This window comes from Bombina bombina, chromosome 2 (assembly GCF_027579735.1).
Source record: "Bombina bombina isolate aBomBom1 chromosome 2, aBomBom1.pri, whole genome shotgun sequence".
Taxonomy (NCBI): Eukaryota; Metazoa; Chordata; class Amphibia; order Anura; family Bombinatoridae; genus Bombina; species Bombina bombina.
Window position 1 is genome coordinate 176,820,687 of NC_069500.1, and position 576,716 is coordinate 177,397,402.

At 39.2% G+C, this 576,716-nt stretch overlaps 2 protein-coding genes across 2 annotated transcripts; one reads left to right on the forward strand and one right to left on the reverse strand.

Annotated features, from left to right (window-relative positions):
* The first annotated feature begins 59,996 nt into the window (after nt 1–59,996).
* Nucleotides 59,997–368,685, forward strand: SERINC5 (serine incorporator 5). Its single transcript, XM_053701356.1, has 12 exons — nt 59,997–60,524; nt 161,557–161,724; nt 237,650–237,828; nt 239,481–239,563; nt 240,508–240,601; nt 255,576–255,787; nt 267,997–268,092; nt 285,310–285,436; nt 291,379–291,445; nt 308,927–308,966; nt 321,802–321,949; nt 357,257–368,685. The coding sequence occupies exons 1-12, from the start codon at nt 60,498–60,500 to the stop codon at nt 357,402–357,404; spliced, it is 1,389 nt and encodes a 462-aa protein (XP_053557331.1). The 5' UTR covers nt 59,997–60,497; the 3' UTR covers nt 357,405–368,685.
* An 18,271-nt stretch (nt 368,686–386,956) lies between these two features.
* Nucleotides 386,957–547,761, reverse strand: THBS4 (thrombospondin 4). Its single transcript, XM_053701357.1, has 22 exons — nt 547,489–547,761; nt 519,961–520,164; nt 518,645–518,892; nt 514,147–514,249; nt 501,342–501,424; nt 499,764–499,815; nt 492,246–492,799; nt 490,195–490,332; nt 472,942–473,019; nt 470,304–470,456; nt 469,839–469,943; nt 462,913–463,020; nt 459,226–459,385; nt 443,107–443,225; nt 433,557–433,609; nt 423,210–423,403; nt 422,603–422,781; nt 421,732–421,780; nt 421,317–421,513; nt 409,148–409,320; nt 394,209–394,348; nt 386,957–387,167 (listed from the first exon to the last, which is right to left on the reverse strand). Exons 1-22 carry the CDS (start codon nt 547,571–547,573, stop codon nt 387,115–387,117), a joined length of 3,228 nt encoding a protein of 1,075 aa, XP_053557332.1. The 5' UTR covers nt 547,574–547,761; the 3' UTR covers nt 386,957–387,114.
* Nucleotides 547,762–576,716: the final 28,955 nt, after the last annotated feature.

Here is a 576,716-nt window from a genome sequence, read left to right on the forward strand (position 1 = left end):
ACCTTTTGACTACATAGTCTTTCATCCACCAAAAATAAGTCAATCCGTGACAAAGATTTGTGCGCTTTTGAAAGGCACGTAAAATCACGGGTATCCGGATTTTGGAGCCTCCAGATATCCCTTACTCTCAGATTGGAAAAAATCCTAGAGAACAGTTTTGCCTCAAGATTATCTTTTTTAGTTTTTTTAGAAGACACTTGCTGCCTCATTCTATCTATCGGGTATTGTGGCGCCATATTAAAGTCGCCCGCTAATATCAGGAGACCCTCTGCACACGTCATGAGCCTGGCCTGTAATGCATCCCAGAATATCATATCAAAAACATTTGGAGCATAAACATTACATAACGTATACAAAACATTAGCAATCTTAATTTTCAAAATAATGTATCTCCCCTCTTCATCTGACTGGCTCTGAAGTATCTCATAATTAAAATTCTTCCCCAGGGGGATAGCAACTCCACCTTTACGGTTACAGCTAGCGGAAAAGAAAACCTCCCTAACCCAAGAGGATTTAAGCTTAAGGATTTCCTGTGTCTTCAGATGAGTTTCTTGTAAAAAGGCAATAGAAGTGCCTATTTTCCTAAGATACGAAATTATCGTTTTTCTCTTAATAGGAGATGTAAGACCTCCTATGTTCCAAGAAGTGAATTTAATCCCATTCATTTTACCAACTTTCTATTATTTGATGTAAGGGATGGTGGTGAGGGAGGGAAAAAATAAAAAAAATACCGCAAACACATAAGACAATACAAAGAACATAACCAGATGACTAGAGACCCTAAATCGTCTGTTTCCCTAACCTGAAGGGAGTCCATCATGATAATAGGACAATGATCTAATCTTGACATTTCTAAGACTAGGCAAATAACTCATACCCTATTTGGGCAATTTTTAATAAAAAAAGCTTCTGCGGTAGTGGCAGTATCAAAAAAATATAAAGTGTTGTCATACAATAACCGAAGCCTAGCAGGATGTATAATCGTTGCACGCTATCCCTGCTGTATAAATTTAGTACATACTGGAGCAAGCTCCCTTCTTTTTGAAGCAGTATCTGCTGCATAATCCTGGAACAATAACATTTTTTGTTCCCTCAAGTAATATAGGTTGATTTTTTTTTAAATGCTTGTAAGAAGATAACTTTATCTTTATAGTTCAAAAATTTGGCTATGATTGGTCTTGGCCTCGTATTGTTTTTTTAAGGAGATGCTATTCCTAGCCTATGTACCCGTTCTATTACAATATCTGGGTAACCCTCATGTATATTCAGCAGAGCTGGTAATGTTTTTGTAATTAATTAATTTAAGTCTTCAAACTGCTTCCCCTCAGGGACCCCTATTACTCTTAGATTGTTACGTCTAGCACGATTTTCCAGGTCTTCTACTTTATTTTGTAATTTAAGAAGGGCTGAGGAAGTATTTTCTATCTTAGTGTTATGGGCTAGGGTAAGATCTTCAAGATCAGATACTCTCTGTTCTACCTCAGAGAATCTCTCTGAGAATTGTTTCACTTCTGAGGCTAGTTGTGCGATGTCATATTTGATCTCAGATTTAAGGGAGTCAAACTTGGGTCCAAGAGCCGAGGATATATCTGCAACTAAGGATTGTAAATCAATGGAGTCATGTATACTTGAGGATTCACGTGCAGTCGCCTGCAGATCGCAAACCGCCTCTGTAATAGGCTTGGTTTTCCTATCCCTCTGTCTAGCCGACATGGCCGAAGGTGAGCTTTTAGATTGTGAATGTAAAAATGTATCCATATACTTGTGAGGATAGGGAGTGAAGGATGGCAGAGAAAAAAAAAGTGATTAATGGGGGAAGAGGAAAAAGGGAAGGGTGTGGTGGAAGTGTAAAGTTGTGCTTTCTCCTAATGGCTTCCTCTGATATATAATATCAAAAGGAGTGTGAACTAAAAAGTGAGGAAAAAGTCAGTCATGTCGATGACAAAAGGAAAAGAAAAACACTTTAATAAATGTTGTACTTTATGCCTTTGATTTAAGCGGAGCAGGGCTAGAGACAGTGCCTTAGATACAGGAACTTGATACAATTAGATATTTATGTATAATACTTCCTAAGTTCCAACCAGGGTGGAACAATATTCGCAATATCCCTGTGCCTTAATTAAATATACTCACAACAAGCAGAATATATCAACTATTATGGCAATTACAGTTACATTGGACCTGCACAATCAATTACCTAGACATTCTTTCTAAGAAAGAAAAAAGAAGAGAAAAAAAAAAAAAAAAACGAAAAAAAGAGAATTTTCCTTTTTTTTTCCTTCCTTTCCCCCTCCCCTCTTTTAATTTAGCCACTTGACAGCACTTTAAGTAAAAGTTATACCCAAAGAGGTGTTATCCCAGAGTATCACCTGTGTACCAACAAGAGAGTTCTGCAAAGAGACAAATATAGGCTTTGTAGAGCTATGCAACCAATTTAAAGGTAGCCTAAAAAGTGTAGAAGGTAACAACACCTTAATACATCAACTCAGGTACATCAAACCTAAGACAGCAGGACATAACCTATGAAACAAGCGACCCTATCTGTACAACAGAATCTTGAGGACAGACAACTTGTAGTAGGTTTAAACACAGTCCAGGGAGAAATACCAAAGGAGCCAATAGATGATGAACTATGTACAACAGTTACAGCATGACAGTTTTTATTCTCTCTGTTTTTAGTCAGTTATAGTGACTCTCTTCTTCTTTTGCCATCCCCCTTTTTCCAGCGTAATTACCCTTGGTTTGGAGCCACTTAGCAACAGAGTCTGTGTAAATATTTTAGGGTAAATAGAGGAACACGGGAGAGACCCTTCTAAAGATAGAATAACAGTTGCAATATAGGAGCCAACTAGTGCAGGGAATTACTCCAGGCTTAAGGCAACGGTAGGACAACGAAAAAGAAGAGCAACTGCAGATATTAAGCCAACACTCTACGTTACCAGTCTCTGTGTGGATGAAGTAAGCTGAGGAAAAAACCTCCGTTGGGAACCGCACACCCTCTCGCAACACCGGTGGGAAGGGGAGCGCTGGACCGGTCTTGTAGGATAACGGGTGCGAAGATGTAGTTTACCGCAAGCCGTATGTGTTACGTTGTGCCAGAAGGATCCAACACACCCCAGAGGTACCCGCGAGAGCACCAGCAGCCCTCGCCCCTCACGCAGCAACGATGGGAGGGGACACTAAGGGAGAGACAGCGTACTTCCCACGGGCTTCAGAAGAGACGGCTGCACGGGTCCTACCAGCAAACAGGAACTTCAGTACACCACCGACAGGAGAATGTGAGTAACCTCGGCCAGACACCAGTGTATCAGCCCACACAGAAAGATCAGCTAACGGACCAGTATTCGTAAGAGCGGTATAACTCAGGTAGTCACCAGCCTCCTGCTGTAGCCACAAGATACTGATCCCAGCTAGCAGGTGCAGATTGCTCTTCCAAGCAGCTTTTTTCCGATGCTTTGCCTTGGTTCTTGACTATATTTTAAAAGCCAGTTTGTAGTATAGGTATCTATTAAAGACTCAGGTCCCTTTCAGGGCTGAAGCACAAAGCCTTAGTGCGATATCGGGCACTATGGAGTTCCAGCAGCGATGATACTCAGCATTACAAGCCAGCCAGGGTCAGAAGGTTTAGGCGCGATACTCGCCAATAGCTTGTAGGCAGGGCAGATCAGAACAGGTGCATCACCTGACCATACACCTGTGCTCCTTCTCCGGAACTCAGCCACTAGAGAAAATACAATTTTAAACAACTTTTTAATTTACTTCTATTATCTAATTTGCTTCATTCATTAGTATCCTTTGTTGAAGAAGCAGCAATGCACTACTGGGAGCAAGTTAATGCACTGGGTGAGCCAAAAACATGGGGCATATATATGCGCAGCCGCCAATCAGCAGCTTATGAGCCTACCAAGGTATCCTTTTCAACAAAGGATATACAAAAAAAGTTAAATAATTAGATAATAGAAGTAAATTGGAAAGTTGTTTAAATCACATGCTCTATCTGAATCATAAAAGAAAAAAAAATTAGTTTCATGTCCCTTTAACTCTAAACACAGCTGGAGCCCCTATTATAAGTGCAGACTCAATAACATTTATACCTTGGATAGTGAAGGTAACTTCTTTAGTGATGTTAGAAGCCCATACACATTTTCAGCCAAAGCTGACATACTATATTTTATACTCATGTCCATAACATTGCTATCTTTTTTTTTTCCTGTTACTTTTTTAGCACAAGACTAGGATGCTAGGGGCGTGATGATAAAATATTCTCCTGCTTACAGAGACATTCTAGTGCAGACTTCACAGGGACAAACTTACTGAATGCTATAAGAAATAGGGTGGAACCTTGAAGTCCCGGAGAGATGCCTCCTATAAAGCTTTCTGCTCAAATTAGAGGATATAAAATGATCCCCCAGCATTGTGTAATCTCTCAAAAGATTGTAGACTGGCAAATTTTGCTATACTTCTCTAAGAGGCATTTCTGTATGTGAAAGAGAGACAAGAATATCACTGCATGATATGAGAATTTTGTTACACTGATACTTTGTGCTTTGTATTTTATATTTCTTTACACTTCAGATTGAGTCTTTTTAGTATTATTAAATTTAAGCTTTGCACTTTCTCTTTTGTACTTTAATGCATTCATATTTAGATACAGCAGTGATTTTTCAACTTCTAATTATGATTTGAAAGTTTTTGTGTTACTTTAATTATGATTCTTTCTATATTTCTGTATATCTTTTCCAAATTACATTGAAATTTGTATTTGCTCTAAAACTGTCAGCTTCAGAAAGTGAGAGGGACAGGGGTGGTCCTTGGGCTGAACAGGGGAGTTCCCAGGTTATGTTTAAAGCTCTCTCGCAATTCTCATGAAATGATGTAAGCATTTCACACAAGCTGGTATCACTCAATTATCTTGGCAGCTGTATAATGGGAAGTTTGTATAAAATTCACAATATACTTATTTAAATGACAGAAAAGTGATATATATTAAACTAGAGGTAAAAGCAAATTAAATTGTATTGAAAACATTTTAGTTTAATTTGTATTTGTGGCAAACTGAGCCTTTATATCAGTCCCAGGTGTTCACCTTTTAACTTTACTCTCCCCTGTAAAATGCTGTATCCCAGAGAGCCTCATTACTTTCTATGGAAGGCATCTCTCTTCGGGACTTCCAGGTTCCACCCTTTTTCTTATATAATCCAGTAAATTCAGCCCCTGTGAAGTATGTACTATAATTTATATCCAAACTGAAGCTATCAGTTTTATTTAAAAAAGAAGAAATACAAAGTGCAATGTAAATTGTAAAGATACATATAAATACACAAGTATGACACTACTTGTTAAACTCATAATCCTAAATACACTGCTGTATACAGAATCTATATGCATTAAAATACAAAATAGAAAGAACAAAGTTTAAATGTAAGAAAACTTAATCTGAAGTCTAAAAAGCACAAAAAGGTAGCAGCACTTGTCCCAATGAAGTAAATTTATTTAGGGGTATAGAGATCAAAATACACAACATTTCGGAATTCAACCCTTAATTATGTGAGCATTCTGGGTATTACATGCACACCTACTTATACCCAACAGGTAAACAATTACCAGGTGCATACATTTAATCAGTACATACAACCACCTCTGTTGGTCATTATCATATTACATCTTAAATACAACCTCAACAGATTAAACATTCTATACCCAAAAACACAGAAAGTATTAAAAACACAGAATAAGTGAAACCACCCCATTCTAATATATGCACTAATATCCCCATTATCACTTTAAAAATATATATATATTTTAGAACCATATATAATATTATTCACAGAAATAAGAACCAATCCAGTACATGGTTCAACCCCCTAGGATGCATGGTATCTAATTTGAAGATCCAGAAAGCTTCACGCCTCTTCAGGATCAACTCTCTGTTGCCACCTCTTCTAGGTCTCCTAACCTGTTCAATTACCTGAAATTTAAGCTGGGAGATATGATGTCCTGCCCTCACAAAATGATTGGAGACAGGAGCCTCTAAGTCCCCCTTTCTAATATTAGATTTGTTTTGGCTAAGGCATTCCCTAGCTTTTCTTGTAGACTCCCCTACATAAATAAGGCCACATAGGCATTACATTAAATAAATAATATATTCTGAATTACATGTGAGGTAATCATTAATCCTAAATTCCCTTCCTGAGTGGGGATGATAGAAATTTTTCCCTTTGATTATATCTGAAGTCCGACAGCTATGGTGCATACAGAGGGGTAAATTTAACAAGCAGCAGATGCTGCTTTCTACACCCGAAGTTTGATGATTGACACCCCCTGCTAGCGGCCAATTAGCCATGAATGTGCATGGGGTGGCATTGCACAAGCATTTTACAAGAAATGCGTGTGCAATGTTAAATGCCGACAGCATTTAACATTACACAAGGGCTAACATGATTCGCTACAGCAAATCATGTCCGCCTGGCACTTAAATTTACCCTAAAGACTTTACCATTAACTGCACAGACCCATCTGCCATTTTACAAAAACAACACACAGTGTCTCACTTATTAACCAAATTAAATATCTATAAACACCACTCAAAGCCTATACATTTCAGAACTCCAATACAGGCTTACTTTATTTACAAATATTATTTTGTATTACTTCATGCTGTTTTTACTGCCTACTTATCAATTACTGGTACAGTGGGGCAAAAAAGTATTTAGTCAGCCACCAATTGTGCAAATTCTCCCACTTAAGAAGATGTGAGAGGCCTGTAATTTTCATCATAGGTATACCTCAACTATGAGAGACAAAATGTGGAAACAAATCCAGACAATCACATAATCTGATTTGGAAAGAATTTATTTGCATATTATGGTGGAAAGTAAGTATTTGGTCACCTACAAACAAGCAAAATTTCTGGCTCTCACAGACCTGTATCTTCTTCTTTAAGAGGCTCCTCTGTCCTCCACTCATTACCTGTATTAATGGCACCTGTTTGAACTTGTTATCAGTATAAAAGACACCTGTCCACAACCTCAAACAGTCACACTCCAAACTCCACTATGGTGAAGACCAAAGAGCTGTCAAAGGACACCAGAAACAAAATTGTAGACCTGCACCAGGCTGGGAAGACTGAATCTGTAATAGGCAAGCAGCTTGGTGTGAAGAAATCAACTGTGGGAGCAATAATTAGAAAATGGAAGACATACAAGACCACTGATAATCTCCCTCGATCTGGGGCTCCACGCAAGATCTCACCCCGTGGGGTCAAAATGATCACAAGAACGGTGAGCAAACATCCCAGAACCACACAGGGGGACCTAGTGAATGACCTTCAAAGAGCTGGGACCAACGTAACAAAGGCTACCATCAGTAACACACTACGCCGCCAGGGACTCAGATCCTGCAGTGCCAGACGTGTCCCCCTGCTTAAGCCAGTACATGTCCGGGCCCATCTGAAGTATGCTAGAGAGCATTTGGATGATACAGAAGCGGATTGGGAGAATGTCATATGGTCAGATGAAACCAAAGTAGAACTGTTTGGTAGAAACAAAACTCGTCGTGTTTGGAGGAGAGAGGATGCTGAGTTGCAACCAAAGAACATGATGGGGCTGTTTCTCTGCAAAGGGAACAGGACGACTGATCCGTGTACATGAAAGAATGAATGGGGCCATGTATCGTGAGATTTTGAGTGCAAACCTCCTTCCATCAGCAAGGGCATTGAAGATGAAACGTGGCTGGTTCTTTCAGCATGACAATGATCCCAAACACACCGTCCAGGAAACAAAGGAGGGGCTTCGTAAGAAGCATTTCAAGGTCCTGGAGTGGCCTAGCCAGTCTCCAGATTTCAACCCCATAGAAAACCTTTGGAGGGAGTTGAAAGTCTGTGTTGCCCAGCAACAGCCCCAAAACATCACTGCTCTAGAGGAGATCTGCATGCAGGAATGGGCCAACATACCAGCAACAGTGTGTGACAACCTTGTGAAGACTTACAGAAAACGTTTGACCTCTGTCATTGCCAACAAACGATATATAACAAAGTATTGAGATGAACTTTTGATATTGACCAAATACTTATTTTCCACCATAATTTGCAAATAAATTCTTTCCAAATCAGACAATGTGATTGTCTGGATTTGTTTCCACATTTTGTCTCTCATAGTTGAGGTATACCTATGATGAAAATTACAGGCCTCTCTCATCTTCTTAAGTGGGAGAACTTGCAAAATTGGTGGCTGACTAAATACTTTTTTGCCCCACTGTATATATCAATGCTAGTTCTATATAACCATATAATTAATAAAAAAGTAACTGCACTAGGCATATAACAAAACAAAGGGAAGTGATCCCAAATTTGCTGGAAAAGGCAAAAATGCTAATGTCTCCCAGCTGATATTGTTGTCTATAATATAGAAAGAGGTAACTGGCTGGGAGTGTGCTTAGAGCATATTACAACATTTAAATCAAAGGAAAAAAAACCCTATTAAGAGAATAGGGAAAAGAATGCTCTTTCTACACATAAAGTTTGTATTTTTCCACTTAAAATTTAACTTTTACTAGTTGTTACTTTTACTAGTTATTTTAACTGCTCTCTGTTAATTTCAGACTATCTACTAATTGATATTTTTATTTGTTGTTGCAGCATTTGTTGTAACATTTGGGACATATTGTAGGAAGGATGGGGAAGGGATTTATAGCATATTTAGTGTAAAAAAAAAGTGGCTTATCTACCCTAATATAGGGCAATACAGGACACAGTTCCTAAATAGAGGCTCTTACATTTACCTAATATCATTGATTTTTCCCCTCCTCCTCCTCATATGTGATAAACAACCTAAAATCAGCAACATTGAAGTACTTTATACAAGTCACAGTTACAGAGTTGTGTTTTTAACTATTTCTCTGGCACGCTAAATAGAACTTCTATTTCTGCTGCCTTTTTTAACTACAACTAGTAAAAGTTACATTTTAACTGCACTTGGCAGTTTTGGGGCTCTAAAGTTGGTGGGAGTGGGGTGTTAGAAAGAAAATGGCCCTGATTTACATTGCGGTCTATGAGAACTTTATGTAAATATATATGTATATGATTATATATATATTTATGTGTTAATATGTGTATATAGTCATATAGATATATATTTAAAAATGCTGCCCATAGCTGCGCTACTTACCTCCTTCGCTGTCTCTGATGGCATTAGAACGAGACTCCTATAGGAGCCGTTTGAAGCTCACTCTCATAAGTACAATGCTTCCTAGCAATGGGAACGCGAGCTTGCATTCGTATTGCGATTTATTTGTAATACCAGCACACATTCTCATGTGCTGGTATTGCAGAGTTGAGCGCTAATCAATCGATATTTAGCGCTCCACTTGTAATCTAGCCCTTAATTTTTCAGCATTGTATTTGCTAAATCATATATTCTTGTTTTATCTAAGTATCACTTTATTGTTATGATTATGCATGCCTACTTATTTATCAGTTTACATATTAAACATTTAGCATCTTTATAAGATTTTTTTTTTTTTACATGTAATCTCAGACTAACCAGATTTATTCTTAATTGTTATAAATAACATTGCAAATTATTTCCAATTTGTCCTCATTGAGATACCTATATATGGTAAAGTGGCTCAGACCTGAACTGAAATGTATTTTTTACTATCATGAACCATAAATAAGAGAAATATAAAGGTAGAGAAATATAAAGGTCAAACAATAATAAAACAATAAAATATGTAGCAGTACAGATGTATTTAGGTTGTAGTTGGAAAGGAAATTGACATTACAATCAGCTATGAATAAAAAATAAATCCTAGTCTTTCTGACATAAACACAAATATATCAGGTTATTGTTTTCTTTTTATCATTTCCTGTGAGGAACACAATCTTAAAAAAAGTTGCAAAATTATGTTTCTGAGAATATAAAAATGAGCAACCATCAGCGCTTTATTTTCCTTTTGCTTACTTTGTTTATGTTTATTCAAAATGATCTGGTTTCTGTAATGTATCATCCTTGGGAACATTTGCTGTATTGAGATTTGCACAACGCATCAAAGAACTGCAAAAACTCATTACCAAGTAATTGGTATTTGCAGTGGTGTCCAAATAACTTGTGTTGTATACAAGTAATTTGTATACAGGGCCATAATTTGTAAAACATTTGTATACAGGGCCATAATTCTGCTTGACAATTTACTTAGCCACAACCTGAAGTAACCAGCTCCCGCCCCAGACAGCTTAGTTCCAACTATGGAACACCCGTGACTCTGCCCTACAGGCTATGACTTCACCCACAGAACATCTGTGACTCCACCCACAAGCCTCCTTAAAGGACTAAATACTTCATGCACATCACATTAAATATGGGTGCAGCCATATTGTAACTTAGATTTCACTGCTAATGGAGAGTTGCTGCACGTGCAAATACGTCAGCACTCGAATGCAGTGAAAGCAAAGTTTCAACATGGTGGCACCAATGACTAAAGGGAGTCTGGGACTAACCTCAATACTATGCGTTATATAAAATTATTTAGTGTTTAATGTCCCTTGGACCCAGTTCTGAGCTTCTTGGCCCTGCATCAAACTCAGTGGGTTAGGTTTTTTAAAAACCAATTATTTTTCTGGTACCACCACTGCCTGTGTCTGGCAGATTTTTGTGTGCTCTCTTCTTTGCTTCTGAATAAGTACAGACGGATATGCTGCTAGAATTTTTTTATATAGAACAAGTAGGCTAAAATATATATTTTTAGCATGTTTCCAAAAAAAAGGTTCTTATTTGTATATATATTTATTTTGTTTGCAGTTTACTGATTAACATGTAATTACCCTGTCATAGTTGAAGGAAGTTGTATATGAATACCCGACCTTCAGTCATTATGTTTACACATAATAGATGTGCTTTTCTTCCTCCTTTTATTATCAAATTCCTTATTCAGGAAAAAAAAATTTTTATGGCTAATAACTCATACAGTGGTTTAATAACTCTGTTCCACTCAGCAGTATTTAGGTTTCTGATCACATGACTCTTCCGTGTGTTATGTAAAAGTTAATTTAAAGATCCATAAACAGCTTTTCCTCCTCTACCATGATAACCATGAATAGCATAATGTAACACAGATCTGCCACCTTTAAATGGATACTGTAATGTAAAATATTCTCCCATTTAATCTGTTTCTAATTGTTTATTTTATCTGCTGGAGTGTATTAAATTATTTACAAAGAGCTCTTTTACCTTTATTTTGTCATTTGAAATATCTGCTTTTGCTTGTTTAAACCACCACCAATACTGATCATTTAAGAAATTCAGTATTAGACAGCAGCCGAAATAAACCTCCCAGTGAGAGAGAAACCAGCACATTTGAAAGGGTGTGCATGCAGCACCTTTGACCACAAAGCATCCAAAGATGTTTTTAAAACATAACGTTTATTGTAACATGCCATATAAAAAGACTTAACTAGGGTGCACTCCAAATAGAGCTAAAGTGTTCAGAGTATAGTCAAAGGGAGACAAATAACGATATGGAAACAAAAAATGATATCCAGTTCTTAAAGCCTATGTAGAAGATTAACCGCAATGGCTAAAAGGCTAGATAAACCACATATTTTATCAATCAATATAGCAAAATGGTGCTGGTTACAAAATAAATACTATTTAATACATGTATGGAAAATAAAAAATATATAAGGTCGACCTTATAACACAAATAACACAATATATGTAAAAACAATATACAAAGTATGTTAAACAAAGACAATTGCAATATGGTTTTGAAAGTCCTCATAAATTAAGGTGACCAGATTTTTAAAATGAAATCCGGGGACATTTTTTTGTATTATTGGCAAATGGTAAAAAACTATTATATTTGCATATTTTCCACAAATTATATATGCAGTGTATTTGGTATGTGTTTATTGGGTTATTGTATGATATATATGTTTTTTCTCACATAGAAATGGGGAGAGGGAGAGAGAGACAGATGGGGAAATAAGTGAATCAGCACAGAGGTGCCAGCTTTTGCAGCAGGGGTAAAATAGGGAGAAAATATACCTGCTTTGTACATAAATATTAAATATAGATTCAGCTCACACAAAAGCAAACAATCACAATAAACATACAAGAGCCGAGCATGACTGCAGAATCCCCTGCAAAAACATAAATACTGTACAACCAATGGCCTCAGGTGGGGACAGTCAAGTGGCTTTATTGTACTGTAGGGTAAAGAAAAAGCAGATGGCTTCTATTAGACGATTGCCACAATCTCAGAAAGAAACACTAGGTGCTATTTGCCCTAGCTGAGTTGTTGCCCTTCTGCAGTCACCCGCCGGCACTGCCTGCTGTCTGCCATTAGTGAGGGAGATGAACAATATGGCGGTACATACAAGGGGCACCCATTTAAAATTATATTATTTTTTTTTGCAATATAATTTTTATTGAAGATATTTAAACTTGTTACAAACATATGAAAACAATATGTCTCTTAGGGTTACAACACTCCCCAGAGACATTTACAAACATCATAGGTATTATTGGTACATACATAACCCCATTAGAACCAGTTATGGTCGGCCTTAAGGCAAGCCGCTGACTATCAGGTTATCCAACTCGACTAACCACCAACCATGATTTAACTTACAATTAGGACCACTTGACTTCTCATGGCCAAATTGTCAAGCCCCAGGGGGATCTCACCGGGGCCAGGCCAGGTTCTACCCTATTATGCTTGTTTCCAATCCAACCTCCCCTACATCACTCCGATTACCATTCTTGTCCTGAGGACCTTATCTATCTACTATAGAAACAGCTCTGGGAGTGATTAAAATTATATTTTTAATGGGATATTATTTATAAAACAAACAAATGGCCCTTCTGGCCCATACTATAAACGTGTAGCCAGCAAACTAACTGTGCAGGGCATTGGTCATGCAGTAATTAACACACCTAAATATGACCCATAAACTAATAAAAATGGGAGAAATCAACATGTTATTAGTGCACCCATAGTGGGCATCACACAAACAGGGGATTATCAAAACACAAACCTTGAGGTGATAGAAATTACTGGTGTTCCTCCCATTTAGCGAACCTAGCATAAAAAACGCTCTCCTACCACAAAACATAGAGGGAAATTGAGACCACACATCCACAAAACTATGCTTCCGCTGCAGCCCAACTTTCCCGACCAGTCCTGGGGAACAGCCAGCTAGCCTAGCATAGCAAGCGAAAGAAGGCAAAAGATGGACAGACTGCAGCTCCGCCCCCTGCCTAGCTTTGATTAGCTGATGGGGCTGAACATCAGGTAAAGTAGATGGTTGTGATTGGTGAAAGTAAATATCACTCACTAGTCCATTTGCCTGTTTCCCGGGGACATTTCCGGGGACATAATTTGTCCGGGGACAGTCTCCTCAATCCGGAGACTGTCCCCGGAAATTGGGGACATCTGGTCACCCTATCATAAATATTACACACTTTCTAATCTAAAAAGGGGACATGAGCGAAATTTGAAAGCAAATACAATACTTAGTCCCAGACAGATCCATGCGGAACAGAAAGGATAATACCAATCACTGTCCTCCATAGGTAAATGTTAAAACATAAGCGTCCTCCTATAATTGGAGAAAGGATTCCTTTTAGTATATTATCACAGTGCACAGGTGACAAAAAACAATCCGTGCTCACAGTGTGGCAGGTTAAAGCTGGTATCGGGAAACACTGTCAGATCGGTCCCCATGTCAAACTAAGCGTTTGAGTATGGTAGGTTGAAGCCGGTATTGGGAAAACATTGTCAGATCTGTCCCCGTGTCGAACTGAGCGTCCACTGTAAAATAAATTACCGTCGGGACTGCAAATTCTTTTTAATGTGCTGTGAGTCCAGCAGATATTTCAGGCGGCAGACCCAATTACTACAGTTTCTGAACTCTGAGAGATCAGTAAGTCCAAACAGATCTAAAGTATCATCTGTGCCGTAGCACCAGTACAACTGCAGTATTGCACAGAGTTGGGTCAGCTGAACAATCAATTACCAGGTGTGCTCCAAACGGAGTGACGTGAGAACGTTTGTACCTATGTGATTACCTTGTATCTAAGCCTCTGCAGACTGCACCCAAATCTCAGTTCTTTTGACAGACTTTCAGTTTAGCAATCAGTGCTGACTCATAAATAACCTATGTGACACGTGAACTAGCGATGTCTAGCTGTGATAAACTGTCAAAATGCACTGAGATAAGAGGTGGCCTTCAAGGGATTAGAAATGAGCATGTGAGCTTACCTAGGTTTAGCTTTCAACAAAGAATACCAAAGAATACCAAGAGAACAAAGCAAATATGATTGCATGCCCTATCTGAATCATGAAAGTTTAATTTTGACTTGACTGTCTCTTTAAAGGTGACCAGCAGTGTGCTTGACTTGGCTCGTTGCCAGGGATGCTTTGAATACAATTAATGGGTATCAGATGGTTTTCTGAGTAAAACACGCTATGCACAAAGTAAGATATGTTATAATGGACAAGTAAGACTAGAGGAGGACACAATATCTGAGGCAGGGCTGGACATTGATCACATCGCTGAATCTCAGGATATAATATCCCTTTCCAATTCATCAGAATTCATGGGTAAACTCAATGTTGGGCAGCTCAGAATATTTTTTCTTTCATATTTGAAACCATTCCAGGTGTTTAGTTCAGCTGCCATTGGAATTAGTCTCAGATGCATGAAAAACTTGCAGATTGCCATATAAATGTTTTAGTATACATCATAAAATAACTAGGGACTAGTTTGAATTGCTGTTGTAAACTGGTTGTAACAGGTATCTCCATTAAAGTCTATGGAGGTGTTTTACCGCAGGTTTACACAGTTTACAGCAGCAATGGAAACTAGGCCTTAGTATTCTAGTTGCATTAATTTTCTTTCATACAGGTGGCGAGAGTCCACAAACCATTACTCCTGGGAATTTCTCTTCTTTACCACAATGAGAAGGCAAAGATTGCCAAACCCCAAACGCCCTATAAAACCCCTCAAACATTCCACATTGATTTTTCAGAGAGAGGGGTTCTCAGTCTATATTGAGGCCCGCTGGGGTCATTATCATTAATTGTGTTAATATAATTGTGCTGCTGGGTCATTATCATTAATTGTGTAGATATAATTGTGCTGCTGGGGGTCATCATCATTAATTGCCCATGGCCACACCCCTAGCCACACCCCCACTGGCACCGCACTAGGTGGTCCCAGTTTCACCTCTAAAAATTATGGTAAGCCTTTTTACTGGGATAAACTAAAGATAGCTGTGATGATAGATGTAGATCTCCTAATAAGTAATGCTGTCAGAACTCCGTCCTCCTCCTGCCTGGTGAGTGAGATGGGGAGATGCTGCTGTGAATAAGGCTCCCATAAGTGTTGCTAGTGGTGGTATTACCATTGTGCCCCCTCTGCTTTGTTGTCTCAGGTAGGGGTTTATCCCACCACCTTAAGGGCTTTTCTTTGCTATTTGGTGTTTTAATGTTATTTTTATATTATGTAAAAGATGTATCTCCTTGGCTACCAGAAAGGGCTATAACCTTTCTGGTAACCAAAGGCATTAACTTATTTTATGCTTTAGCAAGACACATATAAGTTACTAATAAAAATTACTAGAGTGTGTGTGCTTCTCTGTGTTCGCGTGTGTGCTTGCTTGTGTGTGTGCATGCTTGTGTGTGTTTGTGCGTGCTTGTGTGTGCATGCTTTTGTGTGTGTGTGTGCATGCTTTTGTGTGTGTGTGCTTGTGTGTGTGCATGCTTTTGTGTGTGTGTACGTACGCGCTTGTGTGTGTCTGTGTGCATGCTTTTCTATGTGTGTGCATGCTTTTGTGTATGTCTGTTTGTGCGTGTACGTGTGTGTGTGCATGCTTTTGTGTGTGCGTGCGTGCTTGTGTGTGTGTGTGTGCATGCTTGTGTGTGTGCTTGTGTGTGCATGCTTTTATGTGTTTGTGCATGCTTTTGTGTGTGCGTGCTTGTGTGTGTGCGCGTGCTTGTGTGTGTCTACTCTGTGTGCATGCTTTTGTGTGTGCGTGCATGCTTTTGTGTATGTCTGTTTGTGAGTGTGTACGTGTGTATGCATGCTTTTGTGTGTGTGTGCGTGCATGCTTTTTTTGTTTGTGTGTGTGTATGTGTGTATATGTGTGCACATGCTTTAGTGTGTGTGACTGTGCATGCTTTTGTGTGTGTGTGTATGCTTGTGTGTGTGTATGTGTGTGTGACTGTTCATGCTTTAGTGTGTGTGTATGTGCATGCTTTTGTGTGTGTGTGTGTATGTGTATGTATGTGTGTGACTGTGCATGCTTTAGTGTGTGTGTGTGAGACTGTGCATGCTTTAGTGTGTGTGTGACTGTGCATGCTTTTGTGTGTGTGACTGTACATGCTTTTGTGTGTGTGTGCATGCTTTAGTGTGTGTGTGCGCATGCGTTTGTATGTGTGTGTGACTGTGCATGCTTTAGTGTGTGTGTGTGTGTGCATGCTTTTTGTGTGTGCATGCTTTTGTGTGTGTGTATGCATGCTTTAGTGTGTGTGTGTGTGTGTGCATGCTTTAGTATGTGTGACTGTGCATGCTTTAGTGTGTGTGTGTGTATGTGTGTGTGTGACTGTGCATGCTTTAGTGTGTATGTGTGTGTGCATGTTTTAGTGTGTGTGTGCATGCTTTTGTGTGTGTGACTGTGCATGCTTTAGTGTGTGTGTGTGCATGCTTTTGTGTGTGTGTGTGTGTGTGTGTATGTATGTGTGCGCATGCTTTAGTGTGTGTGTGCATGCTTTAGTGTGTGTGTGTGTGTGTATGTATGTATGTGTGTGTGTGACTGTGCATGCTTTAGTGTGTGTGTATGCTTTAGTGTGTGTATGTATGTGTGTGTGTGACTGTGCATGCTTTAGTGTGTGCATGCTTTAGTGTGTGTGTGCGTGCTTTAGTGTGTGTGACTTTGCATGCTTTAGTGTGTAAAGTGAAAGATAGTGCCCTAAACAGGTCAGGACATTTTCAAAAGAGCAGGGTTTTAACAGAGCAGATGAAATGCTTTTTTTAGTGTGATCACTGCTAAACGGATGAGGGCGGGCAATGACCATGCATTTACAAACAGGCAGGGGCGTATTTATGCAGAGGCCAACAAGGCTGGTGCCTAGAGCGGCAGATTTGAGGGGGCGGCACTGGCACTTTTTTGGCAAGGTTGGCACGGTTAATGGTTATTTACTATTTTAATAAAAAAGATTAAAAAATGTTTTTGCCGTTCTGCGGTCACGTAACCCGGCTTTTGCCGACGTCACGTGACGTTTTACTACTTCCGCCCGCCTCACTGGAGGGACTGGGAGCAACACACACGTGCACACACGTGATCACTGAGCACCAGTCACGCAGGCAATGGACTCCGCATGACCCCAGCAGCAGCGGTACCCAGGCCGTAAGTAACAGTGAGTGACAGATCAGATGAGATCATGTGACTCACTGTGAGACTAGACACGTAGCAGACAGAGACGCCTTGGAGGACTAGAGACGTGACACGGACACCGGACATAGCTGAGAGGAGAGTCTGTGAGTTTGCAGACACAGACAGATGCCGACGGTAACGACTCACGACGCACTGCCTGCATTTTAAAAATTGAATAAAGGTACTATTTTTGTTTCCATGGTGGAGGTGGGGTGAGTGTGACGGCCGGGTGGGTCATTGCGCCGCTTTTGTGGACTATCATCATGGCTAATATGTACTACAGTCTTCTTACTACTAGTTACTTTACTTACAATACAGTACACTTAGTTACTTACTACTTTGTGTTCTACATTGAATTTTTAAAAATGTGAGCCTGGGGCGGGCAGTGGGCACACTGCCTGTTGGTGAGTGAGAGTATGGTGGTGAGATTTTCATTTTGACCATGGAAGGGGGGCGGGGCAGAATCTGGGCACACATCCACATGAGGCATCATATCATAAATAATGGATAATGGAATAATATGGGCTGTGGGGCATGGGGCCTGGACAGTCAGTTATAGCATAGAGTGGAAGGGAAAGTAAAATGATTTTATTTTTTTCTTACTTACCTGCTTAAATATTATCTATTAATAATTGCATAATCAAATCTTCAATTCTCTGCTAGTGGCTCCTTCTTTAGAGCCTGCCCTGCTTTATGTAAAGATTCCCAGAATACCATTGCTATCCCTGATGATCTGATTCTGATCCCATCCCTCATTACTTTTTTCCAAACAGCCCTGTATCAGTGTATTTATGTGTATGGATGGTACTTTCAAGGATTGGTTGATGATCTAGAATATGCTCCAGCTCCCTGCTTAAATATTATCTATTAATAATTGCAACAATCAAATCTGCAATTCTGTGCTAGTGGCTGCTTCTTTAGAGCCTGCTTTATTTAAAGATTCCCAGAATCCCTTGCCAATACCATTGCTATCCCTGATGATCTGATCCCATCATCCCATCCCTCCTTACTTTGTTACAAACAGTGTGTGTGTACACATGTGCTAATTCAACCTACCTGAGGCTGTATGCAAGATTTTTTATGAGCCCTGGTTGGGGAAAATGTAATTTTAAAATGCATGGGGGGGGGGCATTCTATGTGTCTAGGGCAGCACAAAACCTAAATACGCCAAACAGGTTGACTTAAAGGGACAGTCAACACCAGAATTTTTGTTGTTTAAAAAGAAATCCCTTTATTACCCATTCCCCAGTTTTGCATATCCAACACAGTTATAATAATACACGTTTTACCTCTGTAATTATCTTGTATCTAAGCCTCTGCTGACTGCCCCCTTATTTCAGTTCTTTTGACAGACATGCAGTTTAGCCAATCAGTGCTAACTCCTAGGTCACTTTACGTGCATGAGCTCAATGTTATCTATATGAAACATGTGAACTAGTGCCCTCTAGTGGTCAAAATGTATTCAGATTAGAGGCAGTCTTCAAGGTCTAAGAAATTAGCATATGAACCTCCTAGGTTTAGCTTTCAACTAAGAATACCAAGAGAACAAAGCAAAATTGGTGATAAAAGTAAATTGGGAAGTTGTTTAAAATTGCATGCCCTATTTAAATCCTGAAAGTTTTTTTGGACGTGACTGTCCCTTTAAACTCTTATAACTATTACCATATAATGAGTCAGGTGAGGCATTTGATTGATATTCAAATTAATAGATTAGTCAGTGCAAGTAATTAGTAAAGTACTGCAGTCTGCTTGCTTGAACCTCTATAATATATATATGTATATAAGGATCTGGGGAGGGGGCTGTGTGTGTGACAGAGGGGACCTCTCTATAATATATTTCTGTATATAAGGATCTGGGGAGGGCGCTGTGTGTGTGACAGAGGGGACCTCTCTATAATATATTTCTGTATATAAGGATCTGGGGAGGGCGCTGTGTGTGTGACAGAGGGGATTCTCTCTATAATATATTTCTGTATATAAGGAACTGGGGAGGGGGTTGTGTATGTGACAGAGGGGATTCTCTCTATAATATATTTCTGTATATAAGGAACTGGGGAGGGGGCTGTGTGTGTGACAGAGGGAAGAATCTCTATAATAGTATATATCTGTATGTAAGTAACTTGGGAGGGGGCTGTGTGTGTGACAGAGAGAACATCGATTGTCATTGGGTCACCCATGTGTTCAGTTAGAAACCAGTAGTGCATTGCTGATCCTTCAACAAATGATACAAAGAGAACAAAGCAAATTTGATAATATAAGTAAACTGGAAAGTTGTTTAAAATTGTATGTTCTGAGATGCTCTGGGTGAACTTCCGGGGGGAGGAGACTGGATGCAGGACATGTTGTGAGCACGCTCTCCCTAAACTCCCATACTAGCCACTGGCGGTAAAATTCGCACTGAGCCCTTGTCCTGGGCGGCTAACCATCCAAGACACCTGGATCCCGGTTTCACTGTGGTGTAACTACAGCACACCGCATTTTTCCTTGGCCTTCCTCTGACCTTATTTGTATCTCTCTGTGGGCACAGAACAGGTACGGCCCGACTCCCCCTACCCCTCCCACCGGTGCTGCGCGAGGAGGTGGACGGGTTACCGTCAGAAGATATAGCCTGCCTACAAACCCAGAATCTTCACACGGACCAAGAGCTCTTATACAGCCAAAAACCCTGTCTTAATAACTGCCTAAGCTGCATACCCCGCACCGCTCCAATTTCACAAAACCTCTCTGGGTATAGGGGGAGAAGAGTTCGGTTACCTCTTTTTCATCCTTCAGCTGGATCGATGCGGGCAGATAGACGGGGCGCTGACTGGTGACGTCAATCGATCGGCGCCGCGCTGTTTTGTGACACAGCGCGGGAGTAACTGCCGAGCTGTGGATCTCCGCACACCGATGCTGCTTGTGGAGGCTTGGCGATCATTAGAGGCAAGAGTCGGCTAGCCATCTGGGGACGGCAAGATTCCCTAAGAGTTCGGCTCCACTGAGGAAACCAACAAATAGAAAATTTAACAAGAACAAAGCTGGAACGCCGGACTGGTAAAAAAAAAATATATAAAAAAAAAAATCTTATAACCATGGCACCGAACTGCATGGCCTAAGGTATTTCTATTTCTATTAAGATGCACACTGCCTAGCAATTTATTGCTCCAGCACCCGCTAAAACAAACTCACTTCTCCATGTGGGAAAAAGGAAAAGCTAAGTTAAAAAGGGTCTAATAAGACATTATTTTTCCTTCTTCTTATTAACATAAGGGTGAAAGGAACACAAAGTAACTCATGGCTAAGGAAAAAAGGAAGAGGGGAAGAAAAATCTACGTTAGTTGTATGTGGTGACTTGTGCTTTTTTTTTACCCACTCAAAGGGAGGCTAGCTGGACTAAGAGTTTCTAGCCAACCGCTTGTGCCACTAACTCCCTCATATGCTCTTTCTCTTTGCTGTCTCCTCTTCACTGCTTCAACAAAGGCTTGAGATATCAGAGGGGCATTTTCACTGCCTAAACTAATGTGCTGCTGCTTCTAATTTTAGGAGATAATTTTCTGCAAAGCATAACTGTAAATGAACTCAATACATGAATCCTAAACCTTTCTCAAACTCCTTGATAATTTGACTCAGGGGCTATGTAATTGTTGCTATCTGTTGCTTTTTATGTGCTACTAACAACTTTTGCTGTGCTCAATTTCTCTGCAGGGGCATCAGATAAATTAACCCATAGAATCCATTTTTGTTAAATCTATATACCAAACTTAAGGCATATTCAGTTCTATGGGTGTTAGACAAATGATACCAATTAGGGTTGCTCCAGGTTATATCTAGAACACTAGTACTACTTTCTTCTTCATAAGATACCAAGACCCTATAGGATATAGTTAAAAATAAGTTAAAGTTGAGTATATTCATTGACCTCAGAGAGTTGAAAATTATTCTGAATATAGTGTAATATAGCATAGGTTGAATGTAAAGACATAAGCTCTTGTATGGCTGCAACCAGCAAATTGTATTTTTTCTTTATATATTTGTTCAAGGTAAAGTTTGCTGTAAATTGGTAATTATAAGGAAACTCAATATACAAAACACAAATTCTGCTCAAATTTCTATAAGAAGGGGGAGGTGAAGGAGGGAAACCCTTACTTTGTTGTGGCCTGTTGCCTGTTGTGTGCTGTTAATCACCTTCATTTTGACTTGTCAACTAACCTTGTGCATGCTATTTTAAGACACTAACTTAGCTCTTTCTACATTGTCAATCAATCTGTTTTTTGCTTGGTCTGTAAAATATTGCAATGTTTAACCTTCCAAAAGAGGTACTAGAGAAGTGTACTTTATTAGTTAATCTGTTTTTTTAGCAGTGACTGAGAGTAGGGGTCCTTTTTTCTTTCACATTAAAGATACCGTGCCCAGCTTTGGGCTTAAGGGCTTGAGGAATTAAAACACTAAAAATATCATACTTACTATACTTGTAACTCAGCCACTGCTTGGTGGAAGAGTCCGAATTAATCACTTTTATTTAACTAATTTACCCTCACTTCCTCACAGGTCATAAACCTTTCCTTTTTTTTTTTTCTCTCTTCTTTCCACCTACTCACTATATCCCGTGACACTAATTCACTTACACACTTTAACTGGCCGACACCCAATATTGTCACACTTCATCCCTTGATATTACTACATTAACACAACACACCTATCCTCTCACTTCATCTCCCAAGTCACTAATATATAGTTTTCCACGTACTAATCCACCACTTCCCTTCCCTCACGGTTGATATCTGTCATATGGACAGATTCTTGAACACCTCCCCTAGGACTCTCTCTCCAAGCATGGCAGGCAGACATAAAGACAAAAAATCAAAAGGAGTCCCAGAAAATGCAACAGATAATACTACACCAATTAATAATCCTGCTAATGAGACCTTAAACATTCATAATCTGGTCTCCAATATCTCTGAAGCATTGACTCCCAAATTTGATTCTTTAAGGTCTGAAATAAAACAGGATATTGCCCAATTGTCTCAGGAAATTAGGCAATTCTCTAATAGAATACAAGAAGCAGAGCAGAGGATCTCAGATCTTGAGGATCTTACTAATACACATAGTTCCAGTTTAGAGGAAACAAGTACCAAGATGCAAAAACTGCAAATAAAATTGGGGATCTTGAGAATAGATCCCGCAGAAATAATATTAGAATTATAGGTGTACCTGAGGGTAAAGATTTCGAAGATCTTACTTTGTTTATTACTAAAACTCTAGCCCAACTATTGGAAATGCCCAACACTCAGATAATAATAGAAAGAGCCCATAGGCTAGGCCCACCCCGACAGATAATACAATAAAGAACAGACCCAGACCAGTAATTGCTCGCTTCTTGAATTATCTTGATAAAATTAATATGCTTCAACAATTCAAAAAGAAACAACCAATCAATATAGGAGGTGCTAAAATACTTCTATTTCAAGATTTTTCAGCTGAGACAGCTGTAAGAAGAAGAGAACTGGCACCAATATGTACAAAATTAATACAAAAAGGTTTCAAAGCGATACTGCTGTACCCATCCAAACTTAAAATAATAATTAGAGACAAAGTGTATCTCTATGAAAATGCGTGAGATGCCGAAAAGTTTCTCTCTGAAATAGATCTTACAGTGTAAACTGGTTGCAGGCAACTGTAAATAAATAAATCATAAAACAATTGGTCCACTTAGGTCCTTACAGTCAAGCAATGGATTTTCTTAAAATAAGACAGGTTCCAAAAAAGGAATATCATTGGGCCAAGAAATTAGCAGGGAAGGTCTCCCTGCTGATTTGTGAATTGAGATATAGTTGTTTTTCTGTTTGTTTGTTTTTTTTTTGTTTTTTTTCCTTCTCTCTCCTTCTGTCTCCTTCTTTTCCTCCCTTCCTCCCCTCTGCTCTCTTCCTCGGTTTTCAGGTATTCTTGAATAGATGGCCAAGAGACCAGATAATTTTAAATTAGTATCATGGAATATAGGCGGCATCTCAACTCCTATTAAAAGGAAGGCAATTATCTCGCACCTGAGAAAAATGCAGGCAGACCTTGCATTTCTGCAAGAAACACACTTAAATATAGAAGAAATTAAAAAAATGAAAAGTTCCTGGGTAAAAGAAGTTGTAGCTTCTCCTAGTCTTGGGAGAAAAAGGGGGGTAGCCATCTTGATTGGAAAGAGACTAGAATTTGAAATAATTCATTCCGAAAGGGACCCAGAGGAGAGATATGTAATGTTGAAAATTAAAATTCAAAATCAGTTATTCACCCTCTGCAATTTATATGCACCTAATGTCTTAGATTATGAATTCTGGGATATGCTACAGTCTAAAATATTAATCTACTCAGAGGGCTCTTTGGTGTTAGGAGGCGATTTCAACATGGCCCCACAGTCTCCCCTGGACAGATTACGGCAGGTTAACAAACAAATAAAACAAAAGAGAGATAATCTCGAAACAAAACTGTTTAAGAATTTAACTCAGAACTTAGCAGTGAAGGATGTCTGGAGGATTCAAAATCCTGACACACGAGATTATACTTGTCTATCTAGGGCCCATAAGACTTTATCCAGAATAGATCTTTTTCTAATAGATGATCGCCTATGCACAATAAAAACTTTTGCAGGAATAACACCCATACTTCTCTCTGATCATTCTCCTATTTTTCTAGAAGTACAACTTAATCGTTTTATAAATTCCTCTGCAAGGTTTACTTTTCCGTACAATCTGGCTAATGACTCTAAATTTAAAAAACATCTAACCGACAGGTTTAAAGAATATATTCAATTCAATTTTGAGTTTGCAGATCGTTCGGAAATCTTCTGGGGAGCTGCCAAAGCAGTCCTCAGAGGGGAAATAACGGCATATGCTGCCATGATAACAAAGAAATTGAAGAAGAGAGAAGGAGAGGCTACAAACTCTGTTGTTAATGCCTATAATCGTTACCTCTTGCAGAAAACACCTTTCTACTGGGCCAAATATATTAAAGCCAAAAGCGAAAGGGACGCCCTGGCACTTCTTCTGGAAACACAGAGGGAAATGAGGTTCCAGGCCAGGCTATACCGCTTTGTAAATAAATCAGGCAAATTACTAGCCAAAATAGTCAAGGGAGATAACAAGCCGCCTCTGATTGAAAAAAAATTTCACTCAGACAAGTCACTCACTAAACCTGAAGATATCCTAGATGCATTTACAAAGTATTATGAGGATCTCTACTCAGCAAAAATTGCTGATGAGGCTCAGTCTGGGGACTTCTGAGTCAGATAAACTGTCCTACAATTACAACGGAAATTAATTCCATCTTGAATAGTCCGATTTCTGATGAGGAAGTCAGTAAAACGATCTCTGATCTATCTATGAACAAAGCAGCAGGCCCAGACGGTATTCCCAATGAGGTATACAAGATCTTATCTAAAGATATAACTCCCTACTTAAGCTTCCGCTACAATGAATTTTTCATTGACGGCAAAACTATACCAATTGATTTCTCGGCGTCTTTTACAACATTACTTCTTAAAGGAGGCAAGGACCCTGATCTCAAGGATTCTTACCGCCCCATAGCTCTCCTAAACTCGGATTACAAAATCCTTGCCTCAATTCTAGCACGGAGGCTCCAAGGCGGTCTTCCTTATATTATTCATAATGATCAAGCCGGGTTCATATACTCTCGAAACTCAGCATCTAAAATTCGTGAAGTTTTGTTAATGACAGAATTTTTTCAGACCCGAGATGGGGAGACGGGGGACATCACGGATCTCGCAATAGTCTCAATTGACGCAGCAAAAGCCTTCGACTCAGTCTATTTTAGCCATCTGTTTAACTCGTTAATCAAGTTTGGGTTCAAGGATAATTTTCTTAATTTTATAAAGAACCTATATACAGGCCCCCACACCAGACTGATAGTTAATAATTCTTTATCTCCAGATATTGTGATTGAAAGGGGAACGCGCCAGGGTTGTCCCTTGTCTCCCCTTCTTTTTGATATTGCCATAGAATCTTTAGCAATAAAAATTAGGCAAAGTATTGAGGGCATCAGAATAGGCAAACATGAAATGAAAGCCGCACTATATGCTGATGATGTACTTCTTTATATCTCAAATACAAAGGCAAACATACCCAAACTGCTAAATATCATCGAACAATTTGGCTGGTTTTCTGGCTATATTGTTAATACCTCCAAATCCGAATTGTTCTGGCTTAGAAAAAGCAAGGATTCAATAAGAAACAGTCCGTTCAAAGTGGTTACTGATTCATTTAAATATCTAGGAATTGTAATCCCGGTAAGATTCTCAGATCTATATAAACTCAACATAACACCAATTTTAACAATAATATGCGAGAGATTGAAAAATTGGCAAAATCTACCAATTTCACTATCGGGAAGAATAGCTCTATATAAAATGATTCTCCTTCCAAAATTGTTATATATTTTACAAAACATCCCAATAATACTGTTTGGAAAAGATATTCGAGCACTTAATAGGGCAGTTGGAAACTTTTTATGGCAAGGGAAGAAGCCAAGAATTTCTTTAACAAAACTAACTCTGGCAAAAAAGTATGGGGGCTTAGCCCTACCAGACATTAGACAATACAATTTGGCGTTTCTCGCACGTACTGTGACAGACTGGGTCTATTCCAAAAATTATGTGACAAATATGTCACTAGAAGCTAATATTTGTTATCCATTTCTTCCAGTCGCCCTGGTGCATTGTGAACCCAAATCACTACCTTTAGAGATTAAAAAGCTAAAGACTATCTTGAATCCTATAAAAGCCTGGTGGAAGATTGGGGCTGTATTGAAAATTAACTGTAGTCTCTCTCAACACCTACCAATAAAAGGGAACCCAAATTTTCCACCTGGCCTAGAATTGGCCACATTCGACAAGTGGTCCCATGTTGGGCTAGGAAAAGTTCATCAAATTTTTAAAAAGGAATCAAACACTCTAAAAACATTTGAAGAATTTAAAAATGAATTTAACTTATCACACAAGGAGTTTTTTTGCATATCTCCAGCTTAGACATTATTGCTCTGAACTAGTCAAGGCCACTGACTGGTCCTGGAATCTAGGTAAACTGGATAACTGGCTGACAATGATCAAGGTCGGACGTATGTCAATCAATCCCTGTTATTCACTTCTTAACACTAACAAGGGAATACCCTTACTAGAACAAATGGCGGTAGACTGGACCAGGTTAATTTCTTCTGATTTGATAGACTCAAAAAGCATACAAAAGTCAATTAAAAGGATAAACTTGGCTACTCTCTCGGCTACCTGGAGAGAAGCACATGTTAAAACACTACACAGAACATATTTTACTCCAGCCTTAGGGTATAAAATACATAATCCAGACTTCAATAAGTGCCCAAAATGTTCTCTTGAGGCAGCAGACTTGGTGCATAGGATTTGGGAGTGTCCTAAAATTCGTCAATTTTGGTATAAAATAGAATTCTGGCTCAACAAAAATCTGGTCGCTGCTCCCCTGGCTCTCACATTGACACAGATTATATTTTGTATACAACAAGTAGGAGCACAACAGCCCCAGGAAAAACTAATTATTGTCACAATTTTAGAAGCCAGATACTTAATCTTCAAGTACTGGAAAAATCATAAGACCCCCTCAATTGTGGAAGTTAGAAATTGTTTGAAGAAACAATCCATGATTGAGCAGAGAGACACAAACATTGACAATGAAGAAGATATTAAAAGATTCTTTTCAAAATGGTCAGCTTTTATTAAGGGATACTCGATCAATGAAATAGAAACGATGATATTCCCGTTTAGAAATTCAGAATTGGTGCTGCTCAATCTTTGGTAGATGGTTAGAGGGAGGGGGGGAGTAAAGGGGGGAATTTTTTTTTTTTTCTTCTCTCCTCTTCTTCTTCTTCCTTCTTAGTGCTTTTGTTCTTTTTCTCTTGTTCTTTTTACTCTATTTCTTTTTTTCCCCTCTCTTTTTCTTTCTTCTTAAACTTATTTAAATTAAAAAAAAAAAAGAAGTTTTTGCACCTAGTATATAAATCAACTCATGCAACTCTAACACTGCATAGGGGTAGTTCAAATATATGAATGTCTTTCTACTATACAAATATGTCAAATTGCTTTTCGTTTCTATGTGTTATAACAGACATAATTTTCCTTTACTACCAATGCAAGTGTTTTTTCTTTTTTTTTTCCTTTCTTCTTATTTTCTTTTTTTTTTAGACGTATGGAAATGTATATCAAATGTTGCATGTTGTATGTAACCTTATTAAAAAATTATCCAAAAAAAAATAAAAAAAATTGTATGTTCTACCTAAATCATGAAATAAATGTTTTGGGTTTCATGTTCCTTGAAAGTTTAATTTTGACTTTATTCTCCCTTTAAAATATATTTCTCTAAACCTGCCCTGGTTTCAGTTAAAATGGAGATAGTTTTATCTTTATTTAGTATAGACGCCTACTTATAGGATCATGCATCTCTTATTGAAAGGAAATATACAAATACAAAGGAATGATTTTACCTCTTTAGCTGCCAGTAACAAGTGATTTTACCCCCTTGTCTGCACCTCATTATTTTCTGCTCCATACTGTAGTGCATATAGGCATGGGGATTTTTTGTTGTTGGTATAAGCACTTGTTAATTTACAATATTTAGTTCTTAAAAAAAATATTTAAGTAAAAAATGGTCTCTTTATATGGCAATTAAAAACATGGTGGGGGAGGGGCATATAAGTTGGGAGGGGCACATGAGATGGGAGGGGCAATAGGGTGGAGGAGGGGCAGAGGAGGTAGGTAGGTGGTACAAAGAGGGGGTGGGGGGCCCTACCACACTTTTGCCCAGGGGCCCTGGTTGGTCTCAGTCCGCCCCTGATGGGGTTATTTCCACTATGGCTAAGCATACTACTATTTCTTTGGAAGAAAGTACTTCTTTTAAGGACCTGTTGGACAGGAAATTAGAGTCCTTTAATAGAAGGGCCTTTTTATTCATAGGCTATATACATAGACCAGCCATTTCTATAACTGATGTGGCTGCTGATTCACCTTTCTGGTTATCCAGTCTTTCAGAACAGTGTTCTGGTGACCGTGTCAGTGAAAATCTTTTGAGTTTACTTAATAATGCTAGTTCTTTTATTTGTAATGATGTATTTGATATCATGAAGATTAATATCAAAAGTATGTCTTTGCTAGTCCTTGCTAGGAGGGCCCTATGACTTAAATCATGATCTGCTGACATGGTGTCAAAATCCAGATTATAGTCTCTTTATTTTCAGGGAAATTTGTTCTGATTTAGATTATATAATATCTACTGTTACTGGAGGTAAAGGGGCTTTTCTTCCTCAGGACAAAATGTCTAAAGGGAAATCTAAAGCTTCTAATAGTTTTCGTTCCTTTTGTCAGAATAAGGAACAAAAGGTTGACTCCTCTGTTCAGAAGCAAGGCACCTATGGCACAATCTGGAGGCCTAGTGCTAACTGGAATAAAGCAGGCTAAGAAATCTACCCTACAACCAAATGTAATAAAGACAAGGAGAGAGGCGCCACATGTGTGAATCAGTATCTCACAAGTTAATATGATGTGACAAACACAGGGTACTCACAAGGTGTCAACAGCAAACCAGCTAGCTGGGACAGGACAGGGTGCTGGAATTACAGGCTTGGATGACCCCTGATAGCTGGCTGGGTGCAGGGGCAGCTTGGATCCCAGAATGACGATCAGAAAGGTACAGGAGAGGCTAAATCAAACCTCCCAAGGGATTCTGGTAGGTGACAGGTTAAAGTATGTACAAAGCACAAAAAGCTATTGATAAAACTTCTCAAATTTAATATAATAAAAACAAATTAAAAACAGCTCATGCTCAATATGTACATACAGTAGGTATGCAACGCATTTCACGGCTAGCACCGTTTCATCAGGCATAATTACATAATATGTGTTTGACCTTTATATAGGGCTACGCTACCTAAGGCAAAATGAACTCACCCCTCCCCCCTACAATTATTGTAAACACCAATCAGAATACCCTTTGTCTCATTAGTAGTTAATTGTCACACCTGTGTATTGAGGATTGTGCCTAATTAAAACAACAACAACATCATGTTAAAAATTAGATTTAAGCACACTGATGCCACAGGATATAATAAAGAATGACAGTTTTTCTATACTGACTAAATGCGATCATAAACACACCAACCCAATATTAGAATGACTGGTATTGTTATTATTTAAAATAGATAAGTATCAATAGTGGCACCTTAGTTCTTACCTCTATTTTGAATGTTAAACAATTTCCAGTATGATACGGAACCTTGAAACTGGGCATGGAACATATTTGTGAACTGTTTGCAAACAACGCTAATCCCCAGACCTGATTGGGTCAGTAGTATAATAGCCACTACCAATCACCTTACGACTTTGAGCCAATCCCCTACTGCGTCGCCCATGTGATTTCGGAGTTTTACACAGCCAAAGTATGCTATTAGATGTATTGGCCTCTGATGTATAGGCACATGGGCCAATCAGAATCCGGATTTTTTGTCGAGCCTAATATAACAACTGTATACAAAACACGGTAATCAAGGTGATTGCCCAGCTAAAGTTGGCTGATACTAATATATCGTGATCCCAAATAAGTGGATATATATTGACTCCAATTGTCACTATTCAAAGAATAATTGGTGTCTAATTCAGTAAATAAAATTAACGAAGTGAAGGGGACCAAAATAAAAAAAATAGGAAATACGGAGCCAATAACAGTGTATGGTAATGTATATAAAATTTAAATTAGAAGATAAATATCAGAGAGTCTGGGGGTGAATACAATTAAATAGTGAATCCTAAATGCAAACATATATGTGATAGTAGATAGTGGAAGAGTCAATGAAAATATTATAAAATCTAAATCACCAGATGATAAAATACATCTAATTGTTTAGTAGTGAGAAAATCTAAAGAAGAAGGGAATATAAAAATATATGTACAACATGGGAACGCACGCACGCATACAAATGTGTGAACGTATAAATAAACATGTACACACACATGCAAACACGTACATACACACCCACCCACACATGCATAAGCATACACAAATACCTGTGTGTGTATATGGGTATATAACATTTGTGTCAATAATCTCCCCTAAATATAGTATTGGGGATAGTTAATGTTATATAAAGAGTGACCATTGTCTAAAACTATAATAATTGCTAGCAAATATGGGATACTAAAAAGTGTAAGTACAAATAAATGTTGTACTAAACTCAAGATAATAAGCTAATCTATGAAAAAACGTGACTACTGATGTTAAAGAGATAATCTATAATGGAACTAATAATACTGTGAACAATAAAAAATAAATAAATATTGTACTAAACGTAAATGTAAAATAAGTGAATCTTATGATAAGACGTGGCTACTAGTGTTACAAAAATGGTCTATAATGGAACTAATAAATGCAATCAATCAAAAATTATATAGAAAATGATATATTATGTGGTGCCACAGGGGGTAGAATTCCACTAAGCCCAAAAATGAGGTCAGGTGATTATTGATACCATAATATATGAATGTGGACAGACATCTGGAACCAGTACTACCTAGTCAATGATAACATGGGCTGGCATGAAGATCTACAATCAAAACCTTTTTCATTAACATAGGGAATCCCTAGTTTAAGTAAATCCTGCTGAATCTATAACCTCGTTGAGACAAAACGGGAACAATGTATTAAATTTATAAATCCAGAAAGTTTCTCTCTGTCTGAGTCTGGTAAATCTATTAAAAAGATGACTGGGAGGGATACTCTCGAGTGGGGTGATCGTTAAGTTACAAGTTCCTGGTGTATGTTCTTAACAGATGTGTCTAAGTACACTATGTTTGAGAGATTTGGCCTTAATGTTTCTAAGGTGCTCACTCCATCGTACCCTAACCTTCCTACAGGTTCTTCCAACATATTGAAGGCCACATTCACACATTAGAATGTAGACTACATATGGAGTTTCACAAGATAATCTGTTCGCAATGGGATACTGTATTCCAGTGGTATTCGATGTAATGTTGGTTTTACCATGTGTGATGTATCTACACATGTAGCACCGTTTCTTACCACATCTAAAGTTCCCTTTCCTTAAAGAACCTGCTAAGTTATTGTCAGCATGTCTCCTGTTTACATTTCCAACTTTATTTTTGTTCTTACTTGACATCACCACTTTACTGGGTGCTAATCTCTGTTTGAGGGTTGGTGCTCGCCTATAGACTAATTTTGGTTCTGCAGGTAGTGTCTTTCTTAGAATGGGGTCTCTCTTTAGTATAGACCAGTGTTTTTTAAGGACTTTACTGACTGCTTTATGGTTAGAGTTAAATTGTGTTATAAATAATGGTTGCCCATTCTGTATACTCTCAATATTGTTGTTATTTTTATTTGGAGAGTCACTCAAAAGTATTTTCCTATCCAACATTCTAGCCCTATCACAGCTGTTCTTAATCAGGTCTGAAGGATAACCTTTTTCTAAAAATCGAGATGTAAGGGTGATCGACTGTTCGTCAAATGTTTCAATGGTGTTTTTTTTTTACCCTACAACCAAAACTGCATGAAGGTGCGGCCCCAATCCAGGGATTCTGGTAAGGTGACAGGTTAAAGGGACACAATTTTTCTTCGTTCTCTTGCTATCTTTATTTAAAAAGTAGGAATGTGATGCATAGGAGCCGACCCATTTTTGGTTGAGAACCTGGGTTATGCTTGCTTATTGGTGGGTAAATGTAAGCCTACAATAAGCAAGCACTATCCATGGTGCAGAACCTAAACTGGTCTGGCTGCTAAGATTTACATTCCTGCTTTTAAAATAAAGATAGCAAGAGAACGAAACAAAATTGATAATAGGAGTAAATTATAAAGTTTCTTAAAATGTCATACTCTATCTGAATCATGAAAGAAAAAAAAAATGGGTTCAGTGTCCCTTTAAGCCTCTTTTAGGAGGCTTGGATTCAATCTGTTCCAGATCCCTGGGTTTGGAATATTGTTTCTCAGGGTTGTCGAATAGGATTCAGAACAAGACCTCCCAGAGTAAGTTTTTTCTTGTCCAATGTTCCAAGGAATCATTTGAAAGCTCAAGCCATTTTCCAGTCTGTGTCAGATCTGGAAACTATGGGAATTATTGTACCAGTTCCTTTGCAGGAACAGGGGATGAGATTCTATTCAAATCTTTTCATTGTTCCAAAGAAGGAAGGTACTTTCAGACCAGTCTTGTACAGATTACAACTTTCAAGATGGAAACTATTCGGACTATCTGAGGCAGTCTTTGGTAGGAAGGTTCTACAAACAGTTGTCTCAGTTTAAGTTTTTGCCTGTTTGATTTATTTTAAGTGCATTTAAAAAAATAAATATTATATCTTTTCTTTTAAAGGGATACTGAACCCAAATTTTTTCTTTCGTGATTCAGATAGAGCATGCAATTTTAAGCAACTTTCTAATTTACTCCTATTATCAAATTTTCTTCGTTCTCTTGCTATCTTTATTTGAAAAAGAAAGTCCAGAACCCTGGACAACACTTGTTTATTGGTGGATGAATTTATTCACCAATCAGCAAGAACAACCCAGGTTGTTCATCAAAAATGGAAAAAGAGAAATGAAGAACATTTGATAATAGGAGTAAATTAGAAAGTTGCTTAAAATTGCATGGTCTATCTGAATCACAAAAGAACACAATTGGGTTCAGTGTCCCTTTCGGTTATTACTCATGGACTCCATGGCTTGGGTATTAGTTACCAAGAGTAACCTGTATGAAAGAAAACATAATTTGTGCTTACCTGATACATGAGTACATGAGACCCCACCCTATGTTTTCTAAGGTTAATTTCCTTTTTGAGCACGTCTTTTTTCCCCTGCTCCTTCTTATGGCTCTTATTCCTTTTGTTACCTCATTATGCTTGGCTATACGTTAGACTGAGGTATGTGTGGGGCAGGAGAACTTGGAAATTAGATAATAGAAGTAAATTGGACATTTGTTTAAAATGGACTGCTCTATCTGAATCATGAAAGAAAAAATTGGGGTCTCATGTCCCTTTAAATACATAGAAAAACCCTTGAAAAATGTTTTCTGACGAAGAATGTGGAGATAGAATGTACCACCTTGTTTTTAGTCCTCAGAGACAATGCATTTTCACATTGATCCAGAAGAGGTTTTCTGTCCTTTAGGACATGTTTTATATAACTTGTGCAGATGTGTAATTGGTTTGCATAAAATGCGTACAGAAACAGAAGCACTCTACCAGTAACGAACAACAGCTCAGTAGTTTGTTCTATGTCCAGTTACCACCTAGGAGCAGCCTCTTTTAGCCCAATTGTTTTTCACAGAAGAGAACTTTCCCAAAGTATATCAGTCTGACCACACATAGTAAAGTCAGTGCAGCACCGAAAGGTCAGTAAAGCCCCGAAAGACCAGGAAATCCACCTCTGAACAAGGAACATGACAACTTCAGATGATTGTTTTGGCTCGCAGGTGGTAACTCACCATAAAACAAGCTACTGAGATGTTGTTCATTCCTGGTAGAGCCTCGAGATGTTTTGCTAAGGGTTATGGGAAACCAGACATATACTCCTTGCCTAATGTGCTTAGAGGAATATGGCTGCATGTCACTGACGAGGCCCAAAGTAGGCTGAAACAATTGTCTGGAGTTGCCATGTGGACTGACCTTACTAGGCGGGATCAGCCTGATGTAATTCAGGAAATTTCTCCTCTGTGAAAAGCACAAATGCTCCTATGTGGTAACTCACCATAGAACAAACTACTGAGCTGTTGATCGTTCCTGGTAGAGAGCTTCTCTTTCTGTATGCATTGGTTTACAGAGAATACTTCAGAGCTCTAACTGAGTGCAGCCATCTATACAGGCAGCAACCCATCCCCCAAGAGATTGGTTCTTAAATTAAACACTATGACACTGTAATATAAAATGTTTAATTGTATCTAATAAAAAAATAAAAAATAAATACAGGTAGCCCTCAGTTTACGCCGGGGTTAGGTTCCAAAAGGAATGGTTGTAAATCGAAACCGTTGTAAATTGAAACCCAGTTTATAATGTAAGTCAATGGGAAGTGAGGGAGATAGGTTCCAGGCCCCTCTCAAAATTGTCATAAGTAACACCTAATACATTATTTTTAAAGCTTTGAAATGAAGACTTTAAATGGTAAACAGCATTATAAACCTAATAAAATAATCACACAACACAGACTTCACTTGCATTTTTCTGCAAACAGTTCTTTCTATGCATTCCAATCTGGACTGATTTATAGACAGGAAGATCTTGTTCCTTTGAAATCTGCTCGATAGCTCAGGTCTGGTTCAACTGATTAATTTCAGCTTGCTTGACTTTGCTGCAACACAAGCAGACAGCTCCACCTACTGGCTATTTTAATAAATGCACTGCTTCTCAATGCTTTTCAATAGCAGTCACATAACTGGGAAAAAAAGGTTGTTATTCTGAAACAGTGTAAATTGAACCGTTGTAAAACGAGGGCTACCTGTAGTATACATTCATTATGTATTTTCCTGTAATTTAATTCTGAAAATTGTGGGCATTCTAACTCCTGTTAAAAGTGAAGTTTTGGGGAACTTCCGGGCCATGTTTGGTTGCAATAATGTGTACTGCTTCTGCATTTAATCACAAGTGTGGCATTTACTTCTTAGACCCACAGATACTGTGTTAGCAGCTATTCCTGCACAGTTTGAGCTATCATCCATGCTGGCACCTTCAGTATTCTAAAGCATTTATTGTGAGGCTGTGACTTCTGCCTCTACCCCCCACCTCAAGCAAGATACCTCATTGCTGTATTGAAGTACAAAGTGTGTGCTGCGTCGCTTGTTTTCTACCACTTTAAGCAACTATCCACAGGTTCTAGTTACTTGACATTTTTAGTGGATATGGAGTGGGCAGAAGAACAATTCTTCAATTAAACTTGATATGGATGACTTGGCTATAGATAGTGATGTCATTTTGGAGGAGACTCCACTTGCACAGATCCTCCAGTGGAGTTATGCAGCATGTTGGTTGTTGTTTTTTTTGTTGAAGCAAAGGACAGTTATCATTCTGTGACTGCTTTCCATAATCATATTGTGACTTTCTTGAGGGAAGAGATGTCACTCTGGAGCTGGTTCCCCTCTGCTTATTTTTTTTGTCCCCCAGAATTTTTGGATATTGCACGATAGGCCCCTCTATGCAGAGCAGTTATTGACCCTAGTTCAGAGTTGTGCAACTTAGGGGTTAATAGTGCATTTTTCTACAATTTTTTTAAAATATTCTTCATACATTTTTATGTATGATGCATATTCTTTTAACTATTGTATATAAATGAATATGTATTTATTTCTTCTTGTGTTTTTTTAGCAAGAAATAATAAAAAGTCCACAAGTCAAATAACAAGCCAGGAGTCAAAACCAGAGCTGGTAGTCAGACGAGCTGAGTCAGGAGCCAAAGCGAATAGTCAGACGAGCCGGAATCAGGAACAAGGAAAACAGCAGAGTCAGGAACAAGCCAGGGATCAGGAACCAGGAAGGACGTCAGGCAGCCAGGTAATACACAGGAACTCTCACAAACAGGTCTGAGACAACGCAAAGGCAAAGCATACTGAACAGAGGCCCTTTAAATAATAAGTGATGACATCACAATTCTGAGACTGCATCCTGTCTCACATGGATGATGCACACCAGTCTGGCCATAAAAGGAAGTGCAGGGAATGAGCAGAATCCCCCACAATGCACCATAGTCAGGAAGAGAGGTGAGTAAAATGGCTGCCAGCAGCACATGGCAAACACAAAAGGGAGAAAACCCTGACAGTACCCTTCTCTCAATGACCCCTCCCCCACGGGAGGACAAAAGGCTTATTGGGGAAACGGTTATGGAAGGCACGGAGAAGGGCGGGAGCATGAACATCAGAGGAGGGAACCCAAGAGCGCTCCTCCGGACCGTAGCCCCTCCAGTGAACCAAATACTGTAGTCAATAATGCTGCTGACCTCATACTCCTCATGGTTGTCAACAAAGATAGGACGGGGACGAGGCAACACAGTAGTAAACCGATTACAAACCAATGGTTTTAAGAGGGAGACATGAAAAACATTGGAGATGCGCATAGCAGGAGGAAGGTCAAGAGCGTAGGCCACAAGATTAACCCGTCGGAGTATTCGAAAAGGACCAACATAACGGGAAGCCAATTTATTGGAAGGCACACAAAGGTTCAAGTTGCGGGAGGACAGCCAAACTCTCTCACCAACTTGGTAGGAAGGTGCGGGCAGACACCTACGATCAGCCTGGGACTTTTGGCGCTGCATAGAACGATGAAGGAAATCCTGAATCTGCACCCACGTGGAACGGAGTTGCCAGAGATGCTCCTCCAAAGCCGGAATACCCTGAGACATGAATGAATCGGGCAACAAGGATGGTTGAAACCCATAATTCGCCATGTACGGGGATAACTTGGAGGAAGCATTAATAGCACTATTACGAGCAAACTCTGCCCAAGGTAACAGTTCAGACCAATTATTGTGGTGATCTGAGACATAGCAATGGAGGAACTGTTCCAGAGCTTGATTAGACCGTTCCGCAGCCCCATTGGATTGAGGGTGATATGCCAAGGAGAAGGAAAGCTGGTATCCCCATTTGAGCACAAAAGGAACGCCAAAATCTGGAGACAAACTAGCTACCCCGGTCCGACACTATCTCCTTGGGTAATCCATGTAAACGGAAGACCTCCCGGGCAAAGATTGAAGCAAGGCCAGTAATTCCCTGTCGCCAATTTCATAATTGCACTCCGCTGGAGAAAATTTCTTAGAGAACAAACCACATGGATGCAAGGAACCGTCAGGCGTAGGACGTTGAGACAAGAGGGCACCTACTCCAGTCTCCTCAAGAACGAAAGGCAGGACAGGGTTAGGATGAGCCAGAACTGGAGCGGCAGCAAAGGCAGTCTTAAGACTATCAAAGGCCTTAATGGCAGTAGGTGACCAATGGAGTGGATCATTCTCTTTACGGGTCATGTCTGTGATAGGTTTGACCAAGGAAGAAAAGTTTTTAATAATCTTTCTATAGTAATTGGCGAACCCCAAAAAACGTTGAATAGACCGAAGACCAACTGGGCGAGGCCACTGCAGAACTGCAGATAACTTGTCAGGATCCATGGAGAACCCTGCAACAGAGATAACATAACCTAGGAAGGTTACTTGAGTCTGATGGAACTCACATTTCTCCAGTTTACAAAACAGGCCATTCTCACGTAGTCTCTGAAGAACCTGTGTAACATCAGAATGATGAGCCTCAAGTGTGGGTGAGTGTATGAGGATGTCGCCTAAGTACACCACAACACACTGTTGCAACATATCTCATAGGACATCATTAATAAATTCCTGAAAAACAGCAGGAGCATTGCATGATACTCATAATGCCCGCTCCTGGTGTTAAATGCTGTTTTCCATTCGTGACCCTCCTTAATCCTAACGAGATTGAAATCCTCTCAAATCAAGTTTAGTAAAGACCGTAGCTCCCTTGAGGTGGTCAAAGGGTAAGCATTCTTAATGGTAAGACGATTAAGACCCCTATAATCGATACATGGTCTTAACTCGCCACCCTTTTTCTTCACAAAGAAGAAGCCAGCCCCTGCAGGAGAGCAGGATTTGCGGATGATTCCCTGCGACAGAGCATCGGCAACATACTCCTCCATAGCACAATTCTCTGCAACAGACACAGGGTACACCCGGCCCCGAGGAGGAATGGCTCCGGGTTGCAGGTCTATGGCACAATCGTAAGACCGGTGAGGAGGCAACGTACTGGCACACACCTTGTCAAACACATCTAGGAACTCTCGGTACTCCTCTGGTAATTGAGATACGGAAGAAGTGCACAAGACTTTAACTGGTTTCCGAAGACAAAATTTTGGACCTGCGCCAGTCGAGACTGGGATTGTGCTTTTGGAGCCAGGGATAACCCAGAACAACCAGAAAATGCAGAGAGTTTATCACCTGGAACTGGAGGGTTTCAAAATGGAGAGCCCCAACAGCCATGGACAACGGAGCAGTTTCGTGAGTAACGAGTGTGGGCTGAAGGGACCTGCCATCAATGGCCTCAATAGCAAGCGGAACGGAACGAAGAAAAACAGAAATGGAGTGCTTTGATACAAAAGCACTGTCAATTAAATAGCCCGCAGCAACGGAGTCAACAAGAGCCTGATTGACTATGGAGGAGTCCACCCAGGAAAGGACAATCGTGACAAAGGGTTTCTCCTTAAGCGGTTCCGGGGACGAGGATTAACCACCCAAGGTCTGCCCCAGACAGGACCTTAGGTGTGAGCGTTTCCCGGCCGTGTAGGACAAGACTTCAAAAGGTGGCCCAGTAACCCACAATAGAGGCAGAGCCCCTCCCTCCTCCTAAAGGCCCTCTCCTCCACGGAGAGACGCGTGAATCCCAACTGCATTGGCTTAGCAGTACCTGGTGACTCGGGACCAGGAGGCATGGGAGGAGATGGAGGCATGGGTGGGAACGAACACGTAGGAGACAACGGAACAGGAGGCTTCAGCAAGCGCTGCTTGAAAGAGGGCCTCTCTATGAGTCTGATGTCAATTAGAATAAAAAAAGACACCAATGCCTCGAGATCCTCTGGTAAATCTCTGGCAGCAACTTCGTCTTTAATCACATCAAAGAGCCCATGAAAGAAGGCGGCAACAAGGGCTTCATTGTTCCAACCTACCTCTGCGGCAAGTGTACGGAACTCAATAGCATACTGAGCAACAGATCTTGTATCTTGCTGAATAGACATGAGTCGTTTAGCAGCAGAGGAGCGGGCCGGAACATCAAATACCCTTTGAAAGGAGGCCACAAATTCAGGGTAATTTGAAATCACAGGTTTATTAGTCTCCCACAAGGGATTAGCCCAGGCAAGAGCTGTGTCAGAGAGTAACGAGATGAGAAATCCCACCTTAGCTCTGTCAGAGGGAAACGCCTGAGGTAACATCTCAAAGTAAATGCCCACCTGGTTCAAAAACCCTCTGCACTGAATAGGATGGCCTCCATATCGCTGAGGTAGAGGTGCAGAACCGGACATGCTCCTGGTAGGCATAGGTGCAGCAGCGGTAACAGGAGCAGCCATAACTTGCGGGACACTTTGGTCCAAATGTGCAGTGCGAGACAGCAGGGTTTGCAGGGCTAGTGCAAATTGATCCAAGCGGTGATCCTGTTCATCCATCCTGGAAATGATGGCAGGTAAAGTTGGATTATTAGCACCATCAGGATTCATGGCCTTTGCGTAATGTCAGGGTGCCAGGAATCAGACTGAGACGAGAAGTGCAAAAATAATCACAACTTTATTCATAGCAAAAAATAATAAAAAGTCCACAAGTCAAATAACAATCCAGGAGTCAAAACCAGAGCTGGTAGTCAGACAAGCCGAGTCAGGAGCCAAAGCGAATAGTCAGACGAGCCGGAATCAAGAACAAGGAAAACAGCAGAGTCAGGAACAAGCCAGGGATCAGGAACCAGGAAGGACGTCAGGCAGCCAGGTAATACACAGGAATGCTCACAAACAGGTCTGAGACAACGCAAAGGCAAAGCATACTGAACAGAGGCCCTTTAAATAATAAGTGATGACATCACAATTCTGAGACTGCATCCTGTCTCACATGGATGATGCACACCAGTCTGGCCATAAAAGGAAGTGCAGGGAATGAGCAGCATCCCCCACAATGCACCATAGTCAGGAAGAGAGGTGAGTAAAATGGCAAACACAACAGGGAGAAAACCTTGACATTTATAACATAAATATCTATTTTAAAAATATATTTTTATTCACAATAATAAATGCATCAAGCAAGAAAATCTAAATTTTAATGTATATATCCAATACTTAAACTAATATGAATTATACATGATTATGCATTTTATTTCAAAGATTGTAGATATAATGTAGTCAGTCTTTGTAATAATATTCAATATTTAAACAGTCATGCATATATATTGCATTAATGGTTTAAGTATTGCATATACATTAAAATGTGTTTCTGTAACCTTGTTCTGTTTTTTAGGGATAACATAGATAATATATAATTATGTTATAGTAGTCAGTATCATTAAATTATATATTTACATAACAGGCATGCCGTTATGTATATCTATAATATTAATTATACTGTCTTTAATTAGAAATAATAAAACACAACAAGCAACATTAATCAATTTGCAAATATTTAAACATTATGCATTGTACATCCAATGCATCATTTAAATATTGAATATTTATGTGTAGGGCCTTATGTTTACAGTAAGTTTTAGGTTATGGCAGATTAGGGGTCAATATTTAAATAATATGCTTTGTCATATACAAAGCATATTGTTTAAATTATTGTATATATCTTTAAAGGGATTTAATGTTTGCTTAATATTATTTTAAACATAAATATATCATTTTCAAATATATATTTATGTTTAAAATAATAGCAAGCAACTATTAAATCCCTTTTAAGATATCTCCAATACTTTAAATAATCTACATTGTACATGACAATGCATATTTTGTCATGGAGATGAGGTAAAAGCCGGAGGATTTGCAAAACCTCCTTAGCCTATCCGGGCTCCTGGAACTCAGTACCGGACTGGAATTGAGCATCTCTGTGACACATTATTTAAACACTGATGATAACTTTAGCAACATAGCTATATAGTAATAATAAGGAGGTTTATTACTTATAGTATAGTTTATTATAGTTAGTTTTTTTTTTTACATTTAGCAGTTAGATAAGCGTTCTAGGGGGGTGTCGTTTATACATGATGAAAGTGTAGGTGGTATTAGTGTCTTAGCTGGGGGTTCTGGGGGGTGCAGGCCCACTTCAAATAGGGCCCCCCCCTCCACAGTAAAATGCTGATGAGCGGCAATGTTGTCAATGTGGGTGGTGATGTCACGCTTCCATTGACTTAGGGCTGCGATGCAGAGGAGGCAATCAAAGCAGTTTCCTGATGATGTTTTGAATATCGGGGCCACAGTATGAATGGATTCTAATCTATAAACAGCCATAAAAAAAACAAAAGGCAGGTAAGATAGGAAGCTACTGTCTCTAAGTCAATCTGATCTGCATCGTCTAAAAAAATATAAATTATAATTTCCCCATTGGAGTGGTAATAACTTGGCAACAAGAGAACTCCAATACAAGTTTTATGGGGGGGTAAAAGCCACCTGGATCCCACAGCAACGTCCATTCTATCAGCATTGCTTAATTCGAGCTGTGCCATTTAAAGTAAAAATCTTTAGCTGTTAATTTGCAACCACTGTGCTGTCTCAGGTCTCGATGTCGCTGTATAATGTCATACTGGTAGGAGGTATGACTAATCCACATAGTAAGGTATCCCATGGGATTTCCACCTCTTCTTAATAGATATGCAACCTCCAACAGTATGAGGTACTCTATTTGAAAAGCTTTGATACACATCTTACTTTTGTATGAAATGAGGAGCCTTTCATGTTTCAGCAAATGGGACTCAAGACTAGGCTCACTTGCCTCTTGCCGGGTCGCATTCTCCCACATTGGGTGCTCTTGTGTAATACACAAAGCCAGAGAATCTAGACAGATATTAGATACTATTATAGCCTCCTTTGGAGAGGTAGAAGAGAATGCCAACCTGATAACTGCAGAGAGCTTTGCAGTGTGATGATCAAGCAATTATGTCAGTACGAGAAGCAAGTCTCTGAGACTAGTTGCCATGATAGAATCTGTTCAAGTAAATTTCTTGAAGCGTTTGAACAGTGCCAAAGTATTGCAGATGTCCTATGAGCAGCGGTATCTGAAGTAGCTAATATAGGCAGCTCAATCTGGCTCCTATATCCAGAGATCCTGGGGAGTGAATGTAAAGGCCTTTGTCAGTCTTACTGTTCCGGTTCTTCAGGGCAAGATTTTCACTTATAATACTTAAAAATCAATTTGAGCAGCAAAGTCTGCAGTATTTGACACTATAGTGTAGAAGGATAGATTACCATAAGAGCAGGTGATGAGCAGCAAATTCATCTACTCACTCTCAAAACCTCTGTAGCCATCATGACCGCCACCTGTAAGTGTCCCCTCTGATAAACTTTTTAAGTGGTGCCCTTTACCTAAAGTATTTTATGATTCATTTCCCCAGCCTCCAAAAGTTAATGCAACTATCTAAAAATATGCTCTTTCATGTGGATGATTCAAGAGCTTTTAAGGAGTTAATGTATAAAAAGATGGATCAGAACCTTAAGACTTTATTTACAGCAGTGTGCCATCTTGGCAATGTATTCAATTATTAAAGCTACTGAATCCTGGTCAACTAGTTTAGCCTCTGCTATAACTGATTTGCCTTAATGCAAATCAATGGCTACAACCATTTTTGTCACAATGGCTCTTTGGCTACATCATTGAGAGGCGGATTCCAGTTCTAAGTCTAACATCATAGCAAAAGGATCTGGAGGTAAGAGTTCCTTTCTTCAACAGGCCCCAAAACATTGATGGAATCCTCCCCTTGCTTTTAGAAACATCTTTTTTTTTTTTTCAAAATTTAAATCTGCTACTCCAGGAGATAATTTTCATCCCCAGAGTTCTACGAGTGAGTCCCAGGAAAAGGGTTGAGGCCATGGAAGATCTGCTTCTTTTCAAGTTAAGAAACAATTTGACTGTCCATGTGTTATCTGTGGGAGGTCGTCTCTCACAATAAAGAGACAATTGAACAACAACTATTCTGGATGCTTGGGTTCTGGATATCTTTTTAAGAGGTTATCATTTAGAAATCAAGAGTTAGTTTGGAGTTTGAACTCCCGTTGGATCCAGCAAAACTAAGTGCTATCCATTTGTATGTCAACAAACTTTAGATGCAAAGAGTCATTCAGGAAGTTCCTAACAGTCAGCGGATTCAAGGTTTCTATTCCCCAATGTTTTTATTGACAAAAAGAGACAAGTCTTGGAGACCAGTGTTGGATCTTTGTGCCCTGAAAAAGTTCTTGGTGTGCAAGAGATTCAAGTCAGAGTCTCTGTTGTTCATTACCAATCTGATTCCTCCAAGAGCTTATCTTTGCTCAATATATCTGAAAGATGCTTATTTTTGAATCCCCATTGCAAAGGACCACAGATGGTTTCTGGGATTTTTGTTAACAACTTAGTATTTCAAGCTCTTCCATTTGGGATGTCTACAGCTCCACAATTTTTTGCAAATGTCCTTTTCCCTCTTATAGCATACCTAAGGCTACAAGTTATCTTCATTATATGTTAGCAGGACGATTTCCTCCTTATTGCAAGTTCCCTTCAAGAAGCCTGCACTCAGATATTTTGTTCTGCGGTTTCTTTAAGAGCATGGGTGGCTTTTGAATCTTCAAAAGTAATTTAAATCCATCAAAGAAAGTGGTGTTTCTAAGGGCTTAGTTTGATACTGCAGTAAGCATTACATCAATACCTCCACAGCTTATGCAGACACTAATAACAGCAAGTGTTGACTACTGGGACACATGGTCTCAGTGATTAACTTTGTAAAGCCATGGAGGATAGAGCCTTTTCAGTTGAATTTTCTTCAAAATTGTTTTACTTTTTTTCCTTCACCATGGTTTTTTACAGGGCTTGACTTCCAGACTGCTAAAGGTTCAGGTTTCAGTTATATCTGCAATCTCTGGAATTAAATTTGTGCAACAAATTTTCCAGGCATTGGCTCATATCCTACCTTTAACCAGAACAATTTAACAACTTGGGATTTGCCATTAGTTTGTAAGTTCTCATGGATGCTCCCTTAAAACTTTTATGTGATGTATCTCTTTGGTTTCTGACCTTGAAAACTGTTTTTTTTTTTTCTTTTTTTCTAGTGGCCATGACATTAGCACGAAGAGTCTCAGAGCTTCAAGCTTTGTCTTCTTGAGAACTGTATATTGCTTTTCACCAAAATAAGATAGCTCTTTGGAATGTTCCAGAGTTTCTCCCAAAAGTGGTTTCAAACTTTCACAGATCAGACTCCAGCAAAGTCTATGATTTCAAGCTGGATTGTTCAGACTATCTCCAGGGATTATAGAGAAAAAGCTGAACTAGTTCCTGATACGCTTAAGGCTCACTCATGGGCTGACGCTTCTCTGTCTGAAATATATCAAGCAGCAGTTTAAATCTCCTCATGCATCACATAATAAATTGGATGGATGGCAGTCTGCTGCAGCAAGGTTGGGTTTTAAAGAACTGTCTTCTATATTTACTTGAATACATTTGTACTTTTCAGATTTTCTGAGTCTCTTATTTCCTACCACTGTCTTTATTTTTACTGTTCTGTAATCATCTTACTGGTAAGTATTACCAGGGAGGGCCAAGATAACCAAAAATTATCAACCAAATATAGGAAATATAAAACTTACCAGGCTCTCTCCCCTATTCTCTTGTCCACAATCAGTATGGACACCACTAGGAGTAGGAGGGGTTGGAGGTTCAGGGAACATCTTATAGGGTTAAATGAGGGAGTGATCAGTTCTGTCCACACTGCTCAGAGAGGGGGGTTGTCACTGGTAAGTATTACTCAGGGATATTGGCCAAGATACAGAAATGTCCTATATTTGGTTGATAATTTTTAGTTTTTATTGCCACTTTCAGAAGATATTTAAAAAGGTCATCTTTTCTTTAAGTCTTTTAATTTATTGTCTTAATTATGTTTCTTTGGTGAAATGAATCTGTATTAGGCAAAAGTTTGTTCTTTAGTTATTTTTTTTTATTGCTTTTGCAATTGCTAGATTTTTACATATTGAAAATCTGAGGTCAATTTATGTTTCTATATATCTGTATACAGTATATTAGTGTTGTTTTGAAATAGCAGAGATGTGCCTATGTTTACAGCTGTATGCGATGATCCCTTTTTTGTTCTCTTTTTAACCTCAATAAAAAAGTGTAGTCTTCAAATTTAGCACACAGCCATTAGCTGCCCACGCTAGTGACCTTTTTATAATCGTCCCTTATTGGCTTTAGCAGAGAAGACAACTGTAGGTGAGAACTTAGGATCCAGTGATCATCAATCTGTTTGGTTTAGTATTCATGTGCAGGAACTGTCCACCCAGACTAAAACAAAAGTTTTAGACTTTAGGACGGCAGATTTTTCATTAATGGGAGAATACCTAAAAAACTATTCAAAGGGGAAAACTCTTATTACAGGGGTTCAAGAACAGTGGGAATTTGTGAAAGGTGCCATTTTAGATGCAACCGCACACTGTATTAGACATGTCTGTAAAAGTAAAAGAAAGCGGAAACCAATTTGGTTTTCCAAAGAAGTAGCACATGCTGTAAAGACAAAAAAGATAGCTTATAAAAATTACAGACACACACAAGCAGATGATGATATGAAAATATGGAGACTCCAACAAAAAAAGACTAAGCAGTTAATTAGGAAGGTTAAAGCTCATGCAGAAGAGAAGATAGCACAGTCAGTAAAACATGGGGATAAAACATTCTTTAGATATATCAGTGAAAGAAGAAAAAATAAGGTAGGAATAGTAAAATTGAAATCAGTTGATGGTAGAATAATAGAAGGAGATAAGCAGATTGCAGACTGTCTCAATGATTACTTCTGTTCTGTTTTCACAAAAGATTGTGAAGACACAATGCCTACATTAAGGGATGCTACGAAAAATCGAAACAAGCCTAACAGTAATCTTTTTACAGAGGATGAGGTTTTGTTAGCATTATCAAAAATAAATGTTAAAAAGGCAGTGGGTCCTGATAATATTCATCCAAGGGTTTTAAAAGAACTTCGATCAGTGCTAACTGTCCCATTAACTGATCTGTTTAATCAGTCACTATTAACAGGAGCTGTCCCAGATGATTGGAGAATAGCAAATGTAATACCGCTTCATAAAAAGGGCAGTAGAGAAGAATCTGGCAACTACAGGCCAGTTAGTTTAACTTCAGTAGTAGGGAAATTAATGGAAAGCCTCTTAAAAGAAAGAATTATGACTTACATAAAGACAAACAATTTAGAGGACCAAAATCAGCATGGTTTTACTTCAGGGAGATCATGTCAGACTAATCTAATTGACTTCTTTGATTATGTAACAAAAGTATTAGACAAGGGTGGAGCAGTTGATGTAGCATATATAGATTTCAGCAAAGCATTTGACACCGTCCCACACAATAAACTAATTCACAAACTATATCTCCTTGGTCTAGATTCAAAAATTGTGAACTGGGTGGAATGCTGGCTTAAGGACAGAAAACAAAGTGTCTTAGTAAATGGAGTTCATTCAGCAGAGGGGGCTGTTACTAGTGGTGTTCCTCAGGGGTCAGTTCTGGGGCCTGTTTTGTTTAACATATTTATCTGCGATATCAGCAAAGGGCTACAGGGGAAAGTATGTCTCTTTGCAGATGATACAAAAATTTGCAACAGAGTGGATGTTCCAGGGGGGGTAGACAAAATGAGAAGTGATATACAACAATTGGAGGATTGGACAAACGACTGGGATCTAAAGTTTAACACAGCAAAGTGTAAAATAATGCATTTAGGGAAGAGAAATCCAAATGTTAATTACAGACTCAATGACACTTTACTGACTGTTACAGATGAGGAACAGGACTTGGGAATTATTATTTCAGATGATTTAAAACGTAGTAAACAATGTAGTAATGCAGCGAGTAAGGCTAGCAGAATGCTTGGATGTATTGGTAGAGGTATTTGCAGCAGAAATAGTAAGGTTCTTATGCCACTTTATAGATCATTAGTTAGGCCTCATCTTGAGTATTGTGTGCAGTTCTGGAGGCCATATCTTCAGAAGGATATTAACAAACTTGAATCTGTGCAAAGGAGGGCTACCAAAATGGTACATGGTCTAAAAAATAAAACTTACCAGGATAGGCTCAATGACCTAAATATGTATAGCTTAGAGGAGAGAAGGGAAAGAGGTGATATGATAGCAACTTTCAAGTACATTAAAGGGTTTAGTAAAACTGAGACTGTGGGTATTTTACATAAAATGGAAAATTCAAGAACAAGGGGTCATGAGCTCAAGCTAAAGGGTAGTAGATTCAGGAGTAATTTTAGGAAGCACTTCTTTACAGAAAGAGTGATTGATTTATGGAATAAACTTCCTCAAGAGGTAGTAGCAACAAACACTGTGGGGGACTTTAAAAATGCATGGGACAAGCATAAGGCTATCCTACGAACTAGATAAGTTTATACTGTTAGGTAAGGTCGGGCAGACTTGCTGGGCCTATGGCTCTTATCTGCCGTCAATATCTATGTTTCTAGGTTACAACATCATGGCACTAAAACTTTACATAATATAATTAAATATATATCTGCAAATTATCTTCAGGCTTATTTTTGCTTTGAATAAATAATTCTATCCAGCACCTCTTTTTTTTATTTAATGAGCCATTATATAATGTTTTGAACAAGAACATAAAATACTACAGTCAAAATTTCAGTGAAATACAAAAACAACAAAAAAAGAGGAAGTCAGTCTGGTTGTCTTTACAATTTCCTTTCCGTGCACTTTCTCTTATTTGCCTCTCCTCTATTATGCTTGCTCTTTTAAGCTATTGCTGTAACTTTTTGCTCTACTGGCAGCAATGATATGGGTAACTTCACACACACATAAATATATATACAACATATATGTATGTATGTGTTTGTAATTGTTACTCTGTCATATAAGTATGTGTTGCTGCTAATATTGTGTAATTTAATTTATTTAGTTGCCAGTTTTTATGCAGTGACCCTGAACAATTGCATGGGCAGTGGGACATAGAGAGAGAGTATCAATTGGTCAGTATATGCTACGGCTGCAAGGTAGATAAATTGGTAAAAGATCGGTTGTTTTGTTACCCTATGTGGAATTTGTTAAAATGTCTCTATCTAGTAAGAGTGCTGATATTTGGGCATTTTTTTTTATTATAAAAAAATGGATCTATCACAATCCAGACATGTGAGACACAGCTACTTATAATCTAAAAAAAAGTATCAAAATAAATGTCTGATGGTGTGACTATTGTTTTGAAAATTCCTGATAGTTACAAATCAATGTCTGATTATTTGACTGGAATTTTTAAACTGATAGCTTGACATCAGAAGTGTGGTAAATATTGCAGTCACTCTTAAACTGGGGGTCAGGACCCCAAGGGGCCCCTCAAACATTTAGATTTGATAATGTACTGTTAATGTATGTGGGTTATGAGTGTGTATGTGTGCTTATGTATGGTGTGTGTGTAGGAAGGAATAATTATGAGTGATGGATATTACTATGTAGTGAAACCTTTTACTAGACTTATACAGGTGGCCCTCATTTTACAACGGTTCAATTTACACCGTTTCAGAATAACAACCTTTTTTTCCAGTCATGTGACTCCTATTGAAAAGCATTGAGAAGAAGTGCATTTATTAAAATAGCCAGTAGGTGGAGCTGTCCGCTTGTGTTGCAGCAAAGCCAAGCAAGCTGAAATTAATCAGTTTAACCAGACCTGAGCTATCGAGCAGATCTCAAAGGAACAGGATCTTCCTGTCTATAAATCAGTTCAGATTGGAATGCATAGAAAGAACTGTTTGCAGAAAAATGCAAGTGAAGTCTGTGTTGTGTGATTATTTTATTAGGTTTATAATGCTGTTTAGCAAATGTTTTTGTTCATTTAACTTAGTTTAATTATATATTCTGTGTTGTGTGATTATTTTATTAGGTTTATAATGTTGTTTAGCATTTAAAGTCTTAATTTCAAAGCTTTAAAAATAATGTATTAGGTGTTACTTATGACAATTTTGAGAGGGGCCTGGAACCTCTCATTCACTTCCCATTGATTTACATTATAAACTGGGTTTCAATTTACAATGGTTTCGATTTACAACCATTCCTTCTGGAACCTAATCCCGGCGTAAACTGAGAGCTACCTGTATTTCATAAACAATTACTAACCAAAGTTTCTTCCCTTGTGTGAATGGTAAAGAATGAGTTAACTTTGTGGCTTTTAGGATGATTATCTGGTTAAAATTGAGTTAGCACTTCTCTTATCTGTGTAAATGGGGGAAAACAGACATCCTTGCCTAAATTAACCACAGAATGCCAGTTGTACGAATGACAAATATGCTAAGGTTCTGGTCACTTTATAGAAAGCACATCATGAACTGATAATGCACTAATCAGCTTTAGGTGATATAAATCCACTAAGAGTTATAGTAGCTGTGCACTTGTAAAAAACTATATAATTCATACCCCCCAACTGTCCCGATTTTCGCGAGACAGTCCCGATTTAAGGGGTCTGCCCCATACACAGGAATTGTCTTTCTTTCATGATTCAGATAGAGCATGCAATTTTTAAGCAATTTTCTAATTTACTCCTATTATCAATTTTTCTTCGTTCTCTTGCTATCTTTATTTGAAAAGCAAGAATGTAAGCTTAGGAGCGGACATATTTTTGGTTCAGCACCTGGGTTGTGCTTGCTGATTGGTGGCTAAATGTAGCCACCAATCAGCAAGCGCTATCCAGGGTACTGAATAAAAAATGGGCCGGCTCCTTAGCTTTGATTCCTGCTTTTCAAATAAAAATATCAAGAGAACGAAGAAAAAAATGATAATAGGAGTAAATTAGAAAGTTGCTTAAAAGTGCATGCTCTATCTGAATCATGAAAGAAATAATTTGGGTTTAGTATCCCTTTAAATGCAGTATACTATAGTATAGTACTTATCTTATTTGTCTGAGTTAAAATACAAGTTGTTTTTTTAAAACTTTTTAATAAGTTAGTCGTTTTAATTTTAAAAATGTATTAACCCTTTTGTTGCATAGATATGTGGCTACTGGCTTTGCACTTAGTACATAAGTTTTATTATACTTTTTCAGGAGACACAGTCCTTAACTGGTTTAAATCTTTCCTCGCTGGTAGATCGCAGAGAGTAATATCAGGTTCAAGCTCATCAGCACAGACAGAATTGGCCTGCAGTTTCACAAGGATCTATGCTGTATCCCATGCTATTCGCAATTTACTTACTACACCTGAGGGACATCATTAACCGACATGGCCTAAAGTATCATTGTTACGCTGATGACACACAACTCTACTTCTCAAAAATATCCCACGATCACCCAACTGGCCTGGAGCTTGGAGGCTCTGAACTCGTTAGTTTAGCAAAGGTACGAAACCTCGGAGTGCTGATTGACGCTGGACTAATAATAATAAAATCTGCCTACTTTCATCTGAAAAACATAGCCAGGATACAACACTTAATTCCACCGGATGATATGCCAACATTAATCCATGCATTTTAATCCTCTAGGCTAGATTACTGCAATGCACTTTACTTGGGCCACCCAAAAAAAGAACTCCATCGCCTTCAGACGGTACAAAAAGCAGCAGCCAGACTACTGACCAATCAAACTCGATCCTGCCACATAACACCTGTTCTCCACTCCCTGCATTGGCTTCCAATTAAATTGCGAACATATTTTAAAATTGGCCTGCTGACCTTCAAAGCCTTAAACAGCCAAAGCCCACAGTACCTGAAAGAGCTCCTGACACCCTACATCCCATTCCGCTCACTTAGGTCAGCCAACACATCCCTCCTCTCAGTGCCAAGAATAAGGACAAACTCAGGCTCCAGAGCATTCGGCCACGCTGCCCCTACTTTCTGGAACTCTTTACCGTCCTCAATCAGAGAGGCACCGTCCTTACAGACTTTTAAAAAAAAGCTAAAGACCCACCTCTTTCATCAGGCATTCAGTCCGCGTATCTGACCTTCAGAGACTCCTAACTTTTATGTCTTATGCTGATATATTTGTAAAGTGCTTTGAGTCTCACAGGGAGAAACAGCTCTATATAAATCACAAATCATCATTATATATATATATATTCATAGTATTAATAACCAGTTGTTTACTGAGTCTGTTCTGAAGCTGCACTCATTTTTTTAATACTAGTACAGCAGTTTTACTATTTTTAAAAAGTTTACTTATTGGACTTAATATTTTAGTTTAAAACTAAAATTTCAAACTAAATTCGTCAAAAACCCACACAACTGAACAAAAATGAAAATTTTTAATTTAATGAAATTAAAATTTCGGACGAAATAAAAATGTTTCCAGTGCAAAACTCTTATTAGTCACCTTACAGCCTCCTTGTTCCTTGCATGAGTGAGTGTGTTTGTGTACGAGTAAGTAACTTTTTTCCATATTTGTCTTAAAGGACCACTTAATACAGTTGAATTTAATAACTGACAAATACACAAACAACAATATAATGCAATAGCACTTACTTTGAATTTGAAATGAGCAGTGGAATATTTTCTGTAAAATTTCAAAGTGAATCCAATTTTTCCTCAACTTGTATCATGAGAAAACAATCGGCCAATTACAAAATGCATATATGTATTTAATGTGCACTTTGCACATGCTCTGTGGGTGCTGGAGCCTCAGAAAGTATGCATATAAAAAGAATGCATGTTTTAATAATAGAAATATATGAAGAAAAAAAATATGTTTTTTATTAATGGCATGCTTTATTTAATGTGCACTTTGCACATGCTCCGTGGGTGCTGGAGCCTCAGAATGTGTGCATATAAAAAGAATGCATGTTTTAATAATAGAAATATATGAAGAAAAAAAATATGTTTTTTATTAATGGCATGCTTTAACTGAATCATTAAACTTTAATTTTGACTTTAGTGGCCCTTTAACGGGATAGAAAGGTCAAAATTGAAATGTGCATAGTTTTATTTTGATTTTAAATAAAAGCATTGTCTAATAAACTTACTTTAGTAAAAATGCTTCTAGTAAAAGTTAGTACTGTTTTTCAGAGACAAACACACATTTGTAGTTAGAGCCTATGCACAAGTATTCAGGCGGCTTGTAAGACAGAAATGAAGTCTTCATAGACACATTACCAGTTCTCTGAGCTTGAATACTTGCCAACAGGCCCTCGTGCATATGCCACTGATAAACAATAATACATTTTACTGGAAACATTTTTGCTAATGTTAGGATACTGCATAAATGCATCTATTCAAATGTACATGTGCCCATGTACAATTCACTTTTGACCTTACTACCTCTTTAATTTGAGGTAGGCATATAGCTAATGTTCTACCTCTTCAAATGCGTGGGCATTGCTCGTTGCCGACTGTGGGGGTAAAGCCTACATGGAGTTAGTCTAACCGTTAGTGATTAGCAATAACGACAAAAGTTAAATTGATTTATTTTCGCTAATAAACCCACAGTTGTGATTGTATACCCGTCTACCCAAGACAAACAGGATTACTTTAGAGACCATCCTGGTGTCATTTGATGATCATTAAACTACTTTAGAATTCATTTGTACATCATCAGACTTGTAAAGTCATCAGCTAGGGTAAAACTTTCTGGGTCAAGACTTTAGAATGATTAGCAGATTACATTGCTGATTATTTCACAAGCATGAACAGCCAGTGAATGACTCTAGAGTCATCTCGTTTAAATATTTTGGCCTGTGGGCATACTTCAGGATGGCTTCTGATGACTAGTCTGGAGTCAATTACTTCAGATTCAGAATGACTTGTCTCCAGGAAGATCATCCTTTTTGACTAAGGTAACAAGGGGTCTAAGACTATGGGGATGATCCGCTAAAGTTCTCTGTGCTGGTGAGATTCTATAATAATGCTCGCCAGCCATTCAATTTCCCTGCTGGAATTCAATAAAGCTTTTTACCCTGAAAACGGGTTGTCTCGCTAAGGGGGCATATACTGCATTTTTGGTATGGGAAGGCGATGCATACATAAAATTTGTCATTTAAAAATCATACAAAATAAGTAATTGAACTATTCACATAAAAATATGCAGGAAAGTGTATTGTTAAAGTGAAGATCAATGTTGATGAATTAGTGCCCGTTTTTTAATAAACCCATTAAAAACAAGGGCACTTTAATTTATCAAAATTGACATTTCACTGTTTTCTTCAAAAACTTACCTTTTAATCCTGACAGCCGCACCAGCACTTCCTCCGCCCATCGCAAGCCGTCTTCGCGGGTCCAAAATGATGACTCCGGCTTCCTCCAATCAAGGTGTTGCATTAGGCCACGATTCCCCCGGGGGTAAGCCGTGATTGGAGGAAGCCGGATTCGTAATTTCTGACGTCTGCAGAGGCTTCCGATGGCCGGGGGAATCGCTGGAGCGGCTGCCAGGATTAAAAGGTACGTTTTTAATGAAAACCGTGAAATGTCAGTTTTGATCAATTGTGGCCTTGTTTTTAATAGGTTTATTAAAAACCGGGCACTAATTGATCAAAATTGATCTTCACTTTAAGGTGCATCAAACATTACAACAAAACTCTTCACCATAAATCGTATTTTATAAAAAACAAACAACAAAAAAACAAGAAACAAAATACAAAGCGTAATTGTTGTTTTGCAAAATATAGGAATTTCAGGGGGGTATATATAGAAGTGTCTATTCTATAAAAAATATCGTACTGCAGATCCCAGTTGTTTTTATCATGTGGCGATTTTTTCTCAAAACACAAAGAGTTTTAATTGCATAATAGAAAAACACAGGCACACAATTTTATGTATTATTTAATTTTACATCAGATCTTATCAAACTAAAAATATTATATTGTTCTCTTTGACAAAAATTATCCAAAGCCAAGATCGGTGACCTGCTTACAGCGATGTGACGGTACGACAAGGAAGTTGGTTTCTTATTCAAGCTGTTTCTTATTCGTGAAATTCTGTTTCTTATTCATGGAAGTTGGTTTCTTATTCAATTTTTTTGTCAGACTGCTTTAAATTGACTTTAAAATAAAAATATAGGTTTTATTTAAATAATAATATAATTCATATAATGTAGTTACACAGAGGTGGAATCCCTTTATACAACAATTGAATATACAAACTATAAAAAAGGGCATTCGTTGGCACTAATACAAATATTACTATTTTGAATAAGTAACAGATATTTTCAAAGGGTTAATAACTATTGGGCCACTGATTTCACTATGAATATATACAGAGTATCCCCCTCCATGCCATGCATGCAATTGTTTTTAGCCTGGCCCAATGTTTTTTTGGCACAGAAATTGATGCCAACCCTGGCATAGGTCACATAATTCTCATTTTTGAATAAGTAACAGATATTTTCAAAGGGTTAATAACCACTGGGCCACTGATTCCACTATGAATATATACAGGGTAGATCCCCCTCCATGCCATGCAATTGTTTTTAGCCTGGCCCAATGGTGTTTTGGGCACAGAAATTGATGCCAACACTGGCATAGGTGCTCTAATTCTCATTTTTGAATAAGTAACAGATATTTTCAAAGGGTTAATAACCATTGGGCCACTGATTTCACTATGAATATATACAGGATAGAGCCCCCTCCATGCCATGCAATTGTTTTTAGCCTGGCCCAATTGTGTTTTGGGCACAGAAATTGATGCCAACACTGGCATAGGTGCTCTAATTCTCATTTTTGAATAAGTAACATATTTTCAAAGGGTTAATAACCATTGGGCCACTGCTTTCACTATAAATATATACAGGTTAGATCTCCCTCCATGACATGCAATTGTTTTTAGCCTGGCCCAATGGTGTTTTTGGCACAGAAATTGATGTCAACACTGGCATAGGTGCTCTAATTCTCATTTTTGAATAAGTAACAGATATTTTCAAAGGGTTAATAACCACTGGGCCACTGATTCCACTATGAATATATACAGGGTAGATCCCCCTCCATGCCATGCAATTGTTTTTAGCCTGGCCCAATGGTGTTTTGGGCACAGAAATTGATGCCAACACTGGCATAGGTGCTCTAATTCTCATTTTTGAATAAGTAACAGATATTTTCAAAGGGTTAATAACCATTGGGCCACTGATTTCACTATGAATATATACAGGATAGAGCCCCCTCCATGCCATGCAATTGTTTTTAGCCTGGCCCAATGGTGTTTTGGGCACAGAAATTGATGCCAACCCTGGCATAGGTGCTCTAATTCTCATTTTTGAATAAGTAACAGATATTTTCAAAGGGTTAATAACCATTGCGCCACTGATTCCACTATGAATATATACAGGGTAGATCCCCCTCCATGCCATGCAATTGTTTTTAGCCTGGCCCAATGGTGTTTTGGGCACAGAAATTGATGCCAACACTGGCATAGGTGCTCTAATTCTCATTTTTTAATAAGTAACAGATATTTTCAAAGGGTTAATAACCATTGGGCCACTGATTTCACTATGAATATATACAGGATAGAGCCCCCTCCATGCCATGCAATTGTTTTTAGCCTGGCCCAATTGTGTTTTGGGCACAGAAATTGATGCCAACACTGGCATAGGTGCTCTAATTCTCATTTTTGAATAAGTAACATATTTTCAAAGGGTTAATAACCATTGGGCCACTGCTTTCACTATAAATATATACAGGTTAGATCTCCCTCCATGACATGCAATTGTTTTTAGCCTGGCCCAATGGTGTTTTTGGCACAGAAATTGATGTCAACACTGGCATAGGTGCTCTAATTCTCATTTTTGAATAAGTAACAGATATTTTCAAAGGGTTAATAACCACTGGGCCACTGATTCCACTATGAATATATACAGGGTAGATCCCCCTCCATGCCATGCAATTGTTTTTAGCCTGGCCCAATGGTGTTTTGGGCACAGAAATTGATGCCAACACTGGCATAGGTGCTCTAATTCTCATTTTTGAATAAGTAACAGATATTTTCAAAGGGTTAATAACCATTGGGCCACTGATTTCACTATGAATATATACAGGATAGAGCCCCCTCCATGCCATGCAATTGTTTTTAGCCTGGCCCAATGGTGTTTTGGGCACAGAAATTGATGCCAACCCTGGCATAGGTGCTCTAATTCTCATTTTTGAATAAGTAACAGATATTTTCAAAGGGTTAATAACCATTGCGCCACTGATTTCACTATGAATATATACAGGGTAGATCCCCCTCCATGCCATGCAATTGTTTTTAGCCTCGCCCAATTGTGTTTTGGGCACAGAAATTGATGCCAACACTGGCATAGGTGCTCTAATTCTCATTTTTGAATAAGTAACATATTTTCAAAGGGTTAATAACCATTGGGCCACTGCTTTCACTATAAATATATACAGGTTAGATCTCCCTCCATGACATGCAATTGTTTTTAGCCTGGCCCAATGGTGTTTTTGGCACAGAAATTGATGTCAACACTGGCATAGGTGCTCTAATTCTCATTTTTGAATAAGTAACAGATATTTTCAAAGGGTTAATAACCATTGGGCCACTGATTTCACTATGAATATATACAGGGTAGATCCCCCTCCATGCCATGCAATTGTTTTTAGCCTGGCCTAATGGTGTTTTTGGCACAGAAATTGATGCCATTGCCAACCCTGGCATAGGTGACATAATTCTAATTTTTTATTAAGTAACAGATATTTTTAAAGGGTTAATTACCATTGGGCCACTGATTTCACTATAAATATATACAGGTTAGATTTTTCTCCATTTCATGCAATTGTTTTTAGTCTGGCCCAATGGTGTTTTGGACACAGAAATTGATGCCAACACTGGCATAGGTGCTCTAATTCTCATTTTTTAATAAGTAACAGATATTTCCAAAGGGTTATTAACCATTGGGCCACTGATTTCACTATGAATATATACAGGGTAGATCCCCCTCCATGCCATGCTATTGTTTTTAGCTTGGCAGAATGGTGTTTTTGGGCGCAGAAATTGATGCCAACCCTGGCATAGGTGCTGTACTTCTCATTTTTGAATAAGTAACAGATATTTTCAAAGGATTAATAACCATTGGGCCACTGATTTCACTATGAATATACACAGGGTAGATCCCCCTCCATGCCATGCAATTGTTTTTAGCCTGGCCCAATGGTGTTTTGGGCACAGAAATTGATGCCAACACTGGCATAGGTGCTCTAATTCTAATTCTAACCCTTTGAAAATATCTGTTACTTATTCAAAAATGAGAATTATGTCACCTATGCCAGTGTTGGCATCAATTTCTGTGCCCAAAACATCATTGGGCCAGGCTAAAAACAATTGCATGGCATGGAGGGGGATCTACCCTATATATATTCATAGTGAAATCAGTGGCCCAATGGTTATTAACCCTTTGAAAATATTTGTTACTTATTCCAAAATGAGAATTAGAGCACCTATGCTAGTGTTGGCATCAATTTCTGTGCCCAAAACACCATTGGGCCAGGCTAAAAACAATTGCATATCATGGAGGGAGATCCAACCTGTATATATATTTTTAGTGAAATCAGTGGCCCAATGGTTGTTAACCCTTTGAAAATATCTGTTACATATTAAAAAATGAGAATTATGTCACCTATGCCAGGGTTGGCATCAATTTCTGTGCCAAAAACACCATTGGGCCAGGCTAAAAACAATTGCATGGCATGGAGGGGGATCTACCCTGTATATATTCATAGTGAAATCAGTGGCCCAATGGTTATTAACCCTTTGAAAATATTTGTTATTTATTCAGAAATGAGAATTAGAGCACCTATGCCAGTGTTGGCATCAATTTCTGTGTCCAAAACACCATTGGGCCAGACTAAAAACAATTGCATGGCATGGAGAAAGATCTAACCTGTATATATTTATAGTGAAATCAGTGGCCCAATGGTTATTAACCCTTTAAAAATATCTGTTACTTAATAAAAAATTAGAATTATGTCACCTATGCCAGGGTTGGCAATGGCATCAATTTCTGTGCCAAAAACACCATTGGGCCAGGCTAAAAACAATTGCATGGCATGGAGGGGGATCTACCCTGTATATATGCATAGTGAAATCAGTGGCGCAATGGTTATTAACCCTTTGAAAATATCTGTTACTTATTCAAAAATGAGAATTATGTCACCTATGCCAGTGTTGGCATCAATGTATGTGCCAAAAACACCATTGGGCCAGGCTAAAAACAATTGCATGGCATGGAGGGGGATCTACGCTGTATATATTCATAGTGAAATCAGTGGCCCAATGGTTATTAACCCTTTGAAAATATCTGTTACTTATTCAAAAATGAGAATTAGAGCACCTATGCCAGGGTTGGCATCAATTTCTGTGCCAAAAACACCATTGGGCCAGGCTAAAAGCAATTGCATGTCATGGAGGGGGATCTACCCTGTATATATTCATAGTGAAATCAGTGGCCCAATGGTTATTAACCCTTTGAAAATATTTGTTACTTATTCCAAAATGAGAATTAGAGCACCTATGCTAGTGTTGGCATCAATTTCTGTGCCCAAAACACCATTGGGCCAGGCTAAAAACAATTGCATATCATGGAGGGAGATCCAACCTGTATATATATTTTTAGTGAAATCAGTGGCCCAATGGTTATTAACCCTTTGAAAATATCTGTTACATATTAAAAAATGAGAATTATGTCACCTATGCCAGGGTTGGCATCAATTTCTGTGCCAAAAACACCATTGGGCCAGGCTAAAAACAATTGCATGGCATGGAGGGGGATCTACCCTGTATATATTCATAGTGAAATCAGTGGCCCAATGGTTATTAACCCTTTGAAAATATTTGTTATTTATTCAGAAATGAGAATTAGAGCACCTATGCCAGTGTTGGCATCAATTTCTGTGTCCAAAACACCATTGGGCCAGACTAAAAACAATTGCATGGCATGGAGAAAGATCTAACCTGTATATATTTATAGTGAAATCAGTGGCCCAATGGTTATTAACCCTTTAAAAATATCTGTTACTTAATAAAAAATTAGAATTATGTCACCTATGCCAGGGTTGGCAATGGCATCAATTTCTGTGCCAAAAACACCATTGGGCCAGGCTAAAAACAATTGCATGGCATGGAGGGGGATCTACCCTGTATATATGCATAGTGAAATCAGTGGCGCAATGGTTATTAACCCTTTGAAAATATCTGTTACTTATTCAAAAATGAGAATTATGTCACCTATGCCAGTGTTGGCATCAATGTATGTGCCAAAAACACAATTGGGCCAGGCTAAAAACAATTGCATGGCATGGAGGGGGATCTACGCTGTATATATTCATAGTGAAATCAGTGGCCCAATGGTTATTAACCCTTTGAAAATATCTGTTACTTATTCAAAAATGAGAATTAGAGCACCTATGCCAGGGTTGGCATCAATTTCTGTGCCAAAAACACCATTGGGCCAGGCTAAAAGCAATTGCATGTCATGGAGGGGGATCTACCCTGTATATATTCATAGTGAAATCAGTGGCCCAATGGTTATTAACCCTTTGAAAATATCTGTTACTTATTCAAAATAGTAATATTTGTAATGGTGCCAACGTATGTCCTTTTTTTATAGTTTGTATATTCAATTGTTGTATAAAGGGATTCCACCTCTGTGTAACTACATTATATGAATCATATTATTATTTAAATAAAACCTATATTTTTATTTTAAAGTCAATTTAAAGCACTCTGACAAAAAAAAAATGAATAAGAAACCAACTTCCATGAATAAGAAACAGAATTTCACGAATAAGAAACAGCTTGAATAAGAAACCAACTTCCTTGTCGTTGTGACGGTGACGTTAGTTCCCTACAGATGTTCGGCTGTTCTCTCTGGTCGGGTAAAAACAAAAATAACCCAACAGTCAAGCTGAGACAGCCGCAGTCAGGTGAATCCTGAAACCCAAACCCAACACCGCTTTCTGAGGGATCCTCCTGCTCTAGTGACGACAGCGGAAGCTGCAGCTGCCCAGAATCAAAGCAGCAAATAGTGTGCTCACCCTGGCATCGGGGCTTAGTGTAGTCCGCTCTTAGCTACAGAGCCGCAGCTGCCCGTGGGGTCAGACAAGGATAAGGATCGGGCTGTGTGCGTTTTCTGCCGGGAGCACCGTGCGAAGCGCTTACTAGGGCCGGGACAAGGGCTTCGCTACGGAAATAACAAAACTTTGGAAGTCTGATGGTACTGGGAGTGCGGAGGAAACCGTAGTTGTATATTGCAAGTACTTCTATCGTACACAAGGGGTTAACTTGAGTAGTCGCAGCGCAGTGTCCTGGGGTCTCCCTAAGACCCACATACATTGTTTCCAGAACTCAGTGCAGCGGTCTTCCTGGTATAATCCCACCATTGTTTAATTTATCTTTGGAATCCTATTGTCTACAAGCACAATGTCTGTTGGCTGTTGTTGCAGGCAGGTAAGAAACCCTTCTACAAATAAATAATATTTTATTCATGTTTACTGTCAAACATACTTTATTTTACTCACTTATATTTCTAAATCATTAACAATTGATGTGGTTTGTTCTGTACTATATTTTTTGCATGTCAGGGACCAGAGAAACAATATAGTCTGGCACAAACATGGTTATAAAAAGGAAATGTATATCATGTCTGTGCATCTATATTCATACTAATCCTGAAAGTTAGGAACATAAATAACAGACATAGCCACCTGGCTATTAGACATTATACAGTTGTTGTTTTTTTTTTTGTCTGGGGTTTTCTACCCCCAGCATAATATACAGTATATCCAAAGACCCCCTATGTACTCATTAACCCCTTAGTGGCCACAGCACTTTTCAATTTTCTTACAGTTTTGGACCAGGGCTATTTTTACATTTCTGCAGTGTTTGCGTTTAGCTGTAATTTTCCTCTTACTCATTTACTGTACACACACATTATTATATACAGTTTTTTTCTCGCCATTAAATGGACTTTCTAAAGATACCATTATTTTCATCATATCTTATAATTTACTAGAATTTTTCTTTTTATAAAATATGATGAAAAAAATACACTTTTTCTAACTTTGACACCCAAAATGCGTTACACATCTACAACCACCAATAATAAACTCCCATGCTAAATAGTTTCTAATTTTTTTCCCCAGAATTTAGAAATACCCAATGTTTACATGTTCTTTGCTTTTTTTTTTTGCAAGTTATTGGGCAATAAAAACAAGTAGCACTGCTATTTCCAAAGCATTTTTTTCTCCAAAATTAGCAATAGTTGTATTGTAACACTGATATGTCAGTAATCCCTGAATAACCCTTTACATGTATATATTTTTTTAGTAGACAACCCAAAGGAAAATCTAGGCCCATTTTGGTATATTTCATGCCACCATTTCACCGCCAAATGCGATCAAATAAAATTTTTTTTCACTTTTTCACAAACTTTAGATTTCTCACTGAAATTATTTACAAACAGCATGTGCAATTATGGCACAAATGGTTGTAAATGCTTCTCTGGGATCCCCTTTGTTCAGAAATAGCAGACATATATGGCTTTGGCATTGCTTTTTGTTAGTTAGAAGGCCGCTAAATTCCGCAGCGCAGCACACGTGTCTTATGCCCAACAGTGAAGGGGTTAATTAGGGAGCGTGTAGGGTTAATTTTAGCTTTAGTGTAGTGCAGTAGACAACCCAAAGTATTGATCTAGGCCCATTTTGGTACATTTCATGCCACCATTTCACCGCCAAATGCAATCAAATAAAAAAAAAAAAAAAAAAAAAAAGTTAACTTTTTCACTAACTTTAGGTTTCTCACTGAATTTATTTACTTAATTAATTAGAAGGCAGCTAATTGCTGCTACGCACTACACTTGTATTATGCCCAGCAGTGAAGGGGGTTAATTAGGTAGCTTGTGGGGCGCTTGTAGGGTTAATTTTAGCTTTAGTGTAGAGATCAGCCTCCCACCTGATCCTTCCCTGACCCCCCTCAAACAAAGTCTGCCAGTACTAAAATAAAATCCTTTATATATAAAACCTTTTTTTTTTTTTAAATCTGCATTGTAGGATCCCCCCTTAGCCACCAACCTCCCTGAACCCCCTTAAACAGCTCTCTAACCCACCCAATCTACCTACTTGATGCCATCTTGGGTACTGGCAGCTGTCTCACTCAATAATGTACATGCCATGGCAGGAGTGGTTCCTCCCTCTCCCGCCCCCCTCACCCGCCTCCCTGCTATGGCTACCACCCACCAACGATCAGCACCATCGCTGTCCGATGCAGAGGGCCACAAAGTGGCCCTCTCTGCATCGGATGCTTGGTAAAGGGTATTGCATGATGCCTCGACATCGAGGAATCTTTGCAATACCCCGAAAGCAGCTGGAAGCGATCATGATCGCTTCCAGTGCTTTAAACCCTAGAGGACGTGTCGGGCACGTCCTTGGTCCTTAACTGTCATTTTTTTGTAGGACGTGCTTGACACGTCCTTGGTCCCCAAGGGGTTAAAGGGACATTCCAATGCAATAATGAAGTGCTAGTTTGTAGCACCATGTACATTTTGCATTACTGACCCTAGTTTACCATGTGTTTAACTCACTCACTTAAGCTGCAACGTCTCATTCAAGTGCTTTAATAAGCATTGGTACAATAACAGAGCAGCACATGTCAATGATGCGTTGTGTACATCCCTTAAAGGGACAGTACACTGTAAAATTTTTATATTAATGTATTTTCAATGACTTTTCAGGTTTGTGTATATGAAGTAGCTGGTTTTCTGCTTTTAAACCACAGCCTATTACAATGGGTTGAGCTTCAGGTAATATCAGATCTCATTATATTATCACTTTTATGTACACACACTTGTTTCCTTATCTTATATGTGTCTGAGAAACCAAAGCTCAATACATAGAGAGAACAATGGAAAATTATAATTTTATTACATAACTATCCTGACCCCACTGTGAGCTACTGCTGGCTGTGTTTACTTAGGCTATTCAATAGCTGAGACTCCAGTATCAAAACTTTCAGTATAGGTTGGGAAACCACAGGCTAAATCAGCTATTTCAAATGCTGAAATAGGGGTCAAGGAGCTACTTGTAAACCATTTAATACACTCCAGCAAGTAAAATGGATCATTGGGAACAATTTAAATGGGAGTTTTTTATTGGGGTAAACTGTCCCTTTAATGTTGACCTCAGCTGATAGGGACATGGGCGCTCTATATGCAACTTTTACCATGTCTAGCGTTACAACAAGAAATGCAGCCCTCTCAGCTTCTTGATTTTACTGGTCAAGGTGCCATATTTGAAACTTTAAATTTATATTCTTTTTGGTCATAGCATTTTTATTTTTAAACATTTTTATTTTCTAAACAGTCAGATTTCTGCTTCTGCTCCATCTGATTAGAATGCGGCCAATGATAAGTGGATATGTAAATATGTAACTTCTGAGTGGTTTACAATATACTTATCTGGAGAAGTACACTGTATTTGGGTACATGCCTTTACTTTGGGTTTAACCTTTTAGAGCAATCAATTTCTATACATTATGTTGAGTTCAATAACCCTTGGTAAAAACATTTTTTTTGTGTTAAAATTCTACTTTTGTAATAGTTAAACATGTGTTAGCTTATTAGTAATATTAGGGGGTTACCAGATTCCTCACGTACCATAGGAAATAATAATTAATTGTTTACATACAAACTTTTTTTCACATATAAAAAGCTGATTATTAGGTAAAAAACTCTTTATAAAACATGGGAATATTTTCCCTTTTTTGAAGGGTATATGTAAATAAAACAGTAGAAATACCAGTTTATAATTAGGGTTGTTAAAACCTTTTTAGGCAAAGTCTTCTTTGAGTCGGGCATAAAAGAAACCGTAGCTATTGAAGAGAAACACTTGCTTCTAAAGTCCCATTAGATAGTTGATAAATATTATTGGATTCAGTTCGTTGTTTACAAGTGCCCTTAAGCCACAATGTGTTCACTCACTCTTACCCCACTTGTGGTTCCCGATGATAGATACCCCAATCACAAACACCAACCTCCACCGACAATCTCGTGATCGTACTGTTTGCCGCCTCTCTGGCTAGGGATCACGTGTCATTCGTGGTATCCATTGAGAATATATTTTTTGTCAGAGAGCGTTCTCCAAGAAAATTAATATTATTCTCCAAAAGTATCAAAATCTTTGCATCTATGGGTTTCAGCTGTTAACCAGCCGTTATTAAGATGCTTATGAGTGTTTCTTGAGCCCTTATATACCCTCCAGGTGTTTATTGTAATTTTATTAGTTTCTGGGTCTTAGAGTCCATTTGGTTTCTTACACATATATTGAGTACATAGATACCCTTTAATATTTTATACATAATTCAACATTTATTTTGATGTTAAATCCGGATAGACAAAATATATAAATGAAGAGTCATATATAACAATTGGTTTTTCATTTCTCTAAAAATTATCACTATATATTTGTATCAATTTCGGAATTACATTATATCTTATTTGGTGCTTTTGTTACCCTTTATTTCTTTTTATGAACATAAATCAAAGGCATTATTTGTTTTTTTATTTTCTCAAATTTTCTATGTCCTGACAGTAAATTGTTTTATTTAGAAGCTAAACTTTATGTTCCTGTGAGTTGGTCCTTTTGTAGTGATCTAAAATAGTTTTAGATTTAAATAAAATAAAAATAAAATAAAACTTAATGGGACAGTCCAGTCCCAAAAAAACTTTCATGATTTAAATAGGGAATGTAATTTTAAACAACTTTCCAATTTACTTTTATCACCAATTTTGCTTTGTTCTTTGGTATTCTTAGTTGAAAGCTAAACCTAGGAGGTTCATATGCTAATTTCTTAGACCTTAAAGACTGCCTCTAATCTGAATGCATTTTGACCACAAGAGGGCATTAGTTCATGTGTTTCATATAGATAACATTGAGCTAATGCACATGAAGTTACCCTGGAGTGAGCACTGATTGGCTAAAATGCAAGTCTGTCAAAAGAACTGAAATAAGGGGGCAGTTTGCAGAAGCATAGATACAAGGTAATTACAGAGGTAAAAAGTTTTTTTCTATAACCGTGTTGGTTATGCAAAACTGGGGAATAGGTAATAAAGGGATTATCTTTTTTTAAACAACAAAAATGCTGGTGTTAACTGTCACTTTAAGGTGATATTAATACTAATGAAGAGTGGAGAAACTATTCCATTCTATGGTGGGCTATATTAATCTTTTGCAGTGAAATAAACAAAATAAAAAGGACATAAAAACTGTCTATTCTTTTCTTTAAAAAATGAAGCTTAAATCAAATTCTTTATTAAACCTCTTGGGTGAAGTGTCTTGAAGAGGTTTATTAATTCTGCTTCTGCTTTCAGCAGTTCTCACAATTTCCTCCTCCCCAGTTTTTGTGTACTTTCTTTATTCCCCAATATTTTAACCCTTGTGGTTTTGCCATCATGTGCTTCTTTGAAGTGCTTTGATAAATGTTGTCCCTCAAATTTGTGTTCAATGTTTAATAAGTGTTCTCGGATCCTGTCTCGCAGGGTTCTAGAAGTTTGTCCCAAATACTGCAGCTTACACGGACACTGAACTAGGTAATCTATTCCCTTATCACTACATCTGATAAGGTTCCTTATTTCAAATTCTCTGCCTGTTACTGTAGATAATACCTTCTTTTTTTCACCCCATGTTTACAGGCTTTACAACTTATACATGGATAGAAACCTGTTAATTTCTGTCCTTTCAAGGTCTGTTCGCTTGTGTTCTTTTTCTCTGATTTAAACTCACTGGGAGCTAGCATACTTGTAAGATTTTTCACTTTTCTAAAAAATACTTGTGGATGTATTGGTAGTTCTTTGCAATTAAAGGGTCCTTTTTCATAATGTACCAGTGTTTGTTTAAAATTATTTTCATTTGTCTTTGATTTACATTGTAATTTGTTATGAAAGGAATAGAGTAGTCTAAATTTGCCTCCTGATCTTTTTTTTTTTTAGGTTTCGTAATTAGAAGGGTCTCTATTTTGTTTATATGCTAAATTCTTAGCTTTCTCTATGCATGCATCCTCATATCCCCTTTCTTTAAATTTAATTTCTAAAATATTTGCTTGTTCCTTGAAATCTTTTATATCAGTGCAGTTCCTTCTAATTCTAAGGAACTGTCCTTTGGGGATATTTTACACCCATTTTTTTATGGTGGCAGCTGTCCTGATGGATATAGTTATTTGCCTCAACTAAGGCTGGTTAACAGCTGAAACGCGTAGATGCAAAGATTTTGATACTTTTGGAGAATAATATTAATCTTCTTGGAGAGCGCTCTCTGACAAAAAATACATTCTCAACGGATACCAGGATTGACACGTGATCCCTAGCCTGAAGAACCAAGCATCACTCCCCCAGAACGTAACCACGTTCACAGCGTATAACCCACGAGGAGAAGAATACCACTTTGTGAGCGGTGCACGGACGCCGCAAGACTACACACAGGAAAGGACGCTCCAGCAAGCCAGAGAGGCGGCGAACAGTAAGGTCACGAGATTGTGGTTGGAGGTTGGTGTTTGTGATTGGGGTATCTATCACCGGGAACTACAAGTGGGGTAAAGGTGAGTGAACACATAGTGGCTTAAAGGGACACTGAACCCAATTTTTTTTCTTTCGTGATTCAGATAGAGCATGCAATTTTTAGGAACTTTCTAATTTACTCCTATTATCAAATTTTATTCATTATCTTGGTATCTTTATTTGAAAAGCAAGAATGTAAGTTTACATATTGGCCCATTTTTTGTGAAAAACCTGGGTTGTTCTTGCTGATTGGTGGATCAATTCACCGACCGATAAACAAGTGCTGTCCAGGGGCCTGAACCAAAAATTGGCTGGCTCCTTAGCTTAGATGCCTTCTTTTTCAAATAAAGATAGCAAGAGAACGAAGAAAAATAGATAATAGGAGTAAATTAGAAGGCTGCTTAAAATTGCATGCTCTATCTAAATCACAAAAGAAATAAATTGGGTTCAGTGTCCCTTTAAGGGCTCTTGTATAAAACAGACTTGTAAACAACAAACTGAATCCAATAGTATTTATCAACGATCTAAATGGGACTTTAGAAACAAGTGTTTCTCTTCAATAGCTACACTTTCTTTTATGCCCGACCCATTTTTAATAAGACTTTGCCTAAAAAGGTTTTAACAACCCTATTTTTAAACCGGTATTTTCTACTGTTTTATTTACATATACCCTTCAAAAAAGGGAAAATATTCCCATATTTTATAAAGAGTTTCTTACCGAATAATCAGCTTTTTATATGTGAAACCACGGGCGGTACAGCAATTACATGGTTTTATATAGATGTTAATAAACTAGTACAATTGTATAAATATTTCTACCTGTAACTCTCTGTTTTCCCCCCCGTTATATATTAGAGTTTGTGTGAGAGATATTCTTCTTGAAGAGAGTTATAGATTTTATTTGTGACCAAATACACTTTTGATATATCTTAGACTGAGATAACAGGTTCTTTTTAACAGAGCTCTATTTTAAGATATATCTTTTTTTTTTAAATTATAATCCCTTTATTACCCATTCCCCAGTTTTGCATAACAAACACAGTTATATTAATATACTTTTTACCTCTGTGATTACCTTGTATCTAAGCATCTTCTGACAGCTTCCTTATCGCATGACTTTATTGACTTGCATTGTATCCAATTAATGCAGTGTCATGCACAACAGTTATCTATATGGCCCACATGAACTAGCAGTCTCCTGTTGTAAAAAGCATGTGATAAGAAGCCGTCTTTAGTGGCTTAGAAACCGGCAGAAATGTAGAGGTTTAAATGTTATAAAGTATATTAATATAACAATGTTGGTTGTGCAAAGCTGGGGAATGGACAGTAAAGGCATTATCTATCTTTTTAAACAATAACAATTTTGGTGTAGACTGTCCCTATAAGGATATGTGAAAATAAGATTCCCCACATATCTGTACAAGTTACTCATTTTGTAGGATGTCAAATGTATACAGACGCAGAGCTTATCATTAAAGGACAACTCAATGCAGTAGAATTGCATAATTAACAAGTAAATTATAAAAAGACAAGGATTTAACACCTACTTAGAATTTTAAATAAACAATAGTTTTTTTTTTTTTCCTGACAAATTTATTTTTTCTCATTTTCCGGCCCACTGTATCATGTGACAGACATCAGCCAATCACAGATTAGTATACGTCTACCCTGTGAGCTTGTGCACATGCTCAGTAGTATCTTGTTCCCTAGAAAGTGTGAATATAAAAATATTGTTCAAAATTTGATAATGGAAGTAAATTGGAAAGTGTTTTAAAACTGCTGCTCTATCTTTATCATAAAAGTTTATTATAACTTAAAGGGACAGTCAACACCAGAATTTTTGTTGTTCTAAAAGATAGATAATCCCTTAATTACCCATTCCCCAGTTTTGCATAACCAACACAGTTATAATTATACACGTTTTACCTCTGTAATTACCTTGTATCTAAGCCTCTGCAGACTGCCCCTTTATTTCAGTTCTTTTGACAGACTTGGATTTTAGCCAATTAGCGCTGTCTCCATGGTAAATTTACGTGCATGAGCTCAATGTTATCTATATGAAACACGTGAACTAATGCCCTCTAGTGGTGAAAAAACTATCAAAATGCATTTAGATTAGAGGCGGCCTTCGAGGTCTAAGATATTCGCATATGAACCTCCTAGGTTTAGCTTTCAACTAAGAATACCAAGAGAACAAAGCAGAATTGGTGATAAAAGTAAATTGGAAAGTTGTTAAAAATACATGCCCTATTTGAAACATGAAAAAAAAAAATTTGGACTTGACTGTCCCTTTAAATGTCCCTTTTAAATGAACATTGAAGTCAAAATTTAAATTTTCATGATTTAGTATGCAATTTTAAACAACTTTTGTTTTTTTGGGTATCCATTGTTGTAAACCTCAAGAGCAGCAATGTACTACTGGGAGCTAGCTGAGCATATTGGGTGAGCCAATGGCGAGGCATATATGTGCAGCCACCAATTATTTTTATGATAAAAGGGAAATGGAAAGTTGTTTAAAATTGCATGCCCTAACTAAATCATGATGGTTTAACTGTCCCTTTAATTCTTAAACAAGAAAGGACTATAGTAAGCGACTACTCATCTGCTGAAGAAACTAAAAAAATGATATCGGTTTTCCTGCATTTAGCGCAATACAAAGTAAATTGTAAAAAATTAACAAAGAAAACTGAACGTATGACGTATAATTTTACCAACTGATCCTTCTTCTTGGGAGTGGGGAAACGTGAGGCCCACTTATTTCTCTCCAATTTCATACTTAAAAAATTCTGTCACCCATGCACTGTCATCTCAAATAAAGAAAAGTACTAGGAACATAGGAGAAAGAGATTTTGAGCATGAAATACAATTCATAAGAAAAATCCCCTTTTGTTCTTTTTTTCAGCTGTCCTTGGAATAAATTTGTCACTTTTCTGATAGTGTTTTATGCCTGTTAAGAGCCCTTGGCTGGTTCTTTTGTGTCTGTACCCAGCCTTTTAACCAGTATTCACCCCTGCCACAATGGGGTGTATTCATTAGCTTTCTTTATTTTATGCGGAGCTAATAGAGTCATTTCCTAAGCAATTCAGTTGCTTTTATTCACCAGAACATGTCACATGCAATTCATAGAATAACGCAGAACCTCATTTCAGCAAGTGGAAACGCTTCTAAGCAATAAGCGCAGTGTGGATCTATTTGGTGTGGCTTGCTTTGTTATATGTGTATGACTCACACCTTTCTTGTACATCCATTCTGTTTTTGTTTTGTGACAAATGATGCACTGGGCATCCAGCCATTCATTTCATATTTCCTTATGCTAAAAGGTAGTTTCCAAACAGTGGTTAGTGCTGTAGATTATCATCAGTGAAGTCAGCTTATAATTTCTCTCATTATGGAGTTTGTAGGAAATTTGTAAAGAACATATACAGTTAGGATAAATTAGTCTTTTAAAAGGCTCATTTTTATGATATACATATTAGGCTTGGCTAAAAGTGTGGGTTAGGCATTCACTTGTTAAAGGGCCACTGTAAGTAAATATTTTCTATGCCTGTTACTAACTAACTACCCCAAATACGCTTTTTATCAATAGCATTTCATTAACATATCTCTAGCGTATGTCAGAAATCTTGTCTGCAAATGTAATTGTTTTCCAAAACCACTCCGTGGGTATCCTTTGCTCTGTACCAATCCGTTTACAATACCTAGGTTTCAAAATGGCGCTTTAAACACAAAGTTATTGGTTTAAGTATTTTGAACATGCAGTGCTGAAAATAGTGGGCAGGATAACGTGAGATCATCGGCGAATAAAAGATATAACGTTTAGAACGTTATGAAACTTCGTTTTAGAGAAAATATAGGTCAGTAGGTTTAAATTAATGTTTATTAACTTTAATATGTTAGTTGTTTAGCTTAAAAATTATAACAGAAAGTAATCCTTTAAATGCTGAATATGGCTGCAGGCAGAGACATTAAACTCTTTTCAGTGCTGGATATATCAGTGTGATAAAGCAGAACGCAAGGATCTGTGTAAATTCAGTTCTTTGTGAGTTTCTTTTTCACTATCCGGAGCAGTATATTGCAGCCTGTGACCATATTCAGAATTAGTTTGGCAAAGGAATGCAAAAACGGACATTTCGCCCATGCCTAATACCGTACATATATTCGTGTTCTGCAGGCAGTAACAGTACGTTTATTCTACAAAGTAAAGGTAACATAGTTTGTGTCTTTGCAAATTCTACTGCTAATTTGATATTCAGAGTAACTGTTATTGCATTGTCTTTTTATAATGCTTTTGTTGATTATGCAGTGCTTCTCTATTTAAAGGATCGGTAAATACAGTAGATTTGCATAATGAACAAATGCATGATAAAAAGACAATGCAATAGCACTTGGGCTCTATTTATCAAAGGCTTTGCCTGTCTACGACTGCAGGTTCTCACAAGAGAACCTGCAGTCATTACTTATCAAGCAGCGGTCAGACCACTGCTTCCCTAACTCTTCTCCACCTCTTAGGTGGAGAATTTCAATCTCCCCAGTCTCGTCCAACCTGGGAGATTGACAGCTCCTGCCTAAGCGTGATTGGCTATGTGCAGTCAGGGGGCGGAGTTGCACACAAGCGAAAAATAACGCTCTTGTGCAATGCTAAATTACAGCAATGGAATTCTGCCCACCCAAGGCGAGCTGCTCCGGACATGGGCGCATAGGTACGCCCCTGTCTGCTGATGCTTGACAAAGTTAAGTCTATTTCAACTCCCCCTGTATCATGTGATAGCCATCAGCCAATCACAAATGCATATATGTATATTCTGTGAATTCTTTAACTTTTAAAGTTAGTCCTTTTTTACTTGGTAATTACAATTTCTTAATAAGTTGGAATTTGGGGAAATGTCATGCACTGGTGAAAAGTCTTTATCTGAATTTAGCAATTTGTTAAGTGAAATAACGTTGTTTTTGTGTTATTGAGGTTTCAACATAAAATATACTAACAAATATAGTGTAAGCTCACCATCTTCTGCTTTAGTACACAGTGTGAAACACAGTTTTATCTTATTGGAAAACAGCAGGAACCAATTTGACAAATTATTTTCAAATACAAGGGTGGATCAAGACTGTATGAACCTCTTTTCAAATTAAATGAGAGAATATAAGAAAACCCTCTGTAATATATATAATTGCCACTCATGGGCCTTTTATAAAATTGTCCGATTTAGCAGGAGGGAACTATAAATAGCTAAATAGATTTGGGTCATTTTTAGACGCAAAGTGAAGCTGTATAAAATATATTCTTTTCCACAAAGTTACAAAGGTAAATTTATTGTATATACGTTAGCCATGGATAAAAATATTCTAACAACACTTTAGAGGAAAACATAACAACCTTTGGGAGGAATGAGAAAAGAAAACAAAGAAAGGTGTGGATATACTGGTTGTAAGTCATGATGATGGGAAGCCGGGTCCTGGATTTAAAAAGAAATCAAATAAAAATAAGCACTTTGATAGTAATTATCAGAACTGTTGTTGCAAATCTACATGAAAGCTTCCTAAAGAACAAGTTTTAGCTACAATTGAGAACAGTTCCAGTTTATGATGCATCAAAAATCAGCAACTTCTGAGCCTACCTAGGCATACTTTTCAGCAAAGGATACAAAAAGAACAAGAATTAGATAATAGAAATACATTGGAACGTTATTTAAAATAGCATGCCCTACCTGTGTCATGACACGACAAATGTGGGTTTCATGCCCCTTTCAAGCCTGCCGTGGTACAATAAGGTTGAGGGCTCCCTGAGTACACGGTAGGAGATCTTACATCCAGGGCATAAGCTGTACACGTGTCGGGCTATGTTTCACTAGTATAACACAGCAGTGCATTTAAAGTTCAAAAACATTTTTCATTTTAGTTTTTCTTGAAATGTTTTATGACTAGTGTTGTGACAAGCATCTTAGAATTATAAATGCTGCAAGTGCAGGTCTAAGGAAACATTTTCTCAAAACTTGCATAAATGGGTTTGGCACAGTAGTCAAAATAACATGAAAATGAAAGAAAACTTTAAATAGGTACCAATTAGAAATAGGTTTATAATACAGAAATTTTGAACAAGTTATTATTATTCTTTATTTATAAAGCGGCGCTGTTCATAGGTAACAAAGATAAAAGGACAGTACAATATGAGACACCAGACAAAATTTAACAAACAAATACAGGAGGAATTGGGAGCCCTGTTCCCGTGGGAACTTACAATCTAAATGGGTAGGAGGGTGAGAAACAGGAGGTGGGGACTGCAAAGGTGGGAATGATGTTAGTGTGAAGTTAGATGAGGGCAACTATTAGGCAAGTGGAATTCATTAGTTACTGATTTGGTTATAGGCTTCCCTGAACAAGAAGGTCTTTAGGGAGCGTTTAAAGGAGGAGAGGTTGGGGGAAAGTCTGACAGCACGAGGAAGTGCGTTCCAGAGGGTTGGTGCCGCACGAGAGAAGTCCTGTAGTCTAGCATGAGAGGAGGTGATGGTAGAAGAGGCAAGGAGTAGATCGTTGTTGGATCTTAGGGGACGGGCTGGAGTATATTTGTTGATGAGTGAGGACAGGTATGGGGGGGCTGCATTGGTAAGGGCTTTGTAGGTCAAAGTGAGAATTTTGAATTTAATTCTGCTGTGAATGGGGAGCCAGTGAAGGGACTCACAGAGGGGTGCGGCAGATACAGAGCTTCGGGAGAGGTGGATTAGCCTATCAGAGGCATTTAGGATGGATTGAAGGGGGGAGAGGCGGGAGAGTGGAAGGCCAGTTAGTAGGTTGTTACAGTAGTCAAGCCGGGAAATTACTAGGGAATGGATTAGCTGTTTAGTAGTTTCAGCACTCAGAAAAGGACGAATTTTGGAGATATTGCGTAGGTGGTTGCGACAGGATGAAGAGAGCGATTGGATGTGGGGTATGAAGGACAGATTGGAGTCGAGTGTAACTCCAAGGCAGCGGACTTGGGGTGATGGGGAGATAGTGGTGTCACTGACAGTGATAGTAAAGTTAGAAACTGGAGTAGAATTAGTTGGGGGGATTAGAAGAAGCTCAGTCTTGGACATGCTGATTTTTAGGTGGTGAGAGGCCATCCAGGAAGAAATGCCAGATAAGCAGCTGCTGATGTGGGAAAGGACAGACGGAGAGAGTGCAGGGGTGGATAGGTAGATCTGAGTATCATCAGCATAGAGGTGATAGTTGAAGCCATAGCTACTAATAAGTTTACCCAGTGAGGAAGTATAAATAGAGAAGAGTAGAGGGCCTAGAACAGAGCCTTGAGGTACTCCAACAGACAGAGGCAGTGGAGAGGATGAGTCACCAGCAAATGAGACAGAAAAGGACCTATTAGAGAGATAAGAGTGGATCCAGGAGAGGGCAATGTCACAGAGCCCAAGGGAGCTGAGAGTCCGTAAGAGGAGGGGATGGTCAACAGTGTCAAAGGCAGCAGACAGGTCAAGTAAGATAAGTATAGAATAGTGGCCATTGTTTTTAGCAGAAAGAAGATTGTTAGTAACCTTGGTGAGGGCAGTCTCAGTTGAGTGTTGGGGACGGAAGCCAGATTGCAGGGGGTCAAGCAGTGAGTTGGAGGATAGGAAGTGTGTTAGGCGATCGAAAACTAGTTTTTCCAGGACTTTAGAAGCTAGCGGAAGTAGTGATATGGGGCGGTAGTTTGCTGGAGAATTGGGGTTGAGGGAGGGTTTTTTGAGGATGGGGGTGACCTTTGCATGTTTGAAGGATGATGGAAATGAACCAGTAGTAAGGGATCGGTTGAATATGTGAGTAAGAGCTGGGGTGAGGGTAGAGGACAGAGAGGGTATTTAGATGTGAAGGGATAGGGTCAAGGGGGCATGTAGTGAGGTGTGAGGAAGATATTAGGGAACTCGCTTCATTCTCAGTGGTTGGGGGGAAGGTACTGAGAGTGTTGGAGGGGGTGACCGGGGGCGCAGATGAAAGGTTGCAGTCTTGTGGTGGGATGTTGCTTCTGATGGTAAGTGTTTTGTTGAAAAAGTAATCTGCCAAGTCTTGAGCACTAAAGTCAGATGAGGGGGGTGGTGCAGGTGGATAGAGGAGAGTGTTGGAAGTGGAGAAGAGACGTTTAGGGTTTGAGGAGTGAGAAGATATGAGAGAAGAGAAGTAGTTTTGCTTGGCTAAGTGAAGGGCAGAGGAGTAAGAATAAAGAATGAACTTATAGTGTAGGAAATCGTGTTCAGAGCGGGATTTCCTCCAGGCACGTTCAGCAGCACAGGAGCATTTTTGTAGATAGCGTGTTTGCTGAGAGTGCCAGGGCTGGAGCTGACGACGTGGGGTTTTGCGTATTTGTGGAGGAGCAAGGGTGTTGAGTGCAGAGGAAAGAGTATTGTTATAGTGGTTTGTAGCAAGGTCAGGGCAGGATACCGTGAAAGTGTGGGGAAGGCGTTTTTGAATAAGGTTAGAAAGTTGGAGAGGATCCACAGTGTGCAGATTTCTACAGGTGCGGAGGCGGGGGTAGAAATAGGTTTAGCCTGTACATTGAGATTATAGGTGAGCAGATGGTGGTATGACATGGGAAATGGGCGACAGGTGACATCAGAAGGGGAGCAGAGGTAGGAGAATACCAGATCAAGAGAGTGTCCGTCACGGTGAGTAGGGAATAGGATGGATTGTGGGAGACTAAAGGAGTTTGTGAGTGAGAGGAGTTTAGAGGCAGCAGGGGGCAGATGGGTTATCAATGGGGATGTTGAAGTCCCCTAGTATTAGAGCAGGTGTATTTGTAGAGAAAGTGAGAAAGCCAGGCAACAAAGTTGTCGAGGAATTGGGAGGTTGGTCCAGGGGGGCGATAGATAACTGCCACCTTGAGGGAGAGGGGGGAGAAAATGCGGATGCAATGGATTTCAAAGGAGGAGAAGGAGAGAGATGGATGAGGATGGAGGTGCTGATAGGAGCAGGAAGGGGACAGTAAGATTCCAACACCGCCACCATGTCTCTCACCTGGCCTAGGTGTGTGGCTAAAGTGGAGACCGCCGTGCGTTAGAGCAGCAATGGAAGCAGTGTCAGAGGAAGAAAGCCAGTTAAAGAAGTTTTTGGGGTTTACTATCCCTTTAACAAAATGTGCACTTTTTTATATTAACACTTTTTTTAGCCATCAGCTTCTACCGAGCATGTGCAATAATACACAGAATATATTTGTCTGATGGCTGTCAGATAATACCAGGAGGTGTGAAAATAGACATAAGTTTGAAAATTTTGTCAGAACAAAAAAAAAAATCTACTTTTTTTAAGTGCAGACTATGTGCTATTACATTGTCTTGTTAACATACCTTTGTTGATTTTGCAAATCTACTGTATTTACGGATTTTCAAGTCTTTGCAACATGTACTATGTTCAAGGGCATAAATTTGTGATATTTATAGTCTAACTCTATAAAAAACCTCTGCAGCTGTGGAATACCTATAGAACAAGGACTTGATGCTGTGTCTTATCTCACTCATTACAGACTTACTATGTACTTCTATTCTTGAAAGAACTTGGCAAGGCATGTCTGGCAAATTCTCATTAAAAAGAACTATTATGCATTGTTATAGTTTTAGTCACAGAACTAAGCCCAATCTCATATCAGTAATGTGTATTTTCTTTCTCTTTTCCCCTCTTTTTCTCTCTCTATTAGAAATGTCCTTTAATGACTTAAATTCAAGCTGAAAATAAGTCATTAATAAAGTTGTAAATTATTTAGATGAATCATTAATTTATGTATGGTTTTTATGCCACCTGCAAGACTCTTTCTGTGCTGCAGTTTCTCTTATTGAAACTCAAATGTAACTGAAAAAGCAAATGAGTCACAAAATAGTATAGAGATTCTTTCAATGAGTGTTTGGGAGGAAAACAATGACACACAAAAATATATAATGACATTATGTAATTCTAAGTATTAATAGCAGCAATTACAGAAAAGATTTAGGCAGATGTGTACTGTAAATAACACGTCTCAATGATAAATGTATTTTATATGAAAAGCCCTAAACAAAGCTTTTCTCATTTTTTTTTTCCCCTTCCTATTTTGGTCTTTTTTGTTTTTTAATAAAAAAAGCAACATTTTATATGTCCACTGCTGTGTATCACATTAAAGGGACAGTCTACACCCGTTTTAACATTAGCCTATACCTTAGATCGTGTTCAGATTTTCCTAGCTCACCCCTCTACTCTAATGAATCTGCTTTACAAACGGAGATCTCAGAAATCCAAACTTTGATTCAAGTCGTTTAAAAATGGCCGACAAACTCCGCCCATTCCCTTCTCCTCCTACTTTGAACTTCCCTTCTCTTTGGATTTCATACTCGTGCACGTTCAACCACCTACGTCATTAACGTGTAAACACGCATGCTCCTATATACAGAAGTGATGTAGAGGAAGTCCGTCTATAAGAGAAAGGGACGCTTTTCTATATACTTACACTATGCATTGACTGTACACTAAATAAATGGATCCGTGTGCAAATTTCAAATAGATTTTGGTTCAGTTTTTTTTTGTTCCTCAGAAGGTGCGCATGTGCGAAACAACAAAAGCGCAATCCTATTTTTTAATCGGTGATCTAATTTTGATTGGAGCTTTTCAAGAGAGAGAGTCTATGATGTAGTTAATAGGCGGAGCTGGTCAGCCATTTATAACGATTATAATCAGAATTTGGATTAGGAATAACTCTGTTTGTGAAGCAGACTGGTTACGGTATAGGGGGTGAGTTAGAACAATCAGAACTTTATCTAACGTATAGGCAAATTAATATGGGCGTAGACTGTCCCTTTAAAGGAACACTAAAGCGAAGATTAAACTTTCATAATGCTTAAAGAGCACATAGTTTTTAGTTCACTTCCATTATGAAAATGTACAGTCTTTTTTTATAAGCACACTTTGAGGCACAGCTCCTACTGAGCATGTGCAAGAATTCATAGTATATACGTATATGCATTTTGTGATTGGCTAATGGTTGTCATATGATGCAGGGTGAAGGAAAATGTAACCAACTTTGAAATTTGTTAAAAAAAAATAAAAAAAATGTACTACTCCATTTGAAATTCAGACCTAGTGCTTTTGCATTGTCTTGTTATGCATTTGTTGTTCATGCAATTTTATTTTAAAGGGTCAGTCTACTCCAGAATTTATATTCTTTAAAAAGATAGATAATCCATTTTATTACCCACTCCCCAGGTTTACATAACTAACACGGTAATATTAATATACTTTTTTCCTCTATGAGAACTTTGTATCTAAGCCTCTGCAGACTGCCCCCTTATTTAAGTTCTTTTGTCAGACTTGCATTATAACCAATCAGTTCTGACTCATAAATAACTCCATGGGAGTGAGGGCAGTGTTACCTATATGGCACACACGAACTAGAACTGTCTGACGGTAAAAAACTGTCAAAATGCACTAAGATTAGAGATGGCCTTTAAGTGCTTAGACATTTGCATATGAGCCTACTTGGGCTTAGCTTTCAATAAAGAATACCAAGAGAACAAAGCAAATTTGATGATTAAAGTAAACTGAAAAGTTGTTTAAAATTGCATGCCCTATCTGAATCATGAAAGTTTAATTTTGACTTGAGTGTCCCTTTAAGTTGATGAATACATTTGGGGTTTGTTTTGACATGATCCATTCCAAGTGACTTGATGCCAGTCTTTGATCGTTTAGATTTGTCTAAAGATAGTACTTGTTTCTTTCCTCCCCCCCATACCACTGTACAAAGACTGCTTTCTTTTCCCAACATTGTAGAAAGACAATTTTTTTTGGCCAATCTGACTCTTTTAATTTAAACTTGAGTGTGCTTCATGGTTTCAGAAAAAAAGATGAATTTGGAATATAATACCCTTAACTGTACATGATGTAAATATGTTATTACACGCTACAGAGCAATCTAGTAATTGGAACAAGGTTGCAGACAGAGGGTATGGTTTCAATAATGTTGCAAAATTTTAAGACTCAACTGGCAAATGACTTGCAATGGATCAAAATTGTGTTGAAAAAAAATAAATACCCAAATGGTTATAACTAAATTATACTTCTCTTTACTTCCTATGGGAAACATTAAAGGCATATTTATTCTTTACTTCTACAATTAAATTTGGCATTGTTCTCTTGGTATTCTATGTTGAGGGAGCAGCAATGCACTACTGGAGGCTAGCAGATAAGAAAATGACAAGAGGCCTTCATGTGCATCTACCAATTGGCAACTAGCTCTCATTAGTGCTTTGCTGCTCCGGCGCATACTTAGATATTCTTTTCAACAAAGGAAAGCAAGAGAATAAAGCAAATGATATAATACAAGTAACTTGGTAGGTTGTTTAAATTACTTGCTCTATGTGAATTATGAAAGAAAAAAAATGGGGTTTTATATCCCTTTAACACATGTGGTGAACCAATGACAAGGGGCATATTTTTGTAGTCACTGATCCCCAGCTAGCTCTCAACAGTGCATTGCTGTTCCTGAGCCTACCTAGGTATGCTTTTCAATAAAAAAATATTCAGAATCTACAATCTGTAAAAGCGTTTATCATCGGAATAACTAGAAGCCTTAGAGCTCCAGTGTATCATCTAATACCCCCTCCACATCACTTCAGTCCTTAATGTTTTGTACAAATTATATAATGCTTTAATTTGTTATAGTATTTTATTATTGCACAAATGGTCTTGATAACTTTGTTGAATCCCATGCAAGGGGTCTAACACATATTTAAGCTTGTGCATGAATTGCATTCTAACGCTGAAATGGGACACTTTGGTTGCTGTGGGCATATGCTGCTACTAATTGGCTTGTGCCCAGCTCAGACTTGTCTCCAAAGTATGAATTATAAGTTTAATTAGTTCTTAAACACTTAGTTAACAAGGAACATTCAAGGAAAATGTTTCTGTTTATTCCTACTAATTCATCTAATATGAGAAGTTGTGGATCTTTCAAAGAGCTACAAAAAACTTAAAGGGCCAGTAACCCCACCAAATAAGGTTATATAATAATGCACACAGAATTATATAACTTTAGCCTAGCGTCACGTTTCTTAAGCAGCGTATAGCAAAGATATTTAGCTACGATAATCTATTTTTCAGAACGCCGCTCCTGGTTCTACTGAGCGGGTCTGTTTTTTACCTAAGCGCATCGGGCACGCTGTCTAGTCACAGCACGCCCGATTGCGCCATTAAACTGAATGTAGCTTGCTCTCGCTACCATACCCGAGCGGGAGCGAGCACATTCAGTTTAATGGCGCGATCGGGCATGCTGTGACTAAACAGCGTGCCCGATGCGCTTAGGTAAAAAACAGACCCGCTCAGTAGAACCAGGAGCGGCGTTCTGAAAAATAGATTATCGTAGCTAAATATCTTTGCTATACGCTGCTTAAGAAACATGACGCTAGGCTAAAGTTATATAATTCTGCACTGTGTGCATTATTATATAACCTTATTTGGTGGGGTTACTGGCCCTTTAAAGGATTCGTATTAATAAAGTTAGGATGTTCTAAGTAGATAATCCTAGTATGCATTACCCCTATACTCGCAAACATTTTCATCCTCTCCTTCAGCACGTTATATTTCCCTCATCTCTAAAACATGCACGGTCACACCTATCCTCAAAAAAAACTCCTGTTCCAACCTCCCTGCCGCCCTATTCCCCTACTCCCCCTTGCCTCAAAGCTTCCTGAAAAGCTAGTATATACACGTCTATCACATTTCTTTTTATTAAACCTGGATTTTGCCCACAACTCTCCACAGAGACAGCAATCGTTAAGGTTACCAGTGACCTACTTACAACAAAATTGGTAGGGCACTTCTCTCTGCTAATCCTCCTTGATCTGTCTGCAGCCTTTGATACTGTTTACCACCCTCATTTGCTCAAAACCCTCCAATCCTTTGGCATTTGTGACACAGCCCTCCTGTGGTTCCCTTCCTGCCTGTCTAACCGTACCTTTATTGCAGCCTTCTCTGGTGCATCCTCTGCCCCTTTACCACTTTCTGTTGGTTTACCACAAGACTCTGTCCTTGGTCCCCTTCTCTTCTCAATCTATCTGCCATTATTAGGTTCCTTATTTAAGTCACACGAGTTTCATTATTAGTTGTATGTCGATAGAAACATAGAATTTGACGGTAGATAAGAACCAAAACGGCCCATCAAGTCTACCCATATTACATGTTACTTTTTCCTTAGGATAGCCTTATCCATGTCCCAGACATTTTTTAATTCCTTTACAGTCTTTGTGTTTACTACCTCAAATGGAAGTTTATTCTATGAATCCACCACCCTTTCTGTAAAAAAAAATGCTTCTTCAAATTTCTCCTGAATCTGCTACCCTCTAACTTTAGATTGTGACCCCTTGTTTTGGCATGTATTTTTTTGTGAAAAATGCGTTCAGCTTCTATTTTATTAAGTCCCTTCATATATTTGAAGGTTTCTATCATGTCACCTCTTTCCCTTCTATCCTCTGAACTATACATATTTAGATCATAGAGTCTTTCTTTGTACGTTTTATATTTTAGACCATGTACCATTTTAGTAGCCTTCCTTTGGACAGCTTCTAGTTTATTTATATCTTTCTGAAGATATGGTCTCCAGAACTGTACACAGTATTCCAGATTTGGTCTAACTAATGATCTGTAAAGTGGCATAAGAACCTTGCTATTTCTGCTACTAATACGTCTCCCAATGTAACCAAGTATTTGACTGGCCTTACTGGCTGCACTCCTGCATTGTGTACCAAATTTCAAATAATCTGAAATAATAATTCCCAAGTCCCTTTTTTCTTTAGTTACAGTCAGTAATGTACCATTGAGATTATAATTGGCCTTTGGGTTTTTGGATCCTATATGCATAATTTTGCTCTTGGTAATATTAAATTTCAGGTCCCATTTATTTGACCAGTCCTCTAGTTTTTTAATATCACAGTTCATTTGATCAACCCCTCCTGAAACATCTACCCTGTTACAAATTTTTGTATCATCAGCAAACAAGTAAACCTTCCCCTTAAGCCCACTTCCAATATCACTTATAAACATGTTAAACAAAACAGGCCCAAGAACTGACCCTTGGGGAGCACCACTAGTAACGGATGCCTCATTTGAATGTACTCTATTAATTGAAACCCTCTGTTGTCTATCTTTAAGCCAGCATTGTACCCACTTAACAATCTTAGCATCTATTCCAAGGCAATGCATTTTGTGAATAAATTTGTTGTATGGGACGGTGTCAAATGCCTTGCTAAACTCTAGATATGCAACATCTACGGCTCCTCCCTGGTCTATTATTTTAGTTACATGGTCAAAGAAATCAATTAGATTACTCTGACATGATCTTCCAGCAGTGAAACCATGCTGTCCTTTGTCTTCTAAGTTGTTTGTCTGAAGGAAATATACAAGTCTTTCCTTTAAAAGAGTTTCCATGAATTTCCCAGCAGTTGAGGTCAAACTGACTGGCATATAGTTAGCAGAATCTTCCCTACTACCCTTTTTATGAAGAGGGACTACATTGACAATTTTCCAGTCTTTTGGAACAACTCCTGTTAGAAGTGACTGATTAAATAAATCCGCTAATGGAGTAGCTATTTTGGATTGAAGTTCTCTTATTACCCTTGGATGAATATTATCTGGACCCACATACTTATTTACTTTTATTTTTGATAAAGCCCTTGAAACCTCTTCCTCTGTAAAAAGAAGAGTACTACTCACATTATTTAAAGTAACATCCCTTAATATAATCTCACTATCATTACCATCTGTTGTAAAGACTGAACAAAAGTAATCATTTAAACAGTTTGCTATTTGTTTATCTTCTTCCACTACTCTATCATTCTTGAGTCTGACTATCCCTCTGTTAATTTTTCTCTTTTCACTGATATATCTAAAGAAGGTTTTGTCACCGTTTTTTTTTACAGATTGTGCTATTTTCTCTTCTGCATCAGCTTTAGCCTTTCTGATTAACTGTTTTGTCATCTTTTGATGGGTTCTCCAAATCGACCTCTTTGCACCTTCCTTGCAGAAACTGTCTTCTCATATCTAATCCTGGATGTCCTCTCAATACCTTTCAGCTAAATCTCTCTAAACTGAGCTCCCTATTTTCTCCCCTTCTTCCCAAATCCCCACCCCCCATTTTTCCTATAACTGTCGATAACTCCATCATTACCCCAAACCCCACAAGCCTGATGTCTTGGGGGTCACAATTGACTTTTTTTCTCTCCTCACCTTCAGTCTTTGGCTAATTCCTGCCACTTCCACCTTAAAAACTTCTCCAAAATGTGACATTTCCTCACACAAGACACAACTAAAATATTAATCCACTTTCTCATTCTTTCCTGCCTTGACTACTGCAACTGCATCCTCTTTGGGCTCCCTAGCTGCCGTCTAGGTTTTTCTACAACCCCTAATGAATGCCTCTGTCAGGCTCATCTTTCTTACACGTTACTCTTTATCTGCTGCACCTCTCTGCCACTCCCTTCACTGGCTTCCTCTTGCCTCCAGAATTAAACACAAAATTCTGACTCTGACATACAAGTCCCTCAGTTGTTCTGCTCCCCCCTATATCTCACACCTTGTTTCCAGATACTTTTTTTCCTATCCCCTTCGCTCTGCTTATTACCTCCTCCTCTCTTTTTACCTCCTCACTTTCACATCTACAGAACTTCTCCAGACTGCCTCATATTTTGTGGAATTCTCTGCCTCGCTTCATAGACTCTCCCCTTGTTTTGAAAAGTTTTGAGGGCTCCTTAAAGACTACTGTTCAAGGACACATACAATGTACGCTAACCCTTTTCTAACCTCAGTTGCTCTACTCCTTTTGTTATCCCCTTGAACCCCCTTAGCATATAAGCCCATCTGTTTGTAGATCTCCTTCACGAGAGCTGACTACAACAGTTCAACTTTTGGCAGAGCCCTCTACCCTCTTGACCTCTATAAATGTTAACTCCATATCATGCCTATGTTTATAGCCAAATGGAATCTGTTGACGCTAAACAAATATCTGATAATAATATGCCATTACCAAAATATATCTGTAAAACTGCAGATCTGTCCACACTAGATTGTTTCTGGGTAATTGCTGCAAAACCTGTATGGGAGCCAGCAAGGATTTAGAGGAGACCAGACACACTAGACCAGAGTGTATATATAGCTTGTGTAGAATATATCACTTTATCTCATCTATCTAGTTAGTATGCAGAACTAAAATGTTGGTAGCATTTACTCCCTGCTTTGTTGCATTTATATATCTTACATGTTCTTATCAATATCCTACTACATAACCTTGCAAAAACATCTATGGTTATGTTGTGAAAGCTTTGTATTTCTGTTGGAAAACTAAATACAATTTTTGGAGCCCACATGGTATTAAAAGGGTGACACTAAAAGATTTTCAGGTTTCATTTAGTTTAAAGGGACAGTACACTGTAAAATTGTTTTTCCATAAATTTATTTTAAATGACTTGTTATACCAACTGCAGAGTATAAAATATTTGAGAAATTGCATTTTCGGCTTTATTCGTGTATCTGAAGTAGCTGGTTTTGTGCTTTGAAACCACAGCCTATTACAATGGGTTGAGCTTCAGGTAATATCAGATCTCATTATGTTATCACTTTTATGTACACAGACTTGCTTCCTTATCTTATATTTGTCTGAAACACCAAAGCTTAATACATAAAGAGAACAATGGAAAATTATCATTTTATTACTTAACTATCCTGCATCCCACTGGGAGAGTAATCTCTTCTGCTGGCTGTGTTTACTTAGGCTTGTCAATAGCGTATACGCCAGTATCAAAACTTTCAGTATAGGTTGGGAAACTACAAGCTAAATCAGCTATTTCAAATGCTGAAATATGAGTAAAGGAGCTACTTGCAACCAATTTAATACACTCTAGCAGGTAAAAAGGATCATTGGGAATAATTTAAAGGGGAGAAAGTTTTTGGGTGAACTGTCCCTTTAAGGGCGAGCAGAATCACTGTTATAGTTTATTTGGTGTAGACAAGAAACACAAAATCACAAGTAAATGTGTTTAATGAGATGATTTATGGCCTCTGTCAGTGATCTGGGATACAGTGACATAAGAATGCTCGGGGTCAGAGGGCAAGTAATTTATGGGGATGCGCTGTCTAGACCAGTGGACGTCAACTGGCAGACAAGGGGCCACATACAATCTCAAAGGCTTCTTTAAATGGCTCTGTCTTGTCCTGTGGAGCAAGCAGTTATGGCTGATTTTACCTTGAGAACACACTTTCAACTATTTTTAATCTTCTAAACATCTGTATTACCATTGTAATGTTAACTGTTTCCCTATTTTATTCACAGTAATCACACATACACAGTGGATTTTAACACTTTTCAGTATTCTCCTGAGAACCTTTTTAGTGGGTGCACCACCCGGCAAATTTTTAAGCCTATATTAAGCAGAATTAACTAATATTAAAAATGTTCAATTTTAATTGCACAGATTATTATACAATATGTTTATGTTAAATTATGCAATTAATTTATGCTTTTGGATAGCTGAAAATGATATATTAGAAAGTATTAATAAATTATAATAATAATAAAAATATTAAATTAACAGTGGATTTTAGTAGAAAAATAGTTCACTATATTTAGTGTTTTATATATATAACTAGAGTTTATTTTAAAACCATAGATGCAAAAAATGTCATACAACCAGCTAGCTGCTATTTAGAATGTTGGAAAAATTCAAGAAAGTTGAGGACTATGGAAATCAATCACTGATTCTAAAAAACAAATTTTTAGAGCGTTTCTATGATTAACAAATAATAGAGAAAATAAGAGAGCGAGTAATAATCTATTAAAGGGATATAAAACACATGTTTTCTTTCATGATTCAGCTAGAGCATGCAATTTTAAACAACATTCCAATTTACTTCTATTATCTAATTTGCTTTAATCTCTTGATATCCTTTGTTGAAAAGCATATCTAAATAGGCCCAGTAGCTGCTGATTGGTGGCTGCACATAGATGCCTCATGTGATTGGCTCAGCCATGAGCATTGCTATTTCTTCAACAAAGGATATCTGAAGAATGAAGCAAATTAAATAATAGAAGTAAATTGGAATGCTGTTTAAAATGGTATTCTCTATCAGAATCATGAAAGAAAAATGTTGGGTTTCATGTTCCTTTAGGGCATGCAATTTTAAACAACTTTCCAATTTACTTTTATTACCAATTTTGCTTTGTTCACTTGGTATTCTTAGTTGAAAGCTAAACCTAGGAGGTTCATATGCTAATTTCTTAGACCTTGAAGGACGCCTCTAATATGAAAGCATTTTGACAGTTTTTCACCACTAGAGGGTGTTAGTTCATGTGTTTCACATAGATAACATTGAGCTCAGGCACGTGAAGCTCCTAGGAGTCAGCACTGATTGGCTAAAAATGCAAGTCTGTCAAAAGAACTGAAATAAGGGAGCAGTTTGCAGAGGCTTAGATACAAGGTAATCACAGAGGTAAAGAGTATATTATTATAACTGTGTTGGTTATGCAAAACTGGGGAAAGGGTAATAAAGGGATTATCTACATTTTGAAACAACAAAAATTCTGGTGTTTACTGTCCCTTTAAGTGCATTTTATTTTAAACCAGCTGCCTAGCACTGTTATACAAACATATTGCAGGCATTTTAAATTCCATTCCATATTGCCTAATAACGTTTGTTCTGTATGTTACTGTTATTCAGAAAGGGTGGTGGATTCATGGAATAAACTTCCATTTGAGGTGGTAAACACAAAGACTGTAAAGGAATTCAAAAATGCTTGGGACATGCATAAGGCTATCCTAGGAAAAAGTAACATTTAATATGGGTAGACTTGATGGACCTTTTGGGTTCTTATCTACTGTTAAATTCTATGTTTCTATTGTTTTGTGATGGAAATCGGTGTTCAGGGTCTAACCCGCCTCTTTCCTGTGTTATCTGTTTTGCAGGGAAGGAAGTAGGTAGTTTGTTTTGTACGTGCTTAATAAATGAAAGGCACGTTACATAAACTAGCACTTCTAATATTTTCTGTGTATACTATGACATGTTAAGATATTTATTTATTGTACTCTGCTTCTTTCTTTCCATAGATATGACTTCAAAGCTATATTCTTGCTTATTTTAGAACAAATTATTAGAGTGTTTTTTGTTGTTGTTTTTTTTAATAATGGTGACAAGTAGAAACACTGCTGTGAAGTACACAGGTTCACCCTCCTTTATTTTGACAAGATTATCTCATTTTGAGCATCCAATCACTACTTTTTTCAGGACTGGCATGGAGTAGCGTGGAGCAATGCTTGAAAACATTTATTTTTTATTTCATGAATATTATATAAATAAATTTAGAGGGATATAAACCGCCGTTTTTTGTGTGTGATTCAGAGCATACAATTAAAAAAAAAAAAAAAAAAAGTTTTAAATTTACTTCATTCCTGTGTTATTCTTTGTTCAAGAGATAGCTTGGTAGATGTCTGGATCACTACATGGTAGAAAAACAGAATTTATGTTTACCTGATAAATTACTTTCTCCAACGGTGTGTCCGGTCCACGGCGTCATCCTTACTTGTGGGATATTCTCTTCCCCAACAGGAAATGGCAAAGAGCCCAGCAAAGCTGGTCACATGATCCCTCCTAGGCTCCGCCTTCCCCAGTCATTCGACCGACGTAAAGGAGGAATATTTGCATAGGAGAAATCATATGATACCGTGGTGACTGTAGTTAAAGAAAATAAATTATCAGACCTGATTAAAAAACCAGGGCGGGCCGTGGACCGGACACACCGTTGGAGAAAGTAATTTATCAGGTAAACATAAATTCTGTTTTCTCCAACATAGGTGTGTCCGGTCCACGGCGTCATCCTTACTTGTGGGAACCAATACCAAAGCTTTAGGACACGGATGAAGGGAGGGAGCAAATCAGGTCACCTAGATGGAAGGCACCACGGCTTGCAAAACCTTTCTCCCAAAAATAGCCTCAGAAGAAGCAAAAGTATCAAATTTGTAAAATTTAGTAAAAGTGTGCAGTGAAGACCAAGTCGCTGCCTTACATATCTGATCAACAGAAGCTTCGTTCTTGAAGGCCCATGTGGAAGCCACAGCCCTAGTGGAATGAGCTGTGATTCTTTCAGGAGGCTGCCGTCCGGCAGTCTCGTAAGCCAATCTGATGATGCTTTTAAGCCAAAAAGAGAGAGAGGTAGAAGTTGCTTTTTGACCTCTCCTTTTACCGGAATAAACAACAAACAAGGAAGATGTTTGTCTAAAATCCTTTGTAGCATCTAAATAGAATTTTAGAGCACGAACTACGTCCAAATTGTGCAACAAACGTTCCTTCTTTGAAACTGGATTCGGACACAAAGAAGGCACGACTATCTCCTGGTTAATGTTTTTGTTAGAAACAACTTTCGGAAGAAAACCAGGTTTAGTACGCAAAACCACCTTATCTGCATGGAACACCAGATAAGGAGGAGAACACTGCAGAGCAGATAATTCTGAAACTCTTCTAGCAGAAGAAATTGCAACCAAAAACAAAACTTTCCAAGATAATAACTTAATATCAACGGAATGTAAGGGTTCAAACGGAACCCCCTGAAGAACTGAAAGAACTAAATTGAGACTCCAAGGAGGAGTCAAAGGTTTGTAAACAGGCTTGATTCTAACCAGAGCCTGAACAAAGGCTTGAACATCTGGCACAGCTGCCAGCTTTTTTTGAAGTAACACAGACAAGGCAGAAATCTGTCCCTTCAAGGAACTTGCAGATAATCCTTTCTCCAAACCTTCTTGAAGAAAGGATAGAATCTTAGGAATTTTTATCTTGTCCCAAGGGAATCCTTTAGATTCACACCAACAGATATATTTTTTCCATATTTTGTGGTAGATTTTTCTAGTTACAGGCTTTCTGGCCTGAACAAGAGTATCAATGACAGAATCTGAGAACCCTCGCTTTGATAAGATCAAGCGTTCAATCTCCAAGCAGTCAGTTGGAGTGAGACCAGATTCGGATGTTCGAACGGACCTTGAACAAGAAGGTCCCGTCTCAAAGGTAGCTTCCATGGTGGAGCCGATGACATATTCACCAGGTCTGCATACCAAGTCCTGCGTGGGCACGCAGGAGCTATCAAGATCACCGATGCCCTCTCCTGATTGATCCTGGCTACCAGCCTGGGGATGAGAGGAAACGGCGGGAATACATAAGCTAGTTTGAAGGTCCAAGGTGCTACTAGTGCATCTACTAGAGTCTCCTTGGGATCCCTGGATCTGTACCCGTAGCAAGGAACCTTGAAGTTCTGACGAGAGGCCATCAGATCCATGTCTGGAATGCCCCACAACTGAGTAATTTGGGCAAAGATTTCCGGATGGAGTTCCCACTCCCCCGGATGAAATGTCTGACGACTCAGAAAATCCGCTTCCCAATTTTCCACTCCTGGGATGTGGATTGCAGACAAGTGGCAGGAGTGAGTCTCCGCAAATTGAATGATTTTGGTCACTTCTTCCATCGCCAGGGAACTCCTTGTTCCCCCCTGATGGTTGATGTACGCAACAGTCGTCATGTTGTCTGATTCAAACCGTATGAATTTGGCCTTTGCTAGCTGAGGCCAAGCCTTGAGAGCATTGAATATCGCTCTCAGTTCCAGAATATTTATCGGGAGAAGAGATTCTTCCCGAGACCAAAGACCCTGAGCTTTCAGGGGTCCCCAGACCGCGCCCCAGCCCACCAGACTGGCGTCGGTCGTGACAATGACCCACTCTGGTCTGCGGAAGCTCATCCCCTGTGACAGGTTGTCCAGGGACAGCCACCAACGGAGTGAATCTCTGGTCCTCTGATCTACTTGTATCGTCGGAGACAAGTCTGTATAATCCCCATTCCACTGCCTGAGCATGCACAGTTGTAATGGTCTTAGATGAATTCGCGCAAAGGGAACTATGTCCATTGCCGCTACCATCAAACCTATTACTTCCATGCACTGCGCTATGGAAGGAAGAGGAACAGAATGAAGTATTTGACAAGAGTTTAGAAGTTTTGATTTTCTGGCCTCTGTCAGAAAAATCCTCATTTCTAAGGAGTCTATTATTGTTCCCAAGAAGGGAACCCTTGTTGACGGGGAAAGAGAACTTTTTTCTACGTTCACTTTCCACCCGTGAGATCTGAGAAAGGCCAGGACAATGTCCGTGTGAGCCTTTGCTTGTGGAAGGGACGACGCTTGAATCAGAATGTCGTCCAAGTAAGGTACTACTGCAATGCCCCTTGGTCTTAGCACCGCTAGAAGGGACCCTAGCACCTTTGTGAAAATTCTTGGAGCAGTGGCTAATCCGAACGGAAGTGCCACAAACTGGTAATGCTTGTCCAGAAATGCGAACCTTAGGAACCGATGATGTTCCTTGTGGATAGGAATATGTAGATACGCATCCTTTAAATCCACCGTGGTCATGAATTGACCTTCCTGGATGGAAGGAAGAATTGTTCGAATGGTTTCCATTTTGAACGATGGAACCTTGAGAAACTTGTTTAGGATCTTGAGATCTAAGATTGGTCTGAATGTTCCCTCTTTTTTGGGAACTACGAACAGATTGGAGTAGAACCCCATCCCTTGTTCTCCTAATGGAACAGGATGAATCACTCCCATTTTTAACAGGTCTTCTACACAATGTAAGAATGCCTGTTTTTTTATGTGGTCTGAAGACAATTGAGACCTGTGGAACCTCCCCCTCGGGGGAAGCCCCTTGAATTCCAGAAGATAACCTTGGGAGACTATTTCTAGCGCCCAAGGATCCAGAACATCTCTTGCCCAAGCCTGAGCGAAGAGAGAGAGTCTGCCCCCCACCAGATCCGGTCCCGGATCGGGGGCCAACATCTCATGCTGTCTTGGTAGCAGTGGCAGGTTTCTTGGCCTGCTTACCTTTGTTCCAGCCTTGCATTGGCCTCCAGGCTGGCTTGGCTTGAGAAGTATTACCCTCTTGCTTAGAGGACGTAGCACTTGGGGCTGGTCCGTTTCTGCGAAAGGGACGAAAATTAGGTTTATTTTTGGCCTTGAAAGACCTATCCTGAGGAAGGGCGTGGCCCTTGCCCCCAGTGATATCAGAAATAATCTCTTTCAAGTCAGGGCCAAACAGCGTTTTCCCCTTGAAAGGAATGTTAAGCAATTTGTTCTTGGAAGACGCATCCGCTGACCAAGATTTTAGCCAAAGCGCTCTGCGCGCCACAATAGCAAACCCAGAATTTTTCGACGCTAATCTAGCCAATTGCAAAGTGGCGTCTAGGGTGAAAGAGTTAGCCAATTTGAGAGCATGAATTCTGTCCAAAATCTCCTCATAAGAAGAATCTTTATTGAGCGCCTTTTCTAGTTCATCGAACCAGAAACACGCTGCTGTAGTGACAGGAACAATGCATGAAATTGGTTGTAGAAGGTAACCTTGCTGAACAAACATCTTTTTAAGCAAACCCTCTAATTTTTTATCCATAGGATCTTTGAAAGCACAACTATCTTCTATGGGTATAGTGGTGCGTTTGTTTAGAGTAGAAACCGCCCCCTCGACCTTGGGGACTGTCTGCCATAAGTCCTTTCTGGGGTCGACCATAGGAAACAATTTCTTAAATATAGGGGGAGGGACGAAAGGTATGCCGGGCCTTTCCCATTCTTTGTTTACAATGTCCGCCACCCGCTTGGGTATAGGAAAAGCTTCGGGGGGCCCCGGGACCTCTAGGAACTTGTCCATTTTACATAATTTCTCTGGAATTACCAAATTCTCACAATCATCCAGAGTAGATAACACCTCCTTAAGCAGGGCGCGGAGATGTTCCAATTTAAATTTGAATGTAATTACATCAGGTTCAGCTTGTTGAGAAATTTTCCCTGAATCTGAAATTTCTCCCTCAGACAAAACCTCCCTGGCCCCCTCAGATTGGTGTAGGGGCACTTCAGAACCAATATCATCAGCGTCCTCATGCTCTTCAGTATTTTCTAAAACAGAGCAGTCGCGCTTTCGCTGATAAGTGGGCATTTTGGCTAAAATGTTTTTGATAGAATTATCCATTACAGCCGTTAATTGTTGCATAGTAAGGAGTATTGGCGCACTAGATGTACTAGGGGCCTCCTGTGTGGGCAAGACTGGTGTAGACGAAGGAGGGGATGATGCAGTACCATGCTTACTCCCCTCACTTGAGGAATCATCTTGGGCATCATTTTCTCTAAATTTTGTGTCACATAAATCACATCTATTTAAATGAGAAGGAACCTTGTCTTCCCCACATACAGAACACAGTCTATCTGGTAGTTCAGACATGTTAAACAGGCATAAACTTGATAACAAAGTACAAAAAACGTTTTAAAATAAAACCGTTACTGTCACTTTAAATTTTAAACTGAACACACTTTATTACTGCAAATGTGAAAAAGTATGAAGGAATTGTTCAAAATTCACCAAAATTTCACCACAGTGTCTTAAAGCCTTAAAAGTATTGCACACCAAATTTGAAAGCTTTAACTCTTAAAATAACGGAACCGGAGCCGTTTTTATATTTAACCCCTTTACAGTCCCTGGTATCTGCTTTGCTGAGACCCAACCAAGCCCAAAGGGGAATACGATACCAAATGACGCCTTCAGAAAGTCTTTTCTATGTATCAGAGCTCCTCACACATGCATCTGCATGTCATGCTTCCCAAAAACAAGTGCGCAATAGAGGCGCGAAAATGAGGCTCTGCCTATGATTAGGGAAAGCCCCTAGAGAATAAGGTGTCCAATACAGTGCCTGCCGGTTATTTTACATAATTCCCAAGAATAAAATAATTCCTCAAAGCTATGAAGTATTAAAATATGCTTATATATCAATCGTTTTAGCCCAGAAAATGTCTACAGTCTTAAAAGCCCTTGTGAAGCCCTTTTTTTCTTATGTAATAAAAATGGCTTACCGGATCCCATAGGGAAAATGACAGCTTCCAGCATTACATCGTCTTGTTAGAAATGTGTCATACCTCAAGCAGCAAAAGTCTGCTCACTGTTTCCCCCAACTGAAGTTAATTCCTCTCAACAGTCCTGTGTGGAAACAGCCATCGATTTTAGTAACGGTTGCTAAAATCATTTTCCTCTTACAAACAGAAATCTTCATCACCTTTCTGTTTCAGAGTAAATAGTACATACCAGCACTATTTTAAAATAACACACTCTTGATTGAATAATAAAAACTACAGTTAAACACCAAAAAACTCTAAGCCATCTCCGTGGAGATGTTGCCTGTACAACGGCAAAGAGAATGACTGGGGAAGGCGGAGCCTAGGAGGGATCATGTGACCAGCTTTGCTGGGCTCTTTGCCATTTCCTGTTGGGGAAGAGAATATCCCACAAGTAAGGATGACGCCGTGGACCGGACACACCTATGTTGGAGAAATAGTGCTGCTGTTTAGTGCTTATGTATATGGATAACATACTTACAAAACTGTTGCCATTTAGTGCTCCAGGCTTGCACTCTCCTGATCTTAAATCTCTGCTTTTTAACTAAAGATAGTACATTGCATTTTATCTTGTTCTTCAATTTTCTAAACAGAAAAAGTGTGTTTCTAAACACAGGTTGCATTTTCAGGGCTTTATATAATCTTACATTCATATAACATGCTCTCTGAATCTGTATACTGAAACAGATCCATTACTGCACAGAGTTGTAAGCAAATATTGACCTTTGTGAAAGCTAAAATGATTTAGATCTAGCTAAATCATTGCATATTTTACTGTCGTTTGATATTTTATTACAGTATTTTTGGTTCAATTAAAGGGACACTAAACCCAATTTTTTTATTTAATGATTCAGATAGAGCAGGCAAATGTAAGCAAAATTCTAATTTACTCCTATTATCAATTTTTCCTTCATTCTCTTGCTATCCTTATTTAAAAAGCAGGAATTTAAAGCTTAAGAGCAGTCCCATTTTTGGTTCAGAACCTGGGTTATGCTTGCTTATTGGTTTGCTAAATGTAGCCACCAATAAGCAAGCATTATCCAGGGTGCTGAACCTAAAATGGACTTGCTCCTAAGCTTTAAATTCCTGCTTTTTAAATAAAGATAGCAAGAAAATGAAGAAATATTGATAGTAGGAGTAAATTAGAAAGATCTGAATCCTGAAAGACAAATATTGGGTTTAGTATCCCTTTAAGTAGTATTAAAACCTTTTTTTTTTTCTTGTGTGAATCCCCCACTTTAAAGGGACATAGAGGAGCAACAAGAAAGCCCTCTAATGTGAAATAACATTTCATTATTGCACTACTGCTTGCCAGGGCCGCCACTAGAAATTTTGGGCCACTTACTTAACCATTGATCAGGCCCCCTCCCCCCCTTTGACATGTGCAATTTTTGACGAAGTGACTAAAATGCTTATGCACTTTATTCTTAAGTGTAAGCAAACTTGGAAATGCTGTAAAGGTAGTAACACACAAATACAGAAACCGACTCATACACTGAAACACACACTCAAATAAAGATTCACATATAGACACTCTAGCAGACACGGAAAGAAACACAAAAACACATTCAGACACCCAGACACTCAGCACTTGTTTACATTGACCTGACAAGTAACAAGGTCGACTACAGTTTTGTCAAAAAGGAGATTTACAAGACAAAATATGGAGTTCTGATTTTCTTTTTGTCAAGGAAGATGCCAACTATATGATGACAACAGCATGCAGTGGCTGATAGGAAGGGCCCTGAACTGCCTAAATAATAATTTAAAGGTTAAGTGGTGGATTGGTGACTTCCGGAAAGGTCTCATTAGTCTCAACATCTGTAGAAAGATGTGAATAATCAGTAGTAAGGTCAACGTGTCCTAAAAAGGAACAGACAATGGACACACACAAACACAAGCTTGCACATACACTCAAGGAGACAACCACAGAGACAGCCTCAGAAAACACACAGACATTCTCTCTCACACACAGACACCCACACAAAGACATACATACACACACACACACACACACACACAAACACACACAGACACCCATAGAAAACACACAGAGATACATACGCACACACCCTCACTGAGACATCCACAGAAAACGCACACACCCTCACAAAGACACCCACAGAAAACACACACACACAGACATACACACACACACACACACCCCCTCACTGAGACATCCACAGAAAACAGACACACACACATACACACCCTCACAGAGACACCAGAAGACACACAAAGACATACACATACCTAGAGACACCCAGAGAAAACCTACAAAGAGATACATACATACACACACACCCCCTCAATGAGACATCCACAGAAAATGCACAAAGACCTTTGCACACACCCTCACAGAGACATCCACAGAAAATGCACAAAGGCATATGCACACACCCTCAGAGACACCCACAGAAAATGCACAAAGGCATATGCACACACCCTCACAGAGACACCCACAGAAAATGCACTAAGGCATATGCACACACCCTCACAGAGACACCCACAGAAAATGCACAAAGACTTATGCACACACCCTCACAGAGACACCCACAGAAAATGCACAAAGACATATGCACACACCCTCACAGACACACCCATAGAAGATGCACAAAGACATGTGCACACACCCTCACAGGCACACCCATAGAAGATGCTCAAAGACATATGCACATACCCTCAGACACCCACAGAAAATGCACAGATATATGCACATACCCTCACAGAGACATCCACAGAAAACAGACATACATAAACACACACACCCTCACAGAGACATACACAGAAATACATACACACACCCTTACAGAGACATCTACAGAAAATACAGACATATGTACACACACACACATTCTCTGAGACACCCAGAGAAAATTCACTAAGAAATAAGCACACAGAGACATCTTGAGAAAATGCACAAAGACACACACACACACACACACACACAGACATCCACAGAAAATGCACAAAGACTGACACACACACACCCTCACAGAGAGACCCACAGAAAAATACTCATAGAGACACCAACAAAAGCACAAAGACATAAACACAGACACCCACAGAAACACTCACAAGAGGGAACATTTCTGCACATTGCCATCCCCTAAATCAACGGTGTGTGATATGCATGATAAAAAATAGCAGAAATTAAGAGATCACTTTTTTAAGAATCATATTTGTAAATGTGCAAACAAAAATACTTCTGTGAATTCAAAATTGTACATTTAATGATCTGTCAGAATGGGTAGTTGAAGAAAAGTACTTTTGAAAGGTTGACATATGTTTGGGTCCCCCCCCATTTCCCCCAACCAAGAGCACCACTTCAAATCTGGTGTACAAATGTTCCCATCTGTCAGCTGTACTTATGGATTTTGAAAATGCTGTACTCTATATGGTCTTGGTGGATCCATAAGCTGTGGTTCTCAGTCTCGTACCATTAGATCTGGTTAAATGCAGGATTTAGACTTGTTTGTATGTATTTCAAAATTAAAGGGACACTGAACCCAAATTGTTCACTTTTGTGATTCAGATAGAGCATGACATTTTAAGCAACTTTCTAATTTACTCCTTTTTGGTGAACAACCTGGCTTGTTCTTGCTGATTGGTGGATAAATTAATCCACCAATAAAAACATGTTGTCCAGAGTTTTGAACCAGAAAAGCTCAGATGCCTTCTTTTTCAAATAAAGATAGCAAGAGAATAAAGAAAAATTGATAATAGGATTAAATAAGAAAGTTGCTTAAAATTGCATGTTCTATCTGAATCACAAAAGAAAAAAATTGGGTTCAGTGTCCCTGCTGTAGTGTAAACTGAACAGTGTTAAAGGGACACTAAACACAATTTTTTTCTTTTGTGATTCAGATGGAGCATGCAATTTTAAGCAACTTTCTAATTTACTCCTATTGGCAATTTTTCTTTGTTCTCTTGCTATCTTTATTTGAAAAATAAGGCATCTAAGTTTTTTGTTTGTTTCAGTACTCTGGACAGCACTTTTTTATTGGTTGATGAATTTATCCACAAATCAGCATGGACAACCCAGGTTGTTCACCAAAAATGGGCCCGGCATCTAAACTTACATTCTTGCAGTTCAAATAAAGATACCAAGAGAATGAAGAAAATTTGATAATAGGAGTAAATTAGAAAGTTTCTTAAAATGTCATGCTCTATCTGAATCACAAAAGAAAAAATTTGGTTACAGTGTCCCTTTAAGTTAACCTGTCTCATTTCAACACTGAGCAAGCTTAGCCTGAGAGTATAACATTTAATGCAGATGTAAAAACCTTAGATAAAATGCCTCCTGGCATCTGGAAAGTCCTTGCATAAAGGGGAAGTAAACTGGAATGTTATTAAAATAAATATCTCATATCTGCTAAAATGGCACCTACCATTTATGTATTGAGGAGGAAACATTTCTGCATGGTTTTAAATATAGAATTTCTACAGCATTGTCAAATAATCATAAATACACTGCTGCATATTGCAAAAAAAATGTGTTTTTATGGATCCCTGGCTCCACCATACAACTACCACACTGAAGTTACAATCCAAAATTGCACAAAGAAATAAAAAACATTTACTAAGTAAGTCCTACCTCTTCTGCAAAGGAAAGTGATCTGCCGTCTGACTCTGTACAAACTAAAGTGCCAAGTTTGTCTCACAATGTGCATAGCGGTTAAGTGCACACTCAGAAATCCTCTCAAATGCTAATGCTTTACTCATTGTAATGACATTTCATGTGGTCAATAGCACTCTGCTGTAGAGCCCTCTGCTTGCCTCATGGGGCCCCCTGGCCTAGTGAATCCCAGACAGGAGTCGCCCTTTTCACCCCCCTGATGGCGGCCCTGCTGCTTGCACATAACTTTGTGTTAAACCCCTGAAACACATGGTCAAAGTCAGATCCGGGGCAGCAGTTCACTACTGGGAGTTAGATGAACACATCACCAGCTCGCTTCCAGTAATGCATTGCTACTGCTGACTATACCTAAGTATTCTTTTAAACAAAGGATACCAATAGAATGAAGTAAATTGAGAATCATAAAAGTTTATTTTTTGACTTTCATGTCATTTTAATCAGTTTAATATTATTATTGGAGTCATAGTAAATACTAGAACTGGTTCTACTGTATTACTTTAGTTTCATACAGGGGGTACAGTTAATTTATGTATTGGTTTCAGGCTGGGTGTGTTTTCTGGGGCAGTGATACATGGGCACTTATACTGAGTATATATAGTTTTCTTCACAATCATTGTTCTAATAACTGGCAATAGTGTAAACAGCTGGTAACCAGATGTGTGCAACATCCTGAGCTGTTTGTGCCTTTAATCATTTTTATAGATAAATTACACCTTTGATACTTAACTTAAGTTAACAGTATTTGATAGCATTTTATGTCGCATTCTGCAAAATGGTAATCAGATCTGAGAATGTCACTACCGAGCCATAGCTTTCATAGAATTAAACCATCTTTGCAGAAAAGTTTATCTGGCTTTAAAAAGGGACAGTCAACACCCAGGAAAACTTTATCCCATACCTTAGATCCACAAAAAAAAAAATGAGCCTGCACCGCATCCATTCTTAAATACCACTAACGTTATGTGTCTAATCTTCAAATGAACATATAGTTTTCAGCGGTAGATATGGCCGCCAAACTCCCCACGTTGCGTAGGAGGCTTTTTCTTAAAGTCTTCAACCAATCAGAATCAAATCCTAGGCTAGATTCTTTACCCGCGTTCACGGAGACACTTTCTATTTCTAATAGCGAGCGGACTAAAATTATAATGCGCATTAGAAATAGAACAGCATCCCTGTGAACGAGAATTTAATTAAAAAAGAAGGGGACGGAGGAGGACGGGGAGGAGTTTGGCGGCCATATTTACAGCTGAAAACTGTATGGGCTTTCGATGATTAGACTTATAACGTTAGTGGTATTGAAGATGGAATGCGGTGCAGGCGCATCTTTTTTTGTGGTTCTAAAGTATGGGATAAAGTTTTCCTGGGTGTTGACTGTCCCTTTAATATACAGATGCAAAACCTAAGATGTTTTTTATTATTGGCCAAAATTCTCAAGAGACCTGGATTTGCAGGACAGCCTCTTTGTACATGTCTAATACAGTACTAAGGACTCTATCTCTTGCTTAGTCCCAAGCCTAAGCGCTACATTTGTTGTCTTACAAGGTGTACAACTAATCTTTACCATTTTATATTCCATATCTGCTTCTCTCATGCCTTTTCTATAGTAACTCATTTTCCATCTGGGGTTAAAGTTTATCCCTAAATTGTTTTCTTTTCTTCTAAAAACTCCTATTTCTATCTAATCTTCACACTCAGTCTGTTTCATATTTCCATTGTCCAGCTCACACTCCTCAGGTTCTAGGTTCTCATTAATCCTTTTAATTATTTTGTTGATTTTTCATCTCATAATCTCTTCCTGCCTCAGTCCTAAAGCTTCCTCTCGCCTTATCTTGCAAATACCCTCAATCCAGTCTCCTCCCTCACTGCTCCCTTACTCTTGTACTGTGACCCTCTCATTCCTTTTTTCCCAAAAGTTCATTTAAGTCAGGTGTCACCTTTGCAGACCCCCCTTCCTTATTTCATGTTATAAGAAATATTACTCTGTCTCACCCCTTCTAACCAGCTCTCCCTCACCTCTGACTTCTTTTTCACCTCCATTTCCCTCTGCAGCTCATCCTACCCTCCGTTTATATCCTACGCTCTCTTCATATTATTCACCCCTATTTATCCTCTTTTCCAGTTCCCTTCTTATTTATAAAACAAATTGAATATATGTACAATATGCTATTGAATCTGCAAAACAACTCGTCGTCAGAAGCAAATGTTGCTTGGACTATATGGGTGAAACGCATGTTGCTGAACTGTTATGAGATGTGAGTGACCTGTTTGGCAGTGTTGGGTTGTGAGTACAGACAACTCCCCACAGCAATGGTGTCATGATACAATCATGTGGAGTAGTTGATACCTGGATTGGCGACCCCGCAGAGGTGGTATTGTGTTCTCAGCCTGGAAAAGGTTAATGTGAATTGCCTTGTTCTGTGTGTGAAAACTGCTTTCAGAAAAGCTGTAAGCTGAGACCCCCCTCCTTCCCCCACTCCTTAGTAGTGTAACTGTGTGTAGGAATGCAGAACGCTCCTCCCCTACTGGGAGCTAAGACTTGCTTACATTGGCTGCACTCGTCGTAAATTATAACCAGGGCGTTGTCTTTGACAAGACAAAAAGTTTGGTTCAAGTATGCAACAGAAAGACTTGGTGGGCAGAACTGCCCTGGGGACCAAAGACATCAACATGATCAGCAGCTCTCCACATATCTAAAGGAATTTGATAATTAGTAAGATATTGTGTTTCTATTATTTTTATGTCCCCTATTCTTTTTAAAGAACTGTAGCTTTGCAATTGTGTGTTATTTTGAATGTCTTTATAATTTTGCACTATGTAACCTGTATTGATATTTTGTTATTAAACACAGAGAAAATCTCATTCTGTCTTTTTGGGCTCTAATATCCAAATTCACACTCCTGTTGAGACAAGGTTAAAGGCACGTTACCTAATTGTTAAATAGTGTGAGTTTTTAGGGGTTTCCCAAAACTCCCCTTTAATTTAAAAGTTTTGGTGGTGGCAGCAGGTAAATTGTTAATTAGAGCAGTGTGGACAAGATTTGGGGGCTAATGAGGTGTCCCTTTTAAGGTCCTTTTGCAGAGTTGCAAGGATAAGGGAACCAGAGCTGTGTGCCATAAACCCCTTCATGCCCACACCCCTCTATTGTGACATTGAGAAGGTTTAATTTGTCACAAACTGGCTGGCAGCGGTGGGGATATTTAGAGTTTTTTTAGTGCTATTTGTATAGTACTAAAAGAAATGACATGTTTTTGTGTAATTTCCCAAAAACAGAACTCAGTGCCTAATTACAGAGACAGTGCAAAGAAGCAGTTCTTTTTTCCCTCCCTCTTGTTGTTCATTGCTACTCATATAGAAAGATGCCGAAAGAATCCCTGGAGCTGCTTTGTCAGGAGAGAGCCATTGCAACTTTTGGCAAAACAAAGGAGCATTTGGTCCAGGAACTGCAGCAGGGAGATGATATTCCAGCAGAGCAGGAAACAGGCACAGAAAGTGTTACTGTTGAACTGGTAACCCAGGAGATAATACCTACTGCTGTTACCCCTGAGAGTGCAAAGGAGTCTGAGCTACAAACAGCAATCGGGTACTTGGGGGATGCTGATCCTAAACTGAGAATGGAATTGATCCTCAAGTTTCAAGAAGCAGCTGAGAGAAAGAGGGAGGCTGCAGAAAGAGAGAGAGAAAGAAAAGAAGAGAGAGAAAGAGAGAGAGGGAGGCTGCAGCGAGAGAAAGAAAAGAAGAGAGAGAGGCTGCAGAAAGAGAGAGAAAGATAGAGAGAGGAAAAGGATGCTCAACGGAGACATGAGCTGGAGGTTATGCAGAGGAACAGAACCAGCCTGTCTCCCCAAACCAGTGAACGCGGGGAAACTGCAACAGAGAGGGCTGTCTGGAGTATTTTCCAATGTTGGAAAGAGACACTGACTTGGATGTTTTTCTGAGGGGCTTCTGAGAAGGTATGCAAGCAGTATCAGCTGCTCCCAGAGCAATGGGTTTGCTATTTAGCTCCTCGCCTGAAGGGTAAAGCACTGGATGTATTTGCTTCACTTCCAGTGAAGGATGACCAGGACTATGAAACCATAAAAACAGCCTTATTAAAAAGTTTTAACCTCACTCCGGAATTCTACAGGAAAAAAGTTTGGAGTCTTTCCCAAAGTGCAGAGGACAGCTGCACAGAATATGTTGCACAGCTAAGGTCTGCTTTTAAGCAATGGACTGGGGGCCTAAAAGTCCTCACTCATGAGGCTTTGGAGGATTTGATGATCCTAGAGCAGTTCATGCAAACGCGAAGTCCTGATGCCAGAGTATGGATTCTGGACAGAAAGCCCAAAACAGTGGCAGAGGCTGCAGATCCGGCTAATGATTACGCCAACAACAGAGCACCTGAAACAAGGCAGGCAGCTATTCAAGCTGTGTCTCCTAAGTGGAAAAGAGCATCAAGGTAGCAGAGAGACCATCTCAACTACACCCTACAGCCAGAGGGGCAGGGGCCACACCGGGACAGGGGGATACCCGCCAGTGTTTCACTTGTAACCAGATGGGGCATCTGAGTTTCACCTGCCCAGAAAAGAAGCCTGAGGGTGGGAATGTGGCTGGGGGACCAGCATCTGTTTTGTTTGTGGGTGGTTTCTCAAGGCAAAAGCGGAGAGATAACCTACAGAGGGTATCTGTGGGTAACCAGGTGGCAACAGGACTCAGGGATAGTGGAGCTTCGGTTACCTTGGTGCATCCTGAAATGGTAAAGCCGGAGAACATTATACCAGGGAGAACTGTGTCCATTCAAGGAATTGGGGGAGTTTGCCCCGCAGTGCCTGTGGTACAAGTGTACCTTGATTGGGATGGGGGAAAAGGTTTGCGGGAGGTGGGGATTTCTGCGGATATCCCTGTTGATGTTTTGCTGCGCGATGATTTGGGCCGGATGCTTTGTCAGTACGCCCCAGAAGACGACTCCTGCAACCTGAATGGGCCAGTAGAGGGCCCTGCACCAACTGAGGTACTGTGTGACACTTTGGGGGACCCAGAGGGGAAGCTAGTGATGGACACATCACTAGCTGCACCAGAGCTGGAGGTATAACACCAAAGAATGAAGATTGATTCCCTTGAACATGATTGCTGGGAGGGGGGGCTGAGGGTTAATGCAGCTCTGCCTTTGTGTACACCAGTAATGTCTTGTTCTGATGAAGAGGGATGTATTGGAAATGTTTGTGACAATGTTACTTCTATTGAACCTGGGTGCTGGGAGGGAGAGCCTAGGGAGGGATGTATTGAAAATGTTTGTAACAATGTTGCTTCTATTGAACCTGGGCGCTGGGAGGGAGAGCCTAGGGTTAATGATGATTTACCTGAACATGTACCAGTACTGTATTGTGCCAGCGAAAAGGGTTATACTGCCATTGATTGTGACAATGGAATTCCTGATGCAGTGTGTGGGAATGTGAGAGAGCAGCAGGGCTGGGCAGAAGGGCACACTGAGTGTGTATACCCTTCTGTGCTAGAACCAACATTGCATGTGCAAGGAGGCGTGAATGGCATGGCTGGTGTAGGGGCCAGAGTACATCCTGCCCTGTTATAGAGAGTAAAACAGGATGGGACCCTGGGTGTGGCTGTGGACCTCCCCTACAGGAATGGCAGATGTGAAGAAGAGGGGGAGGGAGATGTAGCTGCAGTGACTAATGAACCTGCTACTCCTACAGAGCATATTGAGGTAGGTGTGAACAGTGGAGTATCTGACCTAAGCATAGCAAGAATTTATCTTAGTCCCCTGGTGAGTTACCCTGGGGGGGTGCTAGATCCCTTTATGAGTGAGAGCGAGTGTGTGATATCCTGCAAGGAAATGTCCTCCACGAGGAAAATTGTGTCAGCTGATGCTAACGGTTACAGTGGGCAAATGAATGCAGAGAGTGTGCAGAAAGGGCAAATCTGGTCTTATGAACGAGGAAAGACTAGGGTTTAGGTTGACATAGGGGATCAGCGTGGGCTGACCCCCTATTTCCACCATTTTAAAAGGGGAGGTGTCATGACACAATCATGTGGAGTAGTTGATATCTGGATTGGCTACCCCGCAGAGGTGGTATTGTGTTCTCATCCTGGAAAAGGTTAATGTGAATTGCCTTGTTCTGTGTGTGAAACTTTTAGAAAAGCTGTAAGCCGAGACCCCCCTCCTTAGTAGTGTAACTGTGTGTAGGAATGCAGAACGCTCCTCCCCTACTGGGAGCTAAGACTTGCTTGCATTGGCTGCACTCGTTGTAAATTATAACCAGGGCGTTGTCTTTGACAAGACAAAGAAAGTTTGGTTCAAGTATGCAACAGAAAGACTTGGTGGGCAGAACTGCCCTGGGGACCAAAGACATCAACATGATCAGCAGCTCTCCACATATCTAAAAGAATTTGATAATAAGTAAGATATTGTGTTTCTATTATTTTTATGTCCCCTATTCTTTTTAAAGAACTGTAGCTTTGCAATTGTGTGTTATTTTGAATGTCTTTATAATTTTGCACTGTGTAACCTGTATTGATATTTCTCTTGTAAGGTGTATCCAGTCCACGGATCATCCATTACTTGTGGGATATTCTCCTTCCCAACAGGAAGTTGCAAGAGGATCACCCACAGCAGAGCTGCTATATAGCTCCTCCCCTAACTGCCATATCCAGTCATTCTCTTGCAACTCTCAACAAGCATGGAGGTAGTAAGAGGAAAGTGGTGTAACGTAGTTTGTTTTTTACTTCAATCAAAAGTTTGTTATTTTAAATGGTACCGGAGTTGTACTATTTTGTCCCAGGCAGAAAATAGAAGAAGAATCTGCCTGTGATTTCTATGATCTTAGCAGGTTGTAACTAATATCCATTGCTGTTCTCACACCTGACTCAAGAGAGAGGTAACTTCAGCGGGGGAATGGCGTGCAGGTTATCCTGCTATGAGGTATGTGCAGTTAAATTTTTTTCTAGAAGATGTGAATGCTAGAAAATGCTGCTGATACCAGATTTATGTAAGGTAAGCCTGAATACAGTGATTTAATAGCTACTGGTATCATGCTTACTTTCTGAGGTAATACTCTTATATATTTACAATATAAAACGTTTGCTGGCATGTTTAAACGTTTTTATATATACTTTGGTGATAAAACTTTATTGGGGCCTAGTTTTTTTCCACATGGCTGGCTTAAATTTGCCTAGAAACAGTTTCCTGAGGCTTTCCACTGTGTTACTATGAGTGGGAGGGGCCTAATTTAGCGCTTTTTTGCGCAGTAACTTTTACAGACTGAGACATCCAGCTTCCTCCAGGAGTTCCCTGAATGCTATAGGACCTCTCTCAAGGGCTCTTAGGCTTTCCAAAATCATTTGTTGGGGAAGGTAGGCCCACAGCAAGGCTGTGGCAGTTTGGTGTGCTGTTAAAAAACGTCTATCGTTTTTTTTATTCGTTTTTTGAACTAAGGGGTTAATCATCCATTTGCAAGTGGGTGCAATGCTCTTATTATACACACTGTAAAAACTTCGTTTGATTTACTTCTTTTTTTCACTGTGTTTTTCAAATTCTGACAAAAATTGTTTCTCTTAAAGGCACAGTACCGTTTTTATTTTTTTGCTTGTTAACTTGAGTTAAAGTGTTTTCCAAGCTTGCTGGTCTCATTGCTAGTCTGTTTAAACATGTCTGACATAGAGGAAACTCCTTGTTCATTATGTTTAGAAGCCATGGTGGAACCCCCTCTTAGAATGTGTACCAAATGTACTGATTTTACTTTAAGAAATAAAGATCATATTTTGTCTTTAAAAATGTTATCACCAGAGGAATCTGACGAGGGGGAAGTTATGCCGACTAACTCGCCCCACGTGTCAGACCCTTTGACTCCCGCTCAAGGGACTCACGCTCTAATGGCGCCAAGTACATCTAGTGCGCCCATAGCGTTTACTTTACAAGACATGGTGGCGGTCATGGATAATACACTGTCAGCGGTATTATCCAGACTACCTGGGTTTAGAAGAAAGCGAGATAGCTCTGGAGTTAGAAGAAATACAGAGCATACTGACGCTTTAAGAGCTATGTCTGATACTCCCTCACAATATACAGAAGCTTAGGAAGGAGAGCTTCTTTCTGTGGGTGATGTTTCTGACTCAGGGAAAAAGATTCAACCTGATTCTGATATGTCTACATTTAAATTTAAGCTTGAACACCTCCGCGTGCTGCTCAGGGAGGTTTTAGCTGCTCTGAATGACTGTGATACAATTGCAGTGCCAGAAAAATTGTGTAGATTGGACAAATACTATGCAGTGCCGGTGTGCACTGATGTCTTTCCAATACCTAAAAGGTTTACAGACATTATTACTAAGGAATGGGATAGACCAGGTGTGCCGTTCTCTCCCCCTCCTATTTTTAAGAAAATGTTTTCAATAGATGCCACCACACGGGACTTATGGCAGACAGTCCCTAAGGTGGAGGGAGCAGTTTCTACCCTAGCTAAGCGTACTACTATCCCTGTCGAGGACAGTTGTGCTTTCTCAGATCCAATGGATAAAAAGTTAGAGGGTTACCTTAAGAAAATGTTTATTCAACAAGGTTTTATTCTACAGCCCCTTGCATGCATTGCCCCAGTCACTGCTGCTGCGGCTTTCTGGTGTGAGTCTCTGGAAGAGGCTTTACAGGTAGAGACCCCATTGGATGACATACTTGACAAGCTTAGAGCACTTAAGCTAGCCAATTCTTTTGTTTCTGATGCCATTGTTCATTTGACTAAACTAACGGCTAAGAATTCTGGTTTTGCTATTCAAGCGCGCAGGGCGCTATGGCTTAAATCATGGTCTGCTGATGTTACTTCAAAGTCTAAGCTGCTTAACATTCCCTTCAAGGGGCAAACCCTTTTCGGGCCTGGTTTGAAGGAGATCGTTTCTGATATCACTGGAGGAAAAGGTCATGCCCTTCCTCAGGATAGGTCCAAATCAAGGGCCAAACAGTCTAATTTTCGTGCCTTTTGAAACTTCAAGGCGAGTGCGGCATCAACTTCCTCTAATGCAATACAAGAGGGAACTTTTGCCCAGTCCAAGTCGGTCTGGAGACCTAACCAGACCTGGAACAAAGGGAAGCCAAAAAGCCTGCTGCTGCCCCTAAGACAGCATGAAGTATCAGCCCCCTATCCGGTAACGGATCTAGTAGGGGGCAGACTTTCGCTCTTCACCCAGGCTTGGGCAAGAGATGTCCAGGATCCCTGGGCGTTGGAAATTGTATCCCAGGGGTATCTTCTGGACTTCAAAGCTTCTCCTCCAAAAGGGAGATTTCACCTTTCACAATTATCTACAAACCAGATAAAGAGAGAGGCATTTTTACACTGTGTTCAAGACCTCCTAGTTATGGGAGTGATCCACCCAGTTCCAAAGGAGGAACAGGGACAAAGATTCTATTTAAATCTGTTTGTGGTTCCCAAAAAAGAGGGAACCTTCAGACCAATCTTGGATCTCAAGATCTTAAACAAATTTCTCAGGGTTCCATCATTCAAGATGGAGACTATTCGTACCATCCTGCCTATGATCCAGGAGGGTCAATACATGACTACAGTGGATTTAAAGGATGCGTATCTTCACATTCCGATACACAAAGATCATCATCGGTTTCTCAGGTTTGCCTTCCTAGACAGGCATTACCAGTTTGTAGCTCTTCCATTTGGGTTAGCTACAGCCCCAAGAATCTTTACGAAGGTTCTGGGGTCACTTCTGGCGGTCCTAAGGCCGCGGGGCATAGCAGTGGCCCCTTATTTAGACGACATTCTGATACAGGCGTCAAATTTCAAAATTGCCAAGTCTCATACGGACATAGTTCTGGCATTTCTGAGGTCGCATGGGTGGAAAGTGAATGGAGAAAAGAGTTCTCTATCCCCTCTCACAAGAGTATCCAATCTGGGAACTCCAAATAGATTCTGTAGAAATGAGGATTTACCTGACAGAGACCAGGTTATCAAAACTTCTAAATTCCTGCCGTGTTCTTTATTCCACTCCTCGCCCTTCGTTGGCTCAGTGTATGGAAGTAATCGGCTTAATGGTAGCGGCAATGGACATAGTGCCGTTCGCCCGCCTACATCTCAGACCGCTGAAACTCTGCATGCTCAGCCAGTGGAATGGGGATTACACAGATTTGTCCCCTCTACTAAATCTGGATCAAGAGACCAGGGATTCTCTTCTCTGGTGGCTATCTCGGGTCTATCTGTCCAAAGGTATGACCTTTCGCAGGCCAGATTGGACAATTGTAACGACAGATGCCAGCCTTCTAGGCTGGGGAGCAGTCTGGAACTCCCTGAAGGCTCAGGGATCGTGGACTCAGGAGGAGACACTCCTTCCGATAAACATTCTGGAACTAAGAGTGATATTCAATGCTCTTCAGGCTTGGCCTCAGCTAGCGACAAAGAGGTTCATAAGATTTCAGTCGGACAACATCACGACTGTGGCTTACATCAACCATCAAGAGGGAACAAGGAGTTCCCTAGCGATGTTAGAAGTCTCAAAGATAATTCGCTGGGCAGTGATTCACTCTTGCCACCTATCAGCTATCCATATCCCAGGTGTAGAGAACTGGGAGGCGGATTTTCTAAGTCGACAGACTTTTCACCCGGGGAGTGGGAACTCCATCCGGAGGTGCTTGCACAATTGATTCATCGTTTGGGCAAACCAGAACTGGATCTCATGGCGTCTCGCCAGAACGCCAAACTTCCTTGTTACGGATCCAGGTCCAGGGACCCCAAGGCAACGCTGATAGATGCTCTAGCAGCGCCTTGGTCCTTCAACCTGGCTTATGTGTTTCCACCGTTTCCTCTGCTCCCTCGTCTGATTGCCAAAATCAAGCGTGGCCACGCAGGACTTGGTATGCAGATCTGGTGGACATGTCATCCTTTCCGCCATGGACTCTGCCGCTGAGACAGGACCTTCTACTTCAAGGTCCTTTCAACCATCCAAATCTAATTTCTCTGAGACTGACTGCCTGGAGATTGAACGCTTGATTTTAGCAAAGCGTGGTTTCTCCGAGTCAGTCATTGACACCTTAATTCAGGCTCGAAAGCCTGTCACCAGGAAAATCTATCATAAGATAGGGGACAGATTTCTGCTCTGTCTATTCTTTTGCACAAGCGTCTGGCGGATGTTCCAGACGTTCAGGCATTTTGTCAGGCTTTATTTAGAATCAAGCCTGTGTTTAAACCTGTTTGCTCCACCTTGGAGCTTAAATTTGGTTCTTAAAGTTCTTCAGGGGGTTCCGTTTGAACCTCTTCATTCCATAGATATCAAACTTTTATCTTGGAAAGTTCTTTTTTTTGGTAGCTATTTCCTCGGCTCGTAGAATTTCCGAGTTATCTGCCTTACAATGTGATTCTCCTTATCTGATCTTCCATGCAGATAAGGTAGTTCTGCGTGCCAAGGTTTTTACCTAAGGGGGTATCTAATAAGAATATCAATCAGGAGATTGTTGTTCCATCATTGTGTCCTAATCCTTCTTCAAAGAAGGAACGTCTATTACACAATCTTGACGTGGTTCGTGCTTTAAAGTATTATTTACAAGCTACTAAAGATTTTCGTCAAACATCTGTTTTGTTTGTTGTCTACTCTGGACAGAGGAGAGGCCAAAAGGCTTCGGCAACTTCTCTTTCTTTTTGGCTAAGGAGTATAATACGCTTAGCTTATGAGACTGCTGGCCAGCAGCCTCCTGAAAGGATTACAGCTCATTCTACTAGAGCTGTGGCTTCCACATGAGCCTTTAAAAATTAGGCTTCTGTTGAACAGATTTGCAAGGCGGCGACTTGGTCTTCGCTTCATACCTTGTCAAAATTCTATAAATTTGATACTTTTGCTTCTTCGGAGGCTATTTTTGTGAGAGAGGTTTTACAGGCAGTGGTACCTTCCGTTTAAGTTCCTGCCTTGTCCCTCCCTTCATCCGTGTACTTTAGCTTTGGTATTGGTATCCCACAAGTAATGGATGATCCGTGGACTGGATACACCTTACAAGAGAAAACATAATTTATGCTTACCTGATAAATTTATTTCTCTTGTGGTGTATCCAGTCCACAGCCCGCCCTGTCATTTTAAGGCAGGTATTTTTTAATTTTAAACTACAGTCACCACTGCACCCTATGGTTTCTCCTTTCTCTGCTTGTCTTCGGTCAAATGACTGGATATGGCAGTTAGGGGAGGAGCTATATAGCAGCTCTGCTGTGGGTGATCCTCTTGCAACTTCCTGTTGGGAATGAGAATATCCCACAAGTAATGGATGATCCGTGGACTGGATACACCACAAGAGAAATAAATTTATCAGGTAAGCATAAATTATGTTTTTGTTATTAAACACGGAGAAAATCTCATTCTGTCTTTTTGGGCTCTAATATCCAAATTCACACTCCTGTTGAGACAAGGTTAAAGGCACGTTACCTAATTGTTAAATAGTGTGAGTTTTTAGGGGTTTCCCAAAACTCCCCTTTAATTTAAAAGTTTTGGTGGTGGCAGCAGGTAAATTGTTAATTAGAGCAGTGTGGACAAGATTTGGGGGCTAATGAGGTGTCCCTTTTAAGGTCCTTTTGCAGAGTTGCAAGGATAAGGGAACCAGAGCTGTGTGCCATTAACCCCTTCATGCCCACACCCCTCTATTGTGACGTTAAGAAGGTTTGATTTGTCACAAACGGGACAAAGCACCGCAAGTTGAAAACACAGCAGCAGCCGACATTGGAAAAACTATGCCTCAGTCACTGTGTTGTGGCAAGTACGGGCGTTTCCCCACAGCAATGGGATAGAGTACTGCAAGACGCAGCAGTAGCCGATAGTGGTTAAGGTACGTCTCAGTTATCCTGTTGCGGCGAGTGGAATCCATATTGAAGGTTGAAGCTGGGAAGGTATGCACTTACATATTGACTAATTAAGCCTGGTCTCTATGGATTTCTGACTTGAGTGGTTAACCCTATGTAATATAAATATAAGGTAGGGCATTTTACCCTACATAGACTTCTTGAAGGGAGGCTGCCTCAACAAGTAGAAATCACACCATAGAGCATCAACAAACGGGTAACAGGAGGGACTGTGCAAATATCTTTTTTTAAGGTCTCTAAATCTCGAAACTGGATATAATAATTTTTGGATATAGACATCATGATGTTCGATGAATATTAAGGACATTGCAGGAATTAATATATATATCCGCTTAATGTTGATCAAGGACGATTGCACTTACCAAGTGGGCCCTCCTTTACTGTGTATCCATGGTCAGATAGTTACCAGTAATTCTTTGTGACATTGTTAATAATCTTGCCAATTTAGTATGTTTAATGTAATAAACATCTATTAGGGATGTTCCTGTTGTGCTTGTATTTATTTCCCTTGCAAATAGTTTTGAACAAAATTTTGTACAGGAATAGGTGAGTCTGTCATTTTTTTATATTTTAAGAACGTGCCTTAAGATAACTAATCCTTCATGTGCGCTAACTCAACACTGCCTTAGATCTAAAGCGTGAAACCCGAATCGTATTTTACATTCCATTGTTCTTCACATAGAATTTTTTTTAATTTTTATTATTTAAATATATTTCTAAAAAAAATAAAATATATATATATATATATATATATAATAAGTGCCACTTGTAATCTGCCCATAGTTTGCTGGGGTAATGCATTGGAGCATGTCATTTTTACATTAGAATGTGTGTTAAAAAGGACTTAAAAGTCAAAAATTAACTTTCTTGGTTTAGTTAGAGCATGTGATTTTAAGAGACCTTTCAATTTATTCTATTAAATTTACTTTATTCCCATAGTATCTATTTAATTAGGCTCAAGAGCATCAATGCACTGCTGAGAGCTAGCTGGAGATTGGTGGCTACACACATATGCCTCCTATAATTGGCTTACTGTGTTGCCCCGAAGCTGTCATTAAACAGATATTTCAGTGCAATAAGAATAATTACATTATTTTCATTTGTTAGAGCATGCACAGTTTGCACCACTCACACTGGAACTATTTGTGTTTATGTCCTGCTCAGGGACCCAAGCACTGCAGCGTCCGTGCTGAGCACAGCTTGTGATTGGCGGGGTTGTGCAACTGCCGATTGGCTTATCGGCTCTTTTACTATTCGGGACCAGCAGTTGTCTGGCTCCTAAGTGAAACCTTACCCATACTTCTCAGCAAGTTTGGCTTATCTGAAAAAGGGTAAATAAATATACGTGTTTTTGTTTTTTTAGATAGTGATTGTGTCCCATTTATAAATATGAATTCAGTGGCAATAATAAAAAAAGCTTTGTAAAACATACTTAGATTTTTGTGCCTTTGCATTTTGGTTAATGTAGTTCAAGCTGGCACTTACCCAGTGGGCAGGGGGATGAGATGCTTTGGAAGTGTCAGAGAGATGTTGTTTTGTGTAAAATATGTTAAGGAATCTATAATGAGGGAGTTGGTTACTTGGAAATATGTAGTCAGACTAAAACCACATTTTTGCATAATCAGCAGTCTTCGGGTAGGAGTGTTTAGCCTGGCTGAGTCTTTAGGGAAGTTTAAAGCATTCAGAATTTAAAAAGAGAAATTTTATGTTCAGCAGATGTTTAGTGGTTTTACCATGTGTACCAATATTACTCCACATTGCTATTTGCAGTAATGGAAACTTATATATTACAACTTCCAACAATAAAGGAAACTCATTCTCTTCTACTCTCTACTCTTTCTCCCTCCCTTTCTATCGTTTTTATTTTTTATTTTTATTTATATTGGCAAAGTATCAGACTAGGATGACGTGTCAGTAATACTGGCAAAGAGCCAAGAGGTTGGTGTTTTTATTGTTGACTGTTGATACGTCTCAGGAGTGTCCTTCAGTAATGTTGGTGTATTGATCAGCACCAGTTGCCACCAACGTGTTGCATATTGTGATTATGAATATTAATAATAAATAGCAGTATAACATTATTGTCAGCGATATCTACAATTAAAATAGCAGAGTTTTTCCACTTCTATACATCTACCTCTTATGGCACATTTTGATATCTTTTTATAAATTCTCACTAGTTACAGCTCTACATACCATGATGGTGTCACTATCGCAGATCAAGCTATTTTTTTTTTGGGTAACAAATGGTCCCACTGCCTAAGCTATTACTGTTTTATTGTCTAATTCTCTATGTTTGTGTGACAACAATGCTTATTAGATCGATGTGTTACTACAGCTTATGGACAATTCTTGTTTGTATCATTTCCTCTTGACTTCAATAAAAAATTATTTAAAAAAAAAAAAAAAAAAAAATTTTGTAAATACACCCCAGTAAGATGTTAAATCTCTGTAGTGTACCCCAAAATATCACTATTGAGATATCTATAAACTTGACGGCAATATTATTATTAAAAATATATAAATATGACCCATGTATGTTATTTTTTCTTTCATAAATAAAGTTTATTTGAAAAGTAAAAAAAAATAAATATATATATATAAATATAAAATATTCCTAAATTCTGATCAGTTAATCTTTATATACACCTTGATTATATTTATGTAGTTGCTGAATATCACCTATGACCAGTTATATCGATCAATTTATCAATACAATATTAAAATATAAAGCATATATAGAGCTATTTAGATTAATTACTATTCAATAGATATTGTCTATTATCTCATGTATGGACACAATATTTCTATAAATTAACCTTAACTCAATATGAATCACTTAACAAATATCCCACATGCATTTTACAAGAACAATTTGTATTTGACCAGTCCAATACCAAAATATGGACTACTAACTTAACAATGCTTAGTTAACAATATAACCAAATATTTCAACACAAATCCTACCAAATCTCAATAAATCTAATAGAACTTCCAGAAAAGTATAATTAAGCTATTTAGCCCAAAATATTTTTATAATACATTAAATAATCAACCAGATATTGTACACAATTATATTATCAATACAGCATCTATTTATGTGCAGTTCTTAAGAGTTCACAGTAAATAAAAATGAATTAATCAATATGGAATACAAAACCTTTCTTCTCAACAGTAAATTGCTTGATGCTAGATATGATTATTTATAGACTACACAGGTCTCTAAAATGTAAATTATAACTATAAATTGCAGTTACAAATCACAGCTACAATTTAACTATAGCTATAGAATACCTTTTGATTTAAAACCTTAAAAATATAAAACGGCTAATACGTTACCAGTAACCAATATATGAGTTCAGCTTTTTCAATCAGAGTTTTCCAAAGTCATACGTGAAGGTATCTTTGCAAACAGAGGGGTATCACAGAGAGTTCCCGGATGGTTGGAAGCATACGGAATTAAAACCCCTACTGAAAAAACCCACGGCTGAGCCCAATGATCTGAAGAACTTCCGCCCATCTCTCTGCTCCCCTTTGCGGCCAAAGTCATCGAGAAGTCCATCAACGCGCAACTCGTTGACCACATCGAGGCCAACCACACCCTGGACCCCTCCCAATTTGGTTTTAGGAGCAACCACAGCACCGAGACTGCCCTCGCCGCCACAGATGACATCCTTACCATACTCGACCGAGGAGAGACCGCTGCCCTCATCCTCCTAGACCTCTCAGCAGCATTCGACACAGTCTTCCACCTCACCCTCCGCACCCACCTACACGATGCCGGTATATGCGACAAAACCCTGGAATAGATCACCTCTTTCCTCACCGGCAGAACCCAGAAAGTTAGACTCCCACCCTTCACCTCCAAGCCCACAGAGATCAGCTGCGGTGTACCCCAAGGCTCTTCGCTCAGCCCCACCCTATTCCACATCTACATGGCCCCTCTCGCCGTAATCGCCCGACGACACAACCTCAACATCGTCTCCTACGCTTACGACACCCAAATACTGGAAGTGATTTGATGCTCTTATGTACTGACCAAAGCTGGTATTTTAAATTTAAAAATATATATTGGTTTGTTCAATGAAATTATTAGATTCCTCTATAGAAATCAGTGACCCTAATAAATATTGCTTGGAACTAGACAAATTGTATGTATCAAAAGATTCCAAAAGACACTTAATAAATAAAAATGAAAAATAAAAGATTAATAATAATAATAAAAACTGAATAAATTGGTACCAAATACACCTAAAAAGAGTATATAAGAAACACTCAAAAATTGATTGACAGTCCTGTTAGAAAAAGTGTGTGTCCATCAAATAGTTAGAATATTTAAAAACAATTAGCCAGAGGCCACAGTACCTTTTTAAAATGGTTTCAGTGATTTAGATCGTGCAACTGGTATTGTTGGTGATTGTTCTTTGATTGTAAAATATTTCCAGCAGTGTTTTCAGCAATATTAGCTGGGACAGATCTTCCAATCTTGGTGCCTTTATAGTGCAGCCTTGTTCCAGCCAGCAATTCCACCGGTCTTGGCTCAAACGTAGTTACATGAAATAGAAAAAACAGGCGCACAGGGCACGATTCAAGTGTAGAAGTTTTATTAGAAATATACACACGCACAAGTAAATATGCACTTACTAGATATAAGTAAATATCATGCACTGAATAAAAACTCCTGGAGTCCGCAGTTTCTGTTAAACAGGCACCGATGGTCCTCCTCCTCACCACTTCAGTCAGAGCATTCAGGTAGTAGTGATCCGGATCTTCAACCTGAACGTTTGACCGGCCTTTGTAAACAGTTTATACTGCTTTCTCCAAACTGAAGTTGTTTGTGATAGCTTGTTAAGCTTGCCTGACACGTTTCCCCCGACTCCGGTCGGGCTTTTTCAAAGGCTTAATAATGAAGTTGAAGCGCCCTTTCATTTTAAAGGCAAGTTGTCCAATCCGAATTGGAGGTGTGAGCTTATTGTCCAATGCCGGGTGGGGGTGTGTGAACACATTTACTACCCCGGATATGTGATCGCTCCGTTAGTTTTAATGCACTGATTGTCGCTGCACTTTCAAAAAGATTCAGATTGCTGTTAAGTCTAAATGTATAACAAACATTCTGTAGCAGGCTACATAAAGATAGGCATAGCTAGTGAGCACATTTATCTAGAAACATTTCATTACAAAAGATGTAAGAAAATAATGGTAATCTTAGCGCATTGTAATAATGAAAATCGATCTATATACATTTTAACCAAAGAGACATACAATGATTTAAAACAAAGGACCATAATACATGCTTTTCTAAAAAGAAATTAAAGGGACACTAAACCCAAATTTTTTATTTTGTGATTCAGACAGAGCATGCAATTTTAAGCAACTTTCTAATTTACTCCTATTATCAAATTTTCTTCATTCTCTTGGTATTTTTATTTGAAATGCAAGAATGTACGTTTAGATGCCGGCCTATTTTTGGTGAATAACCTGGGTTATTCTTGCTGATTGGTGGATAAATTCATCTACCAATAAAAAAGTGCTGTCCATAGTGCTGAACCAAAAAAGAAGCTTCGATGCCTTCCTTTTCAAATAAAGATAGCAAGTGAACGAAGAAAAATTGATAATAGGAGTAAATAAGAAAGTTGCTTAAAATTGCATGCTCTATCTGAATCACGAAAGAAAAAATTTGGGTTCAGTGTCCCTTTAATGAATCTATATTGAAAAATCTGAAAAATTCAATGTTTTTTTAAAAACAGAGAACCCTAAAAAACAGTCTATACTCGCTCAAGGAACATTTAAAATTCTGCATAACCTAAAATACACAGGGGAACAATATGTATTTGTTAATTTAAAAAGCATACTAGATGCCTTGTTGATACATTGTGAAATTTTGCGTAACCTAAAAAGCACAGAACAATATGTGTTTGTTAATTTCGATCAAGAGCACACTGGATGCCTTAAAGTTACAGGATTAACTGTGATTGCGGCAATAGTACACAAAGGAAAATATAGGTTGCAAAGGAGTAATATTGTTATTATTGCTAATGAAAAGCACAATTCACTTAGAAAATATTGACAATATATTAAAAGCATGGGATGTTACGGCTATTGGACATTCTGAGGTGTTATATCCAATAGCCGTAACACCCCCACCCGGCATTGGACAATAAGCTCACGCCTCCAATTCGGATTGGACAATTTGCCTTTAAAATGAAAGGGCGCTTCAACTTAATTATTAAGCCTTTGAAAAAGCCCGACCGGAGTCGGGGGGGAAACGCGTCAGGCAAGCTTAACAAGCTATCACAAACAACTTCAGTTTGGAAAAAGCAGTATAAACTGTTTACAAAGGCCAGTCAAACGTTCAGGTTGAAGATCCGGATCACTACTACCTGAATGCTCTGACTGAAGTGGTGAGGAGGAGGACCATCGGTGCCTGTTTAACAGAAACTGCGGACTCCAGGAGTTTTTATTCAGTGCATGATATTTACTTATATCTAGTAAGTGCATATTTACTTGTGCGTGTGTATATTTGTAATAAAACTTCTACACTTAAATCGTGCCCTGTGCGCCTGTTTTTTCTTTGCTTACGACACCCAGCTAATCATCTCACTCACCAGTGACCCCACCACCGCCAAGAGAAACGTCCACGAAGGGCTGACAGCAGTCGCCACCTGGATGAGCTACAACTGCCTAAAGCTAAACGCAGACAAGACCGAAGTCCTCATCCTCCGTCCCACCACATCCGCCTGGAATAACTCCTGGTGGCCCACAGCTCTCGGACACCCTCCAACCCCCACTGACCATGCACGAAATCTTGGTGTCATCCTGGACTCATCGCTCTCCATGGACCGACAAATCAACGCCGTCTCCTCTGCATGCTTCCACACACTCCACCTACTGCGAAAGATCTTCAAATGGATCCCAACCGAGACCAGGAAGACTGTCACCCAGGCAGCCTGGCTGGACTACGGCAACACACTCTACGCCGGCTCCACCATCAAGCTCCAAAAAAGACTCCAGACTATCCATAACGCCTCCGTCAGACTCATCCTTGACATCTCTTGCCAATGCCACATCACCAAACACCTGCGGGACCTTCACTGGCTCCCCATCAACAAAAGAATAACCTTCAAGCTTCTCGCCCACACATTCAAGGCCCTCCACAACATCGGTCCCGAATATATGAACCACCACGTTAGATTTTACACCTCTGCCAGACAGCTTCGATCGGCCCGACCAAGCCCTGCATCAGAAAAACCACAGCGTGAGGCAGATCCTTCTCTCACCTGGCAGCCAAGATGTGGAACACCCTCCCGCTGCACCTCAGACAAGCTAACGCCCTAACTAAGTTCAGAATTCGACTGAACTACAACCCTCAGCGCCTTGAGACCCTTACGGGTGAATAGTCGCGCTTTACAAGAACCCGATTGATAGTTATTCCAAACCAGGCCCCATACCTAAGTGTGTTTTTCTTTCTTCCCTTCTTTTCATAGTCTTTTTGTCTGTGACCGACTCCACCTTCAATTCTAAATCACCCAATGTAAAAATCTCTGATTACGCCCTTAGCTTTAATTGGCTAATCCATTGGTTATTCAATTTCCCAATTGAATACCTTTTGGCTGCAGTTCTCATATTGGACACTGCAGGGGGCAACAGGCAACTGAAGTATAGTTCCATTTTTCAGCTACAGGGAAATATATTCCCTTATATATTTTTAAAATGTATATTTAATATACCGGTACTTATTATTCCCTAGTATTAATAAACTATTTAAAAGGACACTGAACCCAATTTTTTTCTTTTGTGATTCAGATAGAGCAAGCAACTTTCTAATTGACTCCTATTATCAATTTTTCTTCGTTCTCTTGCCATCTTTATTTGAAAGAGAAGGCATCTAAGCTTTTTTTATTCGTTCAGAACTCTGGACAGCACTTTTTTATTGGTGGATACATTCATCCACTAATCAGCAAGAACAACCCAGGTTGTTCACCAAAAATGGGCCAGCATCTAAACTTACATTCTTGCATTTCAAATAAAGATACCAAGAGAATGAGGAAAATTTGATAATAGGAATAAATTAGAAAGTTGCTTATAATTTCATGCTCTATCTGAATCACGAAAGAAAAACATTGGGTTCAGTGTCCCTTTAATTTAATTGAGCATGCACATTTTAAGACTAGACATGGGGTATTTTATATATTTATGTATATATATATATATATATGTGTGTGTATATATATATATATATATATATGTATATATATATATATATATCAGCTGAAGGCACCCGGTCTACAACATCCACAGAGGACTCAACGGATAATAAACTTGAAAAGGGACCAGATATCCAGGTAAAAGCAAAAAGTCTTTATTTAGACATCCAAAAACATGATAGGTCAGGCTGGGTCAAACATATTTCGTATAAAAAATTCTGTTACAACTTTCTCAATGACCACCTGATATATATATAATATGTGTGTGTGTATGTATAATACACGTAATAATGAATATACCTATCTGATGTATGCTTCCATGCAATTATACTTATGATATCTTTAAAAATTTTTTATTTAAAAGACATATTTCTATTAGGAGATAGGGGGTATAATAATATAGATATATTTATAGTTGACTTTATTTGTATATCAGCTGATAATTAGTTATACTATTATTTGATTTTGATATAATCATTTCATATCTAGTACATCTCGAAAGCTGAGTGTATAAAAACATACAATATAATTCACAGCACAAATTACATAGGCATTTATATACCAGTATATACCAGTCATATTTAGTACCTCATTTGTATTTTAGATGTCTGAAAAACAAAGAAGATGTTATACATTTTAAATATACAGTTATATGTTCCTTTCCCTTCATATTACAGGAATATTAGGCGCTAGACACATTTCCCAGATCTATATACATATTAGTACATTCAACCAATCCTGAGTATATTTTGCCTATATCTGCCAATTATGGCTAAAAGTTAAACTTAAAGGGACACTAAACACCTGTCTTCTAATAATCCCTAAAACCTAGTTTTTCTTATTAATAAAAATAAAATAATCACTGCTGACTATTTTATATGCTCCTCTTACCCCAAACTGTTGAAGGATATTGTTTTAAAATACAGCACTGATCCACTGCTGGATTCTCCTATGTAAGCTGCCATATTGTAACGCACGCTACAGGCAGGGGCACAGAAGTCACATGCTCATGATTCAGTCAAGGACACACACGGCTATATTAACTACAGTGTACTTAGAGGATCACATCTGTGTGAGCTGCTGGGACTGAATAAACATTTATTAGAGTTTAAAGGTATTAGATTTAGCCATGTATGTATAATACACATAATATGCATCTTAACTTTAATAAAATGATCATTAAGTACTGTTTATTTGTGTTACTAACTCCCCCCCACAGTTAAAACTTCAAACTGCCCACAAGTTTTAGGTTTTAAGAAAAGCCGTTTTCTGCAGGCAGCTAGGCACTATCATCAGTGTAATTTATTTGTTGTAACCTCCGTGGGGGAAGAGGGAGGCTGTGACGCTGCATATACTCTTGGTGCAGAAGATTTCTGCTTTTCAAGAGTTCTCCTCTGTTTATATAAATCACTAAGGGCTGACAGTTGTACAAGGTTAGGGATCGTTTAGCAATGATCCTCTGCATTGAAAGAGACAATCTTTCTTAAAACCTAAAACTTGTGGGCAGTTTGAAGTTTTACCTGTGGGGGGAGTTAGTAACACAAATAAACAGTACTTAATGATCATTTGATTAAAGTTAAGATGCATATTATGTGTATTATACATACATGGCTAAATCTAATACCTTTATACTCTAATAAATGTTTATTCAGTCACAGCAGCTCATACAGATGTGATCCTCTAAGTACACTGTATTTAATATAGCTGTGTGTGTCCTTGACTGCATCATGAGCATGTGACTTCTGTGCCCCTGCCTGTAGCGTGCGTTACAATATGGCAGCTTACATAGGAGAATCCAGCAGTGGATCAGTGCTGTATTTTAAAACAATATCCTTCAACAGTTTGGGGTAAGAGGAGCATATAAAATGGTCAGCAGTGATTTTTTTATTTTTATTAATAAGAAAAAGTAGGTTTTAGGGATTTTTATCAGGTGTTAAATGTCCCTTTAAATTTTAATTCTTATGCTTTCAAAGTACATAGGTTTTAAAAGACTTTCTTAGATACCTTCAACTCAGACGAGGTATCTAGGGTTTTGTATATTTAACTCAGTATGGAATAATTAACACTTAGATGATAGACATTTACATTTCTTTCATGTAATTAACAAGAGTCCATGAGCTAGTGACGTATGGGATATACATTCCTACCAGGAGGGGCAAAGTTTCCCAAACCTTAAAATGCCTATAAATACACCCCTCACCACACCCACAAATCAGTTTTACAAACTTTGCCTCCAAGGGAGGTGGTGAAGTAAGTTTGTGCTAGATTCTACGTTGATATGCGCTCCGCAGCAAGTTGGAGCCCGGTTTTCCTCTCAGCGTGCAGTGAATGTCAGAGGGATGTGAAGAGAGTATTGCCTATTGAATGCAGTGATCTCCTTCTACGGGGTCTATTTCATAAGGTTCTCTGTTATCGGTCGTAGAGATTCATCTCTTACCTCCCTTTTCAGATCGACGATATACTCTTATATTTACCATTACCTCTACTGATTCTCGTTTCAGTACTGGTTTGGCTTTCTACAAACATGTAGATGAGTGTCCTGGGGTAAGTAAGTCTTATTTTCTGTGACACTCTAAGCTATGGTTGGGCACTTTATTTATAAAGTTCTAAATATATGTATTCAAACATTTATTTGCCTTGACTCAGAATGTTCAACTTTCCTTATTTTCAGACAGTCAGTTTCATATTTGGGATTATGCATTGAATTATCATATTTTTCTTAGCTCAAAAATTTGACTTTTTTCCCTGTGGGCTGTTAGGCTCGCGGGGGCTGAAAATGCTTCATTTTATTGCGTCATTCTTGGCGCAGACTTTTTTGGCGCAAAAATTCTTTTCCGTTTCCGGCGTCATACGTGTCGCCGGAAGTTACGTCATTTTTTGACGTTATTTTGCGCCAAAGATGTCGGCGTTCCGGATGTGGCGTCATTTTTGGCGCCAAAAGCATTTAGGCGCCAAATAATGTGGGCGTCTTATTTGGCGCTAAAAAATATGGGCGTCGCTTTTGTCTCCACATTATTTCAGTCTCATTTTTCATTTGCTTCTGGTTGCTAGAAGCTTGATATTTGGCATTCTTTCCCATTCCTGAAACTGTCTTATAAGGAATTTGATCTATTTTGCTTTATATGTTGTTTTTTCTCTTACATATTGCAAGATGTCTCACGTTGCATCTGAGCCAGAAGATACTACAGGAAAATCACTGCCTGCTGGATCTACCAAAGCTAAGTGTATCTGCTGTAAATTTTTGGTAGCTATTCCTCCAGCTGTTGTTTGTAATAATTGTCATGACAAACTTGTTAAAGCAGATAATATTTCCTTTAGTAATGTACCATTGCCTGTTGCAGTTCCCTCAACATCTAAGGTGCAGAATGTTCCTGATAACATAAGAGATTTTGTTTCTGAATCCATAAAGAAGGCTTTGTCTGTTATTTCTCCTTCTAGTAAACGTAAAATGTCTTTTAAATCTTCTCTCTCTACAGATGAATTTTTAAATGAACACCATCATTCTGATTCTTTGGACTCTTCTGGTTCAGAGGATTCTATCTCAGAGATTGATGCTGATAAATCTTCATATTTATTTAAGATGGAATTTATTCGCTCTTTACTTAAAGAAGTACTAATTGCTTTAGAAATAGAGGATTCTAGTCCTCTTGATACTAATTCTATACGTTTGGATAAGGTTTTTAAAGCTCCTGCGGTTATTCCAGAAGTTTTTCCTGTTCCTAATGCTATTTCTGCAGTGATTTCCAAAGAATGGGATAAATTGGGTAATTCATTTACTCCTTCTAAACGTTTTAAGCAATTATATCCTGTTCCGCCTGACAGGTTAGAATTTTGGGACAAAATCCCTAAAATTGATGGGGCTATTTCTACCCTTGCTAAACGTACTACCATTCCTACGTCAGATGGTACCTCGTTTAAGGATCCTTTAGATAGAAAAATTGAATCCTTTCTAAGAAAAGCTTATCTGTGTTCAGGTAATCTTCTTAGACCTGCTATATCATTGGCTGATGTTGCTGCAGCTTCAACTTTTTGGTTGGAAACCCTAGCGCAACAAGTAGCAAATCGTGATTCTCATGATATTATTATTCTTCTTCAGCATGCTAATAATTTTATCTGTGATGCCATTTTTGATATTATTAGAGTTGATGTTAGGTTTATGTCTCTAGCTATCTTAGCCAGAAGAGCTTTATGGCTTAAAACTTGGAATGCTGATATGGCTTCTAAATCAACTCTACTTTCCATTTCTTTCCAGGGAAACAAATTATTTGGTTCTCAGTTGGATTCTATTATTTCAACTGTTACTGGTGGGAAAGGAACTTTTTTACCACAGGATAAAAAATCTAAAGGTAAAAACAGGGCTAACAATCGTTTTCGTTCCTTTCGTTTCAACAAAGAACAAAAGCCTGATCCTTCGTCCTCAGGAGCAGTTTCAGTTTGGAAACCATCTCCAGTCTGGAATAAATCCAAGCCTGCTAGAAAGGCAAAGCCTGCTTCTAAGTTCACATGAAGGTGCGGCCCTCATTCCAGTTCAGCTGGTAGGGGGCAGGTTACGTTTTTTCAAAGAAATTTGGATCAATTCTGTTCACAATCTTTGGTTTCAGAGCATTGTTTCAGAAGGGTACAGAATTGGTTTCAAGATGAGACCTCCTGCAAAGAGATTTTTTCTTTCCCGTGTCCCAGTAAATCCAGTGAAAGCTCAAGCATTTCTGAATTGTGTTTCAGATCTAGAGTTGGCTGGAGTAATTATGCCAGTTCCAGTTCCGGAACAGGGGATGGGGTTTTATTCAAATCTCTTCATTGTACCAAAGAAGGAGAATTCCTTCAGACCAGTTCTGGATCTAAAATTATTGAATCGTTATGTAAGGATACCAACGTTCAAGATGGTAACTGTAAGGACTATATTGCCTTTTGTTCAGCAAGGGAATTATATGTCCACAATAGATTTACAGGATGCATATCTGCATATTCCGATTCATCCAGATCATTTTCAGTTCCTGAGATTCTCTTTTCTAGACAAGCATTACCAATTTGTGGCTCTACCGTTTGGCCTTGCTACAGCTCCAAGAATTTTCACAAAGATTCTCGGTGCCCTTCTGTCTGTAATCAGAGAACAGGGTATTGTGGTATTTCCTTATTTGGACGATATCTTGGTACTTGCTCAGTCTTTACATTTAGCAGAGTCTCATACGAATCGACTTGTGTTGTTTCTTCAAGATCATGGTTGGAGGATCAATTTACCAAAAAGTTCTTTGATTCCTCAAACAAGGGTAACCTTTCTGGGTTTCCAGATAGATTCAGTGTCCATGACTCTGTCTTTAACAGACAAGAGACGTCTAAAATTGATTACAGCTTGTCGAAACCTTCAGTCACAATCATTCCCTTCGGTAGCCTTATGCATGGAAATTCTAGGTCTTATGACTGCTGCATCGGACGCGATCCCCTTTGCTCGTTTTCACATGCGACCTCTTCAGCTCTGTATGCTGAACCAATGGTGCAGGGATTACACGAAGATATCTCAATATCTTTAAAACCGATTGTTCGACACTCTCTAACGTGGTGGACAGATCACCATCGTTTAATTCAGGGGGCTTCTTTTGTTCTTCCGACCTGGACTGTAATTTCAACAGATGCAAGTCTCACAGGTTGGGGAGCTGTGTGGGGATCTCTGACGGCACAGGGAGTTTGGGAATCTCAGGAGGTGAGATTACCGATCAATATTTTGGAACTCCGTGCAATTTTCAGAGCTCTTCAGTTTTGGCCTCTTCTGAAGAGAGAATCGTTCATTTGTTTTCAGACAGACAATGTCACATCTGTGGCATACATCAATCATCAAGGAGGGACTCACAGTCCTCTGGCTATGAAAGAAGTATCTCGAATTTTGGTTTGGGCGGAATCCATCTCCTGTCTAATCTCTGCGGTTCATATCCCAGGTGTAGACAATTGGGAAGCGGATTATCTCAGTCGCCAAACGTTGCATCCGGGCGAATGGTCTCTTCACCCAGAGGTATTTCTTCAGATTGTTCAAATGTGGGGGCTTCCAGAGATAGATCTGATGGCCTCTCATCTAAACAAGAAACTTCCCAGGTATCTGTCCAGATCCCGGGATCCTCAGGCGGAGGCAGTGGATGCATTATCACTTCCTTGGAAGTATCATCCTGCCTATATCTTTCCGCCTCTAGTTCTTCTTCCAAGAGTAATCTCCAAGATTCTGAGGGAATGCTCGTTTGTTCTGCTAATAGCTCCGGCATGGCCTCACAGGTTTTGGTATGCGGATCTTGTCCGGATGGCATCTTGCCAACCATGGACTCTTCCGTTAAGACCAGACCTTCTGTCACAAGGTCCTTTTTTCCATCCGGATCTGAAATCCTTAAATTTAAAGGTATGGAGATTGAACGCTTGATTCTTAGTCAAAGAGGTTTCTCTGACTCTGTGATTGATACTATGTTACAGGCTCGTAAATCTGTATCTAGAGAGATATATTATAGAGTCTGGAAGACTTATATTTCTTGGTGTCTTTCTCATCATTTTTCTTGGTATTCTTTTAGAATTCCGAGAATATTACAATTTCTTCAGGATGGTTTAGATAAGGGTTTGTCCGCAAGTTCCTTGAAAGGACAAATCTCTGCTCTTTCTGTTCTTTTTCACAGAAAGATTGCTATTCTTCCTGATATTCATTGTTTTGTACAAGCTTTGGTTCGTATAAAACCTGTCATTAAGTCAATTTCTCCTCCATGGAGTTTGAATTTGGTTCTGGGAGCTCTTCAAGCTCCTCCGTTTGAACCTATGCATTCATTGGACATTAAATTGCTTTCTTGGAAAGTTTTGTTCCTTTTGGCCATCTCTTCTGCCAGAAGAGTTTCTGAATTATCTGCTCTTTCTTGTGAGTCTCCTTTTCTGATTTTTCATCAGGATAAGGCGGTGTTGCGAACTTCTTTTCAATTTTTACCTAAGGTTGTGAATTCCAACAACATTAGTAGAGAAATCGTGGTTCCTTCATTATGTCCTAATCCTAAGAATTCTAAGGAGAAATCGTTACATTCTTTGGATGTTGTTAGAGCTTTGAAATATTATGTTGAAGCTACTAAATCTTTCCGAAAGACTTCTAGTCTATTTGTCATCTTTTCTGGTTCTAGAAAAGGCCAGAAAGCTTCTGCTATTTCTTTGGCATCCTGGTTGAAATCTTTAATTCATCTTGCCTATGTTAAATCGGGTAAGACTCCGCCTCAGAGGATTACAGCTCATTCTACTAGGTCAGTTTCTACTTCCTGGGCGTTTAGGAATGAAGCTTCAGTTGATCAGATTTGCAAAGCAGCGACTTGGTCCTCTTTGCATACTTTTACTAAATTCTACCATTTTGATGTATTCTCTTCTTCTGAAGCAGTTTTTGGTAGAAAGGTACTTCAGGCAGTGGTTTCGGTTTGAATCTTCTGCTTATGTTTTTCATTAAACTTTATTTTGGGTGTGGATTATTTTCAGCAGGAATTGGCTGTCTTTATTTTATCCCTCCCTCTCTAGTGACTCTTGTGTGGAAAGATCCACATCTTGGGTATTCATTATCCCATACGTCACTAGCTCATGGACTCTTGTTAATTACATGAAAGAAAACATAATTTATGTAAGAACTTACCTGATAAATTCATTTCTTTCATATTAACAAGAGTCCATGAGGCCCACCCTTTTTTGTGGTGGTTATGATTTTTTTGTATAAAGCACAATTATTCCAATTCCTTATTTTATATGCTTCGCACTTTTTTCTTATCACCCCACTTCTTGGCTATTCGTTAAACTGATTTGTGGGTGTGGTGAGGGGTGTATTTATAGGCATTTTAAGGTTTGGGAAACTTTGCCCCTCCTGGTAGGAATGTATATCCCATACGTCACTAGCTCATGGACTCTTGTTAATATGAAAGAAATGAATTTATCAGGTAAGTTCTTACATAAATTATGTTTTCCTGGCCATCCTGGAAATGTATCTCAAACTGCAGACTTCCGGTCTCTCTGACTACAGGGGTTCAGGTGATCTAATAGGAGATCTTGCTTCACATTTCCAGGCAGTGATCAAAAATTTCTTTGAAGTGACCTCATTTCATTTGAGACAACTGTCTTCTCTTTGATTGCGTTTTTCAGATAATCTGTGTATTTAACTGGCAACTGGTTTGGGTTAAATTTTGTTTTCAGAATTGAAAGTACCATAAAACATGTTGAGATCTGTGCATATCCTAAAAGGGCTAGTTAACCCCTTAATGACCACAGCACTTTTCCATTTTCTGTCCGTTTGGGACCAAGGCTATTTTTACATTTTTGTGGTATTTGAGTTTAGCTGTTATTTTCCTCTTACTTATTTACTGTACCCACACATATTATATATCGTTTCTCTTGTTAAGTGTATCCAGTCCACGGATCATCCATTACTTATGGAATATATTCTCCTTCCCAACAGGAAGCTGCAAGAGTCCACCCACAGCAAAGCTGCTATATAGCTCCTCCCCTAACTGCCATATTCAGTCATTCTCTTGCAAGCCTCAACATAGATAGGAGGTTGTGAGAGTCTGTGGTGCTTTCTACTTAGTTTATTCTTCAATCAAAAGTTTGTTATTTTTAAATGGCACCGGAGTGTGCTGTTTATCTCAGGCAGTATTTGGAAGAAGAATCTGCCTGCGTTTTTCTATGATCTTAGCAGACGTAACTAAGATCCATTTGCTGTTCTCACACATTCTGAGGAGTGAGGTACTTCAGAGGGGGAATGGCGTGCAGGTTTTCCTGCAGATAAGGTATGTGCAGTAAAATATTTTTCTAGGAATGGAATTGACTAAGAAAATACTGCTGATACCGAAGTAATGTAAGTAAAGCCTTAAATGCAGCGATAGCGACTGGTATCAGGCTTATTAATAGAGATACATACTCTTGTAAAAATGTGTTTTAAAACGTTTGCTGGCATGTTTAATCGTTTTTTAACATATGTTTGGTGATAAAACTTATTGGGGCCTAAGTTTTTTCCACATGGCTGGCTTAAATTTTGCATAGAAACAGTTTCCTGAGGCTTTCCACTGTTATAGTATAAAAGTTACAGTTGGTGCAGTTAAAATTACAATCAGTGACATTCAGCTTCCCTCAGCAGTCCCCTGCATGCTATAGGACATCTCTGAAGGGCTCAAAAGGGCTTCAAAAGTAGGAGCTGTTATGACTGTTTAAAACATATTTTTCGTTTTGTTAATCTGTTTTTTGTATTAAGGGGTTAATCATCCATTTGCAAGTGGGTGCAATGCTCTGCTAACTTGTTACATACACTGTAAAAATTTTGTTAGTTTAACTGCCTTTTTTCACTGTTATTTCAAATTTTGGCAAAATTTGTTTCTCTTAAAGGCACAGTAACGTTTTATATATTTGCTTGTTAACTTGATTTAAAGTGTTTTCCAAGCTTACTAGTCTCATTATTAGTCTGTTCTAACATTGTTTGACATAGAGGAAGCTCTGTGTTCATTATGTTTTAAAGCCATGGTGGAACCCCATCTTAGAATGTGTACCAGATGTACTGATTTCATGTTAAACAATAAAGATCATTTTTTGTCTTTAAAAACATTATCACCAGAGGATTCTGTCGTGGGGGTAGTTATGCCGACTAACTCTCCCCACGTGTCAGACCTTTTGACTCCCGCTTTAGGGACTCACGCTCAAATGGCGCCAAGTACATCAAGGGCACCCATAGCGTTTCTTTACCAGGGGATTCTGTCGAGGGGAAAGTTATGCCGACTAACTCTCCCCACGTGTCAGACCCTTCGACTCCCGCTTCAGGGACTCACGCTCAAATGGCGCCAAGTACATCAAGGGCGCCCATAGCGTTTATTTTACAAGACATGGCAAAGGTGGTGAATAATATTCTGGCAGCAGTATTAGTCAGACTACCTGAAATTAAAGGAAAGCAGTTAGCTCTGGGGGTAGATACAGAGCATACAGACGCTTTAAGAACCATGTATGATACTACCTCACAATATGCTTAGTCTGTGGGTGATTTTTTTTTTTTTGACTCAGGGAAGATGATTTAACCTGATTCTGATATTTCTACATTTAAAATTTATGCTTGAGAACCTCCACTTGTTGCTCAGGGAGGCTTTGGCTGCTCTGAATGAATGTGTACAATCGCAGGGCCAGAGAAATTGTGTAGACTGGATAAATAATATGCAGTGCCGGTGTGTACTGATGTTTTTCCAATACCTAAAGAGGTTTACTAAAAATTTTTTTTAATAAGGAATGGGATAGACCAGGTGTGCCGTTCTCTTCCCCTCCTATTTTTTAGAAGAATGTTTTCTAATAGTTACCACCACACGGGACTTCTGGCAGACAGTTCCTAAGGTGGAGAGAAGAGTTTCTACTCTAGCTAAGCGTACCACTACCTCTGACGAGGACAGTTGTGCTTTTTAGATCCAATGGATAAAAAATGTTTATTCAACAGGGTTTTATCCTGCAGCCCCTTGCATACATTGCTTCTGTCACTGCTGCTGCGGCGTTCTGGGTTGAGTCTCTTGATGAGACTTTACAGTTAAGCGACTCCATTGGATGAATATATTCGACAAGCTTATGCTAGCCAATTCCTTTGTTTTCTGATGCCTTGTTCATTTGACTAGACTAACGGCTAAGAATTCTGTTTTTTACTATACTGGCGCGCAGAGCGCTATGGCTTATATCATGGTCAGCTGTCGTGACTTTAATAAATAAGCTACTTAACTTCCCTTCAAGGGGCAGACCCTATTCGGGCCTGGTTTGAAGGAGATTATTGCTTATATCACTGGAGGAAAAGGTCATGCCCTTCCTCAGGATAGGTCTAAATCAAGGGCAAAAAAAAAAAAAAAAAAAGTCTAATTTTCGTACCTTTTAAAAACTTCAGGGCAGGTGTGGCATCCTCTTCCTCTAAGGCAAAACAAGAGGGAATTTTTGCTCAGTCCAAGGCGGTCTGGAGACAATCGGACCTGGAACAAAGATAAGCAGGCCAAGGAGCCTGCTGCTGCCTCAAAGGCAGCATGAAGGAACGGACCCCTATCGGTAACGGATCCTATAGGGGGCAGACTTTCATTCTTTGCCCAGGCGTGGGCAAGAGATGCCCAGGATCCCTAGGCATTGGAATTTATATCCCAGAGATATCTTCTGGATTTTAAAGATTCCCCCCCCAAAAAAGGGGAGATTTCGCCTTTCACAATTATCTGCAAACCAGATAAAGAAGGAGGCATTCTTACATTGTGTACGAGATCCATCCAGTTCCAAGAGAGGAACAGGGACAGAGTTTTTACTCAAATCTGTTTGTGGTTCCCAAGGAGAGGGAACCTTCAGACCTATTTTGGATCTAAAGATCTTAAACAAATTCCTCAGAATTCCGTCATTTAAGATGGAAACTATTCGTACCATCTTAACTATGATACAGGAGAGTCAATAGAGGACTACAATGGATTTGAAGGATGCTTATCCTCACATTGTGATGCATAAAGATCACCATCGTTTTTCAGGTTTGCCTTTCTAGACAGGCATTACCAGTTTGTAGCTCTTTCCTTTGGGATATCTACAGCCCCAAGAATCTTTATGGAGGTTCTGGGGTCGCTTTGGCGGTCCTTAGACCGCGGGGCATAGAAGTGGCCCCTTATTTAGACGACATCCTGATACAGGCGTCAAACATCCAAATTGCCCAGTCTCATACGGACGTAGTACTGGCATTTCTGAGATCACATGGGTGGAAAGTGAACAAGGAAAGAGTTCTCTATCCCCAATCTCAAGGGTTTCCCTCCTAGGGACTCTGATAGATTCTGTAGAAATGAAAATTTACCTGACGGAGTCCAGGTTGTCAAAGTTTCTAAATTTCTGCCGTGTTTTTTTCATCCCATCCGCGCCCTTCGGTGGCTCAGTACATGAATGAAATCGGCTTAATGGTAGCGGCAAGGGACATAGTACCGTTTGCACGTCTACATTTCAGACCGCTGCAACTATGCATGCTCAGTCAGAGGAACGGGGATTACACAGATTTGTCCCCCTGTTAAACCTGGACCAAGAGACCAGAGATTCTCTTCTCTGGTGACTATGTCGGGTCCATCTGTCCAAGGGTATGACCTTCCGCAGGTCAGATGGGACAATTGTTACAATAGATGCCAGCCTTTTAGGTTGGGATGCAGTCTGGAACTCCCTGAAGGCTCAGGGATAGTGGACTTAGGAGGAGACCCTCCTTCTAATAAATATTCTGGAACTGGGAGTGATATTCCATGCTCTTCAGACTTGGCCTCAGTTAGCAACTCTGAGGTACATCATACTCAGTCGGACAATATACACGACTGTGGCTTACATCAGCCATCAAGGGGGAACAGAAGTTCCCTAGCGATGTTAGAAGTCTTACAATAATTTACTGGACAGAGACTCACTCTTGTCTATCAGCTATCCATATCCCAGGTGTTGAGAACTGGCAGGTGGATTTTCTAAGTCGTCAGACTTTTCTTCCGGGGGAGTGGGATTTCCTCCGGAGGTCAAGACTAAGCAGGAGAGGGCTTTGGTGTTTTTGACAGCGCCTGCGTAGCCACGCAGGACCTGGTATGCAGATCTGGTGGACATGTCATCCTTTCCATCACGGTCTCTGCTTCAGAGACAGGTCCCTCTACCTCAGGGTCCTTTCAACCATCTAAATAGAATCAATCTGAGATGGACTGCCTGGAGACTGAACGCTTGATGTTATCAAAGCATGGCTTCTCCGAGTCAGTCATTGATACCTTAATACAGACATGAAAGCCTGTCTCTAGGAAAATTGAACATAGATATGGTGTAAATATCTGATTGTTATGAATCCAAGGGTTACTCATGGAGTAAAGTCTGGATTCCCAGGATATTATCTTTTCTCCAAGATGTTTTTGAGAAAACGGTTGTCAGCTAATTACTTAAAAGGGGACAGATTTTTACTCTGTCTATTTTTTTGCACAAGCGTCTGGCAGGTATTCTAGACGTTCAGGCATTTGGTCAGGCTTTGGTTAGATCCAAGCCTGTGTTTTAAACTGTTGCTCCGCCATGGAGCTTAAACCTGATTCTTAAGGTTCTTCAAGAAGTTCCGTTTGAACCTTTTTTGTTCCATAGATATCAATCTTTATCTTGGAAAGTTCCTTTTGGGTAGCTAATTCCTCGACTCGTAGAGTCTCCAAGTTATCTGTGTTACAATGTGATTCTCCTTATCTGGTCCTTCGTACGGATAAGGTAGTCCTGCGTACCAACCTGGGTTTTTTCCTAAGGTGGTATCTAACAAGTACATCACTCAAGAGATAGTTGTTCCATGCTTGTATCCTAATCCTTCCTCAAAGAAGGAACGTCTATTACACAATATTGGACGTGGTTTGTGCTTTAAAGTTTTACTTACAAGCTACTACAGTTTTCATCAAACGTTCACCTTGTTTGTTGTCTATTCTGGACAGAGGAGAGGTCAAAAGACTTCAGCAGCCTCTCTGTCTTTTTGGTTAAAACGCATAATTCATTTAGCTTATGAGACTGCTGGACAGCAGCCTCCTGAAGGGATTACAGCTCATTCTACTAGAGCTGTGGTTTTCACTTGGGCCTTTTTTAAATGTGGCTTCTGTTGAACAGATTTACAAGACAGAGTCTTGGTCTGCGCTTCATACTTTTCAAATTTAACACATTTGATACCTTGCTTCTTCGGAGGCTATTTTTGGGAGAAAGGGTTTTTTTACAGGCAGTGGTAACTTCCGTTTAAGTACCTGCCTTGTCCCTCCCATCATCCGTGTACTTTAGCTTTGGTATTGGTATTCCATAAGTAATGGATGATCCGTGGACTGGATACACTTAACAAGAGAAAACATAATTTATGCTTACCTGATAAATTTATTTCTCTTGTAGTGTATCCAGTCCACGGCCCGCCCTGTCACTTTAAGGCAGGTAATTTTTTCATTTGAACTACAGTCACCACTGCACCCTATGGTTTTTCCTTTCTCTGCATGTTTTCGGTCGAATGACTGAATATGGCAGTTAGGGGAGGAGCTATATAGCAGCTTTGCTGTGGGTGGACTCTTGCAGCTTCCTGTTGGGAAGGAGAATATATTCCATAAGTAATGGATGATCCGTGGACTGGATACACTACAAGAGAAATAAATTTATCAGGTAAGCATAAATTATGTTTTTTCTCGCCATTAAATGGACTTTCTAAAGATACCATTATTTTCATCATTTCTTATAATTTACTATAAAAAAAATTATAAAATATGAGGAAAAAAATGGAAAAAACACACTTTTTCTAACATTGATCCCCAAAATCTGTTACACATCTACAATCACCAAAAAACTCCCATGCTAAATAGTTTCTAAATTTTGTCCTGAGTTTAGAAATACCCAATGTTTACATGTTCTTTGCTTTTTTTGCAAGTTATAGGGCCATAAATACAAGTAGCACTTTGCTATTTCCAAACCACTTTTTTTCAAAATTAGCGCTAGTTACATTGGGACACTGATATCTTTCAGGAATCCCTGAATATCAATTGACATGTATATATATTTTTTTAGAAGACATCCCAAAGTATTGATCTAGGCCCATTTTGGTATATTTCATGCCACCATTTCACCGCCAAATACCATCAAATAAAAAAAATCGTTCACTTTTTCACAAATTTTTTCACAAACTTTAGGTTTCTCACTGAAATTATTTACAAACAACTTGTGCAATTATGGCATAAATGGTTGTAAATGCTTCTCTGGGATCCCCTTTGTTCAGAAATAGCAGACATATATGGCTTTGGCGTTGCTTTTTGGTAATTAGATGGCTGCCAAATGCCACTGCGCACCACACGTGTATTATGCCCAGCAGTGAAGGGGTTAATTAGGGAGCATGTAGGGAGCTTGTAGGGTTAATTTTAGCTTTAGTGTAGTGCAGTAGACAACCCCAAGTATTGATCTAGGCACATTTTGGTATATTTCATGCCACCATTTCCCCGCCAAATGCGATCGAATTGAAAAAAACGCTAAATTTTTTCACAATTTTATGTTTCTCACTGAAATTATTTACTAACAGCTTGTGCAATTATGGCACACATGGTTGTAAATGCTTCTCTAGGATCCCCTTTGTTCAGAAATAGCAGACATATATGACTTTGGCGTTGCTTTTTGGTAATTAGAAGGCCGCTAAATACTGCTGCGCATCACACGTGTATTATGGCTAGCAGTGAAGGGGTTAATTAGGTAGCTTATAGGGAGCTTGCAGGGTTAATTTTAGCTTTAGTGTAGAGATCAGCCTCCCACCTGACACATCACACCCCCTGATCCCTCCCAAACAGCTGTCTTCCCTCCCCCACCCCACAATTGTCCCCGCCATCTTAAGTACTGGCAGAAAGTCTGCCAGTACTAAAATAAAAGTTTTTTTTTTGTTTTGTTTTAAAAAAAAATAATAATTCTGCTGTGTAGGACCCCCCCCCCCCTAAGCCCCAACCTCCCTGATCCCCCCCCAAACAGCTCTCTACCCCCCTCCTCTGCCTTATTGTGCACCATATTGGGTAGTGGCAGCTGTCTGCCAGTACCCAGTTTTAAATCAAATGTTTATTTTAAGTTTTTCTGTAGTGTAGCTTACCCCCCTTAACACCCAACCCCCCACCCTCTCCCAGATCATTAATATTTTTTATTCCCACCCTCTCTCCCACTGAGTCCCACCTTGTGCCTCTTCAACTTAAATGCTTATGGCCAGTTTCACACGTGCACGCGCGCGCGCACGCTCCTGTGCACGCGATCCCGCCCCCCTCTACTGATGGCCACCCACTCGCCTCCCTGGACACGCTCCCACCCACCAACGATCTTAGCCATCAATAGCCGATGCAGAGAGGGCCACAGAGTGGCTCTCTCTGCATCGGACTGCTTAAAAAAGTTATTGCAGGATGCCTCTATATCGAGGCATCACTGCAATAACATGAAAGCAGCTGGAAGCGATCAGGATCGCTTCCACTGCTTTCAAAGACCAAAGACGTGCAAGGTACGTCCTTGGTAGTTAAGGACATTTTTTTGGAAGACGTACCCTGCACGTCCTTGGTCATTAAGGGGTTAAAGGGACACTGAACCCATTTTTTTTCTTCCATGATTCAGATAGAGCATGAAATTTTAAGCAACTTTCTGATTTACTCTTATAATCAATTTTTCTTCGTTCTCTTGCTATCTTTATTTAAAAAGCAGGAATGTGATGCATAGGAGCCGGCCCATTTTTGGTTGAGAACCTGGGTTATGCTTGCTTATTGGTGGGTAAATGTAAGCCTCCAATAAGCAAGCGCTATCCATGATGCCGAACCTAAAATGGTCTGGCTGCTAAGATTTACATTCCTGCTTTTAAAATAGCTGGCAAGTAAACAACTGAGTTCACATCTTCTAGGCATGCTCCAGCAGATAAATAAATATATATATATATATATATATATATATATATACAGGGAGTGCAGAATTATTAGGCAAATGAGTATTTTGACCACATCATCCTCTTTATGCATGTTGTCTTACTCCAAGCTGTATAGGCTCGAAAGCCTACTACCAATTAAGCATATTAGGTGATGTGCATCTCTGTAATGAGAAGGGGTGTGGTCTAATGACACCAACACCCTATATCAGGTGTGCATAATTATTAGGCAACTTCCTTTCCTTTGGCAAAATGGGTCAAAAGAAGGACTTGACAGGCTCAGAAAAGTCAAAAATAGTGAAATATCTTGCAGAGGGATGCAGCACTCTTAAAATTGCAAAGCTTCTGAAGCGTCATCATCGAACAATCAAGCGTTCCATTCAAAATAGTCAACAGGGTCGCAAGAAGCGTGTGGAAAAACCAAGGCGCAAAATAACTGCCCATGAACTGAGAAAAGTCAAGCGTGCAGCTGCCAAGATGCCACTTGCCACCAGTTTGGCCATATTTCAGAGCTGCAACATCACTGGAGTGCCCAAAAGCACAAGGTGTGCAATACTCAGAGACATGGCCAAGGTAAGAAAGGCTGAAAGACGACCACCACTGAACAAGACACACAAGCTGAAACGTCAAGACTGGGCCAAGAAATATCTCAAGCCTGATTTTTCTAAGGTTTTATGGACTGATGAAATGAGAGTGAGTCTTGATGGGCCAGATGGATGAGCCCGTGGCTGGATTGGTAAAGGGCAGAGAGCTCCAGTCCGACTCAGACGCCAGCAAGGTGGAGGTGGAGTACTGGTTTGGGCTGGTATCATCAAAGATGAGCTTGTGGGGCCTTTTCGGGTTGAGGATGGAGTCAAGCTCAACTCCCAGTCCTACTGCCAGTTTCTGGCAGACACCTTCTTCAAGCAGTGGTACAGGAAGAAGTCTGCATCCTTCAAGAAAAACATGATTTTCATGCAGGACAATGCTCTATCACACGCGTCCAAGTACTCCACAGCGTGGCTGGCAAGAAAGGGTATAAAAGAAGAAAATCTAATGACATGGCCTCCTTGTTCACCTGATCTGAACCCCATTGAGAACCTGTGGTCCATCATCAAATGTGAGATTTACAAGGAGGGAAAACAGTACACCTCTCTGAACAGTGTCTGGGAGGCTGTGGTTGCTGCTGCACGCAATGTTGATGGTGAACAGATCAAAACACTGACAGAATCCATGGATGGCAGGCTTTTGAGTGTCCTTGCAAAGAAAGGTGGCTATATTGGTCACTGATTTGTTTTTGTTTTGTTTTTGAATGTCAGAAATGTATATTTGTGAATGTTGAGATGTTATATTGGTTTCACTGGTAAAAATAAATAATTGAAATGGGTATATATTTGTTTTTTGTTAAGTTGCCTAATAATTATGCACAGTAATAGTCACCTGCACACACAGATATCCCCCTAAAATAGCTATAACTAAAAACAAACTAAAAACTACTTCCAAACCTATTCAGCTTTGATATTAATGAGTTTTTTGGGTTCATTGAGAACATGGTTGTTGTTCAATAATAAAATTAATCCTCAAAAATACAACTTGCCTAATAATTCTGCACTCCCTATATATATATATATATATATATATATATATATATATATATATATATATATATATATATATATATATATATATATATATATATATTATATGTATGTGTGTGTGTGTGGGGAGTTAGAGCTGTATTCAGAAACGTAAAAGAAAGGGTTAATGGTGAGGCAATGCAGTATACATTTGCAGGTAAAGTAATTAAAGTATATTTTATTATATTTTGTCTCTATCCCAACTTGTTTTATGTCCCTTTAATGCAACTTACATTAGCCAGATTTTCACATACAAATTAATTCTTTCTCTACATCATATATGTATGTATATATATATATATATATATATATATATATATATATATATATACACACACACACACATATATATACAACGTCTACACACCCCTGTTAAAATGTCAGGTTTCTGTGATGTAAAAAAATGAGACAAAGATAAATTATTTTAGAACTTTTTCCAGCTTTAATGTGACCTATAAACTGTACAACCCAATTGAAAAACAAACTGAAATCTTTTAGGTAAAGAGAAATAAAAATAAAAAACTAAAATAATATGGTTGCATAAGTTTGAACACCCTTTTAGAACTGGGGATGTAGCTGTGCTCAGAATTAAGCATTCACATTCAAAATCATGTTAAATAGCAGTCAGTACACACCTGTCATCATTTAAAGTGCATCTTATTAACCCCTAATAAAGTTCAACTGTTCTAGCAGGTCATTCCTGACATTTTGTTAGTCGCATCCTACAGCAAAAGCCATGGTCCGCAGAGAGCTTCTAAAGCATCAGAGGGATCTCATTGTTAAAAGGTATCAGTCAGGAGAAGGGTACAAAAGAATTTCCAAGGCATTAGATATACCATGGAACACAGTGAAGACAGTCATCATCAAGTGAAGAAAATATGGTGCAACAGTGACATTACCAAGAACTGGATGTCCCTCCAAAATTGATGAAAAGACGAGAAGAAAACTGGTCTGGGAGACTGCCAAGAGGCCTACAGCATCATTAAAGGAGCTGCAGGAATATCTGGCAAGTACTGGCTGTGTGGTACATGTGACAACAATCGCCTGTATTCTTCATATGTCTGGGCTATCGGGTAGAGTGGCAAGACGGAAGCCTTTTCTTACTAAGAAAAACATCCAAGCCCGGCTAAATTTTGCAAAAACACATCTGAAGTTTCCCAAAAGCATGTTGCAAAAGGTGTTTTGATCTGATGAAACCAAAGTTGAACTTTTTGGCCATAATTCCAAAAGATATGTTTGGCGCAAAAACAACACTGCATATCACCAAAAGAACACCCTACCCACAGTGAAGCATGGTGGTGTCAGCATCATGCTTTGGGGCTGTTTTTCTTCAGCTGGAACTGGGGCCTTAGTCAAGGTAGAGGGAAATATGAACAGTTCCAAATACCAGACAATATTGGCACAAAACCTTCAGGCTTCTGCTAGAAAGCTGAACATGAAGAGGAACTTCATCTTTCAGCATGACAATGACCCAAAGCATCCATCCAAATCAACAAAGGAATGGCTTCACCAGAAGAAGATTAAAGTTTTGGGATGGCCCAGCCAGAGCCCAGACCTGAAGAGGGCTGTGCACAGGAGATGCCCTCGAATTCTGACAGATTTAGAGTGTTTTTGCAAAGAAGAGTGGGCAAATCTTGCCAAGTCAAAATGTGCCATGCTGAAAAACTCAAACCCAAAAAGACTGAGTGCTGTAATAAAATCAAAAGGTGCTTCAATAAAGTATTAGTTTAAGGGTGTTCACACTTATGCAACCATATTAGTTTAGTTTTTTATTTTTACTTCCCTTTACCTAAAATATTCCAGTTTGGTTTTCAATTGAGTTGTACAGTTTATAGGTCACATTAAAGGTGGAAAAAGTTCTGAAATGATTTATCTTTGTCTCATTTTTTTTACATTGAAGAAACCTGACATTTTAACAAGGGTGTGTAGACTTTTTATATCCACTGTATGTGTGTATGTGTGTGTGTGTGTGTGTGTGTGTATATATATATATATATATATATATATATATATATATATATATATATATATATATATTACATAATGTCACTCACCTATTCCTTGACATGACTCACAAAAGGGCTGACTAATAGCTTTACTGTAGTTATACTTGTGTGCAAATAACTAGCATTCCTTCCCAGTATCTTGTAATAACAAGGACTTTTCTGTGCCACAATGTGAAGTTTAGGGTGTTTCCAGTTTTATTAAACAAATCTTGTATCCCGGCAAAATTGAGTTACCTTAGATTATTAAGACCTTGTACTAATATGCAGTTATAAAAGGATATGGAAATAAGAATCCTATAAATTAATAAGGGAGATGTATTCAGATGTATTGTATAACTACTTTCCTTTACTCTAGAACACTTGCTGCTGTCTTCCAGTATGTACCATGCATACCCAAATAGCAGCAGCCAATCATATCACCTGCTGGCATGTAAATGGTAGATACTGTGCATCTTATTGCACCTGAGCTCAGATAAAGTGGAAACAGAAAACAATCTCCATAAAAACTGTTATGGTAAAATATTTTTACACTTAAGTTTTAACAAGGAAAAAAAAAATTGGGTTTCCTGTCCATTTTAAACAGTGTTCTTATTGTTACTTCCCTGTCCCTTATGCTGACTCTTTAATACCTCCACAGGAGTGAGCACAATGGTATCTATATTGCACAAATGAACTATCGCTGTCTAGCTTTTGCAATAACTGTCAAAATACACTGAGATAAGAGATGGCCTTCAAGGGCTTATAAATTAGCAAAGAAGCCTACCTAGGTTTAGCTTTCAACAAAGAATACCAAGAGAACAAAGCAAATTTGATGATAAAAGTAAATTCGAAAGTTGTTTAAATTTGCATGCCCTATCTGAATCCTGAAAGTTCAATTTTGACTAGTTTGTCCCTTTAAGCTTATATGGATTGGATTTTGCTAATTTCTTTTGGTATCCTTTGTTACAAAGTGATCCTAGGTGAGCTCAGGAGTGTGTCTTTAGCCCTCTGTTTGTACCTAGGTAGAACATTGCTGCAAACACTGTTGTCATAGACTGCTAGAGACACGTGCACACTCCTAAGCTCCTATCAGCCTTCTAAGGTTTACTCTTCGACAATGGAGAACAAAGCAAAGTAAAGTGGAAAGTTATTTAAAATAGCATGTTCTATCTGAATTGTGTAAGTTTAATTTTGAGTTTACTGTCCCTTTATTGTAGGTGTAAATTCCAGTATGCAAAATCAGATATATATGAGAAAAAAATGCTGTTTAGAATTATATTTGTGATTCTCATTTAACTAGGGTGTCAGGATGCCCTGGACTAGTGCAACACAAATTACTCATGGTATATAAACTCTCCTAGTTGTGAAACACATTAGTGCGACACTGACAATATGCCCCAGTTCTTTACCAGTTCCTCTGTTATTTTGTGCAGCTGATTTATTACAAATGGACAGATGAGTGAGCTATAGGGAGTAAAATAGTAACTGTTAAAGGGACACTCAATCAAAATTAAACTTTTATTATTCAGATAGAGCATGCCATTTTAAACAACTTTCCAATTTACTTCTATTAACAAAATGTGCACAGTCTTTTTATATTTAAACTTTTTGAGTCACCAACTCCTACTGAGCATGTGCAAGAATAAGTGTGTATGCATTTGTGAATGGCTGATGGCTGTCACATGGTACGTGTATGCATTTGTGATCGGCTGTTGGCTGTCACATGGTACAGGGGGAGTGGAAAAATACATAACTTTTTTAAAATTGTCAGAAAAAAAATCTACTACTCAATTGAAGTTCAGACTTGTTATCTTGCATTTGTTGATTATGCAAATCTACTGTGTTGACTGGTCCTTTAAGGCTGGTGATGTTATTGTGTATGTTTACGTTATGCTAATTTCCATCTCATTTTATTAATTGAACTACTTGTGGCGTTCTGATCATACAAAATAATATATATGGTAAATTTCAAAACTAGTACGAAAAATAGAGCTAAAAAAAAAATTACATTTGATTTTAGATTGATGAGCTGATCCATATAAACAAACAAAGATACTTTTTTTTTTTTTTTTTTTTTTTTAGAAGATTAAAAGGACAGTAAAGTAAAAATTTAAATTTCAAGATTGGAAAGAGCATGCAATTTTGAACAACTTTCCAATTTTTCTATTCTCTTTTATTGAAGAGTAAAACTAGATAGGCTCATAAGAGCTCAGGAGTGTGCACGTGTCTTTAGTGCTCTATAAGAGCAATTTTTTGCAACATTATTTGTAGTTTTGTTATACAATCTTGCAAAACACTGCTGCCATAGAGTATTAAAGATGTGCACACTCCTGAGCTCTTATGAGCCTACCTAGTTTTACTCTTCAATAAAAAATACCATGAGAACAAAGCAAATTTGATAACATAAGTAAATTGGAAAGTTGTTTAAAATTGCATGCTCTATCGGAATCATGAGTTATATTTTGACTTGACTGGATTCCATTTGTCCTACCAGTTATGTGGGGAATGGCTCTCCCTTTCTGTGCCTGACTGTGGTAGTAGGTGCTGCCTGATAAATTATTTTGAAACTGTAAATTTCAAGAGTATTCTCATAGAACAAAAGCCGCTGTAGACCACTGTTCATTATATTGCGCACATATGAGAACACTGCATTTATGTTTGTTTCTTGTACAACGACTGCATTCACAGTATAATTGTGTAATAGTTTTCCTAACAAAGCGTAATCTGTATGTTTTCCTTCTCTTGCTCCATGTCATTTATGTTAAATAGAATGCTGAGGTCCTTTGATTCCATTACTTGGGTGGAACATGATCCTCGTTTGGATCTTCCCTGCAGGCTCTCTCTGCAGGCTGCTCTGGCAAACAACTGTTATTGAGGGGGGGAAATCTACTGTAATGTATGTTTTAAATATGCAATTGTCAAGAGACTTGGGAAGCTCATACTTTCTGTAATGTGGTTTAATCATTACAAAAGATTTTTTTGCAAGAAGAATTAGTGATGTGGAGCTTACAAAACATACGATTACTCTGAGTCACCCTATTTATTAACAAATTAACTTCACTTACCTAACAGTTGCCCTCATCTATCTCCTCAATAATATCATTCTCACCTTTTCAGCCCCCACCTCCTGTTTCCCATCCTCCTACCCATCTAGATTGTAAGTTCCCACGGGAATAGGGCCCTCAATTCCCCCTGTATTTGTCTGTAAAATGTTCTCTTTATTGTATTGTTTCTCCGTTGTACTTTTATCCTTGTACCCATGGGCAGCGCTGCGGAATCTGTTGGCGCTTTATAAATAATAATAATAAGTGTACGCTGCTATTTGTGAATATCATTTCTTTAGTGTCACAAATTGGTTTGATATTATCATTGAATAAAGTGGGAAAAATTCAGTGATATGTTACTCATTTGTTAGAAATTTCTAAAGATTATGTGAAATTTAAAGAACATAAAGCTCCAGACATTCTGCAATACAAATGTAATATTTAACATCATTCTTTTTTCTCCAACATAGGTGTGTCCGGTCCACGGCGTCATCCTTACTTGTGGGATATTCTCTTCCCCAACAGGAAATGGCAAAGAGCCCAGCAAAGCTGGTCACATGATCCCTCCTAGGCTCCGCCTACCCCAGTCATTCTCTTTGCCGTTGTACAGGCAACATCTCCACGGAGATGGCTTAGAGTTTTTTAGTGTTTAACTGTAGTTTTTATTATTCAATCAAGAGTTTGTTATTTTAAAATAGTGCTGGTATGTACTATTTACTCTGAAACAGAAAAGAGATGAAGATTTCTGTTTGTAAGAGGAAAATGATTTTAGCAACCGTTACTAAAATCGATGGCTGTTCCACACAGGACTGTTGAGAGGAATTAACTTCAGTTGGGGGAACAGTGAGCAGAATTTTGCTGCTTGAGGTATGACACATTCTAACAAGACGATGTAATGCTGGAAGCTGTCATTTTCCCTATGGGATCCGGTAAGCCATTTTTATTACAGACAGTAAATAAGGGCTTCACAAGGGCTTTTTAAGACTGTAGACATTTTCTGGGCTAAATCGATTCATATATAAACATATTTTATACTCCATAGCCTTGAGGAATCATTTTAATCTGGGTATTTTGTAAAATAATATCGGCAGGCACTGTTTTGGACACCTTATTCTCTAGGGGCTTTCCCTAATCATAGGCAGAGTCTCATTTTCGCGCCTGTATTGCGCACTTGTTTTTGAGAAGCATGACATGCAGTCGCATGTGTGAGGAGCTCTGATACATAGAAAAGACTTTCTGAAGGCGTCATTTGGTATCGTATTCCCCTTTGGGCTTGGTTGGGTCTCAGCAAAGCAGATACCAGGGACTGTAAAGGGGTTAAAGATAAAAACGGCTCCGGTTCCGTTATTTTAAGGGTTAAAGCTTCCAAATTTGGTGTGCAATACTTTTAAGGCTTTAAGACACTGTGGTGAAATTTTGGTGAATTTTGAACAATTCCTTCATACTTTTTCGCAATTGCAGTAATAAAGTGTGTTCAGTTTAAAATTTAAAGTGACAGTAACGGTTTTATTTTAAAACGTTTTTTGTACTTTGTTATCAAGTTTATGCCTGTTTAACATGTCTGAACTGCCAGATAGACTGTGTTCTGAATGTGGGGAAGCCAAGGTTCCTTCTCATTTAAATAGATGTGATTTATGTGACACAAAATTTAAAGAAAATGATGCCCAAGATGATTCCTCAAGTGAGGGGAGTAAGCATGGTACTGCATCATCCCCTCCTTCGTCTACACCAGTCTTGCCCACTCAGGAGGCCCCTAGTACATCTAGCGCGCCAATACTCCTTACTATGCAACAATTAACGGCTGTAATGGATAATTCTATCAAAAACATTTTAGCCAAAATGCCCACTTATCAGCGAAAGCGCGACTGCTCTGTTTTAGATAATACTGAAGAGCATGAGGACGCTGATGATATTGTTTCTGAAGGGCCCCTACACCAGTCTGAGGGGGCCAGGGAGGTTTTGTCTGAGGGAGAAATTTCAGATTCAGGGAAAATTTCTCAACAAGCTGAACCTGATGTGATTACATTTAAATTTAAGTTGGAACATCTCCGCGCTCTGCTTAAGGAGGTGTTATCCACTCTGGATGATTGTGAGAATTTGATCATCCCAGAGAAACTATGTAAAATGGACAAGTTCCTAGAGGTCCCGGGGCCCCCAGAAGCTTTTCCTATACCCAAGCGGGTGGCGGACATTGTAAATAAAGAATGGGAAAGGCCCGGTATACCTTTCGTCCCTCCCCCCATATTTAAAAAATTGTTTCCTATGGTCGACCCCAGAAAGGACTTATGGCAGACAGTCCCCAAGGTCGAGGGGGGCGGTTTCTACTTTAAACAAACGCACCACTATACCCATAGAAGATAGTTGTGCTTTCAAAGATCCTATGGATAAAAAATTAGAAGGTTTGCTTAAAAAGATGTTTGTTCAGCAAGGTTACCTTCTACAACCAATTTCATGCATTGTCCCTGTCACTACAGCCGCGTGTTTCTGGTTCGATGAGCTAGAAAAGGCGATCACTAGTGATTCTCCTCCTTATGAGGAGATTATGGACAGAATCCGTGCTCTCAAATTGGCTAATTCTTTCACCCTAGACGCCACTTTGCAATTGGCTAGGTTAGCGGCAAAAAATTCTGGGTTTGCTATTGTGGCGCGCAGAGCGCTTTGGTTGAAATCTTGGTCAGCGGATGCGTCTTCCAAGAACAAATTGCTTAACATTCCTTTCAAGGGGAAAACGCTGTTTGGCCCTGACTTGAAGGAGATTATCTCTGATATCACTGGGGGTAAGGGCCACGCCCTTCCTCAGGATAGGTCTTTCAAGGCCAAAAATAAACCTAATTTTCGTCCCTTTCGTAGAAACGGACCAGCCCCAAGTGCTACGTCCTCTAAGCAAGAGGGTAATACTTCTCAAGCCAAGCCAGCCTGGAGACCAATGCAAGGCTGGAACAAGGGAAAGCAGGCCAAGAAACCTGCCACTGCTACCAAGACAGCATGAAATGTTGGCCCCCGATCCGGGATCGGATCTGGTGGGGGGCAGACTCTCTCTCTTCGCTCAGGCTTGGGCAAGAGATGTTCTGGATCCTTGGGCACTAGAAATAGTCTCCCAAGGTTATCTTCTGGAATTCAAGGGGCTTCCCCCAAGGGGGAGGTTCCACAGGTCTCAATTGTCTTCAGACCACATAAAAAAACAGGCATTCTTACATTGTGTAGAAGACCTGTTAAAAATGGGAGTGATTCATCCTGTTCCATTAGGAGAACAAGGGATGGGGTTCTACTCCAATCTGTTCGTAGTTCCCAAAAAAGAGGGAACGTTCAGACCAATCTTAGATCTCAAGATCCTAAACAAGTTTCTCAAGTTTCCATCGTTCAAAATGGAAACCGTTCGAACAATTCTTCCTTCCATCCAGGAAGGTCAATTCATGACCACGGTGGATTTAAAGGATGCGTATCTACATATTCCTATCCACAAGGAACATCATCGGTTCCTAAGGTTCGCATTCCTGGACAAGCATTACCAGTTCGTGGCACTTCCTTTCGGATTAGCCACTGCTCCAAGGATTTTCACAAAGGTACTAGGGTCCCTTCTAGCGGTGCTAAGACCAAGGGGCATTGCAGTAGTACCTTACTTGGACGACATTCTGATTCAAGCGTCGTCCCTTCCTCAAGCAAAGGCTCACACGGACATAGTCCTGGCCTTTCTCAGATCTCACGGATGGAAAGTGAACGTAGAAAAGAGTTCTCTATCTCCGTCAACAAGGGTTCCCTTCTTGGGAACAATAATAGACTCCTTAGAAATGAGGATTTTTCTGACAGAGGCCAGAAAAACAAAACTTCTAAACTCTTGTCAAATACTTCATTCCGTTCCTCTTCCTTCCATAGCGCAGTGCATGGAAGTAATAGGTTTGATGGTAGCGGCAATGGACATAGTTCCTTTTGCGCGCATTCATCTAAGACCATTACAACTGTGCATGCTCAGTCAGTGGAATGGGGACTATACAGACTTGTCTCCGACGATACAAGTAAATCAGAGGACCAGAGATTCACTCCGTTGGTGGCTGTCCCTGGACAACCTGTCACAAGGGATGAACTTCCGCAGACCAGAGTGGGTCATTGTCACGACCGACGCCAGTCTGATGGGCTGGGGCGCGGTCTGGGGACCCCTGAAAGCTCAGGGTCTTTGGTCTCGGGAAGAATCTCTTCTACCGATAAATATTCTGGAACTGAGAGCGATACTCAATGCTCTCAAGGCTTGGCCTCAGCTAGCAAAGGCCAAGTTCATACGGTTTCAATCAGACAACATGACGACTGTTGCGTACATCAACCATCAGGGGGGAACAAGGAGTTCCCTGGCGATGGAAGAAGTGACCAAAATCATTCAATGGGCGGAGACTCACTCCTGCCACTTGTCTGCAATCCACATCCCAGGAGTGGAAAATTGGGAAGCGGATTTTCTGAGTCGTCAGACATTACATCCGGGGGAGTGGGAACTCCATCCGGAAATCTTTGCCCAAATTACTCAACTGTGGGGCATTCCAGACATGGATCTGATGGCCTCTCGTCAGAACTTCAAGGTTCCTTGCTACGGGTCCAGATCCAGGGATCCCAAGGCGACTCTAGTAGATGCACTAGTAGCACCTTGGACCTTCAAACTAGCTTATGTATTCCCGCCGTTTCCTCTCATCCCCAGGCTGGTAGCCAGGATCAATCAGGAGAGGGCATCGGTGATCTTGATAGCTCCTGCGTGGCCACGCAGGACTTGGTATGCAGATCTGGTGAATATGTCATCGGCTCCACCATGGAAGCTACCTTTGAGACGAGACCTTCTTGTTCAAGGTCCGTTCGAACATCCTAATCTGGTCTCACTCCAACTGACTGCTTGGAGATTGAACGCTTGATCTTATCAAAACGAGGGTTCTCAGATTCTGTTATTGATACTCTTGTTCAGGCCAGAAAGCCTGTAACTAGAAAAATTTACCACAAAATATGGAAAAAATATATCTGTTGGTGTGAATCTAAAGGATTCCCTTGGGACAAGGTAAAAATTCCTAAGATTCTATCCTTTCTTCAAGAAGGATTGGAGAAAGGATTATCTGCAAGTTCCTTGAAGGGACAGATTTCTGCCTTGTCTGTGTTACTTCACAAAAAGCTGGCAGCTGTGCCAGATGTTCAAGCCTTTGTTCAGGCTCTGGTTAGAATCAAGCCTGTTTACAAACCTTTGACTCCTCCTTGGAGTCTCAACTTAGTTCTTTCAGTTCTTCAGGGGGTTCCGTTTGAACCCTTACATTCCGTTGATATTAAGTTATTATCTTGGAAAGTTTTGTTTTTGGTTGCAATTTCTTCTGCTAGAAGAGTTTCAGAATTATCTGCTCTGCAGTGTTCTCCTCCTTATCTGGTGTTCCATGCAGATAAGGTGGTTTTACGTACTAAACCTGGTTTTCTTCCGAAAGTTGTTTCTACCAAAAACATTAACCAGGAGATAGTCGTGCCTTCTTTGTGTCCGAATCCAGTTTCAAAGAAGGAACGTTTGTTGCACAATTTGGATGTTGTTCGCGCTCTAAAATTCTATTTAGATGCTACAAAGGATTTTAGACAAACATCTTCCTTGTTTGTTGTTTATTCTGGTAAAAGGAGAGGTCAAAAAGCAACTTCTACCTCTCTCTCTTTTTGGATTAAAAGCATCATCAGATTGGCTTATGAGACTGCCGGACGGCAGCCTCCTGAAAGAATCACAGCTCATTCCACTAGGGCTGTGGCTTCCACATGGGCCTTCAAGAACGAGGCTTCTGTTGATCAGATATGTAGGGCAGCGACTTGGTCTTCACTGCACACTTTTACCAAATTTTACAAGTTTGATACTTTTGCTTCTTCTGAGGCTATTTTTGGGAGAAAGGTTTTGCAAGCCGTGGTGCCTTCCATTTCGGTGACCTGATTTGCTCCCTCCCTTCATCCGTGTCCTAAAGCTTTGGTATTGGTTCCCACAAGTAAGTATGACGCCGTGGACCGGACACACCTATGTTGGAGAAAACAGAATTTATGTTTACCTGATAAATTACTTTCTCCAACGGTGTGTCCGGTCCACGGCCCGCCCTGGTTTTTTAATCAGGTCTGATAATTTATTTTCTTTAACTACAGTCACCACGGTATCATATGGTTTCTCCTATGCAAATATTCCTCCTTTACGTCGGTCGAATGACTGGGGTAGGCGGAGCCTAGGAGGGATCATGTGACCAGCTTTGCTGGGCTCTTTGCCATTTCCTGTTGGGGAAGAGAATATCCCACAAGTAAGGATGACGCCGTGGACCGGACACACCGTTGGAGAAAGTAATTTATCAGGTAAACATAAATTCTGTTTTTCTCCCATTGATTAAAATGTGCAATTTTCCAAAGCTGTTCCTTTAAAAACATGAGAGAAAAATTAAAATGTTACTACTTAAACACATACTAAAAAAAAATCAGTGAGGTAATTGTTAAAGGGACAGTCCAAATTAAACTTTCATAGGTCAGATAGCGCTTGCAGACTCTTGTATTTACTTAGTTATTTTCATATCTAAGGCTATAACGTTTATAAGTAGATCCTAATTCCTGAGTGGAGGGGGGATAAGATGAAACAAAATGCCCAAGGTGGCACATGTAACAAACTTGCTGTAACTCCACCACACTACAGTTTGGTTTAAAGGGACTGTTCACCCAAAAACTTTCTCTCCTTTAAATTATTCCCAATGATCCTTTTTACCTGCTAGAGTCTATTAAATTGGTTGCAAGTAGCTCCTTTACTCATATTTCAAGTAAAGGAGCTGATTTAGCTTGTAGTTTCCCAACCTATACTGAAAGTTTTGATACTGGCGTATACGCTATTGACAAGCCTAAGTAAACACAGCCAGCAGAAGAGATTACTCTCCCAGTGGGATGCAGGATAGTTAAGTAATAAAATGATAATTTTCCATTGTTCTCTTTATGTATGAAGCTTTGGTGTTTCAGACAAATATAAGATAAGAAAGCAAGTGAGTGTACATAAAAGTGATAACATAATGAGATCTGATATTACCTGAAGCTCAACCCATTGTAATAGGCTGTGGTTTCAAAGCACAAAACCAGCTACTTCAGATGCACAAATAAACCCGAAAATGCAATTTCTCAAATATTTTATACTCTGCAGTTGGTATAACAAGTCATTTAAAATACATTTATGGAAAAACTATTTTACAGTGTACTGTCCCTTTAAGTTGGCTGTATTAAAGGACCAGTCAACACAGTAGATTTGCGTAATCAACAAATGCAAGATAACAAGACAGTGCAAATAGCACTTAGTCTGAACTTCAAATGCGTAGTAGATTTTTTTTCCATGACAATTTTAAAAGTTATGTCCATTTCCACTCCCCCTGTACCATGTGACAGCCATCAGCCAATCACAAATGCATACACGTACCATGTGACAGCCATCAGCCAATCACAAATGCATACACGTCTATTCTGTGGATTCTTGCACATGCTCAGTAGGAGCTGGTGACTCAAAACGTTTAAATATAAAAAGACTGTTCACATTTTGTTAATGGAAATAAATTGGAAATTTCTTTAAAATTGCTGCTCTATCTGAATAATGAAAGTTTAATTCTGACTTGTATCCCTTTAATATTTTTTTCTTATGAATCCATGCTATATATCAGCCCAGCAATATTGATTTGTTGATATATTCTAGATTTAAATTAAAATAAGTAACCTTAAAGGGACACAGCCCAAATTTTTTTTTCATGATTCAGATAGAGCAGCAATTTTAAGGAACTTTCTAATTTACTCCTGTTACTCCAATTTTTCTTCATGTTCTTAGTATCTTTATTTGAAAAAGCAGGAATGTCCGCTTACGAGCCGGCCCATCTTTGGTTCAGCACTTAGGTAGTGCTTGCTGATTGGTGGCTAAACTTTAACTCTGCTGAAAATGCTATGGGTTTAAACTTTTCAAGTGCCGCCATCTGTTTGAAAAATGTAGACGACAATTACACTTTTATTTTTAAAGCCCTGGGAAACAGTCGTCCAGTTAAAAGAGCTGGGTGTTTGTCAGTTTTTGCCTTGGGATGTTAGAATTCAGACTGAGCCAAAACAAATCCTGACTTCACCCCTTTCACAGCCTCAGTTACTATGTTACAGAGAGATAAAGAAATAAATGTTTGCCTTCATCTCTGTCAAGAGGAAATGTAAAAGGACATAAAAAACAATGTATTGGACAATTATGGTAATTTGAACGAATGTTAAACACTTTGAGATTTTACTATAAAATGCTTAAAGGGACACTCAGGTTAAATTAAATTTTCATGATACAGATACAGCATGTAATTTTAAACAACTTTCCAATTTACTTCCATTAAAAAAAATGTGCACAGTCTTTTATATTTCCAATTTTTGAGCCACCAGATCCTACTGAGCATGTGCAGAATTCACAGACTATACGTATATGCATTTGTGATTGGCTGATTGCTATCACATGGTACAAGGGGAGTGGAAATATACATAACTTTGAAATTTGTTATAAAAAAATCTACTACTCATTTGAAGTTCAGACTGAGTGCTATTGTATTGTCTTGTTATCTTGCATTTGTTGATTATGCAAATCTAATGTGTTGACTGGTCCTTTAACTATGTACAGTAGTAGGTTTAGAGGTTATAAAGTATATTCATATAATTATGCTGGGGAATGGGTAATAAAATGTGTTATCTATATTTTTAAACAATAAAAAAAAGAATCATGTAGACTGTCCCTTTAAGTCTGCGAACTGTGGATTTTCCAGTCCTGAAAGAGCACATAGGAGGCTTCACCATTCTGACATTGCCGCATATATCTCCCTAATTTGCTGTTTATCTTATCTGGTTTGCTGAAGCCAAACAATGGAAAGCCTCGTCCTCTCCAGATTTCCACAATAAGAAAAAACAAAGGCTCAGTCAGGCATGTCATTAACCCCTTAGTGACCAGAGCACTTTTCCATTTTCTGTCCGTTTGGGACCAAGGCTATTTTTACATTTTTGCGGTGTTTGTTTTTAGCTGTAATTTTCTTCTTACTCATTTACTGTACCCACACATATTATATACCGTTTTTCTCGCCATTAAATGGACTTTCTAAAGATACCATTATTTTCATCATATCTTATAATTTACTATAAAAAAAATGATAAAATATGAGGAAAAATGGAAAAAAAAACACACTTTTTCTAACTTTGACCCCCAAAATCTGTTACATATCTAAAACCACCAAAAAACACCCATGCTAAATAGTTTCTAAATTTTGTCCTGAGTTTAGAAATACCCAATGTTTACATGTTCTTTGCTTTTTTTGCAAGTTATAGGGCCATAAATACAAGTAGCACTTTGCTATTTCCAAACCATTTTTTTCCAAAATTAGCGCTAGTTACATTAGAACACTGATATCTTTCAGGAATCCCTGAATATTCCTTGACATGTATATATTTTTTTTTAGTAGACATCCCAAAGTATTGATCTAGGCCAATTTTGGTATATTTCATGCCACCATTTCACCGCCAAATGCGATCAAATACAAAAAATTGTTCACTTTTTCACAAATTTTTTCACAAACTTTCGATTTCTCACTGAAATTATTTACAAACAACTTGTGCAATTATGGCATAAATGGTTGTAAATTCTTCTCTGGGATCCCCTTTGTTCAGAAATAGCACACATATATGGCTTTGGCGTTGCTTTTTGGTAATTAGAAGGCCGCTAAATGCCACTGCGCACCACAAGTGTATCATGCCCAGCAGTTAAGGGGTTAATTAGGGAGCTTTTAGGGAGCTTGTAGGGTTAATTTTAGCTTTAGTGTAGTGTAGTAGACAACCCCAAGTATTGATCTAGGCACATTTTGGTATATTTCATGCCACCATTTCACCGCCAAATGCGATCAAATTAAAAAAAACGTAAAATATTTCACAATTTTAGGTTTCTCACTGAAATCATTTACAAACAGCTTGTGCAATTATGGCACAAATGGTTGTAAATGCTTGTCTGGGATCCCCTTTGTTCAGAAATAGCAGACATATATGACTTTGGCGTTGCTTTCTGGTAATTAGAAGGCCACTAAATCCTGTTGCGCCTCACACGTGTATTATGGCTAGCAGTGAAAGGGTTAATTAGGGAGTTTGTAGTGAGCTTGCAGGGTTAATTTTAGCTTTAGTGTAGAGATCAGCCTCCCATCTGACACATCCCACCCCCTGATCCCTCCCAAACAGCTCCCTTCCCTCCCCCACCCCACAATTGTCCCCGCCATCTTAAGTACTGGCAGAAAGTCTGCCAGTACTAAAATAAAAGGGTTTTAAAAAAAAATGAATTTTTTTTTAGCATATTTACATAGCTACTGTGTAGGATCCCCCCCTTAGCCCCCAACCTCCCTGATCCCCCCCAAAACCGCTCTCTAACCCTCCTCTCTGCCTTATTGGGGGCCATCTTGGGTACTGGCAGCTGTCTGCCAGTACCCAGTTTACAATAAAAAGTGCTTTTTTTTTTTTTGTTTTTTTTTTCTGTAGTGTAGCTTCCCCACCCCCCACAGACAAACCCCCACCACCTTGCTGATTGTTTTAATTTTCCATTTTTTTATATTTTTTATTTCCACATTTTCTGCAGTGTAGCGGTTCCCACCCGCTCCCTCCCCGTGCACGCGCCCGCCCCCACCCTCCCGTGCACGCGCGCGCGCCCCCAGCCACCCCCGCCCACGATCCCGCCCCCTTCACATCCACAGGGCCATCGATGGCCGCCTCCCGGTCCGGCTCCCACCCACCAACACAGGGAGCAACCGATCTCCGGTGCAGAGAGGGCCACAGAGTGGCTCTCTCTGCACCGGATGACTTAAAAAGGTTATTGCAGGATGCCTCCATATCGAGGCATCACTGCAATAACCGGAAAGCAGCTGGAAGCGAGCAGGATCGCTTCCAGCTGCTTTCCACACTGAGGACGTGCAGGGTACGTTCTCAGGCATTAACTGCCGTCCTCAGTCGTTAAGGGGTTAAACAAATAAAAGTTCCACATTTATTGTCCAGATTTGCTCCTTAAAGGGACACTCAATCAAAATTAAACAACTTTCAAATTTACTTCAATTTAAAAAATGTGCACAGTCTTTTAATATTTAAAAATTTAGAGTCAACATCTCCTACTGAGCATGTGCAAGAATAAGTGTGTATGCATTTGTGAATGGCTGATGGCTGTCACATGGTACATGTATGCATTTGTGATTAGCTGATAGCTGTCACATGGTACAGGGGGAGTGGAAAGAGACATAACTTTTAAAATCGTCTGGAACTAAATATAATACTCTTTGAAGTTCAGACTAAGTGCTATTACATTGTCTTGTTCACTTGCATTTGTTGATTATGCAAATCTTCTTTGTTGACTGGTCCTTTAAAATAAGTAAGGTGGAGTTTAAAAAACAGTTGCATCAGACAAGGTGTTAATCTGCTCTAATACAGTTCACACTGCTGATATGTTAAACTTTTGGAAGACAAGGTGTCTACTATCCATTACAACTGTTAATCTAAAATGTAACCTTCTGCCAACATTCTTAAAGGGACATGAAACCCAACAATTTTTCTTCCATGATTCAGCTACAGCATACAATTTTAATTCTCCTTCCAGTTTACTTTTTAGCTAATTTGCTTCATTCTCTTGGTATCCTTTGTTGAACAGCATACCTTGGTAAGCTCAGGAGCTAGATGCTAGCTACTGATTGGTGGCTGCACATAAATGCCTTTTGTGATTGGCTTACTAATGTGTTCAGCTAGCTCCCAGTAGTGCATTGCTGCTTCTTCAAGAAAGGATACCAAGAGAATTTAGCATAATTGATAATAGAAGTAAATCAGAAATAAGTTAGCAAATATATGTTTTTTTCTGAATAATGAAAGAAAAAATGTGGGTTTCATGTCCCAGGCCAGTTAAGATGCATCAAATCTGGTTAAGGGTATTACAAATCTGGTTAAGGGTATTAAAATTTAATGGAACAATTAGATTTCTTACTGTACATTTCTACATTTTCACCATTCTACGTATAAAGACTTAAATATTTAGGGACGTCTTTAAAAATATAAACTGCTTTATTTTGTTAGTGCATTTGATGACCTGCACCCAGTCTGTTCTATGTCTTTAAAGGGACAGTATACACCAATTTTCATATAACTGCATGTAATAGACACTACTATAAAGAAGAATATGTACAGATACTGATATAAAAATCCAGTATAAAACTGTTTAAAAACTTATTTAGAAGCTTCCAGTTCAGCTCTGTTTAAAAGGTTTCTGGAACACCCACTGCAAGTGGGAAATAGCAGACCCTCCTCCCCCTTCCTTTGCATATGAAAAGACCCTTTACACAAACAGGAGCAAGCTGGAGTAGGTATACCTTGGTATTCTCCTAAAACGTTGGGGCTTGGTTAGGAGTCTGAAAATCAGAGCAATGTTATTTAAAAATAAGCAAATCTATCCACTTAAAAAAAAAAAACCAAGCAACTGTATGGGTTATATAAATGTATCATCTACAACACATTTATGCAAAGAAAAATCTAGTGTATATTGTCCCTTTTTAAAGGGATATGAATCCCAAATTTTCTTTCATGATTCAGATAGAATATACATTTTTTAAACAACTTTCCAATTTACTTTTACTATCTAATTTGGTTTGTTCTTTTGGCAACTTTTGTTGAAAAGAATACCTTGATATGCTAAAGAGCTGCTGATTGGTAGTTGCACATATATGCCTTATTTTATTAGCTCATGCAGTGTTGAGCTAGTTCCCATTGTAGTGCATTGCATTGATACTAAGAGAATGAAGGAAATAAATATACTATAAGTAAATTGGATATTTGTTTTAAATTATGTTCTCTATCTGAATCATGAAATATTTTTTTGGGGTTACCTGTCCCTATAAGCACTGCTATAGAGTTAACTCCTATTCAGGCATGTGCACCTGTTACAAAAATGCACATGGATGGGCCAACTAGGTAGTGACTGTGGTAGGTCCCTCAGCACATGTCTAATGTGTAGGGAACTTGAGTTTTTTGCTGCGTGTAAAACCTATTTAGTAGGCTAATTTGTTAGAGCATGTAATTTTACACTGACCGTGGAAGTATATGCATTAAAGGGACAGTCTACAAAAGAATTTTTTTTAAAAGATAGATATTCCCTTTATTACCCATTCCCCAATTTTGCATAACCAACACAGTTATATTACAATTCTTTTTACCTCTGTGATTACCTTATATCTAAGCATCTTCTGACAGCCCCTTGATCACATGACTTTGTATTTATTATCTATTGACTTTCATTTGTTATTGTATTGTGCTAACTCTTAACTTCCTGGGAGTGAACACATTGTTATCTTTATGGCCCACATGAACTAGGAATCTCCTGTTGTGAAAAGCAAATACAAAAGCATGTGATTTAAGGGGTCGATTTATCAAGCTGCAGCGGACAGGGGTGCATATACCCGCACTATCCGCCGCAGCTCGCCTCTGGTCGGACTGAATTTCCCTGGCGGAATTCAGCATTGCACATGACTGCTATTTCTTTCATGTAATTGGCAAGAGTCCATGAGCTAGTGACGTATGGGATATACATTCCTACCAGGAGGGGCAAAGTTTCCCAAACCTCAAAATGCCTATAAATACACCCGTCACCACACCCACAATTCAGTTTTACAAACTTTGCCTCCCATAGAGGTGGTGAAGTAAGTTTGTGCTAGATTTCTACGTTGATATGCGCTTCGCAGCAGGCTGAAGCCCGGTTTTCCTCTCAGAGTGCAGTGAATGTCAGAGGGATGTGAAGAGAGTATTGCCTATTTGAATACCATGGTCTTCAAATAGGATCTATTTCATAGGTTCTCTGTTATCGGTTGTAGAGATTTCTTCTCCTACCTCCCTTTTCGGGTCGACGATATACTCTTCTATACCATTACCTCTACTGATTCTCGTTTCAGTACTGGTTTGGCTATCTACTTTATGTAGATGAGTGTCTTTGGGTAAGTAAGTCTTATTTTAATTTATGACACTCTCAGCTATGGTTTGGCACTTTATATGTAAAGTTCTAAATATATGTTTTATACTTATATTTGCCATGATTCAGGTCAATCAGTTTATTTTTCTTCTTTCAGACTGTCAGTTTCATTTTTTGGGAAAATGCATATGAATGAAATATTTTTCTTACCTAAAATTTTCAATTGACTTTTTTTCCTTTAAATTGCGGGCTGTTAGGTTCGCAGGTGCAAAAAATGCTAGAATTTATTGCGTCATTTTTGGCGCAAGATTGACGTTTGTCTGATGTCATTTCCAGCGTCGTAGTTGACGCTGGAAGTTTTCACGTAGTTGCGTCATTTTTCACTCTCGTGTTTATTACAGACGTTTTTGGCGCCAAAAAATATGTGGGCGTCATACTTGGCGCCAGTTTTTTTTACATTATTTAAGTCTCACTTTTTAGTTGCTTCTGGTTTCTAGAGGCTTGTTCTGTTTGCATTTTTTCCCATTCCTGAAACTGTCATTTAAGGAATTTGATCATTTTGCTTTATATGTTGTTTTTCTATTACATATTGCAAGATATTCCAAAAACTGTTCCTGTATCAGAAAATACTGTTGGATTCCTGATGACTGATATCAGTCCTACCAAAGCTAAGTTCATTTATTTTAATGTTATGAATTTTATCGCTATGGTTCGTAATAAGTTATCATGATAAACTTTTACATGCAGAGTCCATTAGTATTTATGCATTATCTATTGCTATTCATTTTACATCTAATGTACAAGATATACCTAGGAATCTATGAGAATGTTTTTCTAATTCTATCCTAAAGGCTTTGTCTGACATCCCGCCTTCTAATAAAATGTATAGGTCTTTTTTAAACTTCTCATTTAGTTGATGAATTTTTAAATGACCGACAACATACTGAATTATCCTTCTCTGATGATGTTTTTTCTCATTTAGAATATACTTCATCAGATATTTGACACTAACAAATCTACTTTTTTATTTTTAAATAGAGTACATTCGTTGTTGAAAAGGTTTTGATTATATTGGATATTGAGGAGTCTAGTTCTTTTGATTTAAGACTAGCTAAATTCTGCTCATTAACCTCCTGTGGTTTCTTCAGAGGTTTTTTTCCCAGTTCATGATACTAGGGAATGGAATAGGCCTGGGACTTCTTTTATTCCTTCTTTAAGGTTTTTAAATTGTATCCTTTAGCGGCAGTTAGTTTAAAGTTTTGAGGAAGATCCCCAAAGTTAATGGGGCTATCTCTACTCTTGCTAAACTTACTACTATTCCTATAGAAAATAGTATTTATTTTTTTCCTTCAGATGGGAAACTTGTATCTTATTTAAGGAAAATTATTTTATTTCAGGTCCTTTTCTTAGGCCTGCAATTTATTTGGCTGATGTTGCAAATGCTTCAACTTTCTGGTTGGATACTTTAGTGCAACAAGTATCAGATTATGATTTGTTTTAGCATTGTTAAGTTGATCAACATGCTAATAATTTCATTTGTGTAGTCATTTTTTTTATATTTTCACAATTGAGGTTTAATCTATGTCTTTAGCTATTTTTAGCTAGAAGAACTTTGTGACTTAATCTTGGAATGTTAATTTGATTTCTAAAATTCATATTCCTTTTTTTCCAAGGTAATCAATTATTTGGTTTACAATTGGATTCAATTTTTTCCAACTGTTACTCTGGGGAAGGGAGTTTTTTGTTGCTTCAAGATTGAGTTCTAAGAGTAAATCTTAAGCTTATATTAGTTTGTTCTTAATAAGGAACGGAATCCTAATTCTTCCCCAAGTAACATGTTTAAAATTGGAAGCTTTCTTCAACATGGAATGAATTTAAGCTATTTAAAAGATCAAAGTCAGCCCCCCAAATTTGCATGTAGGTGCGGTTTTTTATTCCAGCTTAGCTGGTAAGGGGCAGGTTTTGACTTTTTTAAATTTGTTTGGTTCAATTCGGTCCAAACTTCTTAGATTGGGGTACTGAATAGGATTCAGAGTAAAACCGCCTGTGAGAAGTTTTTTTCTCTCTAGCATATTCCAGCTATTCCAGTAAAGGCTCACACTTTTCTGAAGTATGTTTCAGACCTGTATGTGTTGGGTACTTGTGAGGCGCGCCTGGTTACCCGTTGGGGTCTCAAGGCGCTGCTCAGTCCTGGAGTTATCTGGGGTATTCATACCAGTTTCATTTCAGGAACAGGGTTTGGGGTTTTGTTCAAAACTATTCATTGTCCCAAAGATAGAAAATCTTTTTGATTTGTCATATAAGAGTTCCTTCTTTCAGAATGGTGTTTATATGGTCTATTCTGCCTTTTTGGTCAGTAAGGGCATTATTTGTTTACAATAGATACAATAGATGCATATCTTCTGTTTTCATTCAGATTATTTTCATTTTCTGAGATTCTCTTTTTATGACAAGCATTACCAATTTGTTGCTTTTCCTTCTGGTCTAGCGACAGCTCTGAGAATCTTTTCAAGGTTTTCAGTGTTTCCTTATTTGGACGATCTCGTGGTACTGGCTCAGTCTTTTCGTTCTGCAGAATCTCATACAATTCAACTTTTGTTGTTTCTTCTAAGACATGGTTGGAGGATCTTTTTATCAAAAGATCCTTGGTTGCTCAGACAAGGGTCACCTTTTTTAGGTTGTGTCAATGTCTTTGTGTCTAACAGACAGGAGACGATTATATTGGCTTCAGTTTGTCGGAACCTTTAGTCTCTATTATTTCCTTCAGTAGCTATATGCATGGAAGTTTTAGGTCTCATGGCTGCAGCATTGGATTCAATTCCCGTTGCTCATTTTCATATGAAACCTTTCAAGTTTTTTATGCTGAATGAATGGTGCAGGGATTCTAGGATATCATTTTTAATATCTTTGAATTCCAATGTTCAACTATCTTTGACTTGGTGGTTAGATCACCATCATATAGTTCTACGGATCTCTTTGATTCATTCAACCTGGACCTTGATCACTACAGATGCGAGTCTTTTAGGTTGGGAGGCTGTCTGGAGATCTCTGTCAGCACCATTAAATATTTTGGAACTCCGTGCTTTCTCAGAGTTCGTCAGTTTTGGCTTCTTTTTGAAGAGAGAGACGTTATTGTTTTTCAGACAGACAATGTCACAACTGTGGCATATGTCAATCATCAGGGTGGGACTCTCAGTCCTTAGGCTGTGAAAGAAGTATCTCGGATACTTGCTTGGGCTAAATCCAGCTCCTGTCTAATTTCTGCGGTCCATATCCCAGGTTTAGACAATTGGGAAGCGGATTATCTCTGTCAATCAAGCTTTACATCCGGGAGAATGCTCTCTTTACCCAGATGTGTTTTTTCAATTGTTCTGATGTGAGGGTTTCCAGTAATAGTTCTGATGGCATCTCATCTAAACAAGAAAACTTCCCAGGTACCTATTCAGGTCCGGGGATCCTCAGGCGGAAACAGTGTATGCATTGACACTTCCTTGGAGTTATCAATCTGCCTATATTTTTGCTCCTTCTGGTTCTTCTTTTTAAGAGTGATTTTTCAAAATCCTCATGGAGCAATCGTTTGTGCTGCTGGTGGCTCCAGCATGGCCGCTCAGGTTTTGGTATATGGTTCTTGTTCGGATGTCCAGTTGCCAACCTTGGTCACTTCCATTTAGGCCAGACCTTATATCTTAAGATTCGTTTTTTCCGTCAGGGAATCAAATTATTAAATTTGATGGTATGGAAATTAAAACGCTTAGTGCTTACTCATAGAAGTTTCTCTGACTCAGTGATTAATACTATGTTGCAGGTTCGTAAATCTGTGTCTAGAAAGATTTATTATCGAGTTTGGAAGACTTACATCTTATGATGCTCTTGTCATAATTTCTCTTGGCATTCTTTTAGAATTCCTAGGATTTTAAAGTTTCTTCATAAGGTTTTGTCTGCAAGTTCCTTGAAAGGACAAATCTCTGCTCTTTCTGTGCTGTTTCACAGAAAAAATTGCTAATCTTTCTGATATTCATTGTTTTGTTCAGGCTTTGGTTCGTATCAAGCCTGTCATTAAGCCAATTTCTCCTCCTTGGAGTCTTAATTTGGTTCTGAGGGCTTAACAGGCTCTTCCGTTTGAGCATATGCATTCTTTGGACATTGAATTACTTTCATGGAAAGTATTGTTCCTTTTGGCCATCTCTTCTGCTAGAAGAGTTTTTGAATTATCTGCTCTTTCTTGTGAGTCTCCTTTTCTGATTTTTCATCAGGATAAGGTGGTTTTGCTGTCTTTATTTAAATGTTTACCTCAAGTTGTGAATTCTAACAACATTAATAGAGGAATTATTGTTCCTCCCTTGTGTCCTAAATCCTAAGAATTCTTTGCAAAGATCCTTACATTCTTTAGATGTGGTCAGAGTTTTGAAATATTATGTTGAAGCTACTAAGATTTCAGGAAGACTTCTAGTCTATTTGTTATCTTTTCTGGTTTTAGGAAAGGTCAGAAGGCTTCTGCCATTTCTTTGGCGTCTTGGTTAAAGCTTTTGATTCATCATGCTTATGTGGAGTCGGGTAAATCCACGCCTCAAAGGATTACGGCTCATTCTACTAGGTCAGTTTCTACTTCCTGGGCTTTTAAGAATGAAGCTTCTGTTGTTCAGATTTGCAAAGCAGCAACTTGGTCTTCTTTGCATACTTTTACTAAATTCTACCATTTAGATGTTTTTTATTCTTCAGAAGCAGTTTTTGGTAGAAAAGTACTTCAGGCAGCTGTTTCAGTCTGATTCTTCTGCTTATAATTTCAGTTTTTTTCATTATAAAGATTAAAACTTTTGATTTGGGTTGTGGATTGTTTTTTCAGCGGAATTGGCTGTCTTTATTTTATCCCTCCCTCTCTAGTGACTCTTGTGTGGAGTTCCACATCTTGGGTATTTGTTATCCCATATGTCACTAGCTCATGGACTCTTGCCAATTACATGAAAGAAAACATAATTTATGTAAGAACTTACCTGATAAATTAATTTCTTTCATATTGGCAAGAGTCCATGAGACCCACCCTTTTTTGTAGTGGTTATTTTTTTGTATAAAGCACAATTATTCCAATTCCTTGTTGATGCTTTCGCTCCTTTCTTATCACCCCACTTCTTGGCTATTCGTTAAACTGAATTGTGGGTGTGGTGAGGGGTGTATTTATAGGCATTTTGAGGTTTGGGAAACTTTGCCCCTCTTGGTAGGAATGTATATCCCATACGTCACTAGCTCATGGACTCTTGCCAATATGAAAGAAATGAATTTATCAGGTAAGTTCTTACATAAATTATGTTTTTGCGCTTGCGTTCAATCCCGCCACCTGCCCCTGCTTGTTAAATACGGACTGCAGGTTCTCTTGTGAGAACCTGCTGTCGTAGGGGGTCAAAAGGCTTGCGAAGCCTTTGATAAATCGACCCCTAAGAGTCTGTCAGTAGAGCTTTAGAAACAGGCAGAAATTTAGAGGTTTAAATGTTATAAAAGTATATTAATCTAACAATGTTTGTTGTGCAAAGCTGGGGAATGGGTAGTAAAGGCATTTTCTATCTTTTTAAACGATAACAATTTTTGTGTAGACTGTCCCTTTAACCTCAAAGGGGTAAACATATAGGAACCACAGAGAACTGCTGGTTCTGAGAGGAATCTGTTGGCGACCCAATCAGTAGCGCAGCTGGGATTCCACTCAGGACCAGCAGTTCTTGTTTTCCAATCTTGCACACTTCATTATTGGTCTGAGTTCAGCTGTCCAGTAACCATGACAGTTTTGAAGATATTGTAGTAGATCACCCACAAGGTAAATAGCTATATATTTAATTTAACATTTTTTAACATTTTTAAAAGTTAGTAAAATTCACTAACAAATTATTAATATAATAATATAATAATAACCCCATAGAAATAAGCACTTGTTTATTACACTAAAATGTCCCTACAGATTATTTTCCATGCCAATAACTAGCTATATTATAGGTAACAAGTATAAATAATTCTAACTATAAATCCTGCTACATAATTATATTTTATTTTTATAAATTTTGAATTAATAGCAACCTTTCGGTCGTCAAATGTAGGACTGGAAGTGGAAATTTAAGTCATAAAATGGCTCCTTTTAATTTAATAAAATGCCTCTTTTCTTGAGCTGGGCAGCCAGAATCCAAATGTAGACGGCTCCTCCCGTTTAATTTTCAGGTATTGGTTAAGAAATGTTTTGTGGTGTTCTCAAAAAGCAACCATGTGACCTTTTAGGCACTGAATAATTAACTGAAAAAGCCACAAGTAAAAAAAGTGAACAAACATCAGTGCAGTTTGTGTGTTCTAATATTAAAATAGTTTTCTTGTGTTGTAGTTGGCCTGTTGCTGTGGAACTGCAGCTTGTGCTCTGTGCTGTGCGTGCTGCCCCAAAGTCAAACAGTCTACAACTACACGGGTTATGTACGCCATCTTCTTTGTCCTGGTAATCGTTGTCTGCTTCATCATGATGTCACCAAAAGTGTCTGATTTCATGAGCCAACATGTAAGTTATTAATACATTTTACTTTAAAGGGACATTCAAAGCATACCATTGTTTGATAGGCAAGTTTGCAATACACTTGCTGTTTGTTTTTTTGTAATCTTTGTGCTCTACGTCTAGAGCTTGCACCAAATGCCAGTCAAATGTTACATATGTTTGTTATTTCATAACTTTGAGATCTGAAATAGTTAAAGACATGAAAAAATGTCAACTGCAAGTATAATGCTGGAACTTATAGAATAGTTTTGAGCTGGAACTACCCTGAGTCAAACCCATGTGTAAAAGGGCTGTGTCCACCATATATCTAGAAAAGTCCCAGATGTTTACAACTGTCACTGTGAGGTTGCCTGCAGAGAGAGACACTTTTTGAATGGTAGAGTGGAGAGACAACACCTCAATCATTTGGAACTAATAAAAAGATGTTGCCAGAGGCTTCATAAGAAGAGAGAATATATGAGGGGAGAGAGGGCACTCCTGCTGGGTGCCATTCATTATGTTGAATGAGGGTGAGGAAAACTCCACACTGAACCTTAGCTGAGGGGTATGAGTACATCGATCTAATAGCGAAAAGAAACTGAAGAGGCATTCTATATCTTTGAAGACCTTTTCAATTATAAGGTCAGCTGACTCAGATGCCTTCTCTACATCCATAGTAGATAACATCATTACAGACAGATGCAAACGTTTACATTCAAAGAGGATACAGGGAAAGTGTCTAGTGAAACAGTGCAATTTTTATTAACACTACAAGAGTGGCTAGCTGTTTTTTTTTATTGTTTGTTTGGACATCTGGAAACCCTAAATAAGATAGAGACTTATCATTAAAGTAGCTTCCCACTAAGCTCACATAAAAAAAGTAGCTTTATTGCACAACCACATACAACAAACCTATTTTCCAGTGATCGTATGCTTGTTGAATGCTCAAATATTTTAGAATACAAAGTTTAATTACAGCAGGGGTGTCTATCTCCTCCCTCACGGGTACAGTCTCTTTGTCCTCTCTCTCAGTTCTCACTCAGCCTATGCTGCAGGCGATGTTGCCTGCTGCTGATTTTCCTTCTCCCCCAAGAGCCTTATCTCTGCCTCCAAACAGCAGGAGGTACGGTGACAGACATGCAATATGCTGAAAGTAAAGACAGACTTGCTGTGACAATGCCTTCATGCTAGATTACGTCACCGGAATTAAAGGCATTCCTTATTGAAAAACTGTTTCTGGATTTGGGCCACGTTGGATCATGGTACTTGTAGTTTCAGGTAGATTGCATTTCATTTGCAGGCATCAGGGAGCTGCTATTACAATGAGCTAGACTCCCTGAAGGGAGAGTTGGGATGACTGCAATTGTAGTAATGTACATTGTATAGTATTACACTATGTATCGTAATTTTTTTTCTTTCATGTAATTAGCAAGAGTCCATGAGCTAGTGACGTATGGGATATACATTCCTACCAGGAGGGGCAAAGTTTCCCAAACCTCAAAATGCCTATAAATACACCCCTCACCACACCCACAAATCAGTTTTACAAACTTTGCCTCCTGTGGAGGTGGTGAAGTAAGTTTGTGCTAGATTCTACGTTGATATGCGCTCCGCAGCAGGTTGGAGCCCGGTTTTCCTCTCAGCGTGCAGTGAATGTCAGAGGGATGTGAAGAGAGTATTGCCTATTTGAATTCAATGATCTCCTTCTACGGGGTCTATTTCATAGGTTCTCTGTTATCGGTCGTAGAGATTCATCTCTTACCTCCCTTTTCAGATCGACGATATACTCTTATATATACCATTACCTCTACTGATTCTCGTTTCAGTACTGGTTTGGCTTTCTACTACATGTAGATGAGTGTCCTGGGGTAAGTACGTCTTATTTCTCCTGTTAAGTGTAGTCAGTCCACGGGTCATCCATTACTTATGGGATTATAACTCCTCCCCAACAGGAAGTGCAAGAGGATCACCCAAGCAGAGCTGCTATATAGCTCCTCCCCTCTACGTCATATCCAGTCATTCTCTTGCACCTAACTAAAGATAGGACGTGTGAGAGGACTGTGGTGTGTTAAACTTAGTTTTTATTTCTTCAATCAAAAGTTTGTTATTTTAAACGGCACCGGAGTGTGTTGTTTGTTCTCAGGCAGCATTAGAAGAAGAATCTGCCTGAGTTTTCTATGATCTTAGCGGTCGAAACTAAGATCCACTTGCTGTTCTCGGCCATTCTGAGGAGTGAGGTAACTTCAGAACAGGGGATAGCATGCAGGGCCCACCTGCAAGGAGGTATGTGCAGTAAATTATTTTCTAAGGAATGGAATTGACTGAGAAAATACTGCTAATACCGATGTAATGTAAGTGCAGCCTTAAATGCAGTAGTAGCGACTGGTATCAGGCTGATAAGTATGTATGTATACTCTGAGGTATTTCTGGGGAATGGAATTTCACTAAGAAAATACTGTCAATATTAAAGTAATATTTGAGCCTGCACTGCAGTGAAAGCGACTAGCAGCAGGCTTATTAATAACACTTCATAATTTTCAATTTTAAACGTTTACTGGCATGTTAATAGTTTTTTCTGAGGTACTTGGTGATAATACTTTATGGGCATGATTTTTACCACATGGCTGTCGTTTTTTTCTGCATAAAAACAGTTTACTGAGCTTCCCCACTGTTGTAATATGAGTGGGAGGGGCCTATTTTAGCGCTTTATTGCGCAGTAAAAATTTAGTCAGTCTTCCTATTTCTTCCTCCATGATCCAGGACGTCGCTACAGAGCCCAGGGGTCTCCAAAACTAGTTTTGAGGGAGGTAATCAGTCACAGCAGACCTGTGACAGTGTGTTTGACTGTGATAAAAACGTTTATTATTTCAACTGTTATCCGTTTGGGGTATTAAGGGGTTAATCATCCTTTTGCTGGTGGGTGCAATCCTCTGCTAACTTTATACATTTTCTGCTAAAATTTGGTTGTTTTAACATATTTGGTTCATTGTTAATTCAACTGTGTCACATTTTTATGTTTCTTAAAGGCGCAGTAGCGTTTTTTATATAGCTTGTAAATTTATTTAAAAGTTTTTTCCAAGCTTGCTAGTGTTATTGCTAGTCTGTTTAAACATGTCTGACACAGATTAATCTGTTTGTTCACTATGTTTAAAGGCCAATGTGGAGCCCAATAGAAATTTGTGCACTCAATGTATAGATGTTACTTTGAATAAAAGTCAAACTTTATATGTTAAAAGAATATCACCAGACAACGAGGGGGAAGTTATGCCGACTAACTCTCCTCACGTGTCAGTACCTTCGCCTCCCGCTCAGGAGGTGCGTGATATTGTGGCGCCAAGTACATCAGGGCGGCCCATACAAATCACTTTGCAAGACATGGCTAATGTTATGACTGAAGTACTATCTAAATTGCCAGAATTAAGAGGTAAACGCGATCACTCTGGGGTAAGAACAGAGTGCGCTGATAATAGTAGAGCCATGTCTGATACTGCGTCACAATTTGCAGAACATGAGGACGGAGAGCTTCATTCTGTGGGTGACGGATCTGATCCAAGTAAACTGGATTCAGAGATTTCAAATTTAAAATTTAAGCTTGAGAACCTCCGTGTATTACTAGTGGAGGTATTAGCAGCTCTGAATGATTGTAACACGGTTGCAATTCCAGAGAAAGTATGTAGGCTGGATAAATATTTTGCGGTACCGGCGTGTACTGACGTTTTTCCTATACCTAAAAGGCTTACAGAAATTGTTAACAAGGAGTGGGATAGACCCGGTGTGCCCTTTTCACCCCCTCCTATATTTAGAAAAATGTTTCCAATAGACGCCACCACACGGGACCTATGGCAGACGGTCCCTAAGGTGGAGGGAGCAGTTTCTACTCTGGCTAAGCGCACCACTATCCCGGTGGAGGATAGCTGCGCTTTTTCAGATCCAATGGATAAAAAGTTAGAGGGTTACCTTAAGAAAATGTTTGTTCAACAAGGTTTTATATTACAACCCCTTGCATGCATCGCGCCTGTCACTGCTGCGGCGGCATTCTGGTTTGAGTCTCTTGAAGAGACCCTTAGCACAGCTTCATTGGATGAGATTATGAACAAGCTTAAAGCCCTTAAGCTAGCTAATTCATTTATTTCTGATGCCGTAGTACACTTAACCAAACTTACGGCTAAGAACTCCGGATTCACCATTCAAGCGCGCAGAGCGCTGTGGCTTAAATCCTGGTCAGCTGATGTGACTTCTAAATCTAAATTGCTCAATATTCCTTTCAAAGGGCAGACATTATTCGGGCCCGGCTTGAAAGAAATTATGCCCTGCCTCAAGACAGGGCCAAACCAAAGGCTAAACAGTCCAATTTTCGTGCCTTTCGTAACTTCAAGGCAGGAGCAGCATCAACTTCCTCCGCTCCAAGACAGGAAGGAACTGTTGCTCGCTACAGACAGGGCTGGAAACCTAACCAGTCCTGGAACAAGGGCAAGCAGGCCAGAAAACCTGCTGCTGCCCCTAAGACAGCATGAAGTGAGGGCCCCCGATCCGGAAACGGATATAGTGGGGGGCAGACTTTCTCTCTTTGCCCAGGCTTGGGCAAGAGATGTCCAGGATCCCTGGGCGTTGGAAATCATATCTCAGGGATATCTTCTGGACTTCAAAGCTTCTCCTCCACAAGGGAGATTTCATCTTTCAAGGTTATCAGCAAACCAGATAAAGAAAGAGGCGTTTCTACGCTGTGTACAAGACCTCTTACTAATGGGAGTGATCCACCCAGTTCCGCGGTCGGAACACGGGCAAGGATTCTATTCAAATCTGTTTGTGGTTCCCAAAAAAGAGGGAACCTTCAGACCAATCTTGGACTTAAAGATCCTAAACAAATTCCTAAGAGTTCCATCGTTCAAAATGGAAACTATTCGAACCATCTTACCCATGATCCAAGAGGGTCAGTACATGACCACAGTGGATTTAAAGGATGCCTACCTTCACATACCGATTCACAAGGATCATTACCGGTATCTAAGATTTGCCTTCCTAAACAGGCATTACCAGTTTGTAGCTCTTCCCTTCGGGTTAGCTACGGCTCCAAGAATCTTTACAAAGGTTCTGGGCTCTCTTCTGGCGGTACTAAGACCGCGAGGCATAGCGGTAGCTCCGTACCTAGACGACATTCTGATACAAGCGTCAAGTTTCCAAACTGCCAAGTCTCATACAGAGTTAGTTCTGGCATTTCTAAGGTCGCATGGGTGGAAGGTGAACGTAGAAAAGAGTTCTCTATTGCCACTCACAAGAGTTCCCTTTCTAGGGACTCTTATAGATTCTGTAGAAATGAAAATTTACCTGACGGAGGACAGGTTATCAAAACTTCTAAATGCTTGCCGTGTCCTTCATTCCATTCAACACCCGTCAGTGGCTCAGTGCATGGAGGTAATCGGCTTAATGGTAGCGGCAATGGACATAGTACCATTTGGGCGCCTGCATCTCAGACCGCTGCAATTGTGCATGCTAAGTCAGTGGAATGGGGATTACTCAGATTTGTCCCCTCTGCTAAATCTGGATCAAGAGACCAGAGATTCTCTTCTATGGTGGCTTTCTCGGCCACATCTGTCCAAGGGGATGCCCTTCCGCAGGCCAGATTGGACGATCGTAACAGACGCCAGCCTTCTAGGTTGGGGCGCAGTCTGGAATTCCCTGAAGGCTCAGGGATCATGGACTCAGGAGGAGAGACTCCTTCCAATAAACATTCTGGAATTAAGAGCAATTTTCAATGCTCTTCTGGCTTGGCCTCAGTTAGCAACTCTGAGGTTCATCAGGTTTCAGTCGGACAACATCACGACTGTGGCTTACATCAACCATCAAGGAGGAACAAGGAGTTCCCTAGCGATGATGAAAGTCTCAAAGATAATTCGCTGGGCAGAGTCTCACTCTTGCCACCTGTCAGCGATACACATCCCAGGCGTGGAGAACTGGGAGGCGGATTTTCTAAGTCGCCAGACCTTTCATCCGGGGGAGTGGGAACTTCATCCGGAGGTGTTTGCCCAACTGCTTCATCATTGGGGCAAACCAGATCTGGATCTCATGGCGTCTCACCAGAACGCCAAGCTTCCTTGTTACGGATCCAGGTCCAGAGACCCGGGAGCGGTGCTGATAGATGCTCTGACAGCACCTTGGGTCTTCAACATGGCTTATGTGTTTCCACCTTTCCCGATGCTTCCTCGATTGATTGCCAGGATCAAACAGGAGAGAGCATCGGTGATTCTAATAGCACCTGCGTGGCCACGCAGGACCTGGTATGCAGATCTAGTGGACATGTCGTCCTGTCCACCATGTTCTCTGCCTCTGAGACAGGACCTTCTGATTCAGGGTCCTTTCAAACATCCAAATCTAATTTCTCTGAGGCTGACTGCATGGAGATTGAACGCTTGATTCTATCAAAGCGTGGATTCTCGGAGTCAGTGATTGATACCTTAATACAGGCTAGGAAACCTGTTACCAGGAAAATTTACCATAAAATATGGCGTAAATACTTATATTGGTGCGAATCCAAGAGTTACTCATGGAGTAAGGTTAGGATTCCTAGGATATTGTCTTTTCTACAAGAGGGTTTAGAAAAGGGTTTATCTGCTAGTTCGTTAAAGGGACAGATTTCAGCTCTGTCTATCCTTTTACACAAACGTCTGGCAGAAGTTCCAGACGTTCAGGCTTTTTGTCAGGCTTTGGCTAGGATTAAGCCTGTGTTTAAGACTGTTGCTCCGCCGTGGAGCTTAAACTTAGTTCTTAACGTTCTGCAAGGTGTTCCGTTTGAACCCCTTCATTCCATCGATATCAAGCTGTTATCTTGGAAAGTTCTGTTTTTAATGGCTATTTCCTCGGCTCGAAGAGTCTCTGAGTTATCGGCCTTACATTGTGATTCTCCTTATCTGATTTTTCATTCAGACAAGGTAGTTCTGCGTACTAAACCTGGGTTCTTACCTAAGGTAGTCACTAACAAGAATATCAATCAAGAGATTGTTGTTCCATCATTGTGCCCTAACCTTTCTTCAAAGAAGGAACGACTTTTGCACAATCTGGACGTCGTCCGTGCCCTGAAATTTTATTTGCAGGCAACTAAAGATTTTCGTCAAACTTCTTCCCTGTTTGTCGTTTATTCTGGACAGAGGAGAGGTCAAAAAGCTTCGGCTACCTCTCTCTCTTTTTGACTTCGTAGCATAATACGTTTAGCCTATGAGACTGCTGGACAGCAGCCTCCTGAAAGGATTACAGCTCATTCTACTAGAGCTGTGGCTTCCACTTGGGCCTTTAAGAATGAGGCCTCTGTTGAACAGATTTGCAAGGCTGCAACTTGGTCTTCACTTCACACTTTTTCAAAATTTTACAAATTTGACACTTTTGCTTCTTCGGAGGCTGTTTTTGGGAGAAAGGTTCTACAGGCAGTGGTTCCTTCCGTGTAAAGATCCTGCCTGTCCCTCCCGTCATCCGTGTACTTTTAGCTTTGGTATTGGTATCCCATAAGTAATGGATGACCCGTGGACTGACTACACTTAACAGGAGAAAATATAATTTATGCTTACCTGATAAATTCATTTCTCCTGTAGTGTAGTCAGTCCACGGCCCGCCCTGTTTTTACGGCAGGTCTAAATTTTAATTAAACTCCAGTCACCACTGCACCCTATAGTTTCTCCTTTCTCGTATGGTTTCGGTCGAATGACTGGATATGACGTAGAGGGGAGGAGTTATATAGCAGCTCTGCTTGGGTGATCCTCTTGCACTTCCTGTTGGGGAGGAGTTATAATCCCATAAGTAATGGATGACCCGTGGACTGACTACACTACACTACAGGAGAAATGAATTTATCAGGTAAGCATAAATTATATTTTTTGTGACACTCTAAGCTATGGTTGGGCACTTTTATATAAAGTTCTAAATATTTGTGTTTAAACATTTATTTGCCTTGATTCAGGATGTTCAATATTCCTTATTTCAGACAGTCAGTTTCATTATTTGGGATAATGCATTTGAATAATCAATTTTTTTCTTACCTTAAAATTTGACTTTTTTGGACTTCCGGTAGGCGGCTTAGCAAGATGGCCACAACTCCACTTTGCTCCGGGACTGAAATCTGTTTTTGAGCGCACTGTGGCAACATCCCCAGCCATCCATACCTCCCTTGGCAATAATTGTGTCTGGGAATACTCCAGGATCAGGACATTTCAACTCCTGGCCCCGAGAAGAGATAGAAAAGAAAAGTACGGAATTTGTTTTTGGTCCTACGGACATGCATGCTCAGACAACCAAGATGGCGTGCATCGCTGAGGCCCTAATAGATATATTTATGCCTAAATTGGACTCCTTAACAGTAACTATAGGGGATCTCCTCTGTGAAATACGTGAGCTTCGCCCACCCGAACATACTCCTGTAATTCCTATATGCCTGTGTATGCCTTGTCAGATATCTCCAGCTCGTATGAACAGCGATAACCTAGATAACGGCACCATATCACAGATGGAAGAACCACTCTCCCCCATCCTCCCTCCTCAACCAAACTACCTGATTATGTCGGCAACAGAGATACGGAAAGAGGTAGCGATCCCTGACACATGGATATACCTAAGACCTGCTTCTGTAGAGGCGCATCAAGTCTCGGGACTCCTGGCGCTCTCCGGGAGGGCGCTGACGGCCCCACGATCGGTGTCCCTGACCCTCTTTACCTTGGCTCTCCAGCCATCAGCATGCTGTTTTGTTCAGCCGACACACCTGGCAAATGTCCTCACATGCCGGAGGGGGGCGACGATGCAACTCCCGAGCCCCCAGAGGACCTCGCCACACTACGCACACCGGGAGAAGACAGTGGCTGCAGAGCTCGTGCTGCACAGGAGAGCAGACAGACAGCGGTTGTGACCTCCACGCCGCAGGGTGACGGCTATTCTGTTGTTATGGGGTATGAGTGCCGTACTCCTTCTCGTGCTGGAATAGGGTAATCCGCTCCAGACAATAATCTTATACTCTAGCCGACTGGATGGCAGAGCGGTCGTATGAATACAAATCTTCAGCTGGCTCACGTATAATGGTGAAGCAATGGACATATTTTAATATCTAACTGTGTGTGTGCCCCGGTACCTCTACACTTTATTCACAGTCATATACCGCTTGTGTGCTAAAAGAATTGACGCTACTACACCCATTAGAATGTATAATTTATTGTCAGGACACACAAGGGCTGAGGGCACTTAGAAGCCGCGGCTGCACTAATCTCTTGTCACATATATCAACCACTTTGTGCTGCTTCGGTGCTGTTTGATTGCTTTGCCGCTATCGCCCATATACCTGCTGAACCCATTCAGGACCTGCCTTGCTTTAGTTTAACTTATATGTGTAGCTTAGAAGCTCTATTTCACTATTTCATTACTCCATTATGTATTATGTGATGTATTATTAGCTATGTTTCTGAACTGCTGAAAATTATAGTGTTGTCTGCTGAGGATTGCAGTGTGTTAAAACCCCCATAATGTGTCAACAACTTTAGCCACGCTGCTTTCTTATAAGGGCCGCATTTCCATTTCCACTGTATTATTAGCTATGATTCTGAACTGCTGAAAAATTATAGTGTTGTCTGCTGAGGATTGCAGTGTGTTAAAACCCCCATAATGTGTCAACAACTTTAGCCACGCTGCTTTCTTATAAGGGCCGCATCTCCATTTCCACTGTAACTCCATAGGCTGGTTATTGTGTTTTATTTTGTTTTGTTTATTGATGTTCCCATTTTTTTAAGTATTTTAAACTCTCTTTAGCTAGCGCTCATCACCCTGACACATAGTAACTTCTCCAACCAGTTCAACTCCCTTAAATTCATAGACTCTCAATTTTATCATGGACTAGGCAATTTTGTTATATACTTATCTTTATGCACTTTTGATTGAATGTCACATACCCTGACTACGATACCTGCTTATTTGGGCTTGGTTCCCTTACTGCAGCATAAAATTAACACCCTACAGTACTTAATATTGCTCGTCATCATTCTCTCTACACAACTCATACTAACTCAGTATTTGCTACCGGCACACACAGCTTTTATTTTTCTGTAAGCAGCCTGAATATAGTCATCTTACAGCAGCTCATAGATTGAAACTGGCGTCCTATCTCCAGACCCCAGGCTAGGAGTCGGATACATAAATGCCTGTTAGTCCCCTATACTAGTAAATCAGTCCCTCCACTATGCATATCCGAAAATCTGGCAACATATAGCTATGGTCAAGGGCACAGCATAAAACAATATCACTCCCATGATAGTGCCAACTCTATACATGAATCTCGCAATACTACCGGGCTATAGGTCTGAGATACAACAGCTGTCCCCTGTACGGTTTCAATTTACCTAATACACTTATTATAGACTAGATCTCATATGATTGGAACCTCTTTATGGAGGGACAGGCCTAGCATTGAGAGAACACTCATGCAGAAATGCCCACAGGGATAGCTGGGATACCCCCGAAATTCTGCTCTGACTCCTCTAATCTGAGTACAACGCTTCAGAACTGTAGAGCATCAAGGGTGAATGGATAGTGTGTACTAGTTCTAGTTTAGTTTTGTCGATGTTTAGTTATGTTATGTTAGGTTATAAAATAATAAAAAACCCCAGTAGTGAGGTACACTTGTGTAAAAACTACACTGCTCTCTCATGATCTCTGCAACCTCCATTGTAACTGTAACCATTGAGCTTTTTTTTTTTTTTCTCATTCCTGTTTCTTAAATGTAATGGATATATATATACACTTGGTAATCACATTGTACTGTTTTATCTACTCTGTAAACTATTGTCTCACCCTGTGTGGTGTGTCACAGATATATAGTTTATTCCTGTACCTCATGCTGGTTATAAATAAAATTTAAAAAAAAAAAAATTTTGACTTTTTTCCCTGTGGGCTGTTAGGCTCGCGGGGGCTGAAAATGCTTCATTTTATTGCGTCATTTTGGCGCAGACTTTTTTGGCGCAAAAAATTCTTAGTTTTTTTCCGGCGTCGTTCTTGTCACCGGAAGTTGCGTCATTTTTTTACGTTTTTGCGCCAAAAGTGTCGGCGTTACCGGATGTGGCGTCATTTTTGGCGCTAAAAGCATTTAGGCGCCAAATAATGTGAGCGTCTTTTTTGGCGCTAAAAAATATGGGCGTCATTATTGTCTCCACATTATTTAAGTCTCATTGTTTATTTGCTTCTGGTTGCTAGAAGCTTGTTCACTGGCATTTTTCCCATTCCTGAAACTGTCATTTAAGGAATTTGATAAATTTTGCTTTATATGTTGTTTTTTCTATTACATATTGCAAGATGTCTCAGATTGACCCTGAATCAGAAGATACTTCTGGAAAATCGCTGCCTGATGTTGGATCTACCAAAGTTAAGTGTATTTGCTGTAAACTTGTGGTATCTGTTCCTCCAGCTGTTGTTTGTAATGAATGTCATGACAAACTTGTTAATGCAGATAATATTTCCTTTAGTAATGTTACATTACCTGTTGTTGTTCCATCAACATCTAATACTCAGAGTGTTCCTGTTAACATAAGAGATTTTGTTTCTAAATCCATTAAGAAGGCTATGTCTGTTATTCCTCCTTCTAGTAAGCGTAAAAGGTCTTTTAAAACTTCTCATTTTTCAGATGAATTTTTAAATGAACATCATCATTCTGATTCTGATAATGTTTCCTCTGGTTCAGAGGATTCAGTTTCAGAGGTTGATGCTGATAAATCTTCATATTTATTCAAAATGGAATTTATTCGTTCTTTACTTAAAGAAGTCTTAATTGCATTAGAGATAGAGGACTCTGGTCCTCTTGATACTAAATCTAAACGTTTAAATAAGGTTTTTAAATCTCCTGTAGTTATTCCAGAAGTTTTTCCTGTCCCTGATGCTATTTCTGAAGTAATTTCCAGGGAATGGAATAATTTGGGTAATTCTTTCACTCCTTCTAAACGTTTTAAGCAATTATATCCTGTGCCATCTGACAGATTAGAGTTTTGGGACAAAATCCCTAAGGTTGATGGGGCTATCTCGACTCTTGCTAAACGTGCTACTATTCCTACGGCAGATAGTACTTCCTTTAAGGATCCTTTAGATAGGAAAATTGAATCCTTCCTAAGAAAAGCTTACTTATGTTCAGGTAATCTTCTTAGACCTGCTATATCTTTAGCGGATGTTGCTGCAGCTTCAACTTTTTGGTTGGAAGCTTTAGCTCAACAAGTAACAGATCATAATTCTCATAGCATTGTTAATCTTCTTCAACATGCTAATAATTTTATTTGTGATGCCATCTTTGATATCATTAGGGTTGATGTCAGGTATATGTCTCTAGCTATTTTAGCTAGAAGAGCTTTATGGCTTAAAACTTGGAATGCTGATATGTCTTCTAAGTCAACTTTGCTTTCCCTTTCTTTCCAGGGTAATAAATTATTTGGTTCACAGTTGGATTCTATTATTTCAACTGTTACTGGGGGGAAAGGAACTTTTTTACCACAGGATAAAAAATCTAAAGGTAAATTTAGGTCTACTAATCGTTTTCGTTCCTTTCGTCACAATAAGGAACAAAAACCTGATCCTTCCCCTACAGGAGCAGTATCAGTTTGGAAACCATTTCCAGTCTGGAATAAATCCAAGCCTTTTAGAAAGCCAAAGCCAGCTCCCAAGTCAACATGAAGGTGCGGCCCTCATTCCAGCTCAGCTGGTAGGGGGCAGATTACGATTTTTCAAAGAAATTTGGATCAATTCGATTCACAATCTTTGGATTCAGAACATTGTTTCACAAGGGTACAGAATAGGCTTCAAGATAAGGCCTCCTGCAAGAAGATTTTTTCTTTCCCGTGTCCCAGTAAATCCAGTGAAGGCTCAAGTATTTCTGAAATGTGTTTCAGATCTAGAGTTGGCTGGAGTAATTATGCTAGTTCCAGTTCTGGAACAGGGGCTGGGGTTTTACTCAAATCTTTTCATTGTACCAAAGAAGGAGAATTCCTTCAGACCAGTTCTGGATTTAAAAATATTGAATCATTATGTAAGGATACCAACATTCAAAATGGTAACTATAAGGACTATTCTGCCTTTTGTTCAGCAAGGGCATTATATGTCCACAATAGATTTACAGGATGCATATCTGCATATTCCGATTCATCCAGATCACTATCAGTTTCTGAGATTCTCTTTCCTAGACAAGCATTACCAGTTTGTGGCTCTGCCGTTTGGCCTAGCAACAGCTCCAAGGATTTTTACAAAGGTTCTCGGTGCCCTTCTGTCTGTAATCAGAGAACAGGGTATTGTGGTATTTCCTTATTTGGACGATATCTTGGTACTTGCTCAGTCTTCACATTTAGCAGAATCTCATACGAATCGACTTGTATTGTTTCTTCGAGAACATGGTTGGAGGATCAATTTACCAAAAAGTTCATTGATTCCTCAGACAAGGGTAACCTTTTTAGGTTTCCAGATAGATTCAGTGTCCATGACTCTGTCTCTGACAGACAAGAGACGTCTAAAATTGGTTTCAGCTTTTCGAAACCTTCAGTCTCAATCATTCCCTTCGGTAGCCTTATGCATGGAAATTCTAGGTCTTATGACTGCTGCATCGGACGCGATCCCCTTTGCTCGTTTTCACATGCGACCTCTTCAGCTCTGTATGCTGAACCAGTGGTGCAGGGATTATACAAAGATATCTCAATTAATATCTTTAAAACCGATTGTACGACACTCTCTGACGTGGTGGACAAACCACCATCGTTTAGTTCAGGGGGCTTCTTTTGTTCTTCCGACCTGGACTGTGATTTCAACAGATGCAAGTCTGACAGGTTGGGGAGCTGTTTGGGGGTCTCTGACAGCACAAGGGGTTTGGGATTCTCAGGAGGCGAGATTACCAATCAACATTTTGGAACTCCGTGCAATTTTCAGAGCTCTTCAGTCATGGCCTCTACTAAAGAGAGAGTTGTTCATTTGTTTTCAGACGGACAATGTCACAACCGTGGCATATGTCAATCATCAAGGAGGGACTCACAGTCCTCTGGCTATGAAAGAAGTATCTCGAATACTGGTATGGGCGGAATCCAGCTCCTGTCTAATTTCTGCGGTTCATATCCCAGGTATAGACAATTGGGAAGTGGATTATCTCAGTCGCCAAACGTTACATCCGGGCGAATGGTCTCTTCACCCAGAGGTATTTCTTCAGATTGTTCAAATGTGGGGACTTCCAGAAATAGATCTGATGGCTTCTCATCTAAACAAGAGGCTTCTCAGCTATCTGTCCAGATCCAGGGATCCTCAAGCGGAAGCAGTGGATGCATTGTCACTTCCTTGGAAGTATCATCCTGCCTATATCTTTCCGCCTCTAGTTCTTCTTCCAAGAGTGATTTCCAAGATTCTAAAGGAGTGCTAGTTTGTTCTGCTGGTGGCTCCAGCATGGCCTCACAGATTTTGGTATGCGGATCTTGTCCGGATGGCCACTTGCCAACCGTGGACTCTTCCGTTAAGACCAGACCTTCTATCGCAAGGTCCTTTTTTCCATCAGGATCTCAAACCCTAAATTTGAAGGTATGGAGATTGAACGCTTGATTCTCAGTCATAGAGGTTTCTCTAACTCTGTGATTAATACTATGTTACAGGCTCGTAAAACTGTATCTAGGAAGATATATTATTGAGTCTGGAAGATTTACATTTCTTGGTGTTTTTCTCATCATTTTTCTTGGCATTCTTTTAGAATTCCTAGAATTTTACAGTTTCTTCAGGATGGTTTGGATAAAGGTTTGTCTGCAAGTTCCTTGAAAATTCAAATCTCTGCTCTTTCTGTTCTTTTTCACAGAAAGATTGCTAGTCTTCCTGATATTCATTGTTTTGTACAAGCTTTGGCTCGTATAAAACCTGTTATTAAGTCAATTTCTCCTCCTTGGAGTTTGAATTTGGTTCTGGGGGCTCTTCAAGCTCCTCCATTTGAACCTATGCATTCGCTGGACATTAAATTACTTTCTTGGAAAGTTTTGTTTCTTTTGGCCATCTCTTCTGCTAGAAGAGTTTCTGAATTATCTGCTCTTTCTTGTGAGTCTCTTTTCTGATTTTTCATTTTTGATAAGGCGGTGTTGCGAACTTCTTTTAAATTTTTACCTAAGGTTGTGTATTCTAACAACATTAGTAGAGAAATTGTGGTTCCTTCATTGTGTCCTAATCCTAAGAATTCTAAGGAAAAGTCGTTGCATTCTTTGGATGTAGTTAGAGCTTTGAAATATTATGTTGAAGCTACTAAGGATTTCCGAAAGACTTCTAGTCTATTTGTTATCTTTTCCGGTTCTAGGAAAGGTCAGAAGGCTTCTGCCATTTCTTTGGCATCTTGGTTAAAATCTTTGATTCATCATGCTTATGTCGAGTCGGGTAAAACTCCGCCTCAAAGGATTACAGCTCGTTCTACTAGGTCAGTTTCTACTTCCTGGGCGTTTAGGAATGAAGCTTCAGTTGATCAGATTTGCAAAGCAGCCACTTGGTCTTCTTTGCATACTTTTACTAAATTCTACCATTTTGATGTGTTTTCTTCTTCTGAACAGTTTTTGGTAGAAAAGTACTTCAGGCAGCTGTTTCAGTTTGATTCTTCTGCTTATAATTTCAGTTTTTTTAATTATAAGATTTAAACTTTATTTTGGGTGTGGATTTTTTTCAGCGGAATTGGCTGTCTTTATTTTATCCCTCCCTCTCTAGTGACTCTTGCGTGGAAGATCCACATCTTGGGTAGTCATTATCCCATACGTCACTAGCTCATGGACTCTTGCTAAATACATGAAAGAAAACATAATTTATGTAAGAACTTACCTGATAAATTCATTTCTTTCATATTAGCAAGAGTCCATGAGGCCCACCCTTTTTTTGTGGTGGTTATGATTTTTTTGTATAAAGTACAATTATTCCAATTCCTTATTTTTTATGCTTTCGCACTTTTTTCTTATCACCCCACTTCTTGGCTATTCGTTAAACTGATTTGTGGGTGTGGTGAAGGGTGTGTTTATAGGCATTTTGAGGTTTGGGAAACTTTGCCCCTCCTGGTAGGAATGTATATCCCATACGTCACTAGCTCATGGACTCTTGCTAATATGAAAGAAATGAATTTATCAGGTAAGTTCTTACATAAATTATGTTTTTTTTTTTTTTTATTGTACACTTATGATTGTAATATACATTTTTATAGTGCTGAGAAAAATGATAATAATTATAATGCTTTAATTTGAGCATGTAATTTTATTTTTATTTTTTATGGCCCTTTTAATGCAATGAAATATATATAAATACGCCTTTGAAACATGAAAAATAAAGGAGAAGAAAGATTTACAGCTACTTATGAAATGACTTCTTTTAAATTAGGGCATCTAAAATCTCACAGTTCCCAACCCATGTAATCAACATATCTTGTTGATAAATATAGTGAAACTATTCTTGTACCACACAGGAATAAGTGATATGTATTCATAATACGTGATGAGTAGCAATTCTGATCGCACTAGATTTGCTTTGCTTATTCAGACATGTAGAACAATTTATAGAGATTACTTTTACAAAAACCTTCAAATTCCTTCTACACATTGTTGATACAATTAACACATTGTTGAAATTGTTTTTTAATAGCTATTTTTCCTGACTACTTACCATTCTATTTATTTTTTTATTGGATGTTAGAAAATATATTTTTCTTTCATGTAAGTGGCAAGAGTCAATGAGCTAGGGGGTATGGGATATACATTCCTACCAGAAGGCAAAGTTTCCCAAACCTCAAATGCCTATAAATACACCACCCACCTCACTCATACCTCAGTTTTACAAACTTTGCCTCCTTAGAGAGGAACTGGGCTAAAATATGCTTAGAAGCGTCTTTCACAGAAGAAATCAAGCACATCATGCTTCACCACCTCCTAAGTACAGTGTTTGTCTGAGGGATGTGAAGTCTATTGCCTGATTTTACCATGTTTTCGCCTATGGGGAATCTATTCTAGGGCTCTCTGTAAATTCGGTTGCGGGAATTCATCTGCTGCTTCCCTTTACAGATCAACATTATACTCCTCTACCATTACCTCTGCTCATATGTTTCAGTACTGTTTTGGCTGTCTGCTATATGTGGATGGGTGTCTTACACAGTAAGTATATACTTTTATTGTATAAGACTCTCTCAGCTATGGATTGGGCACTTTTTAAGTGAAGTTGTTATATATTGTTTGTATACATGCCTTGAGTCAATAATTCATTGCTCTTTTTAGAGACTATTTGTGGCTAAATATTTGTCAAAGTTGGTAGAGTGGGCTCATTACACAGACTTGCCCCTGCATCAGTGTACGGCATGGTGACTTGCAAGATCCCATATACTGGAGAAATGCAGTGCAAGTGGGTGATGAGGTTACACATGCTGTACACTAATGCAGGGGCAGAATCTAAATCATAGTCCTAAGACGTGCCGTAGGTGATACGCCGCTGAGGCATACAGCACACATTGCCGGTCTCCAAGAATTATGCGATGCGCTGCAGTAGGAGATGTGTGCAGTGTAAAGATTTGTTGTGCGCTAGCTTCTTTTCCTGCTCTCTCTCAGCCCTCTTCTCACACTACCACCGCACGGCGCTATTGAATAACAATAATAATAAAAAAAATTAAAAATGCTTTTACTCCTTCTGCTTGCCCGCAGCAGGGCTAAAGTTAAAAAACCCCACATGCCCTGTGCCCAGAGCTGACTTACCTCGCAGTCACAGAAACTGTTCTGGCGGGTAAAAGTAACAATAATGATATTGCATCTAAAAAAGTATCAATTTCGGAGCAGAGCAGCCATTAGCCAATAATTTCAAAGTACTGTCTAAACTAAAGCACTGGCCAAAAAAAAAAAATCCTGTTGAAGAAAAAATTCTCTGCTTAACAGACCTGGCCGTTCTTTCTGCAGGCAGGCTCCACTTTCTGCGATAATATCGCAGATCGCACTGTGTTCTGCCTTGGGGCCGGAGTGGCTCAGGATCAGAGCGCGGTAAGTTAGGGAATTCCAGTATACCTCAAGTGCGGACAGAGGATAAACGAAGGCTCACAGTACATGACTGTTTCATCAGGTGATAAAAGATACAAATACAAGTGAGCTTAAATACCTGACTTCCTCGGCGTGTTCAACCAACTAGTGCACATGTCAAGAAAAAAAGGGGATGGACTCTTACTACTACTTGGATTAGACAGCAATAGTGACATCTTAACCAATAGTACAATGCATATACACTATTAGTAAAAAGTGCTACAATGGTATCAAAAGAGTTGCCAAAATGCCAAATATATATGCACATAGTGTTTTAAAGGTAAACGTACCGGGGTAGTCTCGAACAAAAATGCAAAAAATACAATACAAATGTTGTTACAATATTACACATACACATATTCTTGTCTAACATCATCATATTTCTAAATCATTAATCTGTTATGTAACTACACAGAACGATATAGAACAAAATAATAAAAACATTCTAGATAAAAAAATCCCTCATATATTAGAGAGCACAAATTCCTAAAAATTCATTTTTATTTCATATATGATTATTTACTACAGGACAGGGTGTATCTATTACAGCATTTTATAAATCTGTTTTCTTTTTTTTTTTTATATAATTTTTTTATATATTTTTTTTCGCTCTGTTTCCCATTCTCTCAAGCCTGTTATATATATCATATATAGGAGCATGGATATACATTAGCAGAATTAATTTATTTTTGTTTTTTTGCAATTATGTCTCAAACTGAACCTGCCTCTGATGTTACCATAGGGTTTGAGCTGCCTAAACAGGTATTTAACAAAGCTAAGTATGTTTGTTGTAATTAAGCTGATCTAAATTATTCAGCTCAATTATGTGGCTCTTGTTTTAACAAATTGTTAAATATATCTGAGTACAAATACACCCACTGTTATTCCATTTCTGTCTAATATACATAGCATTACTGCAGAAATGTAAGATTTTATTGCTACAGCTATAGAGAAGGCAATGGCTATTTTGCCTTCAACTAAATATAAAAAGTTTTTTGAAACCTTTTCCTTAACTTAGTGAATTAAGTTCTGACCTTCAGCATACTGACGTGTATCCTCTACTGATGGGGGTCTCTTCTGATTCAGAGGATGCCATGTTAGAGACTGATATAGACAAATCTTTTTTATTTAAGTTAGTATATATTCGTTCTCTCTTTAAAGGAAGTTTTGTTTACTTTGGATATTGAGGAGTCTAAATCTCCTGATGATAAAGCTAGCAATTGTCTAAATTCTGTATTTAAGACTACTGTTATTACGCCTGAAGTATTTTCTATTCCTGACGCTATCTCTGTGATTGCTAAAGAATGGTCTAAGCCTGGTACCTATCTTAACCCTTCTTCTAAGGTTTAAGAAATTGTATACTTTACCTATAGCCAAGGATCCTTTAGATAGGAAGCTTGAATCTTATCCAAGAAGGGCATATTTACATTCTTGCTATATTCTTAGACCTGTTATATTTATGGCTGATGCTGCTGCTTCTACTTTTTGGTTGGACTGTTTAGCACAGCAGTTGTCTTCAGATTCTGAATTATCTAACATTATTGTTTTACTTCAACATGCAAACCATTTTATTTGTGTTGCTATATTTGATGTTAGGAAAATCAATGTGAAATCCATGTCTTTAGCCATTCTAACTAGAAGAGCTTTATGGCTTAAATCTTGGAATGCTGACATGGTGTATAAAACTAGATTATTATCTCTCTCTTTTCAAGGTAAAAATCTTTTTGGTTCACAATTGTATAATATTATCTCCACTGTTACTAGGGGTAAGGGAGTTTTTCTGCCCCAAGACAAGAAATCTAAGGGTAAATTTAAAGCTCCCAATCGTTTTCGTTCCTTTCGTCAGAATAGAGAACAGAAAACCACTCCTTCCCCTAAGGTCTCTGGCTTTAATTGGAGACCATCTCCGAATTGGAATAAATCCAAGCCTTATAAGAAACCAACTTATGCCCTTAAACCTATATGAAGGTGCGGCCCTCAAACCAGTTCTTCTGGTAGGGGGCAGACTAAAGCTATTTCAAAGAGTTTGGACAGACTCTGTCCAAAATCAGTGGATTCAGAAGATTATTTCCTAGGGGTGTCGAATAGGATTCAAAATAAGACTTCCTTTGGGAAGATTCTTTCTTACCCATGTAACAAAAAACCCAGTAAAAGCTCAAGTCTTTCTGAAATGTTTTTCAGATCTAGAACTTTCAGGGGTAGTTGTCCCAGTTCCGCAGCAGGAACAAGGATTGGGGTTTTTATTCAAATCTATTCATTGTACCTATGAAGAAAAATTCTTTCCGACCAATTTTGGATCTGAAAACTTTAAATCGTTTTGTAAGAGTCCCAACTTTCAAGATGACTATAAGGACTATTCTGCCTTTTGTTCAGCAAGGTCACTTCATGTCCACAATAGACTTACAGGACGCTTACCTTCACAATCCAATTAATCTAGATCACTATCGTTTTCTGAGATTCTCTTTTATAAACAAGCATTACCAATTTGTCGCTCTTCCGTTTGGCCTTGCAACAGCATAAAGAATATTAATAGTTGTAGGTGCCCTTCTATCTGTAATCAGAGAGCAGGGTATTGCAGTGTTTTCTTATTTGGATGTTATCTTGGTACTAGCTCAATAGATTTCCAGATAGATTGTGTCTATCTTGAGATTGGTTTCAGCTTGTCTAAACCTTCAGTCTCTAATTATTCCCTTCAGTGGCTATGTGCATGGAAGTTTTAGGTCTCATGATTGCAGATTCAGACACAATCCTTTTTTCTTGTTTTCATATGAGACCTCTACAGTTTTGCATGTGGCACCAATGGTGCAGGGATTATACTCGGATATCACAACTGATATACTTAAATTCCAACTCTCCACTCTCTCTGACTTGGTGGTTAAACCATCACCTTATTGTTTAAGGGGCCTCCTTTGTTTGTCCTACCTGGACTGTGATCACAACAGATGCACATCTCTCAGGTTGGGGAGCTGTTTGGGGGTCTCTGACAGCACAAGGAGTTTGGAATCCTCAAGAGGCCAGGTTACCAATCTATATCTTAGAACTCTGTGCTATTTTCAGAGCTCTTCAGGCTTGGCCTCTATTAAAGAGAGAATCGTATATTCGGTTTCAAACAGACAATGTCACAACCATGGTATATACCAATCATCATGGGGGGACTCGCAGTTCCCTAGTAATAAAAGAAGTATCTCTAATACTTTCTTGGGCGGAATCCAATTATTGTCTAGTCACTGCGATTCATATACCAGGTGTAGACAATTTGGAAGTGATTATCTCAGCCGTCAGATTCTACATCCGGGTATTGGTCTCTCTATCCAGATGTGTTATATCAGATTGTGCAGATGTGGGGTCCTCGAGACCTAGATCTAATGGCCTCTCGTCTAAACAAGAAACTTCCCAGATACTTCTCCAGGTCCAGGGATCCTCATGCGGAATTGATGAATGCTCTGCAGTTCCATGGTTTTACCAACCTGCTTAAATTTTTTCGCCTCTGGGAGTGATCTCAAAGATCATAATGGAACAATCTTATGTGTTTCTCATAGCACCAGCATGGCCTCACAGGTTCTGGTATGCGGACCTTGTCCAAATGTCCAGTTGCCAGCCTTGGTCACTTCCTATAAGACCAGACCTTCTGTCTTAAGGCCCAGTTTTCCATCATGATATCAAATCTCTAAGTTTGAAGGCATTAAAATTGAACGCTTAGTTCTTAGTCATAGACGTTTCTCTGACTCGGTAATTAACACTATGATACAGGCATCGTAAGTCTGTTTCAAGGAAGATTTATCATAGGGTTTGGAAATCCTATATTTCATGGTGTTCCACTCATGATTACTCTTGGCATCCATTTAGAATTCCTAGGATTTTACAGTTTCTTCAGGATGGTTTGGATAAAAGTTTGTCTGCAAATACTTTGAAAGGACAAATCTCTGTTCTTTCTGTCTTATTTCATAGAAAGATTGTTAAGCTTCCTGATATTCACTGTTTTGTTCAGACTTTGATTCGTATCAAGCCTGTTATTTAATCAATTTCTCCTCCTTGGAGTCTCAATTTGGTTTTAAATATTTTGCAGGCTCCTCCTTTTGAGCCTATGCGTTCTTTGGATATTAAACTACTTTCTTGGAAAGTTTTATTTTTTTTGGCTATCTATTCTGCTAGAAGAGTTTCTGAATTGTCTGCTCTCTCTTGCGAGTCTCCTTATCTTATTTTTCATCAAGATAAAGCTGTTTTGCGGACTTCGTTTAAATTTTTGCCTAAGATTGTGAATTCTAACATTAATAGGGAAATTATTGTTCCTTCCTTGTGTCCTAATCCTAAGAATTCTCTTGTAATGTCTTTACATTCTTTGGATGTGGTAAGAGCTTTGAAATATTATGTTGAGGCTACTAAATATTTCAGAAAGACTTCTAGTCTATTTGTTATTTTTTCTGGTTCCAGAAAAGGTCACAAAGTCTCTGCCATTGCCTTGGCATTTTGGTTAAAGCTTTTGATTCATAAAGCCTATTTGGAGGCTGGGCAGTCTCCGCCTCAGCGTATTACAGCTCATTCTACTAGTTCAGTCGCCACATCTTGGGCTTTCAAGAATGAAGCTTCAGTTATTTATCAGGTAAGGTCTTACATAAATTATGTTTCTTCCAAAGATGTGGTTCATCTTAATTACTGTTGGGAATACCACTCCTCGCCAGCAGGAGGAGGCAAAGAGCACCAGAGTAAAAACTGTTAAGTATCACTTCCCTACCCATAAACCCCAGTCATTCTCTTTGCCTCTCATGCATGGAGGAGGTGAAGTTTAATGTGTAATTAAAATTATTTTTTTCTCTGAAGATAGATACTTCAAGCAAGCTTGCAAGGTATAGCCTTATTCCACGTTTAGTCTTTGTGGTCGAGCTGTGGTGGCTTTAAAGCAGTGGGGAACTTGGAAAGTGGTTCTTGCTGTGTTTTCTCCACATATGCTGCCCTAATCTCAGATACCAAAGTTAGTTAATTTATCTGCTATTTGACCATGTCTCTGTGAGGAAGAGGTGTCTTCTCATACCTAGGAGCTGTCTTCATGTCGGACAGCTGAGCAGGTAAGTGCGGGTCTTCCAGGTGGGAGAAAGGGCACTTAAGATAGTTCTGCTGTGATATATTTAAGGGACTGTATTAGATCACCCATGGTGTAAGGGTTTGCTATAACATGTTGCATGCACAGTGTCCGTGTTGGACAAAGTTTATCTTAACTGAGGGCTCGTTTTTTTGTAAGTGGGTACTGTGTTTAGACTTTGTATAAACTATGATTTAGTTTGGTTTTAGTTCAGCCACGCCCCCTCCTTCCCAGTTGCTACGCTTGAGGTTTTCACGCCTCACTGACGTCTGCTTACGTAATCGGGCTTTCTTCTTTTAGTTCTGCTCCCTACGGAGGCGTTTTCTGTATATGCGGCTGGGGTTGGTGACGGAGCGCATACAAATTTAGAGAATCCCATTGCACGTGGTGTTAAGGGCACCTCAGTATACTGAGGTGCAGAGGGAGGTTAAGTCGGAGCGATAACGCTCATCTGTCTGTCAATTTATTTTGTGTATTGTTAACTTTACAGGGTTAGGTTCCCCCTGCTTTTGACAAGCTAAGGTGATTCTGACATTAGGTTTTGTTGCATAAGCACTAACCGCTCACGGTTGGCTGGGGGTATAATAACCAGACATGTCTCACATGGATCAGGAGTCCGCTCAGTTCAATCCTTGTTTATTGTGTTTAGACGCACCCATGCAATTCTTTTCTTCCTGTGTTAAGCAAATATTAAAGGGTAAAGATAAGTTTTTTTTTTTTTTTTAAATGTGGAGCCTAATGGCTCTCAGGAGGAAGCTGTCCAGGTATTACCAGAGCCATCTCCTATGTCATCCCAAGCCTCTATGGCATCTAACACTGTGTAGTTCCTCTCTAACTCCCAGTGGAGCATTTTTAAAGGCAGAGATTGCTGCACAAGTATCTTCAGCGGTATCTGCAGCTTTAGTAAAAGTTTCCCAGATTTTCAGGGAAGCGCAAGAGGAAGTCTAAGATTTCAGAGAATAAGGTATCTGTTCCTGCCACTGAACCTCAGGTTCCTCTAAGATCTGAGGATGAGGAGGACTCTCACTCGGAGGGTGAAATTTCAGATTCGGACAGTGTAATGCCTTTTTCTGATGGTGAAGGATATTCTTTCAGATTTAAGCATGAACACCTGTGTTTACTGTTAAAGGAGGTTTTAGCTACCTTGGATGACTTGGAGACTCGGGCAGTAGTGACGCCTAAGAAGTCCAGCAAGCTTAATAGTTTTTTTTCCTTCAGAGGTTTTTCCAGTACCAGATAGGGCTAAGGAGTGGCTTTTACACCATCACCGGTGTGTAGAAAAATGTTTCCGGTAGAGTCATCTATCAAGGAATCTTGGTCTTCGGTGCCTAAGGTAGAAGGAGCCATTTCTACCCTGGCCAAGAGAACTACTATACCTATTGAGGATAGTTGCTCTTTCAAAGATCCCATGGATAAAAAGATGGAGGCTTATCTAAAGAAGATTTATGTACATCTTGGTCTTCAATGGCAACCAGTAGTATGCATTGCCACTGTGATTAATGCAGCCTCATATTGGTTTGAGGCCTTGTCGGAGACGCTACAGGAAAAGACGCCCTTACAGACGCTGTCCTTCAGGTCCTTAGACTGGGAGCTAAGGCTTCAAATTTTGGCCAGAAGGACCTTATGGTTAAAGCCCTGGTCAGCTGTTTCGTCTAAGCTCAAACTGGTGGCTCTTCCTTACAAGGGAAGACCTTATTTGGACCACCGGGTTTGGCGGAAATAATTTCTGATATTTTATTTATTTATAAAATATTTTACCAGGAAGGATACATTGAGATTTCTCTCGTTTTCAAGTATGTCCTGGGATCACAAAACATTGCATTGATACAATAGGGTACAATAAAATACAAAAACAATAATAAAAATACACATTATATGCAAACATTTAACATAGAGCAGGTATGAAATATTTAATCAACCATGACGGGAGCATTCTGTTTTGAGATATGGATAGAGGGATCTCTTAAAGGATTTTAGGCTTGGGGAAGTTTTTAAAGTGTGAGGGAGGTCATTCCATAATTGTGGCGCTCTGTAGGAAAAGGAGGATCGAGCTGCTTTTTTTTTTGTATTGAGGCAAGCTAAATAATGTGCTGTTATTGGATCGGAGGTTATAGGAGGTGGGAATAGCAGGGGAGAGCATTCTGCTCAGGTAGGGTGGGAGCTTCCCAGAAAGGCTCTTAAAGACAAGGCAGGAAAGATGGAGGGTCCGTCTGGATTCCAGCGACAGCCAGTTTAGTACTTTTAGCATGTCACAATGGTGGGTCCTGTAGTTACATTGTAGCACAAAGCGGCAGAACGAGTTATATAACGTATTTAGTTTATTAAGGTGAGTTTGCGGAGCAGGTGCATATACTATGTCCCCATAATCCAAGATAGGCATCAGCATTTGCTGTACAATCTTTTCCTTTACTGTAGGGCTAAGGCAAGATTTGTTTCTGTACAGGGCACCTAGTTTAGAGGCAATTTTTTCTATGTGGAGTCCAAAAGATAGATTGGGGTCTAACAACATACCTAAGTATTTAAAAGAGTGGACTGTGGTCAGCGTGCAATTGGATTTTGTTTTGATGCGAAGATGGGAATTTTGTAATTTATGTATTTTAGGTCCCGTTCCAAAGATCATTGTGACCGTTTTGTCAGTGTTTAGGAAGAGTTTGTTTTTCGAGATCCACTTTTCTACCTCTGTGAACTGGTCTTGGAGCACTGTTTCAAGCTGCAGCAGATCAGATTTGTTTGCATAGATTACCGTGTCGTCTGCGTACATGTGTACAGTTGAGGATTTGCAGACATTAGGCAAATCATTTATAAATAATGTGAATAGTAGGGGGCCGAGAATGGAACCTTGGGGAACACCACATGTGACTGGGAGAGGGAGGGAGTCACTGTTAGAGACAGAGACATATTGTGATCGATCCGATACATATGATTTAAACCAGGTTAACGGGTGATCAGCAATACCAGAGTTTTTTAGTTTGAGAAGTAGTAGGTCATGGTCCACTGTGTCAAAAGCCTTTGCAAAATCAAGGAAAATAGCTCCAGTTAGGTCTCCTTGTTCCATGGCAGTTTGGATGTCATTGCAAACTTTTAGGAGGGCAGTTGTAGTGGAGTGATTCGGTCTGAAACCTGATTGATCAGGGGTCAGATAGTTAGAAAGTTGATAATACTCGCATAATTGCGTATGGACGCATTTTTCTAGGATTTTTGACAATACAGGGAGCAGTGATATAGGACGATAGTTAGAAACCAAGGTTAACTCCCCACTTTTATGAATAGGCACTACTCTTGCAGTTTTCCAGAGTTTGGGTATGTATCCAGACACCAAGGATTCGTTAATTAGGGTTGCAACAGGCTTAGCAATTGCCGGCGCACTGAGCTTCAACAGCATTGCTGGGATTTGATCAGGTCCTGACTGGTTTTTCATTTTTAGATTATCGAGGTGTTTCTTAATGACATTGAAGGGTACAGGTCTAAAATTGAACTTTTCTATATTGGGTCTTTGCTGTTTTAGTGGGGCCTGATCCACATTTGTAGCTTCAGGATGCGTGCCATTTATTAGTTTGTCAATCAGGGTGGTGGATCATCCTACAAAATAATTGTTAAAGGCATTTGCTACTTCTAAGGGGAGTTGCAGGTTTTGGTTATCCACATTGACAGTGGAGGGTTGGGAGTGGATTGGTGGATTTTGTAAGTTATTTATGAGTTTCCAAAACTTTCTAGGGTTACATATATTATTGTTCAGATTTTCACAGAAATATTGCGCCTTAGCCAATTTTGTTTGTTTAGTACATATATTTCGCCAATTTCTATATACACAGTGATCATTCATAGAGCCAGTATGCTTGAACTTTGACCACAATGAATCCCGAAATTGGTACATTTGAATGAGGTCAGCTGTGATCCAATTCAAGTGTGCTCCTTTTACTCTCACCTTACGCAGCGGTGCATGTAAATTCCAAACTTGTAGGAGTTCAGACTGAAAGAATTCAACTGCAGAGTCTAGATCTGGGATTAGGTTTAATCTGTGCCAGGGGAGGTTCTTGATGTCATTTAGAAATGATTGAAGATTAAATATTTTGAAGGACCTGGTGATTTTAACCTTGGGAGAGGATTTAGTTGCCTTTATTTTGCGCACGCAGTACACTAAGCAGTGGTCACTGAAATTGTTAGGGAGAACACCTGCCTCCTGGATTTGGTCGGGAGAAGTGGAGAGAATCCAGTCGAGCAGGGTATGATTATGGCTTTTGATGTTTATGTGAGTTGGGGAGGAGATTAATTGCGTTAGCTGCAAAGATTTAAACAGCGAGCGACAACTGTTATTTTTTGGATTCAGCCAATCGATGTTAAAATCTCCAAAAACCAAAATTTCACTTTTTGAGTTATGGATTCACTAAGGAGCTGTCAGAGTATATGAATATTATGATGAATATTACATATGTGTACATATATGTATATATATATGTATGTATATATATGTGTATATTTTATACACTGTATATGTTAGATGAGACCTCAGGATTAATTGAACATGAGTTTGTTGAACACAGCTTCTAATACACGTCTATCAGGATTGACGATCAGTAGAGCCTTTTTGAAGCATGACCCCTGTAGTGTAAAACACACAAACATTTCTTTTCTAAAGGAAATAGCTCAGTGACCCTATTCATTTGACTATATATGCAGATTTTTATAACTTCAGAACATTTGGTGAGGTGAGAAAAGAATGTGTTCAAGGACCCCTTTGGAATTTGACACGTGTGATACAACAGTTCTATCTCACTGAATCTCTATTTGAAGAAGTACTGCAAAACCCCCTCATGGGGGAAGGTGACACAAATAAAATTAAATACACTTTGCAAGGGGAACAATGCCAGTTTTCCATGTATGTTTGGAATGATTCATGATATATATATATTAAAATTAAGCACATTGTATTAGGTGGATGATTGCTGCAGGGGATATTTATATAGGAAATAAATTCAGATATACATAGAAATGATGTATATGTTTTGAAAACACAAAAGATCTTACTTAGCCTCTGTGTGTTTAAAAACATGAATAGATGTTTATGGACCTGAAGAGAAGTGATTATTAACATTTATTTTCTTATTTCAGATCTACATAGACAGGATTCACTTGGAATACAGTACAATACTGAATTAAAAATAAGCTATTATTCACATATAAATGCCAGGATACCGATAAAATTGTAATGCATTTTAAGCTACTAATTAGCAGTATTAAATTGCCTTGATATAATAAAATGTTAATAATATAACATATTTGGTATCAGAATAATAAAAAAAAAAAAATAACCTAATATTAACCATCTGTAATTGGGGTTATATATGATTAATGCAGAGAGTGTAATCTGATTAAATAACCATTTTATGAAAAAAAAAAAAAAATTTAACTTGCTTAAAAATGTTAGAGATGTTCTTGTTGTATTTGTTTGTTTGTACGTCTGCTGCCACCTAGTGTTATGATGCGGAATTGCAACCATGAGATGATTGGTTGTTGCAAAGAATGCATTTCCTTGACAACACATTTACCAAATAAACCAATCCATGTTCAGTTGCAAAGAACTAATCCAAGACAAGGCCGTGGGCGTTTCCAATATTCACCAATGACTGATAAATAATCAAAAAGGGGAGGGGTAAGATCAGATGATTTAACCCCAGCATAGAGACTAAGAAAGGTTGTGTTATTTTGATCCAGAAAGGAGTAACTGCGGCAGTTATTAATCAAAAGCACACACCTACCATATGGACTCCATATGCTTTACCCCAATTTTGAATTTCTGAGGTGAATTGGATCTGTTGCAAAACATTGGGAACCGGATTGCTGTTTATTTGGGTGATGTATATAAAAGTTTTATTATAAGATAAGTTATATGCATAGTCAATTTGTATTTAATAGATTTAAAGAAACAGTGTGTTTTAGTTAGCATTTCACAGCCTATATATATATTGTTTAAATCTGCGTCTGATTGACCAAGTAACTCATCTATGCAAGTTCTGATATTGTCAGTTAATTTTGTATTAGGATAAATTGCAGTTAAATAGCAGAATATATATATTATCCTATTGTTTTATAAACACTGTTTAGAATTGTATTGCTTAGATGTTAAAGGTTTTTAGTCCCATTGTGTTAAATAAATAAAAGGCTGAATTGTGAAGGTATATTTTTCTGGGTTTTGTAAGAAGGATAGCATATCTTAAGAGTTGGTTTAACGCATATAAACTTTTATTTAGTTTCCTTTTATTGCAAATATAGTTCAATATGTTTATGGATATTAACTAAATAAAAGAATTCAGATATTTATATTAATTGTATGGTCTAGTAGGTGCATGGTTGATAAGGGTTTCTATTTCTTTGTATTGTGTTTATAACCCTGCCATAAACTTATATATATTATTTGGATAGCACTACTAAGATTTTCATAAATATACTGACATAATAATTGGAGGCACTTTTTCTGAGATTTATTAATATTCCATCATAATTGATATAATATATTTGTAAGTAAATAGAAATTATTATAAAAGAGAAAAAAAAAAAAATTCATATTTCGATATTGATATTTTGAAGATATATTTTTTTTTGAAAAGTTGAAATATTAATTTTCATATTTCGAGATTGACATTAATATCTTGAAATATTATTAAAGATTAATTTTGAAAAATTAATAAAAATATTAATTTTTCATATTTCAAAATTAATCAAAAATATTGATTTTTCATATTTTCAAAGTTAATCAAAAATATTAATTTTTCGTATTTCGGAATATTAATTTTTCATATTTCAAAATTAATAATATTTTTTTGAAATATAAAATTTTTCCTTCTCTCTTTTTATTGGCAAAAATTGTATTAGCATTTTAGTTAAATAAATACTAAACCAATACAATAATGTCTGTAGCCAGAAGTGACTCATTTAATTCTATACATAGCAATGAAATTGGTCCCATTACAATACCCATTACTAAAGGTCAGGTCCTTAAGAAAGATATCTTAAGTTACATTAAAGGGAAGTTAAATATTGCTGGTGAATTAAATGATTTTGTGGATATGCTTGAAACTAGGGCTAAAAATATTACCGTTAATAATAATATGTGGAATGAAGAGAATGAATTCTTCCAGGAATTATTAATGATTAATCAATGCAAAGATCCCAAAAAGCGAGAAAAACTAATACTAAAATCTTGGCCCCTTCTAATATGCATAATTGACGAAATGTCGTTTTGTGTCACAGACAAACGATTGCAAATACAGGAGCTAGAAAATAGTATTCGTTCCTCGCGCAGACGCGAAGAGGGTTTAAAAACAGCCAAAAATAAAATGGATGAATTTGCCCAAAACCTAGCCACCTTAGATAAGCACAATATGGACTTAATCGCACAGATACAAGATTTAAATAAACAGCTTGCGCAAAGCCAGAGAGAATTAAGCGATTTAAAAAGGTCATATCGCCATAATGAAAACCCCTATATTAGCAATGAGAATAATACAGATAATGCTAACTCCTTTAGCGAACGCGTCAGGGACGAGGTACGAAAATATATAGAACAACATAGACAAATGACCCCTAACGGGTCAGAAGTAGATTTCCCAAATAGACAATCCCCTCAGGATGTAAATCCAGAGGACAGCTGTAGCGCAGCTGATGCGGGGGAGGGAAACTCTAACAGAGAGTCCCAAAATAAGTCTGATAAAGTCTATGATTCCCATAAAATAATCACCTTCGTACAACGCGCAGTACCTATATTCTCCAATAAGGGAACAACATCTGTAATTGATCATTTACAGGCTTTTGAAAATGCGTTAGCTATAATGAATGTTACAAGTGAGAAATTGAAAATTGAATTTCTACCTTGGGTATTTGACAGTAAGCATCACAAATTCTTTGCCTCACTAAAGGATATGAATATTCATTCCTGGAATGCGGTAAAACGACAATGCAGAAAAGAATTCGGGCAATATCGCACTAAAACTGCCGCGAAGATAGCGGTATATGGTTTAAAGTGTCGTGCGAATCAGAGTCCAATCGAATTCCTTTCTGTATTGAAAAATGCGTACAGTATGGCTGAAGATAATCCCAAATTTGACGGCTCAGAATTTGTAAATTTATTTTTTGAAGCACTGCCTACACCCATCAAAATTAACTTAGCTAGAGATTTTGATGAGGACTGCTCATTGGAATGGCTGATCAAAGAGAGTACAAAATTATACTCTATTCAGCAGTCCAGTGAGCAGGGGGTTAAAAAGGAATCAAAACCCAAAATTGTAGCAGAAACTAGGGTGTCACCTAAACCCCTCAATTTGGAGTCTAACAAGAGAACTTATGCAGAGGTGGCCAGTCAAAACAGGCCATCTCCACAGAGGTTTAATTCTGCCCCTCCCCCTACACAGGTTGAGGCGCAGGGAGACTATAACCAAAGTGGGGGACATAATCAGGTGAAAAATTACTCACAAAGAGAATACTCACCAAATAATTGGTATCCGCGCAAGGGTAGATACAATAGACGGCGAAGATATTCTCAGGGTAACCAGACACCCCAGGTATATAATGCTCCCCAAAGTACTAATGCTGAACAAGCTGAACCCCAGGGGCAACCACGCCAGAATAGAAATAGTGGCCCTGATTCTGAGGGAACCCAATGGTCCAGGAATCAGTACAATGGGGCACCAAGAGATAGGCCCAGGGGTAGAGGTAATTTGTACAATCAGGTAGATATGCTGTTTACCCAATTAAATCGGTTGAGCGAACAAATCGCTAATATGAGTCAAAAATCTACGGCTCAGCAACCGAACAATACTTTTTTAGGGGTACAGCCAGTGGTCAGCAGTGGACCACAAGCACAGTCATAAATACTGCAGTATCACCTGAAGGGGAGGGGAGAGATATACAAAATGTAGTAATAAATATCAATGATACTAATCATGTTATCTCCCCACAGACCGGAAACGGACAAATTAGCTGTGACAATGAGCGACATCAGCCGGGAAAAATTAACCAAACTTTTCCTCTGCAGTGTTCTCTTAACATTATTTCTACAGATGCAGTACACAAGAACCCAGCTGACCTTGTCATAGGGGAAACAGGTAGGTATGAAATTTCCTCTGCATCGAATGACACAGCGGATCCAGGTAAAACGTGGCGAAGCCCACAGATGTACAAGAATGCAAATTTTATGTGTGAAATGATAGAAACTGCAGGAAGATATTATGTACTAGTTGAGCTGCAAGATTCAGTCTCCAACCCTATCAGGGGATTAATTGACACTGGGTCACAGGCAACTATCTTATCCCACAGGTACTACACACAGCTAAATGAGCTAACACCCCACAAACCTAAAATAAAAGAATTTGACGGTTCTCTGATAGGTGTTGGGGGTGATTCCCTAAAAGTCTACGGTATTGCCTGGTTAAAATTTAAATTGGGGAACAGGGTCATAAGACACCCTGTCATTATAGTGGATCTGCCAACTGATCGTTTAATTATTGGTAGTGATCTCCTGAAGCGATTAAGCACCATAATTGATTGCATAAATAATGTAATTTGGTCGCAAGTTAAACGGCCTATCAATTATGAAAAATCTGGTACATCTCGCACCCGACACAGCTGTCACGTGGTGGAAGAGAAACCAGATGCTGTGGAGATTCATTTCAGGAATAACTCTACACCTGAAATCACTATTCTACAAATAGATGATCAGACTCCTTTTAGTGGCTCTGATGGTAATACTTTTAAAATATCGCCTGGAAAGATAGCGAATATCTCCCTAGATGGCGATATATTAACCATATCACTCCACAAGGGGGATCCTAAAATCCCTAAAGGGGGAGACCATGCTCAATACCTCACAGGGATTGAGAGAGTTAAAGAGGATCTATTTATCCCTATACAAGTACATGACCTTGGTAAAACCAAGTATGCTAAAATAAACTTAAAACAGGAAGCTAGCTATATAAGCGAAGGTTTATTAGAGCAAATAGCTGAACCTAAAGTGATTAAATATCTTTCTTCCCAAGACCACTGTGTCAACGGCCTGGATGACAGGTCTGAAAGCTATAACATCACAGCTAAGTGCTTATTATCTATCTCTCTTGGTAATAAGTCAGTGAAGCACCTGTTTTTAGTTTTAAATACTCCCCATAATCAAATATACATTGGCAATGATATCTTACATAGATATGCCATACAAATAGATCTGATTAATTCTTGCCTCTGGAGCAGGTTAAAGGGGGACCCTGAAGTATTTCAGGATGAAAATGCAGCCCTGAAATCAAACCAGCAATTGCCATATGCTGTGAATATGCAGGTATCTAGCGATGTTATAATTCCTGCTGGGGCTGATAAATTTCTGTTACCCTTACAGGTAAAGAGAGGTCAGAAATTAAAAACTTCTGAAACACTGATTTGCCTCTCCCATAGAATACAAAATCTGGGTGTCACAGTAACCTACACTCCTATGGTGAATATTGGAACTGTTCCAATACATATTATTGTGCATAACATGACCCCACAGGATATAACATTATCCAAGGGAACTACCTTAGGATATGCACTGGAATCAAGTTATTACACTTTTGGATTCCAGAATAATGTAATTGGGCTAATACCTGAAGGATACCTAACTGAAGAACAATTAATAGAACAATCCTTTGCATCTATGCCAGAGGGTCTATTTAATATTCAGTCTATTTATCCCTTCAGCTCAGAGGAAGGCATCTGTAAAATTGAAGAAGCCTCTCTAGTGTTTGATCAGCCAATCAAACAGCAAGATTACCCCAATACCCAGAGTCATGGGAGCAATGTAAATTATAATCAAGGGGATCTCACCTCTAGACTGGAAGAAGCCTATGAAATAGGACAGCCTGAAATCTTTCCAGGATTTCAGCAAATAGTCGAAGAGCAAATATCCTTAGCTAATGGCTGTTCCAGCGATGATGAACGCCAACAGCTGCGAGAACTCCTGATGGAGTACAAGGATATTTTTGCTAAGGATTCTTATGACTGTGGTACTACAGACTTGCACATTGCAAGAATACAAACAGATCCCGATGCACCACCTGTATTTGTCAAACAATACAGACTTCCCTTAGCCTCATATGATTCTCTTGCAGAGATCATAAGGAATTTGGAAGAAAGAGGTATTATCAGACAGGTGCACAGCTCTTATAATAATCCTATTCTAGGTGTCCTTAAGCCCAATGGACAATGGCGTTTGTGTGCTGACTTAAGACAGCTAAACAAACGAGTATACATGTCTGGCTGGCCTGTACCATACATTGACCAGTGCCTAGCACAAATGCAGGGATCCAAAATATTCACTGCCATTGATTGTGCACAGGGATATTGGACCATAAAGGTACATGAGGAGGACCAGTATAAGCTGGCATTATCTTTCCAAAAGGTCCAATATGCATTCCAGAGACTTCCATTTGGATACATAAATTCTGGACATGAATTTGCTGTATTCATGCATAAGGCTATGCCTGACGCACTGGAAAGGGGGACCTTATCTTATGTTGATGATGTTTTAATCAAAAGCACCGACTTTGAAAAACACATCACAGAACTTAAACATGTCCTCAGCCAACTTAAAAGGGCAGGTGTCAAATTATCCCTGCAAAAAGCTCAATGGTGCCGCACTCGTGTAAACTTCTTGGGACATGAAGTTACCTCTGACGGATTAAATCCCCAGAAGAAAAAGGTGGAAGCTATAGTGAATTCTAAAAACCCGACTAACTTAAAGGAATTGAGATCATTCCTGGGTATGACGAATTATTCTCGCAAATTCATTGATAATTATGCGGAATTAACTAAACCACTACTACTTCTTCTGAAGAAAGATGTGAAATGGCACTGGAGTGAGTCTCAAGAGACAGCCATCAGAGAGCTGAAGAGAAAACTCACTCAAGCACCTTGCTTAGCATACCCTGAAGGTGGCAAACCTTTCTTCTTAGAGACAGGTTACACAGATATAAGCATGAGTGCTGTGTTATACCAAAAGCATGATAATTTGAACAAAGCCATTGCTTATGCGAGCAAAAATCTATCCCCAGTAGAAAAAAAATTTAGCGATTGCGAAAAAGCCCTCTTATCTACTGTATGGGCTCTACAAAATTTCCGCAGCTATATACAGGGCGAGAAAATTATTGTGGAAACGGCCCACCAGCCTTTGCTATATTTGCAAAGCGAGAGAATAAGAGATGGGAATTTGTCTAATAGCCGCATAACAGCGTGGACTCTTTCCTTACAAGGCTGGCCCTTAGAAATTCGCTACAAGCAGAATAAAAAGAATCCAGTCGCACAAGGGCTTGCTGAGCTCCACGACTGTACTGCTAGAGATCCTGGGGAAGAATTATCAGAAGATGATTTTCTGGAAGAACAATTGCTTTCCCCATATAAAATGTACAATGAAGACCATTGTCAAACATTACCTTGGGTATATGTTGATGGTTGTTCTTACCATGCCACTATTGATAATGAGCGCAGACTAGTCGCTGGCATTGGTATAACTGGGGCAAATGGATTCTCAAATATATCTGTAGGTTTCAACATTGGACCAAGACCCAGTCAAGTTGCAGAACTAACTGCTGTTTTCAAAACCATTGAAATGGCTATTGAACATGGTATTCATGAATTTGTGATCATAACTGACTCAAATTATGTGCGTGACAGTTTTGTTGAATACCTGCCAACTTGGAAAAGAAATGGCATGCAGAAAAGCAATAACAAACCAGTCAAGCATGGCAAATTGTTCTGCGAGATTGATAATCTGGTAGTATCCAATGATTTAACCATACACTGGAAAAAGACCAAGGGTCATTCCAGAGTTTTAGGTCCTGATAAGGAAGGCAATGACCTTGCGGACTCATTAGCCAAACAAGGAGCCATAACTGGAGAACTCCTTAATATTGAACACTTAATGGGTGCAATTCAGGTAGAAGCCATTACCAGAAACCAGGCAAAACAACAGAGTGAGCCTAACTTGGTACAATGGAGTCAGGATTCTCCTAGTGAGGACCTGATCACTAGTCAAAAAGAAGACCCCATTGTAGGCATCTTCTATAAACACATAGAAGATCCTGAAAGCAACCCCATATCAAAAGATGATTGTATTGGCAAAGAAGATCTGAGAATCTTAATAAAATCTAAATCACAATTCAAATTACAGGATGGTTTGTTAATTAGAACCTCCAAAACTGGCATCCAACAGTGGGTAGTACCCACCAAGTTCAGAGGTCTAATGCTTCAACATGCCCATGATGCTCCCACATCTGGTCATCGCGGTGCCAAACTCACGTACGAAATATTGCGTGACTACGCTTTTTGGCCACACATGTTGAAAGATGTTCAAACCTACTGTCAAGGGTGTTTAATCTGTCCACAGTTCCAACCCACTGCACCAACGCATAGAGCGCCATTGCAGAAAAGGGGGATGGTAATGCCATGGTCAGATATACAAATTGATTTTATTGGTCCGGTAACAAGGTCATCAAGAGGTAACAAGTACATGTTAACAGTGACATGCCTGTTCACTAAATGGGTAGAGTGCATTAGTGCACCTAACAATAGTGCTGAAACATGTGCAGCATTGCTCATCAACCATGTATTTTCCAGATTTGGTTTGCCCCAAAGAATCGAATCAGATCGGGGGACCCACTTCACTAGCGAAGTGATGACAAAAATGTGGAAAATACTAGGGGTTAAAAGAAAGCTCCATATTGCTTATAGAGCTGCCTCAAGTGGTGGTGTAGAGCGTTACAACCAATCCATTGTTAAAATCCTCAAAAAGTTTGTGAGTGAAACAGGTAAAGACTGGGATATAAAACTACCTCTAGTCTTAATGGCATTAAGAGCAACTCCAAGTAGTGCTACCAAGATGTCACCTTTTGAGCTGATGACTGGTAGAAGAATGGTTCTACCTCAGCATCTGCTGTACCGTACATCAGACCAAAATTTGATAAACGCTGCCAATACACATCAATATGTGGAAAACTTAAGAAAGCACCTGCAATATGCCTTTGCATTTGCTCAAAGGAATTTAGAAAGAGCCGCAACTGCCACTAAAACCTATTATGATCTCAAAACATCCAAAAAGGAATATGAAATAAATGATAAAGTTTATCTTTATAACTTTGGAAGAGATCAGGTTAGGGAGAAGAAATTTCTTCCCTCATGGAAAGGTCCTTTTGTCATTACTGACAAAATATCTCCAGTGGCCTATAAAATACGGATCCCCAAAAATGAAGGTTTCATAGATAAATGGGTACATATAAATCAACTGCGGGCATGTCATCCCAGGTCCCAACTACAAGTCATAGAGGGAGAATGAAGTGTCATATCCCCAAATGCACTAAAGACATACTGTAATTTAAAGATGCCTAACTGATAAACATGAAAGCTCAAAATAACAAACTTTCTTCATAAGAGACTGTCTATGAGGTATACGGTTGATCCTCATCAAATACCACTGACTTTAAGCCAATTCAAATACATGTGTCCTACATCTATTTGAAGTTGGAAGGGGGATTTATGTCAGAGTATATGAATATTATGATGAATATTACATATGTGTACATATATGTATATATATATGTATGTATATATATGTGTATATTTTATACACTGTATATGTTAGATGAGACCTCAGGATTAATTGAACATGAGTTTGTTGAACACAGCTTCTAATACACGTCTATCAGGATTGACGATCAGTAGAGCCTTTTTGAAGCATGACCCCTGTAGTGTAAAACACACAAACATTTCTTTTCTAAAGGAAATAGCTCAGTGACCCTATTCATTTGACTATATATGCAGATTTTTATAACTTCAGAACATTTGGTGAGGTGAGAAAAGAATGTGTTCAAGGACCCCTTTGGAATTTGACACGTGTGATACAACAGTTCTATCTCACTGAATCTCTATTTGAAGAAGTACTGCAAAACCCCCTCATGGGGGAAGGTGACACAAATAAAATTAAATACACTTTGCAAGGGGAACAATGCCAGTTTTCCATGTATGTTTGGAATGATTCATGATATATATATATTAAAATTAAGCACATTGTATTAGGTGGATGATTGCTGCAGGGGATATTTATATAGGAAATAAATTCAGATATACATAGAAATGATGTATATGTTTTGAAAACACAAAAGATCTTACTTAGCCTCTGTGTGTTTAAAAACATGAATAGATGTTTATGGACCTGAAGAGAAGTGATTATTAACATTTATTTTCTTATTTCAGATCTACATAGACAGGATTCACTTGGAATACAGTACAATACTGAATTAAAAATAAGCTATTATTCACATATAAATGCCAGGATACCGATAAAATTGTAATGCATTTTAAGCTACTAATTAGCAGTATTAAATTGCCTTGATATAATAAAATGTTAATAATATAACATATTTGGTATCAGAATAATAAAAAAAAAAAATAACCTAATATTAACCATCTGTAATTGGGGTTATATATGATTAATGCAGAGAGTGTAATCTGATTAAATAACCATTTTATGAAAAAAAAAAAAATTTAACTTGCTTAAAAATGTTAGAGATGTTCTTGTTGTATTTGTTTGTTTGTACGTCTGCTGCCACCTAGTGTTATGATGCGGAATTGCAACCATGAGATGATTGGTTGTTGCAAAGAATGCATTTCCTTGACAACACATTTACCAAATAAACCAATCCATGTTCAGTTGCAAAGAACTAATCCAAGACAAGGCCGTGGGCGTTTCCAATATTCACCAATGACTGATAAATAATCAAAAAGGGGAGGGGTAAGATCAGATGATTTAACCCCAGCATAGAGACTAAGAAAGGTTGTGTTATTTTGATCCAGAAAGGAGTAACTGCGGCAGTTATTAATCAAAAGCACACACCTACCATATGGACTCCATATGCTTTACCCCAATTTTGAATTTCTGAGGTGAATTGGATCTGTTGCAAAACATTGGGAACCGGATTGCTGTTTATTTGGGTGATGTATATAAAAGTTTTATTATAAGATAAGTTATATGCATAGTCAATTTGTATTTAATAGATTTAAAGAAACAGTGTGTTTTAGTTAGCATTTCACAGCCTATATATATATTGTTTAAATCTGCGTCTGATTGACCAAGTAACTCATCTATGCAAGTTCTGATATTGTCAGTTAATTTTGTATTAGGATAAATTGCAGTTAAATAGCAGAATATATATATTATCCTATTGTTTTATAAACACTGTTTAGAATTGTATTGCTTAGATGTTAAAGGTTTTTAGTCCCATTGTGTTAAATAAATAAAAGGCTGAATTGTGAAGGTATATTTTTCTGGGTTTTGTAAGAAGGATAGCATATCTTAAGAGTTGGTTTAACGCATATAAACTTTTATTTAGTTTCCTTTTATTGCAAATATAGTTCAATATGTTTATGGATATTAACTAAATAAAAGAATTCAGATATTTATATTAATTGTATGGTCTAGTAGGTGCATGGTTGATAAGGGTTTCTATTTCTTTGTATTGTGTTTATAACCCTGCCATAAACTTATATATATTATTTGGATAGCACTACTAAGATTTTCATAAATATACTGACAGAGCTGTGCTATGTCCGAAATGGAATGCACAGGGGAGCTTGGTGGGCGGTAGATTCCTGCAACAATGATTGATTTACTGCACGGGATCTCAATTTTGCCAGAAAGGAAATCAAAGGTGGCAGGAGAGCTAGATTTTTGTATGGGGGTGAACTTTGTGGAGTTGTCAACATAAATTACAATGCCGCCTCCTCTCTTTGCTCTGTCAATTCTATGGCATGAATACCCAGGTATTGCAATGGCAGAGTCAGGTATTTTTGCAGTTAGCCATGATTCAGAGATAACAATGATTTTTGGCTTGTATTGTAAACACCAAGCTTGCAGTGCATCGATTTTTGGAAATAAGCTGCGTATATTACAGTGCACAAAGGAGAGGCCTTTTTTAGCTGGAAGGCTAGGAATGGAATTTGCTGGGGGACCAGGGTTAGACTCTACATTATTTGCAAGGGCAAGTAGCATAAGGAATAGGAATTTGGACATAGTTTTTGTTTGGCTATATAGTGAATGGCATACTTTATAATTTTGTGTGGTGGGGGTAGGAGGGATATTTTTTATAACTCTCCACCAGCACTCAGCAGATAAGTTACAGCAACAGAGCAGGCCATGGTGTATGATAATTTGTTTTCCAGTTTGAGGTGGGTGATTATGGCGGTAATGAAGTGAACAAAATTGGAGTGAGAAAACAGTTGTCACGAATATCAGTATGGTCATATTTTGATACATGTTAGTGCTATGAGATGTGTAGGTGAAAATAAATCAAGAATAGTACAATATAAAAAAGAAATATATATATGTATACATACATACACACACATACACATATATATTCACACACTATTGGTGTGGGATATATAGCTATTTGTAGGGAGAGAGGGTATGTATTCTAAAGGGTTAAGTGAATGGAAGGATGAGCTGATTAGTGTTTGCAGCTGTCAGTTTGGGAGAATGAAAGGTGTGTGGGAGACTATCTATAAATGGGGGAATGAACCTGGGGTGGGTGGGGTGAGGGGCAGGGTGGGAGGGTAACTATCTTCCTGTAACTACCTGATGCAGAGAGCAGTGTCAGCTGCAAATGTGGGTCTGTGAATGTTCCTTAGACTTGTTGTGAGTATACTTTAAGTCAGCTGGGGGAAAGATAAATAAGTGTTATATTGGTCTGCAAAAAAGTTAAGGGAGGGTGCTAGGGGTCATACAGGCCAAAAAGAAAATAAAAACCAAGAAAAAAACACAGAGAAAGATCACAAATTAAAGAGATAAGAGAGGTATCCATTGAGGAAAATAAAACCATTTAACAAGCAAGATAAATGGCCCATCAGTGTGCTCCAGTATGCATTTAAAATACAGAATACAAATAATAGCAAATACATATTACAACATACACATTATTAGAAAACAGGGGTGAAATATAATAAGATGACTATCTTCCTGTAACTACCTGATGCAGAGAGCAGTGTCAGCTGCAAATGTGGGTCTGTGAATGTTCCTTAGACTTGTTGTGAGTATACTTTAAGTCAGCTGATGCAGAGAGCAGTGTCAGCTGCAAATGTGGGTCTGTGAATGTTCCTTAGACTTGTTGTGAGTATACTTTAAGTCAGCTGATGCAGAGAGCAGTGTCAGCTGCAAATGTGGGTCTGTGAATGTCCTTAGACTTGTTGTGAGTATACTTTAAGTCAGCTGATGCAGAGAGCAGTGTCAGCTGCAAATGTGGGTCTGTGAATGTTCCTTAGACTTGTTGTGAGTATACTTTAAGTCAGCTGATGCAGAGAGCAGTGTCAGCTGCAAATGTGGGTCTGTGAATGTTCCTTAGACTTGTTGTGAGTATACTTTAGACTTGTTGTGAGTATATATTACAGGTGGAAAGGGGTATTTTCTGCCTCAGGATAAGAGGGACAAGCCAAAGGGATGTCAGAGTAATTTTCGTTCCTTTCAACGTTTTAGAGGAAAACAGTCCTCGTCTTCGTCCAAACAGGATAATTACAAGCCATCCTAGAAACCAAACCAGTTCTGGCATAAGGGGAAGCAGCCCAAGAAGCCTGCAGCCGACTCCTAAGTCAGCATGAAGGGGTTGCTCCCGATCCAGGCTTGGATCAGGTAGGGGACAGACTATCTCAGTTCGCTCATGTCTGGATAAGAGACGTTCCAGACCCGTGGGCTCTGAAAATTGTTTTTCAAGGCTACATGTTGGAGTTAAAGGGTTGTCCTCCCAGGGGCAGGTTTCACCTTTCCAGATTATCTGCAGACCAGCTAAAGAGAGGGGCGGTCTTAAAGTGCGTTGAAAATCTTTCGTCACTGGGAGTGATTGTACCTGTTCCAAGGCCGAAACAGGGTCTGGGCTTTTACTCAAACCTCTTTGTGGTTCCCAAAAAGGAGGGGACTTTCCGCCGAATTCTAGACTTAAAATGTCTCAACAAATTCCTCAGGGTTCCATTCTTCAAGATGGAGACCATTCGGATGATTCTCCCTTTGATCCAAGAGGGTCAGTTTATGACGACCATAGATCTAAAGGATGCATACTTGCATGTTCCCATTCACAGGGATCATCACAAGTTCCTGAGGTTTGCATTTCTGGACCATCACTTTGTTCGTGGCCTTACTGTTCGGCCTTGTTACGGCTCCCAGGATATTCTCAAAGGTCCTAGGAGCTCTCTTAGCGGTGGTCCGGTCCAGGAGGATAGCAGTGGCTCCTTACCTGGACGATATTCTGATTCAGGCCCCTTCCTTTCTGCAAGCAGCATCTCACATAGAGATATTACTGTCTTTTTTCCGGTCACATGGGTGGAAAGTGAATCTGGAAAAGAGTTCTCTAGTTCCAACAAGGGTAGTTTTCGTAGGGACTATCATAGATTCGGTTCTGATAAAGATTTTCCTGACAGAGGCCAAAACAGACAAGCTCCCCTCGTCTTGTCGATCTCTGCAATAGACGGCTCACCCTTCACTTGCCCAATGTATGTAAGTAATTGGTCTGATGGTGGCCGCCATGGACATTGTTCCATTTGCTCGGTTTCATCTGAGAGCCCTGCAGTTGTGCATGCTCAGTCAGTGGGATGGAGATTATGTGGATCTATCCACAAAATTATCTCTAGATCAGAAGACAAAGGATTCTCTTCTGTGGTGGCTATCTCTGGAACACCTGACTCAGGGCACCTGTTTTCGGAGACCTTTATGGGTGATAGTGACCATGGACACCAGTCTAGTGGGCTGGGGAGCAGTTTGGAATTCTCTAAAGGTGCAGGGTCTTTGGTCTTGAGAGGAGTCCGAACTTCAGATCAACATCTTAGAGTTGAGAGCAATTTACAAAGCACTGTTGGCTTGGCCTCAACTTGCCTTGAGCCATTTCATCAGATTCCAATCGGACAACATAACCTCAGTGGCATACATCAATCACCGGGGGGGAACTCTGAGTTCTCTAGCTATGAGGGAGGTATCTCAGATCACTCAGTGGGCAGAGGATCACTGTTGTTGCCTTTCTACCATCCACATCCCGGGAGTGGACAATTGGGAAGCGGACTTCCTAAGCAGGCAGACCTTTTGTCCGGGCGAATGGGAACTTCATCCGGAGGTGTTCTCCAGGTTGATATTCAAATGGGGGACTCCGGAGTTGGATCTGATGGTGTCTCGGCAAAATGCCAAGCTTCCAAAGTACAGTTCTAGATTGAGGGATACTCAAACCTGCCTAATAGATGCATTGGCGGTCCCTTGGAACTTCAGTATGGCTAATCTGTTTCCCCTGTTTGCTCTTCTTCCTTGGGTGATTGCTCAAATAAGATAGGTAAGGGTGTCAATGATTCTAATTGCTCCGGCTTGGCCTCGAAGAATCTGGTATGCGGACCTAGTGGAGATGTCGTCTAGACCTCCGTGGAGGCTCCCCCTGAGGAATAACCTTCTTCTTCAGGGACCCTTTCTTCATCCAAATCTTGTTTCTCTGAAGCTGACTGCCTGGAGATTGAACGCTTGATTCTATCTAAGCGTGAGTTCTCTGAGTCTGTAATTGAGACTATGATTCAGGCTTGTAAACCTGTTACCAGGAAGATTTACCATAAGATATGGAAAAAAGATCTTTATTGGTGTCAATCCAATGGATATTCTTGGAGTAGGGTAGGATTCCAAGAATTTTGTCTTTTCTCCAGGAGGGTATGGAGGAGGGTTTATCTGTTAGCACCTTGAAGGATCAAATTTCAGCCTTATCGGTGTTACACAAACGTTTGGCAGCTGTGCCAGATATTCAGTCCTTTTGTCAGGCCTTGGTCAGAATCAGGCCTGTGTTTAAGGCTGTTGCTCCACCTTGGAGCCTTAATCTTGTTCTGTGTGTTTTGCAGCAGCATCCATTTGAGCCGATGCATTCTCTTGATATTAAGCTTCTATCTTGGAAGGTTTTGTTTCTGTTGGCGATTTCTTCTGCACGGAGGGTATCTGAATATTCCGCCTTGCAGTTTGATTCTCCTTATCTTATTTTTCATGCGTATAAGGCGGTTCTTCGCACTGGGATTTCTTCCCAAAGTTGTCTCTACTAGAAATATTAAACAGTAAATTGTTGTCCCTTCTCTGTGTCCTAAGCCGTCTTCGGATAAAGAATGTCTGTTACATAATTTGGACGTGGTCCGTGCTCTTAAGTTTTATTTGGAAGCGACTAAAGACTTTCGCAAGGCTTCTACTCTTGCGTTTTGGTTGCAAAGTGTGATTCGCATGGCATACGAGGCTCATTCCACCAGGGCATAACCTCTTCTTGGGCTTTCAAAAATGAAGCTTCTATGGAGCAGATTTGCAAGGCTGCAACTTGGTCTTCTTTACATACTTTTTCTAAAATTTACAGATTTGATACTTTTCGGCTGAGGCAGCTTTTGGGAGAAAGGTTTTTCAAGCGGGGGTGCCTTCCGTTTAGGCATGCTGATTGTTATCCCTCCCTATTCATCTGTGTCCTCTATCTTGAATATTGGTTCTCAACAGTAATTAAGATGAACCCGTGGACTCACCACATCTTTGGAAGAAAACAAAATTTATGCTTACCTGATAAATTTATTTCTTCAAGATGTGGTGAGTCCACAGACCCACCCTTTTTTTTGGGGTTTTTTTCTTTATGGTTTTTTGACTAAACCTCAGAAACTTCCGCACCTTGCCTTGCTTTCCTTTCTCCATTTACTTTCGGTCGAATGACGGGTTTATGTTTAGGGAAGTGATACTTAAAGGGACAATCTGGTCCAAAATAAACTTTCATGATTCAGATAGAGAATGTATTTTTAAACAATTTTATCACTAATTTTGCTTTGTTCTTTTGGTATTCTTAGTTAAAAGCTAAACCTAGGGGGGGGCGGAGTTTGCCTGCAAGGAGAGAAGACGTGTGTACATGGAGCTCCTCTATTAAAATTTATTGCAGATGGATAACCATATAATACTATAACGACCCAGACCTTTAAATCACTTGGATGATGTGAGTGACCACGTCTGTTAACCCCTTGATGAGCAAATCCTCAAACTATTGACTTTTAAGCACTCTAAGGGACATCGCGGCCTGGAGCCTAATTTATCTGCAGAGGCAAGGAGGATATAAGCCACCTTAATCCTGAGCAACCCTCCTCTTAATACTTACCAAACAGATATGGAAGCCGCACTCCACAAGTTCGAGGAGCAGGTTAGTGGGAGCCTGGAAGATCACTTCTCAGCAATGATCTTGCTGCTCACGCAGCTCTCTGAGCAGTTCCCCACCTCACGCTACAGACAAGATGGCGGCGACAGATCAGATCTCAGCATGGCTACCCACTCGCAGTCCCTTTGTAACTCAGAGGTTCCTGTCTCCCTGACGGCAACTACCGCTCCGGTGGGAGCATTCAGTCATCAGCGCATGCCGAACAAGGAGGAACTACGAGATAGCCTGAAAACGCCGGGTCCTGAACCTATCAAGCTGGGCCCTGAGATGGTTGCTGAACCGGAGCGGTGCGCATACATAGAAGACTCCACGGAAACAACACCATGTGAGTTGATTTGCGGAGCAGACCTACAGTTTCTACCTTATGTAGGGACAGATGCCGGTGATCCCCTAATCCAATACATCAGTCTCCTGCCACGGAACTTTTCTACCTGGTCACTCAGCCCCTTCACTTTACAGCAGCCGTTACACGCTGGCTTAGAATTGATCACAGGCATAGGATAAAGGACAGTTTTTAAAGACACATAAAGCAGCCTAAATTGTCTCTCAGGACCCTTGAGCTGTAATTTCTTTCATGTAATTAGCAAGAGTCCATGAGCTAGTGACGTATGGGATATACATTCCTACCAGGAGGGGCAAAGTTTCATAAATCTCAAAATGACTATAAATACACCCCTCACCACACCCACAAATCAGTTTTACAAACTTTGCCTCCTATGGAGGTGGTGAAGTAAGTTTGTGCTAGATTCTACGTTGATATGCGCTCCGCAGCAGGTTGGAGCCCGGTTTTCCTCTCAGCGTGCAGTGAATGTCAGAGGGATGTGAGGAGAGTATTGCCTGTTTGAATTCAATGATCTCCTTCTACGGGGTCTATTTCATAGGTTCTCTGTTATCGGTCGTAGAGATTCATCTCTTACCTCCCTTTTCAGATCGACGATATACTCTTATATATATATACCATTTCCTCTGCTGATTTTCGTTTCAGTACTGGTTTGGCTTTCTACAAACATGTAGATGAGTGTCCTGGGGTAAGTAAGTCTTATTTTCTGTGACACTCTAAGCTATGGTGGGGCACTTTTTTAATAAAGTTCTAAATATATGTATTCAAACATTTATTTGCCTTGACTCAGGATGTTCAACATTCCTTATTTTCAGACAGTCAGTTTCATATTTGGGATAATGCATTTGAATCAATCATTTTTCTTACCTTAAAAATTTGACTTTTTTTTCCCTGTGGGCTGTTAGGCTCGCGGGGGCTGAAAATGCTTCATTTTATTGCGTCATTCTTGGCGCTGACTTTTTTGGCGCAAAAAATCTTTTCTGTTTCCGGCGCCATACGTGTCGCCGGAAGCTGCGTCATTTTTTGACGTTCTTTTGCGCCAAAAATGTCGGCGTTCCGGATGTGGCGTCATTTTTGGCGCCAAAAGCATTTAGGCGCCAAATAATGTGGGCGTCTTATTTGGCGCTAAAAAAATATGGGCGGCGCTTTTGTCTCCACATTATTTAAGTCTCATTTTTCATTGCTTCTGGTTGCTAGAAGCTTGTTCCTTGGCATTTTTTCCCATTCCTGAAACTGTCATTTAAGGAATTTGATCAATTTTGCTTTATATGTTGTTTTTTCTCTTACATATTGCAAGATGTCTCACGTTGCATCTGAGTCAGAAGATACTTCAGGAAAATCGCTGTCTGGTGCTGGAACTACCAAAGCTAAGTGTATCTGCTGTAAACTTTTGGTAGCTGTTCCTCCAGCTGTTGTTTGTATTAATTGTCATGACAAACTTGTTAATGCAGATAATATTTCCTTTAGTAAAGTACCATTACCTGTTGCAGTTCCATCAACATCTAATGTTCAGAGTGTTCCTGATAACATAAGAGATTTTGTTTCTGAATCCATCAAGAAGGCTATGTCTGTTATTCCTCCTTCTAGTAAACATAAAAAATCTTTTAAAACTTCTCTTTATACAGATGAATTTTTAAATGAACATCATCATTCTGATTCTAATGACTCTTCTGGTTCAGAGGATTCTGTCTCAGAGGTTGATGCTGATAAATCTTCATATTTATTTAAAATGGAATGTATTCGTTCTTTACTTAAAGAAGTACTAATTGCTTTAGAAATTGAGGATTCTGGTCCTCTTGATACTAAATCTAAACGTTTAGATAAGGTCTTTAAATCTCCTGTGGTTATTCCAGAAGTTTTTCCTGTTCCTGGTGCTATTTCTGAAGTAATTTCCAGAGAGTGGAATAATTTGGGTAATTCATTTATTCCTTCTAAACGTTTTAAACAATTATATCCTGTGCCATCTGACAGATTAGAATTTTGGGACAAAATCCCTAAAGTTGATGGGGCTATTTCTACCCTTGCTAAACGTACTACTATTCTTACGGCAGATGGTACTTCGTTTAAGGATCCTTTAGATAGGAAAATTGAATCCTTTCTAAGAAAAGCTCATCTGTGTTCAGGTAATCTTCTTAGACCTGCTATATCATTGGCTGATGTTGCTGCAGCTTCAACTTTTTGGTTGGAAACTTTAGCGCAACAAGTAACAGATCATGATTCTCATAATATTCTTCTTCTTCTTCAACATGCTAATAATTTTATCTGTGATGCCATTTTTGATATTATCAGAGTTGATGTCAGGTTTATGTCTCTAGCTATTTTAGCTAGAAGAGCTTTATGGCTTAAAACTTGGAATGCTGATATGTCTTCTAAATCAACTCTACTTTCCCTTTCTTTCCAGGGTAACAAATTATTTGGTTCTCAGTTGGATTCTATTATCTCAACTGTTACTGGTGGGAAAGGAAATTTTTTACCACAGGATAAAAAATCTAAGGGTAAAAACAGGGCTAATAATCGTTTTCGTTCCTTTCGTTTCAACAAAGAACAAAAGCCTGATCCTTCTTCCTCAGGAGCAGTTTCAGTTTGGAAACCATCTCCAGTCTGGAATAAATCCAAGCCTTCTAGAAAAGCAAAGCCAGCTTCTAAGTCCACATGAAGGTGCAGCCCTCATTCCAGCTCAGCTGGTAGGGGGCAGGTTACGTTTTTTCAAAGAAATTTGGATCAATTCTATTCACAATCTTTGGATTCAGAACATCGTTTCAGAAGGGTACAGAATTGGTTTCAAGATAAGACCTCCTGCAAAGAGATTTTTTCTTTCCCGTGTCCCAGTAAATCCAGTGAAAGCTCAAGCATTTCTGAAATGTGTTTCAGATCTAGAGTTGGCTGGAGTAATTATGCCAGTTCCAGTTCTGGAACAGGGGCTGGGGTTTTATTCGAATCTCTTCATTGTACCAAAGAAGGAGAATTCCTTCAGACCAGTTCTGGATCTAAAAATATTGAATCGTTATGTAAGGATACCAACATTCAAAATGGTAACTGTAAAGGCTATCTTGCCTTTTGTTCAGCAAGGGCATTATATGTCCACAATAGATTTACAGGATGCATATCTGCATATTCCGATTCATCCAGATCACTATCAGTTCCTGAGATTCTCTTTCCTGGACAAGCATTACCAGTTTGTGGCTCTGCCGTTTGGCCTAGCTACAGCTCCAAGAATTTTTACAAAGGTTCTCGGTGCCCTTCTGTCTGTAATCAGAGAACAGGGTATTGTGGTATTTCCTTATTTGGACGATATCTTGGTACTTGCTCAGTCTTTACATTTAGCAGAATCTCATACGAATCGACTTGTGTTGTTTCTTCAAGATCATGGTTGGAGGATCAATTCACTAAAAAGTTCATTGATTCCTCAGACAAGGGTAACCTTTCTGGGTTTCCAGATAGATTCAGTGTCCATGACTCTGTCTTTGACAGACAAGAGACGTCTAAAATTGATTTCAGCTTGTCGAAACCTTCAGTCACAATCATTCCCTTCGGTAGCCTTATGCATGGAAATTCTAGGTCTTATGACTGCTGCATCGGACGCGATCCCCTTTGCTCGTTTTCACATGCGACCTCTTCAGCTCTGTATGCTGAATCAATGGTGCAGGGATTACATAAAGATATCTCAATTAATATCTTTAAAACCGATTGTACGACACTCTGACGTGGTGGACAGATCACCATCGTTTAATTCAGGGGGCTTCTTTTGTTCTTCCGACCTGGACTGTAATTTCAACAGATGCAAGTCTTACAGGTTGGGGAGCTGTGTGGGGATCTCTGACGGCACAAGGAGTTTGGGAATCTCAGGAGGTGAGATTACCGATCAATATTTTGGAACTCCGTGCAATTTTCAGAGCTCTTCAGTCTTGGCCTCTTCTGAAGAGAGAATCGTTCATTTGTTTTCAGACAGACAATGTCACAACTGTGGCATACATCAATCATCAAGGAGGGACTCACAGTCCTCTGGCTATGAAAGAAGTATCTCGAATTCTGGTTTGGGCGGAATCCAGCTCCTGTCTAATCTCTGCGGTTCATATCCCAGGTATAGACAATTGGGAAGCGGATTATCTCAGTCGCCAAACGTTGCATCCGGGTGAATGGTCTCTTCACCCAGAGGTATTTCTTCAGATTGTTCAAATGTGGGAACTTCCAGAAATAGATCTGATGGCGTCTCATCTAAACAAGAAACTTCCCAGGTATCTGTCCAGATCCCGGGATCCTCAGGCGGAGGCAGTGGATGCATTATCACTTCCTTGGAAGTATCATCCTGCCTATATCTTTCCGCCTCTAGTTCTTCTTCCAAGAGTAATCTCCAAGATTCTGAAGGAATGCTCGTTTGTTCTGCTGGTAGCTCCGGCATGGCCTCACAGGTTTTGGTATGCGGATCTTGTCCGGATGGCCTCTTGCCAACCATGGACTCTTCCGTTAAGACCAGACCTTCTGTCGCAAGGTCCTTTTTTCCATCAGGATCTCAAATCCTTAAATTTAAAGGTATGGAGATTGAACGCTTGATTCTTGGTCAAAGAGGTTTCTCTGACTCTGTGATTAATACTATGTTACAGGCTCGTAAATCTGTATCTAGAGAGATATATTATAGAGTCTGGAAGACTTATATTTCTTGGTGTCTTTCTCATCATTTTTCTTGGCATTCTTTTAGAATACCGAGAATTTTACAGTTTCTTCAGGATGGTTTAGATAAAGGTTTGTCAGCAAGTTCCTTGAAAGGACAAATCTCTGCTCTTTCTGTTCTTTTTCACAGAAAGATTGCTAATCTTCCTGATATTCATTGTTTTGTACAAGCTTTGGTTCATATAAAACCTGTCATTAAGTCAATTTCTCCTCCTTGGAGTTTGAATTTGGTTCTGGGGGCTCTTCAAGCTCCTCCTTTTGAACCCATGCATTCATTGGACATTAAATTACTTTCTTGGAAAGTTTTGTTCCTTTTGGCGATCTCTTCTGCCAGAAGAGTCTCTGAATTATCTGCTCTTTCTTGTGAGTCTCCTTTTCTGATTTTTCATCAGGATAAGGCGGTGTTGCGAACTTCTTTTTAATTTTTACCTAAGGTTGTGAATTCCAACAACATTAGTAGAGAAATTGTGGTTCCTTCATTATGTCCTAATCCTAAGAATTCTAAGGAGAAATTGTTGCATTCTTTGGATGTTGTTAGAGCTTTGAAATATTATGTTGAAGCTACTAAATCTTTCCGAAAGACTTCTAGTCTATTTGTTACCTTTTCCGGTTCTAGAAAAGGCCAGAAAGCTTCTGCCATTTCTTTGGCATCTTGGTTGAAATCTTTAATTCATCATGCCTATGTTGAGTCGGGTAAAACTCCGCCTCAAAGGATTACAGCTCATTCTACTAGGTCAGTTTCTACTTCCTGGGCGTTTAGGAATGAAGCTTCAGTTGATCAGATTTGCAAAGCAGCAACTTGGTCCTCTTTGCATTCTTTTACTAAATTCTACCATTTTGATGTGTTTTCTTCTTCTGAAGCAATTTTTGGTAGAAAAGTACTTCAGGCAGCGGTTTCAGTTTGAATCTTCTGCTTATGTTTTCATTAAACTTTATTTTGGGTGTGGATTATTTTCAGCAGGAATTGGCTGTCTTTATTTTATCCCTCCCTCTCTAGTGACTCTTGCGTGGAAGATCCACATCTTGGGTAGTCATTATCCCATACGTCACTAGCTCATGGACTCTTGCTAATTACATGAAAGAAAACATAATTTATGTAAGAACTTACCTGATAAATTCATTTCTTTCATATTAGCAAGAGTCCATGAGGCCCACCCTTTTTGTGGTGGTTATGATTTTTTTGTATAAAGCACAATTATTCCAATTCCTTATTTTATATGCTTTCGCACTTTTTTCTTATCACCCCACTTCTTGGCTATTCGTTAAACTGATTTGTGGGTGTGGTGAGGGGTGTATTTATAGGCATTTTGAGGTTTGGGAAACTTTGCCCCTCCTGGTAGGAATGTATATCCCATACGTCACTAGCTCATGGACTCTTGCTAATATGAAAGAAATTAATTTATCAGGTAAGTTCTTACATAAATTATGTTTTTTCTTTCTTTATTTAGGTTATAATACTATGTGTTTTTCTCTTGTACATTAACCCCTAATGCTGTATGATGTCTGAACTTAGCATAGGATCAGAGACTTATCGGCATGAAAATCTTGGACATCTCTTGCTATATTGTGGGTTTTGTTATGCTTTTACTAAGTTTGCCATTATGTTCATCAAAACTTCCACTGCATTATTAGTATTCTAGCCACGATGAGGTATACCAGCACATATTACAGGTTCTAGTTTATATATGCTGTTTCATCACACATATTATATACCAGATGTTTGTTTAATGTAGAAGGTGATTTCCCTCCTTATCCATCTCCTGTTTATTGCTTAGTAAGCTCAAATAGCAACTTTTTGTTGTCCCAGGCTCACTTGCTCTCTTTGTTGCCCTCTTAGTACACACTAATCCCTGTCTATTAAGCTTATTTAAAGTGTACACGTGTTTACACATGGTTAACCATAGAGTCTTCCACAGTCACATTTGCTGATGTAAACCTTACCTCACTGCTTATATTACATTGACTATGTGACTCTAGAACAATATCAGATTTTCCCTGTGTTGTTTAGACTCTACATTGTTGTATTTCAGGATTGCATTGTGTGCCTAGTTTAATACTGTCTATACAATCTGTTAATATTTTAAATGAGACTTTAGATAAGCTTGTGCAGCTGTAACTGATATATCTAATTCGCTAAAAATTTTTTAACATGTTGCTCCTCTGATAAGCTTGAGGGTATTGTAAACACCCATACCCAGAAGAAGGCACACTCTTATTTCACGTTAGTTCCACCCTAGAACATATAATTTCACCTCTCAGTTGCTATAGATACCGCCGGGCTGTGCTAACTGGGAAGGCACGGCTCGGCATAACTTATCTGTTTAACAGAAGAGGATACCTACCCATACTTAATTATATTATAAGCTCCACCGCATTGATTAGAAGACTCCGCCCCTCCATTTCCCCCTCTTCTATCTGAGCGGCTTTTTGCCCGCTGATATCCCCTTCCCCCCTACATATGTCGGCCCAAGAGTGGCCAACACACATACTAACTCTCCACAGACTGAAGCTCTGACTCAGATATGCTATGAAGCGTTTTCCATTGTGCTGTGGAGATCACTAGCCAATAATATAATATAAAATGAAGTTCTATTTTATATCACCTGCACCTTTGTCTAGCACCATGTTAAAATATAAATATACGTAACTCTCTTATTATATGTCAATACTGTTTTGTCACCAAACTTAGATTACAGACAATGCAAGACTCTCTTGGATGTAATATTGTTCTAAAGGTGAATCTTGTTTAATACTTATCTCAACTTCAATAAAAAACTTATTTAAAAAAAAAAAAAAAAGCTAAACCTAGGAGGTTTATATGCTAATTTCTAAGCCCTTGAAGGCCGCCTCTTCTCTCAGGGCATTTTGACCGTTTTTCACCACTAGAGGATGTTAGTTCATGTGTGTCATAAAGATAACTGTACTCACGCACGTGGAGTTCAGGTGAGCCTGCTCTGATTGGCTAAAATGGATGTCTGTCAAAAGAACTGAAATAAGGGGGCAGTTTGCAGAGGCTTAGGTACAGGGTAATCACAGAGGTAAATAGTGTATTTACATAACTGTGTTGGTTGTGCAAAACTAGGAAATGGGTAAGAAAAGGGATTATCTGTCTTTTTAAACAATAAAAATTCTGGTGTAGACTGTCCCTTTTAAAATCTTCAAATAAAATATCACTGGAGGAATGGGACATTACAGTGGAAATAGTAATAGAACTATGTGGCCATAGGGTTACAGTTTTCAAAAAAATGTGCAATGTTTAATATTAAAAAACATCTTCCTTATCAGCGCTATTTAAAATCATGTGTACTGTGGAATTTAGATAAGTGCATTCAGCAGTTTCGTTCACTGCAAAATGCAGCAGCTCGCAGCATTTGTCTCTTTTCTGCTCCAGATTTATTCTTGTGAAACTGCAGCACACTAAGATCTGGATTGTGTGTGTTGCATTTTCAGAAGCATAAATCTGGCTTAAAAAAGGGATGAATGCTGAGAGCGGCTGCTACTGAACGTATTCAGCCTTCAACAAAACGTCTCTTATTCATTTGAAATACGTGACTCACCATTTTTTAAATTAAGGTAAGCGTAAAAAAACGGATATATATATTGTCGCACACCGCACTCTTCACCAGGTGCCTATATATAACTGCAAAAAACGAGCTATATATTGTTACACACCAAATTTTTCACCAGGTCTATATATTACTGCAAGAAACAATAGATATATATATTGTTACATGCCGCACCCTTCACCAGGTGTCTATATATTACTGCAAGAAACAATAGATATATATTGTTACATGCCGCACCCTTCACCAGGTGTCTATATATTACTGCAAGAAACAATAGATATATATTGTTACACACCGCAACTTTTCACCAGGTGTCTACATATTACTGCAAGAAACAATAGATATATATTGTCACACACCACACTCTTTACCAGGTGTCTATATATCACTGCAAGAAAAATAGATATACAGTATATTGTTACACACCGCACTTTTCACCAGGTGTCTATATATTACTTTAAGAAACAATAGATACATATTGTTACATGCCGCACTCTTCACCAGGTGTCTATATATTACTGCAAGAAACCATATATATATATATACAGTATATTGTTACACACCGTACTCTTCACAGGTGTCTATATATTACTGCAAGAAAAATAGATATACAGTATATTGTTACACACCGCACTTTTCACCAGGTGTCTATATATTACTGTAAGAAACAATAGATATATATTGTCACACACCGCACTCTTTACCAGGTGTCTATATATTACTGTAAGAAACAATAGATATATATTGTCACACACCGCACTCTTTACCAGGTGTCTATATATTACTATAAGAAACAATAGATATATATTGTCACACACCGCACTCTTCACCAGGTGTCTATATATTACTGTAAGAAACAATAGATATATATTGTCACACACCGCACTCTTCACCAGGTGTCTATATATTACTGTAAGAAACAATAGATATATATTGTCACACACCACACTCTTTACCAGGTGTCTATATATTACTGCAAGAAACATAGATATACGGTATATTGTTACACACCGCACTCTTCACCAGGTGTTTATATATTACTGCAAGAAACAATAGATATATATTGTCACACACCTCACTCTTCACCAGGTGTCTATATATTACGGCAAGAAACAATAGATATATATTGTCACACACCACACTCTTTACAAGGTGTCTATATATTACTGCAAAAAACAATAGATATACAGTACTGTATATTGTTATACACCGCACTTTTCACCAGGTGTCTATATATTACTGTAAGAAACAATAGATATATATTGTCACACACCGCACTCTTCACCAGGTGTCTATATATTACTACAAGAAACAATAGATATATATTGTCACACACCGCACTCTTCACCAGGTGTCTATATATTACTGCAAGAAACAATAGATATATATTGTCACTCACCGCACTCTTCACCAGGTGTCTATATATTATTGCAAGAAACAATAGATATATATTGTTACACACCTCACTCTTCACCAGGTGTCTATATATTACTGCAAGAAACAATAGATATATATTGTCATACACCACACTCTTCACCAGGTGCTTTTTAACAAAGGATACAAAGAGAGCAAGTCAATTTTGATTATATAAGTAAATTAAAAAGCCTCTTAAAATTGCATTCTCTATCTGAATAATGAAAGTTTTTATATATACTGTTAATCAACAGCCATGTTTTACTTATACTTTTTTGATTTGTTTAGAGAGACACTCTTTTATATAGATCAAGTCTTAGTCAATGATTAATTATACTAAAATGATGTGGCTCTGTCTGCAAAAGTCTAAAATCTAATTCCTCTCAGCTGTTTATAAACTTGTGTCAGGGTGCCAGGAATCAGACTGAGACGAGAAGTGCAAAAATAATCACACCTTTATGTCAGGGTGCCAGGAATCAGACTGAGACGAGAAGTGCAAAAATAATTACACCTTTATGTCAGGATGCCAGGAATCAGACTGAAACGAGAAGTGCAAAAATAATCACACCTTTATTAATAGCAAAAAATAATAAAAAGTCCACTTTGCTGGATATGTCTGTGATAGGTTTGACCAAGGAAGAAAAGTTTTTAATAAACTTTCTATAATAATTGGCGAACCCCAAAAAACGTTGAATAGACCGAAGACCAACTGGGTGAGGCCACTGCAGGACTGCAGGTAACTTGTCAGCATCCATGGAGAACCCTGCAACGGAGATAACATAACCTAGGAAGGTTACTTGAGTCTGATGGAACTCACATTTCTCGAGTTTACAAAACAGGCCGTTCTCACGTAGTCTCTGAAGAACCAGTGTAACATCAGAACGATGAGCCTCAAGTGTTTTGTGAGTGTATGAGAATGTTGTCTAAGTACACCACAACAGACTGTTGCAACATATCTCATAGGACATCATTAATAAATTCCTGAAAAACAGCAGGAGGATTACATAGGCCAAAGGGCATTACAAGATACTCATAATGCCCGCTCCTGGTGTTAAATGCTGTTTTCCATTCGAGGCCCTCCTTAATACTAACGAGATTGTACGCTCCTCTCAAATCAAGTTTAGTAAAGACCTTGAGGTGGTCAAAGAGTTCCCTAATGAGCGGAATAGTGTAAGCATTCTTAATGGTAAGACGATTAAGACCCCCTATAATCGATGCATGGTCTTAACTCGCCACCCTTTTTCTTCACAAAGAAGAAGCCAGCCCCTGCAGGAGAGCAGGATTTTTGGATGATCCCCCGCGACAGAGCATCGGCAACATACTCCTCCATAGCACAATTCTTTGCAACAGAGGGTACACCCGACCCCGAGGAGGAATGGCTCCGGGTTGCAAGTCTATGGCACAATCGTAAGACCAGTGAGGAGGCAACGTACCGGCACGCACCTTGTCAAAAACGTCTAGGAACTCTCAGTACTCCTCTGGCAATTGAGATACCGAAGAAGTGCACAAGACTTTAACTGGTTTCCGAAGACAAGTGGAAATACATTGCGGGGACCAAGACAAAATTTCGGACCTGCGCCATTCGAGACTGGGATTGTGCTTTTGGAGCCAGGGATAACCCAGAACAACCGTAAAATGCGGAGAGTTTATCACCTGGAACTGGAGGGTTTCAAAATGTAGAGCCCCAACAGCCATGGACAACGGAGCAGTTTCGTGAGTAATGAGTGCGGGCTGAAGGGGCCTGCCATCAATGGCCTCAATAGCAAGTGGAACGGACCGAGGCAAAACAGGAATGGAGTGCTTTGATACAAAAGCACTGTCAATGAAATAGCCCGCAGCACCGGAGTCAACAAGAGCCTGAGTGACTATGGAGGAGTCAACCCAGGAAAAGACAACCGTGACCAAAGGTTTGTCATTAAGCGGTTCCGGGGATAAACCACCCAAGGTCTGCCTCCAACAGGACCTTAGGTGTGAGCATTTCCCGGCCGTGTAGGACAAAACTTCAAAAGGTGGCCCTGTCACCCACAATAGAGGCAGAGCCCCTCCCTCCTCCTAAAGGCCCTCTCCACCACGGAGAGACGCGTGAATCCCAACTGCATCGGCTCAGCAGTACTTGGTGACTCGGGACCAGGAGGCATGGGAGGAGAGGGAGGCATGGGTGGGAACGAACATGTAGGAGACAGCAGAACAGAGGAGGCTTTCGCAAGCGCTCCTTGAAAGAGGGCCTCTCTCTGAGTCTGTCAATTAGGATAAAAAAAGACACCATAGCCTCGAGATCATCTGGTAAATCTCTGGCAGCAACTTTGTCTTTAATCGCATCAGAGAGCCCATGAAAGAAGGCGGCAACAAGGGCTTCATTGTTCCAACCTACCTCTGCGGCAAGTGTACGGAACTCAATAGCATACTGAGCAACAGATCTTGTACCTTGCTGAATGGACATAAGTCGTTTAGCAGCAGAGGAGGAGCGAGCCGGAACATCAAATACCCTTCGAAAGGAGGCCACAAATTCAGGGTAATTTGAAATCACTGGTTTATTTGTCTCCCACAAGGGATTAGCCCAGGCAAGAGCTGTGTCAGAGAGTAACGAGATGAGAAATCCCATCTTAGCTCTGTCAGAGGGAAACGCCTGAGGTAACATCTCAAAGTAAATGCTCACCTGGTTCAAAAACCCTCTGCACTGAATAGGATCGCCTCCATATCGCTTTGGTAGAGGTGCAGAACCGGACATGCTCCTGGTATGAGCCCCTCCCTCCTCCTAAACGCCCTCTCCACCACGGAGAGACGCGTGAATCCCAACTGCATCGGCTCAGCAGTACCTGGTGACTCGGGACCAGGAGGCATGGGAGGAGAGGGAGGCATGGGTGGGAACGAACATGTAGGAGACAGCAGAACAGAGGAGGCTTTTCGCAAGCGCTCCTTGAAAGAGGGCCTCTCTCTGAGTCTGATGTCAATTAGGATCAAAAAAGACACCATAGCCTCGAGATCATCTGGTAAATCTCTGGCAGCAACTTTGTCTTTAATGGCATCAGAGAGCCCATGAAAGATGGCGGCAACAAGGGCTTCATTGTTCCAACCTACCTCTGCGGCAAGTGTACGGAACTCAATAGCATACTGAGCAACAGATCTTGTACCTTGCTGAATGGACATAAGTCGTTTAGCAGCAGAGGAGGAGCGAGCCGGAACATCAAATACCCTTTGAAAGGAGGCCACAAATTCAGGGTTATTTGAAATCACTGGTTTATTTGTCTCCCACAAGGGATTAGCCCAGGCAAGAGCTGTGTCAGAGAGTAACGAGATGAGAAATCCCATCTTAGCTCTGTCAGAGGGAAACGCCTGAGGTAACATCTCAAAGTAAATGCTCACCTGGTTCAAAAACCCTCTGCACTGAATAGGATCGCCTCCATATCGCTTTAGTAGAGGTGCAGAACCAGATATGCTCCTGGTAGGCATAGGTGCAGCAGCGGAAACAGGAGCAGCCATAACTTGCGGGACACTTTGGTCCAAATGTGCAGTGCGAGTCAACAGGGTTTGCAGGGCTACTGCAAATTGATCCAAGCAGTGATCCTGTACATCCATCCTGGAAATGTGGATAATTAGCACCATCAGGATTCATGGCCTTTGCGTAATGTCAGGGTGCCAGGAATCACACTTAGACGAGAAGTGCAAATATAATCACACCTTTATTAATAGCAAAAAATAATAAAAAGTCCACAAGTCAAATTACAAGCCAGGAGTCAACACCAGAGTTGGTAGTCAGACAAGCCGAGTCAGGAGCCAAAGTGAATAGTCAGACGAGCCAGAATCAGGAACAAGGAAAACAGCAGAGTCAGGAACAAGCCAGGGATCAGGAACCAGGAAGGACATCAGGCAGCCAGGTAATACACAGGAACTCACACAAACATGTCTGAGACAACGCAAAGCATACTGAACAGAGGCCCTTTAAATAATAAGTGTTGACATCACAATTCTGAGACTGCATCCTGTCTTACATGGATGATGCACACCAGTCTGGCCATAAAAGGAAGTGCAGGAATTGAGCAGCATCCCCCACAATGCACCATAGTCAGGAAGAGAGGTGAGTAAAATGGCTGCCAGCAGCACATGGCAAATAAACAGGGAAAAAACCCTGACAACTTGGAAGAAAACAAATTTTTTATTAATTTTATTAATAGTGAACTGTAATTGTTATATTACTCTCTCGTGACACTATCAGTGGTCTAGCCAAAATGCTATTAGCGTTAAAATCATATTTTAAATTAATTTCAAGGGTTAGTAAAAAAAAAAATTTCCACTGAACCATTGCAGTAGATATAGTGTGTATATATGAATGTGGATGTTTAAAGGGCCATTACATACAGTCAACAAGTGCATAATAAAAAGACAATGCGATAGCACTTACTTGAATTTCTAATGAGTACTAGATTTTTTTTTCTGACAAGTTAAAATTTCCTTCCATTTTCTCCTCCCCCTGTATCACATGACAGCCATTAGTCAATCAGAAATGCAAATACATATATATTGTGAACTCTTACACATGCTCAGCAGGAGCTGGTGCCTCAGAACGTGTGCATAAAAAAGATTGGGCACTTTTTGATAATGGAAGTAACTTGGAAATATTTTTAAAATTGTTTGCTCTACTGGAATCATGAAAGTTTAATTTTAAGTTTAGTATCCCTTGCATTAGAAATAGACATTTAACAACTGTGTGAGTGCATCGGATAACAAATCAGAATTGTGGCCCGTAACCTCAAGGTATTTTTTACACTGTAGTATCAGAAGACAGTATCTGCCCTCCCCATACAGGCAGAGCACAATCCTGCTTCTGTCCTATAGCTCTTTTATTGCTGAATGAGGAATTATACTGCAACTCTCTCCTCTCTGGTCTCCCCACCTGCCGCCTAGCTCCTTTACAATCCATAATTAATGCCTCTGCCCGGCTCATCTTCCTTACACGTCGCTCTTCATCTGCTGCACCTCTCTGCCAATACCTTCACTGGATTCCTCTTGCCCCTAGGATCAAACAAAAAATTCTCACTCTGACATACAAAGCCCTCAACTGCACTGCTCCCCCCTATATCTCAGACCTTGTCTCCATATACTCTCCCTCCCGTCCCCTTCACTCTGCTCACAACCTCCTACTCTCCTCCTCTCTTGTTACCTCCTCACATTCCAGTTTACAGGACTTCTCCAGACTGGCTCCCATCTTGTGGAACTCTCTGCCTCGCTCCACAAGACTCTCCCCTAGTTTTGAAAGCTTCAAGCGCTCCCTAAAGACTCTAATGTTCAGGGATGCATACAACCTACACTAACCTTTCTTTATACCAGTTCCTCTCCTCCATTACTTTCCCCTTGAACCCCCTTAGCATGTAAGCCTAAGAGTCCAGCTGTTTGCAGATCACCTTCATAAGAGCTGACTGCAACAGTGCAGGGCCCTCTACCCATTTTATCCCTATAAATGTTACCTTGTATATCGCCTATGTTTATAGTGCTGCGGAATCTGTTGGTGCTCTACAAATAAATAATAATAATAATGTGCTGTCACACATCTTGAACTATCATACCAAAGTAAACCATAGCTTGTTGTCACGAAAACCTCAGGATTTAGCCAAGAAGGGGTTAATTCTGTGTAGCTTGAACTCAAAACAGTTATTTGTTTTTCAAGAAGAATTGTGACTTGTATTTTCTTTGAAGTTCCAGGAGCCTCCTAAATAGCTCCACCAACTGTTATTGTGTATGCATTGAGTCATAAAGCCACTCAAGCTCTTAGTTTCAGAAAATACACAGGAAAGGGTTTATGGCTTAGGCTGTCAATAGAATGCATGATGCAAAACAGGGCCTCCATCACAAAATCTGACCAGGTCACTGAAAGGACATTGGTATAATATGTACATATGTGTGTTAAAACTGTTATAACCTTAAATCAAGGTAAATATGACAACCTATGGCATATTTGATATCAAACCGATTCTCCCAATGAAACTAAGAGGTTCTCGATATGTAAATATAGAAATAGTTACCTAGCAGAAATTATAATGGATTGTATAATTTCAGGCAAGAACTTAGTCTATTGAAGGGCATAAAGACAGGGGGGTTTCTTAGCCCACCCAGGAGGGTGTGGTCAGGCAACCTAATCTCTGGAAAATGGTATAAGAATCTTATGTTTTTAACAATAAGGTGTTCATTCTACATGGAAGGCTGCTTGCTACAGCGTGAGTGACAACTTTTCTTCTTGCCCATCTCCCTGGGGGCAGACTCAAAAGCTAGTGAAGTATTAGGTCTGTTATTTTTCTCATATTTTATTTTAAAACACTGTTTGCTAATGTGTCATGTTATTTGTACCAACTTTTATTAATAATGCATTGTGCATAATATTTTTGGCATAATAAATCATTCTTTTATTAAGTTTGGCCTTTGTCTAATAATTGAACCACGTTACTGAAAGAGACTGGAATATTAGAACTGTATAATTTAGGTTATTTTCTGCTAACTTGTATTTAGAGGGTTAATGTGTAAAGTCTGGGTTTTTTCTTAGGATTTTCCCTTTAATAAATTTTAAGTGGTGGCAGTATCGGAGCTATAGGATTGTTGGTTTAGTGTGGGTGGCATTAAAAGGGAGTTTAGGGCATTTCTCTTACGTCTAGTACAGACTAGGGAGTGTGGTTAACCCTTGCACCCACTAAACTGAATCACAAGCTTGCCTGGTGTGGCTAGATTGTGACCTATTGGTGACAGAAAAAGGGGGCTGATAACCCTTTCTGTACCAAATAAGTGACTGGCGCAGGGTTGGATAACCTTGGTTCGTCACAAGTTGGTGGGCAGTGGTGTAGATAATTTTTTTTATTATTAGATTTTAGTGTGTGTGGATTTGCTAGTGTGAAAATCCCGGTACTAAAAGAAATTGTTTCTTACAATTTCCAAAGGCTAAAACTCAGTGCATTATATAGTCACACATTGCAAACAGTCCCCTTCCCTATTCTCTGTTTTTCTTTTCTATTTTATTTTTGCTATGCAATCATACGACCAGCAATCTAAAGAGACTCTGGTACTCTTATGCCAGGAGCGTGATATTCCAACACGTTCAAAGAACAAAGATTTACTAATACAAGCTCTTGTGGAATATGATAACAGCCAAATCACGCCAGTTGAGGTCTCAGGAGAGATGTCTGCAGCTGGGGGCAGCGATTCATCAGGATCTGGGGATCCCTTGGACTGTTTGCACACTGTTCTTAAACATATGGGCTGAGTGGATGCAAGTTTGCGTATGGAACTGATTACAAAGTTTTATGAAAGACAGGCTGCTGAACGACAGGCTGCTGTGGCTGAGAGACAGGCGTCTCTGGCAGCTGAAAGACAGGCTGCTGAACGACAGGCGGAGAGAGAGTATCAGCTACAGCTTGCACGGTTGGAGAGAGGGACGGTCTCCCCTGTTGTTAGTGAACCTAGAGACCCACCTGCTCCCAGAGTGCGTGCAGAGAATTTTCCCACCCTGGAGAAAGATGGAGATGTGGATGTATTCCTGCGTAGCTTTGAGAAAGTTTGCAGACAGTTCCAGTTGCCAAGGAAGCAGTGGGCCAAGTACCTTACCCCTGGCCTGAAAGGTCCTGCACTGGAGGCGTTTGCTGAACTACCCCCAGAGTTTGATCAGGACTATGATTCCATTAAAGCTTCACTGCAGAGGAGATATAATCTTACTCCTGAGGTGTACAGAAAGAAATTCCGTTCTCTGCAGAAAGGTTTGTCAGAGAGCTATACTGCAGCTGTTGAGAACTTGATGACAGACTTTAAACAGTGGGTCAGAGGATTAAAAGTTGCCACTATGGAGGAGCTGGAAGATTTGATTGTGAAGGAGCAATTTATGCAGCTGTGCCTAGCCGAAGTTCAAGAATGGGTTTTGGATCGGAAGCCCATAACGGCATTGGAAGCTGGCGAGCTGGCTGATTTTTACACAGCCAACAGGTCACCAGGGAATGGGAGGAAATCCTTTTCTAAGGGGGGATCTACCTGGAAGGGAGCTGCTGCACGACCCCCCTTCACAAAACCTGCTGTGCCTTTATCTAGTGTGTCTGCTCCCTCTGGGAAAGGAGGGGCGGGTGCTGCACCTGGGCAGGGAGATACCCGCAAGTGTTTTGCTTGTCAAAAAATGGGTCACATCAGCACTAACTGCCCAGAGAGGAAGAAACCTTCTGCATCAGCAGGAGGAGGCCGCTCCTCAGGATTATCATCTTCGGTTTTGTTTGTAACCCGGCCAGAGGAAAGTACCAATGAGAACCTACAACCTGTGACTGTTGGAGATAAGGTAACATTAGGGCTCAGAGACACGGGTGCAGAAGTGACTATTGTGCGTCCAGAGCTAGTGAGCTCGGAGGACATTATCCCTGGAAAGACTCTAGCAGTAAAAGGGATTGGGAGAGTACAACCTGCAGTGCCTATGGCACGAGTATATCTAGATTGGGGAGCAGGAAGAGAGTTAAGAGATGTGGGAGTGTCAGATAATATTCCTACAAATGTATTGCTTGGTACTGATTTGGGTAGATTATTGTCACAGTATATACCTGATCATGATACCTGTGACCTAGGTAAACAAGATAAGGGTCCTAATGTACAAGAGACCATGTGTAACTATGCTCAGATATGTGCTGAAGGGGAGGGGGGGGCAGGGTGTGTGTGTGACACAGCCTTTACCTGAACCAGACATGTCTGTAGGGCCCTGTGAAAATATGGGAGGATGCGCGGACAGAGAGAGAGAGAGAGAGCTGAATGAGAATGACAGTCTGTTGGTGTGTGAACCAATCATCCCTAAGTACCAAAAGTGTGTAGAAGTAGTGCCAGAGTGGGAGGGCCCCTCTGTATCAGTGGTGACCCTACAGCAGTCTGCCCAGATTATGGAGCAGGGGGTGCTTCAGCCTGAGGACCCAGGGGAGAACACTGATAAGGAAGGTGGGGGGCCTCAAACAGCACAGTCACTAATAATTGGTCAGAGTCAGGATTTTCAGCAGGCCCAGGGGACCGATCCCACACTAGAGAAGATCAGGGACCTAGCTAGGCAGCTGCCTGCTGACTCTGATAAAGAGAGAGTGTACTGGGATAAAGGGAGGTTGTACCGGGAGTCCATTCCAGTGGAGGAACAGGATCCCTGGCTAGCTGAGAGACAGTTAGTGGTACCTAAACGGTTTAGAGCGCAACTGTTGGGAGTGGCCCATGAAATTCCTATGGCAGGACATCTAGGGGTACAGAGAACCAAAGCCCGGTTGTCCCATCACTTTTATTGGCCGGGGATGGGTACTGATGTTGCTAATTATTGTCGCTCCTTTCCTGTATGTCAGAAAGTGGGTAAACCTGGAGAGGTGGGACGTGGCCCTTTAATTCCCCTTCCTATAGTGACTGAGCCCTTTGAGAGGGTGGCTGTGGATATAGAAGGGCCCCTAGCTATCCCAAGCAGTTCAGGGAAAAGATTCATTCTGACGGTAATGGATTATGCGACCCGCTACCCAGAGGCAGTGGCCCTGTCATCTATCAGGGCTGATAAAGTGGCTGATGCTTTATTGGGTATCTTTGCAAGGGTAGGTTTCCCTAAGGAAATGCTAACTGATCAGTGCACGCAATTTATGTCTGGCCTGATGCAGAGTCTATTTAAAAAGGTGCAGGTAGAACACCTAGTGACTAGCCCATACCACCCCCAGACCAATGGCTTGTGTGAAAGGTTTAATGGAACCCTGAAGCAGTTGCTCAAAACCTTTGTGGAGTCACAGGGAAAGGACTGGGAGCATTACCTGCCGCACCTCCTATTTGCTTATAGAGAGGTGCCCCAGGAATCCACTGGTTTCTCCCCCTTTGAACTCCTATATGGATGCAGAGTGCGTGGCCCCCTTGATCTGATCAGGGAGGGGTGGGAAGGCAAATTGGGTGCTCAAGAGACCTCGGTAGTAGACTATGTAATAAGGTTCAGGGACAGAATGCATAGCCTAGTGGGGGAGGTACAGGAAAACCTAAAGGCTGCCCAGTCTAAGCAGAAGCAGTGGTATGACCGGAATGCCAGAGAGAGAGTGTATGATGTGGGACAGAAAGTGCTTGTTTTAATACCCATGAGACAGAACAAACTACAGGCTGCCTGGGAGGGTCCATTTACTATCCTAAAGAGGATGAATGATGTGAACTATGTGGTGTCTCTGGTTGAGGAGGGTAAAAGGCAAAAAATCTATCATATAAATATGATAAAAGCCTATTATGACAGATAACTCACCGTGTTAACTGTGTGTAGATTGTCTGGAGAAGAGCATGAGACTGACCCTCTTGTTGATTTACTGGCCCCCACCAGGAAAAACAACACCCTAGAAGCTGCCCAGATTAGAGCCCACTTAACTGGGGATCAGCGTCATCAGCTTTCTGAGGTGCTTAGGCCTTACTATAGCGTGTTCACAGGGAAGCCTGGCAGGACACCCTTAGTCACACATCATGTAGATACTGGGAATCACCATCCCCTCAGACAAACAGCGTACAGGGTATCCTTGCAGGTCAGTGCTGACATAAAAAGGGAGATAGAGGAGATGCTAGAGCTGGGAGTGATTTGCAAGTCCCACAGCCCCTGGGCCTCCCCAGTAGTACTAGTCCCCAAAAAGGACAAAACCACTAGGTTCTGTGTAGATTACAGAAAGCTTAACTTAGTGACTGAATTTGATGCCTATCCTATGCCTCGCATAGATGAACTACTGGACAGGCTAGCAGGGGCCAAGTTTCTTAGCATCATGGATCTCAGCAGGGGATACTGGCAGATCCCTATGACCCCAGAAGCACAAGAGAGGTCTGCCTTTATCACTCCTTTTGGGCTATATGAATTCCAAGTGATGCCCTTTGGGATGAAAAATGCCCCTGCCACATTCCAGCGGCTAGTTAACCATTTATTGGAGGGGCTAGAGGGGCAAGCTGTTGCATACTTGGATGATATTGCAGTGTTCAGTGATACCTGGGAGGAACACCTCACACATTTAGCCAGTGTATTGGACCAAATAGCCACTGCTGGGCTATCTATAAAACCAGATAAGTGTCAGCTGGGCATGGGGGAGGTCCAGTACTTGGGTCACCTGGTGGGAGGAGGGGTACTGTGCCCCGAGCCAAGAAAAACTGAAGCCATAATGGCCTGGCCCACTTTTAAGACAAAGAAACAGGTTATGTCCTTCCTGGGTACCGCAGGGTACTATAGAAAGTTTGTGCCACACTATAGTACCATAGCCAAACCCCTAACAGACCTTCCAAAAAAAGCCTACCTCTAACAGTCAAATGGACCCATGAGTGTGACAGGCCTTTTAATTTATTGAAAATTGCCCTTATGGACTCCCCTGTACTACAGGCCCCTGATTTCCACAGGAGATTCGTAGTGCAAACGGATGCTTCTAACTATGGGCTAGGGGCTGTGCTGAGTCAGGTGGATAAGAAAGGTGAGGAGCACCCCATTGTGTACCTAAACAGGAAATTACTTCCACGAGAAGTGGCATATGCCACTGTGGAAAAAGAGTGCCTTGCTATAGTTTGGGCCTTGCAAAAGCTACAGCCTTATCTGTATGGACGCCAGTTTACCGTGATAACTGACCACAACCCATTACACTGGTTACATAGGGTAGCTGGCTCAAATGGTAAACTCCTCAGGTGGAGCCTAGCTCTACAACAACATGAGTTTACCATACAACATAAAAAGGGCAGTATGCATGGTAACGCTGATGGTCTTTCATGCCAGGAGGAGTGTCCTCTTTGATACACATCGGGAGTGGCTTGTAGCCACCCCCTTTTGCGTCTCTTATTGGGGGAGGTGTCACGAAAACTCAGGATTTAGCTAAGAAGGGGTTAATTCTGTGTAGCTTGAACTCAAAACAGTTATTTGTTTTTCAAGAAGAATTGTGACTTGTATTTTGTTTGAAGTGCCAGGAGCCTCCTAAATAGCTCCACCAACTGTTATTGTGTATGCATTGAGTCATAAAGCCACTCAAGCTCTTAGTTTCAGAAAATACACAGGAAAGGGTTTATGGCTTAGGCTGTCAATAGAATGCATGATGCAAAACAGGGCCTCCATCACAAAAACTGACCAGATTACTGAAAGGACATTGGTATATTATGTACATATGTGTGTTAAAACTGTTATAACCTTAAATGAAGGTAAATATGACAACCTATGGCATATTTGATATCAAACCGATTCTCCCAATGAAACTAAGAGGTTCTCGATATGTAAATATAGAAATAGTTACCTAGCAGAAATTATAATGGATTGTATAATTTCAGGCAAGAACTTAGTCTATTGAAGGGCATAAAGACAGGGGGGTTTCTTAGCCCACCCAGGAGGGTGTGGTCAGGCAACCTAATCTCTGGAAAATGGTATAAGAATCTTATGTTTTTAACAATAAGGTGTTCATTCTACATGGGATTCTGCTTGCTACAGCGTGAGTGACAACTTTTCTTCTTGGCCATCTCCCTGGGGGCAGACTCATAAGCTAGTGAAGTATTAGGTCTGTTATTTCTTTCATGTAATTAGCAAGAGTCCATGAGCTAGTGACGTATGGGATATACATTCCTACCAGGAGGGGCAAAGTTTCCCAAACCTCAAAATGCCTATAAATACACCCCTCACCACACCCACAAATCAGTTTTTACAAACTTTGCCTCCTATGGAGGTGGTGAAGTAAGTTTGTGCTAGATTCTACGTTGATATGCGCTCCGCAGCAGGTTGGAGCCCGGTTTTCCTCTCAGCGTGCAGTGAATGTCAGAGGGATGTGAGGAGAGTATTGCCTATTTGAATTCAAGGTTTCATAGGTTCTCTGTTATCGGTCGTAGAGATTCATCTCTTACCTCCCTTTTCAGATCGACGATATACTCTTATATATACCATTACCTCTACTGATTTTCGTTTCAGTACTGGTTTGGCTTTCTACAACTTGTAGATGAGTGTCCTGGGGTAAGTAAGTCTTATTTTCTGTGACACTCTAAGCTATGGTTGGGCACTTTTTTATAAAGTTCTAAATATATGTATTCAAACATTTATTTGCCTTGACTCAGGATGTTCAATGTTCCTTATTTCAGACAGTCAGTTTCATATTTGGGATAATGCATATGAATAAATCAATTTTTTCTTACCTTAAAATTTGACTTTTTTTCCCTGTGGGCTGTTAGGCTCGCGGGGGCTGAAAATGCTTCATTTTATTGCGTCATTCTTGGCGCGGACTTTTTTGGCACAAAAAAAATTTCTGTTTCCGCCGTCATACGTGTCGCCGGAAGTTGCGTCATTTTTGACGTTTTTTGGCGCCAAAGGTGTCGGCGTTCCGGATGTGGCGTCATTTTTGGCGCCAAAAGCATTTAGGCGCCAAATAATGTGGGCGTCTTTTTTGGCGCTAAAAAAATATGGGCGTCACTATTGTCTCCACATTATTTAAGTCTCATTATTTATTGCTTCTGGTTGCTAAAAGCTTGTTCACTGGCATTTTTTCCCATTCCTGAAACTGTCATTTAAGGAATTTGATAAATTTTGCTTTATATGTTGTTTTTTCTATTACATATTGCAAGATGTCCCACGTTAACACTGAGTCAGAAGATACTTCTGGAAAATCGCTGCCTGGTGCTGGATCTACCAAAGCTAAGTGTATCTGCTGTAAACTTGTGGTATCTGTTCCTCCAGCTGTTGTTTGTACTGATTGTCATGACAAACTTGTTAATGCAGATAATATTTCCTTTAGTACTGTTACATTACCTGTTGCTGTTCCGTCAACATCTAATGCTCAGAGTGTTCCTGATAACATAAGAGATTTTGTTTCTAAATCCATTAAGAAGGCTATGTCTGTAATTCCTCCTTCTAGTAAACGTAAAAAGTCTTTTAAAACTTCTAATTTTTCAGATGAATTTTTAAATGAACATCATCATTCTGATTCTGATAATGGTTCTTCTGGTTCAGAGGATTCTGTCTCAGAGGTTGATGCTGATAAATCTTCATATTTATTTAAAATGGAATTTATTCGTTCTTTACTTAAAGAAGTCCTAATTGCATTAGAAATGGAGGATTCTACTCCTCTTGATACTAAATCTAAACGTTTAGATAAGGTTTTTAAATCTCCTGTAGTTATTCCAGAAGTTTTTCCTGTCCCTGATGCTATTTCTGAAGTAATTTCCAGGGAATGGAATAATTTGGGTAATTCATTTACTCCTTCTAAACGTTTTAAACAATTATATCCTGTGCCATCTGAAAGATTAGAGTTTTGGGACAAAATCCCTAAGGTTGATGGGGCTGTCTCTACTCTTGCTAAGCGTACTACTATTCCTACGGCAGATGGTACTTCCTTTAAGGATCCTTTAGATAGGAAAATTGAATCCTTTCTAAGAAAAGCTTACTTGTGTTCAGGTAATCTTCTTAGACCTCCTATATCTTTAGCGTATGTTGCTGCAGCTTCAACGTTTTGGTTAGAAGCTTTAGCGCAACAAGTAACAGATCATAATTCTCATAGCATTATTAATCTTCTTCAACATGCTAATAATTTTATTTGTGATGCCATCTTTGATATCATTAGAGTTGATGTCAGGTATATGTCTCTAACTATTTTAGCTAGAAGAGCTTTATGGCTTAAAACTTGGAATGCTGATATGTCTTCTAAGTCTACTCTGCTTTCCCTTTCTTTCCAGGGTAACAAATTATTTGGTTCTCAGATGGATTCTATTATCTCAACTGTTACTGGAGGGAAAGGAACTTTTTTACCACAGGATAAAAAATCTAAAGGTAAATTTAGGTCTAATAATCGTTTTCGTTCCTTTCGTCACAACAAGGAACAAAAGCCTGATCCTTCATCCTCAGGAGCGGTATCAGTTTGGAAACCATCTCCAGTCTGGAATAAATCCAAGCTTTTAGAAAACCAAAGCCAGCTCCTAAGTCCACATGAAGGTGCGGCCCTCATTCCAGCTCAGCTGGTAGGGGGCAGATTACGTTTTTTCAAAGAAATTTGGATCAATTCCGTTCACAATCTTTGGATTCAGAACATTGTTTCAGAAGGCTACAGAATTGGCTTCAAGATGAGGCCTCCTGCAAAGAGATTTTTTCTTTCCCGTGTCCCAGTAAACCCAGCGAAGGCTCAAGCATTTCTGAATTGTGTTTCAGATCTAGAGTTGGCTGGAGTAATTATGCCAGTTCCAGTTCTGGAACAGGGGCTGGGGTTTTATTCAAATCTCTTCATTGTACCAAAGAAGGAGAATTCCTTCAGACCAGTTCTGGATCTAAAAATATTGAATCGTTATGTAAGGATACCAACATTCAAAATGGTAACTGTAAGGACTATCCTGCCTTTTGTTCAGCAAGGGCATTATATGTCCACAATAGATTTACAGGATGCATATCTGCATATTCCGATTCATCCAGATCACTATCAGTTTCTGAGATTCTCTTTCCTAGACAAGCATTACCAGTTTGTGGCTCTACCGTTTGGCCTAGCAACAGCTCCAAGAATTTTTACAAAGGTTCTCGGTGCCCTTCTGTCTGTAATCAGAGAACAGGGTATTGTGGTATTTCCTTATTTGGACGATATCTTGGTACTTGCTCAGTCTTCACATTTAGCAGAATCTCATACAAACCGACTTGTGTTGTTTCTTCAAGATCATGGTTGGAGGATCAATTTACCAAAAAGTTCATTGATTTCTCAGACAAGGGTAACCTTTTTAGGTTTCCAGATAGATTCAGTGTCCATGACTCTGTCTTTGACAGACAAGAGACGTCTAAAATTGATATCAGCTTGTGGAAACCTTCAGTCACAATCATTCCCTTCGGTAGCCTTATGCATGGAAATTCTAGGTCTTATGACTGCTGCATCGGACGCGATCCCCTTTGCTCGTTTTCACATGCGACCTCTTCAGCTCTGTATGCTGAACCAGTGGTGCAGGGATTACACAAAGATATCTCAATTAATATCTTTAAAACCGATTGTACGACACTCTCTGACGTGGTGGACAGATCACCATCGTTTAGTTCAGGGGGCTTCTTTTGTTCTTCCGACCTGGACTGTAATTTCAACAGATGCAAGTCTTACAGGTTGGGGAGCTGTGTGGGGGTCTCTGACAGCACAAGGGGTTTGGGAATCTCAGGAGGTGAGATTACCGATCAATATTTTCAGAGCTCTTCAGTCATGGCCTCTTCTAAAGAGAGAATCGTTCATTTGTTTTCAGACAGACAATGTCACAACTGTGGCATACATCAATCATCAAGGAGGGACTCACAGTCCTCTGGCTATGAAAGAAGTATCTCAAATTCTGGTATGGGCGGAATCCAGCTCCTGTCTAGTTTCTGCGGTTCATATCCCAGGTATAGACAATTGGGAAGCGGATTATCTCAGTCGCCAAACGTTACATCCGGGCGAATGGTCTCTTCACCCAGAGGTATTTCTTCAGATTGTTCAAATGTGGGGACTTCCAGAAATAGATCTGATGGCCTCTCATCTAAACAAGAAACTTCCCAGGTATCTGTCCAGATCCAGGGATCCTCAAGCGGAAGCAGTGGATGCATTGTCACTTCCTTGGAAGTATCATCCTGCCTATATCTTTCCGCCTCTAGTTCTTCTTCCAAGAGTAATCTCCAAGATTCTGAAGGAATGCTCGTTTGTTCTGCTGGTAGCTCCAGCATGGCCTCACAGGTTTTGGTATGCGGATCTTGTCCGGATGGCCTCTTGCCAACCGTGGACTCTTCCGTTAAGACCAGACCTTCTGTCACAAGGTCCTTTTTTCCATCATGATCTCAAATCCTTAAATTTAAAGGTGTGGAGATTGAACGCTTGATTCTTAGTCAAAGAGGTTTCTCTGACTCTGTGATTAATACTATGTTACAGTTTCGTAAATCCGTATCTAGGGAGATATATTATAGAGTCTGGAAGACTTATATTTCTTGGTGTCTCTCATCATTTTTCCTGGCATTCTTTTAGAATTCCGAGAATTTTACAGTTTCTTCAGGATGGTTTGGATAAAGGTTTGTCTGCAAGTTCCTTGAAAGGACAAATCTCTGCTCTTTCTGTTCTTTTTCACAGAAAGATTGCTAATCTTCCTGATATTCATTGTTTTGTACAAGCTTTGGTTCGTATAAAACCTGTCATTAAGTCAATTTCTCCTCCTTGGAGTTTGAATTTGGTTCTGGGGGCTCTTCAAGCTCCTCCTTTTGAACCCATGCAATCATTGGACATTAAATTACTTCCTTGGAAGGTTTTTTGTTCCTTTTGGCCATCTCTTCTGCCAGAAGAGTTTCTGAATTATCTGCTCTTTCTTGTGAGTCTCCTTTTCTGATTTTTCACCAGGATAAGGCGGTGTTGAGAACTTCTTTTAAATTTTTACCTAAGGTTGTGAATTCTAACAACATTAGTAGAGAAATTGTGGTTCCTTCATTATCTCCTTATCCTAAGAATTCTAAGGAGAAATCATTGCATTCTTTGGATGTAGTTAGAGCTTTGAAATATTATGTTGAAGCTACTAAGAATTTCAGAAAGACTTCTAGTCTATTTGTTACCTTTTCCGGTTCTAGGAAAGGTCAGAAGGCCTCTGCCATTTCTTTGGCATCTTGGTTGAAATCTTTAATTCATCATGCTTATGTCGAGTCGGGTAAAACTCCGCCTCAAAGGATTACAGCTCATTCTACTAGGTCAGTTTCTACTTCCTGGGCGTTTAGGAATGAAGCTTCGGTTGATCAGATTTGCAAAGCAGCAACTTGATCTTCTTTGCATACGTTTACTAAATTCTACCATTTTGATGCGTTTTCTTCTTCTGAAGCTGTTTTTGGTAGAAAAGTACTTCAGGCAGCTGTTTCAGTTTGAATCTTCTGCTTATATTTTCAGTTTTTTTCTTTATAAGATTTAAACTTTATTTTTGGGTGTGGATTTTTTTCAGCGGAATTGGCTGTCTTTATTTTATCCCTCCCTCTCTAGTGACTCTTGCGTGGAAGATCCACATCTTGGGTAGTCATTATCCCATACGTCACTAGCTCATGGACTCTTGCTAATTACATGAAAGAAAACATAATTTATGTAAGAACTTACCTGATAAATTCATTTCTTTCATATTAGCAAGAGTCCATGAGGCCCACCCTTTTTTGTGGTGGTTATGATTTTTTTGTATAAAGCACAATTATTCCAATTCCTTATATTTATGCTTCGCTCTTTTTTCTTATCACCCCACTTCTTGGCTATTCGTTAAACTGATTTGTGGATGTGGTGAGGGGTGTATTTATAGGCATTTTGAGGTTTGGGAAACTTTTCCCCTCCTGGTAGGAATGTATATCCCATACGTCACTAGCTCATGGACTCTTGCTAATATGAAAGAAATGAATTTATCAGGTAAGTTCTTACATAAATTATGTTTTTTCTCCTATTTTATTTTAAAACACTGTTTGCTAATGTGTCATGTTATTTGTACCAACTTTTATTAATAATGCATTGTGCATAATATTTTTGGCATAATAAATCATTCTTTTATTAAGTTTGGCCTTTGTCTAATAATTGAACCACGTTACTGAAAGAGACTGGAATATTAGAACTGTATAATTTAGGTTATTTTCTGCTAAATTGTATTTAGAGGGTTAATGTGTAAAGTCTGGGTTTTTTCTTAGGATTTTCCCTTTAATAAATTTTAGGTTGTGGCAGTATTGGAGCTATAGGATTGTTGGTTTAGTGTGGGTGGCATTAAAAGGTAGTTTAGGGCATTTCTCTTACGTCTAGTACAGACTAGGGAGTGTGGTTAACCCTTGCACCCACTAAACTGAATTACAAGCTTGCCTGGTGTGGCTAGATTGTGACCTATTGGTGACAGAAAAAGGGGGCTGATAACCCTTTCTGTACCAAATAAGTGACTGGCGCAGGGTTGGATAACCTTGGTTCGTCACACTTGTGATATATTATTCATTTCAAGATGCTGTTTTGATGGTACTGTGGCGGGAGCTTGCTCTGCTTTCTCTCTATGGGGCAGGCAGAAAGACTTCTGATTGGTTGTACTACCTGCTGGCCCTGCAGTGAAAAAATAGCAAGAGGCTATGGGGAGCGGTTGTTATGTTATCACACTCCCAGAGATAAGATAAATGTACATTTCTAATGAAGTATTAACATCCATGTTCACATGCGCAAACTATATACTGCAATATGAAGAATACAAGTATAATGTTTTCTAAGCATGTTGGTTCATGCATTAAGTATTTTAGTTCTGAAAACGGAAAGCAACAAGAGGCAAAAAGCTTATGGTAGAAAAATGTTATGCTTCCAATGGGGAGGGAATGGCTTCATAAAGTGAGCCCTATATGGCAGTATTGTTTTTTTACAATGTACTGATGTTATTCATATTGGCTTCAATGTTCCTTTAACATTTCAGAGTGTGTATTATAAAATTATAAGTTTATAGCAGGGCCCAAATCCTAAGCTACTAGCCAGGGCAAAATGTCACTCACCACTTCTGATCCCACCCAATACACACGGCCACAGCCACTACTCCACCTCTCTTTGCACTTTATTGTGCACTGTGCAGTCATTTTTAATCTTGTTGTTATTTTATATCATAACAAATTTAAATCATTTTCTTTACCCTCTTTCGCCTTTCATATCTCTTCTCTATTTCTTTTTTCTCTCTACTCTCTCTTAACTCTTTCTTCTCCACTTTCACTTTTCCTCTCCAATCCCTCTCCCTGACCCTGTTTACCCTCTTAGAAGTAACAGTCTAAGCACTAATGGGGTCCCTACAGCCCTAGAGGAATAACATATCCTTGCCCTTTCATGGATATGTAATATCCCTTTAGATATTTTTAGCACAAAGCCCAAAATGTGTGCGAGTGCTGCAGTAGGACTGCACATTTTGTAAAAACAATGTGCTAACTTTGATACTTAACACCCCACAGTGAGTGAATGTTGATTTAACTTCACTCACTAACTTTCACTCCCCACAGTTAAATTTCCACTCGCCTATGGCTAGTGGTTGAGTGGAAATTTTGAGCCCTGGTCTATTATGAAGATATATGCAGTAAGAACTTGATTAAAGGGACAGTCAAGTCCAAAAAAAACTTTCATGTTTCAAATAGGGCATGCAATTTTAAACAACTTTCCAATTTACTTTTATCACCAATTTTGCTTTGTTCTTTTGGTAATGAAAGCTAGACCTAGAAAGGCTCATATGATAATTTCTAAGCCCTTGAAGGCCGCCTCTAATCACATGCTTTTGCATTTGCTTTTCACAGTGGGGGGGAGCTAGTTCAGGTAATCCCTATAGATAACATTGTGAGCACGCCCGTGGATTGTGGCAGACACTGCACTAATTGGATAAAATGAAAGTCAAAAGATAATAAATAAAATGTCATGTGATCAGGGGGCTGTCAGAAGATGCTTAGATGCAAGTTAATTACAGAGGTAAAAAGTATATTATTATAACTGTGTTGGTTATGCAAAACTGGGGAATGGGTAATAAAGGAATTATCTATCTTTTAAAACAACAAAAATTCTGGTGTTGACTGTCCCTTTAATGTTTGAAAATACCATCCTTGGATATTAAAGGGAATGCTTAAAACATTTGTGTACTGTTGAGCATTTGATTGTGTTTTCAGTTTACTAATAAATTTGTTTGAACAAACTTTAACCCCCTGATCTCGTGTCTTTCAGGTACCATTCTACCTTGATATCTGTGAACACATCCAGGCCGGGGAAGCTTGTAACAAGCTGATGGGGTACTCTGCTGTGTATCGAGTCTGTTTCGGGATGGCTTGCTTTTTCTTTATCTTATTTTTATTAACCATAAAAGTTAATAACAGCAGGAGTTGCCGGGCCTACATCCACAATGGGTATGTGACGTGCTTTTACATTCTCCCCCCCCACAAACACTGTGAAAAGGTTACACACTGAATATTTTAGTTTTTTGGGAAATATAGCTAACAGGTTGCTGACTTCAGCACTTACTTTGAATTTATATCTGAGGAAAAAATTAAGTTATGCAGTTGTTTTTGTTACAATTTCAATATCTAGCAGTACTGTTTTATTTATATATATATATATATATATATATATATATATATATATATATATATATATATATATATATATATATAAACATAGGAGAGCACTCTCACTTAGTCAAACAGCTGCCAAGGTGCTAGTGTGGTAAAAATACAGCAAACAAGAAACTTGCACTTTCTGGTCTTTTTGAAACAATCTTTTACTGTGAAAAGTGACGTTTCGGGGTACAAAGTATCCCCTTCCTCAGACACAGTGTATACATATTGCAAACAATATATACTGTGAGCACATAAAGCCCCACCCCCAATTAGGACCAGAAAAATGCCAAATGGTAGTCATGGTAACCACCTAGTCACATAGTAAACATAGTGTGCATCAATAACATATAGAAAAAATTTGTCTGAGCATCGTTATATAAATACTAATATAGTGATCATATGTGTCATAATATTAAAAACCACCAACACAGGATATCACGCTTCTGTTCTTCCACTGATATCCTGTGTTGCTGGTGTTTAATAAACTTATTCTGAAATCCAAACATTTTCATTAATATTTAAAAAAAAAAAAAAAAAATTATTAAAAATAACTTTTTCCCCACCTGTAAGTCACAATCTTCTCTGCCTGTGTCTTTGGTTTGGTTTTTGTGTTCTAAAATGCAAACAATAGTGCAATACTGTAATAAGAACGCTAATAATAGTTGTTTTAAATAAATATAGACTATCTTTCTGAGGATACTATGTACAGTACACAAAAGTATTAAAAAGGATATAAAACTACCTTTAGGTTGCACGTATAAGCTGTATGGGGAAAGGTAAATGTTGCCTAAATGACGACTTAAGATATTGTTGTTTAAACTTGGTTCTATCCCCTCTCCAAACTGTCCCTTTTTACAAATGCAAATATTCCAAAATCCAAACTATTCCTGGAATCCAAACCTTTTCAGGTTCCAAACAGTTTGGATAAAGGGTTTTCTACCCATACTTACAGAGCAGTGGGAGGTTTTGTTCTTTTAGAAATCAGCAGGACTGCTTGCCGACTATCAGTGAATCATACTCCTACTGCTGCGGCTCTGAATATGAAAGAGCAATTAAAGGGATACTGAACCTAATTTTTTTTCATGACTCAGATAGAACATGCAATTTTAAGCAACTTTCTAATTTACTCCTATTATCAATTTTTCATCGTTCTCTTGCTATATCTATTTGAAAAAGAAAGTTGAGAACCTGGACAGCACTTGTTTATTGGTGGATACATTTATCCACCAATCAGCAAGAACAACCTAGGTTGTTCATAAAAAATGGGCCGCATCTAAACTTACATTCTTGCATTTCAATAAATATACCAAGAGAATGAAGACCATTTGATAATAGGAGTAAAATAGAAAGTTGCTTAAAATTGCATGCTCTATCTGAATCACGAAAAGTGTCCCTTTAACTTACATTTTTACCAAATTTGTTTTTCTGTTTTTCTTTTGTAGGTTCTGGCTTATCAAGTTCATCGTGCTAATAGCAATGTGCTCAGGAGCTTTCTTCATACCTGACCAGGATACTTTCTTATATGGTATTATCTTTGTGAATGCGAGTGAATATATATGTATATGATGTGTATGTTTATATATAGACACACACACTAGACATTTACACACAGTAAACTAAATTTACATAAATAACAAAATTGGAGGAAGCTGGTTAAATTACCCAAACATTCTTAAAAATAATAATTTATTATTTATACACTTAATAAATAGTTTCTGCATATACCATAGAATAGTACAGATTCAACTAATGCCATAAAAATATCTCTCAAAATCTTGTAAAGGTGTTTCAACCTTTTTGTATTTTTTTTTATATAGTGCTTAATAGGTACACACTGCAATAGAATTCCTATAAATAAGTCTATATAATTGTTTTTGCATTCTATTGTTTTGCATAATATCTTTGTTGCAAATGCATAGTAATTGAAAAAAATCCCAAACTGTTCAATATACATACTTAAAGGAATAGTCTAGTCAAAATTAAACTTTCATGATTCAGATAGAGCATGCAATTTTAAGCAACTTTCTAATTTACTCCTATTATCAATTTTTCTTTGTTCTCTTGGTATCTTTATTTGAAAAAGCAAGAATGTAAGCATAGTTGCCAGCCTATTTTTGGTTAGCACCTGAGTAGCACTTTCTGATTGGTGTCTAAATGTAGCCACCAATTAGCAAGCGCTACCCAGGTGCTGAACCAAAAATTGGCCGGCTTCTAAGCTTAGATTCAAATAAAGATACCAAGAGAACAAAGAAAATTGATAATAGGAGTAAATTAGAAAGTTGCTTAAAATTGCATGCTCTATCTGAATCTTGTAAGTTTAATTTTGACTAGACTATTCCTTTAAGCGACATTATACATAATCTCACACACTCTCATGCATGTAGACTCACACTTGCGTTATTTCATGCATTCGCTGCTGAGTATTCACAGATAATTCTGGTTAATAACACAATGTCTTTGCCTTTGCAGCGTGGCTCATTATAGGAGCCATTGGTGGGGGATTCTTTTTGGTCATCCAGCTTTTGCTTTTGGTAGAATTTGCCAACAAATGGAACAAAAACTGGTAGGTGTTTATTTTCTTTAGAATTTTTTCAACAGACTCCTTTTTTTTTTTTTTTTTTAATAATTCATAAATTCTAGCATCCGCAAAACAGGAAAGATTGCAGGAAATATAATGTTATGTGTCTTCAAAATATGAAATGCTAGCAGTAAACAGAAGCAGCAAGCCATGAAAGAGAGAGAGTAGGTGGGGATAATATTATATATATATATTACAGAGAATATGAATGATAACACAAAAACTTTTCTTTCACTCATGGTTAGTGTTTGGCTAAAGCCATTTATTATCAATCAACTGTGTTTACTCTTTTTAAATCATAATGACAACAGAAACTACCCAAATGACCCTGATCAAAAGTTTACATACCCTGGTGATTTTAGCCTGATAACATGCACACAAGTTGATACAAAGGGGTTTGAATGGCTATTAAAGGTAACCATCCTCACCTGTGATCTATTTTCTTGTAATTAGTGTGTGTGTATAAAAGGTCAATGAGTTTCTGGACTCCTGACAGACCCTTGCATCTTTCATCCAGTGCTGCACTGACGGTTCTGGATTCTGAGTCATGGGGAAAGCAAAAGAATTGTCAAAGGATCTGCAGGAAAAGGTAGTTGAACTGTATAAAACAGGAAACGGATATAAAGATATCCAAGGAATTGAGAATGCAAATCACCAGTGTTTAAACTCTAAAGAAGTGGACAATGAGGGGTTCTGTTGAAACCAAACCACGGTCAGGTAGAACAACTAAAATTTCAGCCACAACTGCCAGGAAAATTATTCTGGATGCAAAGACAAACCCACAAATAACTTCAGGTGAAATACAGGACATGTGGTGTGGCTGTTTCAAGATGCACAATAAGGAGGCACTTGAAGAAAGATGGTCTGCATGGTCGAGTCGCCAGAAGAAAGCCATTACTACGCAAATGCCACAAAGTATCCCGCTTACAATACGCCAAACAGCACAGAGACAAGCCTCAAACCTTCTGGCACAAAGTCATTTGGAGTGATGAGACCAAAATTGAGCTTTTTGGCCACAACCATAAACGCTACATTTGTAGAGGAGTCACCAAGGCCTATATGATGATAGGTGCACCATTCCTACTGTGAAACACGGGAGGTGGATCGCTGATGTTTTAGGGATGTGTGTGTTACAAAGGCACAGGAAATTTGGTCAGAATTGATGGCAAGATGAATGCAGTATGTTATCAAACAGAACGCCTCATTTTCCACTTCTTGATTAGAGTTTGAACACTGCTAATTTGCATTCTCAATTCCTTGGATATTTCTTTCATGTAATTAGCAAGAGTCCATGAGCTAGTGACGTATGGGATATACATTCCTACCAGGAGGGGCAAAGTTTCCCAAACCTCAAAATGCCTACAAATACACCCCTCACCACACCCACAAATCAGTTTTACAAACTTTGCCTCCCATGGAGGTGGTGAAGTAAGTTTGTGCTAGATTCTTCGTTGATATGCGCTTCGCAGCAGGCTGTAGCCCGGTTTTCCTCTCAGTGTGCAGTGAATGTCAGAGGGATGTGAAGAGAGTATTGCCTATTTGAATTCAATGATCTCCTTCTACGGGGTCTATTTCATAGGTTCTCTGTTATCGGTCGTAGAGATTCATCTCTTACCTCCCTTTTCAGATCGACGATATACTCTTATATATACCATTACCTCTACTGATTCTCGTTTCAGTACTGGTTTGGCTTTCTACTACATGTAGATGAGTGTCCTGGGGTAAGTAAGTCTTATTTTTGTGACACTCTAAGCTATGGTTGGGCACTTTTATATAAAGTTCTAAATATATGTGTTTAAACATTTATTTGCCTTGATTCAGGATGTTCAATATTCCTTATTTCAGACAGTCAGTTTCATTATTTGGGATAATGCATTTGAATAATCAATTTTTTTCTTACCTTAAAATTTGACTTTTTTCCTGTGGGCTGTTAGGCTCGCGGGGGCTGAAAATGCTTCATTTTATTGCGTCATTCTTGGCGCGGACTTTTTTGGCGCAAAAAATGTTCTTTGTTATTTCCTGCGTCATACTTGTCACCGGAAGTTGCGTCATTTTTTTGAAGTTTTTGCGCCAAAAGTGTCGGCGTTACAGGATGTGGCGTCATTTTTGGCGCTAAAAGCATTTAGGCGCCAAATAATGTGGGCGTCTTTTTTGGCGCTAAAAAATATGGGCGTCATTATTGTCTCCACATTATTTAAGTCTCATTGTTTATTTGCTTCTGGTTGCTAGAAGCTTGTTCACTGGCATTTTTTCCCATTCCTGAAACTGTCATTTAAGGAATTTGATCAATTTTGCTTTATATGTTGTTTTTTCTATTACATATTGCAAGATGTCTCAGATTGACCCTGAATCAGAAGATACTTCTGGAAAATCGCTGCCTGATGCTGGATCTACCAAAGTTAAGTGTATTTGCTGTAAACTTGTGGTATCTGTTCCTCCGGCTGTTGTTTGTAATGAATGTCATGACAAACTTGTTAATGCAGATATTTCCTTTAGTAATGTTCCATTACCTGTTGCTGTTCTATCAACATCTAATACTCAGGGTGTTCCTGTTAACATAAGAGATTTTGTTTCTAAATCTATTAAGAAGGCTATGTCTGTTATTCCTCCTTCTAGTAAACGTAAAAGGTCTTTTAAAACTTCTCATTTTTCAGATGAATTTTTAAATGAACATCATCATTCTGATTCTGATAATGATTCCTCTGGTTCAGAGGATTCTGTTTCAGAGGTTGATACTGATAAATCTTCATATTTATTCAAAATGGAATTTATTCGTTCTTTACTTAAAGAAGTCTTAATTGCATTAGAAATAGAGGAATCTGGTCCTATTGATACTAAATCTAAACGTTTAAATAAGGTTTTTAAATCTCCTGTAGTTATTCCAGAAGTTTTTCCTGTCCCTGATGCTATTTCTGAAGTAATTTCCAGGGAATGGAATAATTTGGGTAATTCATTTACTCCTTCTAAACGTTTTAAGCAATTATATCCTGTGCCATCTGACAGATTAGAGTTTTGGGACAAAATCCCTAAGGTTGATGGGGCTATCTCTACTCTTGCTAAACGTACTACTATTCCTACGGCAGATAGTACTTCCTTTAAGTATCCTTTAGATAGGAAAATTGAATCATTTCTAAGAAAAGCTTACTTATGTTCAGGTAATCTTCTTAGACCTGCTATATCTTTAGCGGATGTTGCTGCAGCTTCAACTTTCTGGTTGGAAGCTTTAGCGCAACAAGTAAACAGATCATAATTCCCATAGCATTGTTAATCTTCTTCAACATGCTAATAATTTTATTTGTGATGCCATCTTTGATATCATTAGGGTTGATGTCATGTATATGTCTTTAGCTATTTTAGCTAGAAGAGCTTTATGGCTTAAAACTTGGAATGCTGATATGTCTTCTAAGTCAACTTTGCTTTCCCTTTCTTTCCAGGGTAATAAATTATTTGGTTCACAGTTGGATTCTATTATTTCAACTGTTACTGGGGGGAAAGGAACTTTTTTACCACAAAATAAAAAATCTAAAGGTAAATTTAGGTCTACTAATCGTTTTCGTTCCTTTCGTCACAATAAGGAACAAAAGCCTGATCCTTCCCCTACAGGTGCGGTATCAGTTTGGAAACCATCTCCAGTCTGGAATAAATCCAAGCCTTTTAGAAAGCCAAAGCCAGCTCCCAAGTCAACATGAAGGTGCGGCCCTCATTCCAGCCCAGCTGGTAGGGGGCAGATTACGATTTTTCAAAGAAATTTGGATCAATTCGATTCACAATCTTTGGATTCAGAACATTGTTTCACAAGGGTACAGAATAGGCTTCAAGATAAGGCCTCCTGCAAGGAGATTTTTTCTTTCCTGTGTCCCAGTAAATCCAGTGAAGGCTCAAGCATTTATGAAATGTGTTTCAGATCTAGAGTTGGCTGTAGTAATTATGCCAGTTCCAGTTCTGGAACAGGGGCTGGGGTTTTACTCAAATCTCTTCATTGTACCAAAGAAGGAGAATTCCTTCAGACCAGTTCTGGATTTAAAAATATTGAATCGTTATGTAAGGATACCAACATTCAAAATGGTAACTATAAGGACTATTCTGCCTTTTGTTCAGCAAGGGCATTATATGTCCACAATAGATTTACAAGATGCATATCTGCATATTCCGATTCATCCAGATCACTATCAGTTTCTGAGATTCTCTTTCCTAGACAAGCATTACCAGTTTGTGGCTCTGCCGTTTGGCCTAGCAACAGCTCCAAGGATTTTTACAAAGGTTCTCGGTGCCCTTCTGTCTGTAATCAGAGAACAGGGTATTGTGGTATTTCCTTATTTGGACGATATCTTGGTACTTGCTCAGTCTTCACATTTAGCAGAATCTCATACGAATCGACTTGTATTGTTTCTTCGAGAACATGGTTGGAGGATCAATTTACCAAAGAGTTCGTTGATTCCTCAGACAAGGGTAACCTTTTTAGGTTTCCAGATAGATTCAGTGTCCATGACTCTGTCTCTGACGGACAAGAGACGTCTGAAATTGGTTTCAGCTTGTCGAAACCTTCAGTCTCAATCATTCCCTTCAGTAGCCTTATGCATGGAAATTCTAGGTCTTATGACTGCTGCATCGGACGCGATCCCCTTTGATCGTTTTCACATGCGACCTCTTCAGCTCTGTATGCTGAACCAGTGGTGCAGGGATTACACAAAGATATCTCAATTAATATCTTTAAAACCGATTGTACGACACTCTCTGACGTGGTGGACAGACCACCATCGTTTAGTTCAGGGGGCTTCTTTTGTTCTTCCGACCTGGACTGTGATTTCAACAGATGCAAGTCTGACAGGTTGGGGAGCTGTTTGGGGGTCTCTGACAGCACAAGGGGTTTGGGAATCTCAGGAGGCGAGATTACCAATCAACATTTTGGAACTCCGTGCAATTTTCAGAGCTCTTCAGTCATGGCCTCTTCTAAAGAGAGAGTCGTTCATTTGTTTTCAGACGGACAATGTCACAACCGTGGCATATGTCAATCGTCAAGGAGGGACTCACAGTCCTCTGGCTATGAAAGAAGTATCTCGAATACTGGTATGGGCGGAATCCAGCTCCTGTCTAATTTCTGCGGTTCATATCCCAGGTATAGACAATTGGGAAGCGGATTATCTCAGTCGCCAAACGTTACATCCGGGCGAATGGTCTCTTCACCCAGAGGTATTTCTTCAGATTGTTCAAATGTGGGGACTTCCAGAAATAGATCTGATGGCTTCTCATCTAAACAAGAAGCTTCCCAGGTATCTGTCCAGATCCAGGGATCCTCAGGCGGAAGCAGTGGATGCATTGTCACTTCCTTGGAATTATCATCCTGCCTATATCTTTCCGCCTCTAGTTCTTCTTCCAAGAGTGATTTCCAAGATTCTAAAGGAGCGTTCGTTTGTTCTGCTGGTGGCTCCAGCATGGCCTCACAGGTTTTGGTATGCGGATCTTGTCCGGATGGCTACTTGCCAACCGTGGACTCTTCCGTTAAGACCAGACCTTCTATCGCAAGGTCCTTTTTTCCATCAGGATCTCAAATCCTTAAATTTGAAGGTATGGAGATTGAACACTTGATTCTCAGTCATAGAGGTTTCTCTGACTCTGTGATTAATACTATGTTACAGGCTCGTAAATCTGTATTTAGGAAGATATATTATCCAGTCTGGAAGATTTACATTTCTTGGTGTTTTTCTCATCATTTTTCTTGGCATTCCTTTAGAATTCCTAGAATTTTACAGTTTCTTCAGGATGGTTTGGATAAAGGTTTGTCTGCAAGTTCCTTGAAAGGACAAATCTCTGCTCTTTCTGTTCTTTTTCACAGAAAGATTGCTAGTCTTCCTGATATTCATTGTTTTGTACAGGCTTTGGTTTGTATAAAACCTGTTAAGTCAATTTCTCCTCCTTGGAGTTTGAATTTGGTTCTGGGGGCTCTTCAAGCTCCTCCGTTTGAACCTATGCATTCGCTGGACATTAAATTACTTTCTTGGAAAGTTTTGTTTCTTTTGGCCATCTCTTCTGCTAGAAGAGTTTCTGAATTATCTGCTCTTTCTTGTGAGTCTCCTTTTCTGATTTTTCATCAGGATAAGGCGGTGTTGCGAACTTCTTTTAAATTTTTACCTAAGGTTGTGAATTCTAACAACATTAGTAGAGAAATTGTGGTTCCTTCATTGTGTCCTAATCCTAAGAATTCTAAGGAAAGATCGTTGCATTCTTTGGATGTAGTTAGAGCTTTGAAATATTATGTTGAAGCTACTAAAGATTTCCGAAAGACCTCTAGTCTATTTGTTATCTTTTCTGGTTCTCGGAAAGGTCAAAAGGCTTCTGCCATTTCCTTGGCATCTTGGTTAAAGTCTTTGATTCATCATGTTTATGTTGAGTCGGGTAGAACTCCGCCTCAAAGGATTACAGCTCATTCGACTAGGTCAGTCTCTACTTCCTGGGCATTTAAGAATGAAGCTTCGGTTGATCAGATTTGCAAAGCAGCAACTTGGTCTTCTTTGCATACTTTTACTAAATTCTACCATTTTGATGTGTTTTCTTCTTCTGAAGCAGTTTTTGGTAGAAAAGTACTTCAGGCAGCTGTTTCAGTTTGATTCTTCTGCTTATCATTTCAGTTTTTTTCATTATAAGATTTAAACTTTGTTTTGGGTGTGGATTATTTTCAGCGGAATTGGCTGTCTTTATTTTATCCCTCCCTCTCTAGTGACTCTTGCGTGGAAGATCCACATCTTGGGTATTCATTATCCCATACGTCACTAGCTCATGGACTCTTGCTAATTACATGAAAGAAAACATAATTTATGTAAGAACTTACCTGATAAATTCATTTCTTTCATATTAGCAAGAGTCCATGAGGCCCACCCTTTTTGTGGTGGTTATGATTTTTTTGTATAAAGCACAATTATTCCAATTCCTTATTTTTTATGCTTTCGCACTTTTTTCTTATCACCCCACTTCTTGGCTATTCGTTAAACTGATTTGTGGGTGTGGTGAGGGGTGTATTTGTAGGCATTTTGAGGTTTGGGAAACTTTTCCCCTCCTGGTAGGAATGTATATCCCATACGTCACTAGCTCATGGACTCTTGCTAATATGAAAGAAATGAATTTATCAGGTAAGTTCTTACATAAATTATGTTTTTTTTATATCCCTTTTCTGTTTTATACAGTTCAACAACCTTTTTCCCACAGATCCTTTGACAATTCTTTTTCTTTCCCCATGACTCAGAATCCTGAAATGTCAGTGCAGCACTGGATGAAAGATGCAAGGATCTGTCAGGAGTCCAGAAACTCATTGATCTATTATACACACAGTAATTACAAGCAAACAGATCACAGGTGAGGATGGTTACCTTTTAATAGCCATTCAAACCCCTTTGTGTCAACTTGTGTGCATGTTATTAGGCCAAAATCACCAGGGTATGTAAACTTTTGATCAGGGTCATTTGGGTAGTTTCTGTTGTCATTACGATTTAAAAAGAGTAAACACAGTTGATTGATAATAAATAGCTTCAGCCAAACACTAACCATGCGTGAAAGAAAAGTGTTATCATTCATATTCTCTGAAAAATGGCCAAGAAATCACTTTTTTTGTTTTTGTTTTAAAATTCTGCTTATTTCCTAAACCAACATTTTGCTTTTTGGCCTCTCCTACTGAGTGTGGGACAAGTATGTTATTTACGCAAAGAAATTGGTGTTTAAAAGGATAGAAAGGTCAAAATTGAAATGTGCGCAAGTTGCTTTTTAATTTGAAATAGTAGCATTTTTGCAAAATACTTCCATTAGCAAAAATGCTTCTAGTAAAAGTTATTACTGTTTTCTTCCTAATGGGAAAGAGTCCACAGCCGCATTCATTACTTATGGGAAATAAGAGGCAAAGACCCACCAGCCAAAGGCATAAATACTCCTTCACTATTCCCCCATCCCCCAGTCATTCTTTGCCTTTCGTCCCAGGAGGTTGGCAGAGATGTGTTAGAAGTTTTCTTTAAAGTTATTTTATTTTCATATGTCTCTTATAGAGGATGCTACCCTCCGACATGGGACGGGAGTTTTAAATAGTCCTGTCAGCCTCTTGTGGAGGGCCTGGACGAAAGTGAGAGTCCGGAGATGCAGTGGGAGCTTCCCCTGCGACACCATCCCGACTCGTATTTACAACTCCTTTTTCAGCATTTGGCATTGCCGAACTTCGCTTCGCTACATGCTGTCTTCTTTCAAGTCCAGGACGGAGGCGCTGCTACTATTTGTCACACTTGAAGGGCCTTGTTCCTGTTCCACGGCGTTGATTCCGGTAAGATCGTTTCATTTTATTCCGTTATCTGTAATGTGATTATGAGGCACCTTTTGCTCCGATCTGGGAATCATGGGATAATTCCTCCTTAGGGTGGATAGTGAACGGGTAAGGGGTTATTGTTTATCATGTTTCTTATGTGATTCAAACCTGCTTGTGTGTGTGCATAGGGTTCTGTGGCTGATACATATGTCTATGGGGCACTTATTGGCTGTTCTTCGGTTGTGGTTTACACGGCCTGGAATTATACCTTCGGGTTATGCCTATTTTATCAGACTTGCTTCAGTTTTTCTGTGTGCTTGATATCTGCCGCCCTTTAGGGGGGCGCTTTTTGGAATTTTGCGGGGCATCTGAGTGGCTGGACGCTTTTTCACGCTTGCATGGGGCTTCTTCCCCCTCCGCATTCCTGACTGTGTGACGACGGAGGAAAGAGTTTGCTCCGCTGAGGTCGGGTCTTAGGAGGTGGTGAATGCTCCCAACCATTGGTGTCAGGTGCCAGTCACTTTGTTTTCCAATATCTGTTTATTTGTACAGTCCTAAGCCATGGAGGATTCCAATGCCGGGGCTATTTTTATATCTGATTCTGAATCGTCCTCGGATGAGGATTGTAGTTCTGAGAGGCCCTCGGATGAGGACTGTAATTTGGCCCTGTTATCACAAGTCTGCCAATCTTGTTTCTCGTGCCTGGTTAGTTTGCCGGGTCCCTCGGGCTCGGGGGACCTTGGGCCTTCCAAGCCATCGGCCTCTGGGGACTCTGCTCCTCAGGAAGCGCCTTCCCAATCGCATACTCCTTTTACTTTTGAGGTTCCCGATGTTGATGTCCCCTCCACGCAGGGTGGATTGTTTCCCCCAGAGATGGCGGGACATCTTCAATTTAATATTTTAATGGCGCTGATTCGCTTGCAGGACCCTGAAGTTTCCTTGCAGTTATGTGCCTGCCTGCCTGCCTGAACCGGGGGTTCAGACCGTGAATGTCACTATAATATTCCCCCCGGGGTGGTTGTCCCCCCTTGTTCTTTTCGCTATAGGATTGTGCGGCTGTGCGTCCTATTACGACAAGTTTTTTTTTAATTATTGGGGGATTCTTTCCTTTATGGTTTGAGGACCTCTTAGTTCTTGCAAGGTTCTTTGAGATAGGCCAGTGGAGATGTGTCTCTCTCCGGTCGATCTACTGTGATCTTTCCCAGTCTCTTTTGTTCTGAAGGTTACGGTTTCTGCTTGGCAGGTCCTGCGGAGACATGGTTCCTTCTGGGTGGATGCCTGCGGGTGCCCTTGTTGTTTTCTCTTATTTTTCTTTGTTTTGTCTATGGGAATTCTGGGATTGCTGATTGAGTTATTCTATGGAAGTTGTTCCGGATTTCTTCCGGGGTTTTGTGTGTGACCTGTTACTTGTTAGTGAAGCATGTTGCGCCTGGCTGGTCCGGTGGGACCTACTGAACACGTGTTCAGTTGTTTGTTTTTTATGCACCAAATAAAAAAAAAAACAAAAAAAAAAAACACTCTTCTTCTGGACCTCCGGGTCTGGATGTCGGTAACGCTTGGGCTGGCCCGTGTCAGTCCACACCTGACTTCGGGACCAGTGGTATCCCACCTCGTCCTTTCGTATCCCTGATACGAGGGGTGTGGTCCTTACCGTGTGTGAGCGATTCTGCCTTTGGAGCTACTATTGATGGTTTTCCTAGAGGATGATTTCTCCAGGGTTGTCACTGGTGCCCTGGTCGCCTTTATCGCCCTTTGGGGGTTTGGGCCCGTGGTGGGCTCTGTTCTTGGAGTCCTGTGCCTCTGGGTTTCTGAGTTGAGATTTTTCCCTAATGGACTCATGCTAAGGGTATTTTTCACAGTGTCTCTTGTGTCGTCCTTGAATTTAATTTGTGGTTCTTTTTCCTCGTTGAGATAGCCTGCCAGCTGGTCCAGCCTTGGGCGCTGACTTTTTGTAGTCCGATTTCCTCCTTTATGATTCCGTTGTGGATCTCGGGGGTGAGTCTAGAGTTCTGGCGGTCTAGCTCTTTATCCTATCTGTATGTCCCTGTTATGCCCCTGGGATTTAGGGTTGGGTCAGGATGGGTCCTCTTGTCTCACTTTTAGGGAGTCTGGGGTATTTTCGGTTTCATACCTTTTGTGGAGGATGGGTTCTGGGCCTTTTTATTAAGGGGTTCCCTATTCCTATCCTCTTTTGTGTCTAGGACTAGCTATAGCTCGGTTTGACCTCTTTTTTTTTTCCCCCCTTGTATCTGCCTTCTGCAGACTTTGTCACGGTGCATGGGTTGGGCTTGTTGGTCGCCTTTCTGCTTGTGTTAAGGGTGCTCGGGCGGTTGCTCTCAGTCTTGGCCCTTTTGTCGGGTCCTGGGAGGTCTGTATTCCTTTCTGTCCTAGGATTTGCGCTGGTCACTCAACACTTGGGCGTTCTGTGCCTGCACAATCATTTGTAGATTGGTTGGGTGTCCTGGTGACAGGTGTTCCCTATCTCGCGTTTTTCTGAGTGACCCTGTCTCTCTTGGATTAGCTTCGCTACCTAGTAAGCGGAAGGTTTGCTGTTGGGAAACAGCTGCAGTTATTTTACATTGTCTGCTGGCTTGCTCTTGAGCCTAGGAGGCCTAGTGGTTGGCTTGTCTGTCTAGCAAGCTGCAGTTCTTGAGTTTGTACTCTGCTGCGATTTCTCGCTATTTTATATCTTATGCCTGTGGGCTTGCCCTTAGGGATTGTGTCCTTAGGTCTCTGGGGTTTTCCCGGGGTCTGTTTTGCTTCCTCAAGCGTGCCTGGTGGTCCTTCCCTTCCTGTTGTGTAAGGGTGGGATTCTCTTGGTCAGCTATTTTGCCCTATGGATAGCTTCGCTACTCAGCTTGCAGACAGTTGCTGTTGTCTCCAGGGCAACTGTTGCTCCTTGTCCGCTAGCATGCACTTAAGGGTACCCTTGTGAGGTGTTTTTCTGAAACCTCTGGGAGAGTTGGATCCTTGGGATCTCTTTGTTCAGGAAGGTTGATTCAGGAAGAATGTTCCGCTGCTCTGCGACATATAGTGGTTTAGTGTTGGTCTGCGCAGTTTCGGTTGCGCAGGAGCAGGTTGTTTTGTATCCGGTTTTTGGATGGGGGCTCTGCTTATTTTTGCGCCACTAGTTTTGTCATCTTTTCCTGTCTCTCTCCTGAGCTTTTCTCCTGCTACGGATATTTTTCCTTGCTTGTGAGGCGTCCTTGGTCTGTTTTCCCCTGCTCACTGGGGTGGGTTTTTTTTCCTTCACGTCCTCGTTTATATGGTGACGCGTGTCAATGCTGTCTCTCTGTTTTTGCGTTTGCTGGTCCTCGAGATTTGTTTGTTTCTCTTCTGGTCCTTTCCTGACTTTTCATTTAGTCTGTTCGCGTATTACCTACTGAGTGGCTCCGGGTTGTCTCCTTGTCACTCTGGATGTTGTTCTTTTTCTTCTGTCTTGTATCTTCCCTCTGGGAAGTTTTAGTCGGGTCCCTCGCTTGGTGAGTTGTTGCCCCTGACAGAAGCTGTCCTTGAGGTGGGTGATCTCGGTAGGGCCCCCTTGTGGTTCTTTCTACATTCGTTGCACTGTTGGTAGACTTGTATTTTTTTTTTCAAAATATTTGTTGATCCCTGTTTCGGACGCACTGGGACTTTGTTTTTCTTGGGAATCTGCTTTTAGTTTGGTGCCTTCATTGGTCCGCCTCTTACCCTCCCATTTTGGCATTCTGTGTCCTCTTTGGCTTGGTTATAAATTTCCCATAAGTAATGAATGCGGCTGTGGACTCTTTCCCATTAGGAAGAAAAACATAAATTATGCTTACCTGTTAATTCCCTTTTCTTCCGTGGGAAAGAGTCCACAGCCCCCCGCCCGTTTTTTTGATGCGTTGTTGTTTTTTATCTTCTGGCCCCCTTTTCACCTTGATGCTTCTTCCACTGTTCCTTGGTCCTCGTCTGAATGACTGGGGGATGGGGGAAGTGGGAGAAGTATTTATGCCTTTGGCTGGTGGTTCTTTGCCTCCTCCTGGTGGCCAGGTTCTTATTTCCCATAAGTAGTGAATGCGGCTGTGTACTCTTTCCCACTGAAGAAAAGGAAATTATCAGGTGAGCAAAATTAGTTTTTTCAGTGGCATACACACATATGCCTGTGAGGGCTGTGCACCAGTACTATGCATGCTCAGAGGTGGCTGTGGCATATATTGCTTCTGAAGATGTAATTTGTGTCATACAACCTACTGCTGACTATCTGAGAAGATTTGGTGTTTGAATACTGGTGCATGGGCCCTCACAGGATATGTGCATATGCCGCAAAAAACAAACAAACAGTAATAGCTTTTATTAGAAGTGTTTTTACTAATAGAAGTATATTGCAAAACTGTTTCTATTTCATATCCTGTGAGGGCCTGTGCACCAGTATTTAAGCACTACACCTCCTCAAAGATTCAGCAGTGACTTGTATGGCACAATTTAAGTTCTCACAGGCACAATACAACTTGAGTATTGGTGCATGTGTCCTCACAGCATATGTACGTATGCCGATGAAAAACAGTACAGTAATAACTATTACTAGATGCATTTTTGCTAATGGAAGAATCTTGCAAAAATGCTTCTATTTCACATTGAAATTCACCCATGCACATTACAGTTTTAATCTTTCTATCCCTTTAAAGGGACATTATACAATAATTTTTTCTTTGCATAAATGTTTTGTAGATGATCTATTTATATAGCCTATAAAGTTTTTGTTTTTAAAATGTATAGTTTTGCTTATTTTTAAAAATCAAAAACAGAGAGTTCTTGACGGAGGTGCGCCCACGGTGATGGAAGTGAAGATCAGTCCAAATAATCCAATGAAAGGCCGCTCTTCTGTAGCGTGTGTCGACGGTAAGATAATCTGTAGTGGGGAAACAGGAAGGCGCCAATATGGTGATAACGTAAAGGACCCTGACAAGTAGGTTAAAAGGAAAAGGGTACTCACAAGCAGGGCGGCACTTAGACGTGCCTAACAAAGCAGGCCGGGACCTCAGCGTAGCCCGGAAGACTCACAACAGCAGCAACCAATCCTCGAGCCGGACCAAGTTCCGTGTAGCCAATCAGGATCGCTGGATACTAACACACCCTCCTCTTCGTATGCCGAATCCGAACACTGGCAGAAGGGTAGGGGATAGTGATATACCGTGTGTGACACTCCCGAATGCCGAGAGTTGAATAACAAAGGCCAACAAGCTTGAAAGTTGTACACTGTAGTAAACAGGTAGTACTTGCACAATGATGCTTGCAGCATGCGAATGGTATCCGAAGCTTGAAATGAGTAGATACACAGGCAGAGATACACAGGAGATCTGTAGTCTGAGTAGAAAGTGAATCAATAATAATTATTGATTCACTTTCTACTCAGACTACAGATCTCCTGTGTATCTCTGCCTGTGTATCTACTCATCTCAAGCTTCGGATACCATTCGCATGCTGCAAGCATCATTGTGCAAGTACTACCTGTTTACTACAGTGTACAACTTTCAAGCTTGTTGGCCTTTGTTATTCAACTCTCGGCATTCGGGAGTGTCACACACGGTATATCACTATCCCCTACCCTTCTGCCAGTGTTCGGATTCGGCATACGAAGAGGAGGGTGTGTTAGTATCCAGCGATCCTGATTGGCCACACGGAACTTGGTCCGGCTCGAGGATTGGTTGCTGCCGTTGTGAGTCTTCCGGGCGACGCTGAGGTCCCGGCCTGCTTTGTTAGGCACGTCTAAGTGCCGCCCTGCTTGTGAGTACCCTTTTCCTTTTAACCTACTTGTCAGGGTCCTTTACGTTATCACCCTATTGGCGCCTTCCTGTTTCCCCACTACAGATTATTTTTAAAAAACATTGCTGTGATTTTCAGACTCCTAATCAAGCCCCAAAGTTTTATGTGAATACTGTCAGCTACCTTCTCCAGCTTGCTCCTGTTTGTGTAAAGGGTCTTTTCATATGCAAAAGAAGGGGGAGGGGGGGGAGTGTCTTATTTTCCACTTGAAGTGGACTTTCCAGCTACCTTTTCAACACTGAGCTAAACTGAGAGCTTCTAAGTAAGTTTTTAAACGGTTTTATACTGGATTGTTATATCAGTAGCTGTGCATCTTATTCTTTATAGTAGTGTCTATTACATGCAGTTATATGAAAATTGGTGTATACTGTCCCTTTAAGTATAGCAAACAGCTGTGTTTCTCAATTCCACCCTCAAGCGCCCATAACAGGCCTCACTGGTGGAAAGTACAAGGTAAAGTGTATGACTGCCAAAAACAGAAAGCTGTGTAAAGTAGCTATACCCAAGTGTGCCACAGGGGTGAGACAGATGAACGATGTATGAAATAATGTCACATGCTAAAAGGTGATATGAATGTTACTTTTCTCATTATATACTGAAGTGTTAGTTGTTTTTAATGTGCAGCACAGGATTAGCGAGGGAGGTTTTTTTATTTTAAATTTATGAACGAGAAATAGATACTAGGGGGAGTGATTAGGGAGGAGTTGTAGCTTCAGATACATTTATAATGATTTATTTTCCCTATTGTATAACACGTTTCTTTGTTTTATGTTTATTTTGTGGGTCCCTCTCCTAATCCATTTGTGTTTTAAACCTTTTTATTTCCCTTGTAATGTAACACACATCTATCTGGCAGTGCTTTTATTTTCTTCTTTATTTTACCCTTCTAAATAGGTTTTCTGGGACCAAGAAGAATAAACTGTGGTTTGCAGCACTGGCTCTGGTCACCCTTGTTCTTTACACGGTGGCTGTTGCTGCCCTGGGATTACTTGCTTATTTTTATACCCATCCAGATGGCTGTCTGCTTAACAAAATATTCCTTGGCGTTAATGGAGGGCTTTGCCTTTTTGTATCTTTGGTGTCCATTTCACATCCTGTACAATCACGTAAGTGACTCGATCCATTCATTGTAAGGTATCCAGTTAAAGTGAATGTCAATTTTTTTGTAATACATGTTGCCTACTTATTCAAAATCTACTATTTAGTTAAACTGCAATAATATTTTTTCAAATAAAATCATATTTTTAGTTATTTTATCTAATGCAACTTATCTTCGTTATAATGTTCAAATCCTCCCAACCGTGTTCTTCCTGTATTTCCCCTGCATCACTTAGCGCGTTCCTGCCTGCTCAATGACGTAGCTTTGAAGCACGTTCACGATCAGGAGTCAATTAGCGCATGCGTTTTAAAGGTTCATGACAATATGCGCATGCGTACCGAAGTCAATACGCTATCAACATCGGCACCTCGTTTTACATTGCACATGCGTTGAAAGCCCATAACTATTTTAGAAACAGAGTATTCAATGAATGTTTCCATTCACTGAATACTTTGCAAGCAAGGAGAAGCATTATTGAATTCAAGATCTAAGCATCGATCCGATATATACGCTATTTTGATATTTACATAATCTGATATTTGATCATATATCATGCGCGATTTGCATGCGCGATTCGTGGACGAGCATTGAGTATGCTACGTCATCGTGTAGTTCACGCATGCGTGTGACGTGTCAAACAAGTGGCCTGACGCCCCAGGGTTAAAACAAGATTTCAATAGAGAAGTGTCAATCAGAGAATAAATGTGGGACCAAAATGGCGGGCGGAGGAATCGCCAATAATAATAGAAGGAAAATAAGTATATATTTCTTTTTCAGCAGCAAATTTTAAATATTGATGAATTAAACTACTTTTTTTTAGCATTACACACTATGAGGATGAGCAAGTAGCTTGACTTTAAATGCACTTTAAGCAGCCAGGTTAATCAGACCTTTATATGCTGACTTGTTATAAAAATGCTAAATTATTTTTTCACCATAGTAGCTATTAGTGATAATCTTTCAGCATATAATAGTCTTATTAAAGATACTGATTCTGTGCTCTTATCTAAAAACATAACAGACAATCATTTTTGTTAAACAGGAAGCTGTGGTGATAATCGCACAAAAATATTAAAACTAAACTTATGGGTCATCAAATAATATAGGTGTGAAATCAACAAGCTATAAGAGAAGTCCTAAGACCAGGGAACAAACAATAGTGTTACCAACTTGTTACCATTGCTGGGTCAATCTCTTACTGCACAGAAATTTCCTTTCACTGAGAAAAACTTACTGAGTTTAAAGGGTTCAATACACTATGTATTTGTTAGTGTACTCCTTTTGTATATTATATACTCCTACTTGTGAGTTGGTGTACAACTATAGAATATGCGTGACCTGTATTGATCCATATTAAAGGAACAGGTCACCCATATGCTAAATTACTTAAAAGTGATGCAGCATAACTATAAAAAGCTGACAAGAAAAACTAAATTTATGCTTACCTAATAAATTATTTTCTTTCCTGGCATGGAGAGTCCACGAATCCATTCTAATTACTAGTGGGAATTCAACTCCTGGCCACCAGGAAGAGGCAAAGAACACCCAAGCAGAGCTGTTAAGTATCACTCCTACTTCCCATAAGCCCCCTGTCATTCAGCCAAAGGAATATGGAAAGAGAAGATGACACAAAGGTATAAAGGTGCCTGAGGTTTATAAAAAAAAAAAAGCCGTCTTAAATAAAATTAAAGGCGGGTCGTGGACGCTCCATGCCAGGAAAGAAAAGAATTTATCAGGTAAGCATAAATTTTGTGTTCTTTCAAATTGGCATGGAGAGTCCACGAATCCATTCTAATTACTAGTGGGAACTAAGACCCAAGCTAGAGGACACCGAATGGAAGGGCGGGAGAACAAGACAGGCGAACCTAAACAGAAGGCACCACCACTTGAAGAACTTTCCTCCCAAAAGAAGCCTCAGCCGAGGTAAAAGTATCGAATTTGTAGAATTTGGAAAAAGTATGCAACGAGGATCAAGTAGCCGCCTTGCAGATTTGTTCCACAGAAGCTTAATTTTTGAAGGCCCAGGAAGAAGAGACTGCCCTAGCGGAATGACCTGTAATTCTCTAAGGAGGCTGTTGTCCAGCTGTCTCATAAGCCAACCGGATAACACTTCTCAACCAGAGAGAGAGAGTAGAAGAAGTGGCCTCTGGCCCTTACGCTTATCAGAGAAAACAACAAACAGGGTAGTAGATTGCCGAAAATCTTTAGTTGCCTGTAAATAAAATTTTAGAGCACGTACAACATCCAGGTTATGCAACAGACGTTTCTTCTGAGAAGGATTAGGACAAAACAAAGGAACAACAATTTCCTGATTTGATGTTGCGATCCGACACTACCTTGGGAAGAAATTCCAACTTAGTACGAAGGACCACCTTATCCGCATGAAAAATAAGCTAAGGGGAATCACACTGCAGAGCCGAAAGCTCAGGAAACTCTGCGAGCAGAAGAAATAGTGAGGAGAAACAAAACCTTCCAAAATAACAACTTAATAACAACAGAGTGCATAGGCTCAAATGGAGCCTGCTGCAGAACTTTAAGAACAGGATTAAGGCTCCAAAGGAGGAGCAACAGGTTTAAACACAGGCCTGATTCTGACCAAGGCCTGAACAAAAGATTGAACATCTGGCTTGTATGCCAGGCGTTTATGCAAAAGAATAGACAGTGCTGAGATCTGACCCTTCAGAGTACTGACTGACAAGCCTTTCTCCAGGCCTTCCTGAAGAAAAAACAAAATGCGGGGAACGCTCACCCGACCCCAAGAGAAACCCCTCGATTCGCACCAATAAAGGTATTTATGCCACACCTTATGGTAAATTTTGCAAGTTACTGGCTTACGAGCCTGAAGCATGATATCAATGACCCTCTCAGAAAAACCGCGCCTAGACAACACTAGGCGTTAAATCTCCAAGCAGTCAGCTTCAGAGAATCTAAATTTAGGTGGAGGAAGGGACCCTGTAGTTGAAGGTCCTTTCTCAAAGGCAACCTACAAGGGGGAACAGACGACATCTTCACCAGATCTGCGAACCAGATCCTGCGAGGCCAGGCAGGGGCGATTAGAATCACCAATGCCCTCTCTATTTGATATGAGCTATCACTCGAGGAAGGAGGGAAAACGGAGGAAACAGGTACAAAAGACCGAAGTCCCAAGGAACCGCCAGAGCGTCGATCAGAGCTGCTTGCGGATCTCTTGATCTTGACCCGTACCTTGGGAGCTTGGTATTTAGACGAGATACATCCAAAAAGAAACACCATTACGGCTCAATCATCACCACTTTTTTATTCTTAAAAATATCCAACGTGGGCAAAACAAGGTAGTGCGACACACATGCCTGCAAAGACGAGATGCCATCAGATCCAACTCCCCACCTGAGGGTTATCATTGAGAATACTTCCGGATGAAGGGCCCACTCCCCTGGATGAAAAGTCTGCCTGCTCATATAATCCACTTCCCAGTTGTCCACCCCTGGAATGTGGTTGGCAGAAAATTGACAATTGTGAGACTCTGCCCACTGAAGAATGCGAGTCACCTCCTTCATAGCTAAGGAACTCTGAGTTTCTCCCTGGTGGTTGATATATGCCACCGAAGTGATGTTGTCTGATTGGAATCTGATAAACCGGACCAAACATAGTTGAGGCCAAGCTGTTAAAGCATTGAAGATTGCTCTCAACTCTAGGATATTTATTGGGAGAGAAGACTCTCCTTGATTCCAAAGACCCTAGACCTTTAAAGAACCCCAAACTGCTCCCCAGCCCGACAGGCTGGCATCCGTGATCACAATCTACCAAGATGGTCTCAGGAAGCATGTGCCCTGAGACAGATGGTCCTAGGAGATCCACCAGGATGGAGAGTCTCTTGTCAGGGTGTCTAGAACTATGGTCTATGGAACATATAGTTTCCATTTGGAAGGACGGAACCTTGAGAAATTTGTTGACACTTGAGGTCCAAGATGGGTCGAAAAGTTCCCTTTCTTTCATGTAATTGGCAAGAGTCCATGAGCTAGTGACGTATGGGATATACAATCCTACCAGGAGGTGCAAAGTTTCCCAAACCTCAAAATGCCTATAAATACACCCCTCACCACACCCACAATTCAGTTTTACAAACTTTGCCTCCTATGTAGGTGGTGAAGTAAGTTTGTGCTAAGATTTCTATGCTTCTCAGCATTTTTGAAGCCTGATTCCTCTGAGTACAGTGAATGTCAGAGGGATGTGAAGGGAGTATCACCTATTGAATGCAATGGTTTTCCTCACAGGGATCTATTTCATAGGTTCTCTGTTATCGGTCATATAGATTCATCTCCTACCTCCCTTTTCAGATCGACGATATACTCTCATAGTCCATTACCTCTACTGATAACCGTTTCAGTACTGGTTTGGCTATCTGCTATATGTGGATGGGTGTCTTTTGGTAAGTGTGTTTTCATTACTTAAAACACTCTCAGCTATGGTTTGGCACTTTATGTATTAATATAAAGTTTTAAATATATGTATTGTACTTATATTTGCCATGAGTCAGGTTTATGTATATTTCCTTTTGCAGACTATCAGTTTCATATTTGGGAAAAAACATATTTAGGAAAATATTTTTCTTAACTGGGGTATAGTCTTTTTTTCAAATTGACTGCTTTTTCATTACATTTTCGCGGGCAAAATTAGGCTTGCAAGGTCGCAAAATCCCGATGTTTATTGCGTAATTTTTTTCACGAGATTTTTTTTGGCGCGAAGATATGTCCGGTGACGCAAATTCTTCATTTCCGGCGACTTAGTTGACGTCGAGTTTACAAACTTTGCCTCCTATGTAGGTGGTGAAGTAAGTTTGTGCTAAGATTTCTACGTTGATATGCGCTTCTCAGCATTTTTGAACCCCGTTTCCTCTCAGAGTACAGTGAATGTCAGAGGGATGTGAAGGGAGTATTACCTATTGAATGCAATAGTTTTCCTCACCGGGATCTATTTCATAGGTTCTCTGTTATCGGTCGTAGAGATTCATCTCCTACCTCCCTTTTCAGATCGACGATATAGTCTTATATACCATTACCTCTGCTGATAACTGTTTTATTACTGGTTTGGCTATCTGCTATATGTGGATGGGTGTCTTTTGGTAAGTATGTTTTCATTACTTAAGACACTCTCAGATAGGGTTTGGCACTTTATGTATTTATATAAAGTTCTAAATATATGTATTGCACTTATATTTGCCATGATTCAGGTTTCAGTATATTTCTTTTTTCTGTCAGTTTCATATCTGGAAAATGCTTTTTTATTAAAATTTATTTCTTACCTGGGGTATAGACTTTTTCAAATTGACTGTCTTTTAAATTTGCGGGCAGAATTAGGCTTGCAAGGGCGCAAAATGCCAAAGTTTATTGCGTCATTCTTGGCGCGAGATTTTTTGGCGCAAAGTTACGTTTGTTGGCGCAAATTCGTCATTTCCGGCGTCATAGTTGACGCCGAGTCCTTCACAAGGTTGCGTCATCTATGGCGCGAGTGTGTTGTTTTTTTCGCCGAAAAATATTTTTCTGTTTGTTGTGCGTCATACTTGGCGCCAAATATTTTCATTATTTAAGAGCCCATTCCTATATGCGTCTTGCCTTTTTTCTCTATCAGAGGGCTAGGCTGTTTGCATTTTTTCCCATTCCTGAAACTGCCAAATAAGGAAATTGATCATTTTGCTTTATATGTTGTTTTTTTCTCTTACATTTGCAAGATGTCTCAATCTGATCCTGTCTCAGAATTCACTGTTGGATCCTTGCTGCCTGATAACAGTTCTGCCAAAGTTAAGTACATTTGTTGTAAACTTGTGGAGATTATACCTCCAGCTGTGGTTTGTAATAGTTGTCATGATAAACTTTTACATGCAGAAAATGTATCCATCAGTAGTAGTTCATTACCTGTTGTTGTTCCCTCAACATCTAATGCACAAGATATACCTGTAAATTTAAAAGAATTTATTTCTGATTCTATTCAGAAGGCTTTGTCTGCCATCCCGCCTTCTAATAAACGTAAAAGGTATTTTAAAACTTCTCAGAGTTGATGAAATTTCAAATGACCGGCAACATACTTTATTTATCCTTCTCTGATGAGGATCTATCTGATTCAGAAGATCCTGCCTCAGATATTGACACTGACAAATCCTCTTATTTATTTAAAATGGAGTATATTCGTTCATCTTCTTAGGCCTGCAATTTCTTTGGCTGATATTGCAGCTGCTTCAACTTTTTGGTTGGAGACTTTAGCGCAACAAGTATCGGATCATGATTTATCTAACATTGTTAAGTTGATTCAACATGCTAATAATTTCATTTGTGATGCCATTTTTGATATCATCAAAATTGATGTTAGATATATGTCTTTAGCTATTTTAGCTTGAAGAGCTTTGTGGCTTAAATCTTGGAATGCTGATATGACTTCTAAGTCCAGATTGCTATCTCTTTCTTTCCAAGGTAATAATTTATTTGGTTCTCAGTTGGATTTAATAATTTCAACTGTCACTGGGGGGAAGGGAGTTTTTTTTTGCCTCAGGATAAAAAACCTAAGGGTAAATCTAAAGCTTCTAACTGTTTTCGTTCCTTTCGACATAATAAGGAACAGAAATCTAATTCTTCCCCAAAGGAATCTGTTTCCAATTGGAAGCCTTCCTCAAATTGGAATAAATCCAAGCCATTTAAGAGATCAAAGCCAGTCCCCAAGTCCGCATGAAGGTGTGGCCCTCATTCCAGCTCAGCTGGTAGGGGGCAGATTAAAATTTTTCAAAGATGTTTGGATCAATTCGGTCCAAAATCATTGGATTTAGAGTATTGTCTCTCAGGGGTACAGAATAGGATTCAGAGTAATACTGCCTGTGAGAAGATTTTTTCTCTCACGCATTCCAGCGAACCCAGTAAAGGCTCAGGCTTTCCTGAAGTGTGTTTCAGACTTGGAGTTATCAGGGGTAATCATTCCAGTTCCGTTTCTGGAACAGGGTCTGGGGTTTTATTCAAATCTATTCATTGTCCCAAAGAAAGAAAATTCTTTCAAGATGGTGACTATAAGGACTATTCTGCCTTTTGTTCAGCAAGGGCATTATATTTCCACAATAGACTTACAGGATGCATATCTTCATATTCCGATTCATCCGGATCATTATCAGTTCCTGAGATTCTCTTTTCTAGAAAAGCATTACCAATTTGTCGCTCTTCCTTTTGGCCTAGCGACAGCTCCAAGAATCTTTTCAAAGGTTCTCGGTGCCCTACTCTCTGTAATCAGAGAGCAGGATATTGCGGTGTTTCCTTATTTGGACGATATCTTGGTACTCGCTCAGTCTTTACGTTCTGCAGAATCTCACACCAATCAACTAGTGTTGTTTCTTCAAAGACATGGTTGGAGGATGAATTTACCAACAAGTTCTGTGTTTCCTCAGACAAAGGTAACCTTTATAGCTTCCCAGATAGATTCAGTGTCCTTGATTTTGTCTCTAACAGACAAGAGATGTTTGAAATTGGTTGCAGCCTGTCGGAACCTTCAGTCTCAGTCATTCCCTTCAGTAGCTATGTGCATGGAAGTTTTAGGTCTCATGACTGCAGCATTGGACGCGATCCCCTTTGTTCGTTTTCATATGAGACCTCTCCAGCTTTGTATGCTGAACCAATGGTGCAGGGATTATGCAAGGATATCACAATTAATATCCTTAAATCCCAATGTTCGACTTTCTCTGACTTGGTGGTTAGATCACTATCGTATAATTCTAGGGGCCTCTTTCGTTCGTCCAACCTGGACTGTGATCACAACATATGAGAGTCTTTCAGGTTGGGGAGCTGTTTGGGGATCTCTGACAGCACAAGGGGTTTGGAAATCTCAAGAGGCGAGATTACCAATCAATATTTTGGAACTCCGTGCAATTCTCAGGGCTCTTCAGTTTTGGCCTCTGCTAAAGAGAGAACCGTTCATTTGTTTTCAGACAGACAATATGACAACTGTGGCATATGTCAATCATCAGGGTGGGACTCACAGTCCTCAAGCTATGAAAGAAGTATCTTGGATACTTGTTTGGGCGGAATCCAGCTCCTGTCTAATTTCTGCGGTTCATATCCCAGGTATAGACAATTGGGAAGCGTATTATCTCAGTCGTGAGACTTTACATCCGGGAGAATGGTCTCTCCACCCAGATGTGTTTTCTAGAATTGTTCAGATGTGGGGGCTTCCAGAAATATATCAGATGGCATCTACTATAAACAAAAAACTCCCCAGGTACCTGTCCAGGTCCAGGGATCCTCAGGTGGAAGCAGTGGATGCGTTGATACTTCCGTGGTGTTATCAACCTGCTTATATTTTCCCGCCTCTAGTTCTTCTTCCACGAGTAATCTACAAAATAATCATGGAGCAATCATTTGTGCTGCTGGTGGCTCCAGCATGGTCTCACAGGTTTTGGTATGCGGATCTTGTTCGGATGTCCAGTTGCCAACCTTGGCCACTTCCATTAAGGCCAGATCTTCTATCTCAAGGTCTGTTTTTCCATCAGGATCTCAAATCATTAAATTTGAAGGTATGGAAATTAAACGCTTAGTGCTTAGTCATAGCGGTTTCTCTGACTCAGTGTTTAATACTATATTGCAGGCTCGTAAATCTGTTTCTAGAAAGATTTATTATCGAGTTTGGAAGACTTACATTTCATGGTGTTCTTCTCATAAATTCTTCAGGATGGTTTGGATAAAGGTTTGTCTGCAAGTTCCTTGAAAGGACAAATCTCTGCTCTTTCTGTTTTATTCCACAGGAAAATTGCTAAACCTCCTGATATTCATTGTTTTGTACAGGCTTTGGTTCGTATCAAGTCATTAAATCAATCTCTCCTCCTTGGAGTCTTAATTTGGTTTTGAAGGCTTTACATGCTCCTCCATTTAAGCCTATGCATTCTTTGGACATTAAACTACTTTCTTGGAAAGTGTTGTTCCTTTTGGCCTTCTCTTCTGCTAGAAGAGTTTCTGAATTATCTGCTCTTTCTTGTGAATCTCCTTTTATGATTTTTCATCAGGATAAGGCAGTTTTGCGGACTTCATTTAAATTCTTACCTAAGGTTGTGAATTCTAACAACATTAATAGAGAAATTGTTGTCCCTTCTTTGTGTCCTAATCCTAAGAATTCTTTGGAGAAATCTTTACATTCTTTTGATGTGGTGAAAGCTCTGAAATATTATGTTGAAGCCACTAAAGATTTCAGGAAGACTTCTAGTCTATATTTTATCTTTTCTGGTTCCAGGAAAGGTCAGAAGGCTTCTGCCGTTTCTTTGGCATCGTGGTTAAAGCTTTTGATTCATCAAGCTTATTTGGAGTCGGGTAAAGCCCCGGCTCAGAGAATTACAGCTCATTCTACTAGATCAGTTTACACTTCTTGGGCTTTTAAGAATGAAGCTTCAGTTGATCAGATTTGCAAAGCAGCAACTTGGTCTTCTTTGCATACTTTTACTACATTTTACCATTTTGATGTATTTGCTTCTTCAGAAGCAGTTTTTGGTAGGAAAGTTCTTCAGGCAGCTGTTTCAGTTTGATTCTTCTGCTTATGATTTAAGTTTTTCTTTTTCTTTTTTGAGAATAAACTTATATTTGGGTTGTGGATTATTTTTTTTCAGCGAAATGACTGTTTTTATTTTGTCCCTTCATTTCTTTCATATTAGCAAGAGTCCATGAGGCCCACCCTTTTTTTGGTGGTTATGATTTTTTTGTATAAAGCACAATTATTTCCATATTTCTTTGTTGATGCTTATTACTCCTTTCTTTTTCACCCCACTTCTTGGCTATTCGTTAAACTGAATTGTGGGTGTGGTGAGGGGTGTATTTATAGGCATTTTGAGGTTTGGGAAACTTTACCCCTCCTGGTAGGATTGTATATCCCATACGTCACTAGCTCATGGACTTTTGCCAATATGAAAGAAATGAATTTATCAGGTAAGTTCTTACATAAATTATGTTTTTTATTGGGAACCACGCAGAGGTTGGAATAGAATCCTTGACCCTGTTCCACTAGAGGAACTGGGACAATCATTCCCAGAGAAGCTAGATCCTTTACGCAGTTGAAGAAAGCCTCTGTCTTTACCTGGTTTACAGATAACCTTGACAGGAGTAATTTGCCCCTGGCGGGACAAGATTTGAATCCTATCCTGTATCCCTGGATGACGACTTCAACTGCCCAAGGATCTGGGACGACGCGGATCCAAGCCTGCTGAAAGAAGGAAAGCCTGCCCCCTACTTGATCCGAAACAGGATCGAGGGCGGCCCTTCATGCTGACTTAGACTCAGAGGAAGGTTTCTTGGATTGTTTCCCCTTATTCCAAGGATGACTAGAACTCCATGAAGTCCTGGATTGCTCCGTCTTGGAAGAGGAGGAGGAAGGCTTTTGTCCTTTTGAAGTTGCGAAAGGAACGAAAATTAGAATTCTGGCGACCTTTAGGTCTACCCTTCTTGTCCTGATGTACAAGGCAAAGAATGACTGGGGGTTATAGTAATGATACTTACTGTGATTGTGTGATTGTTCATAGTAAACTTCCTTAAAGGGACAGTCTACTCCAGAATTTTTGTTTAAAAAGATAGCTAATCTCTTTATTACCCATTCGCCAGTTTTGCATAACCAACACGATTATATTAATATATTTTTTACTTCTGTGATTAACTTGCATCTAAGCCTCTGCAGACTGCCCCCTTATTTCAGTTGTATTGGCAGACTTGCATTTAGCCAATCAGTGCTGACTCATAAATAACTCCATGGGAGTGAGCACAATGTTATCTATAAGGCACACATGATCTAGTGCTGTCTAGCTGGGAAAAGCTGTCAAAAGGCACTGAGATAAGAGGCGTCCTTCAAGGGCTTAGAAATTAGGATACCTAGGTTTAGCTTTCAACAAAGAATACTAAGAGAACAAAGCAAATTTGATGATAAAAGTAAAATGGAAAGTTATTTTAAAAGTGCATGTTCTTTTTGAATCATGAGTTTAATTTTGATTAGACTGTCCCTTTTAATCTGAGGAGGGAAATAAAGTGATTGTGCCTGCACATGCCAGATGTCCGGACCTTTGCAAGTCCCAGGTCTAGCATCCTGATTTGATATTTAAACTCCCTTTACAGTGAGATGTGGCTATTGAGAAAAAAATTTGAGGTAAAATATCTTGCTTAATTAAGAGATGTTCAGGTGATAGTTTGTAGTCAGCTTTTTACAGAAATGCTTTATCACTTTCAAGTGATATGGCATTTGGGTGTCATGCCCCTTTAACACTGATAAATTAGAATATAGTTGCAAGCAGCCAAGTCGTAATATAAAGCTATACAGCAAGTTTTACAGTTGTAACATAAGCAATTGCAAAGAAATTTGCAACTGTGCAGTGCGAATTTTGACTGCAATATTGTCTTTGAGGGTTATGACTGTGTAATCATGTGTCTATTACACTGTAATATTGTTAAATATTGTAAAACTAATGCATAAAGTGCAAATTACGCAATTAAACTGCGATAAAAAGGCGAATGGCTCATAGCGGCCATGTTAATTATGGAAAATTCGCAGGTTGAACAAACTTGGTAGAGGACCTTCAGAGAAGAAGATGTTTGAAGATTTTCGCAAAATTCAAGATGGCTGCTACATCATGTGACTGAGGCACTTCTCTTGAGCAATAGCAACTCTAGGTCATAGCAGCACTGAGCACAGCAAGTTTCTAAGTTGAAACATAAACAGTTCCAGAGCTTAAGATTTTTAAGCGTTGGTCGAAATTAGTTGCAAAATGCAATATGGCGGCCAGACGATGTGACCTATGAGTTCAATGTTGCATGAGATGTAGCAGAGCAATAGGCTGTAGCAGCTTATCTGTTTTCAAGAGCTTTGCATTAGCAGTTCAATAGTTATGAGCAAAAGAAAAATCTTGGCGGAATAATAATAATAATCCTGACAATAACAATAGGTTGTCTAGCAACTATGTTGCTTGGCCACCTGATAATAATCCTGACAATAACAATAGGTTGTCCAGCAACTACGTTGCTTGGCCACCTAAATATTCATATTGATAACCAACATTCTGTAATCAGTAGGAAACTTTTACCAAAAGGTGTCATACATGTTATTTTAGCAATGGTAATTTATTTTCCCTAAGAATGATCTTGCATCGAATGATATATTTCTTTGCTCTAGTTCTAGATACTCAGAAGCTATTGCCCTAGAAATGTTATAATTTAATTGTTGTCTGTTAATCCTTGTATTCTACAGGTGATGAACACTCTGGATTGCTGCAGTCTGGAATGATTAGCTGCTATGTAATGTACCTGACATTTTCATCCTTGGCAAGCAAGCCAGTAGAAACAAGTATGTTTATGTACTTATTGCTTATGCACTTGCCTGCAATTGAAAGACTGAAGGAGTAGCATAGCCATCATTAGTTAATTTTAAAGTATCGTGCACTTAGGAGCACGTGGTTTAATGAAAATAAATAATTTTTTTCCATTAAAAACAAGCAATTTGATGTCTAGTTTATCTTGTTGATTTATATCACATTTAAGGCTTTATGGGGCTTTAGCAATCCGTATTACAGCATTCAGTTATTTAAAAAGTGATGCTGTACAGTTAAACACTTAATACAATCTTACTGGGAAAAATAATAAAAGGTGTAAGAGCATTCTGAATTGTTCCAAATTCCATCCGGTATGGGCGTGTGGAAAAAAGAGGTAAGGAGTATGGGGCGCAAATTAATGCTAAAACCTATAAAAAAACGATTGAATGTATATATAAGTAGTGTTGGTTTGAAATGTGTACCCCTTGGGCGGAAAAACATTTGGTTACAAATTTCACTAGGACTCAGAAGTTACTAGAACAAATATTTTATTTAATATTAATAAATAGATTAATGCAAATTAATAAAATATATATAAAAAGATCATATATCTGTGTGACTCTAGAGGGTGTTATTTTGGGATCACTTGGTGTTCCTAGGGAGAATAAAATGTATAAAAATGATAAATAACAATAAAGTTTACTAATATATGTATTACACCTAGTACATTGAAACACCTAGTGTAATATAAGATAGGTCAAACTTATTATTTAATAAATACAGGATTTTGATTAGTAAATACCCATGTTTACACAAGAGCAATACAATTGATTACCCTATGAGCAATATAATTGGCTAATGCAATTGATTGCAGGTATGTTAGACTTGATTGGCTGTATATAGAAAAAGAGATATATATGTAGATAAAAAGTTAAATAAAAAGCCAATGGATTAATGCCAATACATTCCTTGTGGTCAGTATAGTTAAAAATAGTTAAAAATACATCCAAAAGTCAATGGTGCAGTCGGCCGACTGTATAAGGAAAAAGATTTCTTATATACAAGAGGTTCCTATGAGCAAGCGTTGTAAGTTTTATTCTACTCTCTGTAGATTTTGTGTGTAGAAAAAAGAGATTTCTTGGTAGTGAGCAAGATTGTAGATATTTCTATGTGATGCCAGAGCTCTACGGACTAAGAGATGCAAAACAGTAAGTAGCGCTGAGTTGTTAAAGTTTTAACTTACTGTCTCTTCGCCGATTCTGGAGCCTGGTTGTAGGTCCGGGTGATGATCCTCGGCTCAACTGATGTAAAGGTGATGTGCTTCCAAATATCCTGGACAGTTGTAGACTGTGTTTCTCCTTATGTCGCTGTATTTGTGCAAAAGTGTGGAGATATGCACTTCTCTGGATGCCGGTTTTTAAGTATATTCTTGCTTTTCAAGTGCTTCAGTCCGCTGGCGGATAGTAACAAAGTTGATGACTTTAGCTGTCAGTTCTTTCAGGATTCCAAAAGATGCTCAGTAGATTTCAGAACTGAGAGTTTGAGAGTTTAGTTGCAGTCATTCGCTACGCGTTTCGGCCTTAAACACTGGCCTTTTTCAAGCTGTACTACTGCTGGGGTTGTTGGTGGGCTTTTTATTCCCTTTCTCAAGCCGTTTCTAAACGGTCAGGCAATAAAACAATTAGATCATTTGAATAATTGATGAATTGGTTCTATACAAAAAATGGGTTGTTTGTGTCAGTGTCCTTATTTTATCACATATATAAATGCTTAACAGGTTTTGCCGCTATCATAAAAATGCTTTTTGTATACAAAACAGTAACATTTCATAACATATATAGATTAACATTTTGACGTAGCAGTTTTGGCGTAACAACAATAATGTGTCTGTTTGTTACGGAAAACTAACAGAGTGTATGACAGAAGTTTAGCAAATGATACTGATATCTAAAAGCATGCATATCTGTGTATGGTAAAAAGAAAGACAGCGCCTCATAGTGCAAGTAGGTTCCAACAATAATGGATCACACTGAGCAAATAGCAGATGGTAATATACTCACAAGGTTTATTGGCACCTTTGTTGAAAGAGGTGCAAAAAGGCAGACTAACGTTTAAATCAGCAGTCAGTACACTGGAGCCAACTGGATTCAGCTTTCCTGGGTGGGCCGCTGTGGACTCTCCTCTTTTAGACAGGAGCAGAATACTCTGGTGTTATGTTGAGATCAATTGAAAATGTAGTAAGTCAGTTAGATTGTGCAATCACAACTTGATTGGAAACAGGACAAGTTGAACTTGCAAAAAGTTTGTGCTAGATTCTACGTTGATATGCGCTCCGCAGCAAGTTGGGAAGCAAGTTGAGAAGTTTTCCTCTCAGCGTGCAGTGAATGTCAGAGGGATGTGAGGAGAGTATTGCCTATTTGAATTCAATGATCTCCTTCTACGGGGTCTATTTCATAGGTTCTCTGTTATCGGTCGTGGAGATTCATCTCTTACCTCCCTTTTCAGATCGACGATATACTCTTATATATATATATATACCATTACCTCTGCTGATTTTCGTTTCAGTACTGGTTTGGCTTTCTACAAACATGTAGATGAGTGTCCTGGGGTAAGTAAGTCTTATTTTCTGTGACACTCTAAAGCTATGGTTGGGCACTTTTTTTTATAAAGTTCTAAATATATGTATTCAAACATTTATTTGCCTTGACTCAGGATGTTCAACATTCCTTTTTTTCAGACAGTCAGTTTCATATTTGGGATAATGCATTTGAATCAATCATTTTTTCTTACCTTAAAAAATTTGACTTTTTCCCTGTGGGCTGTTAGGCTCGCGGGGGCTGAAAATGCTTCATTTTATTGCGTCATTCTTGGCGCGGACTTTTTTGGCGCAAAAAATCTTTTCTGTTTCCGGCGTCATACGTGTCGCCGGAAGTTGCGTCATTTTTTTGACGTTCTTTTGCGCCAAAAATGTCAGCGTTCCGGATATGGCGTCATTTTTGGCGCCAAAAGCATTTAGGCGCCAAATAATGTGGGCGTCTTATTTGGCGCTAAAAAAAAAAAAAAAAAAATATGGGCGTCGCTTTTGTCTCCACATTATTTAAGTCTCATTATTTATTGCTTCTGGTTGCTAGAAGCTTGTTCACTGGCATTTTTTCCCATTCCTGAAACTGTCATTTAAGGAATTTGTTCAATTTTGCTTTATATGTTGTTTTTTCTATTACATATTGCAAGATGTTCCACGTTGCAACTGAGTCAGAAGATACTTCAGGAAAATCACTGCCCGGTGCTGGAGCTACCAAGCTAAGTGTATCTGCTATAAATTTTTGGTATCTGTTTCTCCAGCTGTTGTTTGTATTGCATGTCATGACAAACTTATTAATGCAGATAAAATTTCCTTTAGTACTGTTACATTACCTGTTGCTGTTCCGTCAACATCTAATTTTCAGAGTGTTCCTGATAAACATAAGAGATTTTATTTTTTAAATCCATTAAGAAGGCTATGTCTGTTATTTCTCCTTCTAGTTTACATAAAAGTCTTTTAAAACTTCTCTTTTTTCAGATGAATTTTTAAATGAACATCATCATTCTGATACTGATAATGGTTCTTCTGGTTCAGAGGTTTCTGTCTCAGAGGTTGATGCTGATAAATCTTTGTATTTGTTCAAGATGGAATTTATTTGTTCTTTATTTAAAGAAGTATTAATTGCTTTAGAAATAGAGGATTCTGGTCCTCTTGATACTAAATCTAAACGTTTAAATAAGGTTTTAAATCTCCTGTAGTTATTCCAGAAGTGTTTAATCTCCCTGATGCTATTTCTGAAGTAATTTCCAGGGAATGGAATAATTTGGGTAATTCTTTTACTCCTTCTAAACGTTTAAGCAATTATATCCTGTGCCATCTGACAGATTAGAGTTTTTTGGGACAAAATCCCTAAGGTTATGGGGCTGTCTCTACTCCTGCTAAATGTACTACTATTCCTACGGCAGATAGTACTTCATTTAAGGATCCTTTAGATAGGAAAATTGAATCCTTTCTAAGAAAAGCTTACTTATGTTCAGGTAATCTTCTTAGACCTGCTATATTTTTAGCGGATGTTGCTGCAGCTTCAACTTTTTGGTTAGAAGCTTTAGCGCAACAAGTAACAGATCATAATTTTATAGCATTATTATTATTCTATAACATGCTAATAATTTTATTGGTGATACCATCTTTTTATATCATTAGAGTTGATGTCAGGTATATGTCTCTAGCTATTTTAGCTAGAAAAGCTTTATGGATTAAACTTGGAATGCTGATATGTCTTCTAAGTCAACTTTGCTTTCCCTTTCTTTCCAGGGTAATAAATTATTATCTCAACTGTTTCTGGAAGGAAGGGAACTTTTTTACCAAAGGATAAAAAAATCTAAGGTAAATTTAGGTCTAATAATCATTTTCGTTCTTTTCCTCACAACAAGGAACAAAAGCCTGATCCTTCATCCTCAGGAGCGGTATCAGTTTGGAAACTATTTCCAGTTTGGAATATATCCAAGCCTTATAGAAACCTATAGCCAGCTCCTAAGTACCCATGAAGGTGCGGCCCTTATTCCAGCTCAGCTGGTATGGGGCAGATTACGTTTTCTTCAAAGGAATTTGGATCAATTCCGTTCTCAATCTCTGGTTTCAGAACATTGTTTCAGAAAGGTACAGAATTGGCTTCAAATTAAGGCCTCCTGCTAAGAGATTTTTTTATTTCCCGTGTCCCAGTTAACACAGCAAAGGCTCAGCATTTCTGAAATGTGTTTCAGATCTAGAGTTGGCTGGAGTAATTATGCCAGTTCCAGTTCTGGAACAGGGGCTGGGGTTTTATTTTATCTCTTCATTGTACCAAAGAAGGTCAATTCCTTCAGACCAGTTCCGGATCTTTCAATATTGAATCGTTATGTAAGGATACCAACATTCAAGATGGTTACTGTAGGACTATCCTGCCTTTTGTTTAGCAAGGGCATTATATGTCTACAATAGATTTACAGGATGTGTATCTGCATATTCCGATTCATCCAGATCACTTTTAGTGTCTGAGATTCTCTTTTTAGACAAGCATTACCAGTTTTGTGGCTCTACCGTTTGGCCTAGCCTCAATTCCAAGAATTTTTTTCAAAGGTTCTCGGTGCCCTTCTTTCTGTAATCAGAGAACAGGGTTTTGGTATTTCCTTATTTGGACGATATCTTGGTACTTGCTCAGTCTTCTCATTTTCGAAGAATCTCATACGAATTGACTTGTGTTGTTTCTTCAAGTTCATGGTTGGAGGATCAATTTACCAATCAGTTCATTGATTCCTCAGACAAGGGTAACCTTTTTAGGTTTCTAGATAGATTCAGTATCTATGACTCTGTCCTTGTCAGACAAGAGAAGTTTAACATTGATATCAGCTTGTCAAAACCTTCAGTCACAATCATTCCCTTTGGTAGCCTTATGCATGGAAATTTTAGGTCTTAGGACTGCCGCATCAGATGCGATCTCCTTTGCTCGTTTTCACTTGCGACCTCTTCAGCTCTGTATGCTGAACCAATGGTGCAGGGATTATTCAAAGATATCTCAATTAATATCTTTAAACCGATTATACGACACTCTCTGACATGGTGGACAGATCACCATCGTTTAGTTCAGGGGGCTTCTTTGTTCTTCCGACCTGGGCTATAATCTCAACAGATGCAAGTCTTACAGGTTGGGGAGCTGTGTGGGGGTATCTGACGGCACAAGGGGTTTGGGAATCTCAGGAGGTGAGATTTCCGATCAATATTTTGGAACTCCGTGCAATTTTCAGAGCTCTTCAGTCTTGGCCTCTTCTGAAGAGAGAGTTGTTCATTTGTTTTCAGATAGACAATGTCGCAACTGTGGCATACATCAATCATCAAGGAGGGACTCACAGTCCTCTGGCTATGAAAGAAGTATCTCGAATTTTGGTTTGGGCGGAATCCAGCTCCTGTCTAATCTCTGCGGTTCATATCCCAGGTATGGACAATTGGAAAGCGGATTATCTCAGTCGCCAAACGTTGCACCTGGGCGAATGGTCTCTTCACCCAGAGGTATTTCCTCAGATTGTTCAAATGTGGGAACTCCCAGAAATAGATCTGATGGCTTCTCATCTAAACAAGAAACTTCCCTGGTATCTGTCCGGATCCCGGGATCCTCGGGCGGAGGCAGTGGATGCATTATCTCTTCCTTACAAGTGTCATCCTGCCTATATCTTTCCGCCTCTAGTTCTTCTTCCAAGGGTATTCTCCAATATTCTAAAGGAATGCTCGTTTGTCCTGCTGGTAGCTCCAGCATGGCCTCACAGGTTTTGGTATGCGGATCTTGTCCGGATGGCCTCTTGCCAGCTGTGGACTCTTCCGCTAAGACCAGTCTTTCTGTCTCAAGGTTCTTTTCTCCATCAGGATCTCAAAACCTTAATTTTAAGGTATGGAGTTTGAACGCTTGATTCTTGGTCAAAGAGGTTTCTCTGACTCTGTGATTGATACTATGTGACAGGCTCGTAAATCTGTATCTAGAGAGATATATTATAGAGTCTGGAAGACTTATATTTCTTAGTGTCTTTCTCATCTTTTTTCTTGGCATTCTTTTTGAATACCGAGAATTTTACATTTTCTTCAGGATGGTTTAGATAAAGGTTTGTCCGCAAGTTCCTTGAAAGACAAATCTCTGCTCTTTCTGTTCTTTTTCACAGAAGGATTGCTAATCTTCCTGATATTCATTGTTTTGTACAACCTTTGGTTCATATAAAACCTGTCATTAAGTCAATTTCTCCTCCTTGGAGTTTGAATTTGGTTCTGGGGGCTCTTCAAGCTCCTCCTTTTGAACTCATGCATTCTTTGGTCGTTATATTACTTTCTTGGAAAGTTTTGTTTCTTTTGGCCATCTCTTCTGCCAGAAGAGTCTCTGAATTATCTACTCTTTTTTGTGAGTCTCCTTTTCTGATTTTGCATCAGGATAAGGCGGTGCTGCGAACTTCTTTTGAATTTTTTACCTAAGGTTGTGAATTCTAACAACATTAGTAGAGAAATTGTGGTTCCTTCATTATGTCCTAATCCTATGAATTCTAAGGAGAAATCATTGCATTCTTTGGATGCTGTTAGAGCTTTGTAATATTATGTTGAAGCTACTAAGTCTTTCCGAAAGACTTCTAGTCTATTTGTCATCTTTTCCGGTTCTAGAAAAGGCCAGAAAGCTTCTGCCCTTTCTTTGGCATCTTGGTTGAAATCTTTATTTCATCATGCCTATGTTAAGTCGGGTAACACTCCGCCTCAAAGGATTACAGCTCATTCTACTAGGTCAGTTTCTACTTCCTGGGCGTTTAGGAATGAAGCTTCAGTTGATCAGATTTGCAAAGCAGCAACTTGGTCCTCTTTGCATACTTTTACTAAATTCTACCATTTTGATGTGTTTTCTTCTTCTGAAGCAGTTTTTGGTAGAAACGTACTTCAGGCAGTGGTTTCAGTTTGAATCTTCTGCTTATGTTTTTTCATTAAAATTTTATTCTGGGTGTGGATTATTTTCAGCAGGAATTGGCTGTCTTTATTTTATCCCTCCCTCTCTAGTGACTCTTGCGTGGAAAGATCCACATCTTGGGTAATCATTATCCCATACGTCACTAGCTCATGGACTCTTGCTAATTACATGAAAGAAAACATAATTTATGTAAGAACTTACCTGATAAATTCATTTCTTTCATATTAGCAAGAGTCCATGAGGCCCGCCCTTTTTTGTGGTGGTTTTGATTTTTTTGTATAAAGCACAATTATTCCAATTCCTTATTTTATATGCTTTCGCACTTTTTTCTTATCACCCCACTTCTTGGCTATTCGTTAAACTGAATTGTGGGTGTGGTGAGGGGTGTATTTATAGGCATTTTAAGGTTTGGGAAACTTTGCCCCTCCTGGTAGGAATGTATATCCCATACGTCACTAGCTCATGGACTCTTGCTAATATGAAAGAAATGAATTTATCAGGTAAGTTCTTACATAAATTATGTTATATATATATGTAGATACAATACTTTTCAGTGGATAAATATAGGTTCAAAAGATATATAAATATTTTGAACGTCAATATGATATGAGTCCAGAATGTTTATGAATCAGATAGTCTATGGACCCCAAGAAATTGGTTAAGGAATGTATAGTAAACAAATATATACAAAACTCCTAATAATAATGTGATATTACGAATTGGCTTGTTTTTATTCTTTTAGAAAACTGTTTAAATTGAAGTCTATATTAAGACCTTTTGGTTGTAGTGTTTGTAGTTGGAAAATCCATTTTGCTTCTGCTTGCAATAATGTATTTGAATGGTTTTCCCCCCTACAACTTTTTCTTATTTTTTTCTATGGCTGTGAAGTTGAAGAATTTTAGATTGCTATTGTTGCACAATCTGAAGTGCTTTGGGACGGGAAGTTCTAGGTTCCTTTTTTCCCCTGAGTTTTCAATAGATAAAATGTGTTCTCTTATTCTTTCACGTATAGTTCTTTCTGTTTCCCCTGTGTATTGGATGTTACACTTTTTACATTCTATAAGATAAATCACAATTTTGTCCATACACCTTATAGTGCTTTTAATTTTGTATTCTTGTTTGGTACTGTTAGAAGTGAAAGTGTGGGGGTTTTTTTTAATGTCTGCAGGCCTTGCATATATGACAGGGGTAAAATCCCTTCAAATCTGATCCTAGGACTCCTTTTTCTATGCCTTTATTTCTGGTGTTTTTCATTGAGGGGGCCAATCTATTTTTAAGTGTGTTGGCTCTTCTGTACACAAATCTTGGTTTTGTGGGTAAAAATGGGCCTATGTCTGGATCATAGCTGAGAATGTACCAATGTTTTTTGATTATTTTTTCAATGGCATATTTGTCTTCCCCATATTGGGTAATGAAAGGAATATTTATTTTATCACTCATTATGTTCTTGCATTCATTTTTCTTAATAGTGTGGTTTAGTATGTCAATTCTTTCAGTTTTTCTTTCCTCTTCTATATCTTTCTCTATTTTTGATACATCATATCCCCTTTCTATAAATTTCTGTTTAAATATCATACTTTGTTGTTCAAATGTTTCAGGGTCATTACAATTCCTTTTGAGTCTTAGAAATTGTCCCTTTGGAATGTTTTGTTTCCACTTCTTTAGGTGGAAGCTTTCCCAGTGTATGTAGTTATTTGCATCGACTTCCTTGAAGTATGTTTTTGTGTTTAGTTTATCTCCATTAATTGAAATTTCTAGGTCTAAATAGTTTATTTTCTCTTTGTTGTAGGTATATGTAAATGTGAGGTTTTTGTCATTATTGTTCATGTTTTGGATGCATTGTATCAGATCGTTTTCGTCCCCTGTCCATATAAAGAAAAGGTCCTCTATATATCTTTTATAAATTAAAAAATTTTCTTTAAATATGCTTTGGTTTATGAAAATGTTTTCCCATAGACCCATGAACAGGTTTGCGTAACTGGGGGCAAATTTGGTACCCATCGCAGTTCCGCAAACCTGTTCATAGAAGATACCATCATATAAAAAGTAGTTATGAATGAGTAAGGATGAAATTTATGCCGTCCAGAATGAATTCAATTTGGTTAAGTGGCATTTTTCCATCACTTGTCAGAAAATGTTTAACTCCGTTAATTCCATCTATGTGTTGTATGCAAGTATACAGTGATGATACATCACAAGTTACTAATAGGTAGTTTGGTTTCCATTGGATGTCTTCCAATATTTTCAGTAAACTGGTTGAGTCTCTTAGGTAGGAGTCTAATTTTTTTTACATGTTGTTGAAGGAATTTATCGATATACGCTGAGAGATTTGATGTGAGAGAGTTTATTCCCGAGATTATAGGACGGCCTGGGTGTTTCGTGATGTTTTTGTGTATTTTCGGGAGTGCATATATAATTGGAATTCTAGGGTAACTGGGGTATAGATAGTCATATTCTTTTTCAGTAATTATACCCACTATTTTTGCCTTTTCCAGGTGTTTTTTTAGGAAAATCTGATAAACTCTGGTTGGATTTGCAATCATCTTTTTGTATGTGCTAGTGTCGTTTAATAAATTAAATATCATATCATCATACTGAGTTTTATCTAAAATCACTTTCTCTGCTGGTTTTATGATAATTTCGTTATTCTTTTCAAGTTCAGTTATGAGTAGTTTCTGTTTTCTTGTGAGGTTTTGTTTATTATTTTTCTTATTTTCCAGATTGGTTATGTCTGCTGTAATTCATTTTTCAAAGGTGTCTATGTATTTGCCCTTTTCATTTTTAGGGTAAAAGTTGGATTTTCTTTTTAAATCCGTGTGAATGAAGCCTTTCATCTTTAAAGAAAGTTTTTATTTCTGTTGTGGTTGCATCATTAGTATTTGAATTAGAGTTACATGCTTTTTCGTCTAAATGTGATTTTTCAGCTGGATTTTTTATAAAATATTTCTTTAATGTTAGGTTACGAACAAATTTATGTGCATCTATGAATGTGTTAAATTTGTCAATAGATTGTGTTGGTGCAAAAGATAGTCCTTTGCTCAATGCTTGACTTTGTGAGACATCTAGCTGGAGTTTACTTAGATTATATATTCCTTGTGTATGTGTGGTTATTTCTTTCTTTTTATTTCTTAAAAGTGAGTTCTCTGTGGGTACTGGTATTCTCTTTGATCTCTTTGATCTACCTCCTCTGGTTCCCCTCTTTCTGAATGTCTTCTTTTTCTTCTCCCTGAGTTTTGGTGGGGGCCTAGCTCTAAAAAAGGGTGTGGATTTGGGGATATGTTTTGTGGTGTATTTCTTTTATTTTCATCATCTCTTTTCTGGTCTTGGGCATCGTATCTTATATGTGGTTCATATTTTTCTAGGGCTGAGAATCTATTGTAGCTATTATAGCTATTTGTAGGTTTATTATATGTATTTGGATGCCCTAGAAAAATATGAACCACATATAAGATACGATGCCCAAGACCAGAAAAGAGATGATGAAAATAAAAGAAATACACCACAAAACATCTCCCCAAATCCACAACCTTTTTTAGAGCTAGGCCCCCACCAAAACTCAGGGAGAAGAAAAAGAAGACATTCAGAAAGGGGAACCAGAGGAGGGAGATCAAAGAGATCAAAGAGAATACCAGTACCCACAGAAAACTCACTTTAAAGAAATAAAAAGAAAGAAATAACCACACATACACAAGGAATATATAATCTACGTAAACTCCAGCTAGATGTCTCATAAAGTCAAGTATTGAGCAAAGGACTATCTTTTGCACCAACACAATCTATTGACAAATTTAACACATTCATAAATGCACATAAATTTGTTCCTAACCTAACATTAAAGAAATATTTTATAAAAAATCCAGCTGAAAAATCACATTTAGACGAAAAAGCATGCAACCACAACAGAAATAAAAACTTTCAAAGATGAGAAAGGCTTCATTCACACGGATTTAAAAAGAAAATCCAACTTTTACCCTAAAAATTAAAAGTGCAAATACATAGACACCTTTGAAAAATTAATTACAGCAGACATAACCAATCTGGAAACTAAGAAAAATAATAAACGAAACCTCACAAGAAAACAGAAACGACTCATAACTGAACTGGAAAAGAATAATGAAATTATCATAAAACCAGCAGATAAAGGGGGGGGGGGATAGTGATTTTAGATAAAACTCAGTATGATGATATGATATTTCATTTATTAAACGACACTAGCACATACAAAAAGATGCTTGCAAATCCAACCAGAGTTTATCAGATTTTCCTAAAAAAAAACACCTGGAAAAGGCAAAAATAGTGGGTATAATTACAGAAAAAGTATATGACTGACTATACCCCAGTTACCCTAGAATTCAAATTGAATTCATTCTGGACGGCATAAATTTCATCCATACTCATAACTACTTTTTATATGATGGTATCTTCTATGAACAGGTTTGCGGAACTGCGATGGGCACCAAATTTGCCCCCAGTTACGCAAACCTGTTCATGGGTCTATGGGAAAACATTTTCATAACCCAAAGCATATTTAAAGAAAAGTTTTTAATTTATAAAAGATATATAGACGACCTTTTCTTTATATGGACAGGGGACGAAAACGATCTGATACAATGCATCCAAAACATGAACAATAATGGCAAAAACCTCACATTTACATATACCTACAACAAAGAGAAAATAAACTATTTAGACCTAGAAATTTCAACTAATGGAGATAAACTAAACACAAAAACATACTTCAAGGAAGTCGATGCAAATAACTACATACACTGGGAAAGCTGCCACCTAAAGAAGTGGAAACAAAACATTCCGAATGGACAATTTCTAAGACTCAAAAGGAATTGTAATGACCCTGAAACATTTGAACAACAAAGTATAATATTTAAACAAATTTATAGAAAGGGGATATGATGTATCAAAAATATAGAAATATATAGAAGAGGTAAGAAAAACTGAAAGAACTGACATACTAAACCACACTATTAAGAAAAATGAATGCAAGAACATAATGAGTGATAAAATAAATATTCCTTTCATTACCCAATATGGGGAAGACAAATATGCCATTGAAAAAATCATCAAAAAACATTGGTACATTCTCAGCTATGATCCAGACATAGGCCCATTTTTACCCACAAAACCAAGATTTGTGTACAGAAGAGCCAACACACTTAAAAATAGATTGGCCCCCTCAATGAAAAACACCAGAAATAAAGGCATAGAAAAAGGAGTCCTAGGATCAGATTTGAAGGGATTTTACCCCTGTCATATATGCAAGGCCTGCAGACATTAAAAAAAAAAAAAAACACACTTTCACTTCTAACAGTAACAAACAAGAATACAAAATCAAAAGCACTATAAGGTGTATGGACAAAAATGTGATTTATCTTATAGAATGTAAAAAGTGTAACATCCAATACACAGGGGAAACAGAACTATACGTGAAAGAATAAGAGAACACATTTTATCTATTGAAAACTCAGGGGAAAAAAGGAACCTAGAACTTCCCATCCCAAAGCACTTCAGATTGTGCAACAATAGCAATCTAAAATTCTTCAACTTCACAGCCATAGAAAAAATAAGAAAAAGTTGTAGGGGGGAAACCATTCAAATACATTATTGCAAGCAGAAGCAAAATGGATTTTCCAACTACAAACACTACAACCAAAAGGTCTTAATATAGACTTCAATTTAAACAGTTTTCTAAAAGAATAAAAACAAGCCAATTCGTAATATCACATTATTATTAGGAGTTATGTATATATTTGTTTACTATACATTCCTTAACCAATTTCTTGGGGTCCATGGACTATCTGATTCATACCCCATGACTCATAAACATTCTGGACTCATATCATATAGACGTTCAAAATATTTATATATCTTTTGAACCTATATTTATCCACTGAAGTATTGTATCTACATATATATATATATATATATATATTATATATTTTTTTCCATATTTTTTTAATCAAGTTTTTTAATCCACAGTTCCCAACCTTTAGATGTTTTAAAAGTCATATACATATGTGATATATTTTCAAATATATAGTAAATATATATTTTTAAGTTGTATTTATCACTAAACACTTTATATTAATTTTTTAATTTTTTAAAAAAAAAATCGAATTTTTTTAATTACTATGTGGGCTTTCTCCATTCATTCATAATTTTTTTTTATATTCATTTTCGATATTTATTTATTTTTTTGAGATATATATTATCCAATTGTTTTAAATATATATTATCAACTCTTCGATTCATATTGTTAAAAAAAAAAATGTTTTTTATAATCGTTCAACAAACAATCGAAGTCTCTAACGATCTCAAACCCCAAAGACGGACTTCAGTGTTCTGAAACTATTACCGGCGTGAGTAATAACCAAAATAAAAATAAATATTCAAAGATCATATTAGTATTTCTACTATATATTATAACCTATACTATTAGCACCAATATTTTTCGCACCCCGCTTCATAACCCTTTAAATACAAATTATGAACATTCCCATTGTTGCGTCCCAATGCTATTTTGTATCTCTTTCAAAACGATACAGAATTGTGTGTAAAAAAGCCACATACACAGATATGCATGCTTTTAGATATCAGTATCATTTGCTAAACTTCTGTCATACACTCTGTTAGTTTTCCGTAACAAACAGACACATTATTGTTGTTACGCCAAAACTGCTACGTCAAAATGTTAATCTATATATGTTATGAAATGTTACTGTTTTGTATACAAAAAGCTTTTTTATGATATCGGCAACACCTGTTAAGCATTTATATATGTGATAAAATAAGGACACTGACACAAACAACCCATTTTTTGTATAGAACCAATTCATCAATTATTCAAATGATGTAATTGTTTTATTGCCTGACCGTTTAGAAACGGCTTGAGAAAGGGAATAAAAAGCCTGCCAACAACCCCAGCAGTAGTACAGCTTGAAAAAGGCCAGTGTTTAAGGCCGAAACGCGTAGCGAATGACTGCAACTAAACTCTCAAACTCTCAGTTCTGGAATCTACTGAGCATCTTTTGGAATCCTGAAAGAACTGACAGCTAAAGTCATCAACTTTGTTACTATCCGCCAGCGGACTGAAGCACTTGAAAAGCAAGAATATACTTAAAAACCGGCATCCAAAGAAGTGCATATCTCCACACTTTTGCACAAATACAGCGACATAAGGAGATACACCGTCTACAACTGTCCAGGATATTTGGAAGCACGTCACCTTTACATCAGTTGAGCGGAGAATCATCACCCGGACCTACAACCAGGCTCCAGAATCGGCTAAGAAGACAGTAAGTTAAAACTTTAACAACTCACCGCTCCTTACTGTTTTGAATCTCTTAGTCCGTAGAGCTCTGGCATCACATAGAAATATCTACAATCTTGCTCACTACCAAGCAATCTCTTTTTTTCTACACACAAAATCTACCGAGAGTAGAATAAAACTTACAACGCTTGCTCATAGGAAACCTCTTGTATATAAGAAATCTTTTTCCTTATACAGTCGGCCGACTGCACCATTGACTTTTGGATGTATTTTTAACTATACTGACCACAAGGAATGTATTGGCATTAATCCATTTGCTTTTTATTTAACTTTTTATCTACATATATATATCTCTTTTTCTATATACAGCCAATCAAGTTTAACATACCTGCAATCAATTGCATTAGCCAATTATATTGCTCATAGGGTAATCAATTGTATTGCTCTTGTCTAAACATGGGTATTTATTAATCAAAATCCTGTATTTATTAAATAATAAGCTTGACCTTCTATCTTATATTACACTAGGTGTTTCAATGTACTAGGTGTAATACATATATTAGTAAACTTTATTGTTATTTATCATTTTTATACATTTTATTCTCCCTAGGGACACCAAGTGATCCCAAAATAACACCCTCTAGAGTCACACAGATATATGATCTTTTTATATATATTTATTTATTAATATTAAATAAAATATTTGTTCTAGTAACTTCTGAGTCCTAGTGAAATTTGTAACCAAAAGTTTTTCCGCCCAAGGGGTACACATTTCAAACCAACACTACTTATATATACATTCAATCGTTTTTTTATAGGTTTTAGCATTAATTTGCGCCCCATACTCCTTACCTCTTTTTTCCACATGCCCATACCAGATATTACTTGGGGATAATATCATAGGAGTTAAGGTTTACCAAAACTAGGCAGCGCAGAAAAGTTTTTGAAACACCCTTTCCTTCCAAATTCCATCCACAAGCAGTGAAAAGTATTAAAATTGTATATTCTCATAAATGCCTAAATTCACCTCTAAAGACTCGCATATTATTAAAGTGAATGTCAATTTTGATGCTAAATTGCCCGGTTTTTAAAAATTAAATTAAAAACAGGGGCACTTTAATTCATCAAAATTTACATTTCACTCCTGTTGAGAAAAGAAATGTACCTTTTAATCTTCACAGCAGCTCCAGCTTCCTCCGCCCGTCGCAAAGCCTCTTCCTGGGTCTAAAATGAGGAATCCGGCTTCCTCCAATCACAGCGTTGAATCAGACACTGATTCCCCCGGGGCGAAAGCCGTGATTGGAGGATGACCTATCCATCATTTCTGACGTCAGAAATGGCTTGCAACGACTGGAGGAAGTTGGAGCTGCTGGGAAGATTAAAAGGTAAGTTTTTTTTTCTTCTCAACAGGAGTGAAATGTAAATTTTAATGAATTAAAGTGCCCCTGTTTTTAATCTAATTTTTAAAAACCGGGCAATTTAGCATCAAAATTGACATTCACTTTAAAGATATATATATATATATATATATATATATATATATATATGTGTGTATATATGTATATATATATATATATATATGTATATATATATATATATATATATATAATGTATGTATATACTAAAATGATTATTTTTAATGGATGTGTCAGCATTTGTGTATAGACAAATAGATGCAAGAAGGCCAGCTGCTTTTTTTGCAATCTCAGCCCATTTAAATGGGTTGTGTTTTCAATTATTAAAACCCCCACACAAAACACACAGGTATTTCATATACAAAAATAAACACAAAGGAGCCACTTCCCATACATTTAAAACTTTACAGCTGATATAACACATCATTAAAAACACATTAAAGTGAATGTAAATTTTGATGCTAAAGTGCCCGGTTTTTAAAACTTTGATTAAAAACAGGGGCACTTTAATTCATAAAAATTTACATTTCACTCCTGTTGTGACAAAAAACTTACCTTTTAAACTTCACAGCAGCTCCAGCTTTCTCCGGTCTCACAAGCCATTTCTGATGTCAGAAATGATTGATAGGTCATTCTCCAATCACAGCTTCCCCCCCGGGGGATTCAGTGTCTGATTCACTGCTGTGATTGGAGGAAGCCGATGCCTCATTTTAGACCCAGGAAGAGGCTTTGAAACAGGTGGAAGAAGCTGGAGCTGCTGTGAAGATTAAAAGGTAAGTTTTTTTTTCACAACAGGAGTGAAATGAAAATTTTTATGAATTAAAGTGCCCCTGTTTTTAATCAAAGTTTTAAAAACCGGGCACTTTAGCATAAAAATTTACATTCACTTTAAGGAGAAACCAATTTTATGTCCTTTATTTGAAAAATATAGGACCAAATCAACTTTATTCAAAATGCCACAAAGTATTAATTAAAAGTAAACTTTATTCAAGATAATAGGCTGTTTTTACTTTTTTCATTATTTTATATGTGTATTTAATTCTTGTTGTTTTATTTTTAAAGTACTGGATGAAACTGGGAAGAATATCACAATCTGTGTTCCCAATTTCAATAAAGATTTTAACCATGATGGAAATTTGGTTGCTATGATTGGTGCACCCATTTTACTTGGCTTTATTTTGTATTCATGGTGAGTATGAATTTTTGTGCATGCTGCATGGTACACCAAAGTCAAAGTTCAACTTTCATGATTCATATAGAGAATGGTATTACATTTGTTTTACAGTTTAAAATTAGTATACCACTTCTCCTAATCTTTTACATTATTATTCAGGGCAGCTCCCAACCTTTCAGCAAGCACTACATAACTCTCAAAATTTCCAGGATGCTATCCATGATAAATGGGGCACAATCCTGGGTGCCTAGTGGGCGGAGTTGTGATGATGGGGGTGGGGCCATATATGTTTTACAGATGTGACTAATTCCAGAGGCCAGCATAGTGCAGCCATAGGATAATCAGTGAAACTGTGAGCTGCTGGCTTTGGTAAGAAGGCAGGCAAATTGAATGATCGATATTGGGTAATAGGATAAGAATCCTGCACAGCATTGGGTCCTCAAGCAGCTGCTCTTATTTTCTTCTTAACTAGAAAGAGTCCACAGCTGCATTCATTACTTTTGGGAAATAAGAACCTGGCCACCAGGAGGAAGCAAAGACACCCCAGCCAAAGGCTTAAATACTCCTCCCACTGCCCTCACTTTGCTCCTTAGCCTGCTTTCTTCTCTCAAGTCCATGGCGGAGGCGATGCTACTATCAGTCATACTTGAAAGGCCGCGTTCCTGTTCGACTACGTAGATTCCGTTAAGAACGTTTTATTTTACTTACTTCAATGTACTGTAATGTGAATGTTTCCCGTTAGGCTATCACCTCGTGGATTTAACTTAGAACATAAGGGTCTCAGTGAGTCTCTATTATTATCTTGGAATCGAGGGTTAATATCTCCTAAGGGGGGTCATTGGACATGTTTGTTATGTGACTCAACCTGCTTATGTGTGAATGTTTATGGGCTCGTGGTTTGGAACTTTGAGGCCTTTGGAAGCGATGCAGCCTTTTGGCTGAGCGTGCTTTTTGGACTGTACGGTTCACCCTGTGTCTGGGCGTGGTTACGCTCTGTTCCCATTTCCGCATTCCCGACCGTGTGGCGACTGAGATATTCTAGTCCGCAGGGGTTTGGTCATAGGAGGTGGTGAGTGCCCCAGCCATTGGTTGTGTCAGGTGCCATTTTGTTTATTACTGTTTATAGTCCATAGTCCTATATCCTCTTTTCAGTTATGGGGGATTCTGATGCTGAGACTATGCTCATTTCAGATTCAGTTACGGAGGATTCTGATACCGAGACGGTTATGATATCAGATTCAGATTCTTTGTCCGGTGACGAATCCGGTTTGGCCTCGTTGACTCCTGTCAACCAGTTTTGTTCCATATGCCATATGAGAGCACCCGGTTCCTCGGGCTCGGGGAATCAGAGATCTGCTGAGCCATCCGCTTCTGGGGGTTCTGATCCAGGGGACGAGTTCCCTACTGATTCTTCCTCCTACACATGCGGGTAACCCAGTTTATGGTTCCTCCACGCAGGGTGGCGTGTTCCCCCCGGAGCTTGCAGCTCGTTTTCGCTTTTAGATAATGTTGGCAATTGCTCGTCTGCAGGGTCCAGACGTTTCTTTGAGAATGTGCTTGTGCCCTATTGTCCTGGGTATTCTGCCTTGGGGTGGGCCTCCGCAGTATCCTGAGGGTTCTGTTACTGAGTGTTGTGCCTTTCGTTACCGAATTGCGCACCTTCGCGTATTGCTCAGACATCTGTTTGAGTTATTGAATGACCCTATAGTTCTCAGATACGGAATTTTCGGTCTGATAATCCGAATGGTACGACTCGTTAGACGTGGGGATGAGGTAATCTCCTATTGTCTTTGTTTTTGAGTTCTTTCCCAGTTTGAAAGATAGGGCTCTGTTTGGCTGGTCCTATGGGTAGGCCTGTGTCTTCTTTTGGGCGTTAACCTTCGGGTTGCCTTATATTTTATTTGTATCCAATGTGATGTCTTTTATTTTCGTTATATTTCCTTTGGGAACCTTCTGAGATCGATACTCTTTATTACTTCTTTGGAAGTTGTTTTGGACATGTTAGTCCTATGTTAATAACGCCTGTTTTCCTTTCTGAGGGTGGATTTATGCATCTTGCCGGTTGGGACCCTGAGTGCAGGCTGGGCCTAATGGGTTTGTTCTGCCTAGCGACTGTTCAGGTACGTGGCGCTGTTCTGCTCGGCTGGTTCGGTAGAAGCGCCGAGTGCTCGGTTATCATTTCTTTTCATGTTCACCTAAGCATTCAAGAGGATCTGTGGGTCCGCTAGGCGGGAAGGATTGTTTCAGTCCTTATAGCCTTCAGTCATAGATGAATGGGCAGGGGAGTGTTCCGCTGCGTCACTCTATCTGACTTCTGATTCCTCAGAACCTAGGTTTCCTCCTTCATCTGTGGGAGGGTTGGCACGCTTAGCGCCCTGTTAATGCAGTTTGTGTGGTTTGCCCTTCAGTTTTAGGCCTCTGGATGGTCCTTTTGGGGCTTGATCCAACAGCTTGTATGGATAGCTGTTCAGCATGCGGAAGGTTTTGCAATTTCAAACCTGTTGCAGCTCTTGGCACCTTATAGGTGTACGTGTAAGCTGCTTCTAGTGTATATATTGTTTCGCTTGGGGTTCCCCGGAGCTGGGAAGGCTTGGCGCCTTTCTCTTCCCTGTGCCCTCTGCCTGTGCGGAGGTGATGGGGAGACTAGCCCTGCTAATCAGGTTTTGTGGACCTCAAGGTATCCTTTTGGTTGTCCTGAGGCTTTGAGAAGTACCTTCATCGACTTCTAGCCTTGCTCCTTGGAGATTTGGACTTTGGCTAGGGGTTATTCCTCCCTTTGGTCAGGGCTTTCGAGCTCTTATTGCTATCCGGATTCTCTGGATATTCCTCCTTTCCCTTTGTCTGGCTTTTGGGCCAGTTAGGGTGTTTAGTTCCAGGGTATGGCTGCCTGAACTATTAGGTGCCCAGACCTGTTTTTCTCCCTGAGACTTCTGCTTTCTGGGGCTTCACTCCTTTTCCCAACCCAGTTTTGGGTTGTTTTGGATCTCAGGGCTGGTCGGGGTGTTCCACGGTAGTGGGAACTTGGGCTATGTCCTTGCTCCATCTACCTGACCGGGTCAGGGTTGGCCTGGTTTTCGGAGTATTTATTACTCTTTACAACAAGGTAACCCATGTCATCTGGGGGATAACTGTGTGACTTGTGCCTCAAGGGTTGTGGGTTTATACCCAGCTGCTGGCGTTGGCTTTCCAATTTCTGGTGCGCCTTAGGGTTGCATTCCCCTGGTCAGTTTGCCAGTGTACCCGTGGATTCTCTGCTTTGCAGGCGAATAGGTTGACTGTGCCTCTGTTTGGCGAGCTACTTGTAGGGGGGTCCTTTTCTAGGACATTTTTGTTGGGGATTTGTCTTCCCAATTAGCCGGTGGCTTCGGGCCTTGAGGACAGTTGTTGTCCTTCCGGTCTCTTCCCTTTTTCTTTAGGGGATATTCTCCTGCCTATGGAGATGGAGTCATTTCTTGGGGCTTCTCCTGGTCGAGAAGTGGAGAGTGGAGTTGGTTCCACCTGGGGTCTTGCTGGCTCCAAGTCAGACTGTGAGGCCTTGTTTTGATAGATCCCTAGGTCTATGGCCTTGTCAGTTTTCAGAGTCAGGTTGTACTTGTACTTTTTGTTACCATCTTTACACTCGTCCCTGTACCATCTTTACACTCGTCCCTGTACCAGTTTCAGGATGCTTTTTTTTCCCCTGTATTGGATCCCTGTGGCTGGTTTGGTCCAGCTGAGTGTGGGTCTGCAGGTCAGGATGTCAGAGCGTTGTAAGTCTCCTCTGGATGGTGAGCTGTTGAGTCTATCCTGATAGCTCAGTCTGCTTGGAGATGGATTTTCCTTTCTCTTTGCTTCTTTGACAGGAGAGGGTTTACTCTTCCTTCGGGTTCTGAGGATATACTCTCCTTCTCAGGGAGCCTCGGTGGAGGCTTTGTGTTTCCCTTTTTAGGGACCTGTGAGTAGGTCCGGCGGCTTAGGTTGCCTGGAGTGGGTCCTCTGTCGAGGGGCTGTTTTGTGCAGTCTGTTTTCTTGATGACTGCTTCTTTTCCTTGCAAGCTCCCTCTGTGTCATCCTGTTATGGACTCTGTGTTCTCAAACTTGGGGTTTTCGTCTGGGTCTATTACACGCTTTTCACGGTCAAATACTTTGGTATTCTATGGGCAGGCGCTGGGAGAACTTTGACTCTTTGGTTGCATCCATGCTTGCAGGATGATGGGGAGACGTCTTTTCTGTCTCTGTGCTCGGTATTATCCTGGGTTTCGCTTGGTATAGGCGTTGCCTCCTTCCCTGTTTGGGTCCATGTGAGCTGGGTCCACTCTTGGAGGTGTTCTTTTTTGTATAAGGGGCCTTTTTATTTCCTCGTCCTCCTTTGCCTCATCCCCTTGAGGATTTCGGCTGGTTTCCCCTTCATTTGTGAGGGGTGATTGGTGGGGGACCGTCTGTTGGGCGACGGTGTCTCTTGGTGGACTGTTGGCTCAGTCGAGTCCGTTTTGTGGTCTCTAGTTTGGCTCTGGACTAGCTGCGAGTCAGTGTCATTGGGGCTTTCCCTTTAAAACATTTTTTCTCAGCTTCGGATGAAGCAGGGTGTTTTGTTGGGTAGAGGTTCAGGCCTGGTGCCCTCAGTAGGGGCCGCCTATTGTACCCTCCCATCTTGGCATTCAGTGTCCTCTATAGCTTGGGTACTGTTTTCCCAAAAGTAATGAATGCAGATGTGAACTCTTTCAATTTAAGAAGAAAAACATAAATTATGCTTACCTGATAATTTCCTTTTCTTCTGATGGAAAGAGTCCACAGCTCCCCACCCGTAATTGTATGTGGGGCGTCCTTATTCTTCTGGCACCTTTTCACCCTGATATTTCTTCTATTGTTCCTTGTTCCTCAGCAGAATGACTGGGGGATGAGGGGAGTGGGAGGAGTATTTAAGCCTTTGACTGGGGTGTCTTTGCCTCTTCCTGGTGGCCAGGTTCTTATTTCCCAAAAGTAATGAATGCAGCTGTGGACTCTCTCCATCAGAAGAAAAGGAAATTATCAGGTAAGCATAATTTATGTTTTTCAGAGCTCCAAAATGTTAAATAGCCGCTTCCCCTTGTTACCTGAGTCAGCATGTGAGTAATATTCTAGCTGGCAGATCAGCTGCACAGGGTGGAGTGAGGCCAGGTAGTGAGCGCAGCAGCGCTGTGGAAGGATTCACTCACTTCCTCCCTAGTCCCTCTCTCCAGGCTGCAATTCACTGAGAGATGAAGTTTTCCTGCTGCAGCCTGAGAATGAAAGAAGTTGTGTTTATAGAGGCCAGCCCTAAGTGCCTTTGGTGCTCTTGTTTTGTAAACCAAATAACAGTGACAAACCTTGTTGTCTTCAATAATAAGGCTAGATTGTCTCTTCCAAATAATGCGGGGGGAGGGGTAACCATTAAAAAACAATGGTAGCAGACTATGTGTTCATTTTTTTTTAAAAACGTTACACGCTTGAGCAGTTGAGTTTATTAATTGTAATACTACTGAAATGTTTTTTAATTACAAGTTGTCCCTTTAAAGGGACATAAAACAGGTTGAGATCTGTGCATATCCTGAAAGGGCTAATTAATTAAAAATAGTTTGCATAAAAAAATTGTTTAAAAATTGCTGGCAAGTATCTTAAAATATTTTTCAAAAATAAGCAAAATGAATTACATAGCTTAGCTGCCTGGATCAGCTAACTCCACCCCCCTTATCAGTGTTTACATATGGGCATTGTATTTCAACTGAGTTCACAGCCTCTAGGTATGCTCCAGCAGATAATCCCTATGCACTGCAGTATAAATTTGCAGGTAAAGTAATTAAAGTACATATTATTATATTTTGTCTCTATCCCAACTTGTTTTATGTCCCTTTAAGGTACTGCTATCAGTATATATACAGAGCATTACTACACTATGTGTCTGCTGTGATCTGGCCCCATGCTAATAAATTGCCGTAACCTTACATGTTCTTTCCTTTTAGCCTATCATCAACAACACGCTCAAGTTCAGAAGCTTTAAGAAGAAGATACTCTCCAACAGAAGAAGAAGTATGTTTACAGACTGTGTAATATATATCTGTTTTACAGTTTTAACTGCAGACTAATATTTTGTTTGTAAACCGAGACATATAGATAGTTAATATTCAATTAGTCACATCTCCCAGTATTACAGTGTTTATAATTTCACCCAGCTGCATTCTAAATTTGTTAACTACTTTGTTCCCAAAGAGGGCTTTTTTCAATAAAAAAAACAAAAAAAAACCAGTTGCAATACAATATGCCCAATATCATTCGAGTGTAAACAATCGTACAATCATCATAAAATATACAATAGATCCTATCGGTCTGTGTAAATTGGTAAGAGGGAATAAGACAAGAGGCCTCAGTTGGGTGTTGCAAACATTAAAGTTAAGAATAGCCTCTTTTGCTTGTATCATACATATCTATTTGTCTATATGGAGCTACCATTTCAGGGGGAGGGCAGCGTGGTGTGAGCTCACATCGCAATGGATAAAACACAATCGGCGTATGCGCCTTCTCGTTCTACAGAGCAAAAGCTAATATCTGTAAGTTGTAGGCAATTGTATTGTACAATTAAAGAAAGATAAACATTCCATTCACATTAGCTTCCCTCTGAAACAGAGAGTCAAGGAGCAAGAGAAGGAAAGAGAAAGAGGGGGGCCTCTCAAACAAGAGAGGGCGGGAGGCAGGGGGGGGGTCCGATTGGGAGTTAAACTGCGCTATGCTGTTATGCTAAACTTATCAAGAGTGGGGAGTGAAGTAGAGTCTCCCAGTAGAACTGAATGTCGTGAAAGAATGTCAGACTACCATTTTTAAAGTGTGAATATTGCTCCACAGCAAAGAGTTCGGAAGTGTTGTGTAACCATTCCTGCAGGGTGGGGATGGAAGAAGTCTTCCACTTACGTGCAACGAGTAGACGCGCGCTATTGAGGCTGTATTGTAACAGTTTCCATTTAATTTTGCACATTTTACCTGGTTTAAAGTTGAGGAGAGCAGTGATAGGAGGCAGAGTGAATTGGTCGAATAACAATTTTGAGGTGTTTTTCCCTCCAACAGGACACGTTAGCGTTGGGGTATATACATTTAAGTCTGTCAGGAGTAAGGTACCACCGAAACAATATCTTATCGTTCAATTCAAGAATTTTGGGGGAAGATGATGACTTTGTGGAGTTATAAAATATATTTTGCCATTGCGCTTTAGAGATGGGAAGGCTCAAGTCTTTCTGTCAACGTGAGTCATAGGAGGAGGGTGGTAGGGTGAGAGATTCATCTAATATTTTTTTTGCGAGTGACAATGACCTCTGAGGCACTACTCCCCTGTGGCACAAGTGCTCAAAGTTTGTTTACTCTCTCAAGAGATCTTGCTTATGGGGTGATGTCCCAACTAAATGTGTCAGCTGAGCATATTTGAGCCACTTGGAGAAAACACCTCTGGCAACATCCACTAACTGTGACTTTGATTTTAGTGTCCCGTCCCATGTCAGGAAAGTAAACGGTATAGTGGAACCGGCATCTTTAAAGCAGGGTTCAGCTGATATGATTCCCTTAGTAAATTCTGCATTAAGGGGGACGGGTGTCATTTGGGAGATGGGTGAGGAGATCCCTTTAGTCTTGGCACGAATCGTATCCCATGTACGGAAAAAATGGGTGTATATCGGTGATGTCCTAGCCAGCGTGGGTCTACATGCGTGTTTAATCCAACACAGTGGACCGATCGTGGATGAGTTTAGTAAAAAGGAATCAATGAAGGCCCAAGCCTTGGTATAATTGCCTTCATGCCATTCCAGTACTCTTTGCAAAACCACAGCTTTATAGTACTGAGATATCGATGGTACCCCCAACCCGCCCTTGTCCAGTGGTCCCACAAGCACTCTCCTGTTAATGCGAGGCTTAATATTACCCCATATGAAAGAGTTAATCAAAGACTGGACTTGGTTCAAATAGGTTATTGGTAGGTGGATCGGGGCAGCCTGAAGAATGTACAGTATTTGAGGGAGAGTAGTCATTTTAACTGACTGTATCCTACCCCACCAAGTAAGAGGTTTGTGTTGCCAAGTATCAAAATCTTTTTTTAATTCTATGGAGAATGGGCAGGTAATTGTGATTAAATAACTTGTTACTAGAGGGGGAGAGGTAAATGCCCAAGTATTTAATTTTATCATGATGTAATCTGTATGGACAGTGCTCTTGCAGGGTTGTCAAAATTCTCCCTCTTCATATTGATATTGAGAATTTCAGATTTTTGGGCATTAATTAGAAAATTAGAGTGGTGACTAAATCTCTAAGAGGTGTGGCAAGGATTCAGGCGGGAAAGTGAGTAGGCGTAACACATCGTCTGCATAGAGGGTAAGTTTGTACGTATTGGGGCCTAATTGAAGACCGGAAATTTTGGGGTTATTCCTGATGTGTGAGGCCAAAACCTCCATGAAGATAGCAAAAAGCAGAGGGGACAGGGGACACGCCTGTCTCGTGCCATTCCAAAGCTATCAGACAACGATCCATTCGACCGGACCCTTGCTGTAGGTGGAGTATAAAGGCTAAGTATTCTTTAAATCATTTTTGGCCCAAAGCCAAAGGCCACAAAGTGCTTCAGGAAGTTCCTGTCCAGCCGGTCAAACGCTTTTTCAGCGTCAGTTGAGATTATAATAGAGGGTACATCCGACCGGCAAGACTGTTCGATCAATTGTATAACTCTAATAGTGTTGTCGCATGCTTCTATTTTCGGGATAAAGACCGTTTGGTTGATGTGAATAATTTGGGGAAGTATCGTGTTAAGTCACGTGGCCAGAATTTTGGCATACAGTTTGAGGTCGGTATTGAGTAGGGATATTGGCCTATAATTTTCTACTTAAGTAGGGTCTTTATCAGATTTGGATATAACTGAGATGTGTGCCTCCAATACACACTTGGACCAGTATGCATCACTATCTATGGATTGGAACAGTGATGTAAGGTAAGGGGTCAGCTGGTTCTTAAATTGTTTATAGTACAGGTTGGAAAAAACATCAGGGCCAGGGCATTTATGAGATGGTAAGGAGTTGATGGCTGTGAGCACTTCCCGAAACGTAATAGGATCATCTAGCGCTCCAGCCATCTCCTTTGACATGCTGGGGAGCTTGGCATCTAAAATATATTGTTCAGTTGCTGTAGGGATGGATGCAGAGAGCGGGTCTGGTAAGTTGTAAAGTTTACTCTAGAATTGTTTAATTTTGTCCACAATTAGGGAGCTACCTACCGTGTGATTTCCCGCTGTTTCGGTTAGTTTATCGATATATGTGCCGAGCTTACGCTCCTTAAGGGTTCTAGCCAAGGATGGGCCTATTTTATTTGATTTGGCCAGTTATAGTTTTTTTTAAATAGAGTGCTTTAGTTTGAGCCTCCGTGTATAGCAGCTGGTTAAAGGGACAGTATACACTCATTTTCATATAACTGCATGTAATAGACACTACTATAAAGAATAAGATGCACAGATACTGATATAAAAATCCAGTATAAAACTGTTTAAAAACTTACTTAGAAGCTGTCAGTTTGGCTCTGTTGAAGAGGTAGCTGGAAAGCCCACTGCAAGTGGCAAATAAGACACTCCCCCCTCCCCCTTCTTTTGCATATGAAAAGACCCTTTACACAAACAGGAGCAAGCTGGAGAAGGTAGCTGAAGGTATTCACATAAAACTTTGGGGCTTGGTTAGGAGTCTGAAAATCAGAGCAATGTTATTTAAAAATAAGCAAAACTATACATTTATTTTAAAAAAAAACTTTATGGGCTATATAAATAGATAATCTACAAAACATTTATGCAAAGAAAAAATGAGTGTATAATGTCCCTTTAAGCTCATTCCTTGCCTGTCTCAGTTGAGTAGTCAAGGAGATGTCTAGTGGAGTTAACTGGTGTAGACTTTCCAATGTACGTATGGTCTGCAAGATGGCCGTGTACTGTGTCCTATACTGTTTAGTGCGCAAAGCTTTGTGTTTGATGAGCTCCCCTCGGAGCACAGTTTTTTGGGCCTCCCAAAGGGTGTGAGGGGAGATGCCAGCTGTGTTATTAAGCTTAAAATATTCCTCTATAGATTCTGACAATTGTTTGGTAAGTGTATGATTTTTAAGCAGAGATTCGTCCAGCCTCCAAATGAATGGGGACAGGGGTTTCTCCGTCCAGTTTAACCTAACCGAAACCATCGCATGGTCAGACTTACTAGTTGGTTCAATATCTGCATCCCTGATTAGGTTGTATATAAGCTGATCTGTAAAGATATAATCTATGCGGGAGTAGTTTTTGTGGGGGTTTGAGTAAAAGGTATAACTATGTTGACCTGGATGTTTTACTCTCCACGTGTCAAGCAGAGCGAGGCGGTGGATGTGGGAAGTCATGTCTAATAGAGATTTTGGGGAAGTAGTGCAGCGGCCTGTGGAGCAGTCTATAATAGGATCAAACGCTATGTTGAAGTCCCCTGTGAGGACTAAAGGACCTTTCTGAATTTGCAGTATGTGGCACTTCATGTTGTAAAGGAATTTTGCTTGCTTAGTGTTAGGCGCATAGATATTGGCCAGTGTAATCGGCCGGTTATAGAGAAGACCTATTACTATGAGCCATCAACCCCCGGGGTCTAACTCAGCAGTGTGTAGTTGGAAGGGCACATTCCTATGAAATAAGATCCCAACACCCCCGACTTTTCTGACACCAGAGGCAAAATATCCAACTGGGAAATCTCTATTAGAAAATGTGGGTGTACATTCTTTGGGGAAGTGGGTCTCCTGCACAAAAACTATGTCGGCTTTCGATTTCCCGAACCACGCTAGGGCAACTGATAGCTTGGTTGGAGTGTTCAGGCCCTTAGCATTCTGTGTGACTATATTAATTAAATGTGGATCCATGTGTGAAGGGTGAGGGAGGCACCTAGCAAACTGAATAATGTGGTTGCAGGAGTACTGGTAAAAGCCTGTGATATATGCATAATTCAGAAAGATGTTGTGCAGTTGTATGAAGTATCTGGCTTACCTGGAGATCACTTCCAGCGCGGCTAGTGGGGTCCCAATCGGACCGGAGGAGGAGAGGAAAGGGAAGGCAGATGAGAAGGAACAGAGAGGAAAAACACATCTGTAATGGTAAAACACATGTGTAAATACCGGGTATTTCAACATTTAAAATAGTTTATAAACAACAAAAATTAAAACAGAAACCATTAATTACTCCGAGGAGTAAGGCAAAGAGGGGAAAAAGTGACTGCTACGACTTTTGGTAGCAGGTCGGCTAAAGACGCATCATAATAGGAGGAATGTGCTTCCTAAGGTAGGCATATTCATATATTCCTCAGAGGTCCTTCTCAATAGTTTAACTAGAATACTATCAGCTTCAAGAGATTATGCTAGACATGTTAATCTAACTTTAACTCGTAAAACAAAAACATAAACATGGGCATGGAAAACTAATTGTAGAAACCCATGAATTTTACGCACTAGGCTAGTGTTGCAGAACAATACTTAACATTATACTTAGCTGCACCTAGGTTACCCCAGGCTAATGGCATAAGGCACATTAAGAGGTTTTAGTCTGTAGTATTAAGGTAGGAAAGAGTTCCTTTTCAAGTGATCTGTTCGTGACCCTCCTGTGGTTTAGGGTACGGGCCTTTTGCCGGGGCCTTGTTTTGTCTGTTACGAGTAGCACAAATCTATTCTTGGCGTTGTGGTTTCGGCACTTGATGTTCCTGATGGGAGTCGTGGTTAGGGGGTAGTCCTGGAGGCTGTATCCCTAGCTGGGAACAAAAGGTGTCCAAATCTTCCAGCGATCTGTATATCGCTGTGAGGTTATCTTGTACTACCTTTAGGCAGAAGAGGAATCCCCAGCGGTACAGTATATTAAGGTCACCGAGGTGCAGCGTCAGGAATCTGGCCTCTCGCCTCTTGGACAATGTCAAATGGCTGAAGTCAGCGTAGAATTGCAGGGAGCATCTCTCAAATGTGATGGGAGAATGTTTCCTAGCCGCTGACAGAATATTCTCTTTGTCTTGTCCTTAAAGCTTGTGAACTTGAAAATGATGTCCCATGGGGGAGCAGAGTCCTTAGGAGGCAGTCGTAGGGCCCGGTGGTACCTGTCTAGCGGGTATTCAATTGAATCTTCATTGCCCATTAGCTTGTTGAACAATTTTTGGAGGAAAATTAGCAACTCAACAGATTTAATAGATTCAGGTACACCCCGGTTTCTTAAATTTTTTCGCCTCCCCCTATTGTCCAGGTCTTCAACCTGATCTTGAAGTTGTTGAATAAGAGTGGCGTTGTGGGATGGTTGGTGGGATTGTTGGTCCAGGAGTCTGTCTGTCTGCTCCGCATCTTCCTCTAGTTGCATTATTCTATTGCCAGTTTCGCTGATCTCCTTTTTTGTTTCCGATAGGCTAGATTTGATCATTGAGCTCACTTGAGTAATAAAGTTGGCAAAGTCTTCTTTTGAAGAAAGAGCTAGTATGTCAGCTTTAGTGAGTGTAGTTTCCCTCTCATTCATTGTGTCAACTTCAGGAGGTATATGGAGAGTTTTAACAGGTGAAATTGATGTGTCTGCAGTGGTGTTGTCCATTGCTTTGAAGAAAGAGTGTACCTTAGAGATAGCTGTGGCAGGACCCTTACATGATTTGTCACCTCTAAGCCCCTTCTTAGATGCCATGAGGTTGTTGTATCATGTCTGAGGGAGCTTTATCTTGCTATATGTGGTTGTAGGGCTTAGTCACTGTTAGTTGGTTGTACAGGTAAGGCCAGGCCCTCAGCTGTAATGCTCTAAAACAGCTAATATTGGAGTAAGCAGGCGGCCTGTTATCAGATTGAGTAACAGTGCAGTTTACAGGCAGTATATAGTAGTGTGAGTGAGAGCTCCCTGCGAGAAGAACATGACGTGCCGTTTTTAACAAGAGACCTTCATTCTACAATATTGATGTATGCATGTTCTGGGAAGCATTAGGGTTCACTATCCATTCCCCACTGTAACAATTTTTTATGGCTGTGTTCATCTCATGGTGTTGCAGGATCAATGCGTGTCATATGCCCTTATGCTGGGCCTGTGATGTTGCGCCCCGTGTATGTAGTACTCACAGTTACGATGGACAAGGTGGCAGCCTAGCGCTGAGTCCCTGCGCAGCTCCTGTCTTTGTAGCGGTGCTCCGATGTCAGAGGAGCTGAGTCTGCAATTATGTACAGCCCGATTAGCAGCGGGGGCCCATTACAATGCTGGAGAGTGTTCAGCCGGTGTGCTGTGGAGATCCAGCAGTTGCATCACCAGAAAATATTGATGAAACTCGTGGCCAACCCTTAAGTGCTGTTATGGCGGACCTCCGCAGTTCAAAACACGCTTCCTACTCTTCCTTGGGAAAGTCCCTTAGTATCCGTAGGGCAGATGCAGGCAGTATCACCCCTTGATTCACATTCCTGTGTCCTCTGGCCTGATAAATAGCCGACCTTACTTCGGAGCTCTAGAAGCCTGAGACCATCTTTGGTGCCGGCTAGCTCCCCCCCCCCCCCCAAAAGAGGGCTTTTATAGTGGGAAAACATAATTTATGCTTAACAGGATAAATTTATTTATTTACGGATATGGTGAGTCCACAGTATCATCAGTTACTAGTGGGAATATCACTCCTGGCCAGCAGGAGGAGGCAAAGAGCACTACAGCAAAACTGCTATATATGTCACTTACCTTACCCATAATCCCCAGTCATTCGGCCGAAGGAAAAATGGATAAAGAAGATAACACAAAAGTGCAGGTATGGGGGCTGAGGTTTTAGAAAAAAATAACTGTCTTAAATAAACGGTGGGCCGTGGACTCACCATATCCGGAAATAAATAAATTTATCAGGTAAGCATAAATTATGTTTTCTTTCCTAAGAGTCCACGGAATCATCAATTACTAGTGGGAATCAATACCCAAGCTAGAGGACACAGATGATAAGGGAGGGACAAGACAGACCTAAACAGAAGCCACCACTGCCTGAAGAACCCTTCTCCCAAAAGAAGCCTCAGCCGAGGAAAAAGTTTTGAATTTATAACATTTTGAAAAAGTATGCAAAGAGGGACCAAGTTGCAGCGTTGCAAATCTGTTCCACAGAAGCTTTATTTTTAAATGCCCAGGAAGAAGAAACAGTCCTTGTGGAATGAGCAGTGATTCTCTCTCTCTCTCTGGAGGTTGCTGTCCAGCAGTCTCATAGGCCAAACGAATAATACTCCTTAGCCAAAGAGAAAGAGAAGTAGCCGTAGCTTTCTGACCCTTGCTCTTCCCAGAAAAACAAAAGACTGATGAAAGTCCTTAGTCGCCTGAAGATAAAACGTCAAAGCACGCACAACATCTCGGTTGTGCAACAAACGCTCCTTAGGAGAAGAAGGATTAGGACACAATGAAGGAACCACGATCTCCTGATTAAAATTCTTGTTTAAAACAACCTTAGGTAGGAAACCTAATTTAGTACGTAGAACCACCTCCTAAGATAAGGAGAATCAAACTGCAGAGCCGAGAGTTCAGAAACTCTCAGAGCAGAAGAAATAGCAACAATAAACAAAACCTTCCAAGATAACATCTTAATATCTAAGGAATGCATAGGTTCAAACTGAGCCCGCTGTAAAACTCTAAGAACAAGGTTAAGACTCCAGGGAGGAGTAATGGGCTTAAACACAGGCCTTATCCTAACAAAGGCCTGACAAAAAGATTGCACGTCTGGCGCATCCGCCAAATGTTTATGCAATAAAATAGACAACGCAGAAATCTGACTTTTCAGAGTACTAGCTGACAAACCTTTCTCCAGACCCTCTTGGAGAAAAGACAAAATCCTAGGAATCCTGACTCTACTCCAAGAGTAGCCTCTGGATTCACACCAATACAGATATTTACGCCATCTTATAGTAAATCTTTCTTGTCACCGGCTTACGAGCCTGAATCATGGTGTCAATGACCGACTCTGAAAACCCACGCTTAGATAAAATCAAGCGTTCAATCTCCAAGCAGTCAGCTTCAAAGAAACGAGATTTGGATGAAGAAAAGGACCCTGAAGTAGAAGGTCCTTCCTCAGAGAGAGTCTCCACGGAGGTAGAGACAACATTTCAACTAAATCTGCATGCCAGATCCTGCGAGGCCACACCGGCGCTACGAGAATCACCGACACCCTCTCTTGCTTGATCCGAGCAATGACTCTTGGCAGGAGAGTGAACGGAGGAAATATGTAAACTAGACTAAAATTCCAAGGGACCGCCAGAGCATCTATCAAGAAAGCCTGTGGATCTCTTGACCTCGAGCCGTACCTCAGAAGCTTGGCATTCTGCCGAGAAGCCATGAGATCCAGTTCTGGCTGCCCCCAATTGAGGATTAAACTGGAAAATACTTCCGGATGGAGTTCCTGCTCCCCCGGATGAAAGGTCTGTTGGCTCAGAAAATCCGCCTCCCAATTGTCCACTTCTGGGATGTGGATCGCAGAAAGACAACAGTTGTGAGACTCTGCCCACTGGATTATCCGGGCAACCTCTGTCATGGCCAAGGAACTCCGAGTTCCCCCCTGGTAGTTGATGTACACCACCGATGTTATGTTGTCCAACTGGAACCTGATAAACCTGGCTAAGGCTAACTGAGGCCAGGCCAATTGAGCATTAAAAAAATAGGGAGAACTGACTCCTCCTGAATCCTCAATGACTCCCAAATTGCTCCCCAATCTGGAAGGTTGGCATCCGTGGTCACGATCACCCAGGAAGGTCTGTGAAAGCAAGTTCCCTGGGAGATGTGTTCCTGAGACAACCACCACAGAAGAGAGTCCCTTGTCGCCTGATCCAGAACTATTTGCGGAGACAGATCCGCATAGTCCCCATTCCATTGCCTTAACATGCATAACTGCAGAGGTCTGAGATGGAACCGAGCAAACGGAATGATGTCCATGGAAGTTATCATCAGACCAATTACCTCCATACATAGAGCCACTGACGGCCGAGGATAGGACTGAAGGACAAGACAAGAGCCGAAGATCTTTGTTTTTTCTGACCACTGTCAGAAATATCTTCATTAGTAAGGAGTCTATTATGGTCCCTAAAAACACTACTCTTATGGCTGGAATCAGAGAACTCTTTCCCAGATTCACCTTCCTACCATGGGAGCGAAGAAAAGACAACAAGATCTCCGTATGAGAGTTTGCTTGTTGAAAATGATTGTCTAAGAAAGCAAACCTTAGAAACTTGTAATGATCCCGGTAACCACAAGTCTATGGTTGTCATAAACTGACCCTCTTGAACCAAAGGAAGAATAGAACGTATAGTCTCCATCTTGAAGGATGGTACTCTGAGGAACTTGTTTAAACACTTTAGGTCTAAAATAGGTCTGAAAGTCCCCTCTTTCTTGGGAACCACAAACAGATTTGAATAAAATCCCAGACCCTGTTCCTGCAGAGGAACTGGAACTATAACTCCCAGGGCAAAAAGATCCTTGATGCAATTTAAGAACGCCTCTCTCTTTATCTGGTCTACAAATAATCTGGAGAGAAGAAACCTGCCTCTGGGAGGAAACGTCTTGAATTCTATCTTGTACCCCATAGATACAATTTCTATGGCCCACAGGTCTGGGACATCTCGTATCAAAGCCTGAGCAAATTGAGAAAGCCTGCCCCCTACTAGATCGGTTCCTGGATTGGGGGTCGACCCTTCATGCTGACTTGGAGTCAGCCACAGGTTTCTTAGACTGTTTCCCCTTGTTCCAAGACTTCCAGGAAGACTTGGATAGTTCCTGCGGGGAAGAGGAAGCGGAGGGTTTACCTCTAAAGTTCCGAAAGGAACGGAAATTACTCTTGACACCCTTTCTGCTTATTCTTCTTATGCTGAGGAAGAAAAGATCCCTTTCCTCCTGTGATAGCTGAAACAATTTCAGCCAAACAAGGTCTTACCCTTGTAGGGAATAGCTAATAACTTAGATTTAGAAGAAACATCTGCAGACCAGGATTTTAACCAAAGTGCTCTGTGAACTAGAACCAGACATTTTTGCTCCTAGTTTAATGACCTGTAAGGAAGCATCCATAATAAAGGAACTGGCTAACTTAAGAGCCTTAATCCTGTCCTGGATCTCCTCAAGAGGACTATCTGTCTGAATAGATCAGGCAAGGCATCAAACCAGTAAGCTGCAGCGCTGGTAACAGTAGCAATACACACTACAGGATGCCATTGAAGACCTTGGTGAACATACATTTTCTTTAATAATGCCTCCAATTTCTTATCCATTGGATCCTTAAAGGAACAATTATCCTCTATTGGAATAGTGGTCCTCTTAGACAAAGTGGAAATAGCTCCTTCCACCTTAGGAACCGTTTGCCATGACTCCTTAATAGAGTCAGCTATAGGAAACATTTTCTTAAAAATAGGAGAATGAGAAAAAGGAATACCAGGTCTCTCCCACTCCAGTGCAATAATCTCAGAAGCACGGTCTGGAACAGGAAATACCTTCATCGCAGAGGGAACATCAAAATACTTGTTTAGCTTACTAGACCTTTTAGGGTTAACAACGATAGTAGTGTCGTAGTCATCCAATGTAGCCAAAACCTCCTTTAAGTAACAAGCGGAGGTGTTCCAGCTTAAATCTGAAGGATACAACTTAAGCATCAGCAGAAGGAATTATACTGCCTTAAAAACCTGCACCCTGACAGGAATAATAAAAAACGGCCCCCTGCAGCGTTTCAGCTGAATAAGTGCCACATTTTTCCTTGCTTACATAGAAAAATAAAACTGGCATTTACCTTAACATTTATCTGTCCGGCAGTAGGACAGCTCATCTGGTTTGAAAAGGATGCCATCCCTCACATGGACCTGTGGAAATACGGAAAGACTGAGTAAACTTACTCAGGCTATGAGGCTAGACCCTTTAGAAAGATCAGAGCAAGCCTACTCTGCTTTTAAAATAAAAATATCTTGATTGTAGATCAGACCAAGGCCTCTATTTATCAAGCTGTCAACCGCAAATACGCTGGAATTCCACAGCGTATTTGTGGCGAGCCTGATTCGCCGTAGTTATCAAACCCTACAGACCGGCAAAAGTAGAATATAGTGACGTAACATACGTTCCGCTGGACTCAGTCCGAGACAGATCGATGCTTACGTCACTACAGATGTTCCGAACGCAAGTTCGGCACAATCTGACTACTTTTGCTAGTTAGCAAAAAACTAGCAGGTACGCTCGCCACTATTCCGGCCCAGCGTACCTGGTTTTCAATCCGCCGCCCTGAAGGCGGCGGATGCCATAGGAATCAATGGGAGTCGGAAAGCAGCGAAAGCTCATGTTCGCTGCTGCCCAATATCCCATTGATTCCTATGGGAACGTCTACACCTAACACCCTAACATGTACCCGAGTCTAAACACCCCTAATCTGCCCCTCCCTACACCGCCGCCACCTACTTTATACTTATTAACCCCTAATCTGCCCCCCCTACACCCCCGCCAACTACATTATACTTATTAACCCCTAAACCGCCGCTCCTGGAGCCCGCCACCACCTACATTAAATTTATTAACCCCTAATCTGACCCCCCTACACTGCCGCCACCACCTACATTATACTTATTAACCCCTAAACCTAAGTCTAACCCTAACCCCCCCAACTTAAATATAATTTAAATAAATATTCCTATCATTAAATAAATTATTCCTATTTAAAACTAAATACCTATAAAATAAACCCTAAGATAGCTACAATATAACTAATAGTTACATTGTAGCTAGCTTAGGGTTTATTTTTATTTTACAGGCAACTTAGTATTTATTTTAACTAGTTAGAATAGTTATTAAATAGTTATTAACTATTTAATAACTTCCTATTTAAAATAAATACAAAAGTACCTGTAAAATAAAACCTAACCTAAGTTACAATTACACCTAACACTACACTATAATTAAATTAATTCCCTAAATTAAAATAAATTAATTACAATTAAATAAAATTAACTAAAGTACAAAAAAAACACACTAAATTACAGAAAATAATAAAATAATTCCAAGAATTTTAAACTAATTACACCTAATCTAATGCCCCTAATAAAAAAATAAAATAAAAAAAAATAATAAAAAGCCCTACCCTGCACTAAATTACAAATAGCCCTTAAAAGGGCTTTTTTCGGGGCATTGCCCCAAAGTAATCTGCTCTTTTACCTGTAAAAAAAAAGACAATACCCCCCCCCCAACATTACAACCCACCACCCACACACCCAACCCTACTCTAAAACCCACCCAATCCCCCCTTAATAAAACCTAACACTACCCCCTTGAAGATCACCCTACCTTGAGACGTCTTCACCCAACCGGGCAGAAGAGGACCTCAAGAAGTTCCAAAGTCTTCATCCTATCCAGGCAGAAGAGGACCTCCAGACGGGCAGAAGTCTTCATCCAGGCGGCATCTTCTATATTCATCCATCCGGAGCGGAGTGGGTCCATCTTCAAGACATCCGACGCGGAGCATCCTTCCAGGCCGACGACTACCCGACGAATGTTCCAATCAGCCAATAGAATGCGAGCTCAATCCTATTGGCTGATTGCATCAGCCAATAGGATTTTGCCTACCTTTCAAGGGACGCCATCTTGGATGACGTCATTTAAAGGAATATTCATTCGTCGGGTAGTCGTCGGCCTGGAAGGAAGCTCCGCGTCAGATGTCTTGAAGATGTACCCGCTCCGCTCCGGATGGCTGAAGATAGAAGGTGCCGTCTGGATGAAGACTTCTGCCCGTCTGGAGGTCCTCTTCTGCCCGGATAGGATGAAGACTTTAGACCATCTGGAGGACCACTTCTGCCCGGTTGGGTGAAGACGTCTCAAGGTAGGGAGATCTTCAAGGGGGTAGTGTTAGGTTTTATTAAGGGGGGGATTGGGTGCGTTTTAGAGTAGGGTTGGGTGGTGGGTTGTAATGTTGGGGAGGGCTATTGTATTTTTTTTTTTACAGGTAAAAGAGCGGATTACTTTGGAGCAATGCCCCGCAAAAACGCCTTTTTAAGGGCTATTTGTAATTTAATGTAGGGTAGGGCTTTTTATTATTTTGGGGGGCTTTTTTATTTTATTAGGGGGATTAGATTAGGTGTAATTAGTTTAACATTCTTATAATTATTTTATAATTTTCTGTAATTTAGTGTTGTTGTTTTTTTGTGCTTTAGTTAATTTTATTTAATTGTAATTAATTTATTTTAATTTAGGGAATTAATTTAATTATAGTGTAGTGTTAGGTGTAATTGTAATTTAGGTTAGGTTTTATTTTACAGGTATATTTGTATTTATTTTAACTAGGAAGTTATTAAATAGTTAAAGGGACACTGAAACCACATTTTTTTCTTTCGTGATTCAGAAAGAGCATTCAATTTTAAGTAACTTTCTAATTTACTCCTATTATCAATTTTTCTTCATTCTCTTGCTATCTTTATTTGAAAAAGAATGCATCTAAACTTTTTTTTGGTTCAGGATTCTGGACAGCACTTTTTTTATTGGTGGATGAATTTATCCACCAATCGGCAAAAACAACCCCGGTTGTTCACCAAAAATGGGCCGGCATCTAAACTTAAATTCTTGCATTTCAAATAAAGATACCAAGAGAATGAAGAAAATTTGATAACAGAATTAAATAAGAAAGTTGCTTGAAATTTCATGCTCTATCTGAATCACGCAAGAAATTTTTTTGGTACAGTGTCCCTTTAATAACTATGTAATAACTATTGTACCTAGTTAAAATAAATTCTAAAATAGCTACAATGTAATTATTAGTTATATTGTAGCTAGTTTAGGGTTTACTTTATAGGTAAGTATTTAGTTTTAAATAGGTATAATTTATTTCATGATAGGAATATTTATTTAGATTAATTTAAATTATATTTAAGTTAGGGGGGTGTTAGGGTTAGGGTTAGATTTAGGTTTAGGGGTTAATAAATTTAATATAGTGGCGGCGACGTTGGGGGCGGGAGATTAGGGGTTAATAAGTATAATGTAGGTGGCGGCGGTGTAGGGGGGGCAGATTAGGGGTTAATAAATTTAATGTAGGTGGCGGCGGTGCAGGGGGGGCAGATTAGGGGTTAATAAATTTAATGTAGGTGGCGGTGGTGTAGGGGGGCAGATTAGGGGTTAATAAATTTAATGTAGGTAGTGACGGGGTCCGTGAGCGGCGGTTTAGGGGTTAAACACTTTATTAGAGTTGTGGTGGGCTCCGGGAGCGGCGGTTTAGGGGTTAAACAATGTATTTAGGTGCGGCGGGGTCCGGGAGCGGCAGTATAGGGGGTAAACAGTATAGTGTGGGTGCTTAGTGACAGGGTACCAAGAAAGCTGTGAATAAGACGAAGAGCAGCAAGATCGATGACTGTTAGTTATCAACAGTCCGCTGCTCATCGCTCCGTACTTGGTGCGTGGCTTTTTGACATCTTTCTTGATAATTTTGGAGAACGTATTCAGGTCCGCGGCAGCGATGTTAGGTGATCTTAGGCGAGCGTATTGGTGCCGTCGAATGCAAGAAAGTTGACGGCTTGATAAATAGAGGCCCAAAGCTTCACCTGCACCGCAGGCAAAGAGAATGACTGGGGATTATGGGTAAGGGAAGTGACATATATATAGCAGCTTTGCTGTAGTGCTCTTTGCCTCCTCTTGCTGGCCAGGAGTGATATTCGCACTAGTAATTGATGATTCCGTGGACTCACCATATCTTAGGAAAGAAAATGACATACTCATTTGTTGAGTATGCAATTTTATTACTAGCAACTCTATGGTGTTTAAGTACTGTTTGGGACCCGTGGAAATGGCTGGTGAGCCAACACTGCTATATACATTACGCTAGTAAACAATTTATAACTGTTCCTTATTGGTCTCAGCTGAGAAAGAAACCTAGGTTACAACAAGGTCCATTTTACACTTATTTCTTTAAAACTTAAAAAAACTAAAATGTACTGTATATAATATTCTAAGGCTAAGTTATCTAGCATTTATTAAGAGTTGAATGTCCTTTTAATGAGGAAAACAACCATATGGATTTAAATTCTGGGGTATTCTTCCTGATTTGTTTGATTTATTTTCTTCATTTGTTTTTTCTCTAGGTCTTTTAGCTGTAGTTTAATGGCCACATTAAAGAGAGACATTGAGTGCTGTGCATTTAAAAACACTTTTATCCAACGGAGGTCAACACACCTAAAAGCACAATTTAGTCTGGATAAAAATAGCATTTATATGGTGGAAAAACTACAAGTACATTGTGTATATGCAGTTGCGGTGATGAAAATAGCAATTAGTATTGATTATACATACAATTAAATTTGCTGCATACTGCATTTAGCAATTAGTTTAATTTTTAATATAAATATAAAAAAATGCAGGAAATGACAAAAAGGAAACAACTGGTTGGTGTAGGTGGTGCTTTATAGAGGAACATCTTTGATACTGCATTTCCAGGACAGGCATTGTCTTTTTCCCTCACACTTTTGCATTTATATAAGCTCTACAGCAGTGGTTTTTAAAGTGTGAGTCGGGACTCCCCAAGGGGGGGCGCTAGAGCACATAAGGGGAGGTGCGGGAGCAGTAACACTTTGCACTCTCCTTTTGAAACCACAAGCAGCAACTGACTTTGGCAAAACATTTTTTTTTTTAAAAAGCTAAAAGGCCAGCTAAAGATGGATGTAGGTGGAAGAAAGACAGATAGGTTAACATTGTGTTTGCTGTCTTATTGTGTAACCTGCATTTAACATATTGCAAAAAGCATTTAGGGCCAGATTACAAGTGAAACGGTATTTAACACTCGCACGCTAAGCTTTTTGCGTGTGTTTGGTATCGCTCGTATTACAAATTGAAAGTAAAAACTGTTTTCGCTTGTGCACTAACACAATGCACTCAAAAGGCCAAAGTTAGAATATTGTGAGTGAGAACATATTCCCCCATAGATGTGAATGGATCAAAAAAAGTGGAAAAACCTAACACGCTACTTGCGTGCAAACCCGATATCATATTCTCAAGTGCATAATCTGGCCCTTAATCTCCCTTTTTAGTGAATAATAGCGAACATAAATCTCACTTCATTTGTATATCCTTTTACAATTCCTACTGTAGTATGATGTTAATTATGTTTCTACTGATTTTTTAAAATGTTCTGCACAGTTATGTCTTACATTCACAGTATATATAAAAAGGAATCTACTGCACATCCACAGTATATATAAAAAGGAATCTACTGCTCATCCACAGTATATATAAAAAGGAATCTACTGCACATCCACAGTATATATAAAAAGGAATCTACTGCACATCCACAGTATATATAAAAAGGAATCTACTGCACATCCACAGTATATATAATAAAGAACCTACTGCACACAGTTTTTGTAATTTTTTTGCTTCACAGAGAACAGTACATTTTATTAAATTCAGGTTTGACACTAAAACAACAAATTAATTAAAAAGATATTGTGCTAATTGCAGCCTAGCATTTGGCATTAGTGCTTTCATGGGCTAATATTATAAAGCTTCTTCTCATTTATGCATATAATATAATATACTTTTATCTTGTTTCCTTGTAGGTGGCACGTTGCTGCTTTTGCTTTACACGCAATCAAGAAGGTACAAATCTGTTTTCTGTTCTTACACCCTATACAGTTTGTGTCTCTGAAGCTTTTGTGTAATATGCATGCAGAGATTAACTTGTCTTTAACATTCATAAAAAAGTAGAGGTGAACTTTACCCTAAAATCATAGTGGGCACACATCCCATATCACTGGCACAATTCACAGCTCTGGGTGCTCACTATTGCAGTCCACCTGGATGTGTGATATGTCTAGTGACAATACCAAATGTCTGTGTCACCCTCTGTCTGAATCTCAGTGTGTTTGGTTAGAGGCTAGCATGTGTGGCTATAAGTTAGAGACCCAACCCTTTGTGACACCCGTGCTTATCATCATTTGGCAAAATGCTGTTACTAACTCTTCATTTTTACAGTTTCACTTAGTTTTGGGTATCTAAGCGAGTGCTGGCAAGCTTGTGTGTTGTGCTTGATATTTATAGGTAATTTTTCTTTGTGGGCTTTGCACCCAGGCTTGTCTTGGGTTAACTGCTTTGGTCATTGGATGTAAATCCCGCTGTCTGAGAGTGTCCTGTGCCTCATGATCGCCCAGAGCTGTGAGCTTTGCCAGTGGTATTGTATGTGTACCCATTCTAGATTGACAGTACAATACACCTCTGTGTTTGTTTGTATATATACTTAAAATGTTATTTAGCCAGGAGTGTCTAAATAAAACAGTTCAAATTTAAAAATGTCATTGGTGGTAATACAAAATGTGTTGGAGTTAAGTTAGCTGCTGCTTCACATTCTAGGTACATATGTCTCTTCCAAACACACTCAATACGTACATGAAAATAGCGCAAAAATAGTCAAATAATGCAACAGTATTAAGATATCCCCTTGTGGGTGTCTACTTACTCATTCTGAGCTCAGTCAGATAATGGGGTAAGTAAAACACTCTCTTTAAGGATTTTTTCTCACTCTGTTTTGTGCTTAGTGGTGGCTTCTAGAATATGGTAATTTTTCCCAGAACATTCTCAGCACTCATTATGGTTTCATCACTGTGCAATAAATCTGGATATAGAGTAGTGTAGTGTGATTCTATTTATTTAGTTGTAAAGGTTAGGCTGAGAGGACTATAAGATTGCAAGTGGCATGTCCGTACTCATTGTATGCTTACATGAATGCTGAATGTTACAGCTTCAATTCCAAATAAAATTTAGACCTGTCTGTGTACAATAATATAAAACACAATGCAAACACCAAGATAACTGATCCGTAAACTGAAGGATTAGATCGGTCTGTTGCCTAGGGAACCTACAATCTGAGATGTCTGGTCAGTCTATCTCTTTCCCTTTCTTCGTTCCTATTGATCAGAACTAGTCGATACATTATTTTAACCTAATCTTTTAGGGGTACTTGAGGGCCGAACTTGACAAATCAGGTTTAGTGATATAAAAGTAAATATATAAATAATTTCTTTTTAAAGACACAATGAGTCCACGGATCATCATCCTTACTTGTGGGATATCGCCTCCTGGTCAGCAGGAGGAGGCAAAGAGCACCACAGCAGAGCTGTTAAATAGCTCCTCCCTTCCCTCACACTCCAGTCATTCTCTTTGCCTACGTTAGTGATAGGAAGATGTAAAGTGAGGTGTTAGTTTTAGATTCTTCCATCAAGAGTTTGTTATTTGAAAGTAGTGCCAGAGAGTGCTACTTTGTTCTGGGGTGTAGTTTGGTTCCATATCAGTCTCTACAGTAGAGCTTTGGTGGCTTTAGAGCAATGGGAACTTGTGGGACATAATTCTCACTGCGCCTCCCATATATGTGCTACCCTATCTCCTTCAGTCTGAGGTACTTCCTGACTCAGCATTTAGTTATTTCTCAGGCCAATGTGAGGGAGAGGACCTCTCAAGCTTGGGAACTGCCTTCCTGTCAGGCAGTGGTTAAGGTAAGTGCTGCCTTTTCTGGGACCTAAGGAGACTCAGTATGTTTGTGTACAAACAGCACTATGGAACATAAGGGGTTAACGGTTAAAGCCTTTTTTATGTTAGGATGCTTTTTAACTTTCGAGTGAAAGTTTTTGGGGCAGTGACATATTGCAGGCACTGGGGCTGGAGATATGTTGCTTTTATTGTTTGGGGAAGGCTCCGGTGGTTTCACTGTATTTTTTTCTTTTTTCACGGAGAACAGAGACATTGATCTTTAGGTACGCCCACGATGGGCGGGACTTCCTGTTTTTTGCGCGCCTTTCTGTAGAGCGCTCTTTGCCTGTCATTTTTGCTACAACATTGAGCTGAGCAAGTTGGTTATCTGTTCTAGAGCGGCATGCAATGTAATATCATGCGCTTCTAGTACAGATAAGTTCAGACCGTTCCGGAGTTTCCTGGCAGTGTGACTGTTAATGGATCAGCATAGGAGAGGTATCCTGTGTCATTTAACATGGTAGGAGCACCTCAGCAGGCTGCTGAGGTGCAGAGTTGTATTTAATTAGCCTTTTCTTTAAACACTGGTCTTAAGAATAGATTCTATTTTGCAGAAAAATAGTGAAACCGTTTTTTTGTATTTAAAGGGACAGTAATGTTTTTTTTATAATTATCCTTGATTGATATTTATCATTTTTTCTGTTTTTTATTTGAAAATTTGTGATAAAAGATGGACCAAGAGGGTGTACAATATGTTACATGTGCTTTGTGTCTTGATGCAAATGTGGAACCACCAATCCCTTTCTGTTCTACATGCGTTGAAAGGACTGTAAGTTTTAGGGATAAAATTTTTACTGAGCCAATCTCCTCTCAAGCGTCCCAAAAATGAATGCCCCCACCAGCAGCGCCCTGCACTTCTGCTCTAGCACCTGCTGGAGTTACTTTAAAAGACATAGCGGCGGTTATGTCTTCCACCATTTCTGATGCGTTGTCCGCTTTTCCTATGCTTCAAGGCAAGCGCAAGAGGAAAGACAAGCATGTTATCAGTGAGGTTTCTGATGCCATGGTGGCAGTCTCAGAGGTACCCTCCCAGGGAACTGAGATGGAGGGTATTGAGGTTTTATCAGATGGCGAGATTTCAGATTCAGAACCTTTGACTGATTCAGAGGTTGTCTCTTTCTGATTTAAACTAGAACACCTCCATCTGTTACTCAGGGAGGTGTTGATTCTACAGTAGTACTGGCTCCTGTGAAGGCGAGTAAAATGGACAAATATTTCGAAGTTCCGACTTTCTCAGATGTTTTTCCAGTTCCTAAGCAAGCTTCAGAGATTGTTTCTATGGAATGGGAGAGACCAGGTATTCCCTTCTATCCGTCTCCTATTTTCAGGAAAATGTTTCCTATAGCTGACGATATCAAAGAAACTTGGCAAACGGTTCCTAAGGTGGAAGGGGCTATCTCCACCTTAGCCAAGCGAACTACTATTCCTATTGAGGATAGTTGTGCTTTTATAGACCCCATGGACAAGAAGTTGGAGGGTCTGCTTAAAAAGATTTCTCCAACATAGGTGTGTCCGGTCCACGGCGTCATCCTTACTTGTGGGATATTCTCTTCCCCAACAGGAAATGGCAAAGAGCCCAGCAAAGCTGGTCACATGATCCCTCCTAGGCTCCGCCTTCCCCAGTCATTCTCTTTGCCGTTGTACAGGCAACATCTCCACGGAGATGGCTTAGAGTTTTTTGGTGTTTAACTGTAGTTTTTATTATTCAATCAAGAGTTTGTTATTTTAAAATAGTGCTGGTATGTACTATTTACTCTGAAACAGAAAGGTGATGAAGATTTCTGTTTGTAAGAGGAAAATGATTTTAGCAACCGTTACTAAAATCGATGGCTGTTTCCACACAGGACTGTTGAGAGGAATTAACTTCAGTTGGGGGAAACAGTGAGCAGACTTTTGCTGCTTGAGGTATGACACATTTCTAACAAGACGATGTAATGCTGGAAGCTGTCATTTTCCCTATGGGATCCGGTAAGCCATTTTTATTACATAAGAAAAAAAGGGCTTCACAAGGGCTTTTAAGACTGTAGACATTTTCTGGGCTAAAACGATTGATATATAAGCATATTTTAATACTTCATAGCTTTGAGGAATTATTTTATTCTTGGGAATTATGTAAAATAACCGGCAGGCACTGTATTGGACACCTTATCCTCTAGGGGCTTTCCCTAATCATAGGCAGAGCCTCATTTTCGCGCCTCTATTGCGCACTTGTTTTTGGGAAGCATGACATGCAGATGCATGTGTGAGGAGCTCTGATACACAGAAAAGACTTTCTGAAGGCGTCATTTGGTATCGTATTCCCCTTTGGGCTTGGTTGGGTCTCAGCAAAGCAGATACCAGGAACTGTAAAGGGGTTTAATATAAAAAGCTTTCAAATTTGGTGTGCAATACTTTTAAGGCTTTAAGACACTGTGGTGAAATTTTGGTGAATTTTGAACAATTCCTTCATACTTTTTCACATTTGCAGTAATAAAGTGTGTTCAGTTTAAAATTTAAAGTGACAGTAACGGTTTTATTTTAAAACGTTTTTTGTACTTTGTTATCAAGTTTATGCCTGTTTAACATGTCTGAACTACCAGATAGACTGTGTTCTGTATGTGGGGAAGCCAAGGTTCCTTCTCATTTAAATAGATGTGATTTATGTGACACAAAATTTAGAGAAAATGATGCCCAAGATGATTCCTCAAGTGAGGGGAGTAAGCATGGTACTGCATCATCCCCTCCTTCGTCTACACCAGTCTTGCCCACACAGGAGGCCCCTAGTACATCTAGTGCGCCAATACTCCTTACTATGCAACAATTAACGGCTGTAATGGATAATTCTATAAAACATTTTAGCCAAAATGCCCACTTATCAGCGAAAGCGCGACTGCTCTGTTTTAGAAAATACTGAAGAGCATGAGGACGCTGATGATATTGGTTCTGAAGTGCCCCTACACCAGTCTGAGGGGGCCAGGGAGGTTTTGTCTGAGGGAGAAATTTCAGATTCAGGGAAAATTTCTCAACAAGCTGAACCTGATGTGATTACATTTAAATTTAAATTGGAACATCTCCGCGCCCTGCTTAAGGAGGTGTTATCTACTCTGGATGATTGTGAGAATTTGGTCATTCCAGAGAAATTATGTAAAATGGACAAGTTCCTAGAGGTCCCGGGGCCCCCCGAAGCTTTTCCTATACCCAAGCGGGTGGCGGACATTGTAAATAAAGAATGGGAAAGGCCCGGCATACCTTTCGTCCCTCCCCCTATATTTAAGAAATTGTTTCCTATGGTCGACCCCAGAAAGGACTTATGGCAGACAGTCCCCAAGGTCGAGGGGGCGGTTTCTACTCTAAACAAACGCACCACTATACCTATAGAAGATAGTTGTGCTTTCAAAGATCCTATGGATAAAAAATTAGAGGGTTTGCTTAAAAAGATGTTTGTTCAGCAAGGTTACCTTCTACAACCAATTTCATGCATTGTTCCTGTCACTACAGCAGCGTGTTTCTGGTTCGATGAACTAGAAAAGGCGCTCAATAAAGATTCTTCTTATGAGGAGATTTTGGACAGAATTCATGCTCTCAAATTGGCTAACTCTTTCACCCTAGACGCCACTTTGCAATTGGCTAGATTAGCGGCGAAAAATTCTGGGTTTGCTATTGTGGCGCGCAGAGCGCTTTGGCTAAAATCTTGGTCAGCGGATGCGTCTTCCAAGAACAAATTGCTTAACATTCCTTTCAAGGGGAAAACGCTGTTTGGCCCTGACTTGAAAGAGATTATTTCTGATATCACTGGGGGCAAGGGCCACGCCCTTCCTCAGGATAGGTCTTTCAAGGCCAAAAATAAACCTAATTTTCGTCCCTTTCGCAGAAACGGACCAGCCCCAAGTGCTACGTCCTCTAAGCAAGAGGGTAATACTTCTCAAGCCAAGCCAGCCTGGAGGCCAATGCAAGGCTGGAACAAAGGAAAGCAGGCCAAGAAACCTGCCACTGCTACCAAGACAGCATGAGATGTTGGCCCCCGATCCGGGACCGGATCTGGTGGGGGGCAGACTCTCTCTCTTCGCTCAGGCTTGGGCAAGAGATGTTCTGGATCCTTGGACGCTAGAAATAGTCTCCCAAGGTTATCTTCTGGAATTCAAGGGGCTTCCCCCAAGGGGGAGGTTCCACAGGTCTCAATTGTCTTCAGACCACATAAAAAAACAGGCATTCTTACATTGTGTAGAAGACCTGTTAAAAATGGGAGTGATTCATCCTGTTCCATTAGGAGAACAAGGGATGGGGTTCTACTCCAATCTGTTCGTGGTTCCCAAAAAAGAGGGAACATTCAGACCAATCTTAGATCTCAAGATCCTAAACAAGTTTCTCAAGGTTCCATCGTTCAAAATGGAAACCATTCGAACAATTCTTCCTTCCATCCAGGAAGGTCAATTCATGACCACGGTGGATTTAAAGGATGCGTATCTACATATTCCTATCCACAAGGAACATCATCGGTTCCTAAGGTTCGCATTTCTGGACAAGCATTACCAGTTTGTGGCACTTCCGTTCGGATTAGCCACTGCTCCAAGAATTTTCACAAAGGTACTAGGGTCCCTTCTAGCGGTGCTAAGACCAAGGGGCATTGCAGTAGTACCTTACTTGGACGACATTCTGATTCAAGCGTCGTCCCTTCCACAAGCAAAGGCTCACACGGACATTGTCCTGGCCTTTCTCAGATCTCACGGGTGGAAAGTGAACGTAGAAAAAAGTTCTCTATCTCCGTCAACAAGGGTTCCCTTCTTGGGAACAATAATAGACTCCTTAGAAATGAGGATTTTTCTGACAGAGGCCAGAAAATCAAAACTTCTAAACTCTTGTCAAGTACTTCATTCTGTTCCTCTTCCTTCCATATCGCAGTGCATGGAAGTAATAGGTTTGATAGTAGCAGCAATGGACATAGTTCCTTTTGCGCGAATTCATCTAAGACCATTACAACTGTGCATGCTCAGTCAGTGGAATGGGGATTATACAGACTTGTCTCCGACGATACAAGTAGATCAGAGGACCAGAGATTCACTCCGTTGGTGGCTGTCCCTGGACAACCTGTCACAGGGGATGAGCTTCCGCAGACCAGAGTGGGTCATTGTCACGACCGACGCCAGTCTGGTGGGCTGGGGCGCGGTCTGGGGACCCCTGAAAGCTCAGGGTCTTTGGTTTCGGGAAGAATCTCTTCTCCCGATAAATATTCTGGAACTGAGAGCGATATTCAATGCTCTCAAGGCTTGGCCTCAGCTAGCAAAGGCCAAATTCATACGGTTTCAATCAGACAACATGACGACTGTTGCGTACATCAACCATCAGGGGGGAACAAGGAGTTCCCTGGCGATGGAAGAAGTGACCAAAATCATTCAATGGGCGGAGACTCACTCCTGCCACTTGTCTGCAATCCACATCCCAGGAGTGGAAAATTGGGAAGCGGATTTTCTGAGTCGTCAGACATTTCATCCGGGGGAGTGGGAACTCCATCCGGAAATCTTTGCCCAAATTACTCAGTTGTGGGGCATTCCAGACATGGATCTGATGGCCTCTCGTCAGAACTTCAAGGTTCCTTGCTACGTGTCCAGATCCAGGGATCCCAAGGCGACTCTAGTAGATGCACTAGTAGCACCTTGGACCTTCAAACTAGCTTATGTATTCCCGCCGTTTCCTCTCATCCCCAGGCTGGTAGCCAGGATCAATCAGGAGAGGGCATCGGTGATCTTGATAGCTCCTGCGTGGCCACGCAGGACTTGGTATGCAGACCTGGTGAATATGTCATCGGCTCCACCATGGAAGCTACCTTTGAGACGGGACCTTCTTGTTCAAGGTCCGTTCGAACATCCGAATCTGGTCTCACTCCAACTGACTGCCTGGAGATTGAACGCTTGATCTTATCAAAGCGAGGGTTCTCAGATTCTGTCATTGATACTCTTGTTCAGGCCAGAAAGCCTGTAACTAGAAAAATCTACCACAAAATATGGAAAAAATATATCTGTTGGTGTGAATCTAAAGGATTCCCTTGGGACAAGATAAAAATTCCTAAGATTCTATCCTTTCTTCAAGAAGGTTTGGAGAAAGGATTATCTGCAAGTTCTTTGAAGGGACAGATTTCTGCTTTATCTGTGTTACTTCACAAAAAGCTGGCAGCTGTGCCAGATGTTCAAGCCTTTGTTCAGGCTCTGGTTAGAATCAAGCCTGTTTACAAACCTTTGACTCCTCCTTGGAGTCTCAATTTAGTTCTTTCAGTTCTTCAGGGGGTTCCGTTTGAACCCTTACATTCCGTTGATATTAAGTTATTATCTTGGAAAGTTTTGTTTTTGGTTGCAATTTCTTCTGCTAGAAGAGTTTCAGAATTATCTGCTCTGCAGTGTTCTCCTCCTTATCTGGTGTTCCATGCAGATAAGGTGGTTTTGCGTACTAAACCTGGTTTTCTTCCGAAAGTTGTTTCTAACAAAAACATTAACCAGGAGATAGTCGTGCCTTCTTTGTGTCCGAATCCAGTTTCAAAGAAGGAACGTTTGTTGCACAATTTGGATGTAGTTCGTGCTTTAAAATTCTATCTAGATGCTACAAAGGATTTTAGACAAACATCTTCCTTGTTTGTTGTTTATTCTGGTAAAAGGAGAGGTCAAAAAGCAACTTCTACCTCTCTCTCCTTTTGGCTTAAAAGCATCATCAGATTGGCTTACGAGACTGCCGGACGGCAGCCTCCTGAAAGAATCACAGCTCATTCCACTAGGGCTGTGGCTTCCACATGGGCCTTCAAGAACGAGGCTTCTGTTGATCAGATATGTAAGGCAGCGACTTGGTCTTCACTGCACACTTTTACTAAATTTTACAAATTTGATACTTTTGCTTCTTCTGAGGCTATTTTTGGGAGAAAGGTTTTGCAAGCCGTGGTGCCTTCCATCTAGGTGACCTGATTTGCTCCCTCCCTTCATCCGTGTCCTAAAGCTTTGGTATTGGTTCCCACAAGTAAGGATGACGCCGTGGACCGGACACACCTATGTTGGAGAAAACAGAATTTATGTTTACCTGATAAATTACTTTCTCCAACCCGTTTGGTCCGGTCCACGGCCCGCCCTGGTTTTTTAATCAGGTCTGATAATTTATTTTCTTTAACTACAGTCACCACGGTATCATATGATTTCTCCTATGCAAATATTCCTCCTTTACGTCGGTCGAATGACTGGGGAAGGCGGAGCCTAGGAGGGATCATGTGACCAGCTTTGCTGGGCTCTTTGCCATTTCCTGTTGGGGAAGAGAATATCCCACAAGTAAGGATGACGCCGTGGACCGGACACACCGTTGGAGAAAGTAATTTATCAGGTAAACATAAATTCTGTTTTATGTTCACCAGGGTCTGCTGTTGCAGCCGGCTGCGTGCATTGCTACTGTCACTAGTGCGGCAGCTTATTGAATGGATGCTCTGTCTGAGTCTTTGTCTGAGTCTCTTAAGTCTGAGACTTCTTTGGAGGAGATCCAAGATAGAATTAAAGCTCTGAAGTTTGCCAATGCTTTTATTACGGATGCTTCTCTGCAAAATACTAAATTAGCAGCTAAGAGTTCAGGGTTTTCTATCCTAGCCCGCAGAGCTTTGTGGTTAAAACCTTGGTCTGCGGACGTTTCATCTAAGTCTAAACTTCTAGCTATTCCTTACAAGGGAAAGACCTTGTTTGGACCTGGTCTGAAGGAAATTATCTCTGACATCACGGGAAGTAAGGGTCATCTCCTTCCTCAGGATAAGAGAAATAAACAAAAAGGACGACAAAGAAGGAGGGAACTTTCAGACCTATTTTAGACCACAAATTTCTCAGAGTTCCATCTTTCAAGATGGAAACTATTCGTACCATTCTTCCATTGATCCAGGAGGGTCAATTTATGACGACAGTGGACTTAAAGTATGCATATCTTCATGTTCCTATCCACAGAGATCATCACAAGTTCCTAAGGTTTGCCTTTCTGGACAGACACTTTCAGTTCATGGCTCTTCCTTTTGGACTGGCCGCGGCACCTAGAATTTTCACAAAGATTCTGGGGTCTCTGCTGACGGTTTTAAGACCGCAGGGCATTGCGGTGGCACCTTATCTGGATGATATTCTAATCCAGACGCCATCTTGTCAACAAGCAAGGTCCCATACCGACATTGTACTATACTTCCTGAGGACTCACGGGTGGAAGGTAAATCTGGAAAAGACTTCCTTAATCCCGAAAGCAAGGGTTACTTTCTTGGGAACTGTAATCGATTCTATATCCATGAGGATTTTTCTGACAGAGGTCAGGAAATCAAAGATTCTAGATACCTGTCGAGTCCTTCAGTCCAATCCTCGGCCGTCAGTGGCCCAGTGCATGGAAGTAATCGGACTGATGGTGGCAGCAATGGACATCATCCCGTTTGCTTGGTTTCACCTCAGACCTCTGCAGTTTAACATGCTCAGGCTGTGGAATGGAGATTATGCAGACTTGTCTCCTCGAATAACCTTGGAGCAGGAGACAAGGGATTCACTTCAATGGTGGTTGTCTCTGGATCATCTATCCCAGAGAACATGCTTTCGCAGACCATCCTGGGTGATTGTAACAACAGATGCCAGCCTTCTACGGTGGGGAGCTGTCTGGGGTCCTCTAAAGGCTCAGGAAGTGTGGTCTCCGGCGGAGTCTGTTCTTCCTATAAACATCCTAGAACTGAGAGTGATCTTCAATGCTCTTCTGGCCTGGCCTCAGTTGGCTTCGGCCCAGTTCATCAGATTCCAGACGGACAACATAACGACAGTAGCTTACATCAATCATCAGGGAGGAACGAGGAGTTCCTTAGCGATGACAGAGGTAGCCAAAATAATCCGGTGGGCCCATTCTTGCCATCTGTCAGCGATCCACATCCCAGGGGGGGACAACTGGGAGGCAGACTTTCTGAGAAGGCAGACCTTTCATCCGGCAGAGTGGGAACTTCATCCGGAAGTATTCTCCAACCTGATTCTCAAGTGGGGTCGGCTGGAGTTAGATCTCATGGCATCTCGTCAGAAGGCCAAGCTCCCGAGATACGGGTCCAGGTCCAGGGATCCTCAGGCGGAACTGATAGATGCTCTAGCAGTTCCTTGGTCCTTCAGCCTAGCATATCTTTTTCCCCTGTTTGCTCTTCTTCCTCGGGTCATTGCTCGAATCAAACAGGAGAAGGTATCAGTGATCCTCATTGCTCCTGCGTGGCCTCGTAGGATTTGGTATGCCGATCTGGTGAACATGTCATCCCTGCCACCTTGGAGACTGCCATTGAGGAAGGATCTTCTCATTCAAGGACCCTTCCTTCATCCAAATCTAATTTCTCTGAAGCTGACTGCTTGGAGATTGAACGCTTAATTCTGTCCAAGCAGGGTTTTTCTGATTCGGTCATAGAGATCTTGATTCAGGCGCGTAAGCCTGTAACTAGAAAGATTTACTATAAGATATGGAGTAAATAACTTTATTGGTGTGAATCCAAGGGCTACTCATGGAGTAGAGTTAGGATTCACAGAATTTTGTCTTTTCTCCATGAAGGATTGGAGAAGGGTTTGTCGGCAAGTTCCCTAAAGAGTCAGATCTCTGCCTTATCTATTTTGTTACACAATCGTCTGGCTGATGTACCAGATGTTCAATCCTTTTGTCAGGCCTTGGTTAGGATCAGGCCTGTGTTCAAACCAGTTACTCCTCCATGGAGTCTGAAGTTAGTTCTTAGGGTTCTTCAAGGGGCTCCTTTTGAGCCTATGCATTCCTTAGATATTAAGTTGTTATCTTGGAAAGTTTTATTTCTTGTTGCTATTTCTTCAGCTCGAAGAATGTCTGAGCTTTCGGCGTTGCAATATAATTCGCCTTACCTTATTTTCCATTTGGATAAAGTAGTTTTATGTACTAAACTTGGGTTCCTTCCTAAGGTTGTTTCAGACAGGAACATTAATCAGGAGATTGTTGGTCCTTCCTTGTGTCCTAATCCTCCTTCTCAGAAGGAAAGGCTTCTACATAATTTGGACGTAGTCCGTGCTTTGAAGTTTTACTTGCAAGCAACTAAAGACTTTCGCCAGTCTTCTTCTCTGTTTGTAATTTTTTCTGGAAAACGTAAGGGTCAGAAAGCTACGGCTACCTCTCTTTCTTTTTGGTTGAGGAATATCATCCGATTTGCATATGAAACTGCTGGACAGCAGCCTCCTGAAAGAATTACGGCTCATTCCACTAGGGCGGTTGCTTCATCATGGGCATTCAAAAATGAAGCTTCTGTGGAACAGATTTGCAAGGCTGCAACTTGGTCTTCTCTTCACACTTTTTCAAAATTTTACAAATTTGATACTTTTGCCTCGGCTGAGGCTGTTTTTGGGAGAAAGGTTCTTCAAGCAGTGGTGCCTTCCGTTTAGGTTCCTTGTCTTGTCCCTCCCTTATCATCCGTGTACTCTAGCTTTGGTATTGTATCCCACAAGTAAGGATGATGATCCGTGGACTCATCGTGTCTTTAAAAAGAAAAGAAAATTTATGCTTACCTGATAAATTTGTTTCTTTTTAGAGACGAGTCCACGGCCCGCCCTGTTCTTTTTAAGACAGGGTGTTCTTTTTTTGTAAACTTAAGACACCTCTGCACCTTGGCTTTTCCTTTCTCAACCTAACTTCGGTTGAATGACTGGAGTGGGAGGGAAGGGAGGAGCTATTTAACAGCTCTGCTGTGGTGCTCTTTGCCTCCTCCTGCTGACCAGGAGGCGATATCCCACAAGTAAGGATGATGATCCGTGGACTCATCATGTCTAAAAAGAAACAAATTTATCAGGTAAGCAAAGATTTTCTTCTTTTTGATTCTGCAAATTCAAATAAAATACTCTGTGGCCAAATGGTTCTACAAATATCTTGTCAAACTCTTCAGGTAGAATAAACAATTATTGTGTTTGTCTTTTTCACCCAGATGACCAGGACGAACATGTAGAAAAAAAAGGAGGGCAATATGTTGCCTACAATGAGGAGAAGACAACGGTGTACCCCTATTGGTTCTTTCATTTGGTGTTTTTCTTGGCCACCTTGTACGTAATGATGACCGCAACCAACTGGTTTGAGTAAGTTGTAATAAATGATTGTATTTTCTATACTAGAGAATACACCCAGTGCTTTTATAATGAAAAAGTCAGGCTTACAAATATGCAGACTCAACTTTATTTTGACATCATCAATCCCAAGGACAGCTGATGAAATGGGGGATGGTTCCTAACTTATAAACTGTTTTAAAATGAGAAAAAAGCATTTGGAGTTTATTTGTAAAGATTGATAATTCCATTTAGTAAAAGTAATTTTATGTCCCTTTAAAGATATGAAAGGGATAAGAAAGTCTAAATGAAACGTGCATGATTCAGATGGAGCAGGTCATTTTAAGACTTCTATTTTCAAATTAACTTAGTTCTCTTGGTATTTTTTTCCCCTCCAAATGTAATATCTACATATCCAGGGATTGATTTGTCTTTAACATTCATGCAAATGTGGATGTGAACTTTACCCTCAAACCATAGTGAGCACAGATCCCATATCACTGGCACATTTCACAGCTCTGGGCGCTCACTATTGCAGTCCATCTGGATGTGTGGTGTGTCTAGTGAACATATCTGCATATCCTACACTACTGGGAGAAAAATGGTGATTGGTGGTTACACGCACATTCCTCTTGTCCTTTGCTCACCGGATGTGTTCAGCTAGCTTTCAGTAATACATTGCTGCTCCGGAGCAGACATTAACTATGTGTTTAATCACTTAAACTCATAGTTCTATACATCAATAGTGCAATGATACAATTCTTTAACATTAGAGGATTTCCTTTTGTAACTTTATGTAGTATATTTTAGATTACTATATTAATTATGACTATTTCGTCAGTAACCTCCAACAAGTTAATATGTATGTGTGTATATATATATATATATATATATATATATATATATATATATATGTTACAAAATAAATTACTATTGTCTCATCAATAATCTCCCATATACTTGTATTATATTTCAGTAGTTCTATAGTAGTACAGTAGTTCTTTTGACACACATGCATTTTTAGCCAATCAGTGCTGACTGCTTCACGTGCCTGAGCTCAATGTTATCTATATGAAACACATGAACTAACGCCCTCTAGTGGTGAAAAACTGTTAAAATGCTTTTAGATTAGAGGCAGTCTTCAAGGTCTAAGAAATTTACACATGAACCTCCTAGATTTAGCTTTCAACTAAGAATACCAAGAGAACAAAGCAAAATTGGTAATAATAGTAAATTGTAAAGTTGTTTAAAATTACATGCCCTATTTAAATCATGAAAGATTTTTTTTTACTTTACTGTTCCTTTAATTAAACACAACAAACTCTCTGACGCAGTATGAAATACAATGCACTACAACACCTAGCTTTGATTCTATGGGTACAAATCTAACAGTGAAATCTATTACAAAGTACAGTGAACCAGCATGGACCAATTATGCAGTATACGTTACTAACAAACGGTTATTTAATATAATCTTAGCCAATATTACCATTTTATCAGGATACTTAGCACTTTATAGCCATTAATCAGATTTAAAGATATGGCTGTAGCCAGTAATCAATTTAAATAAAATAAAATAAAACTTTGATGCCTCAACAAATCTCGGCTTTAGAGAATACAGTACCACTACAATTAAATATATTTAATTATAATACCCGGGGCTTTCCTTACAATATATTGAATTCAATTAACACTATATTAACACTATCTATAACAAGATTTCTATATTTATAGGCAAATTAGATTCTAGACTATATAAATTAAATTATGGGTTAAATTATATATAAAACAAAATTGGGCCTATAACCATCTAATACAAATCTTAAATAAGGACCTTAAATGCCACAATATTTAAATAAATTAGACTTTTTATGCTTCCCAACTGTTCGCTCCTCCAGGCACTGGGTTATCAAAAATCACTCTGTTTCCTCTCCATCCAGCCCCCCAAAATCTCTTAATCCAAAAGCAAAATAGGCCAAAAGTTTTCAAGGATATCCAAAAATATGAGATGGGTGACCAAGATACAAAAAATCTGTTCAGAGGACAAACGGACAGCACATCGCCCTGACTCTCATGCAAAACGTGTCTCTCTTGTGAGCATTCTGTGGCTCAATTTATCTTGAACTACAACTCCGCTCCAATCTCTAACAGCCATTCACTGAGGTGTGAGGATCTGTATCCTGTGATTGGACGAATGCTAATTAGCCCCTGGGAATAATTCTCTCAATGTTAAGTACTGTATACGTGGCTGTACTTTGACTAATTCACCACAAGATGGTGCTGTAAAATGGTGCTATAAGAGTGAACTAATTCTTACATTTAATGATAAAAAATACCATAGTATCACAAAAAAGAAAAAATGCGAAATAAATGTGATAAGAATGTAATAGAGACGTAAAAGAGTATATGAAGTTCATATAAGGATATATGGATTCTTCCTTGGAATCTTCAAACTTCTGATCTCTCTTGTTTCATCCTCATAGAAAAGAAACAAAAATGTGCCACATAGCGTAACTCTGTAACCATATTCAGTGCAGAATATGTGTGTACCAATGATTACTCACATGGGATGGAGCTTTAACCAAGCTCAGGTGAATGCGCACACCCACTTTATACTGTTGGGTAGACAGTTACTTTCACAGGATGTTTGAATAAAAGGATTGATTAAAATACAAGTGTAAAAAGCGTCACAAGAACTGCCAAAACACCATATACATCAGGATTTAGGCAAAACAATTACAGATATTGCTCCAAGTGAGCTAAACACAATACCAGAGACAGTGGTGAGGAATGCAGAAACTTAACCACAAAACCTCCCGCTTGAATGTCCAGCATATGTTGCTCTCCCTTTAGGTGTGCAGGTACTTGCAAGGACGTCACTTAAAAGATATATCCTTATATGATCTTAATTCTTACATTTATTCTACTCAGCATTCATTTATCATATATCATACATATACATATATATATATATATATATATTCATATATGCGTATACCCAATACGTACATACATACATATATATATTTGATATTTTTGTTTAATTAAACTGTACCAGTTTAAAAATGAAATCCTTATGATTTAATTTAGACACTTATTTGTACATAAGGCATATATATATAAATAGATCTCATATATAAGGGTATGTTACAGATGAGGCATAATTAATTATATAGTATTTTACCATAGTTTCTCATAAGTATAATTTAGTATGGCATAACTCTTCAAGGTATTGTGATATCTAGCATTATGATTTGGTCAGTTAATCAGTGCATGTATATTTATATACAATATATAAATGCAAAAGTCACACAGGTATATATATTCACATCATATTGGTTATTTTAAAACATATGATTCTTAAACACACATAATGCAATATTGGTCATATTCAAAGGTTATCAGTTGATTATTTGTACAGCATTGGATACAATTTGATACAATATATATATATATATATATATATATATATATATATATATATATATATGAATGAGAAGTTGAGAGTAGGGGTGGAAAGCCCCTAACTCACCCTAAAGCGCTACTAAAAAGGGAATCAAGTACCCCTAAATCGGGCACCTCTATATACTATTCTTTCTGTTGGATATACCTGCAGCCAGTCCCTAGTGGCTAGAGGAGTCCCTTCACACCTCTAATAATAAAAACATAGAAACAAAAGGGTAGCAGGATGGCGCTTGGTGCAACAGATAGTAATAAAAACTGATACTAATCAGTCTCCACTGTATCATAAAACAATGACGGAAACAAATAAACAGTCTGAGTAAGGATGATTACATATAAATAAAAAGGTACACAGTCCAGGATTGCTGTAACACAGTTAGTAGATTTTTATAATAGTATCTTCGGTAAACATGAACAAAGCCACACTTAAATACTGAACGGTGACTGAGATTGAAAGTTCCCATCCACCAGAGAGTGCAAGATTACAAGTGGCACGTTGTATTCTGCATATAGACAAGGGGTTCACTTTTGGAGCTTGTAAATTAAGAAACCTAATTGTTCGGCTGATCCATACTTCAGGGGGTACCAAGCCTTTCAGCGATACTGCTTCATTCTTACCTCATAGGATTGAGGTTGTTTAAAGTAAGTGCACACCCAAGGGGGAGAGATTTATGAAGATACCATTATAAACATCTACTAACTGTGTTACAGCAATCCTGGACTGTGTACCTTTTTATTTATATGTAATCACCCTTACTCAGACTGTTTATTTGTTTCTGTCATTGTTTTATGATACAGTGGAGACTGATTAGTATCAGTTTTTATTACTATCTGTTGCACCAAGCGCCATCCTGCTACCCTTTTGTTTCTATGTGTATATATATATATATATATATATATATATATCCATACATATATCCACAATTTAGACTTTTAGCTTCTCACATTTCAAAATTGTGTTTCTTTTCCTAACAGACATTTAATTTCTCATACATTTAGATACCAAATTATATTATCACAATTTCATGGGCCAATTCTTATATGCGCCACTTTAACCGTTAATTTCTTACAGAGGATACTACAGTTCATATTAGGGAGTGTCATGTAGGCTAGTAGCCATTTCATTTACATATGAGTGAGGCCCATCTGTTTGCAAGTTTATCTACAATAGATTCTAGGCAGTAGGACCCCACCTGGCTTCTCTCCTGTGTTCACACACAGCAGGGGCCATTTCCTGGCAAATGGTATGTTAAATGTTAGTCAAAGTTCTAAAAATGGGGTGTTGAGCAGGAAGTCTTTTGAATGCAGATTTACCAATTGAATAGACTTTTATAGTATATTTTGCCATTTTAAAACATGGTGCTTTTGTCATCAGGAATTTAATATTTTCTCCTGTACCTATAATAAGAGATTCAATATTTTCCTGTGCCTATGACTCAATGTTTATGTTTCTTTCATATAAATGCACTTATTTTTAACATTGCTATATGGTTATGTCCTGATTACCATTTCCTTTATAAGATTGTGAGAGTCCACGAGCCATCACAAGTCAAGCCTAATAGGTGATAAAGCACCCAATCTAAAGGAGCCAGACAATTTTTGTTTCAGTACCCTGGACAGCGCTTCTTCAATGGTGGGTGCATTTAGCCACCAATCAGCAAACACAACCCAGGTTGTGATTAAAAAATGGGCAGGCTTCGAAACTTACATTCTTGCTTTTCAAATAAAGAGAATGAAGAAAAATTGATAATAGGAGTAAATGAGAAAGTTGCTTAAAATCGCATGCTCTATCTGAATCATGAAATAAAAATTTGGTGTTCAGTGTCCCTTTAAAGGCCAGATCTTTCTTGACATGTGTAACTGACCTAAAAGGTAATGTAATAATTACTCCCCTTAGAGCAACAGAAACTATGCAACCCTCCTCATTGTTCCAAAGAAAGAAGAGACTTTCAGGCCCATTTTGGATCTCAATCTCAACTTAGGGCAGGAGAACCAATTTATGTCTACCAATAACTTGAAAGATGCATATTTACATATCTCTGTCCACATGGATCATATAAAATTCTTCAGATTTGTCTTTCTATACAAGCGTTAACAATTTGTGGTTGCCATTTTTGTTCTGGCAACAGCACCAAGACTCTTTACAAATGTTCTTTGGTTGGTAGTGAAAGCTAAGGGAATTGCTGTAGTTCCTTACCTAGACGACATTATGGTACAGGCTACATCTAACCAGATGGCTCATGAACAAAGTTCTTTAGTTTCTTTATAATTTTGGTTGGAATATTAACCTCCCAAAGAGCTCTCTACTTGCTCAAACTAGGCTTTACTTCCTGAGTTTTATCATAGATTCTGTATAAATTAGACTATTTTTCACACTTCAACGCAGATGTAAATTGCAGAAGGCCAGTGCCCTTCTATAACAATCTCATCTTTCTCCTTCAATGCATGGAAGTGGTTGATTTCATGGTAGCGGCGTCAGATGCTGTACCTTTTGCCAGGTTCCATTTACAGCATTTAGAATATTGCAACAATGGAATGGAGATTAACAATAACCTGTCTCAGAATATCTCTTTAGACTTTAAGACTAGACACTCTCTAACTTGTGGCAAATTCACCAGTTTTCAATTCAGGGGGCCTACTTTATTCTTCTAACTTGGGTGGTAATCACCACGATTGCCAACTTGTCAGGTTGTGGCGCAGTCTAAATTCCCAGATAGCACAGGGAGTTTGGTGTCTTGGGAGGCGAGGTTACCAATCGACATCTTGGAACTCTCCAACATCTAAGACTCTCCAGAACTGGTCCTTGTTAATATAGGAGTCGTTTTTTTCTGTAATTTCAGTCAGACAATATCACAGCAGTGGCTTACATCAATCACCAAGGCGGTATTCAAAGCATCTTAGCTATCAAAGAGGTAGTCCACATTCTGACCTGGGCACAATGCATCATTGCATGATTTCTGCAATACACATTCCAGGTATTAACAATTAGAAAGCAGGCTTTCTCAGTCATCCTTGCATTTACCCTGCTGAGCAGGCCTGACATAAATCGTATGGCCTCTAGTTTGTATCACAAACTACCCCAGTATTGTGTGAGATTTCAAGATCCACAAGCAAATCTTCTATATGCACTAGTGATTCCCTAGTTGTTCAATCTGATTTACATTGTGGTTTCTTCTTTTCTTTAAACACCAATGGAAAAAAAACAAGCAAGGATGTCTGTCTTTGCATTTATTGAACACAATTTCGGGGAATTAGTATAAAAAAATGTATCCACTTTAGAGACTGATAGCAATAATGAACAATTGAATATCTACATCACAATATATAACATAGTAAAAATAAGCGTGAACAATATTAACATTTTGCTAACAAACTTGTTTATCAGAAATAGAAAAAAAACACTAGCTTCAATTAAACATTTTCCTCAGTTTACCTTACTCCTACACATCTCAGTCAATAGCCTCGTTTTACAAGGTTAGCTAATCACAAGGCTTCCTGGTACATTCTGCATTTCTGTAGGGGGAACAGCCGTCTCCCCCTATCTTTCTTGATTCCAGCTTTCACTGAAAATAATGCTTTTAACCCCTTGTGTGATATTACAGCACATTGAGTATTTCTTAAAGACTATAGGCCATTTAATAGACCAATAAGTGTCTGAAATTCCTCTGTCTCACTCTGTAACTACAGCACTCATTAAATCTATTAATAGCAATAAAAGCCTAATAGTGTACTATGGTAATAGCATTAAGGGGAATGTTCGCCAATAATTGAAGCAATAATCTATGTGAAAATCCTGATAAGAAATTAAAACAAACTGATATACAGATCCAATACAAATGTCCTCCAGTCAGCCTTGGCGTCTTCCTCTCAGGAAGGACCTTCTCTCTTTCATCAAGATCTCGAGTGTCTCAATTTGACAATATGGCAATTGAACACCTATTCTTGTCTCAGGTAGGTTTTGTGGATCAAATCATAGAAAGCCTGTAACAAGAAGATGTATTTATTGCAAAGTCTGGAAACTTTTCCTTTCCTAGTGTGAATCTAAGAATTATAGTTGGAAGTCTTAGAATTCTGCATATCATGACATTTTTGCAGGCTGGTCTGGATAAGGATTTATCAGCCAGTTGCCCTCAAGGACAAATTTCTGCTTTATCAGTCTTGAATCACAAGAAGATTTCAAGATTTCCTGACATTCAAGCCTTTGTTCAAGCTTTGGTCGAGATAAGACCAGTTATCAGGCTAGCTTCAGAGCATGCAGTTTGAAAGAAAAAAAAAAAGTTTGCAATTTACTTCTATTTTCAAATGTTCCTCATTCTCATGGTATTCTTTGTTGAAGAGATAGGTAGGTAGATTGCACATTTCTGGAGCACTACATAGCATAAAAGTGCCATCTAGTGTTTTTGCAAATGTATAAAATGCTTGCATTTCCGCTTAGTGCTGCAGACATGTGCACACTCCTGAGCTTACCACCCTGCTTTTCAAAAAAATGGCACCAAGAGAGTTCTTCAATTTGAACCTATGCATGGTCTGGACAATTAGTTGTTGTCATGGAAAGGTATTTTTCTCTTGACCGTTTCCTCGGCCAGAAGGGTGTCTGAACTTTCTGTTTGCTCCTGTGATTCTGCTTAGCTGATTTCTTTTCTCCAACATTGGTGTGTCCGGTCCACGGCGTCATCCTTACTTGTGGGAAATATCTCTTCCCCAACAGGAAATGGCAAAGAGTCCCAGCAAAGCTGGCCATATAGTCCCTCCTAGGCTCCGCCCACCCCAGTCATTCTCTTTGCCGTTGCACAGGCAACATCTCCACGGAGATGGTTAAGAGTATGTGGTGTTTAGTTGTAGTTTTTTATTCTACTATCAAGAGTTTGTTATTTTAAAATAGTGCTGGTATGTACTATTTACTCTGAAACAGAAAAAGATGAAGAATTCTGTTTGTGAGAGGAAGATGATTTTAGCAGACAGTAACTAAAATCCTTTGCTGTTTCCACATAGGACTGTTGAGATGAAGTAACTTCAGTTGGGGGAAACAGTTAGCAGACTATTCTGCTTAAGGTATGACTAGCCATATTTCTAACAAGACTGTTTAATGCTGGAAGGCTGTCATTTCCCCTCATGGGGACCGGTAAGCCATTTTCTTAGTCTCAAGCAGAATAAAGGGCTTAATATGGGCTATAAAACTGGTAGACACTTTTATGGGCAAAATCGATTGCTTTTTTTGGGCATTTTATACATGTTTATGCTGGTAATTCACACTTATAAACGTGGGGAACGTTTTTTAACGTCAGGCACTATGTTAGGCACCTTTTCCAGTCAGGAAGGGCCTTCCCAGTTGTAGGCTGAGCCTCATTTTCACGCCATTACTGCGCAGTTGTTTTTGAGAGCAAGACATGCAGATGCATGTGTGAGGATCTGAAAATAGTTGGAAAAGTTCCTAGAAGGCGTCATTTGGTATCGTATTCCCCTCTGGGCTTGGTAAAGTCGCAGCAAAGGCTGTAGCTGGGACTGTAGAGGGGTTAAATCTGTAACCGGCTCTGGTTTCGTTATTTTAAGGGTTAAAGCTCTGAAAATTGGTGTGCAATACTTTTAATGCTTTAAGACACTGTGGTGAAATTTTGGTAAATTTTGAACAATTCCTTCATATTTTTTCACATATTCAGTAATAAAGTGTGCTCTGTTTAAAATTTAAAGAGACAGTAACGGTTTTGTTTTAAAACGGTTTTTGTGCTTTATTGACAAGTTTAAGCCTGTTTAACATGTCTGTGCCTTCAGATAAGCTATGTTCTATATGTATGAAAGTCAATGTGTCTCCCCCTTCAAAATTGTGTGATAATTGTGCCATAGCGTCCAAACAAAGTAAGGACAGTACTGTCACAGATAATGAAGTTGCCCAAGATGATTCATCAGATGAAGGGAGTAGACATGGTTCTACATCATCTCCTTCTGTGTCTACACCAGTTTTGCCCACGCAGGAGGCCCCTAGTACTTCTAGCGCGCCAATGCTTATTACCATGCAACAATTGACGGCTGTAATGGATAACTCCATAGCAAATATTTTATCCAAAATGCCTGCATATCAGAGAAAGCGCGATTGCTCTGTTTTAAACACTGAAGAGCAGGAGGGCGCTGATGATAATTGCTCTGTCATACCCTCACACCAATCTGAAGGGGCCATGAGGGAGGTTTTGTCAGATGGGGAAATTTCAGATTCAGGAAAAATTTCTCAACAGGCTGAACCTGATGTTGTGACATTTAAATTAGAACATCTCTGCGCACTGCTTAAGGAGGTGTTATCTACTCTGGATGATTGTGACAACCTGGTCATTCCAGAAAAATTGGTGCACCCAGACGCTTTTCCTATACCCAAGCGGGTGGCGGACATAGTGAATAAGGAGTGGGAGAAGCCCGGCATACCTTTTGTTCCCCCTCCTATATTTAAGAAATTATTTCCTATGGTCGACCCCAGAAAGGACTTATGGCAGACAGTCCCTAAGGTCGAGGGGGCAGTTTCTACTCTAAACAAGCGCACTACTATTCCTATCGAGGATAATTGTGCTTTCAAAGATCCTATGGATAAAAAATTGGAGGGTTTGCTTAAAAAGATTTTTGTACAGCAAGGTTACCTTCTTCAACCCATTTCGTGCATTGTACCTGTCACTACAGCAGCGTGGTTCTGGTTCGAGGAACTAGAAAAGTCGCTCAGTAGAGAGACTCCATATGAGGAGGTTATGGACAGAGTTCACGCACTTAAGTTGGCTAACTCTTTTATTTTAGATGCCGCTTTGCAATTAGCTAGATTAGCGGCGAAAAATTCAGGGTTTGCAATTGTGGCGCGCAGAGCGCTTTGGCTAAAGTCTTGGTCAGCGGATGTATCATCCAAGACAAAATTGCTTAATATCCCCTTCAAGGGTAAAACTCTCTTTGGGCCAGAATTGAAAGAGATTATCTCAGACATCACTGGGGGAGAGGGCCACGCCCTTCCACAAGATAGGCCTTTCAAAGCCAAGAATAAGTCTAATTTTTGTTCCTTTCGTAATTTCAGGAACGGACCGGCCTCTAATTCTGCATCCTCTAAGCAAGAGGGTAATGCCTCACAGACCAAACCAGCCTGGAAACCGATGCAAGGCTGGAACAAGGGTAAGCAGGCCAAGAAACCTGCCGCTGCTAACAAAACAGCATGAAGGAGTAGCCCCCGATCCGGGTACCGGATCTAGTGGGGGGCAGACTCTCTCTCTTTGCTCAGGCTTGGGCAAGAGATGTTCAGGATCCCTGGACGCTAGAAATAGTTTCTCAGGGTTATCTTCTGGAATTCAAAGAACTACCCCCAAGGGGAAGGTTCCACATGTCTCACTTATCCTCAAACCAAATAAAGAGACAGGCGTTCTTACATTGTGTAGAAGACCTGTTAAAGATGGGAGTGATACACCCAGTTCCAATGACGGAACAAGGAATGGGATTTTACTCAAATCTGTTCGTAGTTCCCAAAAAAGAGGGAACCTTCAGACCAATTCTGGATTTAAAGATCCTAAACAAATTTCTCAGGGTGCCATCGTTCAAAATGGAAACCATTCGAACGATTCTACCTACTATCCAGGAAGGTCAATTTATGACTACCGTGGATCTAAAGGATGCGTACCTACATATTCCTATCCACAAAGAACATCATCAGTTCCTAAGGTTCGCCTTTCTGGACAAACTTTACCAGTTGGTGGCCCTCCCATTCGGGTTAGCCACTGCTCCAAGGATTTTCACAAAGGTACTCGAGTCCCTTCTAGCGGTTCTAAGACCGAGGGGCATTGCAGTAGTTCCATACTTGGACGACATTCTAATACAAGCGTCGTCCCTTTCAAAAGCAAAGGCTCATACAGACATCGTTCTGGCCTTTCTCAGATCTCACGGATGGAAGGTGAACATAGAAAAAAGTTCTCTGTCTCCGTCGACAAGAGTTCCCTTCTTGGGAACAATAATAGATTCCTTAGAAATGAGGATTTTTCTGACAGATGTCAGAAAGTCAAAACTTCTAAGCGCTTGTCAAGTTCTTCATTCTGTTCCACGTCCTTCCATAGCTCAGTGCATGGAAGTAGTAGGGTTGATGGTTGCAGCAATGGACATAGTTCCTTTTGCGCAAATTCATCTAAGACCATTACAACTGTGCATGCTGAAACAGTGGAATGGGGACTATATAGACTTGTCTCCAGTGCTTCAAGTAGATCAGAAGTCCAGAGATTCACTCCGTTGGTGGCTAACCCTGGACCATCTATCCCAGGGAATGAGCTTCCGCAGACCAGAGTGGGTCATCGTCACGACCGACGCCAGTCTAGTGGGCTGGGGCGCGGTCTGGGAATCCCTGAAAGCTCAGGGACTATGGTCTCGGGAAGAGTCTCTTCTCCCGATAAACATTCTGGAACTAAGAGCGATATTCAATGCTCTCAGGGCTTGGCCTCAGCTTGCAAAGGCCAGATTCATAAGATTCCAATCAGACAACATGACGACTGTTGCGTATATCAATCATCAGCGGGGAACAAAATAATACAATGGGCGGAGGATCACTCCTGCCACCTATCTGCGATACACATCCCAGGTGTGGAAAACTGGGAAGCGGATTATCTGAGTCATCAGACATTCCATCCGGGGGAGTGGGAACTCCACCCGGAGATCTTTGCCCAGTTGACTCAATTATGGGGCATTCCAGACATGGATCTGATGGCGTCTCGTCAGAACTTCAAGGTTCCTTGCTACGGGTCCAGATCCAGGGATCCCAAGGCGACTCTAGTGGATGCACTAGTAGCGCCTTGGACCTTCAACCTAGCTTATGTGTTTCCACCGTTTTCTCTCATTCCCAGGCTGGTAGCCAGGATCAAACAGGAGAGGGCCTCGGTGATCTTGATAGCTCCTGCGTGGCCACTCAGGACTTGGTATGCAGACCTGGTGAATATGTCATCGGTTCCACCATGGAAGCTACCTTTGAGACAGAACCTTCTTGTTCAGGGTCCATTCGAACATCCAAATCTGGTCTCCCTCCAGCTGACGGCTTGGAGATTGAACGCTTGATTCTATCAAAGCGTGGGTTTTCAGATTCTGTGATAGATACTCTGGTTCAAGCCAGAAAACCGGTAACTAGAAAGATTTACCATAAAATATGGAAAAGATATATCTGCTGGTGTGAATCCAAGGGATACCCATGGAATAAGATAAAAATTCCTAAGATTCTTTCCTTTCTACAAGAAGGTTTGGATAAAGGATTATCTGCGAGTTCTCTAAAGGGACAGATTTCTGCTTTATCTGTCTTACTACACAAACGACTGGCAGCTGTGCCAGATGTTCAAGCATTTGTTCAGGCTTTGGTTAGGATCAAGCCTTTTTACAGACCTTTGACTCCTCCCTGGAGTTTAAATCTAGTTCTTTCAGTTCTTCAAGGGGTTCCGTTTGAACCTTTACATTCCATAGATATTAAGTTGTTATCTTGGAAAGTTTTGTTTTTGGTTGCTATTTCTTCTGCTAGAAGAGTTTCTGAGTTATCTGCTCTGCAGTGTACTCCGCCCTATCTGGTGTTCCATTCAGATAAGGTTGTTTTGCGTACTAAGCCTGGTTTTCTACCAAAGGTTGTTTCCAACAAAAACATTAATCAGGAGATAGTTGTACCTTCTTTGTGTCCGAATCCAGTTTCAAAGAAGGAACGTTTGCTACACAATTTAGATGTAGTCCGTGCTCTAAAATTCTACTTAGAAGCTACAAAAGAGTTCAGACAAACTTCTTCTCTGTTTGTCGTCTATTCTGGTAAAAGGAGAGGTCAAAAAGCAACTTCTACCTCTCTTTCCTTTTGGCTTAAAAGCATCATCCGATTGGCTTATGAGACTGCCGGACGGCAGCCTCCTGAAAAAATCACAGCTCACTCTAATAGGGCTGTAGCTTCCACATGGGCCTTCAAGAACGAGGCTTCTGTTGATCAGATATGTAAGGCAGCGACTTGGTCTTCACTGCACACTTTTGCCAAATTTTACAAATTTGATACTTTTGCTTCTTCGGAGGCTATTTTTGGGGAAAGGTTTTGCAAGCCGTGGTGCCTTCCGTTTAGGTAACCTGATTTGCTCCCTCCCTTCATCCGTGTCCTAAAGCTTTGGTATTGGTTCCCACAAGTAAGGATGACGCCGTGGACCGGACACACCAATGTTGGAGAAAACAGAATTTATGCTTACCTGATAAATTACTTTCTCCAACGGTGTGTCCGGTCCACGGCCCGCCCTGGTTTTTTAATCGGGTCTGATGAATTATTTTCTCTAACTACAGTCACCACGGTACCCTATGGTTTCTCCTATTTTTTCCTCCTGTCCGTCGGTCGAATGACTGGGGTGGGCGGAGCCTAGGAGGGACTATATGGCCAGCTTTGCTGGGACTCTTTGCCATTTCCTGTTGGGGAAGAGATATTTCCCACAAGTAAGGATGACGCCGTGGACCGGACACACCGTTGGAGAAAGTAATTTATCAGGTAAGCATAAATTCTGTTTTCTTTCATGTAATTAACAAGAGTCCATGAGCTAGTGACGTATGGGATATACATTCCTACCAGGAGGGGCAAAGTTTCCCAAACCTTAAAATGCCTATAAATACACCCCTCACCACACCCACAAATCAGTTTTACAAACTTTGCCTCCAAGGGAGGTGGTGAAGTAAGTTTGTGCTAGATTCTACGTTGATATGCGCTCCGCAGCAAGTTGGAGCCCGGTTTTCCTCTCAGCGTGCAGTGAATGTCAGAGGGATGTGAAGAGAGTATTGCCTATTGAATGCAGTGATCTCCTTCTACGGGGTCTATTTCATAAGGTTCTCTGTTATCGGTCGTAGAGATTCATCTCTTACCTCCCTTTTCAGACTGATTCTCGTTTCAGTACTGGTTTGGCTTTCTACAAACATGTAGATGAGTGTCCTGGGGTAAGTAAGTCTTATTTTCTGTGACACTCTAAGCTATGGTTGGGCACTTTATTTATAAAGTTCTAAATATATGTATTCAAACATTTATTTGCCTTGACTCAGAATGTTCAACTTTCCTTATTTTCAGACAGTCAGTTTCATATTTGGGATTATGCATTGAATTATCATATTTTTCTTACCTCAAAAATTTGACTTTTTTCCCTGTGGGCTGTTAGGCTCGCGGGGGCTGAAAATGCTTCATTTTATTGCGTCATTCTTGGCGCGGACTTTTTTGGCGCAAAAATTCTTTTCCGTTTCCGGCGTCATACGTGTCGCCGGAAGTTGCGTCATTTTTTGACGTTATTTTGCGCCAAAAATGTCGGCGTTCCGGATGTGGCGTCATTTTTGGCGCCAAAAGCATTTAGGCGCCAAATAATGTGGGCGTCTTATTTGGCGCTAAAAAATATGGGCGTCGCTTTTGTCTCCACATTATTTCAGTCTCATTTTTCATTTGCTTCTGGTTGCTAGAAGCTTGATATTTGGCATTCTTTCCCATTCCTGAAACTGTCTTATAAGGAATTTGATCTATTTTGCTTTATATGTTGTTTTTTCTCTTACATATTGCAAAATGTCTCACGTTGCATCTGAGCCAGAAGATACTACAGGAAAATCACTGCCTGCTGGATCTACCAAAGCTAAGTGTATCTGCTGTAAATTTTTGGTAGCTATTCCTCCAGCTGTTGTTTGTAATAATTGTCATGACAAACTTGTTAAAGCAGATAATATTTCCTTTAGTAATGTACCATTGCCTGTTGCAGTTCCCTCAACATCTAAGGTGCAGAATGTTCCTGATAACATAAGAGATTTTGTTTCTGAATCCATAAAGAAGGCTTTGTCTGTTATTTCTCCTTCTAGTAAACGTAAAAAGTCTTTTAAATCTTCTCTCTCTACAGATGAATTTTTAAATGAACACCATCATTCTGATTCTTTGGACTCTTCTGGTTCAGAGGATTCTATCTCAGAGATTGATGCTGATAAATCATATTTATTTAAGATGGAATTTATTCGCTCTTTACTTAAAGAAGTACTAATTGCTTTAGAAATAGAGGATTCTAGTCCTCTTGATACTAATTCTATACGTTTGGATAAGGTTTTTAAAGCTCCTGCGGTTATTCCAGAAGTTTTTCCTGTTCCTAATGCTATTTCTGCAGTGATTTCCAAAGAATGGGATAAATTGGGTAATTCATTTACTCCTTCTAAACGTTTTAAGCAATTATATCCTGTTCCGCCTGACAGGTTAGAATTTTGGGACAAAATCCCTAAAGTTGATGGGGCTATTTCTACCCTTGCTAAACGTACTACCATTCCTACGTCAGATGGTACCTCGTTTAAGGATCCTTTAGATAGAAAAATTGAATCCTTTCTAAGAAAAGCTTATCTGTGTTCAGGTAATCTTCTTAGACCTGCTATATCATTGGCTGATGTTGCTGCAGCTTCAACTTTTTGGTTGGAAACCCTAGCGCAACAAGTAGCAAATCGTGATTCTCATGATATTATTATTCTTCTTCAGCATGCTAATAATTTTATCTGTGATGCCATTTTTGATATTATTAGAGTTGATGTTAGGTTTATGTCTCTAGCTATCTTAGCCAGAAGAGCTTTATGGCTTAAAACTTGGAATGCTGATATGGCTTCTAAATCAACTCTACTTTCCATTTCTTTCCAGGGAAACAAATTATTTGGTTCTCAGTTGGATTCTATTATTTCAACTGTTACTGGTGGGAAAGGAACTTTTTTACCACAGGATAAAAAATCTAAAGGTAAAAACAGGGCTAACAATTGTTTTCGTTCCTTTCGTTTCAACAAAGAACAAAAGCCTGATCCTTCGTCCTCAGGAGCAGTTTCAGTTTGGAAACCATCTCCAGTCTGGAATAAATCCAAGCCTGCTAGAAAGGCAAAGCCTGCTTCTAAGTTCACATGAAGGTACGGCCCTCATTCCAGTTCAGCTGGTAGGGGGCAGGTTACGTTTTTTCAAAGAAATTTGGATCAATTCTGTTCACAATCTTTGGATTCAGAGCATTGTTTCAGAAGGGTACAGAATTGGTTTCAAGATGAGACCTCCTGCAAAGAGATTTTTTCTTTCCCGTGTCCCAGTAAATCCAGTGAAAGCTCAAGCATTTCTGAATTGTGTTTCAGATCTAGAGTTGGCTGGAGTAATTATGCCAGTTCCAGTTCCGGAACAGGGGATGGGGTTTTATTCAAATCTCTTCATTGTACCAAAGAAGGAGAATTCCTTCAGACCAGTTCTGGATCTAAAATTATTGAATCGTTATGTAAGGATACCAACGTTCAAGATGGTAACTGTAAGGACTATATTGCCTTTTGTTCAGCAAGGGAATTATATGTCCACAATAGATTTACAGGATGCATATCTGCATATTCCGATTCATCCAGATCATTTTCAGTTCCTGAGATTCTCTTTTCTAGACAAGCATTACCAATTTGTGGCTCTACCGTTTGGCCTTGCTACAGCTCCAAGAATTTTCACAAAGATTCTCGGTGCCCTTCTGTCTGTAATCAGAGAACAGGGTATTGTGGTATTTCCTTATTTGGACGATATACTTGCTCAGTCTTTACATTTAGCAGAGTCTCATACGAATCGACTTGTGTTGTTTCTTCAAGATCATGGTTGGAGGATCAATTTACCAAAAAGTTCTTTGATTCCTCAAACAAGGGTAACCTTTCTGGGTTTCCAGATAGATTCAGTGTCCATGACTCTGTCTTTAACAGACAAGAGACGTCTAAAATTGATTACAGCTTGTCGAAACCTTCAGTCACAATCATTCCCTTCGGTAGTCTTATGCATGGAAATTCTAGGTCTTATGACTGCTGCATCGGACGCGATCCCTTTTGCTCGTTTTCACATGCGACCTCTTCAGCTCTGTATGCTGAACCAATGGTGCAGGGATTACACGAAGATATCTCAATTAATATCTTTAAAACCGATTGTTCGACACTCTCTAACGTGGTGGACAGATCACCATCGTTTAATTCAGGGGGCTTCTTTTGTTCTTCCGACCTGGACTGTAATTTCAACAGATGCAAGTCTCACAGGTTGGGGAGCTGTGTGGGGATCTCTGACGGCACAGGGAGTTTGGGAATCTCAGGAGGTGAGATTACCGATCAATATTTTGGAACTCAGTGCAATTTTCAGAGCTCTTCAGTTTTGGCCTCTTCTGAAGAGAGAATCGTTCATTTGTTTTCAGACAGACAATGTCACAACTGTGGCATACATCAATCATCAAGGAGGGACTCACAGTCCTCTGGCTATGAAAGAAGTATCTCGAATTTTGGTTTGGGCGGAATCCAGCTCCTGTCTAATCTCTGCGGTTCATATCCCAGGTGTAGACAATTGGGAAGCGGATTATCTCAGTCGCCAAACGTTGCATCCGGGCGAATGGTCTCTTCACCCAGAGGTATTTCTTCAGATTGTTCAAATGTGGGGGCTTCCAGAGATAGATCTGATGGCCTCTCATCTAAACAAGAAACTTCCCAGGTATCTGTCCAGATCCCGGGATCCTCAGGCGGAGGCAGTGGATGCATTATCACTTCCTTGGAAGTATCATCCTGCCTATATCTTTCCGCCTCTAGTTCTTCTTCCAAGAGTAATCTCCAAGATTCTGAGGGAATGCTCGTTTGTTCTGCTAATAGCTCCGGCATGGCCTCACAGGTTTTGGTATGCGGATCTTGTCCGGATGGCATCTTGCCAACCATGGACTCTTCCGTTAAGACCAGACCTTCTGTCGCAAGGTCCTTTTTTCCATCCGGATCTGAAATCCTTAAATTTAAAGGTATGGAGATTGAACGCTTGATTCTTAGTCAAAGAGGTTTCTCTGACTCTGTGATTGATACTATGTTACAGGCTCGTAAATCTGTATCTAGAGAGATATATTATAGAGTCTGGAAGACTTATATTTCTTGGTGTCTTACTCATCATTTTTCTTGGTATTCTTTTAGAATTCCGAGAATATTACAATTTCTTCAGGATGGTTTAGATAAGGGTTTGTCCGCAAGTTCCTTGAAAGGACAAATCTCTGCTCTTTCTGTTCTTTTTCACAGAAAGATTGCTATTCTTCCTGATATTCATTGTTTTGTACAAGCTTTGGTTCGTATAAAACCTGTCATTAAGTCAATTTCTCCTCCATGGAGTTTGAATTTGGTTCTGGGAGCTCTTCAAGCTCCTCCGTTTGAACCTATGCATTCATTGGACATTAAATTGCTTTCTTGGAAAGTTTTGTTCCTTTTGGCCATCTCTTCTGCCAGAAGAGTTTCTGAATTATCTGCTCTTTCTTGTGAGTCTCCTTTTCTGATTTTTCATCAGGATAAGGCGGTGTTGCGAACTTCTTTTGAATTTTTACCTAAGGTTGTGAATTCCAACAACATTAGTAGAGAAATCGTGGTTCCTTCATTATGTCCTAATCCTAAGAATTCTAAGGAGAAATCGTTACATTCTTTGGATGTTGTTAGAGCTTTGAAATATTATGTTGAAGCTACTAAATCTTTCCGAAAGACTTCTAGTCTATTTGTCGTCTTTTCTGGTTCTAGAAAAGGCCAGAAAGCTTCTGCCATTTCTTTGGCATCCTGGTTGAAATCTTTAATTCATCTTGCCTATGTTAAATCGGGTAAGACTCCGCCTCAGAGGATTACAGCTCATTCTACTAGGTCAGTTTCTACTTCCTGGGCGTTTAGGAATGAAGCTTCAGTTGATCAGATTTGCAAAGCAGCGACTTGGTCCTCTTTGCATACTTTTACTAAATTCTACCATTTTGATGTATTCTCTTCTTCTGAAGCAGTTTTTGGTAGAAAGGTACTTCAGGCAGTGGTTTCGGTTTGAATCTTCTGCTTATGTTTTTCATTAAACTTTATTTTGGGTGTGGATTATTTTCAGCAGGAATTGGCTGTCTTTATTTTATCCCTCCCTCTCTAGTGACTCTTGTGTGGAAAGATCCACATCTTGGGTATTCATTATCCCATACGTCACTAGCTCATGGACTCTTGTTAATTACATGAAAGAAAACATAATTTATGTAAGAACTTACCTGATAAATTCATTTCTTTCATATTAACAAGAGTCCATGAGGCCCACCCTTTTTTGTGGTGGTTATGATTTTTTTGTATAAAGCACAATTATTCCAATTCCTTATTTTATATGCTTCGCACTTTTTTCTTATCACCCCACTTCTTGGCTATTCGTTAAACTGATTTGTGGGTGTGGTGAGGGGTGTATTTATAGGCATTTTAAGGTTTGGGAAACTTTGCCCCTCCTGGTAGGAATGTATATCCCATACGTCACTAGCTCATGGACTCTTGTTAATATGAAAGAAATGAATTTATCAGGTAAGTTCTTACATAAATTATGTTTTTTAAGACACTATGAGTCCACGGATCATCATAATTACTAATGGGATATTCACCTCCTGGTCAGCAGGAGGAGGCAAAGAGCACCAAAGCAGAGCTGTTAAATAGCTCCTCCCTCCCTCCCACTTCAGTCATTCTCTTTGCCTACGTTAGTGATAGGAAGAGGTAAAGTGAGGTGTTAGTATAGATTGATGCAAGATGTACTGCTTTGTCCTATGGTGTAGCCGTAGTCCATATCAGTTTCTTCAGTAGAGCCTTGGTGGCTTTAGAGCATTGGAAACTTGTGTGACATAATTCTCACTGCGCCTCCCATATTTTCTTGCTGCCCTATATCCTTCAGTCTGAGGTATTCACTGAATCAGCATTTTATATCCTCAGGTCGATGTGAGGGAGAGGACCACTCAAGCCTGAGAGCTGCCTTGCTGCCAGGCAGAAGTCAAGGTAAGTGCTACTTTAAATGTCTGGGGCACAAGGAGACTCAGAATGTCAGTAAGCACACAGTAAACATAAGGGGCTCTGTAGGGGAAGTAGCTCTTTATGTTGGGACGTTTAAATCTTTCCTGAGGGGAAAGTAATTGGGCAGTGTTATTTAGCAGGCACTGGGGCTGGAGTTAAGCTGCTAAACAAATACATTACGGGATGGCTCTGGTGGTTTCACTTTTCTATACAATACATTGAAATAGAATGGCATAGGTTTATGCCCACGATGGGCGGTCCTTCTTGTTTTTGCGCTCCACTTTCATAGCGCTTCAGTTCCGAGAGGCTGAGGGATTAGTGCGACATCAGGGAGGATTTATCTGGTCTGTCCTAGAGTCGCATGGTGAAAGTATTCATGCGTTGCTAGTACAGAGACAGTATTTCCTTTTTTGCACAGCGTATCGTTGTTGCTTTCAAATCAAGGCAACACGGATCGTTTGAGGAGAAATCTAGCTGATCTTCAGTCAGGTAGGAGCACTTAAGCAGAGGTTGATTTTTTTGTTGTTTAAAGAGACAGTAGCGTTTTTTTTATAATTAATATTTGCAAATTTTCTTTACTATTTGGCAAATTGTGAACAAGTATGGACCAAGGGGACTTGCAAGAGGTCACCTGCTCTTTGTGTTTTGACGCCAACATCGAACCACCAATCCCTTTCTGTCCTTCATGTATTGAAAGGACTTTGAGTTATAGGGAAAATATTTTTTCAGAGCTAGTCTCCTCTAAGGCAGATGTTGTCCAAGAGTCTAATGATGAGGGTCAATATATGCCGCTGCTTTCTCCCCAAGCGTCCAAAATTTTACCGCCCTCACAAGCAGTGCCCTGCGCTTCAGCTATAGTCCCTTCTGGGATTTCGTTACAAGACATAGCCTCTTTCATGTCTTCTACTATTTCTGATGCTCTGTCTGCCTTTCCAATGTTGCAGGGCAAACGCAAGAGGAAAGCCAGACATTCAGTAAGCGAGGTTTCTGATGTAATTGTTGCAATTTCGGAGGTATCCTTCCAACGACCTGAAGAGGAGGGTACCGCAGTAGCTTATGAAGGAGAAATCTCAGATTCAGAGAGTCTATTATCTCTGTCGGACTCGGAGGTGGTATCTTTCAGATTTAAACTTGATCACCTTCGTCTGTTACTCAGGGAGGTTTTAGTTACCTTGGATGATAGCGACTCCAAAGTGGAGGTTGTCCCTCAGAAGTCTAGTAAACTGGTCAGATATTTTGAGGTTCCTTCCTACACAGATGTATTTCCAGTTCCTAAAAGAGCCACTGAAATCATTGCTAAGGAGTGGGAGAGACCGGGCATTCCTTTCTTTCCCTCTCCTATATTTAAGAAAATGTTTCCAATAGCCGATTCTGTTAAAGAGGCTTGGCAAACTGTTCCTAAGGTAGAGGGAGCCCTTTCCACTTTAGCTAAGAGAACTACTATTCCCATAGAGGATAGTTGTGCTTTCAAAGATCCTATGGATAAGAAGTTAGAGGGGTTACTCAAGAAGATTTATGTACACCAGGGTCTGCAGTGGCAACTGGCTGTGTGCATTGCCACCGTCACTAGTGCGGCGGCATATTGGTTTGATGCACTGTCTGAGGCCCTCAGGACAGAGTCTTCTTTGGATGAGATCCAAGATAGGATAAAAGCTCTTAAACTAGCTAATGCCTTTATTTCGGACGCTTACCTTCAAGTTATCAAATTGGGAGCTAAGATCTCGAGTTTCTCTATTCTAGCCCACAGAGCCTTATGGTTAAAAACTTGGTCTGCGGATGTGTCATCTAAGTCTAAACTTCTAGCTATTCCTTACAAGGGGAATACTTTGTTTGGTCCTGATCTGAAGGAGATTATTTCTGATATCACGGGAGGTAAGGGTCATCTTCTCCCTCAAGATAAGAGAAATAAACAGAAAGGATGACTTTCGTTCCTTTCAAAATTTCAAAGGCAACTCTTCCGCCTCTAAGCAGGAACAGTCTAAGCCTACATGGAGACCCAGCCAGTCTTGGAACAAAGGAAAACAGTCCAAGATGCCGGTTAGTGATTCCAAGACAGCATGAAGGGCATGCCTCCGATCCGGGACCAGATCTGGTAGGGGGCAGACTTTCCTTCTTCGTTTAAGCCTGGGTTCGGGATGTCCAGGATCCCTGGGCAATAGAAATAGTGTCTCAGGGATACAAATTGGAGTTCAAAAGTTTTCCTCCCAGAGGCAGGTTTCTTCTTTCAAGATTATCTGCAGACCAGACAAAAAGAGAGGCGTTCTTACATTGTGTAGGAGACCTCTTCGCTCTGGGAATGATTATTCCCGTTCCACTACTGGAACAGGGTCAGGGGTTTTATTCCAATCTGTTTGTGGTTCCCAAAAAGGAGGGAACCTTCATACCAATTTTAGACCTCAAAAGTCTAAACAAGTTTCTCAGGGTACCGTCCTTCAAGATGGAAACAATTCGTTCCATTCTTCCATTGATCCAGGAGGGTCAATTTATGATAACAGTGGATTTAAAGGACGCGTATCTACATGTTCCCATTCACAGGGATCATCACAAGTTCTTAAGGTTTGCCTTTCTGGACAAACACTTCCAGTTTGTGGCTCTTCCTTTCGGTCTTGCCACAGCCCCTAGAATCTTCCCAAAGGTTCTGGATCTCTGTTGGCGGTGCTTTGATCAAAAGGCATTACGGTGGCGCCTTATCTGGACGACATTTTAGTTCAGTCGCCATCCTTTCACGGACTTGGTGTTGTCCTTCTTAAGATCCCACGGATGGAAGGTAAATTTAGGAAAGAGTTCCTTAGTTCCAAACACAAGGGTAACTTTCTTAGGAACCATAATAGACTCTCTGTCTATGAAGATTTTTCTGACAGAAGTCAGGAAATTAAAGATTATCGATACTTGTCTAGCCCTTCAGTCCACTCCTCAACCATCAGTGGCTCAGTGCATGGAGGCTTATTCTTGCTGTCTGTCGGCGATCCATATCCCAGGGGTGGACAACTGGGAGGTGGCTTTTCAGAGCAGGCAGACTTTTCATCCGGGGGAGTGGGAACTTCATCCGAATGTGTTCTCCAGCCTGATTCTCAAGTGGGGTCAGCCGGAATTAGATTTCATGGCATCGCGGCAGAATGCCAAGCTCCCGAGATACGGGTCGAGATCCAGGGACCCCCAGGCAGAACTGATAGATGCTCTGGCGGCCCCTTGGACCTTCAATCTAGCATACCTGTTTCCTCCGTTTGCTCTTCTTCCTCGAGTAATTGCTCGAATCAAACAGGAAAGGGCCTTGGTGATCCTCCATAGCAGCGGCCTGCCCTCGCAGGATTTGGTATGCAGATCTGGTGGAGATGACATCTCTACCACCTTGGAGACTTCCATTGTTGAAAGACCTTCTTATTCAGGAGCCCTTCCTTCTCCCAAATCTAGTTTCTCTGAAGATGACGGCTTGGAGATTGAACGCTTTATTTTATCCAAGCGGGGATTTTCTGTTATAGAGACCATGATTCAGGCTCATAAGCCTGTTACTAGAAGGATTTACCATAAGATTTGGCGTAAATATCTCTATTGGTGTGAATCCAAGGGCTACTCATTGAGTAGAGTTAGGATTCCTAGAATTTTGTCCTTTCTCCAAGAGGGTTTGGAGAAAGGTTTATCGACGAGCTCCCTAAAGGATCAGATCTCGGCCTTATCTATTTTGTTACACAAACGTCTGGCGGATGTTCAATCTTTTTGTCAGGCCCTTGGTTAGGATCAGGCCTGTATTCAAACCAGTTACTCTTCCATGGAGTCTTAATTTAGTTCTCAAAGTTCTTCAAGGGGCTCCGTTTGAGCCTATGCATTCCTTAGATATTAAGTTATCTTGGAAAGTTTTATTTCTTGTTGCTATTTCTTCGGCTCGTAGAGTGTCAGAGCTCTCAGCATTGCAGTACGATTCTCCTTACCTTATTTTCTATTCAGATAAGGTAGTTTTACGTACTAAATTAGGATTTCTTCCTAGGTTGTTTCTGATCGGAACATTAATCAGGAGATTGTTGTTCCTTCCTTATGTCCTAATCCTTCTTCTCAGAAAGAGCGACTTCTGCACAATTTGGACGTGGTCCATGCTTTAAAGTTTTACCTGCAGGCGACTAAAGACTTTCGTCAGTCTTCTTCTTTGTTTGTGATTTTCTCAGGAAAACGTAAGGGGCAGAAAGCTACAGCTACTTCTCTTTCTTTTTGGCTGAAGAGTATCATATGTTTTGCATATGAGCCCGCTGGACAGCAGCCTCCCAAGAGGGTTACGGCTCATTCCATGAGGGCTGTTGCTTCCTCATGGGCGTTCAAAAATGAGGCTTCTGTGGAACAGATTTGCAAGGCTGCAACTTGGTCCTCTCTTCACACTTTTTCAAAGTTCTACAAATTTGACACTTTTGCCTCGGCTGAGGCCGCTTTTGGGAGAAAGGTTTTTCAAGCAGTGGTGCCTTCCGTTTAGGTTCCCTGTCTTGTCCCTCCCGTATCATCTTTGTACTCTAGCTTGGGTATTGAATCCCAGTAGTAATTATGATGATCCGTGGACTCATCGTGTCTTAAAAAAGAAAAGAAAATTTATGCTTACCTGATAAATTTTTCTTTTTTGACACGATGAGTCCACGACCCGCCCTGCCCTGTTCTTTTAGACAGGTTATGGATATGGTAAACTTCAGACACCTCTGCACCTTGGCTTTTCCTTTCTCTTCCTAACTTCGGTCGAATGACTGGAGTGGGAGGGAAGGGAGGAGCTATTTAACAGCTCTTCTGTGGTGCTCTTTGCCTCCTCCTGCTGACCAAGAGGTGAATATCCCATTAGTAATTATGATGATATGTGGACTCATCGTGTCAAAAAAGAAATAAATTTATCAGGTAAGAAAGCATAAATTTTCTTTTTTCATCATAGCAGTTTTGAGAAACAACTACTCTTACCTTCCTAAGGTTGTATATTCAGATAACATCAGTCGGGAAATTGTGGTTCCATCTCTCTGTCCACTTACTAAGAATGCTGAAGAGAGTTTGCTCCATAGCTTGAATTTAGTTAGGGTACTGAAATTGTATCTTCAAGCTGCAAAAGAATTTAGAAATTCTTCATCCTTGTGTATCCATTTTTCTGGTCCCCACAGGAAGCTATCTTGGCAGCTTGACTTGAACTTTTGATTTGCCAGGCTGATTTTGGTAGGAATTTTCTGCATGGCGCAATACCTGTTTAGTTCCTTTACTACCTTAACTGTTTTTTTCGTGCCCTTTTTCTTTCTAATGACACGATGAGTCCACTAATCATCTAATTACTATTGGGAATATCACTCCTGCCCAGCAGGAGACGGCAAAGAGCACCACAGCAAAGCTGTTAAATATCACCTCCCTTCCCTCCCACCCCAGTCATTCTCTTTGCCTATGTTAGAGCAAGGAAGTGGTAAAGTTAGGTTTTAGTAAAAGATTCTTCAATCAAGAGTTTATTATTTTTTAAGTAATACAAGATTGTGCTGCTTTGTTCTGGGGTGTAGCCGTAGTCCATATCAGTCTCTTCAGTAGAGCAGTGGTGGCTTTAGAGCAATGGGAACTTGTGGGACATAATTCTCACTGCGCCTCCTATATGAGTATAAGATTACTCAGTCTTTATCTCCTTTTTCCACAGGTCCATGTGAGGGAGAAGACCTCTAAAACCTAGTGAGCTGCCATGCTGCCTGGCAGATTTATGAGGTAAGTGCTGACTTTATTTTTCTGGGTACAACAGGAAAAAGTGGGCACTTTATTCAATAAGGGACACACAGTTTTTCTCCTATATGTCAAAGGGACACTGAACCCAAATTTTTTCTTTTCGGATTCAGATAGAGCATGAAATTTTAAGCAACTTTCTAATTTACTCCTATTATCAAATTTTCTTCATTCTCTTGGTATCTTTATTTGAAATGCAAGAATGTAAGTTTAGATGCCGGCCCATTTTTGGTGAACAACCTGGGTTGTCCTTGCTGATTGGTGGATAAATTCATCCACCAATGAAAAAGTGCTGTCCAGAGTTCTGAATAAAAAAAAAGCTTAGATGATTTCTTTTTCAAATAAAGATATCAAGAGAACGAAGAAAAATTGATAATAGGAGTAAATTAGAAAGTTGCTTAAAATTGCATGCTCTTTCTGAATCCCGAAAAAAATTTTTGGGTTCAGTGTCCCTTTAAGGGGAACATATAAGGGCAGTATGTTATAGCAGGCACTGGGGCTGAGGATCGTTAGAAAAAAGGCTCATGTTATGTGGTTTCACTTCTCCCGGTGGCTTGACTTTATAATATGCCGACCGGGAGATTAATTTTGCAGACGCCTACGATGGGCGGGGCTATCTGAGGCGGCAGTTTACTGGTGCACGCCATTTTCCCCCGCATCACTGTGACCGGGTAACAATCTCTCTGGATAGCGCATAATAAGTTTTAAAGCTGCGCTCTTCAGAACGGACAGACGCTGTTACCGCAGATACCGCAGACGCTGTTGTTGCTATTTGCGAGTTCCGGATCTTTTACTAGAGAGATTTTATCTGATGTCAGCAGGGCAGGTAGGCACCTCAGCTAAGCTGAGGTGTGCAGGTTGTTAATAGTACTTGCATGAAAGAAACAATTAGAGACCAGCGCAAAAATGACCTGATACAAACACTTATATATATATATAAGGAAGATTCCCAATATAACTTCCAAACAAAGACAAGGGGTAGAAAAAAGATATAAGTGCGCAAAAAATGATGCTAAAGTAAACAGTTTAAAAAGGGGATTTATGTATAAAACTATTAAAAATCTATTAAAAATCTCAGATTTTTGAACGTATATCCATGTGCAATATATTTCACTACAATGGATAATTATGTCTTCACACTTAAGGGTTAAAAATTAATTTATTATAGCTCAAAAGTTTAAATTAATGGTGGGTATAGACATGAAATAAAACACATATAGGGAAAGTTTAAAATCAAAATTTATAATTCCCAAATAAGAAAACCAAATCTTTAAAAACACATTGGAAAAACAAATTAAAAGTACTCTTTCTAACAAATGGCTATGATAATATATCTAATGTTTATTTAATGACACATTTAATAGTGACTGGTCCTAACTAATAAACCAAGTACAGATAAAATAGCAAAATTAAAAGAGGTTAGGTTCAAATGGAAACTCTTTAGACAGGCTCCCAAATGTAAGTCCCAATCGAATGTCCTTCACAGGCTTTCCGCAAAAGCAAAGTGTACGATAGTGGTCTTCTGATTCCTCCCAGATTGTTCTGAATGGCGTCTAAGTGGAAGACAGAAGCGTCCGCTTAAAATTGGTGTTTAGAATTTAATCAACAAACAAATATCGGTACTTACACGTTGGTACCGAAAGATCAGCTCCTCGCCCGACTCTCCTCAGCACAGGGGTCCCGTTGTGTGTTGGATCAAACACAGACTCCTCTCACAGCCCCAACAGCAGCTGACTACAGGGAATTTGAAACGCGTTGCTCAGTTGAACTGTACTATTCATTATTTACTGGTCACCAGTTGAAATTGTGACTTAAAGAGCTTTCTTGCAGGTATCTGTTCACCTTTACAGGTGTTTTCTTTGGCGCCTTTTTTTCGGACATCTCCCTGGGTCATTCCCTGTAGTCAGCTGCTGTTGGGGCTGTGAGAGGAGTCTGTGTTAGATCCAACACACAACGGGACCCCTGTGCTGAGGAGAGTCGGGCGCGGAGCTGATCTTTCGGTACCAATGTGTAAGTACCGATATTTGTTTGTTGATTAAATTCTAAACACCAATTTTAAGCGGACGCTTCTGTCTTCCACTTAGACGCCATTCAGAACAAGCTGGGAGGAATCAGAAGACCACTATTGTACACTTTGCTTTTGCGGAAAGCCTGTGAAGGACATTCGATTGGGACTTACATTTGGGAGCCTGTCTAAAGAGTTTCCATTTGAACCTAATAGCTACTTATTATTCTTTTAATTTTGCTATTTTATCTGTACTTGGTTTATTAGTTAGGACCGGTCACTATTAAATGTGTCATTAAATAAACATTAGATATATTATCATAGCCATTTGTTAGAAAGAGTAGTTTTAATTTGTTTTTCCAATGTGTTTTTAAAGATTTGGTTTTCTTATTTGGGAATTATAAATTTTGATTTTAAACTTTCCCTATATGTGTTTTATTTCATGTCTATACCCACCATTAATTTAAACTTTTGAGCTATAATAAATTAGTTTTTAACCCTTAAGTGTGAAGACATAATTATCCTTTGTAGTGAAATATATTGCACATGGTTATACATTCAAAAATCTGAGATTTTTAATAGATTTTTAATAGTTTTATACATAAATCCCCTTTTTAAACTGTTTACTTTAGCATCATTTTTTGCGCACTTATATCTTTTTTCTACCCCTTTTTTCTACCCCTTGTAATAGTACTTGCATACACACTATTCAGTTACTTACGGCAGACAAAAAAAAAAATGTTTTTAAATTTAAAGTGACAAACGTTTTTTTGTGTTTAAATTTTTATTAAAATGTAAGTATTTTTTTTTTGGTAATTGGTTCCATTGTAAGTCAGAATGGACCAAGATGCCTTGCAAACTGCTTGTTTTGATGATAATGTGTAACCACCTATCCCTTCTGTTCCTTATGTTTTGAGAGAACTTTAAATTACAGGGATAGTTTGTTTTTTCTGAGCCAACATCGTCTAAGGTGGATACTGTTTAGGTGCCTAACGACAATGTTCAATATATTCCGCAGCTTTCTCCTCAAGTGTCCAAACATTTTATCGCCCACTCATACACTGCCCTGTGCTTCCTCTGTAACTCCACCTGGAGTCACGTTGCAAGACATTGCTTCCCTCATGCCCTCTAAAGTCTCTGATGCGTTGTCTGCTTTTCCCATGCTGCAGGGAAAGCGCAAGAGGAAAAGTAAACATTCAGTAAGTGAGGTTACTGACGCTGTTGTTGCTATTTTGAATGTCCCCTCCCAGAAGCCTGAGGAGGAGGATACTTCGGTAGCATCTGAAGGTGAAATCTCAGACTCAGTGTAATTCCTCCTACTTATTCTGAAGTTGTATCCTTCAGGTTTCAGCTAGAACACCTCAGTCTGTTACTCAAGGAGGTTTTAGCTACACTGGATGACAGCGACACCATGGTTGTTGTCAATCCTAAAAGGTCTAGTAAGCCACATAAGTATTTCTTTCATGAAATTGGCAAGAGTCCATGAGCTAGTGACGTATGGGATATACAATCCTACCAGGAGGGGCAAAGTTTCCCAAACCTCAAAATGCCTACAAATACACCCCTCACCACACCCACAATTCAGTTTTACAAACTTTGCCTCCTATGGAGGTGGTGAAGTAAGTTTGTGCTAGATTTCTACGTTGATATGCGCTTCTGAGCTCTTTTGAAGCCCAATTCCTCTCAGAGTACAGTGAATGTCAGAGGGATGTGAAGGGAGTATCACCTATTGAATGCAATGGTTTTCCTAACGGGGATCTATTTCATAGGTTCTGTTATCGGTCGTAGAGATTCATCTCCTACCTCCCTTTTCAGATCGACGATATACTCTCATATTCCATTACCTCTACTAATAACCGTTTCAGTACTGGTTTGGCTATCTGCTATATGTGGTGTCTTTTGGTAAGTATGTTTCATTTACTTAAGACACTCTCAGCTATGGTTTGGCACTTTATATATAAAGTTCTAAATATATGTTTGTTCTTATATTTGCCATGATTCAGGTTTTTCAGTATATTTCCTTTTTGCAGACTGTCAGTTTCATATCTGGGAAATGCATTTAATTAAAAAAAAATTTTTTACCTGGGGTTTAGTCTTTTTCAAATTTACTCTTTTTCTAAATTGCTGGCTGTATTATTTATTGCGTCATTCTCGGCGTGAGATTTTTTTGGCGCAAAAGTTACGTTCGTTGACCCAAATTCGTCCAAAAAATATATTTCTGTTTGGGGTACGTCATACTTGGCGCCAAACATTTTCATTATTTCAGACCCCATTCCTTTTTGCCTCTGGCCTTTTTTTCTATGTCAGAGGCCTATGCTGTTTGCATTTTTTCCCATTCCTGAAACTGTCATATAAGGAAATTGATAATTTTGCTTTATATGTTGTTTTTTTCTCTTACATACTGCAAGATGTCTCAATCTGATCCTGTCTCAGAATCTACTGCTGGAATCCTGCTGCCTGATATCGGTTCTACCAAAGCTAAGTGCATTTGTTGTACGCTTGTGGAGACTATACCTCCAGCTGTGGTTTGTAATAGTTGTCATGACAAACTTTTACATGCAGATAATGTTTCCATCAGTAGTAGTTTATTACCTGTTTTTAGTCCATCAACATCTAATGCTCAGGATATTCCTGTAAATGTAAGAGAATTTGTTTCTGATTCCATTCAGAAGGCTTTGTCTGCCATTCCGCCTTCTAATAAACGTAAAAGGTCTTTTAAAACTTCTCATAGAGTTGATGAAATTTCAAATGACCGACAACATACTAATTTATCTATCTCTGATGAGGATATGTCTGATTCAGAAGATCGTGCCTCAGATATTGACACTGACATATCCTCTTATTTATTTAAAATGGAGTATATTCGTTCTTTATTAAAAGAAGTGTTGATTGCATTAGATATGGAGGATACTAGTCCTCTTGATATTAAAACTAGTAAACGTTTAAATTCTGTTTATAAGCCTCATGTAGTTATTCCAGAGGTTTTTCCAGTTCCTGATGCTATTTCAGATATGATTTCAAGGGAATGGAATAGATTGGGTACCTCTTTTTCTCCTTCTTAAAGGTTTAAAAAATTGTATCCATTGCCAACTGATAGATTGGAGTTTTGGGAAAAAATCCCCAAGGTTGATTGGGCCATCTCGACTCTTGCTAAGCGTACTACTATTCCTACCGAAGATAGTACTTCTTTTAAAGATCCTTTAGATAGGAAGCTTGAATCTTATCTAAGGAAGGCTTATTTATGTTCAGGTCATCTTCTTAGGCCTGCTATTTCTTTGGCGGATGTTGCAGCTGCTTCAACTTTTTGGTTGGAAACTTTAGCGCAACAAGTATCAAATCATAATGTGTATAGCATTGTTAAATTAATTCAACATGCTAATAATTTCATTTGTGATGCCATTTTTGATATCATCAGAATTGATGCTAGATATGTCTTTAGCTATTTTAGCTAGAAGAGCTTTATGGCTTAAATCTTGGAATGCTGATATGACTTCTAAATCGACATTGCTTATCAACCTGCTTATATTTTTCCGCCTCAGAGGATTACAGCTCATTCTACTAGGTCAGTTTCCACTTCCTGGGCTTTTAAGAATGAAGCTTCAGTTGATCAGATTTGCAAAGCGGCAACTTGGTCTTCTTTGTATACATTTACTAAATTCTACCATTTTGATGTTTTTGCTTCTTCGGAAGTAGTTTTTGGTAGAAAAGTTCTTCAGGCAGCTGTTTCAGTTTGATTCTTCTGCTTATAATTTAAGTTGTTTTCTTTTTCATTATAAGATTAAACTTATGATTTGGGTTGTAGATTAATTTTTTTTTCAGCGGAATTGGCTGTCTTTATTATTTATCCCTCCCTTTCTAATGACTCTTGCGTGGAGTTCCACATCTTGGGTATTGCTATCCCATACGTCACTAGCTGATGGACTCTTGCCAATTTCATGAAAGAAAACATAATTTATGTAAGATTTTACCTGATAAATTAATTTCTTTCATATTGGCAAGAGTCCATGAGGCCCACCCTTTTTATGGTGGTTATGATTTTTTGTATAAAGCACAATTATTCCAATTTCTTGTTGATGCTTTTTACTCCTTTCTTTTTTCACCCCACTTCTTGGCTATTCGTTAAACTGAATTGTGGGTGTGGTGAGGGGTGTATTTGTAGGCATTTTGAGGTTTGGGAAACTTTGCCCCTCCTGGTAGGATTGTATATCCCATACGTCACTAGCTCATGGACTCTTGCCAATATGAAAGACATGAATTTATCAGGTAAATTCTTACATAAATTATCTTTTTGATGTACCTTCCATGGTGGAAGTTTTTCCTGTACCAGATCAAGCTACTGAGATTATTGCTAAGGAATGGGAGAGACTGGGTATCCCTTTTTTCTCCATCCCCTGTATTTAAAGCGTTTCCTATAGCAGATTCTATCAAGGAATCTTGTCAGACAGTATCCAAAGTGAAAGGGGCAATTTCCACGCTAGCCAGGAGAACTACTATTCCTATAGAGGATACTTGCTCTTTTAAGGACCCTATGAATAAGAAGTTAGAGGATATGTACAACAGGGGTTTACAATGACAACCCGCGGTTTATTTTGCTACTGTCATTAGTGCGGCAGCATACTGGTTTATGCATTTTTTTAATCTATTGAAAACAGACACTTCCAAGTCCAGGATAGGATAAAGGCTCTTAAGTTGGCTAACTCCTTTACCACGGATGCTTCCCTTCAGGTTATTAAGCTGGGAGCTAAGATTTTGTTTCTTGCCTTACTGGCCTGCAGCTTCATGGTTAAGATCTTGGCCTGCGGATGTGTCATAAAAGTCTAAACTTTTGGCGATTCCTTACAAAGGATAGACTTTGTTTGGGCTGGGGTTGACTGAAATAATTGCTGACATCACGGGAGGAAAGGGACTTTTCCTCCTTCAGGATAAGATAAATAATCAATAGGGATGTCAAAGTAATTTTCTTTCCTTTCAAAATTTCAAGGGAAATCCTTCCACTTCCTCCTCCAAGCAGGAGCAGTCCAAGCCTTCCTGGAGTCCCATTCAGTCTTGGAACATGGGGAAACAATCCAAAAAGCCTGCTATTGCATCAAAAGCAGCATGAGGATCTTGTGGGGGGCAGATTTTCATTCTTCGTTCAGGCTTGGGTTTGAGATCCCTGGGCGGTGGACATCGTGTCCCAGGGATACAAACTAGAGTCAAGACCTTTCCTCCCAGGGGCAGTTTTCTGCTTTCAAGATTATCTGTAGACCAGACACAGAGAGAGGCGTTCTTACACTGTGTTCGGGACCTCTCAGACGTGGGAGTGATAGTTCCTGTTACAATGCAGGGACGAGGTCTGGGGTTCTATTCCAATCTGTTTGTGGTCCTCAAAAAGGGGGAAGCTTCAGACCGATTTTAGATCTCAAGAGTCTAAACAAATTCCTCAGAGTACCGTCCTTCAAGATGGAAACTATTAGTTCCATTCTTCCTTTGATCCAGGATCAATTTATGACAGTGGATTTAAAAGGACACATACCTGCATGGTCCCATACACAGGGACCATCACAAGTTTCTATGGTTTGCATTTCTAGTCAAACACTTTCAGTTTGTGGCTCGTCCATTCGGTCTTACCACAGTTACCAGAATTTTCTCAAAGGTCCTGGGATCCCTGCTAGCGGTGCTCCGATTGCGGGGCATTACAGTGACACCTTATCTGAACGACATTCTAGTTCAGGCGTTTTCCTTTCATCAAGCAAGATCTCACACGGAAATGTTGTTATCTTTCCTGCGGTCTCTCGGATGGAAGGTGAATTTGGAAAAGAGTTCCTTAGTTCCAATTACAAAGGTGATTTTCTTGGGAACCATAATAGATTCCTTATCAATGAAGATTTTTCTGACAGAGTCAGGAAATAAAAGATTTTCGATTCTTGCCTAGCGCTTCAGTCCTCTCCTTGGCCATCAGTGGCTCAGTGTATGAAAGTAATCGGGCTGATGGTGGAAGCAATGGACATCATCCCGTTTGCTCGTTTCCACCTCAGACCTCTGCTCAGTCAGTGGAACGGAGATTATGCGGATTTGTCTCCACAAATACAGCTGGAGCAGGAGACAGGGATTCTATTCTTTGGTGGTTGTCTCTTGATCATCTCTGCCAGGGAACCAGCTTTCGCAGAACCTCTTGGGTGATTGTGACAACAGATGCCAGCCTTCTGGGAGGCTCTCTAAAGGCTCAGAGAACAGGGACTCGGTCGGAGTGTGTTCTTCCCATAAACATTCTGGAACTGAGAGCAATATTTAATGCTCTCCTGGCCTGGTCTCCGCTTCGGCCGGGTTCTTCGGGTTCCAATCGGACAATTTAGCCACAGTGGTTTTCTCCAACCATCAGAGAGGAGCTAGGAGTTCCTTGGCCATGACTGAGGTAGCCAAGATCATTCAGTGGGCAGAGACTCACAATTGCTGTAGCGGACTTCCTGAGCAGGCAGACCTTTCACCCGGGGGAGTGGGAGCTCCATCCGGAAGTGTTTTCCAGCCTGATTCTCAATGGGGGTCAGCCAGAATTGGATCTCATGGCATCTTGGTAGAATGCCAAGCTCCCAAGGTACGAGTCGAGGTCAAGGGACTCTCAGGCGGTACTGAGAGACCCTCTAGCGGTACCTTGGAATTTCAGTCTTGCATACCTATTGTCTCCGTTCGCTTTTTTGTTCTTGAGTCATTGCTTGAATCAAGCAGGAGAGGGCGTCAGTGATCCTTATTGCACCGGCATGGCCTCGCAGGATTTGGTATGCAGACCTGGTGGACATGTCATCTCTTCCACCTTGGAGACTTCAGTTGGGGAAGGACCTTCTATTCAAGGGGGCCTTCCTTCATACAAATCTAGTTTCTCAGAGTGAGTCCACGGCCCACCCTGTTATTTAGACAGGTTGTTAGTATGTTATAAACTTCAGACACCTCTGCACCTTGTTGCTTCCTTTCTCTCCTTTACTTCGGTCGAATGACTGGGAGGTGATATTTAACAGCTTTGCTGTGGTGCACTTTGCCGCCTCCTGCTGGGCAGGAGTGATATTCCCAATAGTACCTGTTAGCATTTTTCTTACCCTGCTTTATCTTTCCTACATTTCTAAATTTCACCTTTCTCTTGGCCATATTTACGACTGAAGTATCATGGGAAAGCGGGAGGAATTAATAGCTGTTATGTTGGGTGTTTTTGCCTCATCCAATTAGACTGGCCACATGTGATGTCTCGTGGCCTCTCACCATCATGAAATAAATACATTTTATTTTTGTGTGCCACATTATCCGCTTGTGTTTTTAGCTTTAATTACAGTATTTTATTACTAAGTTTTAGAGTATGTCATTTTAAAGAACTGCAGGTTGAAATTTGCGTGTAATTGTGTTGTTTTTTTTTCCAACAGTTACAGCAATGCAGATATAGAAAAATTGTTTACTGGCAGCTTGTCTACTTACTGGATCAAGATGGTATCATGCTGGGTCTGCATCTTAATCTACCTCGGGAATTTGGTTCTTCCTGTCTGTCGAGCAAAAAAAGGTTCCGTGGTATAGAAGCTGAGCTGCAATAAAGCGTTACTTGTGTCAATAGGTCAGACAAGCTGTTACTGTCAGTTGTGTTTAAAGTCTATATTTGGGAAAGCCAACGAGTGGGCATTTTGTTTGTTGGTTTAAAAAAAAAAAAAGCCATATGTTGTTTAGGATACATTGTTTGGACACTATCTTGATACTAATGGAAGGGAAACAAACTGTTTGGATATGCCGTTTTTTTGTTTTTTTTTAATAATAAATACTTTGTGTTTCTTTTATTTTATGTTCTTATTCATGTTGGAAATAAGCCGAACCTATTATGTAGCTAATGCACGGTGCTGGCATCTTTCTCTTAAACCTTGGGACACAATTAAGGGCTATTACAAATTCATATTAATGACATTCCCAGCAGAATCTTCAGGTATATATACACTGTAGCTTAATGATGTACTTAATGAAAAGGATGACTGAGAGCTACGTTTATTTGTTGTTGTTTTTTTAATTTCAAAACAAACCAGAACTGCTTTCAAATGTATTATTATTGTGGGGAAATTGCAAATAGTTGAAATACAGGTCACATCTAAAGTCTTCTAAATTTTCTTACGATTTTTTTCTGTATTATGGTCTTGTGTTTATCCTTCGCTATTGTCACTGCCCCATGAGCCTTTTTAACACATTCTAAATGTTAGTATTAGTGCTACCGAATCTTTTTACCAAGCAGCAATACCATGTACTTTCTTTGTTAAAGGGATAGAAAGGTCAAAACTGAAAATGTGCATAAGGGTGCATTTCAGATTAAAATAGAATAATTTTTGCAATAAATATCTATTAGCAAAAATGCTTCTAGTGAAAGCTATCGCTGCTTTTCAGCGGCATACACATATATGCTGCGAGGGCCTGTGCATGAGTATATAAACGCTGCACAGTCTCAGAGAGTCAACAGTAGTTTGTATGACACAGGCACAATACACACCATCGTCCGCTCTCAAAGGTTGAATACTGGCGCACGGGCCCTCACTGCATATGTGCGTATGCTGCTGAAAAGCAGTAATAACTTTTTTACCAGAAGTGTTTTTGTTAATAGAAGAATATAGCAAAAATGCACCCATGTACATTACAGTCTCTTTAAATATCTTTTCATGGAACATTTATGTTTGGGACAACAGTTTCCCTCTTCTTTTAATAATCTTGTGATGTCAGCGAGGGCTTCATATTCTGATTTTGTGTCAATCTGTTGGGGCAGTGTCTACCAGTTTATACCTAAGTGTGTATGTATCTCACTCACTGTCTGTCTTTCTATTTCTTTCTGCTGATTTATCTTTGTATATTTATCTCTCAATCTCAGCCTCTCTCTAATTCTTGGAGATAATATATTTATGTACTGTATTTGCTTGATTATAAGACTTTTTTTCAGAAAAGAAACTCTGAAAAACAGACAGTCTTATAATTGAGGTTGTCTTACTTTCAAGCCTGAAACCGGACAAAATTCAAGGACACCAGCCCCTGTTTTCACTACAGTATAACAGGCAGTGAGACCGAGCTCAGTAGCAGCTAGATTTACCTTTGAGTGGCCCCTGTCTCTTCCCTACTATAAAATTGAAACCAGGCAGACTGGGTAGTAGCAGCAGCAGCTAGATTCTGTGCAGTTAAAGGACCGGCAAACTCAGTCACATCACAGGCAGAAGCCATGTGACTGCAGTGAGTGACATGATTGGTCCTTTAGTGAACTGGATCATTCTAGCTGCAGATTAGCTACCAGGTAATACCAGTAAATGTTAGGTTACAGCTTACTGGAATTCATGATGGGTGCAGCAGAGAGAGGGGTTCAGAATTAAGATTAAGAGGGTGAAGGTGAAGAGACAGAGGGGGCTATTTGTGAGGCAAAGTGGACTGATAGTTTTCATAGGTGCAAGAGGAGAAATGCAGCATAGTGCTTAGTTAAGCCTTCATGTCTCATTTTAAAGGGACATTGTACTGATAATAATAAAATGCTCTTATTGCACTGATGTTGGACTGATAAAACAATATTTTATAGCAAAAACTGTGTTCTTTTTTTGGGGAGGGGGGTCGGGTCGTCTTATAATTAAGGTCTTTTTTTTTTTTTTTTAAATATCCACATCTGGGGGGCACAAAGCACAAATAAGCACTGCTCTGAAGACAGGCAGTGAGAGGATTAGGAGAAGCATACTCAGGTAGCTGTATTCTGCTCAGTAGTCATGTATTATGGCTAGCAAGTGGGACTTTAGCTGTTTGTTAAACACATTATTTATCTAGGGTTTATCAATGCAAAAATATTCTAAAAATCATTTTAGAAATGATCAGAGCACAAAATCATAGTATGTGGTATGTTTTGTGTCTCGGCATTAACGACGCAATGAAAAGCTTATTAATAAGGTTTTTATGCCTTTACCGTTTTTGGTGTCAGAAGTTTGTATTTGGTAACCCTCATAAAAATATATATTTATGTACAACCTTTTATTTATTTTTTTTCATTCATTTCAGTAAGTTTATTTGGAGAGAAAAAAAATCATATGTCTGGGTAGAAACAGATATATATCTATTTGTAATAAATAAGACATTTGGTGTAAAGTATGTTTCAAGAGTATATCCTTATTAATTTAAATACAGAAGATATAAATTGTATTTGGTATTATGGTATTTAAATGTTTTATATACAAATACAGTTTTACAAATAGACAATGACAGTTCCTATATAGTATTTTGCAGGAAATAAAACCTTTTTTATTTATTAACCAGTATAATGTAAGGACGGTGTCTATTGGGGAAGTGAACAAATTTAGAATGGTTTTTGAGCGGCTAAATTTATTGGCCTAATCTGGGCAGACAAAAGTCACTGACCAGATTATGTGTATGGTTAATTAGGGAAGTTATTATAGAGGTAAATTTAAAGTGATTGTAAACTTTAACAAATTAAACCCCAGGATCAAAAAGTAATCTTAAAAACAGGGGGACTTTAATTCAAGATGTGGGCGGATTGGTGTTATGTTTACCATAATGCGAAGGTGTAAGTATTTTTTTTTTTTTTAAACGTCTTTGTAAACTTTAATGAATTAAAGTGCCCCTGTTTTTAAGATTATTTTTTGATCCTGGGGTTTAATTCGTTAAAGTTTACAATCACTTTATGGTGGTTTCAACTAGATAGTTTTTTGTTTTTTTGTGTATTTATATGTGTAAATACATATTAATACATAAATATATATGTATATGAATATATACATATGTATGTGTGTTTATGTGTAAATACATATTAACACATATTAACACATAAATATATATGTATATAAGCATATACATATATTAACACATAAATATATATGTATAAAAGCATATACATATATTTACAGTGAACACACAGTCCCCATAGACTGCAATGTAAAGACACTTTTCAGTGCCGTTTTTTCTCTTGTAAGGTGTATCCAGTCCACGGATCATCCATTACTTGTGGGATATTCTCCTTCCCAACTGGAAGTTGCAAGAGGACACCCACAGCAGAGCTGTCCATATAGCTCCTCCCCTAACTGCCATACCCAGTCATTCTCTTGCAACTCTCGACAAGCATGGAAGTAGTAAGAGAGAAGTGGTGTAACGTAGTTGTATTTTACTTCAATCAAAAGTTTGTTATTTTAAATGGTACCGGATTTGTACTATTTTTGTCCCAGGCAGAAAAAGAAGAAGAATCTGCCTGTGATCTCTATGATCTTAGCAGGTTGTAACTAAGATCCATTGCTGTTATCACACATAACTGAAGAGAGAGGTAACTTCAGCTGAGGAATGGCGTGCAGGTTATCCTGCTATGAGGTATGTGCAGTTAAAAAAAAAATTCTAGAGATGTAAATGCTAGAAAATGCTGCTGATACCAGATTTATGTAAGGTAAGCCTGAATACAGTGATTTAATAGCGACTGGTATCATGCTTACTTGCAGAGGTAATACTCTTATAGAATTTCAATATAAAACGTTTGCTGTCATGTTTAAACGTTTTTATATATGCTTTGGTGATAAAACTTTATTGCAACCTAGTTTTTTTTCCACATGGCTGGCTTAAATTTGCCTAGAAACAGTTTCCTTAGGCTTTCCACTGTTTAGACATGAGTGGGAGGGGCCTAATTTAGCGCTTTATTGCGCAGTAACTTTTACAGACTGAGACATCCAGCTTTCCTCCAGGAGTCCCCTGAATGCTATAGGACCTCTCTAAAGGGCTCTTAGGCTTTCCAAAGTCATTTGTTTGGGAAGGTAGGGCCACAGCAGGCTGTGGCAGTTTGTTGTGACTGTTAAAAAACGTTTTTTTGATCCGTTTTTTTAACTAAGGGGTTAATCATCCATTTGCAAGTGGGTGCAATGCTCTGTTAGCCTATTATACACACTGTAAAAATTTCGTTTAATTTACTGCTTTTTTTCACTGTTTTTCAAATTCTGACCTTTTTTATTTTTCTTAAAGGCACAGTACCGTTTTTGTTTTTTGCTTGTTAACTTGATTTAAAGTGTTTTCCAAGCTTGCTGGTCTCATTGCTAGTCTGTTTAAACATGTCTGACATAGAGGAAACTCCTTGTTCATTATGTTTAGAAGCCATGGTGGAACCCCCTCTTAGAATGTGTACCAAATGTACTGATTTCACTTTAAGTAATAAAGACCATATTCTGTCTTTAAAAAATTTATCACCAGAGGAATCAAACGAGGGGGAAGTTATGCCGACTAACTCGCCCCACGTGTCAGGCCCTTTGACTCCCGCTCAAGGGATTCATGCTCAAATGGCACCAAGTACATCTAGGGCGCCCATGGCGTTTACAAGACATGGCGGCAGTCATGGATAATACACTGTCAGCGGTATTATCCAGCCTACCTGGGTTTCGAGGAAAGCGAGATAGCTCTGGAGTTAGAAGAAATACAGAGCATACTGACGCTTTTGTAGCTATGTCTCATACTCCCTCATAATATACAGAAGCTGAGGAAGGAGAGCTTCTTTCTGTGGGTGATGTTTCTGACTCAGGGAAGAGGATTCAACCTGATTCTGATATGTCAACATTTAAATTTAAGCTTGAACACCTCCGGGTATTGCTCAGGGAGGTTTTAGCTGCTCTGAATGACTGTGATACAATTGCAGTGCCAGAAAAATTGTGTAGATTGGACAAATACTATGCAGTGCCGGTGTGCACTGATGTTTTTCCAATACCTAAAAGGTTTACAGAAATTATTACTAAGGAATGGGATAGACCAGGTGTGCTGTTCTCTCCCCCTCCTATTTTTAAGAAAATGTTTCCAATAGATGCCACCACACGGGACTTATGGCAGACAGTGCCTAAGGTGGAGGGAGCAGTTTCTACCCTAGCTAAGCGTACTACTAGCCCTGTCGAGGACAGTTGTGCTTTCTCAGATCCAATGAATAAAAAGTTAGAGGGTTACCTTAAGAAAATGTTTATTCAACAAGGTTTTATTCTACAGCCCCTTGCATGCATTGCCCCAGTCACTGCTGCTGCGGCTTTCTGGTTTGAGTCTCTGGAAGAGGCTTTACAGTTAGAGACTCCATTGGATGACATGCTTGACAAGCTTAGAGCACTTAAGCTAGCCAATTCTTTTGTTTCTGATGCCATTGTTCATTTGACTAAACTAACGGCTAAAAATTCTGGTTTTGCTATTCAGGGGCGCAGGGCGCTATACCTTAAATCATGGTCAGCTGACGTCACTTCCAAGTCTAAGCTGCTTAACATTCCCTTCAAGGGGCAAACCCTATTCGGGCCTGGTTTGAAGGAGATCATTTCTGATATCACTGGAGGAAAAGGTCATGCTCTTCTTCAAGATAGGTCCAAATCAAGGGCCAAACAGACCAATTTTCGTGCCTTTCGAAACTTCAAGGCGAGTGCGGCATCAACTTCCTCTAATGCAAAACAAGAGGGAAATTTTGCCCAGTCCAAGCAGGTCTGGAGACCTAACCAGACCTGGAACAAAGGTAAGCAGGCCAAAAAGCCTGCTGCTGCCTCTAAGACAGCATGAAGGATTGGCCCCCGATCCGGTAACGGATCTAGTGGGGGGCAGACTTTCGCTCTTCGCCCAGGCTTGGGCAAGAGATGTCCAGGATCCCTGGGCGTTGGAAATTGTATCCCAGGGATATCTTCTGGACTTCAAAGCTTCTCCTCCAAAAGGGAGATTTCACCTTTCACAATTATCTGCAAACCAGATAAAGAGAGAGGCATTTTTACACTGTGTTCAAGACCTCCTAGTTATGGGAGTGATCCACCCAGTTCCAAAGGAGGAACAGGGACAAGGATTCTATTCAAATCTGTTTGTGGTTCCCAAAAAAGAGGGAACCTTCAGACCAATCTTAGATCTCAAGATCTTAAAAAAATTTCTCAGGGTCCCATCATTCAAGATGGAGACTATTCGTACCATCCTGCCTATGATCCAGGAGGGTCAATACATGACTACAGTGGACTTAAAGGATGCTTATCTTCACATTCCGATACACAAAGATCATCATCGGTTTCTCAGGTTTGCCTTCCTCGACAGGCATTACCAGTTTGTAGCTCTTCCCTTTGGGTTAGCTACAGCCCTAGGAATCTTTACAAAGGTTCTGGGGTCACTTCTGGCGGTCCTAAGGCCGCAGGGCATAGCAGTAGCCCCTTATTTAGACGACATTCTGATACAGGCGTCAAATTTCCAAATTGCCAAGTCTCACACGGACATAGTTCTGGCATTTCTGAGATCGCATGGGTGGAAAGTGAAAGAAGAAAAGAGTTCTCTATCCCCTCTCACAAGAGTCTCCTTTCTGGGAACTCTAATAGATTCTGTAGAAATGAGGATTTACCTGACGGAGTCCAGGTTATCAAAACTTCTAAATTCCTGCCGTGTTCTTTATTCCACTTCTCGCCCTTCGGTGGTTCAGTGTATGGAAGTAATCGGCTTAATGGTAGCAGCAACGGACATAGTGCCGTTTGCCCGTCTACATCTCAGACCGCTGCAACTCTGCATGCTCAGTCAGTGGAATGGGGATTACACAGATTTGTCCCCTCTACTAAATCTGGATCAAGAGACCAGGGATTCTCTTCTCTGGTGGCTATCTCAGGTCCATCTGTCCAAAGATATGACCTTTCGCAGGCCAGATTGGACAATAGTAACGACAGATGCCAGCCTTCTGGGCTGGGGGGCAGTCTGGAACTCCCTGAAGGCTCAGGGATCATGGACTCAGGAGGAGACCCTCCTCCCAATAAACTTTCTGGAACTAAGAGCGATATTCAATGCTCTTCAAGCTTGGCCTCAGCTAGCGACAATGAGGTTCATCAGATTTCAGTCGGACAACATCACGACTGTGGCTTAAATCAACCATCAGGGGGAACAAGGAGTTCCCTAGCGATGTGGGAAGTTTCAAAGATAATTCGTTGGGCAGAGATTCACTCTTGCCACCTATCAGCTATCCATATCCCAGGTGTAGAGAACTGGGGAGCGGATTTTCTAAGTCGACAGACTTTTCATCCGGGGGAGTGGGAACTCCATCCGGAGGTATTTGCACAATTGGTTTAACGTTGGGGCGAACCAGAACTGGATCTCATGGCGTCTCGCCAGAACGCCAAACTTCCTTGTTACGGATCCAGGTCCAGGGACCCCAAGGCAATGCTGATAGATGCTCTAGCAGCGCCTTGGTCCTTCAACCTGGCTTATGTGTTTCCATCGTTTCCTCTGCTCCCTCGTCTGATTGCCAAAATCAAGCAGGAGAGAGCATCGGTAATCTTGATAGCGCCTGCGTGGCCACGCAGGACTTGGTATGCAGACCTGGTGGACATGTCATCCCTTCCACCTTGGACTCTGCCTCTGAGACAGGACCTTCTACTTCAGGGTCCTTTCAACCATCCAAATCTAATTTCTCTGAGACTGACTGCCTGGAGATTGAACGCTTGATTTTATCAAGGCGTGGCTTCTCCGAGTCAGTTATTGATACCTTAATTCAGGCATGAAAGCCTGTCACCAGGAAAATCATAAGATATGGCGTAAATATCTTTATTGGTGTGAATCCAAGGGTTACTCATGGAGTAAAGTCAGGATTCCCAAGATATTATCTTTTCTGCAAGAAGGATTGGAGAAAGGATTGGCAGCTAGTTCCTTAAAGGGACAGATTTCTGCTCTGTCTATTCTTTTGCACAACCGTCTGGCGGATGTTCCAGACGTTCAGGCATTTTGTCAGGCTTTAGTTAGAATCAAGCCTGTGTTTAAACCTGTTGCTCCACCATGGAGTTTAAATTTGGTTCTTAAAGTTCTTCAGGGTGTTCCGTTTGAACCTGTTCATTCCATAGATATCAAACTTTTATCTTGGAAAGTTCTATTTTTGGTAGCTATTTCCTCGGCTCGTAGAGTTTCCGAGTTATCTGCCTTACAATGTGATTCCCCTTATCTGATCTTCCATGCAGATAAGGTAGTTTTGCGTACCAAACCTGGGTTTTTACCTAAGGTGGTATCTAATAAGAATATCAATCAGGAGATTGTTGTTCCGTCATTGTGTCCTAATCCTTCTTCAAAGAAGGAACGTCTATTACACAATCTTGACGTGGTTCGTGGTTTAAAGTATTATTTACAAGCTACTAAAGATTTTCGGCAAACATCTGCTTTATTTGTTATCTACTCTGGACAGAGGAGAGGCCAAAAGGCTTCGGCAACTTCTCTTTCTTTTTGGCTAAGGAGTATAATACACTTAGCTTATGAGACTGCTGGCCAGCAGCCTCCTGAAAGGATTACAGCTCATTCTACTAGAGCTGTGGTATCACACATGGGCCTTTAAAAATGAGGCTTCTGTTGAACAGATTTGCAAGGCGGCGACTTGGTCTTCGCTTCATACCTTTTCAAAATTCTATAAATTTGATACTTTTGCTTCTTCGGAGGCTATTTTTGGGAGAAAAGTTTTACAGGCAGTGGTACCTTCCGTTTAAGTACCTGCCTTGTCCCTCCCTTCATCCGTGTACTTTAGCTTTGGTATTGGTATCCCACAAGTAATGGATGATCCGTGAACTGGATACACCTTACAAGAGAAAACATAATTTATGCTTACCTGATAAATTTATTTCTCTTGTGGTGTATCCAGTCCACGGCCCGCCCTGTCATTTTAAGGCAGGTATTTTTTAACTTTAAACTACAGTCACCACTGCACCCTATGGTTTCTCCTTTCTCTTGCTTGTCTTCGGTCGAATGACTGGATATGGCAGTTAGGGAAGGAGCTATATGGACAGCTCTGCTGTGGGTGTCCTCTTGCAACTTCCTGTTGGGAAGGAGAATATCCCACAAGTAATGGATGATCCGTGGACTGGATACACCACAAGAGAAATAAATTTATCAGGTAAGCATAAATTATGTTTTTTCTTATCACCCCACATCCTCTCACTTTAACCCCTAAAACTGCTTTGTGCAGTTATTATTTAAAAACATAAAGATGCTACATTTTTTTAATTTTAATAAAGTTACCATACAGTTTGTTTTGGGCGCAGTTGGGGGGGACATTTTTCAAATTAACCAGATATCAGATTTTCAAGTGCTAATTGCGACAGCGAGCTTGTGGTAGCATTAACCAGTCATTTGTAATGGCTGGTCATTTATCGTGTGCCCGTAAACAGTCGATTTAGTCCTCTTACGGGTTCTTGTTAAATTAGTGCTCCACTTGTAATCTAGCCTTAAATAGGTCCTGGGGAGATCACTGTAAATGTATATTGTTAAACATTTTACAGACATTCCTAGTATAAATATTGTATTTAGCTCATAAAAGGTTTACTTGCCACAATTTCTCACTATGCTCCAAGACTGGTACTTGGGGTATGTAAATGATGCCAGTCTCACTGGCACTAAGGGCAGGATAATGTTTTTAATATTCATTTAGGAAGAGAAGTTCACTAGAATTTCAGCATATGTCCTGTATCTACTTACTCTGGGTTGAATATAGTTTCCTTATATCTAATATTGCTAGTTAGAGATAATGCCAGATCTAGTTGTTCCGTGTTTCTAAATGCGGAGGTGCCATACATCTTGTAGCTGTTTTGCATCTGCTCAGAGCAAACAAAGGCGGATTGATCTTGGTGCCATGTTATTAGAAAAAAAAGGTATAAACGTAAAAATATAAATTCTGTATTTTGCTAGAGCATTTTATTATTAAACACATTTTGTTTTGTATTTTTTTTTTAAATCTCCCCCCCCCCCCCCCCGAGTGTTTAACTACAGTAACACATAAAGTTGTATACTGAAGCACAATGCATTGCTGTGCCTGAGAAGGATACAGTGATTCAGCCAATCAAAAACATCATATGAATGTATCTGCCAATCAGCAGCTGTGTCCTGTTCAGGAACTGCAAAGTAGAGAAAGTTGGACATGTGACTTTAAATATATCTTTAACCCAATGAAAGTGATTAAACACAATGAAAAAATGGTTTGAAAATAAAATAGAAGATTTTATGTCCTATCCGCTTTAAAATGTTATTTTATTCTCTCATGCTGAAATTTACTTTGCATTATTCTAAGAGCTGCCCTTTGTGTACTCCAGTAGAATAGGTTATGCATTTTTGTCATTTTCAGTTATTTGTAGAGTTTCAACAGTTCAGCCCTGGGTTTCTTTCTAGCGTTGGTATAAAAAAAAACTGGTCAGTCTTTTGTAACATCTTAAAATCAAGCTTGCATTGAATAATTAATCCTTGTGATAATGTTGTCTTTGTTTAATTTGCTTTGCTAGATCTGTAGAGGTCGACAGACTTGCTATTTTTTTCACATTGTAATGTGTAGGCTACATAGAAGTGTTTGTCTTTCATATTTACATCATTTACAATATTTATTTTGCTGTACAGTGTACTGGAATTTGCTTTCACCCTAATTAAAATGAGATGATACATTTTTAAACAAAAAAAAACAATTTATGATATTCAGTTTTTTGCTTTTTTATATATAATGCTGTTTCGGTTTATTGAATATTTTGTTCATATAAAAACTTTATGAAATGTTATATTGTAAATTAATATAAATAGATAACAATATACCAAAACCTGATGTAGTAAAATATTTGGAAGCTTTTAATATACATGGTGCTGCGAAATCAAAGAATTTCAGTGGGGTTCTAAGCCGTTATTTTAAATGCATATTGTATATTTTTTACTTTTTACAAACATTTTTATGTAATTTGGTCTCAGTCAGAAATCAACACTATGTTTTTAGGGTCAGCACCAATATTCAGTACTGGAAAACATTACTGACAACTGTGTTTTCTCAGTTTTTTTTTTTTTTTTTCATTTGTATTTTATTGTTTTTAAAATAAAGAAAATGAATAAATGATATTGGCTGTCTTGTGTTTTTTTTTGTTTTTTTAGCTGCATTAAGTGAATTTTTATTCTTTAATTTGTTGGAAGTCTTCTTGCTGTCTTTCTCCTTCATAATTTCCCACTATATATATATATATATATTTATATTATATATAATTCCAAGTAAGAGATCCGCACTCGCTAGACTTTAAAAAAACAATAGTTTATTGTGTACAGTGACGTTTCGGGGAGCCAACTGTCCCCTTCATCAGACCAGACAGTTGGCTCCCCGAAACGTCACTGTACACAATAAACTATTGTTTTTTTAAAGTCCAGCGAGTGCGGATCTATTACTTGGAATTGGAGATTGCTGCTCCTGACACCCTGGCTCGTATCTTAAGAGGTGAGAGTGCAAATCCCTATGAGCTTTCATATATATATATATATATATATATATATATATATATATATATATATATATATATATAATATATTCCAATTTGTATTCAATTCCACACTCACTGAACTTATAAACAAAGAGTTCTTTATTCAAGTGACGTTTCGGAGCTCACTAGCCTCTTCCTCAGGGGCTAGTGAGCTCCGAACGTCACTTGAATAAAGAACTCTTTGTTTATAAGTCCAGTGAGTGCGGAATTGAATACTAATTGGAATTTATTATTCTTTCCAGACACCCTGGCTGATGTAAAGGAAGGTGAGAGTGCAAATCTTCCTAAACTCTGAAAACATATATAACACTAAATACTTTTCATCCTCTAATCAAGGGTGCTGCCATTTTGGAACCTAGGTTACACTGCGGCTATCTAAATGAGAGTTGCTGCACATGTGCATATACATTGGCACTGGAGTGAACGCTAAATTTCAATATTGCGGCACTCATGAATAGAGGTAGACGGAGAATAACCTCATTACAATGATTAGAAATGTATTTGGTGGTGTTAACGTCCCTTTGAGTATAGTTGTTTTTAAATGAATTACCATGATGTATTAGTGTAGTGTATTTAGATAAATGTGGAGTGAAAAAATATATAATAAAAACACAGTGAAGAATAGCTTGCTCAGGACAAATAGTTTTTAACCAATAAATATAATAGGGGTAAAGGTAAGGTTACGAGAAATGTACCTACAATTTAGTAAAAACAATATGTTGCTACATCAATAAAACAGTGTGTTATTGTTTTTTTTTCCTTGCGCAAAAAAAGAGAAAAATGGTAGAGATTAGATTTATTTTATAGTAATAGATCGTTGGAGATGTCATTTAACAAAATAAAAATGTGGTATTTTAAATTAAGAAGATCTAAGATAGATTATTATGTATCAAAGATTTACTTATATTTGATCAAAGAATTTGGATAATATACTCAAAAGCAGTAAACTAAATTCATATAGGAACTGTTAGGTGCTGCACTGTGTTGGATGTGCACTATTATTCTTTTGCTGGCTTTGTCTTTAGTGCAGGTGCGCTGTGATTCCGGTACTGGCGCTCTGTGCTGATATAAGTAGTAGTTATATTCTGGTGCGCTATTGATGTTAGTGGCACCTGGCACGCTGTAGTTATACTGTTCATGTGCCCTATTAACATCTTAATGCAGACATGCTATTATTTTTTTTGCACAACAGGCCTCATTTTTGTTTAGCACCATTTTCTCTTTATAAGGTGCTTCCTTTATTTTAGTTTTAAATGCTTTATTAAAACATTCACAATACAATTATAATTAAGAACATCAATTATTAAGGTTACAGGAACAGTAGTCATATGCAGCAAATTTTGCATTATGGTAAGGTGCACGGAGCAGAGTCCACAGAATCTAACGAGAGAACTGAGCCCTCAAAGGTCTCAGCGATGTATAAGGTCCTTCAACATAATAAGGAACTGGCATCCGTGTTCAGCATTGACATGTAAATATGACAGTATGATAACCGTTGAACAACAAATAATTGACAGACATTACAGGTTTAACTCACAGGTAGTACATATATATCAACAAGATGGAACGCTCTGCGAGTTAGTCTATATTTAGGTCTTAACAATAGATGATATCTCCAGGTAGAAATAAGAGGAGGACAGGAAGGGAAGAAGTAGAGTATATTAGGAGAGGAGAGAGAGAAAAAAAAAAAAAAAAGGGGAGGGGGGAAAAAGAAGTGGGTGGCAGGCGGAGGGAAAGGGGAAGAAGGGATAGGAAGGCATCATTTTAAGGGCAGATAAATGCAGATAGGTGGTGGGAAGTAGATCAAAATCCTAGGGGCCAGGAGGGTCAAGCCGTAGGAATACAGAGTTCCCAGATTTATTGGCTTGGACAATGGTTGCGAAGGTTGCTGAGCCTAGGAAGCACTAATCAGAGCTATATTCCCAAATCAGAGCGTGTTGGTCTTCAGTACTATGAACATGCGACACATAGGCTTCCATTGATTTGAGGTATTTCAAGGTTTCTACAATTTGGTCCCAGCTCGGGGAGGTCGATTGCAGCCACATCCTAGCGATAGATAATTTAAGTGCAAGGAACAAGTAGACACAGAACATTTTCTGTGGGACAGGCAGTTAAGGAGGCAGGATATGGAACAAAGCCACACTTGGTGTAAATGGTATTAGAATACCTTTCGCATTGCAGTATTGAATCGCCTTTTGCCATAATGATGTAATAACCCGGCAAGACCACCAGATGTGAGCTGGGGTGCCCAAGGCATCACAGCCTCTCCAGCACTTTGAGGAATTTGTGTGTGAAATCTTAAATAAGCGGACCGGTGTCAGATGCCATTGCAAGAGTACTTTGAGAAACAATTCATACAGAGTGACACAGTGCACCGTTTTTCTGGTTAGTTGAGTCGCTATATGCCATGCTTGTGGATCATGGATTATGCTTAGGGAAGATTCCCAGCTCTTTATCGGTGGGGATTTTAGAAAAATCGGAGGGCGCAGAATGTCCTGATAAGATGACGAAAGTAATTTCTTAAACGAAAGTTTGAGGTCCCATTTCGTCTCCCACTTAGTTTTAGGACGTAGCGGGTCTTTGACAAAGCCCCAAGATTTAAGGAAACTTCGTAGTCTCCAAAACTCAAAATGGAGAGGAAGCGGTGGGTTATATTTTCGGAGAAAGGCCTGGTAGGAGAGTAGTTGGGTCCCTTCATAAAGGTCCGAAACCCTTGTGATAGCCAGCTCCTCCCAGAGGAGTGTCTGGTAGTGCAAGAAGGAGGCCCCTTATCGTGTGAGATGGGGACGGATGAGGTGCAATCGTGGGAAGATTATGAATCTTGTCCCAAAATTTTAAATTGGTATTTACTATAGGGTTCACTAAAGCCATTTTTGGCCTAGCATGCGTAGGAAGCCAAATCAGGTCAGTAAGAAAAACCCCTGATGGGAGGGAAGCTTGCTCCAGTTCTGCCCATCGGCTACCAACCGGCGAGCCCCACTGTGTCACATGTGAAAGACGAGCAGCTTCGTGATAATAGAGGATATTGGGGGCAGCTGCCCCTCCTGCAGGTATAGGCTGTTGTAAAGTGCTCGTGGCGATTCTGGGAACTTTATGTCGCCAAATAAATTTATTTGGCGACATAATTTCGGATGAGGGACTTAGATATCGGGATAGGTAGGGATCTAAAAAGGTATGTCAGCTTGGGCAAGAGGCTCATCTTAAATGCGGCTATGCGCCCCATCCACGACAAGGAGGGAACATTCCATGTCTCCGTGGCTTTTGCCATTTCGGCCAGCAGAGGGGAGAAGTTTAGCGAAAGAATAGTGGGGATACTATGTGACAGAAAAACACCAAGGTGTCTAATATGTGAGGTAGACCAACGAAATTTATATTTTTTCTTTAGTTCAGTCAATGTTTCCTCTGGGACATGAATAGCATAAGCCTCCGTTTTGGAGACATTAAGCTTGTAATAGCTAATTGAAGCAAACCTCTCCAATAGCTCAAAGAGGTGTGGTAGAGAGTCAATAGGATCTGAGAGTAAAATTGTCAGATCGTCGGCGAATAAGGCTGTAGTTTGGGTAGTATGATATATGTCCACTCCCTTAATATGGGGGTTCAGTCGAATGGCAGCGGCTAACGGTTCCATCACGAGAGCGAAAATGAGCGGTGACAGTGGACAACCTTGTCTCGTTCCATTTGTGATCTCGAAGGGATCAGAACGAAACCCGAGACCTTGAACCGTGGCCGAAGGGCTGGAATACAAAGCTGCTATAGAGGTTATAAAAGAGGTCGGTAAGCCAAACCTCCTCAGGACTGCAAACATATATTCCCAGTTCACCCTGTCGAAGGCCTTTTCTGCGTCCAACGACAGGGTGACACATGGTAAGCCTAGTTCATGAACAGCGAAATATACATTTAGTAACCTCCTGGTGTTATCGGGTCCTTCACGACCCTTGACAAAACCCACCTGATCACAGTGGATCAAGGCTGGTAACAAGGAGTTGAGGCGTGTAGCTAAGATTTTTGCATACAACTTAATATCCAAGTTCAACAGCGAGATTGGTCGATAGCTGGAACATTCCATTGGGTCCTTCCCTTGCTTGGGTAGTGTAATAATCGTGGCCTGCAAAAACTCGGCCGGGAATGTACCACATGAACTTGCCTTAGAGAAAAACCGCAACAAAGGTGGGATAAGTTGTATGTGGAATTTCTTGTGAAAGAGATCTGAGAAACCGTCGGGCCCTGGTGATTTAAGAGCTTTAAGAGAGAGGATGGCGGTTTTAATCTCAGTTTCAGAAATGGGGGATAACAGTGCTTCTGCCTGGGGATCACTCGTCACCGGAAGGTCCAATTTAGACAAGAAGTCATCAATACTGCTTAAAATAGGAGGCGGGGTCTCCTTATCTTTTGATAGATTATAAAGGGACATATAGTAATTCGCAAAAGCCATCCCTATCTCGTGCGGATGAGTTACATATTTGCCCCCCGTTTTCAGAGAGTGTATACGAGCCACCGCCGTGCGTTGACGCAACCGATTGGCTAAGAGCCTATCCGCTTTGTTGCCTTTAAAATAGAAAATCTCTTTAAGTCTAAGAAGCTTAGTCGCCGACCTCTCCGTTTCCAGCTGGACTAGTTTCGCCCTAACAGCTACCAGCTGTTCATACAGACGTGGTGTTGGATCATTTTTATGTGCAATAGTGAGGTTACGGAGAGATAGCGTTAGTTGAGCCAAGGATTGACCTCTATTTTTTTTTGTGCCGCTGCTATTTTTATAAAAGACCCTCTCACATACGCCTTTAATGATGCCCATAAAGTGAAATCATCTACCTCTCCATTATCATTAATTTGGAGAAACTCAGTAATCTCTTTAGATATATCAGCTGCTGATTTAGGGTCCGAGAAAACAGAGGGTGAAAGACGCCATGTTGGTATACGCTGTAATTCCAGAGGAGATTTAAGGATTATATGTACAGGGTCATGATCGGACCAGGGGCATTGAGAGATCCATGATCTAGAAATGCAATCCAAGAGACTCGGTTCACAGAAAAAAAAATCAATCCGCGAATAAGAGTGATGGACCGACGAGAAATACGTATTATCTCGTGAGGTCGAATTAAGAGCCCGCCACACATCGAACAAATTAAATTGACACATGAGATTTTTAAATTTGTATGATAAGTCCACCACAGCCTTATCATTCTTGCGGGTTTTATCCATTTTTTTGTCCAATAGGGGGTCCCAAACAGAATTGAAGTCCCCTGCAAGAAGGAGGGAACCTTGGCGTAAGCTTTCCAATTTGTGCAAAAACTTACGTAAAGTCGAAATTTGCTGTTTATTAGGCCCATAGTAAGAAGCTAGTGTATAGATCACTCCATCTAATTTACAGAGGAGAATCAGGTATCTACCTTGCTGGTCCGTTTCTAGATGAAGAGGTTCATATGCTATATCCTTATGAATATGGATAGCAACCCCTCTCGATTTTTGTGAAAAGCTAGAGGTCTCCAGCACGGGGAATAACTTAGATCGTAAAGGAACTGTTACATCTTTGAGCCAATGGGTCTCTTGAAGAAAGACCAAGTGAGCTCTGCTCTTACACACAGATCTCAACAACATGCTTCTCTTGGTCGGGGAGTTCAGTCCCCTAGCATTCTGGGTGACACAAGTGTATGGCATGATGCCAGGTGTCGGGCAACTTTATTGGTAAATTAAATGGAGGGTAGGAGGGAGGGAGAGAGTGGGAAGAGGGGATGAAGGAAAGGAAGAAAAAAAAAAAGAGGAAAGAGAAATGAAAAGAAGTCAAAGGTAGAAGAAGAAGAAAAAGAACGCAGATATCACAATAGAGACCTTATATGGGAGTCATAACCTAATAACACAAAACAAAGTTGTGCGGTATATAAAATAGATAACCGCCTTGGTAGCTTCTGAAAACAAAAGTCAGAGTACCTTAAAGGGGGGGGGGAGAGAATCTTATGCCACCGTGACTTGGTAGACAATCAAAGGTGGACGAAAGAGAGTGCCGTACAGGAAGTGTTAAAGGGAAAAAGAGGAGCTAAAGGGGAAGGAGGAGGGGGGGGGAACCACATTGGAGTATACATTTAAGAGAAAGAGAAAAAGAAAAGAGAAAAAAGAAAAAAAGGGGAAGGATGGGGGGGAAGAGGAGAAAACATTCCAAGTAACTAGCAGACATGAAGAAGGAGGAAGCGTAGAGCACTTCGATGACAGGTATAGAAAGACAAGTACAATATTCATGAGTATAACCACAGATAGGACTATGATACCATATAATCAAACATATTTAGGGTAACTCATCCAGAGCATAATGAAACCTTATTTGAACTTTAGAAAACTTTAAATGAGCGTCTCTGTATCCAAGTAAACAGTTGTTAATAACAATCAAAGAGTGATTAAATTGACATTGTAGCAGAATAAGGAGGTGTAGTGGAACACACCCACAGGGAAAGCCTGTTCAAAACACAGCTGGGTTAAAGCAAGATCTTGGGGGCCTCTAGGCGTGCTCCACCACATTGAAATAAGATATTGGACCATAATAATCATACAGTGTCCTAGCAACATCAAGCACATATATAACAGAACTTCTATATCTATCTATCTATCTATCTATCTTCTTAACTTGAAAAACATATTCAGGTACTGAGAAAAAAAAAAAAGAGGGGAGAAGGAGAGAGAAACACAATGTATTCTTGTCTAAGACATATCTAAACTATATCAGGGTTTTAGAGGCCCTTAAACGTGTGTTTCTATATTGTAAGCTAGATATTTGGTAGAAAGTATCTAACAACAGCAAAACAGTAATTAGTGATACGTAGTTGAGCACACATATAGGGCACATTCATTTAGCTGGACCATATTGGAGCTCTATAAACCCCTTCATATATTCTTCTATAGTAGGATAAAGCACGAGACAGAAACAGACGTGTTGCATCAAAAGGCCGTCAAGGGCATATTAAACAAAACTTCTACATCTCTCTAAGAGGAATAACATATCTATGTACTGAGAGGGGGAGGGGGGAGAGAGAAAAAAAAAGAGAAAAAAAGGGAAAATCAATCAAAACTCCAAATTACACATTATACACATTACAGCCTAACTGCAGTGTGGAATTACTTGGAGGTGCCTGAAACAAAGAAAGGTTAGTACATATATTACCCTACAGATAGTCCATATTCAGTGTCCATCTGCATCCTGCACAGAACCAGAAGGTCCAAGGCATAGCTGATGGATTTAAGGAATCTCTCAAAGGACAGTCAGTTGAGATTGGAGCATCCCATAGTTTCATAAGCCGTTGACTCTGGTCTAGAGTGGTGACAACATGTTGTTGGTTGTCTTTGTGAACTATGATTCTGGTGGGATGGCCCCATCGATACTTGATATCATGAGTCCTCAGGAACTTCGTAAAATCTCTGTATAATTTCCTCTGTTGGAGTGTGTGATAGGAGAGATCCTTTAGACTCCAAAATTTCAGTCAGGGAACTAAATTGGTCACTTTTAGGAACTTTTAATATAATTTTAGACACGGAGCTCTTCAAGAGTGCTTCCTTCCAGCACGGCAGTTAACTCCGCCCCCGTGCTTCCTTTATTTTACCTGTGTATAGGTTCTGTTTTGTGCTACCTGGGTGCTTTATACTGTTTATTTTTCAATCACACGCTGCTGACCTTTGCCTTGTCTTTTTACCTGCTCTTGGATTCTCTCCTGCTATCTGATTTGTTGCTGACCTGGACTGTGACCTTGATCTGTTTTTCCCCTTGGCACTATAATATTCTGCCTTCCTGTTGATTATTATTATTATACTTTATTTATAAAGCGCCAACATATTCCGCATCTCTGTTCATGGGTACAATTCATTTAAATAAAACAATTATATAAAACTTGTAAGAGACAGGACAAAATTTACAAACACATACAGGAGGAATTGAGGGCCCTATTCCCGTGGAAATTTACAATCTAGAAGGGTAGGAAGTTGAGAAACAGGAGGTGAGGACTGCAAGATTGAGAAAGATGTTAATGCAGAGTAAGATGAGGGAATGTTAGGTAAGTGGGATGTACACTGAGCGCCTACTGTATAAAAGACCCTTAGCTCTAATATATTGACCCCTAGCGGTCAGAGGTGTATGGAGAATCAGAAGAAATGATATCAAAGCGCCAAACAGCACTGGCAGGGTCTGGGTGGTTTACTTTGAGTGTTAATCAAGTATAAGTTTTTTAAAACAATGTAACCTGAAGCAGGCTAGGAGTAAGGCAACAGCCGAAACCGGTCAGCCTTTTTCTCTGTTTGACTACTATACATGTATGTTCTTACCCAGGGGTTAAGATACCCTTTATGTTCTAAATAAAGTTTGATTTTTTTTATCCATATACTTGGTGCTCCTGTTATACATTTTTTCTGATGCTTAGCTTATTATTTGGCCAAACAGTGAGCACAAGATCTGGATACAAATTGCGGTTGGTGGGCTAGAGGCACACTGCATTGGCTGTCTTTTTATCCAAGGGACACAGGTGGACATTTTTTATGGCCCCAAAAGTAAAATAATGGGCAGAAAATAAAAAATCCTGGATTACAAGGCGCAACTGTTCACACCAACACTGGATACAGCATCCTGATCTGAGGAAACACCTCACCAAGAGACTAAAGAGTGAAAGACTTTCATCTGCAACAAGTTGTATTTTTTCGAAGACACACTAGTTCCCTCAACTTTGGAGGAAAAACTCCCACACCCACATTTAACATTTGTTTGGATTGTGTGACTAACCAACACTAATTTGAACAGACTTCCTTTTTTACCACTTGCTCAATCGTTTTTCACCGGATACATTTTTTATCATTTTTTTGCACCCCACTGGATATTTTTTACCATTTGTGGAAACTATTGATCCACTTTTCATTGACACTTTCACGAACAAAGTTTGGACTTTCTTTTGGGAAACATTTTGAATATAATTTTTATTATTTTTGTTTACACTGTACTCTGCTTATCCTTTTTTTAAGCAGTTTTTTCACATTTTTCATTAATTGTTTTATTTGTCAAGTTTACATTTTTCCTTTGTAAAATCACGATTTTGATTTTGACACATATTTTCCACCAATCTGCTTATCTATTGTATATGCTTCTCAACATTAGGAACACACCTTTTTAATACAAGGTAAACACCCCTCATCCACAGACATCAGTTACATACTACATTGCTGTATCCCGCCCATAGGCTGACACTATCGACTTCTTCTTTCTACACAATTATTGTATTGTATTTTTGTCATCCCTTGTAAAATCTTGGATCCTTGATTATTTGTTTTTAATGTAAACATTGTTTTAAACTAACATTGTTTTATATTTTTATACTGTTTTAAATTGTTTATTGCAATAAAGTGTCTTAAACGTTACATTGTTTTAAAAAACTTATACTTGATTAACACTCAAAGTAAACCACCCAGACCCTGCCAGTGCTGTTTGGCGCTTTGATATCATTTCTTCGGAATGTTAGGTAAGTGAAATTAATTTATTACTGAGTTGGGTTGTAGGCTTCTCTGAACTTTCTTGTTCAGAGAAGCCTACAACCCAACTCAGTAATAAATTAATTTCACTTACCTAACATTCCCTCATCTTACTCTGCATTAACATCTTTCTCAATCTTGCAGTCCTCACCTCCTGTTTCTCAACTTCCTACCCTTCTAGATTGTAAGTTTCCACGGGAATAGGGCCCTCAATTCCTCCTGTATGTGTTTGTAAATTTTGTCCTGTCTCTTACAAGTTTTATATAATTGTTTTATTTAAATGAATTGTACCCATGAACAGCGATGCGGAATATGTTGGCGCTTTTCAGGGAGCATTTAAAAAAAGAAAGATTAGGGGAAAGCCTGACAGGATGTTGGCTCCTCTTCAGGAAGCATTTAAAAAAAGAAAGATTAGGGGAAAGCCTGACAGGATGAGGGAGAGTGTTCCAGAGGGTAGGTGCTGCACGACAGAAGTCCTGCAGTCTAGCATGGGAAGAGGTGATAGTCAAAGATGCAAGGAGCAGGTCATTATTGGATCTTAGTGGGTGGGCTGGAGTATACTTGTTGATTAGAGAGGATAGGTAGTGGGGAGCGGTGTTAGTGAGAGCTTTGTATGTAAGGGTGAGAATTTTGAATTTAATTCTGCTGTGAATGGGGAGCCAATGAAGGGACTCGCAGAGAGGTGCAGCAGATACAGAGCGACTGGAAAGGTGGATTAGCCTGGCAGAGGCATTTAGGATGGATTGAAAGGGGGGAAAGGTGGGAAAGAGGAAGGCAGTAAGTAGGTTATTGCAGTAGTCAAGTCAGAAAATAACAAGGGAGGGGATTATTTGCTTTGGGTGTTAGCACTCAGAAAAGGGCGAATCTTGGAAATATTGCGTAGGTGGTTACGGCAGGATGAAGAAAGGGATTGGATGTGTGGGACGAAGGATAGATTTGAGTCAAGTGTAACTCCCAGGCAGCGGACTTGGGGTGATGGTGATGCCGTCGACAGAGATAGAAAAGTCAGAAGTCAGCGAAGAGCTTGTGGGAGGGATTAGAAGGAGCTCAGTCTTCGACATGTTGGTCTTTAGGTGGTGAGAGGCCATCCAGGAAGAAATACCAGATAAGCAGTCGCTGACATGAGAAAGGACAGGGGGAGAGAGAGCAGGGGTGGAGAGGTAGAACTGGATGTCGTCAGCATAGAGGTGATATTTGAAGCCATAACTGTTGGTAATTTTACCCAGTGAAGAAGTATAAATGTACAAGAGTAGAGGACCCAGAACAGATCCTTGAGGTACTCCAACTGACAGAGGCTTTGGAAAGGAGGAGTCACCAGCAATGGACACAGAAAAAGACTTGTGAGAAAGATAATTATATCTAAGAAAGAGCAGTGTCACAGAGGCCAAAAGAGCTAAGGGTCTGTATGAGGAGGGGGTGGTCATTTGTGTCGAAGGCAGCTGAGAGGTCGAGTAAGATAAGTATGGAGTTGTGGCCATTGCTTTTAGCAGAAAAAAACATTTGTAACCTTGGTAAGTGTAGTCTCAGTTGAGTGTTTGCGGCGGAATCCAGATTGCAGGGAGTCAAGCAAGGAGTTGGTGGACAGGAAGTGGGTTAGGCGATTGTAAACTAGTTTTCAAGGAGTTTTGATGTTAGTGGAAGCAGTGTTATGGGGCGGTAGCTTTCAGGAGAATTAGGGTCAAGGGAGTGTTTTTTGAGTATGGGAGTGACCTTTGCATGTTTGAAAGAAGATGGGAATGAACCGGTAGAGAGAGAGAGGTTGAAGATGTGAGTGAGAGCAGGAGTAAGGGTGGAAGACAGGGAGGGTATTAGATGGTAAGGAAGAGGGTCGAGCGGGCATGTAGTGAGGTGTGAGGAAAATAGTAACGAAGAGACTTCATTCTCAGTGGCTGGATGGAAAATGCAGAGGGAGTAACTGGGTCTGTTGTTGGAAGATTGCAGGTTGGTGTTGGGATGTTGTTTCGGATAGTACATGTTTTGTTTAAAAAGTAGTCTGCCAGGTCTTGAGCACTTAAGACAGATGAGGGGGGTAGAGCAGGTGGGTAGAGGAGTGTTTACGGTGGAGAAGAGTCGTTTAGGGTTCGAGGAAAGAGTAGATATGAGAGAAGAGAAGTAAGTTTGCTTTGCTAAATGAAGGGCAGAAGTGTATGTACGAAGAATAAACTTACAGTGGATGAAATCGGGTTCAGAATGAGTTTTTCTCCAGGCACGCTCAGCAGTACGGGAGCATTTTTGCAAATAGCGTGTTTGCTGAGTGTGCCAGGGCTATAACTGACAGCGTGATGTTTTGCGCAGTTGGAGAGGGGCAAGTGTGTCTAGTGCAGAGGAGAGAGTTTTGTTATAGTTGGCTGTAGCGAGATCAGGGCAGGTTATAGTAGAAGTGTGAGGGAGGAGATCTTGAATGATTTTTGAAAATTGGAGCAGATCCACAGCATGTAAATTTCTACAGGTGCGGGGGCGGGATGGAGAAGTGTGTTTAGCTGTTGCATTAATATTATAGGTGACCAGGTGATGGTCTGAAATGGGAAAAGGCCAACAGGTTAGGTCAGCTATAGAGCAGAGGTAGGAAAATACCAGGTCGATGGAGTGTCCATCACAGTGAGTAGGGAATAGGGTGGATTGTGAAAGACCGAAAGAGGATGTTAGTGAAAGAAGTTTAGAGGCAGCAGGGGCAGATGGGTTGTCAATGAGAATGTTGAAGTTCACAAGAATTAGGGTTGGTATATTTGTAGAGAGAAAGTGAGGAAGCCAGTCGGCAAAGTTGTCAAGGAATTGGAGGTCGGTCCAGGAGGGCGATAGATGATTGCCACTCTGAGGGAGAACAGGCGAATACAGTGGACCTCAAAGGAGGAGAAGGAGAGAGATGGGATTGGAGGTAGGTACTGATAAGTGCAGAAGTGGGAGAGCAGGATCCCTGGCCTCGATGTTGATGATCCTGGCTTTGTACCTGACAGGATAAATACAGGAACAGGTAACAACAAACTTACTGTCTGCATATATTTCTTTTGTCCTTTTATAAACTGTCTACAACCTCCTTTTCTGGGTCCTTGTGCTATTCTTGACTGTGGAATTTCCTACCTGTTACTTAACCTGACACTGGTACTACTGACCAGGCAATTGGAGTTATTGGTGGAACCTCTCTGCAGGCCTGATAGTAACATTAATAAAACACAAAGACCCTCAAATCCATCTGAGTCCTTCTCAAGAAAGAATCTCCTGTGTGGCCAAAAGCCGATCAAAGCAAGGGCCTTGCTGTCAGGCTTAGAGGGAAATGAGTTATAGTGCCCTCCACTAATATTACAGTATTGCACTAGGAGGTGCCTTCTGTTTGTTTTTGTTTTTCAGAGTGGAAGTGGAGTATTTTAACCTAAAGAAGAGCGACCTTAGTGGAACATATGAACTGTTCATAAGAATTATTTGGGCAATAGTTTCAAATTTGTGAATCTTACCTTTGTGAGTTAGAATATTATTATAGATTTATTGTTACTCAGAGAGCCCCCTAACATTTAGGGTGTATTCACTAATATTGGCACCCTTGGTAAATATGAGCAAAGAAGTCTGTGAAAATTTGTCTTCATTGTTTAACATTTTGATCTTTTGTTCAAAATACACACAAATTCTCTGCTCTCTTGGATATCAAACAATTGCAAACACAACACAGGTTTATATAAAAAAAAAATCTTTGTTAAATATATATTTGTGGTACAATTATTGGCACCCTTTTACAATACTTTGTGCTACCTCCCTTTGTCAAGATAACAACTCTGAGTCTTCTCCTAGAATGTCTGATAAGATTGGAGAATACATGGCAAGGAATCTGAGACCATTCCTCCATACAGAATCTCTCCAGAGCCTTCAAATTTTGAGGTTGACATTAGTGGACTGTCCTCTTCAGTTCACCACACAGGTTTTCTATTGGGACTGGGATGGCCACGTCAGGACCTTGATTTTGTGGTCAGTAAACCATTTTTGTGTTATTTTGATGTATGTTTTCGTCCTGCTGGACGATCCAACCATGGCCCATTTGAAGCTTTCTGGCTGAGGCATTCAGGTGTTTATCAAATATCAACAGATATTACATGGAGTCCATGATGCCATGTATCCTAACAAAGAGCCCAGGTCCTCTGGCAGAAAAACAGCCCCAAAACATTAAAGAGCCACCACTATATTTAACCGTAGGCATATAGCTACCTCTTTGTGTGTGTGTGTGTGTGTGTGTGCCAAATCCACCTCTGGTGTTTATTGCCAAAAAGCTCTATTTTGGTTTCATCTGACCATAGAACCCAATCCCATTTGAAGTTCCAGTAGTGTTTGGCAAACTGAAGACGGTTGAGTTTGTTTTTGGATGAGAGTAGAGACTTTTTTCTTGAAACCCATCCAAACAACTTATGATGATGTAGGTGACACCAGATTGTAGTTTTAGAGACTTTCTGACCCCAAGACCCAATTTACTTCTGCAAATCTCCAGCTGTTATTTTAGGAGATATTTCCTCTTCACAGTGTGTTGACAATATAGACACACGTCCTCTTCCAGGTTGATTTATAACATTTCCAGTTGACTGGAACTTAATTATTGCCCTGATGGAGGAAATGGGCTTTTTAAATGCTTTTGCTATTTTCTTATAGCCTCTTTCCATTTTGTGAAGCTTAAAGGGCCACTGTAAGTAAATATTTTCTATGCCTGTTACTAACTAACTACCCCAAATACGCTTTTTATCAATAGCATTTCATTAACATATCTCTACCGTATATCAGAAATCTTGGCTGCAAATTTAATTGTTTTCCAAACCCACTCCGTGGGTATCCTTTGCTCTGTACCAATCCGTTTACAATACCTAGGTTCCAAAATGGCGCTTTAAACACAAAGTTATTGATTTAAGTATTTTGAACATGCAGTGCTGAAAATAGTGGGCAGAATAACGTGACATCATCGGCGAATAAAAGATATAACTTTTAGAACGTTATGAAACTTCGTTTTGGAGAAAATATAGGTCAGTAGGTTTTAATTAATGTTTATTAACTTTAATATGTTAGTTGTTTAGCTTAAAAATTATAACAGAAAGTAATCCTTTAACAACCTTTTTGCCTGCACATCACAGCTATACTCCTTGGTCTTAAAGAGACACTAAACCCATTTTTTTTCTTTCATGAATTCAGATAGAGCGTGTAATTTTAAGCAACTTTCTAATTTACTCCTATTATCAAATTTTCTTTGTTCTGTTACTATCTTTATTTAAAAAGCAGGAATATGATGCATAGGAGCCGGCCCATTTTTTATTGAGAACCTGGGTTTTGCTTGCTTATTGGTGGCTAAATGTAAGTCACCAATAAGCAAGTGCCATCCATGGTGCTGAACCTAAAATGGTCTGGCTGCTAAGATTTACATTCCTGCTTTTTTAAATAAAGATAGCAAGTAAATGAAGAAAAAATGATAATGGGAGTAAATTAGAAAGTTGCTTAAAATGTCATGCTCTATCTATCTGAATCATGAAAGAAAAAATGTGGGTTTAGTATCCCTTTAACCATTGTGATGAATGACTATGGGAATTTGGCCTATGTGTTACCTCATATTTATACCCCTATGAAACAGGAAGTCATGGTTGAACAATTTCCTGTTCCTAGTCACCCAGGTGTTTTAAAAAATGTAAAATATCAATGGAAATATACTTTTTATTTGTTTTCATATGAATTCATAGGAGTGCAAATAATTGTGCCACATATATTATTTTTTTGGATAAACCTGTGTTGTATTTGCAATTGTTTGATATCCATGAGAGCAGAGTATTTTTGTGGGTTTTTTTTTAACAAAATATCAAAGTTTAAACAATAAAGACAATTTTTCACAGCCTTCATTGCTCATATTTACCAAGTGTGCCAATATTAGTGGAGGGCACTATATCTCTCTGGTTCCTGTATCAGAACAATAAGGGGTATTAATCCAACCTCTTCTTGAATCCCAAAATGGAGATGTACTTTGCAACCTATTCTGAATCTAAAATGTCTAAACAAATTCCTGAAGGTTCCCACCTTCAGGAAAAAAAAACATTTGCATTATTCCTTTACTGCAGGATGGATCAGTTTATATCTACAATAGAATTAAAGAATGTGCATTTGCATGTTACAATTCACAAAGACCATGTGCATTTCTTCTGGTTTGTTTTTCTAGATCTGCATTATCTGTTTGTGGTTCAACAGTTTGCATATCCCACAACTGTCCCGATTTTCGCTGGACAGTCCCGATTTTAGTGCTCTGTCCCGCTGTACCGGGTTGCTAGCCATCTGTCCCGCATTGCCCCATGCATTCAATAAAAAATTTTTAAATTCTATTGGACACACACTCAGAAGCAGCTGGCTTTTCTCTCCCAGGGTTATATACCTGTTAGATTCCTTGTGGAAAAGTAATGGTGTGTGGGTTAAGCAGGATTAGGAAGGCTGTATACCCTCTGACCTCAGGTAATGGTGACCTCTAACCCATGGTAGTGATGGCGTCTAACCCCTGGTGATACTAGCATGCCTTCAGTTTTATATGATGAGCAGTGCTAACACCAGGGTAATGAACAGTGGCAGCCTCAGACTGCCAACTAATCTGCTTGCCAACCCCAGGACCCCATACAATGAGTTATAGATACCCATATATAATATAGTGTGTGTGTCTATCTGTATCTATAAGTGTGTATGTGTGTGTATCTACATGTATAAGTGCAAGCTGTGTAGTGTGTGTATCTGCATGTATAAGTGTATGCTATGTAGTGTGTGTGTGTGTCTGTATGTATAAATGTAAGCTATGAAGTGTGTGTATCTGCATGTATAAGTGTATACGATGTAGGGTGTACCTACCTGTGTAAATGTATACTATTATTGTAATAAAAATATATATAAATAATTAACCGACATTAGTTGTTTTTATAAATATTTTTATTACAATAGGACATTTTTATTTTTATTTATTTATTAGATCTTTTCCAGCAGTTTTTTTTTTCTCCCATGCAAACGTTTTAATTATCCATTTTTTTGAGAGGTTTGGATATCACCCCTCTATTAAGGAGATAGCAAGGCTGGACATAGAGTATTTTCACATTATTGTCTTTTTACATAAGTCTATACTATGTAGTGTGTGTGCATATCTGCATGTATAAGTGTATGATATGTAGTGTGTGTGTGTATCTGTATGTATAAGTGTATGCTATGTAGTGTGTATCTGCATGTGTAAGTGTATGCTATGTAGTGTGTGTGTGTATCTGCATGTATAAGTGTATGATATGTAGTGTGTATCTGCATGTGTAAGTGTATGCTATGTAGTGTGTGTGTGTATCTGCATGTATAAGTGTATGCTATGTAGTGTGTGTGTAGCTGCATGTGTAAGTGTATGCTATGTAGTGTGTGTGTATCTGCATGTGTAAGAGTATGTTATGTAGTGTGTATATGTGCATGTGTAAGTGTATGCTATGTAGTGTGTCTGTATCTGCATGTGTAAGAGTATGTTATGTAGTGTGTGTATGTGCATGTGTAAGTGTATGCTATGTAGTGTGTCTGTATCTGCATGTGTAAGAGTATGTTATGTAGTGTGTGTATGTGCATGTGTAAGTGTATGCTAACTTTAAAGTCTAGAAAATTAATGAGTAAAGCAGAGAGCAGTTTTAAAGAATCTATTATTAAATGTCCAATTAAGATAACAATATTTAGCACCGTCTCTGCAAAGGTTAATTAAATACAGAGCTCACATAGCTATACCTGTGGTTTGAGCTTGTGTTTGATTTGCTGCTTAAGAGTATTAAAAGATATGACTTTATATAGAATTTTATTTATATTACTTTGGTCTTATTACTTTGGTCTTATGATTTTTTTTAAGCCCTGATTTCGCTCCTGCCCACCACATTTCAAAGTTTTGAAGAGTCGTCACTCTTTTGAATTTTGAAATGTTGGGAGGTATGAGTTTGGCTTAGCTACTGCACCCAGGGTGTTCATCAAGGTTTTCACTGTACATTAGTGTTATCTCAGGTTTTTAAATGAATGAAAACTCTTCATAGTTTGTTTGCTCTTTGGCTTTCCATAGCACCATAAAGGTCTTGAGGAAATTGTATTACTATATCATTGTAGTGGTTGATGCCTCATAATAACTTTCATATTAGCATCAATATGTTATGATTTTTCATGACCAAGTATGAGAGATGTTCATCTTAGAAAAAAAGATGATTCACATGCGGACATGTATCTTACTACTTAGGTTTGCTCTTCAACAAAGCATAGAATAGTTCTCAGCTAACGTTTTAAGGTTTCTTGTATATGGTCACCAGAGGAATCTTCTCACAAGTCAGCAATGTATACTTTTTGAATTCCTTTTTTGGGCATCCAACAAGGGCAAGGTCAGGATTTGTAGTTGTAACTTAAGTTTATTGCATCCATTTTAATTCACATACATTCATGTACATTAAGTATAAAAAACACAAACTTTTATGAACATTTTATGACTTTTTTCCTATTAATATACAAAAAGGTGTTAAAATTATTCAGTTTTTTTTTCTGTTACTTTATTTTGTAAACTGCTGAGCTTGAAAAGCTTGAAAGTCCTCTGGGATTGTATCTGAAATTGCAAAAACAAAGAATGTGTTAGTTTATGTATTTTTAATTGTCCTATAAAATATATTCAGTTAACTTTATAAGGGAGATTCCAGTTTCCTGAAAATTACAAGAAATACAATGGCTGTAATACTTTTTGCTTGTTTATTCTGATAATCAAGTTTTATTGAGGGCATAGTTTATTACTGCAATTATTTCTTCCTAATGAAAAAACACCACACTTATGTTACCATGCTGTTTCTTAAAGGGACATGAAATCTAAAATTTTAGATTCACATAGAACATACATTTTTAAAAGTTTACAATTTACTTCTGTCATGAAATTTACTTCATTCTTATGATATTCTTTGTTGAAGAGAATATCTAGGTAGGGGAGCATACACGAGTTTGGAAAACAATATGGCAGCTGTTTTGCAAGAATTCTTTTGAGCACTAAGGTGACAGCAGTGGCTGCGCAATTATAACATTGCTAAAAGCATTCATGCTAAACTTCTGCCATATATTGCTAAAGACACCTGCAACCTTCTTAGCCTACCTAGCTTTCCAACAAAGGACACCAATAGAACAAAGTAAATTTGATTAAAAAAAAAATACCTTTTTTATTTTAAATTGAATCATGAAATAAAAAAATGTGGTCTTCATGTCCCTTTAACTCAATTTTATTTTATTGTATTTATTTAGTGTTGGATGAATTACCATAAAATGATGTATATATTATGATACTGAACATTTTGTTATTGATTTTAAAGAATTTTGTAATTAAAAAAATAAATAAAATCATCCATGTGAGAGTATAATTTTAATATTACATTTTGCCTTTCAAAAGTGAAATAACTAGTTTTAATTTTAAATGTTAAGTTCTGTGCATCCTGCTAATGCTCCCTGTTTGAGAAATACGTTTCTTTCATGTAATTAACAAGAGTCCATGAGCTAGTGACGTATGGGATATACATTCCTACCAGGAGGGGCAAAGTTTCCCAAACCTTAAAATGCCTATAAATACACCCCTCACCACACCCACAAATCAGTTTTACAAACTTTGCCTCCAAGGGAGGTGGTGAAGTAAGTTTGTGCTAGATTCTACGTTGATATGCGCTCCGCAGCAAGTTGGAGCCCGGTTTTCCTCTCAGCGTGCAGTGAATGTCAGAGGGATGTGAGGAGAGTATTGCCTATTGAATGCAGTGATCTCCTTCTACGGGGTCTATTTCATAAGGTTCTCTGTTATCGGTCGTAGAGATTCATCTCTTACCTCCCTTTTCAGATCGACGATATACTCTTATATTTACCATTTCCTCTACTGATTCTCGTTTCAGTACTGGTTTGGCTTTCTACAAACATGTAGATGAGTGTCCTGGGGTAAGTAAGTCTTATTTTCTGTGACACTCTAAGCTATGGTTGGGCACTTTATTTATAAAGTTCTAAATATATGTATTCAAACATTTATTTGCCTTGACTCAGAATGTTCAACTTTCCTTATTTCCAGACAGTCAGTTTCATATTTGGGATTATGCTTTAATTTATCATATTTTGTCTTACCTCAAAAATTTGACTTTTTTCCCTGTGGGCTGTTAGGCTCGCGGGGGCTGAAAATGCTTCATTTTATTGCGTCATTTTTGGCGCGGATTTTTTTGGCGCAAAAATTCATTTCCGTTTCCGGCGTCATACGTGTCGCCGGAAGTTGCGTCATTTTTTTACGTTATTTTGCGCCAAAAATGTCGGCGTTCCGGATGTGGCGTCATTTTTGGCGCCAAAAGCATTTAGGCGCCAAATAATGTGGGCGTCTTATTTGGCGCCAAAAAATATGGGCGTCGCTTTTGTCTCCACATTATTTCAGTCTCATTTTCATTTGCTTCTGGTTGCTAGAAGCTTGATGTTTGGCATTTTTTTTCCCATTCCTGAAACTGTCTTATAAGGAATTTGATTTATTTTGCTTTATATGTTGTTTTTTCTCTTACATATTGCAAGATGTCTCACGTTGCATCTGAGCCAGAAGATACTACAGGAAAACCACTGCCTGCTGGATCTACCAAAGCTAAGTGTATCTGCTGTAAACTTTTGGTAGCTATTTCTCCAGCTGTTGTTTGTATTAATTGTCATGACAAACTTGTTAAAGCAGATAATATTTCCTTTAGTGATGTACCATTGCCTGTTGCAGTTCCCTCAACATCTAAGGTGCAGAATGTTCCTGATAACATAAGAGATTTTGTTTCTGAATCCATAAAGAAGGCTTTGTCTGTTATTTCTCCTTCTAGTAAACGTAAAAAGTCTTTTAAATCTTCTCTCTCTACAGATGAATTTTTAAATGAACACCATCATTCTGATTCTTTGGACTCTTCTAGTTCAGAGGATTCTGTCTCAGAGATTGATGCTGATAAATCTTCATATTTATTTAAGATGGAATTTATTCGCTCTTTACTTAAAGAAGTACTAATTGCTTTAGAAATAGAGGATTCTAGTCCTCTTGATACTAATTCTATACGTTTGGATAAGGTTTTTAAAGCTCCTGCGGTTATTCCAGAAGTCTTTCCTGTTCCTAATGCTATTTCTGCAGTAATTGCTAAGGAATGGGATAAATTGGGTAATTCATTTACTCCTTCTAAACGTTTTAAGCAATTATATCCTGTTCCGCCTGACAGGTTAGAATTTTGGGACAAAATCCCTAAAGTTGATGGGGCTATTTCTACCCTTGCTAAACGTACTACCATTCCTACGTCAGATGGTACCTCGTTTAAGGATCCTTTAGATAGAAAAATTGAATCTTTTCTAAGAAAAGCTTATCTATGTTCAGGTAATCTTCTTAGACCTGCTATATCATTGGCTGATGTTGCTGCAGCTTCAACTTTTTGGTTGGAATCTCTAGCGCAACAAGTAACAAATCGTGATTCTCATGATATTATTATTCTTCTCCAGCATGCTAATAATTTCATCTGTGATGCCATTTTTGATATTATTAGAGTTGATGTTAGATTTATGTCTCTGGCTATCTTAGCCAGAAGAGCTTTATGGCTTAAGACTTGGAATGCTGATATGGCTTCTAAATCAACTCTACTTTCCATTTCTTTCCAGGGAAACAAATTATTTGGTTCTCAGTTGGATTCTATTATTTCAACTGTTACTGGTGGGAAAGGAACTTTTTTACCACAGGATAAAAAATCTAAAGGTAAAAACAGGGCTAACAATCGTTTTCGTTCCTTTCGTTTCAACAAAGAACAAAAGCCTGATCCTTCGTCCTCAGGAGCAGTTTCAGTTTGGAAACCATCTCCAGTCTGGAATAAATCCAAGCCTGCTAGAAAGGCAAAGCCTGCTTCTAAGTTCACATGAAGGTACGGCCCTCATTCCAGTTCAGCTGGTAGGGGGCAGGTTACGTTTTTTCAAAGAAATTTGGATCAAATCTGTTCACAATCTTTGGATTCAGAACATTGTTTCAGAAGGGTACAGAATTGGTTTCAAGATGAGACCTCCTGCAAAGAGATTTTTTCTTTCCCATGTCCCAGTAAATCCAGTGAAAGCTCAAGCATTTCTGAATTGTGTTTCAGTTCTAGAGTTGGCTGGAGTAATTATGCCAGTTCCAGTTCCGGAACAGGGGATGGGGTTTTATTCAAATCTCTTCATTGTACCAAAGAAGGAGAATTCCTTCAGACCAGTTCTGGATCTAAAATTATTGAATCGTTATGTAAGGATACCAACGTTCAAGATGGTAACTGTAAGGACTATATTGCCTTTTGTTCAGCAAGGGAATTATATGTCCACAATAGATTTACAGGATGCATATCTGCATATTCCGATTCATCCAGATCATTATCAGTTCCTGAGATTCTCTTTTCTAGACAAGCATTACCAATTTGTGGCTCTACCGTTTGGCCTTGCTACAGCTCCAAGAATTTTCACAAAGATTCTCGGTGCCCTTCTGTCTGTAATCAGAGAACAGGGTATTGTGGTATTTCCTTATTTGGACGATATCTTGGTACTTGCTCCGTCTTTACATTTAGCAGAGTCTCATACGAATCGACTTGTGTTGTTTCTTCAAGATCATGGTTGGAGGATCAATTTACCAAAAAGTTCTTTGATTCCTCAAACAAGGGTAACCTTTCTGGGTTTCCAGATAGATTCAGTGTCCATGACTCTGTCTTTAACAGACAAGAGACGTCTAAAATTGATTACAGCTTGTCGAAACCTTCAGTCACAATCATTCCCTTCGGTAGCCTTATGCATGGAAATTCTAGGTCTTATGACTGCTGCATCGGACGCGATCCCCTTTGCTCGTTTTCACATGCGACCTCTTCAGCTCTGTATGCTGAACCAATGGTGCAGGGATTACACGAAGATATCTCAATTAATATCTTTAAAACCGATTGTTCGACACTCTCTAACATGGTGGACAAATCACCATCGTTTAATTCAGGGGGCTTCTTTTGTTCTTCCGACCTGGACTGTAATTTCAACAGATGCAAGTCTCACAGGTTGGGGAGCTGTGTGGGGATCTCTGACGGCACAAGGAGTTTGGGAATCTCAGGAGGTGAGATTACCGATCAATATTTTGGAACTCCGTGCAATTTTCAGAGCTCTTCAGTTTTGGCCTCTTCTGAAGAGAGAATCGTTCATTTGTTTTCAGACAGACAATGTCACAACTGTGGCATACATCAATCATCAAGGAGGGACTCACAGTCCTCTGGCTATGAAAGAAGTATCTCGAATTTTGGTTTGGGCGGAATCCAGCTCCTGTCTAATCTCTGCGGTTCATATCCCAGGTGTAGACAATTGGGAAGCGGATTATCTCAGTCGCCAAACGTTGCATCCGGGCGAATGGTCTCTTCACCCAGAGGTATTTCTTCAGATTGTTCAATTGTGGGGGCTCCCAGAGATAGATCTGATGGCCTCTCATCTAAACAAGAAACTTCCCAGGTATCTGTCCAGATCCCGGGATCCTCAGGCGGAGGCAGTGGATGCATTATCACTTCCTTGGAAGTATCATCCTGCCTATATCTTTCCGCCTCTAGTTCTTCTTCCAAGAGTAATCTCCAAGATTCTGAGGGAATGCTCGTTTGTTCTGCTAATAGCTCCGGCATGGCCTCACAGGTTTTGGTATGCGGATCTTGTCCGGATGGCATCTTGCCAGCCATGGACTCTTCCGTTAAGACCAGACCTTCTGTCACAAGGTCCTTTTTTCCATCCGGATCTGAAATCCTTAAATTTAAAGGTATGGAGATTGAACGCTTGATTCTTGGTCATAGAGGTTTCTCTGACTCCGTGATTAATACTATGTTACAGGCTCGTAAATCTGTATCTCGAGAGATATATTATAGAGTCTGGAAGACTTATATTTCATGGTGTCTTTCTCATCATTTTTCTTGGCATTCTTTTAGAATACCGAGAATTTTACAATTTCTTCAGGATGGTTTGGATAAGGGTTTGTCCGCAAGTTCTTTGAAAGGACAAATCTCTGCTTTTTCTGTTCTTTTTCACAGAAAGATTGCTATTCTTCCTGATATTCATTGTTTTGTACAAGCTTTGGTTCGTATAAAACCTGTCATTAAGTCAATTTCTCCTCCTTGGAGTTTGAATTTGGTTCTGGGAGCTCTTCAAGCTCCTCCGTTTGAACCTATGCATTCATTGGACATTAAATTACTTTCTTGGAAAGTTTTGTTCCTTTTGGCCATCTCTTCTGCTAGAAGAGTTTCTGAATTATCTGCTCTTTCGTGTGAGTCTCCTTTTCTGATTTTTCATCAGGATAAGGCGGTGTTGCGAACTTCTTTTGAATTTTTACCTAAAGTTGTGAATTCCAACAACATTAGTAGAGAAATTGTGGTTCCTTCATTATGTCCTAATCCTAAGAATTCTAAGGAGAAATCATTGCATTCTTTGGATGTTGTTAGAGCTTTGAAATATTATGTTGAAGCTACGAAATCTTTCCGTAAGACTTCTAGTCTATTTGTTATCTTTTCCGGTTCTAGGAAAGGCCAGAAAGCTTCTGCCATTTCTTTGGCATCTTGGTTGAAATCTTTAATTCATCTTGCCTATGTTGAGTCGGGTAAAACTCCGCCTCAAAGAATTACAGCTCATTCTACTAGGTCAGTATCTACTTCCTGGGCGTTTAGGAATGAAGCTTCGGTTGACCAGATCTGCAAAGCAGCAACTTGGTCTTCTTTGCATACTTTTACTAAATTCTACCATTTTGATGTATTTTCTTCTTCTGAAGCAGTTTTTGGTAGAAAAGTTCTTCAGGCAGCGGTTTCAGTTTGAATCTTCTGCTTATGTTTTTTGTTAAACTTTATTTTGGGTGTGGATTATTTTCAGCAGGAATTGGCTGTCTTTATTTTATCCCTCCCTCTCTAGTGACTCTTGTGTGGAAAGATCCACATCTTGGGTAGTCATTATCCCATACGTCACTAGCTCATGGACTCTTGTTAATTACATGAAAGAAAACATAATTTATGTAAGAACTTACCTGATAAATTCATTTCTTTCATATTAACAAGAGTCCATGAGGCCCACCCTTTTTTGTGGTGGTTATGATTTTTTTGTATAAAGCACAATTATTCCAATTCCTTATTTTATATGCTTCGCACTTTTTCTTATCACCCCACTTCTTGGCTATTCGTTAAACTGATTTGTGGGTGTGGTGAGGGGTGTATTTATAGGCATTTTAAGGTTTGGGAAACTTTGCCCCTCCTGGTAGGAATGTATATCCCATACGTCACTAGCTCATGGACTCTTGTTAATATGAAAGAAATGAATTTATCAGGTAAGTTCTTACATAAATTATGTTTTTTGTCAATGTCCCTTTAAGTGTGTTCATGTTGAAAGACACAAATTGTGAAATGATGCCATTTCCTGCACACTAGGGGGCTACCCCTGCAGCCCCCCTATTTTTCTTCATACTCATTGAATTAATTGCAGAGAATTGTGCCTTAAAACTTTCCATGGTGTATTTTTTTTAAATTGTATAAAGATGGTGCAGTTTGCAAATAAAGGATAACACAGGGTGTGTATAGTTTAGCAGTTTGACATCGTTTCGGAAGCTTGCATAACTAGAGGAGGATCTTACCATTGCAGCGGTATTTCAGGTTAGACCAAATGATGTTTTCTTGGGAGAAGCAGAATACACCAAGTCTTCCTCCCCGCATGGTAGTGTCAACTGTGACTCCTGAGTCAGCTACTAAATCAGACCCTTCATAGAATCTTGCTCTGTAAACAGAAAAAATATGTTACACTTCTCATATCCTACCTCTCTCTTTTACTATAATTAAGATGACAGCGTACAGCCCCTGTTCTACTCTTTCCTTTCAGCAGTTTCCTGATGCAAGCTGTGTAGCTGCATTTCAAAGTGCTATTAAAAATTAAGAAATTAAAGGAATAGTCTAGTCAAACAAAAACTCGTGATTCAGATAGAGCATGCAATTTTAATCAACTTTCTAATTTACTCCTATTATCAAGTTTTCTTTGTTCTCTTGGTATCTTTATTTTAATGTAAGTGTAGGAGCCGACCAATTATTGGTTCAGACCTGGGTAGCACTTGCTGATTAGTGGCTACATTTAGACACCAATCAGCAAGCGCTACCCAGGTTCTGAACCAAAAATGGTCCAGTTCCTAAGCTTACATTCTTGCTTTTTCAAATAAAGATACCAAGAGAACAAAGAAAAATTGATAATAGGAGTAAATTAGAAAGTTGCTTAAAATGACATGCTCTATCTGAATCATTAGTTTAATTTTGACTGGAATATCCCTTTTTCAGTGAAGACTGCTTGCACCAGAGGGTACTGAAAGGAAATTGTGTAGGCGGTAAGCTTCTTATTGGCTGTACTGTCTGCTGCTAAAAAAAAAAAATAGAAACAAAAAAATTAATACTGCAGTCTTGGAGACTGCCAGGAGAGCACTACTGGGCTTACTTTAAAAGGTAACCTATTAATAAATGAGACCACTTGTAATTACAAGCTTTGGTTTCATTTAATATTTAAAGATACATTATACATACTGGGAAAAAAAACTTACTGTCCCTTTAACTAAACTCCATATTTAAATATTCTATTTACCTTTTTGGAAATAAATATTTAAATCCTTTTTGTTCCTTTCTTACTTTTAGTCTGTAGTTGTAAGGTTAGCCATTCTTAATTGTGTTCTTTAGACCAGGCAAGATCATAGTAACCCTTATTTAAACAATTTACAGATTAAAGGGCCAGTCTACTTGAAAATTCGTTTTTAAAAAGCTAGATAATTTCTTTATTCCCATTCCCCAGTTCTGCATAACCAATACTGTTATATTAATGTACTTTTTAACTGTATCCAAGCTACTGCAGACTGCCCCAATTTCAGTGATTTTTACAATCTTGCATTTTAGCCAATCAGTGCTGGTTCTTGTATAACCATTATTATTCTCCATGGGAGTGAGCACAATGTTATCTATCTGGCACACGTGAACTAGCACGGTCTGGCTGTTGCGCAATTAAAATGTGACTGTTAAATTATAAATCTCAAAAATAAGTTTGTAAAAAGTTACTCAAAAAATGTCTTCTGTATTTAAATACTGCTGACAAATTTTCTCAGTGCAAAGTATTGGCAAAATTAATGTGTCCAGAAGTCACTGGAAAACCACAAGATAATCAGGTTTTCTTATGGATTTCAAATGAATTAACTTGAAATATGAACACCTCATTGAAACCCAAAAGAGAAATGGAAAAATGGAGTAACCCTTTCTTACCACTAGGAGGAGGCAAAGATTCCCAAAGCCCAAGAGCTCTATAAAACCCCTCCAACCTCACAGTTACCTCTGCTGAATGTATAGCCAAGCTTAATGATAGAGGAAAAAAGGAATAAGAGTCATAAAAAGAGAAGGGGGGAAAAAAAAGATGTGCTCAAGAAAAAAACAACAGCAACAAAAAACAGAGTGGGTCTCGTGGACTCTCTCCACTATGAAATAAATTAATTTATCAGATAAGCATAAATAATCTTTTGTTTCATACAGGTGATGAGAGTCCACGATCCATTACTCCTGGGAACTAATACCAAAGCTGTGGAGTCCACGAGTAATAACATAAAGGGTGAGAATTAAAAACATATTTTTTTCACTGAGAAAACTAAATTCACAATATATATGTTTTTTGCATTTAAAAAAATCAATAAGGCAAACGTAAATCAAGCTGAGACAACTGCCTGAAGGACCTTCCTACCAAAGGCTGCCCAGAAGAAGCAAAAACATAAAAATGGTGGAATTTAGTAAAAGTAAGCAAAAAAGAACAAGTAGCTGCCTTGCAAATTTAATTGACTGAAGCTTCATTCTTCAAAGCCCAAGAAGTAGCCACAGACCTTGTAGAGTGAGCAGTAATCCGTAAACCTTGTGAATCAAAGTTTCAACCAAGAAGCCAAAGAAACAGCAGAAACTTTCTGAGCTTTTCTAAATAAACAAGCAAACTAGAGGTATGTGTGAAATCGTTTATTGAGACTAATTCTCTTACAACATCCAAATTATGCAAAGACCTCTCTGAAGCATTCTTTCTTAGGATTAGGACAAAAAGAAGGAACAACAATCTCTCTGCTGATATTGTCTGAAGAAACAACTTTAGGCAAAAAAAATAAATCATATTTAGTCCTTAAAACTGCCTTATCCTGATGAAAAATAAGATAGGGAGGATCACAGGAAAGATCAGACAATTCTGACACTTTTGTAGCAGAAGAGATAGCCAAAAGGAATACAACTTTCCAAGAAAGCAGTTTAATATCCACCTTATGCATAGGTTCAAAAGGAGGATCATGCAAGACTTTAAACACCAAGTTAAGACTCCATGGAGGAGAAATTGGTTTAATCACAGGTTTAATACAGGCCAAAGCCTGAACAAAACCATGAATATCAGGAAGATTAGCAATTTTCCTATGAAAAAACAATTGTAAGAGCAGAAATCTGCCCCTTCAGAGAACTGGCAAATAAGCCCTTATCAAACTATACTGTAAGAACGGCAAAATCCTAGAAATTCTAAAAGAATGCCAGGAAAAGCCATGATCTATATACTAAGAAATAAAAGCCTTCCAAATACTATATGACAAATCTTCCTAGTTAGAGGGTTAACAAGCCTGAATTAAGGTTTCAATCACAGAATCATAGAACCTTTTATGTCTAAGGACTAACCATTCAATTCCCATGCCATCAAGTTCAGAGAGTTGAGATCTGAATATAAAAATGAACCTTGTGACAGAAAGTCTCATCGTAGAGGAAGAGGCCAAGGTGAGCAACTGGACACCTGAACCAGATCTGCATAAATAATCCTGCGAGGCCAAGCTGGGGAAATCGTGAATACTGATGATTTATCTAGGCTTATCTTGGAGATCACTCTGGGAAGAAGTACCAGAGGAGGAAACAGATAAGTAAGCTGAAATGGCCAATGAGCTACTAGATCATCCACAAACTCTGCCTGAGGATCCCTTGACCTCAACTTTTTTTCTTCATTGACTTTAAAAGGGACATTGAACCCAAATGTTTTCTTTCGTGGTTCAGATAGAGCATGCATTTTTTCAGCAACTCTCTAATTTACTCCTATTATCAAATTTTCTTCATTCTCTTGGTATCTTTATTTGAAAAGCAAGAAATGTAAGTTTAGATGCTGGCCCATTTTTGGTGAACAACCTGGGTTGTTCTTGCTGATTGATGGATTCATTTAACCGACCAATAAACAAGTGCTGTCCAGGGTGCTAAACCAAAAAATAGCTTAGATGCCTTCTTTTTCAAATAAAGATAGCAAGAGAACGGGAAAAAAATAATAGGAGTAAATTAGAAAGTTGCTTAAAATTGCATGCTCTATCTGAATAACGAAAGAAAAACTAACTTAGTTTTTTTGCGCACATCGGGTTAGCACGTGAGTAATAGCTTCTTACTTTTGACTTGTAAAACGAGTGCTACCTGACGCGCATAAAAAGTTTACTTCTAGAGCATTTAGCATGCTAGCGAAAGCGCTAAATAGAGTTCCACTTGTAATCTGGCCCCATGTCAGCAGATCAGGATTTAAGCCACAGGGCCCTTCTGGCAACGACTGCTAAGGATATCCTTTGGCATTGATTTTCATATTATCAAATACAGCATCACAAATAAAAGAATTGGCATTTTTTAGTAAACTCAAAAGATCTTCACTAGCAGAGTCATTAGAACACTGTTCTGAAAGACTAGAAAACCAGAAATATAAGGCCGCAGCCACATAAGCAATTGCTGGCCAAAGCAAATACCTTGCTTGTAAAAAGGCCCTTCTATGAAAAGACTCCAATTTCCTATCCAAAGGGTCTTTAAAAGAAGTGTTGTCTTCTAAACGGATAGTAGTACGCTAAACCAAAGTGGAAAGAGCCCTATCAACCTTAGGAACAGTATCCCACAATTCAACATTAGCAGTAGGTAAAGGATAGAACTTCTTAAACCTTGCAAAAGGATTAAAGGAATTACCTGTCTTAGACCATTCCCTAGAAACCATGTCAGAAACAGCTTTGAGGGATAGGAAAACCCTTAGTAATCTTAGCAACAGTCTTAACAACTGAATTTAAACGATTACAAGGCTTATCCTCAGAAACCTTATACTCTTTAACCCCCAAAGTAAGTCACTCCTCTTTCAAAACAGAACTAATATGTTAAATTTGTAAATAAAAAAAGAGGATGTATCAAGTTCTAAAGAAACAACAGTATTCCTGACTGACCTTTTATGCTTTATTGAAGGGGGGAGAGCAGCCAGCGTCACAGAGATAGCAGATTTGATTACATTTTTTACTCCTGTTGATCTAAAGCACTCTCCTGTAAAGAACAGACAGAAGGAGCAGTAATACCCATAGAAGCAGCATTAGGTTGTTCTGAATATATCAACATAGATAAACACAAGTCCCATAAATAAGCTGGAGAAATTTTTTGAATTTTTTTTTTTATAAACAGACTTAATAACAGTAGGAAGGTGTTCAGGGGACTCAGCTTCTAAGGTAGATTTAGAGTCAGAATTCATTATATCATTGAGTGAATCAACGCAAAAATAATTATATCGCCTTTTAAAAATAAAAGCTTGAGGAATGGAAAAACTAAGCCCCTCCTAAAGTAGTTTTAAATGACTTACAAAAATAAGCCGAACTGCAAAACAAAGGGGGAGACAAATAAGCATCACATACAAAGACCAGATAACGGTTGGTGAAACTGAATAACACACACAAAAATAAATGACAGTTAAGAAGGGGAATAGCTTGCCAAATCCAATGAGTGTGAGACAGAGACATATGTGTGCTAACCAAACGTGCGTAATCCAAAGAGTGAAAAAAAATAACAATACAGAGCAAGCCAACATATGTTAACCTAATGTGTGTAAGGCCAACCGACAAAATTTTACCCGTGCAAAAACCAAGGCGAATAAAGCAAAGATACTGTCCCAGGTCCATATATATATATATATATATATATATATATATATATATATGTATATAAATATATATATATATATATATATGTATATAAATAAATATATAAAGTGCACACATTAAGGCTATAGAGTGTCTAAAGTGAGAAAATAATAAAACTTATCAATAGACACTCATCTACCAGCAAAACAACCAGTAGAAATCAACAGGCCCAGTTACTCCCTCTGCATCTTCCATCCAGCCACTGAGAATGAAGTCTCTTCCTTGCATACTATCTTCCTCACACCTCACTACCTGCCCGCTTGACCCTATCCCTTCCCATCTAATACCCTCCCTATCTTCCACCCTCACTCCTGCCCTTACCCACATCTTCAATCTATCTCACTCTACTAGCTCATTCCCATCTTCTTTCAAACACGCAAAAGTCACTCCCATACTCAAAAAACCCTCCCTCTACCCTAATTCTCCTGAAAGCTACCGCCCGATATCACTGCTTCCACTAACATCAAAACTCCATGAAAAACTAGTTTACAATCGCCTAATGCACTTCCTGTCTGCCAACTCCTTGCTTGACCCCCTGCAATCTGGATTCCGCCCCAAACACTTCACTAAGACTGCCCTTACCAAGGTTACTAACGATCTTCTCTTTGCTAAAAATATTGGCCACTACTATATACTCTATATTGGCTCACTACTCTATACTGAGCCACTACTCTATACTATGACACTGTTCTTTCCTGGATTCACTCCTATCTTTCTCACAGGTCTTTTTCTGTTGCATTTGCCGGCCGACTCCTCCTCTCCAATGCCTCTGTCTGTTGGAGTACCTCAAGGATTTGTTCTGGGTCCTCTACTCTTCTCCATTTATACTTCTTCGCTGGGTAAACTTATCAACAGTTATGGCTTCAAATATCACCTCTATGCTGATGACACCCACATCTACCTCTCCACCCCTGCTCTCTCTCCCTCTGTCCTTTCTCATGTCAGTGACTGCTTATCTGGTATTTCTTCCTGTATTGCCTCTCACCACCTAAAGATTAACATGTCTAAGACTGAGCTCCTTCTTATCCCCCCTTTAAATTCTACACCGACTTGCAACTTCTCTATCCCTGTTGACGGCATCACCATTTCCCCATCGCCCCAAGTCCACTGCCTCAGAGTTACACTTGACTGAAATCTATCCTTCGTCCCCCATATCCAATCGATTTCTACATCCTGCCACAACCATCTGCAAAATATTTCCAAGATTCGTCTTTTCTTTCATGTAATTGACAAGAGTCCATGAGCTAGTGACATATGGGATATACAATCCTACCAGGAGGGGCAAAGTTTACCAAACCTCAAAATGCCTATAAATACATCCCTCACCACACCCACAATTCAGTTTTACAAACTTTGCCTCCTATGGAGGTGGTGAAGTAAGTTTGTGCTAAGATTTCTACGTTGATATGCGCTTCTCAGCATTGTTGAAGCCCGATTCCTCTCAGAGTACAGCGAATGTCAGAGGGACGTGAAGGGAGTATCACTTATTGAATACGATGATTTCCCTAACGGGGGTCTATTTCATGGGTTCTCTGTTATCGGTCGTAGAGATTCATCTCCTACCTCCCTTTTCAGATCGACGATATACTCTCAATTTACCATTACCTCTACTGATAACTGTTTCAGTACTGGTTTGGCTATCTGCTATATGTGGATGGGTGTCTTTTGGTAAGTATGTTTTTTATTACTTAAGACACCTCAGCTATGGTTTGGCACTTTATGCATTTAAATAAAGTTCTAAATATATGTATTGTACTTATATTTGCCATGAGTCAGGTTCATGTATTTCCTTCTGCAGACTGTCAGTTTCATATTTGGGGAATATAAACATCTTTTAAATGAAATTTATTTCTTACCTGGGGTTTAGTCTTTTTTTCAATTGACTACTTCTTACAAATTGCGGGCGGTATTAGGCCCGCGGTTGCGACAAATGCTAAACTTTATTGCGTCATTTTTGGCGCAAAGATTTTTTTGGTGCGAAAGAGTACGTCTATGACGCAAGTTCGTCATTTCCGGCGTCATACTTGACGCCGAGACCTTTCACACGGTTGCGTCATTAGTGACGCGAGTGTGTCATTTCCGGTTATTTTTTGGCACCAAAAAAGTTTAGTTACGTTGTGCGTCATACTTGGCGCCAAACTTTTTCATTATTTCAATACCCCATTGATGTTTGCCTCTTGATTTTTTTCAATATCAGAGGGCTATGCTATTTGCATTTTTTCCCATTCCTGAAACTGTCATATAAGGAAATAGATAATTTTGCTTTATATGTTGTTTTTTCTCTTACATTTTGCAAGATTTCTTACTTTGATCCTGCCTCAGAAGCTTCTGCTGGAACATTACTGCCTGACATCGGTTCTACCAAAGCTAAGTCATTAGTTATAAAATTGTAGAAATGATATCGCTGAATGTCATTTGTAATAGTTGTTTTGATAAACTTTTACATGCAGATAATGTGTCCATCAGTAATAGTACATTGCCAGTTGCAGTTCCTTCAACTTCTAATGTGCATAATATACCTGTAAATTTTAAAGAATTTATTTCTGATTCTATTCTGAAGGCTTTGTCTGCATTTCCACCTTCTAATAAATGTAATAGGTCTTTTTAAAACTTCTCATTTAGTTGATGAAATTTCAAATGACCAACAATATGATAATTTATCCTCTTCTGATAAGGATCTATCTTATTCAGTAGATCCTCCTCAGACATTGACACTGACAAATCTACTTATTTATTTAAAATTGAGTACATGCGTTTTTTATTAAATGAAGTGTTAATTTCTTTGGATATTGAGGTAACCAGTCCTCTTGACGTTCAGTCTAATAAACGTTTTAATGCTGTTTTTAAACCTCCTGTGGTTTCTCCAGGGTTTTTCTTATTCCTGAGGCTATTTCTGATATGATTTCTAAGGAATGGAATAAGACAGGTACTTCTTTTTATTCCTTCATCAAGGTTTAAAAATTGTATCCTTTGCCAGCAAAATCTATAGAGTTTTGGGAAAAGATCCCCAAAGTTGATGGGGCTATTTCTACTCTTGCTAAATGTACCACTATTCCTATGGAAGATAGTACTTCCTTTAAGGATCCTTTAGATAAGAAGCTTGAATCTTATCTAAGGAAGGCCTATTTATATTCAGGTCATCTTCTCAGACCTGCAATTTCTTTGGCTGATGTTGCGGTGGCATCAACTTTCTGGTTGGAGAATTTAGCGCAACATGAATTGGATTCTGACATATCTAGCATTATTCGCTAAATGAGACCTCTTCAGCTTTGTATGCTGAATCAATGGTGCAGGGATTATACAAAGATATCACAATTAATATCCTTAAATCCCAATATACGACACTCTCTGACATGGTGGATAGATCACCATCGTTTAGTTCAAGGGGCTTCTTTTTGTTCATCCAACCTGGACTGTGATCACAACAGATGCAAGTCTTTCCGGTTGGGGAGCTGTTTGAGGATCTCTGACAGCACAAGGAGTTTGGAAATTTCAAGAGGCGAAATTTCCAATAAATTTTTTAGAACTCTGTGCAATTCTCAGAACTCTTCAGTTTTGGCCTCTGTTAAAGAGAGAACCGTTCATTTGTTTTCAGACAGACATTTTTACATCAGTGGCATATGTCAATCATCGGGGTGGGACTCACAGTCCCCACGCTATGAAGAAGTATTTCGAATACTTGTTTGGGCGGAATCCAGCTCCTGTCTAATCTCTGCGGTGCATTTCCCAGGTGTAGACATTTGGGAAGCGGATTATCTCAGCCGCCAGACTTTACATCCAGGGGAGTGGTCTCTCCATCCAGATGTTTTTTCTCAGATTGTTCAGATATGGGGTCTTCCAGAGATAGATCTCATGGCCTCTCATCTAAACAAGAAACTTCCCACATACCTATCCAGGTCCAGGGATGTTTAGGCGGAAGCAGTGGATGCGCTGATACTTTCTTGGTGTTTTCATCCTGCTTATATCTTCCCGCCTCTAGTTCTCCTTCCAAGAGTGATTTCCAAAAATCATCATGGAACAATCATTTGTGTTGCCAGCATGGCCCCACAGGTTTTGGTATGCGGAACTGGTTCGGATGTCCAGTTGCCCGCCTTGGCCACTTCCGTTACGGCTAGACCTACTATCTCAAGGTCCTTTTTTCCATCAGGATCTCAAATCATTACATTTGAAGGTATGGAAATTGAACGCTTAGTACTAAGTCATAGAGGTTTCTCTGACTCAGTGATTGATGCTATGTTTCAAGCTCGTAAATCAGTGTCTAGGAAGATTTATTATAGAGTTTGGAAGACTTACATTTCATGGTGTTCTTCTCATAAATTCTCCTGGCATTCTTTTAGAATTCCTAGAATTTTTCAGTTTCTTCAGGATGGTTTGGATAAGGTTTGTCTGCAAGTTCCTTGAAAGGACAAATCTCTGCTCTTTCTGTTTTATTTCACAGAAAGATTGCTATACTTCCTGATATACACTGTTTTGTACAGGCTTTAGTTCGTATTAAGCCTGTCATTAAATCAATTTCTCCTCCTTGGAGTCTTAATTTGGTTCTGAAGGCTTTACAGGCTTCTCCAGTTGAGCCTATGCATTCTTTGGACATTTAACTACTTTCTTGGAAAGTGTTGTTCTTTTTGGCTATCTCTTCTGCTAGAAGAGTTTCTGAGCTATCTGCTCTTTCTTGTGAATCTTTCTGATTTTTCATCAGGATAAGGCGGTTTTGCAGACTTCATTTGAATTTTTACCTCAGGTTGTGAATTCTAACAACATTAGTAGAGAAATTGTAGTCTCTTCCTTGTGTCCTAATCCTAGGAATCCTTTGGAAAGATCCTTACATTCTTTGGATGTGGTGAGAGCTTTGAAATATTATGTTAAAGCTTTTTGTTTCATTAAGCTTATTTGGAGTCGGGTCAAGCCCCGCCTCAGAGAATTATAACTCATTCTACTAGATCAGTCTCCACTTCGTGGGCTTTTAAGAATGAAGCTTCAGTTGTTCAGATTTGCAAAGCAGCGACTTGGTCCTCTTTGCATACATTTACTAAATTCTACCATTTTTATGTATTTGCTTCTTCGGAAGCAGTTTTTGGTAGAAAAGTTCTTCAGGCAGCTGTTTCAGTTTGATTCTTCTGCTTCTAATTTAAGTTTTTTTCTTTCAAAAATGAAATAAACTATTTTATTTTTTTTTGGGTTGTGGATTAATTTTTTCAGCGGTATGTGGCTGTTTTTATTTTATTCCCTCCCTCTTTAGTGACTCTTGAGTGGAAGACTCCACATCTTGGGTATTGATATCCCATATGTCACTAGCTCATGGACTCTTGCCAATTACATGAAAGAAAACATAATTTATGTAAGAACTTACCTGATAAATTCATTTCTTTCATATTGTCAAGAGTCCATGAGGCCCACCCTTTTTATGGTGGTTATGATTTTTTGTATAAAGCACAATTATTTCCAAATTTCCTTTGTTGATGCTTTCTACTCCTTTCTTTATCACCCCACTGCTTGGCTATTCGTTAAACTGAATTGTGGGTGTGGTGAGGGGTGTATTTATAGGCATTTTGAGGTTTGGGAAACTTTGCCCCTCCTGGTAGGATTGTATATCCCATATGTCACTAGCTCATGGACTCTTGCCAATATGAAAGAAATTAATTTATCAGGTAAGTTCTTACATAAATTATGTTTTTCTGTGCGCTACCACCACAAAGCAAATAATCCACTCCCTTGTTATTTCCCGACTTGACTACTGCATTAACCTACTTACTGGCCTTCCTCTGTCCCGCTTCTCCCCTCTTCAATCCATCCTAAATGCCTCTGCCAGGCTGATCCACCATTCCCGTCACTCTGTATCTGCTGCACCTTTCTGCAAGTCCCTTCATTGGCTCCCCATTCACACCAGAATTAAATTCAAAATTCTCACCCTTGCATACAAAGCTCTCACCAATGCCGCTTCCCTCTACCTATCTTCTCTAATCAAGTGTACTCCAGCCCGCCCACTAAGATCCAACAATGACCTGCTCCCAGGGGTAGACTGATAAGCCGGGCAAGTAGGACCTGGACTGAGGGCCCAGCATCTAGGGGGGCCCACAAATGGCATCTCCAGGTCTCTTGGTGTGCTGCTTAAGCTGGGGCTGACAGCTGCTCTATCAGTAACTAAGCAGTTAAGTGTGGGTTTAGTGGGGGCCCTTGTGTCTGGATGTGGGGTTTGTTCCTCGGGGGCCCTAGAGTGTGGGGGGGGGGGGCCTGTCATGGGTCTGTCACTGTGAGGGCCATGGATTGTGGGGTCTGGACCTGGAGGTTGGGGGCCCTGTCTCTGGCCCTTGACAATAGGGGGCCTGGTGGGGGCAGGGTAGGGAGGCTTTCATGATCATTTGTATACATTTGAATAAATTTGGGTCAGTGTGAGCCCTTGCTTAATTTTTGCCCGGGGGCCCTGATTAGTCTCAGTCTGCCCCTGCCTGCTCCTTGCATCTGCGACTATCACCTCTTCTCATTCTAGACTGCAGGACTTCTGTCGTGCAGCACCTACCCTCTGGAACACTCTCCCTCGTGCTGTCAGGCTGTGCCTTAATCTTTCTTCCTTTAAATGCTCTGAAGAATTTTCTGTTCAGAGAAGGCTAGAACCCAACTCAGTAATAAATTAATTTCTCTTACCTAATAATATTTCCCTCATCTAACTCTGCATTAACATCTTTCTCATTCTTGCAGTCCTCACCTCCTGTTTCTCAACCTCCTACCGTTCTTGATTGTAAGTTCCCACGGGAATAGGGCCCTCAATTCCTCCTGTATGTGTTTGTAAATTTTGTCCTGTGTCTTACAAGTTTTATATTATTGTTTTATTTAAATTAATTGTATCCATGGGCAGCGCTGTGGAATATGTTGGCACTTCATAAATAAAGTATAATAATAATAATAATAATAATAATAGAAAGCCAAACCAGTACTGAAACATATCAGCAGAAGTTATTGAATAGTATATTGTAGATTCATAGAAGGAGGCAAAAAGACCCATTATAAGGGGTCTGTGACATCTCCCATGAGGTGAACAAAGAATCACAAACCATACCCCATATACATCCCTGTTTTGATAAGCACTGTACTCTGAAGGGAAACCGGACCTCAATAAAGACTGAGAACCCCTCTCTCTGAATAATCAAATGCAAAGCTTCATTCTTCAACCACCTCCAGCGGAGGCAAAGTAAAGTGTGAGGTGGGAAGAAATGAATCATGGACTCTCACCACCTGTACAAAAGAAATATAAATTCATTATGGAAGGTGCTAAATGCAGCAAAGATGTGATTATCTTATTATTTATTATAAATTTACATAGCATCCTGAAAGCTTGAGTATCAAGGTGCATGATATCTCATTATAAATCCAAATTTTTAAAAATGCTTGGAAGAGCTCTGTGAACTGTTTTTCTAATGGTTTTAAAATATGAGACCATTCCAGTCTATTTGAAAATCGTGTATTAATAATAATAAAATCCTTTTCTAATGATTTCTGTGTTAATATAAATTCCATTGAAAGCCCTCACCATCAATATTCCAATCCACCAGAAAACCATTTTGCACCAACTTTCATGTGATTGTCCTAAACTAACACCTTTTACCTCCTTTCTCTATTTTCAAACATCACCTTTTTAGGCACTTACATTTTTTGGTATATATTTTCCTTTCAGTTTACATTTTAATAAACACAACTGTATCCTACTCTAAAGAAAAGGCTAAAAATGGTGATTGTCTATTTATGTAATGCGCTGGAGGGGTTACAAATGGTAAGAAATTGAAAGGTAAGGGTTAATATCACAAATGCTATTCATAAGTTAATAGTGAAGTGGGGAAAAAATACTCAAATAGTCAAGGGAGTCATCATCTATATTGAATCAATTGGCATTGGCTGTATACCATGTGATTCAGCAAAAAACCCTGGAAAAAAGCTGATTTATAACAGGTTTCAGTGTGCCTACCTAATACAAATGTAGATATTCCAGAAGTTTTGGGAATATAACGTTTGAAACTTGGGCAACTTAAACTACTTCAATCAAGCAGTGTTCTGATTGATTGGAATACTATTGAAAAATAACTTTAAAAAAATTTCATACATGACTTAACTTTTTGCAAAGCAATGTTTAAAGGGACAGTCAAGTCAAAATGAAACTTTCAGATAGGGCATGCAGTTTACAAGAACTTTACAATTTACTTTTATCATTAAATTTGCTTTGTCTTTTGGTATTCTTTGTTGAAAGTTAAACCTAGGTAGGCTCATATGCTAATTTATAAGCCCTTGAAGGCCGCCTCATATCTCAGTGCATTTTGACAGTTATTCACAGTTATACAGTGCTAGTTCATGTGTACCATATAGATAACATTGTGCGCACTCCCATGAAGTTATCAGTCAGCACCGATTGGCTAAAATATAAAGCTGCCAAAAGAATGAAAATAAGGGGGCATTCTGCAGAGTCTTAGATACAAGGTAATCACAGAGGTAAAAAGTATATTAAAGGGACAGTCTACGCCAGAATTTTTATTGTTCAAAAATATATATAATCCCTTTACTACCCATTCCCCGTTTTGCATAACCAACACGGTTATATTAATACACTTTTTACCTCCGTGATTACTTTGTATCTAAGCTTCTGCAAACTGCCCCCTTATCTTAGTTCTTTTGACAGTTTTGCATTTTAGCCAATCAGTGCTGACTCATTGTGCTCACTCCTGTGGAGTTGTTATCTATATTACACACATGAACTAGCACTGTCTAAGTGTGAACAACTGTCAAAATGCTGTCTTCAAGGACATATAGAAATAAGCATTTGAGCCTACCTAGGTTTAGCTTAAAACAAAGAATACCAAGAAAACAAAGCAAATTTGATGATAAAAGAAAATTGGAAAGTCGTTTTGACTAAATTGTCCCTTTAATATTATTGTGTTGGTTATGCTAAACTGGGAAATGGATAATAAAGGGATTATCTATCTTTTCTGGAGTAGACTGTCCCTTTAACAGATTGAAATAAGAGCCCAAACACTTTTTTTTTTGCTGAAAGTAGTAGGTTACCTGGGATTGCCAGTAACTTAAATCCCCAAAAAATAGTCAATTCACCCAATAGCATCGAGTCTCTAAGGATGCCTATTTTTATATTTAGTTTTTTTCTTTCTATGAGGCACTATGCAAAACTACAGAATGGCCGGCCTTTAGATTTGGTTGGATGAACCGAAGTCTTTTGTATCACTAAGGGAACAGTAACTAAAAGTAAGGCTGTACATCCTTGTATATGAGCTATGTAGCAATAGGTACATGAAGCGCTGTACCCAAAAGTTAATGAGGCAATACACATTTTATTTAAGAATTTGTATTGTTTCATATAGACCTATTTTTGTTGAGAAATGTTATTAAATATTGACCTTTTTTCATGAATGACTTTACAAAACTTTTGCTATTGATACAATGCAAATGATAATGTAAGCTACTGAAATTAAAATGCAACTTTTGCTACGTATCCTGGCTCTTTTGCAAAATTATCTAAAAAACAGTAACTGTGGCATAACTGGTAAAGATAAAAAAATTGTTTCATAGATATTTTTTTAACAGACCTGATATATCCAACTTGGGGTCTGTGCTGTAAGAACCAACGGTAAGAAACTTTGTCTTTCCAGCCAACATTCCTGGGGTCTTTCCAGAGAAGCCTGACTTGATCTGTAGTATCTCCTGTATGCCACAGGGAGTTCCGGAGGTGTTCTCCAGGTCCTGATTTAGATTTGACAGCCTGAAAAAGCAGACATATTTCATAGTGCAACAGAAGGAATTGATGTAAAGCAATCTACCCAATTACAGCTTAGTTATGTGGGATTAACAATATATCTCTGCTACTTTTTAAAAACTTTTTTACTCCTGAGTGGAACCTTGTGGATCCTGTTTTTCCCTTGATTGGGAGCTTTGAGCCTAGGATCATTTGAAACCTTGTATCTAATTGCTGCAAAAGGGCCAGGTTCCAGCACTGGAGGCGAGTCTGCCAGGCGACTCCGTGGATCCGGCCTGCTGATCATACACATTTATGTGCTGTACTATATGTGAGCAGTACTCTTATCTGATTTTTTGTTTATTGATTTGTATGGCTTGTCTACTCTATGAGGTGCCTTCTATTTTTTTACATTTTAGAGTAGCATAGTGTCTGGCCAGACATCTAGAAGAGCTGGCTATGGGACACAGGCTATAGAATACTGACATAGAAGACTCTTTCTTGTCATCCTGGACTTTCTTTGTATATTTTATTATCTTTTATAAGGATTGTCTTCACATTCTTATTTTTGTCTGACTGCTGATTATATTATCTCGGTGCCTATATATATATATATATATATATATATATATATATATACAACACACAGAGAAAACCCAGCACTCACTTACAAGCTCTCAGCTAAGATTTAAAAGCAAAACTGGAAAGGTTAGTCGCCGCATCTGGCCAAATGGGACAAGCTCAGGTACCACGTCAAGGTCCTCTCCAATACCTGAGACCCTAAAACAGCCACACAATGCAAGCTTTCAAATCCAAACAAACTGAAAACAAAAAAAGGGTGCACAGGAATATGTAATCACCATAGACATATACAAAACACGGAAGGGAACTGCACTCTCATACCGGACCGGGTACACATCCTATGACCCTGCAACATGCTCAGCCCTGGGTGCCACTGGCACTCACAGGAAGCTGTGCTGTCCCCAGAGCCACAAGCAGTTAACCCCAGACAGGTCTGGGTGCAAGAACCATAGGGAAAATTACAAAACAAATTAATACAACACACAGAGAAAAAAGGGAGTGCTGGGTTTTCTCTGTGTGTTGTATTAATTTGTTTTGTAATTTTCCCTATGGTTCTTGCACCCAGACCTGTCTGGGGTTAACTGCTTGTGGCTCTGGGGACAGCACAGCTTCCTGTGAGTGCCAGTGGCACCCAGGGCTGAGCATGTTGCAGGGTCATAGGATGTGTACCCGGTCCGGTATGAGAGTGCAGTTCCCTTCCGTGTTTTGTATATGTCTAGGGTGATTACACATTCCTGTGCACCCTTTTTTTGTTTTCAGTTTGTCTGGATTTGAAAGCTTGCATTGTGTGGCTGTTTTAGGGTCTCAGGTATTGGAGAGGACCTTCACGTGGTACCTGAGCTTGTCCCATTTGGCCAGATGCGGTGACTAACCTTTCCAGTTTTGCTTTTAAATCTTAGCTGAGAGCTTGTAAGTGAGTGCTGGGTTTTCTCTGTGTGTTGTATTAATTTGTTTTGTAATTTTCCCTATGGTTCTTGCACCCAGACCTGTCTGGGTTTAACTGCTTGTGGCTCTGGGGACAGCACAGCTTCCTGTGAGTGCCAGTGGCACCCAGGGCTGAGCATGTTGCAGGGTCATAGGATGTGTACCCGGTCCAGTATGAGAGTGCAGTTCCCTTCCGTGTTTTGTATATATATATATATATATATATATATATATATATATATATATATATATATATATATACAGGTAGCCCTCAGTTTACGCCGGGGTTAGGTTCCAGAAGGAATGGTTGTAAATCGAAACCGTTGTAAATTAAAACCCAGTTTATAATGTAAGTCAATGGGAAGTGAGGGAGTTAGGTTCCAGGCCCCTTTCAAAATTGTCATAAGTAACACCTAATACATTATTTTTAAAGCTTTGAAATGAAGACTTTAAATGCTAAACATCACTAGACACAGAATATATAGTTAAATGAACAAAAACATTTGCTAAAACAGCATTCTAAACCTATTAAAAAAATCACACAACACAGACTTTACTTGCAATTTTTTGCAAACAGTTCTTTCTATGCATTCCAATCCGGACAGATTTCTAGTCAGGAAGATCTTGTTCCTTTGAAAGCTGCTCGATAGCTCAGGTCTAGCTAGCTACACTGATTAATTTCAACCTGCTTGTGTGCTTGGCTTGCATATCTTTGCTGCAACACAAGCAGACAGCTCCACCTACTGGCTATTTTAATTAATGCACTGCTTCTCAATGCTTTTCAATAACAGTCACATGACCGGAAAAAAAGGTTGTTATTCTGAAACGGTGCAAATTGAACCGTTGTAAACCGAGGGCCACCTGTGTATATATATATATATATATATATATATATATATATATATATATATATATATAGAGAGAGAGAGAGAGAGAGAGAGAGAGAGAGATAGGTGATCATTGTTATTTCCTTAACCTCATTTTTTTTATTCATTCTTCTCTATGTGTATTTGAGCTCAGATTTAAAATGTGTTTTTGCATTTATCCTGTTTCACTTTCCAGAATTATATTTACATCAGTAAAGTTACATTTTGCGGAAAACACCAATCGTTTAATTTCCTTGTACCTTTAAAGACTAATTAAAATCAGAAGAAATTTGCTGTTAATTACAGTTCTCATAGCTGGTGTTAGAACTTTATCAGATTCATCAGATTGTCCTACCTTCTCAATAAAACTTAAACTTTCTATACCTAATTTGTTTTTCTCAGACTTTCTCCAGTTTTAACCCACATAACCATCACCACGTGTTCACACCTACTCATTAACTTTTTGTTTCACCTTTCCTATTGTTTCTTTTAGTATGTATGGTCACAGGCATGGACTTAAATCTATTATGGTAAAACACTGAGTAGAAACTAATATAGTAGACAGTAAACTCATGAGCAGGGCTCTTTGATCTGTATTGTCATACAATTGTTTGCTTTCTGAACATCCTTCTCTTTTATACCGTATTTTTACGTATTTGAGTAAAGTAAATGCATTTGTATGTCACATTGGAACTTTATGGCAAAATGGGACTTCCTGCTTGATATTATTGCAAAATTGAATAGCATCTGCCTGGATGCAAGTCACTAAAACTAAAGCTAAGTGTGGGTTTAACTCAATACAGTAGAATATTCTTTTTGATCTGCTTTGAGTTCCATATACCTAAAAGTAGTTGTGCTTTTAAATGTGGTCCAAAGAAAGACCATCCAACAGTCACAACTAACTGACACTGTTACTACGTGGCTATCATTTAAATATAAGTAGTGACACTTTTTTTAGGCTGTCATTGTATGGACACTGCAACTCCTTCTGAAGAGTCGAGTACAATGTATGAAGAGCTGCTACTGGTAGCAACAGTTCTATAAAAACAATTTACAGGGGGGGGCGGAGCCGGCCAGCGTGAGACATGGCCGCACTTTAATGTGAGCTCCGGTTGCAAATGCCCTAAATCGCTCTTACAGGGACCTTTTGGAGCCATTAGGCAGTGAAACCCTTTATAATCCTCTCAGAGACAGATGAAGGACTGAAAACACGTTTTTTGCTGAACCTGCTCGAAGCCACACGCAGCTCCGGTTCTGAGGCCTTAATAACGGCCGCCATCTTTGGAGCATGAGGCTAAAGTTTAACATGTGAGCCGCACCGGAGCACTGAGGACTAAGCGATAGCCGACCTGGAAATCTACAGAGACCACATGGGGTAACGGATCAAGCACCAACAGGTACCTTTAGAGTGTGACTCACGATACTATAGAGGGCCCATGGCATAATCGCTGTTTACACAGCCCAAGAGATGCATATGCTGCACCGGACTCTCCGGAGCTTAAAGGCAATATAATCCACTGGTTATGGAAATTATAAGATAAATATCTGTGGATCTACCAGGCATAATCACCTTTTTGAATGAGGAGTGAGATTCGTATAGCCAAGAAGTGCCTTTTCTTTTTCTTATAGTCACTCTGACGAATATCTACAGAAAACAGGCCACAAAGGGAGTTTATGGAGATCTCTATAAAAATAAAGCCTTTATTTTTCTCAACACAAAAGAGCCTTATCGCTACATCCTGCTAAGCTATGCTTTTATATTGAAATAAATATGCAAGGAGGGTCTGCTTGAACTGTTGTGATTTTGTCTGCAAGATTAACTACAGCTCATAGTTACTGAAGGTGAGGCTTATCATAGAAACATTTTATACAACCGCATGCACATGCAGCAGGGCTTACAGCACAGTTGGAAGAGTGAAAGTGATACTGCATACTAAGAGAACAGCAACAATTTACTATATCAGCCAAAATGTCGCCTAAAAAAGCTGTAACGCAGGGTAAAGACATCAAAAAACCTGCTACCTCACGTAACTCGGTAAGCTCATTTTTCAGATCTACTGAACCCTCCCAGTCTATTCCATCGGAACCTACCACCCCACGAAGGTCTAGGAAGTCGCCCTCCGAGAGTGAGGAAAGTGACCTAGAAGAATCTGTGCACCTAACTAAATCCTTTTTGGCCACGATACCATCTAAAAGTGATTTGGACAATATAGTCATCAAAGTTAGGGATTGCATCAAAGAGGAGTTGGCTACTCTAAGAAAAGATATGACGGAAATTGGCAATAGAGTAGAGGTCCTAGAAGAAGATAATGAGTTCAATCAGCAAGAAATCTCTGATTTGAAGACTACAGCTCAAATACATGACTCACTACTCACGCAACTGCAGGACAAATTAGAGGACCTGGAAAACAGGGAGCGACGCCAGAATCTCCGAATTAGGGGTATTCCAGAAACAGTCCTGCCAAACACGATCCCTGAATTCCTCAAAGGCCTCTTTTCCTCTATTCTAGGCCCCTCTTCTACAGCAGATCTCTCAATGGACAGAGCCCATAGAGCACTCCGTCCGAGACCCTCGGACCAAGCCCCTCCAAGAGACGTCATACTTAAATTGACCCACTTTCAAACGAAAGAAGACATCTTGAAAGCTGCTAGACTACTTAAAGATATAAACTTTCAGAATTACCGTCTGCAAATATTTACAGATCTTGCACCCCGCACTTTGCAGCGTCGGAGAGAATACCAACATTTAACAATGTTGCTCAGGGGAAAGGGGATCCCATATCGTTGGGGTTTTCCCTGCTCCATTAATGTTTCCTACAAAGGTACTAGACATACCTGTAAATCTCTAGACGAAATACCAGATCTCTGCAAAGCTTTAGGGATTGATCCCCCTCACCCAGCAACAGTGAGAGATAGTGAAGAAGGATTGGGGGGGGGTAAGATCAGAGAGACCCCCCAAAGCTATGTGGCAACAGCAAAAGCCTAAAAAGGCAAAGAAATCCCAAGATTCCCTATCTGCAGACGGCGATGGATGAATCAGGAGAAGCTAAATGGGTGAGATAATTTCTTGTTTTGTTGCCTTATGACTTTTCTTTATCTGATTACTACCCTCTGAACTTTTCCAGTGAAGAGAATGAACATTTCATAATAAGAACTCTGAACACGTATAAAGTTGAAAAACTTCAGATACAATAATGTTCCTGTAATTATATACCTCTTTTGCACACATGCCTTAATTCGGGGCTAGCTATTCTACCCCTACGTTGTGACATATAATGTCAGATTATTTGTTTAAATTAATTTTATTGTTATTGTTATTTAGGTTTGTATTGTTATTGTTGCTGTTTATGTTCAAATGCAATTCATATGCTATTAACAAATGTATGGCACAGGACTTATGTACACTAAACTGGCACAGACTTTGTAGTTATATGCTGAGATTTGACTATCAGATAGAAATTGTCCTAGAGAAAGGGATATGACAAATTCTAAGCCAATTATTTTCATGACGCAAAATGTCAAGGGCTTTAATGTACCCCATAAGAGACGTATGGCATTTAGTGATATTAAACATAAGCAGGTAGAAGTGCTATTCTTGCAAGAGACACATTACCTAGAAGGACAAGAGCCCAAGTTTTTTGCATCTACCTATCCCAATCACTTTCACAGTAGCCACTCAACAAAGAAGATTTCTGGGGTTAGTATTTTACTTCATAGATCACTACAGTTTCATGTCCAACAAGTGGATAGGGATACAGAAGGGAGGTATTTAGCACTTTCAGGTCTGTTATATGGGAAACCAATCACATTAGTAAATATCTACGCACCCAACACACACCAGGCATCCTTTTTTCACAAAATAGCTAACAATATCATGGCATTTTGTAAAGGCTCTCTTATCATTGGGACTGATTTAAATACACCCCTAGACCCAGGATTAGATACCTTTAATGCACAATCACAATTGTCGGGGAAGTCACTTAGATCTATCAAAGAAGATTTGACATTATTGGGGACCCATGACGTTTGGCGTATCCAACACCCATTAGCCAGGAATTTTACCTTTTACTCAGCACCACAAAACACCCACTCCCGCATAGATTATATTTTTGTAGACCATTGCACTATCTCCTCTGTCTTATCTACTGACATTGTCCCCACTAGCTGGTCCGATCACTCTGCCGTGATCTGTAGGATACAATGGTCTGCCCTCCCTTTTAAACCATTCCAGTGGCGCTTTGATGACACAATACTAAAAGACGACTTACTGTCAAAAAAAGTAGAAACCTCTATTGGGGATTACTTTGAGCACAACAACACATCTGACATAGATCCGTTCACTTTGTGGGAGGCACATAAGTGTGTTATAAGGGGAGAAATGATAAAGCTTAGGTCACAACAGAATAAGGCTTATAGGCAGCAACACACGGACCTTACTGCGACATTTCAGCAAACTGATAAATTATATAAAAACAACCCACAGGATGATTCCTTAAAACAACAACTTGATCAAGCCAGACATAAGCTTAAAAAATTCCTTGACCATTCGGCCCAGACACAGGCATTAAAATTGCGACAGAAATTCTTTATAGAGAGCAATAAACCTGGTAGACTCTTAGCTAGAACACTTAAAACTAGACAGTCAACACACTACATTCCCACGCTACAAGACCCTCCTAATACACCCACGGTGGAGACCCAGAAAATAACAGAGATATTCAGAAGGTACTATGAAGCTCTATATAACCTGACACCCCATAGACACAAGACAGCACATCAATTGCATTGCCAGCGATACTTAGACACTATACAACTCCCTAGAATACCTAAAGAGGAGCTAGAATCCTTTGACTCAGCTATTACGGCTGAAGAGATAGGAAACGCTATACACTAACTTAAGCAAGGGAAAGTTCTGGCCCAGATGGCCTTACTAGCTGTTACTATAAAAAATTTAAACATCTCCTCATACCCCACTTGCTCACTGTCTTTAACGGTATTGATGGGACCCATGACTTACCCCCTTCCATGCTCGAAGCCATCATTACGGTGATACCGAAACCTGGCAAAGACCCAACGATCCCATCTAACTACCGCCCAATCTCCCTATTGAATGTCGACATTAAAATTTATGCAAAGATATTGGCCACAAGAATTAACAAAATCTTACCCACATTGATCCACCCAGATCAGGTGGGATTTGTGCCGCAGAGGGAGGCCAAGGACAACACAGTGAAAGTCCTTCATCTAATACAGTACGTGACTACACATGATATACCCATGGTTCTATTATCTACTGACGCTGAAAAAGCTTTTGACAGACTTGACTGGACCTTTCTTAGACTTACCCTACAGAAATTTGGTTTCCCCGACAGTTTTATACAGAAAATATTGACGCTCTACACCAAACCCACTGCTAAAGTTAAGGTTAATGGTGCGTTATCCGGCCCCTTTAACATATCAAATGGCACCAGACAGGGATGCCCCCTATCACCCTTATTATTTGTACTCTCAATGGAAATACTTGCCACTACACTGCGAGATAATCCTGATATAACTGGACTTCTTGTAAACAAAACTCACCACAAATTAGCACTTTATGCTGACGATCTACTACTGACATTGACTCATCCGACCTCGTCTCTCTCTGCGGCACAGAAAAATTTGGAGGAATTTGGCCTATGTTCTAATTACCTAGTCAACAAAACTAAATCTGAACTACTCCCCATCAATCTAAATGAGGCAGAGATCCATGCACTCAGTACACAGGTCCCTTACTCTATACAGAAGTCCTCATTGAAATATTTAGGCATTAATCTCGCAACCAGCGTACAGCGGCTACATGAACTGAATTATGAACCACTTTTAACAACTATCACCAAAGACACGTCAGTATGGCTAAATAAAAATATTTCTTGGCTAGGCAGGATAGGAGTAGCCAAAATGACCATCCTCCCTAAGATCTTATATGTATTCCAAGCACTCCCCATACCACTATCTGATATTTATCTTAATAAGCTACAATCAGTGATGAATTCATACATCTGGAGGAAAAGACCCCCCAGAATCGCCAGATCCACTCTATACTTATCCAAAAAGCATGGAGGTTTGGGGGTTCCGGACCTGGCTAGATACCGAACAGCAGTCTTTTTACGCAGAGTAGTTGACTGGTGCACACTTCCCCTAGAACACGACAAAACGTGGATGAAGTTAGAACACGACCTGACCAGACAGGCCCAACTTGGCGTATATTGCTGGCAACATAAAGGCAACCAACCGGCCATAATAAAAAACTATCCTATAATTAAGGAGACGTTTGGTGTGTGGTCCAAGGTTCTGACCGCCTACCCACATCTCACGACAGTCCCCTCCCCTTTGACAACGGCACTAGCCAACCCCGATTTCATTAGCGGGATGTTGGTTACTCCTAAAGTACAATGCTGTTTAGACAGTTTCCTTCCACTATACACGTTACTTGACTCAGACAAACTGATGCCTAGACAGCAACTTTCAGAGCTGGGTATTACACAATTCACTAACTGGTTTGGATACCTGCAACTCAAGCACTTTGTACATACGCTAAAGCTGAAGCACCTGGTCACTAGGGAACGCTCCCCATTAGAAAGACTATGCACCCTTGACTCACCTCCACCGCACGCTATCTCCACCCTATATAAATTACTAATCACACCCTCTGAGTTCCAACAGACCCCGACTATACTATCTTGGCACAAAGAACTTCCCTATACATTTTCAGAGGACGAATGGTACGCTATATTTGCAAATACCAGCAAATCCGCACACTCGACTGCATTGCTAGAAACTAATTACAAATTCCTGCTACGTTGGTATCTCACCCCCCATAGGCTAAAATATATTTTTCCAGAAGCACCGGATAGATGCTGGAGGAAATGCTCAGGAGAGGGTACACCTTACCATATCTGGTGGGAGTGCCCTAAGGTTCAGAAGTTTTGGACAGAAGTAAACCAGGAAATGGGCAAAATGTTAAATCACGACCTTCCACTAGATCCTTTAATATATCTATTCCATGTCTTGCCTAAACTCCCATTTAAACACTATGCATCCCTCCTTCAGATAGCTGTCTGTAGCGCCAAACAAATATTACCTAGATTGTGGAAATCTGAAGCCACACCCACCTTACAGATGTGGAAATCCCAAATGGAGATGAATCTGTCACTAGAGAGATATCATTATTATACTATTGGTAAACTAGACTTCTATGCCGAAATGATGTTCTTTTGGGAATCCTATTATTGTCCCAGACAAAGGTAGACCCCCCTTAGAGTTGCCCACTAGGCCTCTATGTACGAGGAACCCAGCATGGAATCAGTCCGAGGGGGACTTATTGCCTACCATTACCAAATTAGGGAGAGAGGACGTCCTTTGATGGCTGGAACCATATACACCCCCTTGACCTTGACCCCCTTGACCTAACTCGCCCTGACCTGAGATTGCAGGACCGATAGGATAAACGCACTGAGCGTTATAGATTAGGACCTTCAGGCCTTGACATCAGAACACATGGCTTGGTTTCACAGTCCTTTACAGGATAGACAGGAGGGAACCATTTTACTCTGATGCAATCTGTATAAATGTGATATCAGTGCTGCATTTGAGGGAGGTGGGTTGATTAATTCCTTCTTTGGATGGGCTTTATTAAAGTGTCACAGAAGTCAATATGTAACGAGTTATGTCTGTAATAGCCTTATGAACTGCTGAAGTCCTGTTACCATTTATATTGTAATACTGTTATATTGCATTTTCTTTTTGATTGTAATGAAAATTTGATATAAATAAAAGATTAAACAAAAAAAAAAACAATTTACAGAATGGCCAATACCAGTAGTGGGACCCATAAGATTAAGGCCTTTTCCTTATTACATATCTATCCAGGTGATATTTTGTGTAGTTTTTGATTTTCTAACCTGCCTGCTGGAATACAGAACTTAAAGGGACATGAAACCCCAAATTTTACTTTCATGATTCAGATAGAGAAAACAATTTTAAACAACTTTCCAATTTACTTCTATTATTTAATTCGCTTCTATTCTTTGCTGAAAGGTTTATCTTGGCAAGCTCGGGAGCAGCAAAGAACCTAGGTTCTAGCTGCTGATTGGTGGCTGCATATGTATACCGATTGTCATTGGCTCACCCAAGTGTTCAGTTAGAAACCAGTAGTGCAGTGTTGCTCCTTCAAAAAATGATACAAAGAGAATGAAACAAATTAGATAATAGAAGTAAATTAGAAAGTTGAATAAAAATGAATTCTCTATCTGAATCATGAAAGAAACATTTTGGGTTTTATGTCCTTTTAAGCATTGAATAGCTTCATGTAAAACGATAACTATGATCTCAGATTTACACTATCACCTCTTAACATAAAGCTTAAAAAAACATGTTGAGGTGGTAGCTTTAAATACTTTTTACTTAAGTAATTTTAGTTAATGAGTTGCTATTTAAAGTTACCTATGTTTTACTACAAAGATCAGAGGACCAGAGGTGGCTCTACCATTAGGCCGAATAAGCGATCGCCTAAGGCATCACATGATGGGGCCTCACACTGGGGCATATAAATACTCTGCCTTTATTTTCTCATGACAATCAGTTGTTGGCGGCATAGTAGTCCAGCCCATGGGCTTCCTCCAAGCACATTCATATAGTCTAATATACATAGACATGAGCAGGGAGTGGGACAGAAGTCTCCAGGCACATTATAATGTAAGGACTCCTGCTGCAATGAGCCCTGTGTTCAATGAATGTCCAGTCTACTAAGTGCTCTCCCACAGCACAGCTAGTGTGTGTGGTGAAGGAACTGCCGACAGCAGTAGAGCAATATGGGCTCTGTCTTCCTCTTCCGCTGCATGCAGAGTCACTCAGTTGGCTTTATCTGCCTGGCTCATATATTTGGTAGGAAAGCTCAGTACTTGTTGCCATACTTCTCTCCCCTACAGAAAGAGAGAGGACTGAACTAGAGGACAGTGTGACAGCTGCTCCCCCGCCACCTCAGCAGGGCCACCATTAGCAATTAAGGGGCCCTAGCCAAGCCAAATTGATGGGGCTCCTCAGTCCATCCACCTTATTCCCCTCCCCCTGTATGCCTTGTCCCCTCTATGGCTCACCCCTGTCCCAACATTCAGTGTGCCCTTTATAAAATATACACTATATACTACACCACCTGACACCGTAAACACTTCTTCATAAAATAAATACAGGACGTACATTGCACCTTTTCATTCTCTCATCCATGATGAAACTATGCCCCCCCCCCCCCCAAAGTGTATCATTTTGAAATGGGAAAAATGTATTTTACATTTAGTATGAATAGTGAGCCAGCCACATACTTCTTAGGACCCAGATAACAGTGTTTGTGTATAGATATATGTAGACTCATGCAAAGGTTATGATCCAGAAGTAAAATTCACGGCTTCTTGGATTTGGTGACCCTTGACTAAAAAAATATTAGGTTTATACAAATAAATATATGGCGCTAATTTGTGCATTTTTCTTACTTTTGTGTGTTGAGGGGCCTCATATTTTAGTTTTGTCTAGGCCTCACAAAGTCTAGAGCCACCTCGGCTGAGGACAAAGACACAGATAAATAATTATCAGACGTTACTATCAAGGGACTGATACCTTCAGCTGAATACCAGGTTCTGCTACTGCTCTGAAAGGTGTTGCCTGCCAATAGGTCTGTTCCGTTTGCTTCCACATGACCACATAGAAGCTTGAACTGTCCTGATATCCAAAAATAAATCCAGCGTAATCATCATCTGTCACAGTATTCACATGGAATGTGCCTTCAAAATCAACTCCATTAAAAGCTGTGTAACCTGCAGAAAATAAATCAATTAGGACAGTGATTCTAACCTAGGGTGTCACAGGTGAAACTATTACAGAATTTGAACCTGCACACACACAAACACACTCTCGTATGAGAAATAAAAAACAGACAAATACATTATAAAGAGATTCCAAACAGTATCCGCGCCCCTTGTTTTCACTTAAATTTAACTAATACATTTCTCACAAATTAACACTTATAGCATACCAACTGCAAGGCCAGGGTCACTGTTCATAGTCTGTACAATCTCCATGCCCTGAAAGGTAAAAATGAGCTTTGTGAGTAAAACTCCTGTGTGCAAGTTACAATGCACTACGTGATCACCTGGTGGTGCATAAAAGAAGGAAGCACTGAATTTAACTCCTCCCATGATAGACAACAAACATATCTCTTGGTAGCACAAACAAATGGGATTCCTACCCAACACCAAAATCGGAAAGTGGAGGGGGAGTCGGAACTCCAACTTTCTTTGCACCCAATAAGTTAATGTTTTGTATCAGTTTTAAAATGCTTTATGTACATATTAATATAAAATGATAGCCTATAAGAGAGATGTCATGATACTTATAATGCAGTAAAGATTTTAAATGAAATGCAAAATAAAATATCCTCCATTTTTTCTACATCAATTAACATGAATTAAAATGCAATTCATTTAATAATTAAAGAGATATTCTTTAAAGATTTGATCATTCATATAAATCAGCCGTGTTTAAAAATGTTAAAATATTTTACAATACAAATGATTAAGATATAAAGCTGCTTATTTTAAACAGCACTTTTTAAAGATAAAATAATGCGCATGTTTGTGCAATACTGGTCCATGGGACAGATGCATATTGGCTAATAAGCAAACCTCCAACAATTCTATTGGAGGACAGTGACATGCCCCACATACATGAAAAAAACAAAAAACTTGAATACATATATTACTTTTAGAAGTAACACAAATATGAATGTCCCTTTGAACAGTGAAGCTCGGTAATATTAATTTGCCATTTATTGCAGATGCTCTCCCTTAAAACATGGAAGAATTTAACTCATTGCCACTTAATATTCTGTGCTTAAAGGTTGTTACCTGATTCAAAACAATCCAGTTTGGATCAATCTGAGCATCACCTTCTGGATCCAAAACAACTGTCTGATAGGCCCTAAAATCAGTCAGTGTAATCTCTGCATTTTCAGGGCAGACATCAATGCGATCAATAACTGTATCCTGGTCAAAATCTGACTCACAAATGTCTCCCACTCCATCATCTGGAGAAAGAAAATTAAAATGTCAGAAATCAACTCCCACAGCTACTTATACCCAATGAACAATGTGTGTGTTGACTCATAACACATCTGCTCAATTATTGGTTGTGTTGTCTGAAATTGTATACTTGCACGCAAAGCATTCTGGGATATTATTTTCCCATTTTCTAAGGAATCCACAGCACCAATGCAGATTGGAGTTTATCTATAAATGTGCCCTATCTACCAAGATGATGACGTGGAGAGCAAATATTTTTCAAGGGTGGTAAAGTTAGATTATTGCAATTCCTAGTTAAAAAATATAGGCAAAATAAAATATATAAGCCCTTATTCCCTGTATATCCATCTATGAAATACATAAATACCTAGATTTAATGTCTAAATATGTCTGATGGTTTGTTAGTGATACAATAAATAAATCTCAGGCTTACTATTGTCATCCTCTTGTCCAGGGTTGGGGACCAGTCTGCAGTTATCCGGCCCTGGAGGAATAATGTCAGGAATTCCATCATTATCGTCATCATCATCACATTCATCCCCAAGTCCATCCTTGTCAGTGTCCAACTGGGAGCTGTTAATGACTGTAGGGCAGTTGTCTGTGCTGTCTTGGTGGCCGTCACCATCACTGTGATATGTAAAGAAGTGACATAAACAGCCATGTCATATGTGCATTTAATATCCTGCTCCATGACAAGGTGACAGCAAATAGTTACCTAAGTAACAATATTTATCTCTACGAACCATTTTCAATCTCCTCCAAGTATTTTTATATTTTCTCATGCAGCCATACAAATAATGCTGTACAATGCCAGGGCCCTTCTATTACCATAAAACACAAATGAACATGAATCTGTTACAGTAAATTTAATAGACAATCTATTCATAGGGGCTGATTTATCAAGCCCGGTATGCATTTAAATGCATCTGTTTCCGCGTGAGCCTTCAAAGCCCTCTTAAGACCGCTGCTCCTTAACTCGTCCACCACCTTTGAGGCGGCGGAGAGCAATGACCCCGATCGGAGGCGGCATTGCACAAGCATTTCACTAGAAATGCTTGTGCAATGATAAATACCGAAAGCGTATGCTGTCGGCATTTATCGATGTGCGGCGGACATGATCCGCTACAACGAATCATGTCCATCCGCACATTGTTAAATCAGCCCCTATATGTGTCAGTTGCATAATTTCTAACAAATGTTTTGTTCAATTGATTTCTAAATAATGTGTAATGCAGGTTTCCCTGCTGTACTGAGGGACACCAGCACCTACAGCTCTATAACACTATAAAGACAACATAATAGCCCCTTATCCAGCCCATTAGTTTGCTCTGTATTTTTTATACTACAAAAGGTGATTTTTAGCTTTGATTCTTATGTCATTGCAAACCATTAGAAAGAGATGTTATTTAAAAAAGTGTAAAATCACTTGCGTTACTAATGTGATCTGTAGTGACTGCACTGCCAACATCCCACCATAAGTACATAACACTGAAACAATCATGAGCATGAATACATTTACATCTTGTCTAGAAGCAGTTTTACTCTAGGTGGGAATTATCAAAAGTGTTTCACTGACAGCTTTTACCGTGCACTGATCATATGCACATACACTGCATTTATTGTGTTGGCAATTATTTAAATTGTGTCATCAATGGCAAATTCATTCTCTGCTGGCTCTCAGGGGCACTGAATAAAGGAGCAAGAGGCAAATCTCTATTTACTTAAAGTGTTTTTAGAAGTATATTTGTATTTAAGAACTTTTATATTGCGGCTTTGAGTTCTATTTCTATTTAAACAAAACAACACCAAAAAAAACAAATGAGAAATTGTTTAAAAATGTAAGTACTGCAAACGTATGCACAGAGACCTAGAAAATCCATGCTGGATTAAAAGAGTAAGGGCAAGCTGTTGTAGAGATAGGTGTAATGCAAATGGAAAGGGTTAAACAGACATAAAACCCAAATTGTTACTTTCATAATCTAGATAGGAGTGTACAGTTAAACAAAAAACAGCAGGTATGTAGGCTCAGGAGCACTGCACCTTTCTGGAGCGCTATATGACAGCATTTTTAGAAAACAAGCTAAAGATGGGTGCACAATGCAGGGCAGCTAATAAGATACTAGCATGTATTAAAAGAGGTATTGATTCAAGGGAAGAAAGCATAATTCTGTGACTATATAAATCCCTGGTAAGACATCACCTTTCGTATGTAGTGCAGTACTGGGGACCGATCTAAAAAAAAGACATTTCATACCTTGAAAAAGTTCAGAGAAGGGCCACAAAGCTAATAAGGGGAATGGATAGTTTAAGCTATGAGGAGAGGCTAGCCAAACTGGGTCTGTTTTCTCTAGAAAAAAGGCGCTTGAGAGGTGACATGATTACTTTATATAAATATATTCAAGGCCCATATACAGAGATGGCAGAAGCTCTGTTTATTCCAAGAAAATTGTTTGTGACAAGAGGTCACAATTTAAGGCTGGAGGAAAGGAGATTTAATCTACAGCAACGGAAACGTTTTTTCACTATACGAGCAATCAAATTGTGGAACTCATTACCAGAGGTAGTGAATGCCAATACCTTAGATACATTTAAAAATGGTTTGGATACATTTCTGGGTAGAAACAGAATTCATGGATATGATTGCTTGTGTTAAATGGGTCCCCTTTTAATGGGATTCATTTAAGCTTAACTGGAGCTTTTTTGTAAGTACATTAGATTTGTATAGGTTGAACTCAATGGATTTTGGTCTTTTTTTCAACCTCATCTATTATGTTACTATGTTACTATGTTTATGTTTGTAAGAATGCTTTAACCAATGTTATACATTGTAAATCATTGTTGGTCTCTAGTGCCCAAAAGTCTACCACATTGGTATAAGTCACAGAGTGCTCCAGATATGCGTCCAATACCCACCGTATACCCTTCAACTAACAATACCATGAAACAAAGTACATTTGATTTAAATTGAAAACTTTTATGCTCCATCTGAATCATCAAATAATCATTTTGAGTTTCACGTTGTCCCTTTAATGAGCAGTACAGGTCCTCACTGGGAAACAGCACTGGTTATCGCTAGCCCAGTGTACATACAGCAAGTGGGAGTGAAACCCATGAGTCAGGCAAGATAGCTGAGTAAAAAACAATGCTATTAGCTCTTTAAGTCTAGGCTCTCTCCTCCATTTGATAAGTATTTTATCCTTGACCTAAAAAAAAAAAATATTCTTGAGAAAAGTTTAACGAGTTCCAGATGCTCTAACTAATGAGGCTTGTTGGCAGTGAACTGAAATGATATCTGTGTGACAGGATTTGGATTTCCACAAACTTATCTTGGTTCTCACATGCTGTAACTGTAGCCAGCGTTGTACAAAACATGAAACACAACGTGATTCAGACAGAGCACCTCATTTTTAATTCACTTCTATTATCAAATTTGCTTCATTCTCATGTTGTTATTTTTTTTAAAAGATCATACCTAGGTAGCCCTATATGCCAATATGTTTACAAGAGTACTAAATGGCAGCAGCCTGCAAAATGTATAACTTTGTTGAAGGCATTCTTGAAAAGCTGCTGCCGCCATATAGTGTTCCAGACACATGCATTCCCGAGCCTTACTACCTGCTTTTCAACAAAGGATACCAAAAGAGCAAAGATAATTTGATAAAATATACCAATTGGATTATTTTTTTTATAATAAATTGTACACTCTGTCTGTATGTAATTGCCTACAATAACAGTAATCTTGTCACCAAAAATAATTATTTGAGGGTATAAAATGACATGGAAATATTAGGCTAAAAACTGATATTAAGCTCATTAAACAGACACAACATATTTATATATACATATATACTGTAAATATATATATATATATATATATATATATATATATATATATATATATATATATATATATATATCAATAATTCCCACACTGTTAGGTTTGCTTTGATCATGTAAGAAATATTTCTAGGATCTGACAGTAAATTGTAGTCATAAGGCTCTATTGCCATCTAGTGGCCATATATATGTAATACAGCCTCCTTTTTTTCCATCTCCTGGCTTTACAGGCCATGAAATCCCCAAAAAATTCAATCATGATTTAAACAACTTTCCACTATACTTCTATAATCAGATTTGTTTAATTCTCTTGGTATAATTTGTTTAAGAGCAGTTTAAGAGCAGTAATGCACTATTTAGCTATCTCTATTTGAATAATTTAAAATTTAATTTTGATTATTCTGTTCTTTTTAACTTATTTTTCTAACTTTGTTGTTTAATTTATAACACATACTTGTTGCTTTTAAAATATCATAACATTATTAACAAGAAATTGATATATTTTGCTACCATATCAATATGTCCTTTTAATTACATATCATGTTATTATTACAGTTAGGTTATAATTTAAACATTACCTGGATTGTGAAAAACATAATTTATGCTTACCTGATAAATTTATTTCTCTTGTGGTGTATCCAGTCCACGGATCATCCATTACTTGTGGGATATTCTCATTCCCAACAGGAAGTTGCAAGAGGATCACCCACAGCAGAGCTGTTATATAACTCCACCCCTAACTGCCATATCCAGTCATTCGACCGAAAACAAGCAGAGAAAGGAGAAACCATAGGGTGCAGTGGTGACTGTAGTTTAAATTTAAAAATTACCTGCCTTAAAATGACAGGGCGGGCCATGGACTGGATACACCACAAGAGAAACAAACTCATCAGGCAAGCACAAATCATGTTTTCTCTTGTAAGGTGTATCCAGTCCACGGATCATCCATTACTTGTGGGATACCAATACCAAAGCTAAAGTACACGGATGAAGGGAGGGACAAGGCAGGTACTTAAACGGAAGGTACCACTGCCTGCAAAACCTTTCTCCCAAAAATAGCCTCCGAAGAAGCAAAAGTATCAAATTTGTAGAATTTTGAAAAAGTATGAAGCGAAGACCAAGTCGCCGCCTTGCAAATCTGTTCAACAGAAGCCTCATTTTTAAAGGCCCATGTGGAAGCCACAGCTCTAGTAGAATGAGCTGTAATCCTTTCAGGAGGCTGCTGGCCAGCAGTCTCATAAGCTAAGCGGATTATGCTTCTTAGCCAAAAAGAAAGAGAGGTTGCCGAAGCCTTTTGGCCTCTCCTCGGTCCAGAGTAGACAACAAACAAAGCAGATGTTTGACGAAAATCTTTAGTAGCTTGTAAGTAAAACTTTAAAGCACGAACCACGTTCAGATTGTGTAATAGGCGCTCCTTCTTTGAAGAAGGATTAGGACACAAAGATGGAACAACAATCTCTTGATTGATATTCTTATTAGATACCACCTTAGGTAAAAACCCAGGTTTGGTACGCAGGACTACCTTATCCGCATGGAAGATCAGATAAGGAGAATCACATTGTAAAGCAGATAACTCGGAGACTCTACGAGCCGAGGAAATCGCCACCAAAAAAAGAACTTGAGTTTGATATCTATGGAATGAAGAGGTTCAAACGGAACTCCTTGAAGAACTTTAAGAACCAGATTTAAGCTCCATGGCGGAGCAACAGGTTTAAATACAGGCTTGATTCTAACTAAAGCCTGACAAAATGCCTGAACGTCTGGAACATCTGCCAGACGCTTGTGCAAAAGAATAGACAGGGCAGAAATCTGTCCCTTTAAAGAACTAGCTGACAATCCTTTTTCCAAACCTTCTTGGAGAAAGGATAATATCCTGGGAATCCTAACCTTACTCCATGAGTAACCCTTGGATTCACACCAATAAAGATATCTACGCCATATCTTACGGTAAATTTTCCTGGTGACAGGCTTTCGTGCCTGTATTAAGGTATCAATGACTGACTCGCAGAAGCCACGCTTTGATAAAATCAAGCGTTCAATCTCCAGGTAGTCAGTCTCAGAGAAATTAGATTTGGATGATTGAAAGGACCTTGTAGTAGAAGGTCTTGTCTTAACGGCAGAGTCCAAGGTGGAAAGGATGACATGTCCACTAGATCTGCATACCAGGTCCTGCGTGGCCACGCAGGCGCTATCAAGATCACTGATGCTCTCTCCTGCTTGATCTTTGCAATCAGTTGAGGGAGCAGAGGAAACGGTGGAAACACATAAGCCAGGTTGAAAGACCAAGGCACTGCTAGAGCATCTATCAGCGTCGCCCCGGGATCCCTGGACCTGGATCCGTAACAAGGAAGCTTGGCGTTCTGGCGAGACGCCATGAGATCCAGTTCTGGTTTGCCCCAACGATGAATCAATTGTGCAAACACCTCTGGATGGAGTTCCCACTCCCCCGGATGAAAAGTCTGACGACTTAGAAAATCCGCCTCCCAGTTCTCTACACCTGGGATATGGATAGCTGATAGGTGGCAAGAGTGAATCTCTGCCCAGCGAATTATCTTTGAGACTTCTAACATCGCTAGGGAACTCCTTGTTCCCCCTTGATGGTTGATGTAAGCCACAGTCGTGATGTTGTCTGACTGAAATCTGATGAACCTCAGAGTTGCTAACTGAGGCCAAGCCTGAAGAGCATTGAATATCGCTCTCAGTTCCAGAATATTTATTGAACGGAGTGTCTCCTCCTGAGTCCACGATCCCTGAGCCTTCAGGGAGTTCCAGACTGTACCCCAAACTAGAAGAATGGCATCTGTCGTTACAATTGTCCAATCTGGCCTGCGAAAGGTCATACCTTTGGACAGATGGACCCGAGATAGCCACCAGAGAAGAGAATCCCTGGTCTCTTGATCCAGATTTAGTAGAGGGGACAAATCTGTGTAATCCCCATTCCACTGACTGAGCATGCAGAGTTGCAGTGGTCTGAGATGTAGGCGTGCAAACGGCACTATGTCCATTGCCGCTAACATTAAGCTGATTACTTCCATGCACTGAGCCACCGAAGGGCGCGGAATGGAATGAAGAACACGGCAGGAATTTAGAAGTTTTGATAACCTGGACTCCGTCAGGTAAATTTTCATTTCTACAGAATCTATCAGAGTTCCTAGGAAGGAAACTCTTGTGAGGGGGTATAGAGAACTCTTTTCCTCGTTCACTTTCCACCCATGCGACCTCAGAAATGCCAGTACTATGTCCGTGTGAGACTTGGCAATTTGGAAGTTTGACGCCTGTATCAGGATGTCGTCTAAATAAGGGGCCACTGCTATGCCCCGCGGCCTTAGGACCGCCAGAAGCGACCCCAGAACCTTCGTAAAAATTCTTGGGGCTGTAGCTAATCCAAAGGGAAGAGCTACAAACTGGTAATGCCTGTCTAGAAAGGCAAACCTGAGAAACCGATGATGATCTTTGTGAATCGGAATGTGAAGATAAGCATCCTTTAAATCCACTGTAGTCATATATTGACCCTCCTGGATCATAGGTAGGATGGTACGAATAGTTTCCATCTTGAATGATGGAACTCTGAGGAATTTGTTTAAGATCTTTAGATCCAAAATTGGTCTGAAGGTTCCCTCTTTTTTGGGAACCACAAACAGATTTAAGTAAAATCCCTGTCCCTGTTCCTCCTTTGGAACTGGATGGATCACTCCCATAACTAGGAGGTCTCGTACACAGTGTAAGAATGCCTCTCTCTTTATCTGGTTTGCAGATAATTGTGAAAGGTGAAATCTCCCTTTTGGGGGGGAAGCTTTGAAGTCCAGAAGATATCCCTGGGATATAATTTCCAACGCCCAGGGATCCTGGACATCTCTTGCCCACGCGTGGGCGAAGAGTGAAAGTCTGCCCCCTACTAGATCCGTTACTGGATAGGGGGCCGTTCCTTCATGCTGTCTTAGAGGCAGCAGCAGGCTTTTTGGCCTGCTTACCTTTGTTCCAGGTCTGGTTAGGTCTCCAGACCGTCTTGGACTGAGCAAAAGTTCCCTCTTGTTTTGCATTAGAGGAAGTTGATGCCGCTCCTGCCTTGAAGTTTCGAAAGGCACGAAAATTAGACTGTTTGGCCCTTGATTTGGACCTATCCTGAGGAAGGGCATGACCTTTTCCTCCAGTGATATCAGCAATAATCTACTTCAAACCAGGCCCGAATAGGGTCTGCCCCTTGAAGGGAATGTTAAGCAGCTTAGACTTTGAAGTAACGCCTGGATGGCAAAACCAGAATTCTTAGCCGTTAGTTTAGTCAAATGAACAATGCCATCAGAAACAAAAGAATTGGCTAGCTTAAGTGCTCTAAGCTTGTCAAGTATGTCATCCAATGGAGTCGCTACCTGTAAAGCCTCTTCCAGAGACTCAAACCAGAACGCCGCAGCAGCAGTGACAGGAGCAATGCATGCAAGGGGCTGTAGGATAAAACCTTGTTGAATAAACATTTTCTTAAGGTAACCCTCTAACTTTTTATCCATTGGATCTAAAAAAGCACAACTGTCCTCGACAGGGATAGTAGAACGCTTTGCTAGAGTAGAAACTGCTCCCTCCACCTTAGGGACTGTCTGCCATAAGTCCCGTGTGGTGGCGTCTATTGGAAAAATGTTTCTAAAAATAGGAGGGGGAGAGAACAGCACACCTGGTCTATCCCATTCCTTAGTAATAATTTCTGTAAACCTTTTAGGTATTGGAAAAACATCAGTACACACCGGCACTGCATAGTATTTATCCAGTCTACATAATTTCTCTGGCACTGCAATTGTATCACAGTCATTCAGAGCAGCTAAAACCTCCCTGAGTAACACGCAGAGGTGTTCAAGCTTAAATTTAAATGTAGAAATATCAGAATCAGGTTGCATTATCTTCCCTGAGTCAGAAACATCACTCACAGACTGAAGCTCTCCTTCCTCAGCTTCTGCATATTGTGAGGCAGTATCAGACATGGTTCTTAAAGCGTCAGTATGCTCTGTATTCAGTCTAACTCCAGAGCTATCTCGCTTTCCTCTAAATTCAGGTAGTCTAGCTAATACCGCTGACAGTGTATTATCCATGACTGCCGCCATGTCTTGTAAAGTAAACGCTATGGGCGCCCTGGATGTACTTGGCGCCATTTGAGCGTGAGTCCCTTGAGCGGGAGTCAAAGGAGCTGACACGTGGGGAGAGTTAGTCGGCATAACTTCCCACTCGTCAGATTCCTCTGGGGATAAATTTTTTAAAGACAGAATATGATCTTTATTGCTTAAAGTGAAATCAGTACATTTGGTACACATTCTAAGAGGGGGTTCCACCATGGCTTTTAAACATAATGAACAAGGAGTTTCCTCTATGTCAGACATGTTTACACAGACTAGCAATGAGACCAGCAAGCTTGGAAAACACTTTAATTCAAGCAAATATAAAAAACGGTAATGTGCCTTTAACAGAAACAAATTTTGTCAAAATTTGAAAAACAGTGAAAAAAGGCAGTAAATCAAACGACATTTTTACAGTGTGTATAATAAGCTAGCAGAGCATTGCACCCACTTGCAAATGGATGATTTACCCCTTAATTCAAAAAACGGATCAAAAAACGTTTTTTAACAGTCACAACAAACTGCCACAGCTCTGCTGTGGCCCTACCTTCCCAAATAAACGACTTTGGAAAGCCTCTGAGCCCTTTAGAGATGTCCTATAGCATTCAGGGGACTCCTGGAGGAAGCTGGATGTCTCAGTCTGTAATTTTAACTGCGCAAAAAAAGCGCTAAATTAGGCCCCTCCCACTCATGCTACAACAGTGGAAAGCCACAGGAAACTGTTTCTAGGCAAATTTAAGCCAGCCATGGGGAAAAACTAGGCCCCAATAAAGTTTTATCACCAAAACATATATAAAAACGCTTAAACATACCAGCAAACGTTTTATATTGTAAATTTATAAGAGTATTACCTCTGAAAGTAAGCATGATACCAGTCGCTATTAAATCACTGTATCCAGGCTTACCTTACATAAATCCGGTATCAGCAGCATTTTCTAGCATTTACATCTCTAGAATTTTTTTTTAACTGCACATACCTCATAGCAGGATAACCTGCACGCCATTCTCCCGCTGAAGTTACCTCACTCCTCAGTCATATGTGAGAACAGCAATGGATCTTAGTTACAACCTGCTAAGATCATAGAAAACGCAGGCAGATTCTTCTTCTATTTACTGCCTGGGATAAAATAGTACAACTCCGGTACCATTTAAAAATAACAAACTTTTGATTGAAGAAAAAACTAACTATATTTCACCACTTCTCTCTTACTACCTCCATGCTTGTTGAGAGTTGCAAGAGAATGACTGGGTATGGCAGTTAGGGGTGGAGCTATATAACAGCTCTGCTGTGGGTGATCCTCTTGCAACTTCCTGTTGGGAATGAGAATATCCCACAAGTAATGGATGATCCGTGGACTGGATACACCTTACAAGAGAAATATGAATTTCTGCTTGATTTCTTTTTTCTACATCGTACCAGTTTTATAAATGTGTTTTTAAATAATAATAATATCTGTAAACAAACTCCTAACATCCCTCTTTAAAATTAAATATTTTGTAACAAAAATGGAAAAGTTATTAACAAGTTGCTAGTCTAGTCAAAATTAAACTTTCATGATTCAGATAGAGCATGTACTTTTAACCAACTTTCTAATTTACTCCTGTTATCAATTTTTCTTCGTTCTCTTAGTATCTTTTTCTGAAAAAGCAAGAATGTAAGCTTAGGAGCCCGCCCATTTTTGGTTCAGCACCTGAGTAGGATTTTCTGATTGGTGTATAAATGTAGCCACCACTTTTCTAATAGGAGCAAATTAGAAAGTTGCTTAAAATTGCATGCTCTATCTGAATCATGAAAGTTTAATTTTGACTAGACTATCCCTTTAAAAGTATTTTGTCTAATGTCATACCTGTCTTGATTAGTATCACAGGAGTCTCCAACCAGGTCATTGTCAATGTCTGACTACAGGAAGAAAATAAAGCATTATTACTTACCGCATAAAGCATTATCACCACTTACAACATGCGATTCAAGCACACAGAATTAACTTTAATTAATGTAATTTGTTTAATCTCATTTATTTTAGGTAATACAAATCTGCTATGGAGGAAAAAACATAAAATTATGGTTCTTAGAATAACTAGCGGGAGGGAATACAAAAATTCACATTTACAATGTTTTACGACCAGAGGCGTAACTAGAAACCCCAGGGCCCCAGTGCAAGAATCCAAGAAGGGCCCCCACACACGCAGGCAGGGCCGGTTTTATGATATTTGGCCACACAGGCGAGAATAGTGGCACCCAGTATATGGCCTGTTACTACACCCATTCTAACAAATACTGCTACATCTCAGGTGTCTCACACAGTACACACAATCCATCATTAGGCAGCACGCCAGCACCAATATATACACTGACCATTTGGAAGCATCAGACTACTGACAGTTCTTCAGTTTCTCACGCAGTAAAGACATTTTTTCTTTAGGTAGAACCTAGTATAAACAGTCCATTTGCAGTCACAAGTGAACTAAAAGGTCTACAGTTTCTCACAAAGTATACATACAGAATTCCATATACAGACAGGTCTGAGGTGTCACACATACAGCACTGATCAATCTCAAATGCTATACACACATTTATAAATATATTAATATGCATGTATATTATGGTTATCCGTCTTATGAGGGGCCATATTTGCTTGTACTGAGAAGTCACCGAGGATACGTGCACACAAACTACTGTTGTACATCAAGTAACACACATATGTGCAAATGTATAGTACTATACCATGGTGAGGGGTATAGACAGTATGAAACAATCAGAACAGAAGGTATCACAAACAATACTGTTGTACATCAAATACACGTATGTCAAAACAAAAAGTACTAATGAGTCATGAAGGAAACACATGGATATGCCAAATAATTATTATTTAGCAAATGACATAACACAGAAAGAATCCCCTTAGTTTTTTATGAAAGAAAAAATAAAGTATTTTCTAAATCAAGGTTTGTTAATTTCCTGGAACTACAGCTTAAACATATGTTAATATATTGCTAGCCACATTCTCAAGAATGCAAACAAATAAATAAAATAAAGTTAAACTGAAGGTGCTGGCAGCTGCCTGATTCAACAAAACTTTCCTAAGCAACTCTTATCTAGTTCTGGGGTTGGTAATATGCAAAGGGGGTGGCATGGTTATTCTGGTAATGTATACTGTAAACTGTTTTGGAAATGCTAGAAATTAATAATATTTGGATCCAGACCAATTATGAATATCTGAGTAATGGTCTGTACCTTTGCTTTGCAGCAATATAATTGCAAACCACATGCATGATCCTAGCCAACAGTGTCAAAGCTGCAGCCAAGGGGTTAAAGTACAATGCGAGCATATGGTAACTGTTCCTACACACTCCCTTCCTTTACTGTCACTCCTGTGTGAAGTAGTCATTGTATCATCTTCCCTGTTTTTCCTTCTTTTAGTTTATAGAGTTAATCCTACTTTATTACCTTACCTCACAGAGAGCTGTCAATCTCTGTCAGAGTCCCTTGTGTGTTTTTTTTTAATTGATCACCCAGACGCCCACTCGGTCCCAGAGAGTCTCCCTGCGTGGCCCCAAACCCACTAAATGTGGCACCACGTACATCAAGGAGGAGTCAGGACCACCGCATTCATCTGTCCTACTCCTCCCGATTCCCTCCCTGTTGCAAAACAGGCAGCAGATACTGCAAGGGCCAGACACCTTGCCGATCCCTGTCAATACATCAGAGTGGCTATCACCTATCTGCACAATGTACAGTAATTGCAGAAGCGGCAGCGGCTATTGAATGTGATGGGCGGTATTGCAGAAGACCAGGAGCAGCAGAGGGCTTTTATTTTTTACACTTTTGATCACTACGAAAAACATCAATAATCAATATTCAGTTCTCTGATTTTAAAGAGACATTTAACGCTAAATTGAATTCACCATAAAGCATTTATGTGCTGTAAAAACAAAACTTTGCAGTTTAAACTAAGGACCAGATTACAAGTCGAGCGCTATATATCATTTTCGCGAAAGCGATATTAGTGCTCCACTGGGTAATACCAGCGCACACTAATGTGAGCTGGCACTACAAGTTGATCGCAATGCGAACGCAAGCTTGAGTTTGCATTGCTAGGAAGCATTGTGCTTACGAGAGAGCACTTCCATAGGCTCCAATTGGAGCCTCATTCTCATGCTCACGCAGCAAAGCGAGTAAGTAGCGCAGCGATGGCAGCAAATCTTAAATAAATATATTTACAGGGAACACACATTTCCCTTAGACCGCAATGTAGGGTTACCATATTGCCGCTTTAAAAAGGGACACATGTGAAAAATACATATGTCAGGGCTGTTTAAAAAATGTTTTGTATAAAAACCATGACATATGTATTTTTCATATTTTTAAAGCGGCAATATGGTAACCCTACCGCAATGTTTTTTAAACACCCCACTCCCACCAACTTTTAGCCGTTTTTATAAAAAAAATGCTACACTTTTTTAAATTAAAAACTAAAATGCCCACTATTTTGAAGGCATTTGGGTCACTTTTAGAAAATTAACCAGAAATCGAATCTCTAGTTAATTTTCTGAGCGCTAATTGCTACCGCGAGCTTGCGGTAGCAATAACCAGCCACTTGTAATGGCCGGTTATTTATCGCATGCCTGCAAATGGGCAAATTTGGCTGTTTGCAGGCACGCAATAATTTAGCGCTCCACTTGTAATCTAGCCCTACATATTTATGTTGCTAGCTTTTGTAGTTTAAAGGAGCAGTAAAGTCAAAACGAAACTTTCAAGATTCAGATATAGCATGTAATAAACAACGTAACTACCAATTTACTCCTATTAACTATTTTTTTGTTCTCTTGGTATTCTTTGGTGAAAATCATACCTAGGCACTACTAGGAGCTAGCAGTGGATATAAAAAGTCTACACACCCCTGTTAAAATGTCAGGTTTCTGTGATGTAAAAAAATGAGACAAAGATTAATCATTTCAGAACTTTTTCCACCTTTAATGTGACCTAAAAACTACACAACTCAATTGAAAAAACAAACTGAATTCTTTTAGAGGGAGGGACGTAAACCAAAAAATAATAATGTGGTTGCATAAGTGTGCACACCCGCCTATAACTGGGGATGTAGCTGTGTTCAGAATTAAGCAAGCACATTCAAAATCATGTTAAATAGGAGTCAGTACACACCTGCCATCATTTAAAGTGCCTCTGATTAACCCCAAATAAAGTTCAGCTGTTCTAGTAGGTCTTTTCTGACATTTTCTTAATCACATCCTACAGCAAAAGCCATGGTCCACAGAGAGCTTCCAAAGCATCAGAGGGATCTCATTGTTAAAAGGTATCAGTCAGGAGAAGGGTACAAAAGAATTTCCAAGGCATTAGATATACCATGGAACACAGTGAAGACAGTCATCATCAAGTGAAGAAAATATGGTGCAACAGTGACATTACCAAGAACTGGATGTCCCTCTAACATCAAAGAAAAGACAAGAAGAAAACTGGTCTGGGAGGCTGCCAAGAGGCCAACAGCAACATTACAGGAGCGTCAGGAATATCTGGCAAGTACTGGCTGTGTGGTACATGTAACAACAATCTCCCGTATTCTTCATATGTCTGGGCAATTGGGTAGAGTGACAAGACGGAAGCCTTTTCTTACTAAGAAAAACATCCAAGCCTGGCTAAATTTTGCAATAACACATCTGACGTCTCCCAAAAGCAAGGTGTTCTGGTCTGATGAAATCAAGGTTGAACTTTCTGGCCATAATTCCAAAAGATATGTTTGGCGCTAAAACAACACTGCACATCACCAAAAGATCACCATACCCACAGTGAAACATGGTGGTGGCAGCATCATGCTTTGGGGCTGTTTTTCTTCACCTGGAACTGGGGCCTTAGTTAAGATATAGGGAATTATGAACAGTTCCAAATACCATTCAATATTGGCACAAAACCTTCAGGCTTCTGCTAGAAAGCTGAACATGAAGAGGAACTTCATCTTTCAGCATGACAATGACCCAAAGCATCCATCCAAATCAACAAAGGAATGGCTTCACCAGAAGAAGATTAAAGTTTTGGAATGGCCCAGCAAGAGCCCAGACTTGAATCCGATTGAAAATCTGTGGGGTGATCTGAAGAGGGCTGTGCACAGGAGATGCCCTCGCAGTCTGACATATTTAGAGTGTTTTTGAAAAGAAGAGTGGGCAAATCTTGCTAAGTCAAGATGTGCCATGCTGATAGACTCATACCCAAAAAGACTGAGTGCTGTAATAAAATCAAAAGGTGCTTCAACAAAGAATTAGTTTATGCAACCATATTATTTTATTTTTACTTCCCTCCACTTAAAAGATTTCAGTTTGTTTTTCAATTGAGTTGCACAGTTTATAGGTCGCATTAAAGGTGGAAAAAGTTCTGAAATGATTTATCTTTGTCTCATTTTTTTACATCACAGAAACCTGACATTTTAACAGGGGTGTGTAGACTTTTGCATACCTGGGCACTACTAGGAACTAGCTGCTGATTGGTAGCTGCATGTATGCCTCTCTTGGTGTGTTCAGTTAGCTCCCAGTAGTGCATTACAGCTCCTTCATCAAAGGATACCAAGAGAATGACACAAATTTGACAACATAAGTAAATTTGAACGTTATTTAAAATTGTATGCTCTATCTGAATTATGAAAGAAAAAATAAATAAATGAAACTATATGTTCCTTTGGGTTAAGGAGTTAATGTGTTTCCAATAACTTGTTTTACCAGCTGCAGATTATAAAATGTATAAACAATTGCGTAATTATGTTTACTTTTGTATATGAAATAGCCGGTTTTGTTCTTTACAATGGGTTGAGCTTGCACGGAATTCAAATCTAATTATGTTATCACTTTCTGCACACACACGTGCTTCTTTATATTATCTCTGTATACTAAAGCCCAATCAAAAGTTTGCCACCAAAAATGTGAAAAAACACATTTACCCTAGCAGGGACAATCTTGGTGCAATTATCAAAGAAAATGGGTTGTCCCTGCGAGTGACGAGCTTTCTCCCATAGAAATAATAACAGCTCTCTGCTATGTAAAAGTTTGCAGTGGAGAATGACGTACACAGGGAGAACCCAGAGTATGTCTAAACATTAGTAATACGCCTAATACAAATAAAAAATATTCTGTTTTCAGTGCACTGTTAATTTTGTGCGCATTTGTTTTCCTTTCGGTGTAATTACAGTTTGAGTATTTTGATAAAAACTCACAAACTTTTAAATTGCAATTAAAACAATGAGATCTGTAGGGCGAAATGTTTATGCTTGGATTTAAGAGACAATTTTATACACAACCATGTTCAGCCCATTTTACGATAAAAAAGCAAACAATTACGCTTTGTATTTTGTACTTACAAGTACGTATTTTTTGCACATCCAGTGTACACTGAGCATATTTAATACAATTTATTCCTGTGTAATTTACATAACAGGATTTTTAGTGAACAATTTTGTTATGATTTTTGATGCATCTTAACAATACATTTTTTTGCCTATGTATTATTGTTTGAATGGTTCAGTTATTTGTTTTGTATAATATTAAAATTATGATTTTCATTGTGAACTTTTGTAATGTATGAATCTCATTCCTATATGAAAATGCAGTATATGCCCTTTAGCGAGACACACTGTTTTCAGGGTAAAAAATGGGCTTTAAAGAATTCCATCGGGGAAATAGAAGTACAGACGAGCATTATTATAGAATCTCACCAGCCCAGAGACCTTTAGATCACTGCGCATTTCGGGCCATATTTTTAAAAGCTCTCTACTCATGCGAGATGATCTAAGGCAGTGTTTCTCACCCTTTTTGTAGCAAGTACCCCATCAGGCATAAATATTTGTCCTCAGTACCCCCAAATGCACATAAAAATGATCAGGTAACAAAAATATGTGAAATGCCCCAGAATTTGGGGAATAGATAATGAAAGGGCACGCCACTGAGTACCCCTTACCAAAGCCCCAGGTACCCCCAGGGCACATGTACCACAGGTTGAGAAACTAGGATCTAAGGCATCTCATCAGTATGGAGAGGTCCCTAAAAAATGTTAGAAACACAAATTTTAATTTAAACGATCCTTATCTCACTATGCAGAGTTCTTGATGTGAAGAAGAGACACCTACATTACAATATAAGGTCATGTAATATGTTAGAACAAAAGCTTTTTATTACATGTGCACCTATGATTTAGGGATCTATTAATAAAAATTTGTGTACACTATTTAACAGAATCAGATATACCATGGAACACAGTGAAGACAGTCATCATCAAGTGAAGAAAATATGGTGCAACAGTGACATTACCAAGAACTGGATGTCCCTCTAACATCAAAGAAAAGACAAGAAGAAAACTGGTCTGGGAGGCTGCCAAGAGGCCAACAGCAACATTACAGGAGCGTCAGGAATATCTGGCAAGTACTGGCTGTGTGGTACATGTAACAACAATCTCCCGTATTCTTCATATGTCTGGGCAATTGGGTAGAGTGACAAGACGGAAGCCTTTTCTTACTAAGAAAAACATCCAAGCCTGGCTAAATTTTGCAATAACACATCTGACGTCTCCCAAAAGCAAGGTGTTCTGGTCTGATGAAATCAAGGTTGAACTTTCTGGCCATAATTCCAAAAGATATGTTTGGCGCTAAAACAACACTGCACATCACCAAAAGATCACCATACCCACAGTGAAACATGGTGGTGGCAGCATCATGCTTTGGGGCTGTTTTTCTTCACCTGGAACTGGGGCCTTAGTTAAGATATAGGGAATTATGAACAGTTCCAAATACCATTCAATATTGGCACAAAACCTTCAGGCTTCTGCTAGAAAGCTGAACATGAAGAGGAACTTCATCTTTCAGCATGACAATGACCCAAAGCATCCATCCAAATCAACAAAGGAATGGCTTCACCAGAAGAAGATTAAAGTTTTGGAATGGCCCAGCAAGAGCCCAGACTTGAATCCGATTGAAAATCTGTGGGGTGATCTGAAGAGGGCTGTGCACAGGAGATGCCCTCGCAGTCTGACATATTTAGAGTGTTTTTGAAAAGAAGAGTGGGCAAATCTTGCTAAGTCAAGATGTGCCATGCTGATAGACTCATACCCAAAAAGACTGAGTGCTGTAATAAAATCAAAAGGTGCTTCAACAAAGAATTAGTTTATGCAACCATATTATTTTATTTTTACTTCCCTCCACTTAAAAGATTTCAGTTTGTTTTTCAATTGAGTTGCACAGTTTATAGGTCGCATTAAAGGTGGAAAAAGTTCTGAAATGATTTATCTTTGTCTCATTTTTTTACATCACAGAAACCTGACATTTTAACAGGGGTGTGTAGACTTTTGCATACCTGGGCACTACTAGGAACTAGCTGCTGATTGGTAGCTGCATGTATGCCTCTCTTGGTGTGTTCAGTTAGCTCCCAGTAGTGCATTACAGCTCCTTCATCAAAGGATACCAAGAGAATGACACAAATTTGACAACATAAGTAAATTTGAACGTTATTTAAAATTGTATGCTCTATCTGAATTATGAAAGAAAAAATAAATAAATGAAACTATATGTTCCTTTGGGTTAAGGAGTTAATGTGTTTCCAATAACTTGTTTTACCAGCTGCAGATTATAAAATGTATAAACAATTGCGTAATTATGTTTACTTTTGTATATGAAATAGCCGGTTTTGTTCTTTACAATGGGTTGAGCTTGCACGGAATTCAAATCTAATTATGTTATCACTTTCTGCACACACACGTGCTTCTTTATATTATCTCTGTATACTAAAGCCCAATCAAAAGTTTGCCACCAAAAATGTGAAAAAACACATTTACCCTAGCAGGGACAATCTTGGTGCAATTATCAAAGAAAATGGGTTGTCCCTGCGAGTGACGAGCTTTCTCCCATAGAAATAATAACAGCTCTCTGCTATGTAAAAGTTTGCAGTGGAGAATGACGTACACAGGGAGAACCCAGAGTATGTCTAAACATTAGTAATACGCCTAATACAAATAAAAAATATTCTGTTTTCAGTGCACTGTTAATTTTGTGCGCATTTGTTTTCCTTTCGGTGTAATTACAGTTTGAGTATTTTGATAAAAACTCACAAACTTTTAAATTGCAATTAAAACAATGAGATCTGTAGGGCGAAATGTTTATGCTTGGATTTAAGAGACAATTTTATACACAACCATGTTCAGCCCATTTTACGATAAAAAAGCAAACAATTACGCTTTGTATTTTGTACTTACAAGTACGTATTTTTTGCACATCCAGTGTACACTGAGCATATTTAATACAATTTATTCCTGTGTAATTTACATAACAGGATTTTTAGTGAACAATTTTGTTATGATTTTTGATGCATCTTAACAATACATTTTTTTGCCTATGTATTATTGTTTGAATGGTTCAGTTATTTGTTTTGTATAATATTAAAATTATGATTTTCATTGTGAACTTTTGTAATGTATGAATCTCATTCCTATATGAAAATGCAGTATATGCCCTTTAGCGAGACACACTGTTTTCAGGGTAAAAAATGGGCTTTAAAGAATTCCATCGGGGAAATAGAAGTACAGACGAGCATTATTATAGAATCTCACCAGCCCAGAGACCTTTAGATCACTGCGCATTTCGGGCCATATTTTTAAAAGCTCTCTACTCATGCGAGATGATCTAAGGCAGTGTTTCTCACCCTTTTTGTAGCAAGTACCCCATCAGGCATAAATATTTGTCCTCAGTACCCCCAAATGCACATAAAAATGATCAGGTAACAAAAATATGTGAAATGCCCCAGAATTTGGGGAATAGATAATGAAAGGGCACGCCACTGAGTACCCCTTACCAAAGCCCCAGGTACCCCCAGGGCACATGTACCACAGGTTGAGAAACTAGGATCTAAGGCATCTCATCAGTATGGAGAGGTCCCTAAAAAATGTTAGAAACACAAATTTTAATTTAAACGATCCTTATCTCACTATGCAGAGTTCTTGATGTGAAGAAGAGACACCTACATTACAATATAAGGTCATGTAATATGTTAGAACAAAAGCTTTTTATTACATGTGCACCTATGATTTAGGGATCTATTAATAAAAATTTGTGTACACTATTTAACAGAATCAGATTTAATCGGATTTTATCTACCGTATAAAAGAATTATTAGCATCTCAAAAAATGTGGATCTGCTAACCTGCATATTTAAACTATTTTAGAATTGATATAGTTTTCGAGAATGATTTATCTTACATCACTAAGAGATTTATAAGTAGCAGAAGTTTGAGTGAGAATTAGAGCAAGCAGAAAATATCATGCACTACTTACAGTATATTGTAACTTATGGTCACCCTCTGCCAAAGACCCCTGAATGCCCCATTCTTATCCAATTAATTAATTTATTACTTACTTGGTTTGGATTGATGATATCAGGGCAGCTGTCACAGGCATCACCAACACCATCACCATCCTTGTCCTTCTGATCAATATTGGGCACTCGCTGACAATTGTCCAAAAAGTTCTTGATACCTAAGAAAACATTAGGTTAATTGTAAAATCATAATTCTCTAAAATTCAACATCATGCAGAGAAATAAGACACCAACATTCACAACCATCACGTTAAATCTGTAAAAAGGGGGTCTATGGCCTTAATTTATTAAGGCCAGATATACAGGGGCAGCCATCTCCAGCCCTGTGCAGCCAGCAACGCTGCCCGTATTTATCATTGCACAAGAGGCAAAGTGTGCAACGCTGCAACTTTACAGTTGGCATAGTGGGATAACTCTCGTGTGAGCCTACAGCCAAATCACTCCGAAGCTGCTATCGCAGGTTCTTAAAGGGAGCCCTCTACCTGGAAGATCCAGTGAGTGGCGAGCTGCCTCCCTTGGACAATAATGACGCGCTTTGGAATAGAGAATCTCGCAGGGGAGAATGAATGTAGCAGGGAGCACCAGACACTGATAACAACATTTTGTGTTAGTAATATAGTAAGATAATAAAGTTACACTCGGCTAGATTACGAGTTGTGCGTTAGGCTTAAAAAGCAGCGTTGGCCGGTCCTAACGCTGCTTTTTAACGCCCGCTGGTATTACGAGTCTTGCAGGTACAGGTGTACCACTCACTTTTTGGCCAGACTTGGAAATACCGCAAATCCACTTACGTAAATTGCGTATCCTCTTTTTTCAATGGGACTTGCATAGCGCTTGTATTACGAGTCTGACAAAAAGTGAGCAGTAGACCCTCTCCTGTCAAGACTGGTACCGCATTTTAAAGTCAGTAGTTAAGAGTTTTACACTACAACGCTGTAGCATAAAACTCTTAACTAAAGTGCTAAAAAGTACACTAACACCCATAAACTACCTATTAACCCCTAAACCGAGGCCCCCGCACATCACAAACACTAAAATAAAATGTTTAACCCCTAATCTGCCGAACCGGACATCGCCGCCACTATAATAAATATATTAACCCCTAAACCGCCGCACTCCCGCATCGCAAACACTAGTTAAATATTATTAACCCCTAATCTGCCATCCCTAACATTGCCAACACTATATTAAAGTTATTAACCCCTAAATCTAAGTCTAACCCTATCACCCCCTAACTAAAATATAATTTCAATAAATCTAAATAAAAATAACTATCATTTAATTAAATTATTCCTATTTAAAACTAAATACTTACCTATAAAATAAACGCTAAGCCAGCTACAATATAACTAATAGTTACATTGTAGCTAGCTTAGGGTTAATTTTTATTTTACAGGCAAGTTTGTAGGTAGAATAGTTATTAAATAGTTATTAACTATTTAATAACTACCTAGTTAAAATAAAGACAAATTTACCTGTAAAATAAAACCTAACCTAAATTACACTAACACCTAACACTACACTATAATTAAATTAATTCCCTAAATTAAATACAATTAAATAAAATTAGCTAAAGTACAAAAAACAAACAAACACTAAATTACAGAAAATAATAAACAAATTACAAGATTTTTAAACTAATTACACCTAATCTAATCCCCCTAACAAAATAAAAAAGCCCCCCCAAAATAAAAAAAAGCCCTACCCTACACTAAATTACAAATAGCCCTTAAAAGGGCCTTTTGCGGGGCATTGCCCCAAAGTAATCAGCTCTTTTACCTGTAAAAAAAATTACAAATCCCCCCCAACATTAAAACCCACCACCCACACAACCAACCCTACTCTAAAACCCACCCAATACCCCCTTAAAAAAAACCTAACACTAACCCCTTGAAGATCACCTTACCGGGAGAAGTCTTCATCCAGCCGGGCCGAAGTCCTCAACGAAGCCAGGAGAAGTCTTCATCCAAGCCGGGAGAAGTGGTCCTCTAGACGGGCAGAAGTCTTCATCCAGACGGCATCGACAGCATCTTCTATCTTCATCCATCCGGCGCGGAGCGGGTCCATCTTCAAGACATCCGGCGCGGAGCATCCTCTTACAACGAAGTCTTCTTACTAAATGACGGTCCCTTTAAGTGACGTCATCCAAGATGGCGTCCCTTCAATTCCAATTGGCTGATAGAATTCTATCAGCCAATCGGAATTAACGTAGAAAAAATCCTATTGGCTGATGCAATCAGCCAATAGGATTGAGCTGGCATTTTATTGGCTGATTGGAACAGCCAATAGAATGCCAGCTGAATCCTATTGGCTGATTGGATCAGCCAATAGGAAGAGAAAGAGGCAGAAATTTACAGGTTTAAATATTATAAAGTATATAACAAAGTTGGTTGAGCAAAGCTGGGAAATAGGTAGTAAAGGCGTTATCTATCTTTTTAAACAATAACAATTTTGTTGTAGACCGTCCCTTTAGGACCACTCCAAACTCTTCCCAGCAGTAGGTGCGCCCTTGCAGGTGGTCAGTTAAGGGATCCATAACAGGTACTGAAATAGAAAAGTACGCCCTCAAAAAATAATTTAATATTTACATTTAGCTATAATATCATTGTAGGGGAGAGACAATTCGTAATACCTCACACAGTATAGATGCATAGTATGCATGCATATATTTAGTATATACATTTATATGTTACAATTGCTTTAAAACACATATATCCCTTTAAGAAAAGGGAATTCAGTTACACTGTTTCACATGTATTGCTGCTTTTATTGTATTGCTCGGCTGTCTATTCTTACAGCAATGTCCTTATCTAGAAAGGGAGGGGGGGCACACTCCAATGAAAGCGCTGTTTGTAAGAATCTTTCCTGAGAGAGACTATACACTTTATTCGCATTGCTACCAAATATGATTGACATAACACACAGTCACGCCTGTTACACTAACTGCAATTATTAGATGTTCGAATAGAGGGGAGCAGACTAGATTGAGGAAGAAGTTGTGTTGGTGACATCTTAAAGAGAGCACCTGTCCCATCTGCAGTGTCTTCCCTTGTACGCTGATATCAATACCTTATCTGAAATCTGAACACTCATAGTTTAACCATTGCCTTGCTTGTAAGCTGAATACTGAGATATATATGTTTGCAATAAGTTCATAATAAACACTGCTATTGTTTTACTGCATTCTTGTGCCAGTTCTCATTGTTTCCAGTGCTGGTGAGACCTGTTAACAGGAAATAACAATCATATATATTTATTATTTTTAAAATACAATATAAATAAATATATAGTTAAATTATTATTTGCAGACACTTTTGGCTAGATTACGAGTTGTGCGTTATGAGTGAAAAAGCAGTGTTATGGCTCTTTTTCACTACCGCTGGTATTACAGGTGTTGTAGGTATAGCTGTACCGTACACCTTTTTGGCCGTAACGCAACGTAACTACCGCACCTTTCAAAAAGTCCTTTTTCAATGGGACTTCCATAGCGCCGGTATTACGAGTTAGCCTGTCCGGCCAAAAAGTGAGCGGTACAGCCTATAACTACAAGATCTGTACCGATACCTGAAAGTCAGTAGTTATGGGTTTTACGCTACAGAGCTGTAGCATAAAACTCATAACTAAAGTGTTACAAAGTACACTAACACCCATAAACTACCTATTAACCCCTTAACCGAGGACTTCCCGCATCGCAAACACTAACATAAAATTATTAACCCCTAATCTGCCGCTCCGGACATCGCCGCCACTATAATAAACATATTAACCCCTAAACCGCCGCACTCCCGCATCGCAAACACTAGTTAAATATTATTAACCTCTAATCTGCTGTCCCTAACATGGCCGCAACCTACATTACTGTTATTAACCCCTAATCTGCTGCCCCCAAAATCGCCGCCAGCTAACTACACGTATTAACCCCTAATCTGCTGCCCCCAATGTCGCTGCCACTATACTAAAGTTATTAACCCCTAAACCTAACCCTAAGTCTAACCCTAACCCTAACGTAACCCTTACACCCCCTAACTTTAACCTAATTAAAATAATTCTAAATAAAAATTACAATTAATACCTAAATAATTCCTATTTAAAAATAAATACATATTTACCTGAAAAATAAAACCTAAGCTAGCTACAATATAACTAATAGTTACATTGTAGCTATCTTACGGCTAGATTACAAGTTTTGCGTTATGAGCGGCTCGGTATTAACTTGCAAGTTATTTCCACCGCTCACCTCCCTATATCGCTGCTATTACAGGTTTTCATAAACCCGGCGTTAGCAGGCAATATTGCAGCGTTAAGCAAAATTGAGCTCCATACCGCACTCAAATACCAGCGCTATATGGCTCTCCCCATAGACATCAATGGGGAGAGCCAGCTAAACAAAAGCCTAACACCTGCAATAAAGGAGCGTAAAGATCTGCAACGCAGCCCCATTGATTCCTATGGGGAAACCAAATTTATGTTTACATCTAAAACCCTAACATAAACCCCGAGTCTAAACACCCCTAATCTGCTGCCCCCGACATCGCCGCCCCCTACATTACACTTATTAACCCCTAATCTTCCGCTCCCAAGTTATTAACCCCTAACCCTAGGTCTAACCCTAACCCCCACTAACTTGAACATAATTAAAATAAATCTAAATAAATATTACAATTAATACCTAAATAATTCATATTTAAAACTAAATACTTACCTATAAAATAAACCCAAAGCTAGCTACAATATAACTAAGAGTTACATTGTATCTATCTTAGGTTTTATTTTTATTTCACAGGTAAATTTGTATTTATTTTAACTAGGTAGACTAGTTACTAAATAGTTATTAACTATTTACTAGCTACCTAGCTAAAATAAATAAAAATTTACCTGTAAAATAAAACTTAACCTGCTTCACACTAACACCTAACCTTACACTACAATTAAATAAATTACCTAAATTACAAAAAAACAAACACTAAATTACACAAAATAAAAAAGAAATTATCAAATATTCAAACTAATTACACCTAATCTAATAGCCCTATCAAAATAAAAAAGCCCCCCAAAATAAAAAAAAAACCCTAGCCTAAATTAAACTGCCAATGGCCCTTAAAAGGGCCTTTTGCGGGGCATTGCCCCAAAGAAATCAGCTCTTTTACCTGTAAAAAAACCCGAATTACTCCTAATCTAATAGCCCTATCAAAATAAAAAAGCCCCCCCCAAATAAAAAAAAGCCCTAGCCTACACTAAACTTCCAATAGCCCTTAAAAGGCATTGCCCCAAAGAAATCAGCTCTTTTACCTGTAAAAAAATACAAACAACCCCCAACAGTAAAACCCACCACCCACACAACCAAACCCCCCAAATAAAATCCTATATAAAAAACCTAAGCTCCCCATTGCCCTGAAAAGGGCATTTGGATGGGCATTGCCCTTAAAAGGGCATTTAGCTCTTTTTCTTTGCCCAAACCCTAAGCTAAAAATAAAACCCACTCAATAAACCCTTAAAAAAAACTAACACTTACCCCCGAAGATCCACTTACAGTTTTTGAAGACCGGACATCCATCCTCAACGAAGCCGGGAGAAGTCTTCATCCAGACGGCAAGAAGTGGTCCTCCAGGTGGGCAGAAGTCTTCATCCAGACGGCATCTTCTATCTTCATCCTTACGACGCTGAGCGGCTCCATCTTCAAGACATCCAGCGCGGAGCATCCTCTTCTGACGACGGCTACTGAAGAATGAAGGTTCCTTTAAGGGACTTCATCCAAGATGGCGTCCCTTGAATTCCGATTGGCTGATAGAATTCTATCAGCCAATCGGAATTAAAGGTGAAAAAATCCTATTGGCTGATGCAATCAGCCAATATTGAGCTTGCATTCTATTGGCTGTTCCAATTTGGATGGGCATTGCCCTTAAAAGGGCATTTAGCTCTTTTACATTGCCCAAAGTCCCTAATCTAAAAATAAAACCCACGCAATAAACCCTTAAAAAAACCTAACACTAACCCCTGAAGATCCACTTACAGTTTTTGAAGACTGGACATCCATCCTCCTCCAGCCGGGGGAAGTCTACATCCAAGCGGCAAGAAGTCCTCAACGAAGCCGGGAGAAGTCTTCATCCAAGCGGCAAGAAGTCGGAGAAGTCTTCATCTAGATGGCATCTTCTATCTTCATCCTTCCGGGGCGGAGGGGGACCATCTTCAAGACATCCGGCGCGGAGCATCCTCTTCATACGGTCCCAGCCATACACTGAAGGTTCCCTTTAAGGGACGTCATCCAAGATGGCGTCCCTTAAATTCCGATTGGCTTTTAGAATTCTATCAGCCAATAGTAATTAAAGGGTAAAAAATCCTATTGGCTGATGCAATCAGGCAATAGGATTGAGCTTTAATCCTATTGGCTGATCCAATCAGCCAATAGGATTGATCTTGCATTCTATTGGCTGATTGGAACAGCAAATAGAATGCAAGCTCAATCCCATTGGCTGATTGCATCAGCCAATAGGATTTTTTACCCTTTTATTCCGATTGGCTGATAGAATTCTATCTTCCAATCGGAATTCAGGGGACGCCATCTTGGATGACGCCCCTTAAAGAGAACCTTCAGTGTATGAAGAGGATGCTCCACGCCAGATGTCTTGAAGATGGAGCCGCTTCGCGCCGGAAGGATGAAGATAGAAGATGCCGTCTGGATGAAGGCTTCTGCCCGCCTGGAGGACGACTTCTTGCCGCTTGGATGAAGACTTCTCCAGGCTTCTTTGAGGACTTCTTGCCACTTGGATGAAGACTTCTCCCGGCTGGATGAGGATGGATGTCTGGTCTTCAAAAACTGTAAGTGGATCTTCGGGGGTTAGGTTTTTTTAAGGGTTTATTGGGTGGGTTTTATTTTTAGATTAGGGACTTTGGGCAATTTAAAATAGCTAAATGCCCTTTTAAGGGCAATGCCCATCCAATTGCCCTTTTCAGGGCAATGGGGAGCTTAGGTTTATTTAGATAGGATTTTATTTGGGGGGTTGGTTGTGTGGGTGGTGGGTTTTACTGTTGGGGGGTTGTTTGTATTTTTTTTACAGATAAAAGAGCTGATTTCTTTGGGGCAATGCCCCGCAAAAGGCCCTTTTAAGGGCTATTGGCAGTTTAGTGTAGGCTAGGTTTTTTTTTATTTTGGTCGGGGCTTTTTTATTTTGATAGCGCTATTAGATTAGGAGTAATTCGTTTTTATTTTTGATAATTTCTTTTTTTATTTTGTGTAATTTAGTGTTTATTATTTTTTGTAATTTAGATAAATGTATTTTTTTAATTTAATTTATTTCATTTTAGTGTAATGTTAGGTGTTAGTGTGAGGCAGGTTAGGTTTTATTTTACAGGTAAATTTGAATTTATTTTAATTAGGTAGCTAGTAAATAATTAATAACTATTTACTAACCTACACCTAGATTTAGAGTTCTGCGTTAGCCGTCAAAACCAGCGTTAAGGGGTCCTAACGCTGTTTTTTACCGCCCGCTGGTATTTAGAGTCAGTCAGGAAAGGGTCTAACGCTCACTTTCCAGCCGCGACTTTTCAATACCGCACATCCCCTTACGCCAATTGCGTATCCTATCTTTTCAATGGGATCTTCCTAACGCTGGTATTTAGAGTCTTGGCTGAAGAGAGCGTTAGAACTCGACAAGAACTCGACAAGACTCCAGCCGCAGAAAAAAGTCAGGAGTTAAGAGCTTTATGGGCTAACGCCAATTTATAAAGCTCTTAACTACTGTGCTCTAAAGTACACTAAAGTAAACTACCTATGTACCCCTAAACCGAGGCCCCCCCACATCGCCGCCACTCTAATAAAAAATGTTAACCCCTAATCTGCCGACCGGACACCGCCACCACCTACATTATCCCTATGTACCCCTAATCTGCTGCCCCTAACACCGCCGACACCTACATAATATTTATTAACCCCTAATCTGCCCCCCTACCTTACCTACACTTATTAACCCCTAATCTGCCGACCGGACCTCACCGCCACTATAATAAATGTATTAACCCCTAAACCGCCTCACTCCCGCCTCGCAAACCCTATAATAAATTTTATTAACCCGTAATCTGCCCTCACTAACATCGCCGACACCTAACTTCAAGTATTAACCCCTAATCTTTCCCGACCGGACCTCACCGCTACTATAATAAATGTATTAACCCCTAAAGCTAAGTCTAACCCTAACCCTAACACCCCGCTAAATTAAATATAATTTTAATCTAACGAAATAAATTATTTCTTATTAAATAAATTAATCCTATTTAAAGCTAAATACTTACCTGTAAAATAAACCCTAATATAGCTACAATATAACAAATAATTATATTGTAGCTATTTTAGGATTTATATTTATTTTACAGGCAACTTTGTATTTATTTTAACTAGGTACAATAGCTATTAAATAGTTATTAACTATTTAATAGCTACCTAGTTAAAATAATTACAAAATTACCTGTAAAATAAATCCTAACCTAAGTTACAATTAAACCTAACACTACACTATCAATAAATTAATTAAATAAACTACCTACAATTACCTACAATTAAATCAACTAAACTAAATTACAAAAAAAAAACCCCACTAAATTACAAAAAATAAAAAAAGATTACAAGAATTTTAAACTAATTACACCTACTCTAAGCCCCCTAATAAAATAACAAAGCCCCCCAAAATAAAAAAAATTCCCTACCCTAATCTAAATTAAAAAGTAACCAGCTCTATTACCTTACCAGCCCTTAAAAGGGCTTTTTGCGGGGCATGCCCCAAAGTAAACAGCTCTTTTGCCTGTAAAAAAAAAACAATACCACCCCCCAACATTACAACCCACCACCCACATACCCCTAATCTAACCCAAACCCCCCTTAAATAAACCTAACACTACCCCCCTGAAGATCTCCCTACCTTGAGTCGTTTTCTCTCAGCCGAGCAGCGATGGACCAAAAGAAGACATCCGGAGCGGCGGAAGTCTTCATCCTATCCGGGCAGAAGAGGACATCCGGACCGGCAAACATCTTCATCCAAGCGGCATCTTCTATCTTCATCCATCCGACGAGGAGCGGCTCCATCTTCAAGACCTCCGGCGCGGAACATCCTCTTCTCCCGACGACTAGACGACGAATGAAGGTTAAGGGACGTCATCTAAGATGGCATCCCTCGAATTCCGATTGGCTGATTGGCCAATCGGAATTAAGTTAGGAAAAATCTGATTGGCTGATTGAATCAGACAATCAGATTCAAGTTCAATCGGATTGGCTGATCCAATCAGCCAATCAGATTGAGCTTGCATTCTATTGGCTGGTCCGATCAGCGGCAGATTAGGGGTTAATAAGTGTAAGGTTATGGGTGTTTAGACTCGGGGTTCATGTTAGGGTGTTAGGTGCAGACTTAGGAAGTGTTTCCCCATAGGAAACAATGGGGCTGCGTTAGGAGCTGAACGCTGCTTTTTTGCAGGTGTTAGGTTTTTTTTCAGCTCAAACTGCCCCATTGTTTCCTATGGGGGAATCGTGCACGAGCACGTTTTTCAAGCTGGCCGCTACCGTAAGCAACGCTAGTATTGAGAGTTGAAGTGACGGAAAATTATGCTCTACGCTCCCTTTTTGGAGCCTAACGCAGCCCTTCAGAGAATTCTAAATATATAAAAGGTGTGGGGGGAAAAAAACACGCGTAGCTAACGCACCCCTTTGGCCGTTACTCTAAATCTAGCCGTTAGTTCAAATAAATACAAACTTACCTGTGAAATAAAACCTAAGATAGCTACAATGTAACTATTAGTTATATTGCAGCTAGCTTAGGGTTTATTTTACAGGTAAGTAAGTATTTATTTTTAAATAGGAATTATTTAGTTATTAATAGTAAGTTTTATTTAGAATTATTTTAATTATATTAAAGTTAGGGGTGTTAGGGTTAGGGTTACGTTAGGGTTAGGGTTAGACTTAGGGTTAGGTTTAGGGGTTAATATATGTATTTAGTGTTAGTGATGTGGGAGGCCAGAGGTTTAGGGGTTAATAACTTTAGTATAGTGGCGGCGGCGGCGACGTTAGGGGTGGCAGATTAGGGGTTAATAAGTGTAGGTAGGCGGCGGCGACATTGGGGGCGGCAGATTAGGGGTTAATAAATTTATGTAGGTGGCGGCGACATTGGGGCGGCAGATTAGGGTTTAATAAGTGTAATGTAGGTGTCAGCGATGTCGGGGGCAGCAGATTAGGGGTGTTTAGACTCAGGGTTTATGTAGGTGTAAACATACATTTTCTTTCCCCATAGACATCAATGGGGCTGCGTTACGGAGCTTTACGCTCCGTGATTGCAGGTGTTAGGCTTTATTTTAAGCCGTCTCTCCCCATTAATGTCTATGGGGAAATCGTGCACGAGCACGTCAAAGCAGCTCAAAGCAGCACTGGTATTTGTGTGTGGTATGGAGCTCAATGCAGCCATATCGTCCGCAAACGCCGGGTTTTTGCAAACCTGTAATAGCAGCACTATTAAAGGTGAGCGGTGACAATAACTTGTTATTACCAAGCCACTCATAACGCAAAACTCGTAATCTGGCCGTTTGTATTATAATGGGACAGTCAACACCAGCATTTTTGTTGTTTAAAAAGATAGATAATCCCTTTATTACCCATTCCCTAGTTTTGCATAACCAACACAGTTATATTAATAAATTTTTTACCTCTGTGATTACCTTGTATCTAAGCCTCTGCAGACTGCCCCCTTATTTAAGTTCTTTTGACAGTCTTGCATTTTAGCCAATCAGTGTTGAATCCTAGGTAACTCCATGTGTGCGAGCACAATGTTATCTATATGGCACACATGAACTAACGCCTTCTAGTAGTGAAAAACTGTAAAAATGTATTTAGATAAGAGGCGGCCTTCAAGGTCTAAGAAATTAGCATATGAGCCTACTTAAGTTTAGCGTTCAACTATGAATACCAAAAGAACAAAGCAAAATTGGTGATAAAAGTAAATTGGAAAGTTGTTTAACCCTTTAAGGACACAGCTTTCAGTTTGCTCAATTGTTTTATGACGGAAAAATTCCGTCATATGTCCTTAAGAGGTTAAAATTGCATGCCTTTTTTAAATCATGAAAGTTTATTTTGGACTTGACTGTCCCTTTAAAGGGACATTATACACTAGATTTTTCTTAGCATAAATGTTTTGTAGATGATCCATTTATATAGCCCATCTGGGAGTGTTTTTGTAACAATGTATAGTTTTGCTTATTTTTTTTAATAACACTGTGCTGATTTTCAGACTCCTAACCAAGCCCCAAAGTGTCAGATGTATACATTTGTTTACAGCCTACTGGCCCTTCTTTGTGTAATCTGTCTATTCATATGCAGAGGAGGGGGGAGTGTCTGATCTTCCTGGTTTGCCAGCCCTTTTCACTGGGTGTTCCAGCCTAACTTCATCAACAGTGCTAAACTGGGAGCTTCTAAGTAAGGCCTAGATTTGGAGTTTGGCGGTAAAAGGGCTGTTAACGCTCCGTGGGCTTTTTTCTGGCCGCACCATAAAATTAACTCTGGTATCGAGAGTTCAAACAAATGCTGCGTTAGGCTCCAAAAAAGGAGCGTAGAGCATTTTTACCGCAAATGCAACTCTCGATACCAGAGTTGCTTACGGACGCGGCCAGCCTCAAAAACGTGCTCGTGCACGATTCCCCCATAGGAAACAATGGGACTGTTTGAGCTGAAAAAAAACCTAACACCTGCAAAAAAGCAGCGTTCAGCTCCTAACGCAGCCCCATTGTTTCCTATGGGGAAACACTTCCTACGTCTGCACCTAACACTCTAACATGTACCCCGAGTCTAAACACCCCTAACCTTACACTTATTAACCCCTAATCTGCCTCCCCCGCTATCGCTGACCCCTGCATATTTTTTTTAACCCCTAATCTGCCGCTCTGTAAACCGCCGCAACCTACGTTATCCCTATGTACCCCTAATCTGCTGCCCTAACATCGCCGACCCCTATATTATATTTATCAACCCCTAATCTGCCCCCCTCAACGTCGCCGACACCTGCCTACACTTATTAACCCCTAATCTGCCGAGCGGACCTGAGCGCTACTATAATAAAGTTATTAACCCCTAATCCGCCTCACTAACCCTATCATAAATAGTATTAACCCCTAATCTGCCCTCCCTAACATCGCCGACACCTACCTTCAATTATTAACCCCTAATCTGCCGAGCGGAGCTCACCGCTATTCTAATAAATGCATTAACCCCTAACGCTAAGTCTAACCCTAACACTAACACCCCCCTAACTTAAATATAATTTACATCTAACGAAATTAATTAACTCTTATTAAATAAATGATTCCTATTTAAAGCTAAATACTTACCTGTAAAATAAATCCTAATATAGCTACAATATAAATTATAATTACATTGTAGCTATTTTAGGATTAATATTTATTTTACAGGCAACTTTGTAATTATTTTAACCAGGTACAATAGCTATTAAATAGTTAAGAACTATTTAATAGTTACCTAGTTAAAATAATAACAAATTTACCTGTAAAATAAATCCTAACCTAAGATATAATTAAACCTAACACTACCCTATCAATAAAATAATTAAATAAACTACCTACAATTACCTACAATTAACCTAACACTACACTATCAATAAATTAATTAAACACAATTGCTACAAATAAATACAATTAAATAAACTAGCTAAAGTACAAAAAATAAAAAAGAACTAAGTTACAAAAAATAAAAAAATATTTACAAACATAAGAAAAATATTACAACAATTTTAAACTAATTACACCTACTCTAAGCCCCCTAATAAAATAACAAAGCCCTCCAAAATAAAAAATTCCCTACCCTATTCTAAATTTAAAAAGTTACAAGCTCTTTTACCTTACCAGCCCTGAACAGGGCCCTTTGCGGGGCATGCCCCAAGAATTTCAGCTCTTTTGCCTGTAAAAGAATAAATACAATACCCCCCCCAACATTACAACCCACCACCCACATACCCCTAATCTAACCCAAACCCCCCTTAAATAAACCTAACACTAAGCCCCTGAAGATCTTCCTACCTTGTCTTCACCATACCAGGTTCACCGATCCGTCCTGGCTCCAACATCTTCATCCAACCCAAGCGGGGGTTGGCGATCCATCATCCGGTGCTGAAGAGGTCCAGAAGAGGCTCCAAAGTCTTCCTCCTATCCGGCAAGAAGAGGACATCCGGACCGGCAAACATCTTCTCCAAGCGGCATCTTCGATCTTCTTCCATCCGGTGCGGAGCGGGTCCATCTTGAAGCAGGCGACGCGGATCCATCCTCTTCTTCCGTTGTCTCCCGACTAATGACGGTTCCTTTAAGGGACGTCATCCAAGATGGCGTCCCTCGAATTCCGATTGGCTGATAGGATTCTATCAGCCAATCGGAATTAAGGTAGGAATTTTCTGATTGGCTGATGGAATCAGCCAATCAGAATCAAGTTCAATCCGATTGGCTGATCCAATCAGCCAATCAGATTGAGCTCGCATTCTATTGGCTGTTCCGATCAGCCAATAGAATGCGAGCTCAATCTGATTGGCTGATTGGATCAGCCAATCGGATTGAACTTGATTCTGATTGGCTGATTCCATCAGCCAATCAGAAAATTCCTACCTTAATTCCGATTGGCTGATAGAATCCTATCAGCCAATCGGAATTCGAGGGACGCCATCTTGGATGACGTCCCTTAAAGGAACCGTCATTAGTCGGGAGACAACGGAAGAAGAGGATGGATTCGCGTCGCCTGCTTCAAGATGGACCCGCTCCGCACCGGATGGAAGAAGATCGAAGATGCCGCTTGGAGAAGATGTTTGCCGGTCCGGATGTCCTCTTCTTGCCGGATAGGAGGAAGACTTTGGAGCCTCTTCTGGACCTCTTCAGCACCGGATGATGGATCGCCAACCCCCGCTTGGGTTGGATGAAGATGTTGGAGCCAGGACGGATCGGTGAACCTGGTATGGTGAAGACAAGGTAGGAAGATCTTCAGGGGCTTAGTGTTAGGTTTATTTAAGGGGGGTTTGGGTTAGATTAGGGGTATGTGGGTGGTGGGTTGTAATGTTGGGGAGGGGGGTATTGTATTTATTCTTTTACAGGCAAAAGAGCTGAAATTCTTGGGGCATGCCCCGCAAAGGGCCCTGTTCAGGGCTGGTAAGGTAAAAGAGCTTGTAACTTTTTTAATTTAGAATAGGGTAGGGATTTTTTTATTTTGGGGGGCTTTGTTATTTTATTAGGGGGCTTAGAGTAGGTGTAATTAGTTTAAAATTGTTGTAATATTTTTCTTATGTTTGTAAATATTTTTTTATTTTTTGTAACTTAGTTCTTTTTTATTTTTTGTACTTTAGCTAGTTTATTTAATTGTATTTATTTGTAGCAATTGTGTTTAATTAATTTATTGATAGTGTAGTGTTAGGTTAATTGTAGGTAATTGTAGGTAGTTTATTTAATTATTTTATTGATAGTATAGTGTTAGGTTTAATTATATCTTAGGTTAGGATTTATTTTACAGGTACATTTGTTATTATTTTAACTAGGTAACTATTAAATAGTTCTTAACTATTTAATAGCTATTGTACATGGTTAAAATAAATACCAAGTTGCCTGTAAAATAAATATTAATCCTAAAATAGCTATAATATAATTATAATTTATATTGTAGCTATATTAGGATTTATTTTACAGGTAAGTATTTAGCTTTAAATAGGAATCATTTATTTAATAAGAGTTAATTTATTTCGTTAGATGTAAATTATATTTAAGTTAGGGGGGTGTTAGTGTTAGGGTTAGACTTAATCAATTTATTAGAATAGCGGTGAGCTCCGGTCGTCAGATTAGGGGTTAATAATTGAAGTTAGGTGTCGGCGATGTTAGGGAGGGCAGATTAGGGGGTTAATACTATTTATGATAGGGTTAGTGAGGCGGATTAGGGGTTAATAACTTTATTATAGTAGCGGTGCGGTCCGCTCGGCAGATTAGGGGTTAATAAGTGTAGGCAGGTGTCGGCGACGTTGAGGGGGGCAGATTAGGGGTTAATAAATATAATATAGGGGTCGGCGGTGTTAGGGGTAGCAGATTAGGGGTACATAGGGATAACGTAGGTGGCGGCGCTTTGCGGTCGGAAGATTAGGGGTTAATTATTTTAAGTAGCTGGCGGCGACGTTGTGGGGGGCAGGTTAGGGGTTAATAAATGTAATACAGGGGTCGGCGGGGTTAGGGGCAGCAGATTAGGGGTACATAAGTATAACGTAGGTGGCGGTCGGCAGATTAGGGGTTAAAAATTTTAATCGAGTGTCGGCGATGTGGGGGGAGCTCGGTTTAGGGGTACATAGGTAGTTTATGGGTGTTAGTGTACTTTAGGGTACAGTAGTTAAGAGCTTTATGAACCGGCGTTAGCCAGAAAGCTCTTAACTCCTGCTATTTTCAGGCGGCTGGAGTTTTGTCGTTAGAGCTCTAACGCTCACTTCAGAAACGACTCTAAATACCGGCGTTAGAAAGATCCCATTGAAAAGATAGGATACGCAAATGGCGTAGGGGGATCTGCGGTATGGAAAAGTCGCGGCTGAAAAGTGAGCGTTAGACCCTTTAATCACTGACTCCAAATACCAGCGGGCGGCCAAAACCAGCGTTAGGAGCCTCTAACGCTGGTTTTGACGGCTACCGCCGAACTCCAAATCTAGGCCTAAGTTTTTAAAGGGTTTTATATTGGATTTTTATATCCGTATCTGTGCATATTATTCTTATAGTAGTATCTATTACATGCAGCTATACGAAAATTGGTGTAATTAAATACTATTTTTACTGCACGTTATGATTTTGGTACTTTAATAAATTCTTTAAATTTATTTTACTGAGAATTACATTGTAATCCATATGTTCCTCCTTTGCATATAGAAATAAAGGGAACATCCCTCAGCGAGATCCACAGCTCTCAATGTGAAATTTGCCTTCAGAAAATCCTTTAAAAAATCTTGCAGCACTAACAGATATTTATTTAAGAGAGCTTTAGAGAATTGGTCCCTTAGGCTACAAGGAATCCATTATTTTATTAAATTATTTTTACAGAGTTGTGCATATTTTTATTACATCATATGGACAATTGTAATATCTATAATACACAATTAATAAATAGAAGCAATTATTTACCATCTCCATCCATATCATCATCACAAGCATCTCCCTTCCCATCGTTGTCTGTGTCCCTTTGGTCATTGTTCAGAGTTAAACGGCAATTGTCACAAGCATCACCAAATATATCCTGATCACTGTTTTTCTGATCAATGTTAACCGCCAGCACACAGTTGTCCTATAATAAAATAGATGCATAAGCTGCAGATAGCTTTTTTTTTCTTTTAAACATACAGTGGAAAATGACGTCCCTATACGCTCAGAGGTGATATATTTCATAAGATAATATTCAGGAGCATTGTTTAAAACCTAAGCATTACCCTGCAATAATGATACTAAATTATATTGGACTGGGAAGTGATGATACTATATGATAATGGTCAGCAGGACTGAAGTAATGATACTATATGATAACGGTCAGCAGGACTGAAGTAATGATACTATATAATAACAGTCAGCAGGACTGAAGTAATGATACTATATGATATAGGTCAGCAGGACTGAAGTAATGATACTATATGATAATGGTCAGCAGGACTGAAGTAATGATACTATATGATAACGGTCAGCAGGACTGAAGTAATGATACTATATAATAACAGTCAGCAGGACTGAAGTAATGATACTATATGATATAGGTCAGCAGGACTGAAGTAATGATACTATATAATAACAGTCAGCAGGACTGAAGTAATGATACTATATGATATTGGTCAGCAGGACTGAAGTAATTATACTATATGATATTGGTCAGCAGGACTGAAGTAATGATACTATATGATATTGGTCAGCAGGACTGAAGTAATGATACTATATGATATTGGTCAGCAGGACTGAAGTAATGATACTATATGATATTGGTCAGCAGGACTGAAGTAATGATACTATATGTTATCGGTCAGCAGGACTGAAGTAATGATACTATATGATACTGGTCAGCAGGACTGAAGTAATGATACTATATGATATTGATCAGCATGACTGAAGTAATGATACTATATGATACTGGTCAGCAGGACTGAAGTAATGATACTATATGATAACAGTCAGCAGGACTGAAGTAATGATACTATATGATAATAGTCAGCAGGACTGAAGTAATGATACTATATGATAACGGTCAGCAGGACTGAAGTAATGATACTATATGATAACAGTCAGCAGGACTGAAGTAATGATACTATATGATATAGGTCAGCAGGACTGAAGTAATTATACTATATGATATTGGTCAGCAGGACTGAAGTAATGATACTATATGATATTGGTCAGCAGGACTGAAGTAATGATACTATATGATATTGGTCAGCAGGACTGAAGTAATGATACTATATGTTATCGGTCAGCAGGACTGAAGTAATGATACTATATGATACTGGTCAGCAGGACTGAAGTAATGATACTATATGATATTGATCAGCAGGACTGAAGTAATGATACTATATGATAACGGTCAGCAGGACTGAAGTAATGATACTATATGATAACAGTCAGCAGGACTGAAGTAATGAAACTATATGATAACGGTCAGCAGGACTGAAGTAATGATACTATATGTTATCGGTCAGCAGGACTGAAGTAATGATACTATATGATATTGGTCAGCAGGACTGAAGTAATGATACTATATGATATTGGTCAGCAGGACTGAAATAATGATACTATATGATATTGATCAGCAGGACTGAATAATTATACTATATGATGTTGGTCAGCAGGACTGAAGTAATGATACTATATGATATTGGTCAGCAGGACTGAAGTAATTATACTATATGATGTTGGTCAGCAGGACTGAAGTAATGATACTATATGATAATGGTCAGCAGGACTGAAGTAATTATACTATATTATATCGGTCAGCAGGACTGAAGTAATGATACTATATGATATTGGTCAGCAGGACTGAAGTAATGATACTATATGATATAGGTCAGCAGGACTGAAGTAATGATACTATATGATATTGATCAGCAGAACTGAAGTAATGATACTATATGATATCGGTCAGCAGGACTGAAGTAATGATACTATATGATATTGATCAGCAGGACTGAAGTAATGATACTATATGATGTTGGTCAGCAGGACTGAAGTAATGATACTATATGATATTGGTCAGCAGGACTGAAGTAATTATACTATATGATGTTGGTCAGCAGGACTGAAGTAATGATACTATATGATAATGGTCAGCAGGACTGAAGTAATGATACTATATGATATAGGTCAGCAGGCTGAAGTAATGATACTATATGATATTGATCAGCAGAACTGAAGTAATGATACTATATGCTATCGGTCAGCAGGACTGAAGTAATGATACTATATGATATTGATCAGCAGGACTGAAGTACTGATACTATATGATGTTGGTCAGCAGGACTGAAGTAATGATACTATATGATATTGGTCAGCAGGACTGAAGTAATTATACTATATGATGTTGGTCAGCAGGACTGAAGTAATGATACTATATGATAATGGTCAGCAGGACTGAAGTAATGATACTATATTATATCGGTCAGCAGGACTGAAGTAATGATACTATATGATAACAGTCAGCAGGACTGAAGTAATGATACTATATGATATAGGTCAGCAGGACTGAAGTAATGATACTATATGATACTGGTCAGCATGACTGAAGTAATGATACTATATGATATTGATCAGCAGGACTGAAGTAATGATACTATATGATAACGGTCAGCAAGACTGAAGTAATGATACTATATGATAACGGTCAGCAGGACTGAAGTTATGATACTATATGATAACGGTCAGCAGGACTGAAGTACTGATACTATATGATGTTGGTCAGCAGACCTGAAGTAATGATACTTTTTCATATTAGGAAGAATAACTGGGAATTGATACTATTTTACAGTGTTTGTTCATCTCCAGTCTTAAGGGCACACTAACCGGACAGGTTTTTATGATATCTGAACTAGAACACAGGTGAAATAATCAGCTGATTAGTAACTGTGGTTACTAACCTGCTCTCACTGATAAGCTGATTATTTCACCTGTGCGCTAGTTCAGATATCATGAAAATCTGGCCTGTTGAGTTGAAAAACACTGCTTTGGCGAGGCAGAACCAGGAAATGAGAATACTAAATTATATTGGTCAGCAGGAAATATATATCTGCTATTATGGTTTTACTGAACAGTAAACAGAAAATGAAAGTTGTTTTAATATTACTTCTTTTAACTATTTTTTCTTCCAATAACATAATTCACATTACTATAACAGATTTAAAGGGACATACAACCCAACATTTTTCTTTATTGATTTAGATAGAGAATGCAATTTTAAAGAAGTTTCCAATTTATTTCTCTTATAAAATTTGCTTTGGTCTCATGTTATTCTTTGTTAGAGAGATATCCAGATAGGTAGTGTGCACATGTATGCAGCACTACATGACAGGAAATAGGGCTGCTATCTAGTGCTTGTGCTAATGCATAACATTGTTGAAAAACTGCTGCCATATACTGCTGCAGACACATGCACGCTCCTGAGCTTACGTCCCTGCTTATAAACCAAGGATAACAGGAAAACTAAGACAATTTAATAATAGAAATAAATTGGAAAGTTGTTTAAAATTGTATGTTTTATCTGATTCATGAAATAATTTGTTGGGGTTTTATGTCCCTTTAAACATTAATCCCTTTTCTATTTGCTGTGTTTTGTGACTGCTTTACCTGTTCGTTCAAGATACCATCTCCATCTGCATCCTCATCGCAAGCATCGCCAGCCCCATCCCTGTCTGTATCTTCTTGTCCAGAGTTTGGAACATACAGACAGTTATCCTGCAGTAAAGCAAAACAAATGCAGCTTATAGACTAAAGCCCAATATCTGAACAAAAAAACAACAACTTTATGATGAAAATACAGTGGTCTCATGTCTGTCTAATATAATAACGTTTTCTTTTCAATCTTTTTCTTGAATTCTAAATTTCGAGTGTCAGGAATACAGCAATTTGAAGAAAAACACAAACACTAAACTATAAAGGGATTATTGAACAATTTATTTTATTAAGTTCTGCATATAAAATAAATGATTTATTTTAAATTCACATTGTGTTGAAGAACACAGAAGCAACCACTGAAAATCAACCTGAGTGCTCGTTATCTTATCTCCTTTGCTGTGGACAAATAGGCACAGGTATAAATTAACTTTTGTTCATATCAACCAATATCTCTCCAGCATGTAGGAGGGTCAGAGTAAAGTTTCACAGAATGCACATTCATTGGTAATGTGCAAATAAAATTTTGGTTGCCCCCTGTTCGGGAATGACCGGACAGTTCGGTAAACCAGTTGTGTGTCCGGGTTTGAAGCTGAGTCAGGAGTTTTTGGAAAACAGCCACAGCCAAAAAAGGTGACATTGTGTATTTGCTACTGCACATGCCTACAGTTATTTATCTCTTGCGTGTGTGTGTCTGTATGTGTATGTGTTTTTGTGTGTGAGAGTAGGTGTGTCTTTGTGTTTGTCAGTGTCTTTCTGAGTGTCTGAGTGTGTGTGTGAAAAAGTGAGTGAGTGTGTGTGTGTGTTAGTGTCTTTGTGCTTGTGTGAGAGAGTATGTGTGTTAAGTGTTAGTTTGTGTGAGAGTGTGTGTGTTAGTGTGTGTAAGTGTGCGAGAAAGTATGTGTGTGAGATAGAGAGTGTGTAACAGTGTGAATATCTATGTACAAGTTTATGTCCTATTATACATAGTGTGTACTCAGCGGTTTTTGCCTGAACTAAAGGTGGCAACCCTAGCTGAAATACAGTCTGAGGCATTACGTGGTTCATTAACAATATTACTATTTAGTAAAAATGGAAAATTATACATTAAAATTATTTACAGATCACCCTGAAAAGTCAAAAGCAAATAAAAAAATCACCTGCATTAAAAATATGATTCTTAAACGGCATATTTATATCATCAGGTGTTATTACAGTGAATACTTGAGCTTCTGTTGACATACTGTGGTAGAGATCAAATCTAGCAGCATATTATTATTAATATATGTGAAATATCAAACTGTTCAGCAAAGAACTGTAATTAAGAATATATTAACTTATCCATTGCTTACATATAAGCAGTCAGAGTCAAAAGCAAAATTAGAGCCTGGTAAAAGTAAACTTACACCAAGATGACAAGTTTTGCGCTATACAGGGTGAATAAATAACGCAAAAAGCACTGCCATTACAAGTTACAAAAATAACTTCTCTTGTTGTGCGGTATGGTGCATTAAGCTCCATACCAAACAAAACCCAAGGTCTGACTTTACGTGCTTGTGCACGCTTTCCTCCATTGACATCAATGGGGAGAAAGTGTTAGAAAAAAAACTAACACCTGCAATCGCGGAATGTCGATCGCTGTAACGCAACCCCATTGATGTCTATGGGGAAAAGAAAGTTATGCTAAAACCTAACACCCTAACATAAACAACCTCATAAAAATAAAATCAAGGCTTTATTATCGTCATGATTAGAAAAGGCACACTGACTCCTAATGGTTTCAATTCAGAAAACGATATTATAAATTTTTGGGAGTAGTTTACACATTGCCCCTTTTTCTGTATCTTTTTTACGCTGATCCTGCATTTGTCCACAGCTAAATTAAATATCCTAGAAAATACAAGCGTCTAAGGGAGATATCTATATGTGCGGGTGGATTTTAAAGTTAACTGCATAATAAAATAGCATTAATATGTACTAGGGTTACATGATTATTTTTACCTCTGTATGCCTATGCATGATAAATCATTTTGACCTTCTGCCTTGTGGATATATGTAGCTACTATTGGATATATATGTGATAACAGAATTAGCAATTGCCTGTGAAAATGTGATATTTGCCTTGCTCTGAAATAATCTATAAATGTAAAAGTTTGCTAATGAATAATGAAATTTGATGTAACCTGAGCCCCTCCATTGTATATATCTATATATAATTAGCATACTATGATTAAGTCTTTTTCTGTGCATTGAAATAGTTAACTCTGTTCCTACCTTAAGTGGGAGAAAGGGGTGTGTTTTTAATAACCAATGGGAAACATGTACACTGTTTAAATTTGTGCAACACCTGTTTGAACATATGGTCTATGATTACTGCTACACTCTGCTGAAATGCGTAAGACCATTTATAACTTTCCCCTTTTGGATGGTACCTGTGTGCCTTTTTTAATCATGACGATAATAAAGCCTTGATTTTATTTTTATGAGGTTGTTCGCTTTGGACTTTTCTTTTCTGCATTCTTATGAGGAGAGAGAGGAGCTCTCCAGTCCGTAACTAACGTCACAGCTTTGCGTTGGTTACTGGCATCATACGGATCATCTGATTACACTGAAGGTAAACGGAGTAGGCGAGCACTTCACTTGGAGCCGACCCATATTGGCGGATGACATCACTCGGAAGTGACAATTGCACATGCTGTGCAAGTTCACAGTAAGGTACAGCGTACTCCGGCTGGAGAAGCGCTTAGAACGGGATTACATCTGATTGATCGAAAGAAAAGGGGTAGGGTTGGTTACGTACCATGGTCCCCCACTGGTCTCGAGTAAGAAGCTTCCTTGTAGTGGTGAGTCGGGCACAGTGAGAACTGTTCACTCAGGATCTCTGTTGTTTGATCCAGTTGAGATTGGTGCATATGTGAAAACCCAGTACCTACACTTATGAAATTACTTAGGGAAATTTTCTTCCTTGTTCAAACCCTAACATAAACCCCTAGTCTAAATACCCCTAATCCGCCGCTGCCCCCGACATCGCCGACACCAATTAAAGTTATTAACCCCTAATCCACCCCCCAACATTGCCGACACTTAATGAACCTATTACCCCTAAACAGCTGCCCCCGACATCACTACTACTATAATAAACCTATTAATCCCTAAACCTCCACCCCCCACATCACTACTACTATAATAAACCTATTAAACCCTAAATCGCCGGCCCCCCACATCGCTACTAATAAACTAAACCTATTAACCCCTAAAGCGCAGGCCCCCCCACATCGCAAATCACTAAATTAAACTATTAACCCCTAAACCTAACACCCCCTAACTTTAAATTTAATTTACAATATAACTATCTTAAAATAAATAAATAAAATAAATAATCTTTAAAAAAGATTAAACTATAAATAAACCTAACATAACTATTTTAAGAAAATAAAATAAACTACAAATAAAAAAAACTAAATTACAAGATTAAAAAAAACTAACACTACGAAAAAATAAATAAAATCTAACATTACCAAAAAATAAAAACGCTAAAATTACGGAAAATAAAAAAACACTAAGATTACAAAAAATAATAAAAGAAACTATCCAACATAATAAAAATTACACGTAATCTAATGGCCCTATAAAAACAAAAAATCCACCCCAAAATAAAAACACCCCCTAACCTAACAATAAACTACCAATAGCCTTTAAAAGGGCCTTTTGTAGGGCATTGAAACAGCTCTTTTACCTCAAAAAATTACAAAATCCCCCTAAAAGTAAAACCCCCCACCCAACCAACCCCCCCAAAATAAAAAAACCTAACTCTAAAAAAATAATAAAATACCTATTGCCCCTAAAGGGGCATTTGTATGGGCATTGCCCTTAAAAGGGCATTCAGCTCTTTTACAGCCCATTAAAATAAAAAAGCCCTATTCTAAAAAACAAAATCCCCAAATAGGTACTCACCGGTCCAGAAGTCCGTCGAAAAAGGTCTTTTTCCAGGCGGTGAAGTCTTCTTCCAGGCTGCAACATCTTCATCCAGTGCGGGGACCTCTTCTATCTTCATCCAGGGCGAAGGAGGTGCAGAGCGGAGGTGGCCACGTATCAAAAACGCCGGCCGCGGAGACAACCAGCGTGGAGGATCCTCTTCATGCGGCCCCGCTGCACACTGAAGATTGAATGCAAGGTACCATTTTTTTTATTTGGGGTACTTTGCATTCCTATTGGCTGAATTTTTCAAATTAGCCAATAGGATGAGAGCTACTGAAATCATATTGGCTGATTTGAACAGCCAATAGGAATTCCAGTAGCTCTCATCCTATTGGCTGATTTGAATTTTTCAGCCAATAGGAATGCAAGGTACCCCAAATATAAATGGGTACCTTGCATTCAAGCTTCATTGTGCTGCATCGATTGAATGAAGCGGATCCTCCATGGTGGATGGCTCCGCGGTCACCAGTCCTGTTCCGCGGTCACCTCTGCTCTGTGCTGCCTTTGCCCTGGATGAAGATAGAAGAGGTCCCCACGCTGGATGAAGACTTCACCGCCGGGAAGAAGACCTTCTCCGCCGGACTTCAGGAACAGTGAGTACCTATTTGGGGGTTAGACTTTTTTATTTTAATGCGCTGTAAAAGAGCTGAATGCCCTTTTAAGAGCAATGCCCATACGAATGCCCCTTTAGGGGCAATGGGTATATTAGGATTTTTTAGAGTTAGATTTTTTATTTTGGGGGGTTGGTTAGGTGGGGGGGGGTTCTACTTTTAGGGGGGACTTTGTAATTTTTTAAGGTAAAAGAGCTGTTTAACTTAGGGCAATGCCCTACAAGAGGCCATTTTAAGGGATATTGGTAGTTTATTGTTAGGTTAGAGGGTGTTTTTATTTTGGCGTGACTTTTTTGTTTTTATAGGGCTATTAGATTAGATGTCATTTTTATTATTTTGGATAATTTTGTTTATTATTTTTGTTATTTTAGTGTTTTTTTTTATTTTCCGTAATTTTGGCGTTTTTATTTTTTGGTAATGTTAGATTTTTTATTATTTTTTCGTAGTGTTAGTTTTTTTTAAAATTTGTAATTTAGGTTTTTTAATTTTTTCATAGTGTTAGGTTTTTTTAATCTTGTAATTTAGGTTTTTTTATTTGTAGTTTATTTTATTTTATTAAAATATTTACGTTAGGTTTATTTATAGTTTAATATTAGTTTTTTTTTATTTCACAGATACGTTTTTTATTTATTTTAAATAAATTAAATTTAAAGTTAGGGAGGTGTTCGGTTTAGGGGTTAATAGTTTAATTTAGTGATTTGCGATGTGGGGGACTGGTGGTTTAGGGGTTAATAGCTTTATATAGTGTTGGCAAAGTGGGGGTGGCAGATTAGGGGTTAATAGGTTTATTATAGTATTTGCAATTCGGGGGATGGCAGTTTAGGGGTTAATAGGTAGTTTATGGGTGTTAGTGTACTTTGTAACATTTTAGTTATGAGTTTTGTGAAACATTTTTGTTTCACAAAATCCATAACTACTGGTCTCAGATCGCGGAATGGATCACGGCGGTATAGGCTGTAGCGCAAGCATTTTAGCCGGACCGCACAACCTGTAATACAGCGCAATGGAAATCCCGCACTCAAAAGTCATTTTTTGAGTGCGGAATGGAGAGTTGCGTTACAGGCAACGGTATAGCCGTACCGCACTGTAACGCAAAACTTGTAATCTTGGTGTTTAATATTTGTAAACTCTCTAGAGCTGTGCTTTCCAAACTGTGTGTCGGGACACATTAGTGTGTCGGCAGCAGTGTGTAGGTGTGTCCCTGCTTCAGCACACTTTTTTTTTAAATTTAAATAAATTTTTTTAAATTGTTTTTTGGATTCTGACTTTCCACCTGCCTGCTATGCATATCACATAGTTGACACGTGATTGATACCTAGTGGGTCACAGATCAGCTTAACTAATTGGCACAGCTCAGTGGGAACTGAAACTATTACCATTGGCGGATTTGGTGGCACATTGGCTCCTGACTGCACGTGTAGTCTCCTTAATTGGCTCGTGACTGCATGTGTAGTCAGTGAGTGGGATAGCAATGTGTTTGCAGCGCGGGCAGTAGTCAGTCAGACTCACAGAGGTCTGAGGGCAGCAGCTTAAACACTGAGCTGAAGTCAGAAGTCAGTGTGATTTTTTTGCAGCTAGCTCCCAGTAGTGCATTATTGCTCCTGCTCTTGATATATGGATAGGAAGTGGAAGCTTAAAAATGCTTGATGATGAAATACAAGTGTCTTTATCTAATATTCCATCAAATATTCAGAAACTGTGTTCATCCCATCAACCTCATACATCCCATTAAAATAGTAAGTAGCTATTGGTGTTATTAAACTTTTTTTAATTCTTGCGCATACTTACTGTTACTTGTAAATGCATTTTGTTATTATATAATTTATGTTTGTGTTCATATCTTTTAAACAAGTTAGTTTAACCTCCTTTTTGCTAGTACAACTGAATCACTGTGTCGCGAAATTATGTAGGTTTAAAAAGTGTGTCACCAACATGAAAAGTTTGGAAAGTTCTGCTCTAGAGAGCAGGTCCCTGAAATCTCCCTGTCTCAGTCTTATTCTTCAATTTGAATTTCAGTTAATCTGACCTATTAATCATTTTATGGAAAGTTTTTTTTCAGCTAACAGTGACCTACAGGCAGGGCCATCTACGCTTAATGATTTATGTAAATGTCTTTTGTTTATTGTATTGTGAAATCATATACTGTTATTACGTAATATGTTGGCGCTTTATAAATCGAATAAGTAATAATAATACTCCCTGTATGGCGCTGCTGAATCTGATGGCACAATAAATATAAAGATAGAAATAATAACAATAATGTTGCTAGCTAGTTCCACTGTAGCCAGAAGCTAAAGACAATGAATGACCAACCTTTCTGCAGGTTTTCTCTGAGCACTGCTGAGCTTCATCTGGATATCCGTCAATATCAGTATCTTTACCACAGACATAACCATTTCCAGCCCATCCAACTGTGCACTGGAATGAAAAGGATTAAAATAGTAGTGAAAATACAATAGTAGCTTGTACAGAATTACATTCAATACATTAAAAAAAGGTTTATGTTGTCTGGTAATTAGATCTAGCTTATAAACTACCCTCTTTTTTAGCTCCTTTCCCCCTGGAAAATTTTCTGTGGACGCCCATGAGCACTGCACTAAATGTATTACTGTCCCATGCTGTTACTTTATGGAAGATAAACTTGCAAAATGTATTTCATAATGAATCTGTGCCCGGTGTAATCTGTGCTTTAGGCCCATGTAAACATGTGTACACAAAAGCTTGTAATTTTACTAAAGTCCAACCAGAAAATGTACATGAATGTGAAAATATACTCACAACACAGGTGACTTCACCTCCCCTTTCCTCAATACACTGAGCACTGGGGTGACAGGGGTTCAGATCTCGAGTCCTGCAACTTTTCTGAGGTTTGCAACCTCTGATCTGGTCCCCAACATACCCAGCTTTGCAGGGTCCACAGCGGAAAGATCCCTGCAGTCAAACAGAAGGGGACTTTAATGTTACATGGAAAATTCTTTAACACTGGCATTATTTAAAAATATACATCTGTGCTACAAGGTCCATCACCGGATTCTCTAAAAGCTCTGTATCTCACTAAGGGGTGCACCCTACAGCTCTGAATGCGAAGGAGAGACACATTAGCAGTTTAAAAAGCACATGTAATCTTCAATGCAAAAATCCTAATTAAAGTATACATTAAAAGGACATAAAAGTGCATGAAAATGCTCTAATATGCTAAAGCATTTTATTATTGCATTTATTGCTTGCATATAACTTTGTCTTTAAAGGGACATGAAACCCACAATTTTTCTTTCAAGATTCAGATACAGCATACAATTTTAAACAACTTTTCAATTTACTTGTATTATCAATTTTGCTTCATTTACGTGGAATCCTTTATTGAAGGATCAGCAATGCATTACTGGGAGCTAGAGGAACACATTTGTATACCAATGTGAAGAGGCATATATATGGAGCTACAAATCAGCAGCTCCCAGCTCCTGAGCCTACCTAGGTATTTTTTTTTCAACAAAAGATACCAAAAGAACAAAGCATATTAGATAACAGAAAAACATTAGAAAGTTGTTTGAAATTGTATAAATCATGAAAGAAACATTTTTGGTTTCATGACCCTTTAATGCCTGTAAAGGGATTAAACACATAGTTAAAGTCAGGTCCAAAGCAGCAATCCCCTACCGGCAACTAGCTGAACAAAACTGGTGAGACAGTTACAAGAGACAAATGAGTGTAGTCACCAATCACCATCTAGCTACCTGTATGGCATTGCTGCTGCTCAGGATATCTACATATGCTTGTCAACAAAGTATAACAAAAGAACAAAGTAAATTTGATAAAAAAAGTAAAATTAAAAGCGTCTTAAAACTCCATGCTCTATCAGAATCATAAAAAATTATTTAAAGTATGCAGGACAAAATGTATATAATGTACACTGTTAACATTGTATTTCATGTACAATGTATTTTCAAAACATGATGTTAAAATCATACCAAAAAGAACAAAGTGCCTTATATTTTTCTATTGTAAAAGTAAAGTCTTGCAGTCTTGCAGAGTGGACTGAACAGGGGCACTCCCTGGATGTGTCTAACAATTTCTCACAGGTCTTATCACAAACCTCCCAGCATTTGTGACTAGTATTAAGGATTAAGGAGGTTGTGGGGGGTGGTCGCCATGTTGAGAGGGGCAGGGTCACGATGGATAGTGGGTGTGTCTGACATGTCAGTGATCATGTCTAGGCTGTTTGTGGGTGTGTCTGGGTGGTATATGGGTGGGGTTAATGGAAATTCTGCAAATAGGGACATATGGCTCTCTCAGAGGTAGAGAGCTCAGAATTAGGGGCTGTCCCTCAAAAATATGGACAGTTGGAAGGTCTGATTATCGTATTCTCTAAGCATTTAACGCCTGGTTACACCAATGCTGTTATTTATTTATTATTCATTTATTGCTCTTTAAAAATAATATCAAATTTCCTTCTCTAAATTTTCCCCATTATCTAGATCGGTCATTCTCAATCAGGATCACAGGGATGGTACTGCTTTCAGCTGAGGGATAAAATATGTTAAATTGCATATGGCATCTTTCTTTAACTTTTAATTCACTTAATTTTTAAATTAATTAAAGAACATTAAACTCAAAATTGAATTCACCATAATTTGTTTAATAATAAATTAAAAAAGATGTATTTTCACTATTTATTAGGATTACACTTAATACAATTTAACCTAAATTTGTTTTACACTTCCCCAGAGATGCCAGAGTATAAACTGCAGACTTAAGTATGCAGATTTTACAACATGATACACAGTGATTGCTAGATAAATATAACATTTTAATGTCTCTTTAATGACCCACATTCATTGTTTAATAATGTCTATATACATTAGTTAGTTCACAGTATTTTATCATTCTATTACAATGTATTTCTTTATTATTGTATTACAATAATGGACTTATTGGGATGGTATATTAATATAAAAACATACTAGAGTTGTGTGTGTTTTTCAAAAACAGATAAAGGGAAAATAAAAATAAATGTAAAAAACCTGAGAGAAAATAAAAATAAATTTTAAAAACCTGAGAATAGCGGATCTAAATATTTCTGTGTTTTCTATTCACACATAGAGGGTGCAATGTTGCCAGACAGAGCAAGGGACAGGGGGAGCAAGAAAAAGAGAAATTGGAGGTTAACCCCCCCCCCCATAAAATATATATAAATAAATAAATATGTTGCAGTATTAAAATAAAGAAAATGAAATAATTAGAAACTCAGACTTAAAAAAATAAAACTGCTCCTGACTGAAATGTTTCCAGATGATTATAAATAAAAAATAATAATAGATATAACTGGACAAAACCAGAAAACTTTATTAGATCGCATTAATGGGCACATTGTCAGGATTTTTATTAATCAGTAATGGTTTGCAGATAACATATTTACCATTGTGTTTGTACAAATAGAGTTGAGGACACAGCCACCATTTCTCCCATTTTCACATTCATTGACATCTGTGCAGATCTGAGGGAAATAACATATTTAAAAATGACTAGTGTTCAAATAATATAGTAATATACTGATTATTATTCCATAACTGACTTGAAGCATAGCTATTTCATGTATGAAATGTAATGTTTTAAAATCCTTAACATGAGGAATATTATGTATCATGTCATTATGCACATAAATGTAAATAAATTACATAGACAGTGTCTACAAAGGGTAGTTGAAGAAATGTAAACATCTTTATGTACTTGGTGCCAGGGGTGTATTTTGGCCTAGGCGCTCCAAATTTTTTATTCAATTTTATTACAAACTAATAATCCCTGTTATCTAGTGGGGTACACTCCCCCTTCATGTGGCCTTTGGTTTTCAGAAAAATATGAGGTCAATATTTGCTGGGGGGTTCCAAACAAGGAAAAGTGTCTAGAGTATACAGATATATCTGCTCCTAGTTGGCTCATCAGCTGTATTCTGGGGTGGCACAGGACACGGCTTTCATTATAAGGTTGATTTCAATCCTTTTTCTTGCAATCACACTCTTAGAGGGATGTGAAACGCAAACCATTTCTTTGTGGTTCAGACAGATCATACAATTTAAAAAAAGTTTCCAATTTACTTTTATTATCAAATTTGATTTGTTTCCATGATATTCTGGGGCCTATTTAAGAAAGTGCGAGCGGACATGATCCGATATTGCGGATCATGTCTGCTGCATATCGATAAATGGCGACAGCATACGCTCATCAGGTCCGACAGACATTTGATAAATAGGCCTCATTATGTCAACTTCTATGGACAGCATCCAAGGAAAAAAAACATTGCTTGCACTTCGGCACAAAACTGCGAGATTAAACTTTACTAAACAACATGAAAAGCCTGATGAATACTGGGAGCACATTATATGGTAAGATGGCCAAGACCAAGATACAATTTTTCGGCTCAGATGGGGTGCAGCATGTTTGGTGTGAACCTGGTGAGGATTATTACAGTGAATGCATAGTCCCAACAGTAAATCATGTAGGTGGGAGTGTGACGATATGGGGCTGCATGACTGAAAAAGGTGTTGTGGAGATGACATTTATAGATAGCACCATGAATGTCTGTAATATATCAAAATACTGGCTGACAAGATGACTCCCAGTCTCCAGAAGTTTGGCAGAGGACGAATATTCCAGCATGATAACGATCCAAAGCTCACTGTCAAAATCACAAAGGAGTTTCTAAAGGAGAAACAAGTGAAAACTATGACCTGGCCAAGTATGTCACCTGACTTGAATCCAGTAGAACACCTTTGGGGTACTTTAAAGAGAATGGTAGAGCAACACAACCCCTCCAGCAAGGAGCAGCTGAAAAAAAATATCTCTGAAGAAGGGCAGAACATCTCTCCAGAAATGTGTACAACACTTGTTTCCTCCATGCCAAGGAGGATTGAGTCTGTCATTAAAATAAAGGTGGACATACAAAGTATTGAAAATAATAAAAGATTTGAATCTCAGTAATGAAAGTTGCACTGACTTTTGTTGCATTGATTTCCTGCTTTTTAATATAGTAAATCTAAACTGTTAGTTTTTAATTTTACATAAGAGCAAATACCCTACTGTAAAACTTAGACATAATGCAGTTACTGTTAGGTTATACAATTTTGAATCATTTGACATTTACGTGATATTGCACTGGGGTGTACTCACTTCTGTTGTATACTGTATATTTCTATTTTTTTTTACGTGCAAATATAGAGTGCAATTTAATACCAGGATTTTTTGTGTGTCGCTCATAATATCCCACATGCCATCACTGTTACATTTTAAAAAAAGGAAATTGAGTAAAAAAATCAACTGTTAAAAAAAATTTGTTCCCCTACTACTCAAACAGGAAGAAAAATGCAAGTCTGTGTGCTCGATGAAACGCAAAAAATATATCAGGAACTTCAGAAAGTCTGCATTACATAGAAAATTACGCATAGTATGACCAATGACATTAGTGATCACACAACATATCCAAAAGCATAATGCATCATAGTATATCATATCATATTATCGCTTATTTCATGCAATGTTCAAATAACTTGTCATGTGCAGGGAACCGGTGTTCAAAGCAAATATTAGCCTGAGAATAATTTGCAGATGTATGTTTTTTAAACTATATTAGTTGTTTAGATATTGAAAAAATAACCATAATGTTTTAGTGCCTATAAAGCAAATGGTGCCGTCAGTGTTGCAGCCAAGATTTCTTCTCAGCTGAGGCCATTTAGGCACAGTTATAAATGGGTCACTAGAGTGTGCAAGCAATCACTGTGTAGAATATAGCAGTGTTATGTCTGGGGTCTGCACTTCTACTTTTAACAGGAATCATAAAGCCCAGAATTTTTAGAATTAAGGGGACAGTAAACTCAAAAAATGTTATTGTTTAAAAAGATAGATAATCTCTTTATTACCCATTCCCCAGTTTTGTACAACCAACATGGTTATATTAATATACTTTTAACCTCTGTGATAACCTTGTATCTAAACCTCTTTTGACAGCCCCCTGATCACATGACTTTTTATTTATTATCTATTGACTTGCATTTTAGCTGTGTTGTGCAGAATCCACAGACGAGAGCACAATGTTATCTATATAGCACACATGAACTAGTAGTCTCCTGTTGTGAAAAGCAAATAAAAGCATGTGATTAAGAGGCTGTCTATAGTGGCTTAGAAACAGGCAGGAATTTAGAGGTTTGAATGTTATAAAGTATATTAATATAACAATGTTGGTTGTGCAAAGCTGGGGAATGTTTAGTAAAGGCATTATCTAACTTTTTAAACAATAACGATTTTAGTGTTGACTGTCCCTTTAAAGGGACATGAAACCCAAAATGTTTCTTTCATAACTGAGATAGAGTATGGGTTAATTCTGTTTAGCCTGTGAGCTAACAAACATTTGTTTTGTCAAAAAAAGAACTGTGTCCTGGGTTTGTTTGTGTTTTCTCTGAAGTGCCAGGAGCTTCATAAATACTTTGTAGTACACAGAATAGACATTTATGGCTCAAACTGTCAGCAGAGAGCATGATGCAAAACAGTGCCTCAGTCACAGAAACTGATAAGGTCAATAAAAGGACATTGGTATAATGTATATATGTGTTTAAAACTGTTATGACATTAAATGAAGGGGAATATGACAACCATGTCCTATTTGATATCAAATTGATTCTCCCAATGAAAATAAGAGACTGCCTGCCTGCTTATATGAAAATAGATTTACCTAGCAGAAATTATAATGGGTTCTATAATTTTAGGCAAAGACTTAATTTATTGAAGGTCATAAAAACTAGGGGGGGAGGGGGTTTAGCCCCTGCCAAAGGGGGGTGTAGTCAGGCAACTTGATCTCTGGAAAATATGTATAAGAATCTTGTGTTTTAACAATAAAATTGTTCATTCTACATGGGAGGCTGCTACAGCGTGAGTGACCATCTTCTCTTGACCATCTCCCTGGGGCAGACTTATAAGATAGGAAAGTATTAGGTCTGTTATTTTCTTCATTTTATTTTAAACTGTTTGCTGTGTGTAATTTTATTTGTAACAACTTTTTTTTATTAATAATGCATTGTGCATAATATTTTTGGCATAATAAATAATTCATTTATTTGGTCTTTGTCTAATAATTGAACCACGTTACTGAAAGAGACTGGAATATTAGAACTGTATATTTTAGGTTATTTTCTGCTAAATTGTATTCTAAGAGTTAATGTGTAAATCTGGGGTTTCCTTTAGATTTCCTATATCATATAATCTTAAGCGGTGACAGCTAGATATTATAGTTAGTTTAGTGTGGGTGGCATTAAAGGGGAATTTTGGGCATTTCTTTTACGTCTAGTACAGACTGGAGAGTGTTGTTAAACCTTGCACCTACTGAACTAAATCACAAGCTTGCCTGGTGTGGCTAGATTGTGATACATTAGTGAGAGTAGAAGGGGTCTGATAACCCTTTCTGTGCCAAATAAGTGACTGCCGCAGGGTTGGATAACCCTGGTCGTCACAAATTGGTGGGCAGCGATGTAGATAATTTTTTATTAGATTTTACTGCTTGTGGATTTGCTCTTGTGAAAATCTCGGTACTAAAAGGAATTGTTTCTTACAATTTCCAAAGGCTAAAGCTCAGTGCATTATATAGTCACACATTGCAAACAGTCCCCTTCCATATTCTCTGTTTTTCTTTTCTATTTTATTTTTATAATGGAGTTATATCAGCAACAAACAAAGGAAGTACTGGCACTGTTATGCCAGGAGCAAGATATCCCATCCCGTGGAAAGAACAAAGATGGACTAATACAACTTCTTATCGAATATGATAACAGCCAGGCCACACCAGTTGAAGTCTCAGGAGAGGTGTCTGCAGCTGTGGGCAGTGATTCATCAGGATCTAGGGATCCATTGGACTGTTATTTGCAAACTGTTCTGAAACATATGGGCTCAGTGGATGCAGGTTTGCGCATGGAACTGATTACAAAATTTTATGAGAGACAGGCGGATGTGGAAGCAGCTGAGAGACAGGCGGCTAGGGAAGCTGAGAGAGAGTGTATGGCGGCTGAGAGACAGGTTGCTGAACAACAGGCTGAGAGAGAGAGTATCAGCTACAGCTTGTACAGTTGGAGAGAGGGATGGTCTCACCTGTTGTTAGTGAACCTAGAGACCCACCTGTTCCCAGAGTGCGTGCAGAGAATTTTCCCACTCTGGAGAAAGATGGCGATGTGGATGTATTCCTGCGTAGCTTTGAGAAAGTTTGCAGACAGTTCCAGCTGCCAAGGGAGCAGTGGGCCAAGTACCTTACCCCTGGCCTGTAAGGTCCTGCACTGGAGGCTTTTGCTGAACTACCCCCAGAATTTGATCAGGACTATGATTCCATCAAAGCTGCACTGTAGAGGAGATATAATCTTACTCCTGAGGTGTACAGGAAGAAATTCCGTTCTCTGTAGAAAGGTACGTCAGAGAGCTATACTGTGGCTGTTGGAAACCTGATGACAGCCTTTAAACAGTGGGTCAGAGGGCTAAAGGTTGCCACTATGGAGGAGCTGGAAGATCTGATAGTGAAGGAACAATTTTTGCAGATGTGCCCAGAGGAAGTTCAAGAATGGGTTTTGGATCGTAACCCATAACAGCATTGGAAGCTGGTGAGCTGGCTGGTTTTTACACAGCCAACAGGTCACCAGGGAATGGGAGAAAATCCTTTGCTAAGGGGGGATCCACCTGGAAAGGAGCTGCTGCATGACCCCTCTTCACAAAACCTGCTGTGCCTTTGTCTAGTGTGTCTGCTCTCTCTGAGAAAGGAGGGAGGGGCAAGTGCTGCACCTGGGCAGGGGGATATCCACAGGTGTTTTGCTTGCAACAAAGTGGGCCACATCAGCTCCACTTGCCCAGAGAAGATTAACTTGGAGCAATTGGCTGGAGGGGGTAATCCCTCAGAAGTACCCGCATCTGTTTTGTTTGTTACACGTCCAGAGGAAAGCAACCAGGAGAACTTGCAACCTGTGCTCGTCGGAACTAAGGTAACAGTTGGGCTTCAGGACACAGGCGCAGCAGTGACTCTTGTTCATCCAGGGCTGGTGAGCTCTAAGGACATTATTCCTGGCAGGACTGTAGCAGTTAAAGGGATTGGGGGAATGAAACTTGCAGTGCCTATGGCACAGGTATATCTTGACTGGGGAGCGGGGAGAGGTTTAAGAAATGTGGGGGTATCTGAAAATATTCCTAATTATGTTTTACTGGGTACTGATCTGGGTAGATTGTTATCTCTTTATGTGCCTGACAATGCTACATTTGACCTAGTGACATTAGTTGTAGACCCTTATGTGAAAAGGGCTGTGTGGGAAAATGCTCAGAGACATTATGACCAGGAGAGAGGACAGAGTGCATGTGTGCAAAGTGCTGTGTCTGAACTGGGGGTGTCTGTGCTGAGATGTGAACCTGTAAGAGGAGAGACTGACTGGGGAGAATGACAGATAGATGGTTTGTGTCTTCCTGTAATTAGACCAGCAGTATCTGCAGAATTAAAGTTAACTGCACAGTGTGAGACTGACGGGGAAGAAAGGCAGATAGACTGTGTGGGTCTGTCTGTGCCTGAACAGAGTTTAACTGTATAGAAAGAAACTGTCTGTGAGAGGAGGCAGATGAGTGGTGAGTGTCTGTGATTGAATCAGTGGATTCCATAGAAGGAGGTGAGACTGATGGGGGAGAGAATGACTGGGTGACTGAGCCACTGGATGATGTGTGCCAGTCTGTGCCAGGACCAATTGAGTCCCTGTGGAAAGACAGGATATATGGGATAAATGGCAGAAGGAAGATGTGTGCTTGTCTGCACCAGTGTGAGGATGTAAAGTGGCAGACTGACTGTGAGAAAGAGCAGGGGGAGAATGTAGCCCCCTCTATAACAGAAGCAGCAGAGCCCCAGAATCCAGAGTGTGTGGGGGAGGAGGGTACAGGATACTCTTTGAGGGACCCCCAGAGTGAGTGTGAAAGATTGTGGGTGACAGAGACCCCAGTAACCTCAGATGTGACCTATAAACAGACTGCACAGACTAGGGGACAGAGACTGACACCGACTGCAGACACAGGGGGAGGAGTACAGAGAAGTGTATTTACACAGCCCCACAGTGCCATTCAGCAGATACACTGATAGGTGTGCAGAATCAGAGTCCCCAGCAGGCACAGCAGCTAGGTCCCATAGTGGAGAAGAGGGGGGCAGTTAGTCAACCTCCTACTAACCCTAACAGAGTGCAGGAGTACAGGAATTCTACTCCAGTGGGAGGGCAAGAACCCTGGGTAGTTAAGCAGCAACTGACAGCACACAATATGTTCAGAGAGCACACAACAGGTATCAAGACCCTAGGCTCCACAGACACCTCTGTAACAGAGGATGATGTGTTATTTAGGGATAAGATGCAAGCCTTATTGGGGAAGGTACCTGCAAAACCCAGAGATGCTAATGCCATATTCCTACAAAAACAGTTGCAGGATTTTACTGCCAGCGAGGGAGTGTATGAGATGGTGCAAAATGTTCTTGTACTAACGCCCATGAGACAGAACAAACTATAGGCTGCATGGGAGGGTCCCTGCAATATATTAAATCAGCTGGGTAGAGCGAATAGTCTGTCATTTTTAAATGGAGGGCATCCTGATGGCAAAACTGCTATGTGCAATTTGTCTGGCAATGGCGTTATCACCACAAGGGGAAGCTCCCTTTGATACGCATTGGGAGTGGCTTGTAGCCACCCCCTTTTGCGTCTCTTATTGGGGGAGGTGTCACGAATACCTCAGGATTTAGCTGCTAAGGGGTTAATTCTGTTTAGCCTGTGAGCTAACAAACATTTTTTTTTTCAAAAAAAGAACTGTGTCCTGGGTTTGTTTGTGTTTTCTTTGAAGTGCCAGGAGTCTCATAAATACTTTGTAGTACACAGAATAGACTTTTATGGCTCAAACTGTCAGCAGAGGGCATGATGCAAAACAGTGCCTCAGTCACAGAAACTGATAAGGTCAAAAAAGGACATTGGTATAATGTATATATGTGTTTAAAACTGACATGACATTAAATGAAGAGAAATATGACAACCATGTCCTATTTGATATCAAATTGATTCTCCCAATGAAAATAAGAGACTGTCTGCCTGCTTATATGGAAATAGATTTACCTAGCAGAAATTATAATGGGTTCTATAATTTCAGGCAAATTTAATTGAATTTAATTTATTGAAGGTCATAAAAACTAGGGGGGGGGGGGTTAGCCCCTGCCCAGGGGGTGTGGTCAGGCAACTTGATCTCTGGAAAATATGTATAAGAATCTTGTGTTTTAACAATAAAATTGTTCATTCTACATGGGAGGCTGCTACAGCGTGAGTGAGCATCTTCTCTTGCCCATCTCCCTGGGGCAGACTTATAAGATATGAAAGTATTAGGTCTGTTATTTTCTTCATTTTATTTTAACCTGTTTGCTGTATGTAATTTTATTTGTAACAACTTTTTTTATTAATAATGCATTGTGCATAATATTTTTGGCATAATAAATAATTCATTTATTAAGCTTTGGCCTTTGTCTAATAATTGAACCACGTTACTGAAAGAGACTGGAATATTAGAACTGTATATTTTAGGTTATTTTCTGCTAAATTGTATTCTAAGAGTTAATGTGTAAATCTGGGGTTTCCTTAAGATTTCCCATATCATATAATTGTAAGTGGTGGCAGCTAGATATTATAGTGTGGGTGGCATTAAAGGGGAGCTTTGGGCATTTCTTTTATATCTAATACAGACTGGAGAGTGTTGTTAACCCTTGCACCCACTGAACTAAATCACAAGCTTGCTTGGTGTGGCTAGATTGTGACATATTAGTGAGAGTAGAAGGGGTCTGATAACCCTTTCTGTGCCAAATAAGTGACTGGCGCAGGTTTGGATAACCCTGGTCGTCACATATACCATTTTAAATAACTTTCCTATGTACTTCAATTCTCAAATGTTCTTCATTCTCTTGGTATCCTTTGTTGAAGGAGCAGAAATTAACCACTGAGAGATAGTTGAACATATTGAGTGAGCGAATCACAAGAGGCATCTATGTGCAGCCACCAATCAACAGCTAGCTCCCAGCAGTGCATTGCTTCTCTTGAGCCTACCTAAGTATCCTTTTCAACAAATTATACTAAATGAAAAAAGTAAATTGGAAAGTTGTTTAAACTTAGATGCTTTATCTGAATCATGAAAGTTTAATTAGGACTTTACTGTCCCTTTAAAGGAAAAGGGGGCAAACAAATAATTAAACAATTAATTATTGAGTTTTTCCTTAAGGTGAAATATTATACAATGAAGTGGTAGACAAGTAGTTAAGTTCATGACTTAGTTTATCTTAATGTGATAAGTAGTTTTTTCAGTGATGGCATGTATAAAGTAATGTGTTAAGGGATATATTATCTAACTAAAGGAATATTAAACAGTCTGTTTAATTGGTGTAATAGAAAGCACTAATCAGTGGGTCGTATGTAATAGAAATCATTACAATATGTATTATTCATCATTTAAAATTGATTTTACCTTTTATTCCCTTATTTTGTAAAACTTTATTTGTGTGTCTATTACTTCCTGTCACAGCCCTACAAGGAGGCTGCGGTTTCTACAAGAAACGTATATAGCATGATGTCATAAAACGTCTAGAGATCAGGTTTGCCCATGCTCAGAAGAGGTAGAATGCAATCTAAGTTGCCAACATGTCATCTGTCTTATTTCATTGAGGGCAGTGGCTACACATATCTAAGTGCTCATTTTGGAAGAAAACAAGTTATCTGTCATATGAGATGTTATCTACAAAACCATGGTTCTAAATTATTTTAAGATCAATGCTAATCATAATAACAGACTTTTTATTGAAATCTAGTGCATCAGTTCAGATCAGCTATCACTAAAACCCCATAAAAATGTAGTGGAGATGAGTATTCAGTAGTTTTGTTCACTGCCGCATGCAGAAGTAGGAGGATGCTTTCGGTATTAGGCTCTTTTCAGAGCCGAATATCCTCTTGTGCAAGTGAAACACACTAGGAAATGAGACTTTAATGTACTAGCTACTGATTTAAAGTCAATACTTTAAAAGTGATTCTAGGTGAGAGTAGGAACCAGTGCAAGAAGCAGCGTGAGATGGCCAAGAGCTGATACAACTTGAACAGAGATGAGGATAGATTGTTCAGGGGAAATTGAGATACCAGTTAGTAGATTGTTACAAAAGTCAGTTCTTGAGATAATGCGAGGATGAGAATTTGTGCATTATGTTTGATGAGTAATGGAATAACGTTATTATGGTTTTCTAGATGCACTTGACAAGGTCATTTGCTGTATTTGAGACCTGAAGGAAAATATGGAGTACAGGATGAACCCGGGGAGTGGGCATGGTCAGGGGATATAATTGTAGTATTGTAGACAGTTATAGTAGAGACATTGCTAGAATAGAAAATAATTAGATCCGTTTTTAACATGAGATAATTACAGATGGCAGAAAGACAGATAGAAACATTGGAAAAGAAGCTCAGGTGTGATGGCAGAAGAGGATCTATACATTTTGCATTGACATAATTTCAGTACTGAAAATTGTGTTCGTTGGTCAAGTTTTCAATTGAAGATGGTTAGAAAGAGATAAAGAAGGAGACCAAGAGCAGAGTCTTGGGGGAACCAACTGACAAAACAAAGAGGAGGAGAGACGTAAGAAGAAAGCAGAGGGCAGTGTCACAGATAACAAGAGAGGGGAGAGTTTCTAGAAGCAGATTGTGATCAGTTGTAAGGACAGTTTCTGTAGAGTGCAGAAGTTAGGATCCATATTTTAGTTGTCTTGATTATAGACAAATCTCTTCTGCAACTTGGGGCTGGATGGAGAAGTTTAAAGGTGAATGGGAGGAGATAACTGGCACTACAGATTTAAAAAGGAGTTAGGTTCAATATTCTTTAGAATAGGTGAAATTAAATTGCAAGGGAAGAGGAAAATGTGTCAAAAATATATAGGAAATGGAAAAGAGTTAAAGGGAAAAGTATTAGAAATGAACAAAGTTGGGTGAATGGCTGTTATTCCCACTTCAGAGATACATTTTAATTTGTGATTAATGCAGATGTGAGAATGGCCCCCATTATCAAGCTGCATATGCATGAGCGAGCCTACAGCCAAAAGTCATTAGACTGCAGCTTCCTAACCAATACGCCAGGTATTAGCTTGCGGATTAAATCACCTCAGGTACGTTCGTCTTGGGGTGATTGACAACCCCCTACTCGTGTGTCATTAGGCTAGCAGGGGGCAGCATTGCACAGGCGAGCGCTTGAGCAATGTTAAATACGGGCAGTGTATAGCTGCAATACGCTGCCCGCATTCTGCAATCCTGGGTGGGACACTATAGTCAAACAATTACCTGTTTTACTTCACTACAGCATGGAATTTTAAAGTGATGGTAAATCCTAATGTTTCAAAAACGATTGGATTTATCATTACTAGAAATAAAAGTGAGCTTCAGTCATCAGTCAAAAATTTTTGCAAATTTGCTTTATTTTGCGGCAGCATTATTGGGATACTTAGGGTCTCAGGCCGACACAGCAAACATAATTTTTTTCAATGAGGTAATGTTTCCACCTCTTAGCCAATATATGTGCTAGCCATCTGGCACAGTGCCATACGGCTAGCAAGGCTATTGAGTAAGAGATAGAAATGTCACTTAATTGAAAAAAAATGATTTTTGACGTGGATGGTCGGAGGCACTTAGTGTTGCACTAAAGCCACTGCAAAAAAAAAACTAATTTTTAAAAAAACTTTTTTTAAAAAACTGATGACTGAAGCTTACTTTTATTACTAGCAATGGTAAATCCTAGCGTTTTTTTTTAAATGTTGGGATTTACTATCGTTTTAAGACTGTCAGCCACAGACAAAAAGGGTTAAACACACCGTAGAAATACCGCTTTGGACTTTCAGAGTAATCCATTCAGCAGCGCTAGTCATACAACTCAAATGTGGAACTAGAGCTGTTGATTGCATCAGGGGTGTTTTCTTCTCGGGATCAGCCGTGCTCTGTGACTCCCGAGCGACACTTCTACTGTGTGTTTAACCCCTTTTCAAAGGTTAAAAACACAGTAGTCTAGGGTCCATAGTCTTATAATTACATGCTCTTACAGATTAAAGCATATCATTTTTTTTTACTATAATGGCCCTTTAACATATTAGCAGAGGAACTAATCTATCGTTCGGTCTTGAGAGGATGGGGCTCACCTTTGTCATTATATTAACAGTAGTGATGTCGCGAACAGTTCGCTGGAGAACAGTTCCCGGCGATCATAGCTTGTTCGCGTTCGCCGCGGCGGGCAAACATATGCGATGTTCGATCCGCCCCCTATTCGTCATCATTGAGTAAACTTTTACCCTGTATCTCACAGTCTGCAGACACATTTCAGCCAATCAGCAGCAGATACTCCCTCCCAGACCCTCCCAGCTCCTGGGCAGCAGCCATTTTAGATTCATTCTGATCCTGCATTCTTAGTGAGAGGAGGGATAGTGCTGCTGCTGATTTTATAGGGAAATTGATAGCTAGGTTAGTGTATTCAGTGTCCACTACAGTCCTGAAGGACTCATCTGATCTCTGCTGTAAGGACAGCACCCCAAAAAGCCCTTTTTAAGGCTAGAATATCAGTCGTTTTCTTTTCTTTTCTTTTTTTTCTTTGTAATCTAATTGCATTTGCCTGCCTGTCAGCGTGTGTCAGGCTCACAGCATATACTGTGCCTAAAGAAACTGAGTCGTGGGAAGTCCAACACCCACCTAGGTACAACTGCTTTGCGAAGGCACATGATCTCACATCACAAACGCCGATGGGATGAACACATGAGTAGAAGCAGCACACAAACTCAAAGCCACCATCCTCCTCCTGGTCCAGCATCTTCAGCCACGTCAACCACTGCTGTACTCCTTGCCCCCTCTCAACCATCGGCCACTCAGTCTCTCTTCCGTAGCAGTTCCTGCTCATCTGCCCACAGTCAGGTGTCTGTCAAGGACATGTTTGAGCGTAAGAAGACAATGTCCCAAAGTCACCCCCTTGCCCGGCGTCTGACAGCTGGCTTGTCTGAACTCTTAGCCCGCCAGCTTTTACCATACAAGCTGGTGGAGTCTGAGGCGTTCAAAAAATTTGTATCTATTGGGACACCGCAGTGGAAGGTACCCGGCCGAAATTTCTTTTCACAAAAGGCAATCCCCAACCTGTACTCGATTGTGCGAAAGGAAGTAATGGCATGTCTGGCACACAGTGTTGGGGCAAGGGTCCATCTGACCACTGATAGCTGGTCTGCAAAGCATGGTCAGGGCAGGTATATCACCTACACTGCGCATTGGGTAAACCTGCTGATGGCTGACAAGCATGGAATGCATGGCTCTGCAGAGGAGTTGGTGACACCGCCACGACTTGCAGGCAGGCCTGCTGCTACCTCCTCTGCTCCTCCTACTCCATCCTCTTCCATAACCTCTTCCTCGGCTAAGTCCTCTTCTGCTGCTGCATCTTGCTCCACATCAACGGCACCCCCCCAGCTCCCCAGGTACTATTCCACATCCCGGATACGGCAGTGTCACACCGTCTTGGGGTTGACTTGCCTGAAAGCAGAGAGTCACACCGCAGCAGCACTCCTGTCCGCCCTGAACGCACAGGTGGATCAGTGGCTGACTCCGCACCAACTGGAGATTGGCAAAGTGGTTTCTGACAATGGAAGTAATTTGGTGGCGGCATTGAAATTGGGCAAGTTGACACATGTGCCGTGCATGGCACATGTGTGTAATCTGATTGTACAACGCTTTGTGCATAAGTACCCAGGCTTACAGGACGTCCTGAAGCAGGCCAGGAAGGTGTGTGGCCATTTCAGGCGTTCCTACACGGCCATGGCGCACTTGTCAGATATCCAGCGGCGAAACAACCTGCCAGTGAGGCGCTTGATTTGCGACAGCCCGACACGTTGGAATTCAACACTCCTAATGTTCGACCGCCTGCTCCAACAAGAAAAAGCTGTTAACGAGTATTTGTATGACCGGGTGCTAGGACAGCCTCTGGGGAGCTGGGGATTTTTTTGCCACGTTACTGGATGCTCATGCGCAATGCCTGTAGGCTCATGCATCCTTTTGATGAGGTGACAAACCTAGTCAGTCGCACCGAAGGCACCATCAGCGACATCATACCATTTGTTTTCTTCCTGGAGCGTGCCCTGCGAAGAGTGCTGGATCAGGCCGTAGATGAGCGTGAAGAGGAAGAGGAAGAGTTGTGGTCTACATCACCACCTGAAACAGCCTTATCAGCATCGCCTGCTGTACCAGCGGCAACGCAGGAAGAGGATTGTGAGGAAGAGGAGTCAGAGGAGGAATGTGGCTTTGAGGAGGAGGAGGAAGACCAAGTACAACAGGGATCCCAGGGTGCTCGTTGTTGTCACCTATCTGGTACCCGTGGTGTTGTACGTGGCTGGGGGAGATCAGTGAGGACGAGGAACGGGACATGAGTAGCTCGGCATCCAACCTTGTGCAAATGGGGTCTTTCATGCTGTCGTGCCTGTTGAGGGACACTCGTATAAAAAAGCTGAAGGAGAACGAACTGTACTGGGTGTCCACGCTACTAGACCCCCGGTATAAGCATAAAGTGACTGAAATGTTACCGAATTCCCGCAAGTCGGAAAGGATGGAGCAGTTAAAAAATAAATTAAAAAGTTTGCTTTACACAGCGTATAAGGGTGATGTCACAGCACAATGGGAATCTAACAGGGGAAGAGATGAAAGTAATACTCCTCCTCCCACGACCACGCCAGCAAGGACAGGACGCTTTCCAGACGTGTTGTTGATGGAGGACATGCAGACTTTTTTTAACTCCTATGCATCGACACAGCCCTTCGGGATCCAGCCTCAGAGAATGACTCAACCGACAGGTAGCAGACTACCTCGCATTAACTGCGGATCTCGACACTCTGAGGAGCGATGAACCCCTTGACTACTGGGTGTGCAGGTTTGACCTGTGGCCTGAGCTATCCCAATTTGCAATCAAATTTCTGGCCTGCCCCGCTTCAAGTGTCCTGTCAGAAAGGACCTTCAGTGGAGCAGGAGGTATTGTCACTGAGAAGAGAAGTCGCCTAGGTCAAAAAAGTCTTGATTATCTCACCTTTATTAAAATGAATGAGGGATGGATCCCGCAGGGACTGACATTGGGCGATACATTCGAGTAAAAAAGGCCTGATGAGATGAGCTGCCTTGGGCTAAAAATGGTCCACATGCTGCTGTATTTTATCTTCGAATGCCGGATGACTTGCGTGACTTATCCGCCAACAACTAGGGTTCAAGCCGCAATGTTTTAGGGCACTTTCTAACTGTCAAACAAACATCAATTTTTCTGGCCGCTGCTAGAGCAGCGGCTGCAACAATTCCTAATTTTTCAGGCATGTGTACATGCCTAATTTTTCTGGCCTCTGGTGCTGCACTGTGGCTTCAAAACCCAAGCCAAAAAAAAGGCACATAAAAGGGATTAAACTGCTAAGAATAGTACTACTTAACACACCACTCATATCTGGTGGCACAGTAGATTGCACGCGCAGTGCCCCAAATTTGAAGTAGGAGGACCGACCAAGCATCTTTTTCCATCTCCCGGTTCCTAAAAATTATCTCCGGGTTCCTAAAATCGATGCCATACCTGTACTAGATTCTGCAAAAGGAAGTCATGGCATATGGGGTCTTTCATGCTGTCATGCCTGTTGAGGGTCGGGGACCCTTGTATAAAAAGGCTGAAGGAGAACGACCTGTACTGGGTGTCCAAGCATCTTTTTCCATCTCCCGGTTCCTAACAATTATCTCCGGGTTCCTAAAATCGATGCCATACCTGTACTCGATTCTGCAAAAGGAAGTCATGGCATATGGGGTCTTTCATGCTTTCATGCCTGTTGAGGGTCGGGGACCCTCATATAAAAAGGCTGAAGGAGAACGACCTGTACTGGGTGTCCAAGCATCTTTTTCCATCTCCCGGTTCCTAAAATCCATGCCATATACACTCCCCTGATAGGGGACACCGCAGTGGAAGGTACCCGGCCACAATTTCTTTGCACAAAAGGCAATCCCGGACCCCAACCTGAACTCGATTGTGCAAAAGGAAGTAACCTTACCATGGGTCTCAGACCGCACGTCTTGTAATTCTCTGTCTGGGAAATTATATATCTATCAAATCTATCTATTTATCTATCAAATCTATCTAACTATCAATCGTATCTATCAAATGTATATTGCATCTATTGATCTATGTAATTCGTATCTATCAAATGTATATTGCATCTATTGATCTATGTAATTCGTATCTATCAAATGTATATTGCATCTATTTATCTATGTAATTCGTATTTATAAAATGTATATTGCATCTATTGATCTATGTAATTTGTATCTATCAAATGTATATTGCATCTATTGATCTATGTAATTCGTATCTATCAAATGTATATTGCATCTATTGATCTATGTAATTCGTATCTATCAAATGTATATTGCATCTATTGATCTATGTAATTTGTATCTATCAAATGTATATTGCATCTATTGATCTATGTAATCTATGTATCTATCTATCAAATCTATCTATCTTGTGGTTGTGCAAATGGACTGTTTGCGGTTGTTTGCGGTGCGTTACACGGGGAGTTTGGTTTGTCACTGTGAAGCGGGCGTAACCCTTACACTACCTGATCGATACAACATCATACCTGATGTTTTAAAGCACGTTATTCCAAACAATTTAGGAATGTTAGGTGATTTATGCCCTTTATGGCTTAAAACCAGACTCTGCATCAACTATGTAATTTTCCATGGGAGTTTTGCCATGGATCCCCCTCCGGCATGCCACAGTCCAGGTGTTAGTCCCCTTGAAACAACTTTTCCATCACTATTGTGGCCAGAAAGAGTCCCTGTTGGTTTTAAAGTTCGCCTGCCTATTGAAGTCAATGGCGGTTCGCCCGTTCGCAAACAGTTGCGGAAATTCGAGTCCGCCGTTCGAGAACCGAAATTTTTAGGTTCACGACATCACTAATTAACAGCACAAAAAAATAAGATAAACTGCCATTTAGGGATATATATGTGGCAAAGTTAGGCTTGTGAAACCTGCCCTGTGCTCTATCGGTTTTCAGAACTGGAAATCCAAAATTTTCAGTAAAGGGAGTAAAATAAATAATAAAAGTATATTGCAAAGTTGTTATAATATGCATCATTAAGGATTTTATATTACTATCTCAAAGTGTTTACTCTCTCTTTAAAGGGACAGTCAACTTGACAGTCTACTTTTTTATTGTTTAAATAGATAGATAACACTTTTACTAGCCATTCTCCAGCTTTGCACAGCTAACATTATTATATTAATATACTTTATAACCTCTAAATATCTGCCTGTTTCTAAGTCACTGCAGGTTGCCTTTATGTAAGTGCATTTTATTAGCTTTTTACAGCCAGACACTGCTCATTCATGTGTGCCATATAGATATGATAGTGCTCACAACTTTGGAGTTATGCATGAGTCAGCACTAATTGGCTAAAATGCAAGTTTCTAAAAAGCACTGAGATAAGGGGACAGTCTGCTGGGTCTTAGTTCCAAGGTAATCAGAGAGGTAAAAAGTGTTAAACATAAAATGTTTCAAGTAGACTGTCCCTTTATGTGTATTTCTTCTTACCTGCTTGTTTTGCTTGGCATAAGTAATTCCTACTCCCTGAACAATAGGCCCGGTGTATCCAGGTGGACAGGCCTCACACTTAAATCCAGGGGATGTATTTATACAACGAACTCCTGGGAAACAAGGGTTGAATCGACACTGGGGGGGAAAAAAGTTAAAAATAAAATATTTGCTTCCACCATTTTTTACACTATACACAAATGTACATTTAACGTAATGCAGTAAATGATGATGTGGCGCTTTAATAGATCCACTCAAGACGCTATGGTACTATCCCTTCATAAGAAGGTCTTATCTATCAAGTGCTGTTTATGTTTCAGAACATCAATAGTCGATCCAGTTCTTGCCACTATTTAATCAATCTTTATATTATCCTGATCATAAACCTTATTTTTGTTATGTTTGAATCTCAACTAACAAAAAGTCCTTAATAGGACCTGTTCTTTATATTAGCCTTATATTTTACTTTGTTATCTGTTATTATCAAGGACCCAAGAGATTTGATGCTATATAGTGACAAAAACGAGAACAATTATTTTGTTTGTATTAATTTTATTTTTAAAATAAAGCAATGTCTTTTTTTAGTTTATTCTCCGGCATTTGTGCCATAGTAGTTTGCACAACCTATAATATATGTGTTTATTTAGTGCCATAGTGCTCTGCACAACCTAAAATATATGTGTTTATTTAGTGCCATAGTGCTATGCACAACCAAAAATATATGTGTTTACTTTAGTGCCATAGTGCTCTGCACAACCAAAAATATATGTGTTTATTTAGTGCCACAGTGCTCTGCACAACCTATAACATATTTGTTTATTTAGTACCATATTTGAGCTGTCTGAGGCCCAAGAGTGTCTTCCTTTAGCAATGGGAGGCAAAATAAAACTTGGTTTGTCTAATTTCTAGTATCTAGTATCATATGTTATACAGACATTGTCTAGTATGCAGCAAATTTAGCCTAGAGTGGACTCTGATCTTTGATTTTAGAAGGTATAAAGTTTGAGAAGGCTCAAGTCTAAGTAAAGTTGCGAGTCATTGTTGTCAAGTCGAATCACAAGTCTTTTTTTATTATGTTGAGTTGAGTTGCAAGTCATAAAATTTGTCCAAGTCAAGCGACTTGAGTTCACAACACTGGAAATATATATTCTCAATTTTGTGAAAGCAGCACACCAGTTATATTAAGTAATAATGCATTCATCTGGATTATGTGACCAAACTTACTTAAAGGTAATTTGTTATGTCTGTAAAGTACTGCTTAGTTTGTCTTGCAATATTAAAGGGACAGTCTACACCTTAGTCATCTTAAAGTCTTACTTTAGATTAAGATGCAAATATCCTCCTGCAACCCTTTCTATATCATGCAGCAGTAACAGTAAAAAAGTTAAAATGAATATTGTTTCTGGCCACTTTGAAATGGCTGCCAAGCTCCGTCCATTGATGACATCATGATCTGGGCTGCATCTAGGCACTCTGCTGAATAGCATTGACAGTCTGTTGAATTCAACTAGTGAGCCTTTTGTAATTGGATGCCATATGCAGCCCAGATTGTGATGTCATCATTGGGCTGAGCTTGGCAGCCATTTCAAAGTGACCAGAAACAATATTCATTTTAAAATCACGTTTTTGCCATTCCTGCTGCATGATATAGAAAAGTTGCAGAGGCTATTTGCAGCTTAACCTAAGTTAAGACTTTAAGATGACCAAGGTGTAGACTGTCCCTTTAATTTGTTTCTTTTGCATTGTAGGTTACTGATTCAAGCAACTTTGAGATAGAGAGAGATTCCTTTCTACGTTTGGTCATATCACTCTCTTACCCTTGTCTCCTACTTTTGTAGTGTGTGTTTAAACTTTCAGTATTCTAGTAAGAGTAATTTGGTAAGTGGGGCCTCTTAGTCATTGATTCTAGCTCCCTGAAATTAAAGCATTTCCACCTGATGCAGGTAAAAACCTGTGCTGAGAGTTTTTGACATTATAGACAATAATACGATCATAGCAATTTGCATTTGTCATATGACTAGAATACATCCCAGTGTGAATTATGTACATACCTCATCTATATCTGTACAAATCACACCATTTCCAGTAAAGCCTTCAGGACAAGGTCCACACTGAAACCCAGTTGCTGTCTCTATGCATCTCACTCCTCGGAAACAAGATGTAGCATCACATTTAGGCTTTGGTGTGCAAATTACTCCATTTCCAGTGAAACCTTCAGGACAAGGTCCACACTGAAACCCAGTTGCTGTCTCTATACATCTCACTCCTCGGAAACAAGATGTAGCATCACATTTAGGCTTTGGTGTGCAAATTACTCCATTTCCAGTGAAACCTTCAGGACAAGGTCCACACTGAAACCCAGTTGCTGTCTCTATACATCTCACTCCTCGGAAACAAGATGTAGCATCACATTTAGGCTTTGGTGTGCAAATTACTCCATTTCCAGTGAAACCTTCAGGACAAGGTCCACACTGAAATCCAGTTGCTGTCTCTATGCATCTCACTCCTCGGAAACAAGATGTGGCATCACATTTAGGCTTTGGTGGTTTGGTGGTTGCTGTTGTCTGAGAAACTGGTGTTGGAAATGGGTAGTCTGTACCTAAACCTTTATTTTAAAAAAACAACAACAAAAAAACAAATGAGATAGAAAGGTTACTGTAAAAAAAGAGAAAATGGGCACATTCTGAAATATAATGTGCTGCAATTTCCATGGATGCAATTTATGGTGCCATATTCTCCTTATTATAATTTATATTGTCTATGCTATGTTTCCATCTAATTAAATAACATTCTTACTGATATTTGCTTTAGATTTGCCGGTTCTTGAAGAGTTAAGGACATGGGACTGTAAGAGCCAATCATAGACTTTTCAAGTTTTTCCCATTACTGTATTGGAGGACTCCGGGCTTTTGTTACACCTAGATTTAGAGTTTTGCGGCCAAAGGGGTGCGTTAGCTACGCGTGTTTCCCCCCCCCCCCGCACCTTTTAAATAACGCTGGTATTTAGAGTTCTCTGAAGGGCTGCCTTAGGCTCCAAAAAGGGAGCGTACAGGCATATTTACCGCCACTTCAACTCTCAATACCAGCATTGCTTACGGTAGCGGCCAGCTTGAAAAACATGCTTGTGCACGATTGTGCACAATGGGGCAGTTTGAGCTGAAAAAAACACCTGCAAAAAAGCAGCGCTCAGCTCCTAACGCAGCCCCATTGCTTCCTATTGGGAAACAGTTTCTAAGTCTGCACCTAACACCCTAACGTACCCAGAGTCTAAACACCCCTAACCTTACACTTATTAACTCCTAATCTGCTACCCCCGCTATCGCTGACACCTGGATTATATTATTAACCCCTAATCTGACGCTCCGGACACCGCCGCAACCTACGTTATCCCTATGAACCCCTAATCTGCTGCCCCCAACGTCGCCGACACCTACATTATATTTATTAACCCCTAATCTGCCCCCCGAACGTCGCCGCTACCTTACCTACACTTATTAACCCCTAATCTGCTGACCGGACCTCGCTGCCACTATAATAAATGTATTAACCCCTAAACCGCCTCACTCCCGCCTCGCAAACCCTATAATAAATTTTATTAACCCCTAATCTGCCCTCACTAACATCGCCGACACCTAACTTCAAGTATTAACACCTAATCTGCCGACCGGACCTCACCGCTACTATAATAAATGTATTAACCCCTAAAGCTAAGTCTTACCCTAACCCTAACACCCCCCTAAGTTAAATATAATTTAAATCTAACGAAATAAATTCAATCTTATTAAATAAATTAATCCTATTTAAAGCTAAATACTTACCTGTAAAATAAACCCTAATATAGCTACAATATAAATAATAATTATATTGTAGCTATTTTAGGATTTATATTTATTTTACAGGCAACTTTGTATTTATTTTAACTAGGTACAATAGCTATTAAATAGTTATTAACTATTTAATAGCTACCTAGTTAAAATAATAACAAAATTACCTGTAAAATAAATCCTAACCTAAGTTACAATTAAACCTAACACTACACTATAAATAAATTAATTAAATAAATTACCTACAATTACCTACAATTAAATCAACTAAACTAAATTACAAAAACAAACAAACACTAAATTACAAAAAATAAAAAAAGATTACAAGAATTTTAAACTAATTACACCTACTCTAAGCCCCCTAAAAAAATAACAAAGCCCCCCAAAATAAAAAAATGCCCTACCCTATTCTTAAATAAAAAGTTAACAGCTCTATTACCTTACCAGCCCTTAAAAGGGCTTTTTGCGGGGCATGCCCCAAAGAAATCAGCTCTTTTGCCTGTAAAAAAAAAACCATACAATACCCCCCCAACATTACAACCCACCACCCACATACCCCTAATCTAACCCAAACCCCCCTTAAAAAACCTAACACTAAGCCCCTGAAGATCTCCCTACCTACCAGCCGGGTATCACCGATCCGTCCAGAAGAGGGTCCAATGTCTTCATCCTATCTGGCAAGAAGAGGTCCTCCAGAGGGTCCAAAGTCTTCATCCAGGCGGCATCTTCTATCTTCTTCCATCCGGAGCGGAGCAGGTCCATCTTGAAGCAGCCGACGCGGAGCCATCCTTCCTCACCGACGGACTAACGACGAATGAAGGTTCCTTTAAATGATGTCATCCAAGATGGCGCCCCTCGAATTCCGATTGGCTGATAGGATTCTATCAGCCAATCGGAATTAAGGTAGGAAACATCTGATTGGCTGATTGAATCAGCCAATCAGATTGAAGTTCAATCCGATTGGCTGATTGGATCAGCCAATCATATTGAGCTCGCATTCTATTGGCTGTTCCGATCAGCCAATAGAATGCGAACTCAATCTGATTGGCTGATCCAATCAGCCAATCGGATTGAACTTCAATCTGATTGGCTGATTGAATCAGCCAATCAGATTTTTCCTACCTTAATTCCGATTGGCTGATAGAATCCTATCAGCCAATCGGAATTCGAGGGACGCCATCTTGGATGACGTCATTTAAAGGAACTTTCATTCGTCGGCTGCTTCAAGATGGACTCGCTCCGCTCCGGATGGAAGAAGATAGAAGATGAAGACTTTGGACCCTCTGGAGGACCTCTTCTTGCCGGATAGGATGAAGACTTCGGACCCTCTGGAGGACCTCTTCTTGCCGGATAGGATGAAGACTTTGGACCCTCTTCTGGATGGATCGGTGATACCCGGCTGGGAGAAGACAAGGTAGGGAGATCTTCAGGGGCTTAGTGTTAGGTTTTTTAAGGGGAGTTTGGGTTAGATTAGGGGTATGTGGGTGGTGGGTTGTAATGTTGGGGGCTATTGTATGTTTTTCTTACAGGCAAAAGAGCTGATTTCTTTGGGGCATGCCCCGCAAAAAGTCCTTTTAAGGGATGGTAAGGTAATAGAGCTGTTATTTTTTTATTTTACAATAGGGTAGGGCATTTTTTTATTTTGGGGGGCTTTGTTATTTTTTTTAGGGGGCTTAGAGTAGGTGTAATTAGTTTAAAATTCTTGTAATCTTTTTTTATTTTTTGTAATTTAGTGTTTGTTTGTTTTTGTAATTTAGTTTAGTTGATTTAATTGTAGGTAATTGTAGGTAGTTTATTTAATTAATTTATTGATAGTGTAGTGTTAGTTTTAATTGTAACTTAGGTTAGGATTTATTTTACAGGTAATTTTGTTATTATTTTAACTAGGTAGCTATTAAATAGTTAATAACTATTTAATAGCTATTGTACCTAGTTAAAATAAATACAAAGCTGCCTGTAAAATAAATATAAATCCTAAAATAGCTACAATATAATTATTATTTATATTGTAGCTATATTAGGGTTTATTTTACAGGTAAGTATTTAGCTTTAAATAGGATTAATGTATTTAATAAGATTGAATTTATTTTGTTAGATAAAAATTATATTTAACTTAGGGGGGTGTTAGTGTTAGGGTTAGACTTAGCTTTAGGGGCTAATACATTTTTTAGAGTAGCGGCGAGGTCCGGTCGGCAGATTAGGGGTTAATACTTGAAGTTAGGTGTCAAAGATGTTAGGGAGGGAAGATTAGGGGTTAATACTATTTATTATAAGGTTTTTGAGGCGGGAGTGCGGCGGTTTAGGGGTTAATACATTTATTATAGTGGCGGCGAGGTCCGGTCAGCAGATTAGGGGTTAATAAGTGTAGGTAAGGTAGCGGCGACGTTGGGGGGTCAGATTAGGGGTTAATAAATATTGTGTAGGTGTCAGCGATGTTAGGGGCAGCAGATTAGGGGTACATAGGGATAATGTATGTGGCCGCGGTGTGCGGTCGGCAGATTAGGGGTTAAAAAAATTTATTAGAATGGCGGCGATGTGGGGGGGGCTCGGTTTAGGGGTACATAGGTAGTTTATGGGTGTTAGTGTACTTTAGAGCACAGTAGTTAAGAGCTTTATAAACCGGCGTTAGCCCATAAAGCTCTTAACTCCTGACTTTTTTCTGCGGCTGGAGTTTTGTTGTTAGAGTTCTAACGCTCACTTCAGCCAAGACTCTAAATACCAGCTTTAGGAAGATCCCATTGAAAAGATAGGATACGCAATTGGCGTAAGGGGATCTGCGGTATGGAAAAGTCGCGGCTGGAAAGTGAGCGTTAGACCCTTTCCTGACTGAATCTAAATACCAGCGGGCGGTAAAAACCAGCGTTAGGACCCCTTACTGCTGGTTTTGACGGCTAACGCAGAACTCTAAATCTAGGCGTAAGAATGTCTGTGAGTGTGTTACAGTAGTTAATAAGGCTGATTGCCCTCAGAGCAAGAAGTGTGAATCTTTCTGATAGCCTTACAGTGCATGGAGAATTTTTCACTGCACCTTTAAAGGGACAGTCTACTGCAAAAATGTTATTGTTTGAAAAAATAGATGACGCCTTTACTACCCATTCCCCATCTTTGCACAACCAGAATTGTTATATTAATATATGTTATAACCTTTAAATGTCTGCATGTTTCTAAGCCCCTGCAGGCCTCCTTTATCTCAGGGCATTTTAATAGCTTTTCACAGCAAGACACTGATCGTTCATGTGTGCTATATAAATAACCTTTGGCTAGATTACGAGTTTTGTGGTACAGCTATACCGCTGAAAAATTGACCATTGCGCGTGGAATGGCCGGGAACGCATATTACGAGTTGAGGCAGTATAGCTATACCGCAAGCATTTTAGCCTGTAACGCAACGTCCATTCCACACTCAAAAAAATTACGTTTGAGTGCCGGATTTTTAAAGCGCCTGTATTACAGGTTGTGCGGTCCGGCTAAAATGCTTGCATTACAGCCTATAACGACAAGATCCATACCGCCACCTGAGAGCAGTAGTTATGGATTTTGTGTAACAAAAATGTTTCACAAAACTCATAACTAAAATGTTACAAAGTACACTAACACCCATAAATTACCTATTAACCCCTAAACCGCCACCCTCCCGCATCTCAAAAACTATATTAAACTTATTAACCCTTTAGGAGTTAATAATTGAATCTAGTGTTTTGCAATGTGGAGGGGCGGCGGTTTAGGGGTTAAGAGGTTTAGTTTAGTAGTTACAATGTGGGGGGCTGGAGGTTTAGGGGTTAATACTTTATTATAGTGTTGGTGATGTGGGGGAGCGGCGGCTTAGGGCCCGGGTTAATAGGTTTATTTATGTGTCAGTGATGTCGGGGGTGGCGGATTAGGGGTTAATAATTTTTATTAGTGTCGGCGATGTCGGTGAGCAGCGGAATAGGGGTGTTAATACTAGGGGGTTTATGTTAGGGTGTTAGGTTTAAACGTAACTTTCTTTTCCCCATAGACATCAATGGGGATGCGTTACGGCGATCTCCATTCCGCAATTGCAGGTGTTAGTTTTTTTCTAACACTTTCTCCCCATTGATGTCTATGGGGGAAAGCGTGCACGAGCATATAAACTCAGCCCTTGGCTTTTGTGCGGTATGGAGCTTAACGCACCATAACGCACAGCACAAGGAGGCTTTTCAGTAACTCGTAATAGCAGCGATATGGGGAGTGCAATAACGCAATTTTTTTGTCGTTATTTTCGTACGCTGTTTAGCGCAAAACTCGTAATCTAGGTGATTGTGCTCACTCCAGAGGAGTTATTCATGAGTCCGCCCTATTTATCTAAAAGTCTGTAAATAGCACTGAGATAAGGAGGCAGTCTGCAGAGGCTTAGATACAAGGTAATCACAAGGTAAAAAGTATATTAATATAACTGTGTTGGTTGTGTTAGGGAATGGGCAATAAAGGGATTATCTATTATTTCCATTTCTAGTTTCGTTAAATAGAATCTATGTAAAATATTAAGAAAATCTATAACTTACCCCTATGTTCGCCGTGATCCTCTGCCGGCCCCCCTCGCAGCAATCAATAACTAGCTCTATCATGTCCAATGAAAATGCGTGTCTACGGGCTTGCTTGCCCACGTCATTATGGGAGGCAATAGCGTTGCTGTTACATATGCGCATGCGCAAACTAAATTCCTTAGCCACAGGTTATAAATAACAAGATGTTATTTATACACAATGCCCGTCCACGATTTTTTTTGCGCATGCGTACACCGCTTAATCTAAATTGTCGGGAGAAGCCAAAGTAAACATTGAATCATTTCCTGCACATCAATTAATTATTTACTTGTAGCAGATACAGTAAGTATTGCAGAATTTTCTGTTTTATTGATATCCCACCAATTTTGAACTTATATAATTTTTATTATCATTAATAAATAAAAAATAAATAAAAACAAAATTTTAGCGATTATTGAAAAAATGTTTTATTGAAAAAATAAATATATATATATATATATATATATATATATATACAGTATATATATATATATAATTATGCTAATTTGAAAAGGCATTACATTTGGAACATTGACAGAATTGTCCTAATAATAATAATAAATTGAACAGCGTTCTTGTGCGCTATCTGTGAATGAAGTAAACAATGAATCTCGTGATTTAATGTTTACTTTAATTGACAAATCGGAATTTGCGCATGCCCTCTTTAATAGCCATATCGGGAGCGCGCAGAGGCAGTGACGTATACAGCAGGTGGGACTGCTGCACACGTCACTGAGATGAAAACTGAATCTACCATGGGGTGGAGTTGGCTATCGTAATGGAAAAAGATTAGAAGAGGGGATAAAAGTGAATGCAAATATATAAAAAAATAAAATAGTGTTTCAACTTGCATTTATATATATGTTGCATATGGAGCTTGATGCCCCGTGTTTCTGGGGAGCCTTTAAATCTGCAGGGGGCGGCATTGCACCAGCAGTTCACCAGAACTGCTTGTGCAATGCTGAATGCGGAGAGCGTATGCTGTCTGTATTCAGCGATGTCTGTCGGACATGATCCACTGATCGGATCATGTCGGACAGACATTTGATAAATCGGCCCCATAGCATCGACTTTAACATTCCTTTAAGTATTTCAATTACTACATAATATTCCCATAATAGTGGTTCTTGGAGCGTTATATAAATATTTATAGTACCTTGAGAAGGAGACAGATTTTGGACATAATAATTGCTATACTCACCACAAGCCTGGCATTCAGCAACAGTATTTCTCAAGAACATTGTTTCCTTCACCTAGCAAAAAATGAAAATACACAAATGTTTTATTGACGAAAGAAAACTTGATGAAAATAAATGGAGCTATGCTTGGAAAGCACAATAGTCTGTGTTTTCTTATAGATGGCATTTCTAGTTATGGTCATCTGAACATTATAGGGTGTCAAAGTCATTATCATGTCACATAAAATTAGAAATCTAGGAGTATCTATTTGTATCATATTAGTGTAAGTCCTTATGTTGTGTAAGGGGACCTATGTTCTCATGATGGGATGGAGGTTCTCAAAAATGTAAATAAAACATTAGGGAAGTGCCATACAAAAATATAGTGAGTGCCACTAGTGTCTAATAGGGGAAAGCAATGCGTCATGATATAAATAGACCTGGTCAGACTATTTGTGAATATTTGTGCAGAGATTTTCCTATCCTGTGTGAGACACTATCATTATCTAAGTCATCATGGGCTAGATTACGAGTGGAGCACTATTTAGCACTCCCGGGTTAACTTCCCTAGACGGAGGTGGTCGCCTTATCTTCTTCTCTCATAGTAGTCAATGGGGCGCGTAAACTTCAAAATAAACCTAACACCCATACTCACTTGCTAACCCGACCACATATATTCAAGATCGCTAAACCTGACATGAAAGATTATTAATATTTCACATTCCAATGTTCTTCACATGTAGCAGAGTATTTTATATAAATATATCTATTTCTATAGATATATAAGTATAGATATGTATTTTACATGAACAGTATCAGATATATAGTGTATATAAATATATATTTAATAATAAAAAGTATGTTATTTTCTATGTGAAGAACAGGAATGCAAAATATGTGTTTTGCGAGTTAGATCTTAACCCGGTCGGGTTAGCGCACATTTAAATGTAGTAATCTGAAAGATCATTATTGAAATATTAAATATAGCAAGTTACAAAAATTGTAAAACATTATTCAAAATTAAACATACTGTAAAATATTCAAGTAATCTATAGAATATATCTATATATTTTACAGTATGTTTACTAATTTTATATTTTTTATCTTTTTTTTAAATATTTTAATGAGGCAGTGTTATTAGGAGTGTAACTGCACTATTAAATGTATTTTTGATGTGTTTTGAGCAACGTTTTTCGTCTTGTGTAACACCTAACCTTAGAGCTCTGAAGTCATGCTAACCCGATGTGCATTAAATTTGATTTCGGTCACGTGAACGCGTTTACTTTCAACTCGTAAAGTGCATGCTACTTCCGACATATAAAGAGCCGCAACAGTTAGAGCCCACTTGTTATCTAGCCCTACGTGTGATAACAGAGTTATAATTAAGATCACTTTTTTGGCTTGGAAAACTCTAAATGATAACATTTAACAACCAAACTGGTATTAGAATCAACCCATATTATGTTAACTTTAAGGCTTGCAGTAAACAAACTTAAGTTTTTAATGCTCAAAATATTTGACAGATGATGTGGTTATTGTAGGTCTTTCATTCATTTCTACTGGACCTAAAACAACTCCTGCGTAAGTTGCTTAGTGTTTACCTGCTGTCTCATAACATCTCTTAGTTCTCCCAGCATTTGGTTCAGTTGCGCTAGTTGACCAAGCAGCTGTCTGCTGACATCACCTATGTGAAAACACGCACACAACTGTCATCAAATTGTTGGCAAAAACAACACAAATATTTATTATTATATTTATAGCTATGTACAAAAAAGACACAATATGTATTTATTGGTCATTTACAAAATACATTTGTTATATTGAAATACTCTATTACTTTTGCCTGTTTATTAATATAATGTAAGCAACACATTTATTTCAAAATGTTTTCAGTTTTAAAACGTACATTGTATAAATTCATTTAAATAACATAACAAAAAGTAAATTCATTGCCCAACTGAGCATTCGATGTTTGACTATTTAAATCGAATTAGTATTTAATAAAATAAATGCCAGATTATTATGTAATAACAGCATCAGATAACAGAATGCTATTACATCATCTGTGAAATTTCATATTAATTGATTAATGAGTATAATTTTCAGATGAATTTAGTCATGTGTTATAGCAATCTCAAAGTAATTTTTACTAAAACATATATTTAATGCTCATGCAACTAAAGTGACGTAAAATATGTTTTCTATATTCTAAACCTTTGTTCTCAATTTGCTATGTACTGGTCTTGCAAATTGAAACTGATAAACTAAAAAAAAAAATGTTTAAAAAGTAAATGCTTTTTGGGGGCCGTTTCCGGGCAGCGTTCATGGAAGGACGCAACACCTACAGCTCCTGTGGATTATTGAGCTCACAGCATACCATCCAATACTAAAATTCACAAATATAAAGGGTATATACTTCAAGAACCTATGGTCATCTTTGCTGTATTTATGATCTCAGGACTGAGGACCGGATCGTCGTGGCCTGAGGCGGCAGCTTCACAAATAGCTGTGGCACCTCCTCGGCAGCCCGTGTATAACAGTCCATTTATAGGCTGACACTTTGATCAGGTATTTAAAACTAACAATATTTACAATTAACAATTGTTAAAAAGTGATTGAGCGACTATTTTGGAACAAAAATTCCTTTAAATGAAGGGTTCAAGATGGCGCTGACTACAAGGGAGGAAGAGCTCCTTAAACTACTAGACGATCGTTTCCTGAGCACGGATCAGCTACTAATTGCAGCGTTCGAGAACACATTCCCAGCAGATATACATGTAGACCTGATTCAAAAACTGCACTTATATGGTGATAAAGAAATAAAGAATGAGATAGAGACACTCCCTGAAATGGAGGACACTGCCATTATAGCCCTGCCGGATGGTGAGCTGAGAGACAGATCCCCGGACCTGACAGATGACCTAACTGGTTCTTTTACAGTGACAGAGTTCCCTCAAGTTTTTCAACCTCCTTTGTTATTCCATCATCCGGATACAGTGAGATGTTTCAGCTTACTACCACAGCACCTACATTCTCTGATGGCTATGCAAAGTCCCAAAATTCAATGTATAGGCTTGATAAATTTATGTGGTGAGACATATGACTTCAACCATACTTGTAGAAATCCAAACTCACATATGTTGGAACCGCTGAAAACTGGAGTCGGCTAGTTAACTATTTTTATGTTAATTACTATTCAGTATGGCGGGAATTTATGCTGAAGATAACCCACTTAAAAGTCAATATGAGTTATGCTCTTGGACATTGTTATAAGTTTATAATTTGTTTATAAAGAGTTATATCTCAGTTTAGATATGTTTTGAATAACTTCTGCAAGGAAGGTTTACTTTACTGTTTTATAATATGTTTACTAAGGCTGATAATCTGTATGTATAGTCAGTAGCCCTACACTTAGATCCCACAAGGACAATATCCTGTGAATAAGGCTGTAGGAGACTTATATTTTACCCAGCTTCTACACCAGAGATACCTTTGTTTGATTTTTCAGTGAATTCAAATGCTAGCTTTACATTATACATTAGGAGTACTGATATCAGAGTTTTATTTTGGCCATTTACTATAAAAATGCTTAATATCTGAGTTCCTATTTAAGTATTGTAGCTTCATAGTAAAATCTAGGGACAACGAGGTAAGCAACGCTTAAGGTTTACACAGAATCCGTTTCTATTGTATCCTGCTAATGTTGACATATATTTACACCAGCTGCCGGGGTGGCTTGGTTGTTGTACCCCTAGACAACATTTACTTATTGTGACTAGTTAATAAGAGGTACCTTCCTTAACCCCTTAATGACCGGTCCATTTTTCAATTTTCTTACCCTTAATGACAATGGCTATTTTTACATTTCTGCAGTGTTTGTGTTTAGCTGTAATTTTCCTCTTACTCATTTACTTTACCCACACATATTATATACCGTTTTTCTCGCCATTAAATGGACTTTCTAAAGATACCATTTTCATCATATCTTATAATTTACTATAAAAAAATATAAAATATGAGGAAAAAATTGAAAAAAAACACACTTTTTCTAACTTTTACCCCCAAAATCTGTTACACATCTACAACCACCAAAATACACCCATTCTAAATAGTTTATAAATTTTGTCCCAAGTTTAGAAATACCCAATGTTTACATGTTCTTTGCTTTTTTTGCAAGTTATTGGGCCATAAATACAAGTAGCACTTTGCTATTTCCAAACCACTTTTTTTCAAAATTAGCGCTAGTTACATTGGAACACTAATATCTTTCAGGAATCCCTGAATATCCCTTGACATGTATATATTTATATTTAGAAGACATCCCAAAGTATTGATCTAGACCCATTTTTGGTATATTTCATGCCACCATTTCACAGCCAAATGCAATCAAATAAAAAAAATTGTTGATTTTTTTCACTAACTTTAGGTTTCTCGCTGAATTTATTTACAAACAACTTGTGCAATTATGGCATAAATGGTTGTAAATACTTCTATGGGATCCCCTTTGTTCAGAAATAGCAGACCTATATGGATTTGGCATTGCTTTTTGGTAATTAGAAGGCCGCTAAATGCCCCTGCACACCACACGTGTATTATGCCCAGCCGTGAAGGGGTTAATTAGGGAACTTGTAGGGAGCTTTTAGGTTTAATTTTAGCTTTAGTGTAGTGTAGTAGACAACCCAAATTATTGATATAGGCCCATTTTGGTATATTTCATGCCACCATTTCACCGCCAAATACGATCAAATAAAAAAAAAAACTTAAATTTTTCACAATTTTAGGTTTCTCACTGAAATTATATACAAACAGCTTGTGCAATTATGGCACAAATGGTTGTAAATGCTTCTCTGGGATCCCCTTTGTTCAGAAATAGCAGACATATATGGCTTTGGTGTTGCTTTTTGGTAATAATAAGGCCGTTATATACTGCTGCGCACCACACTTGTAATATGCCCAGCAGTTAAGGGGTTAATTAGGTAGCTTGTGGGGTTAATTTTTAGCTTTAGTGTAGAGATCAGCCTCCCACCTGACACATCCCACCCCATGATCCCCCCCTGACCCACTCAAACAGCTCTCTTCCCTCCCCACCTCACAATTGTCACTGCCATCTTAAAGGGATACTAACCCCTCATTTTTTCTTTCATGATTCAGATAGAGCATGCAATTTTAAGCAACTTTCTAATTTACTCCTATTATAAATTTTTCTTTGTTCTCATGTTATCTTGATTTGAAAAAGCAGTAATAAAAGGTTAGGAGCCGGCCCATTTTTTAGTTCAGCACCTTGGTAGAGCTGCTGATTGGTTTGTTACATTTAGCCACAAATCAGCAAGTGCTACCCATGTGCTGAACAAAAAATGGTCTGGCTCTAAAGCTTACAGTACTGCTTTTTCAAATCAAGATAGCATGAGAACAAAGAAAAATTGATAATAGGAGTAAATTAGAAAAGTGCTTAAAATGTCATGCTCTATCTGAATCATGAAATTAAAAAAATGGGTTTACTATCCCTTTAAGTACTGGCAGAAAGTCTGCCAGTACTGAAATAAAAATTTTTTTTTAATTTTTTTTAATTTTTTGGCATAAAGTCTGCAGTGATAGATCCCCCCTTACCCCACAACCTCCCTGATCCCCCTATACATCTTTCTAACCCTCCCCCTCTGTCTATTTGCGGCCATCTTGGGTACTGGCAGCTGTCTGCCAGTACCCAATTTGCCCCCCAAAATAGTTTTTTTTTACTTTTTAAATATAAAATATTTGTTTTCTGTAGTGTAGCTGGCCCCCCTAAATAATCTTCAACCCTCCCCCTCCCAGATCCCTTATTAAAGAACTGAGATGCCACTGCATCTAGATCGATCGTTTTTTGTTTTTTTTAATGGGCTGTAAACTTTGCGTGCACCCGCCCCCCGCACCCCCCCTCCGCAACCGCCGAACCGGCAGCAGATGTTTAGAAGGAGAGATCGGTAACAGATCTATAACTAGATGTAATGCTATGTTAAAGCAGCTCCCAACCAACAACTCATTAGAGCACATACATAGCCGATGCAGATGGGGCCACAGAGTGTCCCTTTCTGCATCGGTATGTAAAATGGGGGATTGTAGTGATGCCTCAATATTGAGGCATCACTACAATCCCTTGTAAGCAGCTGGAAGCGATCGTGATCGCTTCCAGCACTTAAGACAACAGAGGACGTACCAGGTACGTCAACTGTCATTAAGGGAAGTTTTTTCTATGATGTACCTGGTACGTCCTCTGTCATTAAGGGGTTAAAACTCAGGTTCTTGCCTAATAGAAATCACAGTAAAAAATATACTAAAAGACATAAGGATGTATAGTATATAATATGGTTTCTCTAGTAGCTTGATATTTTCAGCATATATGCACGTTTTATGGCCATACTTTTAAAATATGTACACAATTATATATAATGATCATAACTCCTAGCTTGTTAGACCAGTTAGATCACGGTGTATCTCTGTTCTAAGTTTGTTTCTTTTTTTTTATGTCTCTATCTACTTTATTTACCCCCAAAAGATGAATACATGTAACTAGCCTGTTAAACTTCCTTGATATGTAAACATAGGCTTACCATAATTTTTTGAGGTGAAACTGGGACCAACTTGTGCGGTGCCAGTGAGGGTGTGGGCAGGGCGTGGTCAAGGGGACATGGTCAATGGGGCGTGGTCAAAGGGAGTGGTGATTGCCGACCGGAACTAATTTTCCAGTTAGAGATAAATACATCTGTCATGAGATGCAGGACATATGCAGGACACAGCAATGATGGTACAACTCTATTTTATTGCAGAGCATAGCAATACACATCTAGTCAGGTTGATTGTACTAAACTAACTGCGACACAGACACCGGACCTAAGCCCCGCCCACAAACTAGTGACATCACATCCTGCTCTGATCACATCTTCCCCTTTTTCAAAGGCGAAACATACATTTGTATATAACAAATAACAAGGTACACAAACAGAGTATACAACAACATTTTTGTTTTTGAACATTATATAAACAAATAGGTTAGAAAACATGAACAAATATATTACATCCTGACTTGGACATCGGGGTAGACTACCCTAGTCCACAGTGACCATGGGATTATTCTGCCCATACTTCCAGTCACTGTTCTAGCTAAAGTCAGTCCCTATATCGGGCCGGAAGTTTCACCACTCTTCCGCTTGATGTAACTTTGCATGAACTGTCCTCTGATACAGAAGAAGATGGAGGCAAAGATATATCCCCGTTGTGGTCTTGCTGAGGGGAAGGCACCTCTCTTAGAACAGGGGATCCCACCGGCGGTGGTACTGAGGCATCCAGTTCCAGACTCTCAGGTACAGACTGAAGATGTCTTCGGTTACGGCGTGTAACCGTCCCTCCCTCCGTAAGGACTGTATAAGACCTTGGTTCTGGAGAGCGGCCAACTACCGTAGCAGGCGTCTTCCATTTCTTCTCATCATCCAGTTTAATTCTGACACTTTGGCCCGCTTTCAGTTCCTGTAAGGGCCTGACAGAATGTCTCCTGTCGTAGAAGAAACGATAACCCTTTTTGGCCTCTTCATCCCTCCTAAGGACTTCGTCCCGAGGAACAGGGCCAGGCGGCTTGAAGACACCCACTGAGGGTAAAGTGGTGCGAATCTGGCGTCCTAGCATCAGCTGTGCCGGGCTAAACCCGGTGGCTTGAATGGGCATCGCCCTGTATGACAAGAGGGCTAGGTATGGCTCAGATTGCTTTAGAAGGAATTTTGTTGTTTGAACTGCCCTTTCAGCCATTCCGTTGGCCTGCGGATAATGTGGACTTGACGTGGAATGTACAAAATCATACTCCCTGCTGAAAGCACTGAACTCTGTAGAAGCGAACTGCATACCATTATCACTCACTAGCTCCATTGGAATGCCCCAGCGGGCGAACAAGCTCTTCAGGCAAATGATAACGGCCTGACTTGTGATATCATTCAGGGGTGCAATCTCCAAATACCTGGAATAGTAGTCGATCACAACAAGGAACTTTTTCCCGTGCAGTTCGCACAAATCAGCAGCTATTTTCTGCCACGGCCCCGCAGGCAGCGGAGTAGACATCAAGGGCTCCCTTCTATGAGTAGGCCGGCGTTCCCGGCAAAAGGCACATTTAGACACGTGATTTGCAATGTCGGAGCTGATCCCAGGCCACCACACAGCTGTAGCTGCCCTTTCTCTGCACTTTGTAATGCCTAAGTGGCCATCGTGAATCCTGTTTAACATCTCCTTCCTCATGCTGACAGGAATTACAATGCGGTCTTGGAACAGCACCAACCCCTCCAGCTCCGTGAGCTGCGACCTCTCTGGCTGGTAAGCATTTAAAGACATCCAGGCTGCCCGGCTCTCGGGCCAGCCTTCTTTTATGTACCTTATAACTTCTTGTAGATCTGTGTCCAAATATGTCTCTTTCTTTATCTCTTCCAGTTTCCTTGAAGAAATGGACTTAGAGGCCAGAACTGAATCAACATACACTTTCACATCCGATTCTGTGGAGGATTCTTCAGCAGCAGCCAGCGGGAGCCTGGATAGTGTATCCGCCACAACCAGTTGTTTCCCCAGCACATGCACTGCCTGAACATTGAACCTGAGCAGTCTCATTAAAAGTCTCTGGCATCTCAAGGGTGTTTTTTCAATGTCATAAGAGTTGATTAGAGGGACTAGCAGTTTGTGGTCAGTTTCCAGACTAAATTTCTCCAAACCCACTAGATAGCGCTGGAAGCGCTCACAGGCCCAAACTGCAGCCAGGCACTCTTTCTCAATTTGAGCGTATTTTGACTCCGCAGCCGTCAGTGTGCGGGAACAGTAGGCGATGGGCTGTAGTTTATTTTCGTTCAGCTGCAGGAGTGCAGCCCCCAACCCATAACTGCTTGCATCGGCACTAACCACAGTCTTTTTTGAAGGGTCGTAGAACCCCAGCACTGGGGCAGACCCCAGCAGGGACTTGGCATGCAGGAAAGCTTTTTCTTGTGAAGGTCCCCAGACCCAGGCAACGTCTTTCTTAAGCAACTCTGTGATAGGGTGTAAAACTGTTGATAAATCTGGAAGAAACTTGCCCACGTAATTTACAAGGCCCAATATCTGTCTCAGCTCATGTACATCAGAAGGGCTTTTCATCTGTTCAATATCACAAATTTTCTCGGGGTCTGGCTTGATGCCATCCCCGTTGATGATATGCCCAAAGTAGCATAATTCAGTTTTCCTAAAATGACATTTTTCTTTATTCAGCTTCAGCCCAGACTCTTTGATAGCCTGTAGCACACAACTCAAACGCTGATCATGCTCCTCCACTGTAGACCCATACACTAGAATGTCGTCCATGACGACCGCTGTGCCCACGTGGTCACTCAGGAGAGAACTCATTTCCCTTTGAAAGATTTCAGGAGCGGAGGATATCCCAAAGGGGAGTCTGCAGAAGCAGAACCGACCTACCGGTGTGATAAAGGTAGTCAGCTTGCGGCACTTTGGATCCAGGGGGATCTGCCAAAAGCCACTAGAAGCGTCTAATGTGGAAAAGAACTTCGCCCCAGCCAACTTCGGAGCTATATCTTCTAATGTCCACATAGATGCGCACCTTTCCGTTTTTCTTTGCAACTGGAACAATGGGGGCACACCAATCAGTTGCTTCAACAACCTCTTCAATAACCCCCATAGACTTCATGCGCATAAGCTCTTTCTCCACTTGAGGCATGAGTGGGAACGGAATTCTACGAGGAGTAGAAATACTGTATGGGACTGCGTCACTTTTAAGTGCTATACGGACTGGTTTGCAATTCAGTAGGCCCAACTTGCCAAACATATCTTCGGAAATCTCATTCACTCTGGCCACGAGGCCCAAGTCACAGGCTGCTTTTCTGCTCAATAAATTGTTAGCACACTGACCTCGAATCACATGCACCCACATGGTGAACTTTCTTTGCTTGTACTCACAGCTGGCAAGAAATTTCCCCGCACAATCAATGCGGCCACCAGGACTATGGACATTTGTAGTAACCTTCGCCAGCTGGGGCTGTCGAGGCAGTTTCATAAATTCAGCAAAAGACATTACAGTGATATCTGCTCCTGTGTCAATCTTAAAATCAACTTTGTCTCCCATTACAGTAAAAGTAACTTTCCAATCTTCCTCTGAGCTTGGCCGTTCCACAACGGACCCCACAAAAGACACTTCCTGACCCTCCTGGTCACCGTCCACCTGCATCTCCTTAATGTATTCAGTTTTACACACCACTTCAAAATGGCCCATTCTGTTACATTTTCTGCATCTTTTATCCCTGGCCGGGCATATAACACTCTGATCATGGGCACAGTAGCACCGCGTGCATCGGGCATGTTGCGCCCATCCATTTCTAGGCCTTTCCAGTACTTTAGATCTACCGCTCACACTGTGCCTTTCACTAGCATTTTTCCTAGACTGTTGCACTTCATCCACAATACTCTCAGACCTCAGATCAGCACTTTGCTTTTTCACCAGTTCACTCTGGCGGGCCATCCTAATAGCCCCATCAAATGTTAAATCAGGCTCTAACTGCAGCTTCAGTGAGACTTCAGCATCTGCAATCCCGATAACTATTCTGTCTCTGATTTGCTCTTCTTTAGCAACACCAAACTCACAGAATTCAGCTAGTTCATACAGGCTGCGCACAAATGACTCCACAGATTCTCCCACATGCTGATTATGTTTGTGAAAACAAGCTCTCTCATGAATCACATTTCTTTTGGGCACAAAGTGGGCACTGAGTTTATCCATAACTATATCAAAGTTAAATTCTTCCCCTTCTTGGAAAGTAAAAGCATTGAACACTGGCTCCACATCTTTCCCCATAGAGTATAAAAGAGAATTAACTTGTACTTCACCACTCTCCTTGTTCAGTTTGGATGCAATCTTGAAGCGCTGAAACCGCTGACGCCATGTGGGCCAAGCTGCAGGCTGAGAGAAGTCAAAAGGCTCAGGTGGGGTAAACTTTGACATTGCAATCGATCAGGAACAGAAGCGCAGTCCAGAACTTCTGACACCATGTCATGAGATGCAGGACATATGCAGGACACAGCAATGATGGTACAACTCTATTTTATTGCAGAGCATAGCAATACACATCTAGTCAGGTTGATTGTACTAAACTAACTGCGCCACAGACACCGGACCGAAGCCCCGCCCACAAACTAGTGACATCACATCCTGCTCTCATCACAACATCCCAACTTGTTCCAAGAAATAAACGCAATGCATGTGCAAATGGGTAAACCTTTACAGATACACAGGTCAAACAGACCGATTCCTTCAAGACATGAAAATGAGAACAGGGAGGCAAGCAAAGTAGACGTTTATTTCACACGTAGGTATCTTAGAGTGTCTGTATTTTAGTTACCGCCCCCACCCCTCTTACTAAAAGTAGTAACGCATTTACAGATGCACGGGTACAATTAAAGGAGCTACGCAATCAACACAATAGGGGGCAGTTTGATGTAACATAGGGAACATGGGTAGTAAAGCACGGTGAAAGCAAACTACTCTGCCAGCTGCACGGTCAAGATGGGTGGGCAAGCGTAGACACCATAGTTACATTGCTAGTAACATTTGTAACCTCAGCCAGGTATCCTTACAAGCAAGTCTTGCTGCACAGCCGTATCAAAGGCAGACAGGAGACAGCATGGACACACACAGCCCGATGAAATGAAGTCAGTCACGTCACTGGCACGGACTAGCGCAGACTGCGCACAGTTAGAATAAAAAAAAAACTGCTTTTACTCATTCCGGCACCGACTGGGTGGCAACCCTACGGCCGGGACAGAATGAACAATCGAATAGGACACTGGGACAGCACCTCCAAACAGGGACAATCCCAGTAAAACTGGGACTTCTCGTAAGCCTATAACAGCACATACTGAGATAATAGACCTGATATATAAACAAATCAACGTGATTTTTTTTTAGATATAAAAGTATGATGATCCTTCTTTACAAATATGACCAAGGCGCCTAAACTTTACTCTAAATATTTTTGTCTCTTCCTCTGCTAGTTGATTTTCAAAGTCTCAAAGCTAATAATATAGCTATTCTGTTATATATATAGTCCTAAGGGCCCAAGAGTGACTCTATATATTCTATTACTACTACATGTCCCATACAAAGATCCCCTATTGGTAGAAGTTAAAGGCCAAGTCCCAAGAGTGGCCATTGTTTTCCATATGGGGAATATATACTTATATGACAGGTTGATTGAAAATATGAGTCAACTGAATTATTTCATAATGATAAAATATATAAAAGGAGGTTCATCACTTGAGACCCAAGAGTGGTCTCTTTGCCTACTCTACCTTCCATAGATTTATATTTTACCTGCTGTTTGATGGTCGAAGAGTGGCCCCATGTACCAGTCAGGAGGTATACAATTTATATGAGCAAACAATATTTCTACTTATATTTTTACAATATGTCCTATAGACCTGCATTGTATTCACTCATTTCATATTGGTTATATGTTTTATAACAAACTTTTTGTGCATCTTCTAATGACACAGTCTGTATGTATGCCCTGATTTAATAAAAATAATAAAAAATATATTATAAAAAAAAAAAAAGTAAATGCGTTTTGTTAACCATGCAAAAAAATAATAATAGCATAACCCCCAAACAAACATTATTTAAACACTGGCATGTCTAGTAATGCTCATTAGCTATCAGTATTGACTAAACCTTTCTTAAGTTTAAGAATGAGGCTTTCATAGCAGGGTCGGCTCTAAGGGGGGGCATTGGGGGGCAATGCCCCCCCCCAAATGGAATGCTGTGCCCTCAGGGCAAAAGAAGTGATTTAAAAAAAATATATATATATATATATTTTTTTTTTTACATTTTAAAAGTGACGGAACGTCCAGGGTCCCAAATGTTGCATCAACCATTTGCAGCCACTGGACCCTGGAGATCCACCACTGTAGGGAGCTAATCTCTTTACTCTCCTCTATTTACAACCAGATAACAAATAAAGTTGCATTTCCCTGCTGTTGCTCTCACAGTTAACCTAGGGCTTGCAATGCCCCTCCTCCTGCTAGCCCATTTACTACAGAGCTGAAGTGAGATGATGATATCATCAGACCTCTGCAGGAAGTGCTGGGAGAAGCTAACAGTCAGTGAGAGGGAAGGCAGAAGTAATTTTGTGAAAACACAGCCGTATAACCAATGTGTGTGTGAGAGTAGTATCCCTTCCCTATTGTGCTTTATATCCTGGCAGCCACAGATAAAGAAGTAAATTGGGAATTCCTTGGTTTCCCACTGTGGGTCACACAAAACAAGTGTGCATTGTGCCTGCTTTATCTGCAGTGATCAGTGTAAAATGTGTGTCAGATTATAGGTGCTCAAATACACACACTTCAAATGTAGCTGTGGGACAATGAGTGAAATAGCCTTATGTTTATTATTTACATGTTTCAAAACATCTCCTATTTGTCCCCAAGGTTGTTTTATATATATATACACACACACACACAATACACACACTGTGTGTATATATATATATATATATATTGTTTGTGTGTGTATATATATATATATATATATATATATATACATATATACCGTGAGTATGTGTATGTGTGTGTGTGTATATATATATATATTTATATATATATATACACACAGTGTGTGTGTATATATATATATATGTGTGTGTGTATATATATATATATATACTGTGTGTGTATGTGTGTGTATATATATATATATATATATATATATAATTTGTATGTATATACATACTGTATATACTGTGTGTGTGCTGGTAAATATCATTAATAATATCTGTACAAGTAATCTACTGCTTGGCACTCAAACTTATTGTCACGTAAAAGCTTATTTGATCATCAGAAGGGTCATTGGTAGAGCTACACATGCAAACAGTGTCCACTGGCTGTGTCATATATGGGAGACATTCCTGAGATATGACAAATGTAACCCCTGCACTGCCATAAATCTGGTAAATTTAACTGCTGCGGCACTGCCAGACATCTTATAAATGTAACCCCTGTACTCCTTGAGATATGACACATGTAACCGCTGCACTTCCAGAAATATAAACAAATCTAGCTCCTGCACAGCCAGAGATCTGATAAATGTAGCCACTGGACTGCCACAGTAGGTCTGCTCTTATTTTGACTCTCATACATCCTTTTTAAATGCGTGCCCCCTCGTGAAAAAAAATGCCCCCCCCATTTCATTCGTTCTGGAGCCGACCCTGTTTCATAGTACAAAACAGACATAACAGATTTTATATTATTATATTAAATAAATAATGTCTTGATGCAAGAAACACACAACTGTGGGTCATCTCATTTCCTATTATTTGCTGTGATAAGTTATTTTGTTCATTAGATTTTGAATAGAAACTACGACTAGCTTACCTGCTTGTTGTCCAGGCTCACTTTGTTGCATAAAACATTCTTGTATTGATGCAATTTGGGACAGAGAGCCGCCCATTACCAGTTTCAGTTCATCCAGAGAATCCTGAGAGAATAAAGCAAACTCTTAAAATGACATACAAGTGCATAAATAAATTGGTTCATTATTGCAGTATTATACTGTTGCTTGCATATAACTATGGGGTTAATTCACAATCTATCACCAATTTACTCCAGAAATGGCTTAACCCCTTAAGGACCGTGCATTTCAGACTAAGACTTCCCCAAAAGACCAGAGCTTTTTTTTAGCATTTTTGCCATCATTACATTTAAACAGAAATAAAGCTATGTTTTTTTTTAGTTTACCTATCAAAACAATATATATATATATATATATATATATATATATATATATATTTAGTAGACAACCCAAAGTATTGATCTAGGCCCATTTTGGTATATTTCATGCAATCAATTAAAAAAACATTAACTTTTTCACAAACTTTAGGTTTCTCACTGAAATTATTTACAAACAGCTTGTGCAATCATGGCACAAATGAATGTAAAAGCTTCTCTGGGATCCCTTTGTTCAGAAATATCAGACATATATGGCTTTTCCATTGCTTTTATGTAATTAGAAGGCCATTAATTGCAGCTGCGCAGCACACGTTTATTATTCCCAGCAATGAAGGGGTTAATTATACTAAGGACTAGTTTCAATTGCTGCTGTAAACCGTGTAAACTGCTGGTAACATAAAGCATCTCTATAAACTTTACCACCAGTTTACAAGAGCAATGGAAACTAGGCCTAAAATGAAGTGGCACTTTATATTTTAATTTACTTCTGAACATTGTGTTTTATTCCTGGAGTGTGCACTGCAAGATCCAGGACCCTACAAAATTCTGCACAGTGATTGCTGGATTGAATAGCTCGTTTACATTAATTGCTAAATAACCACATGAAAGGAGATATTATAAACATAGTCTTTTCAAGAGACATGTGCCTGGTCTGTAAAACATAATGACAAAACGCATTGAACATTTATTTCATATTCATGCAGTGCTTTATTGTCGATTTATACTATTAAGGTGACTAGATGCGGAATCTGTTGGCGCTCTACAAATAATCGATAATAATAAGAATAATAATAGATGTCCACATTTTTTAGGGACAGTCCTGAGTGCGTAGTGTGTCTCTATTTATTTTTTTTGGTTAGGGAGTGTGCTGAATTTGTTCAGTCTGTCCCTAATTTTTTTAAAGGGCTAAGCTATGTTCTCCTGGATTGTCCTGAATTTGCCCCAATGGGTTTCCTGTCCTTTGTCCCAGTATGTAAATGACAAGAACTGACTTTACTTTCCACAAAATCAGGTGCAATTACTTCTCTAATCCAGCAGGTGCTGCTGTTGCTTATCACAGTTTACATTTCCAGCGATAGAAGGAAGTTGTTGTTCCCTTGCTCTGTGCCCCCTTCAGCATGGCGCTAGCCTGAAGTTGGTGGAGGAGAATAATGATGACCTGCAGGGTGACAGAGCTCTGTCCCTTGCTCTGTGCCCCCTTCAGCATGGCTAGCCTGAAGCTGGTGGAGGAGAATAATGATGACCTGCAGGGTGACAGAGCTCTGTCCCTTGCTCTGTGCCCCCTTCAGCATGGCTAGCCTGAAGCTGGTGGAGGAGAATAATGATGACCTGCAGGGTGACAGAGCTCTGTCCCTTGCTCTGTGCCCCCTTCAGCATGGCTAGCCTGAAGCTGGTGGAGGAGAATAATGATGACCTGCAGGGTGACAGAGCTCTGTCCCTTGCTCTGTGCCCCCTTCAGCATGGCTAGCCTGAAGCTGGTGGAGGAGAATAATGATGACCTGCAGGGTGACAGAGCTCTGTCCCTTGCTCTGTGCCCCCTTCAGCATGGCTAGCCTGAAGCTGGCGGAGGAGAATAATGACCTGCAGGGTGACAGAGCTCTGTCCCTTGCTCTGTGCCCCCTTCAGCATGGCTAGCCTGAAGCTGGTGGAGGAGAATAATGATGACCTGCAGGGTGACAGAGCTCTGTCCCTTGCTCTGTGCCCCCTTCAGCATGGCTAGCCTGAAGCTGGTGGAGGAGAATAATGATGACCTGCAGGCAGGGTGACAGAGCTCTGTCCCTTGCTCTGTGCCCCCTTCAGCATGGCTAACGTGAAGCTGGTGGAGGAGAATAATGATGACCTGCAGGCAGGGTGACAGAGCTCTGTCCCTTGCTCTGTGCCCCCTTCAGCATGGCTAACGTGAAGCTGGTGGAGGAGAATAATGATGACCTGCAGGCAGGGTGACAGAGCTCTGTCCCTTGCTCTGTGCCCCCTTCAGCATGGCTAACGTGAAGCTGGTGGAGGAGAATAATGATGACCTGCAGGCAGGGTGACAGAGCTCTGTCCCTTGCTCTGTGCCCCCTTCAGCATGGCTAGCCTGAAGCTGGTGGAGGCGAATAATGACCTGCAGGGGGACAGAGCTCTGTCCCTTGCTCTGTGCCCCCTTCAGCATGGCTAACGTGAAGCTGATGAAAGAGAATAATGACCTGCAGGGTGAGCAAGCTGGGGCAGTCTCTAGTGGTTGCAGAGTAAGGTAGGATAGTTTTGGTGATCTTCATAGTGGTGATCAATGCCTGTCTGCTACATCTGTGTCAGGTACAGTGTGTGTAGCTGGGGTAGTTCTATACTTATATGTGATAGTAGGGTTTTACAAATTGCAAAGCCCCAGTTCATTCTATTGAGTTCCTGGCTACTTCATGGCTTGTAAAGTTGTGTATGTAGCTTCTCAATCTTCTGACTGCACACTTCAGGTCATTCTGCATGCATCCTACATGGCATATAACGTTTTTAAATCATGCAGAGCAGGAAGTATGGTGTTCTGTGTGCAAGACCATGAACATGAGTGAGACTGATAGCTAAGTATGAGTTACTATCTCAGTATCCTTTAACTTTAATCAAATATGTAGGTGCACTTACAGCATCGCTGGCATATAGAGGCAGGTGATATGTGTTTGGGCTACACCATGGTTTGGTATACAGAGGCAGATGACAACCAATGATAACTGGAACCAATGATGTTACTGAATGGGTATTTTACCTGCTCCCACCCAAGTTAATCCAGAAAATCTGGGCTGTTAGGGAGGCCTGAAGACAGGTTTGAAAACCAGTGCTTCAAAATAATAATAATAACAGTTGTATCTTAACAATAGTTTTTACTATTAGCTTTCTTTTTATGTAACTATTTCACATGCCTTACATTTAAAAATGTTCAAGTTTTTTTAACACCTCCTCAACATTTATAAGGTATCCCAAATTTGGGTCTGAGGTGTCCTGAATTGGGGTCTGAGAAATCTGGTCACCTTATTACTATGTCGTTTTGAAGGTACATTACTACATTTCATTTTTGTTTTTGTTTAGAAGCATTTTTGCATTACACATGTATTAGATACTAGGAGCATTTTTGCATTACACATGTATTAGATACTAGGAGCATTTTTGCATTACACATGTATTAGATACTAGGAGCATTTTTGCATTACACATGTATTAGATACTAGGAGCATTTTTGCATTACACATGTATTAGATACTAGGAGCATTTTTGCATTACACATGTATTAGATACTAGGAGCATTTTTGCATTACACATGTATTAGATACTAGGAGCATTTTTACATTACATATGTATTAGATACTAGGAGAATTTTTACATTACATATGTATTAGATACTAGGAGCATTTTTACTTAGGTTTGTATAATGCAAAAATGTGTCTAATCAAAACTGAAATACACTAATGTGCATTTAATTTTGTAGGGACAGTCTACTTGAATTTTTTTTTTAAATGATAGATAATCCCTTTATTACCCATTCTACAGGTTTAATACGGTTATATTAATACATTTTTTAACTCTGTGATTACCTTGTATCTAAGCCTTTGTAGACTGCCCCCTTATCACAGTTCTTTTGACAAACTTGCATTTTAGCTAATCAGTGCTGACTCATAAATTACTCCATCAGAATGAGCACAATGTTATCTGGTTCTTGTGAACTGCTTGTGCAATGCCGCCCCCTGCAGATTTGCGGCCGATTGGGGGGTGTTAATCAGCCCGATCGCATAGGATCAGTCTTTAGACCGCTGCTTCATAACTGCTGTTTCCGGCGAGCCTGAATAATTCGTCCCCCAAGAGTACAAAGCAAATTTGATGATAAAAGTAAATTGGAAAGTTGTCTAAAATAACATGCCCTATCTGAATCATGAATGTTTAATTTTGACTTGACTTTCCCTTTATGCTAAATCAAACATGTTAAGGAACTTTTACATTTCAAATTGCTTTAACACTTTATTAACTTTGTTGTCTATGGCAGTATGTGTAGATAGATTCAATATAAAATATACCACTATGTACTATTCTAGTAAGATTCTAACAACATGTAAGATTTTGCATTTCCCACAACAAATGTAATGACCCACTAGTACAACATACTTCATCTTTACAATTCTACCTGTGCTCTCTTTTGAAGAGTTTTCAGCTGCACGGAGCCAGTCTTTAGATTGATTCCTGAAAGTGGGCGTGGTAAATCTCGTATAGCATCAACCTGAATACAGTCTAGGTACAGTTCTGCAGCGCTAGATCCGCGGTGTAGACCAGTCAGGTGCAAGAGGAGAGTGTGCTGTTTCCCATCAGCCAGCTCAATGTTGTTGAAGATGACAGAGTTCAACTTACCATCGCTCTTGAGGTATCGAAGTGAAGCTGTAACATACCATGTTATTGGAAAGGGAAAATAGAGCAGAGCACATTAAAATAAACACAGTTAAAGGAATACTACAGTCATTTTCCCATGTTTAATCTAAAATTCATTGCTTTTTTTTTCTTCATGTCCTGAATAAACCAATAATATCTTGTGTTCCTCCCTACCAATATAATTGTGTTGGTTGTCCTTAGCAGCCAGTGAACATTAGCAGTTAAGTACACAACATATGCTGCAGTATTAGTATGCATTTAAATGTAATCAGCTAAAAAAAATTTAATATTGCTTTTTCCTATGCATGAGAGAAAATATTTCACTGCAATGTCCCTTTAAACAATAAAATACTACAAATTAAACTGGTATATATTTTAAAACTGTTATTTTTGGATATGCAAAACAATGTAGTAGGTACTAATGTTCCCTCGTGTTTATTTTTGTATTTAAAGTATATGTTTTTGATTATAAAAACATCACCTATTGTTCGCAAGCATATGCCCATTTGGATGGGCTGACCCTGCAGAAAGAGTAGACCTGGCTGCTATGCTTGTTCACATATGTCTCGTTTACATTGAGCTCGCAAAGCTAAAAAAAACAGTCGGAAGTTACCTCATACTTACCAACACTTTCCAAAGGCACAGATTACACCATTACCGGCAGCGGGGGTCCGGTTGCGGGATACAATTACTATTATTCTATGTCCCATAGAAAATAATATAAGATGAAAATCTAAAGTTTACACCTGATTTTCATAGAAGGTGCAAACAGGTAAAAAAACAACAACACTGGCCTTGTTGCCATTGAGGTGGTTAAGTGTGTAAATGTGGTAACATAACAATTCTCCATAGACTTTAACCTCTTAAGGACATATGACGGAATTTTTTTATCACTAGTTTCCACAATTTACCACCTCAATGGAAAGTAGGCCACTGTTGAGTGCTGTTGTTAAAGTCTCAAACATTACAGCATGCTCAACTAGGTGTAAAAGAGGAAACATAAGCAGTTTGAGGTCTATTTACCTTTGAATTATTAAAGTTTGTATATATATGTGTTTGTATATGACATAGACTTACCTTTGTTTAAACGACCCATGACTGTAAATTCAAAAAAACGGCTGTTGTCATTTGCAGAATATAAGCCAAAAAGGGTGGCAGCGGACTTTGATTGTAGTTTAAATGTAGACAGTACAAATACTTCATTCATGGAGGGATTGCTGAGTGCTTGTTGTAAGAAACTGGTGATCTGTCTCTGGACTGGCGTTGAAAGAAGATCAAGTACTAGAATAAAAAGGGAATAGAATTCTAAAATGTAAACAAAACTAAACAGATATAGGAATATGAGTGAACAGTATAAGTAACTTATTTTATCTAACACATGTATAAATAGTATTTAGTTTCTATCCACCAATGTATAAAGGCATATTCTATATTCACTCCCAGGGTCACATCTAAAACTCTTTGCATCTTTAAAGTGATAGTAAACTCTCCCCTTTTTAAAATCAGATCCGGACTGTTAGTGATATTTTAGACTGAGTTTTATTCATCAGTTGTAACGAAGTTGCGCTTTAACTTATTTTTTTAATGTAGATATAACATTCAAATTCCCCGCACTCCGCCGCCCACTTCAAAAGTAAATTTTTCTGTGAGTTAAAGGTTTGAATTGTTCTCCAATCAGAGCGCTAGCTACAACAAAAGTGCCATATGGGGAGAGTGCTGATTGGACAATTAAAACCATTAGCTCACAGAAAAATTTACTTTTGCAGTGGGTGTCGGAGCACGGGTATTTGAGTTTCATATCTATATTTAAAAGTAAGTTATATCGACCTCAATGTCATCCTACTGACCTGGGACAATTACCAGCAATATAAGAAAACCTGAAGCCCCACCCTATTTGTCTACTTGTAAGAGACACTTTCATCCTGGACAAGGAATACTATGTAAAGGGGATAGATGTAGCTAACTATCTCATACTTGTATAAATGTTCATTTATAGCGCATCTTCATTACATCTGATGAATCTAAAATATCACTAACAGTCTGGATATGATTTAAAAAAGGGGAGAGTTTAACATCACTTTAAGTGATGCTCACCCTGTGCAAATAGCTGTATACAATTAGCAGGGAAATATCAAATGCTTGGTAAGAATAAGGGGGGAAGCAGAAAGTGAGTGAGATGAGTTAAAATGCTATAAAAGGGGGTATACTGTTGAAATTCAGATGCTAAAAAGAGATTGATCATTTCTATAATTTGTTGCTTTTGACACAAAAATAGCAAGCGTAAAAATACTTGAGATTTTTGCATTAACATTTCAATAGTAAATTGCACATTACTATCAATAGCGTAACAGCTAAATACTAATACAAAACAAAGAAGAATGAAACAGTCATAATAAATATATACATGTATGGTAAAGTATTATGTAAAGTGTGTAATGACAGTAAATTATTTTATGGGTATAATCTTTAAAACCAGTTTTTTACATATAAAAACAGATTTGTTTTTCTCACTTTAAAATAATTTTTAGACAACAGTTTAATATCACTTTAAAAAAATATGATATATGAATAAATGCAATAATCTGATTAGCTGTTAATGACATGTAGTGGTTGAGGGAACTGGTTACCTAGAATGTGGGGGTACAGAATAAGATTGTTGTCAAAAAGGCACGTGTTATGTACGAATAAAAATCTAAATTTACAAATACAATTTGTTTTAGATTACAAATCTTTAATTACAAATACAATTCCTTTTTTGTTTGGAAGTACAATTTTTCTTTTAGGGAAGTCCACTTTGTTTTTTTTTATTACACTTTACTTACAAATACACTTCCTTTTTTTTGGAAGTACAATTTGGTTTTTAGAAGTACAATCTTCTTTTTTGAAAGTACACTGTTGTTTTTTGGAAATACATTTTTTTTTCTTTTAGAAGTACATTTTGTTTTTTTGAATTACACTCCCAGCATGTGTCAAAACACTGGGACAAATAAAGGCTAGTTCCCATTCTGCTAAAGGACATGTGATGTCACAGCAGTCAAATCTATTTAAAAAAAAAAAATAATTGTATTTGTATGTCACAATTTATGTACAATGATAAAGAATCACAAAATCTTATTCCATAGGAGGGGAAATCAGACTGTATGAACTTGGTCTATTGGCCTAAGGAAGAACCCAAAACTCAACTTTTTTTCATGATAATCCTTGTTCAAACTTCTTTCAATGAGAGAATGACTAGGCACGTTTCTTAAAGGGACACTGAACCCACATTTTTTTCTTTCATGATTCAGATAGAGCATGCAATTTTAAGCAACTTTCTAATTGACTCCTATTATCAATTTTTCTTCGTTCTCTTGCTATCTTTATTTGAAAAAGAAGACATCTAAGCTTTTTTTTTTTTTGGTTCAGCACTCTGGACAGCACTTTTTTATTGGTGGATGCATTTATCCACCAATCAGCAAGGATAACCCAGGTTATTCACCAAAAATGGGCCGGCATCTAAACTTACATTCTTGCATTTCAAATAAAGATACCAAGAGAATGAAGACAATTTGATAATATGAGTAAATTAGAAAGTTGCTTAAAATGTCATGCTCTATCTGAATCACGAAAGAAAACATTTGGGTTCAGTGTCCCTTTAAGCATTTTATGGCATCTGTTTTTATATTTGTAATAATGTAAACATATAGTGCTCAAGACACCAGCATGCTCCTGAGTCCTGAGGCTAAATGGATAAGCTCTCATGGAAAGAAGCAATGTTTCAACAGAGATACCAAAATAAACAGGTATGTTTGATATAAGGTGTAAATTATTATTTATTTTAATTGTAGGTTCTATCTATATCATGAACGTTTAATCTGGAGATCAATGTCCCTTTTTTAGAGTTTTACTTTAAAAGGATGACACTCACATTTTTTTCTTTCATGATTAAGAGTAGATAGAGCATACAACTTTATTTCCATTATTACATTTGCTTCATTCTCTTAATAACTTTTGTTAAAGAAAAAAGTGATGCACTAAGAAGAGGTAGCAGAGCACATTGGGTGAGCCAATGACAAGAGTCATGTATGTGCAGCCATCAATCAGCAGCTAGCTCCCAGCTCTGAGCCTAGCTAGGTATTTTCAATAAAGGATGCCAAGAGAACAAAGCAATTTAGATAATAGAAATTTGAAAGTTGTTTAAAATTAAAATGCTCTATCTGTATCATTAAAGAAAAAAATTGGGTTTCATGTCTTAAGTGACTATAAGTTCAGGATAAAAGCCAGTTGCCTGGGAGGCGGAGCCTACTTCTGAAGCGGCAGGACACGCCTCTGTGAAGCTCCTGACTTCAGAGTTGTCTTTTGACTAATATTCTATATATTTATCTATTAATATTCTCTTTAAAATTGCTAGCCTGATAACATAAGCTACATGACAACAGTGGAACTTTGGAGCTGATATCCGACAGCAAGCCTAGCCTAAGCTCTTCAGAAAAGCCACGTGGATCTACTCTACCCAGGAGACTGTCGTCTTGTCATTGCAGCGTGGCTTGGGCTTCCGCAAGAATACCCCCCAGGCAACTGGGTTATAGAGAACATTTGATACACCAGTGAAATATTCTCTCAAGAGCAATCTAACGAACCTGTTCAGTGTTGGTCTGGGCCCTAGGTAATCTTTTGGATACATAACGATCAAAGAAGAGGAAGAGCTATCCACAGGCCTACTGACACCTCTGATTTCAATATGGATGTGGTAACCAAATGGGAAAAAGCTATCTTACAGCTAATCAGCAACCCCTTCAGGGAACTTGAGTGGAAGCTAGATTCTATACTATTCACTACCTACGATTGTCCCCCAACAGAGGATTCACTCCAAGATCAGATGGAAGCTACATACAAAGATCCGGAGCCCATTGCAGAGGCCTTACATACATGTAGCAATCTATTAACAGGAATCACACATCAAGTTCATTTGGAGATGCCGGAGGGGGATCATGTGGCAACTGTGACATCTGTGAGCCCTGAACATTGGGCTTTTAGGGAACGATGCAACGAGAAAGGGAAATGCAGAGGCCCTTGGGAACTCTAACCACGTCGTTGACAGAGGGCCCGACAGAACCAGCTGGTCGAGCCACGGGAAGGCGCCCCCGTGGCAAGATTGGCCTGCTCCTAAAGAAGTCAAAACCAGCTAGTGCGGATCCGGAGTTTGCTGTCTACAAAGCGGTGTACCGCAACTCTCATCAAAGAAAGCCCACTTCTGTTCCGATATATGTACAGTTGTTTCTGAGACGAGGACATAATAAATCAAAGGCTCTGTATTACTTACCAATTGGAGAAGGTACTGAATTTGAGAGTGGAGATGGGACATTTGGGCCTAGTCTTGGCATCGATCTAGACTGGTTACCATACTTTTACCCTGATGTCTGCATGCCTAGCCCCATGTTGTATTGCCAAATCCATGAATGTACATGTATTTATTAGGTAGTTCCTGTTAATGTTAGCTCCATAGCTGTTTATTATTTCTCTGATCTAACTGTTTTTGTTTTCTGTATAAATACTGCCTCACATGTGTATTGCCCACAAGAGTCTACAGCTTAGATAGGTATTATAAATCCTTCACTGTTAGCACCATGTTTATACTTAATGAATCATATCTTATTTTAACTGTATTTCTACACCACAGAGTTCTAGACAAAGGTTTGTTTGGCCTGACCTAGAGATATGAAGGTCTCTCCATACTTGGGATTGAGCCATACTTAATGCAGCCCTTAGTTTCAGGCCCATCACTGTACTCTTCTGGATGGAGAATTACCCTAGGTAATAAAAGTCTAGTTGGTGGGGTATTATAAGGCTTAGCTGTACTCATATAATATTAGGAGATCTCCAGTTGGCCAGAGCAACTCATGACTATTGAATCTAGTTAGACTAATATAAACATGAAATAGCTCACCTTCAGGGATGTGAGACTAGCTCACGCCCAACAATAAAGCTGATTTAATATTACAAGCATAACAAGGCTTTTTACCTCTAGCTTATCATAAAGCATCTGAACGAGAACAGGGATTTGTGCCAGTGTACTAGAATGTTTATCAATCTCTTTATATAAGATCTATGTATATCCAATTGCATTCCTCTCAACAGAGATAAACTAGGTGGCGTATTCTATTTTCAATCCATATATTGGGTCCAGGTTCTTCAGCTGCTCTTAAAATAAGATACCGGTTAGGGTCCAAAAGTGACCCTTTTTGTTTCTCCCCTAAACCCTCCACTCTACTGTTTGATTTATGTTCTTGGTCCATATAAAGGAAAACTGAGGTTATGTGCCTTACTTTATTATATATGCAGTATTACAGTATGAATATTTTCTATTACTGTTATATTTAATTGCCAACGTGTATTATAATACATGCACTTTAACCATGCATCTTGCAATGCTATGTATAACAATGATCTTGTTGGTTGCTACCATGTGTTTTACACTGGCTGTATATACGGCAATCTTGTACTGTTTTTATTTTTCAACGTCAATAAAAATTATTTAAAAAAAAAAAAAAGCCAGTTGCCTATTTCTGAATAGATTCTCTTTTTACTATGGTCCCCATTCCATTTTAGCAGAATTCAAGAACAAAGTACCTCACATTCCTTTTTTGCAGGATTTTCACCTTCAAAGCTTATTTATCACAAGCTTTTACAATGTATTAATAGAGAAATAGTATGTTATATATCTCACATGGGGACAATTCAACAGCAGCATTCCAGTACATCAAAAAGCACTACTCCAACAACTTTATATATGATTTGTGGACTTTTCTAATTCATTAGGCGTGATCTTTGAAAACCCATTTTTGATAGTTTTGAGCATCCTTTCTTGTTTGTCTCTATTGATGCAATTTAACATACACTCATGAGCTGAGGCAGATGGCTAACGTCCTGTCTAGTAGTCCATTGATAAATACGGGGACACAAGATTTGCTGTGTCTTCTAAGAGAAACATTTGCTTCAAATTCTGGAATAATTTAAGTTTTAAAGGGACAGTCTAGTCAAAATGAACCTTTAATGATTCAGATAGGGCATGCAATTTTAAGCAACTTTTATCATCAAATCAAATTTGCTTTGTTCTCTTGGTATTCTTTTTTTGAAAGCTAAACTTAGGTAGGCTCAAACTATTTTCGAAACCGTTGAAAACCACCTCTTATCTCAGTGCATTTTGACAGTTTTTCAGTTGTACAGTGCTAGTCAATGTGTGTAATATAGATAACATTGTGCTCACTCCCATGCAGTCATTTGGGAGTCAGCACTGATTGGCTAAAATGGATGTCTATCAAAAGCACTGAGATAAGGGGGCAGTCTGCAGAGGCTTAGATACAAGGTAATCACAGAGGTAAAAAGTGTATTAATATAACCGTGTTGGTTGTGTAAAACTGGGGAATGAGTAGACTGTCCCGTTAAGTAAATATTATTAAAAGTAAAATGCAAAGTTGTTTTACTATGCATAAATAAACGTTATATAAAAATATCAAGGTGTTGACTGTCTCTTAATGTAAGTGCATTTGTACCATATTGTGTAGACTACAGTATGTCATTTATATTAAAAATCTGAATATAATCTAATGCTATTTTGCAGCATAAATCTGAATATAATGTAATTTGGCTGCCAGACATTCTCAACATTAATGACCCTTATCTACAGCATTCTGTAATACAGTACAATGTATACATTTATAGCAACACTTATACTGATTGCAGCTTTTAGGAATGAAACTTAGATATTTGAGACAAATGGTAAATAGTCACAGTTCAGTCGTAAAGCTGTGCAATTTGGAAAAAAACTAATTTGTAGGTGAAGTAAGAGGCAGCTGAATAAATATTTATTATGGTGTGTGGGCTATAGGAAATATCTATAGTTTCTTTAAATACACAGTACATAAAGAAAGTATCTTAGCATCTTAGGTTTTCACATTTTATAAATGACGTTTCCCTTTCAGTATATCAAAATTAGGAGCCTAAAAGTACACATTGAATGCTATCTATGCTGTGTCATTTTTAGTGTTTGTGTGTCTGTTCAGTTCAGTACTGTTGTGATAAAATGTTTTCTATTATACACTTACAGTGAATATTTCTCAGTCATAATGCTAATTTTCACAGAAAAAAATAGATATGAAGGGGAGGAGGAGAAATGATTTCCACATGGTGTAGTGTCATTATTTTACTATCTTTTGCACATAGAGAATAAGCACTGTGACTATATTCACAGTATAATACATAAATAAACAAACTAACAATGGACTGATGTTAAATGTGTACAGTACAAAATGTTATCGTTTCACATTTATCTGCTATTTCATTTACACATATTCTCTAAATATTTAAAGGGACATGAAACCCCAAAATGTAATCTAATTTGCATAGTTCCCTTGGTATCCTTTGTTCAAAATTATACCTAGGTAGTCTCAAGAGCAGAAATGCACTACTGGGAGCTAGCTGGGGATTGGTGGCTGCACAAATATTCTTCTTGTCATTGGCTCACCCAATGTTTTCAGCTAGCTCCTAGTAGGTCATTGCTGCTCTTTCAACAATGCGGGCCAAGAGAATGAAGCAAAATTTGACAATAGAATACATTGGAAAGTTGATTAAAACTGCATGCTCTGTCTGAATCATTAAATTAAAAACTTGGGTTTCATGTTCCTTTAAAAACAAAAGATTATCACTTGGCTTTTATTAATGAAAAAGATCAGAAGCAAAGTCTGCTTACAGGAATCACAACTATAGTTTTATCTAGTTATTGAAATGCTTTAGCACTTGGAATGTAACAATTCCATAGTTGATCACTATTTTCATAAACAAGACCAATAAGAAACTAAACAGTTATAAAATCTCCTTCCCAAAGGTGCATCCCTTGCTGCTTAAAGGGACATTAAACACTTTGAGATGGTAATATAAATAATAAATCATATATATATATCAAAACTTATATACTTTCGTTATTTAATTTGTAATTCCTGTAATTCCATTCTGAAATTGTGAGCTTTTCATCTCCTGTTAGAAATGGAAGTGCAGAACACTGTTATATTCCACACAGCCATTGGCTGCATACTCTAGTGACCTATTTATAACTGTCCCTAATTGGCCACAGTAGAGAGGGTATCCTAAGTTACATGGCAGCTCACCGGGTTTTATTTACACTTATTTTGTCTATATTTAAACAGCTAATGAAACTTTAAAAAATACATCTACATGTTTTTTCTCAAACTAATCTTTTCTTTGAATGCATCATTCTATGTAGCTTTTTAAACATGACTGCACATTACAGGCAATTAGTACATATGTGTATATTGTAATGTGCCTCTAAGAGCAGACATACAGTCACAGTTTACTGTATGTGCACTAAACGTACAATCTTAAACATGTATAGGTGCAGGGGCGTAACTACAGGGGCCTACACATCTAGGGGGCCCATCAGGCCCTGCATTCAGTAGAAGTGTTGCTAACAGGATGGCTGGTAGCTCCTGGGCTCTACCTGCATCATACTTGTCCCCTCTGTATGTCCCCTTCCTTCTCTGCAACAGAGGGCTCACAATGAAATGTGTATGGATTTGCCTTTACAAATGTGGTGGCATGGTTTCCAAAATTGCCACCACAGTGTTGTACATAAAAACCTGCCAACATATTTGTACTTTAAGACTGCACAAGAGCATATTCTATGGTGTCGAATAACCAAGGGTGAAGGATTCAGCTGCTCTTTACGTATATGTGGCTGCCGGCTTAACTTTTGTTGATTTCATACAGCCAGAAAGAGTGATATTGAAATGGAGCCCTACTACAGCCCAGGGCCCTGAGAGGTCTATTAACGACCCTGCATGGGTGCTTATGAATTATGTTATGTTGGGTAAAGTCCTTGCTGAATCTGATAAAAAAAAAGTTTTTTATCTAAAAATGATTATTTCTCCTGTTAAGTGTAGTCAGTCCACGGGTCATCCATTACTTATGGGATTATAACTCCTCCCTAACAGGAAGTGCAAGAGGATCACCCAAGCAGAGCTGCTATATAGCTCCTCCCCTCTACGTCATACCCAGTCATTCTCTTGCACCTAACTAATAGATAGGACGTGTGAGAGGACTGTGGTTGTTAAACTTAGTTTTTATTTCTTCAATCAAAAGTTTGTTATTTTAAACAGCACCGGAGTGTGTTGTTTTTTCTCAGGCAGCACTAGAAGAAGAATCTACCTGAGTTGTGTATGATCTTAGCGGACGTAACTAAGATCCATTTGCTGTTCTCGGCCATTCTGAGGAGCGAGGTAACTTCAGAACAGGGGACAGCGGGCAGGGTTCACCTGCAAAGTGGTATGTTGCAGTATATTATTTTCTAAGGAATGGAATTGACTAAGAAAATACTGCTAATACCGATGTAATGTAAGTACAGCCTTAAATGCAGTAGTAGCAACTGGTATCAGGCTGATATGTATGTATGTTGGCACTGAAGTATTTCTGGGGAATGGCACTTCACTAAGAAAATACTGTATACATATAACTTATAGCCTTTTCTGCAGTGAAAGCGACTAGCAACAGGCTTTTTAATAACATTTCATATATTTATATTTAAAACGTTTACTGGCATGTTAATCGTTTTTTCTCTGAGGTACTTGGTGAAAAATTTTATGGGCATTATTTTTCCACATGGCTGTCGTTTGTTTTGAATAAAATCAGTTTACTGAGCTTCCCCACTGTTGTATTATGAGTGGGAGGGGCCTATTTTGGCGCTTTACTGCGCAGTAGAAATTCAGTCACAAGTCTTCCTTGTTCTCCCTGCACGATCCAGGACGTCTCTACAGAGCTCAGGGGTCTCCAAAACTAGTTTTGAGGGAGGTAATCACTCACAGCAGACCTGTGAGACTGTGCTTTGACTGTGATAAAAACGTATATATTTTTATTTGTTATCCGTTTTTTTGGTATTAAGGGGTTAATCATCCATTTGCTAGTGGGTGCAATCCTTTGCTAAATTAATGCATTTAATGTGAAAATTTGGTTACTATAACTAATCCGGTTCATTGTTATTTCAACTGTGACAGTTTTGTGTGCTTCTTAAAGGCACAGTAACGTTTTTTATATTGCTTGTAAATTTATTTGAAAAGTATTTTCCAAGCTTGCTAGTCTAATTGCTAGTTTGTTTAAACATGTCTGACACAGAGGAATCTCTTTGTGCAATATGTTCAAAGGCCAATGTGGAGCCCAATAGAAATTTGTGTACTAATTGCATTGATGCTACTTTAAGTAAAAGCCAATCTGTACTTGTCAAGAAAATTTCACCAGACAACGAGGGGGAAGTTATGCCGACTAACTCTCCTCACGTGTCAGTACCTGCATCTCCCGCTCAGGAGGTGCGTGATATTGTGGCGCCAAGTACATCAGGGCGGCCCTTACAAATCACTTTGCAAGACATGGCTAATGTTATGACTGAAGTTTTATCTAAATTGCCAGAACTTAGGGGTAAACGCGACCACTCTGGGGTGAGAACAGAGTGCGCTGATAATACTAGGGCCATGTCTGATACTGCGTCACAATTTGCAGAACATGAAGACGGAGAGCTTCATTCTGTGGGTGACGGATCTGATCCAAATAAACTGGATTCAGACATTTCAAATTTTAAATTTAAGCTTGAGAACCTCCGTGTGTTACTAGGGGAGGTATTAGCGGCTCTGAATGATTGTAACACGGTTGCAATCCCAGAGAAAATATGTAGGCTGGATAAATATTTTGCGGTACCGACGTGTACTGACGTTTTTCCTATACCTAAAAGGCTTACAGAAATTGTTAACAAGGAGGGGGATAGACCCGGTGTGCCTTTCTCACCCCCTCCTATATTTAGAAAAATGTTTCCAATAGATGCCACCACACGGGACTTATGGCAGACGGTCCCTAAGGTGGAGGGAGCAGTTTCTACTTTAGCTAAGCGTACCACTATCCCAGTGGAGGATAGCTGTGCTTTTTCAGATCCAATGGATAAAAAGTTAGAGGTTACCTTAAGAAAATGTTTGTTCAACAAGGTTTTATATTGCAACCCCTTGCATGCATTGCGCCTGTCACGGCTGCGGCGGCATTCTGGTTTGAGTCTCTGGAAGAGACCATTAGCTCAGCTACGTTGGATGAAATTACAGACAAGCTTAGAGTCCTTAAGCTAGCTAATTCATTTATTTCTGATTCCGTAGTACATTTAACTAAGCTTACGGCTAAGAACTCCGGATTCGCCATTCAGGCGCGCAGAGCGCTGTGGCTTAAATCCTGGTCAGCTGATGTGACTTCTAAATCTAAATTGCTTAACATACCTTTCAAGGGGCAGACATTATTCGGGCCCGGTTTGAAAGAAATTATCGCTGACATTACTGGAGGTAAGGGCCATGCCCTGCCTCAAGACAGAGCCAAACCAAGGGCTAGACAGTCTAATTTTCATGCCTTTCGTAACTTCAAGGCAGGAGCAGCATCAACTTCCTCCGCTCCAAAACAGGAAGGAACTGTTGCTCGCTACAGACAGGGCTGGAAACCTAACCAGACCTGGAACAAGGGCAAGCAGGCCAGAAAACCTGCTGCTGCCCCTAAGACAGCTTGAAGTGAGGGCCCCCAATCCGGAAGCGGATCGAGTGGGGGGCAGACTTTCTCTCTTCGCCCAGGCTTGGGCAAGAGATGTCCAGGATCCCTGGGCGTTAGAGATCATATCTCAGGGATATCTTCTGGACTTCAAAGCTTCTCCTCCAATAGGGAGGTTTCATCTTTCAAGGTTGTCAACAAACCAGATAAAGAAAGAGGCGTTTCTATGCTGTGTACAAGATCTTTTACTAATGGGAGTGATCCACCCGGTTCCGCGGTCGGAAGAAGGAACCTTCAGACCAATCTTGGATTTAAAGATCCTAAACAAATTCCTAAGAGTTCCATCGTTCAAAATGAAAACTATTCGGACAATCTTACCCATGATCCAAAAGGGTCAGTACATGACCACAGTGGATTTAAAGGATGCCTACCTTCACATACCGATTCACAAAGATCATTACCGGTACCTAAGGTTTGCCTTCCTAGACAGGCATTACCAGTTTGTAGCTCTTCCCTTCGGGTTAGCTACTGCTCCAAGAATCTTCACGAAGGTTCTGGGTTTTCTTCTGGCGGTACTAAGACCGCGAGGAATATCGGTAGCTCCGTACCTAGACGACATTCTGATACAAGAGTCAAGTTTCCAAGCTGCCAAGTCTCATACAGAGTTAGTACTGGCATTTCTAAGGTCACATGGGTGGAAGGTGAACGAAGAAAAGAGTTCTCTATTGCCACTCACAAGAGTTCCCTTCTTAGGGACTCTTATAGATTCGGTAGAAATGAAAATTTACCTGACAGAGGACAGGTTAACAAAACTCCTAAATGCTTGCCGTGTCCTTCATTCCATTCCACACCCGTCAGTGGCTCAATGCATGGAGGTAATCGGCTTAATGGTAGCGGCAATGGACATAGTTCCCTTTGCACGCCTGCATCTCAGACCACTGCAATTATGCATGCTAAGTCAGTGGAATGGGGATTACTCAGATTTATCCCCTATGCTGAATCTGGATCAAGAGACCAGAAATTCTCTTCTATGGTGGCTCTCTCGGCCACATCTGTCCAAGGGGATGCCCTTCAGCAGACCAGATTGGACGATTGTAACAACAGACGCCAGCCTGCTAGGTTGGGGCGCTGTCTGGAATTCCCTGAAGACTCAGGGATCATGGACTCAGGAGGAGAGTCTCCTTCCCATAAACATTCTGGAATTAAGAGCAGTTTTCAATGCCCTTCTAGCTTGGCCTCAGCTAGCAACTCTGAGGTTCATCAGGTTTCAGTCGGACAACATCACGACTGTGGCTTACATCAACCATTAAGGAGGGACAAGGAGTTCCCTAGCGATGATGGAAGTCTCAAAGATAATTCGCTGGGCAGAGTCTCACTCTTGCCACCTATCAGCGATCCACATCCCAGGCGTGGAGAACTGGGAGGCGGATTTTCTAAGTCGCCAGACTTTTCATCCGGGGAGTGGGAACTTCATCCGGAGGTCTTTGCCCAAATACTTCGGCGTTGGGGCAAACCAGATCTGGATCTCATGGCATCTCGCCAGAACGCCAAGCTTCCTTGTTACGGGTCCAGGTCTAGGGACCCGGGAGCGGTTCTGATAGATGCTCTGACAGCACCTTGGGCCTTCAAGATGGCTTATGTGTTTCCACCCTTCCCGATGCTTCCTCGATTGATTGCCAGGATCAAACAGGAGAGAGCATCAGTGATTCTAATAGCGCCTGCGTGGCCACGCAGGACCTGGTATGCAGATCTAGTGGACATGTCATCCTGTCCACCTTGGTCTCTGCCTCTGAGACAGGACCTTCTAATTCAGGGTCCTTTCAAACATCAAAATCTAATTTCTCTGAGGCTGACTGCATGGAGATTGAACGCTTGATTTTATCAAAGCGTGGATTTTCGGAGTCAGTAATTGATACCTTAATACAGGCTAGGAAACCTGTTACCAGGAAAATTTACCATAAAATATGGAGTAAATACTTACATTGGTGCGAATCCAAGAGTTACTCATGGAGTAAGGTTAGGATTCCTAGGATATTGTCTTTTCTACAAGAAGGTTTAGAAAAGGGTTTATCTGCTAGTTCTTTAAAGGGACAGATCTCAGCTCTGTCCATCCTTTTACACAAACGTCTGTCAGAAGTTCCAGACGTTCAGGCTTTTTGTCAGGCTTTGACCAGGATTAAGCCTGTGTTTAAGACTGTTGCTCCGCCGTGGAGCTTAAACTTAGTTCTTAACGTTTTACAGGGTGTTCCGTTTGAACCCCTTCATTCCATTGATATCAAGCTGTTATCTTGGAAAGTTCTGTTTTTAATGGCTATTTCCTCGGCTCGAAGAGTCTCTGAGTTATCGGCCTTACATTGTGATTCTCCTTATCTGATTTTTCATTCAGACAAGGTAGTTCTGCGTACTAAACCTGGGTTCTTACCTAAGGTAGTCACTAACAGGAATATCAATCAAGAGATTGTTGTTCCATCATTGTGCCCTAACCCTTCTTCAAAGAAGGAACGACTTCTACACAATCTGGACGTAGTCCGTGCCCTGAAATTTTATTTACAGGCAACTAAAGATTTTCGCCAAACTTCTTCCCTGTTTGTTGTTTATTCTGGACAGAGGAGAGGTCAAAAAGCTTCTGCTACCTCTCTCTCTTTCTGGCTTCGTAGCATAATACGTTTAGCCTATGAGACTGCTGGACAGCAGCCTCCTGAAAGAATTACAGCTCATTCTACGAGAGCTGTGGCTTCCACTTGGGCCTTTAAGAATGAGGCCTCTGTTGAACAGATTTGCAAGGCTGCAACTTGGTCTTCACTTCACACTTTTTCCAAATTTTACAAATTTGACACTTTTGCTTCTTCTGAGGCTGTTTTTGGGAGAAAGGTTCTTCAGGCAGTGGTTCCTTCCGTGTAAAGATCCTGCCTGTCCCTCCCGTCATCCGTGTACTTTTAGCTTTGGTATTGGTATCCCATAAGTAATGGATGACCCGTGGACTGACTACACTTAACAGGAGAAAACAAAATTTATGCTTACCTGATAAATTCCTTTCTCCTGTAGTGTAGTCAGTCCACGGCCCGCCCTGTTTTTTATGGCAGGTCTAAATTTTAAATTAAACTCCAGTCACCACTGCACCCTATAGTTTCTCCTTTCTCGTTTGGTTTCGGTCGAATGACTGGGTATGACGTAGAGGGGAGGAGCTATATAGCAGCTCTGCTTGGGTGATCCTCTTGCACTTCCTGTTAGGGAGGAGTTATAATCCCATAAGTAATGGATGACCCGTGGACTGACTACACTACAGGAGAAAGGAATTTATCAGGTAAGCATAAATTTTGTTTTAGCTTCACAAAGTAAATGGTAAAATGCACAATGCAATCCCCTTCCTAACTTTTAATATATATTAAGAATTGTGCCTTCAAGGGACATAACACTCAAAACTAAAATGCATGGGTGTATTGTTGCAACACCAAAAATGCTTCTAGTAATAGTTTGTACTGTGCATGTGGAGCATATCTAGATATGTTCTGTGCATCTGCATTCTAAACAAGGAGTCTGGCCAGGAGTCAATGTTTGTTTCAATTATTTGTAATACTTCTACACTAAAAGCTTTTACTATATTTATTTTTCCGAACACATCTGAAACGCAAAAATGTTTTCTATTAGCATTGCAATTTTGAGCGCTACGAACATTTAATTTAGTCCTTTTTCCAAATGATTTATGGGTAATATTTTATTATTAACAAGTTTCAAGTATTTTGAACTTGGTCGTGGTTTGTAAATATGTTGTTATAAAAATAATATTATAATATTTTTCACAGACATATGTTTCTGGGTCTGCAGTAATACTGGGATTTACTATTCATCATGAGACCGGGAACATGTGGGGTGCAAAGGAATGATGGTGCCTAAATAACTGGTACCCAAGGGCAAAAAGATATGAATCTGGCACGGAGTGCTGCTATGTGTCAGAAATATGAAATCTTTATCATAGTCTGCAGCCATGCAATATCCCTTCATTCTAACAACAGTTGCAGTATAAGTGGAATAGTTATTAGGAAACAAGCATTACATTCTCTAGAATAGATTCAATGAAATTGGTTCCTGAAACTGAAAAGAAAACTTGCTACAATGTTGCTGCTCCAAAAAATGGCAGTATTGATAAATATTTGTACACACACCCTTGTTAGAGCAGCGAGTAACGAAAACAGCTCCATTACTGACACATAATACAACGTTTTAATAACGTTACAATACAAAACAAAAAACACCCTCTATAAAACAGTGCACTCTAACATAAGCACAAAAAAGTTTAACAAAAAAATAAAACCAGTGAGCCCTGCGAGCCTTTACATACCGCACAAGACCAATTGCATAGTTTTAAGTCCTGCGTGCTGAGTCGCTGTTTAGGTAAAAATTCCCGACTACGCCTTTAGGATGCCTGGGAAAACCCAAGGTACGCCCTTTTTTTTTGCACTAATCCAATTCCATCCAACGTAACAAAAGAGATGTAACTATTTAAAGTGACAGAAACCCAATTTTTGTTCTTTCATGATTCAGATAAAACGTACAATTTTAAACAACTTTTCAAGTTACTTCTATTATCAAAATGTCTTTGTTTTCTTTTTCTCCTTTGTTGAAAAGCACGAAGGTAAGTTCAATAGTGTACTCGTGTCTGCAGTACTATAAAGCAGCTGCTTTTCAACAATGTTATACATTAACAAGAGCACTAGATGGCAGAACTATTTCTTGTTATGTACAGTTCCAGGCATGTGCACGCTACCTATCTAGATATCTCTTTAACAAAGAATAACAAGAGAACAAAGCAAATTGAAAATAGAAGTGAATTGGAACTTTTTTTTAAAATTTTCTCTATCTGAATCATGAAAGAAAAATTTGGGTTTCATGTCCCTTTAACACATATTTGTAGAACCACTTTTGCTAACACAACCAAAGTATTATAGTTGTAATGATTGTTTTTCCAGATTGCCTTGTGAAATAGCACATATTGGGCCATTTAACACAGCTATATATATTAATGGTAGGGATATTTTCATGCTAGGGCTTTGCAGAGACCCTAATTGCAACTTGCATACTGATAATATAATCTGAGCATTATGCTGTTCTTTATTTATTTTTAGATTAATAACGATAGGGACCGCCACAGGAAAACGACTAGGGGCGCGATCCGATATAGATTGTAATTTGCGGCGCAAGCGAGGGAACCCCCGCCGCCCATAGTTTCAGTTCGCAACTCGAGCTATCCAATATACGGCGCCGTCAGATGCTAAAGTGCCGTAAGTCGGATAAACCAGCGATGTCCAGAAATCTGCGTAAGTACAAATTTCTGGAGTCGCCAGTGACTTACGGCACTTTAGAAACTGCCAGCGCCTACAAAACCTGACTAAGTTATTAAATCACCCATACTGTCTAACACGCCTCCCAAACATAACCCGACACATATACCCCTCTATCCGCTATCCCCCCTCACTCTCCTAATAATAAAAAATTTATTAACCCCTAAACCGCCGCCGCCAGACCCCGCCGCACTTAATAAAGTTATTAACCCCTAAACCGCCGCTCCCGGACCCCGCCGCCACCTACATTAACTACCCCCTAATGTGAGCTCCTACCCCACCGCCAGCTATTAACTACCCCCTAATGTGAGCTCCTACCCCGCCGCCAGCTACATTAACTACCCCCTAATGTGAGCTCCTACCCCGCCGCCAGCGACATTAACTACCCCCTAATGTGAGCTCCTACCCCGCCGCCAGCTATATTAAAATTATTAACCCCTAATTTAATCCCCCTACACCGCCACCATCTATATTAAATTAATTAACCCCTAATCTAATCCCCCTATACCGCCGCCACCTATATTAAATTAATTAACCCCTAATCTAATCCCCCTATACCGCAGCCACCTATATTAAATTATTACCCCCTAAAATACTAAACTATTCCTACCACTAAACCTAAGTCTAACCCTACAAATAGCCCTGAAAAGGGCTTTTTGCGTGGCATTACCCCAAAGTAAACAGCTCTATTGCCAGCCCTTAAAAGGGCTTTTTGCGGGGCTTTTTTTTTTGTGGATCAGCCAATCGGATTGAACTTGAATCTGATTGGCTGATTGAATCAGCCAATCAGATTTTCTTACCTTAATTCCGATTGGCTGATAGAATCCTATCAGCCAATCGGAATTCGAGGGACGCCATCTTGGATGACGTCATTTAAAGGAAACTTCATTTGTCGGGCCAGATGGATGTTCCGCGTCAGAGGGCTGAAGAAAGAAGATTGAATATGCCGCTTGGAAGAAAACTTCGCCCCGATGGAGGACCTCTTCTTTGCCGCTTGGATGAAGACATCGCCCGGCTGGGTGAAGACGACTCAAGGTAGGGAGATCTTCTGGGGCTTAGTGTTAGGTTTTTTTAAGGGGGGGCTGGGTGGGTTTAGAGTAGGGGTATGTGGGTGGTGGGTTGTAATGTTGGGGGGTGGTATTGTGTTTTTTTTTTACAGGCAAAAGAGCTGATTTCTTTGGGGCATGCCCCGCAAAAAGCCCTTTTAAGGGCTGGTAATAGAGCTGTTAACTTTTGTAATTTAGTTTAGGGTAGGGATTTTTTTTTATTTTGGGGGGCTCTGTTATTTTATTAGGGGGCTTAGAATAGGTGTAATTAGCTTAAAATTCTTGTAATCTTTTTTTATTTTTTGTAATTTAGTGTTTTTTTTTTTTGTAATTTAGTTTAGTTTATTTAATTTATTGATAGTGTAGGTGTATTTGTAACTTAGGTTAGGATTTATTTTACAGGTAAATTGGTAATTATTTTAACAAGGTAGCTATTAAATAGTTATTAACTATTTAATAGCTATTGTACCTAGTTAAAATAAATACCAAGTTACCTGTAAAATAAATATAAACCCTAAAATAGCTACAATGTAATTATTAATTACATTGTAGCTATCTTAGGGTTTATTTTATAGGTAAGTATTTAGATTTAAATAGGAATATTTTAATTAATAATATTAATATTAATTAGATTTATTTTAATAAGAATTTAGTTAGGGGTGTTAGAGTTAGATAGGGTTATTATACTTAATATATATATATAATATAATAACGATATTAACTATATCAACCCTAATATAATTAGGGTTAATATAGTTAATATATATAATATAATAACTATATTAACTATATTAACCCTAATATAATTAGGGTTAATATAGTTAATATAGCTGGCGGCGTTGTAGGGGGGCCGGGCTTGTAATTTTAAACAACTTTCCAATTCACTTTTATCATCAAATTTGTTTTGTACTCTTGGTATTCTTATTTGAAAGTTAACTAGGTAGGCTCATATGCTAGTTATTTCTAAGCCCTTGAAGGCCGCCTCTTATCTGAATGCATTTGATAGTTTTTCACAGCTAGAGGGCATTAGTTTATGTGTGCCATATAGATAACATTGTGCTCACGCCCGTAGAGTTATTTAAGAGTCAGCACTAATTGCCTGAATGCAAGTCTGTCAAAAAATCTGAGATAAGGAGGCAGTCTGCAGAAGCTTAGATACAAGGTAATTAGATACAAGTATATTAATATAACAGTGTTGGTTATGCAAAACTGGGGAATCAGAAATTACGGGATTATCTATCTTTTTTAAACAATACCATTTTTGGTGTTTACTGTCCCTTTAAGTATAGGCTTAAGAAAAACTGTGTAATCATAGCCAACAGAAGATGGGGGATAGGAGAGACAAGTAATATAATGTTAATTTTCCATTGTTTTCTGTAGTATTGGGCTTTGGTATACAGACAGAGATAATATAAAAAATCATGTGTGTGTACAGAAAGTAATAAAATTAAGAGATCTGATCTCCCTGCAAGCTCAACCCATTTTAATGGGTTGTGGTTTAAAAGGACAAAACACAGTTATTTCATATACAAAAATAAACCCAAAGAAAAATGTCTCATACATTTTATACTCTGGTATAGCTATTATAAGAAGTCATTGGAAACAGATTAACAATTTTACAGTACACTGTGCCTTTAATAATTACAGTAAATACAGGCTATAAACCTATATGAACCAGATACTAATAAAATATTTTGTTTTCCGAGACAAAAAAGAAATTGAACAAATAACTGAATGACAAACTGAATAGTCCCATGTGCCACATGCAGCCCTCTGCACAAGTTTTATGGCCCCAGGAAACAGCAGGACAAAGAATGTGTGCTTTGGGAACTTCTTAGTGGGTGGGCAAATAAGGGGCCACGACTCAATAGATAGAGGATACCCTGCAACCTTCCCTAAATCTAGCCATGTGCCACTTTACATTTTTAGGGAATATATTTTAATTTGTGTGATTTATTGCCATAAATGTAAATGCGGCCCTTAAAGGGACATGAAACAAAAAAAAATGTATTTCATGAATTCAGATTCTAAACAAATTTCCAATTCACTTCCATAATCTAATTTGCTTTGTTTTCTTGGTATTCTCTGTTGAAAAGCAAGCCTAGGTAGGCTCAATGCAGAAATGCATTACTGGGAGCTAGCTGATTGGTGACTGCAAATATATGCCTCTTCTCATTGGCTGACTCGATATGTTCAGCTAGCTCTCAGTAGTGCATTGCCAGTCCTTCAAAAAAGGATACTGAGAAAATTAAGCAAATTAGATAAAAGAAATAAAATGGAAAGTTGTTTAAAATGGTATGCTCTGTCTGATTCATGAAGGAAACATTTTTGAGTTTCATGACTCTTTCATGCTTCTAAAATATTGATCCATGGCCTCCATGCGTTAGGAAGATGCCCGTCCCTGGTTTAAAGGGACAGTATACACCAATTCTGATTTAACTGCATGTAATAGACACTACTATACAGAAGAATATGCACAAACACTGATATATAAATCCAGTATAAAACATTTAAAAACTTACTTAGAAGCTCCCAATTTAGCACTGTTCATGGTTAGTCTGGTCTGGAACACCCACTGAAAGGGGCTAATAGCAGACCCTCCCTCTCCTGCATATGACTAGACCCATTATATAAACAGAATGAATGTGAAGTCTGTATACATCAGTATACATCTAAAACTTTGAGGCTTGGTTAGAAGTCTGATAATCAGCCTAATGTTATTTAAAAAATAAGCAAAACTATACATTTTTACAAAAACACTCCCAGGTGAGCTATATAAATGGATTTTGATACTCATGCTCGCTTAATGAAGGAGAGATTCCTTAAAAGGGGGTATTCAAATAAATGTCTGAAAAATCCCTTTGGAAGGCTAGAAAAATGTCCAGGGATGATCTACTATATAGAGATAAGACAAGAACTGAGAAAGATCAGATTAGATTTATTTCTAAGTATAATGATCAATGGGATAATATTAGGTTGGCTATGAAAAGGAATTGGCACATCCTTACCTTGGATGAAAATGTGAGAAATATTATAGGAAATGTACCCCAAATGACAGCCAGAAAGGCACAGAGCCTGCGAGACAAGTTGGTAAAAAGCCAGTTTGTCAGAGGTCCCTCAGACTGGCTACGTAAGGACAGGGGAGTTAAGGGTAGCTACCCATGTGGGCACTGTGTATACTGTGCCCACATGGATAGCACTAAACAATTCTCTGTCCAAGGAAATGAGGTTTATGATATAAGATTCTTTTTTAATTGTAAGTCTGAGGGGGTGATATATCTCTTGCGGTGCTCGTGCTCGGTCTTTTACGTTGGTAAAACCAAAAGGATGGTAAAGGATCAGGTACAGGAGCACAGAGATGACATCCTCCACTCAAGAGATACAAATGTTGCTAGACATTTCTGTGATAAGCATAATGGTAATGTGGATTCCCTAAAATTTGTAATTATTGACAAAGGGGTCACTAACGGACGAGGTGGCAACAATGACAAAGTTCTTTTACAGAAAGAAACTAAATGGATCTATAGGCTGGGTACAAGATCACCAGTAGGTTTAAATGAAAAATTGGAATATGTAAGCTTTTTATAGAGAGTGAGACACTTCTGACAGGGTGTATGTTAATTCCTTTGGAGTGATTTCTTTGTGCAAGTAGAGCTAAGGTGAAAAATACCTAGGAATAAGGTTAGACTTTAGCCAGTTTGCTTTATAATTAAGAACTGTTCATGCACAATTAGAATTTAAAATAATTTCACATAAATTTAAATGTAAATATCCCTTTAAGGGCTCCTGGCTATACACAGGCTACAGCTCTCTCTGAAAAGTAGGCGAGACTGTGTGGGAGAATCACCTGTGAATAATCAGGCATACCCTATAAAGAGGAGGTCCGGTGTGGACTCAGAATGCCCTGACGAACCCCTGAGACACATGCTCTGGAGGGGGGTGAAACGTGCGTTGGCACTATGTGTATAGCACCTCAGAAACAAGTCAACAACATTCTGAGGTTTTATTGGTAATGTGTGAAAGCTGAAGTCTTATCCCAGTACAAAAGCCTCTTTTGCTGATTCTGAATAGCCTATGAAGCAGGATATATCTGTGGACTGTGAACCGGCGCTGAGATGATAGCGCATGAAGTATGCCTGTGAATCTATTGTGGGGCATGAGAACGGCTAACAGAGGTGGTGACTAACTACTAATGTGTGCAAAGAACTTTTTATGTTAACGATACATTCTGGTATCTCTATTGGATCCCCTGACAAGGATACACAGAGTTGCGACTGGTTAACTTTCCTTTGGATTTCCTGGACCAATAGGAACAGGTCCATGTGCTAGGAACCAATTGGAGCTGCAGTGACGAGTTGGCCACTCCCATCGGGGGTTACGTCACACGTCGAGGAATTACGGATCAGCATTGAATAGTTTCAGCGCAACTCTACTCTGAAGGACTAAAGATAAGTACGGTCCTTTTTTCTGCCTAAAGTTCAAAAGCTTTGCATCGGTCTGACCTAGTGTGCAGCAGGAACTGTTGCGGTCTTTCACATACCGATACCTTCTGTGACTTGTCACTATATGGTCTCAGGAGCCATTTTTTACATCTACAGTGGGGGCATGGACTTTAAGGCTGTTCTAATGTTTATATTGAACCGTTGGTAGTTTGTTATCTCTAACTAAGTATGGGTTCTTTATTATGTAATACACTGTATATATCTCTCTATATGTGCTATCTTATAGGTTGAGGCATTTATAGTTTGCATACGTATGCATAGGAACTGGGATATCCTTTTAGCTTTACGTAGACCTATTGTTGTTTTATTTTAAATGGTAAGATTTCACTCTAACTGCCGCAGCCCGGTGGAATAGATTTATCACTGAATGTGATGTGGGATATTGAATAAAGAAATTGGATTTTTCAATATACATTTTCGTGTGCTATAGTTATTTCCCTTGCTTTTTTAGGACATTCATATGTGTCCTAATATCTTTCTTTCTTTTTGTTATTTTTTATTGTATGTCAAGGGTAGCACCGAATATAAATACACAGCAATATTTTCTACTCTCTCAGACTTTAAAATGTTTTTATATAAATGGATTATCTACAAAACATTTATGCAAAGAAAAATTTAGTGTACAATGTCCCTTTAAGTTATAAGAATTTATAGGAATGGGTTTAAGATCCTATATAGACATTAAATAGTTAACTGAATGAAGGTAACTTGGTAGGCTCTTACCCATATGGGATCTGTTATTTTTTAAGTAAGTGAAAAGGGTAGCCAGTGTGTGAGGAAGGGTAACACATATGGAAAAGATCTTACTCTCAAGCTGAACAATCTGTATTGCTAGAAAAGAATGCCTTCATGTATGACAGACCTCATTTATGTCAAATATTTTAACATTTTTGAAGTGCTTAGGTCTTTCTATCTGTCTAGAAAGCATATCCACAATAATAATGTGCTGCACAAAATAACTGGCAGTTTGATTTTATGTCAAAATGTAAAATAAATAAAAGTAAAACATTTTATGTTATATTCCTTAACATTTCTTAATAGTTTTTTTTAACAAATATATATATTTTAAATGTAATGTATGAAATAAATCTGTGGTTTTTTTTAACTGTTTTTAGAATTAAAAAATATTTCGAAATCCCATTTGAAAGAAAAAAAAATCCAAGGACATTTTGTAGGAGAGAAATCAACTAATCAGGTCACATGAGTAGTAACCACACCCACAAATGGTATCTATAGATCTGCCAGTTCTGTTCCTCTCCAAAACATTGTTAATTGCACACAATGTGCACAAGATATTAAATATTGTATTATTCACTCTAATCTGTAAACTACAGGAGATGCATACAAATAAGATATGTTATTATTCTGTTTTTCTATTATAACATTTTGGAGATTCAAATTCCACAATAATCAAACAAATATATACATAAGATCAAGGAAGACCTAATGTCTGATTTGCACAGGCTCCAGACATTCATACCCTCACCCTAAGGCAGAATTTTACTGTGTGGGACTACTCAAAGAACAATTTTATCACTGGTTGGGAGGTCAAGAACAGGGACTATTTTAGAAATCAGCACTGCTAGACCAGGAATACATATTAGTAAATATTGTTCTTTATATATTGTAAATATCACCAATATGGTTCTTTAAAAAGGAAATCCTTAATTCTAAATGACAATTTTCTTCCTTCTGTTTGGAGAAAGTTTTATTTCTATTGAAGTTTTTGGATTCTAAATGTTGCACCGGGCAGGATCGTTTGCACTGTTATCCTTGTGTCATAGATGCTGTTGCGTGGTATTATAATAGAAATCCACATTTAAGTATTTATTTGAGGAATGGAAAGTATAATAAACTCTGATGACATCTATAAAGACCCTTTCCAATGTACTGAGATGAAAACCAGATGGTGGTAGAAACCGGACAGGCTGCTTTAGTCATCAGATATTTTATGGTACATCATGAAATACACCAGTACAATATGAATGATTAAACACTGTGGTATGTACCAGAGTTTAACAAGTAATTACCATATTGACATATATCTATTAAGTCATTCAACCATCATATCTATCAAGAAAAGTTACTTAAGTGGAAGTAATGAGTGTTCCCATATGAGGATCTGGTACATTTCATTTTCACAGGTTTTTAAGACCAGAAAGGGAAGTGAGGAATGGGAAAGTGTTATTAATAAGAGATGATATGTTTATTGGTGTTGCTATGCTCATCTTTCTTACATCAATATACTCTCACAGACTGATTGAGACATTGATTGAGCATAAGGGAGTATTACACTTTGAATCAGTGGTAAGAAAAATAAATCCTTTCTTTAATTGTCATCAGTGTGACATTTCATCATGAGTCAAACAACTCTGCTGAATCACCATAGTGAAACATATGACGCAGCACAGGGAGATGTGGTCTCTGCTATTTTTCCATGAACGATGATAACAATTACTTCTAACAGCAAATACGTAATAGGCCCATATTTTGTGCAGCTTGACCCTAATATTTGTTATTCTATAAATGTAAAGAAATGAGCATTCCCCAGGCTCAGACTGGCTTTTAGGCAAATGCATGATTAGCCAGGATGTTATATTATAGCTCTCGCCCATGCACACAACCCAAACATTTCTTTCAGGATTCAAAGAGAGCACACCATTTTAAACTACTTTCTGATTTACTTTTATTATCAAATGTTCTTCATTCTCTTGATATAATTTGTTGAAGGAGCAGCAATGCACTACTGGGAATTCATAAGGTATATATGTGCAGCCATCAATCAGCAGCTAGCTCTCAGTAATGCATTGCTGATCCTGAGCCCACCTAGGTGTACTTTTCAACAAAGGATACTAGGAGAACAAGACAATTAGGCAATAGAAGTAAATGGGAAAGTTGTTTAAAATTGCATGTTCTTAATAATGAAAAAAAAAATGGTTTAATTTCCAATTAATACGGGTAGCCATGGGCCACAAATCACGCAAGAGGATGGCAGAAGAACTGCAAGTCCAATCTTAAGACAATTAAGTTAGACCCCTCCACATTCAACCACCTAATAAACACAACACACCAATGAAAGGAAGAAACATTTAATATTTTTTTTCAATATTTTAAGAAGTGTTCTTTCTCTCCCATTTCTAGGGCAAACACCACTTTAAAGGAATAGTCTAGTCAAAATTAAACTTTCATAATTCAGATAGAGCATTCAGTTTTAATCAACTTTCTAATTTACTCCTATTATTAATTTTTCTTCATTCTCTTGGTAACTTTATTTCAAAAAGCAAGAGTGTAAGCTTAAGAGCCGGCCCATATTTGGTTCAGCACCTGGGTAGCGCTTGCTGATTGGTGGCTACATTTAGACATTGCTAGCATATGTGAATCATGAGAGTTTATTTTTGACATTCATGTCTTGTTCAGTACTGACAAAAACTATAATATTATACAATATATATTATTTTATCATAGAAATATACATTTTATTGTGATAACGCCACTGGGCTATCTTATTTATTTGGTATATTCTCAACATACACTTGCGGCAGTTAAGCAATTGACTTTCAGGTCCTGATAACTGAGAAGTCTTTGAAGTCACTGTTGCTTAGCCATAGTGTGACCCATGAAACAGACTCTGATAGTGAATCAGACCATCTAATAGTGTGAATTGATTGCTTTGATATGCTATGTTTAGGAATACAGATATTTTTTCTAAGCACTCCCAAATCATTCATTGTCAGCCAGTGTATATGAATATATTTACATGTTATAGATCTCATGTTGTGCTAGTAGTCCTACTCTCTATAGAGAGGCCAAAAGGGAATTCTGTGACCTACAAAATCTGTAAATTATGGTTTAGGCATTTTTCAGCATTTTGAAGAAAACTTAGTTTACAGATACTGTACAGCTTTTAGGTCTCTATAGACAATAAGAAGCACAATTTTGACATAAAGGCAAGAAATGTTTATGCACCTTTAAGGCTAAGTGTTCTCAATTTTCTCTTGGAATATAGCTTTAAACATAAAATTTCTTAATGGAACACTCCTGTACAAAGTATTGTGTTGTTCTAAACCCATAACATATTTTGTAAGCAAATGTGCATAATGACAAGCAGTAAAAAAATTCCGCTCCATTCCGAGATACACATGAAACTTGTGCTGATATCAGAATCATGTAGAATTGCTGATTGGTGCATTGTCTCTGTATATGTGCTTGACTGACAAGCAAGTGGCTGCATACTCACCAATCAGAGGCTTGCAATGCTCTAATACTAGCATAGTCTTTTTTAATGCAGATGATGCTGCATTTGATATATTAAAGGGCCATTATAGTGAAAAAAATGCATGTTCAAATTTGTTTTTTTGCACTATAATAGCCCTTTGATTAACGGGACATTCCAGCTAAAATTCAAATCCACATGGATGCATTTCAGTTTTGCATAGAGACATTTTTGTAATATACATGTATTAGCAAAAATGCTTCTAATAAAAGTTATAGCTGTTTCCAAAATGTATTTAAGTATGCACTGTACCCCAGCATTTTAAACACAGCACTAGCTCAGAGAGCCTAAGGATGTTAATAACTCAATTTGTTAATTGCTAACATAATACAGCTGCAATATTTAAAATGCTGGTGCACTGAGAATATCTAGCTATGCTTCACATGCACGTGCAGAGAAAATTGTTAACACTAAATCAGTGATACATTTTCTAGAAGCATTTTTGCCAATACATATATATTGCAAATATGTTTCTATTTAAAGAAGTAATTCATCTATGTGCATTTAAATTTTGACCGGAATGTCCCTTTAAAGACATTTAAAATTCATTTATAGTATAGCATACATTTCAATATACCAAAGGTATCTGAAACAAACAAAAAATGCTTGGGATCCACTGTTTAAAAGTTGAAAATAAACTTTTAACTTCCCATTGTATATTCTAATAGTTCTAATTTAGTAGGTGATAGCTACTATAAAAAAGAGCTCCGTAATAAAAAACAGCAGTTTAAAAATGTCTCTAAGAATTGTTCTGAATAATTTCCCTTTACAGGTGTTTTTGTAATCAAGCTCTGAAAAACTTTACTATAATTGATAAACTTTCCATAGAGGACTATGGAATTAAGTGTTCCATAACCATGCATTTAACTGGAAATAGTTTAAAGACTTACCTTGATAATTTGGCTGTGATTCACATATTCCATACAAGTGCAGCAAGACTTGAAGCAGGAGAAGTAATTCTTTCCTTTTAGGCATCCTGAATTCTAAAAAAGCAGGATTCCAGGGTAAGATGCTCCCTTTTCTTAGAGGGAGAACTGATATAGCTGCTTAGCAGAGAGCGCTTCTGGTTAGTGTGTGACAGCAATGAGAGAACCTGATCCCCTCACACACATAAGGAAGGATGGCAGGCAGCAGGCTTACTCTTAGGGACACTGACGCTCTGCCCTCAGAGCTTGCTGTGTTTATTTAGCAGCCCCTGTCTAAAAGAGGTGGGATATTTGGGGGAACTCCAGCTGTGTTTTAAATCCCAATCTGTTTATCTCTTTCATCAAAGTGTCTAAAAATATTGGGCAGAACTGAATAACTGGCAGAGATCACAAGAAACCACATACCAGAGAGAGAGAGGGATTTTGGAGAGTTAAAGGGACATAAGAAAAATAATTTAGAGCATTTTGTTATTGCACTATTGTTTGTAAATACCTTTGGAAGATGATTGCAATCTTACAATTATTTTTGGTAGATAACGATTTATGAGCTTTGGCCGGCTTAGTTAGTATAATGGGCATGTATGTTTGGTTATGGATTTGGTTCAATTTTATTAGTGTGGAATTGCTTAGTATTCATTTTTTTACTTTTAATTTATTGAGCAGGTAGCATTAGTATCTGTTTGGTGATGTTGCTTCCTAATGTCATCCAATATGGGTCCAGATTACAAGTGGCGCGTTAATGATAGCACAGGACGCGATAAGCATTATTGCTGGACTACGCTTACATTAATGTGCAACTTGATATTTCAAGTCCACAGTTAATCCCATTTACCAGAGAAGAGTTAGCTTGGCTGGCATCACTCTCACACAACCTTTACTTTCAATGAATATTGAGACTGTGTTAAATATTGCTCAAATTACAAGTTGAAAGTTATAGGTTTCTCTTGAGCGAAAGCTTAAACTGTGGTAGAATATTTAGCGTGACTTCAGACCTGAAGTAAAGTGTAAGGGTTAAAGAAAAAGTTTCACAAAACACTCATAAAACATCTTAAGGTATTACACTCATATATAAACATTTTAGTAAAAATAAATCATTTTAATATTGTTAAAAGGGTTAAAAAGGAATGGTATATGGCAAAGTGTTTGACAGGTAAGGGCTCCAATGTGTGTGTGAGTGTATATATATATATATATATATATATATATATGTGTGTGTGTGTGTATACATGTGTATTTATGTGTTTATGTGTACACATACAACATACATGTATAAACACATAAATACACATGTATACACTTAAATAGACATATATATATATATATATATATATATATACACTTTTAAGCCCTTTCCAGTCAAATACCTTCAGACGCAATAACATATATATATATATATATATATATACACACAGTATATATGTGTATGTGTGTGTGTATAAATATATATATATATATATATATATATATATATATATATATATAAATGATATACACATTTTTATATATATATATATGTGTATATATATATGTGTGTATATATATATATATATATATATAGATATAGATATAGATATATATAGATATATATAATCTGTTTAAAAATAAAAATAATATTTATTTCTATGAGAAGAACAAAGGAATATAAAATATTCCTAACGCACCTTTGACTTTAGGGCAGTTGATCTAGTGCAGTGTCAGGTTAACGAAGGTGAGCGGACAGCTTCACAAGTTGAGAAGCTGTAGGTCTGTCTTTAATACATGGGGCCCAAAGGAGCAAAAAAGTGGAAAAAAATCTAACACCCTATTCACACGCAAACCTGATCGCATAGTCTCAAGTGCGCTAACCCGATATGAAAATATGAATATTTCACATTCCAATGTTCTTCACATAGCAGACTATGTTATATTTTTTTGTAATCATTTTTATCAAATAGTGATATTACTGGTGTAAGTGTACTTTGTAATGTATTGTTGATGTGTTTTGTAAGACTTTTTTGTTTTGCAAAACAGCTAACCAAAGCTCTGACGTCACGCTAACCCTACTCATGTTAACTTCAATGGCATTCAAGCGATCGCGATTTCTTACAACTTGTAATATGAGCGTAAAACCCGACGCGCAAACAGCCACAAAAAAAACCTTATCTCTCATGCGTAACTGTTAACCCGCCACTCGTAATCTGGCCCTAAGTACTGCCAAAAAACAAGGAAAATGGTTGATTGTTATTGAGTTGACATAAGAAAACTCTCATAGGCTTTAGCACAGTTGATCTAGTGGAGTCTCTGATAGGCCAGCCAACAATTTAAAGTGAAATAAAACCCATTTTTTTTTCTTTCATGATTTAGATAGAACATAAAATTTTAAACAACTTTCTAATTTACTTCTATTATCACATTTTCTTAGTTTTGTTGTTATCCTTTGTGGAAAAGCAGAAATGTAAGCTCAAGAGTGTGCACGTGTCTGCAGCACTATAGATAGCAGCATTTTTGCAACAATGTTATACATTAGCAGGAGCACTGGATGGCAGCACTACTACTATGTGCACTCTACCTACCTAGGTATCTCTTCAACAAAGAATAACATGAGAATGTAAACAAAATTGATAATAGAAGTAAATTGGAAACTTTTTAAAAATGGTATCCTCTATCTGAATCATGAAAGAATTTTTTTGGGTTTAATGTCCCTTTAAATAACCGTATGTATAGTACCTGGTAGACATTTGCATTCAGAATCAGAAGAATTTACACTGTACATTGAACTGTGCAAACAATGACTGTGTGGAATATGACTATAATAAAGTAAATATCTAACAGGGGTCCCCTCAGCCTTTGTTTGCACACTCCAGGGTTTGGACACTTGCCTGTTTATATCTGTCCCTAATTGTCCTCAGCAAAAGAGAGAGAGAGAGAATAGGAAACATAGGTTCCAACATGATGGCGCCCATTACATTATAAAAACTTTTTTTTTACTACGCATAATTAAACACTTCATACTACAACCTTATACTGTCTAATGCCTAGGGTGACCATATTGCCGATTTAAAAAGGGACACATATGAAAAATACATATGTCAGGGTTCTTATACAAAACATTTCTTTAAACAGCCCTGAAAACAGCCCTGACATATGTATTTTTCATATGTATCCCTTTTTAAAGCGGCAGTATGATCACCTACTAATGCCCCTATAGTTTAAACTGCTGTTCAGCTGCTCCTCTGCTGTCCTGAAGATGTTTAAAATATGAAATAGTGGATGAATATGCTTTGTTAACAAACTCATTCCGATGAACTCCATGAGCGGATATAGAAGTTTTATTTTAGTCTGAAAGAAATATTTTGTCTGTGCACATGTCTAGTATTTTAGGATATAATTGTTGTGTAGAATATACACATATAAACACATGTATAGATTTGTTTTTTCTCAATTTTAAACTCAAGGCAGATAGAGATCTACAAGCAGAGACCACAATCTACCTTTTAGGTCCTACATGCTTTCTACTATTTAACCTGTTAGTTTGTTTTAAATAGACACAATACTCAGCGCTTTCAAACTCTCCACCATAACAACATGCTGTTTTGTGACAACAGATGCAAGGCATGTGGTGAGTTCCTTTTGCAGGGATACAGCTGGGCAGATCCTTCCTTTAGATGATTATACAGTTGTCAGGGTTGTTTTCCTTCAGCTGATTATACAATTGTATGTGTTGTTCTTTTCAAAACTTCCATATCTCCTGTTCTGACTAATTACTAAACCATGTGCCAGTGGCATAACAAAGATCTTGAAATGATTAACAAATAAAAAAAAAGATTTGAACCAATAAGAGTTTGCTAAATGAAAACATGGTACCAATGACTTTATTTTGTGAGCTCTTCCAATCCATTGGACTATTTTAGCTGTTGTTTCAATTATTTAATCTGCTCAAATTACTAGCTAGAAAGGAAAATCAAGGAAAATCAAATTTTAGCAATAAAAGGGGATAGAGGTGATTCATTACTGGATAGTTTCAACTCAATCAATGGCAAAGGAAAAGGTACCTTTCTTTACTTTGTTATTTCTGTATGTTTGGAAGTGACAAATCTAAAAAAAATTTGCAATATCTCTCTTTTTTTTTTGCAATCTGGCAAATTACAGTCAGCGTCTACAGAAAATATTCAATTAAAGGCATGATTTTTCAAATGCTCTTGATTGTAGCAAGTTTTTAAAAAAAATACAGTACAGGTGTACCTGGATATATTAAGGTACCAGGCCACCGCAATAAAGCGAATATACAATAAAGTGAGTCACACTCATTTGTTTGTTTCCCAGTGCTTACTGTAGTCTATTAAGTGTGCAATAGCATTATGTCTAAAACAACAATATATATACTGTACATTAACCCCTAAGTGACCACAGCACTTTTCAAATTTCTTACCGTTTGGGACCAGGGCTTTTTATATTTTTACATTTCTGCAGTGTTTGTGTTTAGCTCTAATTTTCCTCTTACTCATTTACTGTATCCACACATATTATGTACTGTTTTTCTCCCTATTAAATAGACTTTCTAAAGATACCATTATTTTCATCATATCTTATAATTTACTATAAAAAAATAAAAAATATGATGAAAAAAAGGAAAAAAACACACCTTTTCTAACTGACCCCCAAAATCGGTTACACATCTACAACCACCAAAAAACACCCATCCTAAATAGTTTCTAAATTTTGTCCTGAGTTTAGAAATACCCAATGTTTAAATGTTCTTTGCTTTTTTGCAAGCTGTAGGACAATAAATACAAGCAGCACTTTGCTATTTCCAAACCTTTTTTTTTTTTTTTTAATTAGCGATAGTTACATTGGAACGCTGATATCTGTCAGGAATCCCTGAATAACCCTTCACACGTATATATTTTTTAAATAAGACAACCTAAGGTATTAAACTTGGGGTATTTTGATTCTTTTCATGCAACCATTTTATCACCAATCTATGCCAAAGATTTTTTGACAAAATAGCAATTTAAGAATTCATTTATTGAGAGCGTTAAGAGTTACTGCCAAATAACACCCAAATATGTGTTCAGCAACATCTCCTGAGTACAGTGATACCACCCATGTATAGGTGTGTCGGGTTCTCTGGGGACTGAAAGGCCTTTATTTTTAGGGGGCGCACTCCAGTTTTCCAACTTGGAATTTTCACATCGGTCATCATGCACCCATGTCCTATTTGGGACATTTCTGAAGCCGGCCAATGTAATTTACCCCCATCAAGCCATATATTTTTGAAAAGTAGACACCCTAGGGTATTTGAAATGCTGGTATTTTAACACTTTCCATGCACTAATTCAATCACCAGTTAATGCAGGCCTGGCGCTTGCATATAGGCAGGCAAGGCAGCAGCCTTAGAGCACCCAAGCAGGGGGACGCAATCTTTGGAGAAAAAAAACACTGATATTTTTTATACATTTGTTTTTATTTTATTTAGTGTGACTCATAATCATTTGCTGCAGAGGAGGCAGGAGCGCATTAAAGAAAGGTGCGATTCACAATCACAGTTTTTTTATATTCTTGCTAGGTCGCAGGCGCTGCCAGGAGTTTTAGCCTTTTTTTTCTTAATTCAAAAAATGCCGGGCGGTGTGGCGGGAAGCCGGAACAGAAGTCATCACAGCTAAGGGCCAGCTTCACTTGCTAATATTGGCAATAATGCGCTGCACACGCTTTGGACACCGGCCCGTGCAGAGGCTGAGCAATGCTTGTTGGTTCCTTCCAGGCTTGTTAGGTCGCAGAAGTGCTGCCAGGAGTTTTAGCCCTTTTTTTTTTATTCAAAAAATGCGGGCGGCGTGGTGGGAAGCCGGAATGGAAGTCATCACAGGCCAGCTAAGGGCCAGCTTGCTAATATTGGCAATAATGCGCTGTGCACGCTTTGGACACCGGCCCGTGCAGAGGCTGAGCAATGCTTGTTGGTTCCTTCCAGCACAGCCTGGGGTAACATACATGATGCATGTGTGCTGCTGCCCTCCCTTACTCTCTCTCTGTGCTCCTTGGATGGCTGGTCGTCCCACTCTCACGCTATGAAGAATAGTGGTTTGTCCAGAGGGAAATGATGATGAGCATATCAATATGGAGTTAAGTCCTGTCCTCCTGGTGGAAGTGTGGCTCTATCTCAGTGTCACTCTCACACACTTTGCCCCCTCATCATTCATTGTCACTGGTCAGGCAGTAATAATCAATTAGATTTAGATGTAATTTTAAATATATCTATCTATCTATCTATCTATCTATCTATCTATATATATATATATTTGTTATGCAGAACAACCAGTGTCTGATTTTGCTATGCAGCACAACCAGTGTCTGATTTTGCTATGCAGCACAACCAGTGTCTGATTTTGCTATGCAGCACAACCAGTGTCTGATTTTGCTATGCAGCACAACCAGAGTCTGATTTTGCTATGCAGCACAACCACTGACTGATTTTGCTATGCAGCACAACCACTGACGGATTTTGTTATGCAGCACAACCACTGACTGATTTTGTTATGCAGCACAACCACTGACTGATTTTGTTATGCAGCACAACCACTGACTGATTTTGTTATGATGCGCAACCACTGTCTGATCTTGCTATGGAGCGCAACCACTGACTGATTTTCCTATGGAGCGCAACCACTGACTGATTTTGCTATGCAGCGCAACCACTGACTGATTTTGCTATGCAGCACAACCACTGACTGATTTGTTATGCAGTGCTACCACTGTTTGATTGGAATTTAGCTACCAATCAGCAAGCACTGCTCCTAAGCGAACATTCCTGCTTTTCAAATACCAATACAATGAAGAAAAATTGATAATAGGAGTAACTTAACATGTCATGCTCTATCTGAATCATTTCCCTTTAACTATAATGGGATTTATGTAGGGGGGCGTCAAAATTTATCCTCGCCTCCTAGCACCGGCCCTGAGTCTATGTCAAACTTTTGGGTAGTCATTTTTTTGTCTTATTTTTCACACACATTGTACTTTAGGCATGAATTCTCAGTTCCTGTTATGTGTTACTGACAAAAAAACACCTCAATATGTGTTCAACAACATCTCTTGAGTACAGTGATACCACCCATGAATAGGTTTTTCGTGTTCTCTGGGGGCTAAAAAGACTTATTTTTAGGGGGTGCATTCCAGTTTTCCAACTTGGAATTTTCACATCTGTCATCATGCACCCATGTCCTATTTGGGACATTTCTGAAGCAAGAAATAGGGAATAGTGACCAAGCGCTAAGATATTCCCTAAGCTGTACACAGACAGAGGGCCTAACCAACCCCCAAAGAGACTAAATAGCAATAAGGATAGTGAGTACAGCGCCAAAAGAGGCCAAGGGAAAAATATAAACACCAAGAGTAGTCTGTTAAAAATGGTGGTCTAAACAGATAAAAATCAGTAATTTATTACCAGGGAAATTAATGCTAAATCCCTATAAACACATGAGGACTAAAATTAGACAATAAAAAACTAGACAGTAAAAAACTGGCAAAGCAGCTCACGATGAATATCAAATAAAAGTAGCTAACATTAGATCCATGGATCCATGAGGGCTAGATATAACCTCTACAGTGAAAGTGTATGTAAAGTGAGTGTGGGCAAAGTGCAAACTAAAATAAACAAAAATACAAAAAGAATACAAACAATAAAATGAACGTTGCGGTAAAGTGTACCCATGGCACTGCAGTGCAAAAAAATGCAAAAAAAGGGGGAAAATTGTGAAAAAAAGGGGTGTATACAAATAGAATAAAACGTCACAATGAAAAAATCACAATGAAAAAATGCAATGAAAATCCGAAAAATGCTGTTCAACAAATTTTAGTGAAGAACCAAAAATAAGAATAAAAATGAAAATAAAAATAAATTGTGCTAGGTAATCCAAATGAAAGTCACACAAAACGCTTACCAAGTGTCGACGCGTTTGGGCCTCAATAAGGCCTTTTTCAAGACAGTAATGAATGTAACATTAACTGGCCTTTTATATGGTAAGCTCTATTGTGTTTGGGCGCCAAAAATATCAGGGGCCACCCACTTCCTGATGGCGCCCAAACATAATAGAGCTTACCATATAAAAGGCCAGTTAATGTTACATTCATTACTGTCTTGAAAAAGGCCTTATTGAGGCCCAAACGCGTCGACACTTGGTAAGCATATTTCTATTTGATTTTATATCTACACTATGTTTTAATCTGTTTTCTCTAGGATTTTTTAGGATTTTTGCAATAGTTTTTTAATAAGAAACCAGAGCACCACAGGACCTATTGGAAAAATCACCATCACTTGATTTTTGCTTTTGGATTTGTTTGTTTTTTTATATGTGAACCTACTTTTTATTACTTTTGTGTACACAATTTTCTTTTTTCACCAAGTCACTTTTTTATCTGACACAGCTTAGTTTTTACGATCTTTTGTAATATCACCATTAATATTTGGAATTGCACATGAACACTACACAACCTTTTGAGGATTGATTGACATTTGACCTTGGCTTTTCTTGTGCTGGATCTTTTTATGCTGGATTTTCACCTTTGTTGGACCTTAATCACAATTTTTATGGGATTACATTCCCCAATCTGAATCCCTGTTTGGTTTCTCTAGTATTGTACTTGATGTGGATCCATATTTACCCTTCATTTTTGTTTATACATTGTCAATGATATATACTGTCTAAGATACATTTACATCATTTTTATTTTATGATTTTTAAATTCATCTTTGTATCCTATTTTAAGCTTATTTGCATGTAATAAATCAGACCCTTTTCTCATCCCACCTAAGAGTGGCCTACATCCCTATATACCACAAATACCTCTGCCTTCGGCGCTGTATACTACACATCACCTGAATCATATATATTTAGACTAGCTAGGAGGTCTTTGTATACTAGCTCGAGGTATACCCTTGGCGCTCGATCTGAATCATTTTTTATCTATCATATTGAAATGATTAACAAATAAGAAAAAAGAGTTAAATATCATCAAAGTCCAGTTAACATTTGTACAGTGACCTTCTATTTCAACCAATAAGAGTTTGCTAAATGAAAACATGGTACCAATCATGGATGGCTTTATTTTGTGAGCCATTCCAAACCATTGGAATATTTTAGCTGTTGTTAAATTTATTTAATCTGCTTAAATACTAGCTAGAAAGGAAAATCAAGTGATGTGGTAAATCAAAAGAATTTAAGCATTAAAAGGGGATAGAGGTGACTCATTACTGGATAGTTTCAACTCAATCAATGGCAAAGGAAAGGGTACCTTTCTTTAATTTGTTATTGCTGTAAGTTTGGAAGTGACAATTCTTAAAATTTTTAAAAGTAAAGCATGATAATCCAGCAAATTGCAGTCAGCGTCTACAGAAAATATTCCATTAAAAGCACGATTTTTCAAATGCTCTTGATTGTAGCAAGTTTTTAAAAAAATATAGTACAGGTGTACTTTCGATATATTACGGGTTTGGTGCCATGCCACCGCAATAAAGCGAATATAGCAATAAAGTGAGTCAGACTCATTTTTTGGTTTCCCAGTGTGTATTAAAGTTCTATTTGCACTATACTGTAGTCTTCTAAGGGTGCAATAGCATTATGTCTAAAAAAACAATATACATACCTTAAACCCTAAGTGACCACAGCACTTTTCGATTTTCTTACCGTTTGGGACCAGGGCTATTTTTACATTTCTGCTGTGTTTGTGTTTAGGGTATTTGAAATTCTGGTAACACTTTCCATGCACTAATTCAACCACCAGTCTTTGTCAAACTTTTGGGTAGTCATTTTTTGTGTTATTTTTCACACACATTGTACTTTAGGCATGGATTCTCAGTTCCTGTTATGTGTTACTGCCAAAAAACACCTCAATATGTGTTCAACAACATCTCCCGAGTACAGTGATACCACCCATGAACAGGTTTGTCGGGTTCATAGGGGGCTAAAAGGCCTTATTTTTAGTGGGCGTATTCCAGTTTTCCAACTTGGAATTTTCACATCCCATTCACCCTTGTTCTATTTGGGAAATTTTTGAAGCCATCCAGTGTAATTTACCCCCATCAGAACATATATTTTTTGAAAAGTAGACACCCTAGGGTATTTGAAAAGCTGGTATTTTAACACTTTCCATGCACTAATACAACCACCAGTCTTTGTTAAACTATTGGGCAGTCATGTTTGTGTGTTATTTTTCACACAAATTGTACTTTAGGCATGGATTCTCAGCTCCTGTTATGTGTTACTGCCACAGAAGACCCCAATATGTGTTCAGCGGCATCTCCTGAGTACAGTGATCCCAGCTATGCATAGGTTTGTTTGTTTGGGGGGTGCAATGCCAAACTTCTGACATGTGTTTGTGATTTTTTTTCTTCACATTTAACATATCTTCTTTGCCTATCTTCTTTTTGGGGGTCTTTTTACATACCCCAATTTGATCCAACTGTTTTAGCCAAAAAAAATTGGAGAAAGTGTATGGTGGTAATTTTTCAATTTAAATTTTTACACACACATTGCTTTTAGACTATGATTTAGGAGTGATTGATGTAAGTTATTGCAAGAAAACACTCCAGGTTGTTTTCTGCAAGACCTCCTGAGTACACCCATGCCCCCATGCATAGGTTTGCCAGGATTTTGGGAAGGTTCAGTTACAATTGTATGACTTGTAATTTGAGATGAAAGTGAGAGTATTTCTTCTGATAGGCCTATCTTTAGTTTGTGGCCTATTGCATACCCCATTTTTATTTATTGCCATGAAAGTGTATATATTTGAAAGGTTGATACCCCAAGGTATTGTATATGGAGTGCTTTGACGCCTTTGATGCCACCGTTTTAGCCAAACAAATTGGAGAAAGTGTATGGTGGTAATTTTTCAATTTTCATTTTTACACTCTCATTGCTTTTTGACTATGATTTAGGAGAGATTGTTGTAAGTTATTGCAAGAAAACACTCCAGATTGGTTTTTTTGCAAACCCCCTGATTACACCCATGCCTCCCCATGCATTGGTTTGCCAGGATTTTGGGAAGGTTCAGTTACAATTGTATGACTTGTAATTTAAGGTAAAAGTGTAAGTATTTCTTCTGATAGGCCTATCTTTAGTTTTGGGCCTATTGCATACACCAGTTTTATTTATTGCCATGAAAGTGTACATATTTGAAATGTTGACACCCCAAGGTATTGTATATGGAGTGCTTTGATGCCTTTGATGCAACCATTTTAGCCCAAAAAATTGGAGAAAGTGGTAATTTTTCAATTTTCATTAAATAAATAGCTATGCTCTGCTTGAAAGTCACAGCACCACCATAGAGCTATTATGGCTCTCCAGAATGTGAGTACCAGCAGAGAACAGCTATTTTAGAGCAGTCTTACAGTATGCATATGCTCTTCTATTTTCTTTAGGGATACTACTACAGATCTACAGAACTCCAGTTCTCATGAACATTTAAAGGACGAAGAGGACTATTGTTCCCTTCACATTTGGTTTTGTAATTATATATGTTTATCACCTTTTTGGTTTCCATTGTATTTTTAGATTTTGGATACACTGATTAGAGTGTGACTTTTGTTTTATATTCATTAAAAATAACATAAACATTGCACACTCACTTTTTGTTTACTTGAATTATTACTTCCCACCACCAGTCACTCACAGTGCTGTGCTGCAGCCTGCAATTACACTGCCTCCATTGGCACTGCCCTGCCCCTGTGTCCCAGTTGTCATTTGTCAGTCACCATCAACACATATTCACTTCACAGTCAACACACTGTCCTCACGTGCAATTTAAGCCCTGTTCATTTTAATTACTGTCCAGCACCAAAGCCCGCCACCCCTGCCCCCCGTCTGCTGCCCTCAGACCCCGGCCCCGCTAAGGGTGTATTGGGTAGGTTTATTTTTTAGGTTAGGGCTTTGGGCCTGCAATAGAGCTAAATGCCCTTTTCAGGGCAATGGGGAGCTTAGGTTTTTTTAGTTAGGCTTTTATTTGGGGGGTTGGTTGTGTGGGTGGTGGGTTTTACTGTTGGGGGGGTTGTTTGTATTTTTTTTTACAGGTAAAAGAGCTTATTTCTTTGGGGTAATGCCCCGCAAAAGGCCCTTTTAAGGGCTATTGATAGCTTAGTTTAGGCTAGGGTTTTTTTTTATTTTGGGGGGGCTTTTTTTAGTTTGATAGGGCTATAAGATTAGGTTTAATAGATCTGTAATTTGTTTTTTATTTTCTGTAATTTGGTGTTTTTTTGTAATTTAGCTAATTTAATTTATTTAATTGTATTTAATTTAGTTAATTTATTTAATTGTAGTGTAGTGTTAGGTGTTATTGTAACTTAGGTTAGGTTTTATTTTACAGGTAAATTTGTATTTATTTTAGCTAGGTAGTTATTAAATAGTTAATAACTATTTAGTAACTATTCTACCTAGTTAAAATAATTACAAACTTGCCTGTAAAATAAAAACAAACCCTAAGCTATCTATAATGTAACTATTAGTTAAAAACTATATGTTCTAGGCAGCCTGGAAGGTCAAGGTGGATATCCTTTCCCTTGTACACCCGGAAGGCCTGAGTATACCCAGTCTCGCTCTTACAGAGCTTATACATCTTTACTCCATACCTGGAGCGCTTGGAAGGAATATACTGTTTGAATCCCAGCCTTCCCTTATACTTCATCAGGGATTCATCCACCCATATATTCCTTCTAGGTGTATAAGCCTCTGCAAACCTGGCAGTAAAGGGGGTAATCAGGGTGCAGATTTTATACAGCCTGTCAAACTGAGGATGCTCCCTAGGGGGGCATAGACTGTTGTTGCTGAAGTGCATGAAATGTAGAACCATTTCATACCTCTTTCTCAACATACTCTGGAAGAAAATGGGGGAAGAGCAAAATGGGCTACTGCTCCAGTAGGAGCGGATGGAGGATTTCTTTATGATGCCCAACAGCGTAGTAAATGCCCAGAATTTTTTAAATTCTGGCACATCGATGGGGGCCCATTGCTGCTTTGCCAAAAAAGTGTCAGGCTTTGCAGGACGGAACTGATGGGCATATAAATTAGTTTGGGCGGCAATGTTCCCCAATACATCATCGCCCAGAAACACCTCCATAAACTGTTGGAGGCTAAATCCTGCCACATCCACATTGATGCCAGGATTTGCAGTGAAGGGTGGGATATCTGGCCTCTGATGATGAGGCGTTACCCGCTCTTCAGCAGCAATGGCAGCTGGAGCAATACTTCTCCTTCTGGCAGGGGGGCTAGCAGCCACAGATACATCACTATCAGTTGACTGTATCTAATGATGTATCTGAGCATATGGCAGTGTCAAAATTGGGGTCTGAGTCAGACATAGAAGCTCAGCACTATATGTTCTCTGTGATTTATTTTTATCTGTCAATGATGCTAATTCACACAAAATCCCAAAGGTCCTGGTCTCCACTGATGCGGAAAAAGCATTTGACAGGGTCACCTGGGCTTTTCTCAGATGCACTTTACATCAATTTGGCTTTGGTGACACTATGATAAACAGAATTTTTCAGTTGTATTCGTCCCCATCAGCTAAAGTAAAGGTTAATGAAGGGCTGTCCCAAAGCTTCCCAATTACTAACGGAACGAGGCAGGGGTGCCCACTCTCCCCAATCCTATGTGTACTGGTGATGGAGGTCCTAGCATCCCGAATTCGCTCTAACCCAAATATATCGGGAGTAACTGTGGGTCCAAATCATTATAAAGTATCAATGTTTGCGGATGATGTTCTACTAATATTGACATCTCCCAAACGCTCTCTCCCAGCCCTCATGGAAGAATTCGATACATTTGGAACACTATCCAACTTCTCCATTAATAAACAAAAGTCAGAGATCATGAATGTTTCCTTGCCCCAGAAAGAATTCTAGCGCACTTATATGAGGCAAACTATAAAATCTTGCAGGCCTCCATACAGCATACTCTCCAAAACTGGCAAGACAAGCCGTTATCCTGGTGGGGTAGAATTCAGGCCATACAAATTTCTATCCTACTGAAAATATTATATATTCTCCAGACAATTCCTATCACACTACCAACAACATACCTCCCACAACTCCAAAAGAACATTAATTCATTTATTTGGGGGAGAATAAAACCATGCATAAATGCAGCCACCATATATCGAACTCCAAAGAAAGGGGGGTTGGGAGTCCCGAAACTAGAAACCTATTACCACTCAGTGGCATTACAACATATACTGATTGGCATGGAAAAAAAGAAGAAAAAGCCTGGGTGTCACTTGATTCCCAGATTTTAAGAACTTCTAAGCCCGGCTCAATATGCTGGATACCCAAAAACCTTAGACCCTCGTTGTGCCATACATCACAATTGTTTAGATATATTTTTGATATATGGGACCATTTAATCCAGAAACACCCAAAACTTTCCTCGCCCCAATCCCCACTCACTCCAATATCCCTAAACATGGAACTCACAGGTGGCTATGAGCCTTTGAGGAATACTAGAGTAACCTGGGAACTACCAGACTCGGTACCCATAATCTCACTGCTAGACAAACGTACACTCAAATCGATGCAAGATATGGCAACCATTCTGAAGGGGGCCTTCACATCCTGGTTAAAACACATTGAACTCTACCATTATATTCACAACAACCATCACAGGGAAGACTTAATTAGACCCCCCAACTCTGTTTGAGCAACTATGCTTGACGGCAACACCATTTAAAGGTACCCTCTCGCTCGTTAAGAGAACACTCAAAATCGTAAAACGGCCCACTTTCCCACCCTACACCATGCACTGGCAACAAGACCTAGGACTTCAATTAGAAGAGAAAGAATGGACAAAAATCTTTAACAACACACATAGATCCTCCACTTCCACTCAAATCATTGAAATTAATTTCAGGATTCTCATGCGCTGGTACCTCACCTCACATAGATTGCATAGAATATACCCCTCATCCACAATAACATGCTGGAGGGGTTGTGGCAAACCAGGGACCATGGCACATACAGGGAGTGCAGAATTATTAGACAAGTTGTATTTTTGAGGATTAATTTTATTATTGAACAACAACCATGTTCTCAATGAACCCAAAAAACTCATTAATATCAAAGCTGAATAGTTTTGGAAGTAGTTTTTAGTTTGTTTTTAGTTATAGCTATTTTAGGGAGATATCTGTGTGTGCAGGTGACTATTACTGTGCATAATTATTAGGCAACTTAACAAAAAACAAATATATACCCATTTCAATTATTTATTTTTACCAGTGAAACCAATATAACATCTCAACATTCACAAATATACATTTCTGACATTCAAAAACAAAACAAAAACAAATCAGTGACCAATATAGCCACCTTTCTTTGCAAGGACACTCAAAAGCCTGCCATCCATGGATTCTGTCAGTGTTTTGATCTGTTCACCATCAACATTGCGTGCAGAGCAGAGAGAGAAGGGCGCCTCCTAGTGTAGCCAATTTTTTATAAAGGAAATAATGCAAAAGTAAGCATACTCACAATATGGGAAGGCAGAGATAATGCCTAGGTGAACGATCTGGGAACTTCACAGTGTCCCAGCTAACTGTGCACTATGCTGAGGGCTGCTCCTCCCAAACGCAGAAGGTGTATCTGTAATCTGGAAATCAAGAGAGAAAACAAGAGGGCGACCCCTAGTGCAGATCAATATTGAACCAGTGGTGAATATCTGCTAGTGCTTGCGAATGGATACTCACAGAAGGTATTGCACCCTGTAGTGCAAATGTAGCATACTAGGAATATTATAGTGTCCTAGTGCACATATCCACCCAAGAGGCACTGTCGTGATATAAGGTGAACTTCAAGTGTATAAGATGGACGTCAGGATGATGAAAAAGAAGAGAACTCCAGTATCGATATAAAAATATTTAATTAAAAAGATAAAAGAAAAATTACACAGATCTACAATGACATCTGTTGTAAAATTGCTACGCGTTTCTAAGCGCTAACCACGCTTTTTCCTCATTTGCCTGAGGAAAAAGCGTGGTTAGCGCTTAGAAACGCGTAGCAATTTTACAACAGATGTCATTGTAGATCTGTGTAATTTTTCTTTTATCTTTTTAATTAAATATTTTTATATCGATACTGGAGTTCTCTTCTTTTTCATCATCCTGACGTCCATCTTATACACTTGAAGTTCACCTTATATCACGACAGTGCCTCTTGGGTGGATATGTGCACTAGGACACTATAATATTCCTAGTATGCTACATTTGCACTACAGGGTGCAATACCTTCTGTGAGTATCCATTCGCAAGCACTAGCAGATATTCACCACTGGTTCAATATTGATCTCCACTAGGGGTCGCCCTCTTGTTTTCTCTCTTGATTTCAACATTGCGTGCAGCAGCAACCACAGCCTCCCAGACACTGTTCAGAGAGGTGTACTGTTTTCCCTCCTTGTAAATCTCACATTTGATGATGGACCACAGGTTCTCAATGGGGTTCAGATCAGGTGAACAAGGAGGCCATGTCATTAGATTTTCTTCTTTTATACCCTTTCTTGCCAGCCACGCTGTGGAGTACTTGGACGCGTGTGATGGAGCATTGTCCTGCATGAAAATCATGTTTTTCTTGAAGGATGCAGACTTCTTCCTGTACCACTGCTTGAAGAAGGTGTCTTCCAGAAACTGGCAGTAGGACTGGGAGTTGAGCTTGACTCCATCCTCAACCCGAAAAGGCCCCACAAGCTCATCTTTGATGATACCAGCCCAAACCAGTACTCTACCTCCACCTTGCTGGCGTCTGAGTCGGACTGGAGCTCTCTGCCCTTTACCAATCCAGCCACGGGCCCATCCATCTGGCCCATCAAGACTCACTCTCATTTCATCAGTCCATAAAACCTTAGAAAAATCAGTCTTGAGATATTTCTTGGCCCAGTCTTGACGTTTCAGCTTGTGTGTCTTGTTCAGTGGTGGTTGTCTTTCAGCCTTTCTTACCTTGGCCATGTCTCTGAGTATTGCACACCTTGTGCTTTTGGGCACTCCAGTGATGTTGCAGCTCTGAAATATGGCCAAACTGGTGGCAAGTGGCATCTTGGCAGCTGCACGCTTGACTTTTCTCAGTTCGTGGGCAGTTATTTTGCGCCTTGGTTTTAACACACGCTTCTTGCGACCCTGTTGACTATTTTGAATTAAACGCTTGATTGTTCGATGATCACGCTTCAGAAGCTTTGCAATTTTAAGAGTGCTGCATCCCTCTGCAAGATATCTCACTATTTTTCACTTTTCTGAGCCTGTCAAGTCCTTCTTTTGACCCATTTTGCCTGAGGAAAAAGCGTGGTTAGCGCTTAGAAACGCGTAGCAATTTTACAACAGATGTCATTGTAGATCTGTGTAATTTTTCTTTTATCTTTTTAATTAAATATTTTTATATCGATACTGGAGTTCTCTTCTTTTTCATCATCCTGACGTCCATCTTATACACTTGAAGTTCACCTTATATCACGACAGTGCCTCTTGGGTGGATATGTGCACTAGGACACTATAATATTCCTAGTATGCTACATTTGCACTACAGGGTGCAATACCTTCTGTGAGTATCCATTCGCAAGCACTAGCAGATATTCACCACTGGTTCAATATTGATCTCCACTAGGGGTCGCCCTCTTGTTTTCTCTCTTGATTTCAACATTGCGTGCAGCAGCAACCACAGCCTCCCAGACACTGTTCAGAGAGGTGTACTGTTTTCCCTCCTTGTAAATCTCACATTTGATGATGGACCACAGGTTCTCAATGGGGTTCAGATCAGGTGAACAAGGAGGCCATGTCATTAGATTTTCTTCTTTTATACCCTTTCTTGCCAGCCACGCTGTGGAGTACTTGGACGCGTGTGATGGAGCATTGTCCTGCATGAAAATCATGTTTTTCTTGAAGGATGCAGACTTCTTCCTGTACCACTGCTTGAAGAAGGTGTCTTCCAGAAACTGGCAGTAGGACTGGGAGTTGAGCTTGACTCCATCCTCAACCCGAAAAGGCCCCACAAGCTCATCTTTGATGATACCAGCCCAAACCAGTACTCTACCTCCACCTTGCTGGCGTCTGAGTCGGACTGGAGCTCTCTGCCCTTTACCAATCCAGCCACGGGCCCATCCATCTGGCCCATCAAGACTCACTCTCATTTCATCAGTCCATAAAACCTTAGAAAAATCAGTCTTGAGATATTTCTTGGCCCAGTCTTGACGTTTCAGCTTGTGTGTCTTGTTCAGTGGTGGTTGTCTTTCAGCCTTTCTTACCTTGGCCATGTCTCTGAGTATTGCACACCTTGTGCTTTTGGGCACTCCAGTGATGTTGCAGCTCTGAAATATGGCCAAACTGGTGGCAAGTGGCATCTTGGCAGCTGCACGCTTGACTTTTCTCAGTTCGTGGGCAGTTATTTTGCGCCTTGGTTTTAACACACGCTTCTTGCGACCCTGTTGACTATTTTGAATTAAACGCTTGATTGTTCGATGATCACGCTTCAGAAGCTTTGCAATTTTAAGAGTGCTGCATCCCTCTGCAAGATATCTCACTATTTTTCACTTTTCTGAGCCTGTCAAGTCCTTCTTTTGACCCATTTTGCCAAAGGAAAGGAAGTTGCCTAATAATTATGCACACCTGATATAGGGTGTTGATGTCATTAGACCACACCCCTTCTCATTACAGAGATGCACATTACCTAATATGCTTAATTGGTAGTAGGCTTTCGAGCCTATACAGCTTGGAGTAAGACAACATGCATAAAGAGGATGATGTGGTCAAAATACTCATTTGCCTAATAATTCTGCACACAGTGTATATGGTGGCATTATCCTAAAATTACTCCCTTCTGGAAAATAGTAGAGCAGACATTACAAATAATAGGCGGTGCAGGGTTCACATTATCCCCAATAGAGGCCTTGTTAAACCAAAACCCCAAATGCAACTGCAAGATCCGTACCATCTTGATAAGAATATGCCTAAATAGCGCCAAGTCCCTTATTGCACAACATTGGAAATCAGCCTTAATACCCACGATCCAGCAGTGGATTTAAAAATTACTGATACCATCCCCCTAGAGCAGTATGGGTACTATAAGAGAAATCAACTAGATATCTTCCTGGATGTGAGATTTTACTGGGAGACTTTATTAAAGTCAATAGATAGACCCCTATAGTTGGAACATCAGAATGACCTCACCTGTTAGGATAGCCAGACCTCTAGCAGGAAATAACACACAAGCAAATTACTGCTGTTAGTAAAAGCACATATCTGTATTCCAACCAATATATATACTATAACTAGCAAATAGGAGGAAACAAGGTGGATCTCTATATTTATATTTTGAATACTTTCTACCATGTTATATTCTACATGTTTCTTACTGTTATTATTATGATTGTTAAAATATGTTTTCCAGTTCCTAGCACATAATGTGGCAAATTTTTCCCTTCTGAGAACTTTTTATATATTTCATATCATGGGGTCCACAAGAGCCCACCACAAGAAGAAATGATTTAAAGAACTGCTGATCATAGGATATACTTCCGGAGTTAAAATGGGCATATTGCCTTTGTAAGCAGATACAACTGTTATCTCACTGTGCCTTGTGTGATGTTCATTTATTATCTGAAATGCCACATATCATTTTGTCAACTTCTGTCTGGAAAACTAATAAAAAAAATTATAAAAAAAATAAATAAAAAAAAATAAAGCTTTGTTTGTTTGGGGAAAAAAAACCTGTCTCCTAAGTTGTTTAGCTGGCTCCTAGATTCAAAGCAAATTTGCCAATCCCTACTGTACTGGTGGAAGAGACTCAGTCAGTGCTAATGGGTTAGGGGGCGCAATACTTGCTTTGCCCTGGGCTCTGACAACGGAAGGATGAAGATAGAAGATGCCGTCTGGATGAAGACTTCTGCCCGTCTGGAGCACCACTTCTGCCCATCTGGAGGACCACTTCTGCTGGCTTCCTTGAGGACATCTTGCTGCTTGGATGAAGACTTCTCTTGGTAAGTGAATCTTCGGGGGTTAGTGTTAGGATTTTTTTAAGGGTGTATTGGGTAGGTTTATTTTTTAGGTTAGGGCTTTGGGCCTGCAATAGAGCTAAATGCCCTTTTCAGGGCAATGGGGAGCTTAGGTTTTTTTAGTTAGGCTTTTATTTGGGGGGTTGGTTGTGTGGGTGGTGGGTTTTACTGTTGGGGGGGTTGTTTGTATTTTTTTTTACAGATAAAAGAGCTTATTTCTTTGGGGTAATGCCCCGCAAAAGGCCCTTTTAAGGGCTATTGATAGCTTAGTTTAGGCTAGGGTTTTTATTTATTTTGGGGGGGCTTTTTTTAGTTTGATAGGGCTATTAGATTAGGTTTAATAGATCTGTAATTTGTTTTTTATTTTCTGTAATTTGGTGTTTTTTTGTAATTTAGCTAATTTAATTTATTTAATTGTATTTAATTTAGTTAATTTATTTAATTGTAGTGTAGTGTTAGGTGTTATTGTAACTTAGGTTAGGTTTTATTTTACAGGTAAATTTGTATTTATTTTAGCTAGGTAGTTATTAAATAGTTAATAACTATTTAGTAACTATTCTACCTAGTTAAAATAATTACTGATACCACCCTCCTAGAGCAGTATGGGTACTATAAGAGAAATCAACTAGATATCTTCCTGGATGTGAGATTTTACTGGGAGACTTTATTAAAGTCAATAGATAGACCCCTATAGTTGGGACATCAGAATGACCTCACCTGTTAGGATAGCCAGACCTCTAGCAGGAAATAACACACAAGCAAATTACTGCTGTTAGTAAAAGCACATATCTGTATTCCAACCAATATATATACTATAACTAGCAAATAGGAGGAAACAAGGTGGATCTCTATATTTATATTTTGAATACTTTCTACCATGTTATATTCTACATGTTTCTTACTGTTATTATTATGATTGTTAAAATATGTTTTCCAGTTCCTAGCACATAATGTGGCAATTTTTTCCCTTCTGAGAACTTTTTATATATTTCATATCATGGGGTCAACAAGAGCCCACCACAAGAAGAAATGATTTAAAGAACTGCTGATCATAGGATATACTTCCGGAGTTAAAATGAGCATATTGCCTTTGTAAGCAGATACAACTGTTATCTCACTGTGCCTTGTGTGATGTTCATTTATTATCTGAAATGCCACATATCATTTTGTCAACTTCTGTCTGGAAAACTAATTAAAAAAATTATTATAAAAAAAATAAATAAATAAAAATAAAGCTTTGTTTGCTTGGGAGAAAAAAAAACTGTCTCCTAAGTTGTTTAGCTGGCTCCTAGATTCAAAGCAAATTTGCCAATCCCTACTGTACTGGTGGAAGAGACTCAGTCAGTGCTAATGGGTTAGGGGGCGCAATACTTGCTTTGCCCTGGGCTCTGACAATCCACGCTACGCCACTGGGTCTCACATTTATTAACAAATATATAAACTAAATCTCTCTCTCCTAAACACAGATCTCTCTCTCCCACAAAAACGCAATTGAGGAGAGGGAGGGAGATCCACAATGGTCAGAGTCAATATTTACAAATGGAATATTTTATTATCAAAATGTTTTTTATTGTGGCAAGCTCAGATTGGATGACTCTAGCCTGCCCCTATGATGAGGCAGGCTAGGGACACCCCCAGAAGCCCCATGATGCACTGGGCATCGCCATCTTTGAAGCCACATGGGGGAGGGGGCTATATGGGGGCTGTATTGGGCTATTTTATTAAAAAATAAATATATATATTTTTTTTGTATGTTTTTTTTACTAAGTGCTTCGACCCACCGAGGCACTTAGCACACATACAGAGCATCAGAAGCCTGCCCGATGGCTACCGATGCTCTGCCTGACTGCTGGGCTCCACATGGAGTGAAACCAGAAGTGATCGCTCCGTAGAAGTGATCAAAACGGAGCCCGACAGTCAGGAACAGTATTGCAGGATGCTTCACCATTGAGGCATCGCTGCAATACTGTTTGAGCAGCTGGAAGCGATCTTGGATTACCCGAGGACATATCAGGCACGTCCTTGGTCCTTAACTGACACCCTTTGGAGGACGTGCCTGGCACGTCCTTGGTTGCCAAGGGTTAATTAAAAAATACTTTATTGCTAAAAAATGCTAACCATCATCTGAGGCTTCAGTTTGTCGTAATCGTTTTGCTGGTGGTGTGTATATATGTGTATATATGTGTATATGTGTGTATATGTGTGTATATATGTGTATATATATGTATATGTGTATATATGTGTATATATGTGTATATGTGTGTATATGTGTGTATATATGTGTATATATGTGTACATATGTGTATATGTGTGTATATGTGTGTATATATGTGTACATATGTGTATACATGTGTATACATGTGTATACGTGTGTATATGTGTGTATATGTGTGTATATGTGTGTATATGTGTGTATATATGTGTATATATATGTATATATGTGTATATGTGTGTATATGTGTATATGTGTGTATATGTGTGTATATGTGTGTATATGTGTGTATACATGTGTATACATGTGTATACGTGTGTATACGTGTGTATACGTGTGTATATGTGTGTATATGTGTGTATATGTGTGTTTATGTGTGTATACGTGTGTATACATGTGTATACGTGTGTATACATGTGTATACATGTGTATACATGTGTATATGTGTGTATACATGTGTATACATGTGTATACGTGTGTATACGTGTGTATACGTGTGTATATGTGTGTATATGTGTGTATATGTGTGTTTATGTGTGTATACGTGTGTATACATGTGTATACGTGTGTATACGTGTGTATACATGTGTATATATGTGTGTATATGTGTGTATATGTGTATATGTGTGTATACATGTGTATACGTGTGTATACATGTGTATATATGTGTGTATATGTGTGTATATGTGTATACGTGTGTATACGTGTGTATACGTGTGTATATGTGTGTTTATGTGTGTATATGTGTGTATACATGTGTATACATGTTTATACGTGTGTATACATGTGTATATATGTGTGTATATGTGTGTATATGTGTGTTTATGTGTGTATATGTGTGTATACATGTGTATACATGTGTATACGTGTGTATACATGTGTATATATGTGTGTATATGTGTGTATATGTGTGTATATGTGTGTATATGTGTATATGTGTGTATACGTGTGTATATGTTTGTATATGTGTGTATACGTGTGTATATGTGTGTATATATGTGTGTATATGTGTGTATATGTGTGTATATGTGTATATGTGTGTATATGTGTATATATGTGTATATATGTGTATATATGTGTACATATCTTGGAAAAATGGCGCAGATAGACTTGCTTGATACAAGGTTGCACAAACCTTAATACCACAATTTATAAAAGGAGCAATATCTGTGAAGCGCAATAAAGTGAAGTGGAATAAAACGAGCTATGCCTGTATATAAGTAGCAATCTTTTTAGAATGTATTGAGAAAAAAACATGAGCAACACTTATTAGTTAAATGTTTTTGGTCTCTACAGCCAAAAATAATGAATGAATTTCCTTGTAATTTGACAGAAACATAAAAATACAAGGCATCTTGTGCCAGTAAGTAAATCTATTCAGTAGTTCTGGAAAAGATTTTAAAAATGAAATGATTTTACTGAGGAAAAGCAGTATAAAGAACAATATTTTGTTAGAGAAAAAAATAGTCCCTGCACTCAGGGGTATAGTCTTAAAGGGATGGTAAACTCCATATTATTCGTTTACAGGAATAGTCTTGTTGGATCACATTAATTATATACACTTAATTTAATATAATACAATATATTAAAAATAACTTACAATTCTTTTTATTATAAGTCCTTCTGATCCGTTTCAATTCCAGCCCACTGTGACGTCATATTGCTTGTTTATATTTTTAGACAAATCAGTAAGCCTGTCGCCCACCAGGCTTACTTCAATGCAACCAGCTTTACGCATGCGCAATATAGCATTAATCATGCAGTTTGCCAATCCAATCAGGAGCCTTTAAATCGGCTGGCGAATTTGCGCGTTCATGTGTTGGTAACGCATGCGCTCATTCACACTTTCCACACGTAATATTTTCAAAATATGTCTTTGTATGGCATAACGATAGCTCTCAGATGTCTTTGTATGGCATAACGATAGCTCTCAGACTCGCTGTTATCTCTTTTTTTTTACGTATAGCACGTAAACATTGGATGTCATGACTAAATGTTTACTTGCTATACATCATGTAACAAACTGCGCTTGCGCTATTTAGGAGCCGTGTCGGAATCGAGCAGAGGCTACAACGTATTTAGCAGGTGGGACCGCAATACACGTCACTTTGATTTTGCTATAGAAGTTAGATGGGCGGAGCTTAGACACGATAATACACATTTAGAAAACCATATAAATATAATGAAAGTAAGTATGAAATTATTTAATTTTATATGCGGTTTTCTTAATGCTATATTGAGGGATCTTAATATTATATTCAACATCATCCGAGTTTACCATCACTTTAATCTTAAAAACAGCATTAAAATATGAAAACTACTAGGGTGCTTGGCAGATTGCCATGCCATGTTTAGTCATAGTTATAATAATTATTATTATATTGTTATCTGTACACTGTAAAATATTTGGATTTATTTTTTTGGAAATGATGATGCTTTTAACATGAACACTGACTAATCATTCTATTTCAATCTGTGCACAGTATTTTTATCTTGTAATATTGTAATACATGTTAGCATTTTAGAACTAAGCTTTAACATTGTAATACAATTTTGAGCACTAGACGGCAGCAGTGTTGGCGTAATGTATAACATTGTTAAAAACATTCTTTCAAAACTCCTGAGCCTACATATCTCTACATAGCTCTTCAACAAAGGATACCAAGAGTAAATTTTGTTAATAAAATTGTAACTTATTTTATTAATTGTACACTCTATCTGAATCATGAAAGAAAAAAAAGAACTCTTACAATCCTGCACTGAATATTTTTTACTCTGAGCTCATTTTGGGTTAAATGACTATTTAAATGTTTCTTTGCCAGATGATTTTTAGGAAAGCAACTCTTTCTAATTAGTTCTACATTCTATAGTAGGTGTAGTCCAACTGGCAATCTATAACATGGCATTAGCACCTCCCTTTATATGCTGCCAAAATAGTTTTTCTACCTACCAAGTATCCTGCTGGCTTTTTATGCTACTGTGCCCTACTTCTACACCACCCTTGGCTGCAAATAATATGTTGCAAGCCTGTCAGGTACGGAATTAAATCATCTGAACTAATAGCTTCCTCATCTTTTTCTCTTTTTTGCTTCTGTCTGTAAGGAAGTATGAATTATGTACCACTGTAGAAGTGGAACACATGTGCATGAGTATAGAGTGCGTATGGATGCGTAATCACATGAAGCACATATATTCCTCAAATACAATCCAGAAGATATATAATAGAACATGTCACACATGTCAGATGGAATTTCATACTAAACCAACTGTTACTGTTAAAAGAAATGCTCTTGAAAAATATCTAGGGTTTCTGAATTTATAATTATATACTTATGTCCCGTTTCAGAAGGAAATTAGTACCATTGTTGAGTATTTACAGTATATTTTGTTTACCTAAAGCTATCTTAGTTTTAACCTGCTTTTCAAAGAGGGAGTTCATTGCTATTCATTTAAACTTACCCTTAATTTGGCGAAACTGATTAAACTATTTTTTTAAATGAAAAATAATAGTTGTTTGTAAAATTCCAAAATTTTTTGACTGTATAAATGGTTATTTTTGTGAGGAACTCATGAATTAAGCCATGTAAAAGGTTATCCTGGAATAAAACTTGCTTTCTTCTGCTCTGACAATGTTCCCACACTCTGGAGATTGTTTTTTCTTCTAGCAGGACAGTGCTCCATGTCACATAACCAGGTCAATCAAGGTGTGGATGGAGGACCACCAGATCAAGACCCTGTAATAGCTAGCCCAATCTCCAGACCTGAAACCCTCTGCAATGTGATCAAGAGGAGTAGCATAGTTACCCAACAATAATGTGAAAGGCTGGTGGAAGGCATGCCAAGATGCATGAAAACTCAGGGTTATTCCACCAAATATTGATTTAGGAAATCTTACTTAGTTAAGACATTAGTATTGTGTTGTTTAAACACGAATATAAACTTTTTTCCTTTGCATTATTTGAGGTCTGAAAACTCTGCATCTTTGGGTTTTTTTTTTTGCAAGCTGTCATTTTTTACAAATAAATGCTCTAAATGTCAATTTGGGAGAAGTGTTGTCAGTAGTTCTAGTTTCTAGGTGGTAAGGGTCTACAAAATCCTTACTCGTGGGAATTCACCTCCAGGCCACCAGGAGGAGGCAAAGACACCCCACAACAAAGCTTTAAGTATCTCTCCCACTTCCCTCTCTCTTCCCAATAGTTCTTTGCCTCTTCAACAAGGAGCAAGTAACGAAAGAGGTGTGCCAATTTTTTTTTTAAGAATGACAGGGATGTGAATCTCTGAACTTCCCTCAATAGACAGTTCCTTGAAGATAGTGTTATATGAGAGTACTGGCTGTGCAAATTACATCTTCTTGTTGAAGTTGTGTCACAGGCCTGCCATGGGTGTCGCTGGGATAGTTCTTTAGCCTCCTTCTGTTCTGGCTGTGAAGAGTACTCCCTCATGATATCCTTTTCTGCTGGTTACAGCACAGGATAGGCTGCTTACTGTCTCCTAAGACCTCCACAGGGGTAAGAACAGTGGATGGGAATGCAGCTAAGTAAGTATCCATGTATCTCCCTCAGCCCTCATGCTATCTATGGCTACACTTGTTTTTATAGCTTGGCTTAATGGTATAGAACCAATAGTTACTCTTCTTGGGTAGTTCTGTGGCTGTATTAGCTATTTAGCACACAGTAGTCTGGCATGCTAAATATGACTAATGAATATGGTAGGGGGGGTACACTCAGTGTAGTTTGTGACACTCCTTTTATTTGCCCATACTCATGTCCCTTAAGGTTTTTAATGTACTCTGGTAATGAAGGTGTTCTCTTAGTGAGCACCTATCATCCTCCACTCTTGATATCATCGACTAGTGTCGTGCTCAGGACTCCTCAGTTTAGTTTGGGATTCTTTCTGCACTTTAGCCATTATGACGGGCTGGGAGAAGGAGGCTAAGCACGGGACATGCACTGGCTGGTGGTGTGGGATGTGATCTTTGCGAGCCTTCCCTAGATGGCGCGCTTTACACACATATGCTGGATCAATGTGAGGAGGATATGCCACTACTGTGATGTGTTTGCAATGACCAGTAGTTAGCATGGCTATTGCTCTCTATCTCATGGTTGCCGGAGAGAGGCGACTGCAATCTTTGCCTCTAGATTTTTATAACATTCCTGTCAGGCAACTATTTGGTATTGCAGTGCATGCAGTTTTTTCTATTGCTTAAGCACAGTGCAAGAGGTCAATTTCTATGTTAGTGTGCATTGCCTAGATTTCCTGCCTCATAGTTTTCTGGCATATTCACCCCCCAGTTCCTCTCTCACTACTATGGCAGCCATTTTTCACTTTAACCAGGTGGCTATATGGCTTGCCAGAGGGGTAAGATTATATTTGGGACATTATCCACTGTAGTCAGTGTAGGTGCTGCTGTATTCTCTGTTTTATCCATTTGCCAGATGAAGGGTTATCATATAGGTATTTCCATTGTCAGGGATTTCTAAGTGTGTTTCAATAGCAGTAAAAACATACATTATTGCAGTTAATTTCTGCTGATCTCACCCTACCTACAGCTACTTACATATTGTGCTATTCTGATTTTTTGAACTATATGCACATTCTTCAGTAATGGTATATTGTTCTACTGATCTATTTCTGTTTATTGCTGTGCAATAGGGTTACTAGTGTAGGTAGTTTTATATAATGCTTTACATATTGTGTAAGTGCATACTTCTATGGCATACTACAGTGCATACTTAGTACTGTTTTTTTTTAATTATTTAATAGGTTTTTATTGAGGTTGTTAGGTACAACATAGTTAAATAAATCTGTTACAATAAAGTAAAAAAGCATTTTCACCATTACTATGGCATGGTAACAGAACAAATAAACATGTTAAATTCACATGCAGGTGACATTTAAATAGTATTATCGTATGAATTCTTGGGTCATTTGAATAATATGGAATATAGTAAATAATATAAGATGGTAATAAATTTATAGTAGTAGACAAAAGACATACGTTTTATGTGATTATAGCTAATCAGCCGTAATAACTCAAGGAACAGCAGCAAAAACCGCTCTAGTATGAACCCTCAACATTAAGGGTTGGTGATTATAGAAGATAGTGAATGCTAGTGAACCTTAACCCAACAACTCATTATGGTCCATCAAACTTCTGCATGTATTCGCTCATAATTTTGCTAAACAACTATTACTAGGCCAACGTATATTTACACCTGAGTAAAGAACAAAAATGGAGGGTCTGCTGCCTTGATTATCTGTTAAAGTAAGATTGTCTGTTTAAGAAAGCAGTTAGCTAAACAGGTTAATTTTTAAATTGTTTGCTGTGCAAGGGGTGGATTTAAAAAAAAACAAAAAAAAACCTTTTTGTTTGTTTCTACCCTTAATTATTTATTTTTTGTTCCCTGTGTGGATAATAAGGGAAGGGATTATTTTCACCTGTGTGGGCCTACCTACTCTATAAATCTAGCACAGTAACTCTGTGAGGGTCTGCTACCTTCATTATCTGTTAAAGTAAGATGATCTGTTTAAGTAAGCAGTTAGCTAAACAGGTTAATTTTTAAATTGTTTGCTGTGCAAGGGGTGGATTTAAAACAAAAACAAAAAAAACTTTCTACCCTTCATTTTTTTTGTTTTGTTTCCTGTGTGGGTAATTAGGGGAGGGATTATTTTCACTTTTGTGGGCCTACCTACTCTATAAATCTAGTACAGTAACTCTGTGAGCCTGCTCTAAGAGGATCTGCTGCATTGATTATCTGTTAAAGTAAAATTGTCTGTTTAAGTTAGCAGTTAGCTAAACAGGTTCATTTTTAAATTTTATTACAAGACCAGAGACTCATATTTTGCTTTCTTTCCTTTACTACTTAAATGCAGTTTTAAAACTACACAGAAATGAATACAAATAACTGTCAATATTTGAAAAAGACAGTAAAAACAGACCAGTGACCAATAGAAATGGAGAACTGGTTAAACTAGAACAAAGTGACCAATCAGCTTGATAA

What these genes read in the sequence shown, in the direction of transcription:
- THBS4 (XM_053701357.1), bottom strand. Translation starts at nt 547,573, where the DNA reads ATGCCTAAAAGGAAAGAATTACTTCTCCTGCTTCAAGTCTTGCTGCAC. An exon ending in GAGATGTTATGAGACAGCAG is followed by an intron (nt 499,816 to 501,341) that starts GTAAACACTAAG and finishes ATTTTTTGCTAG; the next exon opens with GTGAAGGAAACAATGTTCTT. An exon ending in CTATTTGTACAAACACAATG is followed by an intron (nt 470,457 to 472,941) that starts GTAAATATGTTA and finishes GTTTGACTGCAG; the next exon opens with GGATCTTTCCGCTGTGGACC.
- SERINC5 (XM_053701356.1), top strand. Translation starts at nt 60,498, where the DNA reads ATGTCTGTTGGCTGTTGTTGCAGGCAG. An exon ending in AACAAATGGAACAAAAACTG is followed by an intron (nt 240,602 to 255,575) that starts GTAGGTGTTTAT and finishes CCTTCTAAATAG; the next exon opens with GTTTTCTGGGACCAAGAAGA. An exon ending in GGCTTTATTTTGTATTCATG is followed by an intron (nt 285,437 to 291,378) that starts GTGAGTATGAAT and finishes CTTTCCTTTTAG; the next exon opens with CCTATCATCAACAACACGCT.